The sequence below is a fragment of the Engystomops pustulosus genome, chromosome 4 (assembly GCF_040894005.1).
Source record: "Engystomops pustulosus chromosome 4, aEngPut4.maternal, whole genome shotgun sequence".
Classification (NCBI taxonomy): Eukaryota; Metazoa; Chordata; class Amphibia; order Anura; family Leptodactylidae; genus Engystomops; species Engystomops pustulosus.
Genome location: NC_092414.1, coordinates 38,111,850 through 38,592,631, shown reverse-complemented (window position 1 = coordinate 38,592,631; position 480,782 = coordinate 38,111,850). Strand labels below are relative to the sequence as shown.

The following is a 480,782-nucleotide window of genomic DNA, read 5'->3' as shown; positions in this document are numbered from 1 at the left end:
TATCATCAGGGTTATCACATTGGTAAGGGGTAGGGGGGTTATGCCAAATTTATTACATTGGTTAGGTGGACGGTAGTGTGCCATTGGTATCACATTTATACAGAGTCACAGATGCATTGTAATTATCACATTGGTAGGGTTGGGAGTAGTGTACCAGAGTTATCAATGGGGGTGGGGGGGGGGGGGTTGCCAGAATTATCACATTGGTATGGTGTGCCATAGTTTTTACATTTATACTGTGTGATAGACACATTATAATTGTCACAGATAAAAAGGTGGTGGGTAGTGTACCAAAGTTATCACATTGGTAAGAGGGGTGGTACAATAGTTATCACATCGGTAAGGTGGGGGTAGTGTGCCATTGTTATCACATTTATACTGTGTCGTAGATACATTGTAATTATTACATTGGTAAGGTAGGAGTGGTGTGCCACAGTTATCACATTGATAAGGTGAGGTGAGGGGTGCCATAGTTACCACATTGGTAAGGTGGGAATGGCATGCCAGAGTTATAACATTGGTAAGGTGGTGGGAGGGGTGCCAGAGTTATCACATTGGTATGGTGGTGGGAGAGGTGCCAGAGTTATCACATTGGAACCAAGGAGCAAAAGCCACAGGTCCAACACAACATGGTGGGTGGTAAAAGTTACTTCTTTATTGTTCAAAAGGTAAAACCAACATCAGGAACACACAGTTTAGCGTCACAGATCAAGGCGTTTCGACCTTGACAAAGACACGCTGGTGTCGAAACGCATCGGTCTGTGACGCTAAGCTGTGGCTTTTGCTCCTTGGTTTCATGTGTATTTGGTCGGGCTCCGGACCAGTCCGTGCACTCCAGTGAAGGTGGTTATGTCATGAGTTTGTGGTGAGAGCCGGGTGGAGGTACATGCTTCCTGCTGGATTTCATTTTGTGTTTTAGAGTTATCACATTGGTAAGGAGGGAATGGCGTTGGTAAGATGGTGGGTAGTGTATCAAAGTTATCACATTGGTAAGAGGGGTGGTACGAGAGGTATCACATTGGTAAGGTGGGGGTAGTGTGCCATTGCTATCCCATTTATACTGTGCCGTAGATACATTGTAATTATTACATTGGTAAGGTGGTGGATAGTATAGTGGATTTATACTGTGTGATAGATGCATTGTAGTTATCACATTAGTAAGGTGGGATATGCCATAGGTATCACACAGGTGGATATAAATGCCCTTTTGCCATAGAAAATGGGGTGTCTTACGACTTATGGCTCAGCCATGGGTCCAGAAAACTTGTTACAAAATGACCTTAGTCCTGCGCTTCAGTCAATTGCAGCAAGGGCGGCGAGGCTGTGTGACTAATTTAGGAAAAAACACTGGTTATGTTACTTGCCCCAAGAAACTGCAGAGGAGACAACTGCGTAAAATGTGGGAATAAGACATATAATGGCCTGAATTACTGTGCACACGCTATTCATTTATACAAAGTTTGTTGAAAGTTTAGGAACGCAGTAAACATATAATTTTGTATAAAAGTTTTAGGGATGCTTCATAGGCAAGGACTTTACACGGAAATAACTAACTAAACCCACTGCTTTCTGTTTAGCCAGTTACGATGTATAAAATCCAAAATATTCAGCTACATCACTTGTTCTGAAGATAGAAACAATACATTAGGATTCATTTTGATTGGTCGCTCATAGGTCAGTCAGACAAATTAGTGGGAAGGGGTTAAGAAATAGCCCCACTCACCAAAATGCCATATCATATGCTAGAAATAATCTTTTTTATATTAATTTAAATTGTTTCTATTAATATTCAGCTGTCCTGAATCTTATCTATGTGTCATAGGAAAATGACTTATGAATGCTCTACGATTTTCCGGCCCTCTTAGGACGCATGTTGCCTTTGATCCTATCAGCATTTTGATATTTTTGATCTGGGCCTTAAAAGATATATAAACTGTGAGATATCTTCAATCAGAATAATATGGAAAATCCTCTTCATCATTCATTATCATTAGATAACTAGACCTCTGCTGAACCCAATCCCCAAAATGGCAGAGGCCACTTCTCGGCATTGACCACAGATAAAAATCAAACATTTTCACTTGACCTTGAACCATACTCTGAAGCTAACAGAATATAGTGGTCAATTCAAGGTACTACATCCCATTTCTTATTCACTTCAATAGGGACTGAGCCTCAGTGCCACTCGATTTCACTACTAAACATAGGTACAGTCTGCTTTCCTCTACCTAAGCTATGTAATTATAATACCAGGAATGGAATAGAAAATAATAATTATATTATATTATATTATAATACCAGGACTGGGATAGAAAACCCCTTGAAGTTACACCTTTTATATCAGATTCTGCTTCAAGTGTATTGTGTAATCTATATTTTAGATCAAGGCCTTATACAGCCTCTGTAATAAGAACATTTTCCATACATTTGATTTTATCTCTTTGGTTCCATTAACTTGCAATATTTGGTTGAATTGTTAAGTGGTTTTCAGGGATGATAATATTGACCACCTTTCGATAGCAGAGGTCCTCAATATAAAATTTCTGAGGATCAAAAACATAATAGCCTGTAAATGCTTCATAAATGCAATACAACTGTAATTTACATCAAATTTTAATTTCATTTTTATAAATTTCTATCGACTAGCAAAGCGCAGCATCGGCAGCCACAAACAACTTATCTCAGTTTGTTTTGTGGTAAACGTGAACTAAAGTGTAACCGTCATTTCATAAAACTTTTGATATGTTGTAGGGCAGGTAATTTTAAGCCCTTTTGCATTAGTTACCCGAATCTTGCCCCTTCCTCTTGTATTCTGCAGACTTCCCCTAGATGGCAGTGATCTCTCATATGTCTGTTACTATGGACATTCCCTCTTCAGAAAGAAGCTGAGACTACAGAAGGAGAGACACACCCCCATCCCCCTCTCTGCTCACAGCTGATTACCTCATGTCTCCCTGCTCACAGCTGATTACCTCATGTGTCACTGCCCCAGCACTCAGTCATGTGCAAGGAGAAGCCCTGACTAATGTAGTGACCAGACACCTAAACTATTATCTCTTCTCAGCTTCCCCTACACTTGTATGTAAAAAAAATAATCCACACAGACAGAAACTGCAGCCCCCCCCCCCTCACCTCAAACAAGGAAGTGGCTGGAGACAATCTCCATGTTGTGCCCTCATGTGCTGTGCTTGAGTGTTACTTATATAGGTAGATAGAGACACATACATAGCTAGCTAGCTAGATAGATAGATAGATAGATAGATAGATATGAGATGGATAGATAGACATAGATTCATAGATACATAGATAGATAGAGACACATAGATAAATAGATAGATAGATAGTTTTGATATAGATAGGATATACATAGATAGATAGATAGATAGATACATACATACATATAAGAGATAGATATGTGATAGATATGGGAGGGATAGATAGATAGATATGAGATAGATAGATAGCTCTGGTGCCATTGGTCAGCAGCTTGTGATGAGGTAACAGGAGGTAGGCCCCACCCCTCCATCTTGCTGATTGTAGGTTTTTTGAGAGCTGGAAACCCTGGTCGCTATGGGCCAAAAGAGGTACTAAATGAGGACCGGGAGGCAAAATACTTTGAGGAATGATTCCCAGGGACACCTGGAGCAGAATTATGTATTTTAGTCTTTTTTTTGCTTTTTTTTGCATTAAACCCCCCCCCCCCCCCCAAGCGTCGCTTCTGGTTTAATTCACTTGCTGCCTACACTGATCGAAAATGTTTATTAAAAAGAGAACGTCCTTTTTTAAGAATACTTTAGAATATACCAAAGTATAGGATACATATAAAAGTAGGATATATGAAGCCCACATTCGTACAATTTGCCCCAATAAGTACAAGACCCCATGCAGCTATGATGACCTGAAAATAAAACATTTTTATAAATTGAAAACAAAAAATTAAAAAAATAACCTGGGCATTAACATGGACAAGAGGTGCAGAGATAAGGGGTAAAGAACATTTCAATAATATTTTCAGCTACTACCTTTTATTAAAGGACATCTACCACCAGATTTACCAATGTCGTGCTTGTTACCTTAGGGCAGTGATGGTGAGCCTTTTAGCGGCCCAGTGCCCAAACTGCAACCCAAAACCCCCTTATTTATCGTGAGGTGTCGACCACTTTCAATCATATTGGCCTTCTGAGAACAAGATGGAAAATTTGCGTCATTTTAGCTTCTTTCCAGTGTCCCGCTGTACACAGAGAATTGTGGGGCCAGCAGAAGGTCCTCGAGAGATCATTCGGTTCTCCCTCTTCCTATAGTCCCAAGTAGCGAAGTAAGTATCACTTTAATATATGACTGAGAGCAGCATATTTTCAGTAGCTTGGAACTTCAGGAAAATTCTTTGAGTCCTCTCTGGTGCAATGGCCCGGGTGCCCACAGAAAGGGCTCTGAGTGCCACCTCTGGCAACCGTGCCATAGGTTCGCCACCACTGCTTTAGGGGATAACTGGCACCAGTTTCTTATGTTCTCGAACGTCCGCCAATAAATTCTGCATGCCCCCTTCATAAAAGTTCATCATTTGTGACTCAGCTGTCTGCAAAATTTGCGCATGCGTAGTAGTTCTACACCTTGCGCTGCCGGCTGGAGGTCGCAAGATTTGCAACAGCCGGGTGACTGCAGTTTGTGGAAGGTTCAAAGGATGAATTTTTATGAAGGGGGTGTACATAATTTATTAGAGGACGGAGCCAGGGGATCTTCGGCTGACGTAGGCCTGAACACCTCCGGCTCATTAGCATCATTTCATTTTTCGGTGTAACGGACGTTTAAGAACATAAGAAAACCGATGCCAAGTTTAAATCAACTGGAGGTTATTTGGAAATATATCAATATTAACATATTTATCCTTAGTTTACTGATCTGTTAGGCTTAATTCACACTACTGTTTCTTCCCTCCGTTAATAAAGTGAATAATGGAGGTTTAAAGGAGGTTTAAAAATCAGATAAAAATCCCATTGACATCAATGTAAATTTTATGTAATCTGTTATGTTCCATTTAGGCAGGGATCCGCTATCCATGCATTTTTTGGATAGAAAAAAAGACATAGGTTTCAGTACTTTTTCTCCACTTGAAAAAAATGCATGGATAACAAATCCATGCCATACTGTTCATAACAGATGACACAAAATTTTCATTGATGTCAATGGGATTTTTAACAGATTTTTAAACCTTCTTTAAACCTCCATTCTTCACTTTTAAATGGAGGGAAGGAACTGTAGTGTGAATTAAGCCTAACAGATCAGGTAAACTAAGGATACATGTGCTTAACATTTCCTCATAAAGTCCAGTTGATTTCATCGAATATGATCTTACCTTTCACAATTACTATGACATCTGCTAGTATTATCTTAATGAATCAGGCAAAATCCACCAATAAATCCATTTATTCCCTTATTAAGTACTAAAAACATGGTAATATTGTATTTATCCCATATACCCTTATAACTACTGTGTACTCACTAGTGTACATGTCAGGGCCCCCTGACACCTTGGGTCCCTAGAACCCGTTATGGCAGCTAATGTGGTAGTTAAGCCTAAGGCCAGTAATGAAACAATGTCAGCCATAGTTGAGAGACCTATGTTATCACCACTTATTCCACATTAAAATACATTTATTTCAAAAAGGTGGAAAAAAGAATATAAAAAATCTGATATCCTAGGAAGGAAAGAGTGACAACAGGAATCTCAGTCATAGGATAATTACCGAAAACTGCAATTAAGAACAACTGTGAGAAATACATCAGTGAATTATCTCAATGTGCACCCTACTGAAACCATTATCCCATACAGGGTGGGTTACCTATATAAAGGACATATTCTGAAAAGATCCAAATGAAAAACTAGAGCAAAACACAAAGCTACCTGCAATATAAGCAGAGAGGCTGCATCTGGGTCAAGGAGTCTTAGGGGGTTAATAAGGTGTCTATTTCTCATTAGAGTAGATCAATAATAGGATTTATGTATTATCGTTGGGGGCCTAGTACAGATTTTACATTAGGGACTAGCAGCTTAAAGAATGAGGATCACTGAGGATCACTCTCCATGACCACTCCAGTAATCCAGACTCTCCAGTAATCTGGAATCTGTACAAGATCACTTGGCCCGTTGCCTGAAGTTGTTCTAATAAAGAACGGTGAGTTATTTTGCACAACGTTGCATCCGTCTGTTCCCTGGATATGGCTGTAACACCAAGGGCGCCCCATCCATTACCCAGGGACTCATACTACAGACACTAAAGGGGTTGTCCCAGGGAGATTCAGTACATCAGCCTCTCCCTTACTCTTTTTTGCACACACCACCTGCTGGAGACCTGCCAGGCTGTAGGACAGCCCTCCGGTCCCATACCAAGCACCATGACACCAGCATGCCCTAGGCTGCAACCACCAGCCACTCTGATATTGTGGGCCCCGGGCTCCAGGCCCCAAGAAAAGGCAAGGCCCCGGTGGGGGATGTTGCACATACAACTCTCCAGTAAACGCTGCAGTGCCCTACCCTATTAACGCCGGACTAAGCTCACAGCTGTCCGGCGTATTCATGAGGGGGCAGTCAGAGGTGCTGTTTCTTCCATTGACCACCCCTCTCTTGCCATACGCCGGCGATGACTACAAGACTTCATGCGGCAGTCACTGCTCCCTCATGAATACGCCGGACCACTGTAAGCTCAGTTCTGAATTCTAAGGCTATGGCGCTGCGGTGTTTGCTAGCTTTATCGGAGTGTTACGATAAAGCTAGCATTTTAACACTGCTACATCTGAGGTAGGGTTTTTTTAGGGTGACAGTCCTCTTTAAGTAGCCTGATCAACTCACTGGGGGCCTCAAGTGTTGGATTATGGTAATTCAGCTGTTAACTCTGCCTGAGGGGTTAATAATGTTGACCAATGAGATGTGATATTTTACCAATGTTGCCTCTGAGTGATCCCTGTGCCATGCTGTTTACCATCGAGGGCGCGCCATCCTCCATCAACAGGGATTCCTATCTACACATCAGGGTTGGAGAAAAACCACACCTTCAAACTACACCTTCAGTCTTTTCCCTCCATTTTCTTGTACTTCAACCCGAGACCTGCCAGGCTGTGGACCAGGCCTCCGTTCCATGGTACCAAGCACCGTGACCACGGATGAGCACTAGGCCGCTTAGCCACTCAGGTACCCAGGGCTCCGGCTTTCCCCAAGCCATGAAAAATCCTAGGCCTCAGTGGGGGATATTCCACATCATATTTCTGTGCTGTTGGGAGACTGCTGTGTAAAAGATATCAGTCAATATACATAGCCTTGTTCATAAGGATACATTCAGCAGGGCTTCTACACCAGAAAACTTGAATAGAAACCCAGAAATAATTGCATTGCGATTATTTCCTCCTTTAAGTATAATGGGAGCACGGCCGGCGGTCGAGTAGGTGTTTCTGCCCCATGTCTACCCTACCTAGACCAAACTAACATTCAACTTGAATGTTTGCATATTTTTTTGCGCAAAACTACGCCAGCTAGCAGGTGACTAAACTGATGCATCAGGTAGCATAAGGGTGATTTCATGTTGGCATGTGTGCTCCCTTTATCATTGTGTCCACAAAAAATGGACTGTTTAACATTGTTTAGAAAACATAATACCTGCTTTCCGAGGGCGCGTTCACACAATGCATGGCGTCACGTTTTTTTATGACTTTTTGACACTTTCCAAAGGGTCCAGTAGGAACACATTCTGGATTACATTACATTTCCATTGCTTTTGCTAAAACGCAATATAACTTCAGAATGTGATCAAGGTCATAGCCTTTGGAATGCATCAAAAATGCATCAAAAAACGTGACACAACGCATCATGTGAAAGCGCTCTCAGGGCGCTAGCAGAACGTGTGAAAGCGCCCTTAGGCTCATCGCTGGAAAAAATGACTTGATCAGTTTTTATGCGGACCCACAGACTTCTATTGCCTCCCGTGATCGATGGAATCAATGGACAGGTTTCAACATTTTTTCCACGGACAACAGCTCAGTGGAATCACCCATATAAATCAATGGCTTAGTGAGGCATCCATGAAAATCACTGAACCACGGATGTGAAAAACAGTGCCAATGTGAAAGAGCCTAACGTGTGTACATTGTGCTGGAGAGATAATCTCTCTCCATGGTTATTAATGAAAAGATCTGCGGCAATAATCCTACTAGTGATGAGATGACTGCTGACCCTGTCCCCAGTGTATAGAGCACAAGCTGTGACATGAATTGTTGCTCTATAACAACATCATTAAAAATGTATAAAACCTGATTCAAAATTAGGTCATTTTTCAATAATAGTTTCGCATTAAACATAGAAGCAACATGGATGTAGCAGTGATAACAATTACACAAAAGTAGAAGGGATGCGGCTGTAGTAAATGTAGTGTAAGAAGAGGAATAAGGTAGCATCCAGCAATACTGAATAAAATCCAAATAGTTTATTACAGTCTATAAAAAACAATGCAGAAAAGCATGTGCAATACATGTTTCACATGCTACACCAGGGCCGCATCTCGCTTCAGGCGGCAGAATGCGGGTCCCTGTAAAGGGCAGCGAAATTTGCCGCTCTAAAGTGGGCGATTCGGGCGTCCATTAACGCCCGAATCGCTCACCAGCTAAATAAATCGCGCTTGTCTCTTTAAGACACAGGCGCGATTTATATATACGGAGCGACGCAGCGCCTTTCCGGCAGCTGCGTCGCTCCGTTCTAAGCAGTGACACAGGCGTCATGACGACTGTCTCACAGGAGAGCCGCGTGAAGACCGGAGGGGGGGTACTATATGGGGCTAGAAAACGTTTAATACTGGGGGGACGCTATAGATATCATATGGGGCCATAATTATTTTATACTAGGGGGGGGGGCTATATATATTATTTGGGGCCATAATTATTTTATACTAGGGGGGGGGGATGCTATAGATATTATTTGGGGCCATAATTATTTTATACTAGGGGGGGGGTGCTATATATATCATATGGGGCCATAATTATTTTATACTGGGGGGGGGGGGTGCTATATATATCATATGGGGCCATAATTATTTTATACTGGGGGGAAGCTATATATATATCATATGGGGCCATAATTATTTTATACTGTGGGGGATGCTATATATATCATATGGGGCCATAATTATTTTATACTGGGGGGGATGATGGAATGCTATGTATTTTATTTGGGGCTATAATTATTTTATACTGGGGGGGGTGCTATATATATTATTTGGGGCCATAATTATTTTATACTAGGGGGGGGGGAATGCTATAGATATTATTTGGGGCCATAATTATTTTATACTGGGGGGGGGGGATGCTATATATATCATATGGGGCCATAATTATTTTATACTGGGGGGAAGCTATATATATATCATATGGGGCCATAATTATTTTATACTGGGGGGATGCTATATATATCATATGGGGCCATAATTATTTTATACTAGGGGGGGATGCTATATATATCATATGGGGCCATAATTATTTTATAATGGGGGGGGGGGGATGATAGAATGCCATGTATTTTATTTGGGGCTATTATTATTTTATACTGGGGGGATGCTATATATATATATATATATTATTTGGGGCTATAATATATATAATATATGGTGCTATATATATATATATACATATATATATATATATATATATATATAGATAGATATATATTATTTGGGGATATAAATATTTTATACTGGGGGGTGCTATATATATATATATATATATATATATATATATATATATATATATATATATATATATATATATATTATTTGGGGCTATAATTATTTTAAACTGGGGGGATGCTATATATATTATTTGGGGCTATAATTATTTTATACTGGGGGGGTGCTATATATATATATACATACATATATATAATTTGGGGCTATAATTATTTTATACTGGGGGGGTTCTATATATATTATTTGGGGCCATAATTATTTTATACTAGGGGGGGGGGGGTGCTATAGATATTATTTGGGGCCATAATTATTTTATGCTAGGGGGGGGGGTGCTATATATATCATATGAGGCCATAATTATTTTATACTGGGGGTGGGGTGCTATATATATCATATGGGGCCATAATTATTTTATACTAGGGAGGGGGGTGCTATATATATCATATGGGGCTATGATTATTTTATACTGGGGGGTGCTATATATATCATATGGGGCCATAATTATTTTATACTGGGGGGGGGGGTGCTAAATATATCATATGGGGCCATAATTATTTTATACTAGGGGGGGATGCTAAATATATCATATGGGGCCATAATTATTTTATACTGGGGGGGGGTGATGGAATGCTATGTATTTTATTTGGGGCTATAATTATTTTATACTTGGGGGGGGGGGGCTATATATACACTCACCGGCCACTTTATTAGGTACACCTGTCCAACTGCTCGTTAACACTTAATTTCTAATCAGCCAATCACATGGCGGCAACTCAGTGCATTTAGGCATGTAGACATGGTCAAGACAATCTTCTGCAGTGCAAACTGAGCATCAGTATGGGGAAGAAAGGTGATTTGAGTGCCTTTGAACGTGGCATGGTTGTTGGTCCCAGAAGGGCTGGTCTGAGTATTTCAGAAACTGCTGATCTACTGGGATTTTCACGCACAACCATCTCTACATCCAGTGAGCGGCAGTTCTGTGGGCGGAAATGCCTTGTTGATGCCAGAGGTCAGAGGAGAATGGGCAGACTGGTTCGAACTGATAGAAAGGCAACAGTGACTCAAATCTCCACCCGTTACAACCAAGGTAGGCAGAAGAGCATCTCTGAACGCACAGTACGTCGAACTTTGAGGCAGATGGGCTACAGCAGCAGAAGACCACACCGGGTGCCACTCCTTTCAGCTAAGAACAGGAAACAGAGGCTACAATTTGCACAAGCTCATCGAAATTGGACAGTAGAAGATTGGAAAAACGTTGCCTGGTCTGATGAGTCTCGATTTCTGCTGCGACATTCGGATGGTAGGGTCAGAATTTGGCGTCAACAACATGAAAGCATGGATCCATCCTGCCTTGTATCAACGGTTCAGGCTGGTGGTGGTGGTGTCATGGTGTGGGGAATATTTTCTTGGCACTGTTTGGGCCCTTTGGTACCAATTGAGCATCATTGCAACGCCACAGCCTACCTGAGTATTGTTGCTGACCATGTCCATCCCTTTATGACCACAATGTACCCAACATCTGATGGCTACTTTCAGCAGGATAATGCGCCATGTCATAAAGCTGGAATCATCTCAGACTGGTTTCTTGAACATGACAATGCGTTCACTGTACTCAAATGGCCTCCACAGTCACCAGATCTCAATCCAATAGAGCATCTTTGGGATGTGGTGGAACGGGAGATTCGCATCATGGATGTGCAGCCGACAAATCTGCGGCAACTGTGTGATGCCATCATGTCAATATGGACCAAAATCTCTGAGGAATGCTTCCAGCACCTTGTTGAATCTATGCCACGAAGAAACTGAGGCAGTTCTGAAGGCAAAAGGGGGTCCAACCCGTTACTAGCATGGTGTACCTAATAAAGTGGCCGGTGAGTGTATATAATTTGAGGCTATAATTATTTTATACTGGGGGGATGCTATATATATGTCACAGTCTATGGGGATTAGTCCCTTAGGACTAAGTAATTGGACTCCCTGGACCACCGCGGGAGATAACAACCTTAGCCACACCCGGGAGCGGAGTCTAAGTGAACTCCTGGTCTTCGCCAGAGCCCGCCGCAAAGCGGGATGGTCTTGCTGCGGTGGGGAGTCACCAGGTCGCTCCACGGGTGCGACTAGTTCCATGGTGGCAGCCAAGGTAGGGACACGGGGACCACGGGAAGGCAGGCAGGACCTCGGGAAGGCAGGCAGGACCTCGAGAAGGCCGGCAGGCAGGACCTCGGGAAGGCCGGCAGGCAGGACCTCGGGAAGGCCGGCAGGCAGGACCACGGGAAGGCCAACAGGACCACCACAGGATAACACGGAACAAGGGAACACCACGGAACACAGGAAACCGGGAACACAGAAACTCAGAGGCGTCTGGAAACGCTCAAGAAGGCTTTCTCCTCAGAAGAAGGAACTGAAGATCCGGCAGGGGATGCTGGGATTTGCTAGGTTATATAGCCGAGCCAGGAATGCCAGAGCCAATAAGGAGGACGCTGGCCCTTTAACGCTGGGAGAAGTCTGCGTGCGCCCCCTCTAGTGGCAGGAGCATGCGACTGCATGGAAACAGCATGCGGCCTACACGCTTGGAGCAAGAGTGCAGGCCAGAGCCAGGAGAGGTAAGTGAGAGCTGGGGGAGCGGGGACCGCGGCAGCAGGCACGGGTACACCCTCAATCCGTACCGAGGATCGAGGGTGTAACCGTGACAGTACCCCCCCCCCCCCCTTCGGGCCCCTCTTCTCTTCTTCTTCAGCCCGCTGTTCTTCTTTCTTCGCCTCCTCCAATTCTTTTTGGTGATGAGACACCTTAGGAGGAGAGAAGGCACCAGGAAGACATGGGAAGCAGCAGGCTGGGTTGGCTCTAGGCACACCGGAGCAACCTCAGGGGAGTCTGGGGCGCCACAGGAGCAGCCGTGGCAAGCTGCGGAGTCTGGGGCGCCACAGGAGCAGCCGTGGCAAGCTGCGGAGTCTGGGGCGCCACAGGAGCAGCCGTGGCAAGCTGTGGAGTCTGGGGCACCACAGGAGCAGCCGTGGCAAGCTGTGGAGTCTGGGGCGCCACAGGAGCAGCCGTGGCAAGCTGCAGAGTCTGGGGCGCCACAGGAGCAGCCGTGGCAAGCTGCGGAGTCTGGGGCGCCACAGGAGCAGCCGTGGCAAGCTGCGGAGTCTGGGGCGCCACTGGAGCAGCCGTGGCAAGCTGCGGAGGCTGGAGAGTCTCTGGTACAGCCGTGGCAAGCTGCGGAGGCTGTAGAGTCTCTGGAGCAGCATTGGCAAGCTGAGGAGGCTGAAGAGTCTCTGGAGCAGCTGCGGGGGGCTGCGGAGCCACTTTAGCAGCTGCGGGGAGCTGCGGGGCCACTGGAGCAGCTGCGGGGAGCTGCGGGGCCACTGGAGCAGCTGCGGGGAGCTGCGGGGCCACTGGAGCAGCTGCGGGGAGCTGCGGGGCCACTGGAGCAGCTGCGGGGAGCTGCGGGGCCACTGGAGCAGCTGCGGGGAGCTGCGGGGCCACTGGAGCAGCTGCGGGGAGCTGCGGGGCCACTGGAGCAGCTGCGGGGAGCTGCGGGGCCACTGGAGCAGCTGCGGGGAGCTGCGGGGCCACTGGAGCAGCTGCGGGGAGCTGCGGGGCCACTGGAGCAGCAGGGCCACTGGAGCAGCCCTGGCAAGCTGCGGAGTCTGGGGCGCCACAGGAGCAGCCGTGGCAAGCTGCGGAGTCTGGGGCGCCACAGGAGCAGCCGTGGCAAGCTGCAGAGTCTGGGGCGCCACAGGAGCAGCCGTGGCAAGCTGCGGAGGCTGGAGAGTCTCTGGAGCAGCCGTGGCAAGCTGCGGAGGCTGGAGAGTCTCTGGAGCAGCATTGGCAAGCTGAGGAGGCTGAAGAGTCTCTGGAGCAGCTGCGGGGGGCTGCGGAGCCACTGGAGCAGCTGCGGGGGGCTGCGGAGCCACTGGAGCAGCTGCGGGGGGCTGCGGAGCCACTGGAGCAGCTGCGGGGGCTGCGGAGCCACTGGAGCAGCTGCGGGGGGCTGCGGAGCCACTGGAGCAGCTGCGGGGGGCTGCGGAGCCACTGGAGCAGCTGCGGGGGGCTGCGGAGCCACTGGAGCAGCTGCGGGGAGCTGCGGAGCCACTGGAGCAGCTGCGGGAAGCTGCGGAGCCACTGGAGCAGCTGCAGGGAGCTGCGGGGAGCTGCGGAGCCACTGGAGCAGCTGCGGGGAACTGCGGAGCCACGGGAGCAGCTGCGGGAAGCTGCGGAGGCTTAGCCGCCGCTGGAGCGGCTCTGAGCAGCTGCGGAGGCTTGGGCGCCGCTGGAGCAGCTCTGGGTAGCTGCGGAGGCTTGGGCGCCGCTGGAGCAGCTCTGGGAAGCTGCGGAGGCTTGGGCGCTGCTGGAGCAGCTCTGGGAAGCTGTGGAGGCTTGGGCGCCGCTGGAGCAGCTCTGGGAAGCTGCGGAGGCTTGGGCGCTGCTGGAGCAGCTCTGGGAAGCTGCGGAGGCTTGGGCGCCGCTGGAGCAGCTCTGGGAAGCTGCGGAGGCTTGGGCGCCGCTGGAGCAGCTCTGGGAGGCAGTGGAGACACCGGGACCAAGCTGGACAGGCGAGGTAGCCGGACTTGAGGTGATTCAAACCTGGACCGGATTTTAGCCAGGAACTTGGTATGGGAGACCATGTCCGGGTCACCACTATCCAAAAGGGGGGTAGCCCAGGCCAGGGCCTCTCCAGAGAGCAGACAGTAGATGAACGCCACCATAGAGCGTTCGGTGGGGTACTGGGAAGATAACAGTTCAAGGTGCTGCGAGCACTGGGAAATCTCCGGCACAATTTGGGGTTGCCATCGAATTTGTCCGGCAAAAAATTTTCGGGTCCAGTCTTTACTGCCAAAAAACATTGCGGGGTGACTGAAGCAACAGGAGGAGTCGAGGGAGCCTGCTGCTGGGAGGCAGTCATCCGAAGGGTGGCAGCAAGTTTGTCCAAGAGTTCCTTTTGGACAGCAATCTCTTGGGACTGCCGGGCGATGGTGCTAGGGAGGTCACCCAGTAGCAGGTACGGATCCTTGACACAGTCTATGGCTTTTTCAGGATACAAGACATTGGCGGAGTCCATGGCCGGATCTTACTGTCACAGTCTATGGGGATTAGTCCCTTAGGACTAAGTAAGTGGACTCCCTGGACCACCGTGGGAGATAACAACCTCAGCCACACCCGGGAGCGGAGTCTAAGTGAACTCCTGGTCTTCGCCAGAGCCCGCCGCAAAGTGGGATGGTCTTGCTGCGGTGGGGAGTCACCAGGTCGCTCCACGGGTGCGACTAGGCCCACGGTGGCAGCCAAGGTAGGGACACGGGGACCACGGGAAGGCAGGCAGGACCTCGGGAAGGCAGACAGTACCTCGGGAAGGCAGACAGGACCTCGGGAAGGCAAGCAGGCAGGACCTCGGGAAGGCCGGCAGGCAGGACCTCAGGAAGGCCGGCAGGCAGGACCTCGGGAAGGCAGGCAGGCAGGACCACGGGAAGGCAGGCAGGCAGGCAGGACCTCGGGAAGGCAGGCAGGACCACGGGACACCAGGACCGCCACGGAACAACAGGACCACCACAGGATAACACGGAACAAGGGAACACCACGGAACACAGGAAACCGGGAACACAGAAACTCAGAGGCATCTGGAAACGCTCAAGAAGGCTTTCTCCTCAGAAGAATGAACTGAAGATCCGGCAGGGGATGCTGGGAGTCGCCAGGTTATATAGCCGAGCCAGGAATGCCAGAGGCAATAAGGAGGACGCTGGCCGTTTAAGGCTGGGAGAAGTCTGTGCGTGCCCCCTCTAGTGGCAGGAGCATGCGACTGCATGGAAACAGCATGCGGCCTTCACGCTGGGAGCAAGAGTGCAGGCCAGAGCCAGGAGAGGTAAGTGAGAGCTGGGGGAGCGGGGACCGCGGCAGCAGGCACGGGTACACCCTCAATCCGTACCGAGGATCGCGGGTGTAACCGTGACAATATATTATTTGGGGCTATAATTATTTTATACTGGGGGGATGCTATATATATTATTTGGGGCTATAATTATTTTATACTGGGGAAGTATTCAGTATATATTATATGGGGCCATAATTATTTTATACTGGACGGGATGCTATATGGGATACAGTATATTACTAAGCTGGGGGGATGTATATGGGGTACAGTATATTACTAAGCTGGGGGGATGTATATGGGGTACAGTATATTACTAAGCTGGGGGCATGTATATGGGGTACAGTATATTACTAAGCTGGGGGGATGTATATGGGATACAGTATATTACTAAGCTGGGGGGATGTATATGGGATACAGTATATTACTAAGCTGGGGGGATGTATATGGGATAAAGTATATTACTAAGCTGCAGGGGCTGTATATGGGATACAGTATATTACTAAGCTGGGGGGATGTATATGGGGTACAGTATATTACAAAGCTGGGGAGATGTATATGGGGTACAGTATATTACTAAGCTGGGGGGGCTGTATATGGGGTACAGTATATTACTAAGCTGGGGGGATGTATATGGGGTACAGTATATTACTAAGCTGGGGGATGTATATGGGGTACAGTATATTACTAAGCTGGGGGATGTATATGGGGTACAGTATATTACTAAGCTGGGGGGATGTATATGGGGTACAGTATATTACTAAGCTGGGGGGATGTATATGGGATACAGAATATTACTAAGCTGGGGGGATGTATATGGGATACAGTATATTACTAAGCTGGTCAGGGCTATATGGGATACAGTATATTACTAAGCTGGGGGGATGTATATGGGGTACAGTATATTACTAAGCTGGGGGGATGTATATGGGGTACAGTATATCACTAAGCTGGGGGGATGTATATGGGATAAAGTATATTACTAAGCTGCAGGGGCTGTATATGGGATACAGTATATTACTAAGCTGGGAGGGGACTGTATATGTGGGGCAAGATTTTATTTAAGCTGTAGGGGATCTGTATATGGGAGCTGTATATAATTTAATTGGGGGGTGAGTAACGAGGCCTTTAAATATATGAGAGCAGGGATATATAAAAATAAATTTATTATATATATATATTCATTAGGGGGTGCTATATATTTATTAGTTATAGGATACAGATTACTTTGCATCATGTAAACCAAATGTTGGGGGGGTCTGTATTAATAAATTGGGGGTGTTGTATATTGATTGGTGCTGTGCATGCTATAATTCCAGTAGGCTAATATATATATATATATATATATATATATATATATAATGAAGGGATGTGTTATATGTGGGGAGAGTGCGGTCAGTTGTGTTGTGAGGGGTATATATTATTTAGGAGCACAATGTTGTCCCAAACTTCTTCCATTTAAGGAATATGGAGCCCACTGTGTACTTAGGAACCTTGAGTGCTGCAGAAATTATTTTATAATCTTGGCCAGATCTGTGCCTTGCTACAATTTTGTCTCTGAGCTCCTTGGGTAGTTCCTTAGACATCATGATTCTCATGTGCTCTGACATGTGATGTTGTGTGTGCGCTTTTCCAGAGACAATACTAGTGATGTGGGAATACAAAAATGTATGTAATGTGATGGTAGACCTTCAGTAGTTTGTAGGGGTACTGTACTCTACAGGAGTTTCTCAGCATCCTATGGCTATACCCCTTTAAACATATCAATTTTGATGGGGGAATGACACATTGGAGGAAATGAAAGAGGCAAGTAAAAAAAATTCTTCTCAATAGAAAGCTGCTTTAATATAGCAAAGCTGATGACTTTTCCAATTTTGCACTATTGCACCTCGCACTGGGTTGTACATAGAAGCCACAGCTCATTGACTGTGACAGCGCGGGTGTTGCTTCCATCATCACATCTGCGAGTGTCGGTGGCTGCTCCCATGTATAGCTCCTGTGTGAGCCAGTGGAGCACGCCACATATCAGCTTATTCATTGTAACACAGAAAATTCCCAAGCAAACCATGTTTTAGTAGAAAACATGAAAACAATAATACATTTTCTTGAGTCTAAAAGTACCAGGTTCTCTGTGTCATGTTCTCTGCCACTGGACCATTTACAATTTATATAATGACTAGTCTTCTAATATTGCAGGAAATGAAAATTTAAAAAAAGGTATTTTTTTTAACATTTTCTTACTTTCTATAGTTTGGATTCAGTGAAAAATGGGAATAACTGTAAATCAATGTGAGGGATAACTTTGGCATCTGAAGCAATGTGCAGTAGTAAGGATGCCTGTTATATGAAGGCTCTGCAGGCTCCTTCCCCTGTTCCCTGGCTAAGGGCACATTCTGAGTCTTTTAGGGGTCCCCTGGCATCTGTTATTTGCTTCTGTTCTCCACCCCAGCATTTAACATCAGATTATCAAAGGGAATAAAAGAAATTAGGCAGTTTTTAAGTGTCCGGTATCTAATATCAGAAGAGCAGGAGGATGTGCTTCTCCATTCTATCTACAGGAGATAACTAACTGTTATATGGCAAAAGATCAGGAATAGAAAGCTCAGGTTCAGCCTAGATATAAATAGGCACATTCAGTAGTCTCCATTATCAATACAGGCAGTCCCCTAGTTAAGGACACCCGACTTACAGACAACCCATAGTTACAGACGGACCCCTCTGCCCACTGTGACCTCTGGTGAAGCTCTCTGGATGCTTTAAAATAGTCCCAGATTGCAATAATCAGCTTAAAATTGTCTGCAATGAAGCTTTATTGATAATTCTTGGTCCCATTACAGCAAAAAAATTTGAAACTCCAATTGTCACTGGGGCAAAAAAAAAAAATTGTCGGGAACTACAATGATAAAATATACAGTTTCGACTTACATACAAATTCAACTTAAGAACAAACCTACAGTCCCTATCTTGTATGTAACCCGGGGACTGCCTGTATATAGTAAGAATAAGGGTGAGTTATACAGAAATCTGGGAATCCCCATCAACCCATCATTGAGTTGCCACAATCAGGGCTCCGGAACTTCACTTATTGCATCTCCAATCTCCAGATTTTTCCAATAGAGTGCTTACAAGGTCAGACTATCAAGTGGCACCTAATAATGAGACAGAATAGTTATAGAGTTAGCTATCAGAGCAATATTAAAGTTATACGCTAGGGCTTTTGAAACAAAAAGTATAATTATGTTCTAAACAGTCAATTACTTGGTAAAACTACAGTTGAAAAGGACTTGGGGGTATTGGTGGATGGTAAACTTAATAATAATGACCAGAGCCAGGCGGCTGCTGCCAAAGCAAATAAACTTATGGTATGTCTCAAGAGAGGAATAGATTCTCATGATAAAGACATAGTTTTGTCCTGGTCAAATCCCTGGTCAGACCACACATGAAATATTGGGTGCAGTTTTGGGCACCAGTGTATAAAAAGTAGTAGAGCTGGAACGGGTGCAGAGGAGAGCAACCAGGATTATTAGGGGAATGGGGGGACTAGAATACAATGACAGATTACAAAATTTATTAAAAGGGTTACGCCGCGCTCCTTGGAAGTAAAGAGGAGTAGAAAGATATTGGGAGAGAATTCTATAGAAAATATTTCTATTTCTACAGAGATATATTGTCTGGAGCTGCTGCGTCTTCTGGCTTGCAGGAGAAGGTCCTGATGTTACAAAGATTTATGAAGTGGATAGCCAGTGGTTGGTCGCGCTGCTGTTTTACCAGGATTTTGTGTATTGTGGATCATTATATACATAACAACAGATGTTCCTTATTAGAAAACATTTATTGCATATAAAAGCAGTATAGTTTAAGGGATCATCAGTATAAAATTGGACGACGCGTTTCGGGGCGGATTGACCCCTTCTTCAGGTCCACAGGGTTCTGTAAGTTGTAATAACGTATTGTCAGATATAAAATTATACTGAAGTGCACTTTATATTCTCATACAAAGTGACATTATTGTCTATAACAAAATAAAATATCAGCATTTAACATGAAACAAAGTAAAAGTCATTTGAAATATACAAAATTTAAAAGCATAGCATATACAATGATAAGTTGAAGTCATCGTTATTGCAAGGCAAAGTGCATAGAAAGTTCATAAAAAATGCATAAAGAGCTCATAAAACGTTAAATTGAATTCATTGTTGTGACAGAAGAAATATCTATTGGTTTGACTCATCTTACATGAGATTAAAAGAAGGTGTACTGACCTTTCTGTGTATCAGAAATCATAAACGGAACTCTTTTTAGGGAGAAATACTGTTTTATAAGCACTAAAAGAAAAAGTAGGGTATAATGTCATATAGAGGAATAGGTACCCAGTAGCTATGGGGCAAAGGGAATTGTAGGGATTACCATTATCTGACCTTTTAACGCTGGGCCTGAAATGAGGGCCAGTTATCAGGTATCACATTGTTATGTAAACCTGCGATACTGGAGAGATAATAATGGGATCGGCATCAGATCGTGTCTCTATGGTTGCCTTGGGTAATGAAAAAAGCATGGCACTTACGTGGATGGTATGTCCGGTCCGGTCAGCAGCAGCGAGCAGAATGATCGCTGCTGCCGGGGATTTAAATAGGGCTGGGGCGGAGTAGGCGTCTGCGCTCTGCAGGTGAGAGGGGAACGTGCAGTGCGCACGCGCAGCCTCCGCTAGCTGAGGTTTCGGAGTATAATATGGGCGCTATGGGGCTATTGAGATCTGGTAAGTCTATCGCAAGGGTTGGAAATTATTAACATTGTGTCATTGTAGAACACTATTGGTTGGTGGCCGGGGGATTGATCTAAAGATTACAAAATTTGGGATTATTCAGTTTAGAAAAAAGACGACTGAGAGGAGACCTCATTACTACGTACAAATACCAGTACAGGGATCTCTCCAAAGATCTTTTTATACCTAGGCCTGTGACCAGGACAAGGGTGCATCCTCTACACCTAGAGGAGAGTCGATTTTACCATCACCATAGACAAAGATTCTTTACTGTAAGAGCAGTGAGACTATGGAACTCTCTGCCGCAGGAGGTTGTTATGGCGGACTCTATGTACATGTTCAAGAGAGGCCTGGATGACTTTCTGGGGAGCAAGAATATCACAGATTATGGAAAAAAAAACATTTGTTTAATTCTTAAAGGTTGGACTTGATGGACTTGTGTCTTTTTCCATCCTCATATACTTTGATAAGCTATTACCAGGAATGTAGTTTTGAACTGGTGACAGTTTCCAACAGCTTAGGCTATGCTGATTTAAAAAAATGTCTACATTTGACAGTATTCTGAATAATTTTAGTACTTTATAAACTTTGTTTCATATTACCTGGTTCCCTGCCAGCAGCATGTAGTGAGTCCTGGGGGGAGGGGGCAGCTGCAACAGCCTGTGTCTCTGTCTCATATCCTCCATATTCTTACAGCTCACTATGCCTCTTCCTTTCATGTGCTTTGAGGGGAGGGATAGGGATGGTGTGGAGGAGAAGAGGAATGTATGAGGAGACTGAGACACAGACACACAGGCTGCTGAAGCTGCCCCTACACCCACACTGGACTCGCCACACACTGCTGGCAGGGAGCCAGGTAATGTAAGATAAGGTTTTATAAAGTGGTGGCAGTAGTACAAAGGCATTTTCAAAGTTATCATAGCATAGGAACCTGTCACAAGATAAAAATTACATTCGTGGTGACCGATTTACTTTTAAGACTATATTTTGTTAGCCTCCCTAATTTTCAAGATTTTTTATTTTGCTCCTTAGGATGAAAGCCCTTGGTACCTTGTAGTATCATAGTTGACTAAAAATCACGTCCAACCTATATTCCAACAATGAAAAGGAGGGAGGCAGATAAACTTCAAAAGGCTGATGTTGTTTAGCCCATTATAAGGAAAATATTCTTTCCTCACTCTAATAAAAAATCCCTGGATCATCATCCTATGTCTGAAGATGAATGAAGGTAAATTGCATCCAATTAAAGTAAACCTCATAATGGCTGATACTGTATACCGCTACACATATGCTCTTCGAGAGAAACTCTTTTGCCAGTGATAACTGCAATAACTTTGGGATGTCAGCAATGATCCAAGGCTTTGTGGAGCATTATACAAGAATACCCTTATTATTTACTGTTTCTCTCAAGGGTTTGACACTTGGCGAATGACAAGATAATACATGCTAATAGAACTTCATTAAACTGAATTTCAATATGCCTCTGTCATTTCTTCCTTCGGCTGGCACGAACATTTCCTGTAAAGGTTTCACGTGAAGAACGAGACTGTTGAATTAATTTCTACCTTTCAAATTCCTGACAATTGTAGTTTTGCTTTGTTCTAAATTTCGAGCTGTCAGCCCTTTTTTTTTATCCTGCTGACTATAACATTAAAATATTAAACAAAGTTGTACATTGTTTCCTCAGGATGGTGATGAATTTAATAGAACAACACGGTAAATTGTTGTGCTAACAGTCGTGTATTAATCTCTTAATCAGACCACATTCATATTCACAGCATCACTCGGAATAACTCCACTGGATATTGCCAAGTCAGAGATCAACTATGAAGACAGTGTCATAAACATTGTCTTGTTTTCTTGGTTCTCGTCAAACCTTTTGGCACTTAACTTTTTTTTTCAGGTATTCAGAAAGTATAATACAATCATTTAATTCAGTAAGTATGGAACAAGCTGTCTGTCGGTGCCAATCTTATAACGGGTCAGAAAGGATATTTATTCTCTGATGAATGTTAGATTGGAGTGAATCCGACTGCTCTAAACCTCACTGATTGAACAAGGAATTGTATGTATGGATGTGTAGAGTGTACCCACTGCTGCTCTAATAAGTGTATGGGAAATCTGGATCTAGCCAAAAGATGTAGACATTGATGAGATATATTTAGCATAGGAAATTAATATAAAGACAATGGGGGCTCAACTCCCGGTCATCTGATTAGAGGATTGCAGAACTCTCTTTACTGCTTTGCTCGGTGTTGCTTTTCAATCCCATACTGACGTCTCAATACCACTGACACAGTATTCTACTTTTAAAAAATTCCATCTTCTTTATTCATCATACAAGAGTCAAATTAATACTGACCAGTAATAGTCCATGGTGTTCATTCCACGGCACTCAGACTCATGCAGCACTCACCGAGACACTAGCATACTAAGCAACGGTTCTGAGGCTTCACCTCCTTCTTCAGGCATGTGTAGTGACCAAATGGGTGCATATATATCCAACATATTACCTGTTCCACTAAGCTGATCGGTTGCGTGCTTAGCTTTTTGTTTAATGGGCTTTATTTCAATGGGATGGAACTACAACATGTCCATATGACCAATGAATGTGACATCACTCTCCTGAGAAAAGGAAGCGGTGTATTGATATCATAGCCCCATATGATCCCTTTAAAGGGAACCTGTCATAAGGATCAAAACTCAAAAACCACCATCAGCCTGATATCTAGGACAGTTAAAGGATCTCTATGATGTCAGCATTACGAGGAAAACTAACTTTCAAAGATCTATCAAAATAACCTGTAAGGAGTCAAAGGGAGGAGATGAGTACCAAAGCACTTGGCTCTCCCTTCCTGTCTTGAATGATGTCCCACAGGACTAGCACATCATCATAACCACTCAGACTTCTAATGAAATGGACTATGGGACATCAAGGAATTTAGGGGGGAACATTTCAGCTTGACTCTTTTCAATCCCTATGACCCTTCATAGGTCATTTGAATATATTGTTTTAAGATCTTTTTTATTATACATAATCGTGAACCTGTCATCACCCTAAGTAACAGGTCAGCAGTTTGTAGGCCTAAATCCTCATGTCAGTGTCTACTGTATATGGAAAAGCAATATGTATTCCTTGCCTTCAGGGGCTTCACATTTTATGTTTTATAAATACATTATACTAGAGCACAAAATAGAATTCCAAAATTACATGTGAAAACCAACTGCCCTGCCGTGTATTCTATATTTCTTCTATAAAGAAGAATTATAATATAGGTGGTTAGGTGGGACATGAAGATCCCAGGGAACCCATGGGCATCCAAAGTGACCATAAGTGAAGCAACTATGATGTTCAGTTGAACTGTGTGCAGATCTCTTTACTATATGACAACTTGTCAATTTCTTTAACCTTGGTCAGATTAAAAAGACTGTTATTGTACAGTATGTAATTGTCTGAAAGGGGTCATTTGTTTGTCAACCGTTTAGGGAGGGATAAGCCTGGTTTCCGGACTTGAACTTAGAGACTCCTGTCTATAAAGCTGCATCTCTTCCAGAGCTATTATACTCTTTTCTGGATCCTTCTCCAGTTTCAGTCCCACTCTCCTGGCCCAACCCCTTTCCCTGATTTTTTGGGGGGTTGTCCAAAGTATCTAAGTTTTCCCCTATGCACAAGATTTTTGTGCTCTCAACCAGTAATGTATCTTGCGCCTCCTATTCTGCTGCTTGTACTGACCAATAACCACTGGCTCCACCTGATAACGATAACTTGCTGCTCCCTGAAACTGATGCTACTCTGTTGTGTACCAACCACTGGCAGCCCCTTGACTAAGCTTATCTGTCTGCTTCTTTAGCACTGAATGGATCTTCTTGAGTTCCGAGCTCTGGCTCCACTAACCATGATTCGTTCCAATAATTACCTTAGCAGTTGTAATTAAAAAAAATCTGGACTCTGTATTTAGTGTATCTGATCTAAGGTCTACAGGAGCGCACCTGCCATGACGCGACTTGAGACTGTCGCCTCAGGGCGGTGCGCCTCCTGGTGAAGGAGGGGGCAGCATTGTAGAGGCTGCCAGGCTGCTCCTCTACTACTAACAATAGTACTTGCATCATTCAGATGCAAGTACTATTACTGACAGCACCGCGCAGGACGTCCTGTGCGACGCTGCTGTGACATAGGAAGCGCTTACTAGTACTTCCTGTGTCACTAGTGCAGAGGCAGCCTGGAGGAGCGAGGGGAAGGAGGAGGAGCGGGAGCGCCACATTCAAACCTGTGGCTGCTCTCCCTGGAAGTGCAGCCCGGGCAGAGCTGACAGGAGAAGCCCCGCCCACCAGCCCGGGCCTCCTGCACAGAGGAGACAGCTCAATCCAGTGCTATGATGTATCCCCTGCCTGACCTGGACCTGCTGCTGTATACCAGGTAAGTGGCATGTGAATAATATATATATGTGTGTGTGTCATGTGTACATATATATATATAATGTGTCTTGTCATGTGTAGATATATATATATATGTGTGTGTCTTGTCATGTGTATGTATATATATATATATATATATGTGTGTGTGTGTCTTGTCATGTGTAGATATATATATATATGTGTGTGTGTGTCTTGTCATGTGTGTATATATATATATACAAATGACGAAAAGGCAGCACAAAAATTAAGTGAAAAAACGGTGGTTTAATCCATAAAAGACGACGTTTCGGCTTGTGAGCCTTTCTCACAAGCCGAAACGTCGTCTTTTATGGATTAAACCACCGTTTTTTCACTTAATTTTTGTGCTGCCTTTTCGTCATTTGTTTATTGGAGAGTCCCTTTCCTGGCCAGGACCCATTACGGCTTTGCACACTATTAGCTTTGTTTGGCTAACTATTTTTCAACGATTGCTATGCTGCTCGAACTTTTCTTCTTTCTATATATATATATATATATATGTATATATATATATATATATATATATATATATATACATTATGTGTGTGCTGCCGTGTGTGTGTATATATATATGTGTGTGTGTCTTGTCATGTGTAGATATATGTGTGTGTGTCTTGTCATGTGTATATATATATATATATATATATATATATATTATGTGTGTGCTGCCGTGTGTGTGTGTGTATATATATATATATGTATATATGTGTATATATATGTGTGTGTGTCTTGTCATGTGTAGATATATGTGTGTGTGTGTGTCTTGTCATGTGTAGATATATGTGTGTGTGTGTGTGTGTCTTGTCATGTGTATATATGTGTGTGTCTTGTCATGTGTATATATGTGTGTGTGTGTCTTGTCATGTCTGTATATATATATATGTGTGTGTGTGTGTCTTGTCATGTGTGTAGATATATGTATGTGTGTGTGTGTCTTGTCATGTGTAGATATATGTGTGTGTGTGTGTCTTGTCATGTGTAGATATATGTGTGTGTCTTGTCATGTGTATATATGTGTGTGTGTGTCTTGTCATGTGTATATATATGTGTGTGTGTCTTGTCATGTGTATATATGTGTGTGTGTGTCTTGTCTGTATATATATATATATATATATATATATATATGTGTGTGTGTCTTGTCATGTCTGTATATATATATATGTGTGTGTGTGTCTTGTCATGTCTGTATATATATATATGTGTGTGTGTGTGTCTTGTCATGTCTGTATATATATATATGTGTGTGTGTGTGTCTTGTCATGTGTGTAGATATATGTATGTGTGTGTCTTGTCATGTGTAGATATATGTGTGTGTGTGTGTCTTGTCATGTGTAGATATATGTGTGTGTCTTGTCATGTGTGTGTGTGTGTGTGTGTATATATATATATATATATATATATATGTATGTGTGTGTGTGTCTTGTCATGTGTATATTTATGTGTGTATATATATGTGTGTGTCTTGTCATGTGTGTATATATTGGTGTCATATCTGTGTATGTATGGGTTTTACATGTGATATATGTGTGTGTATATGCAGGTATACCATGTAAAGGGTGTAGATATAGGTATAACATGAAATAGGTTCATATATAGGTGTAACATGTGGTGTGTGTGTGTATAAATATATATGGTAGCTGTATATAGTGATTGATTTCTTTGGGGGGTATATTGCTGTTCCCTAACTAGACAACCTTCAATGGGGGCCTCCACCACTTTTTGCTCCAAGGGGCCCCCACTAACGTTAGTCCGGCCCTTGCTGTATCTGTTTTGTACTACATGGCGGTACTCTATGAATTTTATACTACATGGCGGTACTCTGTATGTATTTTATACTATATGGTGGCACGCTGTATGCATTTTATACTACATGGGGGCACGCTGTATCTATTTTGTACTACATGGTGGTACTCTGTGTGCATTTTGCATTGCTTTATTTTCACACCAAACCAATATGATGGATTTGGTCCTGACACTCCCTTATATATTACATATATGGGGGAGGGGGGCGTCTTTCTATGGCTCGCCTTGGGCAGCAGAAAGGCTTGGTTCACCCCTGAAGGTCTACCTTTTATTTTTGGTAGGAGCTGGAATCTACATTTATTTGTGTTGCACTAAAGTTTGGGGTCTAAAGTAAATGTCATTACTGACCTGGAGTCAAAATTACAATTATGGTTCGGTTTGGGATACAGCCCAATCTCATTGATTACTTGCTATAATTGATTGACAACATGTTCTTATTTGTGCTTATTTGTGCATGTGCTTCAAAGGACCTACATTTCAAGATTTGTTAACCTTTATGTGCAAGATTGAAGGTGTATTCCCATCCGGCACATTGTTCTGAATGGGATCAGGTTTCAGGTTTCCTTGATTGAAAACCACATGCAGAGCTTCCTGCAATTGACAGCTCCTTCTCAGGATCTTTCCTTGGGAAAGCTGGGTGTGAGTTTGAGCTTGTTATGTCTGAAGCTGTGGCTTGCGTAATGGACGGGGGAACCAGTCAGTTCTGTTTCCTTTGTCCATTGCTTCCTTTATGTTCTGCCTAGTTCCTTCAGAGGGTGGTGGCTATTACAGTCCTTCTCCTTGTCTTTGCTTGTGCTATTGCTATCTTTGCTTTTCTGTGCATCTGACTTCTGCTACCCGGGATCCCAACCCTCTGATTGGAAGTAGACCAGGGATATAAATTCATTTTTCTGGCTGCAGGCAGCGTTAACCTTTATAAAGACATGCCCAGCACACAGGGAACCGACCATACAAGGTACTTTTTGTGTTTTTTATAGCCATTCGGTTGTTGACAGGTTCCCTTTAAGAACAAACATATTGACATCATCCTGGATCAAGTGGTTGATGGAGACGCAAAAAATGTGCAGAAAAATCTTACCTTGGCTTATATACGAGTCAATTAAAAAAAAAAAATAATACTCACTCTCTGGCACCCGGATCCTCGGCGGCGGCTCCCTGATCCTTGGCGGCGGCTCCCGGTCCTCAGCGTCGGCTTCCGCTTCTGCTTTTTTCACAAGCCGGCAGTCGTGTCCATGCGAGCTGCCGGCGGGCGCACACTATGATGCGACGGTGTCGCTGCTGATGACGTCATCGGCGGCGACACCGCCGCATCATACTGCGCCCCCGCCGACAGCTCGCATGGATGTGACTGCCGGCTAGTGAAGAAAGAAAAGAGACGCTGCCGCCGAGAACCGGGAGCCGTGCCGAGTATTAAAGGTGAGTATCGTCGGAGGCTGAGTATTAAGTTTATTTTTTTTTTATTAGCTTGGCATACTGGGGGAACGCTGTATACCACTTGGGGCAGGGCAGGCTGTATACCACTTGGGGCAGGGCAGGATGTATACCACTTGGGGCAGGGCAGGCTGTATACCACATGGGGCAGGTTGTATACTTCTTGGGGCAGGGCAGGTTGTATACTTCTTGGGGCAGGCTGTATACTACTTGGGGCAGGGCAGGCTGTATACTACAGGGGGCTGGGCAGGCTGTATACTACATGGGGGCTGGCTGGCTGTATACTACATGGGGGCTGGCTGGCTGTATACTACATGGGGGCTGGCTGGCTGTATACTACACCCTCGGCTTATACTCGAGTCAATAGGTTTTCCCAGTTTTTGGTGGTAAAATTAGGGGTCTCGGCTTTATAAAGGTCCTGCTATCTAATACTATTTGATAGCAAGTTATGTTACAGTAAATGGACAATCTTAAAGTTAAGCTAAGTACAGTATTTTGAGTTCCTGTTGAATGGATAGTAATGTAAAACATTATACCATTATATTCTAAAAACCATCCTTGCTAAATCCCAGTCTTAGATTAATGTCCTACTTGCACCTAATTAAATGTATTTCTATGGGAATAATCTGCATGGATACATATACAATGCCACGCATCATGCCATGTGTCAGATATGATATAAGACTTCATATAAATGAGTGTATTATTCAGGCGTGATATTATCTGCTATCCATTATCCACCTCTGCTGTGTATTTCTCTTAGGTCGGTGCCTTGCTCAGTGAGACAAAGTATTTCAGAGTTCACCATTTATCAGAGCTATAGAATACCATAAAGTTCGGCAGTTTCATGAGAGAATATCATTCCATCGGACACATACGCTGTAACTTCATCTGTCATATGTCAGCAAAGACTCATATGGTGCTCAGTACATGCGGTGCTTCCACAAGATATATAAAGCCCTAGGCAAAGAAATCAGTGAAATATTGATCACTCAAGAATAATAGGAGAATCTTTCTGCAAAATAATTTTTTTTTTACACTAACCTTCTTATATGGTGGCAAAGATGTCTGCGGAACATAGAGGCAATGCTTAAAGTAATTTATTGTGTATAGTATGATATCCATGACCACCCAGCCTGACAAAGAGCGACATTAGATATCCTTATGGCATATAACAATGCTGTACAGAAAGCCATTACAGTGGATACCCCGCAGTCTATAAAATATGATGGACTGAGATATGTCATAGAAATCACACTTTATACATTATAGATGTTCTCCATCTTAATATTTCTTAGAAAAACTGATTTCAAAAAGTGTAACCTTTTTAATATTTTTTTAATCTGCTTCTGGTCCACTCATTGTAGACTTACGGTAGTAGGTCCAGGTCCCTAAAGCCTGAATCATAGAACATTTATAGTGCAGGTAGCTGCCGGACTGTTTGGTAACCAGGTCCCTGCAGGAGAGCCTGACATGTCCTCCATGCAACCAGGATGCCAGTGCTAGGAGGCACTAAGTGTAAAACAAAATTGGAAAAAATAAAATTCACAATGGTCTATTATGACCTTTGAGAAACATAAAGAAAAATGTAACTAAAAAAAAAAAAATTAAATAAATAAATTCAGATAAAAAAGGGGTTAGGGTTCCTTTCATAGAACAGGAGGAGGAGTTCAGATTGATGTATTATTTTGTACAAAATAAAAAATACCTGTATAACTTTATTTAGAGTCCTTTGGAACTCCATCTTATTAGATGCAGATAACCGTTAATCACCAAGTAACCACCTACAAGACTCCTTGGTCTCCCGTCGCACTCAGTCACGCCCATCTCCCGCTGCTCTATGCGCTGGAGGTGAGGGCGGGTGGGAGGTTTGCCACCGCTAGCACTATGGGGGAAATTCAAAAATAAATTCCCCCATCGCTCAGGTGATGTAGCCTGAGTGCCCAGGGATAATTTGTATACCTTTTTAAAATTCAATATTTCGGCAATCACAGCATAGAGTTATAATAGAATAAGTCCTGAGAAATTATGTACCTCGGGAACTTCTTATTAGGACACAATATTGATGGTAGATGTCCTTGAATATGACTGTTTTCTTTCAAAGTGAAGCCCATCTTTAAAAATTATTTACCTTTAACTACCACACATGCAGTAGATGTGGATAGCTACAGTATGTTATGTAATTAACAATCAATCCGATCCAAATCCATTAATCTAAGGCTATATTCACACTAACGTGTGCCCGCCGTACCGTAGTACCATTGCCATCTATGGGGGACGTATATATGGTGTATATACGTCGGCAGTATATATACGTCCCCCATACAGCAGTGTGAATGAAGCCTTAAAATTATCTTAAACTTTTTTTAAAGGTTTAAATAGAAAAAGATCACCCATTAAAATTTGAATAATAAGAGTTTAAAAGTCTGTACATTCTCTAAAATGGTATTAGTAAAAAAAAACCTGCAGCTTTGCAGGGGTATGGATATGGAGGGGTGGAGCTTAGTGCATACTTATCATATAATTATGACATTTATAATGAGAATGTGATTCAACTTACCATAGGTTCAGAATGAGTGGGAGCACCAGGGTTGTTTCCCTGAATCAGTGGGAGCACTGGGCTTGTTTTCCTGCAACAAGACGATCCCATCTAGGGGTGATGGGAGACAGTGAAACCCGAAGTGTGTTGTCATGGCAGAAAACCCAGTTTCAGTGTACAGCACATATAGCAATATGCACCAGACAGCACTGTATGGGGAGGATACTGGCGGGACCTCTATGTACAGCGCTGCTAAGTAGCAGCATTGTACATTGAGCGTCAGTGTATACAGCGCTGCTGCTTAGCAGAGCTACACACTGAACACTGGTACCGGGATCCGCGTCACTGAAGCCAGTCTGCTGCCCCAGCACGCCCCACATAACATGTTCTGACAGGGGCGTGTCAGAAAGGAGAGCCTGCCGCCCCACCCCGTCAGGAACACACCATGCTGTGCAGGAGGACCGCGTCACTAAGACCCGCCCCGTGACGTACAACAGGTACCATGCTGTGCTGTGGAGGGCTGTGTCACTAAGACCCGCCCGACGCCCCACCCCGTCCTGCATAATGTTCTCTGCCGGGAGCTGCGAGCTGTCACGGCTGTGGCAGAAAACATTATAAATCCACACAGAGCGAGCTCTGACCAGGCGCAGGGCCGCGGAGTAAGCTGTCAGCAGCGCTGCGGACCGGCTGATAAACTCCAACGGCCCGGTCCTGGTCCGCGGACCGGTGGGTGGGGACCCCTGGCCTAAAATACCGAACCCTTACTAAAATGTAATTAAATTTTTCCCAATTTTCTCCACATTTTGGCATTTTCCCAGTGCATTGTACAGAATGACATGGTACCATTAGAAAGTATACTTTGTCTTGCAGAAAACAAGTCCTCCTATGGCTCTGTAAATGGAAGAAAGAACATAGTTTTGGCATTTGAAAGGCGCAGAGTAAAAATCTGAGAAATGAAGTCGGCAAAGGGCTGTGGTGCTAAGAGGTTAAACATCTAATCACAGGTTTCTTCAAGTCTCGGTTAAACATCAATTTATTTTATTTACAATCCATCAATGTGCTGAATAATTACCTCTGTTATTCTGATCCAAACCCTCAAATCCATTTAGATATGGAATAAGACAATGCAGTGCTGGCTTCCTGAAACCCCCAATCTCCTTCTTGTCATGAATGTCTGTATGAATGCGGAGGATCGGGACTTCTGTGGAAGAAAGAATTGACCTCTATTAATCTATCGTACACTACAAGATCATCAACACAAAAATATATGGTACAAGGTGGACAGTCAATTGAGGGATGGCTGACTCTTTACACAGAAGCGCAGGCCTGAAAGTTATGCTCCAATTTCTCAAATAAGGGAAAATATTGGGACATATGAAGTGCAATTTTGTAAAATAAAAAAGTACCGTATATACTTGAGTATAAGCCGACCCAAGTATAAGCCGCGGCCCCTTATTTTACAACAAAAACCTGGTAAAACATATTTTTTTTTACGCAAGTATAAGCCGAGTTTGGGTTTTCAGCACATTTTTTATAATTCACATTGTCATATAACATAGACAGGATGTGTTCTCTCACAAAATGTATTATTGCAAACCGTCTGTTGGCAGAGAGCAGAACAGTATCTAAAAAAATGTATGCTACAAATCATATTCTGTAGAGATTGAAATTTAAGCCTTAAAGAGTAACTGTCATTTAAAAAAACATTTTATATGTTGTAGGACTTGGAATTTAAAGCCTTTTTGTAATTGGTTTGGTTACCCGAACCTTGCTCATTGCACCTGTATACAGCAGTTTTCTCTCTGTTATCAGCCTCTCTCAGCAGTCCCTCAGATGGCCATTGCTATGCTCTCTCCGTAGTCTCAGTGTTGAAGACTGAGTGATAATTTACATATTAGCCACGCCCCCGCTCCACTTTGCACTGCTGCCTTCCTGTCCCCAGCCACAGTGCAAGCACTGAAATACATCCTGTCAGCGTTTCACTGCAGATTCTCCCAGCCCAGGTCCTGCTCCTGTCTGCTCCACACAAACCATCTAGGTGAGCTGACTCCTGTGCTGCCAGGAGCCTAGTCCACATAAAATAATAAAACAAATGACACATAAACTAATTTCTCACCAGCACTATTGCCCAGCTCAACATACATAGAACTAATCCAGTCAGAAATGTGACGCAGTGAAAACTGCCCAGAACATGGTCCAGTCACTGCTCCCAGCAAGTGATGGATCCTGAGAGTCTGGAATCAAGCTTTTCTACTGGACTGGTAGGAGTCAGTATTATCTGGCACGCATATATAGCACTGGATACTGCTCCCAACATGGGGGACTTCAGCCCTTTGACTAAGTAATATTTGCTGATTTGCTGGGAATTTTTTGTGTGTATATATATATATATGACAAAGGGACATGTATATCTACCAAACTCAGTGAGAATAGTGGCCGAAATACAATCCAGTAACTGTTCTTCTGCTCCCAAAAGGAAGCTGTGACTAAATAATACTCAGTGCATATAGATAAATAGGAGATGGATGGATAGATAGATCTATAGATAGATTGCTTGAGAAAGGCTTCGGATGAAGCTGAAAAGTAGCAGCTTGGGAATAAACACCGCTTGAATTATTCCACTATTTTGGAGTGCCGTTCGTTTTTGTTTTTCTAACTATGGATAGATAGATCGATAGATATGAGAGATAGATAGATAGATAGGAGATGGATGGATAGATAGATACATAGGAGATGGCTGAATAGATAGATAGATATGAGATAGGATATTAGATAGATAGATAGATAGATGATAGATAGATAGATAGATAGATAGATAGATAGATAGATAGATAGATAGATAGATAGATAGGAGGGGGATAGATAATTTTTTTTTATATGAGTTAGGATAGATATATTTTTGCCTTGGATTCCTGCCATTTAGCGAATTTACATGAATCTTTATCCCATATCTTTGTTGAATATATTTATCTCATACCACTAAAAACTAGATAATTTGAAAGAAATATATGTAGATACTGTAGATATGTGTGCAGTAACAACAATGGGGAAATGTATTAGTTACTGCAGCAGCATCCATTACTAAAATTATGCAGACAGCCTCTGTGTACACTGATTCAGTATCAGTGGGTGTGTCCATGCTCAAGCTGCTCATTGGTCAGGAGCATGTGCTGAAGATGATGTGGAAACAGGTTCCGCCCCTCAATCTTACTGAATGTGTATTTTGGTAGAGCTGCAAAACATGGTTGCTATGGAGAAAAAAAGATACTAAATGGTGGCTTATAGGCAAAATACTTGAAGGAATGATTCACAGGGACAACTGAAGCATAATTGTGTTTTTTAATTTTTTTTTGCTCAGAATGACGGTTACACTTTAAAGGGAATCCATTGTCAATATTGACCATAATAAAGAGCAGACAGAGCTATGTATAGGCCCTGGCCCTTTTTGTGTAGTTAGTAGCAGCAGGGCTGTGTAAAGTGTATTTTGAATCCAGGTTTGCAGCTCCTACAAGTGCACTAGGCTATTCTTTCAGCCTGAAGAGCTTTCTGCTCTTTGCAATGAACTGTTCCACAGCCCCTCCCCTCTGCGGACTGCTGTAAATATCCAAACATAAAACTGATACAGCGTTTACTTTTAGAAGAGGAAAGGTGCTGTGCAGCAACAAAGTGCAGAGAGCCAGAGCTGGATTATAACTTCACTTTTCACAGTTCTGTCTCTACTTAGAATAAGCACAAAGTTGATTATGATGATTATACAGCTCCCTAAGGACAATACTATCTTCAGCTTTGTGTGGTCAAAACTTATGACCGATTTGCTTTAAACGAAATCTACCATCAAAATCCAGCATGATAAACCAGGGCACTTACTCATAGGCTCTTTGGTAATCTAATATTTGTTGTTCATGGCCTCCTTCCTTCTAAAATCAATTTTTTACTTTATGCAAATAAGCCTGAAGGGTTCCTGGGGGTGTTATCATAGCCCCTCCATGCTGTAGATTTCCTATTCCATGCTGAAATTTCCTGTGCTGTAGTGAGATTACATCAGGAAGGGGGGTGTGGGAAATCCAGAGGGGAAGAGTATAACTGCCTGTCAAGCTGCAGCATGTAGGGTCTCCTGTAATGCCCGTAGGAGCTATTCAGACTTATTAGCATCATTTTGAACATTGATTTTAGAAGGAAGGAGGGCTTGGATAACAAATATAAGAAGACTACCTCAGTCACAGTGCCTGGAACTATGAGTAAGTGTCACTGTTTTATCCATGCCTGGTTTTCATGGTAGATTTCTTTTAAAAGGATATCCTCTAATTCATGGTTATTAACAAACATGCAGCACTTCACAGGAATAATTCCAACCTGTCTCTATTAGTCCTTGTGTACACAATTTCAGTAGATCCTTCTTTCCGACCTTGGATCTTCTGACTTTAGGGTCGTCAGCCATCTTGTCTGATGCTGTGAAGCTGAGCTGTTCTCTCCTCTCTGCTACCTGCAGCGGCCCCTCCCCTTGCATTCCAGGTTGAACTCACACTGATATACAGACACTCACTTCCTGCTGGAAAACAGCAGAAGCGAGAGGAGAGCTACAGGCAGATAAGATTTATGTGGGTGAGGGAGGCACAGCAGATCTGATAGTGTAAGAGGAGCGATGTAGCAGAGCTAACTGTGCCATTGTGTGTAATATGCATCTCATGGGTCTCTCATCTTTCTTTCTCTGTGTCAGATACTAGTACAATGTTCAGAAGCTAAATGAAAGTATAGATAAACCCTGTGCCCTGATAATCTAAGCACATTGTCAGCACACAGCATCTCACAGCACAGAGAAATTATGAAGTGTCTACTTAAAGAGTCCCCACCCACACTCTGGAATTTTACACTGGACATCACTGAGTGATAGGAGCTAAAACAGCAATAAAAATGAGTAAAATTGTAAAGTAAGGGGTTAGAAATTATTTTTATTGTGTAAACATCACTAGGGGATTGAAATTTGAGAATTTTCTTTTGTGGGAAAACCACTTTAAGGTTGAGATTGCAAAACTACATCTGATGGTGGGCAATGTCAGTACTCAATGTACTCACAACATTATTCAGGCATAGCTAAGAGGTGGGCTTTGGATGAGGAGGTAAAGGTGAATTCCCATTAGAATTGCTAGAATAATTGCTAAAACTAAATATGCAAACAAACACTGCTAGTGCTGTTCATTTGTCTCTAGATTCAGAGCTGAGCATTATAGTTCTGCAATGTATTAATATGCACAGTGCAAACCCTTCAAGTACAAACATATGCCGTTTTACCCGCGCTGTATAGATAGGCTTTATATCTTCTCTGCTTGTACATTTTGCTGTGTAAATTTGAATTTTTTTTCCTGGATCCTTTCCAGCACGTTGGCTTGTTACAATTTCCACTTCAAAGTGTTAGAATAGTGTATGTCGGCAATACTAAAAGAGTTCCACTGTCAAATTGCCTGAGGGCGTAAAGAAACATATAAACTGTAAGTGTTATAAATGCACATGTACTGCTAGATTAAAAGTTGTTTTAAGTAAAATTGGATGTCTTAAAATAGATGGCCAAGTGTTACTTTTTGAACTCCCTTCCATTGATACATTTCACTTCTTGTGGGAATAGCGTGTCTTAATTGATTAGATTCTTCATGGAGCGTAGCATTTATGGCTCCCATGTTTAAAGGGAGGGCTCTCATTTTTCCAAAATTATTTCCTGTGTTATCAGGCCGGTTCAGTCTAATTTTTTTTTTCTACTTATGCGTATTGCATAGTTATTCATAAACTGTACATCCTTCAGGGCATGCCCATATGGCTTATCATGCTGTGTACAAATATCGTTTTTGCATGCAGAAGGCGTTTTGTAAGGAATTAATCTGTCATAATAAGTGGCTTAAATATTAAGATGTGATCATTTAAAATGAATAGGGGTTGGATTACTGGCCTATCTTTCCTCGTGAGGCTTGTTGTGACTTTCACATTATATTTACTGTAAATCTATTGCTACTTCTATAATCAAAGTCAGCCATTTTGAACACTTTAGTGACCCAGTTTCTTCTTTTTTCTGTTCATTTTATTTGTACCCCCTCCAATTCATAAAGTCATACCTTCCTTGGATTAAGAAACCCTCAAGGCTATTTTAAGGCTTGGTATATATGCAGTTATCTGATCCTTACCCAATCCTTATGGAAATTAATTAATTGCAAAGAAATCTATGCTCCTACCCCTGATTGACAGGAGTCAATATGAGGATGACATGTTTGGACTGCATTGCGTTTCAAAAAGCAGTCCAGACACATTGAGCAGGGGCTCGTCCCTATCCCATATGTGTTTAAAGGGGTATTCCCATCAGGGCATTTATATTTAATTAAATTCATTTGCCACATGTAAACATTTCTTCAATTGGATGTTATTAAGAAAATGTTCCTGTGTGAAGATAATTTCCTATAAATGTAGTCATTCTGTCCCTTAGAAACCAGATGGCTTTCTCGGATACGACCACGTCAGACTCTGGCAGCGGTGGCCAGACATGCGCTATAGATTCAGCGATCATTACGATTCACCAGGATTCAGCGATCATTACCACCGGACGGATGTGGGACCTGCAGTAACTCCCAGACATTTCAAATACAAAAACTATTTGTTTCTTTGTGCAATCCCTCCAGCAGAGGTGGTCGTATCCGAGGAAGCTATCTCGTTTCTAAGGGACAACATGACTACATTTATGAGAAATTATCTTCACACAGGAACAGTTTTTTTTAATAACATCCAATTGAAGAAATGTTTACATATGGCAGATTAGTGAAACTGAATGTGAGTGCCCAGACGAGAATATCCCTTTAAGCAATAAAGCCGAGCCCCTCCCAGTTTTAAATGCAATCTGGGGGGAACATGTAAATGCAGCCTGAGTAGGTGGATCTTGGGAAAGGAGGGAAAGAGCAGGAGCTGAAACCCTTAATGAAACATGAAGTCTATCTCAGACTTCTGTGTGAAATTTGTAGATGTAGCTGAGCTGTAGTCACATATCCTTTACTAAGGTTGTAAGTAAAGACTAAAGTAAAAGAGGCCCCAACTTTTCCTTATGCCCATCAGAACTTTTCATCAGCCGACATGACCTTCTGATGCTAACAAGAGAGCTTAGATATTGCAGCTTATCTCTATGTAGGTCAGTTATAGAGGAGAAAAATATAGATGGCACTGCTAAATGACTCTGGACTTCAGCGGCCAATACACAAAATTTAATCACATGGAGACTGGGGATATCACGGGTTATGCTCTATTGAGTGGGGCACAGGTATCATAGTTTTTCGGCTGCCACTTTTCAAGTTTCCTGAAGTTGGCCTACATAATCATTGCAATGTAACTTAAGTTTTTCCCTTTTGTGATACATGTGATGAGTTTTCTGTTTAGTCTCACTTTTGCAACTTTTTGTGGTGTACAACTTTTTAGTCCCAAATAGTAGCTCCCAAACGTAAGGCTAGCATGTTCTGTTCTGGGACTTATTAGGTGCAAGAATGGGACAACTTCAGAGCCCAAAAGTTGTACAAGTTGAACAAAGATCTGGGCTACAAAGATAAATCCGTAACACTGCATTACATCCTGGAGGCAGCTAACTTTGGTACGCTGCTTGATTTTGCATATAAAAAGTCTCAAACTACAAAAAGTCTTACAAAAAGTTCTACTAAAAAAAGAAAAAGAAAGCATTAGGAGTGATACATGTCCCACATTGAGTAGAATCTAATGAGACTTGCAATAGTAGAGAAAGAGAATAGCACTCACCCCTTGTAGCGTCTTCCTTATAGTGACATTTATTTAAACCTTCTCATATCCAAGAAATAAACCTGGTAGAGGGAGGACAGAAACAGCACCTCACATGTAGGAGCGACTGCCGTTGCAGAGCTCTGCGCTTCTTCTGGCTCCAAACTATTGCATGTCTCATCTCTATGGAGTCTCGATGCCTATCTCAGGGCTTGGATATAGTGCCTTTTCCTCTATGCATGTATAATCTATATATTCCAGCTACGCAATAGTGAGAAGCGATGTCCACTGGTGTTCTATGAATGTAGTGACGATGGAGCAACATGGAGTAATGAGAGCATTCTGTAACCCTTACTGCATACTCACAACCTCAGCTTACCTACAGCATTGGTTATTTGACAACATACTGACCTACGGCTACTTTAGACATTTAAAAGGGCAATTATTTCGTAAAGTCTGGCAGCTTGTATCATAAATCTTAGTGCAAAAAAACTGAAGGATTTACTTTGCTTAAATTGCTACACCATCAAAATAGATCAAAGTTTTGGAAGGCAACTTGTGATCTCCCCTGAGCTTATGGGTCCATGCACAATTGCGACCTCTATAGTCATGACACCTCCTTAGTGGAATTGTGCTATAAATGAGCCATTTGTCAAGATCTGGGAAACATAGATGGAGGGCAAACATCCCTAAAATGTAAGAACTAACAAGGGATGTAACTTGAGGAAGTTCATTTGCACTCAGTCCCGTATAGTAAGGTTCCTACTATGCATATACTACACATACACATACATTCTACATTAGAGCCCAGTAGCCGCACATTATGCTTTTGTAACGTACATGTTATTTTTATGTTTGCTTTAACACAATGGGAATGCTCTCCTACAACAGGTCTAGTCAAACTTGAAGACCAACGCAGCGACTCTGCCGAAACATCTGCTACTGTTCTGCCTTATTTTCTTCTGAGGCTCATGCAAGAGTCAAGCTGGTACTTGGCATGTTGTCGCTGGCTTCTTATTTTGAGGAGCCCTGAGGCACATCAGTATAGGAAATCTGTTCAATTGCTTTATTAACTGATTTATTTTAACAATGCTCGTAGCAGGTTTTTATCAGTATCCTCTCTATGCAGAAGATTCCTCTTCCATTGTTTAGTGCTCTGTGAATAAGTGAGAGAGGCTTTGAGTGACAGGGCGGCAGCGCCATCTGTTCCCATATTATTGTGCACTAATCCCCCTAGCCATGAGACCACCATATTACACTGAATCAAAGGATGTTGGCCCAGTTCATATTTTTGGCTAGTTATGTCTAACTAACAACAACTTTGTGTATTGACATAATTTTGATTTCCTTTAAATTGCCCAAATCATTAGTGTCAGTGAACACTTCCTGCCACCGCAGAATAAATGTGTTGCGTTATAAATAGTAGGAACTAATCAGTTTAATTATTTCTAGATGAGAGAAGACACCTTAGTGTACAGAGCAACTTTTGACATTTTGTCCAACAGAGAAGTAATCCAACCTTGGGAAATTAAATAAAATATGACCTTTTACAACCGGCATGCTGCTTGATTAGTTAATTAGGTTTTGCAATTAACAAACATGTCCCAATGTAACAATTTTCTGTTCTGTAATTCATATTTTGGTGATTGATTAGATTTTATTATGCAGCTAATCATGTGGCTAAAGAAAACATGCAATACAATATTAAATCCTGCGTGAAAATATCATTGTTTAAAGTCATTTGACTTAATTTGTCATCAATCTACTTAGCGTTCATTCATAAGGAGAACATAGACCAATTACTAGATTAAAAATCTTTACATATAGATTTTATCCTATGCCTAATGATGATAATATCTACTACACCTCGTGCTTTCAGGTCAGTGATGTCAAACTAGAAGATCTCATCAGCTCTACCGTTGCCTTTTAAGGACTATTTGTAAGAACAAGACTGTAAAAATATAAATTAGTTCTCATGTTCTAGAACAATATTTTTGTCTGTGTGCTGTCCATTAATTCAACATTCATTTCTATCGGTTAATACACATGGCTATATTATCTACATATCTGTGTGCCAGCTGTGGGTTTAAGTTCCAAAAATGTTCCAAATGCTTTTGTGAACATATGGAAGACAAACTGATTGTAAAAAGAGACCACAAACCCTGTTTTTGTCTGCAAAACTGGTAACAAATGGATTTACCATGAGCCGTTTTTGTCGACATACAGCTTGAATGCATATGACTTACTTGTGACAATGGGTTACAAAAAGTGTATATTTGTGGCCCGACAAATGCTTGTGTGTATAAAGCCTTTAGCCATAGGGTTAAGGAGGGATGTATAGCCTTACAATTACCCCTCATGGAAGTTACATTCCCCTCTTAATCATTCATAGAACTCTCCTTTATTTCAATACTTGAAACTCAGCCCAACATTCTTCTCTGAACCAAACAACCGCTCTCCATGGAGAGTAACACTGCCCTGATACCAATATAACTATTTTCCCAAGACTAAGCCGTGTCAGTAAAACTTTTCCCTAAACCTCCCCCACTCAGTTCCTTTCCACCGCCTCACCTCTTTGAGTTGCAGCCTGCTCACCTCATTACTTCACATAATGGGGCACATTTACTTACCCGGTCCAGTCGCGATCCAGCGGCGCGTTCTCTGCTCTGCATTCGGGTCCGGCCGGGATTTATGAATGTAGTTCTTCCGCCGTCCACCAGGTGCGCTGAAAGTCATCTCATCGCGCCGGAATTCACCACCTCGGACCAAGTGAAGGTAAGCGCTCCCCAAGCGACACTTTTTCGGTTTTTAAATGCGGCGGTTTTTCCGAATACGTCGGGTTTTCGTTCGGCCACGCCCCCCGATTTCCGTCGCGCGCATGCCGGCGCCGATGCGCCACAATCCGATCGCGTGCGCCACAATCCCGGGGCAATTCAGGTACAATCGGCGCAAATCGGAAATATTCGCGTAACACGTCGGGAAAACGCGAATCGGGCCTTTAGTAAATGACCCCCATTGAGTTGAGCGTTAGGTCTGACTTCCAATACCCGAGGTTAGGTAAGATTGGTCACACACAATCCTCAAGACTGCTCTGCTTCCTGTGGGAGAATGTGGGGAGAGCACAAGCAGATTTATGTGCCAGGGGTGGTGGTCCGCATTCAGCCTACAGACTACTTGGCATGTATGTTTTAGTTTAGAGTAATTTGTTTCAAATGTTTAAAGAGAAAAATATCTTTTTCAGTTATAGAACTGCATGGAGCTTAAGTTTTATGCTTTTTGTTGACACAAACATAACAGCCGCTGTTTTTTTATGTTGTTTACACAATCTCTTACACCTCCTTGTGTCACCCCCTCATTCTTAAAGACTGTAAGCTCTTGTGTCACCTCCTTCATCCTCAGATTGTAAGCTTTTGTGTCACCTCCTTCATCCTCAGATTGTAAGCTTTTGTGTCACCGCCTCATCCGCATAGGCCTCGTAAAGTGGGATGGTTTTGCTATGGCTAAGTGCCACCAGGCCATCCCACAGGTGTGACTAGCTCACAGCGGCAGCCAAGGTTGAGGTACCTTTGCAGGAGACGGTCTCGTGGTAAGGTTCAGGTACAAGATCAGGGAAGGCGGCAGAGATGCAATGTCAAGTCCAATCCAGGAGGTCCAGGGAGAAGGGAATGGGAACACAGGAACGGACTGGAACCCACAGGAGCACGAGAGCAGGAACGTAGGAACACGGAAAGAGGAACGCAGGAACACACAGGAGCATGGGAACAGAAACGCAGGAACACAGGAACTCAGGAACACGGGAACTCAGGAGCAGGAACACACAGGAACGCAGGAATACTCAGGGTTATCACAGGGGAGCTTTCTCAATGAAGTAGGCACAAAGATCTGGCAGGGTGTGAGGAAGAGTCAGGCTTATACATGTTCTGAAAATTTTGTGAACCCAGCGCGCGTGCCCTAGGAGTCGGGAACACCTAGGGCAGAGGAAGTCAGAACAAGAGAGAGAGAAGTGATTCAGGATGACATGTTTCAGCAGGGAGACGTGGAAGGAATTTGGGATGCGCATGGTGGGAGGAAGACGCAACTTGTAAGCCACATTAATGCGTTTCAATACCTCAAATGGACCCAGGAAGCGACGACCAAGCTTGTAGCTGGGAATCTTCAGCCAAACATACTTGGATGACAGCCACACTTTATCCCTGGTGAGAAAATCAGAGGAGGTCTGCGCTTTTTATCCGCCTGAATTTTGGTTTGGGCAGACGCCTGAAGTAAGGAGAGATGAGCCTACTCCCAAATGGATTTAAGATTTCTGACCAACTCCTCCACAGCAGGATCGTCGGACGTCACCATCAGAGGAAGGGGTGGACGAGGATGCTGTCCATAGACAATGAATAAGGGGGTGGAGCCAGAAGATTTGGAATCCAAGGAATTATAGGAGAATTCTGCCCATGGCAACAGAGCGGACCAGTCGTCTTGTCGGGCAGAAACAAAATGACGGAGGTAACATCCCAGAGTTTGATTCCTCTCTATTTGTCCATTGGACTGAAGGTGGTATGCTGAGGAGAAATCCAGCTTAACTTGTAATTGACTACAGAGAGAACGCCAGAAGCAGGAAACAAACTGAACCCCTGATCAGAGACTATGTGCTCAGGAATTCCATGTAGCCGGAAGATGTGGGTGAAGAACATGCCGGAAAAACGAGGAGCTGACGGTAGACCTGGCACAATGGAACATCTTAGAGAAGCGGTCTGTTACCACCCAGATGGCGGTATTCTGAGAGGAAGAAGGAAGATCCGTGATTAAGTCCATGGCCACATGACACCACGGACGACTAGGCATCGGTAATTGCTGTAGTAGACCAGCTGGTTTGAGGCGAGCACATTATGAGCACAGGAAGTGCAGGAGCCCACAAAGTCCTGTACATCTTTGACCAGATCATGCGGGACATGAGGGCTAAAGAGCGTTCCACCCCAGGGTTCTCAGCTACACAAGAGCAATGTCCCCAAGTCCATATTCTCTTTCGTAGTGCAGGTTGGACATATGTCTTGCCGGGAGGAAGCTGCCGAAGATCCACTGGAGCAGCAACAACCAATTGCTCGGGAGGAATAATATGCCGAGGAGCCGGTTCTTCCCCAATGAAATCGGAGACACGAGAGAGAGAGACATCCGCCTTGACATTCTTCTCAGCAGGAAGGAAATGATTCAAAGATTAAAATGTGAAAAGAAGAGCGACCAGCAGGCTTGCCAAGGATTAAGACACTGAGCATTCTGGAGATAAAGGAGATTCTTATGATCTGTATACACACAGACCGTCTGGTGAGCACCCTCCAGAAGATAACGCCATTTTTATGGCCAGAAGTTCTCTTTCTCCTATAGACTAATTTCTTTCTGCAGAGGAGAAAGTCTCAGAGAAGAACCAGCATGTAAGGGTTCGGCCTTTGGGCTCTTTCTGGGTGAGCACCGCCACAGCTCCTACTGAGGAGGCATCTACTTCCCGGTGGAAAGGCTTCTCTGTATCAGGCCGTGTGAGAACTGGGGATGAGGCAAAGGCAGACATTAAATTACAGAAGGATCCTTCAGCCGCCGGAGGCCAGTGACAGGGATTGGTGCCCTTCCTAAGAGGCGCCTTTGCAGGAGACAGTCTCGTGGTAAGGTTCAGGCACAAGATTAGAGCAGGCAGCAGAGATGCAAGGTCAAGTCCAATCCAGGGTCAGCAACAAAAGGTCCAGACAGAAGGGAACGGGAACATAGGAATGGACTGGAACACACTTGAGCACAGGAACAGGAACACACAGGAGCAGGAACATAAGAACATGGGAACAGGAACGGAGGAACACACAGGAGCACGGGAACAGGAACGCAGGAGCACGGGAACTCAGGAGCAGGAACACAGGAATCCTCAGGGATATTGCAGGGAAGCTTTCTCAATGGCATAGGCACTAAGATCTGGCAGGGTGTGCAGGAAGAGGCAGGCTTATATATTTTCTGAAAATGGGCAGCGCCAGCGAAACTGCATGCTGGCCCTTAAAATGTAGTGAAGCTGGCGCACGTGCGCCTTGGGAGTTGAGAACGCGTGCGCACACAATATCAATTATTTGCTGAAAGTGAACAACCCCTTTAAGTGCTATTTTGGCATCAAAAATATTTAAATAATAAAAACAGTTTATTATATAACTGGTTTTAAGTGGTTTTCACAAACTTTATTTTAATTCAGTGATTGACTCGTGAACTGGTTTTGCATCTGTGTCTCCATCACATCACAACTTTTTATGGAAATTCACACGTGTGAATGGTGAGTTGGTGCCTAATGTCTGATATCGGAGCCAGGTTCTTGAGTGACCGTCACTCTTGCAGGCTAAAAATGAATTACACCAATTGAGATCTTGGAACCCATGAAGAGTTGATATGGAATGTAAATCAGAAAAGTTATATAACTTTGCAAAATACAGTAAACAAGCGTCATTTTCTGAATCTGGAACAGGTTTTCTTAAAATACTCTAAAGACTTATTTTCCAGATCCATGCATTCCCATGGCCAAGCTGTGCTGCTGTAAATCAGTGTCGCAGTATTGTGCCCTCAGGACTGTGCTCTATAAATATACGATTCCTCTTTAATATTTACCTTTGCCATCAACATTCATATCATATAAATATTTATATCTTTTTCGTCCCTAAATTATTTACACATTTACTGCTAACACTATTATGCATGCATAGTTCATGTGTGAGAAAAGTTCACCTTTATCAAAATGGAAAAGATCTAACGCCACTGCGGAGCGTGTGAGGGGGAGTTCCAGTTCGGTGGATGCTGCAAGAACAATTATGTTGCAGAAGATTTGATTCTTTGTAACTTTTCAACTCACTGGCTCAGAATATACCATGCCGAAAGAAATAGGTTTCAGCTATATCAACACAGCCATGTTACTGAACCATGCCAGCAAAACTCAAAGTGAAGGCGATAGATATTGGATTTAATTCAACTATTTACATGGTTGAACAAACACTATGGAGTGTATTTACTAAGGTCAGTTTTGGGTTAAACCTCCTTGATCTAGTGTTTAATCCATAGTTATGATGCTCAAAGTTTGGATAAGATCAAGAATATGAATATTTGAAGAATAAAGGGAAGTATGAATACCGGAAGAAATGGGCAAAGTAAGATATTATTTTCACTTTGTGGCTCAGTGGTTAACACTATAGCCTTACAGCGCTGGGGTCCTGGGTTCATGTCCCAGGTCAACATCTGCAAAGAGTTTGTATGTTCTATCCGTGTTAGCGTGGGTTTCCTCCAGGTCCTCCGGTTTCCTCCCAAAAACATACTGGTAGGTTGATTAGATTGTGAGCCCCATTGGGGACAGGGACTGATTTGGCAAACTCTGTGCAGCGCTGTGTAATCTGTGTGCGCTATATAAATAAAGTAATTATTATTAAGTAAAGTAATATTTCAAGAATATGAAGAACAAGACTATGCAAATGTTAACAAAAAGCCAAGTTTAGTAGTTTGGGTATGACTGGTAGGGTAGAACGGATGGGGTAGTACTTTCAACCGATGAAGTTATGACCCGTCATAACTGTGGTATTATATTGGTCCCTGTACACATTGGACGACCCTTTGCTGAAACGCAGGTAATTCAGCTGCAAGGAATGGTCTCCATGTTGATTCAGAAGAAAATGTGCAGGATCTTTTATTCAGTAAAAAATAAAAAAAATAATTATAATAACAATAGGCTAATGATTTATATAGTAGAAAGATGCATTTCAGATCTGGACCAGATCCTTCCTCGTGTGATATTTTTGTTTTAATTAATTGCATTTTTAATTCAAATTAATTGTCCTTCATAATTGTTAATTTATTGTCCTTCAAAGTTCCAAAAACTTAATTACCAGCTGCTAAAATCAGCCAGTGTATTCAGTAAGGATGCATGTACTTTACTACCTAGAGCAAACAACCCATGAGATGAACTCAGTGGTTCTAAGAACCCAAAGAAACATTCCTGATCCAATTACTTCATCCCCCTTCCCCCCAAAAAAACGCTTCTCACTAAAAGACAACAGAAAAGAAATGTCAAAAGAAAGGCCATTTCCCTCTCGATGGAGCAGATCTAGTTTTTATAAAGTACTTTATTTTCAACATAAATTGTTTGTTCTTTACAGGCAAATTATTAAATAATCCAAGTTCAAGCAGGGGAAGAAATGTCCTCAACATCAATTGATATCTGTTAGCTCCCACCCAGGGCAGACCACACCTACACACCACCTACATATGCCTGTTATTCTATTTTACCACAGCTCCTCTTTACAATTACATTATATTCTGATTTATGTCTGCACCTCTACTTCCTGACAACTTCTCTTGAATGGGACATTATATTCTTTTTCCTTTCTCCTGCCTCCCCCCACCACATATCATAGTCCATACAAAAAGGAAAAACAAAAAAAACTGTTATTATTTTCTATTTATTTTGTACTGATTTGGATATATTCTTCTGGATCAGTACACTGACCATTCTCTGCCAGGACAAGACGATGCAACCCAATCTAAAGTATTTTTGAATTACAATGTAAGGGTATTTATTAAATTGGTTCTGCTTTTAGGAATTTCTATTAGTTTATCAAAAAAAACTTCCCATTACTTTTTTTTATTTTTCCATGTACTGAGCTCATAAGGGCTTGTTTTCTACTTAATCAACTATACTTTTTACTGGCAGTATTTAATGAATTTCCCACTGTGGGACTAATAAAGGATTATCTTATCTTATCTTATCCCGTTGATGAAAAAACATTTATGCAAAATTTTTGTCTGGGCTCTGTTTTTACGCCTCCAAATGACACAATTTATTCTTTGGGTTGGTCTTATTTCAGGGATGCCAAATTTATATAGGTTTTATTTGTTTTATTATAACCCCTTAACGACCTCGACCTGGCCCTTTTTCATTTTTGAGTTTTCATTTTTCACTCCCCACCTTCATAAATCCATAACTTTTCTATTTTTCCATGTACAGAGCTGTGTGAGGGCTTGTTTACTGAGCAACAAATTGCACTTTATAGTGACAGTATTTTGTATTCCATGCTGTTTTCTAGGAAGTGGGGAAAAAATTCCAAATGCAGTGAAATTGGTGAAAAAGCGCCCACTTCTTGTGGGCTTGGATTGTATGGCTTCTACGGTGAGCTCCAAATGACATGTCTACTTTATTCTTTGGGTTGGTATAATCACAGGGATCCAAATTTTATATAGGTTTTATAATGTTTTCATACATTTACAAAAATGAAAACTTTCTGTGCAAAAAAAATTAGAGGGCACATTATGAATGGGGCCATAATGAGAGAGGGCATTATAAATGGGGGAATAGTTTAGAGGGACATAATTAGAGAGGGACATTAGGTATTTTGTAAAACTGAGTTAAGTATATTAGTCTGGCCCTCTAAAACAATTCCAATTTCTCATGTGGCTCCATTAATTGCCCACCCCTGTACTAATAGAAAGCCATATGATGAAATGATTGTTATGTATCTTACTAAAATAAAACCAGTCATGAGAGTTATATCTCATCTTTCACAAAAATATGCCAGAACAAGCTGGATTGCTTCTGCAGTATACGGAGTTCTAGCCACATCAAGGTTTGCTTCACTGGGAATGTTGATTTACAGCGACCATTTCATAGTCATTTTCATTGGCTGAGGTGGGTGTATGTTCCTCTGGTGATGTCTGGACCTATGTGCTAGAATCAGTTGTGACTTTAGTGATGGATGGCTGAACCAGTTATCTGCTGGGGGCGGTGTCCAAGCACTCCTTTATATATCTGCCCAGTTCTCCCAGTTACATGTTTACTATCCTCCTGGCACCTGTTTTCCTTCTACTTTTATTTTGCTATTTCTGCTACTGTATATCCGACTTTTTTTTTTTGGTTTTGACTAGAGATGAGCGAGCACTAAAATGCTCGGGTACTCGTTATTCGAGACAAACTTTTCCCGATGCTCGAGTGCTCGTCTCGAATAACAAGCCCCATTGAAGTCAATGGGAGACTCGAGCATTTTTCAAGGGGACCAAGGCTCTGCACAGGGAAGCTTGGCCAAACACCTGGGAACCTCAGAAAAGGATGGAAACACCACGGAAATGGACAGGAAACAGCAGGGGCAGCATGCATGGATGCCTCTGAGGCTGCTTAATCGCACCATTATGCAAAAATTATGGGCAACAGCATGGCCATGACAGAGTGACCGAATGAGGCTAGATAGCATCTAAAACATGCAATAATTGACCCTGACACTATAGGGGACGGCATGCAGAGGCAGCGGCAGCAGTGGCAGGCTAGAGAGTCTCATGGCGACATACCCTAAATTGACTCAGGTTTCACCAAAGGAGGTGAAATGATTTCCTATGTGAACAAAAGGTTGACGGTATATTTAGTCGATAACACAGCATGGTGGCGACATAGTGACCAAGTTCCATAACGTATCTGGTGAAACACCCGAAAAATGAGCCTGACACAGCTCTTTTGATAAGGGGACGACATGTGGAGGCAGCCATGGAGACGACTTCCATGATTAAGAGCGACAGTATGGGGCATTCATATTGCGCTGCTATGATTGCAACTTCAGGTCTCCAGCATGGCGGCGACAGATGGGCCGAGTTCCACTATGTATCACCTGAAAATTCTGCTTGAGACAGCTCGTTTGATAAGGGGATGATGTGCTGCATATCCTCTCGTGCTCCAGCGTCTGGGGTATAAAGAGTTGAAATGAGACATTGGTGGACGCTTTGGAGGATCGTGGAGGCAAAATGGACAGGAAACAGCAGGGGCAGCATGCATGGATGCCTCTGAGGCTGCCTAATCTTGGGATGGAGCTGGCGGTCCACTGCCAGGCGAGATTTCGCCTGTCCAAGCCCCTGTCTCTCGGCTCCTCCCCACCCAAAATGGGCCTGGGGGACAGAAGCGTTTACTTTGAAAAAATTATAATTTTCAAAGCAGGCCGGGTCGTTTGAATATTTCACCTAGGAATAATGGAATAGCATAGTGGTTCTATTTTTAATTGTTTTTACGGAAATGGTTCCATGATTAAGAGCGACAGTATGGGGCATCCATATTGCGCTGCTATGATTGCAACTTCAGGTTTCCAGCATGGCGGCGACAGATGGGCCGAGTTCCACTAAATATCTGGTGAAACACCTGAAAATTCTGCCTGACACAGCTCGTTTGATAAGGGGACGATGTATGGAGGCAGTGAACTAGTAGTAGATTAAAGGTGCTGGAGTTTAAACTATGTTAGTTGGATCTTGGGATGGAGCTGGCCAATCCAAGCCCCTGTCTCTAGGCTACTCCCCAAACAGCACTTCTAAGAACCTTTTATATAAGATCAAGTGTAGTAGCGTTCTTATAAGTTTAGGATATGGCGGGTGAGGGGAATGTAAACAGATGCGCAAGAAGCGCTGAAATAATATCGGTAAATGATGAAAGTTTGCCAGTATATTTTGTGGATTACAGAGCAGGGTGGCGACAAAGTTAACAAGTTTGATGTGGAAGCCATGAAAACAACCCAAAATTCTGCCCGACACAGCTCGTTTGATAAGGGGACCATGTATGGAGGCAGTGAACTAGTAGTAGATTAAAGGTGCTACAGTTAAAACTATGTTAGTTGGATCTTGAGATGGAGCTGGCGCTCCACTGCCAGGCGAGCTTTCGCCAATCCAAGCCCCTGTCTCTAGGCTACTCCCCAAACAGCACTTCTAAGAACCTTTTGTATAAGATCAAGTGTAGTAGCGTTCTTATAAGTTTAGGATATGGCAGGTGAGGGGAATGTAAACAGATGCGCAAGAAGCGCTGAAATAATATCGGTAAATGATAAAAGTTTGCCAGTATATTTTGTGGATTACACAGCAGGGTGGCGACAAAGTTAACAAGTTTGATGTGGAAGCCATGAAAACAACCCAAAATTCTGCCTGACACAGTTCGTTTGATAAGGAGACCATGTATGGAGGCAGCTATATGGACGACTTTTGGAGGCAGCTATGGCGATGACGTGTGGAGGTAGCAATGGAGACAACGTGTGGAGCCAGCTAAAAAGACGATATGTGGAGGCTGCTATGGAGGCAATTTAATTTGGATAGTGCCTGTATGTGGCAGTCCAAAAAAGTTTTCAAACCAGAGGAGCAGGTAGCTGGTCCTCCAGAAAAATTACATAGATTGAGTGCCTGTATGTGGCAGTCCAAAAAAGTTTTCAAACCAGAGGAGCAGGTAGCTGGTCCTCCAGAAAAATTACATAGATTGAGTGCCTGTATGTGGCAGTCCAAAAAAGTTTTCAAAGCAGAGGAGCAGGTAGGTGGTCCTCCAAAAAGATTAAATAAATTGAGTGCCTGTATATGGCAGTCCAAAAAAGTTTTCAAACCAGAGGAGCAGGTAGGTGGTCCTCCAGAAAAATTAAATAGATTGAGTGCCTGTATGTGGCACCCCCAAAAATTGCTTAAAACAGAGGACCGGGTAGGTGGCCCTCCAGAAAAATTAAATACATAGAGTACTATAGCTAGAGCCAGTTGGCCCTGGCAAAAAATAGCCAGTTTCCTATGCTTTAGTGTACAAAGAGGAGGAGAAGGAGGACAATGAGGAGGAGGAGTGCATACATTATTCAGGTTGAGCTTCTTTCACCTGGTGGAGAATGAAAATCCGGAGAAATCCAGGCTTTATTCATCTTGATAAGCGCCAGCCTGTCAGCGCTGTCAGTCGACAGGCGTGTACGCTTATCGGTGATGATGCCACCAGCTGCACTGAAAACCCGCTCGGACAAGACGCTAGCGGCAGGGCAGGCAAGAACCTCCAAGGCGTACAGCGCCAGTTCGTGCCACATGTCCAGCTTTGAAACCCAGTAGTTGTAGGGAGCTGTGTGATCATTTAGGACGATGGTATGGTCAGCTACGTTCTCCCTCACCATCTTTCTGTAAAGATCAGCCCTACTCTGCCGAGACTGGGGACAGGTGACAGTGTCTTGCTGGGGTGACATAAAACTGGCAAAGGCCTTGTAAAGCGTACCCCTGCCAGTGCTGGAAAAGCTGCCTGCTCGCCTACTCTCCCTCGCTACTTGTCCCGCAGAAGTACGCCCTCTGCCGCTAGCGCTGTCAGAAGGGAAATACTGTTTCAGCTTGTGCACCAGGGCCTGCTGGTATTCATGCATTCTCACACTCCTTTCCTCTCCAGGGATGAGAGTGGAAAGATTTTGCTTGTACCGTGGGTCCAGGAGAGTGAATACCCAGTAATCGGTGCTGGAATAAATTCTTTGAACGCGAGGGTCACGGGATAGGCAGCCTAGCATGAAATCTGCCATATGCGCCAGAGTCCCAACGCGCAAGAATTCACTCCCCTCACTGGCCTGACTGTCCATTTCCTCCTCCTCCAACTCCTCCAACTCCTCTTCTTCTGCCCATACACGCTGAACAGTGAAGGACTGAACAATGGTCCCCTCTTCTGTCTCGCCAACATTCTCCTCCTCATCCTCCTCCACCTCCTCCGATATGCGCTGAGAAACAGACCTAAGGGTGCTTTGGCTATCAACAAGGGAATCTTCTTCCCCCGTCTCTTGTGACGAGCGCAAAGCTTCCGACTTCATGCTGACCAGAGAGTTTTTCAACAGGCCAAGCAGCGGGATGGTGAGGCTGATGATGGCGGCATCACCACTGACCATCTGTGTTGACTCCTCAAAGTTACTCAGCACCTGACAGATATCAGACATCCACGTCCACTCCTCATTGTAGACTTGAGGAAGCTGACTGACGTGACTACCAGTTCTGGTGGAAGTTGACATCTGGCAGTCTACAATCGCTCTGCGCTGCTGGTAAACTCTGGATAACATGGTTAATGTTGAATTCCACCTCGTGGGCACGTCGCACAACAGTCGGTGAGCGGGCAGTTGGAGGCGGCGCTGCGCTGCCCTGAGAGTGGCAGCATCTGTGCTGGACTTCCTGAAATGCGTACAGATGTGGCACACCTTCGTGAGCAAATCAGACAGATTGGGGTATGTCTTGAGGAAACGCTGAACTATGAGATTTAACACATGGGCCAGGCATGGCACATGTGTCAGTCTGCCGAGTTGCAGAGCCGCCACCAGGTTACGGCCGTTGTCACACACAACCATGCCTGGCTTCTGGTTCAGCGGTGCCAGCCACAGATCAGTCTGCGCCGTGATGCCCTGTAATAGCTCTTGGGCGGTGTGCCTTTTATCGCCTAGGCTCAGCAGTTTGAGCACCGCCTGCTGTCCCTTAGCGATGGCACTGCTGCTGTGCCTAGAGCTACCGACTGATGGTGCCATGCCCACGGATGGTAATTCGGAGGAGGAGGAGGTGGAGGAGGAGGAGGCATAGTAGGCCTTTGAGACCTGGACCGAGGTAGGCCCCGCAATCCTCGGCGTCGGCAGTATATGAGCAGCCCCAGGGTCAGACTCGGTCCCAGCCTCCACCAAGTTAACCCAATGTGCCGTCAGCGATATATAGTGGCCCTGCCCGGCAGCACTCGTCCACGTGTCCGTGGTCAGGTGGACCTTGTCAGAAACGGCGTTGGTCAGGGCACGGATGATGTTCTCTGACACGTGCTTGTGCAGGGCTGGGACGGCACATCGGGAAAAGTAGTGGCGGCTGGGGACCGAATACCGAGGGGCGGCCGCCGCCATGAGGTTTTGAAAGGCCTCGGTCTCTACCAGCCTATAGGGCAGCATCTCCAGGCTAAGCAACTTGGAGATGTGGACGTTGAGGGCTTGGGCGTGAGGGTGGGTTGCGCTATACTTCCTTTTGCGCTCCAGCGTCTGGGGTATGGAGAGCTGAACGCTGGTGGATGCTGTGGAGGATCGCGGAGGCGAAGATGGGGTTTTCGCACGGGAGGTGTTTGGGCCGTGGTCCTGGGCAGGGGGCTGACTAGCAGATGACACAGGGGAAGGAGCAGTGGTGTGCCCGGCCGGAGGTGAACGGGCTTGGTGCCATTGAGTGGGGTGTTTAGCATTCATATGCCTGCGCATACTGGTGGTAGTTAAGCTAGTAGTGGTGGAACCCCTGCTGATCCTGGTTTGGCAAAGGTTGCACATCACAGTCCGTCGCTCATCCGGTGTTTCTTTAAAGAACCTCCAGACTTCTGAAAATCTAGCCCTCGCCACGGAAGCTTGACTACGGGCAACATTTGGCGCTGATGCACCAGCTCTGGCCCTGCCTCTCCGTCTGGCCCCACCACTGCCTCTTCCAACCTGTTCTGGTATAGGACTCGCCTCCGTCTCAGAAGCACTGTGTTCACCCGGCCTATCAACCCAGCTTGGGTCTGTCACCTCATCATCCTCCGATCCCTCAGTCTGCTCCCCCTTCGGACTTCCTGCCTTACAACAACTTCACCACTGTCTGACAACCATGTCTCCTCATTGTCCGACACCTCTTTACACACTTCTTCCACTACGTCAGTAATGTCATCATCACCCACAGACTGGGACTAGTGGAAAACCTGGGCATCGGAAAATTGCTCAGCAGCAACCTGACAAGTGGTTTGTGACTGTGGGAAGGGTCCAGAAAACAGTTCCTCAGAGTATGCCGGTTCAAATGCCAAATTTTGCTGGGAGGGGGCAGACTGGGGGGAAGGAGGCTGAGGTGGAGGAGCTGCAGGAGTGCCGATTTCGGTGACATGGGTGGACTGCGTGGAAGACTGACTGGTGGACAAATGGCTAGAAGCATTGTCCGCAATCCACGACATCACCTCTTCGCACTGTTCTGGCCTCAACAGTGCTCTACCACGAGTCCCAGTAACTTGAGACATGATGAGCCTAGGGAGTGTAGCTCTGCGGCGTTCCCCTGCTCCCTCATCAGCAGGTGGTGTCTCACCCCGCCCAGGACCACGGCCTCTGACCCCTGCAGTAGTTGGACGCCCACGTCCACACCCTCGTCCTCTACCCCTAGCCCTCGGGTTAAACATTTTCAAAATTAAAGTGTAAACTTCAAATTTTGTTTTTTTGTGTTTTTTTGTGTGTTTTTTTTTAAACAAAACGATGCTATCCTATTGCTATGGCTAGTTTCTAACCTACACTGACAGCACACAACTGGATTTTGTGCTGTGCCAGATGACTTTGAGTTATAAGAGAAATAAACGTAAAAAAAAAATAAATCAGCAGACCAGCAAGCCCAGCCACAAGCAAACCAAAAAAAAAAGGAAAATATAACGCTATTGTAGGCCTAAATAAGCCGTTGGGGTTCTCCTGTGGCTATTTTCTAGCCCACACTCAAAGCACACTGCTTTGGCAGATTACTTTGAGTTATAAAAAGAAATAAACGTAAAAAATAAATAAATCAGCAGACTGTGCCTAATTCAAATCAAACCCCTAATAAATTGTCCCACTTCAGTGTTTGAGGTGGATATGTGTGATACTAAGAGCTAAACACAAGTCTCCCTGCAAATTACTCACAATATGGTACTAGCTGCACTACTAATAGCAGCAAGCCCAGCCACAAGCAAACCAAAAAAAAAAAGGAAAATAAAACGTTATTGTAGCCCTAAGACGGGCTGTTGGGTTCTTGTAGAATCACTCCTGCCTAACACTATTCTAATAGAACACCCTAACGCTTTCCCTGAACAGCAGCAGCTCTCTCCCTAGCGGCATCCAGACAGAGAATGACGCGAGCAGCTCGGGCAGGGGCTAGTCTATTTCAGGGTCACCTGATCTGGCCAGCCAACCACTGCTATCGACGTGTAAGGGTACCACGTCATGCTGGGTGGAGTGCAGAGTCTCCTGGCTTGTGATTGGCTCTGTTTCTGGCCGCCAAAAAGCAAAACGGCGGGAGATGCCATTTTCTCGAGCGGGTGAAGTATTCGTCCGAGCAACGAGCAGTTTCGAGTACGCTAATGCTCGAACGAGCATCAAGCTCGGATGAGTATGTTCGCTCATCTCTAGTTTTGACCCAATTCTAACTGACTTTGTTTGTCTGTCTTCTCTATTGTTTTATCCCTCTGCAATTGTTTGTCATCTTTTCTGAGCAGGAATTACCTTCTAGTTTTCCTCCGTGACTTGCACAACCTGGGCAATCAGGAAGGTATCAGTGTTTGTGTGTGAGGTTAGTGCCTATACCCCTTTCTCTATAGTGACAGTGTGATCTTCTATCCTAAAATCCCTAACTTCTGCTGACTCCATCCCAGTCTATGCAGTAAAGCTGACAAGTAAGATGTAGAAAACAGGAAATGTCAGTTTACTGAGAGTATTTCAGTGTATAGTATAGAATATTTTATATCTTTGTCGATATGGATGGCCATGTGAAAAAAATACAAATAAAAAACAGCAAGTCTATAATACAATCCTAATTGAAACAGACTGTCAGTGTCTGAGGATTAATTCCCTTTTATATTTTTTGTGGTTGCCAAATCATTAATATAAAGAAGGAAAAATGCAGAAAGATCACTTCTTTTTTTCTGTTGTCAGATACTATATTTGTATATAAATGTAGGAATAGAGATGTCAAAATCCTCTTAAGGATTCTGCTTCATTATATGTGCACTATGCTGTACAGTAATGTGCGACTGTCAAAGCAATTATTTCTATTTCCCACAAAAAACATATTAGTTCTGCGCGCTGACATATTAAAAACTGCTGCATGGCCAAGAAGTTGTGTTACTCGGAGGTCACTGATATTAATGGCAATGTCCAGTTCTGAAGCCTAGAGCTGAGTTGAGAAGTCGAGTCACTGACATTAAAGGGGTCATTCAGTATAGAGCCAAGAGCTTAGTTGTAATGTAGACCTCATCTCTCAGACTAAGTCCATCCACGGCAAACAACAGAACGCAAAGATGCGTATTGATTTTCTGCTGCCAACTGTTTCACTTTGTTTCTATGTGTTTGTTCTGTAAGGACAAAGGGTGTAAACACTGAAATGCAATTAAAACGCCAATTATAAAGTAGATGGAGATTAAACTAGATGAATAAAGCGAGTAGAAATTATAGCTAGAGAAAAAAATTCTGAAATCTTTGAAATTTATTATAGTCAATACTAGCTATAATTATACAACGGTTAAAGTGTGATAACTCATATGAGCTGTGTATATAATACACATAATACACAGCAAGAACAAGAAAAAAACACACAAATGCGATTGTTATTGATAATCACATTATAAAATGCATGCACTGTATTGTCATGGGTCTATACAGTGAAAGAGTTACCGTATATACTCAAGTATAAGCCGACCCGCGTATAAGACGAGACCCCTAATTTTAACACAAAAACCTGGAAAAACCTATTGACTGGTGTATAAGCCGAGGGTGGGAAATACATTGGTCATAGCCCCTGTAGTGTATAGCCTTCCAGCCCCCTCCAGTGTACAGCCTGCCAGCCCCTTCTAGCTTATGACATCATAGTGTGTGCCGATGCCAACATTAGAATGTCAGGATGCCTGCGATGGAACGTGCGGGGACACGGAGCTAATGCCACAATGTATGGAAGAGGATCTGCCGGGAGGATGGGGAGGGGGGGTAGGGCGTGTCAGAAGGTTAGTACACTTTTTGTTTTTTTTTCTTGACTCGGGTATAAGCCAAGTTAGGGTTTTTCAGCACCGACTGTGGCTGGTATCCTTAATGTACAAAGCATCTGGCCAGAATATGAGAAGCATTCGCAATGAGAAGTGAAGACGAGTTACTCTGTCCGCACTTTGCATTGCGCATGTTGAGAGAGGGCCAGAATTCATGGAGCAACAGTTTCGGAATTCTGAACTACCCCCTCCCAGACTCACTATAAGCTACTGGCAGAAAACCAGGTAAAATATCATTTTAATATTATAAACCACTCAAATTAATCCGCATTTTGAGAAAGGCATTTTTATAATGAACTAACAATAGCCAACTGGAACCTGTCATTAAAAAATGTCCTTCCTGATGACAGGTTCTCTACTAGATGTACTTAAAATATTATCAAATTCTCATGTTTTGGATTCTTTGGAAATTAGATTGATCATGGTCGCGTTCCTTGGTAGTTGTGGTTTCATTGAAGTTTCTCCCACAACAACATCATTTTGTATGAATAACAAAATCCCAAACTGTCTTATATACATACAATGTTTGCATCCAAATCAGCAGCTCCTTGCCAATATTTTATTTTTTTGTCCAAGATCTTCTTTCCAAGTGTGGAGCGTTGAAACAATCCTCTCCACAGCTAAGTAGCCATGATGTTCGTGATATGTTTAAAGATTGTATCTTTATTGGAGATATGCCAGGTATATATAGAAGTTATAGAATTGAACATATGGCAATGCATAGGTAAAATGCTGCTGGTAAAGCTGAAAGTACATGTTTACTTCTTGTAACATGAGACTACCACACACTATCCCTAGAGGCACAGTTCTTGTGGGTTTTAACATCTGCTACATCATGTATCATTAGATCTATACACTTAATTGTACAAAACTCATTATAAGATATTTATTATATGAATTATTAACAAGAAGCATACATTTTATTGAATGTATTTATTAAAGTAGTTCCTCCACCATCCACCAGGTGGCGCTGCTGCGCTGAAAAGCATCGGAACGCGCTGGAGTTCACCGGCTCGGGCTGAGTGAAGGTAAGTGCAAGCTCCGCAACAGATTTTTTGTTTTAAATGCGGCGGTTTTCCGAATGCGTCGGGTTTTTGTTCAGCCACGCCCCCTGATTTCCGTCATGTGCATGCCAGCGCCGATGCGCCACAATCTGATCGCGTGCGCCAAAATCCCAGGGCAATTCAGGGGAAATCGGCGCAAATCGGAAATATTCGGGTAACACGTCGGGAAAACGCGAATCGGGGTAAGTGACCCCCTCTGTCTGTGCAGAGTTTGTGTCAAACATGACCCTTCTATGGCACGGCTGCACTGGCTTTCATGCGACACAAATTGTTATAGGTGCACCAAAAAAAAGATGGTGAATTCTGTCAGACCTCAGCGGGGAAGTGACACATTCATGATTTCTCGACACAATCTTAGTTAATTACCGCACCCAGGATTATACACGGAAAGAGCACTTTTAATGAACTCAAGTGACCTTGTAAGTAAATATGCCCCATAAAGTCTTCTTATTTCCTGTGTTCAAGAATTGTGAACAGTTTGTGTCTTGCATTGGTGGTCAACATGCTTTTGTTGTGCATATAAATAATTCCACTGATTTAAATTGTTTAACCCCTTAGTGACCAAGCTCATTTGTGCCTTGCTGACCAAGGCCTATTTTTCAAAACCAGCATGTGTCACTTTATCCGGTTATAACTTTAGAAGGCTTTAACTCGCCCAAGAGTTTGTTTTTCCGTGTACTTCAAAATAGGTTTAAATTTTGGTTGATATATTTTACATTTATTTATGAAAAAAAGGTGAATTTGGTAAGCATTTTGAAAAAAATTGCTATTTTCAAACTTCAAAATGTTCTGTTTTTTCAAACTGATTGTCATACTACCCAAATTTATTGCAAACTAACATTTACCATATCTCAGCTTTAAGTTGGCGTCATTTTAGAAGTGTCCTTTTGTTTTATTACGATGCTAGAAAGATCACAAATCGAACAGCATTCTCTCAAATTTTCAAGAAAAATTTTGAATCAATTATTTTAAGGACCATTTCATTTCTATAGGGGTTTTGGAAGTTCTGTTAATAATACCACCCACAAATCACCCCATTCTATTAACTTCACCCCTCAAACTATTCAATACAGCAAGTAGGAAGCTTGTTAACCTTTTATGTATTTTACAGAACTTCAAGCAAAATGAAGGTTTGATTTAAAGTTCAGTAATATTTATCATTAATACATTTATTTGGCTGCAAAATGTACCCACATTAACTGAATAAAAGTAGAAAATGGAAAAGGAATATATTGTGCAGTTTTATGTAAGTAAGAAGACACCCGATTTGTCCATGTAATCCACTGCCAAGGCACGTGGGGAGCGGAAGGGGAGGAGCCATTGAGCTTTTGTAGGGCAGGATAGTTTTAAGGTGCAGTGACGTGTTTGTCGACCCCTGAGGCCACGTTCACAGGTGACATTTTGGTTGCATTTTGAAACACAATCCAAAGGCTCCACCTGCGATCGCACAAGTGGAGCCTTTGGATTGTATTTCCAAATGCAACCAAAATGCCACGTGTGAATGTGTCCTCATGTACCTCAAACCCTTATCACAGAGTATTTGTAAACTTTGTATCATGTGGTATTGGGGGCATTTTAACCCCTTGCCACTGAACTTTTTCCATTTTACTTTCTGTTTATTGCTTCCTCCTTTCTAAAATCAATAACTTTTCCATGTACAGAGCTGTGTGAGGGCTAATTTTCTGTGTAACCAATTGTACTTCCTAGTGACAATATTTTAAATTCCATCACTTGTACTGAAAAGTGGAACTACAATTTAAGTTGTGTTAAAATTGACAAGAAACCGCATTTGCGCCATTTTCCTGTGGACTATGCTTTTACGTCTTTCAATGAACATTCCAAATGGCATCTCTAATTTATTCTTTGGTTTGGTATGATCAAAGGGATACCAAAATTACATAGGTTTTATTAGGTGTTAATAGATTTTACCAAAACGGTATAACTTATGTACCCCCAAAAAATTATTAACTTTACCATCTGACTCCAATAACTTTTCATACTTAGGAGTACGGAGTATGGAGAAGGTGTCATTTTTTCCGGGACGAGCTGATGTTTTCATTGCTACCATATTGGGTACTGCGCAACCTTAAGATTAGTTTTCATTACATTTTTTATATGTTGCACTTACATAGGTTGATTGGCAGCTTCTCGGTACAGCCAGGGGCAGGACCGAGCAGGCACATGCCGATGACAGACTCAGGGACCTTCATTAGGTGCCCGGCAGTAAAGACTGTGCGCTGCTATTGCATCACTGAGCTCCCTCCCGCTGAAAGCACATAGATCCCGCAGTCACAGCATTGACCACGGGATCTAATAGGTTAACAGCCAGATCGGAGCTCATTCCAATCCGGACTGTTAGTGCAGGGTCCCGGCTGTCATAAGAAATCTGTCGGCCTAACCTAAGGCCCCTTAGTGACCGAATAAATCTGTATGGGTGGTCATACCTCCCAACCGTCCCGGTTTCAACGTGACAGTCCTGTTTTTTGGGCTCTATCACGCTGCCACGGGCGGATCAGAGGATGTCCCGGGCCCTGCCCACTTTTCCCGATTCGTCCCGCCTCCTCCAGACCCCGTAGTTTAGAGCTGCAGAGCAGCCGAGGCATGGGGGCCGGGAGGTGGCGGGACCAGCCCCTGCTACCTCCTCACATGTTGTCTGCACCAGTCATGTGAGGAGGTAGCTGCTCCCCGTCTGGCCACACCCCTTCCGCGAGTCATTCAGACTCCAGCCCGGGAGAATATGGAGTGACTGCAGGTAAGAACCTGAGGGGGACAGGGGGCCACAGGAAGAGGAGCCAGGAGGAGGCTACAGGGGTGCTGGAGGCTACAGGAGGACAGGGGGAGCTGGAGGCTACAGGAGGAGGACAGGGGGGCTGGAGGCTACAGGAGGAGGACACGGGGCCTGGAGGCTACAGGAGGAGGATGGGGGCTGGAGGCTACAGGAGCAGGACACGGGGGCTGGAGGCTACAGTAGGAGGACAGGGGGGGTATGTGAGGGGGTAGCTCCGCCCCTGTCTGGCCACGCCCACTCCGCGAGTCATTCAGATTCCAGCCCGGGAGAATATGGAGTGACTGCAGGTAAGAACCTGAGAGGGACAGGGGGCCACAGGAACAGGAGCCAGGAGGAGGTTAGAGGACAGGGGGGCTGGAGGCTACAGGAGGACAGGGGGGGGCGGAGGCTACAGGAGGAGGACAGGGGGGCTGGAGGCTACAGGAGGAGGACAGGGGGGGCTGGAGACTACAGGAGGAGGACAGGGGGAGCTGGAGGCTACAGGAGGAGGACAGGGGGGGCTGGAGGCTACAGGAGAAGGACAGGGGGGCTGGAGGCTACAGGACGAGAACAGGGGGGGCTGGAGGCTACAGGGGGTCTAGAGGCTACAGGAGGAGGACAGGGGGGACTGGAGGCTACAGGAAGTGGACAGGGGGGGCTGGAGGATACAGGTGCATGACAGAGGGGGCTGGAGGCTACAGGAGGAGGACAGGGGGGGCTGGAGGCTATAGGAGCAGGACAGGGGGGCTGGGGAACAGAGCAGGACAGGGGGGCTAAAGGCTTCAGGAGGAGGACAGGGGGAGCTGGAGGCTATAGGAGCAGGACAGGGGGGCTGGGGAACAGAGCAGGACAGGGGGGCTAAAGGCTTCAGGAGGAGGACAGGGGGAGCTAGAGGCTACAGGAGCAGGACAGGGGGGCTGGGGAACAGAGCAGGACAGGGGGGCTAAAGGCTTCAGGAGGACAGGGGGAGCTGGAGGCTACAGGAGGAGGACAGGGGGGCTGGAGGCTACAGGAGGAGGACACGGGGCCTGGAGGCTACAGGAGGAGGATGGGGGCTGGAGGCTACAGGAGCAGGACACGGGGGCTGGAGGCTACAGTAGGATGACAGGGGGTGTATGTGAGGGGGTAGCTCCGCCCCTGTCTGGCCACGCCCACTCCGCGAGTCATTCAGATTCCAGCCCGGGAGAATATGGAGTGACTGCAGGTAAGAACCTGAGAGGGACAGGGGGCCACAGGAACAGGAGCCAGGAGGAGGATAGAGGACAGGGGGGCTGGAGGCTACAGGAGGACAGGGGGGGGCGGAGGCTACAGGAGGAGGACAGGGGGGCTGGAGGCTACAGGAGGAGGACAGGGGGGGCTGGATACTACAGGAGGAGGACAGGGGGAGCTGGAGGCTACAGGAGGAGGACAGGGGGGGCTGGAGGCTACAGGAGAAGGACAGGGGGCTGGAGGCTACAGGACGAGGACAGGGGGGGCTGGAGGCTACAGGGGGTCTAGAGGCTACAGGAGGAGGACAGGGGGGACTGGAGGCTACAGGAAGTGGACAGGGGGGGCTGGAGGATACAGGTGCATGACAGAGGGGGCTGGAGGCTACAGGAGGAGGACAGGGGGGGCTGGAGGCTATAGGAGCAGGACAGGGGGGCTGGGGAACAGAGCAGGACAGGGGGGCTAAAGGCTTCAGGAGGAGGACAGGGGGAGCTAGAGGCTACAGGAGCAGGACAGGGGGGCTGGGGAACAGAGCAGGACAGGGGGGCTAAAGGCTTCAGGAGTAGGACAGGGGGAGCTAGAGGCTACAAGAGGAGGACAGGGGGCTGGAGGCTACAGGAGGAGGACAGGGGGCTGGAGGCTACAGGAGCAGGACTGGGGGACTGGAGGCTACAGGAAGAGGACAGGGGGGACTGGAGGCTACAGGAAGAGGACAGGGGGGCTGGAGGATAAAGGAGCAGGACATGGGGGGCTGGAGGCTACAGGAAGAGGACAGGGGGACTAGAGGCTACAGAAGGAGGACGGGGGGGCTAGAGGCTACAGGAGAGGGGGGGGGGCTGGAGGCTACAGGAGGAGGACAGGGGGGTGGAGGCTATAGGAGCAGGACAGGGGGCTGGGGCACAGAGCAGGACAGGGGGACTGGAGGCTACAGGAGGAGGACAGGGGGGGCTGGGGGGCTACAGGAGGAGGACAGGGGGGGCTGGAGGCTATAGGAGCAGGACAGGGGGCTGGGGAACAGAGCAGGACAGGGGGGCTAAAGGCTTCAGGAGGAGGACAGGGGGAGCTAGAGGCTACAGGAGGAGGACAGGGGGGCTGGAGGCTACAGGAGCAGGACATGCGGGCTGGGGCACAGAGCAGGACAGGGCGGGCTGGAGGCTACAGGAGGAGGACAGGGGGAGCTGGAGGCTACAGGAGGAGGACAGGGGGGGCTGGAGACTACAGGAGGAGGACAGGGGGGCTGGAGGCTACAGGAGGAGGACAGGGGGCTAGAGGCTACAGGTGCAGGACAGGGGGGCTGGGGCACAGAGCAGGACAGGGGGGGGGGGCTGGAGGCTACAGGAGGAGGACAGGGGGGCTGGAGGCTACAGGAGGAGGACAGGGGGGGCTGGAGGCTATAGGAGCAGGACAGGGGGGCTGGGGAACAGAGCAGGACAGGGGGGCTAAAGGCTTCAGGAGGAGGACAGGGGGAGCTAGAGGCTACTGGAGGAGGACAGGGGGGCTGGAGGCTACAGGAGCAGGACATGCGGGCTGGGGCACAGAGCAGGACAGGGCGGGCTGGAGGCTACAGGAGGAGGACAGGGGGAGCTGGAGGCTACAGGAGGAGGACAGGGGGGGCTGGAGACTACAGGAGGAGGACAGGGGGGCTGGAGGCTACAGGAGGAGGACAGGGGGCTAGAGGCTACAGGTGCAGGACAGGGGGGCTGGGGCACAGAGCAGGACAGCGGGGGGCTGGAGGCTACAGGAGGAGGACAGGGGGGCTGGAGGCTACAGGAGGAGGACAGGGGGCTGGAGGCTCTAGGAGCAGGACAGGGGGGCTGGGGCACAGAGCAGGACAGGGGGGCTAAAGGCTTCAGGAGGAGGACAGGGGGAGCTAGAGGCTAGAGGAGCAGGACAGGGGGGCTGGAGGCTACAGGAGCATGACAGGGGGGCTGGGGCACAGAGCAGGACAGGGGGGGCTGGAGGCTACAGGAGGAGGACAGGGGGGGCTGGAGGCTACAGGAGGAGGACAGGGGGGGCTAAAGGCTACAGGAGGAGGACAGGGGGCCTGGAGGCTACTGGAGGAGGAAAGGAGGGCTGGAGGCAACAGGAGGAGGATAGAGGACAGGGGGGCTGGAGGCTACAGGAGGAGGACAGGGGGGCTGGAGGCTACAGGAGGAGGACAGGGGGGCTGGAGGCTACAGGAGGAGTACAGGGGGGGCTACAGGCTACAGGTGGAGGACAGAGGGGCCACAGGCTACAGGAGGAGGACAGGGGGGCTAGAGGCTACAGGTGCAGGACAGGGGGGCTGGGGCACAGAGCAGGACAGGGGGGCTAAAGGCTTCAGGAGGAGGAGAGGGGGAGCTAGAGGCTACAGGAGGAGGACAGGGGGGCTGGAGGCTACAGGAGCAGGACAGGGGGGCTGGGGCACAGAGCAGGACAGGGGGGGCTGGAGGCTACAGGAGGAGGACAGGGGGGGGCTGGAGGCTACAGGAGGAGGACAGGGGGTCTAAAGGCTACAGGAGGAGGACAGGGGGCCTGGAGGCTACAGGAGGAGGAAAGGAGGGCTGGAGGCAACAGGAGAAGGATAGAGGACAGGGGGGCTGGAGGCTACAGGAGGAGGACAGGGGGGCTGGAGGCTACCGGAGGAGGACAGGGGGGGCTACAGGCTACAGGTGGAGGACAGGGGAGCTACAGGCTTCAGGAGGAGGACAGGGGGGGCTAGAGGCTACAGGAGGAGGACTGGGGGGCTTGAGGCTACAGGAGCAGGACAGGGGGGCTGGGGCACAGAGCAGGACAGGGGGGGCTGGAGGCTACAGGAGGAGGAAAGGGGGGCTATAGGCTACAGGAGCAGGACAGGGGGGACTGGAGGCTACAGTAGGAGGACAGGGGGGCTGGAGGCTACAGTAGGAGGACAGGGGGGGCTGGAGGCTACAGTAGGAGGACAGGGGGGCTAGAGGCAACAGAAGGAGGACAGGGGGGCTGGAGGCTACAGGAGGAGGCTACTGGAGGACAGGAGAAGGCTGCTGGGTGCTGCTGGAGGACAGGAGGAGGGGGCCGGAGGACAGGAGGAGGGGGCCGGAGGACAGGAGGAGGGGGTCGGAGGACAGGAGGAGGGGGTCGCAGGACAGGAGGATGAGGCCGGAGGACAAGGGGATGAGGCCGCAGGACAGGGGGATGAGGCTGGAGGACAGGGGGATGAGGCCGGAGGACAGGGGGATGAGGCCTGAGGACAGGGGGATGAGGCCTGAGGACAGGGGGATGAGGCCTGAGGACAGGGGGATGAGGCCTTAGGACAGGGGGATGAGGCCTGGGACAGGAGGATGAGGCCGTGGGACAGGAGGAGGAGGCCGTGGGACAGGAGGAGGAGCAAAGGAATTCAAGAAGAAACTTTCCAAAAACTCACAAGTGCAATGGATGCTGGAATTGTGCTACAGGCCTATGTTACATGTAACTTGGCCTATTTGGATTTTTTGGAGTGAAATAGCTTTTGACCTCCCAATGCTGCAAAATCAACACATGACCATATTCAGTTGGTTACAACCTATAAACTCTGCTGTGCATAAAAATTTAGATCTGTGCATTTTGATTTTTTATTAATTTTCAAGAATACAGGCGGTCCCCTACTTAAGAACACCCGACTTACAGACGACCCCTAGTTACTGTACTGTACTTTAGCCCTGGGCTACAATAAATAGCTGTAACTGTTATCACAGGTGTCTGTAATTAAGATTTATGACAAACCAACATTTTTAAAGTCCAATAGTCACAGAGACCAAAAAATCCTGCCTGGAGCTACAATTATAAAGTATACAGTTCCGACATACAAATTCAACTTAAGAACAAACCTGCAGAACCTATCGTGTACGTAACTCGGGGACTGCCTGTATACGGTTATTATTGACAGGTTTGTTAAAAAATAAAAAAAATTGTACACTAACGGGTGATTACTCTTAGTTTCGACCATTTTGGAAATTTAGAGATAAATATCATTTGTATAATAATTTGAAACCTGGTGTAAAATACTTTACATACCAGTTTGGCTCTGTTCCTCTGCTTTATAATGTGATGAGATGACATTCATTGTTTATATTGTGAAATCTTCTTACGTCTACAGGCAACATGATTTTACATCCCTCTGTATAAAACTCACTCCCTTATCTCCTCCTTTTGTAGACACCACAACCCCTTTTCTTCCCCTCTGTAGACACCACACACAGAGACAGGCAGGGAGAGTGAGTAACACAAGGGGCACGCATGGAGAGTAAGTGAGAGACAGGGAGACAGGCAGGGAGAGTGAGTAACACAAGGGGCATGCATGGAGAGTGAGTGAGAGACAGGGAGACAGGCAGGGAGAGTGAGTAACACAAGGGGCATGCATGGAGAGTGAGTGAGAGACAGGGAGACAGGCAGGGAGAGTGAGTAAGAGACAGAGAGACAGGCAGGGACAGTGAGTGAAAGGTAATCAGGGAGTGTGAAGAGATGGATAGATACATAGATAGATATAAAATATTTTTTGTTATTCTTTTATGTTATAGCAGTTCTTTACTATCCCGGGCAATGCCGGGATCTACAGCTAGTATGTTTATAATATTCACAACCAGCAGTCTGCCCATGTGATATTGTGGGTGGACATAGTGGCAATGGTCAGATACTTGCAGTTTGCCTAATGGGCCTCACCAATAGAAGCTGATGAAATGTTTGAAAACATTTTTCATTATTATTATTTATTTATTTTGGTAAAATCACAGTGACCATTTAAAGGACATCTAACATCAGATTACTGATGGTAGACTACCCTCACAGGCATGCTTTTTACCTCTAGGAGTTGATGGAAATTTTTTCATCAAATCTAGCACATCATTATTGTGAAGAAATGATGTTTATACAAATATGTAAATGAACTCTCGTGCACTCAGGCTGACACCACTATCTCCTAAAATAGTCACGCTTTCTCCTATTCCTTATGCAACCCCCTTCCCCTCCCACTTATCACAGACATCCGGCTGTCTGCAAAGCTCATGCATCCGCGAAAACTCTATTCGGTGGAGCCGGCAGGTTACTAGTAAGGAAAGACTTCTCGCGCATGTTTTTCAGACAGCCGGACAGCGTTGTTGGCTGTCTGCGATAAGTGGGAGTGAAGGAGGATTGCATATAGAGTAGGAGGAGGGGGGGGGGCGAATATTTTAGGAGACAGTGGAGCCATGAGATGTTCAGGTGATGTCAACCTGAGCGCCTCAGGCTCATTTGCATAAACTTAAATTTCTTCTCAATCTGAGGGTAGTTGCCTTTCAATTGTCTGTGATCTAACTCCATACGGATTTACTTTAGAAATTCATCTAAATTAATTGTGTGGCTTTCTCTGCCCTATCAATGCAGTTAAATAATATTATTAGGCAATGTTGGTTTTTAGTGACTTTTTCTATAGTGGCGCCAACATCCAGGACATGTTAGCTAAATCTCATCAAAATCTATGGCAAATGAATATTTTACTGTTTTTCTTTAATTTGTCCTCAGAATCAAGCAGAACGATAAAATATGCACAAAAGGGTCAATTACATTGCTGAACCAGATATTTCTGCAGCCATGGAAAGGCCTGAGCAGCGTGAGCGATCAGCATATAATCAATTCTGTCAAAACTGCCTCCCTAGCTGCACCTCCGCATCCGCAGGGGGGCACCTCACAGTTTGAGATGCACTGATCTATATCAAAGCAGGAGTGAGTGCTGACAGGCACCAAGGGTTTACTTGAGACTCTCATTGCTAGCATTACGTCATTCTCTCTGTTTAGGACTGTAGTATTTGCAGCAGCTTTTCTGAATTTGGTAGATGCACTATACATTGCTGTAATGTGACATTCTATACATATGTTTAGGGTTTACATACTTAAATCATTTGTGAGATCCTTTCAAAGATATTTGGAAAATTACAAATGTGTTATTGTCTGTGCATGTGTTTGTGTGTATATTGAGAGGGTTAGGACTATGCTGTGTTGCTGTGTGTGCCACTGCCTGGAGTGGACTAGATAAAGGATTACACTGCTATTTGCTATTGTATTTTATGCTTGATGAAAGCTCCGGTCCAGAGCTGAAACGCGTCACAACTTTTAATGTCAATAAATGCTTTTGGTTCCAACGATTTGGACCCCTGCGCCGCTCCGCCACCTTTTTCTTGGGGTTTTATATGTTCTACCAACGCGTCTCTGGGATCGTGGTCCCTAGGTGTACCTGGTTACCAAGGTTTGGCAGCTGAACTTCCATTTCTTGCAAAGCCTTATGTCATCTCAATTCAGGTGAGAGTCGAGAATCACATACTAATTTTATTTTCTGCATGACTGTATCACACGAGGTTTGAGCTTTGTTCTTGTTCCTCTTGTACTTCTACTATCCTGCTCTTTGGGGTGCTTTGGCTCCGTTCCGAGCCCTCGATCCCAGGTGTTTTTTGGCTAGATAAAGGTTGGGTCAAGGTCCTTGGTGATTATTTCTTTAGAGATCTTTTCAGATGTCTGAAATTAAGTGAAACTGCCATTTTCCCCCCACAAATCAAGAGCCTATTCTCTTTGTTACTTGTATCCAGCAGTTTTGTTATTATCCTCCTCAGTCTAGCCTGGCTCTATAGTAGCCGGAGATCCTACCTTTTTTAGTTACTTTTATGGATGATACATACACATGTAAACAAGGGGAAGGACTGCTTCTCTATGCTCACAGAGGAAGAAGGAGGGGGAGTTCTATGTGTATAGCAGAGCTGAATGTGCTCAGTCCTGTGGATACTAGTGATGGGAAGTCTGTCTCTTTATAGTGAGCTGGCTCATCAGGCTCCGTGCACTATAAAGAACGACTCTTCTGGCTCCTGAATAACTCCCTAAATGACATGTGGAGTCCTTTTTAAGGTAACTAACCACTCATCCCCATTCCATTTTTAATTCAATTTTTTGGGGTGTTAAAAGGGCGTGGCTCAACAACAAGAGCCAAGACTACTCAATTTGGGGTGGGACTGAGTGAGTCGACTCCCATCATTCAACACAAAGAACCGGCTTTTGTAGCCAGCTTTTACGCAGACAACCTATCAATAGTGTATGTAGATGTCTCCTACATAGAATAGTGAGGTACAAGTTCTCCTCTCTCCTATCAGTCTCTCTATCCCAATCTGTGATTCTATAGGTCTTTCTCTGTCTGTCTCTTCACCACATACTGCCCCTTCACCCCTGACTTGTTTTGTGCACCTTGCAGATAAGCTATTAACCCTTAGTTTTCACACAGACCTGACTATACACATAGGGGCAAATTTACTTACCCGGTCCATTCGCGTTCCAGCGGCGGCTTCTCCGCTCTGGATTCGGGTCCGGCCGGGATTTAATAAGGTAGTTCTTCCGCCGTCCACCAGGTGGCGCTGCTGCGCTGAAAGTAAACTCATCGCGCCGGAATGCACCGAGCTGGACCAGGTGAAGGTAAGCGGTCCTTATGCGACACATTTTCGGTTTTTAAATGCGGCGGTTTTTCCGAATACGTCGGGTTTTCGTTCGGCCACGCCCCCCGATTTCCGTCGCGCGCATGCCAGCGCCGATGCGCCACAATCCGATCGCGTGCGCCAAAATCCCGGGGCAATTTAAGTACACGCGGCGCAAAACGGAAATATTCGGGTAACACGTCGGGAAAACGCGAATCGGGCCCTTAATAAATGACCCCCATAATGTTTTACTTCTTATTACATGTTCCATGCTCATCCATGTGATGGAAGCTGTCAGGCCAGTCACTATATATATATATATATATATATGTATATATGTATATATATATATGTATATATATATACATCCTGTATATACACTGTGCAGTGTTCATAAATTCCTTAGGGAGAGAACACTCGGTAGTTAGAGTAAATTGGACTCCCCTTCAGTAAAGATACAGGAAGAGGTTAGTCTGCGCCCACTTCACTGCTTGTGAGAAAGATTTTTTTGCAAACACTTTCAGAACAGAAAATGCCATAACTTTGGAAAGAAAAAGATGAGTAATGCAATATGGGCATAGTTCTGTTTGTTTTTAAAGGGAGAATCAGAAGTGACAATTTGGTAAAATATTTATTTTTTATGCTTTAATTCTAAAATGTGCATCAATAGGTAGTGGTATAACAAATATTGCCTTCTAATCCTTTACAGCTAAAAAAATAAGTTTTCCTATCAATACTTGGACATACTGAATTAGGAACTTCTAAGTCTGTCTTGTCAAAAACCTCATTTTCAACCACTGTAATTGTTTCTACAATGTGAATGAACCCAAGGGTAGACTTGCCCTTCTATTTTAGACCTGGAACAGACTGATAGGACCACTGGCTTTACCATGGTTTAAAGAAGCCATTTTTCTCTGGCTGCAGGAGTCCACCGGATCAGCAATGATAACCTATTGTAAAAAACAACGGGTCAGATTTATCAAGCTGTCTGAAAGTCAGAATATTTCTAGTTGCCCATGGCAACCAATCACAGCTCAGCTTTCATTTTACCAGTGCTCATGAATATTTTAAAGGGGAGTTGTGATTGGTTGCCATGGGCAATTAGAAATATTCTGTCTTTCAGACAGCGTGATAAATCTGACCCAACGGGGGTCATTTACTAAGGGCCCGATTCACGTTTTCCCGACGTGTTACGAGAATATTTCCGATTTACGCCAATTTTCCCTGTATTGCCCTCGGATTTTGGCGCACGCGATCGGATTTTGGCGCATTGGCGCTGGCATGCACGCAACGGAAATCGGGGTGTGTGGCCAAACGAAAACCCGACGTATTCGGAAAAACCACCGCATTTAAAAAACAAAAAATGTTGCGGAGCTTGCACTTACCTTCACCAGGACTTCAGTGCAGCATCGCCACCTGGTGGACGTCGGAGGAACTACCTTAGTGAATCCCGGCCGGACCCGAATCCACCGCAGAGAACGCACCGCTGGATCGCGAATTGACAGGGTAAGTAAATCTGCCCCAATATGTTAGCCACAAATGTTCCACTGCTGCTTATCTGCGCTGGACCGGCCTATTGTATAAACAGCATTAGAATCAGACTAGTATGTCTGAGTTTTACTGCTGGTAAAAATGCATCCTTCTTCAGTCCATTTTATAAAAGTATTGTATAGGTGTCTGTTTTTTGCAAGTCAGCAAAAAAAATAAACAATGGTTGGCAAAAATTGCTTGGTTTAAAACCTTAAGCCAACATTGGGCTGGACAGCACAACCACGCACCATACAATTATCTACTGACACTAGGCTGCATTTTCAAAACGAAAATGAATTGTATGAATCCACTAACCACTGGCATCCACCGCTGCTGCAGCACAGCACCGGCAGGGACCAAAACCCGATTGCCCTTCAGCACCCATACTGGCAGGCACAGCCCCTATGGCTCTGGTCCCTGGGTTCCCACTACTACCACACCACAGGAACAGCAGATGCCATGCAATACCACACCATGTGTACAGGACTGAAATGCTCTTCATGTGTGAACAGGTCTTACGGTGAAACTGTGAATGGCTCATTAAATCTGTTATGGTGCCTGTTCCATGTGATCTCAGACACTGAGAGGAAGTCTCAGTCTCCTGATAATTTAAAAACACCTGGGTCGAATGGGGCGGAGTGCTGGTACCAGACAATAAACAAAATAAATGAAGGGATATAATGGACGCCCTGTGATTCTGCACACAATATCATAGGGGCCCAGAACAACGAGGTCACTGTGAAGTGGTTAGTGGGCTTATGCAATTTTATCAAAATGTAACTAAGGCCCCTTCCACACTAGCGAGTGTGATGCGATGAACTCGCATCACACTCGCAACGCAAGCTGCCGGGAACGCACGGCCCGAACGCTGCACACCGGGAGTGAACTCAGCATGTCAGTTCACTCCCGCGGTGCAGCGTTCGGGCCGTGCGTTCCCGGCAGCTTGCGTTGCGAGTGTGATGCGAGTTCATCGCATCACACTCGCTAGTGTGGAAGGGGCCTAAGAACCTCAAGTTCGATTTGTAAATGTAGCCTAGCGGCAATAGATCATTGTGTGACGTGTGGATGTGCGGTCCAGTTCTTTTCCCTCCTAATGTTGGTCTAGTTCTTAAGCAACATCTGAGAAAAAAATGGACAGAATGAAGATATTGTGAATTTTTTGAGGACCCATTGGGGCACATTTACAAAGGGTTCGCACACTACATTTCCATCGGGTTTCCCGTCTATTTCGGTTTTTGCTGCACCCAATCGGATTTTGGCGCAACTGCGCCGACTTTCATGCGACACAAATTGTGTTGCAAGTGCATGCACTCACATACACCATGAAGAAGAAGGTGGACTCTAGAGGACCTCAGCGGGGAAGCGACTTATGCAGGATATCGGGCACATGATCTTGGTGAATCGCGACGGACTTGATCCTCGTCGGACAACGCACCTCTGTGATCGCGACAGGACCAGGTAAGTAAATGTGTCCCATTAACTTCTATGGAAGTCTGTGTTTGGTATGTGTGAAAAAGAAGATATATTTTTTTTTTTCCTTTTTGATTAACAGCAAAGGTTCGGCATCTCAAGTGCATTCATTGTAACATGCTCATCAAATTTATCAGATTGTTTTTTGGTGGAAATTTCTACATTTGGATGTTTACGAGAAAGAAGAGCTTTGACCTTTTAGATAATTTAAGAACTGAAAATAACTGTTTAGTCTGTGAAGGGTTTTTTTCTTGGCTTCAAACACGCTGAGTGAATTTTATGTTTTAAACTTGGTTGTTTTTATTCATTGTAGCTGATGGCTTAGATGTTATCATGCTGTGAAAAGAGGATTTTCTTTGATGAATGAACCTCTGGTTCACAAAAATCCTTAAGAACTATTTTCTCCTCCTATTATTATTCCTAATAGTTTTAAGGATCCGAGAAATGAGCCACGACTGAATGTTTTTATTTTCTTATGATACAAACAATGTATCTTTTTTTTTTTTTTTTTTACTCCCAGCTACCAATGCTGTGGCTGCTATTACACTTACCTAAGGGGACACTTGCGGCTCTTGGAAGCATTTATTATATACTGGCGCTATGGGTGTGTTACCAGAAGCCCTCCATGTTATAGGGGCACAGGTTGTTACATTCTGAGGGAGCACTTCCCCCTCTCTCTGTGAACCTGCTGCTCACTGCTGCTTAGATTACAGGAAGTGCAGGGGTGAGACTTGGACCTGCTGATGCAGTCTATCAACAGCCTTTGAATCCATAGCATAGGGGACTTCTGTAACACCTCCAATAGCCCTTCTGGCTTATTAGCATAATTTTAAAAGTTGATTTTAGCAGGAAGGAGACCATTGATAACAAATACAAGAAGATTATCACAGTCACACTTGGGTTTAAGAATAAGTGTCCCTGGTTTACCATGAGGGATGTTGATGGTAGATTTCCTTTAGGCAGACTCATGCACTATTAAAAATAAAAGCTCCCCTCTCATAGAGTTACATCAAAGAAGCCATCAAAACATTTGAAAAGAATTGTGCCTTTTACATTTGATCTGTGCCAAACTTCTCTGAATATGTGAAAATGTATTATACAATTGCAGCCTTCTTGAAAAATAACATCAGGCAACTATAAATCGTCCAAAATGAGTGAAACAAGATATACTGGGAAATAAAAACTAATGATAAATGCCTCTAACGAATGTAAATATATAGTAAGTGGGAGACCCTCAGCTCAGGACACCAATACAAGTTCAAGCTATTTCAGACAGGGCCATATTTGCCAGTAGGTACTGGATGTTCTGTGCCAAGGGAGTTAAAACGAGGAATCCCCCAAGGCTGACCTCTGCCATATACTGAGAGTGTGTCATAAACTTTAGAGGGTGGTGGTCATAGTATATAACAGTTAAGGCACATGTTTTATAGTAGAAATCACTGGGACACAAAGGTCTAACAAGAGTGGGCTCACTGGGATGTCATAATCTATAGAAATGATAGCTTAGCTGGGGTTATTATTTACAGCAGGGGCATAGAGGGTCAATAATATATAATGGTAAGGGCAAGTTGACTTCCATAATACTTCCATTATTAAAATTGGAAAACCTACCGAAACCTTAAAGGAGTATTCTCACCTGGACATGCACATTTACTTCAATTCATCTGCCATTTACATACATTTCTTCATTGGATGATATTTAAAAAAATGTACCTGTGTGAAGATAATTTCCCATAAATGTAGCCATGTTGTCCCTTAGAAACAAAATAGTTGCCCTTGAATACGACCAACCCTACACTAGGTGAGGGCGCTGGTGGCCTCACATGCGCTATTGACTTTCATATCCAAAATATATTTTTTTTTTGTGTGCAATCACTCCAGTGGTCATATCCAAGGTCAACAATCTCATTTCTAAAGGACGACATGGCTACATGGGAAATTCTCTTCTAGCTGAAGAAATTTAAAAGAAAAACAGATGATTTAAATGAAATGTGAAAACATCCTATCTTCTGATCCAGAATTATATAATTTATACCCTATAGTTACATCCATAGCGGCAGTTGTAATTAACCTGATATGTAGCTTGAGAGTGCTTACCTATTGTATGTAGCAGCACCGTTATTTCCTGTCTTACACTTGCCCTTATTATTACAAATAAAAGGGGTTATCAGAGATCCCCCGAATGCTTTTTAACAAATATTAAATGTGCTTTGTAGGAAACCAGAAAACCCTTTTGGGGCAGGGGAACCCAAAAAAAATACTCCGCTCCATCTCCCAGTTTGAGTATTGCAGCATCTCTCATTCTTCTGCATTGTCGGTGCAGGTACTCCTGACATGGACCTTAGTTTTTCTTTTCCTGGATTCCTGGCACTGTCCAAACCTACATTGTAATCACTAACCATGAACCATTCTAGATATTTGTCACATGATATCGTAATTCCCCAAACGAGACCCTCTCATGGTCCTAGCACGTTTTATGGCTCTATATTGATAGCACATGCCCTCTGTATGCCTATCACTATACTCAGTCCACACCATACATGGCTCGGAGATGTGGACCTCCGACACTCTCTCTAATGGTCCCGTCAAGTGCCGTACACTCAAGTATATACAATATCTATTCTAAACACATTAAAGCAAAATATCCTACATTTTTACACATACAGTATTATTGATTCCTTTCAACTTGAAGAAACTCTCTGCATTTCAATCACCAATCTTCAGTTTTTAGATATGCAAACACAGTTAATGGAAGCCTCGGTTTTATGTCTCTAATGAACACGCATGTCTGTGTGCAGTCACTGGACCATTTGCTTTTGATTAAGCTTTATTTATAAAATGAAAGTATATTCATTTTAATTCCCAAACAATTTTCCATTATTGCTCCACTGATTATAATGATAGACATGAGTATAGATAATTGCAAATCTATTCTTTTGTCAAGCAGATTTCCTATGTATAATGCTATTATTATTTTTACATTAATAAAAAAACATACCGTAATTGTGAGTTGCTTTTTCTTTTTTAGTACATTTCCCCATTCGCTGTGGAAACACTGGAGAACATAAGAGCAATGATGGTATCTGGTAATGATACCTGCTCAACCATGTAGTTATTGGATATTGAAATGCAACTAGAATGAACTATGGATGAAATGAATAGTAAAGGAAGAGGGTTTATTAATGTTCTTTTTCAGTGAACAGTTTTTTTCATAAATTGAGACTACATCATCTGAATAATGGGCCGTTGAGGTCTTCATTGTTCAAAGTGACAGCAAATCACAGCAGGTTTTGGATGTGGGATATATGTCTTCTGATGGTTATTCTCTAATCTCTAGGGGTGAACTGTCATGTGGTCTCTGTCTGCATGGAGTATCACAAGGATGGACAAAGGATACTTGTCAGACTTTCTGAAGGAGCAAGTTCCACTGACAACACCCTGGTGTGATACGGAAAGCTGTTTGAGTGACAGGTCAGCAGTTTCTCTGAGGGTGGGGGTGATTCAATCAATCTTATGGGAGTGTAGGAGGGCTCAACCAATTGGCTTTTGGGTGGTGTCATTCCATTAATACCAGCCAACTTCTTATAACTGTGCCTGTTATTTTTGATACTGGCTCTTGGTGTTTTTCGGCCATAGTGTGCTGTGATTGTAACTTTTGCCAGTACTTTAGACCAATCATTTGCCTCACAATTTGGTACCTCACCATCTTTGGTTTGTTAGACTTTGTTAGCCTTTTTGCCTGTCTTCTGTCTGCCCACTTTTCCATTGGGGCCTAATTCACCAAGTGGGAAGGGAAAGGTTGCTTGTAGGGAAGCTCAGGGATGCCACTTTTTTCCTGTCTTGCTAATACTGTTAAAATATTTTATAGTGCCCATTAAGATCAATGGGGGAGGTGTTATTAAGACATTCTTCTTTTAGCTAACAATTGTTTCCCTCACATCTCAATAAAATTAGAATGATAAACTTGCCTGGTATGAAATCATCACAGGGGCTTTGGCTTCTTAACATTAGCCTTAAGAACATATATGACCACATAAAAAATCACAGCATGCCAGCATGGACTTCTATGTCTCTCCATGCAGACTGCTGTGATATCATCAGACATATGCTAGGTGTACAGTTTGGTAATGTAAGGAAACTAAAGGACCAGGGATTATGTCACCCTTGTCACATGACATTACTGCTGCTTTAGAGGGGCATTCCCATGAAGACAAGTTTATTATATGTACTCAGGATAACAAAATATCCCATTCTCTAATTCACTGTTATTAAAAAAAAATGCAGCATTTCACTAAAGTCCAAAGTCCAACCTGTCTCTATCAGTCCTGGTGTAAACAATTTCAGTTGCCCCTAGACATGACCCTGTAACTTCTGACTTAGGGCAATTTTCTTGGATTTGTATTTCCAGTGTGCAGATGAGATTTCTGCCTCTGCTAAATGTCTGTAGCCACGCCCCCTGCACGGAGCTCAGAGACTCTCACTGATCACATCCTGTTATGAGATCATGAGCAGAGAGAGAGGCTGCAAACTACAAGGAGATAAGTAATCCGGGGGAAGGGGGAGACAGGCACATATCTGTGAGATGTAGCAGAGCTCACAGTGTAACAGTGTAAAAGTCTGTCAGCCTGTGTCTGTCAGCCTGTCTCTGTCAGCCCATGTGTAATAGGCATCATGCATATAATGCATCTCTGATCTGTCTCATCTCTCACTGTGTTACTGTGTTAGTACAGAAGCCAGATGAAAGTATATATACACATATACCCTAATAATGTAACCACATTATCACCCCACAGAACTAGATGGATAATAATGTGTCTGCTTAGAGAGTCCCCGCCCACACCCTGGGATTTTGCAGTGACCAGCCTAGAGAGTGATAGGAGCTAAAACATCAATAAAACTGAGTAAAATTGTAAAGTAAGGGGTTAAAATGATCTTTATTGTGTTAACATCACTAGGGGATTCAGATGTGAGAATGTTCTTTTGTGGGAGGACCCCTTTAAGAGAAAGCATGGAGCTGCTGAATTCAGCCTGAGGAGGCCAATCCTACCTCAACTAGCCATAGTCGTCCTCAGATACAAGGTAAAATTATAAAGTTAAATATATGGGAATCTGAGGGGAACAATTTTTAGCTCAAAGAAGGGTGTCAGTTAGTTACTAGGGCTTTATAAGAACCTGTCACTTGCCGTATTTGTGAAAAATGTAATGACATATTCACTTTAAGCAATTTTTTAGGTCCAGCAAGCCTCTGTTTGCTAAAAAACGCATACAGGATTTGGCAAAACAGATATGTATGGATACAAGGTATACAAATAATGATTGTAGTGTTCAGGTTTCGGAATGTCTTCTAGGTCCAGTGGAGGTAGACGGTAGAGCTAACTTTACGTGAAGTCAAAAATCAAAAGAAATATGCTCAGGATGCAAGATCTATATTCTTACATTGACTGGTCAAATCCTTCAATAATCTACTGGACAACCCCGTACACATACACTGTAGAATCGGTTGTACCTTCTTAATTTTTCTGGTGGACTCTCCCAGTAGCCGCAGAGCTTTGCTGTTGGAAAGTTATTTTTGTAGAAAAGTCGATCATCTGTTTCAATGATTTCCCGCTACTTGTACATCTGTTTGTACTGCTTGTTCAATGGAAATTTATTTTTATGTGGCACTGGGGATTTCATAAAATAACTCTTGTTTATTTGTCTGAAAAACACAAGCTCAACGGATGAGAAGAGTTCTGTATAAATTCTTGAACTCCAGACATGATCATATGCTGAAGGGGGAATACACTAGACTGCTCCCTGCCAACTAAGGGGAAAATGCCAGGAAGGGGCAAAATTGACTTCCCTCAGTCACCATGTGTACTTCGGACCTCATCGTGGTGTTTTCCTTAGAGAATCACTCTTCATGGCCTTCTCTCAACAATATATCCTTCAATCCAGACCAGGCACAACGCTCTGGCCACCATCGGCAGATATTCTAATGACTTTGCACTATCTGCAGTTATATTTGGTCTTTAAAGGGACCTGGATATACTTTGTACACATCGGTGTATACTACAAAAAGGAGCAGTACAGGTCTCACTGACAACAGAAATCTGAAATACCAAAATGGAGGATAGCAAAGTGCCCGATAAAATTTAAAGGAACCAAAAACACAGTAAAAAACATACTTAAAATTACATGCAGGGGCTAAGCAAGAGAGATCTAGTCATCTAGTGACCACTAGAACTACTACACATATTTCATGTTCATCTCACTAGATAATCTTGTTATCTAGTCCCTGAGGAGTCGCAGCATGAATCAGCCACGAAATGCGTAGGGATGGCTTTAAAGCGAGAGAATATTGCAGAAGACAAGTTTGTAAACTCATTTATTTTCTTGCTGCTATTAAACTCTCCTCTATGGGATTGTGTTCTCCTTCGCTATCTTAAGAAGAAGAAGGAAAGTATAATTGGATCCAGATCAATTAGTTCTATATTTGCAGAATAAAGCAGAGCTTTGCAGGCTGTTCCTTATTGAGTGCTAATCCCCTAGGCATGGGACCAGCATGATATTTTAAATGGGTGCGTCATTAATCACATTCAGACAATATTTACTTAAATAAACATACTTTCTGTAAATATCATATTCTCATCGGTACAGCTCACTTCTCTCATAAGCACAGAGCTGACAATACCCACAACCCTTAGCTCTTCTCTCCTGTGCAGGTGCATGATATATTGTAGTCACAATGTGTAATAGCTGCCCTTCTACATGATTCCAGAAGCCATGCAGGATATCACAACAATATCTTCATTAAAATACTTATAAGAGCAATTTGCGTCATAGATGTAGCCCATAGATAGTATTAAACAGGGGTGTTACTGGGGTGGGGATTTCTAAATGGGGCCCCTCTTCCCCTTAAACATGAAAAATACATATTTATATACACATTTATAGACTCATTTACATTTGTAAACTCTTACACACATGCTGTTTTGCTGCCTTCTGTTGGAATATTCTTATACAGATTTAGATTTCTATGTAAGAGTATTTGCTATTTTTACTACAGCTTTGGCTTTACCATGGGGCTGACTTTCACAGATGTAGCCAAAATTTTACTTGCCCCTAACCAGTTAAAAAGCTACTGCAGTTATCCTTGACTTGACTTTTTCCATTGATTTCATTGGTTTCTCTGTGGGATATTAAAGTGCATGGCATCATTAGGTTTATGTTTAGGACAGCTACATCTGTATTATGCTCAAATATCCACTCTAATAAATTGCATAAACTCCGATATTACAAAGTGTGATACATTATCAGCTAAAACAGAATCAGAGAGTCCATGTCTACCAAAATGTGTTTTGCAGAATCGTATATTGATTCTAGAGGGCTATCAATGTTTGCAAGATTTCATTTTCCTTTTTACGGTGCACTTTTGGATTTGCTGTAAACGCATATCAGACCCTGTTAAATATTCAGCAAAGCTTATCTGCTCCGGTCTCTTGTAAAGTGTATCCTCTTCTTGTGTAGTAAATATCTTGTTATCAGAAACATCCTTGTTTTCTGAGGTGACCCTTTGTTTGTGAAGGTGTCGGAAATTAACTCTACAAGGTATAACGCAGATTTACTTAAATCTGAGGACATAATACAAAATATGATATACAAATACTGGAACAGTCACGTTGAAGCTTCCTGTGTCATGGCAAATCCTTTGTCCGCTATGAAAGGATCCATCCAAGTAGGGGACATTACAATCCAAGAACAAAGACACGTGGTTCTAGTACTCAACCAAGGTCCCATCAGACCATGTTGTCTGACTGCTTTCTATATACAGAACAAACATTTTTATGGATTTTATTTATGCTAATTCATGTGTCTCGTTAATCTGTACATTTGAGATCTGTATTTTGGCCGCCATCTTTAGGTCTGTCTTTATAGTTATATCATAATGGTTTGAGAATGTTTTTGTGTGCCTGTGATTTTTTTTTTTAATACTCTCTTGTGGCTTAATCCTGTTGTCTGTGTAAATATTGATCGACCATCTGACATGCATATAAAATAAAAAGAAAAAAAAAATGTAATCTGGACAAAACTTATTTTTGTTTTATGCATAAGGCATGATGCGACTTCCTGGCCTTCTTGCAAAAGATTTGAGCTGTTACTTCTTCACTAACATTGTAGTATCTCAAAACTGGATGTTAAGTATTAAGATTTATTTGAGTGAAGGCCTCGTCATGGCTGGATTGCCAAGCTCAGACACTGTCTTTGTCTGTCAATCTGCCTATTGGTTCACTTGCACTTGAAGATGTGGTAAGAATCTTGAAACCTAGCAGTCTGTGAAAGGCTTGTACATGGCCAGCATTGGAACCTCTAAAATAGCTCTGACTTCCAAATTAGGACGATGACCTTCCACTGCCAGCCAAATTACATTTTGGGGCTCATGTATTTACAGAAGTATTACCCTATATCCCTTTCACCTTGGCGACTTTCTTTCAGATTCAGTTACCACCCTGTAATCTTCACACTGGGATCTGAAATATGCTCAGTTACCTACCAGTTACATTTTACAATTCTTTCGCAGTGGGTCAGCAGCCATAGTCTGTCCTGTTGATTTGTCTTGTTTTAATAAAAAAAAAAATCTGAAAATTCTTGATGATCTTTTTGTACAATGTTAGAACTTCAGTGACTTAAAACACTGACTTCTGACACCTTGTGAAACATATATAAAAGGGTTAACAACTCTCATATAAATACAATCTGTAGGTGACAGGTCTGTGCATGCTTTGAGGTGCCGATAGTTGGGTGGCAGTAATCTTTCAAAACTTTAAAGTAATCAAATGTCAGCATGCATGCTACTTAGGGCTAAAATATAAGCCTTGTCTTGTGGCCAAATGGAAGGGCAATGAAAGTAGGTCTTTATGCAAAAGTAAAAATAAAACTAGAAAGATGTTTTTTTAACATAAAGAGAACCTGTCACCAGCGATCCCTCTCCACAAACCACATACATTACCTTTCAGATGTCTTTATACATGTTCTATTGATACCTCTTTCCATGTGATTGGAGCCAGCATTCTTCTAAATATACATCTATTGATGTCCTCTGTTCTAGTCATGGGGATCTAGGCTGGGAGATGCAGTATACAGTTAAGCTAGCCCCTACGCCTCACTGATGCTGACGCTGCTAACACTGAAGAGAATTCCTGAGGGTAGGGTGAGGAGGTGGGAGAATGAAAATGGCAGTGAGTTATACAGCTCTGCTGGTGGTGTAACAAGATCCCACTGGGCCTGGGTGCGAACTTTAATATATAGAACAGCAAAAAAACGGCAGCACTCCGAGGTTTGTGGAAATCATAAAAACGTACTCGTTTATTCACACATGTGTCAAGGCTACGTTTCGGCTCCTTAGATCTGGAGCCTTTCTCAAGCGTTCCACCACATCCCAAAGATGCTCTATTGGATTGAGATCTGGTGACTGTGGAGGCCATTTGAGTACAGTGAACTCATTGTCATGTTCAAGAAACCAGTCTGAGATGATTCCAGCTTTATGACATGGCGCATTATCCTGCTGAAAGTAGCAATCAGATGTTGGGTACATTGTGGTCATAAAGGGATGGACATGGTCAGGAACAATACTCAGGTAGGCTGTGGTGTTGCAACGATGCTCAATTGGTACCAAGGGGCCCAAAGAGTGCCAAGAAAATATTCCCCACACCATGACACCACCACCACCAGCCTGAACCATTGATACAAGGCAGGATGGATCCATGCTTTCATGTTGTTGACGCCAAATTCTGACCCTACCATCCGAATGTCGCAGCAGAAATCGAGACTCATCAGACCAGGCAACGTTTTTCCAATCTTCCACTGTCCAATTTCGATGAGCTTGTGCAAATTGTAGCCTCAGTTTCCTGTTCTTAGCTGAAAGGAGTGGCACCTGGTGTGGTCTTCTGCTGCTGTAGCCCATCTGCCTGTTCGACGTACTGTGCATTCAGAGATGCTCTTCTGCCTCCCTTGGTTGTAACAGGTGGCGATTTGAGTCACTGTTGCCTTTCTATCAGCTCGAACCAGTCTGCCCATTCTCCTCTGACCTCTGGCATCAACAAAGGATTTCCGCCCTCAGAACTGCCGCTCACTGGATGTTTTTTCTTTTTCGGACCATTCTCTGTAAACCCTAGAGATGGTTGTGCGTGAAAATCCCAGTAGATCAGCAGTTTCTGAAATACTCAGACCAGCCCTTCTGGCACCAACAACCATACCACATTCAAAGGCACTCAAGTCACCTTTCTTCCCCATACTGATGCTCGGTTTGAACTGCAGGAGTTTGTCTTGAACATGTCTACATGCCTAAATGCACTGAGTTGCCGCCATGTGATTGGCTGATTAGAAATTAAGTGTTAACGAGCAGTTGGACAGGTGTACCTAATAAAGTGGCCGGTGAGTGTATATATGATACACATACAAATACACACCCCATATATAGGAAACACTCAAATATAGGTGTACATAAACAATGAAAATTCCACATACATAAATATACTATCTTGGAATATACTGCACATTACAATATAGCGGCAAAAAATTACTGCACACCAGGGCTGCCATAAGGAAGATATAGACATCACTTTTTTCTTTGATCCGTCTTGGTCTTCATTTTAGGGGCTCCTCACAGATGACAATTCAGTTACAGAGCTTTGACCTCTCCAGCCGTGACTTATTTCTACAGAATTCACCACCAGATATCTTCAGCTCCGTGCAGCACGAAACTGCATTCCTTTAAACACCACAGTCACTTACAGTATATTGTCATATTGTCACTTAGATAAACATAGATAAAACCATGTCCAAATGTATATACTACACCCACTCAGGGCCGATTCTAGCATATTTGCTGCCTGAGGCGAATATTAAAATGCTGCCCACCCCCCGCTCCCTTTTAAGTAAATCCTTAAACTTTACTAACAATTAACAACCCTACAGACAGCTCCCTGACACTGTGTGACTGACTACAGGATCTGAGAGGCATTAGTGGCATCTAGTACCTTATAGATGACAATCTCTTCCATCAGTAGAACTTTATTCCGGGTTCTTCAATCCATGACGTATCACTGCTGAATTCACGGGCAGATATTTTCAGCTCCATGCAGCATCTCCACCCGGCGTCCCTAAAAATACCACAGTCACTTACAGTATAAAGTCTCCTGGATAACAACACTGTGCTCCTAAATAATATATACCCCTCACAACACAACTGACCGCACGCTACCCCACATATAACACATCCCTTCATTATGTAGGGATAAAATCTTGCCCCACATATACAGTCCCCTCCCAGCTTAGTAATATACTGTATCCCATATACAGCCCCTGCAGCTAAGTAATATACTGTACCCGATATACATCCCCCCAGCTTAGTAATATACTGTATCCCATATACAGCCCCTACAGCTAATTAATATACTGTACCCGATATACAGCCCCCCCCCTGCTTAGTAATATACTGTACCCGATATACAGCCCCCCTGCTTAGTAATATACTGTATCCCATGTACATCCCCCCAGCTTAGTGATATAGTGATATATAATATATACAGCACCCCCCAGTATAAAATGATTCTGGCCCCATATAATATATACTGAATCCCCCCCAGTATAAAATAATTATAGCCCCAAATAATATCTATAGCGTCCCCCCCAGGATATAATAATTATAGCCCTAAATAATATATATATAGCATCCCCCCAGTATAAAATAATTATAGCCCCAAATAATATCTATAGCATCCCCCCCAGTATAAAATAAGTATAGCCCCAAATAATATATATAGCGTCCCCCCCAGTATAAAATAATTATAGCCCCAAATAAAATATACAGAACCCCCCCCCCCTGGTATAAAATAATTCTGGCCCCATATAATATCTATAGCATCCCCCCAGTATAAAACAATCATAGCCCCAAATAATATATATATAGCATTCCCCCAGTATAAAATAATTACGGTATAGCCCCAAATAATATAAATATATATTGCATCCCCCCCCCAGTATAAAATAATTATAGCCCCAAATAAAATACATAACATTCCATCATCCCCCCTCCCCCCCAGTATAAAATAATTCTGGCCCCATATGATATATATAGCGCCCCCCCCCAGTATTAATTAATAGCCACATTTAATTAATTAAATACATGAAAAATAATAAAAATCATACTCACCTGCAGGCAGCTGCTCCCTCGGCGCGGCTCCCGTCTTCACGCGGCTCTCTTGTGAGCCGCGGCTCCGCAGTGACACAGGCGCATGACGTCATGACGCCTGTGTCACTGCTTAGAACGGAGCGACGCAGCTGCCGGAAAGGCGCTGCGTCGCTCCGCATATAAATCGCGCCTGTGTCTTAAAGAGACAGGGGCGATTTATTTAGCTGGTGGGCGATTCGGGCGTTAATGGACGCCCGAATCGCCCACCTATAATATACTGTCAAGGAGGGTCCCCCTTATAATATGCTGTGACAGATGCCCCCCTTATACTGTAGCCACCTCTAATAATATGAATAGGAGCCCCCTTTCCTAAATATCCAGAAGTCCAGGAGCCCTATAATATACTCTGCAGAAGTCCCACCTATATAATACTGTCCACCCCCCCCTAATAATATACTGCCCAGGAGCTATTCCACCCTCTTATAATATACTTCCCAGGAACCATGATCCCCCCTTATACTGCCCAGGAGCCATTCCCTCCCTTTTAACCGGTTAAGGACCGGGCCCTTTCCTGTTTTTTCATGTCCATTTTTCACTCCCCACCTTCAAAAATCTATAACTTTTTTATTTTTACACGTAAAGAGCTGTGTGACGGCTTGTTTTCTGCGTAACAAATTGCACTTCATAATGATGGTATTAAATATTCCATGCCATGTACTCGGAAGCAGGAAAAAAAATTCCAAATGCAATGAAAATGGTGAAAAAACGCATTTGCGCCATTTTCTTGTGGGCTTGTATATTACATCTTTCACTGAGCGCCCCAAATGACATGTCTACTTTATTCTTTGGGTCAGTACGATTAAGGGGATACCAAATTTGTATAGGTTTTATAATGTTTTCATACATTTACAAAAATTAAAACCTCCTGTACAAAAATAATTTTTTTGATTTTGCCAACTTCTGGCGCTAATAACTTTTTCATACTTTGGTGTACGGAGCTGTGCGTGGTGTCATTTTTTGCGAAATTTGATAATATTTTCAATGATATCATTTTTAGGACTGTACGACCTTTTGATCACTTTTTATAGATTTTTTTAGATTTTTCAAAATGGCAAAAAAGTGCCATTTTCGACTTTGGGTGCTATTTTCCGTTACGGGGTTAAATGCATTGAAAAACCGTTATCATATTTTGATAGATCGGGCATTTTCGGACGCGTCGATACCTGATGTGTTTATGATTTTTACTGTTTATTTATATTTATGTTAGTTCTAGGGAAAGGGGGATGATTTGAAATTTTAGGTTTTTTTATTATAATTTTTTTTTTTTTAACTTTTTTTTATTTTTATTTATACTATTTTTCAGACTCCCTAGGGTATTTTAACCCTAGGTTGTCTGATCGATCCTATTATATACTGCCATACTACAGTATGGCAGTATATGGGGATTTTCTTCCTCATTCATTACAATGTGCTATCAGCACATTGTAATGAAGGGGTTAAAACGAAATAGCCTCGGGTCTTCGGAAGACCCGAGGCTACCATGGAGACGGATCGCCGCCCCCTGATGACGTCACGGGGAGCGGCGATCCCAGGTAAGATGGCGGCGCCCATGCGCCGCTATCTGTTTGGGGCTGCCGGCAGCTTTGCCGGCAGCCCACGCTGTAAGAACACCCGCGATCGGTGCTAGCACCGATCGCGGATGTTACCGGTAAGCCTTTGCTGCAATATGCAGCAAAGACTTACCGGCTATGGAGAGGGCTCAGCCCGTGAGCCCTCTCCATGCAGCACGACGCGACCGCCGCCGTGAATACACGGCGGGCGGTCGCGAACCGGTTAATATACTGTCCATAAGCCATCCACCCCCCACCCCCCCTTATAATACATAGCCCAGGTGCCATTCCCCTTCTTATAATATAATGTCCAGAAGCCATTCCCCCCTTATAGTATACTGTTTAGGATCCTTTCCCCTCGATGAGGAGTGGTGGCTTCCACCAATGGCTGGTCAACCACCACTGGAACCCAGGACGAATGTGCCCCTCGCAGAGATGGGAGAAGACAGAGAGAGTACTACAGTGGAGGAAGCTACACCACTACGACATTCTCAACGCTCCAACTTTGGCAGGATGCCAACTCGATTTGAGGATTACGTTGTGCAAACTCAGGTCGTCGGGACAGCAACACTTAAAGGGCACCTACCACCACAAATCTACCTATAAAGGTAGATCGGGTGGTAGGTGAATCAATGGGACGTGAGGATAGCCCTTTTAAGGGCTAATCCTCACGTCCCCGCACTGTTTTGTAAACTTTTATTACCCTAATATGTTAATTTACTTATGCGGCTACTGGGGCGTGGAGTAGCCGCATCTGAGGTTACACGAGGCGGCTACTCCACGCCCCGGTAGCCACTTTTCCCCTCCTACTCACCATGTTCGGCGCGCAGCTGCTCGTAGCTGCGTGCCCTCGTCCGCCGATCCTGCCGTCTGCGCATGCGCAGAACAGCAGGCCCGCGTCTGTGCAGCCCCGGCTTCGGAGCAGTGACCGCGCAGGCGCGGGCCTGCTGTTCTGCGCATGCGCAGACGGCAGGATCGGCGGACGAGGGCGCGCAGCTACGAGCAGCTGCGCGCCGAACATGGTGAGTAGGAGGGGAAAAGTGGCTACCGGGGCGTGGAGTAGCCGCCTCGTGTAACCTCAGATGCGGCTACTCCACGCCCCAGTAGCCGCATAAGTAAATTAACATATTAGGGTAATAAAAGTTTACAAAACAGTGCGGGGACGTGAGGATTAGCCCTTAAAAGGGCTATCCTCACGTCCCATTGATTCACCTACCACCCGATCTACCTTTATAGGTAGATTTGTGGTGGTAGGTTTCCTTTAAACCCTGGGGAAGAGGTGTAACAAGGGGCTGCAGTGTGGATCTTTGTCCAGTAGGTGGCACCAGAGTAGATGAGGAGGATTCTGGAAGGAGCAGGAAAAGGAAGTGATTCAGTGTGAGAGGTCAGAGGAGCTGATAAGTGGCAGAAGTGGTGGTGTGCCTGTGTGCTCCTGGCTAAGATATAAGCTCCTACTTAGTACTAAGGAGAGAAAGTACTGTGCCCAGAACTCTGGTGGTGAGGTCTTAGGACAGCGTGTACGGAGAGGGAGTCTCCTGTCCGGCAGGTGTGCGGCTGAAGAAAGACCCCCATTCCTGCAGTGAGGCTAAAGCAAATCCATCTGCATTATTATATGCATTATATGGACATTTTCTGTATTCATTAATAGTTCAGTAAAGTTTATTGTTATATTCAGCACGTTGTCTGTCGTCTCCCTTGGTAACTTTCCCTAAACTCAGCCCTGGTAGGGTTAGAGTGGAGATTACCTACAATGTACACCACACATACAGGGAAGAGGAGATCCTGCTCCTGTCTCTCCCTCTGGCAACTCCTTAGAAATAGCAGCAGCATGGGGTGAATTAAACTGTAAGTAAAACACTTACTTACAGCAGCTGCAGTTGTGTCTTTTGTAAATCTCTCTGTCTCCCTCCAGCAGCTCATTCTTATTTACTGTAATGTGCTCTCTCTTTATGGACATCTGTATATATATATTCTGTAAATAATTAGTGTGGGAGGCAGGAGACGGGGGAGCATTATCTTATAAGTGGAGACACAGGCATTTTTCTCTAATAAACTATATTATAAGTTGCAAGCACAGCATGGGCATGGTAATTAGCGCTAATATATTTGTATCTGCCGTGGAACTGCCTCAGTAATATAATGCAGGACGTTTACACTAAGCTTTGTTTCCCATAGACAATTACCAGTAACTGGTTAATATGATTTAATAAAGAGTTATTGAAATGGTAGTAATCAGACATTGCCGATTCTGGACTACCACCCTGTATCTGAGACTTTATTAGCAGCATCTGCCAGCTGATTTTATGTGGGGAAGTAATGACCTCATATAATAAGAAAAATGGGTACTAATGAATAATGTTAGACAGAAATGTTTTCAAACTTCTAAATAATCTCACATCTATCTGTCAATTGTGCATCTGCTGAGGGGACACCATAGCACAATTCTTTTTAAAGCAAAGTTGACAGCTAAATACATGGCCTAGAAAAATATGGAAAGTTGTGCTAGCTGATGAATCAACAGATCCAGAACGTGCCTTTTTATGTGTGCTAAGACATGGTGCATTGTACCTTACAGAAATGGCTTTTAACCTCTTAAAGGGGTTGGCCCTCTTTAACATAAATTGCCCATGTGCCTTTACTGCCTTAATCCCTTGGCGCTCTGCGCTGAGTCCCGCGAATAGCGCTCAGCGCAGTACAGCTACTGCACAGAGACGATGGCGGTTCAGCGCTGCACAGCAGCCGAACCGGCATCGGGGGTCGCGGGATTTCAGCGGTAATCTACCGCTGACATCCCCGGCTAACACCCGCGGTCGGAGTGGGCTCCGATCGCGGGTTTTTAACCCGTTAAATGCTGCGGTCAACGCGACCGCGGCATTTAACATGCCTTCCGGAGGTCTTTACCCCACGATCGGTGCCCCTGCTGCGTTTTCGGGTCACCGATCGCTGCTATGGCACCTTTGGGGTCCGATCGGGACCCCAGAGAAGCCTGAAGGCAGTGCCTTTAAGATGGCGTCTGTGACGTCATCTTAAAGGCAAAGTGTCAGCCTATGCATCTGCATAGGCTGGCACTGCTAATACCCTGCAATACATGAAAAAGCAATCAGATGATTGCCTGTTCATGTCCCATGCTGGATCAAGTAAAAAAATTAAAAAAAAAAATGTTTTTCAATAAAAAATTACTTTATAAATCGCTAAAAATGCCCATAAGCCCCAAAACATATAAAGAGACATATAACGCTCAAAAAGGTCTAAATCATAACACAAACCCCACATATATAGTATCACCACGTCCGTAACAATCCATTGAATAAAACTACATAACTATTGAACCCATATGATGAACTCTGTAAAAAAAAAAAACTTTAAAAACCCGCCAAAAATTATGATTTTTACCTATTATAGGTAAGTGATCAACAAAACATATGTACTCCAGAATGATACTGTTGCAAAGTACAATATGTCCCGCAAAAAACAAGCCATCAACCAGCTCTGTAGCCAAAAACGTAACAATGTTATGCCACTTGGAAGACGGCGATGCAAAAATGATAGATTTTTCCCCACATTAGGGTTTTATTTGGCTAATTTAGTAAAACATAAGAAAAAATATTCATGTCTGGTATCCCCGTAATCGTATCGACCCATAGAATAAAGAGAACATGATTATTAGGCTATATGGTGAACACGAAAAAAAAAAACTAAAAAATCCAGTAGAGAATTGATGCTTTTCTACTCATGACCTCAAAAAAAGTTCCTAAATTTTCAACAATAGGTGATGCCAACCCCAAAATGGTAACACTGGAAAAAGCATCTCATCCCGCAAAAAAAATGCCCAAATAACAAAAAATTGAAAATTTTATAGCCTTCAAAAAGGGGGCAACGAGAAAACTAAAATCCTGGCAGCTGCAGGGCTCCTTCCCTTCTGCGCCTCGCTGTGCCCCCATAACACAAGTAATGTCCACATGTTGGGGTCTCTGCACTCAGGAAAAATTGTAGAACAAATTTTATGGTGGGTTTTCTCTTTTTATCTTTTAGAAATGTGTAAATTTTAGGGCTAAATGAACGTATAACCGACAAAATTTGACCATTCTAAATTTCACAGCCATTTTGATTCAATTACTATGAAGATCTCAAGGGGTTAACAATCTTCGTAAATGCTGTTTCTGATAGCTTGAGGGGTGCAGATTTGAAAATGGGTTGGTTATATAGGTATTTATCCGCAAAATAGTCAATTCTGAAAATACGGAAAATTGGTATTCAATTTGTAAGCCGCGTAACGTCAAAATAAATTATCCAGACATTTCAAAAATTATGAAAAAGTAAAATAGACATATGGGAAATGTTATTCGGCAATTTATTTAGGTGGTAAATCGTTCTGCCTGAAAACGCGGTGATTTCGAATTACGAAAATGGCAAATTTTTCTAAAAAATCATCATTTTTTTCTTTTTTTTTGTAAATAAACGCAAAACTTATCAGCCAAAATTTACTACTATATGGAAGTACAACATGTGGGGAAAAAACAATCTCAGAATCGCTTTGATAAGTAAAGTGTTCAAAAGTTATAACCATATAAAGAGACGCAGGTCAGAATCCAAAAAATGGGACTGAGCCTTAAGCTACAAAATGGCTGCGTCCTTAAGGGGTTAATAATATTCCCTGAATGTTGACCAATTGATTCATCATCCCTAATGTTTCCTTTATTGCTGTTTGTGGACTCTCTGTGCACTCTGTAGGATCTTAGTTTATATGTATCTGAACTGATAAATAGTAGGGCCATGTAGCAGGAGACCATCACTCATCCTACTTCCCTTCTCCATGTGTTTGTCAGTGAGATGGACTGAGATAAAAAAACACACACTGGAGGCTTCCATTAGGACAGACTGACAGAGTGTGAAACAGGAGTAGAGCGGGCAGCATGGTGAGAACAAGGAAAGGCTGAAGCTCTCACAGGGGCCAAAGACGCAAAGGTACATATACATGCAGAGATATGTCTAATTGAAGAGATTTATTTAAAAGTGGCCGCTGTACTTGTTGCTTGATTCAGCCAGTCAGACAACTTTGCGCTGTTAGCAATTTATATATGGCTGTGATTGGCCAGGTGGACACCTGGTGGACATAACTGGCCAATCACAGCCATGCCTAGTTGCTTGGGGCATAAAGCTGTGTGAGTGGCTGCTCTGCAGCCCATCAAGCAACTTGTCCGTATTAGGTACAGCTGCCAAAGAGGAGGACCCGATCCAAAAAGTTTGGGTCCGTTTATAGCTGCACGTGATATATCTGTATATTACAAAGTTGTTATGCCACTAACTGCACCAATCATGTCTGTTAAATGTTTAAGTGTTGTGGTTGCACCTGTGACATCATCAGGGGTATAACATCATAAATATTGCAATATCTTAAATGAGTAATTAAACCCCTTGACTTCAAACCTTAAAATCTAGAAAATTTTTAAAAAAAAATAACAATAAAAGGTAAAAAAACTACCGTATATGCCGGCGTACAAGACGACCGGGCATATAAGACGACCCCCAACTTCTGCCCTAAAAATATAGAATTTGGTATATACTCACTGTATAAGACTACCCCTCTCCCAAATGAAAAAAAGTCTGCTTAAAACTTTGCAAAACAAACAAGAGAGCAAGTGCCTGGTGATCAAAACTGTAAGCTGCGATATTAATGAAGATCCGACATGCTTCTGTAAGTGCCGCCTGTGACCCCCAGCTCTGTGACGCCGACCGCTGTGACAGGGCGGCTGCATTAGCATACAGCGCGCCGCCCCGTCAGCGCGTACTAAGCCTCTTCTAATGACTGTGAGAGGCGGACTGCCGCACATGCGCGGCGGTCCCAGGAAGCTGCTCTCTGCGCGCTGACGGGGAAAAAAAACACCTCACACAGTGCGGCCCCCGTGTATCCGGCGTATAAGACGACCCCCCACTGTAGCCATTATTTTAAGGGGTTAAAAAGTAGTCTTATACGCCAGTATATACAGTAAATATAAAAATATATCCTCTTTCCCTAGAAATAGAAAAATATATCTGTTATTATGTGGACCTAAAGAATAAAGGGATTGTATCATTTGAACTGGAAAAGTTATATGTGTGATACTCATTTAAACAAAGCCTGTAAAACACATTTTTGCACATCATTGCACTGGCTATTGAATAAGGTTCACTTTTAGAAAACAAGTCTTCATATCGCTCACTAAAAGTTAAAATAAAAAAGTAATTTATTTTGGAATGCAGAGAGTCTAAGAAAGAGATGCAAAAATAGAAAAGGAATGTGGTGTAAAGGTATTAAATTATCAGTATAAGACAAAACATGGCTGCCTAGTTTCTGCTTGTCAGGCTCCAGGGGTAGTGGACCCACTGGACCACTGTGGACGATGACGATAGCCGACACCTGGGACTGAAATCTAAGTGGCACCCGGTTTTCACCAGAGCCAAAGTGGTACCACCAGGTCACTCCAAAGGTGTGACTTTGTCCACATTGGCAGTCGTGGCGAGCTACACAGACGTTAAGCAGGATCATACTCGGGGACAGACAGGAGGTCAGGATGGGCATCACGGAATAGTTGGGAACTAAGCAACAGGTCAGCACAGACCGAACAGGATCAAAGTCAAATATGGAACAGGGGTCACAACAGGAAATCACACTAAGGCTATATTCACACTGCTGTTACCCGCCCGTACCATACCGTAGCGGGCAAAGGCAGTGTACGGGGAGAGGAGGAGGAGGTGAGCGCAGCTCACCCCCGCCCCTCTCCATAGCAACCTATGGCGCACGGCCCCGTATTACGGGAAAAGATAGGACATGTCCTATCTTTTTCCCGGGTACGGAACGGTGCCGTGCGCCCATAGGAGTGTATGGGGGACGTATATCGGCCGTATATACGTCGGCCGTATATACGTCCCCCATACATTCGTGTGAATGTAGCCTAAGAACGCAGGGCATCAGGGAAACAGCTTTTTCAACGGCACTAGGCACGGAGATCCGGCAGGGAATGCTGGGAGAGGCTGGCTTTTAACTATATCCTGGAATGGCCTGCACCAATCAGCGGTGCGCTGGCCTTTTAAATCTTCGTGAGTCGGTGCACGTGCCCTAGGAGTTTGGGATGTGCGCACACAGCCTCTGAAGCCGGAAGACAAAAGGGGACAGGTGAATGGCACAAGCACTGCGCTGGTGGGGTGAGAGGAGCACGGGTGAGCCCGCGACACACGATACGGGTCGTGGGAGCATCCGTGACACTAGCTTTGTGATCTATTCTATAGTTTGTGCACACTGAAAACTCCTAACCCACAAGAAACCTGGACTTTTTTTTTCAATGGTGAAAATTCACTACATCAGAACTAAAATAAAGGATTTTATAGCATTTTTGCTTTCCAAAGTAAGGGAACTTTACAAAACTAGCAAGTGATGCTCACAAAAAGTAGTTTATATTAAGTCACCAGGGGAAGACAAAAGATTTTTTATAGCATTGCTCCCATGTGTGTTCATGACCTTGATAGAGATGGCAAAAATCCCCTGGTTTCCAAACTCTACACAAGCCTTATATTTTGTGTCTAGAGTCAGAAAGAGGCTTATATCTATGCTGAATATTCACAATGAATTTTTAGCAAACTTCTGTGAAGGTTTACACAGTCTCTTATTTTACTCTTTTTTTTTTTTTTCAACAATTCCAAATACCACATGTTCAAATCAACCAACATCTCGTTTAACAAAACGACACCCTGTACCTTGTCCACCAAAATTATAACTTCTTCATCTTCTTACTTTAATCCTTTATGCTTTTCTCTCCTCTTTAGATTCGATCAATAGCATCAAGTAGGCAAACCAAAGTTATATCAACCTCAGAAACTGCACTCCATGCAATCCATCACCTGCTAAATATAGGACTGCACTCCCACCACTTTTCTGCCATGTTATTCATAGTTTCCTTGTCGGAGGAGTTGTATTATTTCTTAGTTAAGCTCATTGCTATTGTTTAATGAGTAATATTGGATGTTCTTAGAACTTTTATTAAAGCTCCATTGGTCCTATGCTAAATAATTTATACCGGGTAGGCTAGGAGTGAAGTTATAGAGCAGGAAAGGAACAGTTATCATGTCATTTTAGGTGGACGCATATGGATCTATACAGTTTTTATTGTTGTAAGTATAAAAAGAAAAATTTCCAGTGTAAGAAGTGTAGTAAAAATAAGTTCTTTTTCCCTCCACATGTCAGGGAAAAGCAAAAAGGATACAATATTTATGCATTCATATTGCTGCAAATTGGGAAAACTCCTAACTTATTAGTCACTCAGGTTAAAGCCAGGGTCACCACAATTATGACTTTGAGAAGATCTCTCAGATTAGAAAGGAACAAAATGGACTTCCTCAGAACCTAGTAACCGTGGATTGGTCATATGTTACCCCAAAACCTTTCTTCTTCATCCAGTGAGCTGGGTTTACATTTAATCTTGACTCTTGGGTTCCTCTGGAGAGTTGTGCCCCTTCACCTTTAGATTGTGTGTCTAATGTCAGTGGGTGTGTAACTCTCCTTTTGCTGTCGTCATATACTTCTGTTTCCCCTCATTGTTGATACTCTTGATGTTACTTCAATGGATAACTCATGCTTATGTTTACTTTTTGGCATCACTATAAAACACAGTCTTGTACCATTTATGACACCCACTGAGTTGGAAACGTTGACTTGTTGTGCCACTCTTTTCTATTTCTTTAAGGAAACCTACCATGTGGAATCTACTATCAGAAGTAGATCCTCCTGCCTCTGTCCTAATCTGTAATTTAGTAATCCTGGAACCTAATCTAACTTGTTAAAAACTATATGTATATATGTAAATGAACTACAGAGGCTACTGGGGCATGTACTAGCCTTAGCTTCCAGTGCCCAGTCAGTCTAGAACATGCCACGGGTGACCCCAAGATCCTTGTTTGAGGTCCTGCCTTCCCGAAGTCCTGCCTGCCCTGTGTCCCTACCTTGGCTGCCACCGCAGGCCTAGTCTTACCCGTGGAGAGACCTGGTGGCTCCCAGCCGCAGCAAGACCATCCCGCTTTTCGGCGTTCTCTGGTCAAAGACCAGGAGTCCACTTAGACTCCACTCCCGGGTTGCGGCTAGCATCTTTATCCCCCGCGGTGGTCCCGGGAGTCTACAGACTTTAGTCCCAAGGGACTATTCCCATAGACTGTGACAGCCACAATAGCCTCTACAGTTAATTTACATATTACTAAAATAAAGTTTATAAAAAGTTGGGTTCCAGTATTATTAAATTACAGTTTAGGGTGGAGGCAGGCAGGAGGAATCTACCATCATATCTACTAATCAGAATAACAGATTGTAAACCAAGCACATAGACATATTGGTGTGTGCCCCCTCTGGCAGGATCCAATCTTTTTTAACCTCCCTATGCCCTTGTTTTTAAGAAAAATGGGCGTTGGAATTATGCAAATGAGCTCCAGGGCCTCCAGGATCCATTTACATCTATAGAATTTGGAGGCCCTTTGATTCATTTGCATAATTTTAAAAAACTTTTCTTTAAAAAAACCAGGACATGAGAAGCTAAAAGAAGAGCTGATCCTGCCAGTGGGGGCCCACAACAGTATATTAAGAGTTCTTGGTTTACAATTCTTGATCCTGATGGTAGATGTCCTTTAAATCTGTTAAAATAGTGTTAAAACTAAAACGTAGTGAAACATTGCTCACTTGCTCCTCCACCAGATGTTTTTTGAAAATGAAAACATTTTTAAAAAGGAATAATTTTTGAAACAAACTATTACAGGTATTCAATATGCTCAGACATTCATCAAAAATGCAAATACCGTATATACTCGTGTATAAGCCGAGTTTTTCAGCACAAAAAATGTGCTGAAAAACGTCCCCTTGGCTTATACACGAGTCAAAATAATTAAAGATGGACTAAAAAAAAATAAATAAATATTTACTCACCCTCCGGTGGCCCCGATGCGCAGCGCTGCTCCCCCGATGTCATCGCGGCTCGTCTTCAGGCTTCCCGGCTCCTCTTCTTGCTTCCGCGCCGTCTTCTGTCTTCTTTAACATCTTGCTGGGCGCCGCCATTGTTCTTCTCCTGTGCGGCGCCTAGTATGACGTCAGCAGCGGCGCGTCATACTAGGCGCCGCATGGGAGAGAACAGTTGCGGCGCCCAACGCGATGTTAAAGAAGACGGCGCGGAAGCAAGAAGAGGAGCCGGGAAGCCTGAAGAGGAGCCGCAATGACATCGGGGGAGCAGCGCTGCGCATCGGGGCCACCGGAGGGTGAGTAAATAAGTTTTTTTTTTTCTAATTCTGGGCTGACTGTATACTAGTGGGGGGACACTGTATACTACTGGGGGCATGCTGTATATTACTGGGGGGCAGGCTGGGGTGGCTGTATACTACTGGGGGCATGCTGTATACTACTGGGGGGGCAGGCTGGGGTGGCTGTATACTACTGGGGGCACACTGTATACAACTGGGGGCAGGCTGGGTGGCTGTATACTACTGGGGGCATGCTGTATACTAATGGGGCAGGCTGGGGTGGCTGTATACTACTAGGGGCATGCTGTATATTACTGGGGGGCAGGCTGGGGTGGCTGTATACTACTGGGGGCTGGCTGGGGTGGCTCTATACTACTGGGGGCTGGCTGGGGTGGCTGTATACTACTGGGAGCAGGCTGGGGCAGGCTGTATACTACTGGGAGCAGGCTGGGGCAGGCTGTATACTACTGGGAGCAGGCTGTATACTACTGGGGCAGGCTGGGGTGGCTGTATACTACTGGGGGCTGGCTGGGGTGGCTGTATACTACTGGGAGCAGGCTGGGGCAGGCTGTATACTACTGGGGGCAAGCTGTATATTATAGGGGGCTGGCTATATACTTGGCTGGGTCTGTGACCAATGCATTTCCCACCCTCGGCTTATACTCGAGTTTTTGGTTGTAAAATTAGGGGTCTCGGCTTATACTCGAGTATATACGGTATGTTTTCCAAGGTGTTAAATGGATAACAATGCCTACTTTTGCTACCTTGAAAGGCAGCACCCTTAACACACCAGTGGTGTGGGATTAATCCAAACCAGTACATATATTCCAGAAGGTCTCCCAACTATAGACAGCACTGTTTCAACCTGGTTGGGTCTCCTCAGTACCAAACTGATTTGGCTATGTGAGCGGTTATTGACTAGGGTCAGACAGTAGGTGCTCTCCTTAAGGAGAGATTGCCAATTAAGGTCACCTTAAAGACGTGTGGAGACTTAAAGCCATAGATGCTCCACTAGGGAATTCTGGGAAAAATGCAAATATGTTTTCCAAGGTGTTAAATGGAAAACAATGCCTCCTTTGCTATCTTGAAAGGCAGCCCCCTTAACACCAGGTATAACCTACTATAAGTCTAAAATCATGGTGTGGGATTAAGCCAAACCAGTATATCTATTCCAGAAGGAACAGACTCCCAACTGTAGACGGCACTGTTTCGACGTGGTTGGGTCTCCTCAGTACAGTGTAGGGAACTGATTTGGCTGTGTGAGAGGCTATTGACTAGGGTCAGACAGTAGGTGTTCTCCTTAACACCTTGGAAAACACCTTTGCATTTTTACCAGAATTCCCATCTTAATTGGCAATCTCCTACTGTCTGACCCCAGACATTCGTCAGAAATAGATAATTCTTGTTGGCTAAATGTACATTTCTCATAATTGACCGTCGATTTTTATGTTGTCATTTTTATGATGACTTTTTCACGGCAGCCTATGTGACAATATGACACAACTCCCGGAGGATCTGTAGACCGTGTGCTACCTCCCTTCCAATGTCTTCCTGTTCTCTAGTAAAATATTCTGCACATGTTTTATGACTGCATCCATTTTAAACACCTCTACACTGACCTCTAAGACTGAACAAGTATCTTAACAGATTGTACAGATACATCTATGTGTGAGTACATTATTCACGTAACTCATGTTATCAATTGTGTATGAATCGCTGTGTTGATCATTGTGAAAAACAACTAAGGCAAAGGTACAGCAATGCATCAGGATTCTTCCCAGACAACTAATGGATCTTTTTGTTCATTTCAAGGGAACGCTCAGTGACAATGTCATTGGACACTTTCTTTAGTATGCAGAAGGCATAAAACACATATTGTGGCACTGTTTAAAATATTACCAGGTCATAAATCTCTGAATACCAAGGACATCTGAAAAATAACATTTCTCATATAACCTTGCACAGACGGCGTGATTTATACGAAAGAGCAAACCATTTGCATACTGATCCCCTAAAGCTCTTAATACAATAATAAAACAATCTCTCAGTTATTCAGTTATTTTTGTCCTTCACTCTTTGAATCCTCTTCACCAGCGATTTGTTCCAGCATCACAGGTCACATGCCGTCTCAGGGAAAGGTTTCTATCTGCCAAGATTTTATAAGGACAAATCTAAACACAGTAGCACATATTCCCGATTCTAATGGAATAAGTAACCAACATAATGGCTGCAGTGAGTCTCATGAAGATTTCTTCTGTGGTTACAAAGTTGTAACACAAAACTCTGGGGCCACCTTACAAACTCTGCAACCACAGGGGAGATTTATCATTAGACAGGCTCCTGAGGATAGCTCTATGTCTGCCTTTGGCGCTCCTCTGCCCTTCAGATTTATTAAAGTGATGTCGGCCCTTTAATAAATCTCTCTGGGATTTAAAAAAAAAATCTATAATTGTAAAATAATCGCAGTATTGCATACACCAGGTTGGGTAGTGGAGTGACCTTACGATTTTTTGGCATTTTTTAAAAAAATGTAGCTTTGCACTAGCAGTTGTTCTATGTCTAGGCCAATATTCCTGAGTTACGGGAAAATGTATTTTGCAATTATTTTATTCAAAAAAATGGAAAAGGAAAAAATTTTTTGCACGGTTTTAGGCTAAATTCACATTGACGTGTTCCATACCGTACCGTAGGACGGCGGGCACACATCGGCGCCGGTGAGAGGAGAAGGGGTGAGTGCTGCTCACCCCTACCCCTCGCCATAGTGCAAAATTGCGCACGGTGCCGTATTCCGGGAAAAGATAGGACATGTCCTATCTTTTCACGGGGTACGGAACGGTACAATGCCACACTTGTGCTGCACCATCCCGCTCCCGTAGGGTGCTGTGCGCCCATTGCCGGCTATGGGGGACGTATATACGTCGGCCATATATACATCCTCATACGTGTGTGTGAATGCAGCCTTACACCAAAAAGTCAATGATAAGTAACCTCCAATGACTTCCATCCACAGAGTAATCTGTAAAATCATCTGTTATAAAACTGGCCCCATTTAGATGACAAGTCTCAGGTGCCGCTGTTGTCTTTGTACCTTCTATAGAGCAGTGTCATGTCCATGTGTCAGTTGGCAAATCTCCTCATGGCGGGGCATATATTTTATAAAACCCTATACAGGGCAACCTATCTACAATTAATTTAAATAGCATTACTTCTTCTACCTATGATCAGTGGTGGTGAATCTATGGCACGAGGGCGGAGGTGGCACTCAGAGCCCTCTCTGTGGGCACCCAGGCTGTCACCTTAGCACAAAGTTTGCCAGACAGAGCTCAAGGCCTCCTCCTGCTGTCGAGGAATCCCAGGATATACTGTGCTCAGTTATATTTTCATACACACATCCTCCACTGCCTGAGACTACTAGAAGATCAAGAAGGTGTGGACAAAGCTGGAACTTTTCACTAGGCCCCACAATTTGTTCTCTTCAGGGGACACTGGAGAGAAGCCTCAATGACGCACCAAATTTCTCCACTTACTTCTACTGTATTTGTGCCCTCATGACCCTGATACAACTGAAAGCTATGACAGGACAGGCAGCAATAAGTTACTGCTTAAATTGTCATGTTGGCAATTTCCAACAAAGAAGTGAGTTTTTATTGTCGTTTGGGCATTCAGTCTGTAAAAGTTTTGCCATCATTTCCTATGATCATTGTTTAACATATCCTGTAATGAATGAAACATTAGAGGATGTTTATGTTATAAAGTGTATGTGAATTTGGGGCCCCCAACTGGAGGTGATGTGAACCACAACCTCACCAGGGTTTTGCTTACATGTCATGATAAAGTATTGAATTCATATTGTAAAAAAATTTTAAATTTGCCTAAAGTTGAGGGTAGAAGAATTTACAAATGCAAAGCCAACCCTAAACCTGAGCAGAGTTCACACAGAACACAACATGCGGCACACAACAACACAAATACTTTACTGTAGAATTGTGACTCATAAGTAACTGTTGTTTTGTTGGGTAGAGTATTGTGAATGTTTTTCTTGTATACTTCATTTAGAGATTCCACTTAGTTTGTAAAGAAACAGGCTGCAAAGTGCCCCTTAGTACGCACTCTCTGATGAGGCACCGTATATACTCGAACATAAGCCGACACAAAAAAACTGGAAAATGCATTGGTCACACCCTTCCCAGTATATAGCCTGCCAGCCCCCTGTAGTACATAGCCTGCCAGCCCCTGTAGTATATAGCTTGCCTGAACCCTGTAGTATATAGCTTGCCAGCCCCCTGTAGTATATAGCTTGCCGGCCCCCTGTAGTATATAGCTTGCCGGCCCCCTGTAGTATATAGCCTGCCAGCCCGCCCCCTGTAGTATATAGCCTGCCAGCCCCTGCCCCCCAGTACATAGCCTGCAGCCCCTGCCCCCCAGTATATAGCCTGTAGGAAAAAAACAAACGGTGTACAACGCTGCCTGACATAGTGTATGCCGATGCCAGCGCACACATTAAAACGTCAGCATAATCTGACGTCACCATCCCTGTTACGGACTGGGACATGGAAGGTGAGTACACAGTTTGTTTTTTTGCTCGACTCGAGTATAACCCGAGGTGAGGTTTTTCAGCACATTTTTTGTGCAGAAAATTTGGCTTATACTCTAGTATATACGGTATATCCATATTTACGTTCAGTGTGTTTGTTTATATAATTATAAGCATTAATTTTAATTTTTTTCTTGCTGTCTCATACTTTCTCTTTAAGCTTTATAAGGAAAGAAGGGCTGAGCGGGGATTGATAAGATCTTCCGTTAGAAGATAATAACAAAAGACTGCTGTAGCCTGGCGAAAAGCAGCTCTTCGTTTTCTAAAGTGCACTGGACTGCAATTCCCTGCTTTTTTGATTGTTAGACCCTCTAACCAGCTCTAGCTGAGAAAAGAAGAAAATAGCCACAGATCAGCATCACCTCAGCATATTAGTTATAAAAAACAAAAATTGTGTTATAGAAACCTAAAGACTCTAAGATCCAGCCAGGCCAGTACCATTGTTCATAATTTGTAATGTATTAAGTTTACTAATTTGAGGCTCTACAATAATAATATTATTATTATTATTATTATGTCCTCTTAATAACATATAGCGCCTACAGATTACGCACCGCTGCACAGAGCTTGCCAAATGGGTCAAAACTCCACTCAATATAGCATATCACGTTTATGATTTTATATTGCAATAATATCACAAACAGCTCTTTATTCAATCTACTCACATAGGTAGAAGAAATTAAAGGGGTTGTCCACTTCAGAAAATAATTGATATGGTTTGTGTAAGAATGTTGTAACCTAGTTAGTTTGGTGTCATCTTCCAGCAAATCAATTTAAAGGGAACCTGTCACCAGTGACCTCATTTTCATTAAAGACAGGTTGCAGAAGCCCATCACACCTGCAGTGCAAATATGCCCCTCTGCCTTTTATAAGCATTTTTATTACAATATGATTGTGTGTTATAACTTACCTTGCATCCTGACAAAATCCTGGGGTAGTCACAGGGGTTGGACTTTGGTTTGCATGCATTACAAAAACAACATGTGACTTGTCTGTGTTACTCACTCCTCAGATCTTAGCCCCACCCTTTGTGCTCCTGTGCAGTTCCTCGCTCCTGCTCCTTCACAGAGGACACATTCAGCTGAGCTGACATCAGTGGGAGAGGGAGGAGCTGTACAGGAGCACAAATGTGTGGGCTAAGATCTGAGGAGTGAGTAACAGAGACAAGTCACATTTCAAAGGATCCAGGCGTTACCTTTTTGTAGGAGCAGTTAATACAGTGACGGCTCTGTGCCTGTGTTTATGCCTCACTGAACAGCAGATGGGTATGCCATCCATTATCTCCACACTGATCACATATGAATAACCTATCCAGCAGATAGGTTAGGAATATTTATACCCTTTAAGCACAACCCAAACTTTATACTTTCAAATACTGCAAATAGCAATGCTTCAACATCTAAAATGTGTCCAGGCTTACCTACACACTCCAATGGTCTTCTTCCTAGAGCTTCTCCTTGCTCTTAATCCTCTACAACCGTCTAGTCAGATACAAAGACCACTATACATTTTATTCGTCTGAGTTACTATTTATGTATATGTTAGTACCTAATTATATTATGTAATATCTATGTACTATATCTAATCTATCTCAGGCAAAACAAGAATAATGAAAACACGTATTTCATTTTTATAGTGTTGAAAGTTTATAATTCGCTAGTTAGATGTTTCTTGTGCTTCTACTGCCATCTGTTGGCCAAATGTAGCATTATAAGTTTTCTTAACATATTTAATTTTTTAAATTTTATTTTTACTCTTTCAGGCAGAGATGAATCAATCTGTAAATTGTCCTGGAATTGGTTGTGGCATTTTAGCACACTAAAAAGTATAACATTAAAAATGCAGCATAGTAATTAATATGTGATAATAGTAAATATTATTCTTTTTAATCTTTTTATCTTTTTTTTTTTACTATTTAGCAAAATAGTTTAAAAAAATGGGAATTTTGGGGGGAATATCTATATAAAATGTATGGAGTAATTCTGACTATATTTTATTTTACAGTCCACGAGTATATGGTATAAATGGTTTGAGGTGAGATGTCATTGAACACACAGTTCCAGACCATCTGCAAAACAGGCAGAATGATTTTTTTTTTCTATTTGTTTGTCACTGTAATTCAGAATGACAATGAGATATAATACGAATTTTTCAGATTTTTAGCAGTCGTACGTACATAGTAACAAAAACTGAATTTGTAAGTTGCTATTGCACTGATGTCCACAAGATGGCTCTGTCTGCACATAAATGGAAAAAGAAAGAATGTAAAAATAAAAGTTCAGTTAGTGATAGAAAGGTAGAAGTTTAATATATGCTAAAAACAACCCGAATATCTTCCTTACTGTGATATCTCTTTCTATATTACATCAGGTCTTGCTTTTGGAAGAATTACGGTTAGCATTTAGTGTCCCTATTTGCAAAAAAAATCTGATATGGATCCTAAACAAGAAAGATGTACAAATCTTTAATAGGATTAGTGATAAGCGGACCTGTTAAAACTAGGCCAAACCTGAATTTTTGAGATCTCTTGTCCCCACCAGTAACAACCAGCACAGAATTTGGATGTTAACAGTTTAAATGTCGATGGCAAAGTCGGCAGTGCTGTATAAATGAATATGCCCATGTACTGATACGAACGTGCTGGCAGTGCTGCGATCCATAATTGTGGGGTGGGTCAACACTCCCAATGACGTCATTGACGGAGCAACAATCATCCCGAAAATGGCAGAGCCCTGTACGGCTTTTTCAGCTGCATTTACAGAGTTAACTCATACAATGAGTGCCAGCGACAGTGACATTAATTTCAACTCTACATTGTAGATGAGCTTTTATGTGTAACTTTCCATGGTGTCAATTAGATCCCTTAAAATGTCACCTCCTTAGCTGCTAGTGGATTTTGATGTAGATTTTTGCCTATTAATTTGGATCCAAAAAGGAACAGCATATTGACACATCCAGTTTATTTACCTGCAGCTATCTAGCCATGTACAGTGTCTGACTGGGGTTCCTTAGGCCCACCAGAGAAAATCAATTGGGGGGCCCACTCTTCATTATTTCCCAGTAAATATACTCTAGCTGTCTCCAAATTGTGGTGTTTTCTGATGGACCTCTGGGGTTCAATATTGTGCTGAGCCGGGCCCACCGGAGGATCCTCTGGTACTCTGGTGGGCCAGTCCGACACTGGCCATGTACCTATAAAAACCACATTAGCTTTATAATGTCCCTTTATGTAGAGTGACACAATGATCTATGTCAATCATTTAAGTCTCTTGTTCACTTGTTGAGAGGGAAATTTTTTCCTGGCGACTTGGGTTTTGTTCTAGTCGTCATCTTTCATATTTATTCAGTTTGCTCACGCCACAAAGACATTTTGGGATGACCTTTTCATTCTGAAAACAAATATATTCTCAGCAGGAGAAGCTTGAGAGGCTATGTACCACATTGTATTTGTGACTGAATGTTTCATCCTAACAAACCTCACATTGCAAAAATTTATGGCGAGATTTAGATCAACACTGTATCATAACTACTGATCCAGCCTGCCATTCCAGTAGTGTATTATAATATAGGAGTTTTGGACAAGGCCCAAACTTTGTAGGTTGCCCACACCGCCCACACCACCCACATCTGTTCCTGCTTTCAATACACATGGACACTAGACATTCAGTACCTTTATAGGTCCTCCAAAGGTCCTGAATCTGCAGATTGAAAGCAGGCAAAAGGGACACAAAACTCCAACAAGCCTTATTCTAGTACCATATGTAGGAAGTGAATTCCAGATATGTAGGGGCTATAACATTTGTATAGCCCAGGGCCCTTGGCAGTCTTAATCCACCCCTGGATGCACCTCCTATTCTGTGTGTAAACTCTCCCAACTTAATGGCAAATGCCATGGATTCTGTGGACATTGCATCCAATGGAGCACGAACAGTGGCATTCACCAGTGACTTGTTATAATTGACTATAGAGCAGGTCCGTCGAGTTCATCCAAATACCGGAAAAAATTTGGAATCAATGAGGACTTGAATCTTAAAAACCAAAAATGACCGTAATATAGGGTTATTATAGGCTAGGGGGCCGTAAAATGGTGGGAATAACAGGGCAGTTGCCCTGCTCAAAATGGGCTTTGAAATGTAATTAAATATGAAGAAACAATGGGAAAACCATACACCCTTCCTCTCTCTGTGGTTAAAATCCAGCTACTGCAATATTTGACAATTTTAAGTTTGAATTTCTGTAATTCAGAATTTAAAAAGTTTAAGTTAAGATTCAGGTTATGCAGTATTTCACCATATGTGTCAGCCTATCTCCTGGTACTACAGCCGTATCAGACTTGTACTCCATCATTTTTGTCTACTAGTTGAATTTAGGAGACTTCTCTATCTTTGCAGCATGGATCCTTCAGGGTGTCATTGTGCAAGCACTAGAGCATATATGTAGTGGCTCATGTGAGCCAGGCTGCACAGATGCAATGAAAAGGGGGGTGTCCTCTCCAGCATCTTCTCAGCCATGCTCCATTGACACCCACAAGCTGCTCTAGGTGTCACTCTTCTTTAAGGATAACTTTTCCTCATTCTCAAAAGTAGAATGGGAAAAGAAGGGAAAAGTGGCAGTAAAAATTAACTTTTATTCTTTATTTTTCTAAAAAAAAATATATAATTTAATTTGCATGTGATCCCCTGAATTGAGGGATTCATAAGAGGGTTGGTAGAATTCTTATTCCACCATTCTTTTTGCTAGCAACTTCATGTAATAAGTAACCTTAGTTATCTTTGTCACAAAGATATAAGGTTACTTATTACATGAAGTTGCTAGCAAAAAGAATGGTGGAATAAGAATTCTACCAACCCTCTTATGAATCCCTCAATTCAGGGGATCACATGCAAATTAAATTATAGGGGTCTATACTTGCATGTAGGGGAAGAATATCCCCAAAACTTTCCCTATCAGTTTTTTGATTTTAATAAATTTCACTCAATTTAATTAAGAGCATTATCTTTTTTAGAAAAATAAAGAATAAAAGTTAATTTTTACTGCCACTTTTCCCTTCTTTTCCCATTCTCCTTTTGAATAAAATTGAACTAGTTCATAGTGGTGTACACTTGGCATAAAATAAACTACTAAAATATAACTATTTACACAAAAATAACAATAATTCTTCTGACTTCATTATTTTTCCTCATTCTCCTCCTCCAAAAATGTCCCCAGCCTGGACATTGCATTGCCTGACCTCTTGTTTGCAAACCCACCCTACAAGCCATGTATTGGCCTGACACCTGTTCCTTCTCTTCTTCCTCTTGTGCCACCATTACATCCTCTGTCATGGTCATCAGCACCAACCATATTGGACGCAGTGCAGCACTGAACAAATGTCCCTCATAACAGACCAGTCATTGGTGGTGATTTTCTGTTCAGTACTACTTTAACTCACCTGGGTGTTCTGGAACTGGAATTTATCAATTGCCTGCTGCTACCATTTCATGCAAAGTAGAATTACATCTAGTTGTTATGTCATATATGAGGCATTGGGTGGGCAAGCCAAAATTCCTCTGTAGTGCAGAAGTGGTGCAGGGGTTGCGCTGACTGAATGGAGAAGTAGGAGAGTAAGAAGCAGAGTAGGAGAGGGAGGCAACTGGAGGCAATGTGTGATGTCCGGAAATCCTGGGGGAGTAGTTAAGGAGATGTAATGTACCTGCCCATGCTTACTCGTCCATGTGTTAGTTGTGAGGTGCACCTTGGACTAATAGCATTGTACAATACACACCTGATTTTGTCCAAACTCTGTTTGGGAAGGGTGAGCATGGCCTGCTGGGAAAAGTAGTGGCGGCTGGAAACTTCATACTGTGCGACAGCCACCACCATCAGACCTTTATAGCTGTTTTTCTCCACAAGCCTAAATGGGAGCTTTTCAAATGCCAGCAATTTGGAAATGCTCTTATTCAGGACAAGAGCTTGAAATGAGATGACCCTAAGAGCCCTTTCTTTCCATTATTTGAGGGATTGAAAGAACGGTTGGTGTGGACAGTCTTGGTGATGGTGACACTGGTGGTGTTGCTGATGGTGGTATCACCTCCATACATTCTTCTTTTTTGTGTAGACAGGGGGGGCCTGGTCACTCGGAAGGTCGTGGTACAGGCCAAGCCAACTGAAGAAGCAGAGGGAGCCTCAGGTGTCTAAAGTCTTTTTGGTGTCTCATCCACTGCAGTTCATGTTAACTTTGCAGGTGCCTAGTTGTTGTGCTTAGAGTGTTCAGAGGAGAAACCGTCATTTCAGATGATTTTTGATATTGTGTGTGGAGGGGGGGAAGTGTTGTGAGCATTTTTCAAATGTACTTCATTAATGTAAATCTTCCAATACAGTACAGTAAAATTAAACGAAACATACTCACCTATAGTCCTCTTCATCCCGATCCCACTGGTTTTCTTTAATCTTGATACGTCAGGATAGCCTGAAAAAAACACTTATAGACAGTATTTATAAAAAGCCCAGAGTGCGGGGACTCTATGTCGGGCTGCCATTTATTCACGCCTCTTGCCACTATCCTATGTTGGAGAGGGAGATGGCAACATGCCGGATCAAGAATAATAAACAGCCAAGAGTGCCGGACATTATGTCCTCATGCTCTGGGTATCAGCGTTAGGGTTAGGATGAGCTGAGTATGTTTAGCTTATATTTACTTCCTGATCTCTCTCTCTGGCAGAGATCAAGCTAAAAGTGACGGTTTTAATCCTGGGCCAACACCAGGTTACTGTGGCCCCTTGGGTAGTGGCCCCATGGTAGTGTTCCTCACTGTATGGGGGTAGTAATACTCACTGTTTAGCAAAATGGCCATGAGCACAACGTGTTACATGGGGCAGAGAACTCTGGGAAGTAGAAAGGAACATGGCGGTAGTGTTCCTCACTGTATGGCTGTTTTCTTCACTGCATAGTGGTAGTATTCCTCACTGTACTCCGGTAGTATTTCTCACTGTATGGCGATAGTGTTTCTCACCGCATGGCAGTAGTGTTCCTCACTGTATGGCGGAAGTGTTTCCCTCTTTTTGGTGGAAGTGTTTCTCACTGTTTGGCGGTATTGTTCCTCACTGTATAGCTGAAGTGTTCCTCACTTTTTGGCGGAAGTGTTCCTAGCGTTTTGGCGGAAGTGTTCCTTACTGTATGGTGGTAGTGTTCCTCACTGTATGGCTGTATATTTCAGAGTATGGAGGTAGTGTTCCTCATTGTATAGCTGTAGTGTTCTTAACTGAATAGCTGTATTCTTCACTATATGGAGGTAGTGTTTCTCACTGTATGACGGTAGTATTCCTCACGGTATGGCTGTGTTTTTCACTCTATGGAGGTAGTGTTCCTCACTGTATGGCTATATTCTTCACTGTATGGAGGTAGTGTTCCTCACTGTATGGCAGTAGTGTTCCTCACTGTATGGCTGTATTCTTCACTGTATGGAGATAGTGTTCCTCACTGTATGATGCTAGTGTTCCTCACTGTATGGATGTATTCTTCACTATATGGCGGTAGTGTTCCTAACTGTATAGCTGTATTCTTCACTGTATGGAGGTAGTGTTCCTCATTGTATGGCGGTAGTGTCCCTCACTGTAGTGTTCCTCATTGTATGGCGGTAGTGTTCCTTGGTGTACGGAGCTGTGAGTTGTGTCATTTTTTGTGACTTTTGATGACGTTTTTATTGCTATCATTTTGTACAAACTGTACAAACTTTTAATTTTATTGAATTTTTTTTATATTTTTCAAAATGGCAAAAAGTTGGCAAATTATTGGCTGTAGTGTTCCTCACTGTATGGGGGTAGTGTTCCTTACTGTATGGCGGTAGTGTTCCTCACTGTATGGAGCTAGTGTTCTTCACTATATGGCGGTAGTGTTTCTCACTGTATGGCTGTATTCTTCACTGTGCGGTGGTAGTGTTCCTTACTATATGGCTGTATACTTCTCTGTATGGTGGTTGTGTTCTTCACTGTATGGAGGTAGTGTTCTTCACTGTATGGCTGTATTCTTCACTGTATGGCGATAATGTTCCTCTATGGCTGTATTCTTCACTGTAAGGAGGTAGTGTTCCTCACTGTATGGCGGTAGTGTTCCTCACTGTATGGCAGTAGTGTTCCTCTCTGTATGTCGGTAGTGTTCCTCACTGTATGGTTGCATTATTCACTGTATGGAGATAGTGTTCCTCAGCGTATGGCTGTATTCTTCAGTGTAAGGAGGTAGTGTTCACTGTATGGCAGTAGTGTTCCTCACTGTATGGTGGTAGCACTCCTCACTGTATGGGGATAGTGTTCCTCACTGTATGGGGGTAGTGTTCCTCACTATATGGCTGTATTCTTCACTGTATGGAGACATTGTTCCTCACTGTATGGAGGCATTGTTCCTGACTGTATGGCTGTATTCTTCTCTGTATTGCGGTAGTTTTCCTCACTGTATGGCGGTAGTGTTCCTCACTGTATGGGGGTAGTGGTACTTACTGCATGGCTGTATTCCTCACTGTGTGGCGGTAGTGTTGCTCAATGTATGGCGGTAGTATTCTTCACTGTATGGAGGTAGTGTTCCTTACTCTATGATGGTAATATTCTTCACTGTATGGTGATAATGTACCTCACTGTATGGCTGTGTTCTTCACTGTATGGTGATAATGTACCTCACTGTATGGCTGTATTCTTCAATGTATGGCGGAAGTGTTCCTCACTGTATGGCTGAAGTGTTCCTCACTTTTTGGCGGAAGTGTTCCTCACTGAATGGCTGAAGTGTTCCTCACTTTTGGCGGAAGTGTTCCTTACTGTATTCCGGTAGTGTTCCTCACTGTATGGCTGTAGTGTTCCTCACTGTATGGCTGAAGTGTTCCTCACTGAATGGCTGTAGTGTTCCTCACTGTATGAGTGTATTCTTCAGTGTATGGAGGTAGTGTTCCTCACTGTATAGCTGTAGTGTTCCTAACTGAATGGCTGTATTCTTCACTGTATGGAGGTAGTGTTTCTTACTGTATGGCGGTAGTATTCCTCACTGCATGGCTGTGTTTTTCACTCTATGGGGGTAGTGTTCCTCACTGTATGGATATATTCTTTACTGTATGGAGGTAGTGTCTTTAACTGTATGGCGGTAGTGTTCCTCACTGTATGGGGGTAGTGTTCCTCGCTGTATGGAGGTAGTGTTCCATAATGTATTGAGGTAGTGTTCCTCACTGTATGGAGGTAGCGTTCCTCACTGTATGGCGCTAGTGTTCCTTACTGTATGGTTGTATTTTTCACTGAATGGAAGTAGTGTTCTTCACTGTATAGTGGTAGTGTTTCTCACTGTATGGCGGTAGTGTTTCTCACTGTATGGCGGTAGTGTTCCTCACTGTATGGCGGTAGTGTTCCTCACTGTATGGCGGTAGTGTTCCTCATTGTATGGCTTAAGTGTCCCTCACTGTATGGCGGTAGTGTTTCTCACTGTATGGCGGAAGTGTTCCTTACTGTATGGCGGAAGTGTTCCTTACTGTATGGCGGTACTGTTCCTCACTGTATGGCTGAAGTGTTCCGCACTGAATGGCTGTAGTGTTCCTGAATTTATGGTTGTATTCTTCAGTGTATGGAGGTATTGTTCCTCACTGTATAGCTGTAGTGTTCCTAACTGAATGGCTGTATTCTTCACTGTATGGAGGTAGTGTTTCTCACTGTATGGCACTAGTGTTCCTCACTGTATGGCGCTAGTGTTCCTCACTGTATGGGTGTATTCTTCATTATATGGCGGTAGTGTTCCTCACTGTATGTCTGTATTCTTCACTGTATGGAGGTAGTGTTCCTCACTGTATGGCGCTAGTGATCCTCACTGTATGGGTGTATTCTTCATTATATGGCAGTAGTGTTCCTCACTGTATGGCTGTATTCTTCACTGTATGGCGCTAGTGTTCCTCACTGTATGGGTGTATTCTTCATTATATGGCAGTAGTGTTCCTCACTGTATGGCTGTATTCTTCACTGTATGGCGGTAGTGTCCATCACTGTAGTGTTCCTCATTGTATGGCGGTAGTGTTCCTTGGTGTATGGAGCTGTGAGTGGTGTAATTTTTTGTGACTTTTGATGATGTTTTTATTGCTATCATTTTGTACAAACTGTTCAAACTTTTAATCACTTTTTAATGAATTTTCTTATATTTTTCAAAATGGCGAAAAATTGACAAATTATTAGCTGTAGTGTTCTTCACTGTATGTGGGTAGTGTTCCGTACTGTATGGCGGTAGTGTTCCTCACTGTATGGAGGTAGTGTTCTTCTCTGTATGGCGGTAGTGTTCCTCACTGTATGGCGGTAGTCTTCCTCACTGTATTGCAGAGATACTGTTCCTCACTGTATAGCGGTAGTGTTCCTCACTGTATGGCTGTATTCTTCACTGTATGGCGGTAGTGTTTCTCACTGTATGTCAGTATTCTTCACTGTATGGAGATAGTGTTCCTCACTTTATGGCGGTAGTGTTTCTCACTGTATGGGGGGTAGTATTCCTTACTGTGTGGCGGTAGTGTCCCTCACTGTGTGGCGGTAGTGTCCCTCACTGTGTGGAGGTAGTGTTCCTCACTGTATGGCTGTATTCTTCACTGTATGGAGGTATTGTTTCTCACTGTATGGTGGTGGTGTTCCTTGGTTGACGGAGCAGTGGGTGGGTCATTTTTTGCGAAGTTTGATGTTGTTTTTATTGCTATCATTTTAAATACTGTACAACCTTTTAATCACTTTTTATTGAGAATTTTTATATTTTTCAAAATGGCAAAAAAGTTTGGGCACTAATTTCAGTTACTTGGTAAAACGTAGTGAAAAACCGTTATTATATTTTGATAGATTTTTAGATAGGCCATTTTCGGACCTGGCGATAACTAATGTGTTTTTGATTTTTATTGTTTATTTCTTTTTATATCAGTTCTAGGGAAAGGGAAATGATTAGAATTTTTAGGTGTTTTTATTTTAATTCTTTTTAAAAAAATTTTTATATTTTTATTTTTATTTACCGACTATGGAGAGGGCTCAATCCCACCTCTACCAGGCATGTGACTTACTGTTATGTCATATGTTGGTAAGGGCAATCGACTCGATTCGGGTCGAAACGAATTTTCTCTTTAGTTACCATCTTTAGTTATGTTATTTGTTGCACTGTAAAATCTATAACATTTAAATTTTTTTGTGTACAGATCTGTGTCAGGGCTTATTTTGTGCATAAAAATTTTTCTTCTCCGTCATATTATTTATTATTCCATGCCGTGTCCTGAGAAGCTGGAAAAAAATTCCAAATGTGGAAAAAATTTGAAAATAAAACATGTTTGCGTCACGTTCTTGTGAGCTCAGTTTTTACGACATTCAATGTGCGCTCCAAATAAAACCTCTGCTTATTTTTTTTTCAGTATGATCGCGGTGATACCAAATTTATACAGGTTTTATTGTGTTTTAATAATTTTTTAAAAAATTCAACAAATGTGTACAAAAAAGAAAAAAATCTTTCGCCATCTTTTGATGCTAATAACTTTTTCATACTTTGGTGTACGGAGCTGTGTGAGGTGTCATTTTTTGCAAAATGAGCCGAAGTTTTAATTGCTACTATTTGAGGTCTGTGCAACCTTTTGGTCCCTTTTTATTCCATTTTTTATGTGATGTAAAATGGTGTAAAAGTCACATTTCTGACATTTTGGCGCTATTTTCCTTATGTGGTTCACCGCCGACAATAACTATTTTTATATTTTGATAGATCGGGCATTTTGGGATTTGGTGATACCTATTGTGTCTGTGATTTTTACTGTTTATTACATATTATATCAGTTCTAGGGAAAGGGTGGTGATTTGAACTTTTAGGTTTTTTACTTTTTTTAAATTATTTTTTAAATTTTTTTGAAACTTTTTTTAACTACTTTTCAGACCCTCTAGGGCAGTGATGGCGAACCTTTTAGAGACCGAGTGCCCAAGCTACAACAAAAATCCACTTTTTTTACCGTGAAGTGCCAACATTGCATTTTAATCAGTAATTTATTGCTACCTGTTCTTCCACATCTTTTAATCGTATTAATTCCTGGGGCCACTATTACAGTTGAAAGAAGGAGGGCAAATTCAGACCAACATTGTAGCTTCTCTACAGGGTCTCTCTGTACAGGAAGAATGGTGAATCCAGCAGGAAGACCTCCAAAGATAATGCAGCCCTTTCCACACCTTCTCACAGTTCCAAACAGCCAATGAAGTGTCACTTTAAAATAGCGCTGAGAGCAGCATCTCTTAAGTTGCCTGGGACTGCAGCAAGATATGGCGGATTTGTTTCTGTCTGGTGAGCTCTGTCCTGGGTTGACAACCTGAGTGCCCACAGAAATGGCTCTGAGTGCCACCTCTGGCACCCGTGCCATAGGTTCGCCACCACTGCTCTAGGGTACATTATCCCTAGATGGTCTGATCGTTCCTATCATATACTGCAATACTACTGTATTGCAGTATATGGCATTATTGCACAGTATTCATTACAATGAGCCACTGACTCATTGTAACAAACCCTACAGAAACCAGACAGCCTCGGGTCTAACAAAAACTCGAGGCTGTCATAGCAACCAATCACTGCCCCCTGATGACGTTCGTGGGAGGAACAATCCCATCGAAGATGGCGCCTTTTTAAAAAAAAAAATACAGAATTTCACAGATATAATTCTAACCTGTCTCAGTCAGTCGTGGTGTTTACAATTTTGGATGTCCCGAGATCTGACCGTAAATCTTCTGACAATTATCAGATTCTTTTCATGAATAGCTTCTCTTGTCTGCACGATACAGTGCTTTTTGCCTCCTGCCCCTCCCTCTGCATTACAAGATCAGCTCACATACACTACAGACACAGGTATTTACTGCTGGCAAACAGAATGCAGCGAATTATTCTACAAAGTACAGACAAGATAACGTTTTTATCGATGGGGAGGGAGGTATAGCAGAGCTAACTATGTGTGTTAGAGTGTTTCATTGGGGGACATGTATCATTATTTCTGCTAGTCAAACTGTCTCATTCTTTTGTCATATTTGAGACTTTTTTTGCGACTTGTCACTTGTCGCTTTTAAAGTACGCCTTGTTCTCCACCTTGTGCAGTGTGCCTTATGTGTCTTAGTTTCCCGGATGTTCTCTGCGACTTTTCACTTATGTATCACGGTTTTTGCTTATTTTTACGACATTTAAGGCACAAATCTTTACCTGGTCCAGGGCAGGTTCAAAGGAAGGATTTTCTTCATGGACCCTATTTTAACATGTAAATTGGAATTATTTCACATGCTTTAAATGTTTAAAACTTTGCACAGTAACCAGTTTTGTGAAAATTCTGATTTTTTTATTTATTGTTTACTTCTAAGACTGAGGTCACATGTAGCGTTTTAATTGCATTTTGAAACCTTTTACAACAGCTGAGGAGAGGTGATTTGCCTAATTACATTACTGTTAACATTTGCATTTACAAAATGCAATATAAACGCAATGTTAATGCATGTGTTAACATCACATTTACTATGCGTTTTGCAAATGTTAACATTAATGTAATTAGGCAAATCACCTCTCCTCAGCTTTTGTGATAGGTTTCAAAACTCAATCAAAACACAACATACGACTGCACCCTTGACACCACTTACGACCGCAGCCTCATATGTGGTCATCTCCCTGGAGTGTGACTAGAGTGTTTAAAAATGCAGGACACAGCTTCAAATCCCAAAATCCCAAATTTTGTCCACTCCTGTATATAACCACCTCACTTGACTTATGTCCATGTGGATTTGAGACATTTGCAACAAAAAGTCTCAAATAGAAGCCAAAATTTGCACCTGCCAGGATAGGAAAAGCTGAACATAAATCACAAGTAAAAATATATGATCATACATAAGGCGCAAAAAAGAGCTGCTAAATGCCTCAAAAATTCACAACACAGAGACCAAACTATGATACATGTCCCCAATTGTGTCTTATATCCGTCTTATGACTCTGATCTGTCTTATCTTTCATTTTATGTGTCAGATACTAGTAGACAGTTCAGAAGCTAAATGAAAGTGTAGTTAAACCCTGTACAATGCTTATCTAAGCACATTGTCAGCACACAGCGATCACAGACACAGAGTGATCATGAAGTGTCTGCTTAGAGAGTCCCCGCCCACACTCTGGAATTTTACACTGAACATTACAGAGTTATAGGAGCTAAAATAACAATAAAACTAGGTAAAATTGTAAAGAAAAGAGGTTAAAATGATCTTTATTGTATAAACATCACTATTAATATTTCTGAACTTTTCTTTCATGGGCAAACTCTTTAAATTGAAAAAAATCTTTATTTCAGAAGCATTAAAAAACATGGTTATAGTAAGCCTGGTTGTTGATATAACAGCTTATAATATTTGTATAAAAAACAATTTATATAAATATATTCAATTATAATAAGTTCATGAAATATAGGCTAAAATTTATAAAAACTTCTCAACCCTTCTAAGGGGTTCCCGTAGCTATCAACAGTTTTTGGTATACTGTAATAAAGAACCAATATATTCACAATATAATTCAATACAGTTGAAGTAACACAATGCATAACCGTAGAAAGCAATTTTGTATGTATTAATAAAGATTGGTATTGCATTATATTGTTTCATTTAGAGGCATTAGTTATTTGCCTAATTGCTCCCTTTACATCTATCATCAGTATAATATTCCTGATTCTACAGGCAGTCCCGGGTTACTCACAATATAGGTTTTGCAGGCTTGTTCTTAAGTTGAATTTGTATGTAAGTCGGATCTGTATATTTTAGAATTGTAACCCTGGCCAAATATTTTTCTGTCTCTTTGACAATTGGATTTTAAAAATGTTAGATTGTCATCAGAACCAGGATTAACAATAAAGCTTAATTGCAGACACCTGGGATAACTGTTACAGCTGTTTATTGTAGCCTAGGGCTAAAGTACAGTAAATTACCAAAATCCAGAGATCCGTTTGTAACTAGGGGTCATTTGTAAGTCGGGTAGATTCTTAAGTAGGGGACCTCCTGCACTTCGTAATTAACCGGTTAAGGAGCGGGCCCTTTCCTGTTTTTTCATGTCCATTTTTCACTCCCCACCTTCAAAAATCTTTTTTATTTTTACACGTAAAGAGCTGTGCGATGGCTTGTTTTTTTGCGTAACAAATTGCACTTCATAGTGATGGTATTAAATATTCCATGCCATGTACTCGAAACCGGGAAAAAAATTCCAAATGCAGTGAAAATGGTGAAAAAACGCATTTGCGCCATTTTCTTGTGGGCTTAGATAATACGTCTTTCACTGAGCGCCCCAAATGACATGTCTACTTTATTCTTTTGGTCGGTACGATTAAGGGGATACCAGATTTGTATAGGTTTTATAATTTTCAAAAATTAAAACCACCTGTACAAAAATTATTTTTTTGATTTTGCCAACTTCTGGCGCTAATAACTTTTTTATGCTTTGGTGTACGGAGCTGTGGGTGGTGTAATTTTTTGCGAAATTTGATAATATTTTCAATGATATCATTTTTAGGACTGTACGACCTTTTGATCACTTTTTATAGATTTTTTTATATTTTTCAAAATGGCAAAAAGTGCCATTTTCGACTTTGGGCGCTATTTTCCGTTACGGGGTGAAACGCATTGAAAAAACGTTATCATATTTTGATAGATCGGGCATTTTCAGATGCGTCGATACCTAATGTGTTTATGATTTTTACTGTTTATTTATATTTATGTCAGTTCTAGGGAAAGGGGGGTGATTTGAAATTTTAGGTTTTTTATTATAATTGTTTTTTAAAACTTTTTTTTATTTTTATTTTTACTATTTTTCAGACTCCCTAGGGTACTTTAACCCTAGGTTGTCTGATCGATCCTATCATATACTGCCATACTACAGTATGGCAGTACATGGGGGTTTTTCTCCTCATTCATTACAATGTGCTATCAGCACAATGTAATGAAGGGGTTAAAACGAAATAGCCTCGGTCTTCGGAAGACCCGAGGCTACCATGGAGACGGCTACCATGCAGCCCGTGAGCTCTCTCCATGCAGCGCGACCCGAACGCCGCCATGAATACACGGTGGGCGGTCGCGAAGTGGTTAAAGGAATTTAAAGGAAAAGGACACTTACTTTTAAATCCAGGCACAGTTACTGTGGTAATCTTCTTATATGGTTATCATGGCCTCCTTCCCCTTCACGCTGTAAAGTCAGAGGCTGTTAAATTGTCCCATCCTGCCCCTCTTTTTCTGCTCGGCACATCCCTCCTTTCTTCCTGATCTCACTACAGCAGAGGAAGTTTCAGCACACCGTGGGAAGGGGAGGTTACAGACTTGAACAACTTGTAAATCTACAGCATGGGGGGGGGGGGCTCACATAACCATCTGTTTTGATTGCAGATTTCCTTTCATAATACTCTACAATAAAAAAAAAGCTGTAAAAGTGATGAAATGTAGATATTGTTGCTAATTTATTAAACAAGAAAAACTGAAATATCACATGGTCATAAATATTCAGACCCTTTGCTCAGTATTGAGAAGAAGCACCTTTTGAGCTAGTACAAAAGGTACTTCTTCAGAATGATCCAAGTTTTGGGTGACCTTGAATATTTGCAATTTTTCTTTGCAGATGCTCTCCAGTTCCCTAATGTTAATGGTAAACTTGGTGGGCAGCCATTTTTAAGTCACTCCACAGATACTCAATCGGGTTTAGGTCAGGGCTGTGGCTGTGTCAAACAAGAACGGTCACAGAGTTGTTCTAAAGCCACAATTTTAAAATTATTTTAGCTGTCTTTTTGTCCTTTTGGAAGATGAACCTTCGACCCAGTCTGAGGTCCAGAGGACTCTGGAATAGGTTTTCATCCAGGATATTACTGTACTTGTTCGCATTGATCTTTCTTTTAATTGAAACCAGTGGTCCTGTCCCTGTAGCTGAAAAACATCCCATAGCTTGATCCTGCCACCACCATATTCCACTGTTAGAATTATATTTGGCAGGTGCTGAGCAGCCAAAATGTTCAATCTTCCTCTCCTCAGACCAGAGAATCTTATTTCACATAGTCTGGGAGTTCTTCATGTGTTTTTTTGCAAACTGTATCCAGGCTTTCATATGTTTGAATATTTTGCATATGTTTTGCATATTTTCGGCTGGCACACTCTGCCATAAAGCCCTGAATAATTGAGGGCGGGAGTAATAGTTGATTTGGTGGAACATTCTCCCATCTCCCTAATGCAACTCTGGAGATCAGTAATAGTGATCTTGGTATTCTTCTTTACCTATCTCTCAAAGGATCTTCTGCCACGATTGCTTAATTTCGCTTCAGACGTTGACAGATTACAAAATCTGGGGTTATTCAGTTTATAAAAAAGACATCTGAGGGGAGACCTAATTACAATGTACAAATACCTGAACGGCCAGTACAAGGATCCTTCCAAAGATCTTTTTATACCTAGGCTTGTGGCCAGGAATAGGGGAGGATCCTTTACACCTAGAGTAAAGGGGGTTCTACGCCATAAAGCATTGAGACAATGCAACTTTCTGCCGCAGGAGGTTGTTATGGCGGACTCAAGAGAGACCTGGATGTTTTTCTGGAGAGCACAGGTTATGGGGAAAAACATTTGTTTAATTCTTAATGGTTGGACTTGATTGACTAGCTACTGTTTCCAGCCTTGTATATAATGTTACTGTTAAACAGTAACCAGTTCTGTAACCAGGAGATATATTGTGTATTCTACTAAGAAAAGAAGGTTCTCAAGATCTAAAGGGGCTGAAATGCATCAAGTTTTTTTTTCCAATTGTGCCATAAGAATTTCTTGATGCCTGTATTTAAGAAGTTTAAAAAAATATATCCATATTGGAAGTTGCTGGACATTTGTTTTTCATTGTCAAGTCTGTTCATGCCGTCCTGAGGAGGGGGTTGAGTGGAGAGCTGTTTTTTGTCACTTGGAAGTTGTTTTTCCAATACCAATGAATTTGTATCCCCTCCATAGTTTTGTACCATAAACCAGCAAGCTTAGGAAACATGCACCAGACACATTTGCTCCCTCCTATGACAGGATGTTTTCCATGTATCAGTTGTAAAGAATGTGCCCTCACGCACAAGGGTAAGACATTCCATTTTTACATGTGACTCTATATTTGTTGTCTACCTTTAGCAATGCCCTTGTAGGTTATGTCTGATTGAATAAGTAAAGGTGCACAGTCCCTATGAAATGAAATTATTTTTCCGTACCCAAACATTTTACAGAAATAGGTCATACAAAGCAGGAACTTAAATTCCAGATTATAGATCTCATCCCAATCCTATTAAAATTTAAAAACTTTCTTTCAAGGTTAAACACCTTCAAGTTTTGTTTTTAAAGTCTCAATAATCACCCGTTTAGTTATTGTCTTTTTTAAAGGGAACCTGTTACCAGGAGACCCATTTTTAGCACTCCCCTAGTCCCCACAGAGCATAGTACATACACTGGCAAAGTGTTTTTGTATTAAAAATTGGTTTTACAGAAAAAAAGATGTTATATTGTACCTTTCATTAGCATCTGCTGTGTGACTAGGCAGTTGCCAATTGGGAGGGGCTGGAAAGGAGCAGCTCCCCCCACCCTTGGGAAACATGTGACCTTTTCAAATATATGAATAACTTCCAACACTCGGGATTGGCTGTAGAGGAGCAGGGGGCGTCGCTAAGCCAAGCTGTTCCCCAAGGGTGGGGGGGGGGACTGCTCCTTTCCAGACCCTCCCAAAAGGCAACTGCCTAGTCACAGCAGATGCTAATGAAAGGTACAATATAACATATCTTTTTTTCTGTAAAACCAATTTTTAATACAAAAAACACTTTGGCAGTGTTTGTACTATGCTCTATGGGGACTGGGGGAGTGCTAAAAATGGATCTCCTGGTGACAGGTTCCCTTTAAGTGACTAAATTACCTAATTTATTCTTTAATGTATGTAAATATAAAGATTTGGGGACTGGTGACCATCAGGGGACATAGTAACACCAGGGACAAGTGGCATAGTAACACCAATGCGGGTGACTAGTGGCAATGAGGCATAACACCTAATACAGGTGTTGTGTCACTCGAGCAGCTTTTCTATTTACAGGTCCAAGTCTCTTTTTACCAGCACACTCCGATGACCTTTGTTAGACCACTGTGGAGATTTAATATTAAGAAACTAACCAAATGTTGTACCGCATTCCCCTAGTTAACCAACTCGTGACCAAGCTAATTTGCACCTTGATGACCAAGGCTTATTTTTAAAAACCAGTATGTGTCACTTTATCCAGTTATAATTTAAGAATGCTTTAACTTCAGTGTTTGAGACATTTTTTACTTCAAATTTAGTTGGAAATTATGATTGATATATTTAGCATTGATTTATGAAAAACTGGTGAATTTGTGGTATTGTGGAAAATTTGCCATTTTCAAACTTCAAAATGTTCTGCTTTTCAAACTAATAATTTTATTACCCAAATGAGTTACTAACTAACATTTACCATATCTTGGCTTTGTGTTGGCATCAGTTTAGAAGTGTTTGTTTATTTTATTATGACGCTAGAAAGATCACAAATTGAACAGTATTCTCTCAAATTTTCAAGAAAATTTTAGAATCAATTATATTAAGGATCATTTCATTTTTATAGGGATTTTGTAAGTTCTGTTAATAGAAACCCACCACATATCACTTGGAATGATTTGGAATTCACTAATACTTAGTATGTTCATTTAGCCAAAAAAATATACCCATATAAAATGAATAAAAGTAGAAAATGCATATACGAATATATTGTCCAAGTTAGAAGATACTCCATATGTGGATGTAACCTGCTGTCTGGATACATGCAGGGTCTGGAAGGGAAGGAGCCATTGAGCTTTTGTAAGGCAGAATAGTCTTCAGGCCATGACGTGTTTGTAGGGCCACTAATGACCGATAGTGACCACCCATACGGATCTCTCTAAGGGGTTACTATGGCCAGTCATATATATATATATATATATATATATATATGCCAAATACAGCTTGTTTGTTTATATCGAACTCTTCTGGCAGGTTATTATCTTCTGGTGGCTAAATTAGGGTTAAAGTTATAGCATGATTAGGGTTAGTTATGTATAAATGTATCCTGTATACTATTATGATATATTCATTTTTGAATACAAATTGTTACACCTTGTATCACCAGACACTATAATCATCAATTTGTATATTGCTCTATGTCTTGTATGTTTTCACTACTAGAAGGGGTTAACTAACATCCCCCACCCACTTCCTTTATAAACAAAGGTTGCACAGAAAAACTGAAACATATATAGCTGCATGTTTGTTTTACCTGAATTTTGAGTGCAGTGATAGAGATGGTGTTTATTTTATTCAATTGTTTAAGTAAATTAGAAAATGGTGTGTTTTTGCATTTAGTTTTACTTCTCCCAGAGGACTTATATGTGCAATTCTTTTAATACATACCGTAAATCAAAATTCTGATGTAAAAACTACAAAAGTGCTTAAGGAATGATACCTTTGTTGGCTAACCAGAAAAATTATATTTGTTGCACACAGACCCCTTCTTTAGGCATAGATACAAAGTCCACACGATTTGGAGTAGGTAGGCAATGGAGGACAGAAGTAATGATATGACTTTGCTTTTCAGTTAACATTTTGAAAGAGTAAGATTGATGAGTAGTAATTTTAGTTAGAAAAGTAATTACAGAAAGTGTCCCTTTTGTTCCCTCATGGTTCAATTATGGTATAATTGGGAAGGAGTACTTTTTGGATCCTGCAACAAATAGATAAGTGCATCTACATTTTTATTTCCTGATATTCATTGTGTGTTTTTTATTGCAACCAAGTAGATCTAAAGGTATTTTACTTGCATAATCTGTATATTGTGTGGGGGGTATAGGGAGGCATCCACCTTGCTTATCTAGACAGTATAGTCACAGGAGCTGCCTAATTAATAGTGGGGTGTGGCTATCTAATTAGCAGCCTTTATATACTTCTGTGGTCAGTTTGTTTGGTGGTTTGCAGCCAGATCTTGTGCAGTGAGCTCTGCAGATTTTTGTGGCCGATAACTTTAAAAAAAAAGCATTAGCAAAGCGAGTGTATGAGCTTGGCAGCGAGTGTGCACTGATCCCAAGTGTGTGCAGTGTCATAAGTGTGACTTAGGTTTAAGGGACTTAAGTTTGAGGGGCTTTAGCAGGTAACTTCTGTGTTTTGTGTTACTTTGACTGTAAATTCTTCTTTCTGTGCATATTTATATTGTAATCCCCATTAGAATAATGGACTCCATAAGTGGCATTGCTACACGGTGTACATCCTGTGCCATGTATGCTTTCCTTGAACAGCCGTTCGAGGGGGAATACTGCTGTGTGGGGTGTGTGAAAATTGCTCATCTGGAAGCCCAGATTCTGGATCTAAATGAGCAAGTTTCAAGGCTGCGGGCAATTGATAATATGGAACGAAGTTTGCTGCTCCTGGAGCACAAACTCTCTGGGGGAGATGGTTGTGGGGAGGTGCAGAGTGAGGGGGCAGCTAGTTGGGTAACATGTAGAAGGTGGGGTAGAGGGAAGAGTTGTAGAGAGTCTAGTCCTGATCTGGTGCACCCCAATAAGTTTGCCAGGCTGGTGGATGAGGGGGATATCAGCTCTGGGGTAGCAATGCTGCAGAAAGACGTGGCCGCTAGCAACCAGGGGAATGTCTGCTCCAGTAAGAAGGGTAATGGGAGCACAGGCAAGGTCAGACAGGTGCTGGTAGTGGGAGATTCCATTGTTAGGGGAACACACAGGGCAATCTGTCACAAAGACCGTGCATACCGAACAGTGTGTTGTTTGCCGGGTGCTCGGGTTCGGCATGTTGCGGATCGGGTTGACGGATTACTGGGAGGGGCTGGTGAGGAACCAGCGGTCATGGTCCACATTGGCACTAATGACAAAGTAACAGGTAGGTGGAAGGTCCTTAAAAATGATTTCAGAGATTTAGGCCATAAGCTCAGGGCAAGGACCTCAAAGGTAATTTTCTCCAAAATACTGCCTGTACCACGTGCCACACCAGAAAGGCAGCGGGAGATCAAGGAGGTAAATAAGTGGCTCAAAAGTTGGTGTAGGAAGGAGGGTTTTGGGTTCATGGAGAACTGGGCTGACTTTTCTGTCGGCTACAGACTCTACAGTAGGAATGGGCTGCACCTTAATGGGGAGGGTGCCGCTGTTTTAGGGGAAAAAATGGCTAGAAGGTTGGAGGAGTGTTTAAACTAGAGACCTGGGGGGAGGGCAATTACACTTGTACAGGGCAAATAGACGGTGTACATAGAGAGCTGGGAAGAGTCATAGTCCATGGGGGAGGAAGGGGGGCTGGAATGAGATTGGGGAATAAGGACAAAAGGAATAGGGACAGGGAAAACCATATAAAGTGTATGTACACAAATGCCAGAAGCCTCACAAACAAAATGGAGGAACTGGAACTCTTGATGTTGGAACGGAAATATGATATAGTGGGTATCAGCGAGACATGGCTGGACAGTAGCTATGACTGGGCTGTTACTATAGATGGTTATAGTCTTTTTAGAAAGGATCGTATAAATAAAAAAGGGGGAGGGGTTTGTTTATATGTGAATTCTTGCCTCAAGCCCGTCCTGCGAGATGACATCAGTAACGCAAATGTGGAGTCCCTATGGGTGGAGATAAGAGGAGGGAAAAAGAATAATAAAATATTACTAGGGGTTTGTTATGAGGCTCCAAATATAATGGAGGCAGCAGAGGAAATGCTGATAAGTGAAATGGATGCGGCTTCAAAGCATGGTGAAGTACTTATCATGGGGGACTTCAATTACCCAGATATGGGGGGCAGAAACCTGCAGGTCCTTCAAAGGTAGCAGGTTCTTGTCAACAACAAAAGACAATTACCTGTCGCAACTAGTCCTGGAGCCAACAAGAGGGGGGGCACTGCTGGACCTTATCCTTACCAACAGACCTGATAGGATATCAAAACTACAGGTTGGGGGGAACCTGGGGAATAGTGATCATAATATCATTGATTTTGTATTACGCTTTACTAAGAGCGTTAGTGAAGGGGCAACCAACACTCTAAACCTAAGGAGGGCAAATTTTCATCAACTAAGGGAAGACCTTAAAGGCATAGACTGGGATAATGCTCTCAAGGACAAAAGCCCCCCCAAAAAATGGGACTTTTTCTCATATATTCTGAAAAAGTCCTGTGAGAAACACATTCCTTATGGGAAAAAGCATAAAAGGAACAAGAAAAACCCTATGTGGCTAACTAGTCTTGTAAGGAAAGCAATAAGCGAGAAAGATAAAGCGTTTAAGGTGCTAAAACGTGAAGGTAGTGATGAGGCATTACAGGATTATAGAGAGAAAAATAAATCCTGTAAAAAGCAGATAAAGGCCGCAAAAATAGAGACTGAGAGAAATATTGCCAGGGAGAGCAAAAATAATCCCAAATTATTTTTCAAGTATATAAATGATAAGAAACTAAAAACAGAGAGTGTGGGTCCCCTTAGAAATAACATGGGGGTCATGGTGGAAGGAGATGAGGAAAGGGCCAATCTACTGAATGTCGCCTTCTCAACTGTCTTTACCCAGGAAAATCCCCTGGTGGAAGACACAATGAGGAATAATGTTAATTCTTTTTATAATGTCAACAGTTTAACCCAGGAAGAGGTACGGCGCCGCCTCGCAACCACTAAGATAGATAAATCACCGGGGGGCAGATGGCATACACCCCCGGGTTCTGCATGAATTATGTACCGTGATAGACAGACCGTTATTTTTAATATTTGAAGATTCACTGAGGACTGGTTATGTTCCACAGGAATGGCGCATAGCAAATGTGGTACCAATATACAAAAAAGGATCAAATAGCGATCCTGGAAACTACAGACCCGTAAGTCTAACTGCTGTGGTGGGGAAAATATTTGAGGGGTTTATTAGAGATGCTATCCTGGAGTATCTCACTGTGCACAACCTTATAACCCAGCGTCAGCATGGGTTTATGAGAGATCGGTCCTGTCAGACTAATCTGATTGGTTTCTACGAGGAGGTAAGTTCAAGACTGGATCTGGGGGACGCTGTGGATGTTGTATATCTGGACTTCTCAAAGGCATTTGACACCGTGCCACATAAAAGGTTGGTATATAAAATGAGACTGCTGGGAATAGGAGAAAATCTGTGTATCTGGGTAAGTAATTGGCTTAGTGATAGAAAACAGAGGGTGGTCATTAATGGCACATTCTCAGATTGGGTTGATGTTACCAGTGGAGTGCCACTGGGGTCAGTATTGGGGCCACTTCTTTTTAATATTTTTATTAATGACCTTGTAGTGGGTTTACACAGTCAAGTTTCAATATTTGCAGATGATACTAAGCTGTGTAAAGTAATAAATACTGAGGTCGATAGTTTAGCATTACAGAGGGATTTGTGGAAGCTTGAGGGATGGGCAGAGAAATGGTTGATGAGGTTTAATGTAGATAAATGTAAAGTTATGCACTTGGGCCATGGAAACAAAAAGTATAATTATGTTCTAAACGGTCAATTACTTAGTAAAACTGAAGCTGAAAAGGACTTGGGCGTATTGGTGGATGGTAAACTTAATTTTAGTGACCAGAGCCAGGCGGCTGCTGCTAAAGCAAATAAAATAATGGGATGTATCAAGAGAGGAATAGATTCTCATTATAAAGACATAGTTTTGCCCTTATACAAATCCCTGGTCAGACCACACATGGAATATTGTGTACAGTTTTGGGCACCAGTGTATAAAAAGGATATAATAGAGCTGGAACGGGTGCAGAGGAGAGCAACCAGGATTATTAGGGGAATGGGGGGATTAGAATACACTGACAGGTTACAAAATTTGGGATTATTCAGTTTAGAAAAAAGACGACTGAGGGGAGACCTCATTACAATGTACAAATACCTGAACGGACAGTACAAGGATCTCTCCAAAGATCTTTTTATACCTAGGCCTGTGACCAGGACAAGGGGGCATCCTCTACGCCTAGAGGAGAGGCGATTTTACCATCACCATAGACAAAGGTTCTTTACTGTAAGAGCAGTGAGACTGTGGAACTCTCTGCCGCAGGAGGTTGTTATGGCGGACTCTATGTACATGTTCAAGAGAGGCCTGGATGACTTTCTGGAGAGAAAAAATATCACGGGTTATGGGGATAAAACATATATTTAATTCTTGAAGGTTGGACTTGATGGACTTGCGTCTCCTTCCAGCCTTATTTACTATGATACTATGAATTCAGTTTGTGCACTTATAGATGCACTTTAAAAAATGCACTGGTTAAGACCACTGTCGGGTATGACCTGTAGCCTGCAATTTATACACAGTAGAAGAATAGGTTAAAACTAACAGATGGAGAGACCGAGAAAGGAGATGCAGTGAAAAACAGTACTGCTAGGGATGCTGGGACTTTTGGTGCCAAATTTAGTAGACATGCTAACAAACATGAAAGATGCAGAGAAAAGCAAAATTATGATAAATACCACTTCTTCAAGTTAGATTTATTGATAGATCTATAACAAATATTTTTGGAAGATTTCTGATCCTGATTCCTATACACTCTTAATTGGTTCATGACTCAAAAGGGTTGATTGTTAAAATTGTTCAGATGTTCAGACAGGTAACATTGCACTGGAAAGTCAAGATGTCATTAAACAGCTCGCTATTGCAGTAGCAGACACATTATGGCCCCTTTCATTATATTTTGTCACTTTTTCTTGTCAGTTAGACTTCTTCGCGAAATAAGGGAAAGAAATAGCATCTATAAATTGATCCGTCATTTCATGTGGCTCAGCACTAAGTGATTGAGCTTTCATAACAGAATATAAGTGATGATGAAAAAGCCAAATTCTGAAAAGTAAAGACCTTTTACCCTTTTAAAACCATTGCAATGGCTAAACCAGGGACAATGATTACCAGCAATAGCACAATCTTTCATAGTTTTTATTCAAAAAGTTTTGTTATTATTTGAAAAAGTAAATATTTAAATGAAGGGTATTTTTGGCATAAGACGCACATCAAGTGTGATCATTTTTTACCAGATAGAGTGTGATAAAAATGATCTCACTGTCATAAAGTAAAGGTATTTGCCTTCAGTCTTTTGTATTCATTTTATAGTTAATGCTTGAACCTGAGGAGCAGGATGCTTGAGCTGTTTCATTTCTTACTACTTACGTCTCAGCTCTCTCTGACACTGCTTACCCTGCTGAGGGGGAAGCACTTGAAGGTGACTGTGACTATGACAAAGACTTGAGTACCAACATCATTGTCTAATCTCCATTATGGATAAAGAGAACCTGACGGATCTGAAGAGTAAGGTGAAAAAAACTGATTGTATTAGTTACACACATTACATAGATAAACTATATTATACATTTATTTATCTGTAAAATGATTTGCAAGCAAATGTTATTGACAGCTCATTCTGCCAGTTAGAATAAGAAACTTTTTCTGATGTTAATATGGTTAATAAGTCTATAAGCACTTAATTCAGAGAACTAAAGAACTAAGATAATAATTAATAATTATTTTTTATATAAATTAATTGCATGTTTTTGTTACAAATAACATTTGCATCAACAACATTGCCACAATAATATATATGTGTATATATATATATATATATATATATATATATATATAAAAGAAAATTCTTCAGCACAGTCCTCAGCAACAAAGTGTTACGGGTGCTATCCTTCTACTCACACCAGTCGATTTGATATCCAGAAAAATGAAACACGGCAGCACTCCAAACTGCGTCGCATGCGCAAAGCCAACTATGACTCCATCTTGGATAAGGATTTCCTTCAATGTCGTTTAATGAAAAAAATCAACATCTAGCTATTTTCTTGCGCATACGTGAACCTCATCTACGCATCTGAAGACGCCAAATTAGATAAGGGAATGGAACTGATGGCAAAAGCTATGTAGATCATTTTACTGACATGCGCAGTGATGTTTGTGAGATGCGATTAGCGTCGGATGTGTTTTGTTTCTTAGCGAGGAGGAGTCTACCACATAGGTGTACGATACACTTATTAATAGTAAGATATAACTTTTTGTATAAATGGTCACTTGATCACAACTATATATGCTCATCACATGTTGTTATGTGAATGTATTATCAATGGATTGTGAAAAATTGAATCATTGATATATTATATATACCATGTATGTTATATAATGTTTACCTTTATGTATGATGCACTGCGACTATATAAATCTGTAAAAAACCTGACACACATTGCTTGACAAAGGCTGAACTAACAGCCGAAACGTTGCTGGAGGTGGAATAAACACTTTATTTGTTTGTTCACAACATTGGTCAAAAAGACTTACAGGCTACTGAATAAACAAAGCCCCTTATCAACATCAGTAGTATATGTGATTATTACCTAACTAAGCTCCCCCTAGTGGTGACTGCAGGCAACTTAATTTCTCTCATTTAGATGAGATTACTAGATCACATTACTAAAGTTTATCGCTTATGTTCTGTGCTAGGAACAATGGTTCTCAATTTTAAAAATATTGATAACGGTTGAATGAGCAACTAATGTTGGACCTAAAAATATACCAGTTTTCTTCTCCAGAAAGCAGAAAAGTATCCTATAGTCCCGCCTACAAGACCTTGAAAATGGTGAAAAAAGGCATTTGCACCGCTTTCTTATGGGTTTGGATTTTACGACTTTCACTGTGCGCCGCAAATGATATGTCTATTTTATTTTTTGGGTCCGTGCATCACGGGGATAATAAATTTGTGTAGGTTTTTGACAACTTCTGGCGCTAATAACTTTTTCATACTTACAGTACAGATCTGTGGGTACTGTCATTTTGTGCAACTTTTGATGATGTTTTGATGATGTTTGCTATCATTTTTAGGACTGTGCAACAACTTTTTATAGAAATTTTTTATATTTTTAAATTTTTTATATTTTTTTAAATTGGCAAAATAGCCATTTTGGACTTCGGGCACTATTTTCCGTTACAGAGTTAAACACAGTGAAAAAACATTAATATATTTTGATAGATTGGGCATTTTCAGACACGGCAATACCTAATGTGTTTATGGTTTTTACTGTTTATTTATATTTATATCAGTTAGATTAGAATTTTTAGGGTTTTTTTTAATAATTTTTTTTTCAACTTTTTTATTTTTATCTTTTTTTGTACTTTAACCCTAGGTTGTCTAATCAATTCTACAATATACTGCCATACTCTAGTATATGGGGATTTACAACCACATTTTAAAGAATGGGTTAAAACGAGACAGCCTCGGGTTTTCGGGAGACCCGAGGCTGTCATACCGACCGATCGCCACTCCCCGATGATGTCAGGTCATCCCTTGAGCCCTCTCCATGCAACTGGATCCGACCCGCGCTGTACTATTACGGTGCGCGTCGGGAAGGGGTTAAATGATACTTATGAGCTACAAGGGCTCATGGAGGGCATTGCCAGAGCCCCTTCATTCTGTAGCTTCACAGACTATTACACTGCACATGAGCATGTCTCACCCTACCCCTGCTCCCTCGACATTTCCTCCTCCTTCAGTCTGTTTTAATCCTACAGAGTGGGACTACTAACACCCCCCAGAGCCTGTCAGGTTCATTTGCATAATTTAAAAAGTTAATTCTAGAAGGAAAGGAGGCCATGGAAGGTATCATGGAAAATATAAATATAAGAATATTACTACAGTCACAGTGCCTGGATCTATGAGATTTATGTATCATTGTCAAATGTATTGTGATAGTACTACACACTATTATTGTAGATTTCTCTATTAATATAAGAATACTATTATTAGATCTTACTGACTTTTATAATTTTCTTTAAAAAGTTAAACTGTTCACTTGGCTCTAGTTTGTTATTCGTTTGACTTATTTTTGCTCTAACATCTTCTGCTTCAGGTCGTGTTCCAAGAATATTTGGAAGACAGGGGTAAAATCTTTAAAATGAAACCATGATTTCTCAAACAAGTAGAACTATATACATAGACATATTAGGAAGGTTAGAATTGGGTTTAAACAATCTGTAGAGATAATGGGGAGCTGAGGTAGGAACTATGGAGGTTGGGATCTTCATTCATCCATCATAGAATACACTATACAGGCAGTATAAGGTCAGTTACTTTCACTGGTGTTACTTTCTTTACAAAATAATGTTAATTTTTGTACAAAAATGTAAAACACCCCCCCAGAAAAATATTATAAATAAGTTATGTTGTTGTCCGGACCGAAACATCTGAGTATATAACCCTCTATTTGATTACATCTATCAATTATATTTCCAACATGCCAAAGCAATTGATGAAAAACACATCAATTACAGATTACACAAATTACAGGCAATGACAATAGACGTCACATACTAAAATAAAACATGCAAAAAATGAAAAAAACAATATGTAAAACACTAAATCAATGTATGAGTATGATCTATTTTCTTTTATTTTACTAACAAATTCTCCTCATACAGCTATCTATAGTTTTAGTAATTGTATAATCAACCTCCTCTTTACCAAACTTTTTACTCGCACTTTTTATGAATAATATAGAAACCTTGCGTAATTTAAGATTGACATTTAAAAAAAAAAATTCTGTCTAATAAACTACCGCTTATCTGCATTTTCTGTTTGTGATACTTCATCCTAATCGAAAATAACAAGATCCTTAAGAAATTGAGATAAAGAAGGTTTTGTCAACTACTTATATAGGTCGCCATTCTTCTCTTGTACACTGGGTGTCACTGTACATCCATTTTTCCAAACAAGAGGAGCAAATACGCTCCCTGTAAGTGCTAGAAGATGTAATGGCTGCTGCTCTTCATCTATTGTAAGACGACATAAACAGTCAACTGTTACATGGGAACATTAATGAATTTGAAGATCTGATTCTCTGCACTGAAATGGAGATTTCATCCTTAGACTGGATTTCTGGTGCAGTCAATCCACTCAAAGCTGTATTTTTGCTGCAGATGGTTGTGGATCTGGTGTTCTGTCAGCTTCACTACATGATCCCAGAAGAATCCAAGCACGGCACCTTTGTTGGAAGGGTAGCGCAAGATCTAGGTCTAGAGATCCGAGAGATAAATTCCAGAATGTTACGGATTGTCTCAAGAGATAACAAAGACTATTTTCAGGTAAATCTCCAAAATGGAATTTTATTTGTCAACAATATTATAGACAGAGAAGACGTATGTCAAAGGGTTAATGTTTGTGTCATTCACCTGGAAATTATTGTGGATAAACCTGTCCACATATATCATGTCGATGTTGAGATTGAAGATGTTAATGATAATTACCCTATATTCTCAGCTAAACAATATAACATTTCCATAGCAGAATCAAGATTAGTCGGAACTAGGTTTCCATTAGAGGGCGCTGTTGATGATGACATAGGTGTCAATTCTGTTAAGAACTATGAGCTTAGCCCAAATGCATATTTTTCGTTAGAAGTACAAAGAGATAAGCATCAAAGTGAATCACTTGAAGTCGTCCTGAAGAAATCACTTGATAGAGAGAAGGAACCTGTGTTCAATTTAACTCTTACTGCTTTTGATGGGGGCAAGCCAAAATTAAGTGGCACAACTCAGCTTCTTATATCTGTTCAAGATGTCAATGATAACGCACCAACTTTTTCCCAATCAGTCTATGAAACATATTTGTTAGAAAATTCTCAGAAGGGAACAGTAGTTGTGAAGCTGAATGCTACAGATGCTGATCTTGAAGAAAATGGAGAAGTTTTTTATGAGTTTAGCAACCAGGTGCCCCAATTCATAAGATTTCTGTTTGATTTAGACAAAATTTCAGGGGAGATCAAAGTAGTTGGAGAAGTGGATTATGAACAAACCAATCACTATGAAATCCGTATAGATGCTTTTGATAGAGGTCAAAATCCAATGGCCGGACATTGCAAAGTTCTGGTCAACATAATAGATGTAAATGATAACCCACCTGAGATGACAGTGACATCACTTTCTTTACCGGTTCCAGAGGATTCCACCCTAGAGACAACTGTAGCAATTATAAGAATACAAGATAAAGATTCTGGTTCTAATGGTGAAGTGAAGTGTCATATAAATGAAAATGTTCCTTTCAAATTAAAACTTTCACTACGTGAATATTACTCACTAATAGTGGACGGACCTCTGGATCGTGAAGTTGTTGATCGGTATAAAATTGAAATCACTGCACAAGATGAGGGCACACCAGCACTTACCACATCTGAGACACTTTGGGTGGAAATAAGTGATGTTAATGACAACGCACCAACCTTTCAAAAAAATGTGGACACTATTCTTATCACCGAAAACAACCCCCCAGGATCCTTTGTCTATACTGTTTCAGCCACCGATGGCGACATAGGTCAGAATTCTTTTATAACATATACTCTTATGGAAAGTCTAACAGATGGAATGCCTGTTACTACCTACCTCTCAATAAATCCAGAAAATGGCAAGCTCATCGCACTGATATCCTTTAATCATGAAGAAGTCACTAACTTTCAATGTACTATCAAAGCAACAGATGCTGGTTTTCCCCCACTAAGCGGTAACTTGACCTTACATGTCTTTGTTATTGATATCAATGATAATGCTCCAATTCCAGACCCAACATTTTTCAGTACTGACTTGGAAGCTGCAGAAATTGTTCCTAGATCAGTAAAAGTAGGAACTGTTGTGACGAAAATAAGAGCAAGAGATGCTGATTCTGGCTATAACGCGTGGCTCTCATTTGAGATTAAAGATGAAAGTGAGAAAATTCCTTTTGGAATTGGACCTCATAGTGGAGACATAACTGTTATTCGTCCACTAATTGAGTCAAATCAGGATGACTACAAACTAGTCATTGTTGTACACGACCATGGGGAACCAGCAATGTCCACTACTGTCACAGTGACAATTGCTTTAACTGAACAAATTCAAGAAATTCATGTTGAACAAAATAAAAAAGGATTTGAGTATGAGGATTTTATCAATGCCAATACATATTTAATAATGGCAATCTGCTTAGTATCAGGAACTTTCTTAATTACTCTAATAGTGTATACAGTCATACGCTGGCATCAATGCACCCAGGAAATAGATGAATTGAGACAGAACAATATGGGATCTCTTGCTCGAAGCTGGACCTATTCCATGCAGCGTCAATACAAATTCTGCAGGAATGGAATTTCTCCCCAAAATGACCTAATTTTATTCACTCCTAATCTGCCTAATACATTAGATATTGAAGAAGGCATGTATCAGCCTGAATTCATAATGGGTCCATCAGCAAGGGTAAGTCAATGTTAACCTAACCTTAGGTTTTTCCTTGTACATATCTTACTTAGATAATTTTACTGGTAAGATAAAATTGTACATTTGCCCAAGTTTATTGGATGAATAGTTGAGTAGTTAAAAAAATCTGGCTTTTGGATATATTCTGATTTTCCAAATGTTAGGGACTGGATATTCTTTTTCTTGTCAAGGGACATTGATAGCTGAGTAACAAGTCATATTTTGTAAACTTACAATCTAGTGTTCATTTCAACTGCAGCTCCACCATGTAAATAAAGAATTACATTGTATGTCTTAAAGCTGCAGGCTGTAAGTTAGTCACACATATTTGATCCTCCGAAGCTAGACGTGTCTTTTGTAGCATCTTGTTCTCTGGATAACATAGGGAGAATGCACAGTATTTTGTGCATTAGGATTTTACAAACATAAAGGTTTAATGGCACTTATTTGTTGAGCCTCCCTAATATTGTGTTCTACTTTTTATGACCCACTGGCTCATATAGAAATATTGTTTTTTTAATTCTTGTATACAAAATAACAAGCATTTAATTTTGACACTTTTGAAAATTGAAAAAAATTGATTTGGTCCATTATTTTGTTTTTGTTATTAAGAAACTTGTAAAGTTTGTGCTGAATCATAAGAACTTTAAACCTGTTCTTTAAAACTATTTTGAGCTGCCTGAGTTTAAAGCCATTACATCATGCGCCTCATAGTCATCATTTTAGGCAATAGTTAACTTCTTCTGTGTCAAACTTTGTTCACATATTTTAGTTTTGCCACCCAAACATAATACCAGAAGCACACCCTATAAAACTTATAAAATGCTCTTTAGTTGTACAGGCAGTCCCCTACTTTAGGACACCCGACTTACAGACAACGCCTAGTTAAAGACGGACCCCTCTGCCCATTGTGACCTTTGATGAAGCTCTCTGAAGGCTTAACTATAGTCCCAGACTGCAATGATTAGTTCTAAAGTGTCAGTAATGAACTTTTATTGATAACGCTTAGTCCCAATTGAAACTCCAATTGTCACTGGGGAAAAAATAAATTTTGCCTGGAAATACTGTTATAAAATATGTAGTTTTGACTTACATACTATGGAACCTATCTTGTATGTAACCCAGGTACTGCCTGTATATACTGAATAAATTGATCTTGTTTTATCATTCAAGTCATTATTATTTATCAATCTTCATAGATTTTGATTTTTAAAAAATTATTTATTACTCTTATAACTGTTAGAAATTAATGTTTAGTGTGAAATAATATGGCAAATTAATTTAATTTATATGCAGCAACTAATAATTTGATATGATACCTGATAGTTAAATCTATACATGTAGCATTAGGTAAATTAATTATCAAAATGAAGTCTCTTTAGTTAATATCTTTTTACAGTTTCATGTACTTTTCAGTTGATTTGAAGACAAACAGATGTAATTTTTTATCTTAATGGATTCAACATTTCCATACTTTAATTTGAGGGCATCTTACAGAGCATTCAGATAAATGCACATTACAAAAAAATTGAAGTATAATTGTAAAATAATAAATTCCTTACCATAGATATATAACAGATATATAACACCCAGCAAGGCAGTCTGCCTTTATAAAAAAGGGTCACTGAGAGAAGCTCAATGAGTTACAGTGTAGTACTGTGATAGGATTTACCATTGCAACAAAATTGCATTTTCTTTGGAGGCATTTAGCTACCATTGCAACTCATCCCCCAAGTTGGAGAACACATAAAGTTAAAAGATTTTGTGACAATCTGGACCCATTAAGGATACGAAAGCTCAATTAGATATTGTTTTCAATGCACAGGCTCTGGAAGTACAGGAAGTGAGAGCGAGTTGTCAACACAACAACTGATGCGGTACAACACTAGTCCACGGCCCTTAATGGCTGACAGTCCAATTTCACTTGCCTCAGTGGTACATAGCCCTGCCAAGCATGGTAGCTTCTGCCACCTGTATACTATTAGTGGGATTATATCAGGCCGGAAGCCCACCCATGTCATTTATGTAACAAAGACATGGATGCGGAGATTTGTGCATCGAAATAAAAGAACACAGGTTAAATTTATATTTTAAAATGCCTTAAGAGCGCATGAGACAAAACTATACACATAGGGAATATATGTACAGTTGACAGAGTACATGTTACAAGTAGAAGACAACAAATATAAGCAGTCAAATGAAAGTCAATTGCATGCTGCTGAACCAATGGGGATAGAGGCCTGCACTTAAAAATTATGCCCACTTTCATGTTCATCTGTGCTGTAAAAACCCCCAGGGAAAAGAAGAATAACCAAAAGGGTTGACTTGCTTTTATTGGAGGTATAGACACACCCATCCCACCCCTGGGTGAGTTCTACAAAATCTCTTATCTAGACTAGATTCAGGACCTTGGATGAGTTCTAACTTCTCAATACAAGGTCATAGGAATATGATTTCCATGCCATCAGACCCGACCAGGTCTCACTTCTCTTTTGAAACTGAACATGACCCACTTAGTATGGTTTTAGTGAGAGTTCTATGTACCTAATTATCTGAAGCCTCCAGAATAAATGCACGGTGCATGTTTGTCTTGCTGCCACAATTCTTAGAAATGTACCCAGTGTCAGGTTGTGGTGGACCATAAATACATAATTGGCATATGGAGTTTATGACCATATGCTCCTTTGTCTTTATGGAAGACAACTTGGAGTTAATTACACTTTAGGAGAAGGCTGGGGGTTGGGGATAGTAGTGTTCTGTGTAATGCACTGATGCATATGAGTATGCTCCCTTTTCTATATACTTCCATATATTTATCACAGAGTTGCCTATGATTGAAATTCTAGAAAAAACTAGAAAACACCTTTAAGGATTGTGGTCAACAGATGCCTAGCACAATACATAATGAGGGGAGTTTGTACAATGATTTTCTAGTTTCCACGTTATGCCACCTCCACGCCAAATGGGAATGGAGGGGGGTGAATGGGTCTGTGTCCCGTGGTGCAGTGGACAGGGGCTATGTTCCTGCCCCATACTTGCACACTAGTTGTTGCCTGCACTAGACTTTATTACACATAAAATATCCCCAATGCCAGGGGTGTTTATATCATAAGCTGTTGTGCCATGCACCTCCTTTTGACAAATCTCCCAGTGTATGTATACTTTGAAGGAGGCATAATTTGATGTTTTAGTGCAGAAGAACTTAAGTATCCTACACCACATACCTTTAGGATGAACTAGAACATGAATTGTAATTGAAAAGATGAAGAAGGTCCAGTGAAGTGAGAAGGGGTATATTTCTAAAGCCATGTGGCTGTTTGGAAGAAGCAGGAGCTCAACTTCATTGTTGAGTTCCATGATTTCATGTTCCTTTTTTTCCAGGAAAGCTGGAGAATAAAGCTTGACTTTTAAAAGTAGGATGGATAAGAGAAAAAGAAGAAAAACATCAATTGAACACAATTAAAGAGCTAGATAAGGGATATTGGGATTTTGGGAAGAAGGATTAAGTTGACAGGTTCCCTTTAATGCACATTTGGCAAAAACATTTTTACTATTGCAGGAACACTGAATGGTAGTTTATTGGGGATCACACAGCAAGTGAAAGACTTGGTTAAAAGCAAATTAAGCAGTTGTACTCAATACCAGGCAGCACCTGCAAAAGCTAATCAAATACTTTGGTTTCCCTATTTCTCCTTTTTTTTGTACATACCAATGTAAAGTTACCCATTTTTAAACTCCTTGTGAGACTGCATTTTGAAAATGAGATCCAGTTTTGTCCTCCACATGCCTAAAACAGAAATAATTTTGGGATGGAAGGCCTTTCCTATAACTCCAATCTAAAAAAATTACATTTTTCCCATTAAGGATGGGAACTTATACATCTACATTGGACAGGTCATTAATTTGTAGAGTTGATAAACTATGATATGACTTTTCCAAGACATGGCAAAAAATATATCATGATATAGAGCAGCTTTTCTAGCGATGCATTGAACAGGACTTATAGGAGTTCTATATATGATGGCTTGTTTTTCTTTGTTAGTAAGTACTACCAGTATGTGTTTTGCATATTTAAAAAACATGAATAGCTAATGAATTGTGGAAAACATACCTGTTTAAATGGTTTACATTGGATTTTTTTAGTAGATGGGTCCCGTCACAATTATCTGACCATGAGACATCTGATAAACTTCTAGCAAGTATTCAGTTTTCCTGCAGCACCACCCATGAAGAAATGAAGCATTGTTTATTGTGGGCTATATTGATCTTGCATGAGCATGCTGAGTGACACTATGCATAGTTTTTGTCTTGTTTGCACATGAAAACAGGCAATATAGTTTGGAAAAAATGTGAAATATTTTGCTGAATAAAACATTTTTTTTATTCACCATTAAAAACATGATATCTAATGTAGAAATCCTTAATGGGATACATTCTGAATGCATCCCTTGCCCTAATCCCCAGGCTATGGAAAACCTCCTGGACCCCTCTGATTTCTGATTTGGTGAGATAACCCTATTACATAGATTGGAGGAATTTACAGCCAACTTCCACAACACTGGCATAACCCATTTGCTTATCTGGGGACCATGTTCAACCACGTTCTGTGTGGTACTATGGTAACGGTGCAGGACAGTCTGTTATATCATCACTGGGAGCAGAGCATAAAAGGAAGGAGCTGTTAGTGAGAACTAAAGGATCATGGAACATGTAATTTCCAGTGGTGGCCATCTTGGTGATAACTTTGCCTACTTTAGAAAGCCCATAACATTTTGTGTATCATATTATCAAATTAAGCTCCATTTTGTGACTAATGACATTGAGTTCTATTATTTTCATTTATTTATAGCATTATGGGTTTTTGTATCAGACGTTCACATTCCTGGAATACCCCTTTAAATTTGTACGCAAGTCTAAACACGCATATTGTAGCTTCAGACAAAAATTGTCACTGGAATTTCAAAATTATTTGTTGTCACAGGAACAAGGATTATTAAACAAACTCCCTTACAGAAACCTCATAGCCTGGGTCTAAAGTAAAGCATCCACTGAGCTTTACCTGAGGTCATTGTGGACAGAAAGATCAGTCACTAGGGTTATCTGTGAGTATGGCGTCCTTAAGTACTGCCTTAAGTGTGCCTGTATAGCTGTCCATTAGCACTTACTGTAATATATACATTGTCTGTTAAATGTTTTGTTGGTTTTCTATGTTTTGCTTGTTCGTAGCTAAGGGTTCTAGACAGGGAAACAGACAATCCCTTTATTAATGTAGAAAAATAGTTTGATACCTATATGCAATCGTATATAAGATATTCTTGATGTATTTTAGATTACAAGCCAGTAATTTTTGTTAGCTATTAGAACACAAAAAAAACCCTACCCTTAGTATCCTACCCTACCCTTTCCTTACTATATCAAGTATCAAAGTTTTGGTGTTGATGATCATTATTGTAAATGCTTAGGTTCTTTAAGGTAGAAATTTGCATAATTTAAGATACTGAAATTAATATAAAGCAGCAAACCAAAGAAGTAGCAGCACTCTGTGTCCAATTCAAGGGTGTTTATTCACCAGGTGAAAGTAAAGCTGTACTTTCACCTGGTGAATAAACACCTTTGAATTGGACACGGAGTGCTGCTACTTCTTTGGTTTGCTGCTGTAATGTCGCGGTCTTGGATCAGACATGCTGTAGCCTGCACCCATCGGGTTGAACCCTCTCTCTACACTGTGCCGCCCACCCACACAGCTGAAATTACTATAAAAATATAGTATAATTGAGGGGGAAAAAAACAAGGATTTGAAAAGGGTAACAGAGACACAAATGAAAAATATAGTTAATATAGAAAAAAAGAGAGATGTAAAGGGGCACTGCTGCGAGTCCTTTCCTGGCATTATTCCAGATCTTGGAGCTGTATTTTCATTCGAGAATACTGACGTATATAATTGTATGGTGGGGCTCAAACCTGTGAAGACAGCACAGAGTCATTTAATCATCATCAAAAATAGAAAGGAAGACACTCACCACTTCTTTAAAACATAGTCTATTTCTTTATTCTTTACATTCTTAAAATTGACATATGTTGCAGGGAAGGGAGAGTAAATACATTTGGAGCGTTTCAGGGATGAATCGTTTCGCGCTAATCCTAGCCCTTCATCTTGCCTAGGCAAGTCATTTTAAAGAATGTAAAAAATAAAGAAATAGACTATGCTTTAAAGAAGTGGTGAACGCCAATCTTTCTTTTCTATTTTTGATGATGAAAAAAAGTTTAATTTTATAAAAAGTTAAGTTACATAAAGGGGGTCATTTATCTTATCTCTGTTTGTTTTGGCCTGTCTGCTACTTTATGAATATCACTTTTCCTTGTGTTAAATGGTTTTTTTTAAGATCACTGTTTGAGACAATTGTTACAAATGTCATTTTAAGTTTTCCTTAAGTATGATTTCATCTGGAGTATTTTCCTTAAAAAGATGTCCCCAATTTTAGACAATTTGAAATGATATATGTGGAATAGAAGATAAATGTGTCTTACTGAGGAAAAACAAATGTCTGGTGGATATTTCAAAATATCCCCAAAAAGGTGTAAAAATTGCAATGTGGCAATAAAAGACAGAAAAAAAACAGGAAGAAAAATTAAGATTAATGACCCCCAAAGAGTTGATCTTGTTTCTTAAAAAAAATTGTGGCTATTAAACCAAACATTTTTTAAAATTTGTGATTTTTTAAGAAACTGATTGCTTCATACCAATTTTGGAAACAAAAATAGTTTTGACTAAATATTATCCCAACAAAATTACCACTTTTAAACTTTCAAGAGATTAAACAAAAAAATTCTAATAAATTTTAGAAAAGCTAGCTATATTTTAACAAGCCTATCTCAATAAAAAAGTCATACATTTATTGGTAAAACAAAATATAACCAAAGCAAAACAAGTATCAAGATTGCTATAATATGTTTTATGAAGAAAATATCAAGCCATACTTAATGATAAAAATTTTATAATAATATCAAAGTGAAATGTAGATTAAAATGATGAATTATAAATAATTGAGAGTTGGATATTTATTTTTTCAGATTATGTGCAACTGTGTCTTCCTTTTATTTAATGTCTGTAAAAGAAACATTTTAAAGTTTTTGTTGATGATGATGACGACGGTACTTTAATAAAATAATGATATCTAGTAATGTGTCATTGGATTTGCAACCAAGAGAATGTTTGTATCCAATCTGCATATTTTGGGGATACAATGTCTGTTATTACTGCAGATGTTTGTAAAAAAGAAACGTTTATATTAATGATGTTCCAGCAGATTAAATGCATCTTTTACATCATAAAATGGAAAAAATAACTTAAGAGGAAACAAAAAATATACTTTCTAAATGTGTTGCCTATTTAACTCTTTTTCCCTATGTTAAATGCCATATTATAAAGTTTGAACAAAATAAATTAAATAAAAGTCTGTTGTAGTATTATATTTCTTCACCAGATGTCAGTGTTACACAATTTTTGTGAAAAACAACTTCTAATCCATTTCTTTACTGCGTCAGGTTTTACCGGAGACTTTTTTTTTTCCTTCATAGGAAGATTAACTTCCCATATAACTAATACTCAGTTGCAGAAATGTTTCTGTATTTATATAAAAGCTTACTCAGACAAAAGATGGGATTTGTCTTCATCATACAAATGACTGCTGATCTAGTACTGAGCCAGCTCCACTATGTTGTACCTGAGGAATCAAAGCATGGAACATTTGTTGGCAGACTGGCTCAAGATCTGGGGATACACATCAATGATATCAACTCCAGAAGACTGAGGATTGTTTCAAAAGATGGCACAGATTATTTCCAGGTAAATCTGCAGAATGGTATATTATTTGTGAATAGGATTATAGACAGGGAGCAGTTGTGTCCTGAAATCAGCATCTGTACTGTGCAGCTAGAAATAATTGTAGATAAACCTGTACAGATTCATCATGTTGATGTAGAAATTGAAGATATTAATGATAACTATCCAGTTTTCCCGACAAATGAATTTAAACTGTCTGTATCTGAAGTGATGTTAATTGGATCACTCTTCCCACTAGAGGGAGCTATTGACCCAGATATTGGAACAAATTCTGTAACAAACTATGAACTTAGTACCAATGAATATTTTGCACTTGATATACAAACATACACACATGAAAGTAAGTCTGTTCAGCTTGTGTTGAAGAAAACTTTGGATAGAGAACAGACTCCTTTTCACAATCTGACACTAACTGTATATGATGGCGGTAAACCAAGACTAAGTGGCACCCAGCAACTCCTTATTGCAGTGCAAGACGTCAATGATAATGCACCATTCTTTAGTCAGCTTTTTTACCAAGTAAGCTTGTTGGAAAATGCTCTTAATGGGACTATTATTATCACCTTGAATGCAACGGACTATGACCAAGGACAAAACGGGGAAATATTTTATACTTTAAATGAACCAATTTCCCAGCAGTTGTCAACAACTTTCAAAATAGACTCAGAAAGTGGGATAATTCGTGTTGATGGTGAAATTGATTATGAGAAGAGAAACTTTTATGAACTTCAGGTCGCTGCTATTGATAAAGGGTACATAGCAATGACAGGGCACTGTAAGATATTGGTAAATATTATAGATATGAATGACAATACTCCAGAGATAATGGTGACATCACTCAATGTGCCTGTTCCTGAAGATGCCCCGAAAGGATCAGTTGTTGCAGTTATCAGGGTCTATGATAAAGACTCTGGTGAGAATGGGAGGGTCAATTGTCACATATCTAGAAATCTTCCATTTATAGTAACTCCGACCTTAAGAGAATACTTCTCATTGATGGTGAATGGACGACTTGATAGGGAAACTTTATCGGAATATGACATTGAGATCACAGCTACAGATCAAGGTTCTCCTCCCCTTTCAGTGACTAAATCACTAAAAATTCCAGTAAATGATGTGAATGATAATCCACCAACTTTTCCCTACATATCTGAAACTGCTTATATCAAGGAAAATAACCCCCCAGGCTCACATATCTACACAGTGTCAGCGATTGACCCGGACATTAGCCAGAATTCATTCATTACTTACTCAATTGTTGATAGCACCATTGATGGAATCCCTATATACTCCTATATATCCATTAATCCCGAGAATGGAAAGTTATTTGTTCTATTGTCCTTTGACCATGAGCAAGTTTCACTGTTCCACTGTCGTATAAAGGCTACAGATGCTGGATTACCACCTTTGAGCAATGAGATGATTCTCTACATATTCATAGAAGATATTAATGATAATGCCCCAAGGGTTATTGCTCCTTTGCCAAATGTTGAGTCTGATGTTACAGAAGTTATCCCAAGATTCAGCAAAGCTGGGTTACTCGTGACTAAAATCAAAGCCATTGATGAAGACTCGGGCTACAATGCTTGGATTTCTTATGAATTTAGGGATTTGGGGAGAAATGTTCCTTTTGCTGTTGGGAAACATACTGGAGATATTACTTTAATGCGTCAGCTTCTGGAGTCAGATGATGATGAATACAGATTGTCTATTGTATTGAAAGATCATGGAAACCCAGCAATGTCCACATCAGTTACTATTGTCCTTATACTGGCAGACAATGGACAGAAATTACCAGCAGTAAGAAAGAAAGACAAGGGGAAAGACTTTGAGCTTCCGGATGAAAACATTTTCCTAATTGTGTCTATTTGTTTAATATCTGGGGTATTCCTTCTTACATTGATCACATACACAATATTAAGGTGGAATAAATATACGCAGGAAATTGATGAACTCAGACAAAATACACTATGCCCCAGTATTGCGGGCAGCTGGACTTACTCTCAACAACACCAGTATAAAGTCAACTTAAATGGCCTTCCACCAAAGAATGATTTGATTCTTTTCACTTCAAACTTTCCTCAATCATCATTGACTTATGGAAATCCTTTTGCATCACAAGTTTCTGCAATGGTAAGTGATCATTTCCCTTTTTTAAATTTTTAAACATGTGTTTGAAACTTTTTTACCCTTGTTGAACTAAATGATAATGAACTATATTCACATGATGATTTCTCCTTTTTTTCTATACTTCCTTCCAATCTTTTTAGAATTCTTGAATGTTCTCCTTCCTCCCTAAATAATACTAACAAATGACCACTGTCCACTTTTTCTAAGAAATAGAGTTAGGTCCACTTAGTCAGCTCTTGGTAAAAGTAAGTTAAAATGCTAAGTTTTAATTTTTAAAGCAATATTGAAGTTTTTTATATTATTTTGGTAGGCAGTCTGATTTATATTCAGAAGAGATAAGAACATAGGGCACTACCCTAGTGTAGTCTGTCAAAACACAATGAAATATTTCAACAAGTGTACAATTCCTTCTCACCTGATGTATTTGTGCTGCCAAGCACAACTCAGTACATCACAGAGCTTGTGGGGCCAGCAGCAGCCATGTCCTGTCCTCGAGGTCTTTGGTGTACCAATAAGATGGTAGACAACAAGAAAAATCCCCATATTCAGAGGGGTTTAGATTGAATTTAATCAAGCTCTCCAATGTGTGACAGGCAATGGGACTTATACTAAGCCAGCACCCCAAAGAGAACAGAAAACTACTATGTGTACAACCTTGTTGTTCCTAGGTTACGTTGAATGTAGTTTCTACATTTAAAAAAAATCACATTGCCCCACCATATTTTTTTATTTTCCAATCCAATCTGTTTTTATCAAGATTTTTAGAGATTACAGTGTCATCTGTCAATGAAAATGACTTGAACCATTTATTGAATCATGGTTATTTTTCCTGGAGAATCTGACTCTGCAATAAAAAAATAGGGGTTTCCATTTAAAATCGCCTTCCACCCCCATGGAGAGGTGGAAGTGAGTATGAGTTTGATATCATCATAGATTTTTGAAAAATATTTGGCATGTATATTTTTATTTTGTGTATTTGGTAAGATATGCCATGCCAACCTTTTTGTTATACCCTATGTGTATATATGTATAACAAATCCTATTAAGTACTATAAACCCACTTAATTAGCCAACTTTTTAAACTAATGCAGTATTGACCAGTAATTGATCATATAGACATATACATTTTTTTATTCTCTTAAAAACAAATAGAATCCTTGATGATAAATATGTGGTTCACTCTTGTCCTAAGCACTTCATTTGTTTGTAATTGTTTTCAAGAAAATAAAACATTTTATATCTATGATCAGCTACTGGTCATTGCCACTTTTGTAAGTCAAAGTTTACAATTAAGAGGGTTTATAGTGCCTGTCTATAGAGGATCGATTGCGTATATTTATCCATTTTTTATTAATTTTATTCAGAGGTTTATGGAATACACAACTTTTGGTTAATATTATTTTGACAAATACAATCCATGAAATAGAGTGACAATATTTAGGTAAAACTATTCAACTTTTTAGTCTTTCTTAAATCGGGTCTGTTAAAGGGAACTTGTTGGTTAAACTAACCTACTGTAACTAAACATATCTTTGAGAACTACTATTATAAAACAATACAACTATTCCTATCAAAATGAAATCTTAGTGGTTTAGCTCACCCATGGAAGGTCTACACGTAGTTTTCAGTGGACAGCAGGATGCAGAGAATCTCCAAAAAAATTGGTCCGGAATCCAGATTAATGTAATACTTGTATCACCAAAGGGGGAAAAAGTTGGGGTTCGAGTATCCAAAAAGGTTGTACAAAAACTGTTAGAACATAACAAAAATGTATTCTTTATTAAAAACATGTTATAGGTGCTCACATGGGCATGAGGGCAAGATATATGGAACGAAAGACCGCTGCAGTAACGTGTTTTGGACTATAGCTTCCTAATCCTTACTCATACCTAGGACATGCAACCACGCACCTTGTTTAAATAGTGAAGATATTAGGTGAGATATGCAGGTTTACAGCGTGCCCCACCCCACTGGGCGGAAACCTAACTCTAACATTAGCCTGAAGATCTTGAGTATACAGAAAGAAAGTAATTCTAAGACATTTAATAGAAATACAATAGGCACTGCTTATAGTTTAGCCCTTTAGAAAATTGGGTATCTAAACTTAAAATCGAAAAAGCCTTGAAAAAGAGGAGGGCTCTTTTACCAGTCTCCACCCTTGTTGGGTCTAGATACTTGTTCAATGGTTCAACTTATGCCACTTATGGACACTGCATGGACTTCTTAAAAATGTTTTGAGATTCCAGATAAATTACGAGTGCTTGTGATGGTGTTGGGGTTAACGTCAGCCAATTTACCAATTTTTTTAATCATGTGTATGTGTGAGGGGCGTGCTTTCTTGATATGAAAAGTGAGGTTTCCTTTATTTTACTTTATTCACCAGTCATTCCTGATCATAAAATGGAAAAAGATGGATGTGATGGATGTGGTCATTGAGCAATTGCCCCCCTAAGACCCTAATCTTCTTCATATATACAACGTTAAGGTACTGGCAGGGTGATTGCTCATGGACTGATAGAAATCTCATGACCTCCCATCTACAGACATTTTATGGACAGGAATGTCTGGCTGATGAGTTAAAAGACAGGCTTTATTAATCACTTTCACTCTGTATTGTGATGATGGTGCAGATGGAATTGCTATCCTTAATATATTTTAGACTTTATAAAGTTATGCATTTTTTTAAAATAAATATGTACAGTAACTACTGATATTTTGGAAAGAGTAATGTGTACCATATGAAATTTGATTTATATAGACATACAGATAGACATAAATAAGAGACACAAGGTGATATTTAAACATTTCAGTAGAAACATTTTTGTTATCTTGGGGAAAAGATGTAAGATGTTTTAAAAGGAACAATGTTTAGTTGGTATAGTTACATTTTTGTCATTTATAGAGCATTTTCTTGAAATCAAATGGTGCTAATAAATATATACTGTTAAGTAATGACAAGGTTTTTCAAATTTCTATTTTATTTTTGATTATTGTTTCTGGCCCACTATTAAATTTATCATCTGTGTCATGTTTGTCCTTAAGGGATAACATTATTTTAGGCCATTATACCTGCTACAAAGTTTTGCCATATGGTATAAATGATTGGCAAAACATATTTCATTTTCTTTCTAATTCCTTTTAATGTATTTTTGTATTGCTCCAATTAAAATGATAAACATATTAGAATTTTCAAAAATAATATTTGACAACAGAATAATAATACTGGAACCTAAAAAATTAGCAATACAATTAGTAGTAAATTATATTTGGAATGTATACGCTTCTAACAGTTCTTTATCTACATATAATTGAAAAAAAATATTCAGTTGAAATATCAAAATAATCTATATTGTCAAGCACACAGTATAATGTATAAAAATATTCATGTTAACCTCAAATACCTAAAAAATTACTGTTCATGGGAGCTTAAGTTATATATTTAGTAAAGATAAAAATAATGTTTTTTTAACTACACATTATGAAATACATGAATACAAATTTTTTATTATGGTTGTAGTACATGATTCTGGGGTTTGTCACTTTTAAGAGGTAATATCTATTGTTTTTATAAATTTACCTACCCAGCATCTCTTTTATGTAAATGAAATGACAAGTGTAAAAAAAAACGCTATAAGGTTGGCACATATCAGTCATCTAACTTGTTACAGTGGCCATAGTGCAAATATATTAAAATGTAAAATTGAAAAATAATTTAAAAATCTTAATTAAAGCAATCAGTTAAAAGTTTTGGAATTTCTAAAAACCAAGTTTAAAGTAGGTAGAGTTCTATTGGCAGCTTTACTTTTAATTATCATATAACATCTTTCTATTTATTTGGTTTTTATTTATTTATTTATTTTTAAACACTTCAAGATTTGTTGACATTCAAATTAGCGTATTCGATTTGCCAGACTTTGGGGTTATTTACCTTAAAATGCTGTACAATAATAGTGTGAAAACAGTTTAGTAGATCCAATGGTCATAGTAGAAATTTTTGTCAAAATCATTTGTCAATACTATTTTTTCATAATTGTGTTTTGAATTAAACATATTTTAAGAACGTTTTGCTATTTGTTAGATTTTATATAAAATAAAGATTTGCCAAAGAGTAAGGTCTAAAACTCACAAACCTATCTTAAAGTTTAAATGCATTGCACCTTCTCAAAAAGAGATATATTTTTTACAAATGTAATTTTCAGCTTAAATTAAAAATGTACAGTAGTGTTGTGTAATAATAGAAATTATTATTTTTGTTTTATTATACTTCTCGTGTTTAATGTGTTATGCTATTTCTATTATTCTTCTTGCAAAGCTGTGATCATCTAGTTTCTATAAAGCATAATTCCTTAGGCAAGAGATGCAAAATTTAACGAAATTAGTGAATATAAAGCGAAATGTTAAAAACATTATATTATTATGCATTTTATATTTAAAGTAGAAATAATAAAAAATATTTTATACCCATCATTCCCTTTTTTTTTGAGTGGCTGAACCTCACTTTGTGATGTTATTCCAATGCTTTGTGATCTAGGCTCTGATTAATCTAAAACCTGTCATTAACATATATTTACAATTTAATAGCTTCAATTTATTTATTTCTGCTCTTATATACATGTTCAGGGCTTGTGGAGAAAGCACTGTGCTAAATAAACTAAAAAATATTAAATTAACTGAGTTTAAGTTGATTACCTAGAACAGAGTATCAATACCAAACAAAGAATATATGAGAAACTCGGTTCTAATGCAATTCATCACTACATAATTAAAAATATAATTCTTATAGTATATATATTATATATTATATATATTATATTATATATTCATATAATATAATTTTTATTAAAGAAAAAACTAAAATAACCATTACAACATTAGAATACAATATAGAGTAAATCGTTCCCAACAGTCCATCTAATGCCTCTGCACATCACAGGTTAACCGAATTTTTCGGATTAACCGAATTTTGGTTAACCAGGTTAACCAAATTTTTCCCTTTTGCGCTGATTTTCCCTGTATTGTCCTGGGATTTCGGCGCACGCGATTGGATTGTGGCGCATCGGCTGGTTAACTCAGTTTTTCTGTTTTGCACTGATTTTCCCTGTATTGCCCCGGGATTTTGGCGCATGCGATCGGATTGTGGCGCATCGGCACTGGCATGCACGTGACGGAAATCGGGGGGCATGGCCTTACAAAAACCCGACGGATTCGGAAGAATCAACGCATTTAAAAAAAAAAAAGTGTCGCTGGATCAAGAATGGGCCGGGTAAGTAAATCTGCCCCATAATCTCTTAAAGTGCAAATGCAAATAAATTGCCCATAGAATTAATATAAAACACAGTGCAAGTTTAGTACTCAATTCTCCAAAAACTTCCTAAATAGGTTATTGATTCCAAACCAGGTTACCCACTTTGTATGTTTAAAGTGAGGTGCAAATACCCCGATGCGCGTTTTGCATGTCCCCGCTTCCTCAGGGGGCCTGTAATGAGAACAGTATTTAAAAATGTATAGATTTTATATAGCTCCCAAACAATAATTAAAGGGGATATCCGAATCTTTTGAAAATTGTGCCAACGGCTGGAGAGATAAGTTTTAAAAACAGAAAGCTGTACTCCGTTGCTCCTGGTGTCTCATAGTCGCCATTTCTCTGATCCTTGCCCATGTTTGCTTTCAGGGGTATGGTAGTTCCCCTGAGGTGGCTGGCCACACCCACACATCCGTATAACTCAGAGCATGAAACAGCGCCAAAGCCAAACTCAGTGGAGCTCCGGTGCCCCAGTATTGAAAGTTACCTCCCCAGGCCACCTGCACGATTTTCAAAAGAGTCGGACAACCCCTTTAAAATAAATCTTATAATGATTATTCTGATATTTATATTTATAGGATCATATAATTTTACCAAATAACAGTAAGCACTTCAACAACAAATAAGACAATATGATTTATACATCTTCTAGCCAGCATTTAAATATCATACATTTTCTTTAGAAAACATAACACTCAAAATCAGAAATATGCAGAGGATCTAGATAAATACATTCACTTACAAAGTACAGCTGGTGCAGCATTGAACTAAAGTAATAAATCTCACTCCACACCAACTGGACATTGTAAGGTTTAAGTAAATGTTATTAATGTCAATGACAACCCTCCTGAGATGGTTGTAACATTGATATCAGTTCATGTCCTGGAGATTTCACTACAAAGCAGTAGGGTTCATAACAAAGATTCTGGATTAAATAACTTACCTTGCTTCCTGACAGAATCTTCTGTGTAGTCCCAGGGGTTGGACTATTGCTCAGATGCTTTTCAAAAGACAACATGTGACTCAGCTCTTGGTCCTCACCTTTGTGCTCCTGTACAACTACGCCAAGATAGACCTTGATGCCTTTTCTCTGAAATAAAAAAATCTGTTGAAATAATTACTTTTTATTTGATGGGACATTGATCCTGGGACTTACGCTGACTGTCAGTTGTAACAAGTATTCCTCCACTACAGCTAAAACAGCATCTGCTTTATAGGGTTATTGAATTCTCTGGATCATCAAAGTAGGAGTATAGTTTGATGGACCTGCATCTTTCTTCAACATTATCAACTATGATACTATGAAAATATCAATTATTGATAGAAAAAATAATACTCTCTGCTGAAAGACGCAGGGTTTTTTCGCTCATTTCTCGCTCTCCACCTCCATAACTTCTTAATTTTTATGTGTACAGACCTGTGTGAGGGCTTATTTTGTGCGTAACAAGTTTTACTTTCCCGTAATGTTATTTATTTTAACATGCCGTGTACTGCGAAGCTGAAAAAAAATTCCAAATGTGGAAAAAATTTTTTTAAAAACGCACGTGGTCACGTTCTTGTGGGCTCAGTTTTTACGACTTTGACTGTGCGCTCCAATTAACACCTCAGCTTTGTTCTTTCGTTCGGTGCGATCACAGTGATACCAAATTTATATAGGTTTTATTGTGTTTTAATACATTTTCAAAAATTAAATGAATGTGTACAAAAAAAGAAAAAAAAATTTTGCCATCTACTGAGGCTAATAACTTTTTCATACTTTGGTGCAAGGAGCTGTGTGAGGTGTCATTTTTTGCGAAATGAGCCAACGTTTTCATTGCTACCATTTTAAAGTCTGTGCGACATTTTAATAATTTTTTATTCCATTTTTTATGTGATGTAAAAAGGTGTAAAAGTCGCATTTCTGACATTTGGGCGCCATTTCCCGTCTCGGAGGTCACCGCCGGCCGTAACCATTTTTATATTTTAATAGATCGGGCATTTTTGAATGCGGCGATACCTAATATGTCTGTGATTTTAACGGTTTATTTTTTATGTTTTATATCAGTTCTAACGAAAGGGGGGTAACTTGAATTTTTAATATTTTATTAATTTTTTTTATTTTTTTAAACTTTTTTTTTCCACTAATTCTTAGACCATCTAGGGTACATTAACCCTAGATGGTCAGATCGTTCCTACCATATACTGCAATGCTTCTGTATTGCAATATATGGCATTTTTGCAGCTCATTCATTACAATGAGCCACTGGCTAATCTGCAGAAGCCATTAAGCCTCAGGTCAAACGAAGACCCGAGGCTACCATCGTAACTGATGGTGCGGCGAACGGAATAAAGATGCCGGCGCCCACACGCCGCCGTCTTTTAGATGCCGCCGGCGACTTTGCCGGTGGCAATCAAAGGGTTAATAGCTAGGTTGTTAGCGGTGGGGGTTTGCTGCAATATGCAACAACCCCCACCTTTGTATGATGAGGACTTGTCGATATCTTAATGATTACAGGTTTGATATGTTATACTGTTTGTTAATGTTTTAAAGTCATTTTAAGATATTTATGGCTGCTGTTTCTCTTCCTTTTCTGATAATCTTTATTTGCAATGACATTTCTCATTCTATTTTATGTTGAATCTAACTGCTCTTTGTAATATAAAAATATTGAAAATTGTCTATAATTCTACAATTCTGTTGTTCATAGACCAAAGGTCTCTGGAATTTAGGATAGGCTTAAACAATTTTACTAGGGAACCTTAGATACAAAAAAAAATAGCACTCTTGAAAATCCTACAGTATTTGATAACTAATTTTATGGGACGTTTTCATTACCTTAGCTGTAACTTTACAGTAATATTAACATTCCGCTAATAAATATTAGATTCAACATTGTTGGCCTATCTTGATATATTCATGTTCTTAGACTGCTCATATTTTATTGTCATTCACCATGTATACTGTACTGAAGCTATTATCATGACTAAACTTTTATTTAAAGTGGCTTTAACCCTTCATCTGGAAGTTTTGCTAAAAATGTATACAATTATAATTTTGAGTTACACTTGAAATATACTAAATACAATTTCCTGTTTTGTACTACACATTGTTATCTTACTTTGTGCTTACATACAGTAATGTAGACATTTAAAAATATAAACTATTGTATACGATACTTTATATATTTGGTTTATAAAAGGGATTCTAAGTTTAGCCAGAGGAAGGGACATGCTTTGAAGTTGGAGTAATAAACTGATACAAATTACAAAATTATAAATAAATACAAATGAGCTAATCTGCACTAAACGGGAAAATAAATTTTGCCTTATCACATATGATAAATGCCCTTTATAAAGATTGTTTACCATACAATAGATTCAATTCCTTGAGGGACATGTATCCTAGTTTGATTGTCTTCCTTAAATTATTTAATTTTACTTGTCTACCTTGTATTAAAGGGGTTCTTCGGTGACAAAGATAGACTTCACTATAACTTATCTCATTACATTTATCACTTCACTGATTCAGTGTCATTAAATCTTCTGCCGCCTTTTCATGAAATCAAAGTCATCCCTGTGTCCTGCAAGCTCCTGCTACACTCACAGTTTCCATAGAAACGACCTGTCTGGTCGGACATGTGCAGTCATCTCCTTGTTCCCTGCTGTGGGGATGTGGTTCCACGTTCCTGTGTGAAGAAGCTGTGCTGACCAGGGGGATTGTGGGAGATGTAATCTTTTAACAGAGTGGGGGCAGCCATCTTGAAGTGATGCGGCTGTAGCAGTGAGCTGTGAAGTGAAAAGTGAAGGAAAACAAAGAATACAGCCCAGGGTGGTGAGGTAAGGGGGTGTAACTATAACAAATGCAAAAGAACTAGTCAGTTAAAAATCAGTTAAGTCTAATTTAAATAAAAAGTATTTAACACTCATAATTGACAACAGGAAATATCTTTATTTTCAGATCTTTCTTACCTGAAATCTGTTGTAGTAACCACATTTCCTAGCCTTGCTTGAACTACAAAAAATAGGCTTAATAATCCATCAATGGTTATTCAAAATCTGAACACTTCTGAAAAATTTGAAGTTTGAACAAAATCAAAACTATTATTTTTAATTACAAAAATGTTAATGAAGCAAAATTTTAAATGATGGAAAGCCAAATGGTAATATAAGTTAATGGAGATATGTGGTTTATTGGTTTCTTTGTTTCTAAAACAAATATCACAAGATGGAAAAATTTAACAGAAAAATTTAATTTTATGAAGCTTTAACACGTAATAAAAATACATGTAATACAGTACTTCCATATGACAATTGCAACAAAAAAACAAAAATACATGCCAGATGTGCAACTTAAAAATTTAGCACTAGATGGCAGTCCACACCAACAAATATGAAGGAGGAAATAGGAAATGCATTTCTCTGTACTGAAATGTAATTGTTGATGCAGGATTCCGGCCATGACAGATTCTTTTTTCAACATCTTCATTTGTCCATCAGCGTGAGTGCCTTTATTATTGAAATTATTATCCCTACCTTCACTGATTTCAAGAAATGCTCTATCAGAGACAGGATTATCAAGCAAGGAGCAGGATCTTCCATTTCTTTGTCTTACACATAACATGGGATGTGGTCCTGAGTCAGCTGCATTATATCATCCCGGAGGAATCCAAGCATGGCACCTTTGTTGGGAGAATTGCTCAGGATCTTGGACTGGATATAGGTGAGATTAATTCCAGAATGTTACATATTGTCTCTAGAGATGAGAAGGAATATTTCCAAGTAAATTTGCAGAATGGGATCCTGTTTGTTAAAGAGACAATAGACAGAGAAGTGCTGTGTCCAAATACTCCCTTCTGTATTATTCCTCTGCAGGTTATTGTAGATAAGCCGGTGCAGATGTACAGTGTAGATGTAGAGATAGAAGATATCAATGATAACACCCCAGTATTTCCATACAGTATTAATATTCTTGTTATATCAGAAATTAAGCCTGCAGGATCTCGTTTTCCATTAAAAGTAGCTGCAGATCCAGATCTTGGAACCAATTCTATTACAACCTATGAGCTCAGTGCAAGTGATTCTTTTGCATTGGATTTCCAAAAATATATAAATCAGATCAAGTCATTGGAGCTTGTGCTGAAAAAGAATTTAGACCGAGAGAAGCAATCTGTCCACAATCTGACCCTTACAGCTTATGATGGAGGGAAACCAAGGCTGAGTGGTACCACACATATTATTGTTACTGTGGAGGATTTCAATGATAATGCTCCGGTGTTTGATCAGCCATTTTACCAGTGCAGTGTGACTGAAAATGCTGTGGAAGGGACATTGGTATTTAAGCTGAATGCTACTGATCTGGATGAAGGAAAAAATGGAGAAATAATATATGAATTTAGTAATATGGTGTCACAGGAGACTAAAGAAGCATTTACCTTAGACAAATATACAGGAGAAATCAAACTTAAAGGCAAACTAGATTTTGAAACCGTAGATATGTATGAAATTCAGGTTGAAGCCATTGATCATGGAGATGTGCAGTTTGTAGCACATTGTAAAGTTCTAGTGTCTGTTGTAGATGTCAATGACAACCCACCTGAGATGATGGTGACATCACTATCAGTTCCTGTTCCTGAAAATTCTCCTCAGGGAACAACTGTTGCCATCATCAGTGTCCATGATAAAGATTCAGGATCCAATGGGAAAGTCCATTGTTTTATTTCTGAGCCTTCACCCTTTAAAGTAAATCCAGCTTTCAGGAGTGATTTTTCTTTGACTGTAAATGGACCTTTGGATCGAGAGGTAAAGGATATATATGAAGTTACAATAATAGCAAGAGATGAAGGTTCCCCATCTATGTCTACTTCTAAAACTTTGAAGATTGATTTAAGTGATGTCAATGACAATGCTCCTAAATTTATACAGTCAGTAGACACAGTATTCATCAAGGAGAACAATCCACCAGGGACCCATATATATACAGCCTCAGCCTCTGACCCAGATATTGGGCAGAATTCTTTCATCACTTACTCAATTAAAGAGCAAACAATTGATGGGATCCCTATATCATCTTATATCTCCATTAATCCTGAGAATGGGAAGGTCTTTGCTTTAGTATCATTTGACCATGAACAGATTGCACATTTCCAATGTCTTATAAAAGCCACTGATGCCGGTCTACAAGCCCTCAGCTCTAACCTTACTCTGAACATATTCATTGAAGATATTAATGATAATGCTCCTACATTCACCCCACTTCATTCTGCATTAACTATTAAAGCTTCAAAATCAGCAGAACCTGGAGACCTGATAACCAAAGTAAAGGCTGTGGATCTGGATTCTGGGTACAATGCTTGGACATTCTATAAGTTAAAGGAATCTGCAGGAACTGGAAGATCTCCTTTTACCATTGCCCATCAAACTGGAGAAATTACTCTAAAGCGGCCATTTTCAGATTCCGATAATGATGAGTACAGATTGCATGTAGTAGCTCAGGATCATGGAGAACCATTCATGACAGCGGAGACACAGATTGTTGTATCTGTAGTGGAATCTGGAGAAGAATTAAAGTTTGATAATCAAGAGGCCAAGGTGACTGGAGAGGAGTTTTCTGACAAAAATATTTACCTGGTTGTAGCCATATGTGTCATTTCTAGTATTTTTCTTATAACCCTAATTGTGTTCACTGTCTTACGATGGCAAAAATACAGAGATGAGGTCAATGAACTGAAAGAAAACTACAAGATCTGCTCCAACACTGGAGGGAGCTGGATGTATTCCCAACACACTCAGTATAGAATAAGCTCCAATTCATTGCGACCAAAAAGTGACTTAATTGTCTTCACTCCAAATACTTCTCAGACACCCGGGAATGAGGAGCAGATCCATCCACAAGGGGCCATATTAAATTCCTCTTATAGGGTAAGTCAAATTAAATATAGTATTTTATCCTACTTTATAAGATTTCCTAAATTTATTGGAACTAAAAAAATATATTCCAGACAGGCAAATCAAATAATATTTAATAGGTTATATTGTTTCCCTTGAATACAAAGTTTGAATATGCTTGTATATGTAGCATTCTTCCAGTTTCAGATACTAAATGAAACTGGTGGTAATTAGCATATTTTAAGAAGTCTTTTTTTAATCTTTATACAGTTTACTGAAGTAAGAGGGAAAGGCCCTATTGCAAGTGTACTTTGTTCAAATCATATCTACCCGAATGGTAGATTTTCTTTAATTCTTGATGATTTAAGATTTCTATCTACTTTTAGTTCCAGTAGATAAATATGTTTAGATTAATATTTTTTTAGAGATTTACATACCTTTTGTTAGCAGCAGACTCTGGATTCATCAAAAAAATAAAGTTTCCATCAACGATTTATTTTTTTTAAAAATATGTTTGGATGATAGGGTTGGTACTAGACATTTGGTGCTCTATGCAGAGAAAAATATTGGGCAACCACTGTAAAATCACAGTGAAAACATGTTGGAATCATGGATTATTCTCGTCTTTCATCTGCTGGAACAAAAAAATAAATCGGTAGAAATTATAAGAAGGAAATCTTATAAAGACCAATTGCTGTCAGATCTATTTTTTGGGGATCCCAGAAGTAAAAATAGCCCACATAAAAATATACATATCTGCAGCAAAGATAAAGCACAAATAAGTATAATCCTTGAAAGGAATAGTCTGCATATATGAATATATGCTAGCTAATGAATGTACCTATAAATATGGTGCCCATCATTTTTTTAAAATAATATTCCAAAATAAACACATGAAGCACCCAAAATAATGAATAATATTCGATGCTCCTACTAAATTATTAAACATGTTATCCTAAATTATATACATCAATCACTATTAAAATAATATTTTATATGATGCCATCCCTAGTTTATGTACAGCACTCCCATTTATTACATACATTAGATACCCAAATCATTTATATGAAATTTCATGAATTTATGCACAGTACCCAGAAAAACGAGAAATACCACCACAACCCCTAATGAATTATGCAGCACCCCTTAAATTTATTTATAGATAGTAAAGCAAACACATGGGCCAGCACTCCTTTTATAGATTGAATCTAGTATCTTTGTTACAGATTGTGTCAAGAGACTTTCTTAGTTATTATTATGAAAGTCTCTTGGCACAATATATAACAAAGATGCTGGGATTCAATCTTTGAAACGAGGGCTGGGCCTAGCTCAGGACCCCCAAAATTGATTAAGCCCAGAATATGTTCCAACAGTTTAATCCTCGGGATGTGCCCACACACCTCTTATACAAGATGCAGGCTGTTAGATGAGGCCTGCATCCACTCTGACGCCGGAAGGATCCAGGACTGTGCTCCCCCCACTAACAATGTTGTTTAGCAGGAAAGTTACGCTAGCAAATCCATCATCTAAGCCCAGTTAGGACTTCCTACTGGACACAGATAAATAGGTTTCCAAAGAGTTGTACTGAACATAGGACCTGTTCCAGATTTCTGCAGTCTTTGGACAATAGAGTTATTATAAACCTTCACTTCTGTTATCTTCCCTGCTCTACTCTACATCTGGCATCAATTAGAATTTTAAAATCCATTTTTCTTTAGGTGATGGTGATTTTTGTAATAAATATGACATAAATACAGTTTTGTGTAATTTTTGAAAATAAGAAGGGAACATACATCATATGTAAAAATAGCCCACAGAAAAATAGAGTTTTGTGGCTGCAAACTTTGTAATTTAGTTCTTACACTGATAGAAATTTGGATTCTTTATTTGTTCAATAAATAAGACAAATTGTTTTGGTTTAGACCTATCTAGGTTCAAGTTAGTTATATACGACATGCGTCCAACAAGGAGGAGATATTGTTTGGCATGAGGACACTCTACAATTAACTTTACTATTAGACAAATAATGAACTCAGCATCTGGACTGGTGTAAACTATATTGGACCTAAAGAATGGAATGGTGCGTTCCTGAAACTCATAGTCCACCAAATAAAACTACCGAGTCAACTCTGCAGAACTACTCAATATGGTAGCATGTTAATATCCGAGTTGTTTTTTCCACACATTTATATATTCTCGACCATTAGGGTATTTTTTATATTGTTACCATGCTTAAAGTGCAAAAGGTCTCAATTTCTGTGAGATAACTCTAACATCACCAAAAGAGATGGTCCCAAATTGTAAGCTTAGCAAGGATGAGGTGGAAGAAGAAGTTAACAGACTATTTAATATAGAAATGGTATCATCAGAACCTTATGATTTTTTAACATACCAATGTTCTGTTAAATTTTACCTTGTATCTCTGACAGATTACTAAACTTGGGGTTATTTAGCTAACAAAATAAGAAATCTTAAGGGTGACCTCATTACAAATTACAAATAACTTAAAAGGGTGGTAAACAGATCTTTCAAAGATGTTTTTGTGCTAAGGCCTGTGGCAAATACAAGCGACATCCTCTATGCCAACAGAAAAGGCAGGTCTACCATTGTCATAGACAGAGATTCTTTACTGTCAGAGCAGTGAGACTGTGGACCTCTCTTTTCCTCAGGAGTTGTAATGGCTGATACTTTTTCAAGAGGGGCCAGGATGCCTTTCTTGTTATGGATAAAGCATATTTTGTAAATTCTGTCTGCTGTATTGGGGTTGGGAAGAAAGTTTTCCATAATTTCGGCTAATTTGCATCATCTTTGTAGGGTTTTTTTTGCCTTCCAATGGATAAACACTACATCATTTATGGATTGGACTTTATGCACCTGCTTCTTTTTTAACTTTATCTTCTATGAAACCTTATAAAAGAAATGGCACAAAATGCAAATGCAGGTTATGGAGCAGCATTTGGGCCTTCCCACCTCCTTCCCTGAGAGATATTGTTATAGATATTTAGATATCTTTAGAAATGTTTTGCCTGTGTGAATGGCTTATGAGAGTTTTTTCTGAGTATTTGTACAATAGACAAAGGTTTCGGTTGTGTCATTGATACTATAAAGAATGCTGTATGTCTGTAGAAAGTCTGTAGAATGTCACTTAATTGTCAGCCATATGGCAAATAGGGTTCAATGCTGGTACAAATCCACCCACCCTTACTGCTTTCTGGATTTAGTTAAGAACTGAATATGTTCTGTGACATGATAACGAAACACTGGAACTACTGTTATTCACAAAACAATCATGAAATATTGTATTATCTTAAAATTCTAAAATCTTGTGATCTGAATGTCTGAATATGCCCAGATAGAGGTAAAAATAAGAGGACACACACATTTATATGAAATTGTGCATTTTGGAATAAATTACAAGCCATTTGTATCTAGATCACATCTGGGAGGATGTAGATATAATTATTTCATACTATAACTAATCATACATAAAAGTATTCTGTTATGTCTAAAACAAACAATACTGTCTGACATTAGAGGAAACATTACTTTGAAATATTTTATGTAAAGCCGGAAAGATTATTGCACGGTTGCAGCCATATTTTGAATATTTTAGATTACTTTGCTCATCATATGATCAACAGGATTTATAATGCAACTGATAATAGTTTAAAAGCAATTTCCAGAGTTCATTTCCTGCTTCTGTCTTTGGTTCACTTTAGTAAAAGGTTGAACTCTATTCAAAACACACACTTGTGAAGTTTCTCTAAGCTTAATTATGCTTTCTAATAAAAAAAATAGATTTGGTTTACAGGAAAATGGCAGATGCAATGAAAACATCTAGAAAATATTCAAAAAGATTATAAAAAATAAAATTGGACTTCTACTACATTTGTTATGGAATATAAAATATAGTTAAAGGAGTTTGTGTAGGGATGGTTTTCAAACTTCAAACTGTTTCTATCTCTCTACCCATCTATTATTAAATTCACACTCAAATACTATTGCAATATTGGGTAACATTTTTACTTAGCTTTATCAATTAAAACTTTAACATTTGGAGTTGTTCTTTCTGAGGTTTCCAATATTTAAAAAGTATGTAAATTAAATTTGTAAAAATTTGTATAAAACATTATATGATATTTTAAAGAATCTGGTAAAGAGCCTCTCTGAATGAAATAATAAAGTATATAGTATAAGGAAACATCCTTAGACCCTACCCTAACATATTACTATATTACTAACATAAAGAAGAAACAAATATATAATGTATTCACATTACTCAAGCCACTAACTTAACCAATAGTGTAAGTGGTCATATGACTTCTGTGGTCAAAAACTCTAAGAAAAATGTATTGATCTTTTTCTTAAAACTTTCAAAATGCATGACAAATGATAATAATTATTACATAAATTAAGAAAAATAATTTCAAAATAATTTAGCTTTTTCCACAAATTATCTAACATTTTGGTACCTTATAAATTGCATTAAATGCATTATAATTCTTTATTAATAAATATTAAAACTACTCTGTAGTATTTGATGTTTGTATTTTTTGCACATAGAAGACAGCCAATAAATGATTCATTTATTGCAAAGAATAACAATACCTAATACAAAGTTTTAAAAGGAGATAACAAAATGTAATGTAATAAAATGTTATTTCAAATCATTAAATTGTAAATAATAAAATGTAAAAAATATACCTGATGTGCAACCTAGAAATTAAGCACTAGATGGCAGTCCCCACCAACTAATAGAAGAAAGGAAATAGGAAATGCATTTCCTCGTCCTGAAATGTAATTCTTGCTGCAGGATTCCGGCCATGACAGAATTTTTTTTTTGAATGCTTTATAATTCCTTGAATGCAAGTTCCTTCTTTCCTTGGGACAACCTTCATCTTTTCCTATACATCTTAAGAAATGCTCCATCAGAGACAGGATTATCAAGCGCAGAACAAGCTCCTTCATTTCTTTTTGTTACACATAACATGGGATGTGGTCCTGAGTCAGCTGCATTATATCATCCCGGAGGAATCCAAGCATGGCACCTTTGTTGGGAGAATTGCTCAGGATCTTGGATTGGATATAGGTGAGATTAATTCCAGAATGTTACATATTGTCTCTAGAGATGAGAAGGAATATTTCCAGGTCAATCTGCAGAATGGGATCCTGTTTGTTAAGGAGACAATAGACAGAGAAGTGCTGTGTCCAAATACTCCCTTCTGTATTATTCCTCTGCAGGTTATTGTAAATAAGCCGGTACAGATGTATCGTGTAGATGTAGAAATAGAAGATATAAATGATAATAGTCCAGTATTCTCATCCAGTGTAAATAATCTTCTCATATCAGAGATGAAACCTGCAGGATCTCGGTTTCCATTGATGGTAGCTCCAGATCCAGATCTTGGGACTAATTCTGTGACAAGCTATGAGCTCAGTGCAAGTGATTTTTTTACATTAGATTTCCAAAAATATATAAATCAAATCAAGTCATTGGAGCTTGTGCTGAAAAAGAATTTAGACAGAGAGAAGCAATCTGTTCACAATCTGACCCTTACAGCTTATGATGGAGGGAAACCAAGGCTGAGTGGTACCACACATATTATTGTTACTGTGGAGGATTTCAATGATAATGCTCCGGTGTTTGATCAGCCATTTTACCAGTGCAGTGTGACTGAAAATGCTGTGGAAGGAACTCTAGTGTTTAAGCTGAATGCTACTGATCTGGATGAAGGAAGAAATGGAGAAATAATATATGAATTTAGTAAAATCGTATCACAGGAGACTAAAGAAGCATTTACCTTAGACAAATATATAGGAGAAATTAGAGTTAAAGGCAAACTAGATTTTGAAACTGTAGATATGTATGAAATTCAGGTTGAAGCCATTGATCATGGAGATTTACAGCTTGTCGGACATTGTAAGGTTCTAGTGTCTGTTGTAGATGTCAATGACAACCCTCCTGAGATGATGGTGACATCACTTTCAGTTCCTGTTCCCGAAAATTCTCCTCAGGGGACAACAGTTGCCATCATCAGTGTCCATGATAAAGATTCAGGATCCAATGGGAAAGTCCATTGCTACATTTCTGACACTTCACCATTTCTAGTTAGTCCAGCTTTCATGAGTGATTTTTCTTTGACTATAAATAGACCTTTGGATAGAGAGCTGAAAGATGAATATGAAGTTACAATTGTAGCAAGAGATGATGGTTTCCCATCTCTGTCTACTTCCAAAACTCTGAAGATTGATATAAGTGACGTCAATGACAATGCTCCTAAGTTTATCCAGTCGACAGACACAGTATTCATCAAGGAGAACAACCCACCAGGGACCCATATCTATACAGCATTAGCGTTTGACCCAGATATTGGGCAGAATTCTTTTATCACTTACTCAATTATGGATCAAAAAATTAATGGGATCCCTATATCTTCTTATATTTCCATTAATCCTGAGAACGGGAAGGTCTTTGCTTTAGTATCATTTGACCATGAACAGATTGCACATTTCCAATGTCTTATAAAAGCCACTGATGCCGGTCTACAAGCCCTCAGCTCTAACATCACTCTGAACATATTCATTGAAGATATTAATGATAATGCTCCTACATTCACCCCACTTCATTCTTCAATAACTATTAAAACTTCAAAGTCAGCAGAACCTGGACACCTGATAACCAAAGTAAAGGCTGTGGATCTGGATTCTGGGTACAATGCTTGGACGTTTTATAAGTTGAAGGATCTTGGAGGATCTGGAAGATCTCCATTTACCATTGCACATCAAACTGGAGAAATTACTCTGAAGCGGCCATTTATAGATTCAGATAGTGATGAGTACAGATTGCATGTAGTAGCTCAGGATCATGGAGAACCATTCATGACAGCAGAGGCACAGATTGTTGTATCTGTAGTGGAATCTGGAGAAGAATTAAAGTTTGATAACCAAGAGACCAAGGTGACTGGCGTAGACTTTCCTGATGAAAATATTTACTTGGTTGTTGCAATCTGCGTCATATCAACTATTTTTCTTATTACTCTAATTGTCTTTGCTGCTTTAAGATGGCAAAAATATAGAGATGAGGTCAATGAACTGAAAGAAAATTACAAGATCTGCTCCAACACTGGAGGGAGCTGGATGTATTCCCAACACACTCAGTATAGAATAAGCTCCAATTCATTGCGACCAAAAAGTGACTTAATTGTCTTCACTCCAAATACTTCTCAGACACCCGGGAATGAGGAGCAGATCCATCCACAAGGAGCCATGTTAAATTCTTCTTACATGGTAAGATACATTAATTTTATATTTATTTAATAGTTCTGGAGATAAGCTCCAAATACCATGTCAACCTCTTGATCCAGTGATTATCTTATGCAGCAGATAGAATGGAGTTCCAAAAATTCCAAAAAGGATAATGATTTCAGATGCGGAGGGGTGTTTAATTAATGGATGAATATGAAATACCATATCTTATGTTACAGTAGATGAAAATCAATCCATTGTCTAGTGTTGGACCTGCAGCGGACTGGCTTTACGTTTTCTAGAGAATTTTATACCTATACTGTGATATATGAATACATGAAGATTTACCAGAAATGACTATCCTGCACAGATAAATGGCTTTGAGTAAGCAAGACTAGAAGATCCACACACTGGCGCAACTACACTTTAGAAGTGTCTTTATTTGGAATGAACTACGCGTTTCGGCGCTGGACCAGCGCCTTCATCAGGTTCAGAAGACAAGATAAAAATGTTATCATTTCTAATAAAGACACTTCTAAAGTGTAGTTGCGCCATTGTGTGGATCTTCTAGTCTTGCTTACTCAAAGCCATTCCAAACCGCGGGATTCTTCCTCTTGACGACTGATCCTCGTGTCTCCTCGTATCCACCGGCAGCACTCCACATATCGGACTACATGCTAGGTTACAAGATAGCCGCAAGGTGAGCGGTTCTAATTTTATCTACTATCTTAGTTTTAACCAAACCTACACTTGAGTCGTGCGCCCTGGTGTTCTCACTTCTATTTCTGATTCTTAGAATCGGTCCAGACTCTTTCCTGCACAGATAAATACATCCTGAAGAAATATACCACACATAAATATATATCAGCAATAAATATATTGCACATCATAAACAGACATCACACTTACTGTTTAAATTAGGTTGTAACTATTTCTTTCTCTCTCTATGCTGGGCTGTTACATCCAGGTCTTATTCTCAATTACAATACTTCTCTATCAAATATAGAAAGTCATAATAACATCTCCCAGAGGATTCCACTGCATATGCATATATATAATATAATGCACTCTGACCCATGAATATATTAAAGTATATACTACAGGCTATGCCAAGAAATTCCTATCCACTGAATAAATATGTATTTTATCCACTGAATTAATTATATTTACACTGCATCCTCTATGCCTAGAGAGGAAGCAGCTCTACCATTGTCATAGACACTGTAACAACAGTGAGATTGTGGACCCTTTCTACAAAAAGATATGGCAATGGCTAATACTAACTATTCAAAATGGGCCTTGATTCTTTTCTTGAGAACAAAAATATCAAACATTAAGGGAACAAATCATTTTGTAAAGTTGATCTTGCACCAGAGTGTAGTTATGACTGCTGCTTTAGTCGGGAAGGAGTTTAGGCCAATTGTCATCAGCTGTGAAGGTTTTTTGTACAGGAACTATAGAACAGGTAAATTTAACACTTGGTATCTTGGTATTGGTAACTTTAATGTTAAAAATTCAATCTTTAGTCATAGCAGTTAAAACACGTGGCTGTAAATGACCATAAATGACCAACATGTTTCAGATACTATGTAATATATAGATTGTACGTGATGGGCATGTGTCTTTTTCCAGCCTTATCTACTATGTAAAAAACAGGAATGCAGGCTATTATGAAGAATAGGGCTTGCCTCCTCCTGATCTTTTGATTTTTGCTCTGTGTGAATGGCTAATGAGTGCTTTATATGTGTATTTATACAATAGATGAAAGGCTCTGTAGTGTCCTTGATTATGTAAAGAATAATGTATGTCCATAAAGGGCTAAAAGTCTGTAAATGGACCTATTTATAGAAAAATGGTTCAATGCTGATAACATTCTGGCAACCCTTAAATTAGTTCGGATTTAGTTAAGGGCTTAAGAAGTTTGGAGCAGCACAGTATGTAGAAGCAGGTGAAGGCCATCTAACGGTTTGACTAAACCAGCTGAAGACGTAAAATTATTTCAGTGTTCAGACAGTAACATTTTGCCTTAACAGTCAGGGTACTTTCAAGCATAAAAATGCCTTTATTGATAAGGTGAAACATTGATGTGTGAGAAGTGGAATAAAATATACTGTTCAAGGAGAGATTCTTCATCATATTTTAATTTTGTATATTGTGACACGCTAACTAAACAATGGAACTACAGTATATTTTTATATATATTTTGAAATAAATTAGAAACCATTTAAATTCAGAGTTGATCACATATCTAGGAGAATGTAGTTATAATTTCATACTATAACTAATCATACATAAAAATATTCTGCTATGTCCAAAGCAAACCCATATTTTCTGTCATTAAAGGAAACATGTAAAAGTATTAAAGTATTTACTGCCGGAGAGAGCATTGTTCCAGCCATATTTTGAATATTTTACATGAATGGGCTGTACAAGGATCTCTCCAAAGATCTTTTTATACCTAGGCCTGTGACCAGGACAAGGGGGCATCCTCTACGCCTAGAGTAGAGGCGATTCTACCATCACCATAGACAAAGGTTCTTTACTGTAAGAGCAGTGAGACTATGGAACTCTCTGCCGCAGGAGGTTGTTATGGCGGACTCTATGTACATGTTCAAGAGAGGCCTGGATGCCTTTCTGGAGAGAAAAAATATCACAGTTATGGGGGAAAAACATTTATTTAATTCTTCAAGGCAGGACTACATGGACTACATTTTCAACCACTGTTACTATGTACATATCTATTATTAAATTCATATTCAACTATTGCAATAGTGGGTGAAAGATATATTACCATTCAATTTTTACTTAGCTTTATCAATTAAACCTTTAACATTTTGATTAACATTGTACATTTAACATTTGTATTTTTTTAGATAATGACTAGAGATGAGCGAGTATACTCGTCCGAGTATACTGCTCGGTCGAGTATTAGCATACTCGGACCGGCTCATTACTCGGACGAGTATTTCCCCTGCTCGCGATCGAGCATTAAATTAAGTGAAGAACAGTGTTTTTATTGTTTAATAAAATATTACAGATGTTTCCTGATGTTTTGCTTGTAAGAACACATTGAAATAACACTATTCTTCACTTTCCAGTTGTGGGTGCGTGTCTCCCGCTAAGTTCGGAGATGTTCGGAACATCTGGAATGTGAAGAATATTGTTCTTTCAATGTGTTCTGCACTTAAATGGTCCTGTATTCACTGTTTTTAATGTTTTAATTCTATTCTTCACTTTGCAGATGTGCGCGCATGTCTTCCGATAGGTTCGGAGATACGCGCACACATCCGCAAAGTGAAGAATAGAATGAAAACATTAAAAACAGTGAATACAGGACTTCCAGTCCTCTTCATCTTGAACCCGGTGCGGTCTGTCACTAGTCTTGATATACCGAAATCACCTAGAAATTAAATGTATAATTAGCAGCACGGAGCGGCGGCACAAGTTGTCTAGCAATTGGCTGCTAATTATGCACCCACGCGTCATCTCCCTCATGTCATGCGAGAGCTGTGAATTCATGTCTTTCACGTGACCTCTTCTAGCATGGAAGAGGGAGGTGGGGAGGGGTGCACGAGACATCTTGCATTAATTTCTTTTCTAGGTGATATAGATGTCAGGACTATCTATGGACAACATCGAAATCAAGTTAAAGAGGAGTGGAGTGGAGTTGTTGAGTTTTTATTGAAAAACCTTTGGGTGTTTGAGAAAAAAAAAGAGGTTTTAACATTAATCCAGCCCCTGATTTAACGATGACCCCTGTGGTTAATAAATGGCCTCCCAAGAGAGAGTACAGAGACATTCAGCATTCTGTGAGTTGCTTAACTGTCTAAAGGAAAGTATCAGTCATAAAGTCACTAAATTATTTTAATTAAAAAGTACTCATCTTTTACTTAAAACTTTCAATAAACATAACAATAGTATAAATGAGGGAAAATTGTCTAACTGTATACAAATGTATAAGGAACAACAAAAGCAGGAATTTAAAAATTATTGAACTTTTTCGACAAATTACCAAATAGTATTATACCTACTAAAATGCAGAAAATTGAGAACTAAGAACACTTACAATTTCTGTGTTAAACTTTGTATAACATTAGAAGTTGAATAAATATATCCTATAAATGATAATTAAAGTTTAAAAAGGTTATTACAAAAAAGTTAATTAATATAATGTTATTTTTTCAAATTGTTAATGATGAAATGTATTAAAACGAACCTGATATGCAACCTAGAAATCTATCACTAGATGGCAGCCCCCACCAACTAATCGCAGCAAGGAAATAGGAAATGCATTTCCTCATCCTCACATGAAATTCTTGCTGCAGGATTCCGGCCATGACAGATTTTTTTTTCTTCAATTGCCTCTTTATTCCATAAATGCAAGTGACTTCTTTCATTGGGAGAACCTTCACCTTTTCCTATACTCATCTTAAGAAATGCTCCATCATAGACAGGATTACCAAGCAAGGAGCAGAATCTTCCATTTCTTTGTGTTACACATAACATGGGATGTGGTCCTGAGTCAGCTGCATTATATCATCCCGGAGGAATCCAAGCATGGCACCTTTGTTGGGAGAATTGCTCAGGATCTTGGACTGGATATAGGTGAGATTAATTCCAGAATGTTACATATTGTCTCTAGAGATGAGAAGGAATATTTCCAAGTGAATCTGCAGAATGGGATCCTGTTTGTTAAGGAGACAATAGACAGAGAAGTGCTGTGTCCAAATACTCCCTTCTGTATTATTCCTCTGCAGGTTATTGTAGATAACCCTGTACAGATGTACAGTGTAGATGTAGAAATAGAAGATATAAATGATAATCATCCAGTATTCTCCTCCCGTGTAAATAATCTTCTCATATCAGAGATGAAACCTGCAGGTTCTCGTTTTCCATTGATGGTAGCTGCAGATCCAGATCTTGGAACCAATTCTATCACAAACTATGAGCTCAGTGGCAGTGATTTTTTTACATTAGATTTCCAAAAATATATAAATCAGATCAAGTCATTGGAGCTTGTGCTGAAAAAGAACTTAGACAGAGAGAAGCAATCTGTCCACAATCTGACCCTTACAGCTTATGATGGAGGGAAACCAAGGCTGAGTGGTACCACACATATTATTGTAACTGTGGAGGATTTCAATGATAATGCTCCGGTGTTTGATCAGCCATTTTACCAGTGCAGTGTGACTGAAAATGCTGTGGAAGGAACATTAGTGTTTAAGCTGAATGCTACTGATCTGGATGAAGGGAGAAATGGAGAAATAATATATGAATTTAGTAATATGGTGTCACAGGTGACAAAAGCAGCATTTACCTTAGACAAATATACAGGGGAAATAAGAGTAAAAGGCAAATTGAATTTTGAAACTGTAGATATGTATGAAATTCAGGTTGAAGCCATTGATCACGGAGAATTTCATCTTGTTGGACATTGTAAGGTTTTAGTGTCTGTTGTAGATGTCAATGACAACCCTCCTGAGATGATGGTGACATCACTATCAGTTCCCGTTCCAGAAAATTCTCCTCAGGGGACAACAGTCGCCATCATCAGTGTCCATGATAAAGATTCAGGATCCAATGGAAAAGTCCATTGCTTTATTTCTGAACCTTCACCTTTTAAAATAAATCCAGCTTTTAGAAGTGATTTTTCTCTGACTGTAAATGGACCCTTGGACCGAGAGGTGAAGGATAAATATGAAGTTATAATTGTAGCAAGAGATGAAGGTTCCCCATCCCTATCTTCAACAAAAACTTTGAATATTGATATAAGTGACGTCAATGACAATGCTCCTAGATTCATCCATTTAGTAGACACAGTATTTATCAAAGAGAACAATCCACCAGGGACCCATATATATACAGCCTCTGCCTCTGACCCAGATATTGGGCAGAATTCTTTTATCACTTACTCAATTAAGGAGCGAACAATTAATGGGATCCCTATATCTTCTTATATCTCCATTAATCCTGAGAACGGGAAGGTCTTTGCTTTAGTTTCATTTGACCATGAACAGATTGCACATTTCCAATGTCTTATAAAAGCCACTGATGCCGGTCTACAAGCCCTCAGCTCTAACCTTACTCTGAACATATTCATTGAAGATATAAATGATAATGCTCCTACATTCACCCCACTTCATTCTGCATTACTTATTAAAGCTTCAAAATCAGCAGAACCTGGACACCTGATAACCAAAGTAAAGGCCGTGGATCTGGATTCTGGGTACAATGCTTGGACCTTCTATAAGTTAAAGGAATCTGCAGGATCTGGAAGATCTCCATTTACCATTGCCCATCAAACTGGAGAAATTACTCTAAAGCGACCATTTTCAGATTCAGATAGTGATGAGTACAGATTGCATGTAGTAGCTCAGGATCATGGAGAACCATTCATGACAGCAGAGACACAGATTGTTGTATCTGTGGTGGAATCGGGAGAAGAATTAAAATTTGATAACCAAGAAACCAAGGTGACTGGCATAGATTTTCCTGATGAAAATATTTACTTGGTTGTTGCCATATGTGTCATATCTACAATTTTTCTCATTACTTTAATTGTCTTTGCTGTTTTACGATGGCAAAAATACAGAGATGAGGTAAATGAACTGAAAGAAAACTACAAGATCTGCTCCAACACTGGAGGGAGCTGGATGTATTCCCAACACACTCAGTATAGAATAAGCTCCAATTCAGTCCGACCAAAAAGTGACTTAATTGTGTTTACTCCAAACACCACTCAGACACCAGGGAATGATGAGGAAATTCATCCACAAGGGGCCATTTTAAACTCCTACAAGGTAAGATAAAACTTTTTTTTAAATTTCCTATCAGGATATATACAGGATAGGTTCCATAGGTTTGTTCTTACATTGAATTTGTAAGTAACTGTATACTGTATACTTTATAATTGTAGTTCCAGACAAACTTTTTTTGTCCCAGTGACCATTGGAGTTTTTTGCTGTAATTTGACCAAGGATTATCAATAAAGCTTTATTACAGATACTTGATCCTTTCAGTTTTGGACTATATTAAAGCATTAAGAGAGCTTCACAAAATGTCATAGTGGGCAGAAGGGTTCGGTCTTTAACTAGCAGTCGTATGTAAGTCGGATGTCCTTAAGTAGGGACTGCCTTTATCTACTAATTATTTTAGTGCAAAATAATCACCAAATCACTTCCCAATCAAAATTAAATAGATAAAATAAGTTAAGCGTACTTTATATTGTATTAACTTATCAACTTATACATATAAAAAAATTATGGTATGTTAAGACAAATGACACTAGGCTCCCACTTTTTGCTTTTCTTTAGATCTGGTAATGTTCCTCTCTATAGTAAAGCTTCTGTCAAGGTATAAATATCCATGGAAAGTTGAGATTTTGATTTGAAACTTCAATCACTTTTACAAGATTGTGCAACAAAAGTTCCAGTGTATGTTTTGTAGTTTAAACCTGGATGCTCTGGGTCCAAAGCATCTTGGTAGCCTACATCTTAGCATTTTAATGGCATGGGCTCCATGTATTCTCCATTATGTCATACACAGCACTCAATCAATCATTGGCTGGACTACTTCTCTATTGGCCAGGTGATCACTTAATAAAACACATGATCACTGGGTTTCCAGTACTGAGAGCCTCCTGCTCAGTTTTTCTTAACCTAGTGAAGCCAAAACTGTAACAACTGTAACAATCGGAAATGGATTGGCACTCAATATCATTCATGCTTCAGTGACCTCTCAAGGGGAGTGAGTGTATTGATCCATCATAAAATTGATTTTAAGGCACTGAAATCCAAAATGGATGAGTTTTGCCGGTTTGTCTTTATTGATGGCATCTTAGAAGGTTTAAGGTGTGTATTGGCCTTTGTATACATCCCTCCACCATATTCACCAGATGTCATAAGGCACTTATTTTCTTTTTTTGGAAAACTGCCCTAATTGTCCTGTATTGTCTTGTGGTGATTATAATTGCATAATGGACCCAGAACTTGACAGAATCTCAAAGGATCCCACTAGAAAAATAGAAGGAGGATCACCACTAAAAAAAATCTGTGATGAAGCTGGTCTGGGACTCATTGAAATCACATATCCGTGGATTTTTATTTAACAAAATACAATGGGCAAAAAAAAAAAAACGTAAGCAGGAGGAAAAGCTTAAAGAGAATATTCAGGAATGTGAGGAGAGGTTCAGAACCATGCCTAATAACGAGAACTATGACAAATTAAAAATAGCTCATAAAGAACTAGAGGATGTGTTGATGGAAAAGGCAGAACATGCTGTCTTCTTTGCAGGATATAAGAAACACTTTGCTAGCTTCTTCCTGGGTTTACCCCCTTCAAAGGTGGTACAAAGTCAAGAACATAACATAAATACAATCAATACAAGTATCGGGAATTTGACAAGTGATAAATTAGAGATACGAAGGGAATTTGTTAAATTCTTTTCGGATTTATATGCATCTAGTCTATCCCAGGGAGCAGATAATGTAAAGGAATATCTAGAGGGGATCAAACTACCGCAGTTATCACCATTGGAAAAAGAAAAACTTGACGAACAGATCACGGAGAGGGAACTTAACGAAGCACTTAGTGCAATATCCGGTAATACTGCCCCGGGATCGGATGGGATACCATTTGAGATATACCATAGGGGGGGGTAAGGTATTGTTACCCATCCTCCTGGAGGTCTTAAACTTTTCCGACAGGGGTGGAGTGGACCTTCCTCTGGGAAGTGTTGAGAGGATTTGGGTTCAGGGTACAGTTTGTGAAGTATATCCGATTGCTGGATGCGGACCTAAAGGCTAGAATCAGAATTGGACAAAGTCTGACTGAAGTATTTGATATTCTAAGAGGAACTCAACAGGGCTGCCCAGTTTCCCCCATTCTATTTGTATTATTCTTGGAACCGCTGGCAATTAGGTGTAGAAGCAATGTAGGGATCTTGGGTTGGGGGTGTAATGGAAGTCAGGATAAGAAGCTATTGTATGCAGATGACATACTTTTTACTGTTGAAAGAACAGAGGAATCTGTCCCAATAATAATGGAAACAATAGCAGAACTTAGTAAGTTTTCCGGGTTATAGGTGATCTGGAACAAGTCATACCTTTTCCCAGTGGGTGATTTTACAGTTAGGAAGTGCGGTGAGCTGACAGTTTTGGATAGAGGGGACACGATAGAATATCTGGGGATAAGAGTGTCTAGGAACCCTGGAACTTATATTGATCAGAACCTAGTACCATTAATTCAGAAGATAAGGAAGTAAATATACGTATGGGTTAAATTGCCATTATCCCAGGTAGATAGACTCGCGCTTATTAAAATGATCCTACTGCCACAAATATTGTATGTTATTACAGCCACTCCAATTTGGATTACCGTAGTAGTAAATATTTTTAAACCATTGAAAGACTCCTAAACGAGCTTATTTGGGGAAGGAAGAGATTCAGACTAAAATTACAATACTGGTGCAAACCGAAAAGGAAGGGTTTTTTTTTTTACTATACTTTGTATCTGCTAATTTGCAATATCTATTACGGGGTAACGATGACATAATCATTAAAGCTATAGCTAAAAAGGTTAATCTAGATATTAAGAATGGCTTGACACTGTTGGACTCTGGGGCTCTGGATTCTACAGAATTAGTACGGGTACCAATATGTAGGTGTTTCAGGAGAATTTGGGATTGGGTTAAAAAGCACTTTGAAATCAATAGTAGCACAATACATGCACCATTATGGAATAATCTCCACTTGAAAAAGATGAGGCACTTTAAGGGGCATAATTTTTGGGAGGGTAGGGGTATTGATCAGATCTCACATATTTTTTCGGACGGCAGATTTATATCCTTGAAAGACGCACGTAAATTAGAGGATACATACTATTTTCAATATATACAGTTGCACCATAGGGTGAATAGTGTAAGAGAAAGACAATATTTAAAGTTAGAAAGGCACCATATAGTGGATTTTTTGGGCAATATAAAAGAGAAGAAAAAATTACTTTCTAAAATTTACAGATATTTACATTTACAAAACAGATAAACCACTTTGAGAAAAAGAAGACAGAAAAATGCCTCAGATGTCAAGAAATAAGTGCAGACTTTCTACACATGGTTTGGAATTGTCGGAGGATTTAGCAATTTTGGGAAGGAATTTATATAGAGGTTGTCAAACTCTCAGGATTAGACATTCCAAAGACACCAGATGTTTTGGTGCTTGGAAATACAACAGAAATAAAGGGGTCTAGAAACCAAATACAATGGCTATTGACTGTATTACAGATTGCTAGAAGTATGTTGATTTATGGTTGGAAATCATCCAGCACCCCCGACATCAAAGAATGGTATAATAGAGTGAATAGAATCAAAATTCTAGAAAAAATAGTAAAAAAAGTAAAAAAAAAAAAGTATGGCGCAGCAAGGAAAGAGGGGGCATGGAAAAAAAGATGGTTATGTGATGTTGAGGAGGATTCCCAGGTCAATCCGAGTAGGGGTGGGGGGGGGGCGTTTATGGGTTTATATTTGGTAAGATTTAATCAGCGGAAGGAACAGGATGATGATTATGATATATGGAATATGGTTGATGATAAACGAAGTATAAAATTGTCTGTGTATTCTTACGACCAATGTATAATTAACAGTTGTTGCCTTCCTGATGTTTTGTATGTTGGTGTGTTAATGTAAAGAAAAATTTTGAATAAAGAGAAAGAAAAAAAAAAAAAAACCTGGATGCTCTGGGTCCAAAGCATCTTGGTAGCCTACATCTTAGCATTTTAATGGCATGGGCTCCATTTATTCTCCATTATGTCATACACAGCACTCATTCAATCATTGGCTGGACTACTTCTCTATTGGCCAGGTGATCACTTGATAAAACACATGATCACTGGGTTTCCAGTACTGAGAGCTTCCTACTCAGTTTTTCTAAACCTAGTGAAGCCAAAACTATAACAACTGTCTTTTTGAAATTTTGAAGGACATAAAGAGAAAAATACAAAATTAAAGTAAAAATTTAAACTGAATAAAAAAAAGCATTTATAATATACTCCAAAATACAAAGATAAAAATTTTGCCAATGCATTCACTAACATCACCTTAATTATGTTACACCCAATTACTCTAAAACAGACATGTGTTGTGTTAAATATTTGAGAGATAAAGTGCAAACACTATTATAATAAAAAATGAAATACAATTTTTAATATTTTGTCTTCCTAAATATTTGTTCAAAAGTAAAAATACAGACTAAAGAATCACTGCCCTTGTTATGACATACTGGATGCCTACCGCAGGAACCATACAAATACTCCTAAACTCACATTACTCTGGGAACAGTACAGACATAAGATGCTTACAGGTCACAAAAGGATGAAATGAACAGCTATACACAAAAGATAAAATACCAAGCGCCATGATTTTTTAAAATGTATTTGTAAACCTATTTGTATTTGTAATGTAGAGTAGGAAACTACATTGTTACCAGAAGTTTAGTAAACATTTTAGAAATATATAGAATTTTAAAGTTCTAGACATCAGATTATTGCACAGGTTTAGACTTATATGTTGGGTGGTGCTGCTTGTTACACTACACAAAATTAGATAATCCAAGGACCAGTGGTCCTCTGGATTATGCAATGTAATTTTCTTCTTTTAATGGATATCGAATAAAGAAATAGTGTGCTGGTCAAACCTAACTTTTTCCTTGGATTATATATGGGCCTTAAGACAAGCCTTACTGATGACTTGTTCACCAGGACTACGTAGAAGATTTTACCTCTCCACCTTCATCGGTCCATGTGAGTGAGCGCACAGCTCAAAAATCTTTTTGTACCACAAAATTAGATAAACTGACATCCAAAAAAATTTACTGATTTAAGGACCTTTTCCAGATTTATTTAACTTTTGGATAAAAGGATATCTGTAAGCTTAGACTACTTTCATTGTCCCAATAAACTCTACACAAGTGAAGATTTATTTTTATGAAAAGGACCTATAAATATTGTTTGCTATATAGCTATTTTGCAAATCGAAAAACATGGATGATTTTTTTTAAATATTCACACATATTGGGGGATATCTATTACTTTTTGGCTTGTTGCATGCTTTTATGTGCTTTGGTGTGCATTTTCGGATGAAATTTGAGACTATTTTGCTCCTAAAAAGTCCCATTTCCTGAGGGCTTTACTTAGAGAAAATCTACTCATAGACATAATTTAAAAATGCTAGAAGACCTTTTGATCACATTTTAAAAATATGATTAATATTTTACGGAAGGTAAAATGGCATTTATAACATTGAATAATTGTGTTCATATTTTGATTGGCTATTTTGAAACATGTGGATACTTAACAATTTTATGTTTTTATTGTCTCTCCCCTATGACATCACAGAGGGTGCCGATGGCAGCGCCCATGTATACCATTAAATGTACCTGGTATCAGGGAATACCAGGAAAGGTTAAATGCCACAATTACTGTCAGTAATGCTATAAAACAGCTGTCACTTGTTGCATATGGAAAAAGATCAGCCTGCCAGCTCTACATACATGCCCTAATGCCCTGCTAATGTAATTTTACAATAACAGGTCATGAAAGGGTTAAAATATGTATTGCTTTTTCTTTCCATAAAAAGAGTTTTTATTTCATTCATTCAAAATACAAACATGAATGTTTTATGTTTTTGATGAGGCCTACACAATTTTACTAAATGAGCCACTTAATGAGGTTCCGAAATCTCATAAAACCAATTTGATTGCTATATGCTAACAAAACTTCTGAAAGATTGTAATTCACAAAACAATTATGATGCAGTATGTTGTCTTGAAATGGTATCTTGTGACACAAATGCCTGGAAATGCCAAGTAAAGAGGAAAGGAACTAGATGATGCATGTGTTAAGATAAACTTATGTATAGTATATTTTTAAATAAAGAAATGATACGTCGTTTATGCTGAGAAATGATGGCTATTGCAAACATATACAATAGAGCAGAATGAAGATATAATAACTAATTACAGATTAGAACAGCTTAAAGATTGTGGTGTCAATCTGAAACATCACTTAAGACAGCATTATTCATGGCCCTAGAAATTAGACATTTCTAACCTTCCATTAAATAATTGTTTAAGTATTTAAAGGTGAAATCCTTCTTTAAAAAATTTGCAATGTAAAAGGCGGAATCGATAACTCAAGATAACTCAACAATGTTTTGTAAGTTCCTAAAATCAGACAAAAGAAAGGTATATTTAACCAAAAGAAACAACAGCACATGCTTAGCTATGAAGCAGACCTTAACATTTCTTTCCAACGCATGGAGACAAGCATTCAGTAACTCTTCGAAAATGTTACTATACAAAAATCATATAGAAACTTTTGGATGGGATATCTCTCTTACCAAATTACATAATAGAGAAAATGTCCTAAGGTTACCTTACTGGGTGAACTGGGGTTTAAATGCCTTAGTTAAATCTGCTTTAGGAAAATTGAATCATGTCCAGCTTTATTCCTTTTACATTTCCTTCCGGATAACATCCAAACCACGACCATCTGGGTTATAAACAGAATTTGTGCAATTAGTAGAGCAAACATAGCTTAGAACTGGAAGGCTGCACATTTCTCAGACTTTTTATTATTATTATTATTATTATTTAAGGGACCCCCAAATAAAGAGAAAATGAATCTGTTGGCATATCCTAGGGGAATTCTGCATAAAGTTTTTTTAGATTTGTTTTTTAGCAACACCTATTATTCAAGGTATTGATGGATAGTTGTTAATTAAAGTTGAGGCTGATGCTTTAAGAGATCATATATATCCACGTGTTCTCTGTCTTCTTCTCTTTCTTTTTATCTTCTATAACAATGTATGGTTATCTTTGTCAGTGAGTGTTTTTTCTCTTTTGTTTTTCTAACTAAAAAAATAAACGTATTGCCCTATTTTGAACATGTTTTATTAGGGTTTATAAGGCTTTCATGTTGCAAAAATAATAGAATGGACCCGATAAAAGGGATTTATTTCTTTAGGGAATCCATTGTTGCTTTCCTCTTTGGTTGGTAGTACTAAAAGATTGAACTATGATAAAGAAAGTGTACACTACTTGCCTTTGGTTTCTCTTTTTTGTTTATTCAAACTTTTTGATGTAAGGTTTAAATTTGTCAATATTTTTTAAATAGCTTAAGGACCTTTGCGATTAAACCAAATGATTGGAAAACATGGTAAAGTTAAAAAATAGAACTGTTCAAACCTCTGGTTTGTTAGCATTTACAATTAATTGTGAAGTCCTGGTTTTGTAAATGTGTCTTTCTATCAATTTATTTTCTATCCATCTACAATATCTATCATATAACCCTAAACCATACTATATTCATATTCAACTACTATTTGGATAATGGGTAAAAGATATAATTTATCTTTTAATTGTTGTGTATTTTTTTTATGTTATCCTGGGACCTTTTAACATTTCAGTTTTTATTTTGAGATAAACATTTTTCAAGGTTTGCTATTGAATGAAATGTAAAATAACTGCTTTAAAACAATACGAAGTTTTAAATCAACCTGGTAAAAAGTTCTTTCTGAAAAAAAAAATGCAATTATATACAGGATTAATGCAAAGTACAATTGCAGGTTATTAAACCATCATAGAAAATATACAGAGTAAAATACATATTAGAAAATACATGGGTCCTTGAGCAGAAAGGAGAAACAAATAGATTGGTAGTATCGGTGGCTATGTGACCCTTGTTTTCAATCAATGTCCTCAGTCATCTCAGGAGAGAGAAGACAAACATTCCACATTCTCGGAATTATTTTATTGATTGCATAAAAATGTTTAAAATTTTATTAAATTGTTGTAATAACAATGTGTTATTTATTTAAACTTTTAATATGCAATTAAAAAATACCATAAATCTATAAAGAGAAAAAGGTGTAAATTACAGGAAAAACACTAAATATAGATATTTTAAACTTTTGTATAATATAGAAAGAAACATTAACAATTCTTTATAAAACTACTCTACTAATGGTGGTAATTATAATATCAACTCTAATCTTATTCTGAACATTTTCATTGAAGATGTTAATGATAATGCTTCTACATTCTTCAATAACTATTAAAATATATGTTAAAATGAGTAGTAAATTAATGTTAAATATAAAACAATAAAATGTATAAACCATGCTGGACATGTAACCTAGAAATTGAGCACTAGATGGCAGTCCTCACCAACTAATAGCAACAAGGAAATAGGAAATGCATTTCTCTCTCCTGGAATGAGATTCTTGCTGCAGGATTCCGGCCATGACAGATTTTTTTCTTTTCTCCTAATTCCTCTTATAACATCAGTGCCTTATTTGGTAAAATTCTCGCCTTCACTGATTTTAAGAAATGCTACATCAGAGACAGGATTATCAAGCAAGGAGCAGGATCTTCCATTTCTTTGTGTTACACATAACATGGGATGTGGTCCTGAGTCAGCTGCATTATATCATCCCGGAGGAATCCAAGCATGGCACCTTTGTTGGGAGAATTGCTCAGGATCTTGGACTGGATATAGGTGAGATTAATTCCAGAATGTTACATATTGTCTCTAGAGATGAGAAGGAATATTTCCAGGTCAATCTGCAGAATGGGATCCTGTTTGTTAAGGAGACAATAGACAGAGAGAAATTATGTACAGAGACTCCCTTCTGTATTATTCCACTGCAGGTTATTGTAGATAAGCCGGTACAGATGTACAGTGTAGATGTAGAAATAGAAGATATCAATGATAATAGTCCAGTATTCTCCTCCAGTGTAAATAGTCTTCTCATATCAGAGATGAAACATGCAGGTTCTCGTTTCCCATTGAAGATAGCTACAGATCCAGATCTTGGATCAAATTCTATAACAAACTATGAGCTCAGTGCCAGTGATTCTTTTGCATTGGATTTCCAAAAATATATGAATGAAATCAAATCACTGGAGCTTGTGCTGAAGAAAGCTCTGGATAGAGAGAAGCAATCTGTCCACAATCTGACCCTTACAGCTTATGATGGAGGGAAACCAAGGCTGAGTGGTACTACACATATTATTGTTACTGTGGAGGATTTCAATGATAATGCTCCGGTGTTTGATCAGCCATTTTACCAGTGCAGTGTGACTGAAAATGCTGTGGAAGGAACTCTAGTGTTTAAGCTGAATGCTACAGATCTGGATGAAGGGAGAAATGGTGAAATAATATATGAATTTAGTAATATGGTGTCACCGGAGACAAAAGAAGCATTTACCTTAGACAAATATACAGGAGAAATAAGAGTAAAAGGCAAATTGGATTTTGAAATTTTTAAAAAATATGAAATTCAGGTTGAAGCCATTGATCATGGAGATGTTCAACAAATTGGACATTGCAAGGTTCTAGTATCTGTTGTAGATGTCAATGACAACCCTCCTGAGATGATGGTGACATCACTATCAGTTCCTGTTCCTGAAAATTCTCCTCAGGGGACAACAGTTGCCATCATCAGTGTCCATGATAAAGATTCAGGATCCAATGGGAAAGTCCATTGCTTTATTTCTGAACCTTCACCCTTTAAAGTAAATCCAGCTTTCAGGAGTGATTTTTCTTTGACTGTAAATGGACCTCTGGATCGAGAGGTGAAGGATAAATATGAAGTAACAATTGTAGCAAGAGATGAAGGTTCCCCATCCCTGTCTTCAATAAAAACTCTCAAAATTGATATAAGTGACATCAATGACAATGCTCCTAGATTCATCCAGTCAATAGACACAGTATTCATCAAGGAGAACAATCCACCAGGGACCCATATATATACAGCCTCAGCCTCTGACCCAGATACTGGGCAGAATTCTTTTATCACTTACTCAATTAGAGAGCAAACAGTTGATGGGATCCCTATATCTTCTTATATCTTCATTAATCCAGAGAACGGGAAGGTCTTTGCTTTAGTTTCATTTGACCATGAACAGATTGCACATTTCCAATGTCTTATAAAAGCCACTGATGCCGGTCTACAAGCCCTCAGCTCTAACCTTACTCTGAACATATTCATTGAAGATATTAATGATAATGCTCCTACATTCACCCCACTTCATTCTGCATTAACTATTAAAACCTCAAAATCAGCAGAACCTGGACACCTGATAACCAAAGTTAAAGCAGTGGATGTGGATTCTGGGTACAATGCTTGGACCTTCTATAAGTTAAAGGATCTTGGAGGATCTGGGAAATCTCCATTTGCCATTGCCCATCAAACTGGAGAAATTACTCTAAAGCGGCCATTTTCAGATTCAGATAGTGATGAGTACAGATTGCATGTAATAGCTCAGGATCATGGAGAACCATTCATGACAGCGGAGACACAGATTGTGGTATCTGTAGTGGAATCTGGAGAAGAATTAAAGTTTGATAACCAAGAGACCAAGGTGACTGGAGAGGAGTTTTCTGATGAAAATATTTACCTGGTTGTTGCCATCTGCGTCATATCTACTATATTCCTTATTACTCTGATTGTCTTCACTGTTTTACGATGGAAAAAATACAGAGATGAGGTCAATGAACTGAAAGAAAACTACAAGATCTGCTCCAACACTGGAGGGAGCTGGATGTATTCCCAACACACTCAGTATAGAATAAGCTCCAATTCATTGCGACCAAAAAGTGACTTAATTGTCTTCACTCCAAATACCTCTCAGACACCCGGGAATGAGGAGCAGATCCATCCACAAGGGGCCATGTTAAACTCTTCATATAAGGTAAGATTGGTAAAATAATATATTATTTCTTATTATTTCTTAATATATATATTTCTTATTTTTCCCTTAAAAAAATTAATTTTCAATTTCTTAAAAATTAAACATTTTTGCCTAAATACATTGTCATAACTGTCTGTCAATTACCAGTGTCCTTGTTAATTAATTTTGTCTTTAAATATGCAGGATATATGAAAATTGGGGAAGCCTTTCATATATAGTCTTAAAATTTTCTTATGATTTTTGTCATGAAAAGTAATAGATTGTGTTATGGTAATTTCTCTATGATATTCCACCTCTGAATTCTTGTGGTTTTAAAAAATTGTTATTATTTTTAGTCATGTGTTGAACACACTGGTTTAAGTTCAAGCTGGATGGTTCTTTTAGACACAGGAAACAGCGACAGTAAATCAATGAATGTAGAATTTGTTCCAGATTAGAGATGAGCGAGTATACTCGTCCGAGCTTGATACTCGTTCGAGTATTAAGGTACTCGAAATGTCTCGCTGCTCGGACGAGTATTTCTCCTACTCGAGATTGAGCATTTAATTTAAAAAACACAGTGAATAACAATGAAGAATAGAATAAAAAACAGTGAACACAGGATTATTTAAGTGAAAAACACAGTGAAAAACAAAGTGAAGAATAGATTACAGATGTTCGGCACATCTGCTTACTTGTCGGAAGATACGCGCGAAACGGTGTGAACAAAATAGTATGTGAAGAACAATATATATGTGTGAAGAACACATTGAAGAACACGGTGAGCAGCACAGAGACACCGGGGGGCAGCACAGAGACATCGGGGAGCTAGAAAAGAGACACCAGGAAGCCAGGACAGAGACATCGGAGAGCCAGAACGGAGACATCGGGGAGCCAGAACGGAGACACCGGGGAGCCAGAACGGAGACACCGGGGAGCCCTAACGGAGACACCGGGGAACCAGAACGGAGACACCGGGGAGCCAGAACGGAGACACCGGGGAGCCAGAACGGAGACATCGGGGAGCCAGGACATAGACCATGGGGCAGCCAGAACGGAGACATCGGGGAACCAGGACATAGACATCGGGGAGCCAGAACGGAGACACCGGGGAGCCAGAACGGAGACACTGGGGAGCCAGAACGCAGACATCAGGGAGCCAGGACGCAGACATCGGGGAGCCAGGACGCAGACATCGGGGAGCCAGGACAGAGACATCGGGGAAGGGCAGAGAGATCGGGGAGACTTCAGTGGAAGAAGAGTAGCGTATCCAGGGACAGCGTATCTCCTAACAAGTAAGCAGATGTGCCGAACATCTGCAATCTATTCTTCACTGTGTTTTTCACTGCGTTTTTCACTTAAATGATCCTGTGTTCACTGTTTTTATTCTATTCTTCACTGTTCTTCACATCTGCTAACTTGTCGAGAGATAATATACATGCGGAACAGTGAAGAATAGATTGCAGATGTTTGCATACATCTGCTAACTTATGAGAAGACATTCTGTTTCAATTAAATAACACATTTTATTCCCGAACCATGGTCCCTTTGAAAAATGCTCGAGTCTCCCATTGACTTCAATGGGGCTCGTTATTCGAGACGAGCACTCGAGCATCAGGAAAAGTTTGTCTCGAATAACGAGCACTCGAGCATTTTAGTGCTCGCTCATCTCTATTCCAGATGTGTTGGGAAATAGTACTATGAAGTGGCCATTGCTTATCTTTATTACATAGCTATTTGCATCTACCAAATATTCTATACTTTACGTAGGGCAGTGGTTACAATGCTATAGCATAGTTGCCAGAGGTTAAATACAGAGCCAACTCTGTAGCCATTAAGGCTATCAACCTAGCACAGTCAAGACCTCCTTTCACAGTACAGGCGTCCTTTGCTGTCTATAACTGCAGTAAGAGTTAGGAGTACAAACAGAGCTTGATTATCATTAGCGGTCTGTATCGGGCCCTAGGATTTTACCTGTTCACGGGACCGTGGAGGCAAGCTTCAATGATTTTTTTCCTCCTTCTTTCTACTGTATTGGTATCCTCTGGACACTAATGCAATTGAAAGCTGTTAAAAAGCACAGAGCAATAAGTTACTGATTAAATTGCCAGCTGACACTTTACAAAAAATATGTGCGTTTTGGTAGTTTCGACACTCTCTCTGTAATCACTGACACAGGGGAATGACTTTCTGTGATCTTCAGAAAAAATGTTAACACCATATGTAAACATAATGTAAAACAGAGGAATATTTAGGTTAGAAAGGTGATCATTTAATATTTTATGGATGGAAGTTTGATATTTTATTTTTTCAGTTAACCAGAAGAGGTTGCCTTTCCACACTCAAAGGCATAATGATTTCTTATGTTACCATAATGAACTTGTTTTAGGTCTTATTTTGATGCATTGCCAGTGTTTGCCACACTACATTAATTATTTATTTACCTGCCTTTAGGGCATTTATATGTTTTCTCATACGCATAGTTTCTATATGGGCCACAATATGCCATGCACATTATTTTTAGTTGAGCCTTTCTCTTTATGTGAAAAGTAAGTTCTCTTCAAATACATCTTCCAAAGTTGGATTATGTATTCCCCACTCCATCCAATAAGTGGTCTCCTCAGGTCACAGGACTTCAATATGTTTTCCAAGGCACTTCAATTTCTCTGACCCCACTGAACTTACAGTTACTAGACTTAAAACTGGAAGTAACAAAATGATGCAGGAGCTGGAGTTGGGTTGGTTTGTGTTCTATTTTTTCCCCATCCCTGCCCTGGCTACTAAGGAATTTTCCATATTCCTAGAAAACACCATTAGGCATTTTGTAAATCTGTTATCTACCCTATTATCATATTACAAGCTTTAACACTATTTCTTCTGCCAGATTATAAACCATTTGATATTCCTCTTAAGCTTTGATTTTTAATATCCATCTGCTCCTTTTAAAAATAGTGAAAACATTTCCCTTTTCATACAATATTCTTGTAAACTTAAATATATGGTTGTAAGGTACAACCAAGTCACTATCATATCTAGGATTTTGCCGTCAATTTGTGTATTAAGTAATTCATTATTGGGTTGGATTTGTGGATTGATTTATGACTTACCGTATTTTTCGGCCTATAAGGCGCACCGGACTATAAGGCACACCTCTAATAAATGCCTGCTAAGACATCTAGGTTCATATATAAGGCGCACTGGAGTATAAGGCGCAGGATCAAATGCAGTACCTAAAAATAACCAGCAGGTGGCAGACCTGTGCACAGTTCTAGCCAGCTACACTTCCTGGGAAACTTGTCTTCAGCGTGTCAGAGAGCTCCGATCTCAGAGGTATGGGCTGCTGGGGGTTAATGCAGGGTGATGCAGCAGGGGTTAAGCGGTCTCCCTCTGCCCCTTCTCCTTCCCTCCTCAGGCAGGGTGTTATTCCTGTGGGGTTCCCTGTGGCTCCTTCTCTTTCCCCTGTTACAGGGCTGTCAGGTATGGGGGATTGGTTACTGATGATGATGATTGCCTCGTGGTCGGCACTATGGCAGCTCCGGCCTCTCAGTGCTAGGGGAGGGCAGGATGGGCACAATGTTAGTTGTGGTGCCAGGGCACTTCAGGAGCCAGGGACCCTGTATACTGTGTGGGAAGGTGCAGGAAATTTCTGGGGATGGAGCTATTAAACACTGGTAAATGTACAGTACATCTTGTCTGTAGTACATTTCTGTATAAGTTCATATATAAGGCGCACCTTTGATTTCTGAGAAAATTAAAGGATTTTTGGTGCGCCTTATAGGCCGAAAAATACAGTACCTATTTTATCACAAAGTACGCTGTTATTTTTCTACTTTGTTTGACATATATAACATTTTGAAGAAATAAGCAAATAATCAATTTCAAATCTTTATACTATTGTCTAAATATTGTATAAAGATACAATATTGAACACTTTTGCAAATTAAATGAAAAAAAAATGAAATTATGATATATTGGATTTAAAGGAGAAATTACATTAGTGCTTAATAGAACCTTTTTCAAGGTGTATTTTGTGTATGTTATTTGCCCTTGTATCCTATATTATAAAAAAAAAGATGTAATGGGCCTTTTGAAAGTTCAAAAGTGAAAAAGTTTCTATAGTGATGGTTGGTATAATTCAGGACAGTGTTTCCCTAATCTTTAGCATTCGCTTGAGCGGGGAGCATACATGATGGTAAAGCAACTTCAAACTACTTTGAATTTTATTTTGTTTCTTTTAACCATTTTTTTTACTTCAATGGTCCAATAGACATCTAGCTTGTAGGCTATAGACTGGACTTAATGGACCTGCATCATTATTCAACTTGATTTACTATGATACTAGGGGATTTAATTCAAACCAAACGGTCTATGCAATAAACTATGCATAAAACTTTTAAAATATTGTAAATCAAAAAGGGCTATTTATCAGAAATCTTCAAACCATCTTATTGTTCTTGGTAAAGGGGATTGAGAAGTTATTGGTTACATAGTTACAATACATTAATAGATTTATCAATGATATTAATGGGGATCAAAAATTAAAATAAATCTATATCTCTATTTTAATATTGGAAAATAATTTATATAATATGATTTAAATATAGGGTTTATGATTATGTTCTGTAAGCTTTAACTTTTGGACTAACTTGATGTTTTTGGATTGAATTTAGACTTGAGGTTTTTTTTAACAGATGGTGGACCTTTTAACTCTGCTAAAATTAAAAGCTGTATAATTAAATCTGTAATGTTGTAATGTAATCCGTAAAATGTATCCTGATATTTTATATTAACCTGGTAGAATCCACTCATATGCATATATGAGTATAATGTATAGTAAATGGTTTTTGATTATTTTCTGTAATGTGCTGTTACTGTTAATATACATACATATATATGTGTGTGTATACATATATAAATGTTTTTAACTTAAAAGTGAAAAAAAGAGCAGATCCTGCTAGAGGGGGCACACACCAGTATGTCAGTGTGTTTGGTTTACTACCCTTGATCCTGGTGGTAGATGTGCTTTCAGCTCCTTTTTTTGATTTATGACATTGAGTTTTGTTATATTCATATATTTATAGCATTATGGGTTTTTGTATCAGACTTTCATATTCCCAAAATACCCCCTTAAGTTAGTTTTTTTGTCATTTCACAAATGGTAGATTTTAGATTTTTGCAATTTCAAAAAGTAGAAATAGCCTCTATACCCTTAATTTTACATTTAGACATTTATACACCATTATTTCACCCATAGCACAAATGTGAAAACAAAGTGGGGAACTTATTTTACACTATTTTTGGCTTGTTAAGTGCTTTTTTGTGTTTGGTTTGGTATCCTTTGTTGCATCCAATTTATTGTATGCATGGCCTAACCTTTTTTTCACAAAAACTCAGAAAAACTCATTGGGGCACATGTATCTTAATTTCTGCTAGTTTAATTGACTAGGGTCAGAGGTCAGGTCTCTCCTTATGGAGATATTAACAATTAAGGCCACCATAAAGGCATGTGGATACTTAAAGCCATAGATGCTATACATTTTCCACGTTGTTAAATGGAAAACAAGGCCTCTTTTTACTACCTTGGAAGGCAACTCCCTTAATACCAAGTATGACCTACAAGAAGTCTAAAAACATGATGTTTTTAGACTTCTTTTAGGTCATACTTGGTGTTAATGGGGCTGCCTTTCAAGGTAGCAAAAGGAGGCATTGTTTTCAATATAACACCTTGGAAAACGTATTAGCATACTTCCCAGTTTAAATGTCTATTTTTTTGTGACTTTTGCTGTTTTTGCGACTTTTAACTGCAACTTTTGCTATCGGTTTTTAAGTACACCTTGGTCTGCATCTTGTGCATTTTTTTTTCCAGATGTTCCATACAAATTTTCCCTTATGTATCACAATTCTTTCCGACATTTTAGGCGCAAATCTGCACCTGGTCCAGGGCAGATGCAAGGGATGGTTTATTGTCATGTACCCTGCTTTAACATGTTAATTAAAATTATTTCACATGCTTTAAATGTTTAACATTTTACACTTAAACCTTCTGGGCAATGAAAGCTTGGGTCGTTTCTTTTTTTACAATTTATACATTTTTGCATTCACATTTTATTGAAATGTTGGTTACTTCTAGAGGTGAGGTCACATGTGGCATTAATAAATGGATTTTTAAACACATCACAACAGTTGAGAAAAGCAGAAGAGCTTGTGTTTGTGGATTTGAGACATTTGCAACAAAAAACAAAAGTTGCACCTGCCAGGACAGGAAAAATTAAACATGTATCACAAGAAAAAAGACATGATCATATACATAAGGTTCAAAAAAGGCCTTCCAAATGTCTCAATTACACCTAAGAAATAAAACTAAGATACATGTCCCCCATTGAGTATGCCACAACATGTGCCAACTCAGACAATAAACCACCTATCAATGTGAGATTGCAGTTCTTATTGAGATATCAAAAACCCGGTAACAAACCGACCCGGTAAGTTTGCGTGCACTTCGGTGAAATGCTGCATAAGAACCCGCAAAATCCAACGGTGAGAAAGGAATCTAAAAAAGCATGAGAGAACCAGCAAAACACACTGATAAATTACTATTAAAATGTATAAAGTTTAAGTATGGTATCTAGGAATCTATCTAAAAATAAAAGGAAAATTCTAAATTTATCAATAATTCTACTTTTTCCATAACCTAACTTTACTTTTATTACACCATGAACCACAGGCACTTAAAGTTATTAAACTTATTTATAGTATAATTATTCTATGCACTGTAAACAAAAAAAAACATAAATAATTCTTTATAAATTAAAACTAATGCTAGTTTTATTAGGTTTAGATCTTAAATATTAAATTTTATTTTAAACAAAAATTAAACAAGGCCAAAACAAGGTGTAATACACAATATGAAAATATATTAAAATAATAAGTGTAAAAGAGAAACTCTTCTAAATAGACTATTGTGTTATTTAATATACAATAACAGTAAGCAATTTAAAAAGCTAAAAAATATAGGGTATATCTGTCATGTAACCTAGAAATTGAGCACTAGATGGCAGTCCCCACCAACTAATAGCAACAAGGAAATAGGAAATGCATTTCTCTGTCCTGAAATGAGATTCTTGCTGCAGGATTCCGGCCATGACAGATTTTTTTCTATTCTCCTTATTCCTCTATTAACATCAGTGCCTTATTTGGAAATATTCTTACCTTTACTTTCAATAAGAAAAGAAATGCTCCATCACAGACAGGATTACCAAGCTCAGAACAAGCTCCTTCATTTCTTTGTGTTACACATAACATGGGATGTGGTCCTGAGTCAGCTGCATTATATCATCCCGGAGGAATCCAAGCATGGCACCTTTGTTGGGAGAATTGCTCAGGATCTTGGACTGGAAATAGGTGAGATTAATTCCAGAATGTTACATATTGTCTCTAGAGATGAGAAGGAATATTTCCAAGTGAATCTGCAGAATGGGATCCTGTTTGTTAAGGAGACAATAGACAGAGAAGTGCTGTGTCCAAATACTCCCTTCTGTATTATTCCTCTGCAGGTTATTGTAGATAAGCCGGTGCAGATGTATCGTGTAGATGTAGAAATAGAAGATATCAATGATAATAGTCCAGTATTCTCCTCCAGTGTAAATAATCTTCTCATATCAGAGATTAAACATGCAGGATCACGTTTCCTATTGAATGAAGCTGCAGATCCAGATCTTGGAACCAATTCTATCACAAACTATGAGCTCAGTGCAAGTGATTCTTTTGCATTGGATTTCCAAAAATATATGAACCAGATCAAGTCATTGGAGCTTGTGCTGAAAAAGAATTTAGACCGAGAGAAGCAATCTGTCCACAATCTGACCCTTACAGCTTATGATGGAGGGAAACCAAGGCTGAGTGGTACCACACATATTATTGTTACTGTGGAGGATTTCAATGATAATGCTCCGGTGTTTGATCAGCCATTTTACCAGTGCAGTGTGACTGAAAATGCTGTGGAAGGAACTCTAGTGTTTAAGCTGAATGCTACAGATCTGGATGAAGGGAGAAATGGAGATATAATATATGAATTTAGTAATATGGTGTCACAGGAGACAAAAGAAGCATTTACCTTAGACAAATATACAGGAGAAATTAGAATAAAAGGGAAATTGGATTTTGAAACTGTAGATATATATAAAATTCAAGTTCACGCTATTGATCATGGAGATGTTCAGCAAACTGGAAATTGTAAGGTTCTAGTGTCTGTTGTAGATGTCAATGACAACCCTCCTGAGATGATGGTGACATCTCTATCAGTTCCTGTTCCTGAAAATTCTCCTCCGGGGACAACAGTCGCCATCATCAGTGTCCATGATAAAGATTCAGGATCCAATGGGAAAGTCCATTGCTTTATTTCTCGGGGTTCACCATTCAAAATAAATCCAGCTTTCATGAGTGATTTTTCTTTGATTGTTAATGGACTTTTAGATCGAGAGGTGAAAGATGAATATAAAGTTATAATTGTAGCAAGAGATGAAGGTTCCCCGTCCCTGTCCACAACAAAATCTCTAAAGATTGATATAAGTGACGTCAATGACAATGCTCCTAGATTCATCCAGTCAATAGACACAGTATTCATCAAGGAGAACAACCCACCAGGGACCCATATATATACAGCCTCAGCCTCTGACCCAGATATTGGGCAGAATTCTTTTATCACTTACTCAATTCGGGAGCAAACAATTGATGGGATCCCTATATCTTCTTATATCTCCATTAATCCTGAGAACGGGAAGGTCTTTGCTTTAGTATCATTTGACCATGAACAGATTGCACATTTCCAATGTCTTATAAAAGCCACTGATGCCGGTCTACAAGCCCTGAGCTCTAACCTTACTCTGAACATATTCATTGAAGATATTAATGATAATGCTCCTACATTCACCCCACTTCATTCTGCATTAACTATTAAAACCTCAAAATCAGCAGAACCTGGACACCTGATTACCAAAGTAAAGGCCGTGGATCTGGATTCTGGGTACAATGCTTGGACATTCTATAAGTTAAAGGAATCTGCTGGATCTGGAAGATCTCCATTTACCATTGCCCATCAAACTGGAGAAATTACTCTAAAGCGGCCATTTTCAGATTCAGATAGTGATGAGTACAGATTGCATGTAGTAGCTCAGGATCATGGAGAACCATTCATGACAGCGGAGACACAGATTGTTGTATTTGTAGTGGAATCTGGAGAAGAATTAAAGTTTGATAACCAAGAGACCAAGGTGACGGGAGAGGAGTTTTCTGATGAAAATATTTACATGGTTGTTGCCATCTGCGTCATATCTACTATTTTCCTTATTACTCTAATTGTCTTCACTGTTTTACGATGGCAAAAATACAGAGATGAGGTCAATGAACTGAAAGAAAACTACAAGATCTGCTCCAACACTGGAGGGAGCTGGATGTATTCCCAACACACTCAGTATAGAATAAGCTCCAATTCATTGCGACCAAAAAGTGACTTAATTGTCTTCACGCCAAATACTTCCCAGACACCAGGGAATGAGGAGCAGATCCATCCACAAGGCGTCGTTTTAAACTCCTCCTATATGGTAAGACCTATGAAGGAATATTTTTTAAGAAGTTGTATATTGCTCCTTAATGACTATGTTCAAAATAAGCAAATTCAATGCTATAAGTTAACTCCTATATCAGTGGTGGCGAACCTATGGCACTGGTGCCAGAGGTGGCACTCAGAGCCCTTTCTGTGGGCACCCGGGCCATGGCCCCAGCCCACCGGACAGGACTCAAAGAATCTTCCTGCAGTTCCAAGCAACTTAAAAGATGCTGCTTTCAGACATATTTTGATACTTACTTCTCTACTTAGGACTGTAGGAAGAGAGAGAATGAGTAGACAGGGCCAAATTATTTTTGGAGGACCTCCTGCTGGCCCCACAATTTTCTCTGTGTACAGAGGGACACTGGAAAGAAGCTAAAATTATGGAAATGTTCCATCTTTCTACTGTGTTGCTGTCCTCAGGAGGCCAATATGATTGAAAGTTGTTGAACAGGGAGCAATAATGCACCTCGCGATAAATAATGGGGGTTCAGGTTGCAGTTTGGGCACTCGGCCGCTAAAAGGTTCGCCATCACTGTCCTATATGAATAGTCAGTCGAGTTTCTGTTTTGGTTTGGTCTAATTTGTCTAAAGGGCTTTTTGCTTGTTTTAATTTGGGTTGTGCTTGCGAGGTTAACATTTTTGTCTGCTGAGATGTCTGCAAGTTGTTAGAAAAGTTGCAAAAGGGTTATCCTAGCTGAGACTAGGTGAGTTTTTAAAAGTCACAAAATGCAATGTGCAAATTTCCCATTGTACAATAGTTAGCAACTTTTTAAATCTAACATACTATACAAAAATAAGATCAATTTACCCCATAGTTCTTTATTAAAAAAATTCTGAACTTCATTGCAGTGCATTGCAGATACAATCTACATTAAGACAAAATGGAAGGCCTAAATTGGCAGGCCCGGGAACTGTACAGTAGATTTTTGTAAAGGGTTGAGGGCAAGATGAACAAAAAGTTACAGGTGCTGTAAGTTAAATGTTAAAAATGAACTATAATAATTATAAAAGTCCACCTATAGAAGCACTTTTGCCACATTTGTTTGTACTGCATCAATGTAGAATAAAATATTTGTCATCTAAATGCCCAGAGAAGATTGACATATCTCTGGTCAATACACCCCAATAGAGATGTGAAAAGAATTCACATAAGGATCAGGTAGCATGGCTATCATTCATAGTATCATAATAAGGTTAGGAAAAGATATCAGTCCATCAAGTCCAACCTATTGAAATATACCATGTTTATCTAAAAGTAGGCAAAAACCATGAAAGGATGATGCTAATTGGCCCAAAGCAGGGGAAATCCCTTCCTGACCCCTAATATGGCGGTCAGAATAACAGAAACATAACAGAAACAACTAACAAAGTATTATTCCCATATGATGTGGTATTACTGCTCTCCAGCAAGATAGCCAAACCCATGGTTTTTCCAAAAAAGGCTTTAAAAATTATGTAAATGTACCTGAGGGGCTATGTGCTCCATAGATGTTAATGGAGCCTGGAGACCTAACATGAGGATAGGAAGCTTAAAGAAGAGCAGATCCAGCCAGAGGGGGCACACACCAGTACAATAGTATGCTTGGTTTACAATCCTTCATCCTAGTGGTGGATGTCCTTTTAAGTATGTGTTCATATTGCATTTTTCCCCCATGCCTTCTGATTTCTCTAATTTTATATACAGTACCTCAATATTAACCAAACATTTATTCTTGAAGTAAAAGTGAAGGACTGCTAAAATATTTGGCATTAATGACCTGGTAAAATTGTTTCTTGTTACATTTATATTATATTACAACTATGTCTTAATATATCAGTAAAAATTAGACAGTATTAAACGTTGGTAAGTGTTAGGTAATACAGGGGACAGGCCCTTTTGTGTGTTTATTGCACCTTAAGTCGGGTTAACCACTGCTACATCCATAGCTCAATAAGAGATCCCCAAACATTTAGAATACATATGTCTAAAGATAAACCGTATTTTGATCAGCAATCAAGAGGTCCTGTAAAACTTACTTAAATTGTAAATTTGAAGTCTGTAAGGAAGTGAAATATGAGCATTATTGACTCTTTCATTACTTTGGTTAGGATGTGTTAATATTTTTTAAGAAAATGATATTAATATATTTTCGTGTTATTTGTGTGTCAACATAGCTGTATTATTCCCCAGTTTTCCTAGGATCTCTGTGAGAGTTCTCGTAGAAAAGTAGCATTTGTCTCATTGATAATTTTATTCCTCTCATACACGTGGACCCAAGCTTAAGGCCGAGTTTGAGCCAAAATGTGGTTATAAGTTAACATTTTTTTGTGCAAATGATTTTCTTTTAATTCTTTAAAATATGACAAAAATGTATATACATTTGGTAAAACATAGAGCCCCCCACTAAAGGATGCAAATGCAATTTTCTATCAATTCTGTCTGTTTGGAATTATTTCTTGTTATCAGTACATTGCACAGAATTTAATTTGTTGCAACTAGGAACCAGGATGAATATTTATATTTGTATTTCTACGGGCATAAATCTGCATAGGTCCTCATGGATGGGCCTAATGCTTTACTATGATTTGCTAACAACTTTGCTAGTAACTCTACATCCATATTTAATAATTACATAGGTCTAATAGACTCTTTACAGAGCAGATCTTTTTTCACCCTATAATTATAATTACCTCGAAGTTAAATTTCCCACTATGTTCCGCTTCCATACCTGAACCATTATTGTAAATAAGATGATTACATTTTTTATGGATGTCCACTGGAAATCCATTCATGGCTGGTGACATATTCCCTGCTGTTGATGCAAATGTTTCTTCCAGTTTTTCTTTACTGTTATAGGATTTCCAAAAAATCCTTAATTGGGTCTCAGATATTACTCAGGTTTTAGTTTTATCCAAATATTCTAAAGTTTCATTGGGATGTTTATATCTCGTGGTAGTACTTTTAAAAATTCGGTTTTTATTTCCCCTGTATCTGTACAAATTTTAGACAAACTATGTTTAACTGCTTATATCCTTTATGTTTCTCATGGTTTAGCCTCATTGGTTAAGAATTATTTACCTGTTTTTTCTCATTTGCAATAATGATTCTGTCCTGGAAAAAAATGTTGTGCTTTTCCAGTTAGGCATGTCCTGAATTCATTGTGTGCCTACTAGAGATGAGCGAGCACTAAAATGCTCGGGTGCTCGTTATTCGAGACGAACTTTTCCAGATGCTCGAGTGCTCGTCTCGAATAACGAGCCCCATTGAAGTCAATGGGAGACCCGAGCATTTTTTTAATAAAACTGAACAGTAAAAGAACAGTGCAAAAAAAAAAATTCCAGATGTTTGCAGATGTTTTACTTGTAAGAACACATTGAAATAACACTATTCTTCACTTTGCAGGTGTTCGCGCGTGTCTCCCTCTAAGTTAGGAGATGTGCACGAACATCTGGAATGTGAAGAATAGTGTTATTTCAATGTGTTCTGCACTTAAATGGTCCTGTATTCACTGTTTTTAATGTTTTAATTCTATTCTTCACATTGCAGGTGTGCGCGCATGTCTTCCGATAGGTTCGGAGATAAGCGCACACAGCTGCAAAGTGAAGAATAGAATTAAAACATTAAAAACAGTGAACACAGGACCATTTAAGTGCAGAACACATTGAAATAACACTATTCTTCACATTCCAGATGTGCGCGCACATCTCCTAACTTAGCGGGAGACACGCGCGAACACCTGCAAAGTGAAGAATAGTGTTATTTCAATGTGTTCTTACAAGTAAAACATCTGCAAACATGTGTAATATTTTTTTTTACAATAAAAATACTTTTATTCAATTTATTTTATTAATTTACTGCTCGATCTCGAGCCGGCGAGATACTCATCCGAGTAACGAGCCGGTCCGAGTATGCTAATACTCGACCAAGCAGTATACTCGGACGAGTATACTCGCTCATCTCTAGTGCCTACCATAACTCTTAATATATTGGTTCCATTGTCATATTCTTTAATTCTTTTTCTCAGTATGCAATTTTGTTTTTTAACATAATTGATCCTGATAGAATGACCTACACATACAAATGATTTCTCTTTATAAAATACTTCTAATATATTACTTTAGGGCATCCCAAATTATTCACAGAAATCATTTACAAGGACCATAGTGATCAGAAGCTTTGTATGATATGATGCACTACTACATGAGTAGACTCTTTTTTTCACCCACTTTATTCCTCCATGCATTTAACCAACCAAATTTAGATAAGAGTTTTCAGATAACTCTTGTGATTCTTCTCATTACGGCATCTGTCCAATTTCATATTCATAACACAATTGAAATCATCAGATATAAGAACTGGGCAACACTCATACTTATCTATATATTGTAACAGAAGATTAAGTACATCAAGCTTAAGTGGAGGGGCATTTACACTATCTTGATTATATACTTTATTCCAAATAATTTACCCGATAGGAAGATAAATCTTCTTTCCCTGTCAGATATACAGTCTTTCTTGTGAAAGTAAATATTACTATGTGCCGCAGGGTCAACATCTGCAAACAGTTTGTATGTTCTCTCCGTGTCTGCGTGCGCTTCCTCCGGTTTCCTCCCACACTCCAAAACATACTGGTAGGCTGATTAGATTGTGAGCCCCATGGGGACAGGGACTGATTTGGCTAGCTCTGTGCAGCGCTGTGTAATCTCTGTGCACTATATAAATAAGGGAATTATTATTGTTTTTAATATTATTTTGAACAAATATGGAAATTTATCTGAGTTTACAGAACATGTCCATTGGTATTGCTGTACTGTGCATTATTTTTGCAACTAAGTGTAACATTTCTGGGACTGAATGTGGCTGCAACAGTGCTACAACTTCAAGAAGATCAAAAACTATACACCTTTTCATTCTGTGACATTTGAGAATGTTTTATAACATACGCTTGACTTTCAAGGTTTGCTATATCTAAACTTATTATTTTTCATTATTCATTAATTACTCATTTATTACTCATTGGGGCGCATTCACTAATAAAGTCAGACCCTACACTTTAAGTGCTCTCATCGTGTATAATGCTCGGTGCGACCGATTCATTAAGGACGTGCGCCGGAAATCATGAATCTGTTGCTTACCCGCACTGGCCCGACAGAGTTCACCAACTTTTTTGTGGTGCACCTTTAACATAGGGCGTGCAACACACTTTGAATGCTAAATATGGCGCTTGCTCCGACTGAGCACTGAAACGACCCCTAATTTGTGTTGCGTGGAGACTAGTGCTGCTGCCCCACAAAAGGGTCACTTGTGACGCAATTGTGGCATGGATACTTCTTAAATACCTGTGCAAGCTATTTTCACCTAAAAAAGTGTGAAATGTGACCCACTATGAGTTATTATTTTACTTAACACTTTTGATGAATAAATCTATGATTTAACGGGGTATATATAAGACTAAATGTAGACATTTAGGAATCATTCAACATACATCATTCACGGTTTGTATTGTAATTAATATAATTAAAATAACTTTACTATTGCCATTATTATTATCATTATTACTGTATGATAATTTGCTTAAATGTAGAAAACATTTCTATTTATAAAATAATTCTGCTTTTGATAGATTTAAATGTTGGATTTAAAAAAATAATAATTTAAAATAATTTCAGATTTTCTTTTGCATATTATACTTCAATATGTTATTTTATATCCAAAATATTGCAAATATTATAAAGTAAAATGTATACATACATACCTTATGTGCAAATTAGAAAATGAGCACTAGATGGCAGTCCCCACCAACTATTAGAAAAAAGGAAATAGGAAATGCATTTCTCTCTGCTGAAATGAGATTCTTGCTGCAGGATTCCGGCCATGACAGATTTTGCTCTATTTCCCTCATTCCCCTATTAACACGAGTGCCTTATCTGGATAAATTCTCACTTTCAATTTCACTGGTTTCAAGAAATGCTCCATCAGATACAGGATTACCAAGCACAGAACAAGCTCCTTCATTTCTTTTTGTTACACATAACATGGGATGTGGTCCTGAGTCAGCTGCATTATATCATCCCGGAGGAATCCAAGCATGGCACCTTTGTTTGGAGAATTGCCCAGGATCTTGGACTGGATATAGGTGAGATTAATTCCAGAATGTTACATATTGTCTCTAGAGATGAGAAGGAATATTTCCAGGTGAATCTGCAGAATGGGATCCTGTTTGTTAAGGAGACAATAGACAGAGAAGTGCTGTGTCCAAATACTCCCTTCTGTATTATTCCTCTGCAGGTTATTGTAGATAAGCCGGTGCAGATGTACAGTGTAGATGTAGAAATAGAAGATATCAATGATAATAGTCCATTATTCTCATCCAGTGTAAATGATCTTCTCATATCAGAGATCAAACCTGCAGGTTCTCGTTTCCCATTGAATGAAGCTGTAGATATGGATATTGCAACCAATTCTATAATAAACTATGAGCTCAGTGCAAGTGATTATTTTGCATTGGATTTCCAAAAATATATGAATCAGATCAAGTCACTGGAGCTTGTGCTGAAAAAAAATTTAGACAGAGAGAAGCAATCTGTCCACAATCTGACCCTTACAGCTTATGATGGAGGGAAACCAAGGCTGAGTGGTACCACACATATTATTGTTACTGTGGAGGATTTCAATGATAATGCTCCGGTGTTTGATCAGCCATTTTACCAGTGCAGTGTGACTGAAAATGCTGTGGAAGGGACATTAGTGTTTAAGCTGAATGCTACTGATCTGGATGAAGGAAGAAATGGAGAAATAATATATGAATTTAGTAATATGGTGTCAGATGAGACAAAAGAAGCATTTACCTTAGACAAATATACAGGAGAAATAAAAGTGAAAGGCAAGTTAGATTTTGAATCTCTAGATATATATAAAATTCAGGTTGAAGCCATTGATCATGGAGATGTGCAGCTTGTAGGACATTGTAAGGTTCTAGTGTCTGTTGTAGATGTCAATGACAACCCTCCTGAGATGATGGTGACATCTCTATCAGTTCCTGTTCCTGAAAATTCTCCACAAGGGACAACAGTCGCCATCATCAGTGTCCATGATAAAGATTCAGGATCCAATGGGAAAGTCCATTGCTTTATTTCTGAGCCTTCACCATTTAAAATAAATCCAGCTTTCAGGAGTGATTTTTCTCTGACTGTAATTGAAGCTTTAGATCGAGAGGCAAAGGATAAATATGAAGTTACAATTATAGCAAGAGATGAAGGTTCCCCATCCCTGTCATCAACAAAAATTTTGAAGATTGATATAAGTGATGTCAATGACAATGCTCCAAGATTCATCCAGTCAGTAGACACAGTATTCATCAAGGAGAACAACCCTCCAGGGACCCATATATATACAGCCTCAGCCTCTGACCCAGATATTGGGCAGAATTCTTTTATCACTTACTCAATTAAAGAGCGAACAATTGATGGAATCCCTATATCTTCTTATATCTCCATTAATCCTGAGAACGGGAAGGTCTTTGCTTTAGTATCATTTGACCATGAACAGATTGCACATTTCCAATGTCTTATAAAAGCCACTGATGCCGGTCTACAAGCCCTCAGCTCTAACCTTACTCTGAACATATTCATTGAAGATATTAATGATAACGCTCCTACATTCACCCCTCTTCATTCTGCATTAACTATTAAAACCTCAAAATCAGCAGAACCTGGACACCTGATAACCAAAGTAAAGGCCGTGGATGTGGATTCTGGGTACAATGCTTGGACCTTCTATAAGTTAAAGGATCTTGGAGGATCTGGAAGATCTCCATTTACCATTGCCCATGAAACTGGACAAATTACTCTAAAGCGGACATTTTCAGATTCAGATAGTGATGAGTACAGATTGCATGTAGTAGCTCAGGATCATGGAGAACCATTCATGACAGCGGAGACACAGATTGTTGTGTCTGTGGTGGAATCTGGAGAAGAATTAAAGTTTGATAACCAAGAGACCAAGGTGACTGGAGAGGAGTTTTCTGATGAAAATATTTACCTGGTTGTTGCCATCTGTGTCATATCTACTATTTTCCTTATTACTCTAATTGTCTTCACTGTTTTACGATGGCAAAAATACAGAGATGAGGTCAATGAACTGAAAGAAAACTACAAGATCTGCTCCAACACTGGAGGGAGCTGGATGTATTCCCAACACACTCAGTATAGAATAAGCTCCAACTCATTGCGACCAAAGAGTGACTTAATTGTCTTCACGCCAAATACTTCTCAGACACCAGGGAATGAGGAGCAGATCCATCCACAAGGCGTTGTGTTAAACTCCTCCTATATGGTAAGAATAAATTTCATGATTTCATTTTTTCCTTTTTTAAAGCTATCATGTATATTTTTATATATAGAGTCTTCCACTACAAACTGAGTTTGAACAAAAAAGGACATCATGAGAACACAATGTAAATGTTTATTTGATTGTATACCAATAATTGACTTGTGTATCCTTAAAATTTTATCTGTCTACAATGAAATTAATAAGTCATTTAATTTTTTAAACAACACACTGAATTTTACGAGTAAATCTGTATTTGCAAATTAATCTTATAACGAACAGAAGAACTAAGTTGTAGACTAGTTTACTGTGACTCTCGTAGGTAATAATGACTATGGTGAGTCAAATTGGTTGCTTGGATTTGTGTTTATCCCCATATGTTTATCCACAACAGCTTACTAATATAGTTTGTAACCACCACAAGATCAGCTTTTAATGGGGTATTCCCACAAAGACAACATTCTTTAATATACTCAGGATAAATATAAAAGATATTTTGAAACTCAGTCCTGATTTTTGTTTTCTTGGGATATGACTACAAACTCAGTCCTTACTATGGTTGGGCAGATGTTCCTGTCTGCTCAGAGTCCTCTCACATGAAAAGCTTCTCTTGTACTACAGGGAGAATGACAAGAGGCAGAGAGCACTATAGACTGGGGCACTTCCTGTCAAGCAGCAACCTGTAGAGGACACGGCAACAGCTCTACAGACAAGATAAGCTCTAGATCCAAGGGGAGCGGGTGCCTAAGAGTGTTTCCTGTGTCTTTTATTGATTAGATGAAACGGCAGAGCTGTGTGTGTTATTGTGTCTTATATCCATCTTATGACTTCTATGTGTCAGATATTAGTAGAATCATCAGTAGCTAAATGAAAATTTAACTAAAACCCTGATAATCTAAGCGCATTGTCAGCACAAAGCACTGTCTCCTCAGCGAATGCCTGCCCACACTACTGAATCTTACAGTACCAGCATATGGAGATTAAAATTGCAAAGTAAAGTGTTATATATTATCTTTATTCTTAATCATCACATGGGGATTAAAATTTGAGAATTTTCTTTCTTCAAGCCTGTGAAAAGTTTTACCTGTAATCATGACTGACAGATGTATAGATAATTGCCACTTTGGAGTAAAGGACTGGTTAAACAAATAGGTCTTATATTGAGTAAAAGTTTTAGTGGATTGTACATTGCAATAAAGCTTGAATAAATGGGTATTGTGGTGTACACATAAGAAATAATGCTGCATTAAATGATGTGTAATATTCATTTTATCCTCTATCCAAAAATATGCAGTGCACTTTCTTCTGTTGTGAAGAAACAAACCCAGTGTTTTCACTCCTACTTCTCCCCCCTGCATAGATCTTACATGTACTCTAACACCTTCGTGAAGGGACAGTCCCTTTTGCTAACAAGAAAAAATTGAGCAGAGTGAAAATCATTTTAAAAGTGATGGATGGTCAACAGATCCTAACTAGGTAAAGGAAGTGTTTCTAGCATTCACATGTCGCATTGAATTTGGCAAAAGTGTTAGAGACTGTAGTGATCATTTAACTGGTACTCTTATAAATTAAAAATAAATAAAATGTAAGATTCTCAGCAGAAACGCCTTTAAAAACCTAAAGAAATGGCTAGAGATACACAGAGTTTGACTATTGTTAAGTAACAGTAAAATATATCATATATATATGATTCCTTGGAGTTTATTATAAGAATATATATATATATATATATATATATTACACTGCGGTATCTTCCATACTATGTTGGAAATGTTAACAATTTATTAAAGGTTAAGTTATAACCAGTTTATACTCTCTTTACCTTTCCTCAGTGAACAATATATATATATACACAGTGCCTACAAGTAGTATTCAACCCCCTGTAGATTTAGCAGGTTTGATAAGAAGCAAATAAGTAAGAGCCTTCAAACTTCAAACAAGAGCAGGATTTATTAACAGATGCATAAATCTTACAAACCAAAAAGTTATGTTGCTCAGTTATATTTTAATAAATTTTAAACATAAAAGTATGGGTCAAATATTATTCAACCCCTAAAACCACCAGAATTCTGTTTGGTTCCCCTAAAGTATTAAGAAGTAGTTCAGGCACAAAGAACAATAAGCTTCACATGTTTGGATTAATTGACTATTTAAGACCCTCCCCAAACTTGTGAACAGCACTCATACATGGTCAACATGGGAAAGACAAAGGAGCATTCCAAGGCCATTAGAGACAAGATTGTGGAGGGTCACAAGGCTGGCAAGGGGTACAAAACCCTTTCCAAGGAGTTGTGCCTACCTGTCTCCACTGTTGGGAGCATCATCCGGAAGTGGAAGGCTTATGGAACTACTGTTAGCCTTCCACGGCCTTGACAGCCTTTGAAAGTTTCCTCCCGTGCCGAGGCCAGTCTTGTCCGAAGAGTCAAGGCTAACCCAAGGATAACAAGGAAGGAGCTCTGGGAAGATCTCATGACAGTGGGGACATTGGTTTCAGTCAATACCATAAGTAACGTACTCCACCGCAATGGTCTCCGTTCCAGACGAGCACGTAAGGTACCTTTACTTTCAAAGCGTCATGTCAAGGCTCGTTTACAGTTTGCTCATGATCACTTGGAGGACTCTGAGACAGACTGGTTCAAGGTTCTCTGGTCTGATGAGACCAAGATCTTTGGTGCCAACCACACACGTGACGTTTGGAGACTGGATAGCACTGCATACGACCCCAAGAATACCATCCCTACAGTCAAGCATGGTGGTGGCAGCATCATGCTGTGGGGCTGCTTCTCAGCCAAGGGGCCTGGCCATCTGGTCCGCATCCATGGGAAGATGGATAGCACGGCCTACTTGGAGATTTTGGCCAAGAACCTTCGCTCCTCCATCAAGGATCTTAAGATGTGTCGTCATTTCATCTTCCAACAAGACAACGACCCAAAGCACACAGACAAGAAAACCAAGGCCTGGTTCAAGAGGGAAAAAATCAAGGTGTTGCAGTGGCCTAGTCAGTCTCCTGACCTTAACCCAATTGAAAACTTGTGGAAAGAGCTCAAGATTAAAGTCCACATGAGACACCCAAAGAACCTAGATAACTTGGAGAAGATCTGCATGGAGGAGTGGGCCAAGATAACTCCAGAGACCTGTGCCGGCCTGATCAGGGCATACAAGATGAATCTGTTTAAAATGTAATTATTGTAACTAATTATTTTGCTGTTAATTTATTGTAAATATTCATGATTTTGTTTCCCCTATATATTGACATTACTCTACATATCGGTTTCAACTAGTATATTCTGATTGTTAAGATGAATACTAAATATTTGAGACATAATAGCTTTAAAGGAGGGAACTCATTTAAAGGGAAGCTTAATGGGCAATTTCTTGATACATGTAGTTATTTTTTTTTAGTCTACTCAATGTTTTTTTTTATAATACACATATGTAAAAAAGTTAAAAGAAAAAGAGGGAAAAATAAGCTATTTTATTATATAAATAAAAGCACTGTGGATAGTTTCATAGGGGTTGGCCACTTAACTTCATGTTTTTGTAAATTGTCCTTCTAAGTGTTAGGGTCTTAATATTAGATGTTTTACCAATATACATATATTAAGTATTCTGCTCTGGTTTTTGATATATACAGTAAAGCCTTCTTTAGTTGAAACTTGTTGTAATATTTCCCAATTTATCAAAAGAAAGCGGGACGAATCACAACTGTTGATTTTCATGTGGTGCAAATAACATCATAAATGTGCTTGGTTCTGATTTTTATTGATATTTATAGGGTTGGATCCCTAGGCCCGGTGCATCATTAATCCTGCCATATAGACCAAACATATCTGCTATTTCCCGATTTAAGTCAATGCCAACTTCCCACCGACTTAAGACATCATCTGGCCCGAGTTGGCAATGGAGTCTTTTGGCATCATGCAGTTTCTACTGCTCCTGCTGAGATTGCAGGAGAAGGTAAAATCGGTTTATTTCCACTTTTGCCTTCTCCTTTCCTAACTATATAGTTTTGAATTAGTGCTATGCAGTGAATACAGGTATAGAGGATATAGCTCTAATTGGACACGTGCCCACACAGGATGGTTTGTCCCCCTGCAACTGGCACTCTTATAAATTCCCAAGTTACAGTGGAAAATGTAAATGTAATAAAATCAAAATAATAAAGAAAAATATGAACTGTATTTTTACATGACTTCATGGGGGATTTATAAAGTTAAAAAATACACAAATGCAACATTAAATGGAAAATTAAAAAGCAAAATATACTGTACATTGCAAAAAAACATTTTCCCTCTTTTTCTTTTAACTTTTTTTTTACTCTCCATATGTGTCATCAAAAGAACACTGCAAACATTTATAAAATATTGCTACAAATAAGTAATGGTCCTTAAAACACTTTATACGAAAATATTCCTAAAACTACCCAGTCATTAAAGCGTTTTCAGGTTTCAGGGAGATGTTAACAAATTTGTTTTCTTTTTTTTTTGAATGCACAAAAATGAACTATAAGTGTATGAAACATATAAGATGTGTGGCTGTCACTGAGGAGGATCACAAAGAGATTCCTTATCGATAAAGCTAGAAGGAATTTGCCAGGACATGTTCACATTCGTATGTGAGAAAATGGGGACATAACATATGTACTTTTGATAAATGAAGAATTACTAAAGAATCCTAAAGGATTGGTTAAAATAATCCTGTAATAATGAAAGGTCTGTAGTTTTCACTATATTTCAGAGGTACCTTTTAGTATTGTTAAACATTTGCTTCATCTTTATTGGTCTAACTGTGTGATACAAATTGTGCCAAAAAAAAACTTGTCAGGAAACTACAAGTGCTGAAAAAAAAGTTATGCCAAAAAATTGTGTCAGAAAACTGCCCTTTTTTTTCGCACAACACTCTGTAAGACTCTTAGAAAAGGCACAAAATAAAAATCCCTGGGATTGCTCGACAAACAACAGGAGCTAATCATATGCCCCACTGTTTTTGTTTTATTCAATATCCCATTGCCCCAATTCATTAAGATTAATTAGTTGAAATTTACGCAGTTTAAGTTTTTACTACTTTTTTTTTGCTTGTGAGAGTCATAGCTTTGCAAAGTTGGGAGAAATGAAAGAAACAACTTTCTATACCAAAGAAAATGCAGTGATGTTGCCTTCTTTGTATGGAATTACTATGGATACTCTGGATTAGGATTGACTGCTTGAATGCATCCATGTATTACTCTTTATTGTGTAGTACTGTATTGCTTTCATTTATTTTGGAGAAGTTCTATATCATCAATGCTGGAGTCAATTGTGTTACCTTCATCATCTATTACACCAATAAACTTTATTGAGGTGGATGTATTGGTCCAACTACTACCACCTCTGTATAAACAATTGTACCTATCAAATATACTTAATTTTGATACATAAAACCCCAGTGGGAGAAATAAGCTATTTTATTATTGAATTGGAATCTTCATAATGATTACAAATTGACAAATCACATAGGAGCAACAAACAGACAGAAAATTACACATAGCTCAGGTGTAAACACATAAGTACCAACAGTAGCTTCCCCCCTAGAAAAAGCTACTGTTGGTGAAACACATGTTGGCATTGGGTCTCAAAGCTTGTGGTTAGTACATGCTTTTAATTTTTGCTCACTTGCACTTTTATAGGTATTATTGCATTATCCACAATTTCCCTTGTATTTTGGACATAATCTGATCATGCTGCTACTTAGCATTGTACTATTGTAGGGGTTCATTAGCGCTTATGTGTTACACCCGGGCTATGTGTAATTTTCTGTCTGTTTGTTGCTCCTATGTAATTTGTCAATTTTTAATCATTATAAAGATTCCAATTAAATAATAAAATTTCTTATTTCTACCACTGTGGTTTTATTTATTAAATTTAAGAATATTTGATACAAAAAACTTCATCAGCTATTGTATAAATAACATTAAATCTTAAAATATAAATTAGATTTTATATACTTTACACAACACAGGAAAGTCAATAAATTCATTGAAAACAATCTTATGCTGTGCATTAGCACTTTTTTCCTATAGGACAAATTAAAATTTTTATTAATGAATATTTCTACTTATTAATCTTTCTTAATCCATTTTGATAGTAATAGACAAAAAAATCTAATCTCTTGTTTATAATTTATATTTCAGGGTATTCTCAGTGCAGCACAAATAATATGATACCTTTATTCTATGGGCTGAGTTAATTATAGAAATGCCAAAGCATACACAAATCTTGTTTTGTTTTACAATATTTTGAATTAGAAACAATTAGTACCACAATATTTTATTTTCAGATCAAGAATGATTATGTTACTATTATTATTTATTTTTGTAACAGTGGAGCAAATGTTTATGATAACTTTTTATTATTTTTGTAGCATACTTAAGAAAATCTGCATTAGTTAAAACAATTTTATAAGTAAAATAAATACAATGCTAAGTACCAAATGTTTGTTCCATTATTGCTTGATATTATTTAGTAAATATATATAAGATTTTTTAAATTATAACTTAAAGTTGAAATAAAATTATCTAAAACTTAATATAAAATGTAGTTATCAAATGTATTGTTTGATACTTGCAAAACAATTAAAAGAAGTTTACATGTATTTAAAAATTAAATATTTTAAGAAAAAATTAAATATTACAATGTATTTTAATCTGGTTTTTCATAGATGAGTATTCAGAAATATACACAATAACAAATGAAAACTTAACAATAGAAGACATTCCTGATGTAAAAAAATCACTAACAAATATAGACAAAGAAAATCTTTTTCTTCTCTTTTCCTCTCTTTCTAGTCATCTAGAATTGTGGAAATAGACAATCCAAATGATGAATATCTAAAATGAAACCTTTAATTTATATTTAATCTAAAAATATAATAATAATCCAAAAAAGACACACTAATAAAAGAATTTGGAGAAAGGGGAAGTTAGTCACTGGACTTAAAAATAACCAAATGGATCATGCATTGGGTAATTGGACCTAGGTGAATTGCAACAACTGCTTTATTAGAAATATAACCAGGTCCCAGGTGGGATCTTACCACTCAGATGGATGTCTGTTAGTTCATTCCTCACCATTGTTGCTGAAAATGGACTCCTTGTAAGCTTCTACAGAGCTGCAAGAAAAAAAATAAAGATCAAAATGATATTACTTATGTGAAACTTTCAGTAAGTAATGTGAAAGCGATTAGAAAATCCTTCAATGCATGTATAAAAACATGAATATTACAAGAAATTTTAGTATGTTATTAAGCAATACTGATATGTAAATTTTGGGATAGAAAACCTTATGTAAATCTTTGTATTTTAATCAATAATAACTTTATAATACAAGAAATTCCTGGTGTGTATATTACAAATCGAGCACTAGATGGCAGTCCTCAACAACTAATCGCAACAAGGAAATAGGAAATGCATTTCTCTCTCCTGAAATGAGAATCTCGCTGCAGGATTCCGGCCATGACAGATTTTTTTCTTTCTTCCTCATTCTTCATCAGCATCATCAGTGCCTTATTTGGATAAATTATTATTTTTACCTTCACTGATTCTATGAAATGGTCAATCACAGACAGGATTACCAAGCAAGGAGCAGGATCTTCCATTTCTTTGTGTTACACATAACATGGGATGTGGTCCTGAGTCAGCTGCATTATATCATCCCGGAGGAATCCAAGCATGGCACCTTTGTTGGGAGAATTGCTCAGGATCTGGGACTGGATATAGGTGAGATTAATTCCAGAATGTTACACATTGTCTCTAGAGATGAGAAGGAATATTTCCAGGTGAATCTGCAGAATGGGATCCTGTTTGTTAAAGAGACAATAGACAGAGAAGTGCTGTGTCCAAATACTCCCTTCTGTATTATTCCTCTGCAGGTTATTGTAGATAAGCCGGTGCAGATGTACAGTGTAGATGTAGAAATAGAAGATATCAATGATAATAATCCAGTATTCTCATCCAGTGTAAATAATCTTCTTATATCAGAAGTCAGACCTGCAGGATCTCGGTTTAGGCTAAAAGCAGCAATTGATCCAGATCTAGGAACCAATTCTATAATAAACTATGAGCTCAGTGCCAGTGATTATTTTGCATTGGATTTCCAAAAATATATGAATCAGATCAAATCATTGGAGCTTGTGCTGAAGAAAGCTCTGGATAGAGAGAAGCAATCTGTCCACAATCTGACCCTTACAGCTTATGATGGAGGGAAACCAAGACTGAGTGGTTCCACACATATTATTGTTACTGTGGAGGATTTCAATGATAATGCTCCGGTGTTTGATCAGCCATTTTACCAGTGCAGTGTGACTGAAAATGCTGTGGAAGGAACTCTAGTGTTTAAGCTGAATGCTACAGATCTGGATGAAGGAAGAAATGGTGAAATAATATATGAATTTAGCAACATGGTAACTGGAGAGGCAAGTAACATTTTTAGCTTGAACCGGTACACAGGAGAAATTAGAGTAAATGGAGATCTGGATTTTGAAACTGTAGATATGTATGAAATTCAGGTTGATGCCATGGATAATGGTGATCTTCAGCTTGTTGGACATTGTAAGGTTCTAGTGTCTGTTGTAGATGTCAATGACAACCCTCCTGAGATGATGGTGACATCACTATCAGTTCCTGTTCCTGAAAATTCTCCTCAGGGGACAACAGTCGCCATCATCAGTGTCCATGATAAAGATTCAGGATCCAATGGGAAAGTCCATTGCTTTATTTCTGGGGGTTCACCATTTAAAGTAAATCCAGCTTTCAGGAGTGATTTTTCTTTGACTGTGAGTGGACCTTTGGATCGAGAGGTGAAAGAAGAATATGAAGTAACAATTATAGCAAGAGATGAAGGTTCCCCATCCCTGTCTACAACAAAAATTTTGAAGATTGATATAAGTGACATCAATGACAATGCTCCAAGATTCATCCAGTCAGTAGACACAGTATTCATCAAGGAGAACAACCCACCAGGGACCCATATATATACAGCCTCAGCCTCTGACCCAGATATTGGGCAGAATTCTTTTATCACTTACTCAATTAAGGAGCAAACAGTTGATGGGATCCCTATATCTTCTTATATTTCCATTAATCCTGAGAATGGGAAGGTCTTTGCTTTAGTGTCATTTGACCATGAACAGATTGCACATTTCCAATGTCTTATAAAAGCCACCGATGCCGGTCTACAAACCCTCAGCTCTAACCTTACTCTGAACATATTCATTGAAGATATTAATGATAATGCTCCTACATTCACCCCACTTCATTCTGCATTAACTATTAAAACCTCAAAGTCAGCAGAACCTGGACACCTGATAACCAAAGTAAAGGCCGTGGATCTGGATTCTGGGTACAATGCTTGGACGTTTTATAAGTTAAAGGAATCTGCAGGATCTGGAAGAACTCCATTTACCATTGCCCATCAAACTGGAGAAATTACTCTAAAGCGGCCATTTTCAGATTCAGATAGTGATGAGTACAGATTGCATGTAGTAGCTCAGGATCATGGAGAACCATTCATGACAGCGGAGACACAGATTGTGGTATCTGTAGTGGAATCTGGAGAAGAATTAAAGTTTGATAACCAAGAGACCAAGGTGACTGGAGAGGAGTTTTCTGATGAAAATATTTACCTGGTTGTTGCCATCTGTGTCATATCTACTATTTTCCTTATTACTCTAATTGTCTTCACTGTTTTACGGTGGCAAAAATACAGAGATGAGGTCAATGAACTGAAAGAAAACTACAAGATCTGCTCCAACACTGGAGGGAGCTGGATGTATTCCCAACACACTCAGTATAGAATAAGCTCCAACTCATTGCGACCAAAAAGTGACTTAATTGTCTTCACTCCAAATACTTCTCAGACACCAGGGAATGAGGAGCAGATCCATCCACAAGGAGCCTTGTTAAATTCCTCTTATAAGGTAATGTTAAGAAATACTTTTTGGCAGATGTTGGGGGGCGGGTTGTTTTTCCTATTGTGAAAACTTGTCTATACATGTTGAATGAATTTGGTGCAATGGAAAGGTGCAAAACAACATTTGCACCTCATCTGCAGCAAAACAACATCAAGTATAGATAGAATAGTAAATGATATATGATCAACTGTGTTACTGAATTTTGCTATTTTCTGATTTATGAAAAACCAAAGGTGTTTTAATTGCTGAATATTTAGTCTTTAGTTTAACCAATGGGATATAGAAAATTTTAAGTTATTTATGAGAACATTTTTTTTATTAAATAATGTGACTTTTAAATGATTTTATGCTCCCAGCTAATAATATGTATGGCAGTATTTGATAGGATTGATCAGACAACCTAGGGTTAAAGTATCCTAGGGAGTCTGAAAAATAGTAAAAGTAATAATAAAAAAAAGTTTAAAAAAATTATAATAAAAAACCTAAAAATTCTAATCTTCCCCCTTTCCCTAGAACTGATATAAATATTAATAAACAGTAGGTATCTCCACATCCTATAATGCCAGATCTATCAAAATATGATAACGCTTTTTCACTGTGCTTTACCCTGTAGCAGAAAATAGTGCCCAAAGTCGAAAATGCCACTTTTTTTCCATTTTTAGAAATATAAAAAAAATCAATAAAAAGTGATCAAAAGATCGCAGAGTCCTACAAATTATAGCAATTAAAACGCCATCAATAATCGGAAGAATTGACACCACCTACAGTTCCGTACAGCATCAGAAGATGGCAAAATTTTAAAAAAAATGTGTACAGGAGGTTTTAATTTTTGTAAATGTATGAAAACATTATAAAAAGAAACACTTTACAAATTTGTTATCCCCATGATCGCACCATCCCAAAAAATAAAGTACACACGTCATATGGGGCGCACAGTGAAAGCTGTAGAATTCAAGCCCACAAGAAAACATTGCAAATGCATTTTTTCACCATTTTCACTGCATTTGGAATTTTTTCCTGCTTCCCATTACAAAGCATGAAATATTAAATACCGTCACTATGAAGTGCAATTTATTATGCAAAAAATAAGCAATCACACCGCTCTTTATGTGGAAAAATAGAAAAGTTATAGAGTTTTGAAGGTGGGAAGTGAAAAACCTAAAAAGGGACAGATCATTAAGGGGTTAAGTAAGTAAAACAAAGAACAGAAAGAGACTGGTTTAATGCACCTTCCTGAATTTCGGTGGAGATTGGAGATTTTCAAAGTAAAATTCAATAGTGCCATGAATAGAGAAGGAGACACTGTAAAAAATATGATCAAAATTATATTTTCATATTTTATCTTTTTTTTTTTTTCATGACTGCCCTCGGTATTTTATGCTGCAAATTTAAATGTCTTTTTTTTAACTGTAACTATGTTTTATATTGAGTGATGCTAGTGGCAGGAGGGTGAAACCCTTTTTGGGTACATTTTATGAATGTATGCTTTTTTATATGGTATGTATTTTTGAAAATTCAGAATAGACATTTGAAGGCCTTATTTTTTTATTTGTCACTGTCTGAGCTATGGTGGGTTAGACACCATCCTCTCTTTGCATAGTACATAGAGCTCTGTGTATGAGGGCAGGATAATACAGAAGCAGCAAGTAAGACAGCAGTGGACCTGATATTTGTCTTTAGGGTCCCAAACCACCTGCCTTATATATGAAATGGGCAGTCAGGAAGTAGTTTAAAAAGATCATAGTTGATTGAAAGAGTTCAAATGGCAAGAAATCGGTTAAGTGGGCAGTGCACCTAAACCAGGATTGAGTTTTCCTATTGAGTTTGAGCATAAATTAAAAAAAAAAATTCACTGCACGGCTTTGATATATAAAACATTTTGTATAAATGTAAAAGACATATAAAATAAGAATGAATATTTTTAAATGATAGATTTAAATCATTTATAATTTATTATTTTCTAGTTTATTATTATTTAGGGCTTTCAATGTTTGTCCAATCCCTTGTTTTATAGCTAAAATAACAATATTTTCAGTGATAATTTATCAGTCATCTATTATATTTAAATATTAAGGTATACACCATACTTTTCACAATTTATTTACCTGTGTTGCATTTAAAATTTCAATCCTTTAGTATCAATATTTATATAAAAAAAATGTCATTAACTATATTTTATGACTTTAGAATTAGAACATAAAAAGATGACCTCAAATCTTACTAAAATGAAAATGGCAGAGTACTTTAAAGGGGCCATATTTATGATTATTGATGCCTTAATAATCTCATCCATGATAGATTATAAGATGTCTCAGGGGATGTTTGAAATATGCTCATGTCAGCCATAAAATAACATAAAATGACTAAAAAATAACCAAAAACAGAAATTTGATCTGCCAATTTCCCCAAATGAAGCATAGTTCCTACATCATACTAAAGGATTTGGGCTTTTACAAGAGACATCTGAGAGTGTGATGACAACATGTTTTCACTAAATATTAAGTGCTTAAAAATATTTTTCAATTCCTTTACTATTATTTACTATCATTCAGTAATTTGCTTTGTATTTTTCCTTCAAACAAATGGAGGTTTTGTATAATCACTGGATTCAGTCTCTTAGTGTAAGGTACTTAATGCAGACTGATTTGTGGAGGAGATAGATGCTCTAGATTAATCCCAATAAAGGACGGTGATAAATATTAACTCCCTGAGAATATATATGACTTTTTAAATTAATGTTTGACAATATAATTTCTATATAAGCGAACATGATTTAGAGAAGATCTTTGACTTAAAAGATAACTCCAAAAGTTATTATGATTTTACCAAATTATCATTATGTGATTCCTTCTTTAGAACCAAACAAAACGATGCCCATATTGTACAGATCAGCCTTTTATTTCCAAAGTAATGACAATTTCTGTTCCGAATGGGTTTGAAAAAAATCTTTCTTACCAGTGGTGAAGTGGGACATAGACTAATTTCTTCCTGTGTCTGCTCTGAAGCAGATACAGTTCAATCCACTATGCCCACAGATACCATAATGCCTTGTGTTCTCTCATTAAATAATTTAGCAGCAAATCCAGTGAAATTTACAGAAATAAATCTACTCAACACTGCCCTGTATACATACCGTATATATATGGTAGTTTTTATGGAGGAGAATGGGACATGTAATAAGTAGTAGGAATCATAAGTAAACCAGTTACATTCAGTCTATAGCCTGTGTTGTGCAAGCACTAAGGCTTAATATTTTATCTGCACAGAGCTGATACTGCAGAGTGGAAGGTGGGGGAAGGGCTGCAGCATGAGGTGAAAATAAAGACGGAGAAAGTTCTGTCTCTGGAATGGAGGGACTTCTAGGGGACAGCATAGATCTTGTGCCTATTCTGTGCAGGAGACATCTGTATCCACAGCACTGAACACATTCAATTCTCCAATACACACAAAGAGCACTGTCACATGATCCCCCCCTCCTTCCTCCTCTGTGAGAAGGGAGCAGCGGCCTCTCCCCTCTTTCACTCTGTATCTTGTTTATACATTAATGGTTCATAATAGAGACAAGCGAAGCCCGAAGAGGACCTACTGCAAGAGCCATGCTAAACTGAAGAGGATAGCAAAGAAACTACAGGATATAGGTAATCAGGATGATAGGCAAAGTTTTTCTACATCCCGAGAGCTATTGATTTGTGTGAAAAAACACTTTACAGTTGTGCTTTAATCCAATAGTACTTCAGTAGTACTGCCTTCATGGGCCAAGTGACTATGTCTAAGGTCTAAGTGACTAGTAGGTAGCATTGTTTAGACTTTAGAAATGAATACTGGAGTCACAAGCTAAAGTAGAAGCTCCTAAATTTAGACAATCTAAAGAGTCTAAACAACAAGTACAAGTGATAGGAGTAAGTAAGAGATATTCAACATTATACAAAGCAGAAAGAAAGGAAGAAAGTTGGAAGAAACTTTTTAATACAGTAGTTTCATTTTTGGTTGTAGGGGATATGAAACCATAAAGGCATAAGATAAAACAATTCACTGGCTACATTTTTTGTTTTACTCCTTACTGTAATTATTTGTGTTAAAAATAGATTTGACATGACATGAAAAAAAAAACTATAATATTTGTTTTAAAAAAGGTATTACAGACAGTCCCTGAGGTACGTACAAGATAGGTTCTATAGGTTTGTTCTTAAGTAGAATTTGTATGTAAGTCGGAACTGTATATTTTATAATTGTAACCCCAGACAATTTTGTTTGGTCCCTGTGACAATTGGATTTAAAAAATGTTGGGTTGTCATACGAACCAGGTTTATCATTAAAGCTTCATTACAGACACCGGTGATAACTGTTACAGTTGTTTATTGTAGCCAAAGACCAAAGTACAGTAAATTACCAATCCTCCAGTGGTCTGTTTGTGACTAGGGGTCACCTGTAAATCGGGTGTTCTTAAGTAGGGGACCCCCTGTATTGCAATTTTCTATTTAAGGCCATATTAAAAAAAAAGTTATTACTTTAGCATTGTTGTTGCATAAGTGCAATAAAAATATATATGGGAATGTGGTTATATAAGGGAGTGTTATTTCTATGATAAATCGTAAGTTTTCTGGGTGCTATTTTGGATTATGCATTTCATACTGTTAAACTTTTCTTACAACTTTTTAGTGGCAATAAAAAAAAAACTGAAAATCCATTACTTTGTTTTCAATTTAACTTTTGATGTGTTCACCCTGAAATGCTTTAGCCTGTGAGTTGAGATAAATACAAACATACATTGACATCAATTGCTGAACAGGCTTCTGGACAATAAAATTTAAACTATTATAGTTGTTTAGTGAGAGTAGATAAGGGGGAGCAATACAAAATACTGTGCACACATGTTTAAAATTCTATGTGAATTAAAATAATTTGGGGGCTAAATTATCGCTGTTTTATAAAAATGTGTAGTTACGCAAACCTATTGTTTGTTTATAACTTAATTTATCTAAAATGTTATATTGCTTTGGAAGGTAATTAAACATATCATACACTTTTAAGAAAGCAAATTTAAACCTATCCTAAAATATTTTATTATATTTAAAAAATCTACATATAACAAATATTTTATTTGACTATGAATTCTATTTATTTAAACAGCAAAAATAAGACATACCTGGTGTGCATATTACAAATCGAGCACTAGATGGCAGTCCTCACCAACTAATCGCAACAAGGAAATAGGAAATGCATTTCTCTCTCCTGAAATGAGATTCTCGCTGCAGGATTCCGGCCATGATAGATTTTTTTCAATCTTCCTCATTCTTCATCAGCATCATCAGTACCTTATTTGGATAAATTCTTATTTTTACCTTCACTGATTCTATGAAATGGTCAATCACAGACAGGATTACCAAGCAAGGAGCAGGATCTTCCATTTCTTTGTGTTACACATAACATGGGATGTGGTCCTGAGTCAGCTGCATTATATCATCCCGGAGGAATCCAAGCATGGCACCTTTGTTGGGAGAATTGCTCAGGATCTTGGACTGGATATAGGTGAGATTAATTCCAGAATGTTACATATTGTCTCTAGAGATGAGAAGGAATATTTCCAGGTGAATCTGCAGAATGGGATCCTGTTTGTTAAGGAGACAATAGACAGAGAAGTGCTGTGTCCAAATACTCCCTTCTGTATTATTCCTCTGCAGGTTATTGTAGATAAGCCGGTGCAGATGTATCGTGTAGATGTAGAAATAGAAGATATAAATGATAATAGTCCAGTATTCTCCTCCAGTGTAAATGATCTTCTTATATCAGAAGTCAGACCTGCAGGATCTCGGTTTAGACTGGAAGGAGCTGTAGATCCAGATCTTGGAACCAATTCTATAATAAACTATGAGCTCAGTGCAAGTGATTCTTTTGCATTGGATTTCCAAAAATATATGAATGAAATCAAATCATTGGAGCTTGTGCTGAAGAAAGCTCTGGACAGAGAGAAGCAATCTGTCCACAATCTGACCCTTACAGCTTATGATGGAGGGAAACCAAGACTGAGTGGTACCACACATATTATTGTTACTGTGGAGGATTTCAATGATAATGCTCCAGTGTTTGATCAGCCATTTTACCAGTGCAGTGTGACTGAAAATGCTCCTAAAGGGACATTAGTGTTTAAGCTGAATGCTACAGATCTGGATGAAGGGAGAAATGGAGAAATTATGTATAAATTTACTAAAAAGTTCACTCAGGAGGCAAGTAACATTTTTAATTTAAACCAGTACACAGGAGAAATTAGAGTAAATGGAGACCTGGATTTTGAACAAAACAATATGTATGAAATTCAGGTTGAAGCCATAGATAATGGTGATCTTCAGCTTGTTGGACATTGTAAGGTTCTAGTGTCTGTTGTAGATGTCAATGACAACCCTCCTGAGATGATGGTGACATCACTATCAGTTCCTGTTACTGAAAATTCTCCTCAGGGGACAACAGTCGCCATCATCAGTGTCCATGATAAAGATTCAGGATCCAATGGGAAAGTCCATTGCTTTATTTCTGAACCTTCACCATTTAAAATAAATCCAGCTTTCATGAGTGATTTTTCTTTGACTGTAAATGGACCTTTGGATCGAGAGGTGAAAGAAGAATATGAAGTAACAATTATAGCAAGAGATGAAGGTTCCCCATCCCTGTCTACAACAAAAACTTTAATTATTGATATAAGTGACGTCAATGACAATGCTCCTAGATTCATCCAGTCAATAGACACAGTATTCATCAAGGAGAACAATCCACCAGGGACCCATATATATACAGCCTCAGCCTCTGACCCAGATACTGGGCAGAATTCTTTTATCACTTACTCAATTAGAGAGCAAACAGTTGATGGGATCCCTATATCTTCTTATATCTCCATTAATCCTGAGAACGGGAAGGTCTTTGCTTTAGTTTCATTTGACCATGAACAGATTGCACATTTCCAATGTCTTATAAAAGCCACTGATGCCGGTCTACAAGCCCTCAGCTCTAACCTTACTGTGAACATATTCATTGAAGATATTAATGATAATGCTCCTACATTCACCCCACTTCATTCTGCATTAACTATTAAAACCTCAAAATCTGCAGAACCTGGAGACCTGATAACCAAAGTAAAGGCTGTGGATGTGGATTCTGGGTACAATGCTTGGACATTCTATAAGTTGAAGGATCTTGGAGGATCTGGAAGATCTCCATTTACCATTGCCCATCAAACTGGAGAAATTACTCTAAAGCGGTCATTTTCAGATTCAGATAGTGATGAGTACAGATTGCATGTAGTAGCTCAGGATCATGGAGAACCATTCATGACAGCGGAGACACAGATTGTTGTGTCTGTGGTGGAATCTGGAGAAGAATTAAAATTTGATAACCAAGAAACCAAGGTGACTGGCATAGATTTTGCTGATGAAAATATTTACTTGGTTGTTGCCATCTGTGTCATATCTACTATTTTTCTCATTACTTTAATTGTCTTTGCTGTTTTACGGTGGCAAAAATACAGAGATGAGGTCAATGAACTGAAAGAAAACTACAAGATCTGCTCCAACACTGGAGGGAGCTGGATGTATTCCCAACACACTCAGTATAGAATAAGCTCCAATTCATTGCGACCAAAAAGTGACTTAATTGTCTTCACTCCAAATACTTCTCAGACACCCGGGAATGAGGAGCAGATCCATCCACAAGGGGCCATATTAAATTCCGCCTATATGGTAAGAGTGGAAATTTTTGCTGTTTTTTAAACGTCATAATTTTTAGAATTTTGTTTGCAAACAAAAGTATATTTGAATAAATTACATAATGTGTATAGCTTACTATTATAGCTTTTTTATTATTCTCTTTATAATTCGTTTAAAAAGTTGCAAAAGCAGTGGATTTTGAATTATGTGTTTTGTCTACATGTATAATAAATACACTGTACCACAATTTCCTTGCAATGTATCATGCTGTTATCATCGTTCCATCACTGCGCAATTTGGCAGGTGGTAAAGGGTAGTGTTTAAGGCACAGAGAAAGCCCAACTTGAGGTTGCCATTGATATAGAATGTGAACTGTAAGCAGATAGAAAAGAATTCTTTTCTATTTTGGGTAATATATGCTGCAGAACACAGATGACACCCACTACATATGGTCAACATGTGTAGCTCATCTCATTTAGGATTTTATTTTAATTACTGACATAACCCTTTACACTCTTATATTATATTTATATCAAGCTATATATATTTTATATCAAGCTAAGCCATTAATTGTGGATCCCAGGCAACCACTTTAAGTGTTTGCCATCTTCTCCAAGTGCTCACAGGTTGTTTTTATACAGCGGCTCTCGGTAGAAGTTTAAGAATATGAAAGACACAAAGAAGTTGTATGTGATGGTTCTTTATTGTCCCAATAACTAAAGTATAATTTAATAAGTGGATTATAAACGAAAACAATGTGAAAATCAGGAAATCAGTGGATTAAATTTGATTTTGTCATGTATATCTGAAGCTACTTTTGTCTAAATAAATACCAACATCTTTAAAGAATCTGTGTCAGTACCATAAAAAATTTGAAGTTTAAAATACCCCCAAAAATGGCCAAAGATGGAGGCAGTATGACCTTCGTGTAATAATACCAATATAGATGAAGGTTGACTCTCATGCAATTGTAAAAGCCCTTGTGGTTCTATACTAAATAGTTATATATAATATGTATATGTGTGTATATAATATACACATGGAATCATTCTGGTGTGTTTGGTTATGTCTGGATTTCACCAAAGGTTGAAGTCCATGTCTGCATCTTCATGTATCATGGAGCACAGCACAGTGAGCCGGGCCGCGGGCCTTGTGTTTGACACTCGTGATGTAGAAAGTCACATTAAAACATATAAGCTTATAGATTTATGATTTAAATTATGATTTAATGAATCTGCACAACAAACAATTAACATAATTTTTGGTGTATGCTAAGCTTGAACATCCTGTTTGGTCCATAGTAAGGATAGGAAGCAAATTAATTCATTACATGATACTGAATATAAATTATTGGTTGTTTGATTCAGTGATTAGGTGATTTTCACCATTTGGGTTTGCAGTACTAAAATGTTAGATGTACTCTATGTATGTATTGATGTATTGTGGTAATGCAGTTCGGCATTTCTTACTTGGTTTGTATTTACTATTTTTTTTATTTGTAATAGTTTTTATGTAAACTATTTACTCATCATTTTATATCAACGCTGTTTATGACACAAAGTATATGTATCTTTACAACTCTTAGTTGAAGATGTTGTAAAAATGTTGAGGACAGGTATTAAAGAAAAAAAGATCTTGAAGTCATTTGGCATCATTTGATATTTATGCCTTAAAATGTTTGTTTAGTCCCTGGCGTCATAACTAAAATATCATAAATATCTATCAGTAATTTATTATGATCACATTCCAGTATTATAATTTAATTTTTATACCTTCAAAAATTGACCTTTTGGGGTATTTTTAAAAAAGGTGTATTTATGTTTTTTTTTACGTATCAGTCTATTGTAAGCCTTCCTTTTGACAGTTTAAGATATTTTATGTTAATAAATCAAATTATCGTATATAAAACATTAGTAAAGATATTAAATAAAGAAGAGAGTGGAGGTTCCCATAGAGAATATTTGTTAATGGATCCAGCAGGAGTTGGCCATGATCACATTGGCATTTAGGAAGATAGAACATATACTAAATGTCATATTTACTGTACTTCCTGTGCATAGAGTTATCTCCACTTTAAATGAATATATAACAATGTGTCTGAATGAAATGTAATGAAACTAGTTAACAAAATCTAGGGGGGTGATCGAATAAAGAAATGTGTAAGTGATTAAATTATAGGGATATAAATAGTCATGTGGCTGTTTTACCTATTATTATTAATAACCTATTTATGTCTACAAACTAATACTAATTAAAAAGTCATAATGACCAAATGTCAAAATCTGGGCATGAGTATTGGAAAGTTTTATAACAAGGTACATAGATCGCCATTAAGAGAAACATTGCAGAGACATGATAAAGGAAAGGATATCTGCCAAATGTGTGATTATACCATTTTGTTTACTAACTTTACTTTCAGAAGATAAGTGTCTGACCTACTGAACATTCCTTTTATCCATTTTATTCTTTTACTAGAAAGTGAATACATTTTGCAATACATTAAGAAGTCAATAAAAATGTGTGTAAAAATAATAAGGAATCATCAACCTTTCAATTTTGGACCATAATGGGCCTATTTTTCTTCAGTCTTTTCTAAGTGCTATAACTTTTTTTTGTTATTATCATGATACAGGGGCTTCTTATTTGTGGGACAAAAGGAAAACTTTCTTTGGGGAAATTTTAGGCTTTATAGTTGTTAATAATTTACTTACTAACTTTCTTTAAGATGTAATCTCAAAAAACCAACACACATTCCCCATAGAACATAAATAATATGTTTTTTTCTCTTGGTTTATATAATTTAAGTTAAATATTTTGCAAGTAACTATATTAACATCAATGGAAATGAAAGGGGATAATACTGCAATATATAAAGACTGCTGTCTCTTTAAGTCTCCAGATCTTATTATTGATACAAAATTAATGAAAAATGTAGCATTACAGAGATGCTACACAATAAATTAAAACACATAAGACATCAGACACATTAAAACCATACTACAAGTTGTGAGGATGAGGTTACAATTCTCCTAAATATCTCTAATAGTAAATACATAAATAGTGAGACTAAAAATTAAAGTCCCACCAAATCAAATCAACACATGACGGGTCATTTATTTTGATTTTTCTTCCTTCTTTTCAGTGTTTTTCGAGACTTTTTGGGTGCATTGCAATTTTTGCACCTTTTTGGGGACTTTTTGATAAGTGCACTGAAGTCGAACATCAGTTTACCGTCTGTAAGACACATTTATCTTTTATTCCTAAATTTGCTAAATGTCGCAAATTTGTGTACAAAAGGCACAAACTTGGGTACAAAAGGCTCCAGATTAAACCATACTTAAGGGAACCTTAGAAAATGGAAAGAAGTGACTTGAGATATCTGTGCAAAATTTTTGAGACATTTTTAACCCCTTAACGCTCTGCGCCGTAGCTCTACGGCGCAGAGGTATAAGGGATGTATGAAGAGGGCTCACGGGCTGAGTCCTCTTCATACAAAGGTGGGGGTTTTTGCATTTTGCACAAAACCCCCACCGCTAATAACCGCGGTCGGTGCTTGCACCGATCGCGGCTATTAACCCCCTAAACGCCGCCGGCAAAGTCGCCGGCGGCGTTTAAAAGACGGCGGCGCGTGGGCGCCGCCATCTTTTTTTCGATCGCCACGCCCCCGAACGTCATCGGGGGGCGGCGATCAGTTGCCATGGTAGCCTCGTGTCTTCTTTTGACACGAGGCTATCTGGCAGCTGCATATTCGTTACAATGAGCCAGTGGCTCATTGTAATGAATGTGCTGCAAAAATGCCATATATTGCAATACAGAAGTATTGCAGTATATGGTAGCAGCGATCTGACTATCTAGGGTTAATGTACCCTAGATGGTCTAAAAGATAGTGAAAAAAAAAAGTTTAAAAAAAGTTTAAAAAATAAAAAAAATTAATAAAATATTAAAAGTTCAAATCACCCCCCTTTCCCTAGAACGGATATAAAACATAACAAACAGTAAAAATCACAGACATATTAGGTATCGCCGCGTCCCAAAATGCCCGATCTATCAAAATATAAAAACGGTTACGGCCGGCGGTGACCTCCGAGGCGGGAAATGGCGCCCAAATGTCCGAAATGCGACTTTTACACCTTTTTACATAACATAAAAAATGAAATAAAAATGATCAAAATGTCGTACAGACCTCAAAATGGTAGCAATGAAAACGTCGCCTCATTTCGCAAAAAATGACCCCTCACACATCTCCGTGCGCCAAAGTATGAAAAAGTTATTAGCGTCAGAAGATGGCAAAAAATTTTTTTTCTTTTTTGTACACATTCGTTTAATTTTTGAAAATGTATTAAAACACAATAAAACCTGTATAAATTTGGTATCACCGCGATCGCACCGAACCAAAGAATAAAGTAGGCATGTTATTTGGAGCGAAGAGTGAAAGTCGTAAAAACTGAGCCCACAAGAACGTGACGCACGTGCGGTTTTTTTTCAATTTTTCCACATTTGGAATTTTTTTTCAGCTTTGCAGTACATGGCATGTTAAAATAAATAACATTACGGGAAAGTAAAATTTGTTACGCACAAAATAAGCCCTCACACAGGTCTGTACACGGAAAAATGAAAAAGTTATGGATTTTTGAAGTTGGAGAGCGAGAAATGAGGCGAAAAACCCTCCGTCCTTAAGGGGTTAATAAATGTTGCAAAAATAGATCTAAAAAAAAAATAACACAAGGAAAAAGTAGAAGATGGAAAAAAGACAGACAAAAGATAAATGATTTGAATACACATTGTCGGCTTAAAAAGGGACACAGGAAATAGGTTTATACCTCCCAAAATCCATCAACATATGGTCTGCATGAGAAAGAGTTACTGACCTGCTACTATCAAAGGTCGGCCACCTCTACCAGTGCAAATCCACTCAGACACGCTTTTCGTATTCTGGCTTTTTCAAGGACTGCAAATATGTTATTTAAGAAATACCTTAATATAGAGCTTCTTTTAAATTGTACAATCTTTTGATCATTAAAATCCATGTATAAAGTTATTTCTTCTTTGCTGACTTGCAAGAACCTTAATGTTTATATTTTTAGAACAAGTCTACTGGGGAAGGGCAGTTTTAGTGTAAAGACTAAATTAATGAAAAGTTTTTTATTTACTTTTTGTGGGTCATAAAAAAACAAATCAGCTATTCAGTAATTAATATTTTTTATACAGTGTATAATGTACATTTAAAAGACATCTACCACTAGGATGAAGGATTGTAAACCAAGCACACTGATATACTGGTACGTGTCCCCTCTGGCAGGATACGCTCTTCATTTAACTTCTTATTTGCCCTTGATATTACAAAAAAAACTGCATTAAAAATATGCAAATTAGCCTGAGGGGCTCCAGGCTCCATAGGTGTTAATTGAACCTCGAGCCCCTCAGGTTCCCGTTTTAAATCGTTTTTTTGGAAAAACAAAGGTCAAGGTAGTTTTAAATAGAGCTATTCCTGCCAAAGGGAACACACACTAGCATGTAATAGTGCTTACTTTACAATCCTTTATGCTGGTGGTAAGTTACAGTGTTTTTTTTTTACTTCATAATTCTTCTACAAAATTATACAAAATTTTATCAAGCCTTTTTATGTCTTATATGAAATTTTAGGCATAAATACATAAGTAATGTTAGAATTATAAGGTGATTAAACATAATTCAGACTTTGAAGAATAAAAAAAGTTTAGGGAAGGCGTCCGTGAGCAATATAAAATTTTTCACTGCTTGCATAAAAATATAACTGTTACAAGAAATTTTAATATGTTATTTAACAAACCTGAAATGTGAATTTTATAGTGAAAAAACATAAATAAATAAATGTTATATTCAATCTTTACATTAAAAGACATTCCTGGTGTGCATATTACAAATTGAGCACTAGATGGCAGTGCCCACCAACTAATCACAACAAGGAAATAGGAAATGCATTTCTCTCTCCTGAAAAAAAATTCTTGTTGCAGGATTCCGGCCATGACAGATTTTCCTCTTTTTTCCTCATTGCTCTATTAACACAAGTGCCTAATTTGGATACATTCTTACCTTCACTTTCACGGATTTCAAGAAATGTTGCATCAGGGACAGGATTACCAAGCAAGGAGCAGGATCTTCCATTTCTTTGTGTTACACATAACATGGGATGTGGTCCTGAGTCAGCTGCATTATATCATCCCGGAGGAATCCAAGCATGGCACCTTTGTTGGGAGAATTGCTCAGGATCTGGGACTGGATATAGGTGAGATTAATTCCAGAATGTTACATATTGTCTCTAGAGATGAGAAGGAATATTTCCAGGTGAATCTGCAGAATGGGATCCTGTTTGTTAAGGAGACAATAGACAGAGAGACATTATGTCCAGAGACTCCTTTCTGTATTATTCCTCTGCAGGTTATTGTAGATAAGCCGGTGCAGATGTATCGTGTAGATATAGAAATAGAAGATATAAATGATAATAGTCCAGTATTCTCATCCAGTGTAAATAATCTTCTCATATCAGAAGTCAGACCTGCAGGATCTCGCTTTAGGCTAAAAGCAGCAATTGATCCAGATCTTGGAACCAATTCTATAATAAACTATGAGCTCAGTGCAAGTGATTGTTTTGCATTGGATTTCCAAAAATATATGAATGAAATTAAATCATTGGAGCTTGTGCTGAAGAAAGCTCTGGATAGAGAGAAGCAATCTGTCCACAATCTGACCCTTACAGCTTATGATGGAGGGAAACCAAGACTGAGTGGTACCACACATATTATTGTTACTGTGGAGGATTTCAATGATAATGCTCCGGTGTTTGATCAGCCATTTTACCAGTGCAGTGTGACTGAAAATGCTCCTAAAGGGACACTAGTGTTTAAGCTGAATGCTACTGATCTGGATGAAGGGAGAAATGGAGAAATAATATATGAATTTAGCAACATGGTAACTGGAGAGGCAAGTAACATTTTTAGCCTGAACCAGTACACAGGAGAAATTAGAGTAAATGGAGATCTGGATTTTGAAACAAGACATAAATATGAAATTCAGGTTGATGCCATAGATAATGGAGATCTTCAGCTTGTTGGACATTGTAAGGTTCTAGTGTCTGTTGTAGATGTCAATGACAACCCTCCTGAGATGATGGTGACATCACTATCAGTTCCTGTTCCTGAAAATTCTCCTCAGGGAACAACAGTCGCCATCATCAGTGTCCATGATAAAGATTCAGGATCCAATGGGAAAGTCCATTGCTTTATTTCTGATCCTTCACCATTTAAAGTAAATCCAGCTTTCATGAGTGATTTTTCTTTGACTGTTAATGGACCTCTGGATCGAGAGGTGAAAGATGAATATGAAGTTACAATTGTAGCAAGAGATGAAGGTTCCCCATCCCTGTCTTCAAGAAAAACTTTGAAGATTGATATAAGTGATGTCAATGACAATGCTCCTAGATTCATCCAGTCAGTAGACACAGTATTCATAAAGGAGAACAATCCACCAGGGACCCATATATATACAGCCTCAGCCTCTGACCCAGATACTGGGCAGAATTCTTTCATTACTTATTCAATAAAGGAGCAAACAATTGATGGGATCCCTATATCTTCTTATATCTCCATTAATCCTGAGAACGGGAAGGTCTTTGCTTTAGTATCATTTGACCATGAACAGATTGCCCATTTCCAATGTCTTATAAAAGCCACTGATGCCGGTCTACAAGCCCTCAGCTCTAACCTTACTCTGAACATATTCATTGAAGATATTAATGATAATGCTCCTACATTCACCCCACTTCATTCTGCATTAACTATTAAAACCTCAAAATCAGCAGAACCTGGACACCTGATAACCAAAGTAAAGGCTGTGGATCTGGATTCTGGGTACAATGCTTGGACGTTTTATAAGTTGAAGGATCTTGGAGGATCTGGAAGATCTCCATTTACCATTGCACATCAAACTGGAGAAATTACTCTAAAGCGACCATTGTCAGACTCAGATAGTGATGAGTACAGATTGCATGTAGTAGCTCAGGATCATGGAGAACCATTCATGACAGCGGAGACACAGATTGTTGTGTCTGTGGTGGAATCTGGAGAAGAATTAAAGTTTGACAACCAAGACACCAAGGTGACAGGAGAGGAGTTTTCTGATGAAAATATTTACTTGGTTGTTGCCATCTGTGTCATATCTACTATTTTCCTTATTACTTTAATTGTCTTCACTGTTTTACGATGGCAAAAATACAGAGATGAGGTCAATGAACTGAAAGAAAACTACAAGATCTGCTCCAACACTGGAGGGAGCTGGATGTATTCCCAACACACTCAGTATAGAATAAGCTCCAATTCATTGCGACCAAAAAGTGACTTAATTGTCTTCACTCCAAATACTTCTCAGACACCCGGGAATGAGGAGCAGATCCATCCACAAGGCGTCGTGTTAAACTCCTCTTATAGGGTAAGACTAATGATTCAAATTTTCATGTGTCTTGCATGATTTCTTTAAATTACTGCTTGGTTTTAAATTAGATATTAGCTACTAGATTCTTAAAGAGTTACTGTACTGTTTTTTCCCCACAAATCAATAGCTATTAGAATGTAAAACAATTTTCTTATTGTCTTTTTTACCTATATGCAGCAGTTTCTATGCTAAACCCCTCAGATTACCTTGGTTTTGCAGTTACTGCTACCTCTCCATGTGCTAATAAGCTCTGGAGTCCATACCTTGTTTATAATTTGTTTATATGTCGGTTTCATGGGACGGGAGGAGCTGCTGCTTCATGCTCACAGAGCTCTATCTGTGTATGTAGCAGAGCTCGATTTGTTCAGAACAGTGGATACAGATGTCTCCGGCACAGAATAGTAATGTAAAAAATCTCCCCTGTTTCTTATTAGTCCGTCCATCCGAGTATGCATTTACAAACTTTTTCTGCCCCTCTGCACCTCATGCTACAGCCATTCCCCCACCTTGTCATTGGCAGTATCAGCTCTGTGTAGATAAGCTATTAACTCTTAGTGCACAGCACAGGCTACAGATTTCATGCAACTGGTTTGCTTGGATTTCTTGCACTTATTACATGTTCCCTGCTCCTCCATGTGATGAAAGCTGCCAGGCTACTCACCATATATATCCTGTATGTGCACTGTGCAGTGTTCAGTGGATTTACTTTAGAGGGAACACACAGCATCATGGGATCTGTGGGCAAGCCAAATGGGCTCAGCTTGAGGGCTTAGACTGACAGATATTAGTCTCCACCTGATGAGGTGAACACTTCTAAAACACTTTTAGAACAGAAAATGTCATAACTTTGGAAAGAAAAGGGTGAACAGCACAAAGTAGTTATCAGTCTGTTTGTTTTTAAAGGGTAAATAACATATAATGATTTTATGAAATTATTATAACTTTACAGTTATGCTTTAATTTTATTTAGAGTATGTTTTGACTTAATATATACAAAAGCAAAGAATTAATATCACTGATCACCTGCAGAGTAACATAAGTATTAAAAAGAGACAAAACTTTAAAAAAAAACGTGGCATATTACAACAGAGTCATGAGCTAATATCCTGGCATATGGAGACTTATGGTTCTGTACTGTTTTTCATTATATATGCTAGCACATGGAGTCTGTGCTGTGGCAGCATCTCTAGGTAATAATAGCTTTTTTTAATGTGGAATTAGAATCTAGTAAACCATGGCTTAGTTTTATGTTCTGATGGGTTTGCATTCAAAATATCCATGTTATCTAACCAGCAGTTTTAATGCTGGAGCCAAACACAACTGATGCCAGAAATGCCATAGGAACCTTTCTGAGATAATGGATATAATACTTATAGATTTGCTGAATATTATTAGGGAATGTGATGTCATCATTGTTGCCTTGTTATTTTATTGTATGAAGAAAAAGGTTTTGTAGTGTCTGTTTGTCGCTTAAATTCTATTTGTTCTAGATAGGCGTTATGTATTGCTTTTTAAAGGCTTTTAAAGTTATCTTTTTCGGTTAACTATTACATTTTTAATAATTAATTTAGTAATTATGTATTTCACTATTTTAATGATTATTTTATGCTTATTAAGAGCAAAACATTTGATTTCTCTTTCTCAAGGGAAGCAAATCTGATGATGAAGGATATTAGATCATTTTTGTATATGTTAAAAATATAGATGAGCAAATTTATAAGTTCATTTGTAGATTTCATAGGGATCTGCCAAATGTTTAGCATGGAAGTCTTTTTGATTAAATTTTGAAGAAACAGATTTTGGTCCTGATGTGTTTTTGGTCCTGTAGTGCTATCCTATAGGATTCATTTTATACAATTTTTTTCAGCAGGGTTATGGTAAGGGTTAGCGTTAGATTTCTTAAAAAATTGTGGATAACAAGATAAGACCTTTTTATTTTAAAAAAATGTTTTAGGTGACCAAGTAGCAAAATCAGTTCAGACTGCTTCCATTTGGAAAACAAATCTTTTGAGAGCCTCAGGGAATCAAATCTTGAATGATTTGCTCATCTCAAGTTAAGAGCTTTGTTTGAGATTTATCAGAAGTGTCTGAGTTACAGCTCAGCTTTTATTTTCCCACAGCTGTTTTAAAAATTAGTGCAGGGCCCTGATTGGTTGCTATGAGGAACTAGAACAATTCTGCTCCCAGACACTTCTGATAAATACCCCTTATTTGTGTATTTTCAAGTTTTATTTAATAATATAAACAAAAAAATTATATTTATATATGAAATATGTTTAACCCATCTCACATACCAGGATATACTATATGGTTCTAGTGCCGCAGGGGTGTATGGAGAAAGGTCACAAGCTGAGCTCTCTCCATAAACAGCAGGTGTCAGCTGTTTAATACAGCTGACACCCACCTGGTACTGCTGGGGTTGAAACTGACCACAACACTGAACACCACTGCCGACCTGCGATGCCATCTTGGATGGCTGATAACCCGTCCCTGATGATGTCATTGGAGGGTGGAGAACGGTTGCCATGGCAGCCTACAGTCTAATACAGACTTGTAGGCCTGCTATTGATAGTGATCTCTGATAACCTTTGAATGGCAGGGCAGAGATCATCAGTAAGAGTAAAAAACAGAAATGCAAAATCAAAAAAGGGCTGAGGGTTAAAAGAATTACAGCTCTCTTTCCATTTCTTAAGCTAATGTTATATTCAGTGGAAATAAAGAGCGAAAAATAACAAAAAGTAGAACAAACAGTAAAGTTTGATTCTTTTATTCTCAAACATCATGAGTTCTATTTGTATCGATCATTACTAATATGATAACTCTATTATTACTTGCTTTGCTTAAAATTATTTTATATGGAAAATACTTCAGTATTCGGAGATATTTTTACAGTCGCAGACTAACACAAATTTACAGAAATCTAATGGACATAGGTCGTGGCCTCAGAGCCTATTATCATATCAACATTTAGTTATATTACCACAATTATAAATTGGACAAACTTAACAGAAATCTGACCATGGTCACATTGGTGCATGGCTCGTTATATCACACAACGCTGATTGCTTTTTGATACTAACGAGCTGTGCACCTGTGTGACCATGGTCAGATTTCTGTCCACTGAAAGTAAACATAGAAGCTTTCTATAGAATACAGGATGCAGAGATCTAGAGAACCACGAGGCATCGATGCAAGAAGTATATTGAAAAATTGTATAACTTTTCAAAGTACAAGCAATAATATTAATTTATTAATTAGTTCACTATAGTTCTCTACAGAGAAGCCCTGGTTTGTAGGACACTACAGCTCAGTACAAACTTACAAAAGATATTTCAAGTTATCTTTTTTTTTAATGTAGGCCATAAACAAGACATGAGAAGTCCTCTAGGCCTAGATAAAAGATACTTCTACTGCCTACCAGATTTGTTACTGTAAGAGCAGTAAGACTATGAAACTCACAGCACCACAATGTTGTAAAAACTGATTCACTGTTCGTGTCATTGTGTATAGGATGGACTACATGGACCTGTGTCTTAATTTAATTGTATCTAACGAGAGAAAAAAGCTAGTATGCATTGGCATAAAATATGTACAAATTTTATTGAAATATCATTATTCACATAACATACATCAAGGAAAACCTTAAAAATAGTGCCTTACCCCTGAGGAAGTCGCAGGAGTGCGACGGAACGCGTGGGGTGCCCCCAGCCATTTTTCTACTTGGTAACCGCAGCTTCCCCTTTCCCTAGGCTCTTGTCACCTCCCTTTGGTTGTTTTCTGAACCTACACAGGTTGTGATCCATGTGCATTATTATTTTTGACCATATTATTACTTGTTGAGCATTCTATCTTGGGGTATTGTTGGTGTCAGACATATACCGACTTCTGCAGGAGTCTCTGCTTTTCCTAGGGCATGTAGATACTATATTTTCATATTCAGTGGGAATTGATTATAGATATTTATGGCTGTATGTGGATCGACTCACCTTGTCTTGATCCACTTGTTGTTCTTGAATGTGTGTTCTCACACTTTTTAATTGTAATTGTTTTTAAGGTTTTCCTTGATGTATGTTATGTGAATAATGATATTTCAATAAAATTTGTACATATTTCATGCCAATGCATACTAGCTTTTTTCTCTCGTTATATACTGCCTTTCTGTATGGAGGCAACTTTGTGTATATTTTGAACACCTCCCCCACTCATTTTGTTTTAAATTTAATTGTATCTAAAATAGTTTTGCAAAAAGTATGATGTGAGTAATAGGACGTGTAATGAAAGAACACAAACCGACTGAGATAATACATGTAATAAGACTTATCTATTTTCATGCACACAACATAGAAAAACAATGAGCCATGTCACATACCCAACATGTAAGGGATCTGATGGACTAGATGCACCTTTAGTAATGCTAAAGGCTTTTGGGAGATTGCATGGCTTATATTGGGCATAGTAACTGTTTAATTTACGTACTTTTCTGATATACATTCTGCCTGGAAGATATTAGTTCACTGGGGAGATCAGGACAGAATGTATTTTGAAGGAAGATCATTTATTCATAATAAACATCATAATCACATAATAATGTAATTTAAGAATAATTAAGTGTATATTGCCAATCTAAAGTTTACAAGATATTGAAGAAGCAGGATGTAATGGTGACACTGGAACAACAGACAGGAAAGTGAACACTAAATCTCCAGCGCCCAAGAGCCCGGACTGCTTGCCTATTGTTTAAAAATAAGGCAAAATATCATTGTCAATTGTCATTGTTTAAATTAATGGCAAGGCCAATTTGGTGGGATTGAAATACCACCACTTCAATGTTATTGGAATATTTTAAAGGCATAAAATATTTCGTTCAACTATTTATTTAAGTTATTACAAGTCAAGATACCTTGCATATAGGCCTTGACATTTTCTTTACTAACATCAAATTAAGAATACCTAATAAGGAAAATTAATAACCTCCTGTCTCCATTGTGTAGAATTATATCCTAATTGATTATGCATTGTACAGCCAATTTCTAAATCTATATTCCTTACTTAAATGGCAGATTTCATTGCATATTGATCCTCCATGAAAGAGATTACTGAAGGATGACACATTGTCAGCCTAGCCCTTCTCAGGTACATAAAGCTACGATTATCAGCTTCTTGGGAAAGAGACCTAGTGCACCCCTACAATTATGTGTCCATATTGTGTATAATATGCCCCTCCCACAATAGGAACAAGCAATTACATTTACTCATTAAGCAAAAATATTTTTGATATTAATAAATGTGGGAGTTAGGGAATTTTATGCAGTAGAAGGTGTAGAGATGCTGAACAGGCAAAAAGTTTTTGTGAACAGAATAAAAACACTTTTTAACTGTGGAGGATCTCTGCCCCTTCTACTACATGGCATCTTATTGTGGATACCAGACCACACATTATCCATGTGCGGCTTACTAGACTGGTAACTCTCTGGTGAAAGGAATAATTTTAGTTTTTTGGAATTTCTGTCAGTAAGAGAATTATTTTTGGACATTTTTGTTTTTTGCTCAGAGGAGCTCTTTTGATATAAATATATATATATATATATATATATATATATATATATATATATATATATATATATGCAACAACATCCCCTTAGCCTTTTTCTTGGGGCCTGGAGGCAGCCGGGACCCAGAATACCAGAGTGGCTGGCAATTGCAGCCTAGAGCACGCTGATGTCACAGTGCTTGGTATCGGGACCGGAGAGCAGCCTGGAAGGTCTCTAGCAGGTGGGATATGCAAGAAATAAGGAGGGAGAGGCTGATGTACTTATTTCTCCCTGGGGCAATCCCTGAGTGTTTGTAAGATAAGTCCCTAGGTAATGGATGGGGAAGCCCGTGGTGATAGACAGCCGTATCCAGGGATCAGACGAAGGCAACGTTGTGCAAATCATCTCACGGTTTTTTATTGAACAACAGGTAGCAGGCAACAGGCCTAAATGATCAACAGCAGATTCGGATTCTGGTACTGGAGTGGTCATGGAGAGGGCTCCTCAGGAATAAAGCACCAGCCTGATAGTAGATGCAGGCTGGGATAATAGAGATGGAGCTGTGTCCAAACTGTGGAAGCTGCAGCTCTGGATTAAAGTCACCCGACTCAATTGCTGGGATTCGTTTCTGTGGCAGCACTGAAGGTGTGCTCCACACTGACTCTCTCTCCACTCAGACCATGTGGTCTGGACTGCTGACAGGCAAAGAAGACCTTGTGCTCCCAATGCACAAGGATTTTATACTTCCCCTGGTCAAGTGGTAGCAACTCTCCAATCACACTCCAGTTTACAATACAGCCACATAATTGGATAACACCCATTTTACTACTGTCTTTCCAGGCAGAGGCTACAGCTGCTATTACATAATCTCACAGTGGTAGAAACTAACTAGATATATATATATGTATATGTGTGTATTTGATTGTGATAGGAGATTGTGGGTATAGGCAAAGTAAGTAATTAAGAAGAAGCTTAAGTGAAATACTAAGGATCCACAACTTTGTCTGTTTGCTAACTTCCCCGCTGATGTACTGCTGTACTATTGCTTTTCTGTGAAGGGTGAAGGTAATTATCAGTGTGATGGATGTTCTATTTATATCGGTACACTGTATTTGTAATGTGATATGGTAATACAATCTAGATGGAACTTATGGAGTGAAGTCCATTTTATGTGATTTTATCAAATATAATTCCTGATAAAGATTATATGTGGCATCATTACAAATGTTATTTTGTTAAGATTTGTAGGACTGGTATCGATAGTTATTATATCCTTTTGCCCAAATCTATAGTTGTATAGATATAGTTGAGTAACACCTAGCACCATTATGACAATTAACTTTCCTATACAGTATTCTTTCAAAGAATTTTGTATTTAAGAACATTTTGAATATGTGTAATATATTGTATTCTAATTAGGTTAGAAAAGTGATGCACTTATACATTAAAATATAAAATATCAATAAAATCACTGGCAAAATAAATATAATTATATACATTATCAATATTATCATGGTGCTTGTGGCCATGGCTGATTCTAAATTCAATTCTATAAGCACGTAAACTGTAGGAATTTGATTATAATATTAAAATTAACTGTTAACTTTCTTAGTAGTAAAGTGACGTATCTTATGCTTATGTGAAATCAGTATATGTAACACTTTCATTCTTCATTTGATTTATTATCCATGCTTCCTATCTTGGAGCACAGTATAACATGAAAATAAAATCCCAAAAATGCACTAATTAAATATCCATATCCATGATAGTGACAGAGTTGATAATGATGATGTTGTTGTTGATGCTGATTTTAACTTCAACTTCAATCATTTAGTTTGAAGTGATCTAAAGAGCCATCATGTAACTTACTACTAATACTTTGGATATATTTTTTTAAATTTATTCATAGGAATCTTTATCTATACAGTCAAACATTTAATCATACATTAAAGGAAATTTGCCATCAAAATCAAGTATGATAAAACGGGGACACTTACTTAAAGATCAAGGCATCGTGACCGTGGTAATATCATTATTTGTTATTCATGGCCTCCTTCCTCCTCAAATCAACGTTTATGCTTATGAGCCAAAAGGGCTCCAAAGGTGTTGTCAGAGCTTTTCTTTGCTGTAGCTTCAAATGCTGTTAGCACTTCCAATTGGGGAAGGGGAAGTGCTGAGGAGGTAGGGGAGACAGTGTAACAATCTTTGAGGTTTCAGAACAGAGGGTTCTGTTAATACCCCCAGAGCCCTTCTGGGTCATAAGCATCATTTTCAAAGTTGATTTAGGAAGGAGGCCATGGATAACAAATCTAAGAGGATTTCCACAGTCACAGTGCCTGGATTAAGTGATCCTGGTTTGTCTATGCTTGATTTTGATTTTCTTTAAGAAGTATGTAACATGTTTTTCAATAATATGAAAAATAAATTAGATTTATAGTATATTAATTTATGTAATAAACGAGCAGTACTGGTTTCACTTCATATGTATGCATTGACATTTTATTAAACTGAGGATCTATACTTCATTATGCCTTATGAAATGCATTAGATCTATCATCTATCCATAACATAGAAGTTATTGCACTGATGTTCTTGATGTCTTGGGTAAAAATACATCATCCAAATTTAAACAACCAGCATTAATTGTGAGTGAGGTCACATTTGGTACATTGGGGCTCATTCACTAAGGGTCCGTGGAGCGCATTTTCATCGGGTTTCCCAACAATTTCCATTTTGCGAGAATTGCCCCTGCGCCCGCGATCGGATTTTGAAGCATCGGCGCCGGCTTGCATACGACAGAAATCGGGGGGCATTCAGACTACCCGACGGATTCGGACAATTAACATTTAGAATTGTGTCGCAAGACATGCACTTACAAGCACCGGGAAGAAGCAGGTGAACTCTGGCGGACCTCGGCTTAGAAGTGACGGATGCAGGATCTCGGGCGCGCGATCTTAGTGAATCGTGGCACACCTGAATCCTCATCGGACAACTCACCGCGGGATTGCGACAGGACCGGGTAAGTAAATCTGTCCCATTGTGTCAGAAAAGTAAGTCATATATTGAGTTTGAGTTGAGATTGAAGTAGTTTGCTATTGCTCTGTATTATTTTATAGATCCACAGGATTTTGTCATATATACTCTTTTAACTCATTACCTTTTAAACAGTTAATGTCGGCAAGTTCCAGCACCAATCACAAGCATTACTGGTGGGGTTTGGGGGTGTTTGAGCTGAACCCTGACCTGAACTTCTAATGAAGGAGTTGTGGTCACAATTCCAAATATGGGAGAATAAGCCCTGCAAAAAAATTTTTTCCACCAGAAATCCAAACCCATACAGTAACTGTATAGATTGCATTCTACATATATTACACATAGAGTATTATACATGTGGGAATGACAAAATAGTATTTATAGTAATATTAAGAAATACTGTATATACTCGGGTATAATCTGACCCGAGTATAAGCTGAGGCCCCTAATTTTACCACCAAAAACTGGGAAAACCTAATCACTCAAGGGTGGTAAATGCATTGGTCACAGCCTCCCCACTATATAGCCAGCAAAACCACAGAAGTATATAACCAGCCCCCAGTAGTATATAGCCTGCCAGCTCCCTGTAGTATACAGCCAGCCCCCAGTATTATATAGCCAGCTAGCCCCCTTAAGTATACAGCCAGCCAGCACGCATAAAAAAATAAACTGACATACTGACCTTCCGCTTCCTGATGCTTTTTGCGGGTCTTTTTTTGTAACAGCCGGCAGAGCCGTGGCCATGCGATCTGCAGGCCGCTGCATACTATGACATTACCAACAACTGCATCATAGTATGCGCCGGCCAGCAGATCGCACGGCCACAGCTCTTCTGGCTGTTACAGCAGAGAGAATCCAGAAGAGGACCCACAACGAGAAGTATCAACGAGCATCGGGGACACCGGAAGGTGAATATGTAAGTTTATTTTTTTCATTGACTCATGTATAAGCGAGGTGAGATTTTTCAGCATATTTTTTGAGGTGAAAAACTTGGCTTGTACAAGAGTATATACGGTACAATACTATTCATAGTATGGTAAATATTATAATATTGAAAATATTATACAATGTTATAGTTCTTTTTAGTGACTACACATTTTTTACAATTGCAAGTTTAACCGATTTTGGGCTAAGTAAAGCGTTGGATATATCTGTACTTATGAGGGAAAAACAAGGGGATGTTTATTTATATTGGTTTTTATTATCTTTTAATACATTTAAAATAATTTAAATCTTGCATACAAAAAATCAGTTTTGCCATGCTGGTGCTAATAACCTTTTTAGTATGTTGTGTCATTTCTGCCATATTCGGGACTATATAACCTTTTGATCACCTTTATTCACGTGTCATTTTTGGCAAAAAGGTGGCAATGAAACAAATTAAAAATTATAATTATAACATGCTGCAAATATTATTATATAATTTAAAAGTGTTGGTAAAAAAAATCTTCATTTTCCCTGTAGTTGTGGAATAAATAAATTAGCCTTAACTAATAGTTGTAGTTTATAGCATCTGAGCTTAAACAGCTGAAGGCTATTTTTTTTCCTGAATGTTAAATGCATTAACCATAAATCTTATTTATTTTAATACGTGTTATACCTCATGGCTGTGTGATTCCAGTAGTTGTAAATGAATTTTCCTCCATCTAATACATTTGATTTTTGTTTGCAAATGAGATACTAAAAAGTGTGGTGTTATGATCATTTTAGAGGAATCAAACTGCTTATTTCTACAATAAACCTTTGTTCTGAAGTCAAAGAAAATAAAATACATCAAATATATGTAATATAGTTTTGAAGCCAATAATCTGAAAATTTTAATGTGTTTATCCGAAATATTCTCCATTCTCACACTTAAGCCCCTTGCAAACAACCATTCATGGTGCCCATGTGCTGGCTGCATGAACAGTAGCTAGAACACGGACATCAAAGGATTGCCTTGTACGTGGCGGCGTGTTGTCATGAAAGATATATAGAGCGTGCTCCATCTATAGCCATACCCATGGCCCAGCAGCGTGCCTCTCTATGGAGAGTGGAGGGGCGAGGAGTGCTCATCCTTCCACCTCTCCAACCGAACAAATACTATTTCTTCGTCCCCACCCAGGCATAGCATCCATTCGTCTGTTAGAAGCCTTAGGTCAAAGTGTATACAACTTTAGAGTATACAGGCAGTCCCCGGGTTACATACAAGATAGGGTCTGTAGGTTTGTTATTAAGTTGAGTTTGTATGTAAGTCGGAACTGTATATTTTAACATTGTAATCCCAGCCAGAACTTTTTTGGTCTCTGTGACAATTGGATTTTAAAAATGTTGGGTCGTCATAAGAATCAATATTAACACTAAAGCTTCATTACAGACACATTTGATAACTGTTATAGCTGTTTATTGTAGCCTAGGACAAAAGTACAATAAATTACCAATATCCAGAGGTCCGTTTGTAACTATGGGTCGTATGTAAGTCGAGTGTTCTTAAGTAGGGGACCGCCTGTATACATAGCTTGACTTAGGGGTATTCTGTGCCAGGCAGCTTTTGCAAATGAAAATGATATTGTATTAATACATTTGTAAAGAACATACATGTTTCAATGCTTATTTGGCTAAATTTGCTTTCATAAGAATCTCTCATTGAATCAATTGAATACAATATAAGAGGAATATTCTGTTACTCCACAACAATGGTAAACAACATACACTATACACACACATAATGTATACAATTTAATTATGTAGATTTCCATCCACTTGGCAGAAAGCATAAGGATTACTCTGAACATTTTTTGGGGTACTGTGTACTCAACCCAAACTTGATTAGCTAAAAAAAAAGGCCAATTCACAGTATAATAAGATAATCCTACAGTGTTAACCACGAGGAAGACAAAAAAACGACATAAGACAGATGCCAATTGGACCATAGAATGGAAAATAATTTCTTCTTAATCCCTGTATCAAATGTCTAGAGAGAGAGAGATCTCAACAGGCAACATTTTACATGTTACTCTAAGGCTCACTTTCCAGAATAAATATGGTAATTGCAAAAAATGAGAGGTGTCTTGTACTGGATAAAATTGCTTTAGACACAAGATGCCTATGCGTTCACTCACCAATTTAGTTTGCCTTGATGAGGAGTTGAGATACTGGGATCACCTTCTATAAAGTTAAACCATTTTGGTTTGATTTGCTTAAGTAGAGTCGTAACTGGGAAGAGGAGATACAATGTTTTTTGAGAGAGAATGATGGAATTGTGGACAAAAGAATCTTATGTGACACATTGTAGGCATACCTGAGGGGCTTAATTTTTGACCAAGTTTGTATATTAAAAAAAGAAAAAGAATTGATAAGCAAAACCTGAAAAGTAAAGTAACGGAATTGGAAGGGAAGTTTGTATCTGATCCTTCAGAAGAGCGTAAACAACTGTGGTTTGAAGCTCAGGAATGTTTGATGAGACATTGTTTAGAGAAAGCATCATCGGATTCAAAGATGTGTAGACAGAAATCAGTGATGGATCGGTATGTCTCAACAAATCATCCTGCTAAGGTAATTAAAGGACAGCAAGCTAGGCATAGTATCGGGACAATAATGACTAGAAGAGGCAATTAGTGTCCTCACAAGAAGAAATAAGAGAGGAGTTTAGGGTATATTTTGAGATGTTGAAGGCAGATATAAGTGATATAAAGACGGTCCTTTCTTCTATTTACATTCCCAATATCTCTATAGAGGAGGAAGACAATTTGGAGCAACCACTAAATTTAGAAGAGCTAAGAGATGCTTTAAAAAGGGGAAAAGCAGTGGGAACAGATGGAATTCCTCCAGAGGTTATATCATCCTTTTCTCAGATTTTATTGCCATAACTTTTAAAGGTGTACAATTATTTATATGCAGAAGAAATGTTACCAGAATCATTGAAAGAAGCTATAATTATATTGCGACTGAAGGAAGGAAAATCCCCCCAAGAGGTGGAGTCATACCGACCGATCTCCCTGCTGAATACCAAGTATAAACATTAAGCTAAAATCTTAGAAACTAGGCTGCAAAAAGTTATTTGGTCGGTTGTTCATAATGATCAGTCAGGATTCATGCCAGGTAGATCAGTTAAGCTTAATATCATGCGTGGAACATTCAAACTCAATATGAGGCTCGGGGTAATAAAATGGTGGACTCACTCAATGTGGTCAAAGCCTTTGGGGTTCAGGCAACTGTTCATTGGGTGGAAAAGGCTGCTTTATAGTGGCACTTTGACAAGAATAAGCGTTAATGCCAGAGCCTCTGCTACATGGCAACTGCAGAGGGGAACCCATCAAGGGTGCCCTATGTCACTCTTGATCTTTGCAGTAGTCCTAGAGCCTCTGGCTTGTACTATAAGAGCATGTGAGCAGGGGGTTTAAACATGGACCAGTGGAAGATAGATTGTTGTTGTATGCTGACGACCTGTTACTTTTCTTGGCTCAATCTGATGATGTGATAACTGCGGTTATTAACTCAATTGAATCCAATGGTCATCAGTGAATAGTACCAGAGTCTCTGGACAACTCTTGGTGGTAGATAACATTAAATATAAGGGTGATTAGTAGGAAGTTGGAAGATGATATTACTTTAAATGTCAATTCACTGCTCAAAAAAGTTAGACAAAAATTAGCTGTTTGGGCCAGAATGTACATTTCAATGTCCTTTAAAAATGGTTATATTGCCCAAGGTCTATTTTCATTTTACAGAACTGATCAATAATAATTCCTCTCAGGATATAAAAAACACCGGAGGCACAAAAAAGAGACTTTATTTGGTGTGATAAGAGGGCATGTATAAGCCTAGATAAATTATAATACCCAGTGAATAAAGGGGGTTTGTCACTCCCAAATTTTCATAGGTACTTCTTGTCAGCACAAATACCGAATATTTTAGAATTTAATTTAGAATTGGTGCAATATATTACTGGGAACCAATGCGGATTTCTAAATGGTTATAGTATTTGGGGAATTTTAGAATCCAAAGGGGCATATTAACTAAAAATGTTGGAAACTGCACTAAAAGTGCTGTGCCTGTGTATAGGGTGCAACAGATTCATTAAGATCATGTGAAAGAAATCATGAATCTGTCACTTCCCTGCACTGGCCTAACAGAGTTCACCAATTTTTTTGTGGTGCAACTTTATCATAGGGTGTGCCACAGACTTTGCATGTGAAATATGGCGCACGGTCTGACTGAGCGCTGGAACGCCCCCTAATTTGATGTTGCATGATGGAAAGCGCAGATGCACCACAAAAGAGTCACGTGTGATACAATAGCGGCAAGGACACTTCTTAAATACCTGTGCAAGCAGTTGACACCTAAAAGAATGGGCAAAGTCTGTCAGAAAACAGGCGCAAAGCCCTTAGTAAATGTTCCCCATTGTGTTTTTGAAGGTCAAGTTTAAAGGGGTATTCCAGGAATCAGCATAATTCATATACAAATGGGTACTCAAAATATAAGCTAATGTGTAATTAGTTGATATTTAAAATTTTGCTTCCATTAGCAGAAAAATGCTGGTAACATAGACTGTAATGAAGAATTCAAATGCTACTGGCCCTTTAATCAGTCCGTTAATTTCCTCCGCGCGGTCCGTTGCAGGACAGAAGATGGCCGCTGGTCACATGTCCACATCACATGTCCTGTACCTGCCTGAGCAGGTCATGTGATCACCACTATGTTTGGCTGTAGTCGGTTGGTTGCACTGCATCCAGTATGGCCGGTCTTGTGGTGATGACAGTTACACATCATTACTATGGTAACAGAGCAAGAAAGTCTGTTGTATCATCACTGGGAGCAGAGCATAAGTGGTAGGAGGAGTTATTGAGAACTAAAGGATCATGGAACTTGTAGTTTCCAGTGGCAGCCATCTTAGTGATAACTCCACCTACTTTAGAGAGGCCATAAATTTTGTAAATCATAAAATCTAATTATTTAAGCTCAGTTTTGTGCCTAATGAAGCAAAAATATGAAAAAAGTGCGTGCGGCTCACCCTTTCTGGCAGTCTTGAGATTCCGGCACTGTGGGGTAAGGTTGTATGTGTGAATCCAGCACACCTGGAGTGCAAGGAGCGATGTCCGCTGGGACCCGGACGTGGGAATTGGATCTTGAGAAGAAAGACTTATCGCAGCACTTCCATAAAACGTGACTTTTATTCCAATAGGATTAAAAACATGGTGTGATAAGCAGACAACAGCCGACGCGTTTCGGGCAACTTGTGCCCTTAGTCATGGCATACAAACAATACATCATCTCATCAATTTAAAAGCAACAACTACCAATCACAGCCTGGGGGTGTGTACGGATCATGTGATGCACTACGTCAATGGATGGGCGTGTGCGTCACGTGCTGTATCATGTGATACATTGCATCAGCGAAAGGGGCATGTGGAATACATAATCCCCGAACAAGCAGTACAATGAAATTTGTACATATATTAATCCTCGTCGTACAGGCTTTAACATAGGAATACAAAATATCTTATAGAAAAATGACTTATAGGAAAATAACAACAATATCAAGTCCATAGGTGCCAAAGTAAAACAGATTTGGTCACAAAAGTAGCATTTCAAAAGTAGTCAGATTACAAAGTACAACAAAGGGTAAGTACTGATGATTTGGGAAAAAGAATCGACACTGATATGTTGGAGGCTTTTCAATAGAAATATGAGAAGTCCGTTCTGAAATTTAGGCCAGTCGGAAAACGTGTTCCTAGCCTAAAAATCCAGAGGACCTCTCTCTGTAATAACACACTCTTTTTGTTGCCTCCTCTTTTCGGGGAAAAATTTTTTTCTATGCCCAAAAAACGAAATGTGCCTGTTTCACCTGAATGTACACTTGCAAAGTGCCTATAGGCACCTGACATGTTACAAGATAGATCTTTTGTGCTGTCCCTTAGATGTTCCGCTATCCTGGTTTTCAGTTTACGAGTGGTAGATCCTACATAGAGGACTTTGCATTCGGTACACTCAATGATGTAAACAACAAATGTTGTATCACAGTTAATAAACGTTTTGATAGGATATTTGCACGTTTCATTAGTAGAAAAAAAGTGATCAGCACATTTAGAATAAATGCAAACATTGCATCGAGATGTGCCGCAACGAAAAAAGCCCTTGGTGTCGAGCCAAGTTTTCGTGTGGGAATTGTCGCTAGTAAATAAGCTCGGAGAGAGAATAGACCCAAGGGTTTGTCTTTTTCTGGACACAAAGTTACACCCGTTCTTTAAGATGGCTCTAAGTTTGTCGTCCTGGTATAATATCGGGAGATTTTGTTTAAGGACATTGACTACCCTATTATAATCAGAGCTATATTGGGTAGAGAAAGTGACCGCAGAATTATTGGGGTTTTTTGATGGATCCCTACTTTTCTTGTTACCTCTAATGCATGACAACATCTCGGAACGATTCTTGCTTTGGCCTATCTTGAAGCCTCTCTGTATCATCCAATTCGGATATTTCCGAACGGATAATCTAGTGCTGAGTGCATTGGCTTGATACATGAAGTCTTCATGGTCCGAGCAGCCTGGTGAACCTGGTGAATTCACCTACTGGGATGGCTTTCACTGTATGGGCAGGGTGATTACTAGATGCATTAAGGATGGTGTTTCCTGCTGTGGGCTTTCTATATAGCGTGGACACTACCCTATTCTGTGATGGGAGGCCCACTAATAGGAGATCCAGGAAGGAAGTCGTTGTGTCATTAACATTGTATGTGAATTTAAGGTTAACATTGTTGTTATTGATATAGGCGACAAAGTCTGGCACGGACGGCACACCTCCCGACCACACAATCAATATGTCGTCGATGTACCGCCCGTACCAGACGATGCCACCCCTGAATACATTCTTGTCTGAGTAGATGAACTCCTCCTCCCACCAGGACATAAATAGGTTTGCCAATGAGGGCGAAAAGCGTGCCCCCATTGGCGAACCCCTCGTCTGGAGGAAGAAGGCCCCATCGAATGAAAAATAATTATGGGAGAGCAAAAACCTTGTGGCATCAATCATAAATTCGCATAGCTCAACCGAATATGTGCTGGATTTATATAGGTGGTGTGCTAATGCAGTAATGGCCAAATCATGTGGTATTGAACTGTATCGAGCAGTGACGACACAAGTTACCCAAATGTAATTGTCCTTCCATGTAAATGTTTCGAAAATTCTAAGTACTTCTTTACTATCCCTCAGATATCCTGGGAGCATAGTTACTAGGGGTTGCAAAAGGTCATCTATCCATTTACAAAGTTTCTCATTAACTGAACCAATACCCGAAATGATCGGTCTGAGAGGAGGTGGGAAGTTATCCTTATGAATTTTTGGTAATCCATGGAAGATGGGAATGATAGGGTTGTCTGGGCACAAATAGTTAAGATGTTTGTGCCTAATGACATTGAGTAGTGTTGTATTCATTTATTTATATCATCATGGGTTTTTATGTCAGACGTTCATATTCCCGGAATACCCCTTTAAGAATAAGTTTCCCATTTTTACAATGATGCAATGGGTGTGGGAGCAGTTGAAATTAATTGTGGGTTGTAAGGGTTATTTTTGAGACACCTATATGGGGGTTTAATAGTTGGTCTCTAGGTCTCTTAGAAGAATTCACATGTATGGAGAGAAAAAGGGGTATTATATATTCACCAGGTTTTACATGAAAGAGGATTCAAATCATTTGAAGAATTGTGTTCAGAATATGGTTTGTGTGCTGAGGATTGGTTTTACTATGTGCAACTCAGGTATACCTTCAGGGTGGTTCTTGGGGAGGAATAATTTAAGAGGGAGGAACATATTATTCTTAGGATGATATACAAACATGTCAATAGTAGAGGTTTTATGGCAAAGGTATATCAGCAATTGAAAATATTGAATAGGGCATGTTCTAACAAATGGAAAGAGGAATTTGAGGATTTATCAATAAATGAATGGATGTACTGTTTGAATATGATTTCAAAAGTGACTAGCAGTATGTCCTATATCATATCCAAAAAATTTTTGACTCATGCAGTATATTACACTCCTAAATTGCTGAACCTTTTTAGGATAGATAAGAATAAGAAATGCCCGAAATGTAATTTGTTTGATGCAGACTTGGTTCTCATGATGTGGAGGTGCCCAAAACTGCAATGATATTGGAGGGATTTAGTCGAAAGACTACAATTAATATTTTCTAGTCAGATACCTAATGATCCAAAAATATGTGTCCTGGGTACTAAAGTTGGAGTATTGGGCCCGCAGTCACGTATATTGTATGGGATGAAAGGCTTGCTGATAGCTAGCGAAATCATAATGTATAACTGGAAATCTGTTCAGCCACCTAATGTTGAGGAGTGGAAAATGAGACTGGATCTTTTAATCACAGCAGAATAAAAAGAGATATGCACATCAGGTAGAGCATTGCCCTTAAGGGATATCTGGTAATTATGGATAAATAGACCACATATTAGGTAATATTTTTATCCTTAGAATTATTATTTGTTGGTTGTTTTTTTAATTACTTATTTATTTATTTTATTCATTAATTTATTTATTTTTCTATTCCTCTCTCACTCTGATTGGCGTCTCTGAGGTATATAGTTTACAAAAAAAAAAAAATAGAATATAGAATGTCTACTCCAAAGACATTAGTTACCAAAATGTGATATTTAAACTAACGAGAAAGGCTTCCAGACTGTTTTAAAATTTCCCAAATGTATCAACCATAACAACAGTCTATGGCAGTGAGTTCCATAATCTCACTGCTTTTATAGTTAATAATATACTGCAACAATACATACATTTACAAGTATTTGTGCATTGTAATCAGACCCCCCCATCAGTAAATATCCCAACATTTATGAACCTATCTTTATATTCCAATCTACTCACATCTCTATTTACCTTGGCTGCTCTCCGAAAAAATTCTAAGTCCAGTTTGTTTGTTAAAAAAAGTCATAGGATAGATCTAGTCATTATGTTTGTGTATATAGGATGAAACTACCAAGTGTCTATACGTCTATATTTATATTCATGAGTTTGCACATACCCATACACAATACGGAGCTCACAGTCCCAAACCAGTCCCTCAGTTAAAATCTTTAAGAAAAATTAAAAACCAAATCTCAAAGTGTACGGTGACAACTCCTTTCAATTGTATATTTTCACAAGGAGGAAACTGCAAGACTTCATCCAGGAATAGGTTTCACATTTAGGGCATCAGCTGCAGGGTTTCATTCCCCTCCAACATGTCAATAGACTGTCACCCCTGTTTGTATTCTAGGGAATAATGCATACACCAGTTACTAATCTTCCTTTTACTATTACTATTTTACTAGTACTATTACTTCACATGTCGGAAAGGGGTTAATAGTCAAATACTTACATTTGGTAAAACAATACACAGCACATCTAAAATCGCTCGACCCTGGGTTTCACCAACACGGCTTCTTCTGGGGCTTCTTCAAGAAGAAACCATATTGGCGAAACCCAAGGTAGGGGGTGGATGACTTGGGAAATATATAAATTGACATTGAAAGGAGCTTCAGTTTTTAATAAATATTTCTTAGAGTGTCTATAAGTGCGTCTATTCTAAGAATAGATTATTTGTTGGAATTTGTTGGAATAGTTTGTTTATTAATGTTTATGTGTGACAGTTGTGTCATAATTGCTGATGTGTAGTGTTTTAGCTACAGTGTTTTTGTTTGCACTGTTCAATTTAGAAATAATGTCAGAATTAGGTAATATCCAGCGTCTGAGGACACAAAGTGTACATGCACAGTTTTGAACCAACCAAACACAACATTTTATGTATTATATTTTTTCAATAACTGTATAAAATAAGCAAAATAAATACTTTATAGTATAATTTAAGCTGGAGTATTGTTAATGGGAAAAGGGCACTTGTTTTTTAATGAAAATGTTTTATTTTGGTTAATTGCAGTGAGAATTGTAATGTTTACTCATGCATGAATTTTATTCCCTTGGTTCCACATTGTGTTAATTTGCATCACTGGTGTTATACCAGAAATACAGGATTGATGCTGGCAAAGGAGTTGTATCTGCACCATCTGTTGCAGGTATCAGCTATATGCTACAGGGGTGTTTTTACTACAGTATTTAGACAGCTGTCTAACATATTATGATATTCAATAGCATCTGTGACATTTCAGGGGTTAGACAGAGGAAAAATGGTTCTGATACCTTACATTAATTTTTCTCCTTACCGTTGGCTCATATTGGTTTCTAATTAGCCTGCCAAATTACATAGTTTAAAAATGTATTTTGTCAACATCCCCCCCCCCCAAAAAAAATAAGTCCTTTATCTTGAATAGATGAAAATGATACACATAGGGGCAGATTTATCATACGCCGCTTCTCACACACTGGCGTATGATAGAAGCCATGCCCACCACCATCCCCCCGCATACATCAAGAGGCCTAAGCCAGGCAGAGCTACGTCAGGTCGGACCTGGCATTGTTTGGTGAAAAAACCTGTAAAGACAGCAATATTACCCCATATGTTGGAAAAATATCACAAAGACTACAGGAGAACTAAGGAAAGGGAGAATGGATGATGTAGTTCTAACAGAGCTTTGGGCAAAATAAAGCCCATGGGGTGAATTTATTCATTAAGCACCATATGACTACATTTTTGAGAAATTATCTTCACAGGAACCTTTTTTTTTAATAACATCCAATGAAGAAATGTTTAAATTTGGCAAATGAATTTAATTAAATGTAAATGCCCAGATGGAAATACCCCTTTAAGGTAATGGATGGGGCACCAAGTAGATGTATAAAAGTTAAAACAATTTGTTGTGTGCTTGGGAAGCCTTATTTCTTGAGGATTTACAGACAAGGACATTGTGGCATTTTTGATAGGGTATATATTTTATGAAAAATAGATGACTGTTTGGCTGATATTTCATGACTTGCACCACAGTTTCACACTTTCTGGTACATTCCTTGAAAATTACGTCTTATTTTCTGTTCACTTCAAGAAAAGTGTGTGGAGCAAGGTAGGCAACAACATGTGGCCTGGGGTGCCGTTACCTGCCAAATTTTTATAAAGTAACTAGTAGCTCAAATCTAAATGCACAAGTGATGCATCAGAATTATTGAAAACTTTAAAAAAATGCTTTCGGGTCTGGCATCTTTTTCCTCATTTCTTATATTTTGTAAAAAAAATTGCCATATAGGCTTCAAATGGTGTAGTTAATTAAAAAAATACTCGTCCCAGCATACTGGTCAGTGCTATTGCCGGTCCCTGATGGCTTTGTCCAGTGATGGCTAACCTATGACACGTGTGTCAGTGCTGACACACATAGCCATTTTCACTGACACGCGGCTGCCTGAGAGTTAAGTTTCATCCTACATGATCAGGTGCAGTAGCCGGGAGGCTGAGAGATTGCACTGAGCTTCCAGCACTCCCCCCTCCTCCTCCTCCCCCGGGCCGGCCCCTCCCCATGTGTGAGCTGTGCCTAGTGTCTCCATTCAGCACAGGTATCAGCCCAGGGCACAGCAGGAGAGGTGACCCGGCCGAAAACCAGGGAGACTCCTCTGCAGCTCCTGATAGTTGTGGTGGGTGTAGGGTGGCAGCACAGTCAGAGGCCACATCGCTGCTGCCCTGTGTGATGTCCCAGCAGCTGCCACCTCTACAATGACCATCTCCACAGCAGGGACCAGGGAGGACAAAAACTCCCATCATACAGTGAGTAAGGTCAGTGCACTGTATGATAGAAGACAGTAATCAGGGCTTGTGTGTCAGTTTTGTGACATACAAGCCATGAAATAATTGCAACTCCTTGCAAATCTCCAGACATTGCGATTATTTTGCTCCGCACACCTTCTCCATGCCAAGAGGGCATGAAGGAAATGCGGACAGCGGCGTGACTGAAAGTTTGCAGGTTACTAAGCAATTTCACACCTGTATGGCAGTACATGGTAGGATCAATCAGACAATCCATGGTTAAAGTACCCTAAAAGTTAAATAGCATACATATTTGTTATTTAAACTATAAATATCACAAAAATATGTTTTTTTGTCAAGGTGACACACCACCCGAGTTATGCTCGGTTTTTTGGCGAATTTTGACATACCAAGCTCAAAAGGTTGCCCATCACTGGCTTTGTCTGTTGATGTTCCATTTCTGTCCAGGTGACTACTGTAGCCAAGCACTCGTCTCAGCTGTGATCTGCATACAGATGACAGGTGACTGCCTGCCTCTTCAGTGATGGCCCATTTGTGTTAGTCACAGCTTAAATCAAGAATTGGCTATAGCAGTAACCTAAATGGTCCGACAGCAACATTGACCTCTAATGCAGGAACAGTGTAAATTACTGTAATAGCAGCCTATAGAAAGATATATTTCAATTAGACATCCCCTTGCAGGACACAATAATGTAGAATATGACTTAAAATTAAACCAATACTTTTATAAGATAATCTAACATGCTATTGCAGATTTTTTTGGGGAAAAATCAATTGTAAAATCTTAAACAGACTGTAGATGTCACTGCTCACTTATCTATCGCTCAAGAATACAGAAATCATTTTCCTCCATCTTTGCTGGTTTGTCTTCAGTTTATGAACACTTGAGCAAGACCTGAGCTATCTTCGATCTCTAGGTTCCAACAAAGCTGGATTTATCAATATTAACTTCAATATTTAGAAACAGAAGAAATGCTCTGGCTAATATATCAATATGAAGGCAGGATCAGGTTGGTGTTATTCTTTTTCCTGCAATCCTATTGGGATCTGGTCTTGTGTCAGCTGCATTACATCATCCCTGAGGAATCCAAACATGGGACATATGTTGGAAGAATTGCTCAAGATCTTGGACTGGAAATAGGTGAGATCAATCCTAGAATGCTGCGTATAGTATCTAGAGATGATCGGGACTTTTTTCAGGTTAATTTGCAGAATGGTATTTTGTTTGTTAATAATATTATAGACAGAGAAGAAATATGTCCAGATACAACATTCTGCATTATACCACTGCAGGTTATTGTAGATAAGCCTGTGCAGATGTATCGTGTAGATATAGAAATAGAAGATATAAATGACAATAGTCCAGCTTTTTCTACCACTGTATATAACCTGGTGATTTCAGAATGGAAAGCTGCAGGTTCTCGTTTTCCACTAGAAGGAGCAGTTGATGCGGATATTGGGACAAATACAGTGAAGAGCTATGAACTAAGCATAAATGACTACTTTGTATTAGATTTTCAAAAATATATGAATGAAATCCGAACTTTAGAACTTGTTCTGAAAAAGCCACTAGACAGAGAGGAGAAGTCTATACTCAATGTTACTCTAACATCTTATGATGGTGGCAAACCAAGATTGAGTGGCACCACACAGCTTATCATTACTGTAGAAGATGTAAATGACAACTCTCCAACTTTTGATCAACCATTTTACCAATGTAACGTGCCAGAGGATGCACCAGTAGGAACATTAGTTGTGAGATTAAATGCCACTGACTTAGACCAAGAAAGAAATGGAGAAATCATGTATGCGTTTAGCAAATTGTCATCAACAAAAATAATGCGCATTTTTAGCTTGAATTCTCAGTCAGGTGAAATTAAACTTAAAGAGACTTTGGATTTTGAAACTACTAAAAGATATGAACTTCAGGTTGATGCTTTTGATAATGGAGATCAACCAATGGTTGGTCATTGCAAAGTTCTAGTGACTGTTATAGATGTCAATGACAACCCTCCAGAGATAACCTTAACATCACTATCAATTCCTATTCCAGAGGATTCGCCACAAGGAACAACAATTGCCATAATTAGTGTTTATGATAAAGACTCAGGATTAAATGGAAAAGTAAATTGTAAAATTTCCAAAAATATGCCATTTAGAATAAATCCTGCATTTATGGGGGATTTTTCTTTGACAGTAGATGCACCATTAGATAGAGAATTTAAATCTAAATATGAAATTACAATAACTGCCACAGATGAAGGTTCACCACCAATGTTGGTTTCAAAAACACTTGAGCTTGATATCAGTGATATCAATGATAACTCTCCTTACTTTTTGAAATCTTCTGACACACTTGTTATCAAAGAAAACAATCCACCAGGTTCGCAAATCTATACAGTGTCGGCCTTCGACCCAGACGTTGGCCAAAATTCTTTTATTTCATATTCAATTTTTGATAGCAGAGTTGATGGAATTCCTATATCCTCCTACCTCTCCATCAATCCTGAAAATGGCAAATTATTTGCTTTAGTTTCATTTGATCATGAACAAGTGACTTATTTCCAATGTCATATGAAAGCCACTGATGCAGGCCTACCTCCACTCAGCTCTAGTCTAATACTAAATATCTTCATTGAAGACATCAATGACAATGCTCCTTCATTTTTCCTTTATGAGTCTTCAGTCAAAACTCCAAAATCAGCTCAACCTGGACAACCTGTAGTCAAAGTGAAAGCAATGGATCTGGACTCTGGATACAATGCTTGGTTATCGTATAGTTTTAAGGATATGTCACCAAAAATACCCTTTTCAATTTCCCAACAAACTGGAGAAATCAATGTTAAACGATTCTTCATGGACTCAGATGGTCAAGAGTACAAACTAACTGTTGTTGCTAGGGACCATGGAGAGCCAGCCATGACTGCTGTAGCTCAAGTCTTTGTTTCCTTGGTGGAATCAGGGGAAGAAGTTTTGAATGAGCCTCAAGATGCCAGCTCAGATGAGGATTTTTTAGATACAAATGTTTTTTTGGTAGTTGCTATTTGTGTAATCTCAACTATATTTCTCATTACTTTAATTGTTTTTACTATTTTAAAATGGCAAAAATACAGAGAAGAGGTCAATGAGTTGAAGGAAAATTACAAAATCTGTTCCAACACTGGAGGGAGTTGGATGTATTCACAGGAAAGCCAATATAAGTTATACTTGAATTCTGCACAGCCCAAAAATGACTTGATGGTTTTCACACCCAATACTCTTCAGACAACAAGAAGAATAAATGCTGGGGTTTTCGGAAGTTCCTTTCAGGTGAGTATTTCAGTTGATTTACATAAATGTTATATTCCACATTTAAGGGGTTTTCCCATAAAAGAAAGTTCTCAGATTTTAATATGCTAGTAATGTTTACAAAATAAAAATAATTTTACCCCCTTACTTTACAATTTTACTCAGTTTTACTGCTGCTTTAGCTCTTATAACTCTCAGTGATGGTCAGTATAATATACCAGAGTGTGGGCTGGGACTCTCTGATGAGACAGATCAGAGATAAGAGATGATGAGATCCATGAGATGGATATAACATACAATGACACAATCAGCTCTTCTATATATGAGCTACATCTGAGCTATAAAACAGACAGTCCTCTGCTATAATGATGTTATTTTGCTTGTAGCTTGTAGATTTAGTCTCATCACACTGCTTGCCGGCAGGAAGTGTGTATGTGTGGAGTGCAGAGAGACTTCAGCGAGCAGAAAAAATATCATAAGAAGAATCTGCCATACCTAATCCTATGCCAGAAAATTTATGGTCTGATCCTGGGTCAAACAAAATTGCATACACCAGAACCGATTTATATCTGTGGAATGCTAAATAACAGTGAATTAGAGAATGTGTTATTTTGTTATCCTGAGTATATTTAAAGGAAACCTACCACTTGAAGTGGCAGGTATAACAGGGAACTACCGAGCACCAGCTCAGGGTGAGCTGGTGCCAGAGCTTATTTTTGTTAGTGTTTTAAACCGCAGTATCGCGGTTTAAAACACATTTTAAACTGTATGACCGGATCTGCTTCGGCGCAGGGAGGTACGCGCTCGGTGCACCATGCGCGCGACGGTACTCGCGGCTACATAGGAAGTGAATGAGCCGCTGGCACGGTAGGTTTCCTTTAAGAATCTTGTCTTTGTGGGAATACCCCTTTAAGCTGCTTTTAAATTTAGTCGTGGACACTTTATAAATACATGTGTGAGCAGTTTTCACTGAAAAGAATGTGCAAAGTCAGACAAAAAATGGATCAGGGGGGGTTAAACAAACGCGTGCCATTGCCTTATTAAATATTTATACCTGCCTGCCTGCCATGTACTGTATTCCCATCTGGGCATTTACATTTAATTTAATTAATTTGCCATATGTAAACATTTCTTCAATTGGATGTTATTAAAAAAATGTTCCTGTGTGAAGATAATTCTCATAAATGTAGTCATTTTGTCCCTCAGAAACGTGATAGCTTCCCCGGATACAACCATGTCACACTCTGGCAGCAGTGGCCAGACATGCACCATTGAGTCCTGCCTGACCTCCTGGATTCAGCCCTCATTACCACAGGACGGCTGTGCGACATGTAGTAACTCCTGGACATTTCATATACAAAAACCTTTTGTTTCTTTGTGCTATCACTCCAGCAGAGGTGGTCATATCCAAGGAAGCCATCTCATTTCTAAGGGACCATATGACTACATTTTTGAGAAATTATCTTCACAGGAACCTTTTTTTTAATAACATCCAATGAAGAAATGTTTAAATATGGCAAATGAATTTAATTAAATGTAAATGCCCAGATGGAAATACCCCTTTAAGGTAATGGATGGGGCACCAAGTAGATGTATAAAAGTTAAAACAATTTCTTGTGTGCTTGGGAAGCCTTATTTCTTGAGGATTTACAGACAAGGACATTGTGGCATTTTTGATAGGGTATTTATTTTATGAAAAATAGATGACTGTTTGGCTGATATTTCATGACTTGCACCACAGTTTCACACTTTCTGGTACATTCCTTGAAAATTACGTCTTATTTTCTGTTCACTTCAAGAAAAGTGTGTGGAGCGAGGTAGGCAACAACATGTGTCCAGGGTTGGGGTGCCTTTACCTGCCAAATTTTTATAAAGTAACTAGTAGCTCAAATATAAATGCACAAGTGATGCATCAGAATTATTGAAAACTTTAAAAAAAATTCTTTAGGGTCTGGCAACTTTTTTCCTCATTTCTTATATTTTGTAAAAAAAATTGCCATATAAGCTTCAAATGGTGTAGTTAATTAAAAAAATACTCGTCCCAGCATACTGGTCAGTGCTATTGCCGGTCCCTGATGGCATTGTCTGTTGATGTTTTATTTCTGTCCAGGTGACTACTGTAGCCAAGCACTTGTCTCAGCTGTGATCTGCATACAGATGAGATGTGACTTCCTGCCTCTTCAGTGATGGCCCATTTGTGTAAGTCACAGCTTAAATCAAGAATTGGCTATAGCAGTAACCTAAACAGAAGACATCATTAAGGTCCGATAGCAACATTGACCTCTAATGCTGGAACAGTGTAAATTACTCTAATAGCAGCCTATAGAAAGATATATTTCAATTAGACATCCCCTTGCAGGACACAATAATATAGAATATGACTTAACCGCGATACTGCGGTTTAAAACACTAACAAAAATAAGCTCCGGCACCAGCTCACCCTGAGCTGGTGCTCGGTAGTTCCCTCTTATACCTGCCACTTCAAGTGGTAGGTTTCCTTTAAGAATCTTGTCTTTGTGGGAATACCCCTTTAAGCTGCTTTAAAATTTACTATAGATTACTGGTGTGATAGCTTGAAGCTTGATGGAAACCACAGAATATACAATGTAGTTTTTTATATTTTGCTCTTAATGTGCTATGTTCATTACTTGTTATAAATTGGTACTGTATGTTACTGAATATTCCATAAAATTTCATAACTAGATGTGTAGACATTTCGGTAAACTACTGTAACTCCTCTAGAATAAGGTCAGAGGCACTGGCACTTATGAAGAAGTAACCTTCGCTTTTTTTGTTGAAGGCAATGAGTGGGCATGGTGATCTGTAGCATCATAAATTCAAGAATTAAAATGTGAATGAAAATAATCCAGGTATTCTAATAGCTTACATAGGTTGCTGACTGAGCTCAAAGAAATCACACCAAAACTGGAGTATGGAATAAAGATCTTCCTCAGGAGGAAGTGGTACCTACCAAAATAGTTCTCTATTTTATTGCCAACACATAACCTTACATACAAACAACTTTGGAGGGGGACTCCACAGTTAGCAAGGAGTGACTACACAGATGATTGGTTCTCTAATTACCACATGAACGTAGCACTGTGGTATAATTTCTCCATAGTCCATATATGGCAGTGATAGTTCCGATCACGCTCAGTGAATCTGTAACATTGTTAGCAGAATTTCTCTGTAATTTCCAGGAACTGGCTGTGTCTATTCCAGGAGGTGTGTTTCCAGGATAAGAAAGATACTGGGATCTGTTGATCCACAGAAAAACACCATCTTAGTTGCAGCATTTAGGAAGCATGCAAAATAAAAGCATGTTTATCATTCATACAATATTACGTCACAAACCTCTAATCCAATAGGTGCCCAAAATGTGCGTCTTTGTGGATAAAAAAAATTTAAATTTTCTATTAATGACTCCTTAACTCGTACTGTTTCCAAGTCCACAGTTAAGTCTTTTGGCATCAGTGTAATTTCTCATGCTCTTTTACTGATCTGACAGAGAAAGAAGGAGAGCCTGGAGAAAAGGTAGAAGAGATTTATTACCACTTTTGCCTTCTCCTTTAAGTACGTAGGACTTAAAAGGTTTTTCCCACGAATCAAAGATTGGTCTTATCCACAGGATAGGGCCTAACTTGCTGATCGGTGGGGTTCTCAGTGATGTAGCGTTCAGGAATTTCTGTCAGCTCCATTGAAATGCATGGAGCAGAACGGGCATGTGCGGCCATTACTCTCCAGGAGCGTCAGTGGGGTCTAACTGGAAACTCATCGGACCCCTTGAATTCATGATCTGTGGGGGTCTCATCACTGAAACCCCCACCGATAAGTAAGTTGGGCCCTATCCTTTGGATAGGGCCTAAATTTGATTAGTGGGAAAACCCCTTTAAGTAGTTCTATGTAGGGAATAGAGGAGGTGGCAGTGCCACAGTCTCTATAGGACTGGCAGTCACTCTATCACCAGTTCGGAAAGGTTTACCAAAAATGCTTTATCTGATCGGCCAAGTACAGCTCTGATCCCCCTGTAAATGGGATCCTTATAGGTGACCCAGGTACAATAGAAAACTTGTAAAAAAGAAAAATAAATATAGCAAAAAAACTGTAAGATTGTAAGGGGTCTTTTATAGCCTTATTGGGGGCATAAAAAGTAAAAAAACACATCTAGCAAAACATCACAACGTCGCACCACTTACCCAAAACTATAAATATAATATATTAAAATGACTGTTACACAATATAGAATTACTTTATGGTTTTCTTTTTTATTTACTTTGAATGTAAAAAAGAATACATTACATTACAAAAAAGCCTCTGTAACTCAGGTGACGTTAGCCTGAGTGTCTCCAGCTCATTACCATATTTTACTTTAATAAAAACTGTATATGAACGAAGACACCACTCTGAGTAAGAACATTGTAGCAATCTACCATCAGTATATCTGATGGTAGACGTCCTTTAAAGGTTTTTACAAGTTAGAATTGATTTTTCAAAAGTTGCTCTGTTGCTCTGTTGCTCCGGGGACCTCTTTTTCAAACTGACCCACCCACTCCTGGCTGGCATGGTGCTGTATGTTTCTGTTTTTTTTTTAAAGGGGTTGGCCATATGACCTTAATAAGGTCACCCATATTATGCTCATTAAGTTTCATGTTGTATCTTGTATCATTGTTATGAAAGTGGTTATACTTATGTCAATGGGGTAAATATAATATGAGTGACCCTTTTAGTGGTGATGACCAGAACCTATTACAACCCAAATTTACCAAACTCAGACCCCAACCAGGAGCACCCACATGCCAATTGCGGGGCGTTAACTGTTTAAATGTTGCTTGCAAAGTCAGTGGCATGTCAATTGTGGCAGGACTAACATGCTGGAAGAGTAGTGCACCACCTTTTTTGGACGGTCATCATTCTCAATTATTTCATTAGGGAACAACAATCCTCCCCATGATGGCAATATACTAATACTGGTGCGTGCATGGCCTGTCGATCAGTACCAGGATGGATTGCAGGCATTAGCAGCAAGGGGTTGCGCCAAAACCAAACCCAGAGCCCAACTTATAATGAAGTTGGGTGTCAGGTCCTGGACGACTCGATACCTCAAAGTTTGGCATGAACCCGAACTATGCGGTTCATGTCTTCTCAACACTACCAATTAGGGTCCTATACTTCCCTAGTATAGTTTTGAATAAGTGGCCAACCTCTTCAATTGAGGTGCACTTGCCCAACCAATGTTAAAAAAAACTCAAATTGCTATTCTATTTTCAGTAATATCAAATCCTTAGGGGAGATTTATGTCTGCAATCAGGGAGCTTTTTTGCTTTCCCCCAAGGGATACAAATCTGTTGTGATCATATTTTGATCACCCAAGTACAGGTCTCAGATCAGATCATCAGATGACAGGGATGGATTGCTATCGATTAGGGGTGAACTATGAGAGTTCCTAATAAATGACAACAATCAAAGAAGAATTGATACATAAAAGCAATTAAAAAAAGGATAATTTTCCATTTTACCTGCAATGATCTTTGTTAACCATAAAAGGACGATGCCTTTCAGCACAATGAGCATCTTAATTCTTACTGAGCCCACAAGATGTCACTATGCCTTAGCCTGTCATGGAGGTGAGGATGAAGTGAATAAATGATGCACATATATTTTCTGTCATGTCCTTTCTTCATAAATGAAGAATATCAATTGTTACCTGAAACCTTATAATACACTGTCACAATCTTGTCTTCACACACTTGTTGCTTTCCCGCCTGCAGTATGGGTTTAGCACTGCTGAAGCACTGGACCTTGCTCTGGTGGATGGGGATACACCTGATGATTTGTTTGACTGATGTTACAAATGGGCAGATCAGGTATGAAATTGTGGAAGAACTAGAAAAAGGAACCATAATTGGGAATTTAGCACAGGATTTACAAATGGACCCAAAACTTCTCTACAATCGTAAGTTCCATATGACCTATGATACTAAGATTCAGCATTTTGCTATTAACTCCATCACCGGCACTCTTCATATTACACATAGGATTGATCGTGAAGATCTGTGTGCCAGCAGCTTACATTGTGTGATAAGACTGGGACTTGTAATGGATATGCCATTAGTACTTTATCACATAGAAATAAACATCTTAGATATTAATGACAATGAACCATGTTTCAAAGAAAATGAGATTGTCTTGGCAATTGCGGAGTCAACTGATCCTGGCAGCCACTTCCCATTAGAAGGAGCTTTTGATCCAGATGCCAGCTCAAACTCAGTTTGCTTCTATTTTGTCAGCCCAAATGACTTCTTTGATATAGATGCTCATGGAAGTCATTACACAATTAAATCATTAACATTGCTATTGAAAAATACTTTGGACCGAGAGCAACAGGAGATTTATGAATTAACCCTAACCGCAGCTGACTGTGGAAGACCAAAAATGACTGGAACAACTCAGATTAAAATTCTAGTGCAAGATGCTAATGATAATCCACCAGTTTTTCCAGATCCACTCTACAGAGTAACCATACCCGAAGATTATCCAGTAGGATCTGTCCTGATAATCCTGAACGCAACTGATAATGATGATGGCAGGAATAGGGAGATTGAATACTCATTTAGCAGTATTGTGCCAGTGAAGGTGCAGCAGAAGTTTGATATAGACAAGGAGAAAGGAGAGCTTCGTCTTAGAAGTAATATGGACTATGAAGAAAGGGCATTTTATGAGATTCAAATACAAGCTAAAGATCATGGTCAGCTACCACTGACAGGACACTGTGAGATCATTGTGGAAATAACTGATGTCAATGACAATGCTCCTGAAATTAAAGTTACATCTTTGTCTAGTATCATCAAAGAAGATGCTAGACTTGGTTTTGTCATAGCACTTTTAACTGTCACCGATAGAGATTCTGGAAACAATAGCAAAGTGTCATGTGAAATACCCGATCACTTTCCATTCACATTAGAATCTAAATTCTCGAATTATTATTCATTAGTCCTCAAGCATAGCCTTGATAGAGAGTCTGTAGAAGTGTACAATGTTCTTATTTTAGCCACTGATACTGGATTTCCTATTTTATCTTCAGCTACTTCTATAACTTTCACTGTGTTGGATGTCAATGACAATCCTCCAGTTTTTTTACAGCCTTCATATAAAATTTCGGTTCTTGAAAATACCCTTCCAGAAACTTTGATTTTACAAGTTTCGGCTGTAGACAAAGACATTAATGAGAATGCTTGGCTTTCTTATACTCTTTTACCGAGCAGTAGTGAAGGAGTTAAATCTACTAACTTCCTTAAAATTGATTCAGATTCGGGCAAAATATTTTTAGTAAATTCACTTGACTATGAAAAAATACATATGTTCTGTGTAGTGATTGAAGCCAAAGATCATGGGTCACCATCTTTAAGTAACACGGCTAGCCTCACTGTGTTTATTGAAGACCAAAATGATAACTCACCTCAAATATTATCTTCACTGTTCTCTGGTGAAGTCTGGAGATCAGCCCAAGTGGGACATGTAGTAACCAAAGTTAAAGCAATCGATCTAGACTCTGGCTATAATGCCTGGCTCAGGTATGAAATGATTTTCATCACCAACACTTCCCTTTTCAGAGTAGAATTATATACAGGTGATATCATTGTATCACGAACCATTGAAGAAACTGATGAAGATCTGCAAAATATCTTTATCATTATTAAAGATCATGGAGAACCTCCAAAATCGGCAATGACAGTGGTTACAATTACCCTGCTGCAATCTAAGGAAGAAGAAAAGGACTATAATGTAGTATTAGCCAATAATAAGATGGTCATTGTGGACTTCAATGGCCATTTGATAATTGCCATTTCTTTTATCTCATTTATATTTTTGCTTGCTGTTGTATCATATGTTGGGTTTAAATATGTAAAAGCTTTCAGAAACCTAAGTAAAATATCTAGATCTGAGGAGGATTATATTCGGAATGATTGGACTTTGACAGAGAATAAGAAAAGAGATTATAATGACACTGCATTGTACTTTAATGCTCAATCAGACTACAATACAATGCCAAGCCAGCCATGGATGTATTACTCAGCAGACGGAGCAGTTTTTGCAGGGCATTTGCCAGAGAATGATTGTACTTTGAGGGCTGACAGTGAGGTAAGAAAAGCAGATATTAAATCCATCTTTTGATATGTTTTGTATTTTTACCACCTTATCTCTTACTAATGCATCACCAAAGACCACTGCCTTCAGAGGACTTCTCTACTTTGGTATCTCCTAAGGATGAAAATATTCACTTTTCCTAAAGTCACAGTTTTTTCCTCTTTATAGGAGATGTGGATGGAGGTCTAGGTTACCGGTAACTTTGGGGATTCAGTCTTTATTCTACCTTTCATTTTAGCTATCCCAACTACCATCATTTGTTATTTGGATGTATTTTGACTCCAAAGGAAATTACAGCAAAGCTCCTGCATAAAAGTGTTATTCAGTTATTCTCCAAGTTTTAGATTTTGCTTGATTCTTCCTTATGGAACAATTCTTGAAAATCTAGTCTAGTGTCCTGCCTACCCCTCAATATGTATTGAATGTTTTAACTTCATGTATTTATTGTTTAATATAACATACAAACATTTTAGTAGGATGCACAGAGTGAACATATCAAGTTCAGGGTGGTCTAGGTCTATAACCAGGTCCATTGCCTGCAACAGGCTACATCGTTTCGGCAACCAATTAGAGTATGTACTGAATGTACAGGGGGGCAGTGAAGGGAAATGTAAGGTACTTAAAATGTTCATAATATTCAAGGATAAGAAATGCAAACTATTTAAAAATTTTTTAAAAAAGAGTTTAGAAAAATCTGGTATAAAAATATGTCTTTAATTTATAACATAACAGATACAGTATTTTGGATTTGTATCAGCCTACGAATCCTAATATTTTCTAGAAGATGTTGCCCTAGTAAATTGGTTTGTTTCTGAATCTGTTTTACAGGACTTATCATATAATTATTTTTTTCCCCATCATTGCTGTCCACAATAAATTTGACAAATTCTCTATTATTATTATTCATTTGCGCTATTGTATTAATAATGTAAAACTTGCATCATGATAGGTCAATCTGCATCTGATATTTACACTGTTGTATTATGTCCAGTAGGACAAATTCTTATTATAGCAAACCATGAACAGATGGCTACAAAGAGTAGGGGTCATCAGAAAACACATGAACACAATGGACTCATTTTGCATTAAAAAAGAAAATCTCATTTTTTAACTTTAATGAAATCTACCATCAAAATCAAGGAGCACTTACTTATAGATCCAGGGGGTGTGACCAAGGTAATCTTCTTATATTTGTTATCCATGCCCTCCATCATTCTTAAATCAAAGTAATCAGCCTGAAGGGCTACCCTAGCCCTGTGCTCAGGATTTATAAACTTTTGTTACAGTGTGCAGCAGCAGGTCTGAGTCTCCCCCCCACACATGCATTTCCTGTAAGCTCAGCAGCATTGAGCATAGAACAAACATTGGGAGGGGGAAAGTGCTCCTTCACAACAACATGGCGGGGCTTATCATTATCATAATTTTGAATGTTCATTTTTGAATGAAGAAGGCCATGGGTAACAAATATAAGAAGATTATCACAGTCACAGTAAGTGCCCCTGGTTTATCATGCTTGATATTGATGGTAGATTTTCTTTAAGATGCATTTGAGCAAAGAACCTAACCGACAGATACCCCTTATAATAGAGAAATGCTGCATTTTTTAAAAATAGCAAATAACTGTAAAATCTCACCACTTTATCTTCTTACAACGTAGTCATGTAATAATAAAAATGTATTTTAAAAACCTGTAAAATCTGTGGTCACAGAACTGGCATCGGGGGATGAGGAGGGGAAAAATATGCACAGATTAACAGCTTGGATTTTGCTGCCAAAACACCTTGTCCGGGAAGTCAAGTGTAGACTTTGTAATTCATGTGTATTAGAAGTCAGTCAGACATGCTGAATAGGAAATCATATCATATCATAGTGAGAAGCAGGGAACACAGCTGTACTGTAGCACACCAAGCACACAGCATATTAAAGACTTCATCATTGTAGATGCTGCTGCTTGGATGCGTGCTTGCTGATGTTTCTATCCATGACTAGGCAAGCAATTGCATCTTGTCAAAGTTATCACGCACAGAATGGGAGGATGGATGACACTTCATAAACACCTAATGAGGTTGATCAGTGATATGAAGCATGCCGTGTCTATCGCCGCACCAGGCAGGACATTCATTAAAAACAAGATGTGATAACATTTCTGATGTTAACAGGGTAACCTTGTTAATATCTACAGTAAAGTATATACTGAGTAGATTTGTGTCAATGTACAGAATAATTTAGAATATATTCCTAGGGACGTTTTCCTAAAACATGTTGGTGAATAATATTTACCTAAATCTCACCAGTTGCAAAAAGTCACTTCCTCTAATACACAAAGTTTTAAATGTTTTAACTTATTCCTTAATCATATCCACATTTAAATGGTCCACTGCTAGAGATGACTGGACCTAAAGTTTAGGTTCAGTGTCCTCTGTTCGGCTGCTCTGCTTGATTCGGACATGTTGATTGATCAGGCCGTTTTAAGCCCCTAGCCACCAGGCATAGCTGTAATTGGCCAGTTGTGGTGTCCACTTGTCCAACTACAGCCATGCCTAGTTGCTAGGGGCGTAAAGCTGCTTGATGGGCAGCCCTCTGCAGCCCATCAAACAACATACCCAAGTTATGAGGAGCTAGCTGAAGGGAAGACGCCAAACAAAAGTTTGGGTCCGCTTCTCTATATCCACTGCTTCCCTTACACATAACTGGGAAATCAACCCTTTGTGGTGTCTGCTGCATGCAAAAAATTAACCTCTAGGTTAGGGGATTTGAATTGGTGTCGGGCACCTTAAACAGGTTTTCCCACAAAAGAACATTTCAATGATGATCATTTTAGCCCTTACTTTACATTTTTACTCTAAGCTGCTCAGTGCAAAATCCCAGGGTGTGGACAGGGCCTCTCTAAGCAGACACATTATCACCCATCTAGTTCGGTGGGGTGACAATGTGGTTATATTATCAGGGTACAGATGTATATACATTTTCATCTGGTTACTGACATTGTACTAACACACTGACGCATAGAGAGATGAGATAGATCAGGGATGCATGAGATTACACAGAGACTGACAGAGGCTAACAGACTTTTACACTGTTACACTGTCAGCTCTGCTACATCTCACAGATACCTCCCCCTTCCTCCGGATCACTTATCTCATTGCAGCTTACAGTTTGCAGCCTCTCTCTCTGCTTAGAATATCCTGTCAGGAAGTGATCAGTGAGAGTCTCTGAGCTCTGTTCAGGGGGCGTGGCTACAGATACACAGCAGAGAGAGACAGAAATCTCAGCTGCACAATCTCACACGGAAATCCAAGATGGTGGCCACTCCATACTAAGTGAGAAGTTACAGGGCTGTGTCTAGGGGCAACTGAAATTGTGTACACCAGGACTGATAGAGACAAGTTTGACTTATATCTGTAAAATGCTGCATTTTTGTTAATAACAGTAATTTAAAGAATGTGTTATTTTGCTATCCTGAGTACATGTAGAAGAAATGTATGTATATTGCAGATGAATTAAATTAAATGTGAATGCCCAGATGAAAATAATCAGTTTTTCCTTGTGTTAATTAGGGCTTGTGCTTGTTAGGCTAACATGTCTGTCTGGTGTGTAATCTGCAAATATTTTTTCTTAAAGAGAACCTGTCATGCGAATTAACCCCCAAATATATTTTCATAAATTACCATAAGAAAGCATAGCATTGAGAGATACAACAGCTCCAAGACGCAGCCATGTGTATAGCAGATGTCTGTGTCTCACATGTGTATAGGAGAACATGTCAGGTACTTGAGTAGCTGATGTCTGTGTCTCTTATATGCGTATAGAAGAACATATCAGATACTTGTATAGCTGATGTTTGTGTCTCGCACATGTGTATAGCAGAACATGTCAGGTACTTGTGTAGCTGATGTCTGTGTCTCACACATGTGTATGAGAGAACATATCAGGTATTTGTGTAGCTGATGCCTGTGTTCTCTCACATGTTTATTAGGAGATAGAGCATGTCCATTACTTATGTAGCTGATGTCTGTATCTCACACATGCGTATTGCATAACATGTTAGTTACTTATAAAGCTGATGTCTGTGTCTCTTACATGCGTATAAAAGAACATCTCAGGTACTTGTGCAGCTGATGTCTGTGTCACACACATGTGTATAGCAGAACATATCAGGTACTTGTGTAGATGATGTCTGTGTCGCACACATGTGTATAACAGAACAGAGCATGTCAGTAGATAAAGAACAGACACTAGCAATGCTTTACTATACATTACACACAGACATGAGCAGGGGGAGGAGAGGGGAGGGGTGACATCACTTTCTCTCTCCATGTGCCCAGCCTCATTTACATAATAAAGGAAAGATGATTTTAGAATGATCAATATATGAATTGACTAGATAAAGGCTGGGATGGAATCCGTGTGAGCTGCTCCAAAAGGTAGTGGTGACAGAAATAGTTACAGAGACCTAGTGCCTGATGACAGGCTAAAAAAAAAGTTTCAAAGGTGTTGCTCTGTTTCTTCCAGACCGGTTTGCCAGCCGAGACTAGGCAAGATTTTGTATGCTTTATTTGCAACTTTAAAAAAAAATATCCCAGATTTTGACTAACATGTACCACAGCATTTTGAAAAAAAAATGAAATAAAGTGAAATCTGCCTAGACCGGTGCATATCCAGTAAAATGCAAATACAGAAAAGTATCAAAAATATAATATATTTCCCCTCCACGGATTATTCCTGCCACGGAAGCCTTAGTTTAATGTGTTTTTCATTATTAAGTATTTTGTTATTCATAAAGATTTACAGCCTTCACTATATTGGACACATTTTGATATACTCCTTTTGTCTCTGTGCATAATGTTTGCACCATGGTATACAAGAATCATTAATTCAAATTTTTATTTATTGAAAAACAACAACAATTTTGCACATAAAAAATTATGGTGGCATGGGCGCCGCCATCTTTCCGAGGATCGTCGCAACCCGTGACGTCATCGGGGATCGGCGATCCGTCGCCATGGTAGCTTCGGGTCTCACGAAGACCCGAAGCTACTTCGGGTTAACCCATTCATTACAATGTGCTATCAGCACATTGTAATGTATGAGGAGTAAAATCCCCATTTACTGCCATACTGTAGTATGGCAGTATATGGTAGGATCGATCAGACAACCTAGGGTTAAAGTACCCTAGGGAGTCTGAAAAATAGTAAAAATTAAAATAAAAAAAAAGTTTGAAAAAAAAATTATAATAAAAAAACCTAAAAATTCTAATCACCCCCCTTTCCCTAAAACTGATATAAATATAAATAAACAGTAAAAATCATAAACACATTAGGTATCGCCGCGTCCGAAAATGCCTGATCTATCAAAAGATAATAACGTTTTTTCAATGCGTTTAACTCCGTAACGGAAAATCGCGTCCAAATTCAAAACTGGCACTTTTTTGCCATTTAAAAAAAAAATTAAAAATTCTATAAAAAGTGATCAAAAGGTCGTCCTAAAAATAATATCATTGAAAACATCAACAAAAGTCGCAAAAGATGACACCACCCTCAACTCCATACAACAAAGTATGAAAAAGTTATAAGCACAAGAAGAAGGCAAAATTTTAAAAAAATGTATGAAAACATTATAAAACCTATACAAATTTGGTATTCCTGTAATCGTATTGACCCAAAGAATAAATTAGATGCGTCATTTGTGGCGTGAAGTGAAAGCCGTAATATCCAAGCCCACAAGAATACGACCCAAATGCATTTTTTCACCATTTTCACAGCATTTGGAATTTTTTTCCCGCTTCCCAGTACATGGCATGGAATATTCAATGCGATCACTATGAAGTGCAATTTGTTATGCAAAAAACAAGCCGTCACATAGCTTTTTATGTGTAAAAATAAAAAAGTTATAGATTTTTGAAGGTGGGGAGTGAAAAATGGAAATGAAAAAACGGGAAAGGGCCCGGTCCTTAACCGGTTAAAGCAATTGTATTGTGAATAAAAATTTAATTTAAGGGGAAGAGTAGTATGGTAATATTACATAAATGATAAAATCTTTTATTGTTGTAGTCTACCTCTTATAGTACAATCCTAATTTGCAAATCCTAATTACAATTTAGGACTCAGGCATAGTCCTGTCATAACAAAATGTAGCCTGGTGTCTTCCGACCCCAGGGGGATATGGAGTTTAATGGACTCAGTGTAGAGTTTGTTTATGCAGAAATTGTGGCTGTTCTCACCTTTCACACCAATGTGTCCAGTGCAAAAATCACAAGCCGGAAGGGAGAGGAAAGTCCATAAAATATAAATTGGCCTACGCAAATGTTCATTATCAGTCTTTGAAGGATCCATTCTCAACTGGGCAGATTGTATAAAAGTTCTTCAACCAAACAGCTCAGATGGATAAGTCTTCTACTTAAATACTAATGACTAATGTTTTTATTGTTTATATATTCTGTGTAATTCTTTTATCTGACAATAGTATATTTGTATGTCTACACTGCACATCAGTGTATTAACCTTTTAAAATGTGTAAGTCCCTGTTTGTAGCCTTAAAGAACAATATTAATTGTTATTAAGTAATCTTATAGATAATTGGGTTATTTGTATTTTGCGTTTCCAAATCGTCGAGAGATTTATATAAATAAGTGCCTATTTGCCTTTTTATTATACCCTAATATTTAAAATATAGGTGTAGCAGTTAAGGTTTGAGTGGGACCAAGGAATAGAAGAGTATAATTTTAGCATAGAGGTGCCATCTTGCATTGGTGGGTAGGATTTTATGAACTAGATTGTGAGACTTTCTAGTGTAATTGCACACTGTGACTTGACCTGAGAGTGGGGGTTCATCACAGGTAGAATTGACTATTTTGACCCAATAACGGTGGGTAAGAGAATGCGCAGACATCCAACATATAGCCACTGTTTTCCTGACACAATACAGTAACATTAGCTGTTGAAATATAAGAAGGGCTGCAAATTAATTATGAGGTAGGCTGAAAGCTAACTTATTTAAATTTATATAATAGACTATCTATTATTATAAAGGAATAGTAGATGATCAATTTATCTCTTAAAAAGTATTTTGACGTCCGTAACCACAACAAATATTACTTGAGACCAGTTTGCAAATTCTTAAAATGTAAGCAAAACTATTGTATTTCATTAAGAAAAGATCCAAGCAGCACTATCAAAACACACAATGAGAAAACAAAATGCCTATGGGGGCTGGGCATCAGGTCCTTCAATTATAGAGAAAAATGGAAAAAAGGCATCACACCATAGATTGTAGTGAAAAATACCTTAGTGGATTTATTCCACAATACATGCTCACGATGATCATGATATATGCTAAATATATATGTATACGTATACCATGTTGAGACACATGCACTTTAATCTAATGATGCATCTATTTGATATTTGTTTTTTTTTATACATTTTATGAGCATTATGATTGTGTGAGCTTTGCACATTGTTTGAACTTTGCACTTTGTCTGTATTGGTCAATTCCTTCATTTTGTTTATATATCTGTACACAATCATAGATATTCAGCTTGAGAAAGTCTCACTATTCTATTTCATTGCTAGTTTACTTTTTAGGCCAGGTCTATGACTTTATTCATTTATTTACTTTTTGGGCCGTTAAAAATCTTCTGACTAGCCCTTGCCATTAACCTCTTCCCGCTTTGTATCCGATATATCGAATGCTGAGCGCCGCTATTTAGCGTTCAGCGTCCGATATATCGGATGCAGAGCATATGCCGGTTCAGCTCAAGATCGGAGCTGAACCAGCATCGGGAAACACGTGGTGCCGTCTGTAACTGATAGCTGGCACCCCAGTGTAACACCCGCAATCGGAGTGGGCTCCACGGCAGCGTGACCACGGCATCTAACTTGCCTCTGGGGGGTCTTTCCCCCACGATCAGCCCCCCCCCACCGAACCAATTTAGGGGGGCGCCGATCGTTGTTATGCCAGTGCTGGGGTCCGATCTGGTCCCCAGCGCTGCCTGCAAGAACTGCTGTTAATATGGTGTCTATGACATCATCTTACTGGTACAGTGCCAGCCTATGCATGTGCATAGGCTGATACTGCTAATACCCCGCAATACATGAGTATTGCAGAGTATAATAATGAACAAGCAATCAGATGATTGCTTGTTCATGTATCATGTTGGAAAAAGTGAAAAAGTAAAAAAAAAAAAATTCAATGAAAGATAAAGAAAGAAATCCATAAAAATGCCCAAAAGCCCCAAAACATATGAAGAGACAAACGCAAAAAAAAGTCCAAATCATAACACAAACCCCACATATATAGTATCACAGCATCCGTAACAACTGGTAGAATAACAGTAAATAATTATTGAACCCGCTTGATAAACGTCGTAAAAAAAACCTGTTATAAACCATCCAAAAATTATGATTTTTACTTATTCAATCCCACAAAAATGCTATAAAAGTGATAAACATAAGTACTCCAGAATGATACTGTTGCAAAGTACATCATGTCTCGCACAAAACAAGCCATCAACCAGCTCCGTAGCCAAAAAAGTAACAATGTTATGCCACTTGGAAGACAACAATACAAAAATGATAGATTTTTCCCCACATTAGGGTTTTATTTGACAAATTTAGTAAATCGTAAGAAAAAATATTCATGTATGGTATCCCCGTAATCATATCGACCCGTAAAATAAAGATATTATGATTATTAGGCTAAACGGTGAACACCAAAAAAAAAAGTAAAAAATCCAGTACAGAATTAATGCTTTTCTACTCCTGCCCTCAAAAAAAAGTTCCTAAATTTTCAATAATAGGGGATACCAACCCCAAAATTGTAACACTGGAAAAAGCATCTCATCCTGCAAAAAAAATGCTGTCACATGGGCCCGATAACGAAAATTAGAAAATTTTATAGCCTACAAAAGGGCCAATGAGGAAGCTAAAATCCTGGCTGTTGCAGGGCGCTCCTTTTCAAGTAAAGCCAGAGATTCTGAAAGGGATTTACATGCGGTGATCATTCTTTCCTACCTCTGACTCTCTAGTAACATATTTGATATGTTTTGCGAATAATAATAAAAAATAATAGAAAATTATTTGTGAAGAGACAGATCTCTATATCCTTTATCTGTTACAAACAGGGATACTTTGTACTTCTCTCCTTCACATTAATATGTAATTTATAATATTAATATTCATATAAATGTCAGCTTTGATTTTCACTTGCATATTTAGGAGTAAATAATTCCATATCAACTCCATCATAAAACTCCATACAGATATCTACCCCACCTGCACTAATAGGAGCAAATCCACTGGAAATAAGTAAATACATCTTTATTTATATGGCACCATCATATTCTGCAGCACTTGACTACAGATTAAGTAATGTTAACCATTCTTGGATTTATATCTGATTAAGTCCATTACAGGCCTTTCTTATTTTCTAGCCCTATTATAAATAATGACAAGAAATATGTTCTACACTCAGGTAAATATCTATAAGCAGGCACACGCAACCACAACATCAACCAAAACCAGCAAACATTAGGATAACCTTATATTTAGCCTTGGATATCTAAACATAAAATCCACTGCCTTTGCTCATCCTCTTACCGACCGAATCATAAATCCATTCAGTATTTACATTCCATACAATTAAAATACCATCAAATTGCCTTAGAATCCACTCACAATTAAGGTGACTTAATACCACCCCTTTCTACCCTAATAACAAGATTCTTTTTAGAACCTTCATCTCAATTATCCATAGCTGTGATGGACCCCCTCTCTCAAGGTCACATCACTGGACACAGCTACTCAATTTACAACAAAAACTGTGTCAAGCTATCCAAGATAAGCTATTTATGCTAAAAAAAAATGCATTTTTCAAAATATGCTGCGACTATCTATAATTTCAACAATTTAGTCATACAGGCTGAATATTATTTAATAACACTAGTTACAACAAACATAAGATAATTAGATATAATTAAATTACGCTTCTTAATCTCCCCAGAAACACAGGATCCTTAAAATAACAAGTTTTATAGATTTAATACACGGATGTGCAGTGCAAAACATATTTGTCAGATAAAAATGGAAAAAAAATAGTTACACATAAATATACATACAATACAAATGTAAACAGTTTTAAAATAAAAAGGATAATAATATTTGAACCTTACTATTGTTATAGAAGAATTATCTTCTATACATATCATATATCCATATGATATTGATGATATGGAAGGAATGTGCTAATGCATCCTTTGTAAGGTAAATTTTTGTAAATGGCTTGTTATTAAATCTTATAACTCTCCACAGAAAATTGGTCCAATTAAAATGGTCCAACTGCCTCCAATCAACTAGGTACCCCATTTTCTATCACCAGATTCCAGACTTGGGGGTGGGGACGCTATCCTGAGGAAGTATGAAAATGCATGCTTTGCAATGTTAGTATGATCTGCCATAAATCCTTTGAACTAAGGTCCTCTGGTGGGTTGCAAAGAGCTCTAACAGAGATTTTATAAATGCCTAACCCTAAAGTGTAATTAGAATTATAATATAGGAAGAATGGCTTCAAGATGAATAGAGGGTAATATTTCTGTTCTATTAGCAACTTTGCTATTACCAAACAGCTATCTTTCCTGGCTGTTTTAAGTAATTATCTTTACTTGTTTTGATTGATTAAGTTAATGCAATTCATGATCCATGTTCAGCACATATAAATGTTGCTTGAACATTCCACTGTATCAGTCTCTCACTTAGGTTGCTTTCACACTGCCGTATGCTACCCCGACCGCAGCCAGGGCGAGCATACAGGAGGAGGAGGGAAGAGCACTGCTCACCACTACCCTTTCCATAGCAATAAACATAGGACTCCCGTGACAATATGGTTGTAATTGGTCAGGTGGACATTAGGTTCTCATCACACAAAAATGTCACACCTTGTGGTCACCACACAAAATGCCACAATTACTATGATGTTTTCTTCATGTTTTTCCCAATTCATACATTTTAACTGGTTTAATCATAAAATAGTGTCCATGGCCGCTTTAAGGGGTAGTTCATTTTGGCATCTTGTTACACACAGATTCTTGTAATTGTAATTAACATAAGATACTGTAGAGTTATTTTCCCGTGAAATTTCCTGAACTGCTGTATTGTCATCTTTACATCTTTGTTTATAAAAAAGGGCTTTGTTCATACATTTGTCCTTCAACAACAGCATCAATCTTATTCTGATTCTGTTTCAACTGGTTTGATTAGATATTGTTTCAAAGTTTTTTTTTTTTTTGGGCTCATTTTTGAACTCTTCCCTCTTGCATCCCCACAAAAAAAAACTTTTATTCCTTAAAAGGAGAGTATCTGATTTTACTCTTTTGAAAATGGAGGAATAAGTTGTCAAATGGTTACATCTGTATACTGTCTGCCACTGACCAACCATTACTGTATGTATATATATATATATATATGTGTGTGTGTGTGTCTATATATATATATATATATATATATATATATATATATATATATATATATATTTATATACAGTACAGATGAAAAGTTTAAACACATCTTCTCATTCAAAGAGTTTTTTGTATTTTACTTTCAATTTTGAATAAATCCCCAATAGTGTCACGAGCAAAGCAACCCCACAATATTACACCCCCCCCCCCCCCCGGCCATGCTTCACCGTGGGAACCAAGCATGTAGAGTCCATTTGTATACCTTTTGGAAACAGAGATCTAGAATTTTGACACACCAGACCAAAGCACAGATTTCCACCAGTTTAATGTCCATTCCTTGTGTTCTTTAACCCAAGCAAGTCTCTTGTGCTTGTTGTCTGTCCTTAGAAGTATCTTTCCTAGTAACTATGATACCATGAAGGCTGCTGCACACAGTCTCCTCTTACCCGCTGTTGTAGAGATGTATCTGGTACTAGAACTCTGTGTGGCAATGACCTGGTCTCTAATCTGAGCTGCTGTTACACTGCGATTTCTGAGGCTGGTGACTCGGATGATCCTCTGCAGCAGAGGTGACTCTCGGTCTTCCTTTCCTGGGGCGGTCCTCATGTGAGCCAGTTTCTTTGTAGCGCTTGATGGTTTTTGCAACTGCATTTAGGGACACTTTTAAAGTTTTCCCAATATTTTGGACTGACTGACCTTCATTCCTTGAAGTAATGATGGCCACTCATTTTCTTTACTTAGCTGCTCGGGGACACAGCATGCTTAAATTATGACTCGGCCATGCCTCCGTGCCCATTCACATGGCTGCTACGACGGTTGTTACGTCACTGCTGTTAATGTTAATGTTTGTTTTAGTACTAATCATTTTCCAGTCTAGTGATTTATACAGAATACAAATCAAATTCTTTTCACTGAGTTTATAAACCCAAATCAATACCAAAATGTACTTATAGCCTAATATACAGTACATGAAGAAATTGTGCATTACAGTCCATTATTATCAACTATACATTAGGTGCATAGAAGAAAACAGATAATACCATTTAATATAGAAGGATATAAACTCTGACAAAAGAAACACAATTGCTGTTTCCCTAACACTACCAACATATTACTGATATTTAGAATTATTAGGGCAGCCCTTTTTCTCTCCAACCAATTCTTGTTAGCAGATACATTTGATCATTATTTGTCCTCAATAACCTTCAGTAGAATGATCCCTATCAGAAAGAATAATTAAAGATTGATATCTTGCCATCTTCCTGCTATGCCTCAGCCAGAATGTAGTAACCAGCAAAGTCTGGTGTAAAATAATAAGTTTAACAATGTGGGCAACAACATAGTATTTTACACCAATAAACCAATAAAAGAGTTCTAAAGGTCTAAGGTCAAAGTTTTCTGTTAAATTCTAATAAAATCAAGAAAAGACAAAACATGGCGTGATCAAACCCAAATTCATGCATATTGAGTGACTGTTTCTACATATGTTCTGCACTGAGCAGTGCTTGTAGGGCAGTATACAGCGGCTCGGCAGCTCCACTGATCATTAAAATTGGGGTCGTGTTCAAATTGATAGATCAACTGATCAAGCAAAGTCCTCCTGCTCTATGTCATGTCTATAAGATATAAGAGTGCCAAATACAGGTAAGAAAGGTTCAGAATGACGTTCCCCATCCTGAATTAACCCCTGCATATACAGAAAGAACAAAACACAAAAGCAAGGTCAGAAGGAGCCATTACCAGACATTTATAAAAAAAATGCTCAGCTATTATTTTTCACTGTCAACAATCATCTAATTATAGATAATATAAACGACAATGACCTTTCACTGTAAATTATAAATTTATAGGATTGACAACAAAATGTCAGGCTACATTTAACCCTTGTAAGCCCACTACCTGAAAGATATATATCTATTTGCAATATAAAAATTCTAATTTGGCTGAACATTTTAAAATCCTGTTCAGGTCCAGGTTTGGGTATTGAGCCCAGATCATCCACCAGTAAAACCCATGATCGGTGTCAGCAGGGCTAACTGTTTAAATGCCGCTGGAAAAGTCGCCGGCAGGATTTAAATTCCTTTCCTCCAAATGGTGGCACACTGTATGCTAGTGCTGGTGCTTGCGGTTTAGCCATTTAAATGCTGCTGACAACTTTGACATCAGCATTTAAATAATTAACGACTGCGATTGTTGCCAGCCCTGATTGTTGGCGTTAATAATCGAGAAGGGGGTGGGGGGTACTTTTATTTATTTATAGAGCAGTTTTTATTTAGAGGGGGGGGGTACTTTGAGCAGAACCCGATCCCATATTTCGAATGAGGAAACACCACAAACGCATGAACTAATATCCCAGGATCAATGACTTACCATATGTCTATGGAGAGTCTACTTTGTTCACTTTCAATATGGGGAACAAGGACATTATGAGAAGCTATAATATAAATTGTACATACAAAATGTAGTTGGGAAATCATCAATTCTAGAATACAACAATCTTTATTGATTTCTATTGACATTCAGAGTCATGCTGTTAGGGCCTATAATTTGCTCATTCAATATGTTGCCAAGATATTTACAGAGCAACTTGAATGCAAGTCACCAAAATCTGGCATCTAGTGCATCTTGTATCATTTTGTAAAAAATTTACAAAAGTGTCAGGACAATTTCTATTTGAAGAAATAGTCAGCAGTGTAGTTGTTTGAATAATATTTGTGGGTATGCTTATCGCACAATAAAAGTGTCTCTTGGCAAGACCCCACTTAATAAAGCACTCCTTAAATGTCCTCATAGTAATAATGCCATGCCCCAACTCTATGAAGGATGACTGGAAATGTGGGACATGGCCAGCAGCGGGGTGGGCCAGCATGAGGCATTGCTCTCCCATGCCTGAGCACTTGCTTTGGCCTGACCGGTTGCTGGCAATAGTGCATTTCTACAGTATACTAGGTAGGGTCTAATATAGAAGTGTATGCCAGGGCAGCCAGATGCAGGACAGATTGCGAGGCTGTAGTCCCCTGATGTATATGGAGGACATCTGCGCTGGATTCGGATTTAAATGGTTGCAGGCTACAGCAACTTGCAGGCAGCCTCCCAATGTTTACAGCGAGCCAGAAGGGCATGGCTTTCATCATACGCTGGTGCACGGAGCAGCAGCTTATGATAAATGTCCCCCATTAAGTTGCTAATTGTAGAGGGAGTTGAGTCTAAGTGACTATGTGTTCCCCAAAAAATCCCTCGGTCACCAGTAAAGTCCCCATTTGCATCCGATAACACATTGACAGGAAGTTATGGGGATAAAGTCATGTCTTAGGTATGACAAGAACACAGTAAAAGCGCCCATTTAATTCCTGTCAAGTAAGCTCCACATGACTCAAAGGGATCTTACGGAACTAACAATTGATGACACATTGACAGAAAAGACTATCAATCGTTTATTGTGAGGGTCAACACCAGCATTCTATCTTCTCCTTTCTTCACTGCATTGCACTGAATGAGCACTTTACACTCACCGGGTACACCATGCTAACGGGTTGGACCCCCTCTTGCCTTCAGAACTACCTTAATTCTTCGTGGCATAGATTCAACAAGGTGCTGGAAGCATTCCTCAGAGATTTTGGTCCATATTGACATGATGGCATCACACAGTTGCCGCAGATTTGTCGGCTGCACATCCATGATGCGAATCTCCCGTTCCACCATATCCCAAAGATGCTCTATTGGATTGAGATCTGGTGACTGTGGAGGCCATTTGAGTACAGTGAACTCATTGTCATGTTCAAGAAACCAGTCTGAGATGATTCCAGCTTTATGACATGGCGCATTATCCTGCTGAAAGTAGCCATCAGATGTTGGCAACAATACTCAGGTAGGCTGTGGCATTGCAACGATGCTCAATTGGTACCAAGGGGCCCAAAGAGTGCCAAGAAAATATTTCCCACACCATGACACCACCACCACCAGCCTGAACCGTTGATACAAGGCAGGATGGATCCATGCTTTCATGTTGTTGACGCCAAATTCTGACCCTACCATCCGAATGTCGCAGCAGAAATCGAGACTCATCAGACCAGGCAACGTTTTTCCAATCTTCTACTGTCCAATTTCGATGAGCTTGTGCAAATTGTAGCCTCAGTTTCCTGTTCTTAGCTGAAAGGAGTGGCACCCGGTGTGGTCTTCCGCTGCTGTAGCCCATCTTCCTCAAAGTTCGACGTACTGTACGTTCAGAGATGCTCTTCTGCCTACCTTGGTTGTAACGGGTGGCAATTTGAGTCACTGTTGCCTTTCTATCAGCTCGAACCAGTCTGCCCATTCTCCTCTGACCTCTGGCATCAACAAGGCATTTACGCCCACAGAACTGCCGCTCACTGGATGTTTTTTCTTTTTCGGACCATTCTCTGTAAACCCTAGAGATGGTTGTGCGTGAAAATCCCAGTAGATCAGCAGTTTCTGAAATACTCAGACCAGCCCTTCTGGCACCAACAACCATGCCACATTCAAAGGCACTCAAATCACCTTTCTTCCCCATACTGATGCTCGGTTTGAACTGCAGGAGATTGTCTTGACCATGTCTACATGCCTAAATGCACTGAGTTGCCGCCATGTGATTGACTGATTAGAAATTAAGTGTTAACGAGCAGTTGGACAGGTGTACCTAATAAAGTGGCCGGTGAGTGTATATTGAAGTTTTTTATAATAGTTATTTTGAGGAAAGATGAGTCTAAAATGTGTAAAATGTTAAGATGGGAAAAAAATGCGAAAATTGTGAATGTTATTAAAATATAACTTTATGTCTTAAGCACCTTTTAAAAAGGAATATATTTTTTCCACAATATTGAATTGTAGTGATTTTTCACTTAGGAGACCACTGTAGGTCGGTATTATTGTCTCCTAATGCACGAGGGGGGTACCCTATTTTTAGTACAATAACCCTCTCTTATATTGTTCTGAATATAAGTAGAATCAGGGAGACCATCATTGATGAGACAGCATAGTGGCCCGGACATTAGCTTTTTAAAGGGGTGTACACCAATAAGTGCATTAGGACCAGTTGTTCTTTCAACTTATGTCTAAAATGAAAAAACCTTGGAAAATCAAAGTAAAAAAAAATGTGCAGGTTTGTTGCAATTTATACCTTACAGTTAGAGATGAGCGAACATACTCGTCCGAGCTTGATGCTCGTTCGAGCATTAGCGTACTCGAAACTGCTCGTTGCTCGGACGAATACTTCGTCTGCTCGAGAAAATGGCATCTCCCGCCATTGTGATTTTTGGCGGCCAGAAACAGAGCCAATCACAAGCCAGGAGACTCTGCACTCCACCCAGCATGACGTGGTACCCTTACACGTCGATAGCAGTGGTTGGCTGGCCAGATCAGGTGACCCTGGAATAGACTAGCCCCTGCCCGCGCTGCTCGCATCATTCTCTGTCTGGATGCCGCTAGGGAGAGAGCTGCTGCTGGTCAGGGAAAGCGTTAGGGTGTTCTATTAGAATAGTGTTAGGCAGGAGTGATTCTACAAGAACCCAACAGCCCTTCTTAGGGCTACATTAACGTTTTATTTTACTTTTTTTTGGTTTGCCTGTGGCTGGGCTTGCCGCCATTAGTAGTGCAGCTAGTACCATATTGTGAGTAATTTGCAGGGAGACTTGCTACTGTTGTGTTTAGCTCTTAGTGACACACATATCCACCTTAAACACTGAAGTGGGACAATTTATTAGGGGTTTAATTTGAATTAGGCAGAGTCTGCTGACTGATTTTTTTTACGTTTATTTCTTTTTATAACTCAAAGTAATCTGGCAAAGCAGTGTGCTTTCAGTGTAGGCTAGAAAATAGCCATAGGAGAACCCCAACGGCTTACTTAGACCTACAATAGCGTTATATTTTACTTTTTTTTGTTTGCTTGTGGCTGGGCTTGCTGGCATTAGTAGTGCAGCTAAGAACCAATAAGAAAAAGGCAAGTGTGTATAGGCAGCAAAATCAAACAACTTTATTCCAATATACAAAATACAAAAAAGTCCCACATATATGTTTTTAAAACCACTTAAAAAGTGTACAAGTACACATATTTACAAAAAACTGAGTGGATCCGAGCCAATAACAAGGACCCACCCACAGCCACAGGTGCGTGCAAAGCACAGCAGTAATTTCCTTACACAAAATATAAACAGCAGTTCAAGTGTGTATGCCAAAATGGAGTCCTGTAAAGTGTGTTACTGAAAAGTTTATTTCTTTTTATAACTCAAAGTCATCAGGCACAGCACAAAATCCAGTTGTGTGCTGTCAGTGTAGGTTAGAAACTAGCCATAGCAATAGGATAGCATTGATTTGTTTAAAAAAAATAAATAAAAAAATAAACACAAAAAAAAAAACTTTAAGTTTACACTTTAATTTGGAAAATGTTTAACCCGAGGGCTAGGGGTAGAGGACGAGGGCGTCCAACTACTGCAGGGGTCAGAGGGCGTGGTCCTGGGCAGGGTGAGACACCACCTGCTGATGAGGGAGCAGGGGAACGCCGCAGAGCTACACTCCCTAGGTTCATCATGTCTCAAGTTACTGGGACTCGTGGTAGAGCACTGTTGAGGCCAGAACAGTGCGAAGAGGTGATGTCGTGGATTGCGGACAATGCTTCTAGCCATTTGTCCACCAGTCAGTCTTCCACGAAGTCCACCCATGTCACCGAAATCAGCACTCCTCCAGCTCCTCCACCTCAGCCTCCTTCCCCCCAGTCTGCCCCCTCCCAGCAAAATTTGGCATTTGAACCGGCATACTCTGAGGAACTGTTTTCTGGACCCTTCCCACAGTCACAAACCACTTGTCCGGTTGCTGCTGAGCTATTTTCCGATGCCCAGGTTTTCCAATGGTCGCAATCTGTGGGTGATGATGACATTATTGACGTAGTGCAAGAAGTGTGTAAAGAGGTGTCGGACGATGAGGAGACACGGTTGTCAGACAGTGGTGAAGTTGTTGTCAGGGCAGGAAGTCCGAGGAGGGAGCAGACTGAGGGATCGGAGGATGATGAGGTGACAGACACAAGCTGGGTTGATAGGCCGGGTGAGCACAGTGCTTCTGAGACGGAGGCGAGTCCTATAGTAGAACAGGTTGGAAGAGGCAGTGGTGGGGCCAGACGGAGAGGCAGGGCCAGAGCTGGTGCATCAGCGCCAAATGTTTCCCGTAGTCAAGCTCCCGTGGCGAGGGCTAGATTTTCAGAAGTCTGGAGGTTCTTTAAAGAAACACTGGATGACCGACGGACTGTGGTGTGCAACCTGTGCCAAACCAGGATCAGCAGGGGTTCCACAACTACTAGCTTAACTACCACCAGTATGCGCAGGCATATGAATGCTAAACACCCCACTCAATGGCACCAAGCCCATTCACCTCCGGCCGTGCACACCACTGCTCCTTCCCCTGTGTCATCTGCTAGTCAGCCCCCTGCCCAGGACCCCGGCCCAAACACCTCCCGTGTGAAAACCCCATCTTCGCCTCCACGATCCTCCACAGCATCCACCAGCGTTCAGCTCTCCATACCTCAGACGCTGGAGCGCAAAAGGAAGTATAGTGCAAAACACGCCCAAGCCCTCAATGTCCACATCTCCAAACTGCTTAGCCTGGAGATGCTGCCCTATAGGCTGGTAGAGACCGAGGCCTTTCGAAACCTCATGGCGGCGGCTGTCCCTCGGTATTTGGTCCCCAGCCGCCACTACTTTTCCTGATGTGCCGTCCCAGCCCTGCACAAGCACGTGTCAGAGAACATCATCCGTGCCCTGACCAACGCCGTTTCTGAAAAGGTCCACCTGACCACGGACACGTGGACGAGTGCTGCCGGGCAGGGCCACAATATATCGCTGACGGCACATTGGGTTAACTTGGTGGAGGCTAGGACCGAGTCTGACCCTGGGGCTGGTCACATACTGCCGACACCGAGGATTGCGGGGCCTACCTCGGTCCAGGTCTCAAAGGCCTACTATGCCTCCTCCTCCCACCCCTCCTCCACCTTCTCCGAATTACTATCCGTGGGCATGGCGCCATCAGTCGGTAGCTCTAGGCACAGCAGCAGTGCCGTCGCTAAGCGACAGCAGGCGGTGCTCAAACTGCTGAGCCTAGGCGATAAAAGGCACACCGCCAAAGAGTTATTACTGGGCATCACGGCGCAGGATAATCTGTTGCTGGCACCGCTGAACCTGAAGCCAGGCATGGTTGTGTGTGACAACGGCCGTAACCTGGTGGCGGCTCTGCAACTCGGCAGACTGACACATGTGCCATGCCTGGCCCATGTGTTAAATCTCATAGTTCAGCGTTTCCTCAAGACATACCCCAATCTGTCTGATTTGCTCACGAAGGTGCGCCACATCTGTGCGCATTTCAGGAAGTCCAGCACAGATGCTGCCACTCTCAGGGCAGCACAGCTCCACCTCCAACTGCCCGCTCACCGACTGTTGTGCGACGTGCCCACGAGGTGGAATTCAATATTAACCATGTTATCCAGAGTTTACCAGCAGCGCAGAGCGATTGTAGACTGCCAGATGTCAACTTCCACCAGAACTGGTAGTCAGGTCAGTCAGCTTCCACAAGTCTACAATAAGGAGTGGACGTGGATGGCTGATATCTGTCAGTTGCTGAGTAACTTTGAGGAGTCAACACAGATGGTCAGTGGCGATGCCGCCATCATCAGCCTCACCATCCCGCTGCTTGGCCTGTTGAAAAACACTCTGGTCAGCATGAAGTCGGAAGCTTTGCGCTCGTCACAAGAGACGGGGGAAGAAGATTCCCTTGTTGATAGCCAAAGCACCCTTAGGTCTGTTTCTCAGCGCATATCGGAGGAGATGGAGGAGGATGAGGAGGAAGAGGAGGAGAATGTTGGCGAGACAGAAGAGGGGACCATTGTTCAGTCCTTCACTGTTCAGCGTGTATGGGCAGAAGAAGAGGAGTTGGAGGAGTTGGAGGAGGAGGAAATGGGCAGTCAGGCCAGTGAGGGGAGTGAATTCTTGCGTGTTGGGACTCTGGCGCATATGGTAGATTTCATGCTAGGCTGCCTATCCCGTGACCCTCGCGTTCAAAGAATTTATTCCAGCACCAATTACTGGGTATTCACTCTCCTGGACCCAAGGTACAAGCAAAATCTTTCCACTCTCATCCCTGGAGAGGAAAGGAGTGTGAGAATGCATGAATACCAACAGGCCCTGGTGCAAAGCTGAAACAGTATTTCCCTTCTGAAAGCGCTAGCGGCAGAGGGCGTACTTCTGCGGGACAAGTAGTGAGGGAGAGTAGGCGAGCAGGCAGCTTGTCCAGCACTGGCAGGGGTACGCTTTACAAGGCCTTTGCCAGTTTTATGTCACCCCAGCAAGACACTGTCACCTGTCCCCAGTCTCGGCAGAGTAGGGCTGCTCTTTACAGAAAGATGGTGAGGGAGTACGTAGCTGACCATACCATCGTCCTAAATGATCACACAGCTCCCTACAACTACTAGGTTTCAAAGCTGGACATGTGGCACGAACTGGCGCTGTACGCCTTGGAGGTTCTTGTCTGCCCTGCCGCTAGCGTGTTGTCCGAGCGGGTTTTCAGTGCAGCTGGTGGCATCATCACTGATAAGCGTACACGCTTGTCGACTGACAGCGCTGACAGGCTGACGCTTATCAAGATGAATAAAGCCTGGATTTCTCCGGATTTTCATTCTCCACCAGGTGAAAGAAGCTCAACCTGAATAATGTATGCACTCCTCCTCATTGTCCTCCTTCTCCTCCTCTTTGTACACTAAAGCAGAGGAAACTGGCTATTTTTTGCCAGGGCCAACTGGCTCTAGCTATAGTACTCTATGTATTTAATTTTTCTGGAGGGCCACCTACCCGGTCCTCTGTTTTAAACAATTTTTGGGAGTGGCACTTACCGGCACTCAATTTATTTAATTTTTTCTGGAGGACCACCTACCTGCTCCTCTGGTTTGAAAACTTTTTTGGACTGCCATATACAGGCACTATCCAAATTAAATTGTCTCCATAGCAGCCTCCACATGTCGTCTTTTTAGCTGCCTCCACACGTTGTCTCCATTGCTACCTCCACACGTCATCGCCATAGCTGCCTCCAAAAGTCGTCCATATAGCTGCCTCCATACATGGTCTCCTTATCAAACGAGCTGTGTCAGGCAGAATTTTGGATTGTTTTCATGGCTTCCATGTTAACTTTGTCGCCACCCTGCTGTGTAATCCACAAAATATACTGGCAAGCTTCTTGCGCATCTGTTTACTTTCCACTCAACCGCCATAACCCAAGCTTATAAGAACGCTACTACACTTGATCTTATACAAAAGGTTCTTAGAAGTGCTGTTTGGGGAGTAGCCTAGAGACAGGGGCTTGGATTGGCGAAAGCTCGCCTGGCAGCGGAGCGCCAGCTCCATCCCAAGATCCAACTAACATAGTTTTAACTGCAGCACCTTTAATCTACTACTAGTTCACTGCCTCCATACAAGGTCCCCTTATCAAACGAGCTGTGTCAGGCAGAATTTTGGCTGTTTTAATGGCTTCCACATCAAACTTGTTAACTTTGTCGCCACCCTGCTGTGTAATCTACAAAATATACTGGCAAACATTTATCATTTACCGATATTATTTTAGCGCTTCTTGCGCATCTGTTTACATTCCCCTCACCCGCCATATCCCAAACTTATAAGAACGCTACTACACTTGATCTTATACAAAAGGTTCTTAGAAGTGCTGTTTGGCGAGTAGCCGAGAGACAGGGGCTTGGATAGGCGAAAGCTCGCCTGGCAGCGGAGCGCCAGCTCCATCCCAAGATCCAACTAACATAGTTTTAACTGCAGCACCTTTAATCTACTATTAGTACACTGCCTCCATACATCGTCCCCTTATCAAACGAGCTGTGTCAGGCAGAATTTTCAGGTGTTTCACCAGATACATAGTGGAAATCGGCCCATCTGTCGCCGCCATGCTGGAGACCTGAAGTTGCAATCATAGCAGCGCAATTTGGATGCCCCATACTGTCGCTCTTAATCATGGAACCATTTCCGTAAAAACAATTAAAAATAGAACCACTATGCTATTCCATTATTCCTAGGTGAAATATTCAAACAACCCGGCCTGCTTTGAAAATTATAATTTTTTCAAAGTAAACGCTTTGGGTGGGGAGGAGCCGAGAGACAGGGGCTTGGACAGGCGAAAGCTCGCCTGGCAGTGGACCGCCAGCTCCATCCCAAGATTAGGCAGCCTCAGAGGCATCCATGCATGCTGCCCCTGCTGTTTCCTGTCCATTTTGCCTCCACGATCCTCCACAGCGTCCACCAATGTCTCATTTCAACTCTCTATACCCCAGACGCTGGAGCACGAGAGGATATGCAGCACATCATCCCCTTATTAAACGAGCTGTGTTAGGCAGAATTTTCAGGTGTTTCACCAGATACATAGTGGAACTCAGCCCATCTGTCGCCGCCATGCTGGAGACCTGAAGTTGCAATCATAGCAGCGCAATATGAATGCCCCATACTGTCTCTCTTAATCATGGAAGTCGTCTCCATGGCTGCCTCCACATGTCGTCCCCTTATCAAAAGAGCTGTGTCAGGCTCATTTTTTGGGTTTTTCACCAGATACGTTATGGAACTTGGTCACTATGTCGCCACCATGCTGTGTTATCGACTAATTATACCGTCAACCTTTTGTTCACATAGGAAATCATTTCAGTGCTTCTTGCTCACCTCCTTTGGTGAAGCCTGAGTCCATTTAGGGTATGTCGCCATGACACTCTCTAGCCTGCCTCTGCATGCCGTCCCCTATAGTGTCAGGGTCAATTATTGCATGTTTTAGATGCTATCTAGCCTCATTCGGTCACTTTGTCATGGCCATGCTGTTGCCCATAATTTTGGCATAATGGTGCAATTAAGCAGCCTCAGAGGCATCCATGCATGCTGCCCCTGCTGTTTCCTGTCCATTTCCGTGGTGTTTCCATCCTTTTCTGAGGTTCCCAGGTGTTTGGCCAAGCTTCCCTGTGCAGAGCCTTGGTCCCCTTGAAAAATGGGGCTCTTTATTCGAGATGAGCACTCGAGCATCGGGAAAAGTTCGTCTCGAATAATGAGTACCCGAGCATTTTAGTGCTCGCTCATCTCTACTTACAGTATCTTACTTTCAATATGGAGGTATTTACTTGCAATATGGAGGTGCCATCTGTTTTGTACATCAGTGTATCTCACATGTTCCAATCCCCCTAGCCTTATCCTAAATAGCTTAGTAACCTCTCTGGAATGTATAAGGTTCAAAGGAAGACAAGCTGGAGAGTGTAATTTACTCTGTGAGGTAAACAAGCTTATAAAGCTTTCACAGACCTGGTGGCACTGGAGCTGCCTCCACTTTTTACACAAAAAGCTGTATAAACCCTATTGCTTATACAATCAATATGCCAGTTATAGTTAATCCCAGACCAAATCCAAATCAATTTCTGGGATCAGGGCAGCTTGGCAAATGCATACCTAGGTTTTAGTTTGTTTTGGCGTTCTTGAAAAAGGTGATATACAGAACTCTCAATGGGAGAATGGTAAGTGGAACATATCTGGTCTCAAATAAATCCAGAGATGCAGACTGGTATGATAAAACCTGAACCCTGTCCTATGACTTCCCATTGAGAACTAGAACTCATCCAAGGTCCTGGATCTGATCAAAGGAGAGATGTTCCTTAGAGATACCTAGGGGGTGTCAATGGGTGGGGCTACAGCTAATTTAAGCAAATCACCCCTTCTACAGATCATCTTTGGCCGGGGAATTTTTTACCATCACATCAAAAGCAAGAAGGATCTTCAAGTCTGGACTAACCACTTCCCAGTTAGTCTAGCACAAGGTAAAGGGCCCAGTGAATTGCTTATACATGTAGTGCTCTTCTTGTACTCTGTTAACAGTATATATCTCTACTTTAACTTATATAAACTTGCTACAAACCGGGATATACCAAATGAGCAATTGGTGGCAATCTACTGTACTGATAAGTCACTGTTTCACTGAGGCTTTTGAAAGGGGACTTTCAGCTATTTAGCGTTGTGGGTGAGTGTTATGCCATACCGGAGGTTGTGAGGACAACTCTAACTTACTTCCTGCACTTCCTAACAAGTGTGTTCAAGAGTGTCTATAAAAAACTATAATTAATTGACCTTGCATACTCGTCGGAGGTCCAGAACATCACACCTTCCTTTCACTATCACAGCAAAAATGTTGCAATATTGGGCAGAAGTGTCAGAAGAAAAAAGGGTGTATTGAGCAGTAGTTACCAATCTTAGAGTGATTGGCTTGGTCTCCTATAATCTCAAGTCACATCTGAGGGTGAAAGATAGCAACCTAACATTTGTGGCTGATGAAGGTGTTGTTGCCATTAGAGACAAGCTGTGACCTTGCTACCATCACTAGGAAAGGAGGATGGTAACACGCAGATCAGCCAGGTGGGACAGCTGGGGTCAAAGGTGCCCAGGAGTGTATGGAGCGTAACCATCAAGTGATCTCCCTTTAGCCAGGATCCCTTCAGTAGCAGACAGGGCTCCTCCTCTTCAGAAAGCATAAGCTGTGCTTCAGTCCTTTAAACTGTTGGTCCTGACCCTACTACTACTTCTCCTCATTATTTCTGATCCCACCAAGTAATCAAGGTGGCTATTGCAAGAAAAAAATAGCTGCTGGTCCTGCAGCCTGTCATTACATTAGCTTATAGGTGAGGTGTCCACATGGTGAAATTCAACCCTCCACATGTTGAAGAGGTTATAGAAACAGAGGGAAGCCTTAAAGGAAACCTGTAATCAGGTTGTATAAAGTCAGGGAGACTGAGAGTTTAACACTGAAGTTTAGCTCTCTCTGCATCTTAACACCTGCTCACATTTGACTGACATCATGCGTTAAACTTCAAGAGATTTCATCAGTGATGCCCCTGGACGCAGGACCATAATAACAGTGAAGGGGACGTTTTAAGGCAGGAAAGCTTGACTTCAGTGTTAAAGTCTCTGTCTTCTTGACTTAATAAAACCAATTTATATCTCACTTCAAAGCTGATTCTCTAGATCAGTGATTTTCAACCTTTTTTGAGCCGCGGCACACTTTTTATACTTGGGGCACACCACCAACCAAAATAGCACAAAATGACACTAAAACAGTCATATTATACACATAGTTAATAATATAGATTCTAAATTTATTTTACTCACTCAGTGTGAAACCTGGGCCTGTTTCGATAAACACAAAAGGGATATTCTGGCAGGAATGGTGGAAAGACGCACACGAAGCTCTTCCTCAACCGTTCTCAGTTTCTCCCTGTTTTTAGTATATGGCGCTGAATATTATGTGGCTCATATACTGAAAAATAAAGGGGTACAATGAGAAGTACTATGGCCATGAGGCCAGAGTACAAGTGCCAGCTCATATACTCATCATATGAGCTGGTACTTGTAGTACTCCAGCCTCATGACTATAGTATTTCTCATTTTACATTTCTCATTGTTATATGCAGTATACTGCTGGAGTGCCAACAGTTCATATACTAAGGCAAAAGCTCATATAGTTAGCATTATTGGTGGGCATTACCTTGGCGGTGGGCAAATGCAAGAGTCTCTCTCCTCTCAGGACGATGCGCCGGCCTCGGTGACATCATTTTGTTGTGTGAGGTTCAAAGCTTGTGCATGTGCTATTGTACACATCTCCTACATTGTAAGATGCCGTGACTGCGCATTGCTGGGAAACAAAAAACAGGGGGCACCATAGGTTGGAGAACTTTCCCCGCGGCACACCCGACCATGTGTCACGGCACACTGGTTGAAAATCACTGCTCTAGATGATGCCACCACAGCAGGCCATGAAAGAAACAACACCTGCTTAGCTGCTTGACAACATACTAGTAGTGGTTTATTAAGCTCATTTCTGATGACAGGTTCCCTTTAACTAATTTCTTGAAGAGCGCAACTTCCCTGTGTAACTTTGATGTTAACCTTTGCAGATTATATTTGACTCCTGTCAAATGAGAACTTGAATTCATAGGTATTTGAAAAAGAAATGTGTGTTTTAAATGGGTGTTTTATCAGCCCAAGCATCTAGAGAGGAGCCAGAGGAGATGGAGAACAATGGCAAAGACCAAGCAGATGGCCACAATAAACCCTGGCAATATGCTGAGGAGCAGGTGGTAAGAATACCCCTGACTCCCTGATGGAAATAGCCAGACGCATGCTGGCTGGCTAGTGTAGTGACAGCAGCATAGTAACTACAGATGGGTGAATCGATTCGAACGATATGGAATTTGTTTAGAATTTCAGGAAAACTTCGGTTTGGAATGAATCTGAAGTTTACGGTGATTCGTGGGAACAATTTTTTTTCCCCTTTATTAGCAAAATAGCCACAAACACAACATGTTACATGGGGCAGAGAACTCTGGGAAGAAGAAAAGAACACCCTCAATCTTATGTACAGACATGTAAGCCAATCAGCGACCGGCAGGCTTATGTGATGTCACAGCCCTATAAAACAGATGCCCATTTGCAATTTCATCATTTCACAATGCATGTGCTGTCTCTAGCATCTAGCTGCTTGTACTCGGTAGCTAATGGAGTGATTTTTGCTCCAGGGTGTCCGTTTTGGGGGATCTGTATACCCCAAATTTCACATTTTTTTTGTTGCTAAAGTTGATATCAAGAAATCTGTGTCAAATCCACATAGTTGCTGGAGTGATTTTTTTCTCAAAGTCCAGGGTGTCAGTTTTTGGGGTTCTGTATTCCCCAAATTGCAGTTCTTTTTTTGTTCCTAAAGTTGATATCAAGAAATGCGTGTCAAATCAACATAGTTGATTCGCCAATATGTCAGACAGAGAGGTTGCAGGTGGAGCAAGCACAGCACATTAAGGGGACATCGCAGCAGGGGTGACTCTGTGGGGCCAGAACTGCCAGTGTCATCTAGCGGCAGTGTGTTGGACAGCACTCTAACACCCCAGTTAGAGGATCCCCTGAACTACTGGGCAGCCAAACTTGATGTGTGGCCACAACTTGCAGAGTTTGCAGTAGAGAAGCTGTCCTGCCCGGCTAGTAGTGTGGCATTAGAGCTGGCGTTTAGTGCAGCGGGGACCATTATTACCCCAAGGAGAACCCGCTTGTCCAGCCGTAATGTGGAGAGACTGACCTTTGTCAAGATGAATCAGGCTTGGACCGGCCAGGATTCAACCCACCAATGCCTTATGCATCAGATTAGATCAGCCATGATGCCTCACGTTGAGAAATGAGTTTGGATTCTAACTACCTGACTCAGCCACTATTATGATGCTGCCACCCACCTGATGCCACACATCTGCTGCCAGTTGCTCCATCTGCCTACCACCATCTTTTCCAGGGACTGGTAGGGACTCTGTCATTGTGCCACTTTCTGACCTCTACATTTATCTGCGTTTAACAGAACAGGTTCTGTAGTAATCTATGGAATCATCTGATGTCAGTGCAAAAAGAGTGCACTCTTTGATGTTATAGTGAGATCCAAGCCCTCAGGCGAGTCCTTTCCAGATGGCACAGACGTTACCATGTCAGGATGCATTCCCGCTTCACTTATTTGGTCAAGTTGGCCCCTCTAAGTGCCCATGGAATTGAAGAGTGGAGCAATTCTAAGAGCGGTGGCTGTCAAGTGCGTGTCATACTAAAACACAGCATTGTTTGAAGACCAAATCACGATCCCTATGCGGGGTCGGGTCTAATCAAATTTTGTCGGAAAATTTGGCAAACACGAATCGAATTTTTGAAAAATTTGCCCATCCCTAATAGTAACCAGTCGGCAGAGGGACAACTGCTCAATTGCCTATGTTTTTTCCCTACCTCTACAGAGGGAGAAAAAAATAAATTACTATCAAGACATACTTTGTTAGTGGCTGCCTGTATTAGCCATCACCTAGCCACATGCAGTGAGCTCATGTCCCTGTCCCCACAGCTGAAGGTGGGGAAAAGGTTTTGCTATCATCAGCACCATCAGCAAGCTGCAGCTTCAGCCTCCAGAAACTGATGAGCACTGGGGGATGGGGGAAACCGGTCAGCAGCAGAATGACATGTAGAAGAACCTGACACAGCAGGTTTTGGCCTACTTGGAATTCCCCTATATAATTGTGCTGCTACCCATCTGATGACAACAGATTGTCATTCTTGCAGTACACATAGACTGTTACTTCTTATTATGTGCTGTTAATTGTGTTAAGCTGCTGCCAACAACTCAACAATTGCCACTTTGACAGGGCCAGTACTCCATGGAACATTGCCCTAAGCAATGCCCTAAAGTTTTTCATTTGTAGATGACATGTGGTAAGAGTTCTCTTTGCAGAGTCTTTGCCAATTAAGGCAGCCTTGTAGGGGTGTGGAAACTTATAGCCATGGATGTACCACTAGGAGATTCTGGGAAGTATACAAACACATTCTACTTGTAGGATGCTACAAGGAAAAGAATGCCTCTTTTTACTACATTGTAAGGCAGCCCCCCTAACATTGAGCATGACTTTCAAGAAGTCTAATAACATGATGTGGGATTAAAGCCAAACCAGTAAATGTATTCCAGAAGAAACATGTTCCCAACTGTAGACGGCACTGTTTCATCAACTGTAGACGGCACTGTTTGTGCCTCTTTAGTACAGCATAAGGAACTGTTTTTGCTGAGCAAGAGGCTATTGACTAGGGTCAGGAAGTAAGATTTCTCCTTACCGTAAAATGACATGTCGTAGTTACTACTGTAGCTAGATTTCTTTGTGTGATATAGGCCGAAGATGGGGCATTTCAAGCAGTTATCAAGCTTTAAAAATTGCTTCATGACATGTATGGATCACTATCCAGGTTTTTGGATTGAAATACCTCTTCTGCACCCTTTATCAAACAGCCATAACACTTGACCAACTTGTGATATGGCATTTTGGGTCCAGTATCTTTATTTTTTTGGCTTGAAATACCCCTTTTATTTCTATATCACACATCAATTAAATTTTGCACTTGGGGTCACCTCACCGTTCAAAATCAGCTTAAAATGCCCCATAAGAGAAAATTTTATTTGATACAGTTTACCTTTTGATGTTGAAGCAATGGGAGTCAAACAATGATGTATATTTTTTCGTAGAGTTGAAGCAGCTGAACAGACAGGGGTATTTCCACTTCAGCAAATGTGTGAATAGATACTATACTTGATAACTTACACATGTCTGATGCCATTTTGGGGTCAGTTATTATTTGTTTGAGATGAAATACCTCTGCCTACCTGGCAAAATCTATACTTGATTGCTTGAACTTGCCTGATGCCATTTTGGGACCGGTTTTGAGATTTCTTTGGGTTGACATAACTCCTTATGTGACCTGTATTCCATAGCCTTAAAATTCAACAGGGTGAGGTCACCTTCCTCTAAAAATCTTAAATCTACACCTGGTGAAAACTCTACCTGATACCTTGCTCTTGCACTGATGCCAAATTGGGAACAGAAGCGAGATTTCTTTGGGCTGTAATTCTAATAGACATAGACAATTCTGCATAACATTTCGACACATTGAGGGACATTTATAATGCCTTATCCACCTGTTTTCTTGCAAACAAGGCATGAAAAAAGTCACAATTCTTGCATGCCCAAGAATTTGCTACTTTTTGTCCGTTTCCCGACTTTGATCAAAAGTGGGTGTGATGATGCGGGGAGAGGAGTGGCCCGGGACGTGGACATCCCGGCCTCCCATGTTAAAGCTGTTGTGGATAGTAACATCAGTTTATATTAAGTGGTCATCTAATTAATTTACAGCACCCACCTAATTTATGTATATCATCCACTCATTTTAATACAACATTTTGTACTTGTACTTGTAGTGTACATAGAGCACTGGAACCTCATCATCCCTCATTAATTAATTTTATTATATCAGGCACCTCTTATTAATCCATCTGCAGAACAATTAGCAACCTAACCTCATTAACCCTTTCTTTCACAAGATAAGATCCACAGACCCATTGTGAGGCCATATGTAGGAATAGTGGACCCTGGGTTCCATTGCAATTCTAGGCCTCATATTGCTGTAGTGTGTCAGCAGTTCCTGCATGATGAAGGTAATGATGCTATGGACTTGCCTGCTCCTTCCCCAACTCTGAATCCAAAAGAGCACTTGTGGGACATCATAGCTCATTCCACTGATGCATTAATCTAGGTCTGAATGGAGGTCTGGATCATCATTTTGAATGCACAGTTAAAGGCATAAAAAACAAAGCCCATCAGAAAATTACACTTTTTTTGCCGAATGCAACTGTCAAGATTCGGGATCAGTGGATCCTCTGGACCACCACGGGAGGTGGTACTAGCCAACACCTGGGAACAGAATCTAAGTGGCACCTGGTCTTCACCATAGCCCGCCGCAAAGCGGGATGGTCTTGCTGCAGCGGGGTACCACCAGGTCGTTCCACAGGTGTGACTAGCTCGCAGTGCCAGCCGAAGTCGAAGTACCTTTGCAGGATCAGGGAAGGCTCAGGATCAGGGAAGGCGACAAAGATGCGAAGTCAAGTCCAATCCGGGGTCACCAACGGGAGGTCCAGGCATATGGGAACGGGAACACAGAAACAGGAACAAAGGAACATGGGACACAGGAACACAGGAACTCAGGAGCAGGAAGACACAGGAACGTGGGAATATCACCGGAGAGCTTTCTCTGAGGCGTAGGCACAAAGATCCGACAGGGTGAGATGGGAGAGGCAGGTTTAAATAACCTTCTGGGAAAATGGCCAGTGGCAGTTAATGGTGCACTGGCCCTTTAAATTTCCTGAAGCCGGCACGTGTGTCCCCGTCCCCACAGAGCGAGGACGGGAATCAGGAGTGGGGACAGGTAACACGTGCCAGCCCTGCGCCCGCTGGCATCAAGGATCACGGGTGAGCCCGCGACCCATGATATGACAGTACCCCATTCTTTGGCCTCCCCATCTTATAGGGCTTGAGAAATCTCTGCAGGAGATCACGGTCCAGGATATTGTCCTCGGGCTCCCAAGATCTCTCCTACAACTCAAACCCTTTCCAGTCAACCAAGAAGAACCGCTTACTCCTCCCCTATGGAGTAATTCCTCTCTATGGGAGAAAAGGTTTTACAAAAGAATCCGCATGTGAGTGTTCAGCCCCTAGGCCCTTTCTGGGCACCTACAGAAGATGTATCCACCTCCAGAACAAAAGGCTTCTCCGTGTCGAGTCTAGAGAGAACAGGAGCCGTGGCAAAGGCGGACTTTAACTTTGAGAAGGCTTCTTCAGCCACCAAAGGCCAGAGGCATGGATTAGCGCCCTTCTTGGTGAGCGCCACAATGGGAGAGACCAGACTAGAGAAATGTGGGATATACTGTCGGTAATATTTCGCGAAGCCCAGGAACCTCTGAATGGCTCCTAGACCTTCTGGACGCGGCCACTTCGGAACTGCCGACAGTTTTGCTGGATCCATCTCGAGACCTTTTTCAGAGATTATGTAACCGAGGAAAGGTAGGCTTTGTTGGTGGAACAGACACTTCTTGAGCTTGGCATAGAGACGATTAGCCTGTAAGAACTTGTTGCACGTGAGACTGGTGGGACTCAGGGAGAAGACCAAAATGTCAGGGAGAAGACCAAAATGTTGTCCAAGTAGACCACGACACACGTATACAGCAAATCTCGAAAGATGTCATTGACGAATTCCTGGAAGACAGCTGGAGCATTACAAAGTCCAAATGGCATCACAAGAAATTCGAAATGTCCATCTCGGGTGTTAAATGCTGCCTTTCATTCATCACCCTTGTGGATCTGGATGAGGTTGTAGGCCCCACACAGGTCCAGCTTGGAGAAAATCCTGGAACCGTGCAAGCGGTCATCCTTCTTGGTAACAAAGATCAATCCTGGTCTTCCGTATGAAACCTCTTTGCAGGTTCTCCTTGATATTCTCTGACATGCCTGTGGTCTCGGCAGTGGAGAGCAGGTACACCTGACCTCGGGGAGAAGAGGTACCTGGCAACAAATCAATAGGGCAGTCGTAGGGACAGTGAGGCAGCAATGTCTCTGCCTACTTCTTGGAGAACAAGTCAGTGAAGTCCCGGTAGGCCTTCCAAGGGCTTGGGAGACAAGGAGGAGACCAAAATGGGTACTGGAAGAGGCGCCACCATACAGTGGGACTGGCACTCTGGAACCCAATGAAGAATTTCACCTGTCATCCAGTTGAGTACTGGTGCATGGAGCTGCAGCCACGAAAGGCCCAGCTGGAGGGACGAGGTAGAGCGAGGAGCAGTTCCAGACCAGTGCGGTTCCAGACCAGATAAGAGAGGATTTGTCCGCTGATCGAGGAGATGACCAAAGGCTTCTCAAGAAGGACCACAGGGTTGTGGTGCGGGGAGACCAGAGCAGCATCCACAAAGTTCCCTGCAGAACCGGAGTCCAAGAAAGCCGGGAGCACGTCAATCCAAGTCGCCAAGTACGGAACTGGACAGTCGCCTTAGCGCAGGTTCAACAATGCAGTCTTGGCAGAACAGGCCTGTGCAGGTTCTTCGAACAAGGACTGGAATACTGCCAGAAAGGCCGTGACCAGGTTGTCTCTGTCCTAAAGAGGAGTAGCCCTGGCCAGGGCCTTCCCGGAGAGGACACTGATGATAAACGCTACCTTGGAATGTTCCGTAACAAATTGAGATGGCATTAGCTAAATGTGCAGGGAACACTGGGTAATGAAGCCCCTGCACAGCTTGATTTCTTCATCATATTTATCAGGCATAGACAGTAGAAGCCTAGGTTTAGCATCAGGAAGACAAGTTGCAGTAACAGTCTCAGTATCCTGATGCTGAAGCTGAGTGGCTAGCAACTGTTGCAGCATGTCAGTGACTTGTCCCAGCTGTTCACCTTGTGCGGCAATCTGCCAGGACTGCTGGGCCATGATAGTGGTAAGAATGGACCGAATAGGTAGCGGAACCTTGGAGGGATCCATGGCCGGATCTTACTGTCAGGATTCGGGATCAGTGGATCCTCTGGACTACGGCGGGAGGTGATACTGGCCGGCACCTGGGACCGGAATGTAAGTGTCACCTGCTCTTCACCAGAGCCTGCCGTAAAGTGGGTTGATAGTTCTGCGGCGGTGTACCACCAGGTCGTTCCAGAGGTGCGACTAGCCCGTGGTGGCAGCTGAGGTTGAGGTACCTTAGCAGAAGACAGTCTTGTGGTAAGGTTCAGGGTCAGGAAAACATAGAGACTGGTGGGGATGGAGATATTTATGCATTTCTTAGTGTCACAGGTACTCCTGCGACCCATGTCCCGGGTCGCCGGCGCTCCTGTGTGCATCCCTGTGCCCCCTTTCACCAGCAGCAGGTTCACTTACCTTGTTGTGCTCCAGCAACGGTCTCCTTGATCTAGTGCATGCATCCCCACCTCCTAGGGCACGTGCACGTTGGCCTTTCGAGATTTAAAGGGCCAGTGCACCGCTAATTGGCACTGGCCACCTGGCGGTCAATCAATGGCCAGCCTTTTCCCTTATGCCCTGTCGGATCTTTGTGCCTCATGCCTCTGAGTAAGCTTTGTTCCTGATCCCCTTTGCTTGTGTTGTGAATTCCTGTTGTGAACCCGGTTCCATCCCTGACTACGCTCCTTTGCTGCCTGCCCTGACCTTCTGCTTTGCTTTTGACGTTGATCCTGTGCTGCCTGCCTCGGCCGCTTGCCTGTCCCCGACCATAGTTCTGCCTCACGACTCTCCACTAAAAGTGCTATTTCCGTGTATAATGCTGCGTGCATCGATTCTCTAAGATTGCGTGCCAGAAATCACCAATCTGTCGCTTCCCCGCACTGGCCAGACAGAGTTCACCATCTTTTTTGTGGTGTACATAGGGCGTGTGACACAATTTGCAAGTTAAATAGGGTGCCCGGTCCGAATCAGTCTAACAACACTCCCCCTAATTTGTGTCGCATTATGGCCAACGGAGCTGTGCAGTAGTAGGGTCCTGTGTGACTCAATAGCGGCACAGACACTTCTTAAATACCTGTGCAACCCGTTTTAGCCTAGAAGAACTTGCACAGTCCGACAAAAGTGCGGCGCAAAGCCGTTAGTAAATGAGACCTGTTAGGGCCCCACGGCCCCACTTTAGTCGGATTTTCTGACATTTTCGGGGATTGCACGTCTGTGACAGGTATTTAGCAGGGGATTGTGTCGCACGAAAGCGGATTTTTCCGCAGGTGCGCTGACTTTCATGCAACAGAAATCGGGGGCAGCCATTGGATAATCCAACTGATTCGGACTGAGCGCAGGATTTCACTTTCAAAATTGTGTTGCAATCCAATGCACTTACATACACGAGGAAGAAGAAGGTGAACTCTGGTGGACCTGAGCGGGGAAGCAACACATGCACACATCGGGCGCATGATCTTAGTGAATCGCGACACAGTGCATTCTCGTCGGACAATGCACTTTCCCCTCCCCTCTCCTCCCCCTGCTCATGTCTGTGTGTAATGTATAGTAATGCATTGCTGGTGTCTGTGCTGTATCTGCTGACATGCTCCCCTCCTAATACACAGAGACACAGGCATCAGCTACACAAGTACCTGACATGTTCTGCTATAACATGGCTGCCTGGAGCTGTTGTATCTCTCCCATACACACACAGACTGCAGGGGGCGCCAGCTCCAGGAAGCACATCATTATACAGCCTCACATCATTATACAGGCTGTCAGTCATGCACTGGGGGTGAAGCTGTGCCTCCCACTCATGAATAAGCTGGACAGCTTGAATATGCTAATGACTAGAGATGAGCGAGCACTAAAATGCTCGGGTGCTCGTTATTCGAGACGAACTTTTCCTGATGCTCGAGTGCTCGTCTCGAATAACGAGCCCCATTGAAGTCGTCAATGGGAGACTCGAGCATTTTTCAAAGGGACCATAGTTCGGGAATAAAATGTGTTATTTAATTGAAAAAGAATGTCTTCTGATAAGTTAGCAGATGTATGGAAACATCTACAATCTATTCTTCACTGTTCCGCACGTATATTATCTCCCGACAAGTTAGCAGATGTGAAGAACAGTGAAGAATAGAATAAAAAGAGTGAACACAGGATCATTTAAGTGAAAAACACAGTGAAGAACACAGTGAAGAATAGATTGCAGATGTTCGGCACATCTGCTTACTTGTCGGGAGATACGCTGTCCCGGGAAGTCTCCCCGATGTCTCTGTGCTGCTGTGCCCCCATGTCTCCGTGCTGCTGTGCCCCCGATGTCTCCGTGCTGCTGTGCCCCCGATGTCTCCGTGCTGCTGTGCCCACGATGTCTCCGTGCTGCTGTGCCAATGATGTCTCCGTGCTGCTGTGCCCACGATGTCTCCGTGCTGCTGTGCCCACGATGTCTCCGTGCTGCTGTGCCCCCGATGTCTCCGTGCTGCTGCTCCCCGGTGTCTCCGTGCTGCTGTTCCCCCGATGTCTCTGTGCTGCTTCCCGGTGTCTCTGTCCTGCTCACTGTGTTCTTCAATGTGTTCTTCACACATATATATTGTTCTTCACATACTATTTTGTTTGCACCGTTCCGCGCGTATCTCCCGACAAGTAAGCAGATGTGCCGAACATCTGTAATCTATTCTTCACTGTGTTCTTCACTGTCTTTTTCACTTAAATGATCCTATGTTCACTGTTTTTATTCTATTCTTCACTGTTCTTCACTGTGTTTTTTTAATTAAATGCTCGATCTCGAGCAGGGGAAATACTCGTCCGAGCAACGAGCCTTTTCGTGTACCTTAATACTCGAACGAGCATCAAGCTCGGACGAGTATACTCGCTCATCTCTACTAATGACACATTGGACATCTCACAGGTCATTTGCATGCAGCTTTAGGATCTCATTGCTTAAGTTTACAGGTATGTAGAGGGACAATGAAGGGAGAGGGGCAATGCTTTCTAATGGCAGTTTATGAAAATATATTTAGTTTAGGGGGTTATTTTGCCTGACGGGTTCTCTTTAAACAACATAACAAAACCAAGAAATGATGATGATGATGAAACAATAGCAGAGCAGTTGTGTGTAGACCCCCTCCCCCAAAAGCAGTGGCAGAATTTTTCTCATGTGTTAAAAGACATTAAGACTATGTGAGACTATGCATTCAGTCCATTCATACATTCTGGGGACAGATGTACGGAATATGCAGATACTACGTGAATGAAGGACGAGAAACAGAATGAAAATTATTTGTGACCTATGAAATCGCTAATGTCACTTTCTTCTCAATGAAAACGAGACTGAGAAATTGTATCACCTCAGTAGTGGAATCATAGATTACAACCGTACTAGCCAAGACAGTCACCATGGTAACTGATCTGTTACCTAGCAACATTTCCTGTTTGTGTGAGTGGGAATTCCTGCTTTGATCGTGGCATAGTAATTCATTTTGGTCAATTAACTTTGTTCATTGCTTCTAGTACTAGCCAACAGTAGAAAATTCATAACAGGTAGGACTGTGTGTAAAGCCGTGCGAGAGGTTATTTTTGTTTCTCAAGCCTCATGAACATGATGGGACAGAACCTGGATGTAGTACATGGCCAGAGGCAGAAGAGGGGGAGCGCTCATCACCCTACCCCTCTCCAAAGGATCCGGGTGGCCAGGAGTGTCCTACCCCTTTGCAGCGTGACCAGGTCACAGGTGCCAAGTGGTGTGGCCACAATGGGCACAATTACAGTCTTGTGCATGAGGCCTTACATGAAGTTTCCAGAATAAATATTCTGTATATTTATGACCTATCCTAAGGCTGGTCCTCGGTGCAAGTTTGGTGGAGAACCAACATTGGCACAACCACAGAACCATGGTTTACAGAAGACAACAAAGAGAGAGTAGAACAAGAAGCAGACAGTTTAGTTCCCATTGATATGTATGGGAGCTAAACTACAGTAACTACCGTTAGGTTCGAACCTCACCAAACTGATATTGAGGACCTATTCAATTGATATGCAATTAATATTTATAAGTAAACCCATCTTTGAAATGGTTATTATTCAAATAAGCTTTATATTTGGGTATAAATTATACTTAACTCTATATGGTGAAGGCATAAAATTAAAATGTAACTTTTATTAATAATATATTAAAAGAGTAAAATGTGTACTTTCAACCACCAAACTTGTCTCACTGATCTCTATGTATCAATATTATACATGTAGAGTGCAGGGGACCTACATAGATAGTTATGCCATAATGTATTAGTTATAACATATGGTGACTCTGCTTGTCTACACCAGTGCACGTTAAGAAAAGGCATTGATCTCACCCATCTTCTCGTCACAGTAGGGGAGGTAGGGATGATCCGTCACGGGCACTTCCAGGTCTGGATGAGGACAATTGCACTGCCCCTAGTCAGCCCTATAATATAGGATCTCCCTCAGTTCCCAGAGTTGCTCCCGCCCTAACAAGGACGGTCCCAAACTATCTCTATAGGTAAAAGTGACCCTACTTTACCCTATGTGTTCAAAATCCAGTCTTCCCGACGCGTTTCCAGTGCCACTCCTTGTGGAACTTTCATCAGGGGAATAGCAGTAATGACGAATGATACATGAAAGAAAAAATGATGAATGGCTGTAGGTCCGACAACAATGGTCAGTGGTGGTGGGTAACACAGTGGTGCACTCCACTTCTGTGAACCCCTTAGCCGGGATAAAGAGGCTTCAGGCAGCACGAGTAACAAAGACTGCTATATGTGAGTTTGTTTATATTTGGGTATAAGGTTTAAGCTCTCTAAATACTAAATTACTGCCATGTCCTGTTTTGCTTTATTCACTATTCACACTAGTGGAATATGGTTTATTACATGATAGCATTATAATAATTTTTTTTTATTTGACACACCATTATAGATTAAGATAGAGCCCTCTGATTTAGGCTCCCTGCACACAAATTTGTGCTTTCATAGGCTGGGTCACGTGGACCATTGTTTGTGACCCACGTGTCATCGATTGTGGGCTCCTCTCACAGGCCAATGACAATACAGATGGTCCCGTACTTAACAACACCCGACTTACAGAAAACACCTAGTTACAAACGGACCTCTGGATTTTGGCAACTTACTGTACTTTAACCCTTGGCTACAATAAACAGCTATAGCAGTTATCAAAGGTGTATGTAATTAAAAATTATTGTTAATCTTGGTTCTTATGAAAACCCAACATTTTTAAAATCTAATTGTCAGAAAGACCAAAAAAAGAAATTTGGCTGGGGTAACAATTATAAAATATACAGTTCCAACTTTCATACAAATTCAACTTAAGAAAAAAACCTACAGAACCTATGTAGAAAAAGACGGCTCAGACAGCAAACTTACTCAGAAGGTCCTGCCCTATGATTTGCGGCCTTGGCCATGTTTGATAGCTGCTGAATCAATGACTAGCACACGACCAAAAAGTACATTCGTGTGAATGGAGACTTAGATATTGATTTTTTTTATTAATGTAGCTTGGCAGATTTAAATTCATTCATTTATTTTATATGTTGTTTAATATTTCTAGGTCCTTTTCTACCTTCTGGAATTTGAGAATAGGCCATTATTAACTACAATAGACATGTTCTTATGGTAGACCTAAACAATACACATTTTTTATCTTGAGATAATGTTTCCTACTGCTACACTATTACAGAATACTTTACTTCTATAATTTGAAAATATTTTTTTCTTAATGAAATGGGAAATATGAATTCAGCTTTCACTGTATTTGGAGAATGCATCTAAATACTTAGTTTATTAGCAATCAAGATAGGATGAGCAGACTTGAAGTTTCCATTTGGGTGCAGGTGCGTCCTGCGGACATATTGGGGCAGATTTACTTACTACAGCCATGGCTAGTAGTTATGGACGTCAATTTGCCAGATTGGCTGTTCGGCTGCCAAACCAACAATGTGTCAGGGTCAGGAAGGATGCACCGTAACCCTAAATGCAAACGTCAAGTCCACTCATCTCTACTAGTCAGATCTTCTGATGGAACTTCTTTATTAAATTCTAGTTTTTTTCCACTGTGGAAGGGCCATTTTAACATATTGCAGAGCCTAGTGCAGCTTATACAAAAGTGGGCCCTTAATTTATACTGAGGGAAACCCCTATATACAAGATAAGAGTAGCAGTACTGTGATGCCCCCAGTCCATGCATACAGGAAAGGAGTAGTCATGCTGTGATGTCCCTATATATACAGTATAAGAAAAACACTACTAAAATACTAAAAATACAATTATAGGATAAGAATACTATTCATGTGCTGGGCCCATATATACAGCATAGGAGTAGCTGTACCACACAGTGCAGATACAGGATTGGAGTAGTAGTACTGTACTATGCCCATATATACAGTATAAGTGTAGGTATACCGTGTAGCACCAATACAGGGCAGGAGAAGTGCATTAGTAATGTGCTGTTCCCACATATACAGGATAGATGTATGTGTACTATTCAGTGCAGATACAGAACAGGATTAGTAGTACTGTGCTGTACTCATATATACAGGATTGGAGTAGTAGTAATGTGCTGTACTCATATATACAGGATTGGAGTAGTAGTAATGTGCTGTACTCATATATACAGGATTGGAGTAGTAGTAATGTGCTGTACTCATATATACAGGATTGGAGTAGTAGTAATGTGCTGTTCCCACATGTAAAGAATAAATGTAGGTATACTATGAAGTGCAGATACAGGACAGGAGAAGAGTAGTAGTACTTTGCTGTACTCATATATACAGGATTAGAGTAGTAGTAGTAATGTGCTGTACACATATATACAGGATTGGAGTAGTAGTATTGTGCAGTGCTCATATATACAGGATTGGAGTAGTAGTACTGTGCTGTACTCATATATACAGGATTGGAGTAGTAGTAATGTGCTGTACTCATATATACAGGATTGGAGTAGTAGTACTGTGCTGTACTCATATATACAGGATTGGAGTAGTAGTACTGTGCTGTACTCATATATACAGGATTGGAGTAGTAGTACTGTGCTGTACTCATATATACAGGATTGGAGTAGTAGTAGTGTGCTGTACTCATATATACAGGATTGGAGTAGTAGTACTGTGCTGTACTCATATAAACAGGATTGGAGTAGTAGTACTGTGCTGTATTCATATATACAAGATTCTACAGGATCTATTTATCTATCTAAAAAAAACTAAGGCAGAAAAATGCTTCATGTAGAAGCTGAAATGTTGCTATGTGTGAAATAAATCCACTTGTTTTTTCATCCACTACATGGAGAGCTGCAGAATTCTTTGTATCCATCTTTCTATGTGTTTGGGGTGTGTCTATACTAAGTCAGACACTGTTTTAATATGTCTTACTATGTAGGTTTTGTTCATTATTTCTTGAATATGGTGTAAGTACTGAAAGATAAAATAATAAAGAAGGATTATGTGGCATGGTCATGAGCAGGGAGTTTAGAAAAACCTATAAAAAAATGAAAAAAATAGGTGCTGCATGCACACGAAATCCTGTACTCCTCCACAGCGCCTCTGCTGGTCCCCACTGGTACTGCAGCAAGGGTGTCACATGTATCAGCCAATCACTGGCCTCACTGGTTGTATACTGTATATATAGGAATTGCCAATTCAACCACAAATCTTCTGCTGTGGTCACATGTTGTGTACTATGTGTCATCTCTGCAGGCCGGCCAGAGACCCCCTAAGAGATGCTGCTGGAATGACATCATTTTTTGGACATATGCCAGACAACATGGATAAATTAAATGGATTATTGTGAAATTCACTCTGGATATTTGCAGACTGTACTCCCTGTATACAGTATAATGTGTAATTCATATTTAGGGGTGTATATTTCTGGCAACACAGGAACTGTTTGTGGCTAAATATTCCTTGTTACATACAATAACATGGAATGACAAATTTGTGGTTGCCCTGATAGTAAATCCACATGTGTTTGGACATTGGGTTATGTTTCTTACCCTCAATATCTCCTATGTGTTTGTATATCAGTACTTGAATTGCCTCAAGGTTTTGCCAATGTAATCTGCTGGGAGTGAACACAACGCCCTCTGTGGCACAATTAATGAAGTTCTGTATCTGGTAGCACTCTCCCATTAATGCACTGCTGACAATTATAGAAGGTCTCACAAATACTCAAGCAGAACAGTGTCCACATTGAGATGTTCCCATGGTCCTCCTGTCCACCTTAAGGTTGGAAACTAGGGACCCGCAAATCCTTGAGGTGCTCCCTCTCCAGTATGGTTAAACCATAAATGATTTTATATCCTATATTAATAATATGGTGATAATCTTTACTATAGGATGTTATCTATAGGTATTACTATTTGATCCGAAAAAAAGTGTTTTCTAATGCCAGGTAAATGAGGTAAATGAAAGTGTTTGCCACTGCTGGGTGGGATAAATGAGGTGCGCTCATAAAATGATTCAGAATACCATCACCATCGTAGGGTTTGAAAAAAGGATCAAATGATCCTTAGAAAAGAGACTGAATAGACCTATAGATTAAATATGAGTAAATCAGCAGGTATAGATTAACTAGATACCATTAAAGTCTAGTTATAATCTTTACTATTCATGGTATATACGGTTATTATTAAGGTGCTCAAAGTGAAAGTGCCTGTTACTACCAGACAGAACTACTGGGGTAAAAGGTGCCTGTTACTACCAGGCGGAATTACTGAGGTATATAAAAATTTATTCATAATACCGAATTATCAATGTAGAGACTGAGCAATTATTTTTACATATTATACTGCCTGATTTAGTCAATGCTGCAGGGAAAACGCTCTTGTCATCTGCAGTCACTGGGAAATAGGAATTATCTTTATAAGCCTCTAAGTTTACATTTGAGTCTGTTCCAATTCTAGTAGTTTCTACTGAGCCACAACAGTACAAGACCAGTTACCAGAAGTAATTGTATAACCACAGGAACGTGCAAAAAGTATGGACTGCCAGTAGTAATTACAGAGCCACAAATGTAAAAAATTGCAAAATGGATTCCTGATCTGTGTTATTATTTAGGAGGTATGTACTCCTCTCTATTTGCCCCTTGTTTGTCCCCCTTTGTATGTATTATCATCAGCTTTGAAGTGACTTTTCTGATGTTTTGGTCATGGTCATATGTTGGGGAATAATGGCCACGCCCCACCATACATCATCACTGACATCTCAGAATGTGATTGGATAAGAGAGGGGGCCCGCCCGGTAGGTTGGGCATGCATCCCTAATAAATATGAGCAGGCTCAGGGCGCGCCAGGCCTAGTGTCAATGCCACCAATGCTATATGATAATAGTAGCTATGTAGCACCTTTACAGCCAGTGTGACCCCTGTGAAATCTAGGCAGAGAGGAAAGGTGCAGGGTCATCATTTATTAGGGCTCATTGGACCTGGCAATCAGATTAGTGTTAGTGTTAGATTAGAATAGGCCTGGAGTGGAGGCGTAAAATATATTAGGCAGAACCAGCCATAGTGTCACCTAGTCAGGGCTGCACATCATTATACGTGTGTCCAATTTTTTAGCATGAGCTCATATTTTATGAACCACTAATAAAGGTTACATTTGATCATTTTCCCACAAGTGCCTCTACTACACGCGGTGACACGTGTATAATCTGGGAGGGTGTAAGATCTGCTGATAATGAATGTCAATAATGGTAAATGGCTAACCTGCCAGCGAAGCCGGGCACCACCATTTGGAGGAGGATTGTCGCATACCGATGACCTCATCAGAAGCGACGACCCTACATAAAATGGTTTCACGCGCTCGCCTGCAGTAGTTTCGATGCAGTTGGTCATTTTTAGGGTGCGTTTTGGTTGTGTTTTCTTTGCCTTTTGAGACGCATTACAACAGCTGATTTGCCTAATTATATTTGCATTTACAAAACGCAATGTAAATGGGATGTTAACACTTGCATTAACATTGTGTTTACAAAGCATTTTGTAAATGCAAATGTTGACAGTAATGTAATTGGGCAAATCACCTCTCCTCAGCTGTTGTAATGCATTTTAAAACGGAACCAAAACGCACTGTGTAACCGCGCCCTTAAGCTGCATATAAACAGTCATTTCCAGCACTGATCACGGGTAATACTGGATGGGATCCCACGTAATACTGGATGGGATCCCACCTGAACAGGATTTTTAAATTTGGGTTTGCCCGAACCCGACTTTCAACAGATCTGCTTATCCCTAATCCTGCCTTCTAAGAACCATAAACTGTGACAGCTTTTTATTGTGTATCATATATTTTTAACACATTTTGTACATTATAACCCAATTTTTGCATGGCCTCTGTTTTAGCATTTTTGGGAGTGTAAATTGCCATAGAAAAGATAGACCTCAGTCCTGAGTCCTTTCATGCTCGTTATCTGCACGTGAAAAACACATTGAAAATTTGTGTGAAAAACTGAGACACTGAACAAACTCTGACTGAAAACTGATTGAACTCTGATGAAAAATGTCAGTTTTTCACTGACCAAACCCTGATCGCACCCTGATCAGACTCTGATGTGATCTGCAATGCAAGTGTGTGTTTCGCTATATATTTAGCATGTTGTGGCTGTCTTAAAATTTCTACCCGAAGAGCAGATTTTTGGTGATTTCAGTTTTAATGATTTTATGATGATTTATTCACGTGAACATAAGAATAGTATCATAGTATATAAGGCTGGAAGGAGACGCAAGTCCATCAAGTCCAACCTTCAAGAATTAAATAAATGTTTTATCCCCATAACCCGTGATATTTTTTCTCTCCAGAAAGTCATCCAGGCCTCTCTTGAACATGTACATAGAGTCCACCATAACAACCTCCTGCGGCAGAGAGTTCCATAGTCTCACTGCTCTTACAGTAAAGTACCTTTGTCTATGTTGATGGTAGAATCGCCTCTCCTCTAGGCGTAGAGGATGCCCCCTTGTCCTGGTCACAGGCCTAGGTATAAAAAGATCTTTGGAGAGATCCTTGTACTGTCCATTCAGGTATTTGTACATTGTAATGAGGTCTCCCCTCAGTCGTCTTTTTTCTAAACTGAATAATCCCAAATTTTGTAATCTGTCAGTGTATTCTAGTCCCCCCATTCCCCTAATAATCCTGGTTGCTCTCCTCTGCACCCGTTCCAGCTCTACTATATCCTTTTAATACACTGGTGCCCAAAACTGTACACAATATTCCATGTGTGGTCTGACCAGGGATTTGTGGTCTGACCAGGGACTGTACACATGTTCATTTATTACATTTAGGAGGCGTGTAACAAATTATTCTCTGTTTGGGGCACATTGCATAAAAATGTATTTTCATGGTAAACAATCTCATTATTAGAATCATAACTGCATGAAGGCGCCTGTGTCTATGAACTCCTTAATGCAGTTTTAAAAATGGGACAAGTGTTTTCAATGATATATGGTTTTCCAGAAACACCTGGCACGGAAAGGGTTAAGCCAGCATTTACCGAGTAACACCCTTCTGTAAAGAGCACACACTCATGGTGGGTGTACCGGAGAATAGAATAGTCCCCAGGGGGTTACAAATCCTCTATGAATGTAGCAATACAAGCGGCAGTGGATGCAGCGCCTGTCATTGTCACGTTCCTGAAAAGCCTTGCATCTGCATCGCCTGACATGGAGAATGAGGGGACGGGTTTCACCCTTCAGTTCCCCTCTCCTGCCCTTGTCTGTGGGATTTAGCTGACATCTTCTTCAGCCATCGCCATGACACGCTGCTTCTCTCCTCGCTGCCTGCATTTCTCTGGGATCTGATGCAACCATTAGCTAACAGGCTGTGATGTGTGCGGCTCTGGATTGCTGACGTGTAGCTTTCTGCACTGCCAGCACGGAGGGGCTGCTCCACATTGGATTTCTTTGTGTGCTGATCCTGCTGCTGCTGCTGCTATCTGATGCTGGGCTATGGCGGGCGCTGTCCACACCGGGCAGTGCTGAAGGCATCCACCTCCCAGGTGATGAGCCCATGCTAGGCTTCTGCCAGCCCCCGCCCCTGCTGCTGCTGCTGCCATCTCTGAACGGGCCCCATCTCTTCCTGCAGAACAAAGCAATGGATGCAAAAGGAATCCGGCCGCCACCAGCACAGACCCCCGGCTCACCCCCAGCAATGCCTGCTGGCCACACATGGTAACCTGACAGCTGTGGGCACAGAGGGCATAGGATGTGAGGGCAGGGCAGGGTGGGGAGGGGTCGGACTGTTCTCTTCTGTCATGGCTTGTATAGGGCTGTGGTCCAGGGGGCTCCTTGTGTTAGTGGTATTGAGCCTGGTAAGGGGACAGCTTAGGTATTCGGTCAAGGAGGAGGTAAACCATGGGGCATTTGTGGGCAATGTGGTGAGTGACCTAGGTCTGGATGTGAAGCAGATACCCACCAGGGGGTTCAGGATCACTTCTGGTAACAACAAGCAGTATTTTGATGTGAACCTGGGTAATGGGGTCTTATTTGTTAATAGGACTATAGATCGGGAGAGTCTGTGTGGTCCCAGCACCCCCTGTATCATAAGCCTAGGGGTGGTGATAGAGAACCCTGTAGAGGTGCACAATCTGGAGGTGGAGATATTAGACATCAATGACAACGCACCTCAATTCCCTAGAAATGACTACCATCTCGAGATCAGTGAGTCAGCTGTGCCAGGGGCTAGGTTTCCTATTGAGAGCGCACAAGACCCTGACATAGGCACCAACTCCATTCAGTCCTACAAGTTGAGTGACAATGATCATTTTGCACTCGACTTAAAGACTTTCAGTGGTAACAGCAAGCTTATAGAGATTGTGCTGAAGAAATCCCTAGACAGGGAGCAGAAAGCCCTTCACCAGCTGCTGCTCACTGCCATAGATGGAGGAAGCCCAGCCAAGTCCGGCACTGCCCAGATCTCTATACGTGTTATGGACACAAATGACAACACTCCATTTTTTGACAAGTCCACCTACAAAGCCAGCTTGCTTGAGAATTCACCAGCTGGCACCTTAGTAGTTAAGTTAAATGCATCAGATCCTGATGAAGGATCTAATGGTGAAGTGATGTATTCATTCAGCAGTTATACCCCCCAGAAAGTAAGACAGCTATTCAGCATTGAGCCAAAAACTGGGGAAGTGAGGGTAAATGGTGCTTTAGACTATGAGAGGTCCTCATCTTATGAGATTTATATCCAAGCCATTGATAGAGGCCCTGTATCTATGACAGGACACTGTAAGGTGTTGGTTGAGGTGGTTGATGCCAATGACAATGCACCAGAGATAGTGGTGACCTCCAATTATTCTCCAATTTCGGAGAACTCACAAGTAGATACAGTTGTGGCATTAATGAGTGTGACGGATAAGGATTCAGGGATCAATAAGCAGGTTAGTCTTACCATGCAGCCCAACCTACCATTCAAGCTGAGCTCCTTCAAAAACACCTACAAGCTCCTCACTGATGGGAAACTAGATCGTGAAAAGTGCTCTTCTTATAATGTAACAATCACCGCTACAGATTCTGGAGTCCCAGCTCTGTCATCTGAGAAAACTCTGTATGTGCAAGTGTCAGACGTGAATGATAACCCTCCAGTATTTGAGCAGTCCTCCTACTCTGTCTATGTACTGGAAAACAATGCTCCAGGAGTTTCACTTTTCTCTGTAAAAGCCATGGATCCAGATGCCAATGAGAATGCATTTGTATCGTATTTACTCCTCCAAAGTGAGGGCGTGCCTGTTTCCTCTTATGTTTCCATTAAGTCAGATAATGGTACTATTTATGCCGTTCAGTCATTTGACTATGAAAAACTTCGAGAATTTCGCTTTGTTGTCCAGGCACAGGATGCTGGGAACCCGTCGCTTAGCAGTTCTGCTACTGTAAATGTATTTATCTTGGATCAAAATGATCATGCCCCAACAATTCTGTATCCAGCTCCAAGTAGTACGAGGTCTATTGAGATGATCCCTCGTGCAGCAGATGCTGACTATCTGGTGACAAAAGTCATCGCTGTGGATTCTGATTCGGGACAGAATGCTTGGCTGTTTTATAGTTTGGGCAAAGCCACAGATCCGAAACTTTTTAAGGTGTCTTTACATACAGGAGAAATAAGGACTACAAGGAAAGTTGTAGATGACACTATAGCAAGCTACAATGTGACTGTCATTGTTAAAGACAATGGGGAACCACCTCTTACTTCATCTACTACAGTAAGCATTGCTGTGGTGGATAGGATTTCAAAAATTGTCCCAAACTCGCAACGGCACGAAAAAAGCAACACAGGTTATTCAGATATCACTCTTTATTTGATTATTGGTTTATGTTCTATTTCCTTTTTATTTATTTTAACCCTAATAATAATTTCTATTCTAAAATGCTGCAAGTGTAATGGCAATGCAGAACCTTGCTGTGCTTGTTGCTGTGGTGTTCCCAACCAGAACCCTACTGAGATGTACAAACAAGCCAACAACAACATCGAAACTAGGCTGCCACCCGGATCAAAGGCACAGCCTCATTTCATTGAAGTTAGAGGGAATGGATCACTTACCAAGACTTACTGCTACAAGGCCTGTATGACTGCAGGATCGGGAAGTGACACATTTATGTTTTATAACACTGGGATTCCAGTAGGTACCCTTCCACAGGCTGTGATCGCCGACAGAAACCTGAAAAGATTAAGTGGACAAAGTTTCCAAAACTTAATCATCTTAAAAAGTGAAACAACTACTCCGGTAGAGGTGAGACCTGTCCCTTTATGCTTCTTAATATTGACCTGTTGTGTTTTTCTGCCTGTGTCTTCTACACATATTTGTGCATAATATTATTAATATTTTCAAAATTTTAAAAGATCAACAATATTTATTCATGTAGGTTACATCTGGTACATCTGACACATATGGTTCTGTAAATATTACTCATATAAATATCACATACCAGGGTTGGTTCCTCTGTTATATAGAAATAAAAGGTAATACAGTAAATAAATATTTTTCCTGAAAAATCCAGAAAAGTTTTTTTGCAGGTACAGGTAGTTTTTGCAGAAAGTTTCTTATCCATGTAGGTTCTCCTCCTATGACTACTTCAATTTAAGTATTAGAGTATTAGTTGGAGCCCAGTCTTATAATCTGTTTAATATTGTGACATTTAATATATGTAAAAATATTTAACGATGTTAAACACGTTTTTTGGTTTTCTTTTCAGCTGTTATTGTGCTCTGAGCTTGTTACCGACCAGCAAACAAACTAGAACCACACTGCATCCAAAGGTTGAAAAACATGGCTGCTATCTTCCCAAAGCAAAACACCTGACCATGGTTTGTGGCAGTATTGCAGCTCCTGACCAATCATAGTTAGGAGAAGAGATGTTTTTGAAATAAAGCATCTGTGGTTTTCAACCTCTGTACAATTCCTTTAAGACCACTCCCTCCCCTTATAATTCTTATGAGAATGGCCTTAAAGGAAACCTACCACCATGGTCCTACCTATTAAGGAAGATCTGGTGGGAGGTGCCTCTATTGGATGTGAGGATACCCCATGTAGGGGCTAATCCCCACTTCCCTTGTATCTTTTTATAACTTTTATTTCCATAATATGCTAATTTTCTAAGGAGGCTACTGGGGCGTAGAGTAGTCGAAGCTGAGGATACACAGTGCGGCTAGTCCACGTCCCAGTAGCCTCTTGCTAACAGATATCTTCTGCACACAGCTACAAGGAGCTGCACGTGCTTGTCAGCGAAGCCAGCATTCTGCACATGCACAGAACGCAGGCCCACGGCTGCATGGTCACTGCTCCAAAGCCGGAGCTACTGCGCATGCACAGAACTCAGGCTTTGCAGGCAAGGGTGCATAGCTCCTTGTAGCTGCGTGCCACAAGTATCTGGTAGGAGGATCAAAGAGGCTACTGGGGTGTGGAGTAGCCACACAGTGTAGCCTCAGCTCTGGCTGCTCTATGCCCCAGTAGCCTCTTTAGAAAATTAACTTTTATTTCCCTAATATACTATAAAAAATACAGCTATCCTCACGTACAATAGAGGCACCTACCACCTGATTTACCTTAAGAATCTCATAAGAATAAACAGGAGAGTGTGGTTCTGGCTCATACATAAGAAGTATAAATTGGGAATTCAGCAAAAGGTACAATTTCACCGTTTTATTGTGCTACTTTAAGGTAAAAGATAAAGTGGTATTCCTATTTACAGGATATTCCATCACAGTTTTAAAGGAACAGTTCCCTTCTCAGGGTACATTTAGACGGCCGGCTGTGGGGTGGTATATGTGGCAGCAAATTTGAGGCCGCTTATAAGTACCCATAGATGGCAGTCTGGAAGTGGTATGCTGCATGCGGGGGGCGGGCATATGGATGTGTAAATGTACCCTTAGACTCCCATCTCTAAATAGTACCCAATCTTGTGGAGGTGGCTATGATAACCGAAATGGTCAAGCTCTTTTGCTGCCCATATTTTTGCAATCATGGGAACTACATATTTGCATATCCTGTGGAAAATCTTCAATTCCTACTGTATAATTATCCCTGGCTGTATACAAACATTTCTCTCTGTGCAATAGCAGCACTGATACTGTGACAACTGTTTCCGGTGCTGCTGTTTGGTCATGATGCAAGGACTCCCATCCTGCGCAATGTGTTCATTATGTGGGATCTGACCTGCACACGGGTCTGATTCCACAGACTGAACACATTTGTATATAGCTAGCCAAATACTTATGGGTTTACGCCCCAGGATACTATCAGAAGTTAGTAAACAATGACTAATCAGTCACCACTGGACAGCCTATATAAGGCTGAACAGACCACATGATCCCTGTTTCCTATAAATGCATATGACATGTCTAACACTTTGCTCTCAGAGCTTTCATTGCTTACTAACTTGTCTATTCTGGTAGTATCCTGGGGGTGTAAACGAATATGTATAAGTACTTCCTTAGGATTCCAGGAAATGAAAATGTTGGTAAGTCTTTAGTATGTTAGGTGGACCGGGGCGATCATTCCCCCACCCGGCCACCCCATGCCTGGCCTGGCCTGCTCTTCAATCCGTCATGCCCAGAACAAATGGCGGTGATGGGGCTTATTACATGACTTCTCCACCAAATAACCGGTAGAGAAGGCATTGTTTTTCAATAAACTGGTATTATTTCATGCCATGTGTTTTATTGTAGCCCTGAAAAACTTTCATGTAGAAAATTTTACAAGCAGCCATCTGTTAAATGGATCTTCCATAACGTATTCTTGGGCTTTGTCACCTTAGTTACGGTAGTTTTCTTTTTGTGGAACGACCCAGTGTTCATTTGCACAGATTTCATAGAATTCTTAGCATGAAATTAAGAATTTATTGCAATAAAATGTAGTTAGAAAGGTTAGGAAAGAACACCAAATAAGGGCTAGAGAAAATGTGTGAATGAATTATGGAACATGTGCAGGGAACTGTGTTACTCTTCAGTCTGCCAACTATCTTTGAGGTCTTGGCGGCAGACAAGTAATAAACTTACATCTGTTCTTCCCCTTCTAGAGGACGGCACTTAATGGCTTTGTCTTTAGTCATTCGTCTGTGCACCAAATCCTTAATAGTCTCCGTATAAATCCTATAGTACGAAAGGACAAATCAATAGTTTATATTGTATGTCTGACAGTATTTCAGTGCAGGGCTCTTCCGTTTCATCTACTTTAGTGTAACAAGACGCCTGCTGGTTTATCGCTTTAACCTGTTTTTCCGCTGTGGCTCAGAACTGCAAAGCATCTTCACATGCAATATTCACATTTCTGCTTCCACATCACAGGACATTGATGTTCTCTGTTTTTTGCTATTAATATTGTATTTTTGAAAAAATAAAAAGTTTAACTTAAAGAGAAATAGCCACTATAATGGGAGTATATAGGATATTACCTAGAGGTTTATATGTTGGTTAAAGAAAATGGAAATTTAAAAGAAATTTAGGGTCCTGTGAATTTTCGGTCACTAACTGCAAATATTAATACAGTTTATATTCAGGTTTAAGCACAAAAAATGTGCTGAAAAAAACCACACTTGGCTTATACTCCTACTTCTAAAAAAGAAAAAACTCAATACTCACCTATCCGACGCCCCCTGCAGGTCCTCTTCTTGCTTCCAGTGGCAGGTCTGTGTGTGCTGGCCGCACACGCACTATGATGTCAGTAAGTGGATGAATTCATAGTCTGTGCATGGCCAATGCATACAGACCTGCCACTGAAAGCAAGAAGAGGACCTGCGGGGGGCATCAAGTGACTGAGGTTTTTTTTTATGTGCTGGGCATACTGAGTGGCTATATAATGAGGGCATGCACAAGCTATATATGGGGGGGGATGGGCTGGTTATTTAATGGGAGCAAGGGCTAGCTATATACTGGAGGGCAGGGGCATGGGCTAGCAATATACCGGGGCTGGCTAGCTATATATTGGGGATATGGGCTGCCTAGATATTGGGGAGCAATTGGGGTTGGCTACCTATGTACTGTATGCAGGCTTTGACCAATGCATTTCCCACCCTAGGTTTTCCCATTTTTTGTGGTAAAATAAGGTATCTTTGCTTAAATTCGGGTCAGCTTATACTCGAGTATATAGAGTACCTTTTTGTATTTTCTCCATTAGTTTTGCAAAGATTAGAGAATGGAATGTAACTTCTTTATAGAACACCCTTCAAATATGTAGGCCTCCTGCACAAGCCCATTGTTTTGGGGTATATGCTTGTCATTGTTTTAATGGCTAGCACACAACCCCATGTTTTTCTGTGGGCCAATACACATGACAGCCCCATTTGTTACCCAACTACTGGAGTACTAAAATTCCAAGAGCAAGTTATATTTCTGCTTGAGTTTGCAGCTTGGGAAGTCTTTCCTGTACAGGTAGCCATAACTTAAGTACTAAAAAGAGGATGGGTTTGCTCACTATGACACGTTGGTTGTGCTAAAAAAAAACCTCCTAGTGATCAACTTGGGGCATTGTCGTTCTGTCATTTGTGATATGAGGATGGATTGTGTCTGGCAGAGAGACTATGATGTGGATCCACCTTTATTATGCAATCCCTCATAGAAAGAATTTGTTATATCGATACACCTAATAGTACCCAATGTTGCGCATAGGGGGTCTACATTATGAAATAGAGGAAAAGGTTGTAGGGTAAGGAAGAACAACTTCTATGTGGAAAATGGTGAATAGTTAAATCAAAGTTGATAATGTTATTATTTCGGGGTTTTTTTATATTTAAGACAGAAAAAACAAGTTTTATAAGTTGTAGAATAATATTATTTTGCTTTACGGATAAGTGGCCTTAAACCCTGGAAAAGATCCACCAGTTCCATCAGCAGGACTGTATATTGATTTCTTATTATACTTGAAATTCAAAGTGAAGGCTCCACAGATTCTTAGCTCATATTTTCTTCTGCTTTGTTAATACATAATATAATTACCAATGTGCTAATCAGTGGCATTGGTAGGGTAGTAGAAGATCTGGGACATGGGCCCCATGCATATGTTTTGAATTTTTAGTAGCAGTGAGAGCCGTACCCACCACCCTCACATGTGCTTACACGAAAAAACAACAATATCCAGTGACAGCAGGTCATGTGTCCTTGGATTGTAATTGTTCTCGTTCCTTATCTTCTCTATTAGGTCCAGACCACCAGGTATCTTCTCCCAATCAAATGTCCTTTCTTTGGGGTGTCACTTGTTTTACACTTTACAATTGTCCCTTCCATCCTGGCCCCCTAACAGTGTGATCCTTCTTGTACTACTAATACTGACCCCCAAATAATGTAATAGTGCTACAGAGAGCGCAACCCTGAAAATACTAGTAATGCACAAATTATTTTACCTATTGTATCATGTAAAATCCCCTATTGTATGCCCCACACTGTAAAATAATGCCATCATTATCATTCCTACCTTGCATAGTTCCCCTTATTGTGGGCCTTTCACTTCATAATTCTTGCTTTTGTAGCTCTACACAGTATACTTGATGATTTTGGCCCCAAAACTTTGTAATGACCCCGATGTATAACCCACACATATATATATATATATACTCCAGATTCTAATTTACGCACAGTACATTGCACCTTTTGTGGCCCCCAACACTTTATTATGAACCTGTTCAATTACGATCCCACAAGTCAATGGCCCCATATTTTGCATTACATTTATCTCTTGTGGCCATTATTGTTCTACCCATCTAATAATCAACTCATCTCTATGAGCTTATCCAGATTATCACCTGGACCTTTTCACCTACTCAAAAATCTGCCATGAAAATGGATTTTTGCTGTGTATTGGGGATCTTCAACTTGTCACCTTTTGCGACGGATTCAACCTTTGCACAGCAAAGTCTCTATCCCCTTGCCACAGCAAAAATATGTCACAAAAACACAACAGAACTCAGACTGTGGTGGTATTATACAATGATTTCCAATGCTTACCCGGTAACCTCAGCAGCCATTCCACATTCTGTGGAGATAGTCTACATGTCATTTATTTATACAGATTGCTGTGGATTTTTCACAACAAATTTCACCCTTTCAATGCACAGCACCAAGCAACTAGTGGTAAATCTCTTAATACCATAGTAACCCTGATATTGATAATAAGGACAAAAAGAAAATTGTGCCATTAATACCAAAAAATCAAAAGATACATGGAATACATGGCCTGGAATAATAATGCATTGCTTCTGACAGATTGCAAATATCTCTTGTTTGGGATATTTCTTCATACTTTTTATTCAGAATAAGGCCCCTTGCAAGTGTGATACATCGAACTTGCATCACATTTGTAGCATGCGCTTGCTAGAACCCATGGCTCAAGACCGGAGCTGAACTGACATGATGAGTTCAGTTCCAGTCTTCAGTGTTCAGGCCAGTGTTTCCAGCCAGTGCACTCTGTATTCGATACATCACACTCACAATTGTATAAGGATTTAAATCGAGTATGCACTGGGAGAGGGACAAGGGCAGGGCTTGCCGTTTTTACTATAAACTCTGCTATAAAACTCCAAAAAACCTGGACCTGGTCAGACCTGTCAGACCTGGTCTTAGGTCCGAACTGGCAAAGCTTGCAACCATATCATCTAAGAGGCCTGAGTAGATATATGAAATCTCAGGAAACTGTGGTGGGGGAGTGGAGTACTGAGCTGTAGGTTACACTATGGGGATTATTTACTAAGGGTCCACAAATCGTATTTCTGCCGGACTGTTCATGGTTTTCGGGATTTGTGCTGCTGGGACAGAGATTTAGCAGGGGATTATGATGCAGGTGATCAAATTTTGGAACAGCGGCACCAGCTTTCATGCGACAGAAATGGGGGGGTGGGCCGTCGGATGATCCGACTGATTCGCACTTAGCAAAGGTTAAAGGATTTAAGGTTAAAATTGTGTCGCAACCAAGCGACATACTTACATACACCGGGAAGAAGAACTCTGAAGGACCTGAGCAGGGAAGCAACACATGCAGGATATCGGGCACACAATCTTAGTGAATTGCGCCACAGTGCATTCTTGTCGGACAAGTAAATAGGATAAGTAAAAGGATGCTGCTATAGTGCTTAGGTTTTTGATTGGCAATGTGCAGGGCAGCAGCCCACTAACTGAGTGAGTAGAGCAGTGCCCAAACGGGGCGAGTACAACACCTTCCTCAACCAGCTATACCTCTCTGTTGGCGGCGTACATTCGGGGCAATGCCACTGGTGCCATTACTGTGTATACATCAGTATTATTAGTAAATGTGAATCTAGGCTTACTGGACACCGAGCAATAATAGACATATGCATCATAGAAATAAGATGGAGGCAGACAGTTCATGTACATCTTAATATTCTAGGTAATGAAATAAGGTCATTGCTAAAAGGGACACATTTATATTCCAAAGATATAGTGAGTATAGACAGAATGACAATGAACCTGCTGAGGCATTTTATATAAGGCTTTGACTTCATCGCTGCCCCAGAGATGACATTGTAAGTTGTTATTTTATTAAAGATGCTTATGGCTTAAAGTAGAATGCAACATTTTTATTTTCTTCACACCAAGTAGTTTTTCATACATGTCACTATAGCGATCTAATATTCATATAATATTTTCATACTTCTGCTAAACAGATAATAGAACATTTATGTAGTATATTGAGGCAAACATGTCTGGATATGTCCAGTGAGAGAGGTAAGGAGGGACACATCTGTATAAGCACTTTTAAGGCTAGATTCACATCTTGTCTTTCTTCGAGATAGGTTGGGAGGAATCACAACATATTTTTTACAATGAAGGGCCTCAGTTTCCTACACTATAATCATACAGTGGAATACATTCTCAGCCACTTCCCCTGGAAATTAGGAGGAGGAGAGAACATTGACAGCAGCCAATAATTTGTCAATGTTCTGGGTGTCTCCCAAGTGATGTAACTGTTCTCATTTAGACATTTACATCACAATATAGGCTCAGTGGAGGCTGGGGATGGAGGCCATACATTTGCATCCATCCCTATAGCCTCTAATGGCATCTTCTAAGTGAATACTGTGCTAGTAGCAAGCAGGATGATATAGCGCAGGCCGGTGCTTTGTTCATACATTGTTTGCTGTTGGATGCAATGTATACTGAGTAGAGAGAGGTAAAAAGGATTCCTCCATTTACCAGTATAAGTCTATGAACACATTTAGCTTGGACATTGAGAGTTTTCCTGCCGTACACCCTAAATGTGTCCACAAGACGAGATGATAATGTAGCCTTACGGATGCATTGAGGAAGTTACTATTAAATGTAAAGATTAGTCCACATTTAACTTGATCTTTAGCTTAGGTAAAGGTTCCAACTTTGAATAACATTAATCCAACAAACCTTTTATAGATAACGATTTTTAACCCACCCACCACCAGTTCAGCCAAACCCAGATACAAATAACCTACAACATCATATTTCACTTGTGATATACATATGGGGGGATATTTATCAGGACCTCTGCCAGTGGCGCAGAGGCCCTGAAATAATCGCAAATGCTAGCTTATTGCTAGCTTTTGCGATTATTTTCCCCAATCCGCCACCTTCATGCCGGCCGAGCGGGGGGGCGCGGCCGGATGGGAGTGGGCCGGCGCGGGGCGTTAATCTCCTCACGAATGAAAAGTCGCCGGTTGCGTTTTTTTCTACGCCAGGCCCTGGCGTAGGATAAACGCTGCGCAACTGCCAGCCCGATACATGTAGAGGCAGAAGCCTCTTCATGTATTGGGCTGTGAATTTGCAGCGGCGGGGCGATCATACGCTGGCGCACGAGCACCAGCGTATGATAAATATCCCCCATCATCTCATGTTCAGCTAAGAGGATGGGTAAGATTAGAGATGAGCAAAACATTTTAATTCTTTCATTGAGCTTAGCATCAGGTTTAACCCTAATACTAACCCAAATGCTAGTGCAAAAATAGTAGCAATTCAAGAAACAATATTTTTATTTAAAAAATAATTTATTTTAAAGACTGGAGGGAAATATAATGCAATTTTCAGGACTGTTGGTGCCACATTGGAAGGTCTAAAGCAAATCATCAAAAAATTTCAATTTCATTCAATGTCAAAAAATTGCTATAGTAATAATCTGACCAAAATATAGATGTATTTCAAATAAAACCAAATCTGCCTGTTAAACCGATCTGATCTGAGCATAAATTGAAAATATATTATGCCAAACACATTTTGCTAAAATATGCATGTGAAAAAAATCCAGTTCTTTAACTTTCTGTTATTTTTCTTTTTACCTAAATAAAAATAAAGTCCACCTCCTTTCTATGAGAAGCTCCTGCACCCTGTCAATAAGGTAACATTCATCATTCTCGAATCTTTCACAGACCATTCAGATCTCATGAAGATTATTCAACCAGAACTCTCCCTAATTTCATTAAATTTCTCATTAGTTTAATGTTCCCTGAATAAAGTTTAAGGTCATCTGGTTATTTATGGTCTTATCACATTAAGAAGGTTTACACAGTTCCATATAGATTGCTTATAGGTGGTACATAAAACAATTGCCTCTGATTTTAATAACAATATAGTATGCCAAAAAAATAGATCATTTTCATTTCAAAGCATTTCCAGATTTCCATTTTCAATCTAACTGAAACAGTCCCAGATGATCACGGATGTAATTTCGACCTATCGATGGAAGTTTTCAATTTTTCACAATTAAAATAAATATCCCTATTTTCCTAGTTATTAGCTGTGGTAAATTTTCTTGTTTTCTGTTTCCTGAAAATAAAGCTGTGCCAGAGAACAGGATTTCTGCGTTTTCACTTGGGCCTCAGCTTTGCCTTGTTCGCCAAATTAAGATGCATGTGTTCTGCTGACAGTTGCCGGTGTCTGTTTTCCAATCTGTCATCTTTATTTTTATCTTCATTGTGATGGGGAGAATTACTTAACAGATGACAATGTCTCTGGCTCCAAATGTCATGTTTTATTACTCAAAACAGTTTGCTACTAAGCAGGGCCTCACGGTGTATGGCTAGTGGTACAGCTGTACTAATGCCTGCATCTTGTGATAGATTTGTTCTGACCCTTAGAGGTGTTTTCTATCATGTTGCTGGAATCAGGAGAACATGACACATCCATGAAAAATCTGCAATGCTGGATGAGAATATTTGCTTTTGTTACATTGTCTTATAGGCAAATAACACATTGGAAGCTTATTTGTATATTTGCATCGCATAACGTATCAATACTTTGAATTGTCTATGTTTTACTGCCATTTTTCATTACAAATGTGGAAGTTATAAGAGGATTCACATTTGTTAGGTACTCTATTTCTATTTAATTCTCTTAATAAAAGCATGAGTAGACTACATAGTGAATACCCGGCATACCACAATACATGCAGTGAACAATGGTTGCCTACTTCCTCATTCTCGAATAGACTAAATGGGTGTGGTAGATGAGAGGAAGTCCATTTTAAACCAGTTATGACACAAAGAACGCATCTTATTCTGGTGGGATCTGCCCATTTATCTATTACATGATTGGCCATCCATTTTATCGCCAGACACTAGGGATGAGTGAATCAACCCAGATTTACTTCGTAGAAGCTTTGTCGAATTTTTCAAAATATTCAGTTCATATCCAAATCAAATCCGTACGAACCCATGTTGCTCCAACTGTCCATGAAATTAGCATATATCCCCTGTAAGTCCCCTATAACACCAACACACCAACATTTTTCATGCAAGATCCTACCTTTGCCCATCCCCCTCCCTAAACTCAGTCTAAGCTAACCGCTATTTTTTAAAGATTCATCCAAAGAAAAAATTGTAATTTGATTTGATGCCTGAATCTACAGAATTTATGAACCAATAGATTCACTCATCTCTATACATATAAACCAATACCAGACATGCTTTAACCTAGATGATCATATGTGTTTAAGAAATCATACCAACTTTCCTAAGCAATCAAGATTTTTTCAAGACTTTTTTTTCAAGAGAAGAAAGTCTTTGACACACCCAATTTTAAAGGAAACCTACCATTTTATTTGATGCATTATGAAGCAAACATACCTTGAGAATGCTGTAGCTACACTGATGCATGATCATATCTTGGTTAATACCTGTGCTAAGTGGTTTTGATGATAAAACAATTATAAAACTATGATAATGAAGCTGTCTCTTCTGTGGCTAGCTCAGCGCTTCTTCTAGCACATTAGTTATTAACTGAACCAGAGGATCATGTAATCCCTAGGGTCTACCTAAAAGCAGAATAATCAATTGCTGCACCATCCCCCAGCTGCTGCGTATGATTCATCCAGCTCAGGTTGATTAACCATGTCTTGAATAACCTCCATGTGTAAACCCAGATTTCCTAAGATCCTAAATGTAAGAATAGTTTTTTCTGCAAAACCTCTCAACTCAGGGATTAACCAAGATATGATCCTGCATCAGTGTAGCTACATCATTCTCAAGGTATGTTTGCTTCATAATGCGTCAAATCAAATGGTAGGTTTCGTTTAAAACAATATGGTGTCTCTTCTTCCATACCAGTTAACTATGTATATTTATTTAATTCATACATAAATATATTTTTACATGGTTTATTTTGTACCTAGCTATTATAGGGAATATTGTTTTTCCCTAGCTATTACTTTGAGAACTCTCAATCTGTGGAATAGCTTACCTCAGGCACTGGTCACAGTAGGGACAGCAGAGAGCTTAAAGAAGGGTCAATATTAGAGATGAGCGAGCACTAAAATGCTCGGGTACTCGTTATTCGAGACGAACTTTTCCCGATGCTCGAGTGCTCGTCTCGAATAACAAGCCCCATTGAAGTCAATGGGAGACTCGAGCATTTTTCAAGGGGACCAAGGCTCTGCACAGGGAAGCTTGGCCAAACACCTGGGAACCTCAGAAAAGGATGGAAACACCACGGAAATGGACAGGAAACAGCAGGGGCAGCATGCATGGATGCCTCTGGGGCTGCTTAATCGCACCATTATGCCAAAATTATGGGCAACAGCATGGCCATGACAGAGTGACCGAATGAGGCTAAATAGCATCTAAAACATCCAATAATTGACCCTGACACTATAGGGGATGGCATGCAGAGGCAGCGGCAGCAGTGGCAGGCTAGAGAGTCTCATGGCGACATACCCTAAATGGACTCAGGTTTCACCAAAGGAGGTGAAATAATTTCCTATGTGAACAAAAGGTTGACGGTATATTTAGTCGATAACACTGCATGGTGTCGACATAGTGACCAAGTTCCATAATGTATCTGGTGAAACACCCGAAAAATGAGCCTGACACAGCTCTTTTGATAAGGGGACGACATGTGGAGGCAGCCATGGAGACGACTTCCATGATTAAGAGCGACAGTATGGGGCATTCATATTGCGCTGCTATGATTGCAACTTCAGGTCTCCAGCATGGCGGCGACAGATGGGCCGAGTTCCACTATGTATCTGGTGAAACACCTGAAAATTCTGCCTGACACAGCTCGTTTGATAAGGGGATGATGTGCTGCATATCCTCTCGTGCTCCAGTGTCTGGGGTATAGAGAGTTGAAATGAGACATTGGTGGACGCTGTGGAGGATCGTGGAGGCAAAATGGACAGGAAACAGCAGGGGCAGCATGCATGGATGCCTCTGAGGCTGCCTAATTTTGGGATGGAGCTGGCGGTCCACTGCCAGGCGAGCTTTCGCCTGTCCAAGCCCCTGTCTCTCGGCTCCTCCCCACCCAAAATGGGCCTGGGGGCCAGAAGCGTTTACTTTGAAAAAATTATAATTTTCAAAGCAGGCCGGGTCGTTTGAATATTTCACCTAGGAATAATGGAATAGCATAGTGGTTCTATTTTTAATAGTTTTTACGGAAATGGTTCCATGATTAAGAGCGACAGTATGGGGCATCCATATTGCACTGCTATGATTGCAACTTCAGGTCTCCGGCATGGCGGCGACAGATGGGCCGCGTTCCACTATGTATCTGGTGAAACACCTGAAAATTCTGCCTGACACAGCTCGTTTGATAAGGGGACGATATATGGAGGCAGTGAACTAGTAGTAGATTAAAGGTGCTGCAGTTAAAACTATGTTAGTTGGATCTTGAGATGGAGCTGGCGCTCCGCTGCCAGGCGAGCTTTCGCCAATCCAAGCCCCTGTCTCTAGGCTACTCCCCAAACAGCACTTCTAAGAACCTTTTGTATAAGATCAAGTGTAGTAGCGTTCTTATAAGTTTAGGATATGGCGGGTGAGGGGAATGTAAACAGATGCGCAAGAAGCGCTGAAATAATATTGGTAAATGATAAAAGTTTGCCAGTATATTTTGTGGATTACACAGCAGGCTGGCGACAAAGTTAACAAGTTTTATGTGGAATCCATGAAAACAACCCAAAATTCTGCCTGACACAGTTCGTTTGATAAGGAGACCATGTATGGAGGCAGCTATATGGACGACTTTTGAAGGCAGCTATGGCGATGACGTGTGGAGGTAACAATGGAGACAACGTGTAGAGCCAGCTAAAAAGACGACATGTGGAGGCTGCTATGGAGACAATTTAATTTGGATAGTGCCTGTATGTGGCAGTCCAAAAAAGTTTTCAAACCAGAGGAGCAGGTAGGTGGTCCTCCAGAAAAATTAAATACATAGAGTACTATAGCTAGAGCCAGTTGGCCCTGGCAAAAAATAGCCAGTTTCCTATGCTTTAGTGTACAAAGAGGAGGAGAAGGAGGACAATGAGGAGGAGGAGTGCATACATTATTCAGGTTGAGCTTCTTTCACCTGGTGGAGAATGAAAATCCGGAGAAATCCAGGCTTTATTCATCTTGATAAGCGTCAGCCTGTCAGCGCTGTCAGTCGACAGGCGTGTACGCTTATCGGTGATGATGCCACCAGCTGCACTGAAAACCCGCTCGGACAAGACGCTAGCGGCAGGGCAGGCAAGAACCTCCAAGGCGTACAGCGCCAGTTCGTGCCACATGTCCAGCTTTGAAACCCAGTAGTTGTAGGGAGCTGTGTGATCATTTAGGACGATGGTATGGTCAGCTACGTACTCCTTCACCATCTTTCTGTAAAGATCAGCCCTACTCTGCCGAGACTCGGGACAGGTGACAGTGTCTTGCTGGGGTGACATAAAACTGGCAAAGGCCTTGTAAAGCGTACCCCTGCCAGTGCTGGACAAGCTGCCTGCTCGCCTACTCTCCCTCGCTACTTGTCCCGCAGAAGTACGCCCTCTGCCGCTAGCGCTGTCAGAAGGGAAATACTGTTTCAGCTTGTGCACCAGGGCCTGCTGGTATTCATGCATTCTCACACTCCTTTCCTCTCCAGGGATGAGAGTGGAAAGATTTTGCTTGTACCGTGGGTCCAGGAGAGTGAATACCCAGTAATCGGTGCTGGAATAAATTCTTTGAACGCGAGGGTCACGGGATAGGCAGCCTAGCATGAAATCTGCCATATGTGCCAGAGTCCCAACGCGTAAGAATTCACTCCCCTCACTGGCCTGACTGCCCATTTCCTCCTCCTCCAACTCCTCTTCTTCTGCCCATACACGCTGAACAGTGAAGGACTGAACAATGGTCCCCTCTTCTGTCTCGCCAACATTCTCCTCCTCTTCCTCCTCATCCTCCTCCACCTCCTCCAATATGCGCTGAGAAACAGACCTAAGGGTGCTTTGGCTATCAACAAGGGAATCTTCTTCCCCCGTCTCTTGTGACGAGCGCAAAGCTTCCGACTTCATGCTGACCAGAGAGTTTTTCAACAGGCCAAGCAGCGGGATGGTGAGGCTGATGATGGCGGCATCGCCACTGATCATCTGTGTTGACTCCTCAAAGTTACTCAGCACCTGACAGATATCAGACATTCACGTCCACTCCTCATTGTAGACTTGAGGAAGCTGACTGACCTGACTACCAGTTCTGGTGGAAGTTGACATCTGGCAGTCTACAATCGCTCTGCGCTGCTGGTAAACTCTGGATAACATGGTTAATGTTGAATTCCACTTTGTGGGCACGTCGCACAACAGTCGGTGAGCGGGCAGTTGGAGGCGGCGCTGCGCTGCCCTGAGAGTGGCAGCATCTGTGCTGGACTTCCTGAAATGCGCACAGATGCGGCGCACCTTCGTGAGCAAATCAGACAGATTGGGGTATGTCTTGAGGAAACGCTGAACTATGAGATTTAACACATGGGCCAGGCATGGCACATGTGTCAGTCTGCCGAGTTGCAGAGGCGCCACCAGGTTACGGCCGTTGTCACACACAACCATGCCTGGCTTCAGGTTCAGCGGTACCAGCCACAGATCAGTCTGCGCCGTGATGCCCTGTAATAGCTCTTGGGCGGTGTGCCTTTTATCGCCTAGGCTCAGCAGTTTGAGCACCGCCTGCTGTCGCTTAGCAATGGCACTGCTGCTGTGCCTAGAGCTACCGACTGATGGTGCCATGCCCGCGGATGTTAATTCGGAGGAGGAGGAGGTGGAGGAGGGGTGTGAGGAGGAGGAGGCATAGTAGGCCTTTGAGACCTGGACCGAGGTAGGCCCCGCAATCCTCGGCGTTGGCAGTATATGAGCAGCCCCGGGGTCAGACTCGGTCCCAGCCTCCACCAAGTTAACCCAATGTGCCGTCAGCGATATATAGTGGCCCTGCCCAGCAGCACTCGTCCACATGTCCGTGGTCAGGTGGACCTTGTCAGAAACGGCGTTGGTCAGGGCACGGATGATGGTCTCTGACACGTGCTTGTGCAGGGCTGGGACGGCACATCGGGAAAAGTAGTGGCGGCTGGGGACCGAATACCGAGGGGTGGCCGCCGCCATGATGTTTTGAAAGGCCTCGGTCTCTACCAGCCTATAGGGCAGCATCTCCAGGCTAAGCAACTTGGAGATGTGGACGGTGAGGGCTTGGGCGTGTGGGTGGGTTGCGCTATACTTCCTTTTTGCGCTCCAGCGTCTGGGGTATGGAGAGCTGAACGCTGGTGGATGCTGTGGAGGATCGTGGAGGCAAAGATGGGGTTTTCGCACGGGAGGTGTTTGGGCCGTGGTCCTGGGCAGGGGGCTGACTAGCAGATGACACAGGGGAAGGAGCAGTGGTGTGCCCGGCCGGAGGTGAACGGGCTTGGTGCCATTGAGTGAGGTGTTTAGCATTCATATGCCTGCGCATACTGGTGGTAGTTAAGCTAGTAGTTGTGGAACCCCTGCTGATCCTGGTTTGGCAAAGGTTGCACACCACAGTCCGTCGGTCATCCGGTGTTTCTTTAAAGAACCTCCAGACTTCTGAAAATCTAGCCCTCGCCACGGGAGCTTGACTACGGGCAACATTTGGCGCTGATGCACCAGCTCTGGCCCTGCCTCTCCGTCTGGCCCCACCACTGCCTCTTCCAACCTGTTCTGCTATAGGTCTCGCCTCCGTCTCAGAAGCACTGTGTTCACCCGGCCTATCAACCCAGCTTGGGTCTGTCACCTCATCATCCTCCGATCCCTCAGTCTGCTCCCCCCTCGGACTTCCTGCCCTGACAACAACTTCACCACTGTCTGACAACCGTGTCTCCTCATCGTCCGACACCTCTTTACACACTTCTTCCACTACGTGAATAATGTCATCATCACCCACAGACTGCGACTGGTGGAAAACCTGGGCATCGGAAAATTGCTCAGCAGCAACCGGACAAGTAGTTTGTGACTGTGGGAAGGGTCCAGAAAACAGTTCCTCAGAGTATGCCGGTTCAAATGCCAAATTTTGCTGGGAGGGGGCAGACTGGGGGGAAGGAGGCTGAGGTGGAGGAGCCGGAGGAGTGCTGATTTCGGTGACATGGGTGGACTGCGTGGAAGACTGACTGGTGGACAAATGGCTAGAAGCATTGTCCGCAATCCACGACATCACCTCTTCGCACTGTTCTGGCCTCAACAGTGCTCTACCACGAGTCCCAGTAACTTGAGACATGATGAACCTAGGGAGTGTAGCTCTGCGGCATTCCCCTGCTCCCTCATCAGCAGGTGGTGTCTCTACCCCTAGCCCTCGGGTTAAACATTTTCCAAATTAAAGTGTAAACTTTTAATTTTTTTTTTTTTATTTTTATTTTTTTTTAACAAAACGATGCTATCCTATTGCTATGGCTAGTTTCTAACCTACACTGACAGCACACAACTGGATTTTGTGCTGTGCCTGATGATTTTGAGCTATAAAATTAAATAAAGGTAAAAAAAAAAAAAAAATCAGCAGACTCTGCCTAATTCTAATCAAACCCCTAATAAATTGTCCCACTTCGGTGTTTGAGGTGGATATGCGTGTCACTAAGAGCTAAACACAACGGTCGCAGGTCTCCCAGCAAATTCCTAACAATATGGTACTAGCTGCACTACTAATGCCAGCAAGCCCAGCCACAAGCAAACAAAAAAAAAGGAAAATATAACGCTATTGTAGGCCTAAGTAAGCCGTTGGGGTTCTCCTATGGCTATTTTGTAGCCTACACTGAAAGCACACTGCTTTGCAAGATGAGTTTGAGCTATAAAATGAAATAAAGGTAAAAAAAAAAAATAATCAGCAGACTCTGCCTAATTCTAATCAAACCCCTAATAAATTGTCCCACTTTGGTGTTTGAGGTGGATATGTGTGTCACTAAGAGCTAAACACAACGGTAGCAAGTCCCCCTGCAAATTCCTCACAATATGGTACTAGCTGCACTACTAGTGCCAGCAAGCCCAGCCACAAGCAAATAAAAAAAAAAAATGTATAACGTTATTGTAGCCCTAAGAAGGGCTGTTGGGTTGTTGTAGAATCACTCCTGCATAACACTATTCTAATAGAACAGCCTAACGCTTTCCCTGACCAGCTGCAGCTCTCTCCCTAGCGGCATCCAGACACAGAATGATCCGAGCAGCGCAGGCAGGGGCTAGTCTATTCCAGGGTCACCTGATCTGGCCAGCCAGCCACTGCTATCGACGTGTAAGGGTACCACGTCATGCTGGGTGGAGTGCAGAGTCTCCTGGCTTGTGATTGGCTCTGTTTCTGGCCGCCAAAAAGCAAAACGGCAGGAGATGCCATTTTCTCGAGCGGGCGAAGTATTCGTCCGAGCAACGAGCAGTTTCGAGTACGCTAATGCTCGAACGGCCATCAAGCTCGGACGAGTATGTTCGCTCATCTCTAGTCAATATGCCTTTTTACATCTAAATAACATTGATGGTTATATGATAAATATATAGATAATAGATAATATAGAATTGCTTCCCTTAAATTCCTTCCTCATCCAGTCCCTTCTCTTCCTTGGTGGAACTTGATGAACGTGTCTTTTTTTGGCCGTATAGACTGTGTATACGGTAAATATTTTTTCCTGGCTATTTGACTCAATACATATGTCATTCTTTACATTATCCAACTGCTTGAGATAACTATCAATAATTTAATTTCGCCCCTGAAACACATTGTTCATTAATTGACACTTTGAATAAAATGATTTTGTGATCAAACATTGGTTGAACCTGAAATCAATGTAGCAGTGCACTGAGGAAGCTCCACTTTTTTCCCTCTAATCCACTGCCATTTGCAATACGATCCTTCCAGGAGGAACCGGTAGGAGCACTGCAGCGCTACATCATCTCTTGACACACTCTGAGAAGTTATGCACTGAGCATAACTACCCCAGGTGAGAGCATAACTAACCTGACCTTAGTTACCAGAAATAGGATTTACTTGAACCAACGGGTGTTTGCCCTATGAGCGCCTTTGTGTCCTTTTATTTTTCGTTTTAGTCTAATAATTTAATTCATACATAGATAAGTCCAGTTTCTTTTACTGTTAATCCTTTCATAGTAGAAATAATTATTTCCAGGCCACAAACCCATAAACAATTGAGACGTTACAATGATAATCCTATACGCAGCCTTTCTGAGAATAAATGTGCTTTGGACTGTACATAAAGGCAATAAAAACTCTTCATTCGCTTTAGAAAGCAGCAGACAGACAGTCTTAAGCAATGCTTCTGGATTCTGCCCTTCTTCCAAGCCGACATGTGACAGAGATGTTGCAGTGCACAGACATGGCCTTAGGTGCATCTATATTTAGGAATAGCACTGGAGTACAATAGAGAAGGATATTTCTGTAAACGTTCTTAGTCTAAATTCTTCTGTCTGGGTGAATTCATATATATTTAATATTAATAATTAAATAGCATTTATTTATGCTCTGGGTCTATTGGTTTTTTGGCAATCAACAAAAAAGAGAAAATAATAAAGAAAAATAATAAATCTCTGTTTAGTAATGTTACTCATGTACATTTTTTTTAACTTGAATTTGAAGAAAGAGCACAAACAACATCATGACCTTATCTTTGAAAGACATCAACAGTGAGGGTTGTGCTACGCCTACGTGATAAATGAAATGTACAAAAATTAGATTTTCTCCTGTTGCTTCATAGGGTAATATGCATCAATGGTCTGGATGCTTTCATAGTTGGCTAAGTCCCTTTTTTTTTCAACTCAAGCAGAGACAAAAAGCTAAAGATCCAAGAGTCATTTATTATAGTATTTCTGCCAATTTTTTTGGCAGCCTTATCTTATATATATATTTTTTGCTCCCTCACCATGTGCGCCTCATTTATTATGTGTTTGCACCACAAATGAGCTTCTTTTCTGACATTTACAACAGTTTTTTTTGTGTCGCTCAATTTGGGTGCAACTTGTGAATCCTGACACTTTTCTCACTCTTCTAGGTTCTCTAGTTTTATTAGCGCAATTTAGACCCATTGAAAGCAAGTCTACCTAGTTCTATTTCACCTTCATGAACATGGAGTCATTTCAGACACTTTCAGAACCAATTTATTAAGACGCTGCAGCACAATGAATAATCACATTCTTATAAACCACACAGTTCGTGCACCAAAAAAGGACCTTGCGACAGAAATGATGACCCCCAAGATTGTATGTACAACAGAGACAAACTGGTGCTATAGCAAATATTAAAATGGTGGTACTAGTTAACACCACCACAATGCTAACACACAGTTTCAAGAAGACTTAGTGCTTTTTTACCTTTCATCTCCTTTCCATAATCATTAGGACATGAGGGGACATGATTAATTTATATAAATATATGAATGGTCCACACAAAAATATGGGGGTAAGGTGTTTCAGATTAAATCAAATCAAAAGACAATGGGGCACTGTCTCCGTCTGGAGAAATCAGGGCTTAATTACTAGAGGCGACAGGGCTTTTTTACTATGAGAACTGTCAATATGTGGAATAGCCTGCCTCAGGCGCTGGTCACAGTAAGGACAGCAGAGAGCTTCAAGGAGTGTCTAGATACCTTTTTACACCTAAATAACATTGATGATAATGTTATATAGATTTGTTTCCCCTAAATCCCTTCCTCATTTAATCCCTTCCCTTCCTTGGTTGAACTTGATGGACATGTGTCTTTTTTCAACCGTATAAACTATGATACTATGATTGCACATGAACGTGTTCAACCCATGGAAAAGGACCGTATGTTGTCAGACCTCACTGACTGTCCACATTGCAGAGAGTTGGAGCCCTTCCATTATATTAAGAAATAGGATTCAAGGACTTGTCTTCTGGCATGAAAACCGCAAAAGTACTGCAACAACTGTCACAGTGCCGATGCTGCTGTTCAACCAAAAGACCATGAGTCCTTACGTCATATTTCTGTCTGTTTCCAGGGGCTCAATGTGCTTGTGTGCAGCCTTAGGTGAATCCTCACACAATTATTTACTCATATTATGGGGGTCACCAATAAGTTTTGGATATTTATTAAAATATGCTTAACAGTCAAACTGGTCTGAACTGAGCAACTTTGGACACAGATTAATTAACTGTGCACAGCACAATTATGATAACTGAATATCTTCCTTAAACCTCACCACTTCCTGTAAAGGAGATATGGTGATAACTGAGAATGGGTCGGGCTAACTGGTAAGTTTTCATCCTTTTTTCATAGAAAATTGGCATGAAACATGACTGAACTCTGACAACTGGTGTAATATCATGGTTATGCACCCTAATTTATGTTGAGACTTTCACCTCATCATACATCATGCACATCCTGTGCCATGATAAAGAGGAGCTGGTTATGATAAATACTCCATATTGAGTTTACAATGGGCAACGACAAAGAAAGGAATTTATTTTTGGCTTTTTGAGTGTTTTTTTTGCACTTGGCTGGTGTCTTGTTTGCATTTAATTTATTGTACCTGGTTTTGCGGCAAAGGTTTGACCTTTCTTTAGCTTAAAAAGTCACATATTCTCAGTGTAAATTACCATCTTTTTCACAATATGTTTTCACAGCAAAATACTCCAAAAATCACAGTGTTTTGTGGTTTAACCCTTGACATTTGGCATGCAAAACCTAGTGATTACTGTGACAAATTAGGAGCGACCAGGTTAAGTGGACTTTGCTCAAATGATGCAACAAAGACAACAAAAACCCAAGAGTGACAAATCACTTGCACAAAAGTGGAAAAGGAGCCAAATAACCTCCCCCCCACCCCAACAAAAAATCCTCAATTATTGTTTCTAGTACAGATATCTTTTCCTTCCTTCCTGCTAAACACATCAAGAATTGTACTCTATACAAGATGATGAGCATTGCTCAGACAGGCAGTTGCCAGATTTACTATAGTCTCAACTAACTGTAGAAAATCCCTGCCAAAGTGACCTGGTCTTTGTCATGTTCATAACAGTAATTAATAATTTTTATTAGCTATTTATATGGCATAAATAGTATTTTTGAACTGCAGTTGCTTAAGTGTTTCCACATACTACTGATACATGAAGTATTCCCCATGGTCAACATTAGTCAAGAATATACGCAAAAAAAGACAATAGAACCCACAACTGGTACAGGTTTTGCACTAGCTCAAATTGAAAATATTTAATATGATGACTCTGTACTTGACGTGTTATATGTAAATGTTAAATTTTTTGCAGTGTAAAATGGTACAGAACAAGAATACAATATTGAAGAATTTCAATCTCTTTAGTTAGCAGATCTCTAATGCACTCTTACATTGTAGTGAAATCAATTATTTAAGAACACACAAAAGGTTATTTGTTGGAAATGTTTTATAACACACATTGGCAACAGTGGTGCAGAAGAACTCCAGGTTTGTCAAATAAGAATCTTCTTTCTAATTTTCAATTTTTGCATTGTAGTGTTTTGCCTACAAGAACACGGCTCCCGAAATCAATAGGGGTCCTGTTTCTTTAAAAGCTTAAATCTTCTTCCCCTTTAAATTTTAAACTCTTTTAATGGGAAAAACATCTAATCCTGATTCTTTTATATTCTTATGGTCTACATTTCATGCAAATACTTCTTAGCAATTCCTAATTTTATTTTTGGAATTGTTGGCTCTGTAAACCAACATCTTTATTTTACTCTTCATAAATTTAGTTTCCAGACCTTTTTTGAAATTTCTTAAACTGCAGATTTGTCGATTCAATATTGTTTTGAAATGTAATAGATATTTATATCTATTTTAACGACTGGCAAACACAGTGCAAATGTTTGATCCTTTATGTTAACAATGATTGCATACATTCAAGAATTTCTGACTGGAACTAAACATTTGTTCTTATTTGCTTCTTCAGCCAAAACATCCTAACCCAGACTGGCGTTACTCTGCATCACTAAAAGCTGCAATGCAGGGGTGAGTACATATTTCATTTTATATTTAATACATGACACAAAACAAAGACAACACAACCACATAATAAAAGATGGTGCCTTAAAGTTGTCCTTTATAAATACTTAGTTTTATCTAATTTCATGAAAATTAGAATTCATGTACAATATATGTTTTTATGGATATATATATTTCTTTAACTCTTGGCTAAAATTTATATTTTATAATTGAAAGTAAACTAATACAAATGCTTTGATTTTGAGGAATACTGGAATTCATTCATATAGCAAATGACTGATGCTGTACAGAAGCACAAGGAGATCGTAGGGTCTTATTTCTCTCTCTATTTGCCACAATATTTTGTTAAATATTTTTTCCTTATTTTGTAAGAATTAAGGTTCAAATAAAGGTAGAGATTACTCTAAGATCAGTGGCAATTCGAAGAGCATGGGTTCAGCAATAGACAAAAAATGAGAGAAGATAGATAGGGAGGTGGCAAAATGAAGCAGAGCTTTGTGGATGAAGGTGACAGGCAACCAGTGCAGTGACTGGCACAGACTTTGCAATGTCAAAAAATTAATGTGTAATATGAATGCAGATTTATAAAGTGTATCTACCATTTCAGATATGATTTACAATAGTAGATTTGTACTGTAAATCTGCCATACACTTCATTAACCTTTCGTGCCCTGTGCTTTCACACAGCAGGAAAATCCTCCACTATCATGAATACATGTGTGTAAATCTTCAGAGGCTCGTCTGCTCTCTCGTTCTCTAAGGAATCCTACTTTCCTGTGCTATAATAGTCAATATATTAGTCAATAGTCATTTTTTATATAACCACACTATAAGAACAATAAGGCATGCAGGCGCATAGATCAGTACAGGAAAAGCGAGGGGGAACCAAACAGGAATCTAATGAAATCTCTAAACAGAAACATAGCAGACGAGGGAGAGGACAGAGAGCGAAGACAAAAGGAGGTTGGACGGGGGAGGAGAGCCACAACCATTTCCTCAAATAGGCACCATATTCTATATAATAGACTTATAATATGCAAAAGCCTGTAAATGAGATAGAGGTGCTCAGGCTGACCTCTCCTGACCCCCTCTTGGCATTGCCAAATTTTAATGTACGCACCGCAACACCACTGTTACAGTAACTCCAGAAACCAACAAATTTGCTGTTTCTTAACTGTTCTGATTAGTGCATAAAGAAACAAGAATGTCATGCTGGTCATCTACCAGTGAAACTGATGGTAGATGTTCTTTAACTTTCTTGGTAAGGGTACTCTATGTAAATGGCCTTTGAATTGACCACTTACATAGAATAAATCATATTCTAATGTCTCTTTGACTCCGGTCAGGAAATAGAAGGTATCATAGAGGTTGCATAATGGACCTAGGGAAAAAGTTTCTGCACTTTATATAGGAATTTAGGTAAAATAAAGACCCAAAGTTTAAACTTCCTTTAAAGGAAACCTACCACTTGAAGTAGTAGGTGTAAAATGCTTAGGGTGAGCTGGTGCCGGTGCTTACTTTCATTAGTGTCCTAAACTGCTGTATCGCGGTTTAAACACTTTTTATTCTTTACAGCCTAAGGAGCTTCAGCGCACCAAGTGTGCGGCATGGTGTGTGGCATGGTGCGCCGAAGCGCCTTCGACTATAAAGAATAAAAAGTGTTTAAACCGCGATACAACGGTTTAGGAAACTAATGAAAGTAAGCACCCTGAGCTGGTGCTCGGTATATGCATCTTACACCTACTACTTTAAGTGGTAGGTTTCCTTTAAGTTTACCTTTCTCAAACATTTTTACTAGGTAAGTACAAATGTTTGTTTTTTTAATTTAGGCCACACAAATGTAATATACTGGTCAACTATAGGTCCAGGTACCAAATATCTTTAAAGGAACACTACAGTCAAAGTGCATTTTTTCCTCCTATTCTGTGCATATGTTTTCATCTTATGGGCAATGACCTATGATGCACATGTGTGTATAGGGCCTTAATAAAATGTGTAAAGAGTGTGAAGAGTCTTACACAGATCTGCTTGGATGTTTGGGTGCTTTTTTCAGTGAATGGACCTAAATGGAATGGTAAGGTCATTAAAAGGCAACCCAAAACAGGGCTACTCTTGTCTGTTGGCTGTGTCTGATATTTTGCTCCATTCATTGAGATAAAGTAAAATACCAGACACAGGACCTGGGCATGACTGCATGACTGTTTCTAGAAAAAAAGTTTTCACTACTTCTGGATAATTGCTTTAAATTAAAGGTTAAAAAATTGATTTTTTTACTTTACCTACTATATATAACATCACTTATTTAGCCTCTTATAAATGAATCGTGGGGTCAGTTAGTGATGTGCCATGGGTATAGAGGTCACCAGCTACATTGGTGATTGGCTGAAGTGCTGACCTCCCACAATACGATATGTCTACGGATTTAAAGGAAATCTACCACTGAAACTAACCTCCACAAAGCCCCACCAGTGCTTGGAGAGGTTAAAATATCTGTAACAGGCATCCCTTTATGAGGGATTTTAGCCTTCTAGTTCCGTTTATGAAAGGCTTTTATTTTTATGTAAGTTCAGACGGCAGCAGACGGCAGTGCATTGGAGGGGCATAGTGTGCATGCACATTTTCCCTGATTCCCCGATGTAACTAGTTCTCTAATGCACTATGGTCTTCTACTATGTATGTAGAAGGTAGCAGGAGGAGGAGCAAAGGAGACAGCAATTGTGGTTGAGGTGCTTCAGGGGCATGATGCTGCAGCCTGTTGGGGAACTGGTAATTCCTCCCAGAGACTTTTAGTATAATTTCAATACAAATAAAAGTGTTTTTTTTTTTTAAAGAACCAGTATTGGCTAGTATCCCTAATAAAGAGCTGCCTTCTACAAAGATTTTAACCTCTACAGAGCACTGATTTAAGGAGCAGCAGTTCCTGGCATCTGACCGCCAACACTAGAATGGAGCATTCCTGTATGGAGCATTCCTTCAATGTGCAGATTGGTAGTTCATCATCACAATTGCTTAAAATTATTAAATATTATGGTCTAATTCTAAGTATCATCTGGATTCCATCTCCAATTCTCCTATGGTGTATCACCCTCCATAAAAACATTGCAACCTATGACGGGCAAGTTGTTTTGGTGCCGGGGATAGATAAAATGTACCATTCCCATACCGGCAAGACCTGGTTCAGGAGTTTAATTTATAGGTAACAATAGAAAGAAAGCCACCGCTCACTCACATAAGCTGCATCCTCAATGTAGACGAGGTCCTATTTCTCCTTAGCTCTCGGTGCACGGAAAGGCAGTCCTGCCGGTTGACTGAATGATGCACAATGAAACGAAGGTATTCCAGCACTCAGAATCTTCTTTAAAAAAATATTTGAATTTTTATTTTGTAAATATTAAAATTGCAAGGTCACATCCTGGCATATCATCCAAAAAAGAAAAGATCTACGCGTTTCGGACTAGTGTGCTTGCGTCCTTGTGATCCTCCATCTTAAAAAAGTGGAGGAGGAAAAAGACCAGGTGAATTGGCTTGTAATCAGTTAACCCTTACATAACGGCAGCAGAGATACATTCCATGACAAAACATGCTAGTTCATCAAAGTATACAGAAAAACATTCGGACATAATTTGCTTTGTGTACAAACCTGCTATTAATGCAACCACATGAAAAAATATATACTAATATGAACTAAATACATTTGAATATATGTTAACATATACTAAGTTAACATATATGTTAACATGTATGTTAACACATACTGTTAACATCACATGGACGGAAGATTATTTTATGATATTCAGAGCTCATCATGTTGTTTATAACGTAGATATTCTAACACTATTCAAAAAACACCATAACCTCTTTATTGTATAGACCCAGCGTTATATTTGTGTACGCTATTAGACTATGTACCTATTCATGACTAATTTATAGGTGTCTATCTTGAGAGATTCCCTATAAAATTGCATGGAAATATGCACTATATAAATATGCTGATTCCAACTACTTTATATAGTCCTATACCCTTGTATTTTTGTTATTAGCCATCTGAGAGGCATAGACCAGTGATAGAAAATGCATGTAACAATACTCCAATCAGTTAAACTCCTTACTGTACCTCGGTAGTGTGTTTTTATCAATTATTTTAGAGAGTACAATAGGTTGGTCACATTTTCAAAGGACAATTGCATCTCTTTATGCGTCCTAAGATATTTCTCCCTTTGTCCTAAACATGAAAAACTTAATACTGTACAATATTCCCATAAATTAGGCTTGTGGCTCTAAGGCTAAGAAGAAGATATACAATGGTCTATCAATTACCAGACTCAATTCCCATAACACTCCATTGTGAAAGCTGTCTGCGCTGAGGGCTTTATCAATATTTAATTTGTTGAGATGCATTTGTGCAATTTAATGACTTAAAGGGGTTTTCCCACAAACATAACTTTATTTAAATTTGTGGGCAAACATTTCTGATGTTATTAATAATTAAAATGAATGCAGAGTTTCTAAAATTTCTCACGCCATCTTAGACACAGGGCGGAATTTATCATTACAATTTGTCTTTGACTTGATTGTCCAGATTCAATTCCATTGTTTTATCTGAGTTTATGAAGTGAGTCTATTTATGTGGTTGTATTTGTTTCTTCTTGTTTCTTCTTGTTTCTTTTTTTTTTTTTTTGTGTTTGTCGCAAAACGTCCCTTTAAGAAGCAATTGATCTTGATAAATTTTGTAAAGGATTTACTCTTTTTTTCTATGCCAAGGGTGACTGGAGTCATTTTGCGCCATAAAATATACCTGGAGTCATTTTGCGCCATAAAATGTGCCTAAATGAAAATTTGTGCCAAACCCAAATCTTGAATTTAATTCAGTATTGTGAAAACTGGTGTATGCAAATATTTGGCGCATTTTAAAATGACTTTGCACTGTCCTATGTTCATGTAAAGTTGCAAAATAGCATTTGTACCACAAATGAGCCAAAACAACGCCAAACATAGACTAAAACCCACTGATAATTTCCCCCACAGTCTTTTGTCGTCAAATGCAGCATAGTCATACCATATGAACGCAAGAACTGTATCGTCATCGCGGGGTAGATTACCCCTGAGGAAGTCACCCTGAGGTGAAGATATGCGTGGGGTTTTCTGCCTCCCTGGCTTTCTGTCCATATCTAAAACATCTTTTTACTCGGACTTATGAGGATAACCCAGTTTGGTATTGTATTAAACCAACAACACTAATGAGTGAAAGCCGGTTCATACACAATCCATCACAATGTATTTTTTAAAAATTCCAATTCACTTTATTTAACAAATACAATTAAAACAAAATCACTACATTATGAAGTCTTGTTTTGTTTTGTAGTGGTCTTGTTTTAATTGTATTTGTTAAATAAAATGAATTGAAATTTAAAAAAAATACATTGTGATGGATTGTGTATGAACCGGCTTTCACTCATTAGCGTTGTTGATTAAGTATAGTTGTTTGAGTGAGTTTAAATAAGAAGTCTATACCTCATATATATGCCATTTTTTTGTGCTGATTATTTGGTTTGGTATTGTATTAGTTGGGCAGATTTTGTGCATCAGCTGTATTCACTTGTTTACCTTAGCCACATCTTTGTTTACTTTATTTTGCACTTTGCCCTGTATTCATGATCATTTCAATCTCCCTAGATTGAGCTAGGAAGTGTTGGGTAACCCTTTGACCCGTGGGAGCCGGGTACACCCATACAGTTTACCTTTTTAGTGTTTTTAATCTATATATGTCTTGTACTTGCTATTCTATATCAATTGCTTTGTAATAAAATTTGTATTGTTACTCTAGTCCAGTGTACACATTCATCTGTCCTTGTGTTTACTGCATTGAATTGTTTGGTATGCGTGGCATACTTTTCTACATTGGTAGTGACTATCCTCCATGTTGTTTCTAAAGGATTATACCAGTAACACTAAATGACAGGGAGAGATCAGAGCTAAGCATGTCACAGAGCATGCCCACAACATTCATTGTTACATGTTATCATTAAAAACAAAATAACTGGGGTTCATCGCCGTTCACATTGATTTATTTCTGCCATTGTTCTATGTTGTTAAAAATTTGGTTTCAAGCATGCTTTACCTTAATCTGATATTATTGTCTTGTACAGTGCTGTACATATGGAAGGAGCAGCAGTCTTACGTGGCGCAGCGGTAGGACTCGAACAACAGTGGCCAACGGTTTCCAGTGCAACACCAGGTAATGTCAAGTCTATTCTACTAGATATGTAAAAGACATTTCAATATGTTAAAGTATCAAAGTATGGTAGAAAAAGAACTTTAAATTTTAAATTGTCTATGCATAGAAAATATAAAAAAATTAGCGGTTAAATGGATTCCATGAACAATGCAAAAGGCAAATACAGCCAGGAATCAACGAGTAGGAGCAAATCTACCAGGACTGTAAATCAAAGGCATGCAGACATAATATAGCAGCACCCTGTGTGTGTTCTAACTTATACATAAGCACTTTGTATACATTATTATTAGTAGAAGTATTATTCAAGTTGTTCCTATCTTTTACAAAATATATGACATGTAGTCTGCATGTAGCCTATTTCTAAAATTTGTTGTCTCTTAGCTGGTGGGTAGAAATGTATTCTCAAACCTCTCTTCTGTCTTGAATGTCTATACAACTTGATTTATCACTTGGTTTATATCTGTCCCACTTGGAGGAGGGAATTTAGTAACTATTTTAGAGAGAAATTCTCATTTGATGATAATGGGAAGAACATATTGTAACAGGAACACTTTTAGACTTGGTACTATTTTAGACGCTATAGCTGTGGTACCACCTAATGACTTGAATGAGGCCCCATATACCACACAGTTTTTTGGTGGAGAAAGCACATGAATTACCTCCTCTCGCCAGCTTCTTTGACCTGCACTGCCCTTTAGGCATGGAGTGCTGATGGACAGCGGGGCGGGTGGAGGACAGGCAGGAGACTAAACACCCGGCCCACCGCATTTACTTTAGTCTCTGCTGGAAAACTGGCAAAAACTCAACCAGTTCTGACCTGTCCTGGAGTTTGTGCTAATATCGACTAAGAGGCCAGAGTCTCTTAGTGGATACAAGCGCAGAACCACCAGCTTTGGCAATTTTTAAACAGACATTCAAAAAGCCAGTCTTAATGAATTCTCCCCAATGTTTTTGCTATTTGTTTTGTGCTGCCTTATTTCCACGAAAATATCAAGAACTGTTTAACCCCTTAACGCTCTGCGCCGTAGCTCTACGGCGCAGAGGTATAAGGGATGTATGAAGAGGGCTCACGGGCTGAGTCCTCTTCATACAAAGGTGGGGGTTTTTGCATTTTGCACAAAACCCCCACCGCTAATAACCGCGGTCGGTGCTTGCACCGTTCGCGGCTATTAACCCCCTAAACGCCGCCGGCAAAGTCGCCGGCGGCGTTTAAAAGACGGCGGCGCGTGGGCGCCGCCATCTTTTTTTCGATCGCCACGCCCCCGAACGTCATCGGGGGGCGGCGATCAGTTGCCATGGTAGCCTCGTGTCTTCTTTTGACACGAGGCTATCTGGCAGCTGCATATTCGTTACAATGAGCCAGTGGCTCATTGTAATGAATGTGCTGCAAAAATGCCATATATTGCAATACAGAAGTATTGCAGTATATGGTAGCAGCGATCTGACCATCTAGGGTTAATGTACCCTAGATGGTCTAAAAGATAGTGAAAAAAAAAAGAAAAAAAAAAGTTTAAAAAATAAAAAAAATTAATAAAATATTAAAAGTTCAAATCACCCCCCTTTCCCTAGAATGGATATAAAACATAACAAACAGTAAAAATCACAGACATATTAGGTATCGCCGCGTCCCAAAATGCCCGATCTATCAAAATATAAAAACGTTTACGGCCGGCGGTGACCTCCGAGGCGGGAAATGGCGCCCAAATGTCCGAAATGCGACTTTTACACCTTTTTACATAACATAAAAAATGAAATAAAAAATGATCAAAATGTCGCACAGACCTCAAAATGGTAGCAATGAAAACGTCGCCTCATTTCGCAAAAAACGACCCCTCACACATCTCCGTGCGCCAAAGTATGAAAAAGTTATTAGCGTCAGAAGATGGCAAAAAAATTTTTTTCTTTTTTGTACACATTCGTTTAATTTTTGAAAATGTATTAAAACACAATAAAACCTGTATAAATTTGGTATCACCGCGATCGCACCGAACCAAAGAATAAAGTAGGCGTGTTATTTGGAGCGAAGAGTGAAAGTCGTAAAAACTGAGCCCACAAGAACGTGACGCACGTGCGGTTTTTTTTCAATTTTTCCACATTTGGAATTTTTTTTCAGCTTTGCAGTACATGGCATGTTAAAATAAATAACATTACGGGAAAGTAAAATTTGTTACGCACAAAATAAGCCCTCACACAGGTCTGTACACGGAAAAATGAAAAAGTTATGGATTTTTGAAGTTGGAGAGCGAGAAATGAGGCGAAAAACCCTCCGTCCTTAAGGGGTTAACCAAAGAGTGTCTAAAATGTTCCTGCTAGTATATATTGCAATGAGGAGCCGGAAATATCCGTTGATCCTCTAGATCAGTGATGGCCACATATTTTCACAAAGTGCCAAATGCCAATTTAATGTAACTTATTGCTCCCTGGTGTGTCACAGATTCGAACGTATTGGCGACCCTAAGACACCAATACAGTAGAAAGATGGAGAAATTCTGATTACTATTGTAGCTTCCCTCTAAGGTCCCCTTAACAGGATGAATCACAGGCCCTGAGAAGGGGCTTCCATTATAATCCAGCTCTGTCCACTCCTCCTTGCTCCTCCCTTACTCTTCATGTCCCTTTAAAATAGTGCTGAACATGGCACGTTCTGGGCTGCCTGTGACTGCAGGAGGAGGAGTCCTGAATGGTGACCTTTTTGCGGGGTGATGGCCTGGGTGCCCACAGAGAGGGCTCCAAGTGCCACCTCTGGCACCCGTGCCATAGGTTTGCCACCAGTCCTCTAGATACTTGTTCTATTATACACCTCTTCCACTACAGCCCTTATTGCAGAGTAAGATAGTTGGCAAATAGGAAATAATATTAGTTGTTCACCGTTTCCTCCTACAATGCCATATCACTAGTTCACCCAGCTCCAGTCAACATGGCACCACTTCATTGTGGTAGTTATCCAGGAACTTTGCAGGAGAACAGCATGAAATGCAGCTATGAAGCTGAAACAAAACACAACCTACATTAGATATAGAATGGAACAGACTTTACCACTGCGAAACAGCCCGTTCTCTTGTCACAGTCGGTGTCCCATTGAGACTAGCTCAGTGTCCCTTTATCTCTTGTATTGGATATGCAGCCACTTCAGTTAAGAACACCACCTGCCACCCAACTTAGCATCTTTCAAATCTGCCTGAATCGGTGACTGAGAGAGATTTCAGACTAGAATGTAGCGCCAGTACATATATCTTGTTAGAAAGGAGCGGGTCCTCTTAAATAATGGTGGTAAAACAACTCAACACAGATATAAAATAGATTTGCATCAAGTGTTTAATATTTATTCCTAGTTTCATTTAATTTTTTTTTCTTTTGCTTTTCTCTGAGAATCCATGTGAGAGAAATACTTGGCGCAAAAGTTGAGAGCTGTCTCATTAGAGCTGTCTCATTTACTGCTGACTTCAGTTGAAATAACATGATTAAAAATACATGAAGTCAGTGTAAAACTTACAAGCCGAGCGTCTGCCTTACTGATGTCTTCATGCACTCAACATTTTTTATCTTGTTTTACTTTTTTTTCTATTCCCTACTGCACCTCATCCTAATTCACTGCTTCTGATTTTTCTTCCTGCCTGTTTCCTTTTTTGCCTTGAGTTCTTTTTATCTCCCCTGTGTATTCATCTTCTTTCTCTTTTTTTAGGGGGTATATTAACACTGCCATACTATGCACACACAGCATGAAAGAGGAGGCAAGGAGCCCCTAAAATTCATATAATATATATTTAAAGGAAACCTACCATTTCATTTACATTATGAAGCAAACATACCTTGAGAATGCTGTAACTATACTGATGCAGAACCATATCTTGTTTAATCCACAAGCTGAGTGGTTCAGCTGAAAAAACAATTATAACATTCTGGACCTTGGGAAAGCTGGGTTGGACACAAGCTTCCTGAACACTCCAGACAGGATTAATCAACCTGAGCTGAATCACTCATACACAACAGCTGGGGGATGGTGCAGTGATTGCTTAACACAGTGATTACATAATTCTCAGGAGCAGTGCATACTTAATGTGAGAGGAAAAGCGCTGAGCCCCAGCACAGAAGCAACAGAGCTTCATTATCATAATTTTATAATTGTTTTTCAGCAAAACCATTTAGCTCAGGGATTAAACAAGAGATGATCTTGCATCAGTGTAGCTACAGCAGTCATCAAATCAAATGGTAGGTTTCCTTTAAGACCCTCTATGCTGAATTCCATTCTTACAAAATAGAACATTGTAGATATACATATATTTACAGAGTGCTGAAGATTCTTTTCTCTGGGATTCATACTCTGACCATCATCAGGCTATATGCACCATATTAGTCTACACTATTTTATCTTGTTGCCATTTTAGATTGCTCTGGAAATGACAGTGATAACCCAGTATGAGGCATCCAAGAAGGGCCTAAAGTATATTTTACCTTTCAACAAACCTTGCAAAAACCAGAAGTCAGTGTTGAGTGGTGGAGACCTAGCTGCTGTGACTCACTGATTCCCCTCCCCTTTGCCTAGAACTTCTATGTAATCTTAAACCTCATTAAAGGACATCTACCATCAGATTGAGTGACGGTAAACTAATTCTACCCACATGCTCGTAAATACGACATCTGCTAGGAACTTCTACTATTAGAATCCAGAACAATGCAATTTAATCGAAAACGTTTTAAAAAATGTGAAAATTAGTCTGAGCACCTTGCCTTATAACGTATTCACTTCCTCTCACTCTACCAGTCCTGCCGGGTTCCTGATGTCAGCTACTTTTCACCATATAAATGGGCGGAACTAGAAGGGAATGAGTGAGCGGGAGTGAATAAATTCTAAGCGGAGGCTCTCCATTGACATAAGCTGGAGTACCTCAGACTAATTTGCTTTATTTAAAAAACATTTTTTTTTTGGCAAAATCACACCATTCTGTATTGTAATGAAAGAAGTTTCTAGCATAGGTCTTCCTAAGGGGCATGTGAGTAGGACTATTCTGCCGACAGTCAATATGATGGTAGATGTCCTTTAAGCTTTTGTTTGTCTTGGTAGTAAGACAAAATTCAGATTTTGGAGTAAAAAGCAGGGAGGGAAAGAGGGATGATGTTACGGGGAACCACATTTTCGCAAAAACAGCTAGCGACAAATTTCCATAGAGCCCTATTAACTAACACCCTTCTTTTAGCTAAAAATTGTTTCCCTTAATCCCGATAAATCAACTTTATGTTATATTCCATGGCATTAAAGTTCTGCTTAGCCGGCCCCTCCCATCTACTCCTCCCCATGTCCCGTGCCTCTTCATGTTATGTGACCAAGGGGATGTCATCTGAGGTCCTGTCACATCTTCAACGTCTACCCCAAGTATGTATATGATCACATGAAATCACAGCAGCCGCCATGGAAGCATGTGGAGTAGAAATCCATGGAGGCGGTTGTAATTTCATGTAACCAGATACATACTTGGGGTAGACGTTGCAGATGTACACATTCTTAGCTGACATCAGTCAGGCCTCATGACTTTAAGTGCCCAATGATGTAACAGAGCTCTCTCTTATTCCATGCAGCAGAATGTCATAGCACTGAGACCTGTCAATCAGGAATAAGGAGGCAGGGCAATGCAGTAACCACTGAATATTCAGGGTCTCATTGGCATCCTTAGTGTCATTGGACTCACATCAGGTGAGTTGCATATAATATTACAAACTGATAAAATTGTAGCCATGGAAAGGAACCAATTAGGGATAAGGGCATTGCTTTTTAACCAAAGTTTTAAATTAAGTATTTATTTTGTGTGGGTTCATTTTAATGGCAGGTTCACTTCCTGATGCGATACATTAAAAAGTTTATGGTGGTTACCAGTAAATAAACTGATGCAAAGTTTGCTGAAATGTTTTTGACCATTTAAAGTAGTCACTCCTCTATAGACATGCCAATTCTATTCTTGTGTGTATAATAATGTTCATATATCATTCATGTCTTCACTACCCTTTAGAATGAAAGTGCTGCAAATACTTGCTTGGACTGAATGTTTCCATTGATTGATATTGCATATAATGACATTATGCCCAAATACTGATCTGCAACTCTTGCAAATTCTGCTGTTTTAGCCTACTTTAGGAACTTATCTAGATCTACAGTAGGGAGAAGATCATAAGTCAGCAAGATTATCCTTTGATGTACACTAATGTATTGCAAGTGCACTCACTTGAAATTTTAAGCATACAATTTAAGGTTTTAGCCTTTAATTATTTATAAAACATCGATAAGCTACAATAATGTGCGATATTATATTTCAAAAGGCTGAAAGCAAAGAAAATGCAGAGCAAAGATTATTTGCTTTGTTTTATTATATTATATTACAAGAATATTAGTGGATTGGAAAGAGAAGTGTCAGCTTAGGTTCTAAAAGAACATAGGATATGTAATGTTTTCTGTAATGAGAGAAATGGGAAACGGCATGGAAAACGATTTGGATTAGAATTGTGCTGCACAATGTAAGGCAGATAAGAGTGTGGGGTGCATCAATAAAAATAAGGGGGTACTTGTATCATGAGGCCGGATCTTACTCTAGTTTTTTGGATTGTCAGAGGAGTCTTTTTTGCACATCAGGCTTATTATAGTGGCTTATGCAGGTTGATAAATCTGCAATAACTATGTAAAATAAGGTTACTGCCCATCTTTTTCAGTGGTGCTGCAGGTACAACTAATAATTCCTTTATTTACATAGCTTTCCAAATCAATCTCTGTCCCCATGGGGCTCACAATCTAACCAACCTACCAATATGTTTTTGGAATGTGCAACTCTGTGTCTAGCATAATAAAATAGCCGCCGCCACTATCCCAACCATAGGAGCCCGGAGTAGAGTCAACATGATAGAAGGATCACAAAAGGTTAAAAAAAACCTGGCAGAAATATTTATTGTAAAGTAAAAAAAATAAATAAAATAAAATGTATACCAGCACCGAACAGTCCTGTTCTTTTTTTTTCAAAACCTTTTGGACCTCCATTTTGGGATTGTACGACTTTGGAGTTAAAAAAAAAAAAAAGTTACACAAAAGTCATAAATTTGGGGCAACTAGTCGCTAGACTTTTCCTACGCCACTGGAGGATTGGTTGGTTTGCGGCTAAATGTACAACTTTTTGAAAAAGTCAAAATTCATAAATCTGTCTACCATGTATGGAATCACTTGATAAATCTGGAGTTAGTAAGCTAAAGTGAAAAGCGGAGTGGGTTGGGAAAAAGTCACAAATTTGACTGAAGTTGGCAGATGCAACAATTGTGGGACATTATTGTTTGTTATATAGATAAATGTGGATAATATGTGTCTTCTCCTACTAGTTTGGCTTTTTTACCAAATCTTTTACCAAAATCCACTGAAAGTCAGACATAGGAGATGCAAAGGCTCCCATAACAGAGTTTAGAAAAGGGGCACATTTTGGTGCAATCTCGGTAAAAAGTCACAAATAACCACCAAATAACCTCCAGTCCAGAGCAGGCGCGGACAAGAAGTTGCTTAAATATTTGAGATTTTTGTGCTACTTTACAGACAAATGTCTCAAAATAACCAACAAACTCACATGCCAGACTGGGGGAAGTAGTATGGGAAGAGGTGCCATGCCCCTGTAAACAAACAGGAACACCGCACCAAGGGATGGAGACATTGCACAGAAAAGTTAAGTAGAGGTTTTTTTTTTTAACAGCCCTCTCCAGCCCACCTGCAGAATTTTTAATACACTTGGACAACCCCTTTAAAAATGATGGGATATTAGTCAACTGGTCATACTGTATTGGCTAGTGGTCATATGACTAAGCAGGTATAGCATAGAACTATTACATAAGTATCAGGAACTAAGATTAGCATTGTAGTCGGGTCACATGACATTGTGCAACTCTGTAGCAACTCAATGCAGTTTGAAGACTATGTTAAAAAGAGTATCTCGTGTCCAAAATGCCTCCCAAACAAATAATAATGCTAAGTTAGGGTCCTTATTAGAGAAGAAACATAATTTCCACAAACCACTGACACAATGCATTAATTATCATCATTATTCATTGATATGTAAATGAGCTCTCATTGCACAGGCTGACTTGCTTTCCTATAAAAGATAGCCATGTCTCCAATACGTCAGTAGTTTGTGGCCACAAATATATATTTCTTCTTCTGTTAAAGGCACACATTTTGGTTTGGGAGGCAAATAGTACTTTACATCCTCCCTTTAAATGGTGAAACGTTGAAATAGAGGACCACAAGGTCACTGGTTTCCAGAAGAAGAGACAGCAGGGCACCAGCTCAAAACAGGATACTGATAGTGGTGTTAAAAATAGTCTGTTTTACAATTTTTTTACAAAATTTTATGAGCAAGAATATCAATAATACGCACACATGCTGCATTATATTTCCTCCTTTGTCTAAACGAAGAACCTCCTAATTGAGAGAAGCAGAACCAGGTCAACTGCCAAATATATTTATGTTATTCTGTAGGTCCTCATTCGCCTCTGGGTGATGCAGAAACAGAAGAACAGCATAAGTAATTGAAAGGATAAATCCAAAACCTTAAGGAAATGATGGGAAATTATATTCATGCAAATAGTAGACCTTCATAAATAAAATGTTCACCCTCTGCTTTCACATTAATTAGATGCATGAAAATACTTGTTAGCAGAACATCCAGTATGATTTATAGTGTGAAGGAAGGGAGGTGACAAGTAGCATTTTACACATTCATTACCATGGACGGGAAAATCGCAAGGTTGGAGGTGACAATTCACTGAGCAAAACAGATATTGTTACACTTTCTTGGTTTATTATTTAGTATTATGAGATGCATACAGAGAAAAATAGAAATCTTCATATTATATTGCAAATGTGAAGTACTCTAAAGTGTCCAATGTTTTAAAACCAAAAAGTCCTCTACTAATGATGAATCGCCTTTCTTGTGTTCTAAATCAATGAAAACCATTGGGAAAAATCAGTAAAGCCCCTGATTACACCCAGTGGCATAACTAGAAGCTGATGGGCCCCAGTGCAAAGTCTGTGCCAGGCCCCCGACTATAATGTATGGTTTATAGAAATAGTCTTCTCATATGGGAAAGTGAAACCATAAGGGCCCCCTAAACCTCTTGGGCCCGGGTGCGATCTGATAACACCCATGATCTGTGCTGGCACCAAATACGGGTGTTAAGCTATTTAATACTGCCGGCAGCATTTAAACTACTGCCATTTTAAAGGGAAAATTGATGCTGCCCATGACTTCATCGGTGAGCAGTCGTCCTCCCTAAAATGGAGGAATGCTGGCGGCATTTAAAGCTATAACAATATGGCCTCCAACTCACTAAAATTCCATCTTGTTTAAATTCCATAAAATATGTTCTATGTGGTTTACATCAGGTGTCTGTGTTTGGTGCTCCAGAATTTTCCAGGGCTTGGTCTGACACCATTGAGGTATCCTCGAGATCATTGTCCTGTTGGAACATCTGATGACACCCAAGGTACCTCACAGCCCGATGGCATTTTCTACTAGGAATTATAGATACTTGATTGAATCAATTTTTCCTTCCACACACTGCAGTTTTCCTTATGATATGTAAAGCAGCCCCAAAGCATTGATAGGCAAGGAACATGCGTAATTGCAGGCTGGGTGTATTTTTTAATTTATTAAAGTTTCCTTCTCCAGATGTTGAACCATAGGCCCTGAAACTCTCTGCTTTGTTCCACAGAACAGAATAACAAAACTATTTTGGCATAATAGCGATGGACAGATTAGTTCAAATTTGGGTTTAGCGAGTTCAGGTGAATTTAGAGAATGAATTCGGTTCAGGTACCCAGACTTGACCTCAAACCCAATTGAAATCAATGGGGAACAGAAAATGGCCGTAAAATGGGGGTAGTAAGGGGTATAGGATTGCAACATGGGGGTAATAACAGGGAAACTGCTCAACCAAAAAGGGCTAAGCAAAGTAGTTAAAATACACTCACTGGCCACTTTATTAGGTACACCATGCTAGTAACGGGTTGGACCCCCTTTTGCCTTCAGAGCTGCCTCAATTCATCGTGGCATAGATTCAACAAGATGCTGGAAGCATTCCTCAGAGATTTTGGTCCATATTGACATGATGGCATCACACAGTTGCCGCAGATTTATCGGCTGCACATCCATGATGCGAATCTCCCATTCTACCACATCCCAAAGATGCTCTATTGGATTGAGATCTGGTGACTGTGGAGGCAATTTGAGTACAGTGAACTCATTGTCATGTTCAAGAAACCAGTCTGAGATGATTCCAGCTTTATGACATGGCGCATTATCCTGCTGAAAGTAGCCATCAGATGTTGGGTACATTGTGGTCATAAAGGGATGGACATGGTAAGCAACAATACTCAGGTAGGCTGTGGCGTTGCAACGATGCTCAATTGGTACCAAGGGGCCCAAAGAGTGCCAAGAAAATATTCCCCACACCATGACACCACCACCACCAGCCTGAACCGTTGATACAAGGCAGGATGGATCCATGCTTTCATGTTGTTGACGCCAAATTCTGACCCTACCATCCGAATGTCGCAGCAGAAATCGAGACTCATCAGACCAGGCAACGTTTTTCCAATCTTCTACTGTCCAATTTCGATGAGCTTGTGCAAATTGTAGCCTCAGTTTCCTGTTCTTAGCTGAAAGGAGTGGCACCCGGTGTGGTCTTCTGCTGCTGTAGCCCATCTGCCTCAAAGTTCGACGTACTGTGCGTTCAGAGATGCTCTTCTGCCTACCTTGGTTGTAACGGATGGCGATTTGAGTCACTGTTGCCTTTCTTTCAGCTCAAACCAGTCTGCCCATTCTCCTCTGACCTCTGGCATCAACAAGGCATTTCCGCCCACAGAACTGCCGCTCACTGGATGTTTTTATTTTTCGGACCATTCTCTGTAAACCCTAGAGATGGTTGTGCGTGAAAATCCCAGTAGATTAGCAGTTTCTGAAATACTCAGACCAGCCCATCTGGCACCATCAACCATGCCACGTTCAAAGGCACTCAAATCACCTTTCTTCCCCATACTGATGCTCGGTTTTAACTGCAGGAGATTGTCTTGACCATGTCTACATGCCTAAATGCACTAAGTTGCCGCCATGTGATTGGCTGATTAGAAATTAGGTGTTAACGAGCAGTTGGACACGTGTACCTAATAAAGTGGCCGGTGAGTGTAATAACTGAAGATAAAAAAAATAAAATATGCATAACCATGCAGTCATTTTCACTGTGCTATAAGACGCTTATCCATATGCAGTTATTTTTACTATGGGTATCCAGACCCCGCTATTCTTACTTTGCAACACTATTGCAGTGACAGTGGTTTGACATTAGTGACTCCAGTGACCATTTCAGATTACACAGGCAGTGAATGCGGTATGAGAGTGTTTGACATTAGACAGGCAGTGACTGTGGGATGAGACTGTTTGACATTAGACATACAGGGGCAGATTTATCAAGTGTCTGAAAGTCAGAATATTCTGGAAATATTCTGACTTTCAGACTGCTTGATAAATCTGCCCCACAGTGACTGCATATGAGACCATTTGAGATTAGACATGCAGTGACTGTGGTATGAGAATGTTTGAGATTAGAAAATTGCAATTATAAAAAGGGCAATTATAACATCTTTCCAAGTCACTGCCTGTCCCCTCTGCCTCATGTGCCTCTTATACAGCAGGTTCACATTTCTCCCCTGGGTAGTCACAGCCAGTGTGGAGATGTCTGTGATTGCTATGGGCTAACACAGACCCAAACTTCTGACTGTACTGAGATTTCTTATACTTCTGGATCAGCAGAAATGAATGTCTAGGCATTTGGGTGTGAGAATCTTCAGCACTTTCCTTAAATGAGCACTTCTTCTGGTAACTGCATATAGCACATTTGCAGCACAACAGTCAAAGATTTTATCCCATTCATTCTTCACCCACGTCACAACCTCTTGCAGTATCTAAAAGATTGACTAATTCAAATGTATGGTGAGGGGGGAATGGTAACAATTACCACCGCTAGGTCTTATTTTTCCGGGAAGACCGTATATTTCTAAGCTTGAAAAGAATTGCACTAGGGCCAGTGGAATAACTTGAAGCTGATGGGCCCCAGTGAAAAGTCTTTGCCAGGCCCATGACTGTAATCTATGGTTTATAGTGCTAGTCTTCTCATATGGTAAAGTGACAATGTCACGGTGCCCCCGCAATCCACGCCTGTCTCTGTGACAGCATCTCGGTCCCAACTCGCTTACCTATCCGCGTTCCTGCTCCCATCCCAGCTGGCCAGCACGCGCATCCCTGCTCCCTAGGGCGAGTGTTTCTGCACTCGCAGATTTAAAGGGTCAGCACGCCTATGATCCACACTGGCCACTTCTGAGTTCCTTCATAAGCCGTTTTCTCCCAGCAACCCCAGCCGGATCTTTGAGCCTATTCCATTGAGAAAGCTACTCCTGTGTGATTCTCGTTTCCAGACCTCCTGTTGTGACCCCAGACCTGACCCTGACCTCGCTTCTTTGCTGCCAGCCCAGACCTCCTGCTCCGTTCCTGTTTTCGCAAAGTAGCTTTCTCAATTGCCACCTGTCCCGACTATCCCACTGTCCCCTAAGCACCTTGGGACGGTTGCGGCTGCAAACTCTGCACCTCCTCAAGTTACTCCCCTGACGAGGGCTTATTTTTGGGGGATGTCTTATTTTTGCAAAACTGTTTAGTTAAGGTATTTGCCGTGTTTTATCTCAATCACCAAACCCAACTAATGACATTCGATTAATTACATTGGATTTCCTTGAGAAAACTGATTGCAAAAGTAGAAAAGCAATAAAATAAATTGCATTTAATGTTAAATTTGGAATAAACCTGTAATGGTGATGATTTTGATAGTGATGGTGAGGGGGGGGGGGACTGCAGAGGATATCTAAATTAGTATGATAGAAACTGCATCATGACATCACACAGGTTATTTAGGTCTGGCCCTCTAATGCCTTGACTAATTGTCATGCAGAAAGTCTGCAGCAATGAGAAAGTTAAATTATAGTTAATTACTTCCTATAGACTTATTTTCATTATAGATCCCTTTCCATAACACTCATTTATTTTAATAGTTAGCTGAAGCAATACTTCTGTGTTTTATCAGTGACTATATATTGAATAATTACTAGTTCTATTTTATCTTATTCACAGAAACATCAATGTTAATAATAACGTTGGTTTCCTCATAAACTTAGTAATTTCCTTATTTGGCGGTAACATAATTATCTGTCCTCCATGAATAGAGCTCATAAGAAATATTAAATAGAAATAGATATTAAATATTGTATTTATCTATCATCTGCAATAAAATCATTTCAATAATATTTTTTTATATGTACAAAGAAAATAAAAACTCTACTTTTGGAGAGCAGATTTTGGTTCCAAATGTTTTAATCGCTAAAGTATGTCACACTGGTTAACCTTGGCGCTTACTGGCCATGTACCCTCATTAACAAGAAAAAAATTACACACTAAAATAGAAATGTGAGACTGAAAATTGGAAGTTACGCCTCAAACAGATATGAAAAAGATAACTGGTCTGGTAGATTAGACATTGGGTCTGACCACAGGAAAGGGGCGGAGGCTACTTTTTAGTAGTACAGATAACTGACCAAGTGGTGTTGTGGGAATTAAGACACATTGGCTGTAGATGCTTGTGAATTTGTGATGTACACTGGCTCTTTGGCTTTCAAATTGGGTTGGATCAATAAATTTTAAAAGGACTTGGAAGGTAGACGTCTAAAGTGGTGCTGCCTTGGAGTAAAAGCATCATGACATGATTATGTGTCTCCGTGGAATTCATTGAAAAAACAAGGTAATGCATTCTGACTTGTGAATGACAACCTTTAAGTGATGACCAAGTCTGGAACCTTGTTCTTCAAACAAAAGGAGAAGGATATTTCTCAGACCTTCTACCCAGGAGTTAATGTATACACATGTAGGAGGCCAGCGAAATCAATAAAGAGTAGTTGTCATTGCACGTAGACATTAGAGATCAGATTGTAGAGTTGATATGGGGGAGATTGCTGATTGTAGACATGAATTCATATTAAGATAAAGGATTCATATTAAGATAAAGGGTGAAGGGGGGGGGGGGTAAGAAATTGTCCATATGCTAAGTAGTAAAAATAGGTCATGAATAGGGTCACTAATGCAAGCAGCAGGACATAAAGAAGAAGGGGCCTGAAGATGTCTTTGTGCACCATTGAGCAAGTGATATTTGTAAGAAAAAGAGGTTTTTACGGAACAGCAGGTATAAGGAATGTTCAGGAGAGCTCTAAGAAATACAATTAAGACCTAAAAACTAAAATCTGATATACCCAGATATTCATGGAGCAGATGAAGCCATGCAGGAAAGTAGATAATCATCTTATTATATAGTTTTTTTGTGGCTGTAATTTCTCTAATGGAGAATATGCCCTATGAGGATTATACTAAATATAATGCCATCCTGAACTTGTGAACTCTCCCGGCAGTGTTCAGATGCAGAGCACTTGAGCTGCTTAGTAATTCAGGTTTGCTTCCAGATCATTGCTTATCCACTGTGTCAATATAGATTTAACTCCTAAAATGTTTGCAGTAAATGCCCATATAAAGAGCTACTTAGGCTAAGACTAAGGGGATATTTGAGAGCTCGAAACGCGTCAGCTATAGGAAATTTTTTAATTGTTGGAGAATAAAGCTTTGAAAACCTTGAACATGGTGCTAGATGATTTCTGTTTTTTTTGGTACACATATAAAAAGCATTTTCACAGTCTGTGCCAAGTGCAGAGGAATCGGGTTAGGGGCAAGGTCACGTTCTCTATCGCTTACTGCCTACATATGATGTTGCTAAATGAGGCGGCATAACCATAACCTGAGGATAGACCCGTTAGACTTGTCAACATTGCATTTGTTTTTTTGATGTTTACCATCAATGTTAATGTGTAGCTAATGTAATATGTAAACATACACTTAGTGATGTCTTTTCATACGCCTGTGGTATGAGCTCCTGATAGAAGCCTTTTTACAGAATCTGCTGTGTTCATTGAGAAAAGCAGTGACCGGAATTGTATGTACGGTGAATGAAAAAGAGGACGGGGCAGCTGTGTTCTGCCCATACAATGCCGCACGATAACACATACACTGTCAGACAAGCGTTTCATTTTTAAACACAATAGTAATACATTTTTCATATTACAGCCAGAAAAGTAGAGCTTTAATCCGTCCTAGATTGTGTTTTCTTACCATTAATGTATAATCTGAATGTGGCAGATAGAAAAAGCAGACGGTGCTGTTAGCATGGGGAGAATTCATTCGGAAAGGGCATACTAAAAATAGACACCGGCACATTTGTTCTTTACGTGTAATGAGCGTCTACATTAAGACCTGGAAGATTTCCATGTAATGACAGTGAAATCTAGTCGTGATGTGTGATGATGCCAGGAATATCAGTAAACAGACTTCTCCATTCAAAGTCAATGTCAAATTTGTGGTTTTATTGTTTTTTAATTAGCAGCTGTTGTGTGGAAATCACATCATTTTTTACTCCATTACTAGAGTCTAGAGCTTGTTTTAACTGTTTTAAATGGTTAAATAGTACAATTTGCTAGTCTTTGAAAACTATTAAAAGACAATAAATAGCTAATGCTGCACCTTTTTTCATAATATAATGGGTACAAAATGTATGTATGTCTTTGTGTATCAAGGAAATGCTCCTGGAACAATCTCAGTTCAGTTTCTGGCAATTTTGTTTACAACTAATTTTCTGCAATCTGCTTAACTCTAAAACTCATTCACTGCAGCTTTATCTTACAGCTTTCCCTTTTGCTCTTAAAACTTTCCATCTGTCATTGTCAGATACAATCTGTCTCTGAGCCTCTTCTTTATATTCATTTTAACCATTAAACGGGTTGCTTTCATCACCTCACATATCATGGATATATATATATATATATATATTATTAAAGGGGTTGTGTCACTAACTATATTTATCCCCTAATCACAGGATTATCCATGGGTGGTTCTTGGCTATTTGACCCCTCCTCCTCATAAACGGTAAAATGGGGGACCATAAGTTTCCCATATCTGCTCTGTTGACTTCCTGTGCTCCATTGACTTCTATGGAACTTCAGGATCAGCAAACAGCATGGCTGAAATCCAGAAACGGATATGAGGAACTTGTGATCCCCTGTTTTGCTTTATTGCGGGGGTCCAACAGCTGAGACCCCCCACAATCATATATTTGTATAAATGTATAAAGTTTTGATTGTTTATACTCACCTTGCCCCACGTTCTGCTCGAGACTGTACCTTCTGGCATGTATTGCCGCCGGGGTATTATCTCGGCTTTACTTGCCACATGAGAAGAGGAGGTGCTGGCACATGATATGCAGATGTGAGTCCAATGTGTCTCATCAGACTCACACCTAGGTGATTTAAAAAGTTCATTTTTTAATTTTTGCCAGTTCTCAAGCTTCAAACAGGTCCTTCCATCATTATGGGATATTAACCCCAAGTCCATATATCAGGTTCTTTTTAATACTTGAAGCTATCAATTGTCTTCCATTTGGACCCTTTGAGTGCATAATGTTGTAGTATGATCTGCGTCCTGCACATGCGAAGTCATTCATTTCAATCTTAAGATATTGAAGAATGCCTTATCCAGCCCAACTCGGAGTCGAGCATCAGAAATTGATGCGAAACTGATGCAAATTGCCCGTGACGTTAATGTCCATCTTTCCTGGCCATTTTTGGCCATATAGATGTGCAGGTAGCCTTAAACCAAGCAGGACAAACAGGGGCACGACTAAGGTGTCTTAGACTAAAGACCAGAAAGACATAAAGGATTTGATAAAATCTCAAATTTAAGCCTTAGTAAAGCTTCTATATGCAACGTCCCAGCATGCATGGCTTCTAATCTGACCTCAGTACTACATAGCTGCTGCCGTAGTGTAGCTTTTAATGCCTGGATGTTACTTTACAACAAACAGCTTAATGCTAATCTGCTTTAAGATGCCATTTTAAGTTGTGTATTATAAATCTGCAATGCACTTGAACTAAAGATTACTTTAAGATGACCTGTTATTTGCAACTTTTTTGTATATGGAAAAGTTTAAAGAAATCTACTATCAAAATCAATCATGATAAACCAGGCACACTTACACACTTAATAGATATGGGGCCTCCATCCTACTAAAGTCAACTTTAAAAATTATGCTAATGATCTTGAGGGACTACCATAGCCCCTCTATGATCTGCGATACAGACTTTTACACTGTCTTACCCTACCCACTTGCTCTTTCAGCAATAAGTAAACAGTAGGGAGAAGTCACTGCACAAGTGCTGAGGAAGCAGGGAGGAGGGTGAGACAGTGTAACAGTCTGTAAAGCCTGATCACCGAGCATTGACCTTCTTGCTGAAGTATCACCCCCATTGCCTGTGTATTTTATTGCAATCTGTATCCAGCTATTATACCCTCAGACTTCATTTTAGCATAAAACCTGTAAGTTTATCTACACCCCAGTAAGAAATTGCGACTCCATAGTAAATTCACACTTTAATAACAAACTTTCTGATAGTTTTCAGCAGAGAGATAAGTATTACCTTTTCAATGTTATTATTCTTGACATGACCCCAATGAGTTTTGACAGAGATTTCATTAGACCTATGAGAATCAGATGCATGGAAGCTACCCACAATGCCTCAATTGCTAGATAATGATCTGTAATGTTCTCTGCTCGACCAGACAGACGTTTAATTTCCTGAAAAGGCAGATAAAGCTGAGCTCATAAGCAAATCTGGTTAACTCTGTGTGTTTCAGGATTAGGATTTGCAGTGCCCTGTTTTCAGTGCCTGAAAATATAACAGTTTACTTGTCCTAATTTTGTAAATCATTACATAATAATATTAATTACTGAGATTTTCTGCTAGTAATGCTAGAGACATATGTCTGTGTTGTGAAGTAAACTGGTCTATTCGCCATGTGATCATGGTTCTTAGTGATTTCGATTAATTACATATAAGTGAAGACCTTATTTTTAATATCTATTTATTAAAAAAAAAACTTTTTTTAAACATTGTATATATTTCGGAGTGTTATTTGGTTAGATTAATTATTCCAGCAGGGCAACCTATGTCCATGTGTCTATTTGGACCCATCAATGCCATAGAGGAAAATCCCTTACAATATATTTCTGCTATGATATCAATTTAACCAGGAAAGGACATCCTAGTATGAATCTGCCCTGTGACATGAAGGCTGCATTCACACTGCCGTATGAGTGACATATCATGGCCTATATATGTCCCCTACAGACGGCAATGGGCGCGAGGCACCCTACGGGAGTGGTGCGGTACAGCACAAGTGCGGCACCATACAGCTCTGTACCCCGTGAAAAGATAGGACATATCCTATCTTTTCACGGCATATCCTTATGGAGAGGGGCAGAGGTGAGCAGTGCTCACCCCCTCTCCCCGGCGCCGCCATGCTACGGTGCGGCGGGCAACGGCAGTGTGAATGCGCCCTAAGAGATCTATTCCTGCTAAAAGCTAATTATTCAAGAATAAAGGGACATCATTGTGGTCAGAAGAATATCCTGGATAACAGATTGGTTGTGGCTTGTGGACCTAAATCCTCATGACAGGTTCTCCTTAAAAAAAACATTAAAATCAGAATAATCAATTATCAATTACCTATAAAGGTTAAAAATGTTTATAAATGACCTATGTTTTAATATTTCATGTAGATATTTTATGATCTCTTCTGAATAGTGAATACTTGCAAGTAAAAGCAAACGAAGCAACAAGGGGAGATACAACATTAAAGGATAACTCCAGTCAAAAGGCCTGAAGGGAGCAACATGACTCATTTACTAGAATCTAGAGTCATGTTCCTCTCATCAGGATTTGCACATGGTATAATTCAATGAATTAGCTGCGAGTGAAGGGCCCAAAATGCAGATATAGACTATGACTTCCTAAAATCTGTTATTTTTCTACTACTGATGGTATTTAATACTAACCTATATTTCTAAACTTTTGCAGAACTAGAAGGCGGAGAAGTGTCTCCCCCCGTAGGAGCTGGTGTGAATTGCAACAGCTGGACCTTCAAATATGGACCTGGCAATCAAAAACAACCAGTACCACAAATACCACAAGATTTTCCGGAGAATTTTATTATCCCAGGATCCCCAGCCATCATTTCAATCCGCCAGGATCAACAAGCAGCCCCAGGTCATAGTAAAAGTAACTTCATAACTTTTGGTAAAAAGGAGGAAACCAAGAAGAAAAAGAAGAAGAAGAAGGGAAACAAGAATCAAGAGAAAGGAAATAATCAACCCGACAACAATGATCAATGAAAGGAGATTGAAGCCAATTCTAATCCCATTTTTGTAAGAAATAATGTAGCAACAAAGTAAAATTCTTCCTATTGTTAATGCACCTTCCTATGAACAATAAGACTGCAACATTTAAGCCTGAAAAATCTATACATATATGTCTATATTATTTACCAGATTATGTCTTAAAGCTTTATTATGTCAAATGTTTAACCGTATGACACTCAGCTGTTGTCTCTCACATCCAAAGAACACAGTGGCAGTTTGTGCATATATTATAGTAGGTGACTGTTAAGGCCAATGTCTCTGTAAATAGTATCTGTGTATTATACAGAAATTTCATTATATCCAGTTAGCCATAAAAGTTGAAGTAAGTATGGATTTTAGCCACACAAAAGTGGTAAATCTAAGCAGAAATAAAGCAAAGCAGAGGATAATCGCCAAGAAAATCAGCCACATAAAACTAAAAAGTTACAAATATTGAAAATAAATTATCTTATCGTTATAGTGTGTTTATACATTAGTATATTGATAAACAAGAACATTTACACTAAAATTGAAGCAAATTCCTCAGGAATCAAGATAGTAAGGTTACTAACGTATTGTTTCTGTGCCCATATACCATCTGTATATAGAAATTGTCAGAAATAACATGAAAAAAAATATAATCAGATAAAAAAATGTGAAAAAATGAAAGAAAATTAAAAAAAAAAATTAAAAACTTATTTAAACATAACAAAACTTCACTCATATAACTTATAGAATACATCCGCAGGATAGCAAGAAATGATGTATATATATGGCAGGAGTGATGTACAGCTAGCACCAGATGATGGGTATACAGCAGGAGTGATGTACAGCAAGCACCGGATGATGAGTATACAGCAGGAGTGATGCACAGCTAGCACCGGATGATGGGTATACGGCAGGAGTGATGTACAGCTAGCACCAGATGATGGGTATACGGCAGGAGCGATGTACAGCTAGCACCGCATGATGGGTTTACGGCAGGAGCGATGTACAGCTAGCACCGGATGATGGTTTTACGGCAGGAGTGATATACAGCTAGCACCAGATGACGGGTATACGGCAGGAGCGATGTACAGCTAGCACCGCATGATGGGTTTACGGCAGGAGCGATGTACAGCTAGCACCGGATGATGGTTTTACGGCAGGAGTGATATACAGCTAGCACCAGATGACGGGTATACGGCAGGAGTGATGTACAGCTAGCACCGGATGACGGGTATACGGCAGGAGCGATGTACAGCTAGCACCGCATGATGGGTTTTTACGGGAGGAGTGATGTACAGCTAGCACCAGATGATGGGTATACAGCAGGAGTGATGTACAGCTAGCACCAGATGATGGTTTTACAGCAGGAGTGATGTACAGCTAGCACCGGAAGATGGTTTTACGGAAGAAGTGATGTACAGCTAGCACCAGATGATGGGTATACAGCAAGAGTGATGTACAGCTAGCACCAGATGATGGGTATACAGCAGGAGTGATGTACAGCTTGCACCGGATGATGGGTATACAGCAGGAGTGATGTACAGCTAGCACCAAATGATGGGTATACAGCAGGAGTGATGTACAGCTAGCACCGGATGATGGGTATACAACAAGAGTGATGTAGAGCTAGTACCAGATGATGGGTATACAGCAAAAGTGATGTATTGTATGATTGGATGCAAGTTAAAAGATTGAATTTGTTCTTTTTACACCTTATTTTTCTTTATGTTCAGAAATATGCTGAATAATCTCCAGTGTACACCAATCTGAAGTGTGTATCTACATTCCACTGACCTCCTTTACATAAAAAAGTATTTTATATTTTTAATCATAAACCCTTTTTCCATACTTAAAGGGGTTTTCTCGTCTGGGCAATCGCATTCAGTTTGATAAATCTTCCATATATAAACATTTCTTCAATTAGATGTTATTAAAAAAAATGTTCCTGTGTGAAGATAATTTCTCATAAATGTCGCAATGTTGTCCCTTAGAAACAAGATAGCTTCCTTGGATACGGCCACCTCTGCCTGAGTGATTGCACAAAGAAACAAAAAGGTTTTGTATATGAAATGTCCTGGAGTTACTGCAGGTCCCACACCCGTCCTGTAGTAAGGATCGCTGAAGCCAGGTGGTCAGGCAGGACTCTATAGCGCATGTCTGGCCACCGCTGCCAGCGTGTGACGTGGTCGTATCCGAGGAAGCTATCTGGTTTCTAAGGGACAACATGGCTACATTTTTTTTAATAACATCTAATTGAAGAAATGTTTATATATGGAAGATTAGTGAAACGGAATGTGAATGCCCAGATGAGAAAACCCCTTTAAGATCAAGAATTAAACCCTTTAGACAATTTGAGGGTCCCCTTTGTACACACAAGGACATAAGAAGAAATAAGATGTGAACTAAGATCGGATGGAAATACTGAATTGCCTATCCAATTCTTGTTAACTTCCATGGAATGAGAATACACACAAGACTGTGTTAGTAGGTAAATACTGCATCCTACAATGGGAGGAGTTCCAGCCATATAGTATGATAGACAGAATTTTTCTGTGAACCTTACCTTACAGCTACATCTTATGTACTATATCTTGAGTATATACAGTGAGTGATCTTCCCTCCAAAAGTAGTAAAGTAAACCTTTCTAAACCCTTTGAATCTATTGACAGCGACTTGTTTTGGACTGCTGTGATGACCTACCATCCAACTGAACAGGCAGCCAAAACCGGTCATCCAAAGAAAGTTACTTGTTTGCATTATCTCAGCTTTTAGTTTGGATCAGAAAACCTTTTTATGGCACATTGAGGCACTTGATGTGTGTTGGTTAGCCTATTGATTAATATGTTACAATAATATATATTAATTTTTAAAACACTTTGAGTAAATTATTTTTTATATACGTTTACATTTGAAGTCATTTGTGTAGATTAATTTTTATAATTTCATTTCATTTTCCAATTTCAGCACATGAACAGATTCCTTCAAATAGATTGGTATCCCAACACTCAAATATTGCCAAAAAGTGCTGCTACATAGGCAACTGATTATTATCAGCCAAGACTGCGAAATTCAAGGAATTGGGATGAATGTCCAGTTTTTAGAATAGGTCGCAGTTTTTTATTATAGCATCAGGAAAATGAAATTGAAACGGGTGGATCTTTTATGTTATAGACATTATTGGTGCTAGACTGACCCTGTTGAATTATATCGGAGTCATTTGGGTCCTGTCATGTCAGTGGAGGCCCTTGATCAGATGTGAGCCTAGCTTTAGTGTCACAAAATAGTAAAAATTGCCCCAAACATCATACTTGTAAAGCACAGCTAGGTTCATTCTATAAACTACAACAAACATGCTCAGTTTACTATGTGTAGTAGTAACATGATCAGTAGAGAACATGTTGTTTAGATGTTTTTACCAGAATAAACGCCAAATTCTAAATCCAGTAAACCAAAATTACAAGTAAAATCTAATACATGATTGAACCCATTCTGTAATAGTAACTTTATAATAAAGGGGTCCCACAAAGGATCTTTATCACCAATCCGCAGTATTGGTAAAACATCTCTAATGAATTTACAGGTTCCAGCAGGAGGCCTTTTACCAATCAGATGCAAGACCCCAAACCTCATGTTTTTCCTTAGTACATAAGGATGGGATTGAATTGAGTGTTAACACTCCATCCAATGACTTTGGGCAGCAACAGCTGAGCACTTTGCAGATGTGTCCTTCTTTACCCTTCCCTTATTTTGACATGTTGAGATACAGTATGTGTATCACAATTTGAGCTCCTTTTCCCAAAATAGTAGCTTGAAGGGGTCGGACAGTTTTCAATAAATCTCTTCCATTAGACATGTCTCTGCATGTATATGTACTAGTGTCTTTGCCTCCTTCAGCCTTGCCCTGTTCTCACTATGCTGCCCTCTTTATATATACACAGCTTGATCTCCCTTACTGCTCTAGGCAGTCCTCATGATGTCATGCCCCCTTCTCTCTTTACACAGGCCATCCCCAGTTACAGAGACTGCTGCAGCTCCTTATATTCATCAGAACTTAGCCATGTAAACAAAGAATCACAGAGAGTCTGCACAGAGCACAAAAGTAGCAGGATTGCTGAATCATTCAACGAACATTCAGGGATTATACACAAAGCCGTTAAGGCACTTGGTACCTTATGTACAACCTTAGGGACAACCCATTTAACACAAAATGATATGCTAAAATCTGATATATGCCCATATGTGGACATCACTGAAGGAATGTGTGAATTGCAGCCTTTCAAGTATGGTGCAACTATGACTTGAAATTGCACTGAACTTGTTTCAAACTAGAAATTTGGACAAAGTTTTAATTTTCTGTGCTTTATAGGCATTGAATGAATGTGATGGGCAAGTTATCCAAACTACTTACTACATGAACTACTAGCTCCTCCATGCTTCTAAACTTAGAGTCCCGGTTAAAGGGGCCTCCGGCATTCAGCCATTTGGCCCCTATCCTGCGGATGGTTGATAAAGTTTCTTTCTGAAAAAAACCCTTGTGAGCCTCTCTCTTCCTATATGACTACTAAAGGTTTGTGGATTTGCTGTGTCTTTCGGAAACACCTCTTGTTATTTATGACTAGATATAGAGCTAGAGCCGTACTTCAAAAAATAAAATACACTGTAAAAATTGTGAGAGAGGAAATGCACAGAAAAAAATAATTTCCTTTAATAAGGAGAATTGTTTTTCAAATAAAAGTTTTGTACAATATTCTGTATATTTGTGAATGATATAAATAGGTCTTTTATGAAGGCCAGCTTGTTTTTCAGCCACACTTTCACAATAATCACCAAATTTGCTAATTCACATGTATTGTAATGTTCACTCAACACCACTTTACTTCTATAGTATCACCATATGGCCAACCACTGCATGTGTTAAAAAATATATATACGGTATATATTAAAAAAAGGAAAAAAACAAAGAAAAGAAAAACTAAAAAACGGCAACTTACTGTAAAACTTTTTCACTGAAGCTTAATGTCATTGTCTCCAAAAATTGTTCAAAATATGAAGGTCTCTAACATAATCTGTATATAATGATATTACACCTTTTTGCAGGTTGCTGCATCTCACACTTGGGTTTGGTTTCATTTTGCCTTTCTTATTGAAAAATACATGAACTGCCAATTGTATCACATTGCAAATAGAAACATGTCCTAGGCTCCTGAGAATTCCCAACATATATTTATTCTGTGCTTGTGTATGTGAATGCAAAACGCTACTATCAGTTATAGTTGACCTTAACTGTTGAATGTAAATCCATATACTGTATTTTTTTTCTTTTTGTACACTTGTGAAAAAGGTGAAGTAGTGTTGATTTTTAATTAACTGATGTTCATCTTTTTGATTTCAAATTACACAGTAAAATTTTTCTTAATTGAGAAAACATTTAGTGGCTCATTTTCTTGTCTTTTATTTGTAGACATATTACATTAATATTTTACATGAATTTTAATTTATGCTTGTATACTTGCTATATACTTTCAGCAAAATGTGTGCAACATTGTTGGCCTTAGGGATACCGCGAAAAAAAACACCTGGCACAAATAATGTATAGAACCTCTTATTGCCAACTGTAGTAAAGATCTTGGTGCCCTACTCGACCAGGCATTTATTTAACTCTCACCGGAATAAGCTGTCATTGGTACGGCATTAGAACATTTTTACTTAGTTTGTGGGAATCAAGGTCATACTACAAGGACAAGAAGCGTCGACAGACAGCTGGTCAGTGCAGTACAATGTTCTGGGTTACCAAACAGAAGTTGAGTAACTAACTGGTACCAAAAATCTATGCAGCAAAAATTCTTGTATGACTTCCCGAACTGTCAAATGAAACATTAAAAGAGAATACAATATTTTTTAAATTGAGTTGAACGTTCAAAGAAAATGTCATAAAAAAAGGTTATAAAAAAGAAATAAGTGCTATGTACCAATAAACTTGCTACGGTGGTCACATTGGTCTCAAGTGCTTGTGAGACCACAGTAATGAGGGTAACATGAGTGGCTTTTGACCACGGAGGACAATTATTGACTGCAGTGATCTTTTGCTCAAGGTCAGCACTTCCATAACTACCAGATGGTTAACCAAGACTGGCAGCACCACCAGAGCAATGGCATTAGCCAATTATTTGCTCATTTTAAACATACCACATACAAAACCTGAAAAAAAGCCCTTACCAAGCTAGGATGTGCATGTTTGTCCTAATTAGAGGACAGATTGCTGTAGAGGACAAACATGCCAGTGTATACGCACACCAGCAGTAGGAAACCGGGTCATTTAGTGGGGGCAAACCAAAGGGAACATAGTTCACCATAGTCACGATAGGTCAGAAACAAATTGGACTAACTTATGACAGGGTTAATCTATGTTCAGAAACCAACAAATGCCATATAGAAAGTTTAGCCCTTATTAGCAAAATAATAACTTTTATTTACAAATATTAAAATGTGTATCATGGTAATGTTCACTCTCCGAATACAAAGGGTTAAAATTCTAAGCAAAATGATTGTGTGATATTTCACTCATGTCAGATTAACAGTGTCACTTGAACTATTCCTTAATAGTGTCGGTTTATTGCCCTATATCTGACTTGAGAAGACTAGCTCTGCTGCTAATTGTTTCCCCAATCAGTTGGTATTACAGAGTCCTCCTAAATATCATTCACACAGTCACTGACTAACCATGTCTCATCAATAATTCACACATTTGTCTCTCACTTCCTATGTTAAAAACCTATTGTAGCACCCCCGACATGTTTAACCACCTAGCATGGCATCCTCAGGGTTTTGGGGCTGTACTGGCAGCCAGGTGCCAAACAGGACATTTTATAAGCTTCAGGGGATACTTGCACAATTAACATTTGGAACAGAGGGATCACATGCTCTAACATCACACACCTCTCATGGCCATTCATCCGATTGGAAGACGATGCACATGGATCCCAACTTAGGATATAGCTGGTTCTATACGTTAAATACACCTGCGTCATGTGAGTATTTGAGCAATGCAACGGACTTCGGCAATTCACGCCTGTTCCTCCTACAATCTCTCTCATTCCTTGCATGTAATTGTAGGTTAATGCAATATACACTCACCGGCCACTTTATTAGGTACACCATGCTAGTAACAGGTTGGACCCCCTTTTGCCTTCAGAACTGCCTCTATTCTTCGTGGCATAGATTCAACAAGGTGCTGGAAGCATTCCTCAGAGATTTTGGTCCATATTGACATGATGGCATCACACAGTTGCCGCAGATTTGTTGGCTACACATCCATGATGCGAATCTCCCGTTCCACCACATCCCAAAGATGCTCTATTGGATTGAGATCTGGTGACTGTGGAGGCCATTTGAGTACAGTGAACTCATTGTCATGTTCAAGAAACTAGTCTGAGATGATTCCAGCTTTATGACATGGCGCATTATCCTGCTGAAAGTAGCCATCAGATGTTGGGTACATTGTGGTCATAAAGGGAGGGACATGGTCAGCAACGATACTCAGGTAGGCTGTGGCGTTGCAACGATGCTCAATTGGTACCAAGGGGCCCAAAGAGTGCCAAGAAAATATTCCCCACACCATGACACCACCACCACCACCACCAGCCTGAACCGTTGATACAAGGCAGGATGGATCCATTCTTTCATGTTGTTGACGCCAAATTCTGACTCATCAGACCAGGCAATGTTTTTTCCAATCTTCTACTGTCCAATTTCGATGAGCTTGTGCAAATTGTAGCCTCAGTTTCCTGTTCTTAGCTGAAAGGAGTGGTACACGGTGTCGTCTTCTGCTGCTGTAGCCCATCTGCCTCAAAGTTCGACGTACTGTACGTTCAGAGATGCTCTTCTTCCTACCTTGGTTGTAACGGGTGGCGATTTGAGTCACTGTTGCCTTTCTATCAGCTCGAACCAGTCTGCCCATTCTCCTCTGACCTCTGGCATCAACAAAGCATTTCTGCCCACAGAACTGCCGCTCACTGGATGTTTTTTCTTTTTCGGACCATTCTCTGGAACCCTAGAGATGGTTGTGTGTGAAAATCCCAGTAGATCAGCAGTTTCTGAAATACTCAGACCAGCCCTTCTGGCACCAACAACCATGCCACGTTCAAAGGCACTCAAATCACCTCTCTTCCCCATACTGATGCTCGGTTTAAACTGCAGGAGATTGTCTTGACCATGTCTACATGCCTAAATGCACTGAGTTGCCGCCATGTGATTGGCTGATTAGAAATGAACTGTTAACGAGCAGTTGGACAGGTGTACCTAATAAAGTGGCCGGTGAGTGTAAGTACTACCTCCTCTACAGTATATATCATTTTTTGCTTATCAATAAACTATGTCACGTCCATATGTTTTATTTAAATATACTGAGTGAATGGCTGATGTCTCACTGGCCAAGAGGTATATGTCGGTATATTATGTCTATATGGCCACCAGCTATACAGTAGACAAATTTCAAATAAATTCAGAGAGACGTTTGCTTAAACTGAGGAAATCTGTATCCTAGTAGGATGTCTCATCAATTTTGATTGTAAGGTCTGAAATACTATTTTTTTTTTTTTGGATTTTGGTGTAAATCGCATGTTAATTGTGTTTGACTTTTATTGTTTTGCAAAATCATAAAATATGTCCCAAACCCATGCCCAAAGGATAAGGACATTGTCAATATAGCTTTCCCAATAGAGGACATATTAAGTGAAATGTACAAAACTCTCCAAAAAAACAATAGCCTCTTCCCACCACCTGAGAGATTGGCCTACGTGGGTGCACAATTGGTGATAAAGAAGGGTTGAACTTACTACATGCCATTTGTCGAGTTTTACTTCACCAAAATGCACAGAACCATGTAATGTGGACACCTAACAAAGCATATCGGCACAAAAATGTCATACAATCAAGCAGGGTGGTGCCACCCTCCCTTTGGCATAGGGGTTGTGTAGGGGGGGTTTGCAATTCCTAGTCCTGCGCTAAATATTGCAACTTATTCATGGCTTGCACACAAGAAGACTGGTGTGAATCCCCCCATGAGTCTACCATGAACTTTTTTGTATACCAAGAAGAGTCAAATGTAAAGTCATCTGTTGAACAGCAGAATGTTGCCTAAACAAGGTCATGTAATACATTTACAGCAGAATGAATTAAAAAAGAAAGCAATCCTGTTGTTCCAGTGGCTTCATTTAAGTTCAAAAGCCATTCATGACTATTGTAGAGCACATCCATAATGAATTTTGCAGCTTCAGGTCCCCCTGACCCAACCTCTGAATTCATCAAAACTTCAGCAACAATCCTCGCAAACATGGTGGTGGAACATGTTAGTGCTGGTGTACGGGGACTACATGCTCCTGGCATTTAACATACTGGTATGTGCTCCCTCTAGCAGGATCTTCTCTTCTTTAAGTTTCCCATGCTCTTATTGTTTAAGAAAAAAGGACTTTAACATTATGAAAATTAGTCTGAGGGGCTCCAGGCTCCATTAACACCTGCGGAGCCCAGAGCCCCTATGGCTCATTTGCATAATGTTAAAAGCCTTTTTTTAAAAAAAAAATGGGGGCATAAGATGCTAAACTAATAGCAGATCCTACCTGAGGGGGCACACACCAGTATGTCAGTGTTCTCAGTTTACAATCCTTAATACTGTTGCTCGATGTCCAGATTTAAAGGGGTATTCCCACAATAACAAAATAACACATTCTCTAATTCACTGTTAACAAAATGCAGCATTTCCCACCTGACTCTATCAGTCCTGCTGTACACAATTTCAGTTGCCCCTAGACATGACCCCATTACTTCTGATTTTAGGGTCGGCAGTCATCTTGGATTTCTGTGTGATGGCCATGCTTGCTGTGTGTCTGTAGTCACGCCCCCTGCTTGGAGCTCAGAGATACTGATCACTTCCTGCCAGCAGATCGTTAGAAGAGAGAAACTACAAACTACAAGGAGATAAGTGATCCAGGAAAAGGGGAGGCAAGCAAATATCTGTGAGATGTAGCAGAGCTCACAGTGTAAAAGTCTTTCAGCCTCTTGTAATAGGCATCTCATGTATCTTTAATCTGTCTCATCTCTCTTTCTGTGTGTCAGTGTGTTAGTACAATGTCAGAAGCCAGATGAAAGTGTATATACACCTGAGCCCTGGTAATGTAACCACATTGTCACCCCACAGAACTAGATGGGTCATTTTGCACCCTGGGATTTTGCAGTGACCAGCCGAGAGAGTGATAGGAGCTAAAACAGCAATAAAACTGAGTAACATTGTAAAGTAAGAGGGTTAAAGTGATCTCTATTGTGTTAACATTACTATGGGATTGAAATGTGAGAATTTTCCTTCGTGGGAAAACCCCTTTAACACCAGTGATCGATACCAGCAGACGCAAACCTAAACAGACGTTGTCTGGTCTGCTCATCAATATTCATGGGTTGTGCTTTTTATCTTTTTATTCACACGTTTTTTCTATTTTGGCTCAGTTTTTGTAAAATAAATAAAAGCATACATCATACTACTTTTGCACCAAATATTTTTTTTTAATTAAATGCTACTCTTTTTCTTTACTGCTTTCCAAGAGCCATAACCTTTTTTCAATTTTCTGTGTTCTATACCTACTAAACAGAATAGTATTTTAAGTATAGACAGGATGACTCTTAAAACTGTACTATAACTATGTGCACCTGGTAGGTAGGATCAAAAGCTTTGACTTTGTCTATATATGTCTGATACTGATAAATTCTCCAAATACAGCTTTGACTTGTCCACATCTAATATGTTACACAAAGAGCTCTCAGTCTATACTGTCCCTGAATAATCGCTTTATAGGTGGCTCATAATGCTGATTTAATCAGAACAAGTAAGGAAAATGTCACAAATACATGATGGATTGAATGGGAAATAAAGGTAGTAGACCAAAGTGCAATTGTTTTCCATCAATATGTTAGACAATAAAGTATTGCTAATTAGAAATACAGCAGCTCATGAAGGAATTCATTCTCCTTATGATCATTTTTGGAGCTAGACAGATATTATAGATCCCACCAAAAGCATATTTAAAATATCTTTATTTTATAGGTTGATAATAATAGTTTGGAACTGGGTTGATACAAGGAGAAGTTACAGTATGTGCGTTAATGGGTAGTCTTAATCATGTATATATGAATATACTCTTATCAAATTGTTCCTTCTGACCAATACTCTGACAAAAGCTCACTATGCCTGAAAAGGTTTCCTACTAGGAGAATAAATTCTTTCATGACCCATATTTGAGGCCAAACCAGTTAACTACATTGAACTGATGAGATGCACTAAGATGTACTGATGAATCAGCATCAGCTACAGTTGGGTGTCTAATCCTTTTGGAAATGCCTTGATTTGACTCTTATGACCTGTCATGTCACTAAGCTACTTGAAAGTCAGACATTGAAGTATAAGCAGCTCCCTTATTTAAGGTTGCGCTGGAGACTCCATTTTCCATTTTCCCACCCTCCAAACATAATTGCATATTGTTTGCCATCCAGCAGACCACAGGCTGTGAAAGGCTAATTTTTAGCAAACATAATCAGGGTCTAGTGTTTAAGGTTAAGTGTTATACATTTCTCCTTCTCCTTGTGTCTCATTGTTTCTAGAAACATTATTTTATTCTATTTTTGGTCATCATCTAATTGGTTATATTTATTTGCCATGTCCATAACAACCATCCCCCATCTGATTATATTTATTTGACATTCACTCCGTGTTATCCATATGCCAGCTATAACTGACCCACATCCATTTCATGAGTGGTTCACAGCTATTGATTCAGGAATCAACAATGTAAATGTAAGCCGAAGGGTGAATTGGGAAATCCAAACATAATTAGTTATACTCTCAGAGGCGTTTAGCATTTCTAATTGAGAAGCCGTAGGATAAATTTTCCATTTGCAATATACATTGACTATAAAAATGCATTGCTTAACAGTTAGGTAATTATTGAACAGCCAAGTAACATGATCTATTGGTATAACATATAATACTCAACTGTAACCAGGCCCTTAACCCCTTAAGGATGCAGCCAGTTTGAACCTTAAGGCTCAGCCCTTTTTTGTAAAATCTGACCAGTGTCTACTTGTGTTATAATAACTTTTTAAAACTTTAAAGGGGTATTCCAGGAATAAGCATAATTCATATACAAATGGGTACTCAAAATATAAGATAATGTGTAATTAGTTGTTATTTAAAATTTTGCTCCTTTTAGCAGAAAATGCTGGTGACATGATGGTGACTGTGATGGAGAATTAAAATGTTACTGGCCCTTTAATCAGTCTGTTTAATTTTCTCCACGCGGTCCTTTGCAGAGCATTCACAGGACAGCAGATGGCCGCTGGTCACGTGTCCACATCACATGTCCTGCACCTGCCTGGGTAGGTCATGTGATCACCACTAAGTTTGGCTGTAGTCGGTTGGTTGAAGTGCATCCAGTATGGCCGGTCTTGTGGTGATGGCAGTTACACATCATTACTATGGTAACAGAGCAAGAAAACCTGTTACATCCATCATCACTGGGGACAAGCATAAGAAGGAGGAGGAGTTACTGAGAACTAAAGGATCATGGAACTTGTAGTTTCCAGTGGCAGCCATCTTAGTGATAACTCCACCTACTTTAGAGAGGCCATAAATTTTGTAAATCATAAAATCAAACTATTTAAGCTCCGTTTTGTGACTAATGACATTGAGTATTGTTTTCGTGTCAGACGTTCATATTCCCGGAATACCCCTTTAACTTATCTAACTGATAATGAGATTGTTTTCTTGTGACACATTGTAGTTCATATTAGTAGTATATTTTTGCTGATTGGTCTGGGTTTTTTTGGTAAAAATTAAACATTTTCCAAATTAAAAATGTGGAAAAATGTGAAAAAATGTACAATTTTCTGACTTTCAAATGTTCTATTTTTTGACAAAAAGTAATACCACAATTTTTTTTTTGAAGAAAACTTTTGCTATTTGTCTTTTTTTGTCTGCTTATTTTTTTTATGAATTTTAGGTTTATAGTTTTAGTAGCAAGCTCTACCACTACCCCCTCCACACATGCGTGCACCACCTCCACACATGTCGTGCACTACTACCACACATGGCGTGAACTACTACATCCTCCACACACCGCATGCACTACTTCTACTTTTACTATCACAACGCACTTACAAGTGGGATTGGGTGGGGGACAGACAATGAGTGGCATAACACAAGGAAAAACAGATGATGGGGGGGCGGGGTGTAATAGTGATTGTGCAACTGTACCTACAGGATAGATCACACGTATCTCTCCAGGGCCACCAAATGCAGAATGGGGGCATTGGAGAGTGGCGGTTATGTCCTGATTTACATATGTCATGACACAATCTGTCATGAGTCTCATGACATAGATCAGTCATGACACAATCTGTCATGACTTAGATCTGTCATGACTTAGATCTGTCATGACTGAGATCACTGTCACTGGCCAGTGTGCATTGACTGTCCAGTTTCAGCAATGGACAAAGCAGGACCAACCAAATGCAAAAGGCTGATGCCACAGAATCAGGAAGCACTCAGCGATCTCCATCAGCTGCATAGAAATTAATGGAACAGGTTGGTCATGCGCGGCCATCTGCTCCATTGCTCTGATGGAGCAACGAGGGGTCCGACGGAGGTACGTGGGACACCATCGGACCCCTTGTTTTCGTGATCTGCGGGGGTCTCATCACTGAGACCCCCACTAATCAGCTAGTAGACCCTATCCTGTGGATAGGGCCTCACTTTTATTCCTGGGAAAACCACTTTAAGTGGTATCCTGTAAGACGTACTTACATGATATCTAGTCTTTTAAGTTTCTATTCATTCTGTTACTTTATTCTTTTAGAGAAGTATAAATATATAAAATAAAAGAGGAGAAAGGAGTGAGAGGAGTGACAAATACATTTTGTGCTTCCAGGTTTGTGGAACCAGTTACCGTGCCCAGTCTGGTAACTGTTCAGCTCATCTGTTATGTTATCTGTAAACACATTAGGAATGAGTGAGGTTTGCAGCACAAACTGGACAGAGATACTTTGTATAAAGTAGAGGAAGTTTTCCACTTTTTATTGGAGGTACACTTATAGAATATTAAGATTAGACAAATAAATACATATTAAGAGATCATCAGAATGGAGTACATTACATCAATATTTCAGGATTTGCACTTTCCATGCATCATTTATTTTTCATATGGATGATCATGATAACCCAGTCTGTAAATGAATGCGAATGAATAAATAAATAAAGTCTATGAAACCTTTCAATCGATTTAGCATTCAGATATATTTTAACTGTGAAAGGGATTTGCCCATAAAAGAAAGTTCTCAAATTCTTACCCCCTAGTGATTTTTTCACAGTAAAGATCATTTTACTTTATTTTTTACTTTAATTTTACTCAGTTTTATTGCTGTTTTAGGCCCCTTCCACACTAGTGTTGCATTTCACGTCAGGGTGCAATGTGTGAAAAACTGACGTTTTTAGCTGCGTTTTTGTTCCATTTTTCCTTGGAGTCATTAGCGTTTTTGCATTTTCCACGCGCGTGGTGTTCGCGTTTTTCTTGCGTTCTCGGTGCGTTTTTCACGTTAATGGGAGACTCAAGCATTTTTCAAAGGGACTATGGTTCGGGAATAAAATGTGTTATTTAATTGAAAAAAAATGTCTTCTGATAAGTTAGCAGATGTATGCAAACATCTGCAATCTATTCTTCACTGTTCTGCGCGTATATTATCTCCCGATCAGTTAGCAGATGTGAAGAACAGTGAAGAATAGAATAAAAACAGTGAACACAGGATCATTTAAGTGAAAAACACAGTGAAGAATAGATTGCAGATGTTCGGCACATCTGCTTACTTGTCGGGAGATAAGCGCCGAACGGTGCGAACAAAATAGCATTTGAAGAACAATATACTGAGTGGCCACTTTATTAGGTACACCATGCGAGTAACGGGTTGGACCCCCTTTTGTTGCCGCAGAATTGTCGGCTGCACAGCCATGATGCGAATCTCCCGTTCCATCACATCCCAAAGATGCTCTATTGGATTGAGATCTGGTGACTGTGGAGGCCATTTGAGTACAGTGAACTCATTGTCATGTTCAAAAAACCAGTCTGAGATGATTCCAGCTTTATGACATGGCGCACTATCCTGCTGAAAGTAGCCATCAGATGTTGGGTACATTGTGGTCATAAAGGGATGGACATGGTCAGCAACGATACTCAGGTAGGCTGTGGCGTTGCAACGATGCTCAATTGGTACCAAGGGGCCCAAAGAGTGCCAAGAAAATATTCCCCACACCATGACACCACCACCACCACCAGCCTGAACCGTTGATACAAGGCAGGATGGATCCATGCTTTCATGTTGTTGACGCCAAATTCTGACCCTACCATCCGAATGTCGCAGCGGAAATCGAGACTCATCAGACCAGGCAACGTTTTTCCAATCTTCTACTGTCCAATTTCAATGAGCTTGTGCAAATTGTAGCCTCAGTTTCCTGTTCTTAGCTGAAAGGAGTGGCGTGCAAACGCATGCACGCGCGTGAAAAAAAACACAAATAAGACCAAGCCCATTGGAAACAATGGGACAGAGTGCAATGCAAGTTCTGCACGTCAAAAGCACACGCAGAACTCGCGCTTGAAAGACGCTAGTGTGGAAGGGGCCTTAGTGAATTGCGGCAGCTCCAAATCCTCGTCGGACAACACACCTCGGTGATCGCGACGGGACTGGGTAAGTAAATGTGCCCCAATGACACTCTCAGCTCTGTTCTCTCACCTAATCAATAAAACGCACAGTCAGCTCTTCTTATCTGTCTGTAGCTTGTAGAATAATGCAGAAAACATATCAGAGAACTCTATAATTTTTCATTAAACAAACACGAACATTTATTTTCTCAAAGTGGATAGCCCCCTTTAAAAAATTGTATACAGCAGAAGTATATATAAAGATGTCCTCCTTGACCAATCATCATGAGCTTGTTCAGCTAGTTTAACTGTTTTGATGTTACACGACGAAGTAATAAATGTGAGGTCAGCATTGTACAAAGTCTTTAAAAGTACTGTAATATGTTTTGAGAAGGTTGCAGACTGGGCTTTAAGTGTGAATGTCAGTAGAATATTGATTTGCCATTACATCTATCTCTTTTCTCGTGACAAATTAGATAATAATGCCTTGCTTTTTTCTTTTAATTGATTCACCTTAAATGGATGGACCATATATTCCTTTACTTATTATTTCTTATCACTTTAATGCTTTACTTTATTCCTTTTATTTCGAATGCTAATATAATTTGGATTTAAAGGAATGCAAATTATTAAATTATTTGAGTATAAGTTGAGTTATTCAGCACAATTTTATATAAAAAACATAACCTGACTACTTACCTCCTTCCCTCCTCACAGCTCCTCTTTTCTCTCAGTTTCCTATGTAGAGACAGGTCCATACACTCTGCCCATGCGCACACTGTGAGATGACGGTGTTACCATCTGAGGACATCATAGGATGAGGGAAGAGGGGCTGAAGGGAATCAGGGGAATCATAAAAACGCATCAGAAATCAAACACTAGTTTCTGAAGCTTGCAAAATTGCTGCAAAATTACCACAGAGTAAATTCCACTGGGCCCCCACCTACCAAAATGTAGTTAACCCCTGCCTCATAAGACGAGTACAGCCTCTGCCATCTTGGAACTTTAGTGTCCCACTAGCTTTTAAATTTAGCATCTATTAATTTGCTCCCACTTTGGATTAGTGCCCTCCTACTGCTATTATTTTCACTGTTCACTTCCTTGCCAAGACTTGCCAAGTTTAGGCTTCCTTTTAAGTTACATCTCCATTTATGTTAAGCACCATCTTTTAAAGTGACTTTCCAGTTTTGTGATTGTCGCTTCCTTTGCAGTTCATGTTTAATATCATCATATTCACTAAATCCTTCCAACAGCTTACCATCCCCTCAACCCCCCCACATTCATCAGTTATCCATGACCTCAGCCCCCAAAACAAACCATTAAGTCCCCATTACCTCAACCCCCCCCCCACACACATCATCAGCTCCCCATTCCCTCAGACCCCACACACCATCAGATCCTTAACTGCGATGGTTATGCCCCTGGTAGCCATTTAGTGGTCTTCCTGGTGGACATGTGTTTGCTATATAAAACAGTTATATAATTATATATTTATAATTTATAGAAATATATAATATAGTGTGTATACATATGTATAGTATAGAATAATAATATACGTCAAGATTTTTATTAAAAAAAACTTACTTGTAGTTATAGTTAGATTAAAGAGATTTGTAAACTTTTTATAGTTCATATTTAACAACACTTTGGGCTACATGAAAAAAAAACTGACGCCACTCGGATATCAACCTAGTGCAATACATTTTTAAAGATGACCTTTCACCTGAAATAATCACTCAAGTAGCTGCTTACTAAATTAAGCAGCTCCCTAGCCCTACCCCAGTAATAGCAATGTTAAACCGCTAGCTTTATTGGAACATACCAATAAAGCTAGCTAACACTGCACTGCCATAACCCTCCGAATTTGTGAAGGGGCCACGTAATATGTCAATTTTAGGTTGTTTGTAATTGTTTGGTAGGACATGACATGTGTAATGGCAGTGTAGTGCCAGAATATCGTCATAGGAAAAAATGTCCTTCAAAATCCAAATACTAAAACATTGATTACCTTAAGTGTTTACTTTTCTTCTTCTATTGATTGTTCTGTTTCTTATCACTTGTCTCATCAGCCATAGCATAAATATGGTTGTCCATTTGTGTATAAATTTGTGTTCTATTCAGATTTTGTCTTATGCCATTCCTGATGAAGAGACTTGAGTAGTTCTCAAAAGCTTGCAACTAACATCAACCTTTTTAGTTAGACAATAAACAATAAAAGTCAAAAAGTTACTTTGATGGCATTTGTAATGTTTTGGGGCCCACAACCAAACTAGCAAATAAATCATACAAATACCATCAAATTTACACAGTGCAAGTAGAACGGTATTGTTTCCAAAACAATTAGTATATAAAAATGAAAACATGTTTTTTTTTCAATAATTTTCACTTTTTTCCTTCAATTAAAAAAAAAAAAAATATATATATATATATATATAATGCATCATGTCTTATGTGTCCTGAAAAAAAAATGATACCATATTTTATGGACTATAAAACATACCTTACTATTTGGAAATAAAAAAAAAAGGAAAAATATATTCCCTGCTGGCTACCTACACCTTTGCAATAGCTTCCCTACATACACAGACCTGTTGACATCATCACAATTTATGGTTTATTACAATTTGGGACGGTCTATTAATGCTGGACCTTCGGACTATAAGACACCAGAACTTTTTAGCAAGATTTTTCCTTGCTATAACGTGTTTATACTATGAAAAATTTGGTAGTACAAGTATTCTGAATTAGAAATGTACAGTAATATTTAGTTGCAGGTAAAAGTAGAAAAATGTCCTGCTAAAGAAGGTGGTAAACACTCCAGTAATGTAGTGGTTAAAATGTTGAATAGAATAGAGTGATGATCACAAGGAATCCAATACATGCATTTTACAAGAGTGATCTCCTTCTATTCTACTTCAGTCTTTAGGAAGACTGCCATGCCTGGAGGCTACGGCATCTGTCCTCAGAATCCATCAGGATTCACAACAAAGGAGATGCTGGTGCCTATCTCTACCTCCTACACACAAGGAAACTGTCTCTAAGCCTCCAAAGGAAAAGGCCAAGGGATGCTTGTATGTCATGTCTGGACATGTTGAATTAGTTAGAGATAACCTTTCCCCACTGTAATAGACTTCTAAGAATGTAATTTATTGTTTATTTTTTAGTATTTTTGTTTCAATTATCTTTATTCTTACGATTATGTATTTGATGCACATGTATAGGCGACTGGAACTACCACATTGTATAATTTATAGATTCTACCAGCTCACATATATACTGTGGCTACTTGTAGTAGGACTATTGAGTAATTGGATATGCCTCACAAGAAGCCATTGGTTGAAAAACTTGTGTCGGAAGTGAGCGTGTAATCAAGCTCTGTCCCATAAAGATAGTGGATTTTAACAAATTTTATCAAGGATTTTTTCAATAATTATGTTTTTTGAATATAAAACACTAACCTAGCTGGTTAGCTTTAAATAAAACACTAAATAGCTGGTTAGCTATTTTAATTTTCTATTTTAATGATGGAACTAGGTACAGAAAAGCCAGACAGTGAGCCCTAATTCTGAACTCGCCAATCTCACCCTAACTACTTACTCGAAACCACCCTATGCTGTGGTCAGTAACTAGTCAATGCTTCCTTCCCTACACCAAAGTGTAAAACAAGGAGACAAAGACAAAACTGTAAAAACAGATAAGAATAGTTTCTAAATCAATTGGTCAATGCACAGCAGTGTCTAGATGTCATGGTTTACATCGGTACTAATGACAAAGTTAAATGTTGGTGGAAGGTCCTCAAAAATTATTTTAGGGGCTTAGGCCATAAGCATTATCAGGGTTCAGAGTCAGTGGACCCACTGGATAACTGCGGGAGATGGTACTAGCTGGCACCTGGGACTGGAGTCTAAGTGGCACCTGGTCTTCATCAGAGCCTGCCACAAAGCGGGATGGTCTTGCGATGGCGGGGGGCCTCCAGGTCGTTCCACAGGTGCAACTATCCCTTGGTGTTAGCCAAGGTAGAAGTACAGAACACAATCCAGGCTCAATGTTGGGCACCAGGGGACAGTCAGGGCTGGCGGCAGAGATACGGAGTCCAAGTCCAAGCCCGGGGTAACAATGGGAGAACAGAGCAGGAGAGAACACTGGAACAAGGGTATACACAGGAACACAGAACACTGGAGAACAGGAGCACAAGAATCATGCAGGGGAGCTTTCTCTAAAGCTTTTGGCTCAAAGATCAGGCGGGGAATGATGGGACTGGGCAGTACATGTACATGGTAACAGTCTTCTAAGAAATTATTTTATAAATAAAAAAGGAGAAGGGGTTTGTATATATGTGAAATCTTGCCTAAAGCCCATCCTGTGAGATGACATCAGTGAAGAAAATGAAAATGTGGAGTTCCTATGGGTGACGATAAGGGGAAGTAAAAAGAATAATAAATTAATGGAAGCCACAGAGGGACAGCTGATAAGTCAAATAGAGGTGGCCTCAAAACACAGTGAAGTACTTCAATTACCCGATATAGTCTGTGGGGTACAGAAACTTCAGTTCCTTCAAAGGCAGCAAGTTTTTGTTAATCACAAAAGACATTTACCTGTCAGAAATAGTTTGAGACCCAACAAGAGGGGGGCCACTTCTGGACCATATTCTTACCAACAGATCTGTCAATATATAAAAATTATACATTTGGGGTGTACCTAGGTAATAGTGAACGCTATATTATTTATTTTGAATTGCTAAACATAAAAGTAGCAATGAAGCATTACATGATTATAGAAAGAAAAAGAAAACGGATGAAGGCAACAAACATAGAGACTAAAAGGAATATTGCCAAGGAAAAAAAATGAACTCTAAATTAATATATAAATGACAGGAAACTAAAAATGGATAGTATGGCCCTCTGATGATTAACCGAGGGGTCATGGTGAAGTGAGATGAGCAATGGGCCAGTCTATTGAATATCGCCTTCTCAGCTCTCTTTACCCAGAAAAATCCCATGGTGGATGACATGATGAGGACTAATGTAAATCATCTATTTTTCCTAGGAAGAAGTGTGGTGCCACCGCAAAATCAAAACCTTAAAAGACAAATCACTGGGCACAGATGGCATACAGCCCTGAGGACTGATATAATTATGTACTACTGTAATAGACCAATATTTTGAATATTTAAAGATTAATTAAGTACAGGTTCTGTTCCACAGGACTGGAGCATTGCAAATGTGGTGCCAATATACAAAAAAGGATCAACAAGTGATCCTAGAAAATACGTACCTGTGAGTTTTACATCAGTAGTGTGAAAAACATTTGAAAGGATTATTAGAGATGCTATCCTGGAGTAGCTCTATATACATAACTAGAAATGGACACATTTTTCAAAAATGCGATTCTCTGAGTTCGCCAAATTTTCCCAAAAATTGGATTAGACTCGAATTGAATCATGGTGAATCACATTAAAAAACAGGTATTTCCTGCTATAGAGAGCCTACAGGGTGTTTTAGAATGTTGTGCCATGCTCAAATATGCATAGGGAGCGTGGTTTGGTCTTCAAGCAATTCTGTGTTTTAGTATGACACACACATGACAGCTGCCGCTCCTAGAATCGCTTCAATCATCAATTCCATGGGCACTTGAGGGGTCAACTTGAGCAAATAAGTGAAGTGGGAATTCAGCCTGATAAGTAAACGACTGTGCCAGCTCGAAAGGACTGAGCTGAGAGCCAAGATCCCTCTTTAACATCAAAGAGTGCACTCTTTTTACACTGACATCAGATGATTCCATAGATTATGACAGAACCAGTTCTGTTAAATGCTGATACATGTAGAACCCCCCCCCCCCCAAAAGAGTGGAGAGGGTGTCGGCAGTAAATTTTTTAGCAATCCATCAGTATTACTAAAGCTTATAACAAACAGGAGTGGATCCAAAACAGAGATGACCAGTAAATGGAAAATTTGCATGTCCTCTGTGTTCTGTATCCACTCCTGCATTTGGCTATCAATCCTGAAGCTTTTCATTCCTTCTGACAGAGATAGTGGCAAAGTCGCTGATTGGCTTACATGTCTGCACATGTGATCTAAGGTGTTCCTTTCTTCTTCCCAGAGTTCTCTGCCCCATGTAACACATTGTGCTTGCTGCCATTTTGCTAATAAAGGGAAAAAAAATTGTTCCCATGAATCACCGTAAACTTCGGGTTTGTTCCGAACCAAAGTTTTCCTGAAATTTTAAATGAATTCCACTTCATTAGAATTTATTTGCCCATCTCTATACATAACCTTATAATCCAGCATCAGCTTGGGTTTACAGTGGGTATGGAAAGTATTCATATTCCTTTACATTTTTCACTCTTTGTTTCATTGCAGCCAATTGGTAAGATCAAAAAAGTTTTTATTTTGCTAATTAATGTACATTCTGCACCCTATGCTAATAGAAAAAAACTGAAATGTAGATATTTTTGCTATTTGATTAAACAAGAAAAACCGAAATATCACAAGGTCATACGTATTCAGACCCTTTGCTGAGTACTAAGTAGAAGCATCTTTTGTGCTATAACAGCCATGAGTCTTCTTGGGAATGATGTTACAAGTTTTTCACACCTGGATTTAAGGATCCTCTGCCATTTTTCCTTGCAGATCCTCTCGAGTTCCCTTCAGGATTGATGGTGAACTTTGGTGTATAGCCGTTTTCAAGTCTCTTTAGAGATGTTCAATTGGGTTTAGGTCTGGGCTCTGGCTGGGCTAGTCAAAAATGGTCACAAAGTTGTTCTAAAGCCACGGCTTTGTTATTTTAGCTAGGTGCTTATGGTCATTGTCTTGTTGGAAGCTGAACCTTTGTTCCAGAATGAGGTCCAGAACACTCTGGAAGAGGTTTTCATTCAAGATATCTGTACTTGGCTGCATTCATCTTTCATTCAATTGCAATCAGTCTCTGTCTCTGCAGCTAAAATACCCCCATAGCATGATGCTGCCATCACCATTTTTAACTGTTGGGGTTCTATTTGGAAGTTGATGAGCAGTGTCTGGTTTTCTCCACATATACGGCTTAAAATTAACACCAAAAAGTTCCATCTTCATCTCATCAGACCAGAGAATTTTATTTCTCATATTCTAGGAGCCGTTCATATGTGGTTTTTTTTTTTGCAAAATGTATGAAGGCTTGAATTGAGAAGAGGCTTCCATCAGCACACTCTACCATAAAGCCCTGACTATTGGAGGGCTGCAGTGATAGTTGAAAAGCTTTCTGCCGTCTCCCAACTGCATCTATGTAGCTCAGCCACAGTGATCTTGGGGTTTTTCTTTACTTCTCTCCCAAAAGCTCTTCTCCAATGATTGCTTAGTTTGGTTGGATGGCCAGGATGAGAAGAGTTGTGGTTGTTCTAAACCTCTTCCATTTAAGGATTATGGAGACAACTTTGCTTTTAGCAACCTTGAGTGCTTAAGACATTTTTTTGTAACCTTGGCCAAATCTATGCCTTGCCGAAATTCTATCTCTGAGCTCCTTGACCAGTTTCTTAGACCTCATGATTCTCATGTGTGCTGTTAGGTCTTATATATACAGATATGTTCCTTCCCTAATCAAATCCAATTGGTTTTATAAAAAAGCAGCTAGACTCTAATGAAGAACCATCTCAAGGGGGGCCATAAGGAAATAAGGAGAGCATGTGAGTTAAATATGAGAGTCATAGAAAAGGGTCTGCATACTTATGACCTTAAATTATTGTTCTAAACTGTCAATTACTTGGTAAAGCATCATCAGAAAAAAAACTTGGGTATATTGGTGGATGGTAAACTCAATATAATTGAACAGGGCCATGTATCAATAGAGGCATAGATTTTCAGGTTTGCCCTTATGCAAATCACTGGTCAGACCACACCCAACATTTTGTGTACAGTTTTGGGCACCAGTGTATAAAAAAGTACATACTAACAGATTACTAAACTTGGGGTAATTCAGCTTAAAAAAAGAAGGGGAGGCCTCATTACAATGTACAAATAACTGAATGGGGAGTTTAGGGATCACTCCAAAGATATTTTTATACCTCGGCCTGCTGCCAGGACAAGGTGGTTCTACGATCATCATAGAGAAGGATTCTTTACTGTAAGAGCAGTGAGTCTGGAATTTTCTGCTGCAGAAGTTTGCTATGGTTGATACGTTTACATGTTCATGAGAGACATGATGACTTTGTTGAGAACAAAAATATGGGAAAAAATGTGTTTAATCTTCTAGGCTGGGCCAGAAGACCTGCATCTTTTTACAACCTTATATACTATGACTATTGTACGTTAAACTTATGATGTAAGCATTTTTACATCTTAAAAATATATTTTAGTTGCTTATATATACCGTATATTCCGGCGTATAAGACGACTTTTGAAGACAGAAAAATCTTCTGTCTTCTCTGGGGTCGTCTTATACGCCGGTAATCCGGCGACTGCCTGCCGTGTATTCACCGCGGCGGTCGGGTCGCGCTGCATGGAGAGGGCTCACGGGCAGAGCCCTCTCCATAGCCGGTAAGTCTTTGCTTCATATTGCAGCAAAGGCTTACCGGTAACACCCGCGATTGGTGTTAGCACTAATCGCGGGTGTTTTCACAGCGATGGCTGCCGGCAAAGCTGCCGGCAGCCTCAAAAAGATAGCGGCGCATGGGCGCCGCCATCTTACCTGGGAACGCCGCTCCCCGTGACGTCATCGGGGGTGGCAATCCGTCTCCATGGTAGCCTCGGGTCTTCCGAAGACCCGAGGCTATTTCGTTTTAACCCCTTCATTACAATGTGCTGATAGCACATTGTAATGAATGAGGAGGAAAATCCCCATATACTGCCATACTGTAGTATGGCAGTATATGATAGGATCGATCAGACAACCTAGGGTTAAAGTACCCTAGGGAGTCTGAAAAATAGTATAAATAAAAATAAAAAAAAGTTTAAAAAAAAAAATTATAATAATAAAAAACTAAAATTTGAAATCACCCCCCCTTTCCCTACAACTGACATAAATATAAATAAACAGTAAAAATCATAAACACATCAGGTATCGACGCGTCCGAAAATGCCCGATCTATCAAAATATGATAACGGTTTTTCAATGCGTTTAACCCCGTAACGGAAAATAGCGCCCAAATTCGAAAATGGCACTTTTTTGGCATTTTGAAAAATATAAAAAAATCTATAAAAAGTGATCAAAAGGTTGTACAGTCCTAAAAATGATATAATTGAAAATATTATCAAATTTCGCAAAAAATGACACCACCCACAGCTCCATACACCAAAGTATAAAAAGTTATTAGCGCCAGAAGTTGGCAAAATCAAAAAAATAATTTTTGTACAGGAGGTTTTCATTTTTGTAAATGTATGAAAACGTTATAAAACCGATACAAATTTGGTATCCCCTTAATCGTACCGACCCAAAGAATAAAGTAGATATGTCATTTGGGGCGTTCAGTGAAAGACGTAATATCCAAGCCCACAAGAAAATGGCGCAAATGCGTTTTTTCACCATTTTCATTGCATTTGGAATTTTTCGGAGTACGTGGCATGGAATATTTAATAAAATAAAAATTTAAGGTACAGTATGGTAACATTTACAGTAAAATGGACGATGGTAATGTTGCTGTTGTATGCCTTATGTTTATGAGCGACAGTTTTCCTGCTATATACCTGCATGTCATAAGAATTTAAATTAAAAAAAGGACCATGTTAAATTTAAATCTGTTTTTTTTTTTTTTTTTTTTACCGGTGTTTTGTATGCATTGGAAAAGGGGTAGTCTTATACGGCGAATATATCTTAAATAGAGATGAGCGAACATACTCGTCCGAGCTTGATGCTCGATCGAGCATTAGCGTACTCGTAACTGCTTGTTGCTCGGACGAGTATTTCGCCCGCTCGAGAAAATGGCAGCTCCCGCCGTTTTGCTTTTTGGCGGCCAGAAACAGAGCCAATCACAAGCCAGGAGACTCTGCACTCCACCCAGCATGACGTGGTACCCTTACACGTTGATAGCAGTGGTTGGCTGGCCAGATCAGGTGACCCTGGGATAGACTAGCCGCTGCCCGCGCTGCTCGGATCATTCTCTGTCTGGATGCCGCTAGGGAGAGAGCTGCTGCTGGTCAGGGAAAGCGTTAGGGTGTTCTATTAGCTTACTGTTAGGCAGGAGTGATTCTACAACAACCCAACAGCCCTTCTTAGGGCTACAATAACGTTATACTTTTTTTTTTTATTTGCTTGTGGCTGGGCTTGCTGGCACTAGTAGTGCAGCTAGTACCATATTGTGAGAAATTAGCAGGGGGACTTGCTACCGTTGTGTTTAGCTCTTAGTGACACACATATCCACCTCAAACACCAAAGTGGGAAAATTTATTAGGGGTTTGATTTCAATTAGGCACAGTCTGGCAGTTTCTTTTTTATTTTACGTTTATTTTTTTCATAACTCAGCGTCATCTCATCTGGCATAGTAGTGTGCTTTAATACTTGGCTACAAAATAGCCATAGGAGAATCCAAACGGCTTACTTACGCCTACAGTAGCGTTATATATATTTGATTTCTGGTTGATCTGCTGGTGGCTGTAGTTGCTGTAGTGCATCTACTAGCAAATTGTGAGCAATTTGGAGTGAGACTTGCGACCACTGTGTTTTGCGCTTAGTGACGCACATATCCATCGCAAAGACCGAAGTGGGAAAATTTATTAGGGCCCGGGGTTGTATTTCAATTAGGCACAGTCTGCCATTTCCTTTTTTATTTTACGTTTATTTTTTTCATAACTCAGCGTCATCTCATCTGGCATAGTAGTGTGCTTTAATACTTGGCTAGAAAATAGCCATAGGAGAATCCAAACGGCTTACTTACGCCTACAGTAGCGTTATATATATTTGATTTCTGGTTGATCTGCTGGTGGCTGTAGTTGCTGCAGTGCATCTACTAGCAAATTGTGAGCAATTTGGAGTGAGACTTGCGACCACTGTGTTTTGCGCTTAGTGACGCACATATCCATCGCAAAGACCGAAGTGGGAAAATTTATTAGGGCCCGGGGTTGTATTTCAATTAGGCACAGTCTGCCATTTCCTTTTTTATTTTACGTTTATTTTTTTCATAACTCAGCGTCATCTCATCTGGCATAGTAGTGTGCTTTAATACTTGGCTAGAAAATAGCCATAGGAGAATCCAAACGGCTTACTTACGCCTAAAGTAGCGTTATATATATTTGATTTCTGGTTGATCTGCTGGTGGCTGTAGTTGCTGCAGTGCATCTACTAGCAAATTGTGAGCAATTTGGAGTGAGACTTGCGACCACTGTGTTTTGCGCTTAGTGACGCACATATCCATCGCAAAGACCGAAGTGGGAAAATTTATTAGGGCCCGGGGTTGTATTTCAATTAGGCACAGTCTGCCATTTCCTTTTTTATTTTACGTTTATTTTTTTCATAACTCAGCGTCATCTCATCTGGCATAGTAGTGTGCTTTAATACTTGGCTAGAAAATAGTCATAGGAGAATCCAAACGGCTTACTTACGCCTACAGTAGCGTTATATATATTTGATTTCTGGTTGATCTGCTGGTGGCTGTAGTTGCTGCAGTGCATCTACTAGCAAATTGTGAGCAATTTGGAGTGAGACTTGCGACCACTGTGTTTTGCGCTTAGTGACGCACATATCCATCGCAAAGACCGAAGTGGGAAAATTTATTAGGGCCCGGGGTTGTATTTCAATTAGGCACAGTCTGCCATTTCCTTTTTTATTTTACGTTTATTTTTTTCATAACTCAGCGTCATCTCATCTGGCATAGTAGTGTGCTTTAATACTTGGTTAGAAAATAGCCATAGGAGAATCCAAACGGCTTACTTACGCCTACAGTAGCGTTATATATATTTGATTTCTGGTTGATCTGCTGGTGGCTGTAGTTGCTGCAGTGCATCTACTAGCAAATTGTGAGCAATTTGGAGTGAGACTTGCGACCACTGTGTTTTGCGCTTAGTGACGCACATATCCATCGCAAAGACCGAAGTGGGAAAATTTATTAGGGCCCGGGGTTGTATTTCAATTAGGCACAGTCTGCCATTTCCTTTTTTATTTTACGTTTATTTTTTTCATAACTCAGCGTCATCTCATCTGGCATAGTAGTGTGCTTTAATACTTGGCTAGAAAATAGCCATAGGAGAATCCAAACGGCTTACTTACGCCTACAGTAGCGTTATATATATTTGATTTCTGGTTGATCTGCTGGTGGCTGTAGTTGCTGCAGTGCATCTACTAGCAAATTGTGAGCAATTTGGAGTGAGACTTGAGACCACTGTGTTTTGCGCTTAGTGACGCACATATCCATCGCAAAGACCGAAGTGGGAAAATTTATTAGGGCCCGGGGTTGGATTTCAATTAGGCACAGTCTGCAATTTCCTTTTTTATTTTACGTTTATTTTTTTAATAACTCAGCGTCATCTCATCTGGCATAGCAGTGTGCTTTCATACTTGGCTAGAAAATAGCCATAGCAATAGGATAGCATCGTTTGGTTTTAAAAACTAAAAAACACACCAAAAAAAAAAAAACACAAAAAAAAGTTAAAAAAAAAATTAAAGTTATAACTCTCATTTTCAAAATGTTTAACCCGAGGGCTAGGGGTAGAGGACGAGGGCGGGGACGTGGGCGTCCAACTACTGCAGGGGTCAGAGGCCGTGGTCCTGGGCGGGGTGAGACACCACCTGCTTATGAGGGAGCAGGGGAACGCCGCAGAGCTACACTCCCTAGGTTCATGTCTGAAGTTACTGGGACTCGTGGTAGAGCACTGTTGAGGCCAGAACAGTGCGAACAGGTGATGCCGACAATGCTTCGAGCAATTTGTCCACCAGTCAGTCTTCCACGCAGTCCACCCATGTCACCGAAATCGGCACTCCTCCAGCTCCTGCACCTCAGCCTCCTCCCCCCCAGTCTGCCCCCTCCCAGCAAAATTTGCCATTTGAACCGGCATACTCTGAGGAACTGTTTTCTGGACCCTTCCCACAGTCACAAACCACTTGTCCGGTTGCTGATGAGTAATTTTCCGATGCCCAGGTTTTCCACCAGTCGCAGTCTGTGGGTGATGATGACCTTGTTGACGTACTGGAAGAAGTGTGTAAAGAGGTGTCCGACGATGAGGAGACACGGTTGTCAGACAGTGGGGAAGTTGTTGTCAGGGCAGGAAGTCCGAGGGGGGAGCAGACTGAGGGATCGGAGGATGATGAGGTGACAGACCCAAGCTGGGTTGAGAGGCCGGGTGAACACAGTGCTTCTGAGACGGAGGAGAGTCCTCCACCAGAACAGGTTGGAAGAGGCAGTGGTGGGGCCAGACGGAGAGGCAGGGCCAGAGCTGGTGCATCAGCGCCAAATGTGTCAACTAGTGAAGCTCCCGTGGCGAGGGCTCCTGCGGCGAGGGCTAGATTTTCAGAAGTCTGGAGGTTCTTTAAGGAAACACCGGATGACCGACGGACTGTGGTGTGCCACATTTGCCAAACCAGGATCAGCAGGGGTTCCACCACTAATAGCTTAACTACCACCAGTATGCGCAGGCATATGAATGCTAAACACCCCACTCAGTGGCAACAAGCGCGTTCACCTCCGGCCGTGCACACCACTGCTCCTTCCCCTGTGTCAGCTGATAGTCAGCCCCCTGCCCAGGACCCTGCCACAAAAACCCCATCGTCGCCTCCACGATCCTCCACAGCATCCACCAGCGTTCAGCTCTCCATACCCCAGACGCTGGAGCGGAAACGCAAATATAGTGCAACCCACCCGCACGCCCAAGCCCTTAATGTGCACATCTCCAGATTGCTAAGCCTGGAGATGCTGCCCTATAGGCTAGTAGAGACCGAGGCCTTTTGCAGCCTCATGGTGGCGGCCGCCCCTCGGTATTCGGTCCCCAGCCGCCACTACTTTTCCCGATGTGCCGTCCCAGCCCTGCACCAGCACGTGTCAGACAACATAATCCGTGCCCTGACCAACGCCGTTTCTGACAAGGTCCACCTGACCACGGACACGTGGACGAGTGCTGCCGGGCAGGGCCACTATATATCGCTGACGGCACAATGGGTTAACTTGGTGGAGGCTGGGACCGAGTCTGACCCTGCGGCTGGTCATATACTGCCGACGCCGAGGATTGCGGGGCCTACCTCGGTCCAGGTCTTTCAGGCCTACTATGCCTCCTCCTCCTCCCACCCCTCCTCCACCTCCTCCTCCGAACGACCATCCGTGGGCATGGCGCCATCAGTCGGTAGCTCTAGGCACAGCAGCAGTGCCGTCGCTAAGCGACAGCAGGCGGTGCTCAAACTGCTGAGCCTAGGCGATAAAAGGCACACCGCCCAAGAACTATTACAGGGCATCACGGCGCAGACTGATCTGTGGCTGGCACCGCTGAACCTGAAGCCAGGCATGGTTGTGTGTGACAACGGCCGTAACCTGGTGGCGGCTCTGCAACTCGGCAGACTGACACATGTGCCATGCCTGGCCCATGTGTTAAATCTCATAGTTCAGCGTTTCCTCAAGACATACCCCAATCTGTCTGATTTGCTCACGAAGGTGCGCCGCATCTGTGCGCATTTCAGGAAGTCCAGCACAGATGCTGCCACTCTCAGGGCAGCGCAGCGCCGCCTCCAACTGCCCGCTCACCGACTGTTGTGCGACGTGCCCACGAGGTGGAATTCAACACTGACCATGTTATCCAGAGTTTACCAGCAGCGCCGAGCGATTGTAGACTGCCAGATGTCAACTTCCACCAGAACTGGTAGTCACGTCAGTCAGCTTCCTCAAGTCTACAATGAGGAGTGGACGTGGATGTCTGATATCTGTCAGGTGCTGAGTAACTTTGAGGAGTCAACACAGATGGTCAGTGGCGATGCCGCCATCATCAGCCTCACCATCCCGCTGCTTGGCCTGTTGAAAAACTCTCTGGTCAGCATGAAGTCGGAAGCTTTGCGCTCCTCACAAGAGATGGGGGAAGAAGATTCCCTTGTTGATAGCCAAAGCACCCTTAGGTCTGTTTCTCAGCGCATATCGGAGGAGGTGGAGGAGGATGAGGAGGAAGAGGAGGAGAATGTTGGCGAGACACAAGAGGGGACCATTGTTGAGTCCTTCACTGTTCAGCGTGTATGGGCAGAAGAAGAGGAGTTGGAGGAGTTGGAGGAGGAGGAAATGGACAGTCAGGCCAGTGAGGGGAGTGAATTCTTACGCGTTGGTACTCTGGCGCATATGGCAGATTTCATGCTAGGCTGCCTATCCCGTGACCCTCGCGTTCAAAGAATTTATTCCAGCACCGATTACTGGGTGTTCACTCTCCTGGACCCACGGTACAAGCAAAATCTTTCCACTCTCATCCCTGGAGAGGAAAGGAGTGTGAGAATGCATGAATACCAGCAGGCCCTGGTGCACAAGCTGAAACAGTATTTCCCTTCTGACAGCGCTAGCGGCAGAGTGCGTAGTTCTGCGGGACAAGTAGCGAGGGAGAGTAGGCGAGCAGGCAGCTTGTCCAGCACTGGCAAGGGTACGCTTTACAAGGCTTTTGCCAGCTTTATGTCACCCCAGCAAGACACTGTCACCTGTCCCCAGTCTCGGCAGAGTAGGGCTGATCTTTACAGAAAGATGGTGAGGGAGTACGTAGCTGACCATACCATCGTCCTAAATGATCACACAGCTCCCTACAACTACTGGGTTTCAAAGCTGGACATGTGGCACGAACTGGCGCTGTACGCCTTGGAGGTTCTTGCCTGCCCTGCCGCTAGCGTCTTGTCCGAGCGGGTTTTCAGTGCAGCTGGTGGCATCATCACCGATAAGCGTACACGCCTGTCGACTGACAGCGCTGACAGGCTGACGCTTATCAAGATGAATAAAGCCTGGATTTCTCCTAATTTCCAATCTCCACCAGGTGAAGGAAGCTCAACCTGAATAATTTATCCACTCCTCCTCCTCCTCATTTTCCTCCTTCTCCTCCTCTTTGTACAGTAAAGCAGAGGAAACTGGCTATTTTTTGACAGGGCCCACTGGCTCTAGCTATAGTACTTTATGCATTTAATTTTTATGGAGGGCCACCGACCCGATCCTCTGTTTTAAACAATTTTTGGGAGTGCCACATACAGGCACTCAATCTATTCAATTTTTCTGGAGGGCCACCTACCTGCTCCTCTGGTTTGAAAACTTTTTTGGACTGCCACATACAGGCACTCAATCTATTCCATTTTTCTAGAGGGCCACCTACCTGCTCCTCTGGTTTGAAAACTTTTTTGGACTGCCACATACAGGCACTCAATCTATTCAATTTTTCTGGAGGGCCACCTACCTGCTCCTCTGGTTTGAAAACTTTTTTGGACTGCCACATACAGGCACTCAATCTATTCCATTTTTCTGGAGGGCCACCTACCTGCTCCTCTGGTTTAAAAAGTTTTTTGGACTGCCACATACAGGCACTCAATCTATTCCATTTTTCTGGAGGGCCACCTACCTGCTCCTCTGGTTTAAAAAGTTTTTTGGACTGCCACATACAGGCACTCAATCTATTCCATTTTTCTGGAGGGCCACCTACCTGCTCCTCTGGTTTAAAAAGTTTTTTGGACTGCCACATACAGGCACTCAATCTATTCCATTTTTCTGGAGGGCCACCTACCTGCTCCTCTGGTTTGAAAACTTTTTTGGACTGCCACATACAGGCACTATCCAAATTGAATTGTCTCCATAGCATCCTCCACACGTTGTCTCCATTGCTACCTCCAAAAGTCGTCCATATAGCTGCCTCCATACATCGTCCCTTTATCAAACGAGGTGCGTCAGGCCGAAATTTGGGTTGTTTTCATGGATTCCACATCAAAGTTGTTAACTTTGTCGCCACCCTGCTGTGTTATCCACAAAATACACTGGCAAACTTTTACCATTTACGGATATTATTTCAGCGCTTCTTGCGCATCTGTTTACATTCCCCTCACCCGCCATATCCTAAACTTATAAGAACGCTACTACACTTGATCTTATACAAAAGGTTCTTAGAAGTGCTGTTTGGGGAGTAGCCTAGAGACAGGGGCTTGGATTGGCGAAAGCTCGCCTGGCAGCGGAGCGCCAGCTCCATGCCAAGAACCAACTAACATAGTTTTAACTGCAGCACCTTTAATCTACTACTAGTTCACTGCCTCCATACATGGCCGCCTTATCAAACGTGCTGTGTCAGGCAGAATTTTGGGTTGTTTTCATGGCTTCCACAACAAACTTGTTAACTTTGTTGCCACCCTGCTGTGTAATCCTCAAAATATACTGGCAAACTTTTACCATTTACGGATATTCTTTCAGCGCTTCTTGCGCATCTGTTTACTTTCCCCTCACCCGCCATATTCCAAACTTATAAGAACGCTACTACACTTAACTTGGTGCAGGCTGGGACCGAGTCTGACCCTGGGGCTGGTCATATACTGCGGACGCAGAGGATTGCGGGGCCTACCTCGGTCCAGGTGTTTCAGGCCTACTATGCCTCCTCCTCCTCCCACCCCTCCTCCACCTCCTCCTCCTCCGAATTACCATCCGTGGGCATGGCGGCATCAGTCGGTAGCTCTAGGCACAGCAGCAGTGCCGTCGCTAAGCGACAGCAGGCGGTGCTCAAACTGCTGAGCCTAGGTGATAAAAGGTACACCGCCCAAGAGCTATTACAGGGCATTCCACATCAAACTTGTTAACTTTGTCGCCACCGTGCTGTGTAAGCCACAAAATATACTGGAAAACTTTTTTCATTTACGGATATTATTTCAGCGCTTCTTGCGCAGATGTTTACATTCCCCTCACCCGCCATATCCCAAACTTATAAGAACGCTACTACACTTGATCTTATACAAAAGGTTCTTAGAAGTGCTGTTTGGGGAGTAGCCTAGAGACAGGGGCTTGGATTGGCGAAAGCTCGCCTGGCAGCGGAGCGCCAGCTCCATGCCAAGATCCAACTAACATAGTTTTAACTGCAGCACCTTTAATCTACTACTAGTTCACTGCCTCCATACATGGTCCCCTTATCAAACGAGCTGTGTCAGGCAGAATTTTGGATTGTTTTCATGGCTTCCATGTTAACTTTGTCGCCACCCTGCTGTGTAATCCACAAAATATACTGGCAAACTTTTATCATGTACCGATATTATTTGAGCGCTTCTTGCTCACCTCCTTTGGTTCCTCTCTGCCACCCATTGGTTTGAAGCCTGAGTCCATTTAGGGTATGTTGCCATGACACTCTCTAGCCTGCCGCTGCTGCCGCTGCCTCTGCATGCCCTCCCCTATAGTGTCAGGGTCAATTATTGCATGTTTTAGATGCTATCTAGCCTCATTCGGTCACTCTGTCATGGCCATGCTGTTGCCCATAATTTTGGCATAATGGTGCGATTAAGCAGCCTCAGAGGCATCCATGCATGCTGCCCCTGCTGTTTCCTGTCCATTTCCGTGGTGTTTCCATCCTTTTCTGAGGTTCCAAGGTGTTTGGCCAAGCTTCCCTGTGCAGAGCCTTGGTCCCCTTGAAAAATGCTCGAGTCTCCCATTGACTTCAATGGGGCTCGTTACTCGAAACGAGCACTCGAGCATCGGGAAAAGTTTGTCTCGAATAACGAGTACCCGAGCATTTTAGTGCTCGCTCATCTCTAATCTTAAACTCTATATATTAAACAGGAAAGTAGGGGGGTCGTCTTATACACCAGGTCGTCTTATACGCCGGAATATATACGGTATATATTTAATATTAAAAGTCTATGAAATAGTCAACTTATAAAGTATAGTTTTTATCCCAATATAGCTTTTCCAGTGTTAAATTTAAAATGCAACTAAAATAGAATCTAAATGCATCTAAAATTAAGATGCTATCATAATAATGTATTTAAAATGTTAATAATAAATTACATTGTTTAAATGTTTGAACTATTAATTAGTAATAATATTGTTTCTAATTATTTCTGATTTTTCTAAGCTTAAAAAGAAGGTAATCATCACTCCCAGACAAAAGATATAGCAAAACTCGTAGTGGTGTTCATTGCATACACAGAGATTGTTTAAGAATGTAACTAATAGGATTTAAGAATTTTTATATGGTTTTATTAAAAATTTTATAAAAAATTTCTTGTACGATATAATAAAAAATATAATAGGAAAAAATCCAGCAGAAATAAATATATTATTATATACTAGTAATAGAAGAACAGTTTTTAAATTAAGTTCATGGGAAGCACATGTTTGTAGGGTAAAAATCCAGTAAGCTTCACAATTACTTGAAGCTTTTTGACATGAAAATTTCAAATGGATAATTTGTGATGTTACATCCTTCCACATCATTTAGCAATTAGGGCTGTTTAATATAATTTACAGAAACATAGCAATTTTGTATTTTGCAAAAATTCGAAATTTTGGGTTGGTTAACAACTACCGTATATACTCGAGTATAAGCCGACCCAAGTATAAGCAGATGCCCCTAATTTTACCACAAAAACCTGGTAAAACCTTCATCTTGTTTACTCGAGTATAAGCCGAGTTTGGGTTTTCAGCACATATTTTTGTGCTGAAAAACTAGGCTTATACTCGAGTATATAAGGTATATTACATTTAATAACACTTATTATTTACAATCTCAAGGTTGCCCTATGGGCTTTGTGAGAAAGTGAGAGGTGTCATTTGGGAGAACCGCTATCTTTCCTACAGTACATGGTAAAAGCCCTGGATTTGTCTGTAATAACCCAAGTGATAATGCAGACATGTGGTAAGCAGAAGTCTGTTTGGTCTATGTTGGCCTAGCTATTATATAGACACCTTTGTAATGTCCGTACTGGGCCTGCTTATTATGGAGTAGGGGTAGGCTCCTACTCCATCCAGGCTTCAGTCCTGGGTTTCTGTATAGCCCAGAGGTGCGGGTCACAGAGCTTGTTAGAGCCTGATTTAGACTGCAGGCCAGAAGCAGTAGGTAAGGCAATACCTGGAGAGCTGAAGGCTGGACCGTTTTCACAAAACACAGATATTCTGCTGGTCAAGAGCGTGTGTCCGGCAGCCTGGTACATGTATAGTTGGGTGCTGTTATTGTATTAGGCAGTGCCCAGTCGGGCCGGGTGTATTTTGTATGTGCCTAAGCCAAGGCTGAATTTGTGATTTGACAAAGGAGTGTGAATAAAACACTTAATTTTGGACTTTAACTCTGCATGTGTCCCTGCTTCCTGCACTGTTACAAGGCAAGGCATCCACCAGAGCAATTCCCCACAGCTTGAAATTTTCTTTTCTTTAGCCAACCTCTGTTGCATACTTTGAAGATCTTTTTTATATAGTGAAAACAACTCTTTTACAAATATGTTGCTTTGTTATAGGCATTTTATTGATGAATGTCTTATTGTTTGGAAGGGGTCTTCAGTAGAGGTCCCTCTTTTTGTAACATATCTCAATTCCAATAAACTGAATTTATTATTAACAGAAATTAGTTTTTTGGGATTTGCTGCTCACAGGCAATCCAACCACCAGAAGCATTGACATGGAAAAAGTATTGCTGGCAACACTCTACTACATGCTTCAAGTTGTCATACTTCACATGTAATATCTAATTTGCCTAAGGGAGAGTTAATACATGCCTAGCAAATATGCTCTACTTCTGAACCAAATGTTTGATAGAGGATATGAAATACAAAACATTACACAATTTCATGTAGCTGTGCAATTAACTTCACAATCAGATTTATTAAAAATTAATAGAAAAAATGCAAAGTCTAATTCTTCATATCCAGTCACTTTTAGTACTATGTACAGCCATGATTATAATCAAGTCAACAATATTACCTTTTGCATCAAATTTTAGATAAAGGCTGTCATTTTTCAGCATCAGTTTTCCTACTTTAGGGTATTGGTTGTTGTCACCCTATATTTTTTCCTCACAAGATACCACCAGGTGTCATCATCCACGGTGGTACAGGGGGTTTACTACGTTGAGCCTTGACAGTAAGATCCGGCCTTGGACCCTGCCAAGTTGCCACTTCCGAAACCAGCTGATCTTACCACCGTTGTGGTCCTGCAGTCCCAGCAGATTGCTTTGAAAGGAGAACAGCTAGGACGAGTCACCGTCATGCTGCAACAGTTGATTGGCACTCACCATGAGCATCAGATTCCTGCGACTACTCCTGCTACCCCGGCTTGTATTCCTGCCGCTGAACCTGGGCTGAGACTGTCAAGCACAATGGGGACCCCAAGCTGTGCAAAAGCTTTATTACCCAGTGCTCCCTGCACAATGAACTCATACCATCTCAGTTCTGACCGATCCAAGGTGGCATTTATCATCAGCCTACTCTCCGAGAAGGCCCTGGGCTATCCCTCTTTGGGACATCTGGTCACAGCTACTTACATGGCATTCAGGTACTTATTGAGAGAGTGCATCTTTCCAAAAGGAGAAGGAGGGGATTAGGTTAAAGCTTTACGTAATTTCAAGCTTATTGGATTTTTATCCTACAAACGTGTGCTCCCCATGGACTTAATTCCTTTTGCACCACCCGCTGACTTCTAAAGTCTGCAGGTCCGGAGTCTGCAGCGTCGTCTATAGATGCTAATTGCGGGAGCAGGACATGGTCTCCAGGTGTCAGAGGCACCCAGAGACCCTAGGGAGAAGGGAGATGCAGTTCATTACTGCTTCTCCCTTCTCCACTACTCCGTGCATCGCGCTGAATGAGTGCGGCCGCTGGCTCCATAAACTCGGCGGTCACATGAGCTCCGGGTCTTAAGAGGTTAAACAGAGCTCCTGGGTCTAATTTGGCTGATGAAGGCTCAAGAGGGGCCGAAAAACGCGTTTTCGAGCAGTACACTCTGTGTTGTATGTAACACTTTGTGAATTAAAAGAGAAATTATCTACTTGACCTACCTCGAGGTGCCGGGATCTTCTTTTTTTGATATCTGATTAGACTTAGTACAGTTCTGATCGCATACCCCAGTCACAGGTGGTCATTTCCCCTGTAACTGAGGCTCTTATAGATGCCTCGGTTACAGGGGTAAACTTCTAAAAGCAAAGAAAAAATAAAGTAAAATGTAAAAAAAAAAAAAAAAAAGTTTATATGTCCCCCATGAGGTCATAAAAGATCCCTGCAGGATATTTTAAGTAAACACACACCAAAAAAAACACCTGTTCATGTGCCGCACCCGATATATTGAGCGCAGTGACTTAACGCTCAGCAATGTCAGCATCCAATATATCAGAAGCAAGCGCTACTTGCATTTTTGGCATCACCCTGTCACGAGACAGGGTGACACCTCAGTGGGAGGTGTCGGCATCGCCAGCGGACACCCCTCCGATAACATCACAGGAACAATCTGAGTGGTCCTGTGACGTCAATTGTCGCCAGTGGCCATTCAATACAGACTGGTCAATGACAGTGATCAGTGACGATTTTTGGGCAGATCTTACTAGCTCAACTCTCTCCAACATCGCTATTTTGTGATTCATGATGTTGGAGAGAGTTGTGCTAGTGATCTGTGTGGAGGAGCAGCCGTTGCGTAGAGGAGCAGGCGTTGCGAGGAGGAGCAGGCATTGTGTGGAGGAATAGGCATTGTTCTGTGTTGTACCAGTACAGAAGCCCCCAAGACGGACTGTATTTTGGATTATAATAGGTACGTTGAAGGGGTGGATTTGTTGGACCAGGTACTTCAGCCATATAATGCCTTGCGGAAGTCGAGGGTGTGGTACAAGAAGCTGGTTACGTGTTGCATCGATGTGCAGGCCAGAGGAGAACTTTCCTGTAATTTCAAGAGGTGGTAGTCAAGCAGTTGAAACTGTACGTCTGAAAGTGAGGCCACATCATGCATTGTACCAGGGCAGCACTTCCAGGAGAATTTCCCCAAACTACCAGCAAAGGAAGGACACAGAAGAGGTGCAGGGTTTGCTCCAAAAGGAACATAAAAAACCAAACCATATACCAGTGTGACACGTGCCCCGAGAAACCAGGATTATGCATGAAAGATTGTGTGCCACATATGGGGTATTGCCGTACCCGGGAGAACCTGCATCATGTTTTTTGGGGGTTTTTTGCCTCCTTTGTCAGAAGCTGGGCACAAGATGACATAATGGATATTTTGTACTATGCACTATCCATTATGCATCATACTGGGGTCCACACATGTGGTTAAAATGCTCACAACACCCTTAGATTTATTCATGGAGTGGTGCAGTTTTCAAATAGGGTCAGTTCTCAGTGGTTTTTACTGTACTGATCCCTAAGGGCATCTACAAATTTTTTATTTTGTCAAGAATTTTTTTTTAAATGTCTGTGCTCCAAATGCCATTCTCTTCCAAGCGTTGCCATGTCTGTATCTTGTAGATTATTGCCACGTAACTGGTGGATGATTTTAGGGGTGTTTGTCTCCACTGGTATGAATTGGGCAAAATACTTTTGACACTACAATGACAAATTTTGATTGACCCTTCTCAGGCCTGTCGTGTCCCCAGCCTGTAAACTATTGCTACACATGGGGTATTGCCATACCCGTAATTACCCACAGAATTATTTTTTGGGTGTTTATCCACAGTGGCAATGCAATTTTTACAATGCATCTCAGCTATATTTTCATACAACCCTATAAATTCTTTGAAGGGTACCTTTTCCTAAAATGGGGTCACTATTTGGGGGTTTCTATTGAACTGCTATCTCAGGGGAACCCCAACATCAGTCTAATGTGCTCCAAAATCAAAATTGCACTCCTTGCCTTTTCAGCCCTGCTGTGTGCCCAGTCTGTCAATTATTGGCACATGTTTGGCATTTCCATACTCAGAAATTCTTCTGCACATGATCATTCAAGGTATTCCTCTTGCATTTAATAATTTTGCTTAATAATTTTGCAAATACATTTCATTTTTCCAGAAAGGATCCAAACAATTTATTGTTTTGATCCATAACAATTTATTTCTTATTTGAGGGGGAAATATTGATGCTGTTGTATTCCCTCACTTAATGGTTGACCACGTTGGTTTATGGAGAAATGATGAACGATTTAAACTCGGTTACTCTACTGTATGCACCTCTAGACAGTAAGTCGGGAGGAAAACAAGGTAGCAAAGTACATTAGACATTATGCAGCTAATCTAGAAAACAGAAAATTGCTTCCAGAGCTTTAGAAATCTATTTCCATGTCTAAACAAGAAGGACAATGGGGCACATTTAACAATGGCCTTGTGCCAGTTTTTGGTCGTACATTTAGTGCAAACTTGTGCTTGCACATGTATTTAAGAAGTGTCCAAGACACATTTGTGTCACACACGCCCGTTTTGTGGAGCAGCTGCAGCAGGCATCATGAGACACAAATTTCCGCACTGAAATGGGCAATCCGGTTCTCAGTAGGACAGTGTGCCACATTTAACATGCAAAAGCTGTGTGTGAAGAACAAATTGCAGATGTTTAAATACATCTGCAATTTGTTCTTCACACATATATATTGTTCTTCACATGCTATTTTGTTCGCACCGTTCCGCGCGTATCTCCCGACAAGTAAGCAGATGTGCCGAACATCTGTAATCTATTCTGCACTGTGTTCTGCACTGTGTTTTTCTCTTAAATGATCCTGTGTTCACTGTGTTCACTGTTTTTATTCTATTCTTCACTGATCTTCATTGTGTTTTTTTAATTAAATGATCGTTCGCGAGCAGGGGAAATACTGTTATTCTGGTCACCTAGCAACCCTTACGTTTAAAACGCATTGCACTCGCATTGCACTTGCAATGATTGCGAGTGCAATGCGTTCTTGATGCATCTCCATAGACTTGAATGGGGTGTGAAAAACGCGCGTGACTCGCAAAAATAGAGCATGCTGCGATTTTGACGCGCGTGCAAACGAACGCAAGCACGCGCGTGAAAAACAACGCTAATGAAGAAAGAGCCATTGAATACAATGGGACAGAGTGCAATGCAAGTTCTGCGCGTCAAATGCACGCGCAGAACTTGCGCGTGAAAAACGCCAGTGTAGAAGGGGCTTAAATCAATGGGTTAAAATTAGAGATGATCGAACACACTCGTCCGAGCTCGATGCTCGTTCGAGCATTAGCGTACTCATAACTGCTCGCTGATCGGACGAATACTTCGCCCGCTCGAGAAAATGGCATCTCCCGCTGTTTTGATTTTTGGCGGCCAGAAACAGAGCCAATCACAAGCCAGGAGACTCTGCACTCCACCCAGCATGACGTGTTACCCTTACACGTCGATAGCAGTGGTTGACTGGCCTGATCAGGTGACCCTGGAATAGACTAGCCCCTGCCCGCGCTGCTCGCATCATTCTCTGTCTGGATGCCGTTAGGGAGAGAGCTGCTACTGCTGCAGGGATAGCGTTAGGGTGTTATATTAGCTTATTGTTAGGTAGGAGTGAGTCTACAAGAACCCAACAGCCCTTGTTAGGGCTAGAATACCATTATATTTAAATTTTTTTTGGTTTGCTTGTGGCTGGCATTGCTGGCACTAGTAGTGCAGCTAGTACCATATTGTGAGGAATTTGCAGGGAGACTTGCGAACGTTATATTCAGCTCTTAGTGACACACACATCTCAAACACCTAAGTGGGACAAATTATTAGGGGTTTGATTGAATTAGGCACAGTCTGCTGATTTTTTTTTTTTACTTTTATTTTTTTTTATAACTCAAAGTCATCAGGCACAGCACAAAATCCAGTTGTGTGCTGTCAGTGTAGGTAAGAAACTAGCCATAGCAATAGGATAGCATTGTTTTGTAAAAAAAAAAATAAATAAAAACACAAAAATCCCAAAAATCCCAAAAAATTTATAGTTTACACTTTAATTTTGAAAATGTTGAACCCGAGGGCTAGGGGTAGAGGACGAGGGCGTGGGCGTCCAACTACTGCAGGGGTTAGAGGCCGTGGTCCTGGGCGGGGCACCACCTGCTGATGAGGGAGCAGGGGAACGCCGCAGAGCTACACTCCCTAGGTTCATGTCTCAAGTTACTGGGACTCGTGGTAGAGCACTGTTGAGGCCAGAACAATGCGAACAGGTGATGTCGTGGATTGCGGACAATGCTTCTAGCCATTTGTCCACCAGTCAGTCTTCCACGCAGTCCACCCATGTCACCGAAATCAGCACCTCAGCCTCCTTCCCCCCAGTCTGCCCCCTCCCAGGAAAATTTGGCATTTGAACCGGCATACTCTGAGGAACTGTTTTCTAGACCCTTCCCAGAGTCACAAACCACTTGTCCTGTTGCTGCTGAGCTCTTTTTGCGATGCCCAGGTTTTCCAACGGTCGCAGTCTGTGGTTGCTGATGACATTGTTGACGTAGTGGAAGAAGTGTGTAAAGAGGTGTCCGACGATGAGGAGACACGGTTGTCAGACAGTGGTGAAGTTGTTGTCAGGGCAGGAAGTCTGAGGAGCAGACTGAGGGATCGGAGGATGATGAGGTGACAGACCCAAGCTGGGTTGATAGTCCGGGTGAACACAGTGCTTCTGAGACAGAGGCGAGTCCTCGACAAGAACAGGTTGGAAGAGGCAGTGGTGGGGCCTGACAGAGAGGCAGGGCCAGAGCTGGTGCATCAGCGCCAAATGTTTCACATAGTCAAGCTCCCGTGGCGAGGGCAACCTGTGCCACACCAAGATCAGCAGGGGTTCCACCACTAGCTTAACTACCACCAGTATGCGCAGGCATATGAATGCTAAACAAAAGGAAGTATAGTGCAACCCACCCACACGCCCAAGCCCTCAACTTCCACATCTCCAGATTACTTAGCCTGGAGATGCTGCCCTATAGGCTGGTAGAGACCGAGGCCTTTTGCAACCTCATGGCAGCGGCGGCCCCTCGGTATTCGGTCCCCAGCTGCCACTACTTTTCCAGATGTGCCGTCCCAGCCCTGCACCAGCACGTGTCAGACAACATCATCCGTGCCCTGACCAACGCTGTTTCTGACAAGGTCCACCTGACCACGGACACGTGGACGAGTGCTGCCGGGCAGGGCCACTATATATCGCTGACGGCACATTGGGTTAACTTTGTGGAGGCTGGAACCGAGTCTGACCCTGGAGCTGGTCATATACTGCCGACGCCAAGGATTGCGGGGCCTACCTCTGTCCAGGTCTCTCAGGCCTACTATGCCTCCGACTCCTCCTACCCCTCCTCCACCTCCTCCTCCGAATTACCATCCGTGGGCATGGCGCCATCAGTCGGTAGCTCTAGGCACAGCAGCAGTGCCGTCACTGAGCGACAGCAGGCGGTGCTCGAACTGCTGAGCCTAGGCGATAAAAGGCACACCGCCCAAGAGCTATTACAGGGCATCACGGCGCAGACTGATCTGTGGCTGGCACTGCTGAACCTGAAGCCAGGCATGGTTGTGTGTGACTACGGCCGTAACCTGGTGGCGGCTCTGCAACTCGGCAGACTGACACATGTGCCATGCCTGGCCCATGTGTTAAATCTGATAGTTCAGCGTTTCCTCAAGACATACCCCAATCTGTCTGATTTGCTCACGTAGGTGCGCCGCATCTGTGCGCATTTCAGGAAGTCCAGCACAGATGCTGCCCCTCTCAGGGCAGCGCAGCGCCGCTTCCAACTGCCCACTCATCGACTGTTGTGCGATGTGCCCACGAGGTGGAATTCAACATTTACCATGTTATCCAGAGTTTACCAGCAGCGCAGAGCGATTGTAGACTGCCAGATGTCAACTTCCACCAGAACTGGTAGTCAGGTCAGTCAGCTTCCTCAAGTCTACAATGAGGAGTGGACGTGGATGTCTGATATCTGTCAGGTACTGAGTAACTTTGAGGAGTCAACACAGATGGTCAGTGGCAATGCCGCCATCTGATGATCCCGCTGCTTGGCCTGTTGAAAAACTCTCTGGCCTGCATGAAGTCAGAAGCTTTGAGCTCGTCACAAGAGACGGGGGAAGAAGATTCCCTTGTTGATAGCCAAAGCACCCTCAGGTCTGTTTCTCAGCGCATATCGGAGGAGGTGGAGGAGGATGAGGAGGAGAATGTTGGCGAGACAGAAGAGGGGAGCATTGCTCAGACCTTCACTGTTCAGCGTGTATGGGCAGAAGAAGAGAAGTTGGATGAAGAGGAGATGGACAGTCAGGCCAGTGAGGGGAGTGAATTCTTGCGAGTTGGGACTCTGGCGCATATGGCAGATTTCATGCTAGGCTGCCTATCGAGTGACCCTCGCGTTCAAATAATTTATTCCAGCACCGATTACTGGGTATTCACTCTCCTGGACCCACGGTACAAGCAAAATCTTTCCACTCTCATCCCTGGAGAGGAAAGGAGTGTGAGAATGCATGAATACCAGCTTGATTTTATACAAAAGGTTCTTAGAAGGGCTGTTTGGGGAGGAGCCGAGAGACAGGGGCTTGGACAGGCGAAAGCTCGCCTGGCAGTGGACCGCCAGCTCCATCCCAAGATTAGGCAGCCTCAGAGGCATCCATGCATACTGCCCCTGCTGTTTCTTGTCCATTTTGCCTCCACGATCCTCCACAGCATCCACCAATGTCTCCATGCGCAACTTTCAACTCTCTATACCCCAGACGCTGGAGCACGAGAGGATATACAGCACATCATCCCCTTATCAAATGAGCTGTGTCAGGCAGAATTTTCAGGTGTTTCACCAGATACATAATGGAACTCGGCCCATCTGTCGCCGCCATGCTGGAGACCTGAAGTTGCAATCATAGCAGCTCAATATGGATGCCCTATACTGTCACTCTTAATCATGGAAGTCGTCTCCATGGCTGCCTCCACATGTCGTCCCCTTATCAAACGAGCTGTGTCAGGCTCATTTTTTTGGTGTTTCACTAGATACGTTATGGAACTTGGTCACTATGTCGCCACCATGCTGTGTTATCGACTAAATATACCGTCAACCTTTTGTTGACATAGGAAATCATTTCAGCGCTTCTTGCTCACCTCCTTTGGTTCCTCTCTGCCACCCATTGGTTTGAAGCCTGAGTCCATTTAGGGTATGTCGCCATGACACTCTCTAGCCTGCTGCCGTTGCCTCTGCATGCCATCCCCTATAGTGTCAGGCTCAATTATTGGATGTTTTAGATGCTATCTAGCCTCATTCGGTCACTCTGTCATGGCCATGCTGTTGCCCATAATTTTGGCATAGTGGTGCGATTAAGCAGCCTCAGAGGCATCCATGCATGCTGCCCCTGCTGTTTCCTGTCCATTTCCGCGGTGATTATATCATTTTCTGAGGTTTCCAGGTGTTCGGCCAAGCTTCCCTGTGCAGACCCTTGGTCCCCTTGAAAGATGCTCGAGTCTCCCATTGACTTCAAGACGAGCACTCGAGCATCGGGAAAAGTTCTTCTCTAATAACGAGCACCCGAGCATTTTATTTCTCGCTCATCTCTAGTTAAAATCTTTCTAATATTTTGCAGAGAGGGGGGGGGGGGGGGGGTTAGCCATCTCTGCCTGGAGCTTACATAGAATAATACTTTGCTACTTTGTTATCCTCAAACATTCCAAACCAACTGAGATTGTCTATAGAGATGCATACAGTAGAGATCACGACTTTAAGTCCTCCATCATTACTCCATAATCCACAGTAACATCCTGTCATCTACAACGTGGTCAGCCATCCTAATCTTATCTTCTTGTTTTAGAGGTTATTATGAATAGTCTTCTTGTAAAAGATGGTTTTCCCTCTAATAAGGATCACTGTGAATGATAATTGCTTATTTTTAAGCTAAAACACAATGAAGATGTACTAAAAAATACAGGTAGCATGTTGTAAGCAGGTGGAACTGAGTACCTTAACCCCTTCCCGACGCGCGCCGTACTAGTACGGCACGCGCCGGGTCCCGGTGCATGGAGAGGGCTCGCGGGCTGAGCCCTCTCCATAGCCGGTAAGTCTTTGCTGCATATTGCAGCAAAGGCTTACCGGTAACACCCGCGATCGGTGCTAGCCGGAGGCTAGCCTGAGGCTAGCCGGAGGCTAGCCTATCAGCACATTGTAATGAATGAGGAGTAAAATCCCCATATACTGCCATATTGCAGTATGACAGTATATGGTAGGATCGATCAGACAACCTAGGGTTAAAGTACCCTAGGAAGTCTGAAAAATAGTAAAAGTAAAAAAAAGTTTAAAAAAAAAATTATAATAAAAAAACCTAAAAATTCATATCACCCCCCTTTCCCTAGAACTGATATTAATATTAATAAACAGTGAAAATCATAAACACATTAGGAATCGCCGCGTCCGAAAATGTCCGATCTATCAAAATCTAATCACGGTTTTTCACTGCGTTTAACCTTGTAACAGAAAATAGCGTCCAAAGTCAAAAATGGCATTTTTTTGCCATTTTGGAAAATATAAAAAAATGTATAAAAAGTGATCAAAAGGTCACACAGTCCTAAAAATGATAGCAATGAAAATCCCATCAAAATTCGCAAACAATGACACCACCCTCAGCTCCGTACACCAAAGTATGAAAAAGTTATTGCCGCCAGAAGATGGCAAAATCAAAAAAAAAAAATTTGTACAGGAGGTTTTAATTTTTTTAAATGTATGAAAACATTATAAAACCTATACAAATTTGGTATCCACGTGATCGTACTGACCCAAAGAATAAATTAGACATGTCATTTGTGGCCAATTTCACTGCATTTGGAATTTTTTTCCCGGTACGCGCCATGGAATATTGAATACCGTCACTACGAAGTGCAATTTGTTACGCAGAAAATAAGCCATAACAGAGCTCTTTATGTGGAAAAATAAAAAAGTTATAGATTTTTGAAGGTGGGGAGTGAAAAATGGAAGTGAAAAAACTAAAAAAGACCAAGTCGTTAAGGGGTTAAAATGATTTTTGATTTACTATGATACATAGCAGTGCGAATATATGATAATTGCTTTATTTATATAGCGCACACAGATTACACGGCGCTGCACAAAGCTTTCCATGAATATTGATATATAAAGATATATATATTTCCATATGCAATTGTTGATCCGGCTATCTCACATGTGCTAATTTCTATATTTACATGATCTGTAGCATAATATATTGCTTTATTATTTAAGACGTTATTTAATGCTAAGAAAGTGCTGAAAATACATTAGTCATATCCTTGCACACCATTTGTTATGCTATATTGTAAACGCATGCATCACCATATAACCTCTTCCCATCTATGCACCATCTTACTGGGCCTTTAGTCATTTCTATAATGTAGTTAGAAGGCGCCTATAGCAGCTTCACAGAAACTGATGTTTCACCTTCTTTCTAACAAAAAGCGTTTCTCTGTGATGCAGTTCCTCAGTTTGGCCTCAGAGCGCCGCTATTTAACCAAAAAGAAAGGCTTGGTGTTGTCATTATCCACATTCATACTGCAGATCTATGAGGAAATATAGAATTTCTCTCCAGATTCTCTCTCATATCCGTCTGTGTCTGCTGAAACAAAGGCCGTCATTTCAAGATCTTTTCTCAATAGTTTTCTTTGATCTTAACTAAATCTTTTGTTGGGCTGAGGATTTAACTGAAGATTAAACAAAGCAGAGGCATGTGAGTAACATTTTAATTATTACTGGTTTGGTTTTATCATTTCTCCATGGTAGATTGTGCTATGCAACAGTTTTATAGACATATCAAGCACATACATGTTCCCTGTCACTATATAATTAAAGATGTGGTCTAAAGAAAGACAAAGTACAAGGCAACATTTACAGTTCTTGATTTCTATAGTGTTTTGGGAGCCATATGGATATGAATTCTGCTTTTACTACTGCTGTCCTATGCAGGGAGCCTTCATACAGCAGCAAGAAGCAATGGACACAATGGACACTGCCATGAGCCCTTGGCTATATGAGTATTATAGCCCCTACAAGTCCCAAATTCACTTTACTACGTATGGTGCTAGAATCATCTTCTTGGGGAATGGAGGGTTTGTCCCTTCTGCCTGCTTTTAATTTGCGGTTTCAGGATCCTTGGAGGACCTTCAAAGGTCCTGAAATGACTCTTGTGTACATGTGTATAGAAATTAGGAACATATGTATGAAGATTTTGTGGGTGAAGATTCTTCTCAGTGTAAAAGCTGAAGGCTGTTCAACCCTGTAGTTTCTTTTGCAATCAACCCTGCTCTTCACAAGGTGCACAAAATTCACAACGCCTCCGGACAAAAGACACAATAATGAATCAGGATTAAGATGCTTCACGTAAAAACATTGACATTGTGCTGTTGTTGCTGTATGAATTTTTATCTACAATAAAGAAGTAATGTTTATTTCAACATTTCCTGACATTCTTGAGTTGTGTTGCATTTCCCTCTTGTTGTTCTGTAGTATGTACACATTAGTTTCCAGATACAGTCCTACTATTAACCCCTTCCCGACATTTAACATAATAATACAGCATAACAGTAGGTGCGTTCCGGCATTTTGCAGTACTATTACGTCAAGCTTCTGTCACCGACTCCTGAACGGCCCCAGTGCCCGAAGCTTCAGGTGTCGGCTGTATATTATAGCCGACACCTGCCTCTAACACACGCGATTGGAGATTCCTCCAATCGCAGATGTTAACCCCTAACACGCCACAGCCACATTTGACCGCTGCGTGTAAGGGGCATCTCAAGTGATTTGGACACCCCCACGGCGCAAGGGGGGTCCTCTGCTCGGAGGGCAGCCCCAGGGTCTACCAGTGTCCCTGGCTTGCGCAATCTTCTTTCGGGGACCAGGTCCTGCCTTCTAGCAGGACCGTCTCTAACACAGTGAGCATGCACAGCCCAATGTGTTACATAGAACAGTGTAATACATCTATATTATACTGTGTTATATGAATGAGAGCTTGAACAAGTGATCAGAACATCGCTTGTTCAAGCCAACCTGTTAAAAAATAAAAAAGACATTTAAAACACTTATTAAAGTTTTTGTAATAAAAATAATTAATAAAGTAAAAGTCCCATAAACACAAACATTCAATATAAATATATCTAATAAAGTATAAAAAACACAATCACCAAAAAATGACACAATCACCAAAATGACACATGACAAAAACACAATCACCAAAAAACCCTACATATTGCAGCGGTCATAACAATCTGCACAATAACTCAGAAATATTATTGGACCCGCTCGGTGAACGGTGTAAAAACAAAAAGTGAAAAACTTTCCAAAAATGTAAATTTTTCATAAAATCCCTTTAAAAAAATGCTCCAAAAAGTGATCAAAAGTCATGTGCGCCAAAATGGTAAAACTGAAAAGGACCACTCAACACAAAAAATAAGCCCTAAGATGGCGATACGAAAACAAATGAGATTTTCTTTATATTAGTTTAAAATTGATTTTCTTCTCCTCCGTGCATTCAAGAATTAATAAAATGCCATCAAGAAGTTACAGGCCCACAAAAATGAAGTATTTGTAAAGTACATCTAATGTTGCAGAAAATAAGCCGTTATATGTCCAAATTGGCAAAAAATAAAGATTGTATTGCCAATAAAAAGGGACAATGCATAATCTGCTCTGAATGGTGCATCATCCCAGTGTCCCCCCCGGCATGTGCTCATACAGCAGGTTACCCCCACATATGAGGTATTGTTATATTTGGGAAAGATTGGGTATCAAACTATGTGGAGCATTTGGTATTTTATCAACTGAGAATGTGTACATTTTATGAAAAACACATTTAACAAAAAAATTTTAATTTCAAAATTGCATCTGATTTTGTTTTATTCCCTGTAAAACAATAAAATGGTTAACAAACTTCATAAAAGTTGTTTTAAGTTGTTTTACGTTGTGGGGTGTAGTTTCTATTATGGGGTAATTTATGGGTTTTTACTTTTATACCACCAAAATTTTAAAATTAAATAAAGTACAATGTGTCAGGAGGAAACAATTTATGCAAGTTATAGCCACTTATAGTGATTTGAAAAATTGGGGCGTGTCAGGAAGGTGAAAAGTGGCTTCGACGGTAAAAAATCAAGTTATCACCAAAATAGGGGTCCGTTGTATCACAAATAAGGCCCCTTCCACACTTGCGTTGCAGATCACGTCAGAGTTTGATCAGGGTGCGATCAGTTTTTGGTCAGTGAAAAATGCACATTTTGTATGAGAGTGCAATCAGTTTTCAGTCAGAGTTTGTTCAGTGTCTCAGTTTTTCACGTGCGTTTTTGATGCAATTTCAATGCAATTTCAATGCGTTTTTCACGCGCAGAAAATGCGCGTGAAATGGACTCAGGACTGAGCTCTATCTTTTCTATGGAAATTGATACGTGAAAAACGCATTTCACTTGCATTGCACTTGCAAGTGTCTCAGAGTGCAATGCATTTTTGATGCGTCTCCATAGACTTGTATGGTGCGTTTTTCACGCGCATGACTTGCCAAAGTAGAGCATGTCGAGATTTAAACGCGCAGAAAACGCGCGTGAAAAAGCAAGTGTGAAAGGGGCCTAAGTGTAACAGCAGGTTGGACATGCATACTCTCACTTCATTCACTGTCTATGGCATGGACAAAAAGATGAACAGAGCAGGGAAGACATGTGCATCAGTGTGCCCACGCATTAGGAAGGTGTTTTCGACCTGCTGATTTTGCAGTTTAGTGACTGGGCCACCCCTTTATTTTTATCAGGACACCAACCAAATACTTACTTTTCAATAATATAAATCATGGAAAAGACTGAAAGCAGATACAGAAATATCTCCTTCACTGACCATCTGTTAGATGAGTACTTTCACATTAAAGGGAACCTGTCACCACATTTTCACAAATACAGCTTTCAAAAATACAGTGACAGTTTCCGTCAGAGCCCCGTTAACTAACTGACCCCTTCTTTTAGCTACAAATTGTTTCCGTTACATCCACATAAATCATCTTTATCTTATATAACCAGGCATTAAAGCGGGTGTTCTGCTTAGCCCCTCCTATCTACACCTCCCGATGTACCATAACTCTTCTCAGCATGTCATGTGACCTGGGGTATCTTACCCAGTTACATTTGCAATGTCTACCCCGTGTATGTATCAGATCACATGGGAGTATCATGGCATGAGCACAGCCATCTCCAGAGACTTCTACTCCTCCCCATACCTCCATGGAGGCTGCTGTGATTTCATGTGATCAGATATGTACATTGGATAGATTATGTGATCCTGGTCTTATGACATGAAATGGCCAATTATGTAATAGAGCTGTAATGTTCCACATAACAGCATGTTTTGTAACAGAGAGAACTGTCAATCAGGAACACGAAGGCATGGTAATGCAGTAATCACTAAATGTGTATATCTTCATTGGACTCACTTGTGTCGTTGGACTCGCATCCGGTGATTTGCAGAGTTTACAAATTGATTTTTTTAATGTTGCAGCCATGGAAAGAAACCATTTAGTTATAGGGGCAATGCTTTTTAATCATAGTTTTGAATAAAGTATTTATTTTGGGTGGCTCATGGCAGGTTCTCTTTAAACTATTGAAAAAGCAAAAGGTTTCCTCTGACATGTTTGCCTTGATATCATGTATATGAATCTTTACCTTAGATATCATGTGGATGGATTGAAATATCCTTCTATATACAGGCAGTCCCCGGGTTTCATACAAGATAGAAATTCAACAAACCTACAGAACCTATGTAAGTCGGAACTGTATATTTTATAATTGCAACCCCACACAGAATTTTTTTGGGTCTCTACGACAATTGTATTTTAAAAACTTTTGGGTTGTCATAAGAACCAGGATTAACAATAAAGCTTTATTGCAGACACATGTGATAACTGTTGCAGCTGATTATTGTAGCCTAGGGCTAAAGTACAGTAAATTACCAATATCCAGAGGTCCTTTTGTAACTAGCTGTTCTTAAGTCAGGTGTTCTTAAGTAGGGGACCGCCTGTACCCATAAAATAGGCATTTTTTGGCAGAGTATTACAGACAAAAAGTTTTTTTTTTATAGCTGGACATAAAGGATATGTAAAAACAAGTCACAGAAAATTGTTGTCAAATCTGAAATACTATAAAAAAAACTCCCACACTCCATATAGCAGTAGAAACAAATGGTTCCAAAATGGCTGTTAAAAGAATTGAAATAAAGGAGAAATTTAATGAACACCCAAATCTCAAGAATCATTTCAAATATTTTTAAAGCAATTGTGTGTCAACTCATCAGTTCAAAAATTCAATCTTTGTAAATCCCTCCAGTGTAAGAAGATCATTGTTGTGAGAAGAATGATTTCAAAGTAGTTGATATGTTACTCCAGATAAGTCAGTCAAAATTTTTTAAAAATTGGATATTCACCAACATACTGGAGAGCAGTAACCTAAGGTGTCACTACAGGTAACAGTTGCACATTTCTTGGACGTTTGGGCTGCATTTCCGCAAATGGAGTTGGGGATTTGGTCAGAATAAATGTTGTCATCACTGCTGAAATATAGAGACATACAACATAAGGGACAATAACATTGTGACAACTAAACATATAGCCAATACCATTAGGAACTGTCTTTAGCCTAAAGAATAACAAAGACTGCTGGTATTAATGATATGTCCTCCACCATTATCCATTTTGTCTAGGAAAATATGAATGGATATAAGGATCCGAGCTAGTCTACATCCACAATCTGAAGTTTGTTCTCCAAGATACTTGTTGAGTCCTTTTAAAATCTGTGTCTAAGTACAAGTACCCTGTAGAATTGATACTGTCTTAAACTTAAAGGGTAGTCACTAGAGATGAGCGAACATACTCGTCCGAGCTTGATGCTCGATCGAGCATTAGTGTACTCGTAACTGCTCGTTGCTCGGACGAGTATTTCGCCCGCTCGAGAAAATGGCAGCTCCCGCCGTTTTGCTTTTTGGCGGCCAGAAACAGAGCCAATCACAAGCCAGGAGACTCTGCACTCCACCCAGCATGACGTGGTACCCTTACACGTAGATAGCAGTGGTTGGCTGGCCAGATCAGGTGACCCTGGGATAGACTAGCCGCTGCCCGCGCTGCTCGGATCATTCTCTGTCTGGATGCCGCTAGGGAGAGAGCTGCTGCTGGTCAGGGAAAGTGTTAGGGTGTTCTATTAGCTTACTGTTAGGCAGGAGTGATTCTAAAAGAACCCAACAGCCCTTCTTAGGGCTACAATAACGTTATAATTTTTTTTTTTTATATTTGCAGCTAGTACCATATTGTGAGGAATTAGCAGGGGGACTTGCTACCGTTGTGTTTAGCTCTTAGTGACACACATATCCACCTCAAACACCAAAGTGGGAAAATTTATTAGGGGTTTGAGTAGAATTAGGCACAGTCTGCCAGTTTCTTTTTATTTTACGTTTATTGTTTTAATAACTCAGTGTCATCTCATCTGGCATAGTAGTGTGCTGTAATACTTGGCTAGAAAATAGCCATAGGAGAATACAAACGGCTTAATTACGCCTACAGTAGCGTTATATATATATTTGTTTTCTGGTTGATCTGCTGGTGGCTGTAGTTGTTGCAGTGCATCTACTAGTAAATTGTGAGCAATTTGGAGTCAGACTTGCGACCACTGTGTTTTAGTGACGCACATATCCATCGCAAAGACCGAAGTGGGAAAATTTATTAGGGCCCGGGGTTGTATTTCAATTAGGCACAGTCTGCCATTTCCTTTTTTATTTTACATTTATTTTTTTCATAACTCAGCGTCATCTCATCTGGCATAGTAGTGTGCTGTAATACTTGGCTAGAAAATAGCCATAGGAGGATACAAACGGCTTAATTACGCCTACAGTAGCGTTATATATATTTGATTTCTGGTTGATCTGCTGGTGGCTGTAGTTGTTGCAGTGCATCTACTAGTAAATTGTGAGCAATTTGGAGTCAGACTTGCGACCACTGTGTTTTAGTGACGCACATATCCATCGCAAAGACCGAAGTGGGAAAATTTATTAGGGCCCGGGGTTGTATTTCAATTAGGCACAGTCTGCCATTTCCTTTTTTATTTTACGTTTATTTTTTTCATAACTCAGCGTCATCTCATCTGGCATAGTAGTGTGCTGTAATACTTGGCTAGAAAATAGCCATAGGAGAATACAAACGGCTTAATTACGCCTACAGTAGCGTTATATATATTTGATTTCTGGTTGATCTGCTGGTGGCTGTAGTTGTTGCAGTGCATCTACTAGTAAATTGTGAGCAATTTGGAGTCAGACTTGCGACCACTGTGTTTTAGTGACGCACATATCCATCGCAAAGACCGAAGTGGGAAAATTTATTAGGGCCTGGGGTTGTATTTCAATTAGGCACAGTCTGCCATTTCCTTTTTTATTTTACGTTTATTTTTTTCATAACTCAGCGTCATCTCATCTGGCATAGTAGTGTGCTGTAATACTTGGCTAGAAAATAGCCATAGGAGAATACAAACGGCTTAATTACGCCTACAGTAGCGTTATATATATTTGATTTCTGGTTGATCTGCTGGTGGCTGTAGTTGTTGCAGTGCATCTACTAGTAAATTGTGAGCAATTTGGAGTCAGACTTGCGACCACTGTGTTTTAGTGACGCACATATCCATCGCAAAGACCGAAGTGGGAAAATTTATTAGGGCCCGGGGTTGTATTTCAATTAGGCACAGTCTGCCATTTCCTTTCTTATTTTACGTTTATTTTTTTCATAACTCAGCGTCATCTCATCTGGCATAGCAGTGTGCTTTCATACTTGGCTATAAAATAGCCATAGCAATAGGATAGCATCGCTTGGTTTTAAAAACTAAAAAACACAAAAAAAAACCAAAAAAAAAAAAAGTTAAAAAAAAAATTCAAGTTATAACTCTCATTTTCAAAATGTTTAACCCGAGGGCTAGGGGTAGAGGACGAGGGCGGGGACGTGGGCGTCCAACTACTGCAGGGGTCAGAGGCCGTGGTCCTGGGCGGGGTGAGACACCACCTGCTTATGAGGGAGCAGGGGAACGCCGCAGAGCTACACTCCCTAGGTTCATGTCTGAAGTTACTGGGAATCGTGGTAGAGCACTGTTGAGGCCAGAACAGTGCGAACAGGTGATGTCGTGGATTGCCGACAATGCTTCGAGCAATTTGTCCACCAGTCAGTCTTCCACGCAGTCCACCCATGTCACCGAAATCGGCACTCCTCCAGCTCCTGCACCTCAGCCTCCTCCCCCCCAGTCTGCCCCCTCCCAGCAAAATTTGCCATTTGAACCGGCATACTCTGAGGAACTGTTTTCTGGACCATTCCCACAGTCACAAACCACTTGTCCGGTTGCTGATGAGCAATTTTCCGATGCCCAGGTTTTCCACCAGTCGCAGTCTGTGGGTGATGATGACCTTGTTGACGTACTGGAAGAAGTGTGTAAAGAGGTGTCCGACGATGAGGAGACACGGTTGTCAGACAGTGGGGAAGTTGTTGTCAGGGCAGGAAGTCCGAGGGGGGAGCAGACTGAGGGATCGGAGGATGATGAGGTGACAGACCCAAGCTGGGTTGAGAGGCCGGGTGAACACAGTGCTTCTGAGACGGAGGAGAGTCCTCGACCAGAACAGGTTGGAAGAGGCAGTGGTGGGGCCAGACGGAGAGGCAGGGCCAGAGCTGGTGCATCAGCGCCAAATGTGTCAACTAGTGAAGCTCCCGTGGCAAGGGCTCCTGCGGCGAGGGCTAGATTTTCAGAAGTCTGGAGGTTCTTTAAGGAAACACCGGATGACCGACGGACTGTGGTGTGCCACATTTGCCAAACCAGGATCAGCAGGGGTTCCACCACTACTAGCTTAACTACCACCAGTATGCGCAGGCATATGAATGCTAAACACCCCACTCAGTGGCAACAAGCGCGTTCACCTCCGGCCGTGCACACCACTGCTCCTTCCCCTGTGTCAGCTGATAGTCAGCCCCCTGCCCAGGACCCTGCCACAAAAACCCCATCGTCGCCTCCACGATCCTCCACAGCATCCACCAGCGTTCAGCTCTCCATACCCCAGACGCTGGAGCGGAAACGCAAATATAGTGCAACCCACCCGCACGCCCAAGCCCTTAATGTGCACATCTCCAGATTGCTAAGCCTGGAGATGCTGCCCTATAGGCTAGTAGAGACCGAGGCCTTTCGCAGCCTCATGGCGGCGGCCGCCCCTCGGTATTCGGTCCCCAGCCGCCACTACTTTTCCCGATGTGCCGTCCCAGCCCTGCACCAGCACGTGGCAGACAACATAATCCGTGCCCTGACCAACGCCGTTTCTGACAAGGTCCACCTGACCACGGACACGTGGACGAGTGCTGCCGGGCAGGGCCACTATATATCTCTGACGGCACATTGGGTTAACTTGGTGGAGGCTGGGACCGAGTGTGACCCTGCGGCTGGTCATATACTGCCGACGCCGAGGATTGCGGGGCCTACCTCGGTCCAGGTGTTTGAGGCCTACTATGCCTCCTCCTCCTCCCACCCCTCCTCCACCTCCTCCTCTGAACGACCATCCGTGGGCATGGCGCCATCAGTCGGTAGCTCTAGGCACAGCAGCAGTGCCGTCGCTAAGCGACAGCAGGCGGTGCTCAAACTGCTGAGCCTAGGCGATAAAAGGCACACCGCCCAAGAACTATTACAGGGCATCACGGCGCAGACAAATCTGTGGCTGGCACCGCTGAACCTGAAGCCAGGCATGGTTGTGTGTGACAACGGCCGTAACCTGGTGGCGGCTCTGCAACTCGGCAGACTGACACATGTGCCATGCCTGGCCCATGTGTTAAATCTGATAGTTCAGCGTTTCCTCAAGACATACCCCAATCTGTCTGATTTGCTCACGAAGGTGCGCCGCATCTGTGCGCATTTCAGGAAGTCCAGCACAGATGCTGCCACTCTCAGGGCAGCGCAGCGCCGCCTCCAACTGCCCGCTCACCGACTGTTGTGCGACGTGCCCACGAGGTGGAATTCAACACTGACCATGTTATCCAGAGTTTACCAGCAGCGCCGAGCGATTGTAGACTGCCAGATGTCAACTTCCACCAGAACTGGTAGTCACGTCAGTCAGCTTCCTCAAGTCTACAATGAGGAGTGGACGTGGATGTCTGATATCTGTCAGGTGCTGAGTAACTTTGAGGAGTCAACACAGATGGTCAGTGGCGATGCCGCCATCATCAGCCTCACCATCCCGCTGCTTGGCCTGTTGAAAAACTCTCTGGTCAGCATGAAGTCGGAAGCTTTGCGCTCCTCACAAGAGACGGGGGAAGAAGATTCCCTTGTTGATAGCCAAAGCACCCTTAGGTCTGTTTCTCAGCGCATATCGGAGGAGGTGGAGGTGGAGGAGGAAGAGGAGGAGAATGTTGGCGAGACACAAGAGGGGACCATTGTTGAGTCCTTCACTGTTGAGCGTGTATGGGCAGAAGAAGAGGAATTGGAGGAGTTGGAGGAGGAGGAAATGGACAGTCAGGCCAGTGAGGGGAGCGAATTCTTACGCGTTGGTACTCTGGCGCATATGGCAGATTTCATGCTAGGCTGCCTATCCCGTGACCCTCGCGTTCAAAGAATTTATTCCAGCACCGATTACTGGGTGTTCACTCTCCTGGACCCACGGTACAAGCAAAATCTTTCCACTCTCATCCCTGGAGAGGAAAGGAGTGTGAGAATGCATGAATACCAGCAGGCCCTGGTGCACAAGCTGAAACAGTATTTCCCTTCTGACAGCGCTAGCGGCAGAGTGCGTAGTGCTGCGGGACAAGTAGCGAGGGAGAGTAGGCGAGCAGGCAGCTTGTCCAGCACTGGCAAGGGTACGCTTTACAAGGCTTTTGCCAGCTTTATGTCACCCCAGCAAGACACTGTCACCTGTCCCCAGTCTCGGCAGAGTAGGGCTGATCTTTACAGAAAGATGGTGAGGGAGTACGTAGCTGACCATACCATCGTCCTAAATGATCACACAGCTCCCTACAACTACTGGGTTTCAAAGCTGGACATGTGGCACGAACTGGCGCTGTACGCCTTGGAGGTTCTTGCCTGCCCTGCCGCTAGCGTCTTGTCCGAGCGGGTTTTCAGTGCAGCTGGTGGCATCATCACCGATAAGCATACACGCCTGTCGACTGACAGCGCTGACAGGCTGACGCTTATCAAGATGAATAAAGCATGGATTTCTTCTAATTTCCAATCTCCAGCAGGTGAAGGAAGCTCAACCTGAATAATTTATCCACTCCTCCTCCTCCTCCTCATTTTCCTCCTTCTCCTGCTCTTTGTACAGTAAAGCAGAGGAAACTGGCTATTTTTTGACAGGGCCCACTGGCTCTACCTATAGTACTTTATGCATTTAATTTTTCTGGAGGGCCACCGACCCGGTCCTCTGTTTTAAACAATTTTTTGGACTGCCACATACAGGCACTCAATCTATTCCATTTTTCTGGAGGGCCACCTACCTGCTCCTCTGGTTTGAAAACTTTTTTGGACTGCCACATACAGGCACTCAATCTATTCCATTTTTCTGGAGGGCCACCTACCTGCTCCTCTGGTTTGAAAACTTTTTTGGACTGCCACATACAGGCACTCAATCTATTCCATTTTTCTGGAGGGCCACCTACCTGCTCCTCTGGTTTGAAAACTTTTTTGGACTGCCACATACAGGCACTATCCAAATTGAATTGTCTCCATAGCAGCCTCCACACGTTGTCTCCATTGCTACCTCCAAAAGTCGTTTATATAGCTGCCTCCATACATCGTCCCTTTATCAAACGAGGTGTGTCAGGCCGAAATTTGGGTTGTTTTCATGGATTCCACATCAAAGTTGTTAACCTTGTCGCCACCCTGCTGTGTTATCCACAAAATACACTGGCAAACTTTTACCATTTACGGATATTATTTCAGCGCTTCTTGCGCATCTGTTTACATTCCCCTCACCGCCATATCCCAAACTTATAAGAACGCTACTACACTTGATCTTATACAAAAGGTTCTTAGAAGTGCTGTTTGGGGAGTAGCCTAGAGACAGGGGCTTGGATTGGCGAAAGCTCGCCTGGCAGCGGAGCGCCAGCTCCATGCGCATCATGCGCTTCTTGCGCATCTGTTTACATTCCCTTCACCCGCCATATCCCAAACTTATAAGAACGCTACTACACTTAACTTGGTGCAGGCTGGGACCGAGTCTGACCCTGGGGCTGGTCATATACTGCCGACGCAGAGGATTGCGGGGCCTACCTCGGTCCAGGTCTAAAAAAGGCCTACTATACCTCTTCCTCCTCCCACCCCTCCTCCACCTCCTCCTCCGAATTACCATCCGTGGGCATGGCGCCATCAGTCGGTAGCTCTAGGCACAGCAGCAGTGCCGTCGCTAAGCGACAGCAGGCGGTGCTCAAACTGCTGAGCCTAGGCGATAAAAGGCACACCGCCCAAGAGCTATTACAGGGCATTCCACATCAAACTTGTTAACTTTGTCGCCACCCTGCTGTGTAATCCACAAAATATACTGGCAAACTTTTATCATTTACCGATATTATTTCAGCGCTTCTTGCGCATCTGTTTACATTCCCCTCACCCGCCATATCCCAAACTTATAAGAACGCTGCTACACTTGATCTTATACAAAAGGTTCTTAGAAGTGCTGTTTGGGGAGTAGCCTAGAGACAGGGGCTTGGATTGGCGAAAGCTTGCCTGGCAGCGGAGCGCCAGCTCCATGCCAAGGTCCAACTAACATTGTTTTAACTGCAGCACCTTTAATCTACTACTAGTTCACTGCCTCCATACATGGCCGCCTTATCAAACGTGCTGTGTCAGGCAGAATTTTGGGTTGTTTTCATGGCTTCCACAACAAACTTGTTAACTTTGTCGCCACCCTGCTGTGTAATCCTCAAAATATACTGGCAAACTTTTACCATTTACGGATATTATTTCAGCGCTTCTTGCGCATCTGTTTACATTCCCCTCACCCGCCATATTCCAAACTTATAAGAACGCTACTACACTTAACTTGGTGCAGGCTGGGACCGAGTCTGACCCTGGGGCTGGTCATATACTGCCGACGCAGAGGATTGCGGGGCCTACCTCGGTCCAGGTGTTTCAGGCCTACTATGCCTCCTCCTCCTCCCACCCCTCCTCCACCTCCTCCTCCTCCTCCGAATTACCATCCGTGGGCATGGCGCCATCAGTCGGTAGCTCTAGGCACAGCAGCAGTGCCGTCGCTAAGCGACAGCAGGCGGTGCTCAAACTGCTGAGCCTAGGTGATAAAAGGCACACCGCCCAAGAGCTATTACAGGGCATTCCGCATCAAACTTGTTAACTTTGTCGCCACCGTGCTGTGTAAGCCACAAAATATACTGGAAAACTTTTTTCATTTACGGATATTATTTCAGCGCTTCTTGCGCAGATGTTTACATTCCCCTCACCCGCCATATCCCAAACTTATAAGAACGCTACTACACTTGATCTTATACAAAAGGTTCTTAGAAGTGCTGTTTGGGGAGTAGCCTAGAGACAGGGGCTTGGATTGGCAAAAGCTCGCCTGGCAGCGGAGCGCCAGCTCCATGCCAAGATCCAACTAACATAGTTTTAACTGCAGCACCTTTAATCTACTACTAGTTCACTGCCTCCATACATGGTCCCCTTATCAAACGAGCTGTGTCAGGCAGAATTTTGGGTTGTTTTCATGGCTTCCATGTTAACTTTGTCGCCACCCTGCTGTGTAATCCACAAAATATACTGGCAAACTTTTATCATGTACCGATATTATTTGAGCGCTTCTTGCTCACCTCCTTTGGTTCCTCTCTGCCACCCATTGGTTTGAAGCCTGAGTCTATTTAGGGTATGTTGCCATGCCACTCTCTAGCCTGCCGCTGCTGCCGCTGCCTCTGCATGCCGTCCCCTATAGTGTCAGGGTCAATTATTGGATGTTTTAGATGCTATCTAGCTTCATTCTGTCACTCTGTCATGGCCATGCTGTTGCCGATAATTTTGGCATAATGGTGCGATTAAGCAGCCTCAGAGGCATCCATGCATGCTGCCCCTGCTGTTTCCTGTCCATTTCCGTGGTGTTTCCATCCTTTTCTGAGGTTCCCAGGTGTTTGGCCAAGCTTCCCTGTGCAGAGCCTTGGTCCCCTTGAAAAATGCTCGAATCTCCCATTGACTTCAATGGGGCTCGTTACTCGAAACGAGCACTCGAGCATCGGGAAAAGTTCGTCTCGAATAACGAGTACCCGAGCATTTTAGTGCTCGCTCATCTCTAGTAGTCACATTTGATATAATATACTAATTTGACTAGGATTTTTTATTCACTTTTCTTCATTTGCAATTGCTAATTCTTGTTTCATGCTTCTGTATTTTGGATCCACTATTTATGCCATTTATAATTCTTTATAATAATGTTCTGTATGTATTATATATAATGCAAAAATATCTTATTTGTATTAAACCTCTGTTGGTTTTATTAATATCACTTCGATGGTTTCAAATTGAGGTTTAGCAACATTGATGAAATTATTTTCTAGTTACAATATTTTAACCGTAAGACCGATTGGGGTGAGTGTTTTGTATCCTCATGTCTCAATTCACTGTTGAACTGAAATTAATGTGTTGTATTTGTAAGAATGGTTATTTTCTTTAAAAAAATGTTGTTTTTTTAACATAATTTTAGTTATATAAGTTTAATACAAGTTACAGTTAACATTTAGAGGACAAAAATAATCAATTCATCTAATTAAAGAATATGTAAAGGAAAACCAAACTTGATGACAAAGTGTGAAAAGAATCACAGGAATGACTCATATTAATTGAATAACCTTCACAGATTATGTAACAGCAAAAACACTTACATCATTCCAATAGTTTGCAAGCTATTTTTAAGACTCCTACATAAAAGACTTCATGTTGCCTGTAAAATACACATACTATCTCACATTAGGACTTTGAATCTTGCATTATAATGAGCATTTTGTAATTCATGTATTTCATGGAAAAATGCAAACTTTTACCTATAAACCGATTAATAGTGAAAATTTACCCCAATCCATAATTTAATTTCAGGTATTAAAATAATGTTCTTACTAATGGCAGGTAGTTCCCCTCTAATTTGCTAACTTTAACATGGTTAAAACCAATGCCAAATCTGTGTACTATATGAAAATATAACAACAAAACACATTTTTGTATTGCTAAAACCGTATCATAAAAAGATATTGGTGAATATTACAGTTTTGAAAATTAAAATGTAGATATTCTAAAACATACCACACAGTATAAGTAACAAATTTTTCAAAGTTTAAGAAAATGTTACTTTTACTTTACATCAGATATAACATTATGGGGTAATTGTAAATTACTTTGTCTTTAGTTGATTAATAGAAGATATATCTTACATATTGCATAATATAATCTCACATAATAAATACAGATAAAATATTTATTAAAGGCTAAAGTTATATGCAGGCAGTCCCCGGGTTATATACAAGAAAGGTTCCATAGGTTTTTCTTTAAGTTGAATTTGTATGCAAGTCAATATAATTGTTCTAATTGTAGTTCCAGACAACATATTTTTTTGCTCCAGTGATTATTGGAGTTTAAAAGTTTTTTGCTATAATGAGACCAAGAATTATCAATAAAGCTTCATTACAGACACTTTACAGCTGATCATTGCAGCCTGGGACTATAGTAAAGCATTCAGAGAGCTTCACCAGAGGTCACAGGGGACAGAAGGGGTCCCTCTTTAACTAGGGGTCATCTAGAAGTTGAGTGTCCTTAAGTAGGGGACCTCCTATAGTATTCAGAAGTAACTGCAGTTCCTCACTTTTCCCTTAGAGCGCGGCTGTTTGACCAAAATTGAGCTAAATAGAGAACTAGCAATCCATTCAATATATATTTCTGCAAATCAGCTATATATCAGATATTTAAAATTGCAGATTAGCAAGAAGAAACTGCCATGTTGAGGATATTTTCATGTTATTATCTTTTGAATTCCCATTGGAGTCTAACTTTTTTTCTAAGGATCCCAGACATACTGCAATGTAGATAATAAAGAACAGGGATCTGAATGTTCAAGAGGATCTTTCCTAAATATTAAGCAGGTAAGTTTGAATTTTTAAGTTCTATTAAAAAACATCTAAAGCGCATATCCAAAGAGTATATAGCTAGATTTTCTAAAGCTTTTGCATGATTTCACCGTATATCATAAATAGATGTGTACCAAATTAAAGCCTCTAGCAAGTAGCACAAAATGAAAATAAAATATTTAGGTTATGTATAAAACAAAAAAATACTTTGCTTTGGATTCAGGTCTCCGAAGGCCTTGATCTTGACAGCGATAATAGTAAAGCACAAAAAGGAACAGTAAAAGAAAATCTTATTTCAGGATATATTTTTGGACCATGTTTTATAACTAGGATTTAAATTATTGTGGGATTTTACACAGTATACACATTTATTATTCATTAAGAAATGAATAATGCCACATTTTTTTTCCTTCAGTAGTTTCAAATAAGCTGAGGACCAACTTGCTGGTAATAGCATAGTAATGTTTATGCATGCCACATTAAAACTGCACATTTTTCCCAATACGTTTTTATAGTGTCAATGGAGTCAATTTCTGAATGATTTATGTATATTTTGGAACAGAATGGAAATATATTTTGCTACTCTTAAAGGAAACCTACCACTTGAAGTGGTAGGTATAAGAAGGAAATACCGAGCACTAGCTCAGGGTGAGCTGGTGCCGGAGCTTACTTTTGTTAGTGTTTTAAACCGCTGTATCGCAGTTTAAAACACTTTTTAAACTTTATAGCCGAAGCTGCTTCGGCGCAGGGAGGTACGCACTCGGCGCTTACCATGCGCGCAACCGTGCGCGCGGCTACATTGGAAGTGAAGGAGAGCCGCGTGCATGGTAATGGTCGAGTGCGTACCTCCCTGCGCCGAAGCAGCTTCGGCTATAAAGTTTAAAAAGTGTTTTAAACCGCGATACAGCAGTTTAAAACACTAACAAAAATAAGCACCGGCAAGAGCTCACCCTGAGCTGGTGCTCGGTATTTCCATCTGAAACCTGCCACTTCAAGTGGTGGGTTCCCTTTAACCTCTAGACTCTTGTTAAATTCATTATCTTTAAAATCACGAATGAGGACTGAATTTTCAGTTTTCTATTTAAGAAATCTCTAAGCACAAAGTATTTTACCAAGACAATAGACTGGGCTAAGTCGGATGATGTACCACCAGAAGGGAGAAAAAATGGACGTTTATAAAATGGCACTAGAACATTGTAGTTTGTCAGAGTGAATTCTGTTTATTTTAGAGACAATTCTAAAGACAATTGATAAAAAAAACACTATGCGTTTTAATGGGCATGTACATACTAATGGATAAGGATCCACATTATATAATTTTTATATAATATTATATTATTATAATTATTATATAAAATTTCTGCAGATAATGATAATGAATAAAACCAATAAATAAATAAATATAAACATCCTCAAGCTTAAAATTCTTAGGAATTATATGCATAAATAAATAGTGTATATCACTAGATTGATGCATGCAGAGCTAGATCTTTATTTGTTGTTCAGTCTCTGGTCAGATTCATTATTCCATTGTAGAAGAAATGAGGAAGGACTGTTGTAGCAAATATTGCAGATGACCTTGGATTAGATATTAAGCAGCTCTCATCTAGAAATCTCCAGATATTCAGAGCTTCAGAGATAAATTTCTATGTGAATATGGATAATGGAAATCTGTATATTAAGGTCAGGATAGACAGAGACATTGAAGGGCATTTATTATTTTTGCCGCAGGGTGGGACTAGAACTGTTCTATATTATTCAGTGGGATATAAGTTTGTGGCGCAAGGGATTAATGAATTGGCGCACTGACTGAAAGGTTTAGAACTCCCTAGACTTGCTCTTAGCCTGGGCTATTTTTGTGCCACAAAAAGTGCCTAAAAAGAAAAAGAAGCACCAGAAAACTGGTGGATTCACAAGTGGTGTCAATATGTTCTGCCCAAGTAAAGCACAAGTTGAGAGTGTCGGAAAACACCACTATTATGGTGCCGACACTATGGTGCAAGAGGCGCAGAGAACACAAAAGAAGACACTGACGGTTTTCCATTTTCATTGTGTTGGGCAGAAGCTTCTTGTTTTTTAACCTTTGACCCTGTGGTTAAAAATCCATTAAATAGTTTTAAAATCAAAGTTGTTATCATATACCTATGAGTGCAACATATCCCACTAAAAAAACTTCTCCAAAAAAAAAGTTCTCAACCAGCTCCATAGCCACTTGTAAAATGGAAATATGATACATTGTTCCCCACATTAAGTTTTATTCTACAAAATTAGTAAACCATAATAAAAACATAGAAAAATTATATTGTCCTAATTGCACTGACAATATATTTATTCTTCTACTCTCCCATGAAAAAGTTTAGAATTTTTCATCAATCGGTCATGACCACCCCAAAATAGTATCACTGAAATATGCATCTTATAGCTTTTGTGAATGTGTAACTTTAGGGACTAAATGAATGTACTACTTTAGATCATTCAATTTCACCTCTATTTTGTTTTAAATACTATAAAGCTCTCAAAGAGTAAACAAGTTTGATGTGTCAATTTAAAATTGGGATCATTCATAGGAGATTTCAAATGTTTTATAAATTTCAAATATCATTAATAACAAAACTGATCCCTAAAAATTTACTTTGACATCTCCTTGAAAATCCAAACAATCACTGTTCGATTTGTCAGGTGTCTAATGTTGTATTTTAATATTGGGGCATTAAAAAATTTCTGAAAACATAAAGCAGAGATGTTACTTAGTTTTACCACCCAAATTAATTACTATCTGTCTAGGAAATAATCTAGAAATTTAAAAAAGGCAAATTGTTTGAAAAAATTGGCATATTTAATTTTTTATATAAATAAGCATAATACATATCAAACATGAAGTACAACATGTCCTGAAAGTGCATTTTTTCAAAACCAGTTACGGTAGGTAAGTTAAAGTTTTCAAAAGCTATAACCATATAAAGCGACGCAAAAAAATCAGCTTGAGCATTAAGCTATTGAATGGCTGTGCCCTTAAGCGGTTAAACCAAAACCAGATATAAACATGTTTATTTTGTATTTCTTACTTGAAAACAAAACCGTGTGAAAATACATTGATTTCAAATGGCTCATTTTATATGAATATTCTTAAATATTTTTAAAAAATGTATATTGCATTTTTACATTGCATTATGTGCTAAAAAGATTTTTTCTTAATCTGAATAAAAATACTTGCTTTAATTTAGAAAACAAGAGTATTTTTATTATAAATTCTTATGATTGTAGTTCCTAAGTTTCACCTCTGAGCGCCGCTATGTGACCATTAAGAAGAATATTGCTAAACATCCTCTGGTATCAGCATCAGGAGAACTGCAAAATCAGCCACAGCCATTTTCTGGATACTCATTTCAGTAAAGCTCCCTATTCTTTGCTTGTGCATTTAGGATTTTTAATGGATTATTGAAACCTTTTACAGATTTTGGATACCACAAAAGCTGAAAGAAATGAATTTTCATCAACCAAATCCGGGATTTAGATGGCAAGTAATTTCTCTCTTCTTTTCTTGGCTGTGTCATTCAGTCTCTGATCAGATTCATTATTCCATTGTAGAAGAAATGAGGAAAGACTCTGTTACAGCAAATATTGCAGATGACCTTGGATTAGATATTCAGCAGCTAGAAAACAAAGGATTGTATCCAGAGCTTCAGAGAAATATTTCTATGTGAATGTGGATAATGGAAATCTGCATGTAAAGGACAGGATAGACAGAGAGACTTGTGTGGGGGAGAACCCTCCTGTTATTTAACCCTTGATGCTGTGCTAGAAAATCTCTTCAAAAATTTGGGATATAAATGATAGTTTTCCACAGATTTTTTATGATACAATTGTTATGAAAATTATTATCATTTATAATTTGGGTTTTTGTCTATGTTTAGCATTGTTTGGGCACATGTGTGGTGCAAATGCTGTTTCGCAACTTTCCATTGCGCTAAATGAACATAGGACAATGCGAAGTCACTTTGACATTGATGCTTGCGATAAATTCATTATTTGTATAGTCTACGTTTCACAATATGACTGAATTCATGATGTGTGATTTTTACAAATTTATGCCAGTCCCTACCTTGGTCTATGTTGCAACTTTTGTTGGGATTTTTGAGACTTTTAAGGCGACTGTCGCAAACAACCCACACAACAAAAAACAGATTTATCAAGGGCCAAAGGCACTTTAATAAATCTAACTGAAGCGGAGATCCGAAGACAGAACTAGAACGGCCATAAGGAGCCAGTCTAATGATGAATTAGCTACAGGAGCAAATTTTTCTTTGCAGAAAAAGTGCAGAGGACCCAGATTTTGGTAGTTATTCAGTGCAAACATATAAGCTCAGTGATAATGAATATTTTACACCCACTGAGAATCTTAGAACAGATGGGAGTAAATATCCAGAACTTGTCCTAGAGATACCAGGAGCTTGAGAGAGACACAAGACACTCGTGAATTAATGGTAACTGCCTTGGATGGAGGAAATCCGATCAAGTCTGGTACAACATTACCAAAGTAGAGATGGCAATGCCCTTTATTTACTCAAGATACGTAAAGGAAAACACTGAATTCTACAGTGATCACATTGAATGCTACCGAAAATGCTGGAGGATTCAATGCAGAGATCACATATTCCTTTGGCAAAACATCTGGGAAAATACATAATACAGGATCATTTAATATCCATCCAAATACTGGAGACATTAAGGATAATGAAAACTTAGATTATGAAAGAACAAATAATTATTTATAGAAGCAAAAGATGGAATAGGCCTTTTAGCACATTGTAAGGTGCTAGTAGAAGTTCTTGATGTGAAGGACAATGCCCCTATGATATCCGTCTATGACAGAATTCTGCCATTGTGTGCACCTCATTTATAAAGGGTTTTAGACAGTTCTCTGGCTCTCCTACGACTAACTCAATAATATGGGTGTCTCTAAAAAGGAGGCATAGCTTTGTGCCAAAAAGATCAGTGCGCCAAAAAATACTGCTGAACTGACAGAATTTTGTCCTTACTTTCTGGGGTAAAGTAATCCAACTAATAGGAGGTGCAGAGTGATAGTCTTATACTGCACTAGATTTATCACCCAGCACTAGACTTTTATATGAATCTAGTACAGAATAAGACTGTCTGGTCTAACTCTACACTGTCAAACCTTAGGACACTTTTTATAAATCTGCCTCAATATCTTCCATTCCTGAGGAGGCCGCATCTGACAATATATGATGTGCTCTGATAGATGTTCTCAATCAAAATTCTGGAGATAATGGGGCACATTTACTTACAGTATCAAGTTCACTGAAAGTGCATTGTCAGTCTATAATGCAGCATGCAGCAATTCACTAAGATCGTGCACCTGAAATCATGAATGTATTACCTCCCCGCAATGGTCCGACAGAGTTCACCATCTTTTTGGGGGTGCAATTTTAACATAGGGTGTGCAACACAATTTCAAAGTTAAATACTGCGCTCAGTCCGAATAAATCGGATCGATCGTCAGCACGCCCCCTGATTTGAGACGCATGGAAGCCAGTGCAGTTGTGCCACAAAAGGGTTGCGTGTGACACAATACGAGCGCAGACATTTCTTAAATACCTGTGTAAGTAGGTTTAGACATGAAGAACGTGAACAGTCTGACTAAAGTGCGTTGCAAAGCCCTTCGTAAATGTGCCCCTATGTAGTTTTTGACTGTGAAATGATGGAGGATGTTTGATGGACTTGTTTTATTAACTACTTTATACAGAGAAACAACATCTTCTTATAATACCCTCAATATATATACCTGATTGTGTCTCCATCAATTTAGAGACCGTAGTTGTCTATACACAAAGATCTTTTGACTTTAAGCAAGACAAGGAGTTTTTAATAGAAGTCAAAGCAGAAATGAAGGGAGCAGTAATGTTACATTATTTATCAGTATAATAGATCAGAATGACAATTCCACAAAAATCTTGTACCCATCTCCAGATGGTGGGTTGGCTGTGTTTGAGATAGTCCTTTATATGTCTGAACCTGGTTCCTTTATAACTAAGGTGGTGGCAGTTTATGTAGACTCTGGATATAACGTTTGACTCTCCTTGACTCAGTAAAACGATATGATGAATTACAAGGTCATGGTGAAGGACAATGGAGATCCCGCTCCGTCTGCCACAATTATCCTAAGTTTTATCTTTGCAGATGACTTACAACAGGTTGTTCCTAAACTCAATAATCACATGAGAGATGAAGAAACTCCAAGCAACTTACAGTTATACTTGGCAGTTTCTTAATGGTCATGGTGGTCATCGTCTCAAAATGGAACCAACCAAAATCCTCAGCAGCCTCCTCTTCTCTCACTATAAATCTTTATCCTCCAACCAATCCTCAGACTTTCTCCATGTACAGTGATGGGACATTACCTTTTCTTTTCTTATACAATGTCTGTGTGGCATTAGATTCTGTGAAGGGTGACTTTACTTATGTGACTCCAAATGGAAATGTCCCTTTAAAAAACTTGATTGATGCATTTCATGGAGAACAAGAATTCGAAAGCTTTATAGATGGTCCTCTGAGCACTGACCAGGTGCGATTTTGATGTTTACCTTCTTATGCTAGATCCGGATGTCTTCAGTATTTTATTTGTTCTGATCTGAAACAATTGTTCAGTTCCATTGCAAACCTACGATTCCAAAAGGAAATGTTCCAGTGGATTTAATTCAGGTAATGCAAATCACTGCATTTAAAATTTCCAGAACAACTTCAATTTTCAAAAGAATTTTAATCTTGCCTTTTTGTCTTGTAAGCTATATTTATATTTCTAATATATTAAATATCTGTTTTCTTTGCCAAAGCCATAACTTGCCCCAAATACTACAGAAGATACTTTAGTGGTCCTTCCAAAAAAGTAATGGGTTCCAAAATCAACAACCCTGTTTAGAGCTTAGTTTGGAATCCACCAGTTAATAAAAGATCAAATTAGTTAACTACTGTCTAAGGAATTTTTTCATAGTAAATACAATGTTTAATATATTTTTAGTATATAATTTTCAGGGATCGTAAAGAAAAAGTTTTGGTAATTGTTGGCCATTTTTGTTACATATACTCAAAGAAAACTATGTTATATTGCTTTGGCGTAAAACCTTTGTTTTCAGACTTGTGTAGCTTGGATCATTCCTGTTTACTGCTTTTACATATGACACATCATTTCACATATTCTGAGGAAATGTATTTTTTTACTTTAATATTATCCTATACAAACTCTTATTTTTTTCACAAAACTATTGGAACAAATGTTTCTCTGAAGGACTAATAGCAGGTGCTAACTTATTATAATAGCAGGTGCTAACAACCATTAAATAAATTGATGGTATGAACCTCAATAAAATATTGTGTGAGATTTACTGTAACAGACTTGGATGTTAGTTGCAGTTTATTCTTTTCTATTGAATATATAGAGTATACACCAGTATACAGCAGCTCTTAGGTGCCATCTTCTCTTTTGCTTAATCTCCAAGCATAGAAGCATTTGACAAAGACTGTTTACTCAAAATGTCAAAGCATTTTTTTGAATATTATTTTGTAATAAAACTACATTTTTAGACTACTAAAGGAGTCCCTGAGTCTTTTTTTATTGGAAATGCTTAGCAATATTTATATGTATGCAGGTAAATGAGTCAATGATTTATAACTGGTCTATTGACGTTATCTTTCTTCTCATCAGAAATATCATCAATACCATCATCCCACAGAATAGAGTACATGAATGTGACAAAGAAACCGAATGTGATAAATTAGAACCGAAAAAAGCACCTTGACTTAAGGGGTGACTTACTTCCCTTTTAAGGATTAACTAAGCTCCTTCTTGGATTGTGTTTAAACTACATGGTTACAGGCATCCATATTAAGATGTAAATCCAGTAGATACGACTTTAGAGTTATAATGTAATATAATTTAAAGGAAATCTACCATCAAAATCCTTCATGATAAACTAGGGGCAATACTAATAGTTCTAGGAACTCTGACTGTGGTAATCTTATTGTCACGGGTGCCCCAGGATATTGGTCATAGGCGCACCTGTGTGCCTCCGTGTGCCCCGGCCTCTCACTCACCTGTCCCAGCTCCAGCGGCGATCCCCGCACTCTAGCACGCTTCTGTGTCCTAGGCCACGTGCGCGCCGATTGTGTAAAATTTAAAGGGCAAGCGAATGTCTAATTGGCGCTGGACAGCTGCTTGCCATTATAAATTCCAGCCCCTTTTTTTGTCCCCTGCCAGATCTTTGTGCCTCACAGCCTAAGAAAAAGTTTCCCAGTGATATTCCTGCGTTCCTGTGTCTCTTGCGTTCCAGTGTCTCCTGCGTGTTCCCATGTATCCTGCATTCCTGCTCCAATGTGTTCCTGTTCCTGAGTTTCCACGTCCTGCGTTTCTGTGTGCCTGTGTTCCTGTTCCCTGGACTGCCTGGACCTCCCGTTGCTGACCCCAGATTGGACTTGACGTTGCATCACTGTCGCCTGCCCTGACCCTGTGCCTGGACCTGACCTCGAGACTGTCTCCTGCTAAGGTACCTCGACCTCGGCTGCCACCGTGGGCTAGTTGCACCGGTGGAATGACCTGGTGGTACTCTGCCGCAGCAGGTCCATCTCGCTTTGCGGTGGGCTCTGGTGAAGACCAGGTGCCACTTAGACTCCGGTCCCAGTGGATCCATGCATCCCGAATCCTGACACATTTTATTTGTTATTCATGTCTTACTCCTTCAAAAATCCTCTTTTAAAATTATGCTAATGGAACATGGGCGATGTTAACCATCTTTTACATTGTCTTTGCCTCCTACAACTTTCTCAGCACCCTGACACTATTTCTGCCTTTTGTAGTCTCACCAAAGCAAATAAAGATTCAACATACCGTGTTTCCGTGGGTTTCTTCCGGGTCCTCCAATTTCCTCCCACACTCCAAAGCATACTGGTAGGTTGATTAGATTGTAAGCCCCATTGAGGACAGGGACCGATTTGGCAAACTCTCTGCAGCACTGAGTAATCTATGTGCGCTATATAAATAAACTAATTATTATTATTACAGTGGGAGGGGGAAGTACACCTGCACATTGTACCATACTGCAAAGCTACAGCATGGAGGGGCTCAGGAAACAACCCCAGGAGCCCTTTTTTAATTTTAAAAGTTAATATTACAAGAAAGATGTATAAATGGATAAAAAATATAATAATATTTCCCCAGTCTGTGTCCCTGGTTTATTATACTTGATATTTATGGTAGATTTATTTTAACTATATTTTATTAGATAGATAAAGGATGTTTTATGGTATATAAAACATCCTTTTTGGAAACCCCCTTCATCAGATATATAAAAAGTGCATAGCACTAAAATCACCGATTCTCCCATGAATTCTGGCAGTTTTCTGATTTCCACATGGTGGTTGTTGACTCTCTGTATAAAAAAAAATACATTTACACTGTGTCCTGAATATCTGATTATGGTCCTCACCATAAAAAATTTGGACCCTGCCTATATACTGCAATCATCCAATTAAAGATGTCTTCCTGTTGCCTTGATTATCCTGCCATGAGAACTTTTTTCACCTCTTAAAATTATGATTACATGTATGTCTCATGATAGGGTTGGATTTATTTAATTATATCTGAAAGATTAGTTTTATCATAATTAATAATATTAATAACCATTCTCATGTACAGTACTTATAATGCAGTGACAGCCTTTATGATTCTTAATCTTCTCATTTTATTCTAGTCTTTTTTTTCCTGTTACCCATCATATCCTCTTATTAAATCAAGATATAAATCTTTATATTTTCAGTTTAATAAGTATTTTTATTCTTTATGAGGAATACAATTCATCTGGATTCTCAAATCCTAATAATAATAATAATCTTTAATAATAATAATCTTTATTTATATAGCGCCATCAAATTACGTAGCGCTTTACAAATCATAGGGGACATATACAACTATATTACACTACAAAGAACAAACAGTCATATGGAACAATAGGAGTGAGGGCCCTGCTCACAAGAGCTTACAGACTATGAGGATGAGGGGGTGACACAAGAGGTTGTATAATGGTCCAGCCATTCTTTATAAGGGAACAATATAAAATAATTTAATAAATAATTTACTAAACAACGATGTTGCTGCTTGAACCAGCCATCAGCCGCCATCTTATTTACAGGGTCCTAGGTGAAAAAGACTGCAGAGAAGCCTGGAGCTTGGTATATATCTGCTGTTTGCCCGATAACAGATAGGATAGTACATAGGATGGATTAGTAAAGGGAGAGTTGACATTTCATGCAGTTAGCGAGTGTGATAGGCTTGCCTAAAGAGATGGGTTTTAAGAGCACGTTTGAAGCTTTGGAGGGTGGGTATTAGTCTCAGAGTCTGGGGAAGGGCATTCCAGAGAATTGGTGCAACTCGGGAGAAGTCCTGGAGACGTGCATGGGAGGTTCGAATTAAGGTAGAGATTAATCTAATGTCACTGGCAGATTGAAGAGCACGGGAAGGGCGATAGACTGAGATGAGAGAAGAGAGATAGGGAGGTGCAGCATTATTCAGAGATTTGTGGATGAGGGTTATTATTTTAAAGTGAATACGGAAGGAGACAGGTAGCCAGTGCAGTGATTGGCACAAACTGGAGGCATCTGTGTAGCGTTTGGCCTGAAAGACGAGCCTGGCTGCTGCATTAAGAATAGATTGAAGAGGAGAGAGTTTAGAGAGTGGAAGACCAATTAGTAGGGAGTTACAGTAGTCTAGTCGAGAGTGAATAAGTGCAACAATTAGCATTTTAGAAGTTTCAAATGTCAGAAACGGCCGGATTCTGGAGATGTTTCTGAGATGCATCCGGCAAGAGCGAGCAATAGATTGAATATATGGTGAAAAAGAGAGGTCAGAGTCCAGCACAACCCCAAGACAGCGGGCCTGCTGCCTCGGTGCTATAGTGATCCCACAGACCGAGATGGAGAGATCAGGGGTGGTTAGGTTAGTAGATGGTGGAAAGACAAGAAGTTCAGTCTTAGAAAGATTAAGTTTCAAGAAGAGAGAGGACATGATGTTAGAGACAGCAGAGAGACAGTCACTAGTGTTCTGGATTAAGGCAGGGGTGATGTTACGTGCAGAAGTATACAGCTGGGTGTCATCAGCATAAAGATGATACTGGAAACCAAATCTGCTGATGGTTTGTCCAATGGGGGCAGTATAGAGAGAGAAGAGAAGAGGACCTAGGACAGATCCCTGAGGAACCCCGACACTGAGAGGAAGATGAGAAGAGAAAGATCCAGAAAAGGAGACACTGAAAGTGCGGTCAGAGAGATAGGAAGAAAACCAAGAGAGTGCAGAGTCCTTCAGGCCAATGGAGTGAAGCAACCTAAGGAGGAGCTGGTGGTCCACAGTATCGAACGCTGCCGATAGATCCAGGAGAATGAGGAGAGAATAGTCACCTTTGGATTTTGCAGTGAGGAGATCATTGGAGACTTTAGAAAGAGCAGTTTCAGTGGAATACATAGAGCGGAAACCAAATTGTAGGGGGTCAAGGAGGGAGTTAGCTGAGAGATAGCGGGTTAGTCGAGAATAGACCAAGCGTTCCAGGAGTTTGGAGATGAAAGGGAGGTTAGAAACTGGTCGGTAGTTAGTAGCATTGGATGGGTCCAGTGAAGGTTTCTTTAGTAAAGGGGTAACAATAGCAGGCTTGAAAGAAGAGGGGACGACACCAGAAGAGAGAGAGAGATTGAAAATTTTAGTTAGGTGAGAAGTGACTGCTGGGGAGAGAGACTGTACCAGATGTGAGGGGATGGGGTCACTGATGCAGGTAGTGGGGCGAGCAGAGGAAAGGAGCCGGGACACTTCTTCCTCTGTGACTGGCTCAAAGGAAGAGAGTGAACAAGATAAGGTATGGGAGGGAAGGGGATTGGAGGGGTGAGTGGATTGAGCAATTATTTCCTGGCGGATACAATCAATTTTATCCTTAAAATAGGCGGCCAGATCTTCAGCCCCAAGGTCTGTGACAGGTGGCTGCACCTTTTGGTGTTAGTAAGGAGTGAAGGGTATCAAAGAGCCTTTTGGGGTTGTTAGAGAGAGAAGATATGAGATTAGTAAAATAGACCTGTTTAGCAAGGTGAAGGGCAGAGTTATAAGTTTTTAGCATAAATTTGAAGTGTAGAAAGTCTGCAGATGTGCGCGATTTTCTCCACAGACGTTCAGCAATCCTGGAGCACTGCCGAAGGAAACAAGTTTGTTCAGTGTGCCAAGGTTGCCTGCGTGTGTGTTGAAAATTTCGGATAGTGAGTGGTGCCATCTCATCTAGGGCGCTTCTGACAGTGTGATTATAGTGGTTAGTAGCCAGGTTTGGACAGGTGAAAGAGGAGATGGGGGACAGTGCAGACTGTAAGTTTTCTGTGAGTTTATGAGTATCTATTGCACGTGGGTTCCGGTATGAATGATGGGTGGAAGGATTCTGAGAATGAGAAGGATTATTGAGAGTAAAAGAAAGGAGATTATGGTCTGAAAGTGGAAAGGAGGAATTGGTAAAATCAGATATTGAAGATGGTCGAGAGAAGACCAAATCGAGGATGTTTCCCTCACTATGAGTGGGGGAATCGCAGAGTTGTGAAAGACCTAGAGAAGTAGTTAGTGCTAAGAGCTGAGAGGCAGGAGGGGAAATGGGAGTGTTAACAGGGATGTTGAAGTCTCCCATGATGATGGTTGGAATGTCACAGGATAGAAAGTGAGAGAGCCAAGAGGCAAAGTGGTCAAGAAACTGATAGGGTGAGCCAGGAGGACGGTATACTACAGCCACACGAAGAGAGAATGGGCGGAAAAGTCTGAGGGTGTGGACCTCAAAAGATGGGAAAGTAAGGGAAGGTACAGGAGGAATGACCTGGAAAGTGCATTGTGGAGAGAGGAGTATGCCTACCCCACCTCCCTGCCTATTCTCAGGTCTGGAACAGTGCGAAAAGTGTAAACTGCCATAAGACAATGCTGCAACGGAGGCGGAGTCATCCTGCTGGATCCATGTTTCCGTAATGGCAAGCATGTCAAAAGACTTAGAAAGAAAGAGGTCATGAACTGATTCTAGTTTATTACACACAGAGCGGGTGTTCCATAGGGCACATTTAAAAGGGGTTATGGGTGGAGGAGGAGAAGAGGGGATACACTGAATCTTTATAAGGTTAGCAGGGTTTCTGTGTGAAGGGTTAAAATAAGCAGAAGGTGGACCTGGGTTAGGAGAGATGTCCCCTGCAGCAAGCAGAAGGAGAAAGAAAAGAGACAAAAGATGCTGCAGAGATTTATAAGAAGTTATTTCTTGCTTCACGGCAGAAGACTGTGATAAGTTAGTCTGGTTACATAACGTATAGAGTGTGTGAGTGGTAAAGAAAGGTGAGTGAAGAAGGGAGGCATTGATATGGATAGTTGGTACTGGTGGAATAGATGGACGGTAGGCAAGTAAAACGACCATGGCAAACAGGGAGAAAATGGAAAACATTTTGAGACAAACATAATTGTTCATTTTTCTCTGCCATCTTACCTGTCTCCTGCCCTGTCTAACTGCAATGTCAAACTGCAGTTTCATACTTCTCAGAATATTATTATACTTAGCAGAATATTATGCTAAGCAAACAAAGAATGCAAGCAACCTGGAATGCAATCATCCTATACTATCACTAAATTTAATAATTGTCACAATACAAAAGGAAAATAATATTAAATAAAAAGCTAACATATTTATATGTTAGTAAAATGAACAAATTCTTAGAATTTTAAATTTCTACATTAAAAAATAATTCAGAGACATTGCAATTCTGTATTTTCACCTCTGAGCACTGCTGTTTAACCAATAAAGATAAAAATGCAGACCTGGAAATCAACTAGGATTTTCTCTGCCACATCAATTGTTGATTTGCAGAGAGACAACCACAGTCGTTTTCTGGATTCTCCTAGATACAAAGTTAAGGATACACAGAAGAAATTTGAATAATCATATTCTATGGGATAAAATCACTGAAGATATAAATAATGGAACCTCATATAACCTCATGCAGGACTGCAAAGGACTCAGAGGGCAAGTAACAATGTCTCTCTTCTTTTCTTGGCTGTGTCATTCAGTCTCTGGTCAGATTCATTATTTGTAGAAGAAATGAGGAAAGACACTGTTATAGCAAATATTGCAGATGACATTGGATTAGATTAAGCAGTTGTCATCTAGAAATCTCATTATTGTATCCAGAACATGAGAGAAATATTTCTATGTGAATATAGATAATAGGAATCTGTATATTAAGGACAGGATTCATAGGGAGATATTGTGTTGGAGAAAAGCCTCTTATTTCTTAACCTTTGATGCTCTGACTGAAAATCCAATAAATATTTTTAAAATCAAGGTGCACATTCAGGATGTCAATGACAATTATTCTTTACATTTTTTTCATGATAAAATGACTCCAAAAGTAATTGAATTTACATCACCAGGAGCAAGATTTGATTTACAAAGTGCAGGTTTACATAGTACAGGTAACCTAGATATTGGCAGTAACTCAGTGCAGATATATAAGCTCAATGATAATGAATATTTTACACTTACTGAGAAACTATTAGATTGAGAGACATAAGACACTCATGAGTTAATACTAACAGTCTTGGATGGAGGAAATCCTGTTAAGTCTGGTACAACATAAAACAAGATTATAGTTAAAGATGTAAATGACAATGCACTTCTGTATTTTCCAGTGAATTCTACTGTGATTGTGCTAAATGCTACTCACAATGATGAAGGAATCAAAGCAGCAATATTCTTTAACCAAAACCTCTTTAATGTCCATCACAAATATTCGGTATCAACCAAGAAACTAGTGAAATTAAAATCAATGGAAGCATAGAGTTTGAAGAAACCAAATACTATGAATTGTCTGTACAACAAAAGGATAGGGGAAAGTTGTAAAAATCTCCTTGTGCTAGTTCTGTACGAAAACTCTATAGTTGTGATATTATATTTTACGATTTAATGTAGTAATACCATACTCCACACTCAAAGATAAAAGCAGAACTACCTTGTTACCTGATTGAGATGGAAATTATGATATAAGGAATCTTGGGAAGTCATTTATTAGTCAAGTATTCAGAATACAAGTAATAATAGACTGTTATAAAATTGGTATATAAGGTGGCAGTAGATTACTTAGGTAGGTGTTTTTTTTTTCTCTACCATTTATGGAATAAAATCCATTTATCATGTCTCAGTAGCTAATGTCTACACTATATTTCATTAAGATCTTTAAATAAATTAATATGATAAGCTATAATGCAGCTGCCCTTTTGGGATTGTGGTTATTAACCACAAATAATTTTTCTTTCTTGTACAGCTTTTGGAAATTCTTTAGTAATCTGTGATTCAGTCTTTACCTACCATTCATACTGATACAGTACTTGGTTTTCAATATGTTTTTTAGATCGAGTTCTATGGTTTTCTGTACATTTTTGCTTTAAAAAATAAACTTAGTTAAAAGTTTTTTTTATCATCATAACTATATTAAGGACATAGAATAAACACTTATTATTTTACTAAGTTTTTAGCTAATAAAGTTATTAGTTATTTGTCCTTACATAACAAAAATAAATGCTATAGTAATATTAGCATTACTAAAATATTTATAAATTGGAAATTAGCTTAGAAATGTTTATGAAAATACAGCAACATAACAAGATTATGCTTAAACTTTTAGATGAAAAAACAATTCCTGAAATTGTCTTAGCACTTATGACAATACAATATGACAATACATTGCTGATTTGCAAAAAAAGAAAGCTATTGTCTTGTCCCAGTTTAAAGGGTTTTATGAGAGATATCATAAGCACATTTTCTGCTCATTACATTGAATACTGAAGTTTTACTAGATATTCACTGGAAATAAAGAACATGGAACCTCCTATACAGGATTACAGAGGTTTCAGATTGCAAGTAAGATATGTCTTATTTTCTTATATTTACAATAGTATCTTGGCCAGATTGCTTATTCCACTGTAGGAAAGACTTTGCTATAGCAAATATTGCAGATGATCTTGGAATAGATATTAAGCATCTAGAAAGCTCAGGATTGAATCCGGCACTTCAGAGAAATATTTATATGTCAGTCTAGATAGTGGCAATCTGTATATTAACCCCTAGGGGACTCTTTTGGCCTTAAGGACGCGGCCCCATTTTTCAAATCTGGCCTGTGTCACTATAAGTGGTTATAGCTTTGGAACGCTATGAGATATCCAGGGGATTTTGAGATTGTTTTCTCGAGACACGTTGTACTTCAAATTAGTTTAAAAATTTGGATGAAATCTTTTGCGTTTAGTTATGAAAAAAAACAAAATTTGGCAAAAATTCTTTATTTTCAACGTTCTAAATTCTCTACTTTCGATGCAGATAGTCATAGCTCCCAAATAAATTCATAACTTCCATTTCCCAAATGTCTGCTTTATGTTGGCATGTTTATTTAAGATTCCACATACTTTACTAGAATGTTATGAGGCTCAGAATTTAGGTATCATTTTTCACATTTTTTCTAAAATCACCAAAACCCGTATTTAGATGGACCTGCTCAAATTCTAATTGACACTGAGAGGCCTAAGTAATAGCGAGACTCATAAATTACCCCATTATGGAAACTACACCCCTCAACGTATGAAAAAACACTTTTAAGAAGTTTGTTAACCCATTAGGTGTTTTATAGGGGTTAAAACAAAATGGAGGTGCAGTCTGCAAATTGTAATATTTTTTCACAATACAATCATTTTGGGTGGAAAATTAAACATTTACAATAGATTAAATGAAAAAAGGCTCCACAAAGTTTGATTCCCAATTCCTCCCAAGTACACTGATACCCCATATGTGGCGGTAACCTGCTGTATGGGCGCACGGCCAAACATAGAAGGGGATGAGACGCCATCCAGATCAGATTTGCTATGTCATATTGTACAGGATATAATTTTTTTCTTTTTTTAATGTGGACCTATAGGGGCTTATTTCTTTTGCCACATGAAATGCACTTTTCTGGTGCGCAATTTTGGGGCATCTATAGCTAATTGGTGAAATTTTATTAACTCTTTGTTGGTGGAGGAAATGAAAATCATCAATTTTTAGGAAAATTTTTTTGGTTTTTTTTGTGGTCATTAACCATACCATAAAAATAGTATATTATTTTTATTCTATGGGTTGCCACAATTACGAAAAGACCTCATTTATATAGATTTTTTATTTTTTCCCATTTTTACTGAATAAAAAGTAATTTGGCAAAAATGTTGTTAATTTTAGCATCACCGTCTTTCATATGCATAACTTTTTTATTTTTCACCTCACAAATCTGTTTAAGGGTTTATTTTTTGCGAGAAGGATTGTTCTATTTAGTGGTCTTATTTTAGAGTGCATAACATTTTTAAATCACTTTTTAGAGCATTTTTTTATAGGGTATTAATTGAAAATTATCTTTTTTTGGAGCTTTTTTGGGTTTTCTTTTTACGGGGTTCACTTTGCAGTTCTAATAATGATTCTTTTTTATTATGCAGATTGTTATGGACACAGGGATACCAAATATGTGGGGGTTTTGTGTATTTTATTCAATTGTACTGAATAAAAACTAATTTGGAGAAAATCTTGTTCATTTTTGCATCACCATCTTTTCATATGCATAACTTTTTTATTTTTCGGCGACAAATCTGGTTAATTTTAATTAATTTGTTATCAATAAAGTTTCTCTATTTTATAAGATTATTATTGGCATGGATTTCCCTTTTCTTCGTCTATTTTTTGGTATTTATTCAATAATTGTGAGGGCCACCTCTGACTACTCTGGCATAGTGGAGTTACCTTTATGATTAGGTCTTAAGTGACCTCTGTTATTGTTAGTACTGTTAATCGTTGTTGTGTTGTTCTGTTATTTTGAGTTTTGTCCATTTGTCTAAATGTGCATAACTTTTGGTATTTCTAAATAAAGCAATTTATATCCAAAATAATTTGTACTACATTTTTACATTGCTGTCTAAAATGAACTTTGTAATTTTTTTTTCAAGGTGTTGAAGTTAGACAGGTCATCTAACTTTAGTCTAGACAGTTTGATTTGTAAGATAAATGTAAGAAATCAATTTAAAAACAGTGCAGCATGAGTTGATGTGCAAATGTGGATTAGTTGCAAAAAGTGAGCAAAAACAGAGTTGTGCAAAAATCTGTGACACTTTTGTTCTAACATTTAGAAAAAAGGCAGGGATAAATCCCCCCAAGAGTTGTGGTGCAAATGTAGAAAAGAAAGAAAATCTGTGACTTTTTTTCACTAACATTTAAAAGAAAAGTAATGATGAATCTCCACCATTGTGTGGAGCAGAAGCTTCTTGTTTCTTGACATTTGATTTTATGGTTAAAAACCCACTCAAATATTTTCCATTCATAGGTAATATCGAGGAAAGAAATAATAATTTTCCAATGTTTGACCATGATACATTTACTTTAAAAGTAATTGTATTTACAATCTTTACATATCCAGAAGCAAGATTTATTTCACACAGTGCAGAAGATCAAGATAACGGCAGTAATTCAGTGCAGAAATACAAGCTCAGTGTTTTATACTTAACGAGAATCCAGAACAGATTGGAATAATTATCCAGAGACACTCATGAACTAACACTGCCTTGTATGGAGGAAATCCTACTATGCATCGTAGAACATGACTAAAGTTATTAAATTGATAAATATGGCAACGAAAATGCCCCTGTGTTTACTCTATATATGTACAAAGTCAAAAACATCCCATTGAATTCTACAGTTGTCACATTTTGAAGTAACAAAGAACTATGAATTGTCAATAGAAGAAAAAGATGGAGGAGGCCTTGTAGCACATTGTAAGGGATTGGTAGAAGTTATCGATGTGAATGACAATGCTCCTGAGATTTCTCTCTCTGCTGTATCTACTTCTATTCCTGAGGATTCAGCCCCTGAAGCAATGATAGCTCTGATAGAAGTTCATAATCAAGATTCTGGAGATAATGCAGTTGTTAACTGTCAAATAATGGAGGATGTTCCCTTTGATTTATTAACTACAAATTATTACTGTAGACTTGTTTTAAAAGCTTCTATAGACAGAGAAAATACATCTTCCTATAATATTACTATTATGGCTATAGATCAATGATCTCCACCTCTTTCCAATAAACATCTTATCTGGGAGATATCAGAGGTCAATGACAACGCACCAATATTTACAAGATCTACATATGTGGCTTATGTGCCAGAGAACAATTTACCAGGAGCTTCAGATCCCAATATTGGTAACAATGGTAAAATAATTTACTAATTTTCCAACCTCAATGTAGAAACTCAATCAATGTCATCTTATCTCTCCATCATTATAGAGACCAGGGTTCTCTATGCACAAAGAGCTTTTGACTATGAGCAGAACAAGGAGTTTGTAATAGAAGTCACAGCCAGGGCCGGCACTATGGGTAGGCAAAGTGGGCAATTGCCCAGGGCCCCCTGAAAGGGGAGAATCTCTTATTTCAAATGAATCTTGAATTTTGTTTCTAGGTGCCATGGATCCAGAGATATTCAGGTATAAAGTGAGAATATCAGGTGCCATTTTTATATATAAATATCACTCCTGACGGCAGTTCAACAGTTAATATCTCCGTTTTCCTAAAACTTAGAAACACACATTTAGATTCATATAAAAAAGGAGACTCTCTTCTTTCATAGGAAAAAAGAAGTAAGCCATCAGGCTGCAGGGAGAATTTGCTGCACACAGGAGCTGCTGCACCTCACAGATAATGGAAATAGTCACTTTATATGTTACTACATTTTGAGAAGGGATAATATCAACTAATATTCATGTTTTTAACCCTTCTCTATGCAGAACTATCTAAGAACACACTTTCTTTCTTATTCCCTTTTATTTTGTGATAGTTTTTTGTTGTTGGGAAAATTGACTGATACGATGAACATTCAAACCCAGAACATGTCCATAAAGTTATATGTAACACCAAAAACAAACACAGGAATAAAGTTTTTATTTCCCACCATCCTCCATTATTTACACCTATGTTATGATGTTTTCACTCTCATTCTTATGATCCGCGGAGGGTTCTGTTATTGTGTGGATAATACAATGGCGCACATCTAAAAGTGACTTTATTATCTCATTAGCTTGGTTTATGGATATATAGTTATTTATTTGGGTGACCATTGTGTAAGGAACATACAATGATAGATTTGTGTGAATTTTCTAGCTGAAAAGAAGATATCTAGTTATTACAGTTTTAGTGATATTATGTGGATTTATTTATGTGAACATATCAATATGGGACATTTGTGAACTCTACACATGTCTATCTATCTCCTATAAAATTCTCCAAAATTACAGTTTTACCATACTAAAGGGAGCCTCTTGCTGACTGTGAACGGTCATAAAATAGTTTTATTTTGGGGCCCCACTTTTAGTTTTGCCCAGGGCCCCACTTTGTCTAGAACCGGCCCTGGTCACAGCCACAGACAATGGATTCTCCCCCTGTTGGTAGCAATGCTACATTATTTATCCACACAGTAGTTCAGAATGACAATGTCCCAGATAGTGGGGGTCGGCTGTATTTGAGATGGTGCCTTATTTCTCTGAACCTCGTAAGGTGGTGGCAGTGGATGCAGAATCTGGACATAACGCTTTGCTCTCCTATCAATTTATACAAGCATCAGACCCAAGTCATTTTTTGATAACTGAGCACACAGGTGAGGTCAGAACATCACACATCTTTCAGGAAAAGGACATGAATTTTAAAGGCATGGTGATGGTGAAGGACATTGGAGATCTCACTTTGTCTACCACAACCATCTTGAGTCTTATTATTGCAGATGACTTTCAACAAGCCATTCCTAAACTCAACAATCACCTGAGAGACAAAGAAACTCCAAACAACTGACAGTTTTACTTAGTGGTTTCACTTGAACTTATTTCCTTGCGTTTTATGTTAACTATCATGGTGGTCATCATATCAAAATGTAAGCAAGCAAAATCCTTAGCAGTCTTCTCTTTTCTCACTACAAATCTGTATCCTCCAATTGATCCTTGGCCGTTCTCCATGTACAGTGATGGGACTTTACCTTTACCTTACTCATACAATGTCTCTGTGGCATTAGATTCTGCTGAGGGTGACTTTAATTATATGACTCCAAACAGAAACGTTTCTGTGGAAAACCTGATTGATACAGATAATAGAGAACAAGGATCTGAAGTTTCATTGAAGGTTCTCCAAACACTGACCAGGTGAGACTTTATTTATTTTCAATCATATTTTATTGTTGGCAAACAATGTCACTTATCTCATCATTCTTCATATTTGGATTATGCTTGGCACGTGAATACGTTATAAAGTATATTAGCAAATCTGTCTACAGGATTGAAAACGAGTCTCTCTCTACAATCCTGTTTGTTACATATCTGTGAGTGTTAACCCATTCTGCTCTCTCCCTCACTCAGCATGCTATGAGCAGTATTTTCTGCTATCAAGCTGAAAATGAAAGGGTTTATCCTTCCTTTTTAGAGCTGTTTAACCAAACACTGGGAGATTAGATGTGGGCTCATGAAGCTTTTATAAACACACTGGGGGCATATTTATCAAGCTGTCTAAAAGTCAGAATATTTCCAGTTGCCCATGGCAACCAATCACAACTCAGCTTTCATTTTACCAGTTTTCATGAATATTTTAAAAGGGAGCTGTGATTGGTTGCCATGGGCAAATAGAAATGTTCTGACTTTCAGACAGCTTGATAAATCTGCCCCACTGTTCAGGTGTGAATACATATCTCTATTGGAGGAAAAATGTTTACCACATCCCCCCAAACAGAAAATTAAAAAAGTATCTCAATTGATGCACTTAAAGCCTTAAACAGAATCTGAATTAACTCATGTTCATGACAACTGGATGTATCAAATATTCTTTGTAACAGTAACACTCTCACCTAACTGAAATTGAAGTTACACATTATAAAGAATTTTCTTTGTAGAACCTCTTTTGGGTTGAATAGAATATGCATGTAATATTAGTCTGCACAATCGAACATTGATATGTTTTAACATATCAAGTAGCAACATTTAATTTAAAATTTTAAGTTGTTAACAAAAAGTACAGGATAAATAAGAATTGATTAGTTGCTCAGGTGAGAGTATCTATGAGTTGTAATGTTATTGTGCTTTCTACAATGCTGCATTTCCCTCTAACTATTAGTGCAGCTATTGCTAACAAATATGTAATTGGTAGCTTGAGCAAAAATCCCATTTGAGTAATGGAAGGACTGTTATGAGCCCTGATTTCCTAAAAGCTTATTATGTAAGATAAGTGCATGTGCAAGATTTAAAATTCAAGTGTTTGAACAGTGATTCTTATTAGCATTATATGTTTTTAGTATAAGAATTGTATTATATATTTAAAGGGGGTTGCCTAAGTTAGAAAAGCCATTTTCAAGTTACAGAGGTGGCTTGTTTGGGAGTCTGACAATTTATCGAAGGGTTAAGGGAATTTTTTGTTTAGTAAATCCAAAACTTTTGATTTTCTAAATTTCACTGAAAAAGTTGGGGGATATGGTTTGACTGAGAATCAAATCTGAGCCGATGTTCCTCCAACTGTTCTGGAAATTGGTACATCAATCCACTTATTCTCTAAAACACAGATTTTATTTATAAAAAAATCTTGTATCATTTTCTGCAAATTATTTTTTTAACAATAAGTTAGCGGTAAAGTTACAGTTAGTTAGGGTTTGGGTAAGAGTAAGTTTTAGAGTTAGCTTTAAGGTTAGAGTTGATTAACCTAATAATTATGTCAGTATTAAAATGTCAAATTACCAAAAAAAAATATATCTGTGTTTTAAAGGTGCAGACTATTGGCTTGTTTGGTCTGTCCATTCATTCATCTCTATGGACAGTCCATTATAATGTTTGATAAAATATTTAATTTGCACTGCATTGGTGCTAATTAAGGAGAGTATCAGAAGTGGAACACCACAAATGCTTTAATGTTTCTTAGAATCTTAGATGTTAAATGTAGTAAGGCCAATGTATTATGAGAAAATGCATATTTCTTTATTTATTGAGAATGGCATTTTCTTAGGAGGAGCTCCTGAACGCTCTTGAAAATAAGCTCAGGGTCTCTGGATCCAAATCATCTGTATTCATTTGAAAGGAAAGCCCACAAGTTATTGACAATTGTTCTTCTTGCAAAGGCCATAGAATTTAGGGGCATATCAGTAGATGTTGCAAATTGAACCTGTATATTAGCATTGATAATTCAAATAGCACAGGGTTCCAGCACTTTCACAGAGGACGCTTGTAGAATTTCAAAGCCTTTATTACATCGGTAAAAGTCACAGCAAGTGCAGCATATAGACACGAAAAGATCTATGCGTTTCGTCCGGTTAGGACTTAGTCATGATCCCGCCACCAAAAGACAAAGACTGAACATTTAAACCCTGAGTCATACACCTGTTGGACGAGGTGTGGATCACATGATGTCTACCAAATAGGAAGTAATGAAGTTTCATCCACGCCCCTCATAGCGTGGAGTGAGAGTAGCGATCCACTACTGGTCCAACTAAAATAAAAACAAATATAAAAAATGTATAAAACATTACTTGTTATAGGGAAACTTGATGCATACTAATGCAGGTAGGTTATAGTCATGCAAATTGTATGGGGTATAAATCTATCTGAATATAGGAGAGTGGTTTGCTCTAACCCATGTACATGAAAAAGACCTACACTGGCTTAAGCCGGGATACGCAGTATCTCGGCTCAGACTGTGATAAAGTGCATGTAATATCTTCTCGTTAAGAGAAAATATAGTAGACAATGCTATCTCGTATATACTTAGCACGGAGTGTATTTAATCAACTAACACATAGTGAATTATTTTCCACATAAGAGAATATTAGAATTGTTTCTACCTACTCAAAGTGCATATGGCACATGCTGTTATTTTGTCCACTGACCAAGGAATACAGTATGAAATCGTCAATTCTCATGAATTATATCATACAAAATATAGGGTGTCTTCTCCAAGTTGCCCATAATATCATATCCTATTAGGTCCAATAATGCATATTGTACAAATTTCAGAACATCCATATTGTTAGGGATCAAGAAAGTCTACCCCATATCTAATTATACCATAGTATCATATCCTTCCTGGAGTTTAATCCCAAGGGTACCCTACTTTCCAGGGAAAATATCCAAAACGCCTCTCGATTTAGGAGTTTCCTCCTATGATCTCCTCCCCTGAGTGGGCAGTGTACTTTTTCAAAGCCCTTCCACGAGAATCTACACCTCGTCCAACAGGTGTATGACTCAGGGTTTAAATGTTCAGTCTTTGTCTTTTGGTGGCGGGATCATGACTAAGTCCTAACCGGACGAAACGCATAGATCTTTTTGTGTCTATATGCTGCACTTGCTGTGACTTTTACCGTTGTAATAAAGGATTTGAAATTCTACAAGCGTCCTCTGTGAAAGTGCTGGAACCCTGTGCTATTTGAATTATCGATGTTCGTGTGGGCTTACACGTATACCTGTGCACCTGGAGGACTGCAAGAAAGGGCTGATTGGTGAGCTGGCTTTTCCCTTCGTTTGTGTTATTCAATATGTACATTAGCATTCACATCTTTTTTTATGAAATATCAATTTTGTATTGTTTACTCTAAACACTCTAAAGTTCATATTGTAAGTCTTAAAGGGGTTTGCCCATGAAAGGAAATACTCCAATTTTTATTCCCCTAGTGATGTTTGCACAATAAAGACCACTTTTAATCCCCTTACTTTACAATTTTGCTTGGTTTTATTTCTGTTTTAGTTCCAATAAGTGTAAAATTCCAGAGTGTGGATGGGGACTCTCTATACAGACACTTCATGATGCATCTGTGCTATGAAATGCTGTGTGCTAACAATGTGCTTGGATTCAGGGCTTATCTACACTTTTATTTTGCTTCTGAACATTCTACTAGTATCTGATACATAGAAAAAGAGAGCTAATACGGATGAGAGATGATGAGATGGATGTAAAACACAATGACACTCTCAACTCTGCTCCCTCACCTAATCAATAAAATACACAGTCAGCTCTGAAAACTCACATATAACGAGCTGAGTCAGCTCTGCTATATGCTGCCTTCTCAGATAATGACCTTATATGTCTGTAGATTGTAGAATAAGTCTATGGACACTGACGCTTGCTGGCAGGAAGTGCCTGTGTCTTAGCTGGTTTTATAATGCAGGAAGGGGGTGGCAAGAGGCAGAGAACACTGTGGTGGGCAGACAAGAGAAGCTATTCTTAAGAAGAATCCATAGTCAGACGATTTACTGTCATATCCAGGGACAACCAAAACTGTAAGCCCCAGGACTGGTAGAGACAGGTGGGAATTATATTTTTGTAAATGCTTTATTTTTGTTTATAGCAGTTTTATTATTTATCCTGGTTATGATAACCCATGCTTATGACAACCCAACATTGTAAAAATCCAATTGTCACAGAGATCAAAAAAATTCTGTCTGGGGTTACAATGATAAAATATACAGTTCCAACTTACATATAAATTCAACTTAAGAACAAACCTACAGAACCTATCTTGTATGTAACCTGGGGACTGCCTGTATAACATATTCTGTAAATGAACAATTCTACTTTTATAATTTGTTGCATTTTAGCGAATAAAGCATAATCTTAGCCACAAAATGCTATTTAAATGGAAGTATTTATGCACATTTGAATGACACATTTGAATGACACATTTGAATGACACATAAGCTAATATGAGACTAATTTGGGATTTAGGTTGTAAAATATTTAAAAGATCGAATAGTAGGCAATCAGATTTTTTCTTAAAGCGCTACTATATTTATTATTTATAGTAAATATATATATATATAGGATGTAACACAAAGAGGTAAAAAATATGAATATTCAGGAACTAATTTAAATTTTTTTAATTTTATATATTAGTGTTATCTTTTTAAATCTTATTGTAAATGCATATACTTTTAAAGTGTATTTTTAATAACAGCAATGCATAATAAATTAGACAAACATAAATGTTAAATAAAAAGGTTCATCATTAAATTAAAGTTAAGATTAAGTTAAGTTATTTGAGGAATTGAGAAAGATACTTCTGTATATTTTACAGAATTTAGAAAAAGATATGTTTAAAGATATCATTATTGTAATTGAAAAATTATTTAGATCTTTATGATAAATATCAACAAATATTTACAGTTGCTATATAAACCAACCATTAGGTGATTTATTGTTATTTTACTGTATTATTTTACTGTACGTAAAATTTAGCAGCTTAAAAGTTTAGAGGCTAAATGAATGTATTACTGACAAAATTAGACAATTCTAAATTTCAACATCATTATGTTTTAAATACTTTCAATTTCTCAAGTAGTTAACAAGCTTCTTAAAGCTGTTTGAGGAATACAAATTTGAAAATGGGATGATAAATAAGAGGTTTCTTATATTACTGTATATATTTCATTAAAAACAAAAATGATTTCCAAAATTCATTAAACTAATATTTACCAGTAACATGAAGTACATTGTGTAATGATAAAACATTATTTATGACTTAAAATGTTTAAAAGTTAGAACCATATAAAGCGACGCATGTCAAATTACAAAAAACGGAGGTTAACATTAAGCTACAACATGACTGCATCATTAAGTGGTTAAACCAACCTCAGAAATAAACATGTTTATTTAGTATTTCTGAAAATGTGTGTAGATAAATTGATTTCAAAAGGCTCATTTAATATTTTTTGCATTAATATTCTTAAAAAAAGGGGTATTGCATTTTTAATATTTTATTCAAGGAAAACAATGCATAATGTGCTAAAATGTTTTTTTTCTTAATCTGCATTCAAATAATTTCTATAAATTAAAAAACAAAAGTATTTTTACTATAAATTCTTATGATTGTAGTTCCTATGTTTTACCTCTGAGTGCCACTATGTGACCAGTAAGAAGAATATCACTAACCTGAATATCCTCTGGTATACCGGTATTCATCCATGACATCAGCAGATCTGCAAAATCTGCCACAGTCATTTTCAGGATACTCTTTTCAGCAAAGCTCCGTGTTCTTTGATTGTACATTTAGGATTCTATATGGATTATTGAAAATAAAACTTTTACATAATTTGGATGCCACAAAAGCTGAAAGAAATGAATTTTCATCAACAGACAAATCCAGGATTTAGATGACAAGTAATTTCTCTCTTCTTTTCTTGGCTGTGTCATTCAGTCTCTGGTCAGATTCATTATTCCATTGTAGAAGAAATGAGGAAAGACTCTGTTATAGCAAATATTGCAGATGACCTTGGATTAGATATTCAGCAGCACTCATCTAGAAAACTGAGAATTGTATCCAGAGCTTCAGAGAAATATTTCTATGTAAATATGGAATCTGGGAATCTGCATGTAAAGGACAAGATAGACAGAGAGACATTGGGCCAGAAGATTCCTGTTATCTAAAATTTGATGCTGTGGTTGAACATCCATTTAATATATTTAAAATTAAAATAGAAATACAAATTAGCAATGATATTTGACCTAAATTTTCCCATGCAGCATTCTCTATAGAAATAATAGAGTCGGCTTCACCAGGGACAATATTTGCTTTGCAAAGTGTAAAAGATCCAGATTCCGGGGTCAATACAGTGCAAACCTACAAGCTTGGTGACAACCAGTATTTTATACTAAGTGAAAGGCTTAGACCCGAGGGAAGTAAATTTCAAGAACTTGTGTTAGAGAGGTAAACTGCTTTGGTAAATGTCATTGTTATTGATGCTAATGATAATTTCCCAATATTTAGCAATGATATTTATAAAGTCAGCATAAGAGAGGATGTACCTATCAATACTACTATAGTCACAGTTAATGCCACTGACATAGATGAAGGCTTCAATGCTCAGATCGCATATTCCTTTAGTAAAAGCTTAGATTATACCCACCATATTGGAATGTTTATTGTTAACACTATAACTGGGGATGTTAAAACAAATGGACATTTATATTTTGAAGTGACAAGGAATTATGAACTATCTGTGCAAGTAAAAGATGGAGTCTTTGGGGCTCATTTACTAAGGGTCCGTGGACCGCGATTCCATTTTGTGCCGAATTGCCCCGGGTTTTTGGTGCAAGCAATCGTATTGTGGCGCATCAGCGCCGGCTTACATGCGTAAGGAATCGGGGGGGGGGGGTGTTCCGTCGGACAACCCGACGGATTCAGACAAACTGCGGAATTTAAAAATGAAATTGTGTCGCAAGATCAAGCACTCACATGCACCAGGAAGACGATGGTGAACTCCTGCGGATCTCAGAGCGGAAGCGACACATGCAGGAAATTGGACGCACGACCTTAGTGAAACGCGCCAGACCCGAATCCTCATCGGATAATGCACCGCGGGATCGCGACAGGACCGGGTAAGTAAATCTGCCCCTTTGTGTCACTGCAAGGTGTTCATAGACATGAATGACAATATGCCAGAGATAATAATTAACTAATTATTATCTCCGATCCCTGAGGATTCCAAGCCAGGTACAATGATAGCTCTGAATGAGGTACATGACCAAGATGCAGGTGATAATGGAGATATTGTCTGCGAAATTGTGGAAATTGTACCTTTTTGATTTAAAAGTGTTATCTGACAACTATTATAAATTAGCAACCAGCTGTCTAAACAGAGAGCAACAGGCCTACTACAATATCACAATTGTGGCTACCTATCGAGGATCAACCCTTTTATCCGACAGAAGAACCATTGAATTAGAGATTGCAGCTGTAAATGATAACCCACCAATGTTTATTAAGTCTCAATTCATTGCATACATTCCAGAAAACAATTTATTAGGCTTCAATATATAACATACAAGAAATAGATCCTGATAAAAATGACAATGCTAAAACTATCTATTCTATTTCAACCACAAATACAGAAACTGTATCTATGTCATCATCCTATTTTCCATCAACATAGAGACCGGTGTTCTTTATGCTCAACATTCATTTGATTATGAATAGGATAAGGGCTTTCAATTACAAGTTAATGCAAAAGAAAATGGCTCCCCATCTCTTGATGCCAATGCATCCTTGATATACTGGATCAGAATGACAATAGCCCAAAATTTTTATACCCATCAACCGAAAATGGAGGTCTAGATGGGTATGAGATGGTTCCTCTAATTTCTGAGCCAAGATCTTAGATTTTATACATTTAGTTTAGCTCCGATCATAGTACAATGGTACCTGATAAAGGCTACAATTCATTGTACATATATTTTGAAATATAAAAAACACATTGTTACTATGAATTGAGCAGCTCCTGCCTTTTTCATCCTTACTTCCGGATGAGCTTTGTTATGCTAGCTATCCATTGGCAAAAAGCACAGAAGACTTACAATATATACTTGAGTATAAGCCTAGTTTTTCAGCACAAAAAAATGTGCTGAAAACCCAAACTCGGCTTATACTTGTTAAAAAAGATAGGTTTTACCAGGTTTTTGTGGTAAAATTAAGGGCCTCGGCTTATACTTGGTTCGGCTTATACTCGAGTATATACAGTATCTTGTTTATTTACGCTCATGATTTTATACTTCAGTTTGTGCTTTCTGTCTCCTTTGCTTCAACGGCAGTGTCTTCAGTTTGGCCTGTGTCATATCACCAGTTCTTCCATCCTTTTCCAGCATTTCTGTTTGTAATAAACATGCCATTGTTTAGCAGAGCTAAGATGGATAAACTTGAACTTACTAAATAAAAGTATTGCATAATTCTAATTTATATGAAATTCAATTTAATGTCAAGTAAGTGATTTTTGTCTTATATTTGGTGCATTGAAGGACTTTTCTTTATAAACTGAATTCTATTTTCTTGATGCTTAACATTGTGAATAGCTCTAATTCTGGCTTATTCCTGGCCAGATTAATTGGCCTTGGGTAGTGAAACATCCCACTGATTTGAACAGAGAAAACCTCTTAGTCAATAGAAAATTACAAAGATGTGGGTGAATATTGTCTCAACTGGTAGATTATGGCATTTTGTGCAATAAAAATAGTGGTATATACTGTATGTTGATGTTCACAAATACATTTTCTGATGATTCTTGTCTAAACCTTAGTATTCTTACTGTTAATATGCAGTTTCTAGTTTCCATTATTGGGAAGTTTTCAGTTTCGTTAATGAGTGTTCATACCATGGGTCAATTTTAATATAATAAAATGCAAATGTTTGTTGTGTGAAACAAATATTAAGTTCACAATGAACATTTTATGCAAGATGCCAACCATAGCATGAGCCTTTAAGTAAAGTAAATACAAAACTGTGTAAGCAGGTAGTGAGTGTTCATTACCACAGCCAGAAAGGTCATTGGCTATTATATATTTACAGGAAGAATAATTTCACTTAATATAAAAATTAAAATAGATTAATGTAATAATAATAAGTTAAAATGCATTGGAGAGGTGTATAAAAGTGTATTGTAGTACTTTAAAGCGTAACTAAACTTTCTATCAAAGTTTAAGTCCTAATAATAAAAAAAAAATATTATACTTTATTTGATTTCTTTTTTAGTGTTTTTTTTCTGAAAGAGCACTTTTATAAAACATACAACAGAAACCCTACAAAATAAATTAATGAAGTATATTACATTGTTTATTATTAGGACTCATATTTAAAAAAAAACATTTAAAATGTGGTCAAAAGTTGAGCTATGCTTTAAGTATAAAAATATATTTGCTGTGTTTTATTTTCACTTGTATAAAAGATCTGTTAGAAAGGTGATCATATTAATTATGGAAAGCAACAGTAAAATATTCTTATAGCAGAAGTGAAATTATATTTACAAAAGTATTTATCATGCACATGGTATTAGGAGGCTGGAGCTTCCTAATAGATCCAATAAGTGCTGGGGGTTGGAGTTTGAATTATACGCTGGTACATCATCCGCCAACATATGATACATCCCCCCAATAACTGGAGGTGACTATACTACCTTCCAAAAATATTGTTTATTCAAGTAACACAATAAGCTGACAACTACAGTTTCTAATTTTAATTTTAACTAAGAGGTAAATGTTTTAGAAATATCACAAAAATGAATATTTATGGACGTGACACAACTACTAAACTACTAAAAACCACACCCTTCAGCACTACTTTAGACTTGTGTGTTTTTGAGGAAGGGAAACTTGTGGTCACACCTAATGGCTATGTAATAAAAACCTGGTATCTGTTATCAATAAAATCTATTCACTATTCATTTCTACAAATGTAAATGACTGATTGTGATGTGTTAAATGGCACATCTCCCTTGCTTCTGCTCATTTTGCTCCTTTTTGATGTACAATGTAATAAAAAAAAATATTTTGTTTAAATGTCTGTTCACAAATAGTATGTGAAAGGACATTTTTTATTCCAAAAAGACCTCAGAAGAAAGCCAAAGCTGAGCCTTGAATCTCTGTTGTAGTTTGCAGCCATGTATCCGGATTTGAGTGAATCTATTTGTTGACTTCTCGATTTGGTATGAATCTGTATCAAATACAAATATTTTCTACATCAATATATACTGAATCAAATACAAATATTTGCTGATTAACTTTGGATGAATTCTCTCAAGATAATAGCTAGAGCTTAGCAGAGCTTAGACAACAGGGATGGGAAAGGAAAACAATTAAAATTTGTAAAATAAGTAACTAGCTTTAATGCTTTTTTATGAATCTGTATTTAAAGGAAGGTTATATAACTATTTTCTGAACAATTGGAACAACAACAGTTTGGAACAAGTTGTTTTGGATATAAAATGAATCTTTTAAAAAATTTGGCAAAGCTTCTACTAATTGAATAATTGAGATACTTTGCCTTTAGCTACGGTTGCCATAAACCCAATTGTAACAAGTGAGGGTCTCAAGTCTTCTATGTAGGAGTGTCAGTCAAATATGCAATTGTACCTAGTTACAGGCAAAAATTTAGTGGTTTATCTTAAAACAGTTATTTGTTGTGTCGAAATACAAGGAGGCCATATCCCACTCATGTTGTATATCTCACATTTCAACTCTTTATCCATAAGTTAATAACGAAAATTTTTCTCTATTGCTACAATATGTGCGTGGCCATGGATACCATTGAAAGTTCCTTTAGTTACTCAAAATCTTATTGATGCAGATGGCTGAGGAATGCTGAACGAAAGTCTGCAAGATTTGTAAATCTGCAGGTAAGTTTTTATCAAAACCAATATGTGATTTCTTTATTCATTGACATAAACATTGGCATAAAATCATAAGAATCCTTTCAACATTGCAGGACACCTACAACATGACCCCTAAATGGAATAAGTGATTTCAAGAATTTCCACAAAAAGTGTTGTGCAGCATTTTTAGCAATTATCTTCTAAAAATCTTATAAAATAAAACATTTATGTGAGGGTTAGAAATGTTTCTAAAAAGATTGTTGACTGCACTATTTTTTGCAAAACGTTAGACACAGTAAGTTGGAGGTTTTTAAATTACTTAAAACATAAAAAGGACCCTTTTTCTTAAGTGTGGTTGTCCATTTGTATCAATATCTTTAAAAAAGATTCTGCAAATGCTGTGTAATTTGTAAGGAAGTGGCTTAAAAGGTAGAAAAAAATTCTAACATGCATATATGTTAAAGATAATAAATAGGGCAAAAATGTTGCCCTATTTTTTATCTTCAACATACACTCACCGGCCACTTTATTAGGTACACCTGTCCAACTGCTCGTTAACACTTAATTTCTAATCAGCCAATCACATGGCGGCAACTCAGTGCATTTAGGCATGTAGACATGGTCAAGACAATCTCCTGCAGTTCAAACTGAGCATTAGTATGGGGAAGAAAGGTGATTTGAGTGCCTTTGAACGTGGCATGGTTGTTGGTGCCATAAGGGCTGGTCTGAGTATTTCAGAAACTGCTGATCTGCTGGGATTTTCACGCACAACCATCTCTAGGGTTTACAGAGAATGGTCCGAAAAAGAAAAAACATCCAGTGAGCGGCAGTTCTGTGGGCGGAAATGCCTTGTTGATGCCAGAGGTCAGAGGAGAATGGGCAGACTGGTTCGAGCTGATAGAAAGGCAACAGTGACTCAAATCGCCACCCGTTACAACCAAGGTAGGCAGAAGAGCATCTCTGAACGCACAGTACGTCGAACTTTGAGGCAGATGGGCTACAGCAGCAGAAGACCACACCGGGTGCCACTCCATTCAGCTAAGAACAGGAAACTGAGGCTACAATTTGCACAGGCTCATCAAAATTGGACAGTAGAAGATTGGAAAAACGTTGCCTGGTCTGATGAGTCTCGATTTCTGCTGCGACATTCGGATGGTAGGGCCAGAATTTGGCGTCAACAACATGAAAGCATGGATCCATCTTGCCTTGTATCAACGGTTCAGGCTGGTGGTGGTGGTGTCATGGTGTGGGGAATATTTTCTTGGCACTCTTTGGGCCCCTTGGTACCAATTGAGCATCGTTGCAACGCCACAGCCTACCTGAGTATTGTTGCTGACCATGTCCATCCCTTTATGACCACAATGTACCCAACATCTGATGGCTACTTTCAGCAGGATAATGCGCCATGTCATAAAGCTGGAATCATCTCAGACTGGTTTCTTGAACATGACAATGAGTTCACTGTACTCAAATGGCCTCCACAGTCACCAGATCTCAATCCAATAGAGCATCTTTGGGATGTGGTGGAACGTGAGATTCGCATCATGGATGTGCAGCCGACAAATCTGCGGCAACTGTGTGATGCCATCATGTCAATATGGACCAAAATCTCTGAGGAATGCTTCCAGCACCTTGTTGAATCTATGCCACAAAGAATTGAGGCAGTTCTGAAGGCAAAAGGGGGTCCAACCCGTTACTAGCATGGTGTACCTAATTATGTGGCCGGTGAGTGTATATGCATAATGATCCCAAGTTCCTATTATTTGGAACTCTTTTTGAATTCTTTGGCTAGTGGCTGCTGAATTACATCAGGATCCAACAAATCCATACAGGAATACCACTGATCGTCTCATTATCCTTTTCTGGGGCATTTTGCCATATGACAAATTGTCACCAGGTGAGCACCCTAGTTAGGGTCTAAACTAAAGGTCTAAACTGTGTGCTATGTTGATTTCTTGTAAGGAGCAGGATTTTTTGTTTTTGTTCTCTGTATTTTCTCGGTATATTTGACACCTGCATTTCAACATTTCAAGATTTTTACATTTCAAGAGTGTTATTTATTTACTATAAAGATGAACTTTGCTGTAACTGGTGAGATTAATACCCACACTACATAATAAAATAGATCTCAGAGAGCACTTATATCAGAAGATCACACCCCTTGGATACCTTGATGACAACCATTCCCATATTCTGAATCTGAGAAAAAAAGCCCTCCAGCACCATTTGCTGCAAGAATGGAATCAACTTATCGCCCCTCACAGTCGTCTCTCAGGAACATTTGCACTTGTGAAACTCAAACTTAATAAAGAAGTCTGCTAAATGTTTTTAGAAGTTTTCAGAAATCCTTAGGCTAAACACTACAATTAGCCTTTGCCTAATGTAAAATGTCTGCTTATAGGAAACCAAATATGATATCTTGAAGCACAATACATTTAGGTTTGGTTTAGTATAGACATAATAAAAGCTATGCATTGGGTTTTCTTTTTGGCCTTAACCTTATCTATCTTGTATATACTGGATGTAGTTTGTCCTACTCTACATTCCAAAAAATAAATAATGTTGCTACTTGGTTGTTATGACTGACACAAGTACTGTGCCTGACTGATACTTACTAGAAGACCCTAAGAAATTTGTAAAATGCTAACATACCAATAATATTGATGGGTTTTATTAATATAAATTATATTCTTTGTATGTGTACTTACTATACACTTTACCATAATATATGATCTTTACTACAAAACAATAAAAATTTGTACATTTCTAGGTCTACATATGTTAAAAGAGGAAAATACCATATCTCCAAGGAAAGGGTAAACAGAGAGACTCAGTCTCTAACCAAAAAATTTATACCACTTTACTGCTGACTGACATAACTATTCTGCATTATCTTTTAATTAAATCAACCTTTATGAAGACTGCAATAAATCTGTAAATTTCTTGAACAAAAATCATGCATTCAATCATTGCTTTTCCCATGTGTCCCACTCGGTGCTTTTTCTAACTTATTTAATTGTTAACCTACACGGTAGCTTATACAATGTCCAGTTTTTTTTACTGCTACTTCCTCTAATAGCGGTAGATGATATGCTTCCTCTACTTCTTTCTACCACAGAGTTTCTGTTATTTCTACTATTAATAAGTGTTTATCACCACTGACAATAGATGATGTCACAGCTTATCTCCTCCTCTTCCCTGTACAATGACCTCTATATAGATAACACTGACCATCATTACATCACTACTGACAATAGATAATGTCACATCTTATGTCCTCCACCTCCCTGTACAATGACACCTATATAGATAACACTGACCCATCATTACATCACTACTTACAATAGATGGTGACAAAGTTTATCCCCTCTTCCTCTCTGTACAATAATACTCACAATGACCCATCATAACATCACTACTGACAATAGCTGATGTCACAGCTTATCTCCTCCTCCTCCTCCTGTACAATGACCTCTATATAGATAATACTGACCCATCATTACATCACCAGTGACAATAGATGATGTCACAGCTTATCTCCTCCCCTCCTTGTACAATGACCTCTATATGGATAACACTGACCCATCATTACATCACTACTGACAATAGATGGTGACATAGCTTACCCCTTCCCTTTCTCAGTACAATACTCACAATGACCCATTATAACATCATTACTGACAATAGATGATGTCACAGGTTATATCCCCCCTCCCCGTGCAATCATCTCTGTGTAGATAACACTGACCTATGATTACATCATTACTGACAGTAGATGTGTCAATGTGTCTAGAATATTCTCCATAAACTTTTTCTGTCTACAGTGATGAGTATGCAGTAAATCTATCTGCTGTAACTAGAGCTCAGGAAAGATGGCAGCTCCTATAATCATACAACGTTAATAGATTGGAGACACGTTTGACTTTTTTTAAAATTTAATTTCAATAGGTCAAAAGGTTGGTGCACATTTCCTTTAAGTCTAGTGACTGGATATTCAGGCCATGATATGGCAGAAGTACCTCTAAAATGTCTGTATGGCTTTTATTTTTCTACCACCTTACTCTGTTATGCTTTTATAAATAAATGATATCTGGATCAATGGTATCTTACTATTCATCTTAATTTGGATGCATTTATTAATTAATACATATTAATTTGGATGCATATACTTCTGTCTGTTAATATTGTCTGTTATAAAGAATGAGAAAACTGTACTAATATATACTATAAAGTTTTATGAGTAAGGCTCTCGCACAGAATTGCCAGGAGGCTAAAATGACTTTGTAACTTCTAATATAAAATATTAATCACCTATCAATTTATTAATTACAGTTTTACAAGATAATAATCGTCTAGATGTTTACTTTTCAGATACAACACATGAATAGGAATAGAACGTTTTTTAACTGCAGTGCTTTTATTGTAAAGTATACTTAAAAATTGAATTCCTAGCATGCAGTTCCTTAGTTTTACCTCACAGCGCCGCTGTTTAACCAGTAGAGAGAAAATTGCAAAACTGGAAATGTACTGGTGTTTTTTCTTTCCTGTATACTCCAAAGCAGCAAGAGGAGGAACGTCCATCTTATTCCAATCTCCCATAAACAAAACAACTTCATTTTCTATTAATCCTACAAATTTCTTATGCACAGTGGATTATAGGATTGACAAGATCAACCATTTCTATGATATTTCTATTGAGTAATGGCTCATGTAAAAGCTCCTACCCATGAAGATAAAGGACTCAGATGGCAAGTAACAATTTCTCTCTTCTTCTCTTGGCTGTGTCATTCAGTCTCTGGTCAGATTCATTATTCCATTGTAGAAGAAATGAGGAAAGACTCTGTTATAGCAAATATTGCAGATGACCTTGGATTAGATATTAAGCAGCTCTCATCTAGAAAACTGAGGATTGTATCCAGAACAGCAGAGAAATATTTCAATGTGGATAATGGAAGTCTGTATATTAAGGACAGGATAGACAGAGAGACAATGTGTGGGACTGAAGATTTGTGTTATTTAACATTTGATGCAGTGGTAGAAAATCATTTAACTGTTTTCAGGGTCAGAGTAGAAATTCAGGATATAAATGACAACCCTCCAACATTTGTTCCTGATGTTTTTACATTAGAAACCATTGAATTAACTTCTCCAGGAACCAGATTTGCTTTGAGAAATGCAGAAGATCCAGATATTGGTTCTAATTCTGTCCAGTCATATAAGCTCAGTGACAACCAGTATTTTACACTGAGTGAAGACAGAAATCTAGATGGCAGCACATTTCTAGAGCTTGTCCTAGAGAAGCCATTAGATAGAGAGAAACAAAATATTCATAAATTAACATTAACAGCTATGGATGGAGGAAGCCCCGAAAAATCTGGTACAGCATTGATAAAAATCATTGTTACTGATGTTAATGATAATTTTCCAATATTCACTCAGTCAGTATATAAAGTCAGTGTAAATGAGAATATTCCAGTTAATAGCACCATCATTACTTTAGCTGCCAATGACAAAGATGAAGGACTCTATTCAGAGATTGCATATTCTTTTAGTAAAACATCCGGATACATCCATCATACAGGAACTTTTAGTGTCCATCCTATAAGTGGGGAGATTAAAGCTATTAATTGGTTGGATTTTGAGTTATTAAGAAATTATGAGCTGTCATTGCAAGCAAAAGATGGAGGAGGCCTTGTGGCCCATTGTAAAGTATTGATTGAGGTTATAGATGTGAATGATAATTCACCAGAGATTTCCATCACATCTTTATCTACACCAGTTCCTGAAGATGCAGCAACAGGTACAGTTATAGCCCTAATTGAAGTTCATGATCAAGATTCTGGAGAAAATGGAGAAGTAGACTGTAAACTGACAGAAGATTCTTCATTCAGTTTGATATTATCAGATGATACCTACTACAGAATTATTACAACAAGTCAAATGGATAGATAGCAAATATCATCATATAATGTTTCCATCATAGCAACAGACAGGGGATCGCCACCATTATCAAATATGAAGACCATTACATTGGATATATCTGACATCAACGACAATCCACCATTGTTTCTGAAAACTAAATTTATTACCTATGTGCCAGAAAATAATTTACCTGGGGCATCGATCTGCACTGTACAAGCTTCAGATCTGGATACTGGAGACAACGCTAAAATTATTTATTCCATATCTACCATTAGATGAGAAGGTCTTCCATTATCTTCTTATTTTTCAATTAATATAGAGAGTGAAGTTGTCTATGCTCAGAGGACATTTGACTATGAACAGCTAAAGGAATTTGATATTGAAGTGACTGCTAGAGACAATGGATTACCAATTCTGAGCAGCAATACAACATTACTCATCCGTATAGTGGACCAGAATGATAATATGCCAAAGATTTTGTACCCATCTTCAGATGGTGGGTCTACTGTGTTTGAGATGGTGCCTTTTGCTTCTGAACCAGGTTCTTTGGTAACTAAGGTGGTTGCAGTGGATTCAGACTCTGGACACAATGCTTGGCTCTCCTATCATTTCATCCAGTCATCAGAACCATCTCACTTTTTCATTAATGAACACACTGGGGAAATCAGAACTGCTCATGCTTTTCAGGAAAAGGATATTTCAAAGCACAGATTTGTGGTGATGGTGAAAGACAATGGAGACCCAACTCTTTCAGCTACTGTGACACTAAGTCTGATTGTTGCAGATAATTTCCAACAAGTTGTTCCTAATCTCAGTACAATCAGTGATATTGGGGAGGAGTTGTCTCATAATAGTCTACAGATGTATTTATTAATTGCCCTCGCTCTCATTTCTTTCCTGTTTATTATAACTTTGATGCGTGTAGTTATTTCAAAATGCAGGAAGTCTAAATCTACATCCTTTGGCTCTTTAAGTACAAATTTGTATCCCCCATTGGATCCCAGGGTGCTATCTATGTATAGTGATGGTACATTACATTTACCCTACTCATATAATGTATGTGTGGCTTTGGATCCATCTGAAAGTGACTATGCTGTTCCTCAGTCAAATCAAAATATCCCTGTTGACAACCTTATTGATGCAAATGAAAGTGGACAAAGCATAGAAGAAGCTAGGTAGGTCATTTTAAACCACATTGACTATTGTGGGCTTAACTATGTTTATAAAAACTTGTACCATTGCAAAATATATGGAAAGGAGCAAGAATTACAAAATTATGAAGACAATAACTTTATTGACCTTACTCAAAGAATTCCAAACAAAGAGTAAGGCCATAAAAGTACTGTATGATATTGTTGATGAATCAATAATGTCCACTGTCAAGGGTACATCCTCCAAGAGAAAAGATGGTTTCATCATTGTTGTAGACAGGAATTCTTTAGAGCAATAAGACAAAAGAACTCACTGCCACTGGAAATTTTGATGGTTGAGCCAACTGACAAGTTTAACAGGGGCTAGGAAAAATAACATTAATTATGTTAACGAAATGCTTGACATAGGAATCAGAATAGAATTTTCTCCCCTATTTATGCCTTTTTTGGGCAAACAAATTTGACCTTTTTCAACCGCCCATTAAATTTTTCAGCCTTGCATTTGATATATCTTTAAAATCCACATGTTGTTCTATTAAAATGGCACAGATTTTTGTGCAATCCCAGAAAAGTCATTATTTCTTTGAGCAAAAAACTCTGGTCTGGAACATAAACCATGGAATGATATAGGTAACTCAACACTTAGCAGCTTTTTATTTTTTTAAGTTGCAAACATCATCAAACTCAAATGCCACATTTATCACCCTCTAGAGTAAATTAAACAAGCCTAAACAAGACTAAAGATAAATGCCCCCCATTGAGTTTTTCTTTTGCCTTCCTCTGGATCAACAATGAAGGGTTATATGTTTGACTTAACGGACCTGAGTCCTTATTCCACCTGTTCAACTATGGTATGCTTGGGGGGAATTTATCACAACCGGTTGCATTGTACATTAATCATGATGTTGCCCATGCAGGCACACAGTAGGGGTCATTTACTAAGGGCCCGAATCGCTATTTTTCGTCAGGTTTCCCGAATATTTCCGATTTGCACCGTCTTTCCCTGAATTGCCCTGGGTTTTAGGCGCACGCAATCGGATTGTGTCGTATTGGTATGCATGCGACAGAAATCGGGGCGTGGCCGTTGGAAAACCTGACGGATTCGGAAAAAAAACGTGGAATTTAAAAAAAAAATGTGTCTTACCTGCACCATTTACCTGCACCAGGAATAGGATAGGGAACTCCGGTGAGCTCCAGCAGACTTCAACTTGACACCTGGTGGACATCGCCGGAAAACCTGAATCCTCGACTGAGAATGCGCCCGGGTAAGTAAATGTGCCCCAGTGAGTCTAATATTCTAAGTGGCTCTAGCCCCTTGGTATAGCACCATGTCCTACCTGGTTATGCACTAAAGTCAATATCCTCTTTGAGTGAGGCGTGAGGAAAAATAGAAAACTGGCATAGAATCCATGATAAAATCCCCTTACTGTGTATGACCATCCAAAGCTTTACCTTCCTACAGCAACAATTTATATAAATGCACAATGCAATGCACAATTAACTTTGGCAAATGGAAATTTGTCATCAAACCTTTTGAATAGTAATTTATACATAATGTCATTAGTGGTAACCTGTGATTATATTAACCTCAGTAGTTTACATGCTTAGCATGTATGCAAAATTCCACTTACTTGAAAGTTAATTTGTTGAATTATTTGCTATAATAATTACAGTAGTTGTAAAAATATTGTGAATACAATTATATTTATGCATGAAATCTACTGGCTTAAAATATTAATGTTCAAAAGACGGGCAAAGTTATAGAAGTCGGCAAGTATGTATGTCTCTATGGTCTTCTTGGGTTTTTGTAAGGTTTGATTTGTAGTAGCTTACTGTTCCTTGATCATTACAAGTCTATATTTTGCCATAATCTCAAGATGTAAACTTTATCTCCCTTTGCTATGTGATGATGCTAATCTCATATGTGTCTCATTATTATAAATCTGATGCTAACCTGTGGATAATTTAATCACTTTAGCTTTAGTATTTGACCTAGCCTCTGGCCTTCTCCTAGGATGCTCCGAGTCTCAAGGAAAAGATTGCTGAGGCTGTGAATATCTTATCGCATGTAATATAGCACAGCTATTGCCATGTATCTGTATTAGATCTTTGACCTTTCCTAAGAATAGGCAATGTACTTCCATCTGAATGTCATCTTTTGCTTGGACTCTTTAGCCAGACACATTCCCCTGTAGTTTCTTAAGCTTCATTGCCAGTTTAAAGTAAGAACTAATATGGCAAAATCTGTTGTGTATAGCCAGGGCAATCCCCGGATGTTCACTATTAGTAAAGTAACTTGGATGGTGGCAGTGAGGAGGAGCGGTAAGGCAACACGTGTCCCAAACGCTAAGAAAATATTGGTTTACTCAATTCGTGTCTCTAGAGGATATATTTAATTCACTGTAGTTGTGAGGCACTCAAAAAAATTGCTAAAACTTATATTTATACAAATATTTACATTTCTAATAAATTAATGAATATTATGTTGATAGATAAGACAGGTAAGTGATCTATAGAACATTATACACAGATTGAAAAAATGATATTTAAAAAACATTTGTAGGGCTTAATATAAAAACAGAATTAGGTTTTCAAAGAATGAAAACTTAAAGGTTGTTTTTGAGAAACATTTTGTACTCAAAAATATAAATTATCAAAATGATATAAAAAATATCATTTTCAAAAACATGGCTTCCACTAGAATTGAAAACAGTATTCAAGTTATTTTACCTTACCCTTAAATCTAATGTCATTCATTTACATTTATAGGAATAAAGGTTTAATGAAATAAATATTTTGATTAAATCATTAATATAAAAATGTTAAATATGATATGTAAATGGCGTAACAAATAGTTTGTTTCTGTAACTTAAGCATAATAAGGTTTACCAAAAAAAAATAAAAAATTTTAAAATCTGTAAAATCTGTGCCTTAATAAAAGTGTTTCTTTTACAGAGAACTGTGTAAAATCAAAGTAACAGATATATTTAATTTAAAAATGTTTTACTTCTAAACTCTGTTATTGAAGTTTTGAAATAGTAATATGTACAATAACATCAATGATGAGAAAAGCAAAAAGGTAATATTTATCCAGAACTGCAGTTCCTTACTCTTACCTCAGAGCGCCGCTGTTTAACAAGAAAGTAACATGTGAGAGAAGGCGAGAGCCACTGGTATTTTCAGCAGCTATACACTGCAGATCTGCAAAGAAAGAAGACATGTTTCATATCACTCTACAGAAAATGCAGAACATTGGATGTCATTAGGTTTTAATCATCTTCTACAATTGCAATTTCAAGCCAAGAACACCTCTTTCTGAGTAATTCTGGAGCAACAATGAGATCAACTGCACAAAATAACAAAGGACTCAGATGGCAAGTAACATTTTCTCTCTTCTTCTCTTGGCTGTGTCATTCAGTCTCTGGTCAGATTCATTATTCCATTGTAGAAGAAATGAGGAAAGACTCTGTTATAGCAAATATTGCAGATGACCTTGGATTAGATATTAAGCAGCTCTCATCTAGAAAACTGAGGATTGTATCCAGAACATCAGAGAAATATTTCTATGTAAATATGGATAATGGAAATCTGTACATTAAGGACAGGATAGACAGAGAGACATTGTGTGGGGCAGAAGCTTGTTGTTATCTAACATTTGATGCTGTGTTAGAAGATCCATTTAGCATTTCTAAAGTGAAAGTAGAAATTCAGGATATAAATGATAATTCTCCAGTTTTTTTCTCAGATGCATTTACATTAAAAACTATTGAATTAGCATCTACAGGAACCAGATTTGCTTTACAAGCTGCAGAAGATCCAGATACTGGTTTTAATTCTGTTCAGTCATATAAGCTCAGTGGCAACCAGTATTTTACACTGAGTGAGGACAGAAATCCAGATGGCAGCACATTTCTAGAGCTTGTGCTAGAGAAGCCATTAGATAGAGAGACTCAGAGTCTTCATGAGCTCATATTAACAGCTATGGATGGAGGGAAACCTATGAGATCTGGAACTGCTCTAATAAGGGTCATTGTCACTGATGCTAATGATAATTTCCCTGTATTCACACAGTCGGTATATAAAGTCAGTGTAAATGAGAATACACCGGTTAATACTACAATAATCACAGTGAACTCCACAGACATGGATGAAGGGGTCAATGGGCAGGTGACATATTCCTTTAGTAAAACATCAGGAAATGTCCATTATACAGGAACATTTCGCATCAACCCTGTGACTGGAGACATTAAAATAAATGACAAATTAGATTTTGAACTAACAAAAAATTATGAACTTTCTGTGCAAGCCAAAGATGGAGGTGACCTTATTTCCCATTGTAAGGTATTGATAGAAGTTTTGGATGAGAATGACAATGCTCCTGAGATGTCCATCACCTCCTTGTCATCTCCAATTCCTGAGGATTCTGCTGTAGGTACAATGATAGCTCTGATTGAAGTTCATGACAAAGACTCAGGAAAAAATGGAGAAGTGGACTGTAAACTTTCAGAAGATGTTCCATTTGATTTAGTGTTATCATCTGACAATTATTACAGAATTGTCACAGCAACTACAATGGATAGAGAGAAGGTTGCTAGCTATGACATAATCATTTTAGCCACTGACAGAGGATCTCCTCCTCTTTCTAGCTGGAGAACCATCACACTGGAGATATTAGATGTCAATGACAACCCACCATTGTTTATCAGAAATACTTATGTTTCTTATGTCCCAGAGAACAATTTACCAGGATCCTCAATATACACTATACAAGCCTCAGATCCTGATACTGGAGACAATGCTAAAATATATTATTCAATGGCCATCTCTGATACTGAAGATCAGCCAGCTACTTCCTATCTCTCCATCAATTTAAAGACTGGGGTCATCTATGCTCAGAGATCATTTGACTATGAGCAACATAAAGAATTTCATATACAGATAAACGCTAGAGACAATGGTTCTCCATCTCTTACCAGCAACACAACATTACTTATCCATATTGTGGACCAGAATGATAATGCACCAAAGATTTTATACCCATCCCCAGACAGTGGGGGTTTAGCTGCATTTGAGATGGTCCCTTTGGATTCTGAAGAAGGTTCCCTCATTACTAAGGTGGTCGCCATAGATCCTGACTCTGGACACAATGCTTGGCTCTCTTATCATTTCTTACACTTGTCAGAACCTTCATATTTTGCTATAACTCCTCATACTGGAGAAATTAGAACATCACGTGTCTTTCAAGAGAAGGATGTATTAAATCATAAAATAGTGGTGATGGTGAAGGACAATGGACACCCCTCTCTCTCATCTACAGTTACCCTCAATCTCCTTATTGCCAACAATTTCCAACAGGTGGTTCCCAGGTTCACTGAACAAGTGACTGAAGAGAATCCACAATCTAATTTACAGTTGTACTTAATCATCGCTCTTGGATTAATTTCATTGCTATTTATCATCACCGTGTTGTTGGTTGTTATCTCTAAGTGCAAGAAATCAGAACCAGTCCCAATGTTCAGTAACCTCAGTTCCAGTTTATATCCTCAAGTTGATCCCAGAATCCTTTCTCAATATGAAAGTGGAACAATGACATTTCCTTACTCCTACAATGTCTGTGTGGGATTTGACCCCAGTGAAAGTGACTTTTCTTACATGAAACCAAATCAAGATGTTCCTGTGGAGAATCTCATTGATGCTGATTATTCTGGACTTGGTAATGGAAATGGAAAAGAAGCTTTACCAGCACCAGATGCTCTGCAGGTGAGTTTAACAATGTTTTATGTCTATGTTTATATTTACTATATTTATTGGCTAATGTTATTGCTCTGCTTTAAGTGAATCTTTATGAACATCCTTCAATAATACAACATTAGTAGCTTTAAAATATGTTACTATATTATCACAACAATTGTTAATTCACTATCATATTTACGCAATAATCTAATTTTTTGTCTTGTGTTAGCCTAATAGTTTAAATGATTTATCATTTATGACATTATAAACCGATTTTCTATTTTTAAATTTATGCAAAGCTCTAGGTTTCTAAAAGTTTTTTAGATCTACAAATTGTGGTAATTTGTTGGAGAGGAGAAACTACACTTCACATTAATGGAAGAGCATACTTTAAAATAAAGTTCATAGCAATACAGTTACAAACCTAATTTATATTAAAGAAAAATCTTGATCTATTTGGTTCTGATTTAATTGTCATGTAACAAGTCTGTAATAAATTAAGGTCTACAAATTAGTTAATGGAAATGACAACGTATACGTTCCACTGGACTTTGGCAGTCATGCATGTGCCAGCTCTCCTACTCTCTGATTACTCTTTCTTCTTCTTCTTTCCTCTTCTCTCTATCACTCTAGAGTTCCTTCCTTCTTAATGCTAAAATATCCTTTGACCTACCCTTAGTACGCCTTTCTGGATCCTTCCTTTCCTCGGCTCTTTAGTTTTCGTATCCTACTTGTTTAGTGTTAAATTCTAGTTGAATACTGGTTTTCTCACAATTCAGGTTGACTATCCAGATCTAAAGTAATGTGGGAGGAGCTATTAAGCTTAGGGATTGTCATCCCTATGAGATACCTACACCATTTATTTGAGCGATGGTAACATTTTATATTGTAAAGATATCTTGTCTCTAGGTAAGCTGGTCATTGCCTTTTATGGTGTGATCCAAATCAGACATCAGACCTCATAACTCAAATGGTGGATTGGCTCCTGCCTCCCCTCCAATACTCCATCTTTTATGTGTATATAGGGAATATCCTAATACAGGCCAGGATATGGTTGTATACTTATAACATTGTGGAACCTCTGCTTTTGTTATCAAAATCTTACAGAACCTACTCTTCATAATGTCTCATAGTGCTATTGTAATTTTTGCTTTTTTTTCTTTGTCTTTGATTTTTTGCTTGTTCAATAAAGATTGAACAATAAATTAAGTTGTATAAGAAATAGATTTGCATGGGTTTCTCAAAAATTAGCAAATTTTCACTGCAGCCACCCACACCTCATATACCAAGTCTAAGCCACACTGATACATCTAACAGGCAGCAGATATCCTAAGGCAATCTAAAAACTGTTCTGCGGAGCTTGCCTAATAACACATCTCCTAAGTTCTTTATGCAGCAACTTGATTCCATCATTTAGGAAGAGCTGTAGAATGTAACCGCTATTAGTAATATACACCTACAGTACATATCAAGGTATAGGTGACCCTAGTTATACACTAAATAAACTATGAATGATGTATGAGATGGAGAGTTGGTCTACGTATAATAATATGAGTTTGAATATTTACACTAAAGCTTTGATTTCTGACTTTACCTATATAAAGATTTATCCTATTTCACTTTTCTTATCATCCACAAATAAATAAAGTACAAGATGAGTAGCTTTTGAAGTCAATACTGTTTTACATTTTCTATTTTGTAAAAGTCTAAATTGCAGACTTTTACAGTTTTTTTTTAGCAGGTTGTGATATTCTATTTAATATGTTTTATGAGCATTTACAGTATTTAAGGAAATTTGAGCTGTGTATCAACATATTTGTTTAATGTCAACTACTAATGACTAACTAAGGTCTTTAACTATTGAAGATAATTTGAATTGTGTTAATATTCTTTTCAACTTTTTTCTAAATACGTTGATTTACCCATTTTGTTGATCTTGAATTGTAATACACTTTACACTCTGGTTTATTATGAAGTCTGCCTGAATATATTATTACAGTTCAAGGCTTTATGTGTATTATCGGTGTTTTCTAATCCAAAGTCAACTTTTAGGGTTAAGAGACATCAAATACATGTTCATTTCATTCTATCAATGCTTCGAGAAGAGTAAGAAATTATGATTCCTATTCGCACCTCAACATAATAGAAACCTTGCAATTATTTATTTGTGTCATAGAGAAATTCCTTATTCATTTATGTTTTATACTTGGCATGAACAGCATCCTAATTTTCTTATACAGTTATTTATTTTATTAAAATATATAATTAAGCATTCATGCTCTTTGTGCCTTGACTATTATGGTATGAGTATCCAGATACAGCATGGTTCTACTAAACCAAACTACAAAATCATATGGTAATCTCAGGTCAGTTTGACAGATCTCTGTGAAATGTAAAAATTGAGTGTTGAATGGTTGTTTTACTCTACCTGTGGAGAATAAAAAATAAGATAAATGCTAGTAATATTTATATATACTGTAAATATATTTAACCAATAATTGGTTTCTAAATAAGATTATTCTTCTAGATTGTATTTTTTAAATTAATCATGTTTTGTGCCTGTGTGCGAAACCTTACGTATTAAAAGTTTGTAAATCAAAATTAAAGACTTATTAAAATAATATCAATATAATATTTAGATTAAAACTTGTTTTACACTTATATCAGTTTGAGGTATTTCAAGCAAATTGAGAAATACAAAAAAGTCAGGCTCCCCATGAATTTAAATATATTTTTAATTTGCACATTCCGTAATTGTAAAATTTATATAGTAAAAGGCTCAGATCACATTACCGTTTAAACCTTTGTTAAAAAATTAAAGAATGGAGTTTTAACATATCAGTTAACATTTGACATTAAGGCAGTTACCTATACATTTTTTTTAAAATGGATCAAAAGTACTGCAGCCACCATAACTTTTCCTGCACAGTGGATATACTGATCATAACGGATGACATAAGATTTGCACTGATGTTACCCTCCATTCTGTACTCTTTTAATGGAGGTAAGGAATGAAGGTTTGAACAGTAGTGTAAACTTAGCCTAAGCATAGGCTAATATTATAAAAATAATATTTAATAAAGTTAAATACGCATTTAATTAAACAGGAGTATATAAAAACTCAATAATGTTTCTACAATCAGTTATAGAAAACCAATTCTTGTGTGGAAATTATTAAAAACTCAGGTCTGCAGTTCCTGACTTTTACCTCAGAGCGCCGCTGTTTAACCAGAAAGGAAAGACATTTTCATCTGAAAATCCATTGCTGCTTTCCTGACTTCCTCACATACTGCAGATCTGCAAAGGAGGACACAGACATTTTCTGGATTCCTTATTTATTGAATTATTTTGAAGATTTGCTGTTACAGGATTCAGGATTATTTCCTTATGGAAGATTTAAGAAACCTCTGACAAATATGAAAGCTTATATGAAAGAAAACAAAGGACTCAGATGGCAAGTAACATTTTCTCTCTTCTTTTCTTGGCTGTGTCATTCAGTCTCTGGTCAGATTCATTATTCCATTGTAGAAGAAATGAGGAAAGACTATGTTATAGCAAATATTGCAGATGACCTTGGATTAGATATTAAGCAGCTCTCATCTAGAAAATTGAGGATTGTATCCAGAGCTTCAGAGAGATATTTCTATGTGAATGTGGATAATGGAAATCTTTATATTAAAGACAGGTTAGACAGAGAGACATTGTGTGGGGCAGAAGCTTCCTGTTATCTAACCTTTGATGCTGTGGTAGAAAATCCTTTTAATATTTTTAAGGTCAAAATAGAAATTCAGGATATAAATGATAATTCTCCAAGATTTTTTCATGAAATCTTCACTGTAGAAATGATAGAATCGACATCATCTGGAACTAGGTTTTCTTTAGAGAATGCAGAGGATCCAGATATTGGAATTAATTCTATTCAATCTTACAAGCTCAGTGATAACCAGTATTTTACACTGAATGAGAAGATCAGCAATGATGGGAGCAAATCTCCAGAGCTTGTATTAGAGAAAACCCTAGATAGAGAGACACAAGTGATCCATAACCTGATTCTTAGTGCTATGGATGGTGGAAATCCTATGAGAACCGGAACTGCTTTACTAAAGATCATTGTTACTGATGTCAATGATAATTTTCCAATCTTCTCTCAGGAAGTTTATAAGGTTACTATAAAAGAAACTATTCCAGTCAACACAATTATAATCACTGTAAATGCAACAGACAAAGATGAGGATGTTAATGGACGCATCACATATTCTTTAAGCAAAGCAACAAAAAATATAAACCACAATATTTTTAGTATTGATTCTGTAAGTGGAGAAATTAAAATAGAAAAGCAAGTAGATTTTGAACAAACACGGAATTATGAACTTTCTGTGCAAGCTAGAGATGGAGGAGGCCTTGTGGCACATGGTAAAGTCCTGGTAGAAGTATTAGATGAGAATGACAATGCTCCTGAGATATCCATCACCTCCTTATCTTCTCCTATTCCTGAAGATTCTCCTGCGGGTACAATGGTAGCTCTGATTGAAGTTCATGATAAAGACTCAGAGAAGAATGGAGAAGTGGACTGTAAACTGTTGGAAGATGTTCCATTTAATTTAGTATTATCATCTGAAAATTATTACAGAATTGTTACAGCAACTTCCATGGATAGAGAAATGGTTTCTAGCTATGACATAACTATTTTAGTCACTGACCAAGGATCTCCTCCTCTTTCTAGCAGAAGAACCATCACACTGGAGATATCAGATGTCAATGACAACCCACCATTGTTTATCAAAAATACTTTTGTTGCTTATGTCCCAGAGAACAATCTACCAGGATCCTCAATATACACCATACAAGCCTCAGATCCTGATGCTGGAGAGAATGCAAAAATATATTATTCAATATCCACTTCTGATAATGAAGATCAGCCAGCTACTTCCTATCTCTCCATCAATATAGAGACTGGGGTCATCTATGCTCAGAGATCTTTCGACTATGAGCAACATAAAACATTTCAGATACAGATAAATGCTAGAGACAATGGTTCTCCGTCTCTTTCCAGCAACGCATCATTTATAATCCATATTGTGGACCAGAATGATAATGCACCAAACATTTTATACCCATCCTCAGACAGTGGGGGTATGGCTGTATTTGAAATGGTCCCTTATGATTCTGAAGAAGGTTCCCTCATAACTAAGGTGGTCGCCATAGATCCTGACTCTGGACACAATGCTTGGCTCTCTTATCATTTCTTACACTTGTCAGAACCTTCTTATTTTGTCATTACTCATCATACAGGAGAAATTAGGACATCACGTGTCTTTCAAGAGAAGGATCTACTGAATCATAAGATAGTGGTGATGGTGAGGGATAATGGACATCCCTCTCTCTCATCCACAGTTACATTCAATCTCCTTATTGCCAACAATTTCCAACAGGTGGTTCCCAGATTCACTGAACAAGTGACTGAAGAAAATCCACAATCTAATTTACAATTTTACTTAATCATCGCTCTTGGATTAATTTCACTGCTATTTATCATCACTGTGATGTTGGTCCTTATCTCCAAGTGCAAGAAATCAGAACCAGTCCCAATGTTCAGTAACCTCAGTTCTAGTTTATATCCTCAAGTTGACCCCAGAATCCTTTCTCAGTATGGAAGTGGCACATTGACATTTCCTTACTCCTACAATGTCTGTGTGGGATATGACGCCAGTGAAAGTGACTTTTCTTATATGAAACCAAATCAAGATGTTCCTGTGGAGAATCTCATTGATGCTGATGATTCTGTACTTGGGAATGAAAATATAAATGAAGCTTTACCAGCACCAGATGCACTGCAGGTGAGTTTATCTTAAAACAATCTCATACTTGATAATATTGTAGCCATACTATACATTATATATCTTCATGCATTCAACAAAATCACTGTTTGCTGTATTATTTGTATACATATTTCTTGTTTTATTTTGCGTTCAATATGTAGGCAGAGATTGATCACAATTCCCTCTCAATTGGACATTGTGCATGTAGTATATTATTTTTAGATAAAGATGAATATTTCAACTTCTATCACTTCAACAGGATTTTACTGATTGTCAGCCTAATCTGTTTATTGAGAAGGACTATATGGTAAAAAGTAATGTATTTATTGACTTAGATTTATTTAGTATCTTCTTTTTGCATTCATATTTATGACGCAGATATTGATGAAGTGATGAGAGGATTGTAAATATGTATTTTATGTTAATAATGTTATTAGTTTGCAAGCAAACTTGCATGGGCAATACAAAGATCTTTTCATACCTAGGCCTGTGGCTAGGGCAAAGGGGCATCCTCTGCGCCTAGAGGTGAGACGGTTTTACCTTTGCCATAGACAAGGATTACTATAAGAGCAGGGAGACTTTGAAACCCTCTTGCACAGGAGTTTGTTATGGTTGACTATTTGTAAATGTTCAAGAGAGCTGCTTTTCTGGAGAACAAAAATATCATGGGTTATGGGGAAATAACACTTGTTTAATTATTAAACGTTGGACTTGAGTCATTTGCAAACCCTTATATACTATTTTTCTATAATCATTTTCAGATTTATAAGTGAAATCTGTGCTATGTGGCATATGGAAATCCCAGCACGTGAGGTTGCAACAATATTTCTTTTATTCTCCAAAGTCAAAAGAAGAACATAAACATAGCATCTACACTTGACATGGTGTTGACAAAGTCTCAGGAAGGATCGAAATATGTCCAGTGTGAATGCTATGCTTATGTTCATCTTTTGACTTTGGAAAATAAAAGAAATTTTGTTGCAGCCTCGAAGCACTGGGGTTCGCTTTTGTCATATTGTTCTCACCATATCCAAAAGGATGCAATACTTGTTGCCAACCACCTCCCTTGCTGAAATCTAATTTTGTATCTGTAATTATGTCTCCTATAATTTTATAAGGAGCAGGGATTTTTTTAACCTAACTCCTTTAAACCTTACAGTGTCTTAAGGTGCCGATTTGGACACCTGAGTTTAACGTAAATTGGCCTTGGAGTTGGCTGTGCTGGGTGTTATAGGTGCTAGTGCACATAGCACAATTCAAAGCCACGCTGGGCTTGACATAGAATTGTTCATCCTTACGGGCCATCAAATGGCCGGAACCTCTTGAAATATCTGGCATGAAGGTTATCATCAAGTGATCATTTACTTGGCCACATTTATTTAAAGTATCTTATACCAGAAAAATCTGCAAGAGAAGGGAAAACGGCACTCATGGATGACTTTGGAGGATTTTTCCAACGATGATGCTTTATTGATGTGTAAACTTGATACATGCAACAAAAGGTAAAATCTGATCAACGCGTTTTGACAATATATACCTTACTCATGATCTAGCACATGTGTAGTGATAACCATTTAAACCCTACTTATGCTACGTCACAAATGGGCATCAGCATCCACCTCACCATTGTCATATGACAAATGGTAGGACAGCCCACAGCTTCCCATGGAAAGCAGATAAGGGTAAGTATTTAAAAAACCTCTATCTGAATAAGAAACCATTAGATACATAACATAATAATGTGTTCATGTAGGTAAAACTATATCACATTAAATTATATTACACTGGGTTAAACTATATTACATGAAGATACAGATATGAAAAATAAATAGGTATAGATACTTACAGATTAAATCATATCATGCATACATCCCTTCACATGAATAATCGCAAGAACAACCACGTTTACATAATCTAGCTACAATACTTTGCACCCCATAGCAACATTATACCAAATGGATCAAGATTACTTTAGTAAGTAAGAATAAGGTTCAACCTTTTATTCAAGTCCAAGAAGCCACGATAGAGATGCAGAAAAGTGGATGGCACTCATTGATCTTCAATGCAAGTTTCTTCTTCTTTATTGTAGCATAAAGACATACTCACACAAAAGGTATACGTTACAAAGGCCCGGAAAAAGCACTGTGTTGCACAAAATGGCCGTTCAGTGGACATTCCGCTTCCACTCCCTCCCTTGCATACCTTTTGTGTTAGTATATGTGTATGCTACAATAAAGAAGAAGAAACTTGCATTGAAGATCGGTGAGTGCCGTCTATTTTTCTGCATCTCTATCAATGTTTATTGATGGACTCTATTTCTCAGGATTTGAGCACCAACGCAAAGAGTTTCCTTGCTAGATCTGTGGAATTTATGGCCCATACAATTTAATTGACTGCAGGTTAATGAGTGACATAGGTGGTGCTGTTGTCGCTTCTTGGGTTTTTGTTTTTATTCAAGTCCAGCAGATACCATTTGTTACATTTGACAGATGTCGTTGTCATGGTTATCATGGTCATGGCTATCGCGGGTGCACCTGCTGCCACTGTCCCCGCTCCCCCAGGCCAATACTCACCTCACCTGGCTCCGGACTCCATGACAATCCCGTCCTAGTCCCATGCCGGCTTCCTCCGAGGCTGCGCGCTCCCGAAGCTGTAATCCTGTGGCGGTCCTGTAATCCTGTGGTGGTCCGTTTATCCTGTGGTGGTCCGTTTATCCTGTGACGGTCCGGTTATCCTGTGGTCTTCCGAGGTCCTGCCAGCCGTCCTTCCGAGGTCCTGCCAGCCGTCCTATCGAGGTCCTGCCAGTCATCCTTCCGAGGTCCTGCCAGTCATCCTTCCGAGGTCCTGCCAGCCGTCCTTCTGAGGTCTTGCCATCCCGAGGTCCTGCCTTCCCGTGGTCCTGCCTTCCCGTGGTCCTGCCTTCCCGTGTCCCTACCTTCCCGTGGTCCTGCCTTCCCGTGTCCCTACCTTGGCTGCCACTGTGGGCCTAGTCACACCTGTGGAGCGACCTGGGGGCTCCCCGCCACAACAAGACTATCCCACCGTGGCCACGGGCTCTGGCGAAGACCAGGAGTCCACTTAGACTCCGTTCTTGGGTTGCGGCTCGCATTGTTATCCCCCGCAGTGGTCCAGGGAGTCTACAGACTTTAGCCCCAGTGCGTGACAGTCGTCAAATTTGAATCTTGATAGGGCCTGAAGGGTGACCTGTATATTGTTAATTGCATTTGATCATGTATATGGTGTTGCAATTCAAATAAAATTTAACAGGAAAACTAACTCCTATAAGACAAGATTCAAAGGTGTTGCCCACTACAATATGTGCACAAGCTTTGCAATGTGTATGGCCATATTTATAGCATCCAGAAAGGTTAAGCCACATATGTATTTAACTTTGGGTGTTGAATATACTAGGTGAGAGATTAGTACCTAAAGTTGGTACACATTTTTGCTACATATTTATTGCCGTTTTCTGTAATTTGTACCAATGTGGAATCTTGTAGCAGGATAGGGATGTATTATTTTACTGATTTCTTAAAACTGGTTACTGTAAGATGTAGAAAATACAAGGTTATTTTTAGTTATTTAAAAAAGTTGCGTGTTACTGTTTTTAATATCTATTTCCGTTATTTCCCAATGAGTTTTACCTTTGTCGCGAAAACTCTTGTTCAGGACATTCTTTTCACTTACAAAATCTTTATTATGACTTAAGTTTCTCCGTAACCGTACAAATTCTCCACAAGGGTTATTACTAATTACATGGGGGAGATAACAAGAAGAAGCCAATATAGTGGTGTTCCCAGAGGTTTCCTTCTTGTATGGCAAAATTTTAACCCTTTCTCCATTTCCTACCAGTGTCGCATCCAAGAATGGGATACTTTTACCTCCAAAATGAGGCGTAAATTTCAAATTCACACTATTAACATTAAAATAGTTTGAAAGGTGGTATCAGTGCCATTCCAAACCCACACATGGTTGTCTATGTAACGGCCAAACCATACTGCACACCCCAGTTTTTCGGTCATGCTCATTTTGTCTAAAGCTGTCAAAAACCCTTCATAAATGTAAAAGAAATGCATTTCTGTTATTAAAATTGACTAAGCATCCATAATGTGGAAACCAAGCAAATAATTGATCATTCATAATGCATTTTAACATTTTTCTTTATGGTTGTTCTGCTTTACATTTGGTTATTTTCATTACATAATATTTGTGATGTTCTTAGCTCTGTATTTCAAATATTAAAACTTACATACGTTTCTTCTTTGCTGATATCTTACCTACCACCTAAAGTATCAATTAGTTTTTTTAACATTTCAAATGCAAATTCACTACAAACTAATATAAATAATAAAATAGTAATAATTAATAATTATACTCAAAGCTGGCATCTTGTCTTCCCCTGTGATATGTGGTGATAGCAGAAGTTTCTCAGATGTGTGAACTAGTTCATAGCCATAAACTAGTTTAACATTTTTCTTAATTATATTGCTTTTTCTTTTATGATGACAAGAATGTATTCATTTTGTAAAATCCAAATATATAACCACATACACAGTTTAATATACAGTATATATCAAAAGAAAAAGTTAGTCAGCAGCATTCATTGTAATATAAGGGAAGGGTAGTAAAAAAGAACCCACTAACCCAGCAGTGGCTAATGTGATTCTCTATTCTCTTCTCTTTGATCTCCAATCACGCCAATGCTTACTAATTTTAGGTGACTTTATCTTCATAATCCCACATATCTTTCCCAAAATATAAAAAACTATATATTTCTCTGTTGTAGTAATCATGATAATATAGAAATGGTTTTTTTTGGTTTGAGAGGAGGATAAAATATTGTTGAAATTTTTAAATGTAAAAAATATAGTAGTTTATACATAAAGCTATCACTTTATTTTACTTTACTGTAAAGGTTTGAACAATTCAATTAAATTACTGTAAAATAAATAAAATATTAGTTTGATACACATACACGGGAGAGATTGATTCCACCTAAAGCAGCTATAATTTAAAGGTTTCCTCTAATAGTATAGTGCAAATATATAGCTTCATGAATAAAGTAATAATATTAATATCAATAAAATGTACCATTTTAGAATTGGAAGTTAAACATAATACAAAATCTGCTTTGCAGTTCCTCAGTTTCACCTCAGAGCGCCGCTGTTTAACCAATAAAAGGAGGAATTCAGAACTGGGGATCTGCTGGTGTTTTCCTTCCTCCCTCTCATACTGCAGATCTGCACAAGGAGACACAGACATTATCTGGATTCTTTCTACATTATTGGAATAATTGTAACAAATTGTTAACATTCTGGATTCTCAATGGTGATTTAAGAACAATTTTTTCTAAGAACAATCAGGAAGCTGATGATTGAGATGAAACCTTATACAGAAAGAAACAAAGGACTCAGATGGCAAGTAACAATTTCTCTCTTCTTTTCTTGGCTGTGTCATTCAGTCTCTGGTCAGATTCATTATTCTATTGTAGAAGAAATGAGGAAAGACTCTGTTATAGCAAATATTGCAGATGACCTTGGATTAGATATTAAGCAGCTCTCATCTAGAAATCTCAGGATTGTGTCTAGAAACTCAGAGAAATATTTCTATGTGAATATGGATAATGGAAATCTGTATATTAAGGACAGGATAGACAGAGAGACATTATGTGGATCAGAAGCTTCTTGTTTCTTATCATTTGATGCAGTGGCTGAAAATCCATTCACTATTGTTAAGATAAAGGTAGAAATTCAGGACATAAATGATAATTCTCCCAGATTTTATCCTGATATATTAAGTGTAGAGACAATTGAGTTAACATCAACAGGAACCAGATTTGCTTTACATTTAGCAGAAGATCCAGATACTGGTTCTAATTCTGTCCAGTCATATAAGCTCAGTGACAACCAGTATTTTACACTGAGTGAGGACAGAAATCCAGATGACAGCACATTTCTAGAGCTTGTCCTAGAGAAGCCATTAGATAGAGAGACCCAGAGTCTTCATGAGCTCATATTAACAGCTATGGATGGAGGGAAACCTATGAGATCTGGAACTGCCCTAATAAGGGTCATTGTCACTGATGTTAATGATAATTTCCCAACATTCACACAGACAGTATATAAAGTCAGTGTAAATGAGAATACTCCAGTCAATACTACAATAATCACAGTGACCTCCACAGACATGGATGAAGGGACCAATGGACAGGTAACATATTCCTTTAGAAAAACATCAGGAAATGTCCATTATTCAGGAATATTCAGCATCAACCCGGTAACTGGGGACATCAAAATTAATCATAATCTTGATTTTGAGCAAACACAAAATTATGAGTTGTCTGTTGTAGCAAAGGATGGAGGAGGCCTTGTGGCCCATTGTAAAGTCCTGATAGAAGTATTAGATGAGAATGACAATGCTCCTGAGATATCCATCACCTCCTTATCTTCTCCTACTCCTGAAGATTCTGCTGTGGGCACAATGATAGCTCTGATTGAAGTTCATGATAAAGACTCTGGAAAGAATGGTGAAGTGGACTGTAAACTTTCAGAAGATGTTCCATTTGATTTATTGTTATCATCTGAAAATTATTACAGAATTGTATCTACATCTCCCTTGGACAGAGAGAAGGTTTCAATATATGACATTACTGTTATAGCCATTGACAGAGGATCTCCTCCTCTTTCTAGCAGGAGAACCATCACACTGGAGATATCAGATGTCAATGACAACCCACCATTGTTTATAAGAGATACTTTTTTTGCTTATGTCCCAGAGAACAATCTACCAGGATCCTCAATATACACTATACAAGCCTCAGATCCTGATACTGGAGACAATGCTAAAATATATTATTCAATGGCCACTTCTGATACTGAAGATCAACCAGCAACTTCCTATCTCTCCATCAATATAGAGACTGGGGTCATCTATGCTCAGAGATCCTTTGACTATGAGCAACATAAAGAGTTTCAGATACAGATAAACGCTAGAGACAATGGTTCTCCGTCTCTTACTAGTAATGCAACATTACTTATCCATATTGTGGACCGGAACGATAATCCACCAAAGATATTATACCCATCCCCAGACAGTGGTGGTATGGCTGCATTTGAGATGGTCCCTTTTGATTCTGAAGAAGGTTCCCTTATAACTAAGGTAGTTGCCATAGATCCTGACTCTGGACACAATGCTTGGCTCTCTTATCATTTCTTACACTTGTCAGAACCTTCTTATTTTGTCATCACTCAACATACCGGAGAAATTAGGACATCACGTGTCTTTCAAGAGAAGGATGTTCTGAGTCATAAGATAGTGGTGATGGTGAAGGATAATGGACACCCCTCCCTCTCATCTACAGTTACCCTCAATCTCCTTATTGCCAACAATTTCCAACAGGTGGTTCCCAGATTCACTGAACAAGTAACTGAAGAGAATCCACAATCTAATTTACAGTTGTACCTTATCATCGCTCTTGGATTAATTTCACTACTATTTATTATCACCGTGTTGTTGGTTGTTATCTCCAAGTGCAAGAAATCAGAACCAGTTCCTATGTTCAGTAACCTCAGTTCTAGCTTATATCCTCAAGTTGATCCTAGAATCCTCTCTCAATATGGAAGTCACACATTGACATTTCCTTACTCCTACAATGTCTGTGTGGGATTTGACGCCAGTGAAAGTGACTTTTCTTACATGAAACCAAATCAAGACGTTCCTGTGGAGAATCTCATTGATGCTGATTATTCTGGACTCGGTAATGGAAATGGAAAAGAAGCTTTACCAGCACCAGATACACTGGAGGTACGATTTTAGAAAACATAAACATATTATCACTTTTCTGATTTGGATGAAAATGTTCAGCGCATGGATATTTATTAATTTATTACATATAATGCTGTATTTTCTAAAACCTAAAGCACACTATTTGTAATTATTAGTTAGATGATTTTCTTTTTTCCCATCGATGGAAATGGTTATAGATGGGTGTAGAATAGATCCTTTTATCATTTATTTGATAAATTACTATGGTTATTCTGTCCTTTCTCTCTCTAAACAATGTTGTCGAGATTTAGTGAGTTGAGAAGTATATTTGCTCCTTGGCCTCTTCACCTTTCCAGAGTCCAATTTTGGGCCAGTTCAATTAATTGTAGAAGAATGACATTGGAGATGCCTCGGTGCAAAAGAATATATTCCTTTTAATAAAGGAAAAAGGAAGCTGTCCAGCAATGTTGGTTTCCAGGAAGAAGGTAAAGGCCTCAGAAGTTTACATTTTTCCTTGCCATGGCAATATGATGTTTTTAATGTTTTGGAAATAAATTGAGTTTTTACCTTCTTCCTGGAGACCAACATTGCTGGCACTTTCCTTTTTTCCTTTATTAGACTGACCCCAACTCAGCTTGTCCGTGCAGTGGAGCAATGTAGCATTTCAGGTGAGCTGTTTCTTTTCCACTCTCCTTTGTATTTTTGCGAATATATTTCTTTTGCTTATACTATTCAATATCCAGACACAATAGTTTTGGCTCATCAAACAAAGTTTATATGTTATTAATGATAATATGTTATTGCGTTGTGGTTGCAAAAAGGCAGCACCATTCTTTGGATAAACAACTTTCGTAGATTGTTCTGCAATATCATCCTGTAACCAATGAGGATTACCAGCATCATATGCTACGGAAATAGGCTGTATGGGAGAATCTGTGTGATATTTTCACACTTTTAGATGTTTTTATGTTCTTTTGTTGTGTTGTGGTGTATTTTTATATGAATAAAGCATCTAATCCTGGTCAAATAACATGTGTCTGCATTCTTGTTTCAATATCATCTTCTAGGAATAATAAATCAAATTTCATTCTACAAATCCGATCCTGTTTAGGATATTTTAAGTTTCATTTTTGTCATCAGATACAATTGAAAAGATTGTAATTGTATTAAATTAAATATCATTTTTGATCAATGAACTGTCATTTAGCAATGTAGTATAACGTATTTAAGTAAATTTTTTATACAAAAGATATCTCCTGTGGCATGCTTGAAAATATTTTCAAGAAATGTCACCTTGGGTGAATAAACACCTATTTTTTCAAAGGAAGTGCTGCCTCATTTGCTTTCATTTGCATTCTGTAAAATGTACTTTTTTTTAAGTGAAACTAGGTGTATACATATACTGTAGTTATGGTACATGTAGTTTTATATTATTATATTCTTTTAATGTGCTAAGCCACACAAACAGTAGGCGTAATGAGAAAAGTTTTCAAATTAGGACTTCTCGTTTTGATGCCCGGTGTATTGCAACAAATTATTTAACTTCTGTATTTGGCATCTGAACCTATTACATGCAGTTACATTCTTCACTAAAGTGGTTGTTTTAAGAAGACAACATCTTTTCATGATAATTAAATAAATGGGGAATTGCTCTGTACATCTCATTTTATAACTGACAATATTTCATGGTTTCAATTGTCTTTTGTATTGACCATTTCATTTACGTCTAATCAGACATCCTTTTAGACTAATCTGACCGGTTTATATGAGGAGGTAAGTTCCAGACTGGACCTGGGGGAGGCCGTGGGTGTTGTATATCTGGATTTTTCCATGGCATTTGACACAGTGCAGCATTAAAGATGGGTACATAAAATAAGACTGCTGGGGGAAAATCTGTGTGTTTTGGTAAGTAATTGGCTTAGCGATAGAAAACAGAGGGTCGTCATTAATGGCACATTCTCAGATTGGTTTGAATTAACCAATGGAGTGCCACAAGGTTCAGTGGGCCACTTATTTTTAATATTTTTATTAAAGATCTCACGGGTTAACTCAGGGAAGTTTCAATATTTTCAGATAATACTGGGGCCGATAGTATAGTATTACAGAGGGTATGTGGAAGCTTGAGCAGTGGGCAGAGAAATGGTTGATGAGGTTTAATGTAGATAAATGTAAAGTTATGCACTTGGGCTATTGAAACAAAATGTACAGTTATGTTCTAAATAGTCAATTACTTGTTAAAACTAGAGCTAAAAAAGACTTGGGGGTATTGGTGGAAGGTAAACTTAATTTTAGTGACCAGTGCCAAGCGGCTGCTGCTAAAGCAAATAAAATCATGGGATGTATCAAGAGAGGAATAGATTCTCATGATAAGGACATAGTTTTGCTCTTATAGAAATCACTGGTCAGACCACACATGGAATATTGTGTAGAGTTTGTGGCAACAGTCTGTAAAAAGGACATAGTAGAACTGGTACGGGTGCAAAGGAGAGCAACCAAGATTATTAGAGGAATTGGGGGACAAGAATACAATGACAGATTATAAATTTGGAATTATTCAGTTTAGAAAAAAGACAACTGATGGGAGACCTCATTACAATGTACAAATACTTGAATGGGCAGTACAAGGATCCCTCCAAAGATCTTTTTATACCTAGGCATGTGACCAGGACAAGGGGGCATCCTCTACGCCTAGAGGAGAGGCAATTCAATCATTGCCATGGACAAGGATTCTTTACTGTAAAAGCAGTGAAACTCTCTGCCACAGGTTATTATTATGGCAGACTCTAGGTACGTTTTTAAGAGGGGCCTGGATGCCTTTCTGGAGAAAGAGAATATCACGGGTTATAGGGAAAAACATTTGTTTAATTCTCTTAAAGGATGGACTTGATGGACTTGCGTCTTTTTCCAGCCTTATATGCTATGAATTTGGAATTTGTTTTATCTCGTTAAACTGCATGTTTCAGATTTTTATTGAAGCCTTCATCAGGTGGTTAACTCATCAACAGGTGTGGGTTACAAAAGCCGCAGTTACAGATAAAAAACAGAAAAAATTACTTAAGAACTAATGACAGGAAGCATAAACTACTCCATATATTCCAAATAGGTTTGCTGTTAAAACTTAAGACACATTGGGGCAGATTTATCAAGCTGTCTGAAAGCCAGAATATTTCTAGTTGCCCATAGCAACCAATCACAGCTCCCCCTTAAACTATTCATGAGCACTGGTAAAATAAAAACTGAGCCATGGGCAACTAGAAATATTCTGACTTTCAAACAGCTTGATAAATCTGCCCCATTGATCCAATTGATTCTAAAGATGGCAGGAAAATGCCTTGGTATCAATTAAAAAACATATAGATATTCAGATATATACATTTCATTAAAAAGTTACAAATTGTGATAACAACCTTAGGAAGATAGATTCATATTCGCCCCAGGCTAATATATATCCTAAGAGTATATATAGAGTGTTTGGATTAATACAGGATAATAGTAAAGCATATCAGCAATGTGTGACAATATGGGACCATTACTGTATTATATTAAGATGTACATCCTTACTAATGTTCTGGAAGAAAACATTTCATTTAAATGATCTTTCATATGTTCTCTGACTCTTTTTGGAGACAAGTGTATTGTCATTTTATTATTTTTTTATTATAATTTTTATTTATTTATTGTTATTTTATTTATTTCTGTAAAGTCTACACAAATGAAGGTTTGTATTATAGCATAAAATTAGATTGCTGAAGCTTGTCCAAACTCAACTTAAATTGCAGAAGTTTGTCCAAACTCAACTGAAATAGTAAGATTTAGATTCCCTCCTTCTACCTGAAATGTCAGCATAATAATATGTTTTGTTTCTTAAGGAAGCAGCATATAAAGTGACTTATACATTCAAGTCTGAAAAAACATTGCTAAGATGAGCTCTTTAAATGTTTTCATTTATCTCTACTTTGAATATATTTAGTTTTATTTTCAAATATAGATATTCTCATCTAATATTTTACTTTAAAAGTATTTAAACTAGCACTAATAGCTTGGTAAAATAGAAAAGTGCAATGCAGTTCCTCATTTTCACCTCAGAGCGCCGCTGTTTAACCAATAAACAGAGGAATTCAGAACTGGGACTCTGCTGGTGTTTTCCTTCCAACCTCATATACTGCAGATCTGCACAAGGAGACACAAACATCATTGGACTCTTCTACAAAATTTAATTGAGGATAGTTTTTATTATTCCCATTTGTTCACACTCTGGATTATCAAAAGATTTTAGAAGCTGATGACTGAAATGAAGCTCTTTTCAGGAAAAGACAAAGGACTCAGATGGCAAGTAACAATTTCTCTCTTCTTCTCTTGGCTGTGTCATTCAGTCTCGGGTCAGATACATTATTCCATTGTAGAAGAAATGAGGAAAGACTCTGTTATAGCAAACATTGCAGATGACCTTGGATTAGATATTAAGCAGCTCTCATCTAGAAAACTCAGGATTGTATCTAGAACATCAGAGAAATATTTCTATGTCAGTCTAGATAATGGCAATCTGCATATAAAGGACAGGATAGACAGAGAGACCTTGTGTGGGGCAGAAGCTTCATGTTACTTAACATTTGATGCAGTGGTAGAAAATCCATTCAATATTATTAAGATAAAGGTGGAAATTCAGGATATAAATGATAATTCTCCAGTATTTTATCCAGACATTTTCAGTGTAGAGACAATTGAGTTAACATCATCAGGAACCAAATTTGCTTTACAAGCTGCAGAAGATCCAGATACTGGTTCTAATTCTGTCCAGTCATATAAGCTCAGTGACAACCAGTATTTTACACTGAGTGAGGACAGAAATCCAGATGGCAGCACATTTCTAGAGCTTGTCCTAGAGAAACCATTAGATAGAGAGACCCAGAGTCTTCATGAGCTCATATTAACAGCTATGGATGGAGGGAAACCTATGAGATCTGGAACTGCTCTAATAAGGGTCATTGTCACTGATGTTAATGATAATTTTCCAATATTCACACAGTCAGTATATAAAGTTATTGTCAATGAGAATGTTCCAGTGAATACTACAATTATTACTGTGAGCTCCACAGATGTGGACGATGGAATCAATGGACAGGTCACATATTCTTTTAGTAAAACATCAGGGAATACTCATCGTACTGGGACGTTTGGAATCCACCCGGTGACTGGAGACATTAAAATCAAAGACAAAATAGACTTTGAGCAAACAAGAAATTATGAACTATCTGTTCAAACAAAAGATGGTGGTGGTCTTGTGGCCCATTGTAAAGTCCTGGTAGAAGTATTAGATGAGAATGACAATGCTCCTGAGATATCCTTCACCTCCTTATCTTCTCCTATTCCTGAAGATTCTGCTGTGGGCACGATGATAGCTCTGATTGAAGTTCATGATAAAGACTCAGGAAAGAATGGTGAAGTAGACTGTAAACTTTCAGAAGATGTTCCATTTGATTTATTGTTATCATCTGAAAATTATTACAGAATTGTATCTACATCTCCCATGGACAGAGAGAAGGTTTCAATATATGACATTACTGTTATAGCCATTGACAGAGGCTCTCCACCTCATTCCAGTAGAAGAACCATCACACTGGAGATATCAGATGTCAACGACAACCCACCGATGTTTATTAGAAATACTTTTGTTGCTTATGTCTCAGAGAACAATCTACCAGGATCCTCAATATACACCATACAAGCCTCAGATCCAGATGCCAAAGATAATTCCAAAATATATTATTCAATCTACACTTCTGAAACAGAAGATCAACCAGCTACTTCCTACCTCTCCATCAATGTAGAGACTGGGGTCATCTATGCTCAGAGATCATTTGACTATGAGCAACATAAAGAGTTTCAGATACAGATAAATGCTAGAGACAATGGTTCTCCATCTCTTTCCAGCAATGCAACATTACTTATCCATATTGTGGACCAGAACGATAATCCACCAAAGATTTTATACCCATCCCCAGACAGTGGGGGTATGGCTGTATTTGAAATGGTCCCTTTTGATTCTGAAGAAGGTTCCCTCATTACTAAGGTGGTCGCTATAGATCCTGACTCTGGACACAATGCTTGGCTCTCTTATCATTTCTTACACTTGTCAGAACCTTCTTATTTTGTCATTACTCAACATACCGGAGAAATTAGGACATCACGTGTCTTTCAAGAGAAGGATCTACTGAATCATAAGATAGTGGTGATGGTCAAGGACAATGGACACCCCTCTCTCTCATCTACAGTTACCTTCAATCTCCTTATTGCCAACAATTTCCAACAGGTGGTTCCCAGATTCACTGAACAAGTGACTGAAGAGAATCCACAATCTAATTTACAGTTGTACTTAATCATCGCTCTTGGATTAATTTCACTGCTATTTATCATCACTGTGATGTTGGTCCTTATCTCCAAGTGCAAGAAATCAGAACCAGTCCCAATGTTCAGTAACTGCAGTTCTAGTTTATATCCCCAAGTTGATCCCAGAATCCTTTCTCAGTATGGAAGTGGAACATTGACA

General features: G+C 39.7%; 3 protein-coding genes and 3 long non-coding RNA genes across 23 annotated transcripts; 4 read left to right on the top strand and 2 right to left on the bottom strand.

Annotated features, from left to right (window-relative positions):
• Positions 1–28,826: 28,826 nt before the first annotated feature.
• Positions 28,827–32,426, bottom strand: LOC140128937 (uncharacterized). Its single transcript, XR_011855201.1, has 3 exons — positions 32,336–32,426; positions 31,627–31,755; positions 28,827–28,975 (listed from the first exon to the last, which is right to left on the bottom strand). It is a non-coding gene; the product is annotated as an uncharacterized lncRNA (long non-coding RNA).
• A 98,232-nt stretch (positions 32,427–130,658) lies between these two features.
• LOC140126357 (protocadherin alpha-8-like) lies at positions 130,659–140,819 on the top strand. 3 transcript variants are annotated; one of them, XM_072145744.1, is made up of 2 exons: positions 130,659–133,167; positions 140,746–140,819. In XM_072145744.1, the coding sequence occupies exons 1-2, from the start codon at positions 130,795–130,797 to the stop codon at positions 140,752–140,754; spliced, it is 2,382 nt and encodes a 793-aa protein (XP_072001845.1). In that variant the 5' UTR covers positions 130,659–130,794; the 3' UTR covers positions 140,755–140,819. The 3 variants fall into 3 exon arrangements, with proteins under 3 accessions (XP_072001845.1, XP_072001844.1, XP_072001847.1); XM_072145743.1 differs by lacking the exon at positions 140,746–140,819 and adding an exon at positions 137,314–138,684; XM_072145746.1 differs by lacking the exon at positions 140,746–140,819 and adding an exon at positions 137,311–138,684.
• LOC140126356 (protocadherin alpha-C2-like) lies at positions 140,786–358,447 on the top strand. 14 transcript variants are annotated; one of them, XM_072145731.1, is made up of 5 exons: positions 301,853–305,040; positions 327,359–327,417; positions 333,558–333,646; positions 339,221–339,335; positions 352,713–352,892. In XM_072145731.1, exons 1-4 carry the CDS (start codon positions 302,407–302,409, stop codon positions 339,313–339,315), a joined length of 2,877 nt encoding a protein of 958 aa, XP_072001832.1. In that variant the 5' UTR covers positions 301,853–302,406; the 3' UTR covers positions 339,316–339,335; positions 352,713–352,892. The 14 variants fall into 14 exon arrangements, 13 of the variants coding, with proteins under 13 accessions (XP_072001840.1, XP_072001838.1, XP_072001839.1 ...); XM_072145739.1 differs by lacking the exons at positions 301,853–305,040; positions 339,221–339,335 and adding an exon at positions 140,786–143,143 and having other exon boundaries at positions 352,713–358,447; XM_072145737.1 differs by lacking the exons at positions 301,853–305,040; positions 339,221–339,335 and adding an exon at positions 152,852–155,339 and having other exon boundaries at positions 352,713–358,447.
• LOC140126358 (uncharacterized) lies at positions 153,470–222,602 on the bottom strand. 3 transcript variants are annotated; one of them, XR_011854820.1, is made up of 7 exons: positions 221,904–222,602; positions 205,264–205,338; positions 182,252–182,344; positions 175,977–176,093; positions 155,744–155,937; positions 154,015–154,206; positions 153,470–153,776 (listed from the first exon to the last, which is right to left on the bottom strand). It is a non-coding gene; the product is annotated as an uncharacterized lncRNA (long non-coding RNA). The 3 variants fall into 3 exon arrangements; XR_011854819.1 differs by having other exon boundaries at positions 153,470–154,206; XR_011854821.1 differs by lacking the exon at positions 221,904–222,602 and adding an exon at positions 213,284–214,189 and having other exon boundaries at positions 153,470–154,206.
• A 41,604-nt stretch (positions 358,448–400,051) lies between the features above and the next one.
• On the top strand, positions 400,052–423,143 carry LOC140126355 (uncharacterized). The gene is made up of 3 exons (XR_011854817.1): positions 400,052–400,197; positions 415,526–415,605; positions 419,045–423,143. It is a non-coding gene; the product is annotated as an uncharacterized lncRNA (long non-coding RNA).
• A 29,404-nt stretch (positions 423,144–452,547) lies between these two features.
• On the top strand, positions 452,548–455,218 carry LOC140128444 (protocadherin gamma-B2-like). Its single transcript, XM_072150149.1, has 3 exons — positions 452,548–453,736; positions 454,088–454,943; positions 455,026–455,218. Exons 1-3 carry the CDS (start codon positions 452,548–452,550, stop codon positions 455,216–455,218), a joined length of 2,238 nt encoding a protein of 745 aa, XP_072006250.1.
• Positions 455,219–480,782: the final 25,564 nt, after the last annotated feature.

Excerpts from the sequence above, each read along its gene's own strand:
- LOC140126357 (XM_072145743.1), top strand. The coding sequence starts at position 130,795 with ATGGAGATTTCATCCTTAGACTGGATTTCTGGTGCAGTCAATCCACTC. Across the intron at positions 133,168-137,313 it reads TAATGGGTCCATCAGCAAGG|ATGGGTCCCGTCACAATTAT; the intron begins GTAAGTCAATGT and ends TTTTTTTAGTAG.
- LOC140126356 (XM_072145729.1), top strand. The coding sequence starts at position 302,407 with ATGCAAAAGGAATCCGGCCGCCACCAGCACAGACCCCCGGCTCACCCC. Across the intron at positions 305,041-327,358 it reads AAACAACTACTCCGGTAGAG|CCAAAACATCCTAACCCAGA; the intron begins GTGAGACCTGTC and ends TTGCTTCTTCAG. Across the intron at positions 327,418-333,557 it reads CTAAAAGCTGCAATGCAGGG|TGCTGTACATATGGAAGGAG; the intron begins GTGAGTACATAT and ends TGTCTTGTACAG.
- LOC140128444 (XM_072150149.1), top strand. The coding sequence starts at position 452,548 with ATGGCTCATGTAAAAGCTCCTACCCATGAAGATAAAGGACTCAGATGG. Across the intron at positions 453,737-454,087 it reads GACAGAAGATTCTTCATTCA|AGAGTGAAGTTGTCTATGCT; the intron begins GTTTGATATTAT and ends CAATTAATATAG. Across the intron at positions 454,944-455,025 it reads CAAAGCATAGAAGAAGCTAG|GAGCAAGAATTACAAAATTA; the intron begins GTAGGTCATTTT and ends ATATATGGAAAG.